We start from the raw sequence: 547,681 nt of genomic DNA, 5'->3' as shown, positions 1-547,681 counted from the left end.
TAATTTTTTTCTTTTGTAATTTTTTAACTGTATTTAATACTCTCATTTTAATGTAGCCATTGCATTATATTATACATTGCTCTTTGAACTTTTGTAAAATGTTTAAACTTTGATTTACTATTGAATTAGTGTTAAAATATTTTGTAAAAGAAAACACTTTTACTTCATTCAATATGTATAAAGTAAGTTTATTTTAAAAATAATAAATAGTTAGAAATACCATATCTTCATTTCTTTTATTATGTACACAATATTTTTTTTTTATAATTAACCGTTTTTTTCATTTTTTAAAGCTGTTAAATTTACATAAAATATTTTTTTAATTCCAAAAATATATAAAATATATTATTTACCAGTGGCGCCCAACATTTTTTACTTTGGCGCCCAACATTTGTATAATAGGTAATTAATTAATTTCATTATCTATTTTTAATTTATCAATAAATTAATCAATTATTTTTTGTTTATTTTTTATACTCGCTAAATATAATACTCTCATTTTAATGTAGCCATTGCATTATACTTTTGAGGGATGTTTAAACCCTGATTTATTATTAAATTAGTGTTAAACTATTTTGTAAAATGAAAACACTTTTAATTTCCATATCGCATTCATATTTTTATAATTGTTGTATTTTAAAGAATATTTCATACCTCCAATAAAACCACCCCAATGTAATAAACTAATAAAACCATCTAACGGTTTAAAAAACATGAAGGTAAAATTTCATTTTCAATGTTTACGGAAAACCTGACGGCATATTATACAACACCCCAACAATTTCTGACGTAACATTACAGCACCCCCTAATAAAACCGTGCAACCAGGAAGTAAACAAACTGCGTACCTGCGGCTCCTCCGATTTCGTTTTTCAATTTCGATCCACCGCACAAATCTCGTAAAGTATTCCGTTTCACATCAGGTGGTCGATGTGTTACATAGATTTTTTGTTAATGGTCCGATTAGAGATGGACGCATTCAATTTAATAGGGGTTCCTTTTCGGATCGGGGGATAGCGGTACTCCGTCCGGCCGACACCCTCATCAAATCCGCCGATCTAGCGGTAAACCGAGAACTTTCTCAGGGCTTCGCCTCGGCATTTTTTATACCCTCGCCTTTTTTTCGGTGCGTCTTGAAGGTAAAATTATTTCCTTATTAGAAACCAACCAGGAAACTGTGAGAACGAATCCGAGGGAGTTTACTGTTAGACGCAATCTCGGGTTGAACAACAGAAAGACCATGTGGTGCTGGATCGACGATTATTTTGTCGTTTATGAAATTAATAAGCCGGACGGGCGGACGGGGAATTCTGCGAAGTACCAAGAGCAGGTACTTCAAGTATAGCTAATTAGGGATAATGATAATACGCGTAAATTTCAGAGCGCAAGGCAAACACGGCAAGATGTGAAATGGAAATAAAAACAGATAATGTTTAATAATCATTTAACGAAACCAAAACCGTTATAGCAGAAAGTAGAACTAAAGTACAGCGGGAGTTATAAATTCAGACGCAGTCTCGGAGCCGGCGAAAGGACAAGGGACATTCCATTTACTCAAAACTTCGACGAAACACTTTTATTTATTTATTTGATTAAAATCATTTATTTTTCTTTATTATTTATTAGATCTAGTGATGTCAAACTTTCTAAAGAATTATTTTTTAATTTCTTCTTACACCTAAGTTATATTTAGTAATAATTTATAATATACATAATATATAAATATAAATAATATACAAAATATTTTATTCAAATGGATCTAAATTCAATAATATATTTATCCAATTCGAATGTTTTTAATAAATTATAAAATACATTGAAATGAAACAATCTCAATATGGAACTGTACACAATAATAAATCTATAAATCATAGAAATTATTATAGAAAAATCTTATAAAACTGTTTATTTATCAAATTCTAATGTTTTTATTAAATTATAAAATATAATGAAATAAAACAATCAATGGAAATATTAAAAAATATTTTATTTCAATTTGAATTCTGTCAAAGATTTGCTTAAATTAAGAATAAATTTATAAATACGAAATCAAAAATTCCAATTAAGTTTTAATAATCGTATAGTGTTGATTCCTTTAAAATATTACGATGCCTGACTGGTAAAGTATTGTTTTTTTTAATTAAATGTTATTGATAAATATTTTTAGAGGGTATAAAAAAGTATAAATAATATTTATGTATTTATTTTAATTACCTTATTAAACAAATGTTGGGCGCCAAAGTACAAAATGTTGGGCGCCAAAGTAAAAAAATTGGGCGCCACTTTTAAATAATATAAAAATTTATGGAATTAAAAAATATTTTATGTAAATTTAACAGCCTTAAAAAATAAAAAACGGTTAATTATAAACAAAATATTGTGTACATAATAAAAGAAATGAAAATATGGTATTTCTAATTATTTATTATTTTTAAAATAAACTTATTTTATACATATTGAATGAAGTAACAGTGTTTTCTTTTACAAAATATTTTAACACTCAATAGTAAATTAGAGTTTAAACATCCCTCAAAAGTTCAAAGAGTATAATATAATGCAATGGCTAAATTAATGGAAATATTATTGATAAATATTTTTAGAGGGTATAAAAAAGTGGAAAATGTCAAAAAGTATTCTAAATACTTTAGGACAAATTAATGAATAATTTATTAAAAATAATCTTAAAATTTTACTAAAAAATATAATATATATTATTTTATTTTACTGTTAAAATATTAACTATATATATATATATATATATATATATATATATATAACTATATATATATATATATATATATATATATATATATATATACAGAAATACATTAAAAATAATATTGATTAAAATCTGTAATATAAAATGTTATAAACATGTTTAAAATTACATTAAATTCTATTACAAAGAATATAATATATAGGAATTAAACTAAATTATAATGTATTCATTAAAATTTAGATAATAATTAACATTTATCAGAATCATAAATTACATAAATAGAAAAATTAAAAAAATGTATATTTCACAAAAAAATAATATTTTAATTACTAAGAACGATGAAGAAATGATTAAAATTCAAGAAATTGTTATATTCAAGAATGTAAAATATACATTTTTAATTGATAGTCAGCTGTTATATGTATAAAATGAAAAATAATAGCTTTTTGTTAGAGTCTATTTAGCATAGGAAAAATCAATTATAAATATAAAATTTACATATATGTAAAATATGACCAAAATAGTATAAATATTTAATTTTTATATTAAAAGTTAAAGGCTTAAAATTTATAAAATTAAAATATTTTGTTACAATCTGATATTAAAAAACAAATTAAAATAGGTGAACAATTTGAAATGGTATTAAAAGTATAATTATAATAAAATAATATATTAAAAATTAATGTAAAAATTACATAAATGATATATAGTAAGTAATTAATTGAAATTAAGAAATATATATTCAAATATAAGTAGATTTTATTTTGTTTTATCAAATTTTGGTACTTGAGGAATGACTTTGAAATCATGTAATGAACCAACTAATCTTATGCATTTCAGACGCCTCTATTAGCCCGAGAAGCAGAAAGTGTAAATGAAGAAATGAAAATCGATCACGGTAACTGTAAATTTACTGTTTGGTCCGTGTGTGAGCGCTCTCGGTGTCGCTGTTGCCGAAATTTTCGGCGCTCCGGACGCAACCGCCAGTGTAAGTAACATAACGGTACGGGTTAGGACTGAAAATAAAATGGATTCCATTTCAATCAGCATTCGAGATAGCGTTTATTAAACCCATAGTTTGTACCACTTAATCTCCGAAGAGTTCGTTAACATTTACGCCACTTCTGGGCTACGGGCTACGTCAGATGTTTACTCATTCGTTGATTAGCGAGAACGTTGAATCACCTTATGGTTAATTAGTGAAATAATATTGATTATGAATTGGAATTGAGTCGAGGTCTTGTTACTAATGTCCGTGTTGGATTTTGAAAAAGTTTGGACCACTTTTCTGGACACCAATGACTCATTTTAATTAATCTCTCTCAATTTGGCTTTATTATAAAATTAATATTTAAACGACAAAATGTAAAATAAAATAAATAATCAATTAATTTTTTTAGCTGTCATTATTACAAATATTATTACTATAAGAGTTGTAAATATCTTTAATCAACATAAAATTTATCTTTCCAATATCTTTTTATTCTTAAAGTCATTTTAAATAAGATTTTACTTTTATCTAAGATCTTGAACAAATAAGAAAACTAAAGATAATTCTGTTATAAACTAATTAAAAAACAAAAAATATTCCTTTTTATTAAATATTGACCACAATTTATTGAAATTAAATATTTAATACAAATATTTTATTTGTTTTTTTGAATGGTAAAAATATAAATAATTATAATTATTCAAATATTATCTTATATATTCTTCTCTCGACTTATTTTTTGTTTAGTTTATATTTTTAATCAATATTATTTTTCTATATTTGAATAACATTTGTATAAATTATTTATGTTTTTATTTAATATCCCTATAAACTTTATTTTAATATAAAATTAATATAAAATGAAATGTAATAATAAAAAAAGTGGCAACATATAAAATTTATTTATTATTTTAAAATATAACAAATATTGTTTAACTTTTGTAGCCATAAATATTGAATATAAACAAAATATTCCTATTTTCTAATATATTTTTTCTTTTTAAAATAAAACTAAAAGTGCTTTTAATTATTTAAAATTATAATTTTTATTCAATAATATTAATTGTATTAAAATGATAATTTGTGACTAATATTCCCAATATAAATTCATTTAAACATATGTAAACCATTATTTGCTTTTTTAATTAATTTGATTTATTCAAATTAATGAATGTTATTTTAAACATCTAAAATGAAATTATGCTTTAAGAACTTCTGTTTATTTTTATTTCATAGATTAAATTATTGAAAAAATTTTTTTAGACAAAAAAAAATAAATTTTTGAGAAAAATTTAATTAGGGAGATATTATTATTTATTGAAATTAATATAATATATATTAATAATCTTATTTATGAATAACTTATATATAATTTTTTCCTTGCTTTTAAGATTCAAAATAATCTTATAAACTTATAATTAATTTATTGATAAATTAAAAATAGATAATAAAATTAATTAATTGCCTTAATTAATAATATTTATCTCTTCTTTGAACTTCTAATACAAAAATTACCCAATTAAACAAATGTTGGGCGCCAAAGTAAAAGAGTTGGGCGCCAAAGTAAAAAATGTTGGGCGCCACTTTTAAATAATATAAAAATTTATGGAATTAAAAAAATATTTTATGTAAATTTAACAGTCTTAAAAAAAAGAAAAAACCGTCAATTATAAAAAAAATGTTGTGTACATAATAAAAGAAATGAAGATATGAAAAATATTTGTTTGTGTTTTTTTATTATTTTTAAAATAAACTTTTTAATTTTATACATATTGAATGAAGAATTGAAAGCTTTGTATTTTTTGAACAATACATTTACTTGTTGTTTTGAATAGACAAAAATTTTTTTAGAAAATGTTTTAATATAAATACATTTTATTATATAAAAACCATATTTTTATTATTAGTAATTGATATCTTATTGGAAATATCAACAGTGCATAAAGCAACGAACCTACGCAAAAATCGCCCGACCCAAATCCCAGTGACAAAACCGTACTATAATTTACGTCAGCCAAGCCAGTTAAATAACAGACAATCATAATCACCAAAATTCCACCAAAAATGACACAAAACGTTATGTAAAAAAAAAAAATTTTGAACGGAACCGTTTTGTTTTATTAATTCCGCAACGTTCGTACGGTTTTTAATATATCTGATGTCGTAAAATGGGTATGTTAATTAAAAGCGGTTCACGAGTGCATCGGTTAAATTCTTTTCGATTTCACAAACCACGAACGGCGGACACCGTTACCTTTTTGACGGACCGAGGTCCAAGTTCTGATCGTTAATTGTCCATCGATTGACTAACTTAACGGGACGAAAGTTTCGATTTGTACCTTCAAATGGTTTTGGATGGGCACTTCAAAAAGTGCTGTATATGTTGACTGAAGCTTTGCACACGTGGAAGCTTTATGCTGAGCTTATTGAGGGCTAAGACCAATTAATTAAAGTTCTAATTGCTTCCTCTCTCCAGATTTAGACTTGTTGAAGTATTTTATATTTCAAAACATTTAGAAAGGCTTTTCGAAAATAAGGGGATGACGTTTGGGGTTGTTGACTGCTCATCAGTGCACCTTTAATTAGTAAATTAGAAATAATGTGTTTTTGGACACCTGATACAATAATACTTATTTTGTAGTTTATCTGACAACTCCAATTCTTGATAACATGAACTAAGAGGTCAAAGTTCAACGGTACCACCTTTGACAAAGAAACCAACCGGACTTAGCACCACAGTGCCAAACAGATAATCAAATTTCTTAGGTCTCAATTACCAGTTTTTGACCAAAATCCATTGGTCGACCATTGGAAAAACCAGCTGTTCCAATGTCAGTGGTTATTTATTTATTTTTTTTTTTTTCGACGACCCGGCTCATCGAACGCACTCGACGTAACGGGTCTTGAAAATTTTTACTCTACATTTTGGTTATTGACCCGCGCAGTTCCTAACCGATCTTGTTACACAAGAAAACCGATCTTTTATAGAGGTAGGAACCGAGACGCTTCGAAACCATTTTGCGACGCATTGTTCTAAACGAGCTTTAAGCTCTCCGGCTTCGCTTCCTTGCAGTTCTAATGTTCCAATTGCAAATTGTGACTGACTGAACAGATGTTTTCTTCCTTTTTTTCGTCGCACGTGTGGATTTTTTATTCAATAAAACTGATATTTGACACCCAATCCTGTTAAAAATAGGTCGTAAGATCCTTTTAAATGATGCTAATAAATTCAAAAATAAAAAACTCGATAACAAATTGGGCAATCCTAAATCTAACTGTTTCGTTTAACCCTTGCAGGTATTCTCGGGGTTTATTAAAAAATTATATGGCCCATATTGCATCATTAAAATAAATTACAGAGTCAAAAAAGGATACTTTAAAACTCGTAAAAATGATGTGGTACAACCCTCTTAACGGTACCTGATGGTCTAAAATATGGTGTTTTAAAAAAAATCGTGATGTTTACTTTTTAAATATGTACCCAGCTTGGTTTTTTGCCCACTAGCATTTAGTTAAAAGGTTTATTGAATAATAAAAATATAGAAAAAATAAAAAATATATATTTAAATATATATATATATATATATATATATATATATATATATATATATAAAAATATTTTATCATCTTTGGTTGTTTTTTATGTATCAATTATTTTTTTATTTTATATTAAATCCTTCGTACCAAAGTCAAAATTAAATTCCGTATGTGTTCTTTATGGTACATAAGACAAATAGGATAAAAAAGGATTATGCAATAACAAAGAATTGTTCATTAAAAATAATTTAAATGAGAATTTATGATTTATGCCAACAAAATTGATAATTAGTAAAATTAATAATTATTTAACTATTATAAATAAAACAAATTTGTGTCAGTATGTATTTTTATGTACCAAGCTTTAAAATAAAACTGAATCCTTTGAACAAAGTCAAATTAAGTTGTCTGTGCCTCCTTTATAATAAATAGGATAAATAAGGTAAGATAGGATAAGATATTTTTATTTATTAGTATTTCTGATATAATATTAAGCTTAATTTATATTTAATAATATTTATTATTAATTGTGAATAAATATAATCTAATTCTATTGATTTTATTATTTACCAATAATATTTATCTCTTCTTTAAATGTTTGATACATAAATTACCTTTTATAATTTTTTATTTATCCATAAATTAATTAATTATTTTTTTATTTTTATTTATTAGTATTTTTGTAATAATATTAGCTTCACTTATTATATATAATTATTTTTACTATTAATTTTGGGTAAATATAATATTATTTTGTGCATTTTATTATTTATTGATAATATTTATCTTTTCATTAAACCTTTAATACAAAAATTATCCAATTAAACAAATATTGGGCGCCAAAGTAAAAAATGTTGGGCGCCAAATTAAAGAAGTTGGGCGCCAAAATAAAGATGTTGGGCGCCACTTTTTTAAATAATTTTCTATTTTATTTGTTAATATTTTCAATATATTAACAATAGTTAACATAATTTTAAAAATTTCTAAACATTTTATTATTATCAATAATATTTATCTCTTCTTTAAACTATTGATACATAAATTACCTTTTGTAATTTTTTATTTATCCATAAATTAATTAATTATTTTTTTATTTTTATTTATTAGTACTTTTGTTATATTAGCTTTATTTATTATATATAATTATTTTTACTATTAATTTTGGGTAAATATAATATTATTCTATATATTTTATTATTTATTAATAATATTTATTACTTCTTTAAACCTTTAATGCAAAAATTATCCAATTAAACAAATATTGGACACCAAAGTGAAAAATGTTGGGCGCCAAAATAAAGAAGTTGGGCGCCAAAATAAAAATGTTGGGCGCTACTTTTTTAAATAATTTTCTATTTTATTTGTTAGTATTTTCGTTATATTAACAATAGTTATTATAATTTTAAAGATTTCTAAATATTTTTGTACAATTGCTTTTATTAACTTAAATGTATACATAATAAAATTGTTAAAATAATTAAAGTAATGGTTTATAACATTTCATCTTTTTTTAGAATGAAAATTTTAAATCCTTAAATGTAGGTAGGCACATAATTATTAAGTCCAAACCATAAAAACACCATAATTACTTTCCCTCATCCCGCATAATCCGTTTCCTTTTCCTGTTAGAATCCAAAAATCAATCCGCAGCAGGAAACCAACGAAACCCAAAGGTCTCACACCTCCATCCTCACCTTCCCAAGCTCCGAAAAAAACAAGCCGCCGTCTCCGCCTTACAGTACTTTTGATTGTCTCAATACAGTTACGAGAAAAGTGTTAGTTGAGCAATCCAGTTAGTGACCGTTATCGGATGAAAGTAAACTTAAAATAGCGGTACAGAGGTCCGCGCGTCCAACTGTATATTTTACATACACAATTTTCGGGGACCCTGTTCCGCTCTAACTGTACATCCACGTTCACATTGTGTTTCGGAGCTTTATCGTAACAGCCTTTTTACAGTTAACGACACGTAATTTAATTTACTTTCGGTCTTTCGGTTCGGAACGTTTACGGGGGAGACGATCGAAGTAACCAGTTAATATTACTAAAAGCGTCCTAACGGATTTGTTAATTAATGAAGAAGGCAGAAATGTGGATATAAATCATTGGTGCTGGCCATGATTTAAATGACATAACTATGTTCATTAATAGAATGATTTCCAGTCGTGCCCAATTGACGTATGACGATAATTATAGGTGGCTTTTTTATGGTGATTGGCATCCACTACTCGCAAGAAATGGATCAGTTAATTATAGACTTGGGACTTGAAATTGATTTTTTTGTGGGAAGTCGATTTTCCTCACAGGTGTGGTATGAATATTAAGTAAGATCGTAAGATGTTAAGACCATTTAACCATTGTCATTATTAAAGATTATCTGAAGAACATTTGTGAATGCTAATTTAACAATGATAGATTTCTATCTTGGTTACCTCATTTACTTATCTATAATCTGGATGGCATTTGATATTTCAAGTTGTTTTCAGTTGGACAAAGCAATAACTGTATTAAGGTAATTTGTCCTTTGAATGGCGAAAAGTTTTGAAATGTTATCTGATAAAATTGCTTTGTTGTATGATTAGTTTGAACTGTAAAGAAGTTCCATTTATTGTCTTTGACATTTTATAAAAGTTTGACCTTTAGTGCCATATGGCAAAATTTTAAACAAACACATTAATTTTAATATATTTAAATGATTGTTCTTCCAATAATACTAAAAAAACCATTACCGTAATAGTTTCAGTTATTTAAAACACCTGTATGGAATGTATAAAATTGGACATCTAAGAAAAATATTAATCAGTTCACAGGAGACATTTATTCTCGATTAAAGACCACTAAACGTAGGTGTCATGTTGACCAACAAAGAAGAAGAGTCAAGGACTGGTTGACCGGTTGAATCAGATGTCCAATTTATTCGTATTAGTCATATCACAATATTATAAAGGTTATGACAGATGATACGTTTTTGTTTTTGTCCACATACCACCGGTAGTGTTATGTAGCAGGACGACCGGCGACCCAACCTAGACCGGTCAACGACCAACCTTCATCTCAGCCGTGAAGAGATTCAATGTTAGTGGTTGGAGTATTGTCTTGTAGCCACTAATTAAGTTATATATTATTAAATGATTCTTTTATTTGTTGTTGTAGCGTTTTTATTTCTATTGAGAAACTACACTCACGATACATAATTCGAACGTCCGCTCCAATTTCTGGACAATTAATTGAATTCTGGTGTACAGTGGTGGACATTATTATGGCAACTTTTTAAAATGTTAAATATTTTATTTAATGTGAACTGTTAGAATAATATTAACTTACTATTGTTGTTTATATAGTATTATACACTTAAATACTTATTGTATAAAATATTACATATATTTTTCAGTTCCGAGCTGGACATAAATATGGTAACTTTCATTTTGAAAAGAATTTTTAATGATTAAATCTGTGTTATTTAATTTAACATTAATACTATGTGTAATATCCTTTTTGTTTTATAATTTTGATCAATTTCTGGGACACAGACTCGACCATTTACCCAATATACGATAAGTCTATATTTCTTTAAGCTACTGTATATAATATGTTCTAAATAGATCTAACCTAACCTAACCTAATCTTATATAATAATTTACATTTAATATGTATATTATTTTTATAATTTAATTTTAGATATGTTACTTTAACAGGATAAAATCTTTAACAAAATCCCTTGAATTTATTTTCTTTAGAATATTTGTTAATCCAGTTTCAAGGATTTCTAATTTTACTATAAAAATAACCTTGATTGGACTAAAATTATCTGTTTTTGAAAACATACTAATAATTTTTATTCTCCAAGTTTTTAACTTTTAACAAGTTGTTTTAATTATGGTCACTACTGTATATAATATATTCTGAATAACTCTAACCTAACCTAACCTATCTAACCTCACCTATCCTAACCTAACCTGACCTAACCTAATCTGAATAAGAATTCTGATCACTAACTTAAATTTATATTTAATTTGTATATTGTTTTATGATTTAATTTTAGATATGTTACTTTAACAGGATAAAATTTATAACAAAATTCCTTAGATTTATTTCCTTTGGAATATTTATTAATCCACCCTCAAGGATTTCTAATTTTACTACAAAAAACAACCTTGACTAGACTAAAATTTTCTGTTTTTAAAATCATTTCAATAATTTTTACTCTCCAAGTTTTTAACTTTTAAGAAGTTGCTATAATTATGGTCACTACTGTAAATAATATATTCTGAACAAGTCTAACCTAACCTAATCTAATCTCACATATCCTAAGCTAACCTAAACTAATCTAACATAACCTAACCTAACCTAACCTAACCTGAATAAGAATTCTCATCACTATCTTAAATTTATATTTAATTTGTATATTATTTTATGGTTTTTAGATTTATTACTTTTACATGAAAAAATCTATAACAAAATTACTAAAACTTATTTCTTTTGAATCCAGTCTCAAGGATTTCTAATTTTACTACAAAAAACAACCTTGACTAAACTAAAATTTTTTGTTTTTAAAATCATTTCAATAATTTTTACCCTCCATGTTCTTAACTTTAATAAGTTGCTATAATTATTTTCACTACTGTATATATCTTCTGAATAAATCTAACCTAACCTAACCTAATCCAACCTCACCTATTCTAACCTAACCTTATCTAATCTAACATAACCTAATCTAATTTAACCTAATCTGAATAAGAACTTTTATCACTATCTTAAATTTATTCTTAATTTGTTTATTATTCTATGGTTTAATTTTAGATATTATTTAAACAGGATTAAATCTAAAACAAAATCTCTTGAATTTATTTCCTTTGGAATATTTGTTAATCCAGCCTCAAGGATTTCTGATTTTACTACAAAAAACAACCTTGATCTGACTAAAATTTTGTGTTTTTAAAATAATTTTAATAATTTTTACACCCCAAATTTTTCTAGTCATATGATTATTTAGACAGACTGAGCCGCATCAGTTGCTCCAGCTATTTATAGAGTTTTATTAACGATTACGTGGGTATAAACCAACACAGATTCCCCACAAACAAACTAGACACCGAACCCGCGTCCTCAGCTCCTCAACATTACCAAGGTAAGTTATAGAGAACGTCAACCAGTCGCCCAACCAATTCGGACCCAGCCTCCCGACCTCAGCCGAATCCCAAACCGCCTTGGTCCGCTGTCCCTAACGGTATCCACGACGCAGACGAAAACGAAAGAGAGACGCCGCGGCCGAGGGTTAATGTTACCGAAAAAAATAAAGCGGTGCGTCCAGGGCGTAACACCTTCCGCGGTTCAAGGCCGCACGCTAGACAAAGAAGTACAAATAGAGGTCACACATTCTGGTTTCGGATTATTAAAATTCCTTCTGTACGTGTCCGATCGGGTTCTCTTTTTTTATCAACTGTTTCAAAATTTAAAACCCTTCGGTGTCTCGTGTGGGCTGCGGTCAGGAGTTGAGTTACTACTCGGATTATCTTTTGTGAGTTATAATCAGGGATTGTAATGCGAGACGTATAATTTTCGTTGTTCTGTTTATGGGTTTTTGATTAAACTTCTTAAACGAGACCCTTGAAGATGCATTTGGAGTCAATAAAGTTTTTTGAAGGGGCTAGTCCAAAGTGGTTTAACCTCTTAGACGTTCAGGACTTTAAATTTTACAGTTTAAAACATAAAAGGTCACTGTAAAGTTGGTGAGACAGAAAGAAAATGTGGAAAAAGCTCTTTACAAATGCATATCTGTCAATCTAATCCAATATCCAGTCATTAAACCCAGTATTTTTATCTAACGATCTCCACTCTCTTTCTTTCAACCTTAATCGGATGAAAAAGCATTCGTAACTGTTCGCAAAGCGCATAGACCGGCAATTTCCCCGTAAAACACAATAAAAACCAATTAAGCCCAACTAAAAAATACGAAATCATAATTAACGAATGCTAATCCATCGTCGGGTTTCCATTAAAGTAACGGTCGTCGAAAAAAAGAGTGAATTTGTGGTTCACACACAGAGGCACGTCTATTGATTTCTGATTCGCGAAGAGTCATCCGCGGTCTTTGAACTTTCAAATTCACTTGTTGGCAGGCAAACGCGCGCCTCTCCGGTGGATGGGAAACAGAGACGAAACGCGAAACACTCCATCCGCAAATCTATAACGAACATCTGATCAATTCGCACCGGAAATGTGGCTAAAGATATAAATGACTAATACTACATCTGATTAGGTTGGATTAGGTTAAGTCAGGTGATTATTGGGTAAGGTAAGATAGAAAGTTTCAGTACATAGTCAAAATTATTTACTTACTTGTTTTTCTTCAAACTTCCAAAATGAAGAACAACAACACAACCTCTTCAGTTCTTTTCAATTTTATGAGATCTCACACTGGTCTAATGCCACATTACTTAAAATTAAGAGTCAAAAGACAATCTCTACATCTATGTCTTCTCAATTTTAACAATTTGTACACTTATCTAATGCTAAATTATCAAAAAACATTATTTTCGTATTCAAGCTGTATTATGAAGGGTAAAATAAAAAATGAAAAGAGAATGTGGATAATAGTTTAATCTGGTTAGGTTGAATTAGTTAAGTTAGGTTAAATGATTATTATGTAAGGCATGATAAAACTGTTTCAGAAAATTATTCACAATTAGATTTTAATGATCTAAGAAGTGTCTAAATACTTTATTTAGGATTTATTGTTTTCTACAAACTTATAAAATTGACAACATCAAGATGATCTCTAAATCTATAATCTTCTTCTTTAAAAATCATAAGAAATACTTGAATTCTTTTAAATTTTAATAATTCTCACACTTGTCTAATGCTAAAAATCCTAAATTATCAAAATTATTGTATTGGGAAGGGTGAAATAAACAAATCAAAAGGGAATATCGATAATTACTTTCATTATAATACTACAATTAACATTTTCTCGACTAAAATCTTATTTAATGCTAAGTCTGGTTAGGTTGTATTAGGTTAAGTTAGGTTAGGTTAAATGGGTATTATATAAGGCATGGTAAATATGTTTCAGAATATTATTCACAATTAGGTTTTCAAGTTCTAAGAAGTGATTAAGTACTTTATTTAGGTTTCATTGCTTTTTACAAACATGTATAATTAAGAACATCAAGATGATCTCTATATTTATAATCTTCTTCTTTGAAAATCATAAGAAGTACTTGAATTCTTTTAAATTTTAATAATTCTCACACTTGTCTAATGCTAAAAATCCTAAATTATCAATAAACTGAAATATTGAAAACATTATTTTCATCTTCAAACAATTATTGTATTGTGAAGGGTGAAATAAACAAAGAAAAAAGGAATATGGATAATTACTTTCATTATAATACTACAATTAACATTTTCTCGTCTAAAATCTTATTTAATGCTAAGTTTGGTTAGGTTGTATTAGGTTAAGTTAGGTTAGGTTAAATGGGTATTATGTAAGACGTAATAAATATGTTTCAGAAGATTGTTCACAATTAGGTTTTCAAATTCTAAGAAGTGGTTAAGTACTTCATTTAGGTTTCATTGCTTTCTACAAACTTGTATAAATAACAACATCAAGATGATCTCTATATCTATAATCTTCTTGTTTGAAAATCATAAGAAGTACTTGAAATTCTTCTTAATTTTAATAATTGTCACATTTGTCCGAGGCTAAATATTCTAAATCATCAAATAACTGTAGTGTATTTGTCATAAATAATAATAAAACAATTTTAGCTCAATTTTATATAATAGATTTACATCAGAACAATAAAAATACCACATAAAAGAAGATACACAGTTTTAACGGCCATGTAATATAAATTTAAAGCTGTTTCACGTTCAAAGTGTCTTCCTAGTGCCTATTTAGTTTTATCATCTCCCAACAATAATGAAATAGGCTCATTATCGAACCTTCTAGAACGTGTTTCTCACTGACCAGTCTTCAGACGTCCTCCAACTACAGCCACTAAAAATCCAGTTGTCTAGTTCCTTGTACCCCAAACAATTTTCCCAAGTTCAAGGGCGATCTTGTTCCGTCTACCAGACTGGCTCGCCACAAAAGGGCCACGGCGTTCAATACGCCGTGTAATTTGTTTCGAATTCCACGCCACCGAGATTTTTATTCAAATTGTTCGGAATTAATAGATTTGTGTGCTTGTTATTACCGTACACACGGTCACGGTTTAATGTTTTTTTATTTCTTTCTTCAACAAGTCTAACCAGGTATTTGAATACGAAAGTAATACGGGTAATAAACAAAAAACTCGGTGCAGCAAACAAGATTACCAGTTGGGAACTGATATGAAGTGGAGCTCATTTCGTTTCCAATTTGCGAATCCTCATCATCGGAGCGGCAATTTCCTGGCGGCCTCTGTGTTAACGCCGAACAACTTTCATCATGATCCATCAATGTTCGAAAGAAGTACCGTTGAAAAAAATGACTCCAATAATGTACGTACGGGTAAATCCGCCGTCAATAATACTAATGGCGTGTAATTAGCAGTTTGCAATGATTGTTCTGGTGTAAAACACGTCATGCTGATATCACGACACGATCGAGTTTGCTGTTAAAACAAGGCTTCCAATCCTTTCATATGACTTATATATGTTACATGATAACCCTATTGGCACTGAAATATTCTTGTGCTTCAATCTTGCTCCTTTTACAGCCTTCATTGTTTGAGTCCACGACATATTTTTGTTCCTGAAGGTGCTAACTAATAATATAAATGTAAATTGGCTGCTCCAGATAGTGGGCTTATAAATTTATGATATTATTTATTGACAGTATGATTTTGGCATTGGGTACCGTGAGCCTTGTGTCGGTCGTGGCCGCGAAGAGTTCATTGGCACGTATGTTGTTCAGCACTCTGCAATGTACTCTTCTTTTCTGCGAGCATTGCGGACCAGGTAAGTGGCACAACGCACCAGAGTAACCTGGCTGACTTCTTCGCAGCCTAACCTTCTTATCCAACGCCGGTCCCCAAAGTGTGTCCACCAACTGTTCCAAGTCCGACAGACAAACGGATATGGAAAGCGATAGATGCAATGGGAAATGCAACCGGACTGGTCAATGTACCTTTTTATTTAATTGCGACGGCTTCGGTGCGACGCCGCAACTGTAATCTGGTAAAAGTGTATCAAAGTACCACTATTTCGTTGCATCCTTCACAACTAAGCAACAGTTTATCATTTTGTTTTCTACACCTCAAATAAATCAAAAACGTTTATTAAAAATCAAAATCTCTTCTTCTTAAAGGGGCTACTTTAAAATTAAGGAGTCTAACTCTCATATTTCTTGAGTTGAAGCTTCTTCCAATGTACTTCACTCTATATAACATGTATTTTGTGTGTATTTTATAATCTGATCAAGTTTAACAATGATTATTGAACATGATAGTGATTACTTTGGCAAAATAACACTTTCCATGTGCCAATGGTCATCTTCAACTCATCATCAACATCTTCAAAAGCTACTAGTTTTCCTATGGGGACTACTATGAAATTAAGAAAGAGGTTTAAGTCTCATATGTTATTTCTTGGATTGAAGCTTCTTCCAATGTTCTTCACCCTATATAACAAGTATTTTGTGTATATTTTATAATCTGCTCAACTATAACAATGATTATTGAACATAATAGTGATTACTTTGGCAACAATAACACTTTTCATGTGCCAATGGTCATCTGTACCTGCACACCATAAATTACCACTGCAAATAAAGGTTAAAGACGTATAGTTCAGTTACCCCTGCAGACTGGAGGCGAATAGAATGGCCGCGAACTCGATTATATCTGTGTGTTGCGGAATACAGCCGACAGAGGAAATAATATTTAACAGTGAACTTGGCAAAGGTAGGCCATTCGAGTTCAATGTCTTACTTTCATAACTCCACAATCTCTCTTACATCACTTGTACTACTATACAATTCGCCGTTGGTAGGGGGGAAATTTATTACAGACGCGGTCATTGTTTTCGATTTGGCGAAAAAAAAAAAGTCAAGTCCGAATGTGTCAAGAACCTCGACGGAAATTACTGTTCGGTTATTTACGGTTGCAAACCAGATTTTTTTTGATTGATACAGTTATTGGTGGGTCTTCAACGTGCCCATCAATCCTGACGTGAAATAACGTGTTTTTATTGAGGAAGCTTTTTAGTTGATTTTTATATTTAATAACAGTATTCCTTTTTCCTTAACTTCATCTTGAGAAGCCTCAAGACACCCCTTCTATATTTTATTATTATTTCTTTAATTTCTATAATTTTGCTTCAGAGTACATGAATCAAAATTTAAAAAATGTACTTTTTGAATAATTTTTTTATTTTAAATTTTTATTATTATTGACCTAAAATTTGTTTTCTTAAATATTTTACCAGATGGTTAATTAAATAGGTATTCTGAGGTCTTGCTTTGGTATTGGTGGATGAAATAGTAATATTATTTAGGCTCAGCTGAGGACAAAAAGAATAATAGTATAAAGTAAAATCATATATGTACAGTTTTCATTTTCTAATCTTGAATATTTTTTACTCAGTTTACTGTTGAAAGACGTAAATGATTTGGATGAGTAAAATTCGTTCGTGATATACAAAAGAGGACAATGTTCATTAACCTCGTACGGTGTCTTAAAGTCGTGCATTCATTTAACTGTTACTTAAACTTCACTTTTAATGCGCATCGAAAAAATGAATTAAAAGATCATTGATCTAATACCTACACCATGCGCTTGAATTATTTATAAGTAATCAAAAACATAATCCCACAACAATGCCACACATTTGAAATTTAAATGGATTATGCAACGGTCGAGCTATTTTATTGTTCGTTCTCCAGAAGAGGTGAATTTTTGAAAAATCATCATGAAATATGCCTTTATGCTAATTGTAACGATAAACTTTGTGTGGGTTTATGTGGATGGTATGTTGGGAACGAAGCAAGCTTTACAATCAAAAAAGGATGTGATGGCATAATTTAGGTATACAGATGACAATAATATCATTTTACAGTTATAATTGATAATTTAAATTAATTTAAACAAATTATGAATTTTATACAAATTATTTACTGTTTAAAATGATCACCCTAGTAATTCGACATAGATAACGCCGACGTTTAGAATTCAAGAAGTCTATTTGTGGTACTGTGCCAATATTGCATAAAGTAAGTCAATGACTTTAAAGAAAATCGCCAGTAGTGTCTTATGGCTTTAGTACCCAGTAAAAGCGAATATATGTTAGTGTGTTGCGGATGGCTAAGAAATAAATTAATAATTAATAATAAATTAATTATATTTAGTGTTTTCAGAATTTATTATACTATAATGTCTCAAAATTGGAATAATTAATTGGACACGAAAAGTTATCATCTTTAATAATTTAAAATTTTCATTTGCGCGCTATCACATATGCAACTCAGATTACACCCATTATATTTATAATATGACTACATTATTATTAATTGTTTTGCTTCTATTCTACTCGTACATTTCTTTTTAAATTATCAACAATTTATTAATAATTTTTGTCTTGTTTTATATGTTGGAAAATGAAAATATCTACAATTCTGATAAAATTAATAGTAACAATGGTAGATGTCACTATACGTTTGAAAGTAAGTTGTATTTGCAAAATGTAGATGGCGCCGTAAATCAATATGGCAACTTAAGTTTTGTTTTCATTTATTTTTTTTTGATTTTAATTTATCAAATACTTTTTAATATTAATTTATTAGTTTAAATAAATGCAGTTAGTTATTCTGTTACATAAATAATGAGTGAAGAACAAACTTTATCAGTTTCAAAGGTATGTACTAGAGAATTTAATTGTAAACATAAATTTAAATTTTATTCAAATTCTGAATTAAAACTTAAACAAAATTATCAAGTATTTTATATAAAGTGTTCAGTTTATGTTCTTCGTAGAGTAGTTTTCACCGACATAAAATAATTAAATGAATTTAAAGTTTTTGGCGCCAAAACTAACCTTTTTTTATTTAAGGGGGTTTTTGTATTTAAAAATGGAATTAAAGCAGCCTCCAAAAGGTCGAAGAGCAAAAAACATGCTGGAACATCCCTGACACTTCTCTCCAAAAACCCATGGTATAGATCATACAGTCAGTTATGGACAAACCTTGAGTCTCAAATCGAAGTAAACAAATTAAGTCCAACTGGTTTCCCATTTTGACCTGTTAAATTTTAGGAGTTAAACAATGAAATGTTCTCTACAGTGCTCAGCAACTTAGTGGAATTTGTTGGGAGATCATACAGAAATGTGGAGACTGAAATACCGGCAGCAGCTTTATTGACTGGTATCAACATGCCTGATCACAGAGCCCAATTTACGGCCCTATCCAAGCAGATTAAAGAGCAGGTCTCACCACATGTTGCATGTTTATATGGGCAAGACTGTCAGAATTTAAAATATCTTGTTGAGAACATGATTAATCAGTTTGTGAATGATGATAGATGTGCTGATGATTTTGATGAGGTACACATTTTTTCCCTTATTATATCTAAAAGAAAAGCAACTCTGGCTTGTTTTAGGAAGACATGGAGGTAGACAATAAAAACGTTCATATAAAAAAAAGTCAGTTCAGCTTTTCCTTGCTCCAATCCTGGTATGAGGAACTGTATCCTGTGGCAACACCAAAAAAAGTATTGGTTGTGATAATTCCAGATTTTGAAAGCTTCAATCCTAAGGCCTTGCAAGACTTTATATTGATTGCAAGTTCTTATTTGAATGTTTTGCCATTTGTCATAGTATTTGGTATAGCCACATCTATAACAACACTTCACACATCTTTACCTTACAGAGTTTCCTCCAGACTGAATGTACAAGTTTTCAATTCAAAATCATCAACTGAGTATTTAAATAAAGTTTTGGAAGATGTTTTTTTTACTTTAGACTGCCCATTTCAACTAGGAGGGAAAGTCTTTAATCTTTTTACAGACATATTTTTGTTTTATGACTTTTCTGTTAGTGGATTTATACAAAATATAAAAGTATGATAATCACCAGCCATTTAGGGCCCACACTTAGATTGTACAATTGTTTTAGTATGCAATGATGGAGCATTTCAGTTATGGCAATGCCATGGCTTTGTGTAATGAATCAAAAAAGGAAATTAAGAAGATAATCAAAGAATATACTCATGAAGACTGTGAAAATGTCAGAAGGCTTTTGTCTTTTAGACGACTTGTTGAAAGTGAAAGCTATGAAAATCAAATAAAACTCCTTACTGATGATGAGTACTTTAAAACAGTTTTGGAGGATGAGGTTTCCAAGCTGAAAAAATACATTAGAAGGCTACATATCTTTTTAAAAGCTCTTTGGGTTTTAGTTAATGATCTACCAAAAGCACCACTAGGAAAGCATGTAAGTTTTAAATAATATTTTGTGTTTTTGTATTAATTTTATTGATTTCAGTTAAGGGAGTTATACTCAATAGCAACGTCAAAAAACATAACGAAAACGCAAGAGTATAAAGAATGTTTTCAGCTCCTCAACTTCCAGTCCAAAGAAGAGTTGTGCAAAAAAATTGGGCTGGTCGTTGAAAGCATTTCCAGCGTGATTAACTTGTCATACAACAAGCCTAACAAATTGCAGGAATTTGCACTAACACTGCAACAATTCAAAGATGAAATGAATGCTGTCAATGATAATGATGATGATTATGAGGATGTAGAAGTTCTGAACGATGTGACGAACAACGACGAACAACTTTCCGGCCAAATGGACCGCAAACAATTAAAACAAGTAACTTAATGTATTTTATTAGGGACTTTTTCGTTAATAATTTGTTCCAGAAATTGTTGGGTATGTCGAAACAACCCACGAAACAACTCAATAGATACGAAAAGATGCGACTAAAGGTTTTGTCATACATTTCGGAAACATTCTCGGGATACCTGACTGAACCTTCGTCTATGATTTTTTACGAGATATTTTTCTTCAACGACATGTCGATTCGGTCCCACATAATCGGGGAACACAGATCTGCCATACATTCTGCCCTAAACCATCCTCATTACTACCTACAAGTAGGTTCCCTATTAAATTGTAACAACTGAGTTTGATAAGTGTTTTTTAGTGCAACTGCTGCGACGTTCCTGAAACAGCCATTCGTTCTTGCATGCCTGACATTTCTATAGCCTACAAACTACACTTGGAGTGTGGCAAGATGATCAATTTGTATGACTGGTTGCAAGCATTCTTGAGCATCGTGGATCCCAACGACGTGGACGATGAAAGTAAACGAATTGTCCGGCCTGAATTGCAGTATCCTTCCCCACTAATACTTCTGATATGTCTCATTTTTGTATATTGTTCCTTAAATTTATTAGGGCCCGGTTTACGCAAGCGGTGCAGGAATTGGAGTTCCTTGGGTTCATCAAGAGCTCCAAAAGGAAAGCGGATCACGTCACACGTACCACATGGGGTGGGTGACACTCTTAGGATAATAATTTATTGTCGCTTTTATTTAATAAAATGTTTTTTACTGAAAATCTTTTATTAACTCCTTATAGAAAATTAATAAATTAATAAATCAACAATAAAATTTTAAACGGTTATGAAAAATGGACGTATTAATCTCAAACACACACAACTTTATTACTTAAACAACTTGTTGCACCGTTGTGGTTTCCTTATATATTATTCTTTCACCTTGTGCCAGTTCTCCCTTTCCTATTGATTGGTATTTGTAAAAGGCGTCCAAGGCATACGCCACCATGGCACAATATCCGAAGAACTAGAAACGAATGAGTCAAATCAGTTAATTAAACAATAAACAGACTTACTCCCGCCGCAGAATATGCATCATCTCCAAAACTGACGGCCAAACTGGCCGCAATGAGATATAGCAAAGTCCAGACACCACAGTACACGAACTCCACCTTCAACCAAGGAATCTTATACAGCACTTCAATGAGATGGAACAGGTACATGAGCAGCAGTATCGAGGTGACCCAGAACCCGGTCATCGCCACAAATACGAACCACGACCCCTTTGCGTGTGCCGAAAGGGGGCTGCATTCGATGCATATGAAGCCGATGAAGTCCAACACCTGTAAATAGACGCATAACTCCTGCCATCGATAAATAAAATCAAGCTCATACGATTTGGGCGATTTTTAAAAAACCCGGAAGGATGCGTATGTACGAACGGTCGAAGCGTATGTTGGTTTGTACCCTGGTGCTGGATCTGTTGATCACTGTGGTGGTTGTGTGCTGATTGGGGAACGTTGCGTCTGCCATCGTGCTCCTCGGAACGTTTCGCACCTTAATTATTGTCGTTCACTTTTTAAAGAAAAGTTTCAGGGGAACCACTGATTGGTTTATCATTGGTTGATGAATTTAATTAATGAAAAATTAAAATCACGCCCGCCGTATATCCCGTGGGATGTTCAAGCGTGGACTGAAGTCTCATGATCTATTTTTGGGTACTCAGGAAAACCAGTGGGTCAAATCAGACAGCGCACATGTGTTAACTAAATAGCAAAGTTATAGAGCATGTGGGATTTCACAAAATAGGATGTGGAAATAATATTTTGGGATGTTTTTTGGCTTAATCTAATTTAAGAGAACTGTTTTTTATACATTTATCTAAATATAATTAAAACAATTAAATATTATTGCTTTTCTTTTGTTTATACAAGTTATTTTGGTAGTGCAAGCTAGCAAAAATATCTATAAAATTTAGTATATTGTGATGGCTAAAGAAGTCTAATTTAGTTAAATTAAATAAAACAACACTATATGTATGAGTTTATTTCTAAAAAATAAACACAATATATGAAAAACAACTTTATTTGATATGTGTGTACAGATATATTATCGTTGTATATGAAATAACTGTATTTTTATAGAAATATTTATGTATAAAGTGTAAATTCAAAAAATATATAATATAAATTATTTAAGGCAAAGTTTATCATTTTAAAATATGAATAAACCCACAGGAATGTTTTAGTGTCAGAATAATTTTACAAAGGCAACATCATGAACATGTGAATAACAATTTTATAAATTATTTACAATTAGCAAAATACTACTTTAAGTAATGAAAACAAAATAATACCACAAAAACTCAGTTTATAAGACATTGTTAGAATAATATTATATATTTGCATTAATTAATTTCAATATTACGTCACTATTCATAAAATAGAAAGTAAATTTATATCTCCAATAACTGAGTTTCAAATTCTATATAAGTTCAATACATACAACAAAATTAAACTTAACAATTCATATAACCATTATATACAATATATTCGAATTAATTATGATTTAAACTTAAGTAATACTTTTAAGGAAAATTAATAAACCACAAAAAGTTAATTGTGATAAGTTAATATTGTTGAACAGTTGTTGTTTCCTTCCTTACAACTCTTTCTCCCTGCGCCAGTTGCCCCAATTTTATTCCCTTGAATTTTAAAAAGGCATCAAAACCATAAGCAACCATAGCACAAAATCCGAAAAACTGAAACAATAATAGATAAGTACTAATAATTAGAAATTTAATATTAATAATTAACTTACCCCTGCAGCAGTATAAGCTTCAACTGCATAAGTAACTGCCATAGCAGCTGCAATAAGGTACAAAAGTGACAAAACCGCACAGAATACGAATTCAATCTTCAACCAAGGTATTTTATACAGGACTTCAATGAGATGGAACAAGTAGAGGGCAAGTAGGATGCCTGTGGTCCAAAATCCAGTCATTGCCACAAATATAAACCATGACCCTCTACTAGCATAAGAAAATACCCCACTCGCCTCTATGCAAATAAATCCTATGAAATTCAGAACCTGTAACACATTCATGATAATTTTTTGAGTCACTATTAATGGAGGTAACACACAATTTGTACAACTTTCAGTATGCCTGGCAAAGTACGAATGTAAAGTGGATCGAAATGCATATTTGTTCGAACTGTTGTATTGGATGTTTGTACTGTTGTTGTGGTCGTATGTTGACCAGGGAATCCTGGGTCTGCCATGACTTATTTCTGGAAATCACATGAATAATATTATTACACTGTGATGTCATCTTTGTAATCCGTTTGCGTGGTAAGTAATAAGCCTTTAATGTTTTTACCAAATCAATAATGGCAATGGCCAAGTTTATTTTAACGATTTTAATGGTAGTAAACAAACAGTTTACAATAAAGTGAATGAACGATACCGTTTTTATGAGCGATAAGATAATTACATATAAGTACCTTTACAATTGTTGTATAGGATTATACTTTGGAATGTTATGTAGGAATTAATGTCTACAAAAATCTACATAGATTAGACTAGAATTAAACACTCTATCTACGGTTTATGTAGGTTACACTGAACACATAAGGGGCGTTCACTGATTTATTTACATCATCTGAAAAAATTATACAATTAATTTTGAGGCGTCATCTATTCGTCAAACTGTTAAGCTTATTAAATGCTCTTAAAGGCAACTTCCAAACTTAACTTTTTAGTGTGTTATTAATATTTTAAAGGAAATATATACTTTTGAAAATTTATTTTCTTTTGTGCCTTCAAAATCTAATTAGATGTTTTGTAAAACAAGGAATATATTAAAGTGTTTATTAGACATGTTCAGGATTATAGTATGTATCATATGTATATTAAATCATGTTTCTAATAATAAAAATTATTCATGACATTAATATCTGTACAACAATATAAGGTAAAGTTGCAGAATCGGTCACTCTAAGGAACATTATCTAGCGCATGCGTCGTGAGGCGCTGATTTCGCGCTTCTTGAACATTTTGAAGTGCAGTGTTGTCGGTTTGCAACGGTCAAAATATTCGAATCATTTTTTATGGTTGAATTATTGTTGTGTTGTTGTGTATGTATTATACTTTTTATTTTTTTGGTAAGTATAGTATTTCTTCTAATTTGATGATTATTGTTCGTTATTAAAATATTATACTTTACAGATTATATTCTCATGGCGTTTTTAAAAACAATATATTATTCCTATTCTTCTGCTAATTACTTTCTTAATTTATTTGTATGCTCATTTAATATATTTTACTTTATAGATCTTTCTCATTTTTAAAATATTTTACTTTTATTCCTTTAGTAAGATTATTTTTAATTTGTTAGCAGTCATATTTTAAGTTATCTTACTTTATAGATTATTTGTGTGCTGCATTTATTATTTTTTTTGTACAATCTTAATATAGGACCATGACTGTTCCTCGGAAGATCTGTTTCCATCGTACCTTCACGAATTCATATGGAGAAATAAATTTAAAAATCATAATATGTTTATGAGCATTTTAAATTGTATCAGGAAGCAATATCCAGTGGAATAGATTTTTTTGTTTTAATTGATTTTGTTTTTTATTATAAAATACATAAATATATCTTTTTTGTTAATTTTATATTAATGTTGTAAATTTACCTAATTATTTAATAAAGAACTTTTAATTAGATAGTTAAACTACCAAAGAAATATAGAGTAAATAAAAAATGAATATACTAATTAATAAAGTGATTTGCCGAATTTTATCTCTTTTCGAATTCAACCACATAAATAATATAAGTCATACATGAAAAACATAATAAATTACATATATATTTTTCTAAAAATCATTTCTCTACATATTTCGTTAAAAATGAAATCTGGCAACTATGCTGTCTAAAATCTCCGAAACAGACGATTTCAAATCCAGTTGACGCATGCGCTACAAATATTCCTTAGAGTGACCGATTCTGCAACTTTACCCAATATAAATATCATTTTACAAAAACAATTTCCTTTAAATTGAAAAATCCTTTGACAAACACCAGGAATTCCTTTTGCTCATCTACTGTCATATCTGTTAATTTCTTACGAATATCCTGTTTCAATTTTTCAATAAGAATAAACATTTATTTCTTAAAATTATTATAATATATTGAATGCTCAACATGTATAAAAGTAAAATAAATCCTTATTTGGTAAAAATAGTGACTAACACCACTTCATTTAGAAAGAAAAAAACGTACATTTGGCAACATTTACAAAGTATACTTGATAAATTTTTTGGGGAATCCCCTTTATACGAATAATAAATAGATTTTATCATCAAAATTTTAGTAGTTTTATTTAAAAAAACTGCCTATTTTTTTAACTATTAATATTAGTATAAATAAAGAATATAACTTCGTTTTTGTTATTATTAATAATTGCGTCTGATTCATTCAGTTGAATTTAGGGTTGATAAACATAAATTTACAAATTCTGGTCCACTTAAATTTAAAGTTCATTTTTTCATAAAACAAATACGACATAAAAGTATACATAACCTAAATCGTAACTGAAACTTATCATCTGTGATGTGAAACAATTTTATTTTTAATATGAACGCGAAAATGAAAAATGTAATTTGTCCGGACGGGCTAGTAGCTGTGAAAAGTTTTGCTTGCACTTTATTGGCGTTCTTACTCGTAGAATCAATATGCATCTATTTTGTTTTGAAGTCTGTCCCAATTGTTATCGTTTTAACGCTACTAGTCCTTTTGTGTACCACTATTTTCGTCCTGCGTTGTGTGTACACCCTAAATGACTTCCAGGTAAGGAGTCAGTGCTAAGCATAAATGAAGCTAACTAATTAATTTGTTTAGATTGCCATACGAGCCAGCATTTTGGGTTGCATCTTTGCCTTGGGTATTTATGTATATCTCGAAACACCACCACACATCAGCCCATTTGGGCTGTATATGTGTGTTATGTCGTTCTTCCACTTTAGTGAATATGTTGCTATTGCTATTGTTCAACCGAATGAGCTCTCTACCAATTCATTTGTGATAAATCACAGTCCCCAATACATTATTGCAGCTGTGTCTTCTTGGATTGAGTTTTTTGTGGAGGCTTATACCATACCAGACATAAAGGAATATCAATGGATATCTGTTATTGGTCTGGTAATTTGTATTTTGGGTGAGGCACTGAGAAAAGTATCCATGCTTACAGCTGGCTCCAGCTTTAATCATTTGGTATGTATCAAAATGTTACCTTAGTAGGTTTGTAATTAGAATTTTTAGGTTGTGTATGAGAAAACCAGTGATCATCAGCTTGTAACTCATGGGGTGTATGGTTGGTTCAGGCATCCCAGTTATGTAGGATGGTTTTATTGGTCCATTGGAACACAAGTAAGAAATTAAATATAAGTAAATAATTATATTTTTAATCAAATTTGATTTTAATAGCCTTAAAATAAACTCATCTTTATTTTTCAGATTATTTTAATAAACCCTATTTGTGTAATCGGTTATACAGTTGCCAGTTGGATGTTCTTTAATGGACGTATTTTCTTAGAAGAGATAACACTGTTAAATTTTTATGGACAAAACTACTGTGATTACCAACAAAAAGTATGGACTGGTATTCCATTTATTGATGGATACCGTATTAATTAAATTTATAGTAATGTATTATTTATTTAATTTATCATATAAGATGTATATACTTACCAGATTTGCTTTATTTTTTATGGATGTTAGAAGTTTGTTTTCTTTTGTAAAATAAAATTAAAAATCGGGGAGAGTTTTATTTTGAGTACTGATAAATTCATTTTTTGTGTAATCTGTCTTAAATACATCAATAACACTGTTGAAATTCAATTTTGCCACTCTTATTAAAAAACAATAATGTATAAAAAATTTTATTGGTATAAATATGTTAGAGTAACATAATTAAATTCATATAAATATAATATAATTGGCAAGATTAATAAATAAATTTTTAAAAAGGTCAACTAAATTAAATCCAAAAATTTAACAAACAAAAAGGCAATAAAAAAGACAAAAACGATTATACTTGAGTGACTTCATCTTGCTGTAATATCCATTGCGCTGCTTTGGTAACGTCCCAGGTCGACTTTTCTAGAGCACTTAAACAAGTGCTTAAATTTGCACAGACTACAACATTTTGCACTTTAAGGATCTTGATCGCTTTCATTACGTCCCAGTCTATTTGATCCAATGCTTCCAGACACTTTTCTGTTGTAACCTGCGGAGCAAATCATTAAAAACATTAATAAAGATCAGGTGTTTACTTACATCCTTTCCCAGAACTTTTGACATGATCCGCACTTCATCAGAATCGTTTCCTCTTGTCCTCGAACTAGGTTTAGTATTGGCGAACTTCAGTAAGTCCTCACAGCTTACGTGGTGACTAAGTTTGTCCACGTCGTTCTTTGTACTGAAGTCATCCCCCACACCGTCCACTATATCCTGTTCAGCCGGTATGTTATCCAGTGCGTTCAAGTTATTCTCGATCTGAGCCTCGAAATTGATACTTTCCGGATTCTTATCGGTCAGGTGGACCATATTATTTGAATAAACCGGCTCTATGGGTACTGTACGAAACGGATCCACCGGCTGAGTTGGAGGCGGCGACACCGTGTTCACCTTATCCAAAGTACGTTGCAGGCTTGACGGTGGGATAATCAACGGATGTTTCCTGGTATGACGGGGCTTGGGCGTCAGAAGAGTTTTGTTCCGATCCCGAGGCGGCAGCGGTATTGGATTCTCCTCCTTGGGTCTCTCTAAAGTGGCGGAACGTTGAGAATTACCCCTTGTCAGAGATACTAAAGTGGAACAGTCTGAAATATACAACGTCAAGTTCCGTTGAAGGTTCAGATTGGATGTGTCGAACCTGTTCTGGATCCGTTTAGATTTTCCGGGACGGAATTGCGGGAAACGCCCTGAAGTTTATCCACTGGAGCCGTTCCTGCAACACTTGCGGACCTGTTTCTTGTCTGAATTACAGGTTGATTGGTTCTCAGGATTCTTAACGGATTTGTGGTCATCAGCTAATGGGAACATTAATAATTTATCAATTGTGAGAAGCATAAAACCATAGCCTAAATATAGAAACTTTCTTTTACATCTATTCAGGGTAATTTGGGTGTTGTGCACAGGAAATCAATCAGTGGCAGTTCGTGAGGTTTGACTCTGGTGAGGGACATTGTATACAGAGGCTAGAGGCACGCCTCAGCTCCCCGCACAAAATATTCATTGAAATTTAATATAAAACTGTCATTGCTTGTTTAATTGTCCATTTTACAACATATTATCCTTCTAACTTAGTTAAAATAATAAGTTATATTCTATTTTAAAGAATAAAACATGTTTCATGTCTCCAATATACCCAAATTAGCCTTTAAAATGTAATATTATACGTGAATCTTACCTGTGTGACTTCTGCTGATGGGCTCTCAACCAATCCCTGATAAGCCATCTGCGCCTCCTGGGTTACCTTAGACTATTGGGAAAATAAACGTAATAGAAAAACAAAAAGAGGTGAGGATATACCCAAAATAAAATAAAACAAAAATGAACGTAAACAAAACGAATAGGAGTGGCGGACTGACAGAAAGAGCGTGAAAGCGGTGTAGAGCTACTTGGTCGTTAGTAAACAATAACAATGTTAGCCTAGCTATCAGTTATATCTAGGGAGGGAATAGTTCTGTCTTTTTGTGTGTATAAATATCACTAATGGTAAATATCTCGTACGTATAACAAAGTAGTAAATATTTTATGAAGTTTCATGAAAAAATTACGTTTTCCAAACATTTATGATTATGAATATCAGTAACAATGATAGAAAAGTACTGTGTTAGGTCAACCTAAGTAATAACTGTTTCAGTGATTATGTGTTAATGGATTGATAGTTTTGACGGGCCCAAGGCCCGACAATGCTTCGAACAAATTAAACTTTAGTATAAATATGAATGTCTTGAAAACCTGAGAAATTCATCGCGAGTGGGGTTACAAATTCAACGTCGAAACTACCTAATCGTGTGACTTGAATTAGATTGACCAGTATCACTAGAACTAATTTTATAAGCTCGAATCGGACGAGGTAGACTGCGACGATCGCTGACACCTTGCGGCCGAAGTGGGCGACAGACCGCTCAGCACGCTGCTGCTGGGCGGCGGCGACCTGCCCATCATCTTCACGCTGCACTGCGGCTTCAAGAACGGATTGGTGCTCCGCTTGATCATCTCGGACCGGATGCTGGTGTTCGAGGTGGAGAGACGTGAAAGGCGGCGCCTCCGACGCCAGTCGAAGTCGACCGAGCCGGCGCTCACGCAGTCCGAGTCGCTGGAGCTCGACTCGTACGCGCGCGGGTTGTACGATTGTCTGCGGCGGTTGCGGTCGCGGATGCTGCGCCCGTTGCGCTTGGGCATCGCGTCGGGGTAGTCGCTGAAGCTCAGGGTGCGCGGTCGGCCGAAGAGCTCCTTGGCCTTGGCCAGACCGTTGGCGTAGTTATCGTCCAGTAGGTCAGTCTTGTAATAAACGTAGGAGGTTTCTAGGTACTGCGAGCCGTTGGCGTTGAACGACACGCTGTCCGGTATGTTGGTGTTGAAGAACCTGTTGCTTTGGTCGTATCGAAGTCGCGGGTCGGACGAATACGTTTTGCGGACCATGCTCTCGGATTTCGTGAGGGTGCGGTCGCGGTAGCTCGCGTTGGGTCTGTAATAGTTGTCCTCGAAGGACAGATTTTGAAACTGGTTCTCGACGAAGTTAGTTTGTCGCTGCGCCCGATTGTCCTCCGGGGTGCAGCAAATGTTGCGACAAGAACCGTGTGGTACGCGTCGCGCCGACGGAAAGGGACGAGTTAAGAGTTCGCGGGACTTTGCAAAGTAAAACTCGGCCGAGGCTTTGTCCCACAGGGGCAGGCGCAAGCTGTTGTTGGAAACGTCGTCCAAGGAAGAGGGTGAACTCATAAATTTCTAATAAATTGTAATAAATTATAAAAGGAAATGAAGAAAACAGGAAGCGGACACGGGAACCAAAAACAGTGTGTTAGTATGTATACAAAATAGCGTTGCTCAGAATCAACTATAAACCACAAATTGATTCTGAGTAACTGTTAAAGCATGCATTATTTTCAACTAGACAGTTCTTGTACTGTTAAAGCAAATTTAATTCCGTGTCAAATTTAATTAATTAGTAAAATAAGTAAATGACACTTTTTATAACGTGACCACTTACCTGGAGGTCCGACGTGGACAGAGCCTCCTCTGAAAAGTTACGCCTCTCGACAGTTTTATCGTGGTCGTGCACTGACGGAAACTTGAAGCTGAATTTTTTCTTGTTAGGCGACGCAGGGGTGACAGGAGCCGGAGCACTCAGCGATTTCGTCGTCAGTTCATTGGCCAGCTGGATAGCTGCGTCGAGGGTTTTTTGATCGTGTGCTGAGATCGGCTTCACAGTTGCCTGTTTCCTGGATTTAGTGTTCATTTTTTCTCTTAATTCGTTGCTGCGGTTGGAACCCTCATGATCCGCTGCGTATGGCTAAACACACTAATTAATATATACTTAAACACTAACAAATAAAGTACTTACTGCAGCATGATTTTGGGTCCCCAGAGAGCTAAACATCATCTCCATTTCGGCCATGAGAGACGGTCCTAAATCTAAATGGGGGCTATGATTCGTTTCCTCATCGCTGATTTCATGATACTCGTGGTCCTGTAGAGGAGCTGGAGCAGGAACATGATCACCTTCAAGTAATGGAGCCGCTTCTAAGTCTTTGTGTGGCCTGTAGGGGGCCACAATTTGTGTAGGAACGCTACCGTACTGAAAGCAACACATCAAAGTCAGTTTTAATTAAGTAAAACATCAGAAACTCACATTTCCTTTAGAGCCCCCGAGGAAACTGATGTCACCGCAGTAGGCCCCATCCAAACCAACGTGCCCAATATGTTTAAAATCACCCTGAGGAGCACTAATCATCTCGCTTCTAAGTTTACGCCTGGACGAGTTCCTCGAGGTGTCCGTCCTTAAGAACGTGGAGCTGGGTAAGTCACTTCCCAGATATGCCACCACGTTCATGGGGTCAAACAAGCCGGTCTTGCCCCCCGCTGTTGCGCCCTTCCATAACGGATGGTGCGTCCTGAAAAATACACAATTCATTGTATGAAAAATTAAAATAAACGGGCCAAATTTACTTTTTATCCAGGACGGTTATGACGTCGCCAACCCTAAACGTCAACATGTGCGGCCCCTCCGACGATGTCATTTTCGCCTGCACTTGCTCCGGCCGACAGTCTGCCAAAATGGGCCCGATGTCGGCGAATTTGGGCCTCGAGTTCGCCTCGTGCTTCCAACAGTCCAACATCAAGTTGTAGTGGTCCAGCGGACAACAGTCCGGCTGTTCCAGTCTCTGGAAGTTGGGCTCGTCGATGGCTTCGAGGATTTGCTGGCCGGTCAGGGCGGCCCAGGGCTGGAAGCCGTACGAGAACATCTCCCATAGGGTGACGCCGAAAGCCCACACATCGCTGGCGGTGGTGAAGCGGAGGTAGCTGATGCATTCGGGGGCGCACCACGCTATCGGTAGCTTCAGGTTGACGTTGAAGTTGGTCTGGTAGTAGTCTTTACCCTGACCGAGGGCGCGGCTCAGCCCGAAGTCGGAGATTTTTACTTTGTTTTTGGAGAATACCAAAATATTTCTCGCAGCCAGATCTCTGCAATAATTTTAAGTTAAACTGTTTGATTGTATAATATTTATTTGCACACTAAATATAATATTTAAATATAGTAATTCAAAAACATTCGATTCATTTCCTCCCCTGAAAATAAATAGAATATTGATTCATCAGACTATGGAACATCTGGTACCAACAAGTAATACATGTGTAAAAAATTGGGAATAACAATCTACAATAATTTCTCTTTAAAGAACGGAAATGCTTATTTTTCGTAGTGATATATTTTAGACTGTTATATCATTGAAAGGAATATTCTTTCTATTATATCCGGTTTACTTATCTAAAAGGAAGTGAACAGCATTACCTCAAGTTAAGTGATAAAAAATATTTGTCATGCACAATTATGATAAAAAATTTGAAGAAGATTGACAATTTACGTATATTTTTGATACATTAATTGTAAACTGTTTAAAATATTATCACTGAACAAATTTTAAATATGTAGATTTTAAAAAATTCATATTAAAATATGTATTTTCATAGTCAGACTTCCAGTTTATCTTATCTGAATTCTATATAAATATATATAACTAAATAATAACCATTTATATTTTTATTTAAATATTTGTATATTATCAGCAGTATTTATATGTGTGTAGACTTGTTTATTATTCAACTCATATCTCATTATAGTGTTTTTCCCTTATATTGCATTATTGGTATATAAGGAAATATAACACATAATATCAAAACCCTTCCATAGTATGTAGTTCATTGGAAACGTCATCAGAATTTTTATATTATAGACTTAGTCATTAGAATCTTCCAAATTAAAATCGAATATAAAACAACCTGCATATTTGAACAAAACTTTTTATCATAGAGAGATAACTGTCCCTAATAGAGTTCATTAACACGCCAAAGAAACAAATTCCTCGCCGTCAACTCACCTATGTATCAGTCTGTTGGCTTCCAAATACTGCATACCGTCACAGATTTGATAAGCGAAATCGCAGAGGGTCAAAACTGGAAAACTGGACCTAAGCGACGGTTCCTTAAGGCATTCGAGAAGCGAACGTAACGGCGCCAGCTCCGTAACGAGCATCAGACTGCCCTCGACGTTCGGCAGGACGACGCCGAAGAATCTCACTATATTTGGATGGTCGATGTTGTGCATTATGGAGGCTTCCTTCAGGAATTCGACCATGTTGCTCTGCATTCGGTCTCTCGAAAGACATTTTATTGCCACCTGAAAGATGTTTAATACATGTTAGACTCTGTTACTTATCATGAATTGGTCCATTCATTCCAAACCCACATAATTTTTGTTGCTGGTCAAATATTCACTTTAATAACAATAACATTTCCACAATTATTACTCATATCTTGAAAATTTATTATGAAATTTAAGCACAGACTATTTCACATTTTAAATAGCATTTGTATAAAAATATATACAAGAAAACAACATATATATAATAAGACATGCACTTGAAGAGAAGGACATTACCTGTATTCGTTCACCCTCATTACACCAAACACCCTGTTGTACAACCCCAAATTCCCCCATACCCAATTCTTTATTGATTGTAATACTCGCTGATGGTATGATGTGTTTGCTGGACACCCTAGGTGACCGAGTGACTGACATGGAGTCAGTGTTAGCAAGTAGACAAGCATCAGTCCCAGAACTCTCCTGTTTCCTATGACTCAACAACTTTTTAAACTTAGACAAATAATTGTGAGGAAAGTGTTTCTCATAATATTTCCTCAGTCTTCTGATTTCTGGCTTGGACATGCCAATTTCTACCAAGTCACTTTCGGCCGTGAATTTGATTTGTGAGGGATGCGTAATTTTTAATGTGTTCCTAAAATGTTCACCTGTTACCTAGTTGCGGAAATTTTAACGAAAACTTACTTGAAGCTGTTAAAGTAATGTTGGAGTTCAGCTTCAACAAGGAACTCATAAAGGCCTGGGCCTTTTTTGAAAGAGGCATTAACACCCTCTAAAACACAAAAACAACAACCAGATAACACCAAAGAACCCACATTCATTTATAATAAGACACTTAAATAACATGTAGCATACCCATATCTAAATTGTACACAGGAAAACTAATGGGAAAATACAACAGACACTAGAACTATGGTCACAGAAAGATCCACCGACACTCTAACTACCATATACCTGGGAGTATATCCATTATGCACTATAAATATTTATACTAAACAATGTAAATAAACAAATTCCGAAGAATTGCTCAATACTCTCCGCTACTCCATATTGATATAAAAAACGGAGCTTTGACAGCTGTTTGACATACACCCAATTTGTGTGTGGCGCGCCGTAAAAATTATAATGCGGAGCTTTGACGTAGGAGATTATTGCTAAGAAAATGTTTTATCAGATGTTTCAACAATACTATAAATAATATTTAATATACTAATTATTTGTAATAAATAAATTATATATAACTGAATTTAGTACACTTACATTAATCATAAATTTGTAATTTTTTAACTTTCTATGACTGAAATTAAGACATTTCAGTATCGACTTTCTATTTAAATTAATTCTAAAATTAAATAAAAGTTGAATAATTAGATAATTTAACAATATAAATATTCATATAATATTTTTTTTGATATTTATTATTCAAACCTGGTAAACTTAGAATTAAAATTTATATTTCATACAATTTGTGAGTTTTCCAAGATGTTAGTCAAGAACTTTTTTAAATTAATTCAATTCAGTTACGTAAAACGTCAAAATTATAAATTTTATTATTATAAAATATTTTCTTAATTTAAAATCAATTTAACTATTCTTCTAAAGTACAATTATCATAGTTAGGATATATAAATAAATAAATGCATTTAGTTAATAAATAAATATTTATCTAGTTTATCGAAAATATTTGTTGCCTTTGACACAGTGGTCGAGTTCCTAACCTCAATCATTCTCGCATTTTTGCACCCAAAAAAACCGTAACAGACGTATATATTTATAGCATGGTTTTCAAAACAGCTATCAATTTCATAAGAGCCCGAGGTCCAGATGAAATTTGGCGAAAACGCAGAATTTTCAAATTAGCCGCCGTAAGCAACCGCATAATTAAAACGTCTCAATTATTTAACTCAAAAATTGTCATTTTTAGGGTTTCCAAGGCAGAAAACGAAGCTGTTATAGTATCGCTGTAAGGTATGTCCACAGGGCTTTAGTCTATGCAACCAAAGGCAGGAAATTGAAGAAAATTGACATGGCTAATGTAAGTAACATAATTATTGTTCAACTGGATTTCAGTATTTAATTTACACAATTTGTTAGTTGTGGGAAACTAGAATAACTGCTGGATGTGCAGAACACAATTTAGAATATCCCAACTTTAGGGAAGGCTTGAGCAAAGCCAATGTGTTGTTGAACAGAAAGACACTGGCTGATCTGGCATGTTTCGAGCCTTATTCTTTTAAAGCACTCACAGAGATTGCAAAGCAGGCTTCCCAAGATGGTTTGGCGGGTATTTCAAAGTCTAACACTCCCAGTGGAGTTATAACTAGGAGTAATATTAAGTAAAATTGTTAGTTTAGTATTTTTGTTGAATATATTGTAGAAATGTTTATTTTATAATTGTTTTATTTTAATATTGCCTAATATGTGTGACCAAAAAAGTACAACAGACAGTAATAATACTTTTGTATTGAAATTGGAATAAAGTGAAATATTTTTCACCATTTTATTTAAATTGTGAAATGTTTTTTTAGTATATTTCTTTATCTTTTAACTAGAAAAAAATATAAAACTATATTTACACAAGGTGTTTCTTTTCCTAATTAACTTATAATAAAATAAATCATTTTTTAAATAAAAAACACCTTATTGCATTAATAATTAATCAAAATTTATTCGTATTCTCAGTAATTGATTATTTTCAATCAAACAAATACACCATATGGCAGATAAATTATTATCATTATTGTGGTATATTGGATATTTCCCTCATAGATAAGCATTGTTATTATATTCGCCAAAATCACTCTTCTAAATAAAAATATAAGAAGTGAATTATCGAAATTGTTTAAATTTGTTGTTACTGAAACATGTTTGAGACAACAGAATATTTGAATATACTTTTTTTTATTTTTTCAAAGATTTAATTAACTTAATTATTTTATTATTATGCTGTTTTTATGTTTGGGACGTTTATAAGATCTTAATGTAATTGTTATGAAAATAAATCATTAAAATTTAATAATAATTAAATTTGTAATTTTATTTTTGACATATAATATACCGCAATTCTGCAGACCGTAATTTCAATTAAAGTTTGGACGGCAATCCAAAAATTCCAGCCGCAGGTTTTATCAATTTCCACGCGTCGGTTTTCTGTCTATCCGCGGTTCGTTTCCTTTTCGCGTGATCGTAACGGCGCGACGACGACGTCGCCGAAATTGCCGAGCTTCGTGACGCATTCGAGACGCTCGCAGAAGCCGTAACGAGCGACGGCAAAAAATAGAGGCAGAACGGACAAATTTCGATTTCTGTGGGAAATTAAAAAGGAAAAAAGTGTGAGCACTAATTGAATACGCACAAAAAAGTGTAAATCAATACGTTTATTGATGTAATTTTAATTATTTAATGGTACATGAGTGCTTGTTATAAAAAATTACTTGGTATAAATTAATTTCTCCCTTTCTCAGTAACATTTACAGTCACTAGAAATTATCAGTACACATTTTCCATATACAAAATAAAAATAATTATTATTAACAGTCATTATATCTATTATAAATCACCCCAGAATAGATCTGTCGATGTACCACACGAAATAGTTATAAATCAGATAAAAACCTTTGTCGTGAGTTAGTGAAAGCCTAACATACACAGGAAGTAGGGCCTTGTTTCTGGTAGTCGGAGAAAAAGACAGGCAGGAGATTTTAATTTTTAATATGTACTGATAATAATGCCTCAAAGGTACCTTTGAGTAATTATTGTGCCAAAAAGGATCCAACATTTTGAAGTGCCTTTTTCAATATTAGTTAAATAGGTATTAGAAATAAATCCACTACAATATTTTATAATCAAAAAACTATTTTATCATTGAAATATATATACTAATAATAAAAAAGTCCGATTAGTTTTTTCTTTTTTAATAATTCATTTTATGAAATTATATAATATATTGGAAACATTTTAATATTTCTTTATATATTTTTCACAAAGGAAAATAGGGATAAATTAGAAATGCCTGGAAAACTATACTATCATTGAAATATATACTAAAAACATTACTTAAATTATTAATTGATTCGTTTAGTCTCATATTAATTAAAATATTCTAATATAATATTTAAAAAAGTCATCTGATGATTAGTTTTTCCCTTTTTAATAATTAATTTTATAAAAATTTAAAATATTTTGCAAACATTTTAATATTTTCTTATATATTTTTTCACAAAAGAAAATAGGAATAAATTAGAAATGTCTGAAAAACTATTTTATCATAGAAACATTATTTAAATTATTAATTGACTCATATAGTTTTAAATTAATTAAAATATATTAATACAATATTTTAAAAAAATCATTTGATAATTAGTTTTTTGTTTTTTAATAGTTAATTTTATGAAAATATATGAAATGTTTGCCACAACAGAAAAAAGGTACAAATGTTTCCATATTTAAATTTTAATAATATATTATTTATTATAATAATGTACAATATTTAGAAAAACACCAGTAATTTTCAAGCATTTATTTGTCAATTGCATTTTATACAAATTTTACATTCTCTATTGTATGTAAACAATAAAAAGTATATAACAATAAATAAAGTTATACGTATGTACAATAATCTCACTTTTTAAAAATAAATCTTTGATTAAAGTTCTTTGGTTTCGATTCGCGTTAGTCCATTGCACACAAAAACAATTTATCATAGTCTACCATGGTCGCCACATCGCACCGTCACAACATTCATTGTTCTTGCTGAAGTCCATGGCGTTCTCCATCGGTATTTCACATTTCATACTCGGCGGTTCTGTCGGCGCCTTGTCGCAGCCCGACGTACTTGGACTGGGCAGCGGTTCAGGTTTCTGTCGAAGGTTCACCCCCAGAGCACTGGCAAGCTGCACGTAGTGTTCTGGGAGGAGTAGTACGAAGTTTCCGTCGTAATTCTTGACCATCTTTTGCGGCGGTTCTGGGAGCTTTGGTTCTAGGCGGGTGTTGTTCAAGTTGTTGTTCACTTCTTCCAGTGTGCTGTCTGGAGGTTGGATTCTTTCCTCTGGGGGAGGTGGTGGCTGATTGGCCAGGCGGATGTCCACGTCCACCTCGGATACGCAGTTATCCAGGTGGCGGAGGAGGCGTTGCCGAACTCCGGAGTCCATGACAGTCATTGTTTGGGCATCTGGGGTTTCCAAGTACCGTTGGACTTCCCTGACGCAGTCCGCGTACCCCGCCTTGTACTGATTGACCCCCTTGACGTCCAAGCTGCGGTGCCTCTGGAAGTGTCGTACGGTGAGTTCCAGGATGTCCGCCTTCTCCAACTTGGAGTGCTTGGTGTTGTCCGCCTTGGCCGAGTCCAAGATTAGGGTCTTCAAAGCGGCCAGACTCTGGTTGATCCTGGCCCGGCGTCGTTTCTCCATCAGCGGTTTGTTGGCTCTTCTCGGTTCTGCGGCTCGTTTACTTTTCGCGGTCATAACTACTGCGGCATCTGGAGCGTAGTGACTCGGCGACGTCGTGTCGACCTCTGGCTGGAACGTCGTCACGCGTCGGGCTTCGGCGTCGGAATGAGCGTCGGTCGGTGGGCGCTCTCGTGGGCTGCGAGAGTGTGCTGGCAGCGGCGGCTGGCGTCGGCGGAGACGAGGGGCGGTGCGCGGGCGGACGGCGGGGTGATGGCGCGTGCGGTAGCCGGGATCAGCGCGGGGGACCGGACCCGCTTTAGTCGCGTGCCGACACCGCCACATCACACCAACGAATCCGATCGGCGGTACTCAACATTTCTCTTCGGCCAATTTGTATTTTTGGCCTCCCACATGATTATCATAAACAAGAAACGACTTTTATCTTTCTGAGTATTTGTTACAAATTTACCTACTTTTTATAGACACCATTGGAGCAAGACTGAAAGTTGTTCAAAGTTGAAAAAAAGATAAAAAAAGTTGTTTCTCGATTGGTCAGCGTAAAGTCCACATCTAAATACAATTGAAAATTCTATATATATGTACAGTAGTGTATCTTATTATAGCAACTTAATTTTACTTCTCTTCAGATATATGTACAGTAGTAGACATTATTATAGCAACTTAATTTTTCTTCTCTTCAGATGTATGTACAGTAGTGGACATTATTATAGCAACTTAATTTTACTTCTCTTCAAATGTATGTACAGTAGTGGACATTATTATAGCAACTTAATTTTACTTCTCTTCAGATGTATGTACAGTAGTGGACATTATTATAGCAACTTAATTTTACTTCTCTTCAAATGTATGTACAGTAGTGGACATTATTATAGCAACTTAATTTTACTTCTCTTCAGATGTATGTACATTAGTGGACATTATTATAGCAACTTAATTTTACTTCTCTTCAGATGTATGTACAGTAGTGGACATTATTATAGCAACTTAATTTTACTTCTCTTCAGATGTATGTACAGTAGTGGACAATATTATAGCAACTTAATTTTACTTCTCCACTTACTTATTAATTATCTTTGCCTGAGTATAATTTTTGATCATTTTTTATGGATATTTTTGCAGAAAAATATTTTATATGCATAAAATAAAATTAAAATTGTGAAAAGAAATGTTTGGGACCGCAGCAGTGCGGTTTGGCGGGCCGGGGGAGCGGCGGGGGGTCGCTTGTTAGACACGAGCGCGTCAGACACGCGCCGCGCCGCTCCAACCACACCGCCACACCGCCGCGCCGACCGGAGCCCCCCCGGAGGGAGACGCGTCGCCTGCCTCCGCCTGCTCCTTCCGTCCGCGCCGCCGCTCCCCCGCAACCGCACCACCCACCCACTCGCTCACTCCGGTTGCTTTTATTATTGCTCATTTACCGGCCAACCTGTTCCCTGACACCTAGACACCCCACGGGGCCGGCCGGAGGACCCGGTCCGTCGGGATGAATGACGCCGACCCGGGGGGAATAAGGACGGGTTTTTTAGAGGGGACCCGAGATGCGGACGACATAATTAATTAATGCTGCAGGTCCCGAAATCACTGTTTCAAAGGGCTTTGCGATGGTTTTATGGAATTAATGTAAAAACGCATTTCCAAACACAACTATAATTATGTGTGCCTGGAAACGGGATGAAAGTAATGGAAGTGCATTTTGTTTTTCAGAGATTACTGATTCCCATAAACCGAATTATAATTTTGTTCAAAACAATACAAAAAATATTAACAAAATTTTTATATGAAATATATAATATATATAATATATTAATTATTGATTGTAAATTAATTATTAGCCCATAAAAATACTTATTTGTTGATAAAAAACTTTAACTTAATTTTCCTGTATATGCTAATCTATATTTTATATTCAAGATACTTTCAAAGTTCGAAGTTTTTATCAAGAAAATATAGAAACTATGTAGAACTTAATTTAAATAAGTTGCTATAATTATGGCCACTACTGTACGTTCAATTTGGTCAGTAAGAAGAGTTGGATGTAGTGTAGTGGACATTATTAGAGAAACTTAATTTTACTTCCCTTCAGATATATGTACAGTAGTGGATATTTTTACAGCAACTTAATTTTACTTCTCTTCAGATGTATGTACAGTAGTGGACATTATTACAGCAACTTAATTTTACTTATCTTCAGATGTATGTACAGTAGTGGACATTATTATAGCAACTTAATTTTACTTCTCTTCAGATGTATGTACAGTAGTGGACATTATTACAGCAACATAATTTTACTTCTCTTCAGATGTATGAACAGTAGTGGACATTATTACAGCAACTTAATTTTACTTCTCTTCAGATGTATGCACAGTAGTGGACATTATTACAGCAACTTAATTTTACTTCCCTTGTTATATGTACAGTAGTGGACATTATTACAGCAACTTAATTTTACTTCTCTTCAGATGTATATACAGTTGTGGACATTATTATAGTAATTTAATTTTACTTCTCTTCAGATGTATCTGCAGTAGTGGACATTATTATAACAACTTAATTTTACTTCTCTTCAAGTGTATGTACAGTAGTGGACATTATTACAGCAACTTAATTTTACTTCTCTTCAGATGTATGTATAGTAGTGGACATTATTATAACAACTTAATTTTACTTCCCTTCAGTTATATGGACAGTAGTGGTCATTATTATAGCAACTTTATAAAATGTTATATATTTTAACAATAACTCTTTTATTTATAAAAACTACTATATTCTTTCTTATTCTATAAAATGTTGCACTTTTGTGAATTGAGGTGGACATAAATATAGGAACATATGTACATGTAATATGTTTATTTTTGAAGCGATATAGAATTTATTAATTGAAAATTATTGTAAAATATTTTGTTAATCGATAATTCATTTGAACGACCGTCCGCCCGGTCCCCGTAATGACCGTTCGGCATGCGGACCCCGAAATTTCCGAAACGAAGAAAACACCCGTGTCAGCGGCAAAACTCGGCCGGCACATTCGTTAGGCGGCCGCTCCGAGGGATCGAAGTTCGAGAGTTGGCGAATTTTAAATCAGCCACGGAGGCGGCGAAGCTTGGGTGCGAGCCCGGGGACCCGACAGCGAGACGGCTCCCGAATATTTAGATTAGAAGGTCGACCGACCCAACCGACCGACCGAACGACCATCGGCCGGCGGCTCAGACCGTTCCCCGGGGGACGGCCGCACCGCATCCCGTGCCCGCCTGCGAACCCTGCGATGCTGCATAGTAATGACGGTAACATGTGCAGGCTGTATCGGTGGCAAATGAGAGGGAATGGCTCAGATCGAACACGGCGGGGGGCTGTCAAAGGGTACACGGCCCTGTGTCGACGACAAAGGATCTAAATCATTCTAGATCATGTCGCCATTTAATGCCCGACTACCCTTTGTGTTGTTTCCAAACTAAAAATCTCTTTGAAATCGTCTAATTTTCAAACGAAATTTCCAATAGGATTTGACGACAAACAAACATGAAAATTTCTTATTTTAGCAGATTAATTTAATACTAACTACAAAGCATCAAGGAATAGATGCCTAGTTTAGAAGTTTTTGATTAATCCATCCATCAATTTCTTCACTTCCTTACTCATTAAAGGATGCGATTAAAAATCCTTTGAACGTCCAAACAAACTAAATTCAATACCTTTAATTAACCCCATCCCGATACCCGAGTAATCCCAATGCCCCTCACAAAGCGTGTCCTCGAGCTAACCCCGCACAACCCCCTCTAATAAGAGCCGGCCGATTAAGAGCTCCATAATTGGACATTGACGTATGGATAACCCGAACCCTCGACCGTTGCCTAGCTTCCTACGCAGACGGCGCACCAATTTTCCATCTAATCGGCTTATCAGCCGGTTTAATTCGACCTCCCTCGTGCGTGCCGTTTGACCGGGAAGTCTCGCTACCCTCTTTTTATTCGCCGCGTGGATCCGTACGGACGCGGAGGTGTCGATCACTGGAGATGCGGGGAACGGTCTCGGCGGGTGGCTTATTGCATCAGCGATACTGAGGCGTGTGGGGGAGGGTGGAAATTCTTCGGCTCCGGCTACAGATGGGGAAATGCGTCAGAAATGAATTCATAAATATGATAATGCGTTTGTACATAATTTTGGAATTTGGAAATGTGCAAAAGTCACAAGAGAAGACATAATTCTACTGGGTGGGGTGGAGAAATCACACGAGTTTCAAGTATTGTTTGGTGTTAATCGCAGGAAATCGATGTTGCTGATTTGGCACATTTGATGATTCGCAGCAGTTCTTTACGAAATGATTGAGAGTGTAACGAGGGAGAGAAACGTAGGGTGTCTTCACCGGCTAATATTCTAGATTTAAAACAATGTATCAATAATGAAACTGCAGCAGTCCCTCCCGAAATGATTGAGAGAATAAGAGAATATCTTCGAGAAAGGCAAGAAGACTATATAAGGAACTAGGAAACATATTTTAGGAAAGTCTTATTTAAAAAATTGAAATATTTTTAACGTACATTTTTAATCACGTCTGATATTTAATAAATAATTAAAGAATCTGAGAATTATTCAATTTAAATTTAATTAGATTCTTATTTTGTAACCTGTATCAAGTTTAGAAATAATTTTAATTTATTAGTACATATCAAAGTAAAATTTCTTAAAGATTTTTAAAGAAAAAAAGTAGAGGAAGTATTTTTGTAGGAATAAATAGTGTAGACTTTGTGAAGGTGTATTACCACATGTGGTGCCATTTCAGTAGCTATGTATTCCCTGGATGCTCTATAATGTGATACTTCTATAATGGAAATTTTAAAAATTATCCCACCTATTGACTTAACTTTTTAATATATCTGATAATTGAGTTAACTTAGAACTAAAATGAATACTTCTCCACTTACCAATACTTTAGGCTTGAAACAACACATCAGTAATGAAAAAGTAGCAATTCCTCTCGAAATGATTGAGAAAATAAGAGAGTATCTTCGAGAAAAGCAAGGAAACTATATAAGGAACTAGGGAACATATTTTACGAAAGTCTTATTTAAAAAATTAAAATATTTTTAACGTACATTTGTAATCACGTCTGACATTTAATAAATAATTAAAGAACCTGAGAATTATTCAATGTAAATTTAATTTGATTCTTATTTTGTAACCTGTATCAAGTTTAGAAACAATTTCAATTTATCAGTACATATCAAAGTAAAATTTCTTAAAGATTTTTAAGGAAAAAAGTAGAGGAAGTATTTTTTTAGGAATAAATAGTGTAGACTTTGTGAAGGTGTATTACCACATGTGGTGCCATTTCAGTAGCTATGTATTCCCTGGATGCTCTGTAATATGATACTTCTATAATGGAAATTTTAAAAATTATCCCCCCTATTGACTTAACTTTTTAATATATCTGATAATTGAGTTAACTTAGAACTAAAATGAATACTTCTTCACTTGCCAATATTTTAGGCTTGAAACAACACATCAGTAATGAAAAAGTAGCAATTCCTCTCGAAATGATTGAGAAAATAAGAGAGTATCTTCGAGAAAAACAAGAAAACTATATAAGGAACTAGGGAACATATTTTACGAAAGTCTTATTTAAAAAATTAAAATATTTTTAACGTACATTTGTAATCACGTCTGACATTTAATAAATAATTAAAGAACCTGAGAATTATTCAATGTAAATTTAATTTGATTCTTATTTTGTAACCTGTATCAAGTTTAGAAACAATTTCAATTTATCAGTACATATCAAAGTAAAATTTCTTAAAGATTTTTAAGGAAAAAAGTAGAGGAAGTATTTTTTTAGGAATAAATAGTGTAGACTTTGTGAAGGTGTATTACCACATGTGGTGCCATTTCAGTAGCTATGTATTCCCTGGATGCTCTGTAATATGATACTTCTATAATGGAAATTTCAAAAATTATCGCCCCTATTGACTTAACTTTTTAATATATCTGATAATTGAGTTAACTTAGAACTAAAATGAATACTTCTCCACTTGCCAATACTCTAGGCTTGAAACAACACATAAGTAATGAAAAAGTAGCAATTCCTCTCGAAATGATTGAGAAAATAAGAGAGTATCTTCGAGAAAAACAAGAAAACTATATAAGGAACTAGGGAACATATTTTACGAAAGTCTTATTTAAAAAATTAAAATATTTTTAACGTACATTTGTAATCACGTATGACATTTAATAAATAATTAAAGAACCTGAGAATTATTCAATTTAAATTTAATTTGATTCTTATTTTGTAACCTGTATCAAGATTAGAAACAATTTCAATTTATCAGTACATATCAAAGTAAAATTTCTTAAAGATTTTTAAGGAAAAAAAGTAGAGGAAGTATTTTTGTAGGAATAAATAGTGTAGACTTTGTGAAGGTGTATTACCAGATGAGGTATCATTTCAGTAGCCATGTATTCCCTGGGTGCTCTATAATGTGATACTTCTGTAATGGAAATATTAAAAATTATCCCACCTATTGACTTAACTTTTTAATTTATTTGATAATTGAGTTAACTTAGAACTAAAATGAATACTTCTCCACTTGCCAATACTCTAGACTTCAAACAACACATCAGTAATGAAAAAGTAGCAATTCCTCTCCAAATGATTGAGAAGATCAGAGAATATCTTCGAGAAAGGCAAGAAGACTATGAAAGGAACTAGGGAACATATTTTACGAATGTCTTATTTAAAAAATTGAAATATTTTTAACGTACATTTGTAATCCAGTCTGACATTTAATAAATAATTAAAGAACCTGAGAATTATTCAATTTAAATTTAATTTGATTCTTATTTTGTAACCTGTATCAAGATTAGAAACAATTTCAATTTATCAGTACATATCAAAGTAAAATTTCTTAAAGATTTTTAAGGAAAAAAAGTAGAGGAAGTATTTTTGTAGGAATAAACAGTGTAGACTTTGTGAAGGTGTATTACTAGATGAGGTACCATTTCAGTAGCCATGTATTCCCTGGGTGTTCTATAATGTGATACTTCTGTAATGGAAATTGTAAAAACTATCCCACCTATTGACTTAACTTTTTAATATATCTGATAATAGATTTAACTTAAAACTAAAATGAATACCTCTCCACCTACCAATATTCTAAACTTGAAACAACACATCGTATTTTGTAACCTGTATGAAGTTTAAAAACATTTATTAGTACATATCGATATAAGATTTCATTGATATACATTTTATTCTCCTTTGTTTAATGCTTGTGAAATTGTCGAAGAATTTAGGGCAGTTTTAAGGAGGACATAACCCGCATTAAATATAGCCAGTTAAGTGTAGAACCGAGGATGCAGCCGAATCTGAATAGGACGTATCTCCCACACGTTGGACCTGTTTCCGAGTAATAAATCACTCCGAGTTTAGACGCGACGAACGTATTGTTGTGTGTGTGTGTGTATGGAACCGGTTGAGTTGCCAATTTTAATTCCCCAAATCCCCTCCCTGTGCCGTCGCGGCAGGCGTCTCGGGCGTCTCGGCCGTCGCAATAAAACAGCCAAGACGAGAGAGCGGTTTGGCAGGCGAACGGGGTCCCCCAGACCTCAATAATTTCGTGCGGTAAATGGGACGTGCGCTTCGCTCCGTTCCCGTGCATTATTTATTTCTGGAGTGGCACCTTCGCTCCCGTCGCTCGCCTAATGAACGCCCGCACAACAACCGGATTATGCGGACGCGTGAAAAAATCACGCCGGCACGACGCTCGCGACGTGCACGACGCCAGCTCGTGGACGGTTGTTTTTTTTTTCTTCGTACTACGTGCGATGCGGTTTGGACGGTGTTTTTCCTGGGTTTTGCGTCGCTGCCGCGGCTGATTAATGGGAGCGTGGATGTCGCCGTGTGTGGGATTGAGACGTCGGTTTTGGTAGTTTGGAACGGAGTCAAGGTTGGGGAAAAACTGATTGGACGGATTAATGATATCGGTTTTTGAGATAACGTCGCAATGAAATGCAGCTGATTTTAGAGGGGACAATAAATTAAATGTCATCAAAGTACAAATTGTTTTCCATAATTTTTGAAATTGACCTACTTTAATAAACAATAATAATATTATGTTAATAATGTACAAATATAAATCATTAAATGTTTAATCAGTAAGCTTTATATTCTGAAATTTAAAATTAGTTATTTAAAGTTCTTAATTTTTGTTTCGAATATTCAAATTTTATTAATATTCTAAACATTTTAAACATTTAACATGTTCTAAATATTCCGAATACTTTAAAAATGTCTAATTATGTATCCATTTATTAATATTCTAAGTACTTATTTCAAATATATGTTTTAAATACTTTATTTAGAAGTAGTACATTCTTAAATTTCTAATTAAGTATTTAAAATACTCTCTATGATTGTTTAGAATATTTTAAATGTTCTAAATATTTAGGTTTTATTAATATTTTAATCATTTAACATGTTTTAAGTAATCTGAATACTTTAAAAATGTCTAGTAATGTATAATTTTTTATATTCTAAGTACTTATTTCAAATATATGTTTTAAATACCTTATTTAGAAGTAGTACATTTAAAGAATGTTTAATTAGTAAACTCCACATTCTGAAATTCCTAAAGTACTCTTTATGATTGTTTCGAATGTTCTAAGTAGTCTGAATACTTTAAAAATGTCTAATTATGTATAATTTTTCTATAATCTAAGTAATTATTTCAAAATATGTTTTAAATACTTTATTTAGAAGTAATACATTTAAAGAATGTTTAATTAGTAAGCTCCACATTCTGAAATTTATAATTATGTATTTAAAGTACTCCCAATGATTGTTTCGAATATTCTAAATGTTCTAGATATTCAAGTTTTATTAATATTTTAATCATTTTAAACATTTAACATGTTCTAAGTAGTCTGAATACTTTAAAAATGTCTAGTTATGTATAATTTTTTTATATTCTAAGTACTTATTTCAAATATATGTTTTAAATACTTTATTTAGAAGTAATACATTTAAAGAATGTTTAATTAGTAAGCTCCACATTCTGAAATTTATAATTATGTATTTAAAGTACTCTCAATTATTGTTTCGAATATTCTAAATGTTCTAGATATTCAAGTTTTATTAATATTTTAATCATTTTAAACATTTAACATGTTCTAAGTAGTCTGAATACTTTATAAATGTCTAGTTATGTATAATTTTTTTATATTCTAAGTACTTATTTTAAATATATGTTTTAAATACTTTATTTAGAAGTAATATATTTAAAGAATGTTTAATTAGTAAGCTCCACATTCTGAAATTTATAATTATGTATTTAAAGTACTCTCAATTATTGTTTCGAATATTCTAAATGTTCTCATAATTCAAAATTTATTAATATTCTATACATTTTAAATATTTAACATGTTCTGGGTATTCTGAATACTTTAAAATGTCGAATTATATATGAATTTTTTAATATTCTAAGTACTCATTTCAAAAATATATTTTAAATACTTTATTTAGAAGTAGTACATTTAAAGGACCTTTAATTAGTACGTTCCACATTCTGAAATTTCTAATTATGTACTTATAGTACTCTCAATAATTTTTTGATTATTCTAAATGTTCTAGATGTTCAAGATTTATTAATATTCTATATATTTTAAATATTTAACATGTTCTGAGTATTCTGAATACTTTAAAATGTCTAATTATATATGTATTTTTTTAATATTCTAAGTACTTATTTCAAATATATGTTTTAAGTACTTTATTTAGAAGTAGCACATTTAAAGGACCTTTAATTAATACGTTCCACATTCTGAAATTTCTAATTATGTATTTAAAATACTCTTAATGATTATTTAAAATGTTCTAAATGTTCTAGATACTCAAGCTTTATTAATATTTTATACATTTTAAACATTTAACATATTCTAAGTAGTCTGAATACTTTAAAAATGTCTAATTATGTTTTATATATAATTTAGACATTAATTTTTTTTTAAATATTCGAAATTTTCTAAAGCTTTTTTATTTTGATTCCTTTTTTTGGTTAAAATTCTTTCAACTTTCTGGTTAAAAATTACACATAATCTCAGCGTTTCAAACAAAACAAACGAACTATCAATCAATGGGCGTCCAACCGCCACTAACGTAATCGAATTCTCTCCTCCTAATTATCCATGAATAAACACGCCACCCCATCCTTCACGCTCCCCTTTTCGGCCAATTGATCCCCCAATCCAGCCGCTTGAAGGATTACATCCGCAACGGATCTCCGAGAGACAAAAAAGCCCCCGTCACCGACGTCAAGCAGGCATCGCCCGCTCCGAGGAAAAAAAACAAATGACGCTATCACGGCCTACTCGGCGGCGGCAGCGGCGGCGGCGGCGAAAGCGTGGGGAACACGGGGGTCGAAACGGGCGGCGGGAGGCGGTTCGCCCGTCCGAACACGCGGGGGGCGGCAAAAAATGTATTGTTAACGAGTCGTGTGGCCGTTGAAATTGATTAGTCTTTTGCGTGAAGCGTGTGTCCGCGTCCCCCCGGGGCGGTGGCGTCTGTGTCTGGCCGTGGACGAGGGGTGGGCGGACGGCCGGGGGCGCAGATAAGGACGGCGTGGAGGCGGATGAAAGAGGGGCGGCGGCGGGCGGTGAGGGGGGCGACCGAGAGAAATGTGCCGACGGCGGTGCCGTGAAAGCGTGAGGCTATAGGGCGTCGCGGTCGTGCCACTTCTCTACCGTGACGCCAACACCAGCGTGTTTTCGATGGGAGACAGGGACGGACGCCGGTTTATTGCATTTCTGTTCGTCTCGTTCGCCAAACTTATTAATTCGATTTTGCTCGTGGAGGATGCAAAAAAAATGCTGGAAATTAATACGAACATCTGGAAGCCAAATAACAAGAAATAGGAAATATTTAACATTTTTTCCAATTATTTTATTATTATAAATTTCTAAATATATAAAAGTATTTAAATTATTTCAAATTTGTATTGTGTATGTTCTAAGTATTCTAAATGTTTATTTCAAGTATTTTATTTATTTCTAAACATTCATACACTGAATGCTGAAATTCTAGGCCTGAAAATGTTAAATTTGGGAAAACTTCTAAATATGACCTCTAAGTATTCTAAATGAACATTTCAAGTATTTTAAACATTCAGAAGTGCTCTAAATATTGTAAATTTTTATATATTCTTAATATACTAAAATGTGCTGAGTACTCTGAAGATTGTTAACATTCTTAACATTCCGAATACTATAAATAATTATCGAACTTCAATATATTTTAAATATTATGAAAGTTTTTAAGTACCACTTTAAATATACTCTAAATTTTTCAGATGTTCTGAATATTCTAAATATTGAAAAACTGAATGCTGAAATTCCAGGCCTGAAAATGTTAAATTTGTGAAGATTTCTAAATATATGTTCTAAGTATTCTAAATAATTGTTTCAAGTATTTTAAACATCCAAAAGTCCTTTGGATATTGTAAATTTTTACATATTCTTAATACACTAAATGTGGTGAATGCTCTGAATCTTGTTAACATTCTTAATATTCCGAATACTATAAATAATTATCGATATTCAATATATTTCAAATATTATGAAAGTTCCAAATAATTTAGATTTGCTACATTTTCTAAAATTTCTAAGTATGTTTTTTAAGTACCATTTTGAATATACTCTAAATATTCCAGATATTCTGAATATTTTAAATATTGAAAAACTGAATGCTGAAATTCCAGGCCTGAAAATGTTAAATTTGTGAAGATTTCTAATTATATGTTCTAAGTATTCTAAATAATTATTTCAAGTATTTTAAACATCCAAAAGTCCTTTGGATATTGTAAATTTTTACATATTCTTAATACACTAAATGTGGTGAATGCTCTGAATCTTGTTAACATTCTTAATATTCCGAATACTATAAATAATTATCGATATTCAATATATTTCAAATATTATGAAAGTTCCAAATAATCTAGATTTGCTACATTTTCTAAAATTTCTAAGTATGTTTTCTAAGTACCATTTTGAATATACTCTAAATATTCCAGATATTCTGAATATTTTAAATATTGAAAAACTGAATGCTGAAATTCCAGGCCTGAAAATGTTAAATTTATGAAGATTTCTAATTATATGTTCTAAGTATTCTAAATAATTATTTCAGGTATTTTAAACATCCAAAAGTCCTCTGGATATTGTAAATTTTTACATATTCTTAATACACTAAATGAGGTGAATGCTCTGAATATTGTTAACATTCTTAATATTCCAAATACTATAAATAATTATCGAAATTCAATATATTTTAAATATTATGGAAGTTCCAAACAGTCTAGACTTGTCACATTTTCTGAAATTTCTAAGTATGTTTTCTAAGTACCATTTTGAATATACTCTAAATATTCCAGATATTCTGAATATTTTAAATATTGAAAAACTGAATGCTGAAATTCCAGGCCTGAAAATGTTAAATTTGTGAAGATTTCTAATTATATGTTCTAAGTATTCTAAATAATTATTTCAAGTATTTTAAACATCCAAAAGTCCTCTAGATATTGTAAATTTTTACATATTCTTAATACACTAAATGTGATGAATGCTCTGAATCTTGTTAACATTCTTAATATTCCGAATACTATAAATAATTATCGATATTCAATATATTTCAAATATTATGAAAGTTCCAAATAATCTAGATTTGCTACATTTTCTAAAATTTCTAAGTATATTTTCTAAGTACCATTTTGAATATACTCTAAATATTCCAGATATTCTGAATATTTTAAATATTGAAAAACTGAATGCTGAAATTCCAGGCCTGAAAATGTTAAATTTATGAAGATTCCTAATTATATATTTTAAGTATTCTAAATAATTATTTCAAGTATTTTAAACATCCAAAAGTCCTTTGGATATTGTAAATTTTTACATATTCTTAATACACTAAATGTGGTGAATGCTCTGAATCTTGTTAACATTCTTAATATTCCGAATACTATAAATAATTATCGAAATTCAGTATATTTCAAATATTATGAATGTTCCAAATAGTTTAGATTTGCCACATTTTCTGAAATTTCTAAGCATGTTTTCTAAGTACCATTTTGAATATACTCTAAATATTCCAGATATTCTGAATATTTTAAATATTGAAAAACTGAATGCTGAAATTCCAGTCCTGAAATTGTTAAATTTGTGAAGATTTCTAATTATATATTTTAAGTATTCTAAATAATTATTTCAAGTATTTTAAACATCCAAAAGTCCTCTAAATATTGTAAATTTTTACATATTCTTAATACACTAAATGTGGTGAATGCTCTGAATATTGTTAACATTCTTAATATTCCAAATACTATAAATAATTATCGAAATTCAATATATTTTAAATATTATGAATGTTCCAAATAGTCTAGATTTGCTACATTTTCTGAAATTTCTAAGTATGTTTTCTAAGTACCATTTTGAATATACTCTAAATATTCCAGATATTCTGAATATTTTAAATATTGAAAAACTGAATACTGAAATTCCAGGCCTGAAAATGTTAAATTTGTGAACATTTATAATTTTTGAAATATGTTTTTAAGTACTATTTTAACATAATTAAATATTTTAGATTTACCAAATATTTAAAATATTCTAAGGACGTTGAATATTTTAATAAATCCAAATTTTTAATTTACTAAATATTAAAACATTGAATATTAAATATATAAAATTATCAATATTATAATAAAAAATCCATATTATATATTCTGAGCTGTGTTGGAATATAATTAGGTGCATAGAAATTTTAATATTTTGAATAATCAGTCCAGGAACAAAGAACCCTTCACAAATCTGGACCATTATCCACATGAAGGTATCCGGGACAATGATCGCCCGGAACTCGCCCCGTCCCGAAGTCCACAATCCAGATCTGGAAGCGACTCTCACCCACCCGTTCCCCCCTCGAGAACGACCTATCCGTTTCAATCGTGCCGCGGCGGATGCGACGGATTTATCCGGAGGCAGAGGCGCTAACCGAGACATTTGCCACAGACAGGTGGCCTCCCACGCAATAATACCAGCGCCACGCCAGAGGTGTATCCAGGGGCGACGCGGCGCATCGCCGCCCCCCAATTCGGTCCCCGAACTGTTTGCATGCGGGATAATTAGGAGTGATGTTCCGCGGTACGCGTTCAATCTGCGAACGGGTCGGATGGCAACGGCCACCGGAAACGGGGATTACACGGCTGCGTCCGTGCGGACGATGATGAACGGCGTGTGCGGTGGCCGCAGGCCGCAGGGCACCTGCCTGGTGGCCTTTCGCAATTGATAACGCCGCCACACAAAAAGCGTTGTCTGTTCGGGTCCGATATTGGATCGGCTTGTTCGCCACATCAATTTTGAACAGACGACCCATAATTGGAAAGACTTTGTGTAACTGTAAGTGGGTCCATCCATTGACCCATGGCATAAACTTTATTAATTAAAAATTAAAATAAATAAAATTAATTTTTAAACTACATACAAAATTGAACTGAATGTTCTAAATTTTGAATGTGAATTAAGTATTTAAGGGCATCCAACATAATTTAAAGCATGTCTTATGAATGACCATAAATGGGATGGATATTAATTTGATATGAGAAGTCCATTACTAGATTTTGGTCATTGATTTTGTATGCCAGTATAACCAAACCTCTACCTACGTTTTATGTTTAATATTAATGAATGACAACGTACTAATTATAATTTAACATGGTAAATGTATCGAGTAATAATTACGGTAGAAAATTTAATAGAGAATTTATACGAAGATATATACAATCTATACCAACATATGTACATATGTACGTATGTTACGTTTTAATGTTTATTTCATGTTTGTTAAAATTTAAACTTTTGATTTTTTAACAAGTATAAATAAAGATTTTCAAAATTTCCAAATATTTCTAATATTTTAAATACATATTAAAATTTATTCTATAAAATATTTGTTAGATTAAATATGTAATAACTGCCTTTTTATATTACCATAACTAAATAATATAAAATATTGATAATTCTTTGGAATATTTTAATTAAGTTTTTTGAATAAGTTGATTGTATTAAAAGTAAATAAATATCCACTGTTAGATCCATTTTTAACAGATACTATTTATATTTTTTTAATTAATCACTAAAGTAACCTTTAAAATACCATAAAAAACATGTTTTTGATGTTTAATAAATGTTTAAACATTGTGAATGCGCAAACAAATTGTATAATTACAACTATATCCAAAAGGCAATTAATTTTATGTTTTCAAATATCTTATCCTAATTCATTTGAATATTTTATTTAAGTTTTTTGTTTCGCATCCACCATTTTTACAACTGTTGTTAAAAATGGCGAATGCGCCACAAATCAAATAATTAATTACTATTAAACAAATTCTAAGAATAAGTTGATTATATTAAAAGTAATTTATTTTATTCACTGTTAGATCCATTTTTAACAAGTACTATTTAATTTTTTTAAATTAATCACTAAAGTAACCTTTAAAATACCATAAAAAACATGTTTTTGATGTTTAATAAATGTTTAAACATTTTGAATGTGCAAAAAAATTATATAATTACAAGAACATCCAAAAGGCAATTCATTTGATGTCTTCAAATATCTTATCCTAATTCATTTGAATATTTTATTTAAGTTTTTTGTTTCGCATCCACCATTTTTACAACTGTTGTTAAAAATGGCGAATGCGCTACAAATTCAATAATTAATTACTATTAAACAAATTCTTATAATAAGTTGAATATATTCAAAGTAATTTATTTTATCCACTGTTAGATCCATTTTTAACATATACTATTTATATTTTTTTAATTAATCACTAAAGTAACCTTTAAAATACCATAAAAAACATGTTTTTGATGTTTAATAAATGTTTAGACATTGTGAATGTGCAAAAAAATTATATAATTACAAGAACATCCAAAAGGCAATTCATTTGATGTCTTCAAATATCTTATCCTAATTCATTTGAATATTTTATTTAAGTTTTTTGTTACGCATCCACCATTTTTTTAACTGTTTTTAAAAATGGCGAATGCACAAACAATCCAATAATTAGTTATTATTAAACAAATTAAACCTTTAAAATACTATAAAAAATATGATTTTAATGTTTAATAAATGTTTAAATAATGTAATATTTTAAATATTCTTTTTATTCTAAACAAAAAATAATAAAATTATATTTTTTTTATAAAAAACTTAATTTTATGTACTTTATAGATTGATTTCCAAATATTTTGAATATATTTTATATATATTATATATATATTTTAAAATATTGTGAAGTTTCACATATATTTTTAACAATTAAAATTTTCTAAATACTAAACAAAATGAATGGGTTCTCTTCTAACATCGACGTTACAAATTCAAATTCGATTGAAACTAAAAAATCCACAGCAACCCTAATAAATTCACACCCAGCACACCGAATCCCGAAACAAAGCCGACGAAAAAATACGCAGAGAAACGAGACGAGTAATATTTTCCGACGGCTTGACCTGCATTTTCCACTGTTCCCGGCACATTATGCCGAATGTCGGGTCGACGTCGAACCGCACACACCCCTTTATGCCGCCCCCGTTTATGCCTTCATACGTGTGTGTGTGTGTGTGTGTATGCGGAGGCCGATAGCGTTAATCGTGCACCGGTGATTTGGCCTTTCGACGCGCCCCAAAATTACCCCAGCACATTTTTCCCTCCGTTTTATCTTAATTATGACGCCTGGATGTGACGTCGCGACGTCTGACGCATGTGGCGGAACAACGTATTTGTGTGAATGATTTTTTTTTGATCATTTATATTCTGAGTGAAACAAAAATTTAGATTAGCAAATTTAATTAGTCCTTTGTTTTTTGACTAAGAAACTATTTAGCCAATTATATTAAAAAATATATTTATATTTCTTCTTTTTGTGACCCACTTCTGACCACAAAAAATTTAATCAATGGAAGGAAATACCAAAAACAATAAAAGCAAAAGTTAAATTAAACCAATAAACTAGATAACTATCAAAAAGTTTGTAAATAAAAACGTGGAACGTTTGTGTCGCATGCCCGCGACACATCCCCACATCCACGGCGTGATAACGGGCTCCGCAGTCCTGCTGGGTCAAGACCCAGGGCTGTCGTAAACCGGGGAACGGCAGAGCCGTCGCAGTCGGCGGCGTCACGCCGTTCCTTTTGTGAGACAGGACGACAGGATTTATCGGGGGGAAACTGACGGTGCCGCACGGTCACACCGTGGAAAGGCGCTAACCGAGACATTTGCCAAAGACAGGGGCCGACCCACCCACGCAATAACAACGGGACCGTAATTTATGGCGCGATCGACAGGACTGGATCGAGGGGCGGATATCTGCATTGGGATAATTAGGTAATTGAGGGCCCGGCCACATTGAGGTGCTTGAAAAAGTCGTCGGAATTCTTGGCATTCCTTTCTGTCCTGTTGTGTTCAGGGATCTGATTAATTTACTTATAAACAGGAAGAATTGTTTGGATTGTTAATTAAGATATTCACAATATTCTGCTAATACAAAACAAAACTATTTATAAAATAATTTTCAAGTCTTTAATTACTACTAAACTGTTACAAATAATAAAATACTAAATTATATACCATACAATACAAAAAATGTAATTAGCATGTCTTTAATAAATATATTGTGCTCTTAAATTAAATATTATCTTCTCATGAATGAGAGATTTCGAAAGAACGATGAAATTAAATTGAAAGATGAAGTAGAAAAGTCCAAAATGAAGATTATGAAGAGCAGACAATTGAAAATATCTAAATGGCTAAATAGAAAATGAAGTTTCTGAAGGGACTAGAAAAGAAAAGGATGAGAAAATGTAAAAAAGACTAAAAATAAGAATGCTAGTTCTTATTAGTTCAATAAGAAACATGAAACTCATGTAAAAGCATTGAAAATTCTAAAAAGGATACAATTATGACAGTTTTGACTGATAAATTTGACGCAGGATGAAGAAGAAAAGTCCAAAATGAAGAACATCATGAGCAGATAACTGAAAATATTTGAATGAATAGATAGCAAATGAAGTCTCTGAAGAAATTAGAAAAGAAGAGGCTGAGAACATGTGAAAAAGAAGAAAAATAAGAATGCTAGTTTAGAATAGAGCAAAAAGAAGCATGAAACTCATGTAAAATCATTGAAGATTTTGATAAAAACAATTAACAAGGCAGATTATTAAATTATATTAGTTACAGCAGTGAGAGTGAGACAAATCTGACGCAGAATGTAGAAGAAAAGCCCAAAATGAAGATCATCAAGAGTAGACAATAGATATCATAGGAAGTTTCTGAAGAAACTAGAAAAGAAGAGGACAAGAAATGTCGAAAAGGAGAAAAATAGTTAAAAAAGAGTAAAAATAAGTATAATACTTAGATAAAAACATTGAAGATTCTAGTAATAACAATTAACAAGGTAAATAATTGAATTATATTACTTACAGCAGACAGAATGAGTCTGAGGACACAATTTTAACAGGTTTAACTGATAAATCTGACAAAGGATGAAGAAGAAGTCCAAAATGAAGATTAGAGACAGTTGAAAATAATGGAAGCAAATGAAGTTTCTGAAGAGACGAGAAAAGAAGATAATGAGAAAATGTCAAAAAGAAGAAAAATAAGAATGTGTTCAAAAAAGGGTTGATGTGAAAGCACTGAAGATTATAATAACAACAATTAAGAAGGCAGAGAATTATATTATATGAGTTACAGCAATAAGTGTGAGTCTGAAGACACAATTTTAACAAATTTGACTGATAAAGCTGACGATAAAGAGAATAAGAAAAATGAGATAAAGAAAACAAGAAAAATGAAGAAGAAAATAATGATAAGAAGAATAAGTAGAAAGAATATGTCAAGAAATTGATGTTAAGGGGTTTAGAAAAGTTGATGATGATTCATTTAAAATTAAATAGAAGCTCAGATGAGAACCTCAAAGACAAATTAGAAGAAAATTGTCAAACAGAGAGAAAAATAATCTGAAAATAAAACCATCGTTTCAAAACCAAGTGATAATATTTTAGAAATTGAAGACAAGAGAAACATATTAACATATTAAGTCGAATCCAGCAATTGATATTCTTGATCCAGTTTCTTCAAAAAGTGAAAAATGGAAGAGAATAAAGAGAATGAAAATGGGAAAACAGCTGTAATATATACTGATAATATGGAGAAACTAATAAGTGATCAGCATAATGTCATTGGCTTTATAGAAAGTCAAATATTAACTTCATATATGATGGTTTTATAGATAAATTGTCCTTGTGTGATGTATAAGATACCAAGAGTCTTTAAAAGAAGATAAGATTTAATCATTTTTGCTGGATTCTGTCTATAAACTCCCTTTTCCCTCCCTCTTTGGCTTAGTTAACTACTAAAATAGAACAAGGCATTCATTATTTTACCAAAACTGATGAAATTGATGATTCCATAGACATTGTATATGCCCATTCATGGACACATATTAAACATGCCAAAGCAATTTTAACAATAACAATCGATTATCGTCCATAAATAGCTCCCCATCAATAATTTACACGGCACACACATACGAGCATACAGTATCTGAGATAAGCAATGGGCTGTGGAGTTCCGTCAAACTAAACTTTCCCACCTACCCTCTAATCAATTTCATTCCCGAAGGCGTGAGTAGTAAAAGTTTATCTCGGAATGGTCGCGCCTGCCTTCGTACCCTACGTGTTGTGTTTGTGTGTTTGCACGCCAGCCCGCAAAATATAAATTGTCCGGGGTGCTTTACAATCGCCCGTATTTTCGCGATAAAAGCGAATGCATAGCGCCACCGTGCCGCACACTACCACAAACTAATTAACAAGAATTTAATGTTTTATGCCGTTCGTTTATTTTTCGTTTGAAAATGAAAAATCTTTTCGAATTTTGCCACGCAAATAATGCTGTTGAATTTAATTAGTGGCTGCTGTTCATTGTTTTTGTTCTGGTTTATAACTCTAATTGGCCAGATTATGAAAAATTACCTTAGGTTTAGTTTCATTAAGTTAGGTTATGTTGGGTTACATCTGATTATTTTAGGTTAGATTAAGTGAGGTTAGGTTTGATTAAGTTAGGTTAGGGAAGATACAAGAATTTTGCATATTCTGTAGAATTGTCAACCTCCCCTTCAATTTTAATTTATTGGAAAACCTCTTTCTAAGAAAATTGGCTTAAAAATTGTTTTTTTTTTTGCTTCATAATGTCTTATTTCCTTTATATTAGGATAAATTACCTTAGGTTTATTTTCAATAAGTTGGGTTATGTTGGGTTACATCTAATTATTTTAGGTTAGATTAAGTGAGCTTAGTATTGGTTTAGTTAGGTTAGGAAAGACACAAAAATTTTGCATATTTTGTAGAATTGTCAACCTCCTCTTCAATTTTAATTTATTGGAAAACATCTTTCTGAAAAAATTGGCTTAAAAATTGTTTTTTGGCTTCATAATGTCTTAAGAACTTGTCTTATTTCCTTTAAATTAGGATAAATTACCTTAGGTTTAGTTTCAATAAGTTAGGTTATGTTTCATTAAGTTGTGTTATGTTGGGTTACATCTAATTATTTTAGGTTAGATTAAGTGAGGTTAGTATTGGTTTAGTTAGGTTAGGAAAGACACAAGAATTTTGCATGTTCTGTAGAATTGTCAACCTCCTCTTCAATTTTAAAACTGGCTTAAACATATTTTTGCTTCAAAATGTCTTAAGAAGTTGTCTTATTTTCTTTAAATTATTCAAACACATACACCACCCAACATATCTATTTGGTTCCTCACGTATATTGATTTGTATTGTTGGGATTATGCTGTTTATAACACTATAGGCACCTTAGGAATAATATCGTAAGCCCCACAGGATATTCCGAATGTTAATTCGTGAACCTTTCAAAGGAGATAGTATTTGAAACGATTCCGGGATCGATATCGTATTAATCGAAAGAAAATAGATTTAGGAATTGCCGTTTTAATGGAAATGTACATGAAAGAAGGTTTCAAGATGTGGAGTTGCGAAATGGCATTAGTGAATAGTGGAATGAGACACGCAGATGTTTAAGTAATAGTGGATTCAATTGAATATTTACATTGCTCTTAACATTTCAGTCTATTTTAATTAAGTCAAACTTCTTCAAAAAATATATTTATACATTATTTTCTTAGGCATGTGTTAAGTTCAGGTTAATTTTGGCATCAGGAATTAAATAATGTGTGTAAGGACTGAAGGAAGAAGGTTTTCAGGATATTATATCTTCTTTAGTGTATCATCACAATCCTTTTGAGTTGAGAATCATTCAGACCATAACAAGGAGTCAGGCTCCTCTGGTTGGACAAATGCTTTGTTTGGAGTTGTTATCAAATTCTTCAGCAGGAGAAGCAATATAATGGTATCGTATCAGGAATCTACTGTAGATTTTGTCTTTCAAAAAGGAATTGAAGGAAGTTATGTACAGACAATCTTACCCTTCATACATCTTTACACTTTGAACTCAGTTTTATCCATTTGTATGACTATTCCTATAGTTGATGATGTTTTTCCTGAATGTGTACGTCATGACTCAGGAGTAGTGTGAATCAATGATGTTATTCAATCTCGATTTACCTTTAGCCAGTAAATTGGCAGTAGATTATGTGGTCTTAGATAGATCCATCAGATTACTATGGTACATTGTACTTCCTTCCAAAAAATGAGATGCAATTCCTCTAAATTTTGAGTTACAAGTGAATGGATGATGGATGAAAGTTGTGACAAACAAATCGGACGCCTTTCAAAGTAAGAAAGACTTACAGTGCTGTTCATCCAAAATCCAGATACCCGATGAAGCCGTCAGATAAACCGCCAGATAGCATAGCCAAGTTCGCCAAACTAGAACCGAACTAAAAAAAAAATGATGGTCCAAAGTATACGGGCATGCGGGAGTGGAAAAGTCTCGGTACTCAAGCCGGTAAGACCCCTTCAGCGGGAGATACATTTGCGATATCTCGGCGCTAAGCCGGGGAAAGTCGTCGGCTGGCCCATTTCGCCCCAGTAATGTATACCGTCATTAACCCGATCCATAAAAGGAGGAGGGAGGCGGCGGCGGCGGCGGTCGGACGGAGAAGAAAAAGCGGCAGTGAGTGCGGTGTGCGGCGTGCCCGTGTCAAAAGCACACACGATTTAAGATTACGTATCGTGGCGGCGGCCGCGGGGGTGGGGGGCGGCCAGCGGGGGACGGCTCTATGCGGCGCACGGCGGGACTAAAAATGATCTATTATTCTTGCTAAATTGAGAAATACTCCAGCCGTACAGTTTTTTATTAATGAATTTGTGGGAAATCTTAATTTATGTCTTTTTCCACACGAATGGTTAACATTATTTATAAATTACTTTTTTATTTCCAACGAAAATATTTAATTTAAAATTAATTAATAAGTTATAAGCTTAATTTTAAACATTTAAATTTATTCGACTATTAAATATCTTTTTATATAATCTAACCTCACTTTTCCTATTATTGGGTAAAAATTTTAAATTCATAAATACAAAATGTGTATTAAACAAGAAATTTTCATTTTGATAAGCTAAAATATAAAATTAATTACTTAATTAGTAATAATATTTATGTATCTCTTATTTTAAGATGATTAAAGTGGTTAATTATTTAAAATTATAAGAAATATAAGTTTTTTGTTGTATAAATAAGTTTCAAATAAATTAGATGAAGAACTATTATACAATTTGACAAATTTCAATTATTTCAACTTCTTTAAAACAAGTAAAATATTCATTTTTATAATCTAACCTCACTTTTTCTATTATTGGGCAATAATTTTAAATTCATAAATACAAAATGTGTAATAAACAAGAAATAATAGGCTCAAAAAATAAAATTAATTATTTATTTAGTAACAATATTTATGTATCTCTTATCTGAAAATAAGTAAAGTGGTTACTTATTTAAAATTATAAAAAAATGTAAGTTTTTTGTTGTATAAATATGTTTCAAATAAATTAGGTGAAGCACTATTATATAATTTTACAAATTTCAATTATTTTAACTTATTTGAAACAAGTAAAATATTCATTTTTATAATTTAACCTCACTTTTCCTATTATTGGGCAATAATTTTTAATTCATAAATATAAAATGTGTAATAAACAAGAAATAATAGGCTCAAAAAATAAAATTAATTATTTATTTAGTAACAATATTTATGAATTTCTTATTTTAAAATAATTAAAGAGGTTAATTATTTAAATTTATAAGAATTTCAACTATTTGAACTGATTTGAAACAAGTAAAAATTCATTTTTATAATCTAACCTCACTTTTTCTATTATTTGACCAAATAATAATATTTATGTATCTCTTATTTTAAGATGATTAAAGTGGTTAATTATTTAAAATTATAAGAAATATAAGTTTTTTGTTGTATAAATAAGTTTCAAATAAATTAGATGAAGCACTATTATACAATTTGACAAATTTCAATTATTCCAACTTCTTTAAAACAAGTAAAATATTCATTTTTATAATCTAACCTCACTTTTCCTATTATTTGACCAAACATTTTATATTCACAAAATGTGTATTAAACAAAATAATTTTAATTTGATAAGCTGAAAAAATAGCTTACGATTTTTAGACATAACAAAGAGAATTCTGAAAAACCCGTACAAAATAAACAACAGCACTTTTTCCAGAGTTTCTTATTAAAAGCGAACAACATCCATCTCAAAAAAAAATATATAAAATAAATAAATTCAAATCGACTGCTTCGTGAAATTCCCAAAGAGACGAGTTTTTTAATTTCGGCATTTATTAATCCGGACGGCACGAAACAGCCCCAAGACACAATGGAGATACGGATCTGTTTATATTTTTTCGTTCCCCCCCTGATATCCTCGTTTGTCCTTTGAACCCCGCTGTGCGGCAGCAATTCGGCACTGCTGAAGCACTCTTATACTTTCTCGCGCTTTCCGTCTCACCCTCTTTTTAGCAGGATATATATATATATATATATATATATAAAGGACGCCGCCGCCGCCGCCGCCGTTCTGCCGTTTCCAGAGCCGCCGACGTCGTTTCTGCTTGCCTTGCCTCGATCCCGGTTCTGCCTCTCGCTCGCCTGCCGTTTATGCCTAGGCAGCCACATCACGACGAGGGAATTACCACAGAGATTTCGTGAAAGATAGATAGACTTTTTCTTTTTTGGCTGGTGACTTCAAAAGTAAATTTTGCAATAAGTTTTATACAAATTTACCTTTGAAATATATTAATAAATAATATGACTTCTTTAAAACTGTGTTTTCTTATCAAACTTTAACCTTTTTCATAAAAAAATTCACAAAAATGATATAAATTTATATTTGATTCATCATACAGGGTAAAAAAACAGATTAAAGAGAAGAATCTATCAAGAGTTAGCATTAATTTTAAGAATAAAGAGGGTGTCATTGTCAAAAAACTTTTTTAGTTCAATTACAACCAATATATTTATATAATTATTTCTTCTCTAACCTCCAATAAGTTAGTTGGATAATCTATTACAACCCTTATTAATTTTTAAGAAAAATATTTCGAAATATATTCATAAATAATATGATTTTTTTATAACTGTGTTTCCTTATTAAGCTTTAAACTTTTTGATAAACAATTTCACAAAAATGATACAAATTTATTTTTATTTCATCATACAGGGTAACAAAACAGATTAAAGAGACAAATCTATCAAGATTTAACATTAATTTTAAGAATAAAGAGGGTGCCATTGTCAAAAAACATTTTTAATTCAATTAGAACCAATATATTTATATAATTATTTATATTATTAATTTTTAAAGAGAATATTTTGAAATATATTCATATATAATATGATTTTTTTAAAACGGTGTTTCCTTATCAAAATTTTAACCTTTTTGATAAAAAATTTCACAAAAATGATACAAATTTATTTTTGTTTCATCATACGGGGTAACAAAATAGATTAAAGAGAAGAATCTATCAAGAGTTAACATTAATTTTAAGAATAAAGAGGGTGTCATTGTCAAAAAACATTTTTAATTCAATTAGAACCAATATATTTATATAATTATTTCGTCTATACCCTCCAATAAGTTAGTTGTATAATCTATTACAACCCTTATTAATTTTTAAAGAGAATATTTCGAATGATGATGATTTTTTTAAATCTGTGTTTCCTTATTAAACTTTATACTTTATGATAAAAAATTTCACAAAAATGATACAAATTTATTTTTGTTTCATCAGACAGGGTAACAAAAAAGATTAAAGAGAAGAATCTATCAAGAATTAATATTAATTTTTAAAATAAATTGGGTGTCATTGTCAAAAACATTTTTAATTCAATTAGAACCAATATATTTATACAATTATTTCTTCTCAATCCTCCAATAAGTTAGTTGGATAATCTATTACAACCCTTATTAATTTTTAAAGAGAATATTTCGAAATATATTCATAAATATTATGATTTTTTTAAAACTGTGTTTCCTTATCAAACTTTATACTTTATGATAAAAAATTTCACAAAAATGATACAAATTTATTTTTGTTTCATCAGACAGGGTAACAAAAAAGATTAAAGAGAAGAATCTATCAAGAATTAATATTAATTTTTAAAATAAATTGGGTGTCATTGTCAAAAACATTTTTAATTCAATTAGAACCAATATATTTATATAATTATTTCGTCTATACCCTTCAATAAGTTAGTTGGATAATCTATTACAACCCTTATTAATTTTTAAAGAGAATATTTCGAAATATATTCATAAATATTATGATTTTTTTAAAACTGTGTTTCCTTATCAAACTTTAAACTGTTTGATAAAAAATTTCACAAAAATGATACAAATTTATTTTTGTTTCATCAGACAGGGTAATAAAAAAGATTAAAGAGAAGAATCTATCAAGAATTAATATTAATTTTTAAAATAAATTGGGTGTCATTGTCAAAAACATTTTTAATTCAATTAGAACCAATATATTTATATAATTATTTCGTCTATACCCTTCAATAAGTTAGTTGGATAATCTATTACAACCCTTATTAATTTTTAAAGAGAATATTTCGAAATATATTCATAAATATTATGATTTTTTTAAAACTGTGTTTCCTAATCAAACTTTATACTTTATGATAAAAAATTTCACAAAAATGATACAAATTTATTTTTGTTTCATCATACAGGGTAACAAAACAGATTAAAGAGAAGAATCTATCAAGAGTTAACATTAATTTTAAGAATAAAGTGGGTGTCATTGTCAAAAAACATTTTTAACTCAATTAGAACCAATATATTTATATAATTATTTCGCCTCTACCCTCCAATAAGTTAGTTGGATAATCTATTACAACCCTTATTAATTTTTAAAGAGAATATTTCGAAATATATTCATAAATATTATGATTTTTTTAAAACTGTGTTTCCTTATTAAACTTTATACTTTATGATAAAAAATTTCACAAAAATGATACAAATTTATTTTTGTTTCATCAGACAGGGTAACAAAAAAGATTAAAGAGAAGAATGTATCAAGAATTAATATTAATTTTTAAAATAAAGTGGGTGTCATTGTCAAAAACATTTTTAATTCAATTAGAACCAATATATTTATATAATTATTTCTTCTCAATCCTCCAATAAGTTAGTTGGATAATCTATTACAACCCTTATTAATTTTTAAAGAGAATATTTCGAAATATATTCATAAATATTATGATTTTTTTATAACGGTGTTTCCTTATCAAACTTTAAACTGTTTGATAAAAAATTTCATAAAAATGATACAAATTTATTTTTGTTTCATCATATAGGGTAACAAAACAGATTAAAGAAAAGAATCTATCAAGAGTTAACATTAATTTTAAGAATAAATAAGGTGTCATTGTCAAAAACATTTTCAATTCAATTAGAACCAATATATTTATACATTTATTTCCTCTCTGCCCTGCAAAGTTAGTATAATAATGTATTACAACCCTTATTACTTTTTATATTGATTTTTTTTTGTTTCATCATAAATAAAAACAAAGATTAAAAAGAAAGGACCATTAAGAGTAAGCATTAATTTTAAATAGTTGATTTTTTACCCTTGAAAAGATTTTTTAGTTAATGCTAATGCACCCTCATTATTTTTTCAAATGAAAATTTCCAAGTACATCCATAAATAATGCTCTATCGATTGCCCAAAATCAAATATGTAGATGACAATAATTCTAAAATTGACGTAAAAACCCGTGGAAACCGGCGGAAAAACTATCTGACCGGTTTTATGTCTGTGGCACTCGGATCGGTCGAGGGAATATCAGTGTGCGGCGTGGTGTGAGAGCTGAAATATTGAAGGGGATGTGCCCTTAAAGCGAACGACCGTTCCGCCAGTTTCGACACCGTCGAGCTGCCTTCCAACGGTTTTCGACGCCCGTCGCCTGCTTGCCAGCCTGCCGCCGCCCACCCTCTCTCTCTTCCTGCCCGTTAGCCGTCCCTCTCCCGCACGCCATCGGTCCATCCGCACACGGATGCGCCGCAACGTGGTCCCGCGTTTTGAACGGGAATGCATGCGTGCATCTGATCGAAACCATTATCCTGCAATTAATCATGGTTCGGACAAATTAAATGCTTTTTATGTGTCCTGCTAGTTGCACCATCTAATTGGGTACAATTATCCAGTCTTTGATACAAATTTTATTGACAATAATCAATTTATATCAAAATATCACTTTATATTTTTGAACTAAATTAAAGTACAATACTAGTAAATGGGAGTGGTAGAACTGGTAGTGGTACTAGAAGTAGTACTTAATACAGTAACTTTAATAAAAACAGTTAAGGACAATTCCTGTTAAGTGATTTTAAGGTTTGTCCTGCAAAAGCTAAGGACACTGGTAAAAAATTATCATTACTGATAATTATGACGTAATTAATAACATTAATTACATTCTTTTTCACATTTAAAATACAAAAATTCAAGTTTTATAAACAATTAAATATACAAGTAGTAGTGGGGGTGGAGACAGAACTGGTAGAGGTACTAGAAGTAGTACTTAATACAGTAACTTTAATAAAAACAGTTAAGGACAGTTCCTGTTAAGTGATTTTAAGGTTTGTCCTGCAGAATATAAGAAACACTGGTAAAAAATTATCATTACTGATAATTATGGTGTAATTAATAACATTAATTATATTATTTTTTACATTTAAAATACAAAAATTCAAGTTTTATAAACAATTAAATATACAAGTAGTAGTGGAGGTGGTGACAGAACTGGTAGAGGTACTAGAAATAGTACTTAATACAGTAACTTTAATAAAAACAGTTAAGGACAATTCCTGTTAAGTGATTATAAGGTTTGTCCTGCAGAATCTAAGAAACACTGGTAAAAAATTATCATTACTTATAATTATGGTGTAATTAATAACATTAATTATATTATTTTTCACATTTAAAATACAAAAATTCAAGATTTATAAACAATTAAATATACAAGTAGTAGTGGGGGTGGAGACAGAACTGGTTGGAGTACTAGAAATAGTACTTAATACAGTAACTTTAATAAAAACAGTTAATGACAATTCCTTTTAAGTGATTTTAAGGTTTGTCCTGCAGAATCTAAGAAACACTGGTAAAAAATTATCATTACTGATAATTATGGTGTAATTAATAACATTAATTATATTATTTTTCACATTTAAAGTACTAAAATTCAAGTTTTATAAACAATTAAACATACAAGTAGTAGTGGGGGTGGAGACAGAACTGGTAGGGGTACTAGAAGTAGTACTTAATACAGTAACTTTAATAAAAATAGTTAAGGATAATTCCTGTTAAGTGATTTTAAGGTTTGTCCTGCAGAATCTAAGAAACACTGGTAAAAAATTATCATTACTGATAATTATGGTGTAATTAATGACATTAATTAAATTATTTTTCACATTTAAATTACAAAAATTCAAGTTTTATAAACAATTATATATACAAGTCAAGTGGGGGTGGTGATAGAACTGGTAGGGGTACTAGAAGTAGTACTTAATACAGTAATTTTAATAAAAATTGTGAAGGACAATTCCTGTTAAGTGATTTTAAGGTTTGTCCTGCAGAATCTAAGAAACGCTGGAAAAAAATTATCATTACTGATAATTATGGTGTAATTAATAACATTAATTAAGTTATTTTTTACATTTAAAATTCAAAAAAGTTACATAAACAATTAAATATACTAGTAGTAGTGGTAGTTGTGACAGAACTGGTGGTGGTACTAAAAGTAGTACTTAATACAGTAATTTTAATAAAAACAATTAAAGGAAATTCAGTAATTTCACATTTAAATACAAAAATTCAAGTTTTATAAACAATTTAATATACTAATAGTAGTAGTGGTAGTACTAGAACTGAGAGTGGTACCAGAAGTGGTACTAAATACAGTAATTATAATAAGAACAGTGAAGGACTATTCCTGTTATGTGATTTTAAGGTTCGTCTTTGTAAAATATATAGAACACAGAGTGGAAAAGTATAATAATTAAAAATATGAAAGAAAAATGGAAATGTGAATATTGTGACCACGGTGCGCCGTCTCCGCGCTCGAGTCGCGACTCCGAAAATATATGAGATACATAATTCTGATTACACTTTTGATTTATGTCCCATTTTATTGAATACACAACTAGCCTGCAAGAGACAAAGATCATGTGTGATAAACGGATTGGATAAGGTGCGCATTTTTCCGCAAAAAGGAAATTGCCTCTGCTTCTTTGTGCACCATAAATTTTATTGGCGCTTACTTACCCCGGAACTACTCCGCCACCACCCAGGGGGGGTTCGTGGTTCGAGCTAATTTTTTTATTAGTGGGAATGGCTGTTTTTGTGTGTGTTTTTTTGTTTTTGTTCCACTTGTCTGGGTATAAAATAAGAAAACAAGTTAATAAGATGCTTTTTAAAATGTTCCCAATAAAAGTTGTACTATAACTGTGTTAACAAATCATTTTTAGTTAACTTTAAGATTTATTTCATGATTAATTTATAGATTATTACTGATTTTACGTATTTAAGAATTTAAAATATCTTTTGGAAACATTTTTTCCATTATAATATGACAATACTCAAAACTTTGTTAAAAAATATTGTCTTAATTAAATAAATTTCAAAGGTAACAAGTTTTTAGAGATAAAAATAACAATAATAAATTATTATTATTATTATTCTATACATATTTCATCATTCTTTGATGTGATATATTTTTGAAGAAATGAGCTGAAAAAACTATTAAATTTGAAAATTATAAAAGCTTTTTTAAGATTTTAAAGAATATTACTCTTTATTTTGTAATTTTTTTAAGAAATTACTCAAAACTTTATCAAAATAGAAGAAATAAATTTCATAAGTAGTAATTAAATTTAGTTTTTTAAGTTAAAGCTTTTAAAGATAAAAGTAGTAATAATTATATATTTTATCATTCTTTGATGTGACATATTTTTTAATAAAAAAGCTGAAATAACTATTAAAATTGAAGATTATAAAAGCTTCTTTAAGTTTTTAGTGACAGTAAAGTAATAAATATGAATATCACTATTTATTTTGTATATTTTTTAAGAAACTACTCAAAAATTTGTTAAAAAATATTGTCTTAGTCGTAAATGAAGAAATAAATTTCAAAAGTAACAATAAAATTTAGTTTTTGAGTTAAAGCTTTTGAAGATAAAAGTAGTAATAATTATATATTTTTTCATTCTTTGATATGATATATTTTTGAAGAAATGAGCTGAAATAATTATTAAATTTGACAATTATAAAAGTATTTAAAATCAATAAAGCAATAAATATCAAAATCACACTTAATTTTGAATATTTTTTAGAATATACATAAAACTGTGTTAAAAATGTTGTCTTAGTAAGAAAATAATGGTTTTTAGTTTTTGCATTTTCACAATATTATATTCTTACATATAACATAAATCAATATGTTTGATTAATATTATTATAAAACTATAAATTTTATTTCCATAGAAATACTCATCCATAATGATTGATTAATTAAATTAGTTTTTAAATAAGATTTAAGGTACAATTAATTTAAATATAAATATTTTTATTTTAACATTTTCAAAATCTTTATAACATTATTGTTAATTTAGATTGAAATACTTTTGAAACCCATTTTTTGTGTTAGCCACATTAGAAATATAAAAAATTTTATAAAATTTTCGGAAAACTGATAACCGGCCGGATTCCCAATTAGACACGAGCAATTAAAGGCGATCACGGCGGGAGCGTCGGGTGTGTAAACGGCGCACGCGGCGGCGGCAGGTCAAAACGAGGATCGTCGCGGCGTAGTTCAAGCGCCCCCGCGGCCGCCGGCCCCGCTCCCTCCGGCCTCCACAGTCTGCCGATTACGCCAGCCGCCGCCGCCCCCCGCGTCCCGGACCCCGCCCGCACCCGTTCGCTACCCCGAAACCGCCGACTCGTAACGGACCCCGGCCGCCCCCGAAAGCGCCAGCCCGACCCGCACGCTGTCCTGAAATCGCGGACGGGATGAATTATGGATCGGCGTTTCGTCCTGGTGATTGATCTTTCTATCAGTGCTCGAAGTGACACACATTTTTTCCAATATTCCTGAAACTACACTGTTTTGTTTTCAAACTAACATGTTATATAGTTTTGAATATATATATATATATATATATATATATATATATATATATATATATATATATATATATATATATATATATATATATATATTAAGCTGAAGTATGTTTTAAAATATAATTTGACATAAGTTTAACAGCTTTTAAATGGTAATTTTTAACTACTTATTGTCAAAAATACACATGTCACATAATTTTTATTTTATCATTATATTAATATTATGATTTAATGAAATGATCTTCAGTTTTTAACATTTTTAAATAAATAATAAACATACATAGTACAACATATTGTTTAAGTATGTTTTAAAATATAATTTGACATTAGTTTAAGAGCTTTTAAATGGTAATTTTTAAGCACTTTTTGTCAAAAATACACATATCATATTTTATTTTATTATTATATTTATTTACATTATGATTTACTGAAATGGTTTTCAGTTTTTAACATTTTTAAATAAATAATAAATACACATAGTATAACATATTGTTTAAGTATATTTTAAAATATAATTTGACATAAGTTTAAGAGCTTTTAAATGGTAATTTTTAAGCACTTTTTGTCATAAATACACATGTCATATAATTTCTATTTTATCATTATATTAATATTATGATTTACTGAAATGGTTTTCAGTTTTTAACTTTTTTGAATAAATAATAAATATACATACTATAACATATTGTTCAAGTATGTTTTAAAATATAATTTGACATAAGTTTAAGAGCTTTTAAATAGTAATTTTTAAGCACTTTTTGTCATAAATACACACGTCATATAATTTTTATTTTATTAATATTATAATTTACTGAAATGGTTTTCAGTTTTTAACATTTTGGAATAAATAATAAATATACATAGTACAACATATGGTTTAAGTATATCTTACAATATAATCTGCCAAAAGTTTAAGAGCTTTTAAATAGTAATTTTTAAGCACTATTCGTCATAAATACACATGTCATATTATTTTTATTTTATCATTATATTAATATTTATTTTTATTTATTGAAATGTTTTTCAGTTATTAATATTTTTGAATAAATAATAAATATACATAGTACAACATATTGTTTAAGTATGTTTTAAAATATAATTTGACATAAGTTTAAGAGCTTTTAAATGGTAATTTTTAAGCACTTTTTGTCATAAATACACATGTCATATAATTTTTATTTTATTATTATATTAATATTATGATTTTCTGAAATGATTTACAGTTTTTAACATTTTTGAATAAATAATAAATACACATGGTACAATATATCGTTTAAATATGTATTAAAAAATAATTTGACATAAGTTTAAGAGCTTTTAAATGGTAATTTTTAAGCACTTTTTGTCTTAAATACACATGTCATTTTTATTTTGTCATTATATTAATATTATGATTTACTGAAGTAGTTTTCAGTTTTTCACATTTTTGAATAAATAATAAATATACATAGTACAGCATATTGTTTAAGTATATTTTAAAATATAATTTGACATACGTTTAAGAGCTTTTAAATGCTTTTTTAAGTACTTTTTGTCATAAATACACATGTCGTATAATTTTAATTTTATTATTATATTTATATTATGATTTACTGAAATAATTTTCAGTTTTCAACATTTTGAATAAATAATAAATATACATAGTATAATATATTATTTAACTATTTTTTAACATATAATTTGATATAAGTTTAAGAGCTTTTAAATGGTAATTTTTAAGTACTTTTTGTCATAAATACAAATGTCATATAATTTTTATTTTATTATTATATTTATATTATGATTTACTCAAATGGTTTTCAGTTTTTAACATTTTTAAATAAATAATAAATACACATAGTACAACATATTGTTTAAGTATATTTTAAAATATAATTTGACATAAGTTTAAGAGCTTTTAAATGGTAATTTTTAAGCACTTTTTGTCATAAATACATATGTCATATAATTTTTATTTTAACATTATATTAATATTATGATTTACTGAAGTGGTTTTCAGTTTTTAACATTTTTGAATAAATAATAAATATACATAGCTCAACATATTGTTTAAATATATTTTAAATATAATTTGACATAAGTTTAAGAGCTTTTAAGTGGTAATGTTAAAGTACTTTTTACCATAAATACATCTTTTGTCATAAGGTTAAGACTTTCTTAGGTATATTTTTTCAAAAAGTCGTAATTTTTTAATTAATATTTTTATTGTAATATTATAATTTACTAAAATGCTTTTCAGTTTATAAGCTTTCTGAATAAAAATATATAATGTAGCTGTTTATATTACGATTTGACTCAAATTTTTACATGTGGTACCATTGTACGCCCCTGAATATGGATATTGACAAATTCCTGAAAGAAAACCATTTAACATAGCATTGACAAAACGCAGGATCTTGAATGTTGATCCGGGTCTGGGAGTTGAATCCATGGGAGCGGAATTAATGACCGGAACGCGTCAGCAGGAATTCCTCGGCCGCTCCGGTAATCTATCCGTGCATTGAGGCCGGGCCACCCATCCACAACTCGTCCATCCATCCATCCGTCCTTCCATTTAGGCACGACTACGACCAGACATAATATACGTGACTGAAGGCGAGGGTCGCCTTAATGCCGTTCGTGTGCACGCATGTTTCTAAGGGTTGCATTTTGTGTTGGGTGGAGGATTTTAAAGGACAAATGTGTCTCCACTCCTTATTAGTTAGAAAATCAGGAAATCTACAGTTAAATAAACCCTTAATGTATTATTATTTAAAGTTGTGTGTATCATTTTAAGTTTTATTAACCAAGGGTGGGAAAAAACACACGGAGCTTTGAGAGCACGGTGCGCCCATCCCCTCGGGGTTCGCGGCATTGTTAAACGGCGCTACCGCCACCGACACGCCGTCGTTCCGCCGCCGCGCGCCCGCACCCCGCCGCGGCCCCGTCCGCCCCCGGGGGATCATCGCCGTGACACGCCACGACGTGTCACACGGGGGGGTCCGCGTCCACACCGCCGCGATAAATTGCCACGCCGGATGCGGCACGTGATGCCACACGACAACTTTCACGTACGCGCCACGAGGAAAATATTAATGGGGAACGAATTTGGGGGGTGAGTTAATAGGCCTATTAGTATTGTTTTGGTTGCTCCGTACGGTTTTTGCGTACGGCGAAACGATTCGGTAGTTCTGGGTACGTGAGTTTCGATACGCTAATTAACCGGGGCTGTGTTAATTATAACTTTGGAGTACATTTGAGATATATATTAAACATGCGACGCATCAGCACTCATCTAATTATTTTTACCTTAATTATCATTCTTCATTGACAATTAAATTCAAATATTAGAAATATATAAACATATTTATGAAAAACTTCAGAAAAATTAAATATTTAATAAATTATTAACTATAATGTCATTTCTTTTTTAATTATAATTATTTAATATTTAAATTAATGTTCTAAAATTTATTATATATTATATATTATATATTATATATTATATATTATATATTATATATTATATATTATATATTATATATTATATATTATATATTATATATTATATATTATATATTATATATTATATATTATATATTATATATTATATATTATATATTATATATTATATATTATATATTATATATTATATATTATATATTATATATTATATATTATATATTATATATTATATATTATATATTATATATTATATATTATATATTATATATTATATATTATATATTATATATTATATATTATATATTATATATTATATATTATATATTATATATTATATATTATATATTATATATTATATATTATATATTATATATTATATATTATATATTATATATTATATATTATATATTATATATTATATATTATATATTATATATTATATATTATATATTATATATTATATATTATATATTATATATTATATATTATATATTATATATTATATATTATATATTATATATTATATATTATATATTATATATTATATATTATATATTATATATTATATATTATATATTATATATTATATATTATATATTATATATTATATATTATATATTATATATTATATATTATATATTATATATTATATATTATATATTATATATTATATATTATATATTATATATTATATATTATATATTATATATTATATATTATATATTATATATTATATATTATATATTATATATTATATATTATATATTATATATTATATATTATATATTATATATTATATATTATATATTATATATTATATATATGTTTTTTACTTTAACTAAAAATTAATTAAGATTTTGAAATAAATTTATGTTGTTATATATAAAAAATATTTCATTGTTTTTCTAAAAATATTAAGCTTTACAGTAATTTCGTTAATAAAATATGTATCAGAATATATATGTATATACTTCGTGTAGTAAATTAATATTTTACAAAAACTTAATATAATAATCAGTAAATTATAGTTTTTTCTTTATTAAACAGAAATATAATTGTTAAGGTGTCAGTTGAGTCAATTATTTTTTTAGACTCAATTTATAAAAATAATATACATTGAAAATTATAATAGTTTATTAAAAATTTTGTAATTTAGCTTATTAACCATCTGAAATATTATCCTTTCCTATACAAAGGGTGATTTGGCGCCGGTCTCCTTCCATAAACCAGCTAAACTGCATAACATTAGCATATAGCAAAGGATCACCCCCAACATATACGACTTGTGAATGTTGCCGGATATTAATGAGCCCACCCCCGCCGGTTGATACGCAGGTGGCGAGGTGATGACGACGTCGGATCTTGAACTGGTGTCAACGGAATATGACATAAACGTCGAGATGATCGGTGACGATTAGCGAATCGATAAATTTATCGGTGTGTGGCGTGGCCGACCTCCCGGGGGGTTCGACGGGAAAACGCCACCGACAGCACGCTCGGCTATTCCTGATAAGGAAAATTGCGCGACGCCGGTGACGGCGACGCTTTCGGGGAGCGAATGGGTCGGGGATCAATCGTTGCGGCCAATCCCTGACGGTCGTATTAAAAAATCTCATAAAGTCAACAAAATATATATTTTTATAATTTCTAAAATTTTAATATCGGAAATATAAGTAGTAAAACATGTAAAATAAGTCATAAATGTGATGTAGAATTTTTAAAATACTACATTTACTTTTTAAAATTATGTTTCTGCTTTAACATTAATTAATCGCATAAATAATTTAAATATAAAACACATTTTAATTAATAAACTTTATATTCAATATTTGTTTTTATTCTGAAATCAATCTAATGCACACATTTTATGATTAGTATTAACTAATTAATTATTAATATAAATAATGAATTAAAGTAACATATTGTTGGTGTAATTTGAGTTGCGTAATTCCATTGTTCAAAGTTCATGTGAAAATATAATACAACTAGCAGCATCTATCTGTGATAGACTAAAAATTTATAAAGAGGTATCTGTAATTTGTGACGCAAGCAAAAACGCAGTAAGCTCGCACAGACGTCTTCCAATTAGCACATTCATTCCAATGTGTTAAAAAAGGATAGATATTAAGACAAAGTCGCTTCCAACTAATTCTGGACCTCGTGTGATAACCTACAGACTCCCTCCCTAATCTATACCGGCACGTTTCTGGAATCTTCTAAAAAGTAGCACCGGGACCTTTGGTTAAGACTGATCCGCATTTTGCTCAGCAAATTCATCACATAAAAATGGTAGGTACACGTGGTGGTGGTTTGAGGCGTTGTTTAAGTGTGCTTTTTATAAATTTTAGTCTGGAGCTTTGAAACGTTTGGTCCCTCTTTTCGACCGCGTTCTAATCAAAAAGGCTGAGGCCGTGACGAAAACGGCTGGAGGAATCGTCATTCCTGAGAAGGCACAAGCCAAAGTGCTCCAAGGAACTGTTGTGGCTGTAGGACCTGGTGCCAGAGCTAATGTAAGTTGATCGTTGAATTATCAATGGATTTGGTAATAATTATTGAATTGAATTTGCAGGATGGACAAATTATCCCCCTCTCAGTTAAAGTAGGAGATAAAGTATTGTTACCTGAATATGGTGGTACCAAATTGGAATTAGAAGAAAACCAGGAATATCACTTGTATAGGGAATCTGATATTTTAGGCAAATTGGAAGCTTAAGTGGATCTATTTTGTACTTTTATATGTTCATTATCTTCTCTGTGAGAAAGCCTGGGGTTTTTATGTTGAAAATTGTTATTTTTTAAGTCAAAGACTAAAAATTCCAGGCAAAGAATGTTCGACCAGGATTCACTAAGTTAAGTCGAATATGTCCAGAAATTCCATCATTGTTGTAGTATATTAGCTTTAATTGTATGTTGTTAATCTTTAAGAATAAAATTTTTTACTAAAAACTTGTTTTTAATTTTGTTTAAAGTGAATATGTGGGCTATACATATAAGTTAAAAGAGAATCACTTTGAACTATTATAGAATATGTGTACATTTAATAGTTCCAATGTAAAACTATGATATTTTTTGCCAATGAAAAAATAAGCCAATTTTGATGAAATACAATTAAATCCTCACATATTCAGAAGGCAAAAATAATTTAAACTCCGCTAATAATCAGACAGTGTTTATGCGATAACACTATAAATATATAATCGGGGCTGATGACTGCTTATGCAACTGACAGTTGAACATAACCTCCAAAATTCTCAGTCACAGTCCTACTGTTCCCAATACACAATAGGCATCTAAACCCACAACTATCAAAAAAATGCCTCCAAAAGTGAACATTCACGACGTCAATCCGTTCTTGCAACTCGTCAGGAATTTTCTGCTAGGTAGAAAACACACACTGGCCCTCAGATTCCAGGACACAATTGCTACCAGGTCCCCGCCACCACCAGTACTGCCTGACGGGCCCAGTCACCGATTGAATGCTAATTACTACTACACAAGAGACGCCAGAAGGGAGGTACAACCTCCAGAAGTTCTAGCACCCAAACCGAAGGAAATCGAAGCAGGGGCTGAAGGTCAGAGTATCAAGAGGATTACGCCTGGTAACGTCTGGAAATGGGATTAGGTAGTTGATGGGCTACAATATGTAAATACATTAATTTAGAAGAAATAAAATAGGTGTTAACGTCTTAATGTTTTTTTGTTATCAAATTAAAATTTATTGATTAATTTTAGTAAAATTGGCACCTTTCAGTCAGTTTTATGAAATTATTTAACTTGGCCTTTCATAAATTAATATAATTTTTGAATAAAATAATCTATAATTTTCAAACATTGAATTGCGAACAAGGAAATCATAAAAAGGAACAAAATAAAAGCCAGTAAGTTATGTTGTTTTATATAAATGGTAACAAAATAAATTTTATTGCCACTATTTACAAGTCATTCAACAGATGCAAGAAGAGCAAATCTATTATTTGAATCATATATATTAGGTTCATCTTCTTCAGGCTTCTCATATACATCTTCCTCAACATCTTCCTTTTTAGCTTTTCTCTTTTTTCTTCTAGGAGGTGCAGCTTTTTCACTTGTTAGTATTGACTTGTTTAAATTCTCCATCATTAGTACATAACTGTTCAACAGTGAAGGAGCACTTTTTAATAAAATTTTTATGTAGTCATCCAACTTGGTCCTTCTTTTAAAATTAGCAACAGCATTATACAAAAATGTGCCATCATAAAACTTGTACACTAGAAATTTTTCAAAAGGGTGATTTAACAAATTATTTAAATAATATATGTGTATAAGACAACTTTGGAATTCAGCCAGTTCATGAACTATATGGGATCTGAAATACCTAATGCTACTTTTAAGCTGTAAACTCATTTGAAATAAATGTATAACGTCATTCATGCAAAATATTGCGTCTTCTCTGTTAATATTTGTTAAAGATTGATTAATACTTGTTGCAGGAGTAGTATTACTGTTGTTATGCTTTAAATTTTGTATTATTTGATGAAACTTTGAGTCAAATGCTTTTGATGACCTAAACTTTCCAATTTGAGTATCAACATAATTAAGTAAAAGAGCGCATAAAATTATAGCATACACATAATAATTATCAAATTTTGATTGTATACTTTTATATTTTAATGATATTAACATTACATGCCAAGATTCAGGGAAGTGTTTTAAACAGTCTTCAATGAAACAATCTTCTATACCCAAAATATTCAGTAAAAGTTTTTGTCTTGAAGATTGATCCATAGTTTGTACTTCTGAGTAGTTTGGTAATTTTAATTCAATAACAGGTGCCTCATAAAATTTTACAGTACTTTCACATCTGGCAATACATTTAAATTTCTCTGCAGTGTCCCCAGATAAAATCTTGTGAATTGCTGCCACAATTTTGAAACTAATCAGATGGGAGGGAGTCAGACTGTAGTCTTCTATTTGAGGAATACAGTAATATTTATGCTGCACAACTATATCCATAAAACTGGGTGGAAACTGACAATTTCTGAATTTTTCCAAAAATTCTTTGGGCAACTTGTGCCTTAATTCATCATCATATTTTCCAAAATCAACATTTTCTTCCTCAGATGTTTCTAGGTCTTCTAGGTCACCTGAACAATCCTCAATCGCATTCAGGTCAATATTTAAAGAGTCATCTTCTGATTTTACTTTATTTGCCAAGTTCAAATTTAAATATTTTGTGTAAATTGTGTTCAAAGTATTATAGCCTTTAAGTGAACTTTCAATTTTATCAGCAATTTTCTTCCTTTTGTCTAATTTGTACCTACTAAGTACCTTTGTGAGGGCAGACTCTGGAGTTTCATTTTGAAGCCAAACTATTACTGATTTGATATTCCTTTGTTGTTCATTTTGTAGCCTGTTAGTTTTTTGTACCTTCAAGTGTTGATAAAATTCTTTGAAGAAACTCTTTTTTACATAATCATTACCCAATAGCACAGCTAAGAGGGGTAAGTTTTTCTTATCAAGACCTCCAAAGTAGTCTAAAAACTTTTCAATTCTGTAAATTTTGCAGCAAATATACTTGTAACCATTCTTAGACACTCTTAGATTCATCTCAAAATTACTAAATGGAATATATTGCACATCAAAAATGTAATAATCTGAGTCAAAACTTATAACAGGACAGTTTAGAGATCTGGCCAAACAGGCGGATTCACTATCACCTTCAAAGTCACACATCACACAAGCAATGTTCAACTCCTTAACAACACTAATAAACGCCTCCCTCAAAAACAAAGGAAACACCGATACCGATCCCTCAGTGACTGGATTCAAATCTTTCGCTGCCTGAATCTTATTCTTCATTCGGTCCAAAATTGTGCTCAGCTTTTTCTGTTCATAACCCCCATCGAATATAACATAAGGTGTGACATTGCATTCTTTAAGTAGCATAAATAATTGTTTGATGACAGCTGCGTATTTGTCGTAGTCGCCGCCAAAACAATCGTTGGTTCTGGTGTGCCATTTGTACAACTGGCACGCAATGCTGTTGCCATCAATGACCAAGTTGCAATCGTGGAGCTCGTAGTCATCGAAAAACTCCTCCGATCGGTGCTGGACGAAGGTGGTTAAGCCCCGGATGCCCATGTTTTAATTTTAATAGAAAACTTATCATAAAAATAGAAAAACCATTTTACAAAGGTTAAATGTGTTATCTGTCAAGTGTTCTGAACTATTGTTGCCTTGGTTCGGCAACCACCTTAACACATATGTAATAATTTTTATTTTTGTTTTTTAATTATATTGAATATCTTATGTAACTGGGATTTTAAATACAAATACACAATTACTTTAAATAAAGTTTATTAGTGAGATCTTTTACCTTAATCAGTGTGGCCCTTTAACAAACCGACTTTCTGTGAACCGGTTATTTTCCACACGTTAAACACCTTTGGATTCGGCAAGGTTCGGCATCTGAATTTGAACGCAACCGAAACTCGATGTGGTTAGGTTAGAAACTAATTTCCATAATAACATATAAACAGTTATTTATTATAAAGCAATAGGTAAATTTTTATTATTTTTAACAAATATTATTAATTATTAACGTATTTAATTATATATTTTGAATATTATTTGTATTGTTCAAATTGTATTTCCTTTGTTTATTATTATATACTTTCGATTGAAATGAATCTATTGTTTATAAATTATCAATTGTAAAATTAAATAAACTTTAACAATGTTATATTGATTATAATGATTGTAATAACATATAAACAAATTATAAAAAATATAAAACAACAGGTGATATTTGTTTAAATTTCAAATATTGTATAGGAAAATTTTCAATTCGGTTGAGAATGTTCTCGTTACGCATGACTTAACAAACACTTGGCGTCGACCAATCAGATTTTGTATAGGAAAATTTTCAATTCGGTTGAGAATGTTTTCGTTACGCATGAATTAACAAACACTCGGTGTCGACCAATCAGACGCAAGGGATGAGTCACCGCCATTAGGTGCTATATAAGACGCCGCGTGAGTCAGACCTGTCAGTCTGTTATCGACCCTCGTATCGACCGGTTGGGTGGTCTGGGGTGGTGATCCGCACCAACATACCCTCCAAGTTAATTCGGTGCCTTTTTCTTACAAATCTATTGTTTACGGAGTTATTCAATTATTTTATTTGAACGGCACACTAATGTTGTTCTTTTACTACAATTATATTTTGAAATTATTTTATACCAATTCCTGCCTAGAAATATAAATTTATATAAAAAATAATAATTTATAAAGTCGGTTACATAAGGATTAAGTAGAGGATCAATCAATTAAAAATAATTGCATGAATAAAACTTTGCATGAATAGTTTATAAGAATCAATGCATGTATAAGTGACAATATTTCAGAATCAACTCTACTTGGATTAAGTGGAGTATGCATGAATAAAACTTTGCATGAATAGTTTATAAGAATTAATGCATGCTTTAAGTGACAATACTTCAGAATCAACTCTACTTGGATTAAGTGGAGTATGCATGAATAAAACTTTGCATGAATAGTTTATAAGAATCAACGCATGTATATGTGACAATATTTCAGAATCAACTCTACTTGGATTAAGTGGAGTATGCATGAATAAAACTTTGCATGAATAGTTTATAAGAATCAATGCATGTATAAGCGACAATATTTCAGAATCAACTCTACTTGGATTAAGTGGAGTATGCATGAATAAAACTTTGCATGAATAGTTTATAAGAATCAATGCATGTATAAGTGACAATATTTCAGAATTAACTCTACTTGGATTAAGTGGAGTATGCATGAATAAAACTTTGCATGAATAGTTTATAAGAATCAATGCATGTTTAAGTGACAATATTTCAGAATCAACTCTACTTGGATTAAGTGGAGTATGCATGAATAAAACTTTGCATGAATAGTTTATAAGAATCAATGCATGTATAAGTGACAATATTTCAGAATCAACTCTACTTGGATTAAGTGGAGTATGCATGAATAAAACTTTGCATGAACAGTTTATAAGATTCAATGCATGTATAAGTGACAATATTTCAGAATCAACTCTACTTGGATTAAGTGGAGTATGCATGAATAAAACTTTGCATGAATAGTTTATAAGAATTAATGCATGCTTTAAGTGACAATATTTCAGAATCAACTCTACTTGGATTAAGTGGAGTATGCATGAATAAAACTTTGCATGAATAGTTTATAAGAATCAATGCATGCTTTAAGTGAGAATATTTCAGAATCAACTCTACTTGGATTAAGTGGAGTATGCATGAATAAAACTTTGCATGAATAGTTTATAAGAATCAATGCATGCTTTAAGTGACAATATTTCAGTATCAACTCTACTTGGATTAAGTGGAGTATGCATGAATAAAACTTTGCATGAATAGTTTATAAGAATCAATGCATGCTTTAAGTGACAATATTTCAGAATCAACTCTACTTGGATTAAGTGGAGTATGCATGAATAAAACTTTGCATGAATTGTTTATAAGAATCAATGCATGCTTTAAGTGACAATATTTCAGAATCAACTCTACTTGGATTAAGTGGAGCATGCATGAATAAAACTTTGCATGAATAGTTTATAAGAATCAATGCATGTATAAGTGACAATATTTCAGAATCAACTCTACTTGGATTAAGTGGAGTATGCATGAATAAAACTTTGCATGAATAGTTTATAAGAATCAATGCATGCTTTAAGTGACAATATTTCAGAATCAACTCTACTTGGATTAAGTGGAGTATGCATGAATAAATCTTTGCATGAATAGTTTATAAGAATCAATGCATGTATAAGTGACAATATTTCAGAATCAACTCTACTTGGATTAAGTGGAGTATGCATGAATAAAACTTTGCATGAATAGTTTATAAGAATCAATGCATGTATAAGTGACAATATTTCAGAATCAACTCTACTTGGATTAAGTGGAGTATGCATGAATAAAACTTTGCATGAATAGTTTATAAGAATTAATGCATGCTTTAAGTGACAATATTTCAGAATCAACTCTACTTGGATTAAGTGGAGTATGCATGAATAAAACTTTGCATGAATAGTTTATAAGAATCAATGCATGTATATGTGACAATATTTCAGAATCAACTCTACTTGGATTAAGTGGAGTATGCATGAATAAAACTTTGCATGAATAGTTTATAAGAATCAATGCATGTATAAGTGACAATATTTCAGAATCAACTCTACTTGGATTAAGTGGAGTATGCATGAATAAAACTTTGCATGAATAGTTTATAAGAATTAATGCATGCTTTAAGTGACAATATTTCAGAATCAACTCTACTTGGATTAAGTGGAGTATGCATGAATAAAACTTTGCATGAATAGTTCATAAGAATCAATGCATGCTTTAAGTGACAATATTTCAGAATCAACTCTACTTGGATTAAGTGGAGTATGCATGAATAAAACTTTGCATGAATAGTTTATAAGAATCAATGCATGTATATGTGACAATATTTCAGAATCAACTTTACTTGGATTAAGTGGAGTATGTATGAATAAAACTTTGCATGAATAGTTTATAAGAATCAATGCATGTATAAGTGACAATATTTCAGAATCAACTCTACTTGGATTAAGTGGAGTATGCATGAATAAAACTTTGCATGAATAGTTTATAAGAATCAATGCATGTATATGTGACAATATTTCAGAATCAACTCTACTTAGATTAAGTGGAGTATGCATGAATAAAACTTTGCATGAATAGTTTATAAGAATCAATGCATGCTTTAAGTGACAATATTTCAGAATCAACTCTACTTGGATTAAGTGGAGTATGCATGAATAAAACTTTGCATGAATAGTTTATAAGAATCAATGCATGTATATGTGACAATATTTCAGAATCAACTCTACTTGGATTAAGTGGAGTATGTATGAATAAAACTTTGCATGAATAGTTTATAAGAATCAATGCATGTATAAGTGACAATATTTCAGAATCAACTCTACTTGGATTAAGTGGAATATGCATGAATAAAACTTTGCATGAATAGTTTATAAGAATCAATGCATGTATAAGTGACAATATTTCAGAATCAACTCTACTTGGATTAAGTGGAGTATGCATGAATAAAACTTTGCATGAATAGTTTATAAGAATCAATGCATGCTTTAAGTGACAATATTTCAGAATCAACTCTACTTGGATTAAGTGGAGTATGCATGAATAAAACTTTGCATGAATAGTTTATAAGAATCAATGCATGTATATGTGACAATATTTCAGAATCAACTCTACTTGGATTAAGTGGAGTATGCATGAATAAAACTTTGCATGAATAGTTTATAAGAATCAATGCATGTATAAGCGACAATATTTCAGAATCAACTCTACTTGGATTAAGTGGAGTATGCATGAATAAAACTTTGCATGAATAGTTTATAAGAATCAATGCATGCTTTAAGTGACAATATTTCAGAATCAACTCTACTTGGATTAAGTGGAGTATATATGAATAAAACTTTGCATGAATAGTTTATAAGAATCAATGCATGTATAAGTGACAATATTTCAGAATCAACTCTACTTGGATTAAGTGGAGTATGCATGAATAAAACTTTGCATGAATAGTTTATAAGAATCAATGCATGCTTTAAGTGACAATATTTCAGAATCAACTCTACTTGGATTAAGTGGAGTATGCATGAATAAAACTTTGCATGAATAGTTTATAAGAATCAATGCATGCTTTAAGTGACAATATTTCAGAATCAACTCTACTTGGATTAAGTGGAGTATGCATGAATAAAACTTTGCATGAATAGTTTATAAGAATCAATGCATGCTTTAAGTGACAATATTTCAGAATCAACTCTACTTGGATTAAGTGGAGTATATATGAATAAAACTTTGCATGAATAGTTTATAAGAATCAATGCATGTATAAGTGACAATATTTCAGAATCAACTCTACTTGGATTAAGTGGAGTATGCATGAATAAATCTTTGCATGAATAGTTTATAAGAATCAATGCATGTATAAGTGACAATATTTCAGAATCAACTCTACTTGGATTAAGTGGAGTATGCATGAATAAAACTTTGCATGAATAGTTTATAAGAATCAATGCATGCTTTAAGTGACAATATTTCAGAATCAACTCTACTTGGATTAAGTGGAGTATGCATGAATAAAACTTTGCATGAATAGTTTATAAGAATCAATGCATGCTTTAAGTGACAATATTTCAGAATCAACTCTACTTGGATTAAGTGGAGTATGCATGAATAAAACTTTGCATGAATAGTTTATAAGAATCAATGCATGTATAAGCGACAATATTTCAGAATCAACTCTACTTGGATTAAGTGGAGTATGCATGAATAAAACTTTGCATGAATAGTTTATAAGAATCAATGCATGCTTTAAGTGACAATATTTCAGAATCAACTCTACTTGGATTAAGTGGAGTATGCATGAATAAAACTTTGCATGAATAGTTTATAAGAATCAATGCATGCTTTAAGTGACAATATTTCAGAATCAACTCTACTTGGATTAAGTGGAGTATATATGAATAAAACTTTGCATGAATAGTTTATAAGAATCAATGCATGTATAAGTGACAATATTTCAGAATCAACTCTACTTGGATTAAGTGGAGTATGCATGAATAAATCTTTGCATGAATAGTTTATAAGAATCAATGCATGTATAAGTGACAATATTTCAGAATCAACTCTACTTGGATTAAGTGGAGTATGCATGAATAAAACTTTGCATGAATAGTTTATAAGAATCAATGCATGCTTTAAGTGACAATATTTCAGAATCAACTCTACTTGGATTAAGTGGAGTATGCATGAATAAAACTTTGCATGAATAGTTTATAAGAATCAATGCATGCTTTAAGTGACAATATTTCAGAATCAACTCTACTTGGATTAAGTGGAGTATGCATGAATAAAACTTTGCATGAATAGTTTATAAGAATCAATGCATGTATAAGCGACAATATTTCAGAATCAACTCTACTTGGATTAAGTGGAGTATGCATGAATAAAACTTTGCATGAATAGTTTATAAGAATCAATGCATGCTTTAAGTGACAATATTTCAGAATCAACTCTACTTGGATTAAGTGGAGTATATATGAATAAAACTTTGCATGAATAGTTTATAAGAATCAATGCATGTATAAGTGACAATATTTCAGAATCAACTCTACTTGGATTAAGTGGAGTATGCATGAATAAAACTTTGCATGAATAGTTTATAAGAATCAATGCATGTATAAGTGACAATATTTCAGAATCAACTCTACTTGGATTAAGTGGAGTATGCATGAATAAAACTTTGCATGAATAGTTTATAAGAATCAATGCATGCTTTAAGTGACAATATTTCAGAATCAACTCTACTTGGATTAAGTGGAGTATGCATGAATAAAACTTTGCATGAATAGTTTATAAGAATCAATGCATGTATAAGTGACAATATTTCAGAATCAACTCTACTTGGATTAAGTGGAGTATGCATGAATAAAACTTTGCATGAATAGTTTATAAGAATTAATGCATGCTTTAAGTGACAATATTTCAGAATCAACTCTACTTGGATTAAGTGGAGTATGCATGAATAAAACTTTGCATGAATAGTTTATAAGAATCAATGCATGCTTTAAGTGACAATATTTCAGAATCAACTCTACTTGGATTAAGTGGAGGATGCATGAATAAAACTTTGCATGAATAGTTTATAAGAATCAATGCATGTATAAGTGACAATATTTCAGAATCAACTCTACTTGGATTAAGTGGAGTATGCATGAATAAAACTTTGCATGAATAGTTTATAAGAATTAATGCATGCTTTAAGTGACAATATTTCAGAATCAACTCTACTTGGATTAAGTGGAGTATGCATGAATAAAACTTTGCATGAATAGTTTATAAGAATCAATGCATGCTTTAAGTGACAATATTTCAGAATCAACTCTACTTGGATTAAGTGGAGTATGCATGAATAAAACTTTGCATGAATAGTTTATAAGAATCAATGCATGTATATGTGACAATATTTCAGAATCAACTCTACTTGGATTAAGTGGAGTATGCATGAATAAAACTTTGCATGAATAGTTTATAAGAATTAATGCATGCTTTAAGTGACAATATTTCAGAATCAACTCTACTTGGATTAAGTGGAGTATGCATGAATAAAACTTTGCATGAATAGTTTATAAGAATCAATGCATGTATATGTGACAATATTTCAGAATCAACTCTACTTGGATTAAGTGGAGTATGCATGAATAAAACTTTGCATGAATAGTTTATAAGAATCAATGCATGTATAAGTGACAATATTTCAGAATCAACTCTACTTGGATTAAGTGGAGTATGCATGAATAAAACTTTGCATGAATAGTTTATAAGAATTAATGCATGCTTTAAGTGACAATATTTCAGAATCAACTCTACTTGGATTAAGTGGAGTATGCATGAATAAAACTTTGCATGAATAGTTCATAAGAATCAATGCATGCTTTAAGTGACAATATTTCAGAATCAACTCTACTTGGATTAAGTGGAGTATGCATGAATAAAACTTTGCATGAATAGTTTATAAGAATCAATGCATGTATATGTGACAATATTTCAGAATCAACTTTACTTGGATTAAGTGGAGTATGTATGAATAAAACTTTGCATGAATAGTTTATAAGAATCAATGCATGTATAAGTGACAATATTTCAGAATCAACTCTACTTGGATTAAGTGGAGTATGCATGAATAAAACTTTGCATGAATAGTTTATAAGAATCAATGCATGTATATGTGACAATATTTCAGAATCAACTCTACTTAGATTAAGTGGAGTATGCATGAATAAAACTTTGCATGAATAGTTTATAAGAATCAATGCATGCTTTAAGTGACAATATTTCAGAATCAACTCTACTTGGATTAAGTGGAGTATGCATGAATAAAACTTTGCATGAATAGTTTATAAGAATCAATGCATGTATATGTGACAATATTTCAGAATCAACTCTACTTGGATTAAGTGGAGTATGTATGAATAAAACTTTGCATGAATAGTTTATAAGAATCAATGCATGTATAAGTGACAATATTTCAGAATCAACTCTACTTGGATTAAGTGGAGTATGCATGAATAAAACTTTGCATGAATAGTTTATAAGAATCAATGCATGCTTTAAGTGACAATATTTCAGAATCAACTCTACTTGGATTAAGTGGAGTATGCATGAATAAAACTTTGCATGAATAGTTTATAAGAATCAATGCATGCTTTAAGTGACAATATTTCAGAATCAACTCTACTTGGATTAAGTGGAGTATGCATGAATAAAACTTTGCATGAATAGTTTATAAGAATCAATGCATGCTTTAAGCGACAATATTTCAGAATCAACTCTACTTGGATTAAGTGGAGTATGCATGAATAAAACTTTGCATGAATAGTTTATAAGAATCAATGCATGCTTTAAGTGACAATATTTCAGAATCAACTCTACTTGGATTAAGTGGAGTATGCATGAATAAAACTTTGCATGAATAGTTTATAAGAATCAATGCATGTATAAGTGACAATATTTCAGAATCAACTCTACTTGGATTAAGTGGAGTATGCATGAATAAAACTTTGCATGAATAGTTTATAAGAATCAATGCATGCTTTAAGTGACAATATTTCAGAATCAACTCTACTTGGATTAAGTGGAGTATGCATGAATAAAACTTTGCATGAATAGTTTATAAGAATCAATGCATGCTTGAAGTGACAATATTTCAGAATCAACTCTACTTGGATTAAGTGGAGTATGCATGAATAAAACTTTGCATGAATAGTTTATCAGAATCATTGCATGCTTTAAGTGACAATATTTCAGAATCAACTCTACTTGGATTAAGTGGAGTATGCATGAATAGTTTATAAGAATCAATGCATGCTTTAAATGACAATATTTCAGAATAAATCAACTCTACCTGGATTAAGTGGAAAAATGAAGAACTTGAATTAAATATAAGAATATAAAGCCTGCTCACATCTGGACCATGATGTTCCAACCAACTATTGGAAAGCCGATAAGGCAACAGGGAAAGGACACTAAAGGTAATAATTTATTATTTTAATTATCAATAAAACTATATTAATTATTATTTTTGATTAATTTCAGGTAGGTCCAGAACGAGACTAGTTAACCTGGCAACTGGCAACGCAAAGTAAGTTTTTGAATATATTGATTTTAATTCCAAATCTTCTTGCATCATGATCTTTTGATTTATATATACATATGTTTTTGAAAAACGTAAGAAAGATATCTTTTATTATTTTCAGGAATGGTTTATTTTTATTTTCTTTGTCCAATCTAATCAGACATTCTTTTCAGCTCAAATAAATTAATGATACAGTTGTGTTAAATGTTTGTTTTGTATGATTTTCAGGAGTATTATATTCATTTATATGCCTTTCACTCTTTCAGCTTAAATAAATAAAAGAAAATTTAGTTTTATTTTCTTCACTTTTATTGAATAAAATCTGTGTCCTACATGTTATTGACCAACCAATTCCCATTTTGTTCGTCATATTATTGACCAACAAATTCCCTTTTTGTTCGTCATATTATTGGCCAACAAATTCCCTTTTTGTTCGTCATATTATTGACCAACAAATTCCCTTTCTTTTCGTCATATTATTGACCAACAAGTTTTTTTTTGTTCTTCAAATTATTGGCCAACAAATTTCCTTTGTGTTCCATTTTTTAATTATTTATTTATTTGCAGGGATTCATAATAATTAATAATTTTAATTTATTTACAGATAATAGAGTATTTAGATTTTAGTAAAGTGTAACTTAGTGTAGGGCTGCATTTACTGAGCGAGGATTTTTGAATTGAATAATTTTCGCCGTAAATGCAGCGGCAAGCTCACCAAATTACTAACCCAAAATTGTATTTTTAAATTGTAAGGCTTGTCATAGGATTTTCAAAATTGTACCTCTACTGCAGAGATACAACTTTGAATTATGTCCTATCTGATGACGCACGAAATGCAGAAACAAGCGGGAATAGAATATATTTATTTTCTATTTCCATTGATTTATCATAAAGACGAATATAATTTTGGGTATCCTCCGCAATTAATTCGGTGGTGTGGCTCGGGGTAGTGCTCGGGATTCGGGTCCACGACAGTTGTGTTCCGATTCAGAAACCGAACCGTGCCGAGTCCAAAGGTGTCGAACGTGTCTAACGAAAATAACCAGTTCACAGGAAGCCGGTTTGACTATGGTCCCCAATAGTCCAAGTTTAAAGAGTATTCGCAAATGTTGGAACCAAATACAAATATTGAAGAATAATTTATGAAATGAATTAGCGCAAAGAGGCACTTATAAAAGTGTTTCTGGAGGACTTGCGCACAAAATATTCCTTGAAATTTCATTATTGCTTGTTTAATTGTCGGTTTTACAAAATATTACCCATCTACCTTTGTTTAAATATTAAATTATATTCTATTTTAATTGATAAAAACATAAAAATGTATTTTTAATATTAATTTAACTGCCCCACTATCTATTAGTTTGTTCCATACTAGGAAGTACTGTACTAGTACCTGATCAGTTCAAAATCATTGTTATCATAGAAGTTATGATGATGATGATGATGATCCTTCTTATTGGGCACAAAATGAACACATGTCAAATCTAATAAAAACTCATATTCTTTCTTTTTTAACAAATCTTCTAAATAGTGTTCTTCCAAGACTCTGGGAGCTATAATATTCTTTCTTTTCAATGGGAAGAAAATTTGATTGACCCTCTTCCTCAAATATATGTTTTGTTTTAGTAGTGTGGGATGAGATAACTCATGTCACATTCATATATTTGAGCAATTCATGAACGAAAGGAGCGTAATTGTTAAATAAATCCCATTCTAGAGTCGAAGCAAAAAAATATTTGTTTTACATCAAAGAACTTATATTACAAATTTTTTGTAATCTTTCAAGTGTTTGTAAATCCACTTTTACAAACCTCCCAATTAGCTAATTTGTATCGATAACTGTTTATTTGCTGGGGGTACCCACGTAATCTCTTATCACCAAAATGACTTCAGAAAACATCTTTCCTTGACAAATAAATTTCTTAATTCCTGCTGATAAAACCGTCAACGAAACAACTAGCGGCAAACAAACGCTTATTTAAAGAGAGTGGGGACCTGGGTGAAGGTTAAAGACAATCGGTCGACGGTGCATTGTGTTCGAGGCAGTCTACAAATTAACAGTTTGGTCGCTGGGTCGAGTATGGACATCAAAAAAGTGCTTGTTGCTGACGCCGTCGATTCGGCCTGCACTGATCTGCTTAAGAAGCACGGAATCCAGGTGGATTGCAAGTATAAACTGCCTAAGGATCAGCTTATCAAGGAGATACCGGTATGTAATGAAGAGGAATTGGTGTAATGGAATTTATAATGAGTGGAGATATTTTTATGTGAGATTAGTATAGATTACTTTCTAACTTGTAAAGCTGTTTTAGTCAATGAAATTTAAACTTAATCAAATATTTTATCAGTACATCGATTTATTTACAAAATTATAACCATTTAACTCGACGTGGTTAATTAATCACTTTTATTAAAAATTAAATACTGGTACCAAATCAATTATAAACCTATATTCTAATGTTTAGTGATTTTTTTTACTGTGGCTAATTGAATCACATGTGTTAAGCTAACATTAATTGTTTTACAAGTTCTACGTCTTATCAGCTAATAAGTAATTCAATCCATCTGGTTCGTTCTATAAATAAAGTTATTGATATCTATTGAAATAATATATTACGCAATCCTCATGAAACATATACATGCCCATTTAAGCAACTTGTTTATTGTTATTACAGAGCTACGATGGCCTTATCGTAAGATCTGATACTAAAGTATCTGCTGATGTAATTGCTGCAGCTACCAATCTTAAAGTTATTGGCAGAGCTGGTGCTGGTGTCGACACCATCGATGTTGCAGCTGCCACAAACAAAAATGTATTGGTTCTCAAGTGAGTTTTCAAAAACAATTAATTTATAACATTTTACATTCTTATTATTTTACCAGTACACCTGGAGGTAACTCCATCAGTGCTTGTGAACTTACCTGCGCACTCATTACGAATCTGGCAAGAAACGTTGCAGCTGCAGCTGACAGTTTAAAAGCTGGCAGATGGGACAGGAAATTGTATTCTGGGCATGAGCTGTACGGCAAAACATTAGCTATTATTGGACTGGGAAGAATTGGAAAGGAAGTCGCCATTAGAATGCAATCTTGGGGAATGAGAGTAAGTTCAATGGAATTTTAATTGAACATTATGTTGATCATGGTCTTATCAAATTTTGTATCATACTATTTGTACATTGTTTGGACATGTTTCACTACCAACAAATGATGAAATAATTTTACATATATTATCAAATAATTGACCTTTTGATTCATTTAATGGGAATATTTAATTACCTAATTAAAATAGTTGAAACTATTTTTAAAAATTGTATGATGAAAAAGTCAGTGACTATACATATGGTAAAACAAAAAGTTAAAAATGTAAACAACTTTTTTAATATTTTATAGACTATTGGATTTGATCCAATCGTGAGTGCTGAGGAGGCAAGACAATTCAACGTGGAATCTCTGAGTTTGGAACAAATCTGGCCCCAAGCTGATTACATCACAGTCCACACACCTTTAATCCCTCAAACAAGAAGTAACTGTACAAAATTCCAAATGATCTTCATCATTAATTTATTTTATTTTCAGACTTGATAAACTCAAAAGTATTTAATGTGTGCAAAAAAGGAGTTCGCATTGTGAACGTGGCTCGTGGAGGCATAATCAGCGAGGCAGATTTGTTGGAAGCCCTTAAATCGGGACAATGCGGCGGCGCAGCTTTGGACGTGTTCGAACAAGAACCGCCCACCGATGCCGTGACTTTGGAGCTCATCAAACATCCGAAAGTTGTGGCCACGCCCCATCTAGGAGCCAGCACCACCGAGGCCCAAATTAGAGTGGCTGTTGAGATTTCTGAGCAGTTCATTGCTTTAACTGGCAAGAGTAAGGAGTACACCACTACTCCTGGAGTGGTCAATAGGACTGTGTTGGAGAATTTGAAGAAAAATTAAAGACTGGCCTGTATTTGAATTGAAGTTTTCTCAATAAAATATTTTTGTAACTGGTCATTTTTATTGCTACCCCTTATTATTAATTAATCAAAATGAGGAAAATAATACACTAAGACTTTCAATTATCTTTTATTTACACTTAAATATACAAATAACAAAATTCGTTTTAACTTAAACCATGTGCAGCTTTAATGCCTTTCTCCAGTTCTTCCTTCTGCCTTTGAACATCTTCATAAGCTTGAATGGCAAGCTCCAAAGCTCCCTTCTTTGTGGAATCTTTTTCAATGAACTGTCTAACAGCTTTTAACTTTCCATCACTATCATATTTCATATTATGTACTTTTCCATACAGTTCTAATAAATTGTTGGCTTCATCAATATGAGAAGTTTCAATTAAATCAAGCAACAGATTGTCAATTTGCCTGTTCCATACTAGGAAGAATGTTAAGGCTCCAAAATGTCTAGTAGACCTGAGCAGCTCAAAATCATGGTTATCATTAAGATATTGGTAAGTAATAGAAGTGACCCTCTGATAGTCCCTCTCATTGGGCTCAAAATGAACACATGCCAAATCTAATATAAACTCATACTCTTTCCTTTTTAACAAATCCTCTAAATAGTTATCTTCAAAGACCCTTGGAGCTTTAATACTCCTCCCTTTCCTTGGGAAGTAAATTTGATTTACCCTATTCCTCACTTCCCACTCAGCATCTTTTAAAGTGCCATCAGGTTCTCTCACCACAATCAACCTTTCAGTGTCTTTCAACCCAAAGGTAATATCAGTAAATACTAACCGACTTGTTTCTAAGCCCTGCAGAGCAGGATCTACTGAATACACTTTGCTTGAAGGCTCATGAATAGCCAAAACTGGTGGAATTTGTAGCAACTCATCTGCTTTCTTTTGTGCTTCTTGAAAGGCCTCTTCCAACTGCTCATCAGTCATGAACTGGTACTCTGGATCTGCTGGTACTTTGTCCCCAAGTTTTCTTTTTCTAAACACTTTCGACAAGTCGACTCTGGTGAGAGTTCTTAATAATGATTGGACTTCTTTGTTGAAAAATAAAGGTGCGGGATCCGATTTGTTGTCTAAAAGTAGAACTGGTTGAAAAACAAAAAGATAACCTTAAAATTGTGTAACTTACCGTACTCCTTTGGAGTATAATTTAGTAAACGAATACATGTCACACAGGTATTATTAAATTTGTAATTACTGTCGGTCTTCAGGCTGTTGAGCACCAGTTTTTTTGTTAAATGCCGCAGTAAAGCCATTTTCACATGCTTTAGTGCAAGTAGTTTGAATAAACAAAAAGTTATTGAACTACTTTTAATGCACTGTTGTCAAGTTATACAATTTCTTGTATTGAAAATTTATATTTTCTTGACTTTTATAGTTAATTATCAAATAAAATGCTAATACTGAAATTATAGGCACTATATAATAATTTACGTAACATTTATTGATTTTTATTGTTTTTAAAGTCTTTTAATTAATACACTTGACAACTATGTTTATAAATTTGTTCCTTATATTTAAGGTTAGAATGATCAAAACATCAAAACAATTGAATATTTTAAGCTGTTACATGATGTATTGATTACTTCAGACCACACAAAAGGTGTTTTCCAGTTGAATCATCTTTAAATTATATCGAAAACCTTCGAAAATGTCATTGTACGACGATTTAGATCTAAAAACTAGAACCACAGAAAACGTCCAGGGATGGTCGTCGGGCATAAAGCTGCTGCAGTCGCAAATGCAGCTAAAAAAGGCGACAGTAACACAGCCAAAGCGAGAAGCAACACGAAAGGCAAGTTTGGCGCCGGTTATCGACTTGAAAACAAAACGCGAGGAGGACGAGCCATTAACATTCACTAAAACCAAAACGGAGCCGAACTGGCCTATATTAAGTAATCCAAGTACGTACGGAAGTGATCTGGACTGGAATGTTGTGGATGAGTATGATCCTCTTTGGCCAAATGAATATGAAAAAGAGGTGAAAGATATGAGAGACAGGCGAGAGAGGGATCGAGATCGTGAACGGGAGAGGGACAGGGAAAGGGACAGACCTAGAGATGTTGAAAAAGAGGAGAAGAGGAAGGAACGGCGGCGGAAATCTAGATTTAATGATCCTGAGGATAGTCCTCCTCCTGTTGCGGCCCCACAAATGAGTCAACCACCCATTGGAAGTGGATTTGCAGGTACTTTAACCCTTCTGTAATATATTAAGAATATTGATTATTGACGATTTTATTTTGAATAGGTCGTTGGGCTGAAGAGGATGAAATGGAGCCAATACAAAAACAGTCTAGACCAACTGGTGGAGTGGCAATAGCCCCACCCCCCAGTTTGCAAGAGGCGATCGAATCCGCCCCAGTATTCCCCAACAAACCCCAACCAGTCGTTAATTACGGTGCAAGTTCCATAGCAGCTAAAATAATGGCCAAGTATGGATTTAAAGAGGGTCAAGGCTTGGGTAAGCAGGAGCAGGGGATGGCCAGTGCTTTGCAGGTGGAGAAGACTTCGAAGAGGGGCGGTAGAATTATACACGAAAAGGAAATTATGCCGCCTCCAACGACTGTGGAAGTGGAGCAGCCACAACCACAGACTATTACAGAAATAATGAAAAATCCCAGTAAAGTATGTACTCATTTTTTGTGAATTGCTTCAGTCACTTAACTGTGGCAATTGTTACAGGTGGTTCTTTTAAAAAATATGGTGGGTCCAGGGGAGGTGGATGATGATCTAGAACCAGAAGTTAAAGATGAATGCAACACGAAATATGGACCAGTGGCGAGTGTTATTATTCACGAAATTCCCACAGAAGATTCAGAAGAAGCAGTTCGAATATTTGTCGAGTTTTTGCGCATTGAAAGTGCGATAAAGGCGGTGGTTGACTTGAACGGTAGATTTTTCGGGGGCAGGCAGGTGAAAGCAACATTTTATGACACCGAAAAATTTGATAATTTGCAATTAATGGATTAAATATTCAAATGGATTCAACTATTTATGTAATTAATATGTTTAATAAACGTATTTCGTAATTATGTAACTAAATTCCTTTTATTAATGTTAAAATTTTTTTAAACCCTCACCCTATTTTTTGTCTGATTTAAATTACATTTAATTAAACATTCTTATAAGATTTTTAAACTACTTTGACTAGAATATTCTATTAAGTTTTCAGTAATATAGTTATTTATAGAGAAACATTTTTAAAATAAGGTATATAAAAAAAAACAAATAACCAGGTATAACAACAATTTATTTATATGAATTTGAACTGCAATAAATCTCCTTTTTAACAGTAGTATCATTTGTCATTGATCTGTTGCAATTCATAAATAATTACCAAATAATAAAGCCCAATAATATTTTTAAAAGTTTGTATATGTAACAAGTAAACAGTTGTATATGTTTTAGTTTAAAAAGAGCATAATTAAAATAAAGAAGTTATTAAAATAAGTTGACGCCTAAATTAAATAAGACTAGATTATTTTTCTTTGTTTAGTGCTTGTATAAATTCTTCCAGTTTTTCTTGAATCTGTCTCACACGTTCTGAAAACAAATTTGTTAAAATAAATTTAAATTAAATAATTATAACTTACTTAATTCTTCTGCTAATGTAACTCTTCTACCCGTCAATAACTTAACTTTTTTGTCATTATCTTGACCATAATCTTCTAAGACTTCCTTGATTTCTTTATCAAGTCTCCTTGCTGCAAAATTGAACATATACTGAAGTTTTACTTAAAAGAAAAAGTAGTAACAAACCTTCTCTATTGGTAATTTGTTGTCTAAGAGCATTTGAAGTGACTTTCATCATTTGTTGTATTCTGTGGAATAGAACAACATCAGCACAGTCAACATCCAACTGCTGGTGGTACAAATAATAAGACTTCCGACAATCGTAAGTCCTTATTAGGGAGTTGTTTAAGAAATGTCTCCTATAAACAGCATGCCAGACCTCCCTGATAAAATCGGCGTCTACATCAACGTTGGTGCGTTTCAAATTGTTTTTAATTGTAGTCAGTTCATCATAGGTTAATGTTGGAGGATGTTTCTAAACAATATATATTATAAATATAGTTTTATACATTGAATATTTAATTATCTTACATCATTTGAGTAAAGAACCTTATCCAATTCTCCTTTAACAGCGTGTCGTTTCACCTCTGTTTCCGATTGACCCTTCCAGTACAACCACCTCTCTTTCAGGGAAGGCCCCAACAGTTGTTTCAGATACAACTCACTACCTTTCAGCTTCTCCTTGAGACTGGACTCCAGGAATTTAACTGCTGCATCCCAATCCCTTTTATCAACAATTGTCCTATCTTCCAAAGCGTTCAATTGAATAACTCTGAGCATTTCCGACGCCTTGTCCTCCCAGGAATGCCGGCGCATAGCCTCAGTGACAACAGCCTCCTTCAACTGATCAAACAGATCGTCGTGATTGGGTGCTGAAGCGGCTTTCTTCATGAACTGCTCAAACTCAGTTCGTAGGCTTTCCCAGCCCGATTCAACGGACTGGGCAGGCAATTCATTCTGAGCCCACTGTCTTAGTTTAATATCAACGGCGGTGTTGAACGTCTCCGCACTGCCCGTTTGAGCAGCCGGCAAGTAAATGTTCTCGAACACGTGGTCCGAAACTTTCTCCCAGATCTTGTTCATCAACCGTTCGTCCCACTGTTTCGGACTGACTTGGGATAGGTTGACGATCTCGTCGAGGATTTCCGCCCGTGCTCGGTCGAACAGCTCGTCCCGATCCTGTTCTCTGAGACGCGGGAAGTTGTTCTTCCACTCGGACTCCAGATTGAAGCGTCTAGCTTTGAAGGCGTCCGCCTGTTGTTCCACAGTTTCTCGGACCATTTTCCAGAAGCAGTCGGCGACCGCCAGACTCAGGTTTCTGGTCGTCACCTGCGTTGATTTGATCACGCCATCCCTAAATAAAATTTCATTTACTAATACGAATTGTTAGGATATAATATTACTTACTTAAATAATTTGGAGCTCCTGAAGAAATCTTCCTCATAATCCTTGATGGTTTGAATTGAGTCTTCTTTCCTGCCCCTTCCAGTGACCACAGCAAAATATCCCAAGGCTTTCATTGGGAACAGTTTACCTGAGAGAATTTTTCTTATCTAAAAAACCACACAATACTAAAAAGAAACAAATAATTTAATGGACATACTCTGTTGGGATCAGCCAGGTTTTGTTCAGCCATGTCCACTTTTGTTAACACGAAAATTGTTCTTTTACCATTGGGATCACAACTAGCCACCAAATCAGTTACATTACTTCTTTCAGCATCCACAGCACCATCCTTAAATTAAACCATTGATGCATTGAGATTAAATTATTGTATGTTCTTACTTGTATACACAAAATTATTGCATTGGGATTGTTCATGTAAGTCTGAGTCATCAGTTTTATGCTCTCGCGAGTATCTGCAGCCATGTCAGTTGTTACAGTCTGTAAAATAAGCAGATAAATATATAAAAATATTGATATATTCGCAGTCATACTGATATAATTCCAGGGAGATCAACAAGAACCATTCTTTGAAGTCCTGGCCCTTTTACAGTCATTGATATGACTTCACTTGAAACGGTTTTCCCGCCTTTCACGCTGTTCCTCATCCTCAACTCGACTTCTCTCCGCAAATCGGCCAAATCCGACTCCTTGGTCAAGTCAAATTCCCTTGAGGAGTCCCTGAATTGAGCCACATGATAAGGTCCTTCAGATAAAGTGACTTTTACTGGTGCCCTAAGGAATTTATTTCGGTAAATTTATTACGTTTCGTTGGTTCAAATTATGAGTACCTTGTCATCATTTCTCCAGCCCCTCTGGGGAAGATTCTGGCCTGGGCAATCATCTCCAGCACCGACGTTTTGCCGCTGCTTTGATCACCGACCACCACAACTCGAGGCAACTGGTCTTGCGTGTTGTAACCGCTGTCGAAGTCGGCCAGTTCGTCCAGTACTTCGCTGTACATGTCGATGAGGCTCCTTTTCACCTTTCTAGTGCTGGGTTTGCGACCTTGTTTCAACAACAAATTCTGCTTGCGCAGTTCCTTGTTCTCCTTCTCTAACCGTTCCAGTTCTTTCTGATATTTAATTTGGGTTTGCATCATTTCATCCTGAATGTTATTGAGTCTTGTTTGGGTGTCCCTTCTGAGTTTCTCCTCGTTTGATTCCTGCGCAAACGGTCTGGCATAAACCACTGTTTTGTCTTTTAAGTCCTGTTTAGCCTCTGAAATTACTATACTGTAATGCGAAATATAATTATTCACCAGTGCATACCTGAGTACATTCTGTCTACATAATCCGAAAGGGTAGCGAAAACACCTAGAGGGAAAAAAAAAGTAAATAGAGTGTACTCAGTATGGCATTCAGTCTTTCAGACTTTCAAAAACTAATTATTTTGAGAATTTGTCTTTTTAATAAAATATTAATTATACAATAAATAAAAGCTAAAATTTTTATTTCAAAATTAATTTTTATTAACAAGTTGTTTTTTTTTTAAGGATGTGCATACTTACCCTCAACTGGTTCTGGTAATTTATTATTGTGTTTTTCAGCTGCTGCAATGGCATTATCTAATCTAGTGTCAAACCAGTTCCTAAATTGATTGTACTTTGCCTCAGACAAAGCTTTAAGTCTGGGATCTAAAAATAGTCACATGGAATCACAACAAACACACACAAACTTGCCTTCCTACCAATTTGTATATTATCCTTGACAGAGTCTTTAAAATCAATTAAATTCACTCTCCATTCCTGGAATTTTTCTGTGTCTGGTAAGACATCATCCAACCACTTTAAATCTGGTAGTCCATCCTTCCATTCATTGTATTTCTAAAACTACCCATTAGCACAGCCTTGACAACACTTCTTTGAATTCTTGTACCTTGTTCAAAGCTCCACCACCAGCTACTGCCCCTCCCAGCAGTAAATATCGTATCTTCAACACCCCCCTAAGTGCCCTCACAACCAACATTCCATATTCCCTTCTTTGGTATTTGTACTGTTGGTGTAATAGAGGTCTGGCCCTGTCCAACGTTCTGCCACCCCACAGAGTGCAAACGCCCCGCTGACAACACTTCTGCGGCCCATACTTAAGGGGATTGTGCGAGTAAGTGCTGAACACAATTCGCCTACAACCGAAATACAATCAGACATAACCTCAATGTTGTGTAACACGAAGTACGGACCCGAATTTCCCTCTGACAACGTGCTCCATTAGATATCCGTTATCGGAGCCTAAAATTGCATTATATCCCTAGTGTGTTATATATGAGACATTACAATTTGTAACTGGCGAAATGTCATTTAGACACTTGAGTCGGTAAAAGAGTTTTTCTAACCTTACTTACCTTTGAACCGTGCGCCACTTGGCGGGCAACCCACGTTGCACGACATTGACAAGGACATTTTAATCCGTTCGATTTCATAATTAATTTATTGTTAATATCGTAAACACAACGTGGTGTTACGTTAAGTAATAATGCGTTTAAATGTATCTAGTTTTTATTATGATGATAAGTGAAACGGTGACAATGGCCTCAAATGTGACTGGGGGAACTGGCAACATGTAATGTTTATTTATTTTGTGTGGTCTTAAATTTCTGTTTACTAACAATCAATAAATCAGGGTAAGTACAGGTGTAATAAATTAAAATTCGAAATAATTTTTAACATTAGGTATTACCTAAAAAATCTTAATAACAAATTACATTAATCATAAACATATTTGCTTTTATTCACTTGGTTTTCTTCCTGCTCTTCTTAAATTAAATGTGTCATAATTGTTAATTAATATATTCTATTATTTTATTATATAGATCAATTGTAGGCAATTTTCTAATAGTAATAGATAAGTGAAGTAAACACTTTTCTGTAGTTATTTATGAACTATTTTTTATTTAAATTTAAATATGAATGTCATTTATTAATAATAATTAACTGTTGGTATTTATTTCTTTATCTCACGTGTATATATTAAAAAGAAAACAAACTGAGCAAATATTGATGAATTTTTGAACTTCTAGTATATAGAATATTACATTTTATAAATCTTTTGCTCTTAGTAATTATTCAACATTTTCTCAACAATGTTTGACGTCTGTACTCTTCTTTAAATATTCATAAAAGTAATATTTGCTTTGTTTAATTGTCTACACAGAGGCTGGTGAATCATAATACTGAAAAATATGACAAACTCTTATTTTAATTGTTTGTACTGTTTGATAGTTAATTATACGTGTATAATTTCTTAATCAAATTATGTTTTAAAATATATTTTAATTCAAATTATAGTAAATATTAATAATATATAATTATTTAATTTATATTATTTATTACCAAAATTTTAAAAGGGTAGATAGAAGGATAATATGTTGTAAAACGGAAAAATAAACAAGCAATAACAGTTTTATATTAAATTTCAATGAATATTTTGTGCGTAAGTTCTCCAGAGACACCTTTAAATGTGCCTTTTGGCGCCAATTCATTCCATAATTAAATCTTGAATTTTTCTATTTGGTTTCAATATTCGCGCATGCGCTTTAAGGTCGATCTGTTGTTTCAATGGTGGGGGAACTGAGGCGTGTCTCAAGCCAATGAGAAGAAAGAATTTATTAATATAAGAAATTCTGTTGATGTGGTGGTCTTTTAATTAAATATTTGTGTATTTTCTTAAACCTCCCAAGCCTTCATTGATTTTGTTACGATAAGTTTTTAAACGATTTATGTATTTATTAAATCAGATTCTATTCACGTCGTATTCTAATCTGTAATTAATCACACAGTTCCACCTATGTACGTTTTTTTCTTCTCGTTTGAAATACAACAATCTAACATCATTTAAAAAAAACGTGGTAATTTCCCAACCTGTCATACCACAACACAGGATCCAATTAGAATTTCGTAGAACAATAAATCCTTCCACAATCAACTCGGAAAGATAGATATTGTATAGTACACAGTACGTTCGGGCCGCATTCAGTCGAACTCCCGAATTCGGCGACGCACAAAGTCGGCGTCGGCGTCTGTAACAAAAAAAAAACCCGAATCGACGATCAGCTGTTCCCGGCGTCCCAGGCGTCTCGCGCGACGCCACACACACACACGTTCGTGCCACTGTTCGCGGCCTTGGCTTTGCTCTTGGTCCCGGTTCAAGGATAGGAACCCGAGCCAGTATAAACAAATCCGCAGTCGACGGATGAAGTGGCCCGTCGTTGTTGTTGTGGGTTCCCGAACGCAGTAAGTTCCACATTATTTTATTATTGGTTATGCAATCGCCGTTTGGGGATCGATGCTTTTGTTGATTTGTTTTTTTTTTTTTTTTGGTGGGAAACGGCGTTTGTTTGGAAAATGCTTTGGTTTTATGTGTGGGGGCGTCCGTTTAGGCATGGAATGAATTGGTGACCTATTTTTTTTTATAGAATATATGAGTATAAATAGAATGTGTCATGTAATCAGGAGCTTTGTGATCGCGTGATTGTGTTGACAAAACAAATTAAACTTTCGACTCTGCCGTTGTTTTTAATTTTATATTGGCTATAATTAAATTTTTCTTTTATGTCAAGTAATTAATTAATAGGCAAAACTAAATTCCCTAGTTTATTTTATTTCTATACATATGCAGTATTTATTGTTAATTTAAAATATTGATCATAATTAAATGTTTCTTTTATGTTAAGAAATTAAAAATTATTTATAAAATTATTAATAAGACATAATTAATTATAAACTAAATTCTGTATTTTAATTTATAATACTAAATTGTCTATTAAATACACTTAGACTAACATAATTTCTAAGTGTCTAAAATGGTTGTTATACCTTAAAACGTTGATCATAATTAAATGTTTCTTTTATGTTAAGAAATTTAAAGTTATTTATGTAATTATTAATAAGACATAATTAATTATAGACGAAATTCTGTATTTTAATTTATAATACTAAATTGTCTATTAAATACACTTAGACTAACATAATTTCTAAGTGTCTAAAATGGTTGTTATTCCTTAAAACGTTGATCATAATTAAATGTTTCTTTTATGTTAAGAAATTTAAAGTTATTTATATAATTATTAATAAGACATAATTAATTATAGACGAAATTCTGTATTTTAATTTATATTACTAAATTGTCTATTAAATACACTTAGACTAACATAATTTCTAAGTGTCTAAAATGGTTGTTATACCTTAAAACGTTGATCATAATTAAATGTTTCTTTTATGTTAAGAAATTTAAAGTTATTTATATAATTATTAATAAGACATAATTAATTATAGACGAAATTCTGTATTTTAATTTATAATACTAAATTGTCCATTAAATACACTTAGACTAACATAATTTCTAAGTGTCTAAAATGGTTGTTATTCCTTAAAACGTTGATCATAATTAAATGTTTCTTTTATGTTAAGAAATTTAAAGTTATTTATATAATTATTAATAAGACATAATTAATTATAGACGAAATTCTGTATTTTAATTTATAATACTAAATTGTCCATTAAATACACTTAGACTAACATAATTTCTAAGTATCTAAAATGGTTGTTATACCTTAAAACGTTGATCATAATTAAATGTTTCTTTTATGTTAAGAAATTTAAAGTTATTTATGTAATTATTAATAAGACATAATTAATTATAGACGAAATTTTGTATTTTAATTTATAATACTAAATTGTCTATTAAATACACTGAGACTAACATATTTTCTAACAATCTAAAAAGGCTCTTATTCCTTAAAACGTTGATCATAATTAAATGTTTCTTTTGTGTTATGAAATTTAAAGTTATTTATATAATTATTAATAAGACATGATTAATTATAGACGAAATTCTGTATTTTAATTTATAATACTAAATTGTCTATTAAATGCACTGAGACTAACATATTTTCTAACAATCTAAAATGGCTCTTATTCCTTAAAACGTTGATCATAATTATATATTTCTTTTGTGTTAAGAAATAGAATGATTAATTAAAAGTTCTTTATTAATTTAATTCTGTAAATATTATACTTATAAATTTATTTTCCAATATATTTTCCATAGATACAGCAGAATTTTACGTACAATTTTTACAACCATGATAAATAAACCCACTAACGTTTTATCTAATCTGCAGTCTTCAAGCAATACTCAGAAACAGAATGTCGATTTTATTTATTTAAAACAGGAGAGAAATTTTCTCAAATGAATTAAACAAAATGTGCCTAAAATAATCTATTTTCCAGACAATAATAGGCATTATTGTCTGGTTTTTTTTATAGATATATTAAGGCAAGAAAACCAAGAATATTTTTATGAGAATAAATATTTACACGTATAAATAATTTTCTTGCTTTTCTTGAAACATCAATTTCTACGAATATAAACTGATGTCATAAATATTTTAAATATGCAAACAACTAGTTGCTTTAAAAATAGGTTATTGCAATTCAATTATGGAACGTTCTCTTTTAATTAAAATCGCATCACATCAACATTTAATTAAACATCTTTCAAAAATGGTCAGTTTTATGAGATAACACAACAATACGTAAATTGTTCAATGTAACATCGTATTAATGCAATTTCAAGGCAAAATCCAACGAATCGAGTTAATTAGTACCTTTCAATGCAAATTTTACGTTAGAATCTAAATAATCCAATGGACGAATTGATGTTTTGTCAATTTATTTGTTAAATCTCCCACAGTATATTTCAAAGTATACTGTAAACTCAGACTGCAGGTTGTTCAATCTTGCTGATCATAACGGAATATCAATCTCAATTTAGTACACCGGCAAACCAGTTTGGTAAGAATGTTATGAAAAAAATTTGCAATGGACCATTTTATAAAAGCACCCAAGACCATTAATAATAATTTATAATAATAACAACACAAGTATTATTAAATGTCTAATCAGGAATTTTTAATCAATTATTTTTAATCATGGTTTTATTACCTTTGTTGTTTCACCGAATTGAGAGGTTGTTAAACCGTTTTAAGTACAGTGATCTCGATAAAATAACGAAATTGAATGACTGGCAACAAGTTCCAACATTATTCCATCCTAATTAATATTAGTTTTTTCAACCTCTTCACTTGGTTTCCAGATGGAGAGGGCCGGTAACATTTTCATCGAAACGAGGATCGTGAATCCGAATAAAGAAAGACTGATCGAATTTTACAAAGACAAGAAATACGCCGACTGCACGTTCAAAATAAAAGACGAACACTTCCCAGCTCACAGGATCCACCTGGCATGCAGCAGTCCCGTGTTCGAGAGGATGCTGTTTGGGGACATGTTCTCGGGTGAAATCATCATTTCGGACATCAACCCCGAGGTGTTCAGGCAAGTGCTGGATTACATTTACACCGACAACATAACGTTGGAGTCGATGGAGAACGCCTGGTCTGTCTATTATATTGCGAATAAGTATCTGATAGAAAGCTTGATACAGTGCTGCCTCCAGTACATCAAGAAGAACATCAGCATGGGGAGTCTGGCGATGTGCTACGAGTTTGCTGACATGTACAACCTGGCTGACATTAAGGTGAAGTGTTTCTCGGACATGAATAACTATTTGAAGGCGGTGTTCGACTGCGAGTACCACATGCAACCTTCCACCTTGTGTCGCATACTATCCGAGAACAATTACCAGCTGGATGGTTACGAACTGGTTATGTACATCCTCAAGTGGGCCATCATAGGGTTGGAACGACAAAATCTCAACTTAAGCTCCGACAATGTGATAAAACTACTAGAAAACTTAGGTGTAATGAAGTACATTAAGAAGCCAAGTCTGTCTCAAAAGTGTGGGGACTGTGGGGAGTTCCTGGTGTCGTGTGAATGTTGGGGGGACCTCCTGCACGACACCCTCATGATGATAATGGACGACAAGATGGACATCTTGGAAGAACCCAACGAGGACAACCCAAAACCATCAAGAATATCCCGAGTGTGCCGGCCAAGGAAGGTGTTCAAGATCGCCAAAAGGATAGACTTGTTCCCGTACGAAAAGTACGTGTCCAGGACCTCCGTTAAAAGGGACGTGATATTGTTTGGACTTTTAGTGAACACGGAGATGAATCCCGGCTTTGTGGAAGGGGACACCTACGACGGTTCAATAACTATCGAAATATACGACGAGACGAATGACTGTTACATCATGAAGCCCACCACCATTACGGACAACATGCGGTACGATGACCAGTATTATGTTAACTTGAAGCATCTAGCCTATTTCACCGCCAAAAGGATCTACAAAATATTGATTTCCTACGCCAACCACACGAAGACTAGCTCATTTCTGTCCATCCATTGCCACTACATGAGCAACCCCTTCGACGATGGGGATTGCTGCTTCAGATTTGATGACATCAACGGCTCAGTTATAAAAGGAATCACATATTACCCGTATTGATATTAAACAAATTATTTATTGTGATATTTCTAGGAATAAATGTTGGTTATTATTTTGGCGTTTCAATCAATACCCAAGTGTTTGTTTAAGCACTTCAAAAATCCTAATGGCACTTGAGAATTTACTATTAAATGTACTTAGTCTCAGATAAAAATACAATTAAACAATTCAAACAAATTAACTTGAATTGAATTGAAAATTAGTTATTAATATGTTATTTGTTATTCAGTGGAAGAACCCACATTGTACCTTACACAAATAAATAAATAAAATAATTATAACAAAAAAACTTTTGTTTTTATGTTATTACCAATTAATTAATTAGCATTGGATTTAATGTAAAGCTCATTCATGCTTACAACAAATATATTCAGTTTATAATGGGATATTTTTTGCTATTTAACAGACCAAAATAAGTTAATTTTACCAATGACTAATTTCATAAGTTGGACAGTTTAACAATAAAATAAATACAACAAAATGTTTAACATGAGTTATAAGTAAAACTCATTCAAACTTAAATACACTAAAATATTCAATATGATAATGATTTATATTTGCATTTTTTTAACACTCCAGAATACTTAATAATTTAACATTTCTATGAATAATTTACCAGTAACCAATTCCATAAATAACTGTTAATATTTGATGACAATGTGCGTTGAATTAATACACTAATTTTGAAATAATGACCTGATTATAAAAATGCCTTGTAACAACGTCACATTTTATCAAAAGTCTGACTAAAGTGTAGATGTTATATAAAATCATTTAACAATACGTGACTCTTCTACCAACGACCTTTTACCATCACTATCTAACTCATTAAACACTCGATAATTTTGCCATTGTCGATACTGCTGCGGTCAATGAAACCCAAATAAATGTAAATATAAATCTTTAATATTAAAATATAATTTAAAATAGATACAATAATTACTAAAAACTAAAAAGGACTAAGCCAATATTCACATGCGAAGGTACGGGGTTGGGATCGAAGAGAGGAAAGGGAAAACTATTAAAGGGAGCCGCCTTCCTCTTCGCAAAACCGAAGAGAAACCGACCCGTCACGGGGATGAAAGGGTACTTGGTCTAACTAACTTATAGACGGATTCCTGGGTTCCTTGAGGCGACGAAGTTCAACAGTTCCTCGCTGTCCTCGCAAACGAACGGCTTGACGTGGTGGCAAGCGACGTCGTGCCATTTAATGCCGTCATTGTAGAAGTTGTTGAGGATCGAGAGGCAGGATTCGTCATTGCCCTAAAAACGAATGATTTATGAGTTAACTGGAGGCAGATGTTTAATTGGTTTTGGTCAATAACCTCTCCAATTTTTTGCTGGTTGTTCAACCACAAATTTCTACAGTTATAATGCTAGATTTGTGTATTAAAAGACGAAGTGCCTAGTAGTAACCTTGATATTTATCTCACGCTTTGATGATATAAATAAAAACAGGCTACAGAACTGGTCGCCATTATATATTGTTCAAATCAATTAAGAGCATAAGACGTGTGTTTTTGTTTATCTTCACTTCAGTGACCTTCAGTCAACTGGTGGAAGAATGATGCGAAATCAGTTTACCTGAGCGGCTTCACGATTGTCAGGCTGGGCTTGTCCGTAACCTCCGGTGTAACTCCAGTCGCCGGAGTTCCTTTGGGTGGTTGGTCCGATTTTGGCACCGGATCCAGACCAGAACCATCCGTTGATGTTTGGTGGTTGCAAGTCGGGCCTTTCACAACCTAAAATCAATTAATTAACTTGTAACAATCCCCTTAATTAATAAATTAATTAATAAACATACCGGCGAAGTTGCATTTCCTGCCCGACGTCCAGATGTATCTGACGTTGCCGCGTGCTATCCTCTGCTTGATGAACTCGTTCTCCTGTGGCGTTTCCAGGGAGACGGCGTCCATGCAGTGTCTTCTGCAGATATTCCTGGCGTCCAGCCAGTCGACTTCCAAACTTCTGGTTGGCTGATGTTCCCAACTGAAGAAGTAGGAGTGTGTCACGCCTCTGGCGTCTCTGTATGTCGCATGACGAACACCTATAGGAGTAACATCATAGTATTTTTTGTAATTTTAAAATATAATAGTGAATTTTTAGAATATACAATATGTTGGTATTATTTTAAAGTACAATATAAACAAAGTAATAATTTTAATATACTTTTTTATATTTGTGATTTGTACAAATTTTGTGTTTTAAATAAAGTTTAAAGTGTTTGTTTTTGTTTTATTTACTTTATCCTCACGAAGATGACATGGGGGAATACCCGGTTGAATGTGGGAGGTAAGCATGAGGAGTTGCCTACCAGTGGAGTCGATTGAAGTATTGAAGAATTTAATCAAAAAATATACGTTAACTGATGGTCAATTTGTGAATGTAATATTGATTTTGTCAATATCAATATGCCAATAAATAATAAAAATAAACAAACCTTGCACTCTCATTTAAGAATATTAATTTAGTAATTTTTATAAAAAAAAATAGTATAAATTACTCACGATTGGCACAACTTCTTGGATCTGGAAGGGCTAATCTTCTTTGCGCCATTACCATGGCAGCCCCTACTATTAGGAGCAATATTTCACGCAGCATTTTTATTCTGAAAAAAACACAAAAATAAATAAATAAAGATATATTAAAAAAGTAAAAAGTGTAGTTCGGTAAAGCATCGTAGTACAGGGTGTAATCTTGGTTGCATACATTAATATTGATCTTGACTAAGAAGAATTAGATTTTTATTAATTATTGGCATTTAAGAAGTGTTTTTATTACTTATTTGGTTACATTTACTAATAATTATATTTATTTTAAGTTATGGAATAACGAATGTAAGTATTGCACAACATTTATATTCATCCGACAGTTATAACATTCTTGAGCATTACATTCATTCTTTTATTTCCGTTATAATACGAAAAAAAAATGTGCTGTCCGAATTGCCGGACGGCCAGACGAATTTCCTCGTAGGCCGGAATATCTCCGGCTGGTGTCCGACCGTGAAAGCCGGTCCGAGGGGTCAACGATTGACCCAGATATCTCCGCGCTCTAGACGACGGAAGCGACACTCTTGGGCCACTCTGTTATCCGGGACAATCGAATACCAGACCTGCACTTGACACAGAATAATGGATAATCGGCCGGCAGCCGAAATCGATGAGGGAGTGGTCCGGTATGAAGATAAAAAGCCCGATCATTTATCATGGATTTTGATTAGTAATTGGTTTCTGGGTGGATAATTGGTAAATTGTTCTGGACGAGTAATTTTAGACGAATTATTCGGTACACTTCTAGGAACACGTTCACCTAAATTATACAGTAATTTAATTAACATGATGATCTATGATCCGATATGTAAGTCAGATTATAATTTAAGATAATAATAATAATACCTTTTATACTTAAGTTGGTTGGTTTATACCAAGGATAAGATCAAAAATCTTTCAGTATTATAGTAAATATTTTCTATTTTAATGTTAAAATGTGTTTTTATTCTTTAAAATAGAATATAATAACAGTATTATATTAATTTAAAATGAATATTTTGTGCGCCAGTCCTCTAGAGGCACGTTTAAATGTGCCTCTTCGCACCAATTCGTTTCAGAAGTAAATCTTGAATATTTCTATTGGTTCCAACATTTGCGCATGCGCATTACGGTCGGGCTATTGTTTCAATGGTAGGGGGCGTGGCTTTAGCCAATGAGATAACTCCAAATACCGAACGTTCCCGAATATTGCCGATTTTTCAGTTTCAAAAACTACTTGACTATATATGGGTGTCAGTTTTGTGAAGGTTTTTAATACTGCATCCGTTTTTATTATGATATGGCATCAATTTTTAATCAGTATCAGAATTAGTATCAGCAGAAATAATTTATTAACAAGTGTGTAATATAATAATAATATAGGATAACATAATATAAATTTATTTTGTTGGTTTGTCGGGCTTTCTAAAAAATTAATTCAACTCCAAACCTTATTTAGAGTAATTGTGTAAGAAAGTCATGCATTTAACAATCAATTCTTGAACTCATTGTATCAATTTCCCATTATTTTGTTGTTGAAAAGGAATGGTAACATACCAAGAAAGATTAAACTGATAATGAGGTACACATACGTGCTCTGAACAATTTCACGACTGATTTAATTCGATTTTCAAGTGCTTTCATTAATTGCACCGCATTCTTTGAATAATTCACACAAAACCGAAATATATTCTTCACATACTTTTACTTTCCATTATAATTTCAATTCACTTTCTATGGCAATTGACGTTTTTTTCTTATAACAATAAAATTATACCGCTCTTTAAGTGAATTAAATCGATTTCCGAGCATTTTGCCGTGCGTTCCTATTGATAATTGTTTCGCATGCGATAGTTCCTCGTAACGCCAATCGAATCGTGCCGTTTTCCCACAATTTCACCCGTTCAAACCGGGAACGCATTAACCACAACGACATGTAATTAACCGCGTTCGTTCCCTCCAAAGCGGAACCCGAGAAGAGTGGACCGACGCGGCGACAGCGTTGAATTGATCGATGGAAAACGGCACTTTCTAAAAAGGCCCCGCAAAACTTAATTCGCCCCGCACGACACGCGATTGTGGTGGATGCGCCGGTGCCGCAATTAACCGGGTTCGTGCACGTTTTCGACGTGCTCCAAATCCGATTCACTTTTGCCGGACCGTTTTGCTGGATGGTAATTTATGCGAACGGGTGGTTCGTGTGAGCGTCAGCCCGAGGCGGTACAGGCACATCGATTGGTGCTGCGGGTCTCGTCGTCGGTATTGACCCCGAATTTCACTGCCAAAAAAACCTTTTAACCTTACGTAAAAGTCGGGTGCGTGTGAAAGTTGCCATGGAAATTCGAAACGTGTAAATATTCATCATTATTATTATTCATGTGGTACAGTTTTGTCCGGGGGTTAAGAGATGTTATTGTACCTAAAGTTGTTCTACTTCAGTTTGGATATCTATTGGATATGTTGCAAACGATTCAAAATAGTTTTATGCAGTGAAATACAAAATATATCTATATTCTTAAGGATATTTTTCATTCTGAATTCTAATTTTTTTATTTTATTTATTAATTAGGTTTTTTAATGACATACAAACTATTTGAAAATAAAAAAGTGTTTGATTTTCTAAAAAAATTTATTTTTTTTTTTGATAAAAAAGAGAGTTTGTAATACATTTTTGTTGGAAAATAAATATTAAATTATCAATTAACTTAAAAAATTTTCATTTATTAATTTAAAAAGAATATATAAATCGAAAAACCCAAAAATTTGCTTAAAAACTTAGTTTATAATAATAATAAATAAGTAATTAATAATTAATATTAATAAAATACTTTTTATTAGTAAATTAGGCCTTTTAAGAACATACCAAATTATTTGAAATTAAAAAAATTTTTTTTGTAACAAAATTTAATTTTTTTTATTACAGTAAAAAAAATTTTTCAATTTACAATAACAATGATAAAAAATATAAAGTAAATAGAAAAACCTAAAAATTTACTTAAAAACTTAGTTTATAATAATAATAAATAAATAATTCATAATTATAATAATTTTTATGAGTAAATTAGGACTTTTAAGAACATATTAAATTATTTAAAAATAAAAAATTTTGTAACAAAATTTTATTTTTTCAATTAAAAAATATTTTTTCTGAGTTTATTATATATTTAACTATTATTTTTGGTTGGAAAATAAATTTTAAATTAGCAGTAATTTAAAAATAAAAAAAATCAGTTTTCAATTTACAATAACAATGTAAAAAAATATAAAATAAACCGAATAACCCAAAAAGTTGTTTAAAAACTTAGTTTATAATATTAATAAATAGTTAATTAATAACTAATATTAATAAAATGATTTTTATAAGTAAATTAGGATTTTTAAGAACATTCTAAATTATTTAAAAATAAAAAAATTAAGATTTTGTAACAAAATTTTATTTTTTTAATGAAAAAATATTTTTTCTGAGTTTATAATATATTTAACTATTGTTTTTTGTTGGAAAATCAATATTAAATTGGCAGTAATTTAAAAATAAAAAAAAATTATTTTTCAATTTATAATAACAATGTTAAAAAAATATAAAATAAGTCGAAAAACCCAAAAAAAAACTTAGTTTGCAATAATAATAAATAAATAATTAATAATTAATACTAATAAAATAATTTTTATAAGTAAATTAGGACCTTTCAGAACATACTAAATTATTTAAAAATAAATAAAATTAAGATTTTGTGACAAAATTTTATTTTTTTTTTAATTAAAATATATTTTTTCTGAGTTTATAATATATTTAACTATTGTTTTTTGTTGGAAAATCAATACTAAATTAGCAATAATTAAAAATAAAAAAAAATCATTTTTCAATTTACAATAACAATGTTAAAAAAATATAAAAGAAATCGAAAAACCCAAAAAAAACTTAGTTTGCAATAATAATAAATAAATAATTAATAGTTAATACTAATAAAATAATTTTTATAAGTAAATTAGGACCTTTCAGAACATACTAAATTATTTAAAAATAAATAAAATTAAGATTTTGTAACAAAATTTTATTTTTTTAATTAAAATATATTTTTCAGAGTTTATAATATATTTGACTATCGTTTTTTGTTGGAAAATAAATACTAAATTAGCAGTAATGTAAAAATGAAAAAATGATTATTCAATTTACAATAACAAAGTTAAAAAAATATATAAAATAAATCAAAAAACCCGAAAATTTGTTTAAAAACTTAGTTTATTATTATAAATAAATAAATAAATAATAACAACACATCTAAAATATTTAATTTATTTCTGTATTTTAAAGTTTAAATTTTTTATACTATTAAAATCATATTTTCTATAAATAAATTAGATATTTATAAAAGTTATTTTATTTTCATTTAAGATTTTACAATCATTTTCCAATAATTATTAAAAGTACATAAAATAATCCGTATAAATGAGTGAATATAAACAAGAAAATAAAGTTGCAATTTATCTAGAAAATAATAATAGTACTTTCTTCTAAAATCACTGCAAATTATGATTAAAAATTATATTTAACTATTATTATTATTATTATTATTTTGTATTGGCACAAATATATTTATATATATATATATATATATATATATATATATATATATATATATATATATATATATATATATATATTGCTATAATTGAATTGAAAGAAAGTTTTAATCATTTTAAAAATCATTAAAAATCACTAATAATAAATAATAATAAAATATAGAAATTGATGGTTTGACTTAATTTATTTTAGTTTTTCATTTATTTAAAATTTTCTGTCACAATTTTACTTTCAACACAACTAATTAATAACTAATGAAGTGATACTTCAATTAAATAAACACATTTTCTATTACAACAAGCAAATGCACATTGCCAAAGATAATTATAATTTAGCCTCAAACATGATTAATATTCCGAAACTTAATTAGCAAAATTCCTTTCTATTTAAATACATAATATACAAATAAAACTCTTCTCTGCGGTTTACATAATAGTAAATTTCCAATGTGGGTGAAGGTACCTGCATTGTACGATTACATCTCGTACAAAAACGTCATTTATCGCAACCATTGCCACACATCCATTACGGTTTAACTGCTGCAGAATAAATTTTTTAATGGAATTTCATTTTATAATGGACACACTTATCCGGTTACCAAATGTAATTTGAGGCACACCATTATACTTATTGTGGAAAGTAACACAACAAACGAAGGAATGCAAAGGATGTGTACTGTTAACTTTTGTTTGCGGCCAGGAATATTTATTTTGAATACGGTATCTGGTGCCCATTTCGTAACTTATTAAATTAGACAATAAGCCAGTTTTGCCCAAGAGCCGAGATGAAACTTATTGCGGCCAGTTTTCGAAACTGTGCAAATTAATTTTTATGTGTTGGTTGATTACAAAATTAATTATGCGAATTAATGCGCATACAATGCGGTTGCGTGTCTTAATTTTAGGATTGTGGGCCTTAAAGAACAAAGAGAGCTCATTTAAATGGTGTTTCTAACTCCATAACTCATCAGGGACATCAAATTTTGTTTCTAACTTCGATATGAATGGACAGAAATTGATGAATTTAACATTAAGACGAAGAGTTTGTTTCAGAGTCTTCACTGACTTTTATAAAACAATAAATACTGCCCTAAATCATCCATTAAATCAGCTTTATTTGTATTTTATCTAAAGATCAGCATCCTCCACACTGCATAAATAAGAATGGCTCATTGTAAATGCTAAACGAATCGAATAGATCACGACACGGATCCAATTTTCCGTTCAATCGATTTCCTGGTACTTAGATAACTCGCCCATTAAAACGAAGTGAAACAGTTTCTAGACGGTGCACCAACAGAAAACTGTTTCTCAAGCCATCCTACAATAACATAACCCAGTTTAGCCCGGTTGCATAAGTGCACACACACACAAGACAAATTTCAACTGGTACATAGTTATGGGAGGTTTTCCTGGTCATCTTTGACTGACGCACGGTGTGAATTAGAATTGCATCATCGTTACCATGTCTAAACTATAGTGTGTGCCTTTCATATCTGGATTCAATTATGATCATTTGTGTGTGCCTCGTTGCGCTCGAGATTGCCGTTGTGAGTTATGATTATTGAGTTGTTTGGTTTTGTAATTTCTTCGGGTTGAGGTCCGTTCGCTTTTAACAAGATAATTGTACGCTCACGATGGGACCTCATGCGAAGATTCACATTTATGTTTGAACTAGTTAGATGATTTTTACTTTTGATACAAGTTTTATCATCATTATTAATTTTATATTATTGAACAAATGAAGTAATATTCATTTTTAATAATAACTTAAAAAAAAATTAAATAATTGAAGAACTATTTTGAAAATTAATTTAATATATTTAATTTTCAATAGTAATAAAATAACATTTTCCATAAATAAATTATACTTTTTAAAAATATATGAATTTATCTGAAAATAAAAATATATAGTGTGAAGTATGTACTAAATTTTAATTTTATTTATACTTTAAAACTTATTCTAAATTTAATTTTTTATTGTATAATACAAATAGATTTGTAACTGCCTCAGTATTAACTGTATCTTGAAAAAATACTAAAATAATCAAAAAACCTATATATATATATATAATAATGCAAAACCTATACATTAATCTAATATATTGAATTTGAAATGGTAATAATATAACATTTTCCATAAATAAATTATACTTTTTAAAAATATATGAATTGATATGAAAATAAAAATATATGATGTGAAATATGTACTAAATTTTGATTTTATTTATACAATAATAGTCTTTAAAACTTATTAAAAATGTAATTTTTTATTGTAAAATTTAAATAACTTCGTAACTACCTCAGTATTAACTGTATCTTGAAAAAATACTAAAATAATCAAAAAACCATTTTGAAAATTGAGTTGTATTTCTATTTAACACATTTTTGGGTGCTAAGGGCTTTTAATAATGCAAAACCTATACATTAATCTAATATATTGAATTTGAAATGGTAATAATATAACATTTTCCATAAATAAATTATACTTTTTAAAAATATATGAATTGATATGAAAATAAAAATATATGATGTGAAATATGTACTAAATTTTGATTTTATTTATACAATAATAGTCTTTAAAACTTATTAAAAATGTAATTTTTTATTGTAAAATTTAAATAACTTCGTAACTACCTCAGTATTAATTGTATCTTGAAAAAATACTTAAATAATCGAAAATCCACTTTGAAAATTGAATTGTATTATCATTTAAGACATTTTTGGGTGTTAAGGGCTTTTAATAATGTAAAACCTATACATTAATCTAATATATTGAATTTGAAATGGTAATAAAATAACATTTTCTATAAATAAATTATACTTTTTAAAAATATATGAATTTATTTGAAAATATAAATATATGGTGTGAAATATGTACTAAATTTTGATTTTATTTATACAATAATAGTCTTTAAAACTTATTACAAATTTAATTTTTTATTGTAAAATTCAAATAACTTCGTAACTACCTCAGTATGAACTGTATCTTGAAAAAATACTTAAATAATCGAAAAACTACTTTGAGAATTGAATTGTATTGTCATTTAAGATGTTTTTGGGTGCTAAGGGCTGTTAACAATATAAAACCAACATATATTGAACATGTAATGGTAAAAAAATAATATTTCCCATAAATAAATTATACATTTTAAAAATTTATGAATTTATTTGAAAATAAAGATATATTTTGTGAAAAATGTACTAAATTTTGATTTCATTTGTACAATAATACTTTTTAAACTTTAATAATTATTATTTTTTTAATTTCTTTGGATACATTTTTAAATTAACATTTAAAATAAAAGAGAAATTTCATGGGTTTATCATTTAATCATACTTATCATTAAAATAATGATTTTCATTGTTTATAATTTCGAAATAAATTGTGGAATAATTTTAAAAAATACATTTTAAATTATAGGAAACGACATTGAAGGTTTAACTTCTTTCCTTTCGTTGAAGTCTCTCAGCTTATATATATTTTAAATTTTAAATAAACCATTGATTTTATGCAATAAAAAACAAAATAAACTAAACATTGGTCTTCTTATGTCGTACTGATTAATGAATTTCATTTAAAAAGTTATAAATTAAAATAATGCTGTAATATTAAAGTAAAATTTGTGGAGGTTTCTCTTCTCATTACTCATTGAAGTCTCCGAGTTTATTTTAAAAATTTAATTAATTCCTTCAATTAAATGCAGTTAAATATTAAGTTACATATTGTGTTATTTAGTAAAAAAAGGTGTTGGTTGAATGAAGTACTAATAAAAGTAGTACCAAACTCAAAATTCAACACGCGTTTAAGCATTATCCGGTCTAGAAACCAACTTAGACCGTATTTTCAGTCCGATACTCTAATCAACATATTAAAATAAATTTTAATGCGGTGATGAAAGCCGCTATGGATTTTTACCACGCTACATTAACCGACTAATTGAACGCGCGTCCAACGAATTTCTTAATTAACGATCAAAATTCACGATAAAAACCTTCACCTTCTCGCGTTACACTCTGTTTGCTCCGTTTTAACTTCGTCCATTCTATTTCATCCTCGTTTTTTTATTTTATCCAACAGTTTTATCTTTTGTTGGTGATAAAATATCGGTCAGCGTTGGCCCGATGGGAAACGGCGTTATGCAAGTGAAATTGTACGGTTCAAAATCGGCGTGTTTAGCATTTGAGAAAATGTCAATGACATGCTGATGCACTTACGGTGGTAATTGTCATCGAGTTGTTTTTATTGTATATCTTTAAGGCTGTTACTTTCTTCACTGTGCTATTATGTCGGTTAACTTTCCAACTTACCACAGTAATTAGGTGCTCAACTACTCTGAAAAAGCTTACGAAATCTTCACACACTCAGTTATTTAATATATGATATACATCATTTTACATTCAGAATCATTTTAAATTCAGAATTTAAATGGCAAAACGTATCCAGTTTTCAAAAATTGCTCAAATTTAAATAGTAAAGAATTTATTTTTATGAAGAAAATAATTTTTTGCATTTTTCTCAATATACCATATATTTTTTTATTTTCAGATTTAAAGTTAAAAAATATGTAATATAAAAAAATAAATAATAAAAAAATTATAATTTCGTATAAATTTTAGGGGATAATTACAAAAATTTAAAAAATTAATAAATATTAAAATATAAATTAAATATATAGATAATTAACATTAAATATTCATTTGTATAAATAAATTTAAAATTTTCAGGAAGTAATTATCAAAATTTAAAAAATTATTAAATATAAAAAAAAATGAGTTTGAAAATGGAAAAAATATATATACTTAACTAATTTAAATAATATGAATATATAAATATATTATAGTATATTTTATAAATTTAATTTTTATTTAGGACTGAATATAATTATTAATTAATATTGTAGACAATTTTATACATTTTTGTTTTTTATATTATTATAAAAATAAATTAAATATTTAATTGTATTTATGAGTAAATTATATTCAATAAAAAATAATAATTACAAACTAAATTTTGTTAAATTTTATTATAATTTAAAAAACATAAACATAATACATAAAAAGTATGTGCTCAAAAAATAGAAAAATATTATTTGTATATACTGAACTAATATTTTAAATAATAATAATAATAATTAATATATAAATATGTTTTGTAAATTTAATTTTTGTTTAAAACTGTTAAATTTAATTATTTAAGTAAAAATAAGTTGCAATAACACATTTAAATATTAAGAAATGTTGTAGACCATTTTTGATTTTTTAAATATTTTTTTAATTAAAAAATAAATAAATTTTAAACAAATTGTTGTATTTTATTATATTTTAAAAAATAATAAAAATATGTGCTCAAAAAATATATTAATATTATATACTGAACTGAATTTAAATAATTTTAATATATAAATATATTTTTTATAAAATATTTATTAAATTTATAATTAATTTTTGTTTAGAACACCTAAACTTAATTATTTAAATAAAAATAAGTTACAACAAAGCATTTTTGACAATATTATTTTTTATATTTTTAAATTAAATATTCAGTTATTTATAAGTAAATTATTTTAAATAAGAAAAATAACAATTAAATAAATTAAATTAAATTTTGTTGGATTTTATTATAATTAATTAATTAAATTAAATTAATTCATATAAAGAGATGTGCTCAAAAAATGGAAAAATATTATTTTATTTTTAATTTTTATATTTTTTTAATAATAAATTAAATATTTATTTTAAATAAAAAAAATAACAATTAAATAAATTTAAAAAAATATTATGAAAAATACATATAAAAATATCTGCTCAAAAAATGGAAAATATTTGTATATACTGAACTAACAACAATTTATATAACATTAATATATTAATATATTTTATAAATTTAATGTCAGTTTAGAATTTCTAAATTTAATTATTTAAATAAAAATAAGTTATTAACATATTTAATTTAATTAATTAACAATTTTTAATATTTCTGTTTTTTATATATTTATAAAAATAAATTAAATATTCAATTATATTTACAAATAAACTATTTAAAATAAAATAAATCAAATTTCGTTGAAGTTTATTATAACTTGAAAAATTAATATTAAATTTTATTAAAATTCAATTGTATTCATTAGAAAATTATTTTTAAATAAAAAAATAACGAATAAACATAAATAAATTTTATATTTTTTTTTGAATCTACTTAAAATTTTAAAAATTAATACAAAATATGTGCTCAAAAAAGGAAAAATATTTTTATATACATAACTGTTAATTTAAACAAAAAGGACATAATTAAAAGATTAGATTTGTTTAGACACACAATTTTTTACAATTTTTATATATAATAAAATTTAATATATATTTTTTGAAGTTTTAAAGTTTTTTAAAAAATAATATTTCTATCCGTCTATTGACAAATTCTGTACAGTTTCAATGGATTAGTTAATAAAATAGACTTTTGTTGATTTAACCATTTAAAAATATAATATGTTCTCCATTTCACATTTTAAATTTAAAATAATTTCACACTCATATCTATTTTCGTAAGAATAATCAAATAAATGATAAAGAACACAAAAATTGATATAAAAACTAAAAATTTAAGAAAGAATTTTTCTTATTTTTCTGTAAGAATTACCAAATCTATTTTATATTATTATTATCTCGATTTTTTTAAATCATTTTAGTCTTTCAATAATAAATTTATTAGAAGAAGCTTTTTATATATATTTTTTTATAATTATTGGTAATTAATACTTTTGGAAGGAATTTTTAGATTATCTGTACTTATGCTCAGGGGCCAGAATCAGTGCTGGAAACGTCAAGTCCACAACGAAGGGAAGAGATTGATGTGTTAAAATTTTAAGAGATTTTATCAAGAATAGTCCAATTCTGTCGCATTAGTTTCTAACCCCCTCGCATAGGTTAAAAAATAGGGCGCGCACAAAAAATCACTGCACTTTACACAACATCCGTGCCGGATCTAAATTGTGTCAGAAGAGCACATTCCTCGAAACGGAAAAGTAAGCCGCAAACACTCGGAAAAAGAGATAAATTTAAATCGATTCTCCTAGATACCTTACTGTGGCTGTGTGTATGTATGTGTGTGTCACCGTACCGTTAGCTCAAGCACCTGTTTTGCGTTACCAAATCGCACCATCGAATCGCCATCGCGTTTGACAGACGCACAAAGTGACTTACCAATTGGTTTATTCCGACTTGTGGCGGCGAAGAGGCACTTTGTATGAACTGGCGGACGATCGCGGGCCTCGTGTATATAGCCGGCCTACATCCCCACAACCACGTAACCTAGATAGGAGGATGCGATGTGCGGAGACCCGCAGGGGACCCCCCCAGATCGACGATCTGTGCATGTACGACGCGGCGTTGACATTCGACCACTGTCGCTATCTTTTCACGCCTTTTGTCACCGGTTTATTGCCTATTTAAAAAAAATATTGACGTCCAGATTGTGTCGTCGGAATAACTAACGACTCCTCAATGAGCGACCAACAATAGCTCAAAGTTGGTCAAAGGCCAATCGCTGAAGATGAAGAAAGTATTGGAATTATTACAAGGATGAACCTGTTTTCTTTATGGAAGTTTATGTTTTTACTATATTCAGAACCTTGACGAAGTGAACGATTGGTTTATTTCATACATTTCAATGTTCCATCCTAAAGAACATGTCCAATTTTAAAAGTTGACTTAAGTAAAATACTTCAGAGTTGGTCAAAGGTCACTCAAACAAAAGATGAAGAAGAAAGTACTTATATAATTATTATTTTCACTAAGGGAGATCTCATACACTTTTTTTCTCTTAATGAATTTAACATGTTCTCTTCACCATTACTGCTTCTAAGGAATATTACGTCTCCCCATTCTGCTTTTTTATAGCTAATTAAAATCAAGTGTCGCCAATCGTCAGAATAACGAGTGAATGAACGGGCCCAACATAGCCCATAAAAAGACAGCTGGGCATTGAAAGACGATGATGAAAGTGCTAAAATTATAAGGATGGACCTGTTTTTATTGTGACTGTATGTTTTTATAAGTGTAGAAACCTTGACGAACTGATTGATGGTTCATTTTATGTACTACAATGATTTATCTGCTAATTTTTTCTCATAATAAACGTAAATGGTTAATTTGTACGTTTATTTGTCGTTATTCCTGATAGTGAGGAATATTCTCACCTTTTACAGTCGGAATAACAAATGGGTGTTTAATGGGCATACATAACATTGAACTGTAAAGTGCAGGTCAAATATTTCTGTGATGGATAAAGTACAAAAACTGAGAAGAAGATGGAAACATTGGAACCATTACAAGAACAATTTATTTTTGATATCAAATGATAATCAAAATAAATCAATTTTGAATGATCTTACTCAAAATTCAACTGTAGAAATTGGATAATGCTAAAAGAGTTCAAAGAAGATTAAGAAAGTAAAGAATTATTACAAAAATCAAAATTGTATTCTTTTGATGGTAGTTTTTATTAAAGTTGAAGCTTTGGCAAATTGTTTTGCTTAAGAAGATGAGGAAACATTAGAACCATTACAAGCACAATTTACTTTTGATGTATGAAAAGCCTTTAATTTAGTGAGGATGAACTGTTGAGGTACTAATTTTAAGAAAAATTTTGTAGCTATTAAGTTTTGTTGCCAATATAAGAGTAAGAGTCGTCAAAATGAATCAATTTTGAATGACCTTACTTAAAATTCAACTGTAGAAATTGGAAAATTATAGAAAAATTCAAAGAAGATTGGGAAAGTAAAGAATTATTACAAAAATCAAAATTGTATTCTTTTGATGGTAGTTTTTGGTAAAGTTGAAGCTTTGGCAAATTGTTTTACTTAAGAAGATAAGGCAACATTGGAACCATTACAAACACCATTTATTTTTGAGGATGAACTAACATTTTTAGGAAAAATTGTATAGTTATTGAGTTGTCAAAATAAATCATTTTTAAATGAACTTACTCAAAATTTAACAGTAACATACATTCGAAGTAGAATGAATGTATTACAATTTAATATTGAAATACAAGTAAAATTTAAATAAACTATTTAACTTATTTTATTAAAATTAAATAGTACTTTCAATTTTAATTTTATCACTATTGAACTATAAAATATTAAATAAAATTTTTATCTATTCAGTAAATATAAAACGAAAAATAATTTGATAAAAAAAACGTTTAAAGAAATTTATTGTTACATTCAAAGTAACTTTTTAGATAAGAGTTTCTAAGCTATACGAATTTCAGCATCAAAACTTTCTATTCTTATTGTTAGAAAAACAATTCCAAAATGCTAAACTACAACTATTTATTTTTGTGAGTAGCCTTAGAAAGTGTTTTGTTAAATACGAAATTAGTATTACTAATACGTTTGTTTGTCATTATAATTATAAACAATAATTTTAGGGGGCAGTAAACTCAGGAATTAGGAGCAGGAACTTTCAAAACATTTAATTAAGTATCAAAAATTTAATTAATTTTATTGTTTAGGTACAAAATAAATAAATATTTGAAAGATAAACCTTGGAATGTAATAATTTTAATGAAGTGCTAATAACATAGCAATTATATGCTAAATTGTTGAAATCTTTTCCTTTTTTATTTAGAATTTCTCAAAAAAGGACATAATGAAGTAACATAACATGAGATGGATACTAAAAAACAAATCAATTTGCAGCCAATGATACTTTTTAAAAGTTGAGTAACCATTTATGGGTAATTAAAATTGCTTAATAAATTTATTTTATTGTTTATTAATCACTTATTATAGACATATTTAGTATTGTTTAGTTTTTACTTTCACTACACAAATATTTACATTTAAACATTCTCTTCATTAACAAATTTAAGTTTCATTTTTAAAAAGAATTTAAGTAAGTTTATGACAAACATAAAATCATAAGGACATATAATCATTAATTTTCACAAAATCTTACCATTACGTCGTGTTAAATTACAATTGAAAATTGATTTTATAATTCATTTCTACCACAAACTAATTTGATAAACCTATTAAATTATCAATCAGACATAATTGTTGATCTCAAACAGAAGATGTTACTACATTGGCTGCGTGAAAGGTGAAAATAATCAGATATATGAATAACGATTGGGAAAATAATCAGACGTCGTAATCAACAATCACATTCGTCGGTGGATGATGGATAAACTGTGAGAACGATTTCTTGTGCTCAAACGCCGACGTGCGTGCAAAATTTGATCCTCACGAGAAATTGTAAAAGTCAGGTTCAACTGTTGAATGAACAAGCCACAAAATTTATACATGGTTCGTTTAAAGTTTTCTCGTTAACTTTTTATGTTTCTGCCGATGGTTAATTTTTACGCCCGATTCAGAAGAATCTTAGACTCACTTTTTGTCGATGCCTTAATCAACTTTCTCACGTTAATTGGGTCAAGGTTACAGGTCGTACTTTTGAAATCTTTTGCACACAGAAAAAAAACGCAGAAGGAACAAGATTTTTTCGCGTTACGAAAGACGTACTCTCACAATTATGACAACCCAATCCGGATCAGAAAACGCTGCGCACAAAACCGGTAATTAAAGTACAATAAATTTTGCATATTTCTCACAACCATCGAATTTGGTAATATGCCTATTCAGCCACCAGAATTTCTACTCATCTCGTGCTTTCCTTATTAAGTAACTCCATACTCCTCCTCGGCTAATTTACCAAACAGCAAACTATTCAAAACCATTCTTACACACCTCTGATGCAATTTGAAGTCAGTCGAACAATTACTTATAAAAAATGGATTAAATCTACGATCTATTGCCACGATGTAATGGGGTAATGCGTGATTGTCGCATTGCATGCAACCATTTTGTTTGATGGAGTTATTTAATGTGGAATTGTTAAAAACAAGTCAATGACCCCCAACTTAGATGTCTGTTTGATTATAATTGTTTGAGCAATCAATGACATAACTAAATAAACTTCTAAATGTTTTAACCTGCGTTTTTTTTACAAATAACTTGTTCTGCAGGAATTCAAATTGCAACAAATATTTGTAGTCCAATCGCAGAAGTGAATTTTATTGAAATGAGTGTAATTAATGTCTTTTATATGACCATATTTGATGTGTTTGAATTAGACAATTTTAAAAAATATAAGAGGTTTCTAGTGAAAATGTTAGAAACTGAAGACTTATGAAATGACATCAAAGAGTTTCTTAGTTTCTCTTCAATTAATCTAACAAAGCTAAAAGTTTTAAACAAAAAATGAAACTAAAGAGTTTAGAAAATTTAAAAGCTTCGAAAATTATAAAAAGACTTACTGATCTAATCTAGAGAAACAATTAAATATTAAAATACCCAAAATATATAAAAAAGCTTATTTATAGAATCTAAAGAACTTTAAAATGTCTAAAAAGTTTAATAAAAGATAATATTAGAAAATTTAAAAGCTTTGAAAGTTATGAAAAGACTTCTAGATCTAATTTAGAGAATATAGGTAATGGTATGTCTAAAAAACTAAATTCTAAACAAGTTAAGAAGATTATAAAGTTTAGAGAATCCAAGATCTCAAAAAAGTCTAATAAAAGATAAAAATTTTAAGAGATTTAAAAGCTTCGAAAGTTATGAAAAGACTTATTTAGGCAAAAATTATTAAATAATAAAATATCCAAAGAATTCAATAGAAAAACAATAAAATCTAATTATTTTAAAACAACAGTGACTAACTAAGAACGTTTAAAAAGCTCACAAGGATTTAAATAATACAGATTATCTAAATTATTTAAAGAATCTGAGGAATACTATGTCTAACAGAAGAATTTTATAAAATTTAGAGAATCCAAGATGTCTAAAAAATCTAATAAAATATAATAATCTTAAATGATTTAAAAGTTTTGAAAGTTATGAAAAGACTTCTAGATCTAATTCAGGGAATATAGGGAATACTATGTCAAAAAAACTAAATTCTAAACAAGTTAAGAAGATTATAAAGTTTAGAGAATCCAATATGTCTAAAAAGTCTAATAACAGATAATAATTTTAAATGATTTAAAAGCTTTGAAAGTTATGAAAAGACTTTTAAATCAAATTCATGGAATATAGGAAATGCTATGTCTAAAAAACTAAATTTTAAACAAGTTAAGAAGATTATAAAGTTTAGAGATTGTCTAAAAAGTCTAATAAAATATAAGAAATTTAGAAGACTTAAAAGCTTTGAAATTTATGAAAAGACTTATATATCTAATTTAGACAATTGAATAATAAAATATTCAAAGAATTAAATATATAAACAACAAAACCTAATTATTTTAAAACAACAAAAACTAACTAAGAATGTTTAAAAAAATCTAAGAATATCAAATAACACAGATAATCTAAATTATTTAAGCAATCTGAAGAACAAGTTAAGAAAATTAAAAAGTTTAGAGAATCCAAGAAGTTTAAAATGTCTAATATACAATTTAAAAGCTTCTAAAATGTGGAATATATGGCATTCAAAAAGTTCAAGAAATTTAAGGAATATAAGTCAAAAGGGCTTATGAAGTCTAAATAATTTGAGTTAATGTATTTAAGAACTTTATTGTAATCACAACAACTAAATCATTCACTTTAGAAAAAATTACTTGGGTTGTTCCAATTCTTCTTCAATACATTCTTCTTCATCAACTCTTCCATTCATGCCGCTTCCAACTGGGCCATATCGACGCTCCCAGACCAACCTGTGCTTTTGCTTCATGTAAGCAGTCTCAGCCGTATGGTACGACCCCAAATCACCGTACTTGGTAAACCAATTGGCTGAAGCTTCTTCGTACTGCTCCAGCAACGGGGTACACTTTTCAATATGATCAGGCGCTTCGTGCAAAGTGCAGTCCTCGAATCTGCCCCGTAAAATTGCCAGAATTTCCGTGTCCACCAACTTGTCTCGTTTGTATTGGGCGTCGGCCTCAAACTTGCACACCACATCGTCGGTGTAACATTCGTCAATGGTGGGCACTCGGCGGAATTTCTGGTGGTACCAGGCGGGCTGCTGTTGGTTGGGTTCTACTACTTTTTCTCGAACCCATACCACGGGGGCCTCCAACATGTTGCCCACGGTCTTGAAGAATTGCTCCACGATGTTTCTGGGTTTGGCTTCGGACATTTTGATCAGGATCAATCAGTAAGTGTCTTAATCTGAGGTTCAAACCTGAAAGTCGGGTGAGGAAGACGTCAATTTGACATAAAGTCAAAGTTTGACGTTTCTTCTTAATTTTATTAAGACTTCCTGCAGCAGCAGTTGGTAATAAAAAATAAACCTATTTGCATACTTATATTGCAACTGAACTAATTCCATCAAACGCCACCAATTCATTTCAGCAATATAAAAAGCTAGCCGAGAAAAAAAGCAGTCTGACCAAAATCTCCATATAAAGATGTACCCAAAACAATTAATTCAGAAGCAGTTGGCGGCACCTTGAAGCCATCCATCTAACATTTTATGCGATCGGACACTCGACCAATTTAAATAATCTCAACCTTGACGAAGACATCTGTAAAATATTCAGAGTGTGCTTAATGGATTCTGGTTTGGTGGCCATTCGAGAGGAGTGGATGCAACTTCGGACTTGGGATAGGACAGGGTCTTCCACAATTCCAATCTTCGTGTGTGGGTTTATTATTATGTTCTGACTCCGCCACATGAGTGAGTGTTATGTTTATAGTTATGGAAGATTAACATACAAAGTAAAATAAAAAAAATTTTTTCGCTTTGGCCTAATTAAATCAACCTTGAAATATTGTGTCGATGATTTTACCAACTCGAAGATTAAACGTGGTGACGCAAGAATCGTGTGTGGATATAATTGGAATGCATAAAGGAAATTAAAGAAAATTGCAATAAATCAGCGATTAAATTTATCCTTTACACACAAAAAGATTTATTTAATATAATTAGAATGATTAAATTGATGTTAACACAAGGTCGAGATCGAATATCTTCAATTGATAAAATTATTTCAAATTGGATTTCTTCTAATATGCTTTTAATTATTTCACCTTGAACAAGCTCAATAAGTCTTTTGTATTTAAAATTAAATGTTGCTAAAGTCATATTTCAAACAAAATGTTTCGTCAATGGTTGGAACCATGTGGGATGTGTACAATGGCACAGATCATGGGTTTTGTGGATCAATGAGTTCATTAAAATATGTACACAGTAATTTTTAATTAGCATTTATAATTGTTCATTATACTTTAATAGATGTTGTTTAAATTGTGTGCAATAATTAAAAATGAGTTTCTAATATTTTGTAATGGCCACTTTATAACTACAAGGAATATTTATTAGAGCAATGATGATATTTAGGAAGAACCAATTCCAAAAGATATTTAAATTTAGGTTAAAAAAACTACTTTCATTCTAATATCATGAGTCAAATCTGTATTTTATCGATTAAGAAAGGACCCACATTAAAACCAGATAAGCTGTGTTTTATACAACCTTTCTTCCAATCTGCTTCACTTTCATTATGGTACTTTATAATACTAAAGACTTACTAAATTTAGTAAATACTCTTAAAAAAAATGCGAAAGTCGACCCTCCGTTTTACGTTCTCTTTCACATTCATAATTTAAATCTTCACAAATTTGGTCAAGATGTGCATTGCTAATTAACGATTTGGAAAGTGGTTGATAAATGATATGTTTAATGTAAATGGGAGGATGTGCAGTAATTAAATAAATATTATTGTAAATAATATTTCCTTCATAATCATTAGAACATGAAGTATTTATGGATTTCTGGACTGGGACTAAGTTAGGTTAAGTTGAGTTATGTTAGACAAGGTAAAGTCAGGTTTAGAGAGAATTCGAAGATTAAAAGAAGTTTAATACAACATCTTGTAACCTAATTTGAACGTTTGATACTATTAACATCTTAGTAATATATTAAAATAAATCAAGTTGGGTTAGACTGGATCAGACTAAGTAGAGTTAAAAGTTATTAAAATAAAATAATACTATAATAGATAATAATAAAAGTATTTTAAGAAGAAATAAATGGAAAACATTTATTTGTTCTCTAAAGAAACTAATAGAACTTTCAATTATTTACTGAACTAAGGCAGGTTTAGTCAAGTTGGGTAAGGTTAGGATAGGTTAGGTTAGACTAGGTTAATCATGTCTCATTTGGTTTAGATAGAATACGAAGGGTAAAACTATTAAAATGAAATAAAACATGTTTATTAGAATATTTTTGATAAAATTTATTCCTTAGTAATAAATTGAGTAAATAAAATAATATCATAATAAATAGCAATAAAAATATTTTAAAAGGAATATTTTTACATCATGTCAACATGAATAATAACATATGCATTACATTACTTCATATTATTATGCATAATTATGTTTATAAACTTGTTTGTTTTTAGTAATGTTTTGGTTGTTATATGTTTAAAATATATATTACTTCTTTAAAATATATTAGCCAAATTTTATATTCATGACAATAGAATTTCACTTTTAAAATATTTTCTATTTATATTTTTATGTTTTTCCGTTTTGTACAGTTCCTGCTTCATTAGTTCTTGTAGTTTAAAAGTTTATTATAATTGTTAAAAATGATTAGCACACAAGTTATAAAATGTGAATTATTTTTTATAGCGTTTTCCCCTTTTAAAATTATTTCTATTACCAATAAAATTTTATTGTAACTGAAACATTTCTACTTTTACAAATTCCTGAACATACTAAAGTTCATTTACCCATTCCCAAATCTGGTTAACATCGTCCACGTAATCCGGCGTCTTAATAATGGTTCCCCAAAGTAATATCCAAAACTAATAACTAACAAACCTGCACCTCCGACAATAATAAACCTAATACCATTAAGTATGCACGTAATAAAGTGAAAGTGTCTTCATTTTCAGTAATTACTTCTTTCCGACGTTCTTTAAAAAAAAACACCGTGCGAGAAAACCGTTTATTTGTTCTTCAAATTATGCAATTCGGCTGTATTAATGGTCGTTAATAATTTTGCACGGTTAATTGATGGTTCAGAAAAAAAACGAAACCCATGTTTAAATTGTTTTTACCATAAGCACTTTACCGTGAATTATGGCAATAATAAAATAAATTATGGGCACGTTGGCTGAATTAATTTTTGTAAATTTTACATATTAATATCGCCAATTTTTTTCATTAGAGGCGAATAAATCCGAAAGTTTATGCTAATTTTTACAGTACAAAACGGTTTAAAAAATAAAGACCATTAAATAAAATGCATTAAAAGGAAACAGTTAAAGTGAAAACATTTAGCGAAATAAATGTACAGGTTATCCATAAGCATGAGTCCTTTCTATTATTAATATTTTTTAATTATTTACTTTTTTAACTATTCTCTCATTGTTCAAAGATGCGTCGGGTTTACGTAACCGGCTGCATATTCAAAGCCATTATTTTTTACATCCGCGTTTACTTATTAGTTTATCAGAGATAATTTAAAAACTTCCCAACTAGGCGCTTTCATATTACAACCGCCCACATCACCGGGCCTTAATGACTACCGTAATAATTATTATTTATTCTACCTGACACAGTTTACGGATGTTTTTCCCCACAATTCCCATTTTTTTGGGCATTTTTCATGTCATAATGTCGTGTTTAAGTTATTTATTTTGTAGTACGTAGGTATGAATCTTATTAAACATTCGAATAATGTTTAAAAAATATCCTAAAAATTGTTCAACAATTGTTTTCGTAAATTTTGGTCCCATTGTGTTTAAATTATGATATGTATTATCTTAAAATTCATGTTATATTCTGTGGGATTCCCCTTTTTTCATATCCTAATTTCTACACCACTGAATATTTTTTAAAAGTATTAATTTTTTCATATTATTAGGTCAGGTTATGTTTTTGTATGTTTTCATCTTAAATGGGCCACACTGTATATTTAATATTTTATAATTTAAAATAGATTTTGTTAACAATTATTATTTTAAATCTAGTCTCCATATTTCTGTAAATTTGATATGTATTATCCTAAAATTCATGTTATATTCTGTGGGATTCCCCTCTTTTTCACGTCCTAATTTCTACACCACTGAATATTTTTTAAAAGTATTAATTTTTTCATATTATTAGGTTATGTTAGACTATATTAAGTCAGGTTATGTTTTTGTATGTTTTTGTCTTAAATGGGCCACGCTGTATATTTAATATTTTATAATTTAAAATTGATTTTATTAACATATTAAATCTAATCTAATCTAATCTCCATTTTTTTTGTAAATTTTGATCAAATCATGTTTAAATTTGATATATATTGTCCTATTTTCTACAACAATGAATAATTTTTAAAACTATTAATCTTTTCATATTCATATTGTCCAATTTAGAAAAAAGATGCTCTTGATTAATTTTGATTAACAGAGCCTTTTTTTGAAATGTTTCACTTATAGTGTTCATTTAGACCATATATAGAGTTAAAATGAGAGATGTAAAGAATGTTTGAGAAGACCACATATATTTTGTGGGATTTCTATCTTAAATGTGTCAAGTCGTATTCTTTTACAATTTATTTAAGTGCCTAAAAGGCGATAAAAGTGGATTTATTTAAAGTGACAACTCAATTAGAAACTTTTATTACAAAATAAAGCATTATTGTATTTATTAAATTTAATAGTGTACTAAATAAATTATAAAAATGAGAATCAATATAAATTTCTAATTTTTATAGTTAAAATTAATGATTTTTAATTAATTTTTCAATCAGAAATATTAATTATTGATGTATTAATGAAACTCCCTCCCTAAAACTAAGTGCACAAAAAAATTAGCTGTAACATTTACAATTTCATTGAGTAGTTCTATAGTACAAGGTCTCTTGATGATGATTCCCACAATTGTCATTCAACAACATTTAAATTAAATGGAACTAAATGAGAAATGATTCGATACTAGGTAATGGTTGTGCCAGCTCATGCACATGCTCTTTAAAATGAGCCTTAATAGAAGCCAGCCATGCCAAAAAAGGCATTCAAAATAAATCGCATCTAATGGTTTCGCTTTGTTATCTATTCCAATTTCATAATAATTAATTTATTCACACTTTACTGTAACATTCCCAAGTCATAAAGGCCGGAGAAATTCCTGGGTAATAGCCAGAGCACCTAGATTTCTAAAACAGATACACATGTTGAAGTCACACTTGGTTCGTGGCACCAAATTATCATAATCTTATTGTTTCGACGTTAATTAGAGTCCCCCCAATCTGCTAAATTGATAAATGGGCTCGGACGCGCCTATATCCATTAAATTCATTCTACAAACTTGACAATGACATTGAAGAAGAAAGTCGATTTGCATTTTGGTTATTTAAAGAATCCGGCCTATGTATATATATGTTAATATAACACATCACGTATTTATTAAGCGACCGACATGGCGAATTAGTATGTTATTGTCTAAATAGAAAATGAAATTGGCCAAGTTTTTGTATGTATTATTAATTAATACAACCCGGAAAATCAAAAGTGTCCAATTTGCCACTAATTGTTAGATAAACTAACTGTTACAAGCTTGTGAACTATGAACTAATTATGGCACAATTAATCATTGTAGAAATTCTAATTGCAGGAAATTACTGTTACACTAAATGTTATGAAAATCATCTCGTGTATTTTTCTAAGAGACGGTAATAATTTATTCCGAAACTGAAACTCGTAAATTGTGAAACGTGTAATTATGACCGTAGAAAGTTGTGTGCAGAAGATGAATCAAGCGAATTCCATGTTTTGGGTCAGGTATCATCTTCGTACGAATTGAAAAACAGTACGTGTTTGTTGGACGTGGACCTGCGAATATAAATTAGAATATATAACTCATCAAAGAACCATTTTAGATTAAGTAAAGTTACATGGAGTTAAGTCAGTTAACTTAACTTAAGAATTATTAAGACTACATACTGTTAAATATATTATATAATTCTGTTTATTTTTGTATTTACCTGTTTTTGCTTGTCCATCACCTCTCTATGCTCAAGACTTTCTAAATCACCATCAATCTCTAGGTCAAAGACTGAGAGTGATGATGGAAAGAATGGCTCTCCCCAATCACCGTACATTCAATTCGTTTGGCCTTCTATCCTTCGTTTATTGAATGAAATGTGCACCATTCGATTTCTACCAGACTGTCATAAAAAATGTCCACCAATTGTCTCCATTCATCCCAAAATCTGTTGTAACAGCTGACAGGTTGGTCGTTTCCTGATCACATTTAAGAAAGTCATATTATTATGCGGTAAAATTTTGATTTCATCGAGTTAAAAGTGGCAATGATTACATTGAAGATGGACAACTTCAAGGTCATCTTGAATCCTGAACCAACGAATAAATTAAGCAATGTATCGTGCAAAATTTTCGTGCAATATGTTTGGAAATAAACCTATCATTAAACTGTCATGAATCAACCATTAGAAAGAAATGGATTGCATTAAAAAGTTGACCAAATAGATCCCATATAAATTATGTGAGGTTATGTGTCCTTGCACGCAATGCAAGAGATAACAATGGCCTAAAATTTTGAGGATTAGATGGTAGATTGATTACCTTCAAAGAGGTAACTGCTTGCAAATTGGAAAGCTTCTTTAGGCAATAGAAAAGACGTTCTTCTTCAAGGAAACTTCAAAATGTTAAAGGGGTGGTTCTACCTCATCTGTTATAGTCCAGATATACCTCAAAATGACTGTTTACTTTTGTAATTGTCCAATTTTTTATTTAATAAACAGTTTACTATGAAAAAGAGGTCAAAACTAAAGTTATTGATTACAATAACTAAAAGATATTGAGAGTTATGTTATCTTTAAGCTGGTAAATCTGGTACAGTACTTGATTAACAAAGATTTTGAAGGTTAGATGGTAGATTGTTCGTACAATTTAATATGTTGTTTACCTACAAAGATGCAACTTTCTACTGCTTCTTTAGGCAGCAGAAGAGACATTCTGCTTCAAGGAAATTTCAAAATGTTAGAGGGGTTCTGCCTCATCTGTTGTACAGTCCAGATAGTTGTTCATGTGACATTTACCTTTGTTAATGTCCAGTTATTCACATAAAAAATGGTTTAATTTAAAGAGGAGGTCAAAAATAAAGTTAATTATAATAAGGACTAAAAGTTATTGACAATTTTATCCTAAATTGTTTTAAATTCTAATTCAGAATGGACTTTTAGTTTCAGTCTAATACTAGTTTTTATTCACTCTAAGGAATGCACGTTGTAACATATGTTAATTTTCAACATAAATATGTAATCAGATTAAAAACTGAATGACAGTTTTATTTATTTTATTTTCCTCATATTTAACAAGTTCATCAACAAATTTATGTGCCATAAAACCAACACAACAAGACTTGACCCGGCGTGAGTCATAATGAAATTCATAACGGCCAATTTTCGTATAAATTTAAATACATCCGTCATCATCAGTGATTTGTGGAGATGCCAAAAGTCTTTCTAGGTTAGCAGCCGTGAAACTGATCTCATCTAACCGCAATCTGTTAATGACTATTATTTTAAATCGGCTCCCGATGACCATTGTTTCCTGGAGTTTGGGATGGGCTCACATTGTTGCTTCTCATTGTTTCTGTTGGGCGAGGGCTTTCTCTTGTCATACATGCAGGTGGAAAATTTGTTAAGTTAAGCAGATGATTTTTATAAAACTGGATCAAGGTAAAAATGTGCAGAATTCGCATCAGGCCATTTAAAAAATTAATGAGCCATACTTACAATTAGATGGTTCATATCTTCAAGCTGCAAGGTGAGCAGTAATAAAACACGTCCATTCTCCTGTCTTTGGATGTGTTCAATACTTTTTTGGCACAATTAGAAACAGCTCGTGATAAATCTTTGATTCGTGACTAAATGGTACTCTCGCAATTATTCACTGAAACCTGCTAGTTTATAAATCGTTTGAAAATCTATTCGCAGCAAAGTGTGCTGCACCGATAACAATTGTTTATGCAAGATGTAAATGATAAAGAACATCAGAGAAAGCTGGAACGCCTTCGACAATATAAATAAATTTATTTCCATTTTATCCACAAATGGTTAAAATATTTAACTGTGGGAAAATTATCGACATGATTTATGGTGATCAAATTTACAACATCAAAAAACATTACAGCTTTATGGTTAATTAATTTTTGGCGCCGAAATTACATCATGCACACATTGGTTTGGCATTTCTAAGTCTGAGGAGCACAATGGAGATCAACTGGTAAAAAACTGTGTGCATTTATGGTCTAATTAATGGTTATTTCTTCTGTAATTAGTTTTTAGAGTGAACGATTATCGTGAGAAGTGGTTTGCCAATCGGTTTTTGGCTAATTAAAACCTTGACCCAAATAATAATTCCATCTAAAATTTAAACAAACGTGTTGTTCTGAAAAAATTGATTTAATCTTGTAATTATATGTTACTTTAGCTTGTATATTGTATAAAAAGTGTTTGAAGAAGAAAAAATATGTTTATTTTAAATTAAATAAATATTTAATAAGAGAAATTTCTACTAAATATTAACTTAAATAACCAGTAAAATAAAGATGTGTTGTCTCAACTCTTAGGTGATAAAAAAATATGAATATTAGCAAAAAATTAACAAATTTTCTTAAGTGTGACCTAAAATTCTCAATGGTGGGTCTTTAACAACTCGAGACATCCTTATCCTTCAAAGTAAAAAAGTTAATCACTTGGAATGTGTAAAAACGTTTGTTTATGATCAATTACCAGAAGGTTTTTAAATGTTAATTGGTAATAAATAAAAATAAAATTAATTAATCAGTGACATATGTTGTAAAAATCAATTGCTGGACTAACAAAAACAATGTTTATCAAGTCTATTATTTGAGACTATGTTGCTGAAAATTTGCATACTTCAGTTTACTATGAAAATATTGTTAAGGAGGTCGTTTTAGTATCAATATAAAAAATAGGGACGCCTTATTGCTCTCTTGTGTTATTAATGAAGGTTAATTATTACTCAAATTATACAATAAACTATTGTATGTACGAATAATTATATAAATGTTTCTCAAGCACCTTCATTAAAGAATCCTCTGGTGATTTAGAAAGACAATTGAGTGGTTGCATAAAATCAGAGGCAAAAGAATGAGCTTGCTGTTTGAAAATTGGGCTAATTTGTTGAATGTTGCATCAAACACAACTTTGTAATGTTTGTTCATTCCTTTTTAAGTTCACAACAGCAAAAATTTACTTCTCTTCGGATGTATGTATAGTTGCTATAATTATGGCCACTACTATACGTTCAATTTGCTCAGAAAGAAGAGTTGGATGTAGTGTGGTGGACATTATGATAGAAACTTAATTTTACATCTCTTCAGATGTATGTACAGTAGTGGACATTATTATAGTAACTTAATTATACTTCTCTCCCGATGTATGTATAGTAGTGGACATTATTATAGCAACTTAATTTTACTTCTCTTCAGATGTATGTACAGTGGTGGACATTATTACAGCATCATTTTATCATTATAAGGAAGCAAATTGTTGCTTTCATCCTTCCAAATTCTGTAACCGGTTCTTCATCTCCAAAAATAAATGCTCGCCATCACGTCAGCCAAACAAAACGGAAACAAATAAAATTTGGCAATTACTTACGCCGAATTTCGACGAATATAAAATTTGTTTGTTTACCATCTGGCGTGTAATGAGCAATAAAAGGAGGTTGGTTAGGGCCGCGCCTTGGGAAGAGGCGAGTTCGAAATTAAATATCGACAATCATATCGAATTAAATTTTGTTGACTAAACATTGGAATTCAATGCGATGACATCCGGTTTCTACTTCACCAAACGACCGACAATGAAAGTTCTCACTCGTGCCTTTGCGTCGATTTTTTATTTACATTATATTCGTGTGCAAAGTGGGCATATATATGTACATTGTGGTTTCACTCTTAGAAACTTTCCTTGCCTAAGCAAACCTTTAATAACGTTCTGGTGGTAAATCAAAGGATTTGTATTTTCTTCGCCGATTAATGGCGTGCGATACAATCTGCACATGCCTTCATGTGCAACGGTGTTAAGGTATGAATAGTTAACACATCATTCTAATTATTATGGTCGTTATTAGCAAAAACGGACGCTTATCGTATGTCAATCAGTTGTTAGATGCAGAATACAGAAAATCGTGCTCATTAACCCAACCTCTAATTATGGATTACTACATCCTTTTTTTTCTCCCATCAATTGCACATGTTTGCAGGAACGTATTTTTAGATTGAATTTATGCGTTTGACACTAAGCACCTTGACGTGCAAATCAAATGGAGGCGTCACATCCAAATATAGAACGGACTTGCTTTTATTCCACTTTTCTACTGGGCATAATGTTATTAAATCATCTACACCTGTTTTAATGTCAGTGTCAATACACTCTTAACGTTTATCATTTTTGTTTAGAAAGCCGGCGAAACTACAATAACTTATTCTACTGCGCCTTTGAGTTTCCATCAAAAGTTTGCGTCACCAACACAAAGGATACAAATTATACAATTAAGAACTAACTGGAGATGCGTAAACTACAGTGGTGGTCAGAGACATTTTGCCACCACAGTATTTTGTAATGAACCGCAGAAAAAGTGCTCCAGACTTTCTACACTTCTACACAGTTATTTAATAGCCAGGACAATTGTTATTCAGCGAAAGTAATCGACTTGGTCCCAAGCCTAGATCTTACTAAAATTATCCATTTAGCACTCACACAAAACAATTTACAATTTAACATTTTTAGCACACACGAAGATTCCCATTGTTTCCATTAATTCACACACTTACATTATTAGAATTATTTGCTACATATTACTTAAGTATGCATGTATTCATTGAGTCGCGTTCCTATTCTGCGATAATAACCTGGCAAAGTGTTTAATGCTTGGGCAACCCGTGTGAAATTACCACAGCACATGACCTAAACGTAAATGCACGACTAGGTGATACAAAAAAAATTGGCTAAAGATCATACATTCATGACCCACAAATAATGGACGACAATTTTTATCTTTGGATTGAGTTACATGATTAATCTGTGTGATTGCCCCCAATTGAATGACACAACAACGAATAGAAAGTAAAGATCACGGGGTACATAAATATGATGAATTATTCGTCAAAATGACACTTTATCATCAATTAAATTATATGATTTCTTCTTAGATGCAGGCAACAAAATATTGCCCGATAAATCAATAAGCCCATTAACGAATAAATACCTCATTGTAGCTGGTCGCCACTCTGTAACCACTGCTGTTAAGTCCACCATCATGACTTCAAGTTTTGCACAATAAAAATTTATCGTGTTGCCATTAAATTGTTTTAAGTAATCAATTTCGGTTGCGTAACACCGATAAATAAAAGGAATTGTGCAAATTGAGAAATGCAATAGTAAGAAGAATGTATAATTAAGATATGTAAATAATACCCTTTAAAGGAAACAAAACCGGTTATTGCAAATTAATAGATGAAGATGGATTTTTAGTTTCACTAATACATTATTTTTTTCATTTAAATTCTCATATTCATAAAATTCAACGACTTAAGCTTATAATTTCTTTTTAATTTAACTCAGTAAAGACATGACTCTTGTAACTAACAACTTGTAAGTTAGTTAAAGCAAATGATCCAACTCTCATATCACTTTCTATAAAGTAATGAATACAAAATTATGCAAATTGAAAACTGTAATAGTAAAAAGAATGTACATAAAATATGTTTGTAACAATATCCTTTTATAGAAAGAAAATGTATTAAATATAAACCATAGTTAAATATGGATATTCAATTTGATTTATTTAATTTGTTTTCTATACACATTTTAGGATAATAGTTAAATCCAATCATTAACATGTAATAAATGATTACATATCGATATAACATTAAAAGACAAATGATGTCTCCTATAAACCTTTTAAAGGTAATTTTAATAACTTTATGCAACTGTCAGTAATAATTATTAATGTAACAGTAATTTACAACACATGATTATCGTTTGTGAAATTCTAGAAAATATTTGATGGGATCATTAACTTTATACCTCTTAATTGTTGGTGCTAAAATTAAAACTTTTATAAATCTTTTATTTATTTTTCGTAATTAATTGTATTTTCATTGGCTTGGCTAATAATTTTAATAACTCGTGCTCAATTTTAATATTTTCTCTCCCGCACACTTGTAACTAATAAAGATGTTGCCCTAGGTCCTAATTATTTCTTTCGAATTTCGTCACGTTGCAGCATAATTTTCTATTCATTCTGCAACGAACAATAACTTTCTATAGTTTTCAAATTGAAAAATTCCCCCTTTATTTTTGCCCTCTATTGGCTACTGCCTGAACTTAGGTATAAAATAAGTGTGAAAACTGTCCCTTACACACATGTAAAGTGAGCCAATAGAGGGCGACACTTGAAATTTCTAGGTTAGGAATCGATGTGTTTGGTTAGAAATTCGACAAAAAACAATAATTCTCAACAAAAATGGTATTTTACTTCGAAAGCGCCGTTGTCTCACCGCCCGCCCTAATATTTATGGGAATAGACAAATACGAAAGTAAGAACTCAGTCATAATAACGACACAAATTAAATTTGTACGTTTCCAGATGAGGACTTGATTAAGTGGGGCTGGCCCGAGGATGTGTGGTTTCATGTGGACAAAGTGTCTTCGGCTCACGTGTATTTGAGACTCAGGCCCGGTCAAACCATTGACGATATTCCTTCGGCGGTTTTAGAAGATGCAGCACAACTAGTCAAAGCGAACAGTATAATGGGTAATAAAATGAATGATGTTGATGTTGTTTACACTATGTGGGCCAATTTGAAGAAGACTGCTGGTATGGAGGTAGGACAGGTTGGGTTTCATAAAGAGAGGGATGTGAGAAAAATTAGAGTAGCTAAAAGAATTAATGAGATTGTTAACAGACTGAACAAGACAAAGAAAGAGGAACACCCAGGTAAATTTGTGTTTGTTGTTGGTGATTTTAATGTAAGTAGAACTGGATAGATTTCAGAGCTGAAAGAGAGAAGAGAGACAGGCTAGAGCGGGAGGATAAGAAAAAATTGTTGAGGGAGCAAAAGGAAAGGGAGAAGGAAGAGGAGAAGAAGAGAAAAGAGGATGCAGAACTCAGGAGTTACAATTCTCTAATGAGTACAGAAAATATGAGCAAATATGATGATGGAAATGACTCAGATGACTTCATGTAATACAAGTGCATTTATACTTTTGTAAATAAAGAATTTATTATGGTTATTTATGTTTTATTTATTTTATGCTATCATAGTTATAATTTAATCACTTTAATCTAGTAGTACAATAATCCTACCTATATTTGAAATTTAAATAAAATTTTTAAGTTTGTTGAATTATGCAACCCATTCAACATATTTAAGTAGATCTGACAATGCTGCTATGAGATAATACACTTCTGAGAAAATCCTAACCTAAACTTTTAACCGGGTTTTTGTTTTCATTTTATGAACACGTTAATAAAAATGTCGCCTAAAAAGCCGCTAATATTTAACGTTTTAGCAGAGTGTAAAACAACAAAAGCTCGCGTGGGTAAAATGGAGTTGCCGCACAGAGCTGTAGATACGCCGGTTTTCATGCCTGTTGGAACTCAAGTAGGCTTTTTAAATCACTATTAACAGGTTGTTTTAAGTATGTTATTTTAGGGAACGCTCAAAGGTATGCTTCCAGAGCAGTTAGAGAACATGGGAATTCAAATAATGTTGGCAAACACATACCACTTAGGAACTAAGCCAGTAATCATCATTAAATATCTTTAATTATTTGTTCAATGTTACCTTGATTAATTTTAGGGAATAGACATACTGAAAAAAGCAGGTGGTTTACACAAGTTCATGAACTGGAATGGGGCCCTGCTGACTGATTCAGGTGGTTTCCAAATGGTGTCACTGTTGAAACTGGCTGAAATTACAGAGCAAGGTGTAAAATTCCAGTCTTTAAATGAAGAAAAGTCAGAAGTAATGTTAACACCTGAACATTCCATTGAAATACAAAACGCCATAGGTGCTGACATAATTATGCAACTGGATGATGTGGTCAAAACTACTGTACCAGATAAAGCAAGAATAGAGGAATCAGTGCATAGGTTCATATTTTGTTAACAAAAGTACTAAATAGTTTCTAACTGCTTTATTTAAGGACAACAAGGTGGTTGGACAGATGCCTGAAAGCTCATCAAAGACCTGATGAGCAAAACATATTTCCCATTGTGCAGGGCACTTTATTTGCAGACTTGAGGACTAAAAGTGCCCATGATCTCATACAAAGAGAAGTCAATGGTTATGCAATTGGTGGCTTGAGGTAACTACCTTTACCCAACATTACACAACATTAAAAACTTGTTTGTAGTGGAGGTGAAAGTAAAGATGACTTCTGGAAAATGGTGCATTTATCCACAGACATTCTACCAAAGGATAAACCCAGATACCTTATGGGAGTGGGTTTTGCTGTTGACCTTGTTGTATGCTGTGCCTTGGGTGTTGATATGTTTGATTGTGTATTTCCCACAAGGACAGCAGTAGGTTTTATTTACTTTAGATATTTGAAATGTGTATTAATATTGTATTTTTAGAGATTTGGTTGTGCCTTAACAATGACTGGTCAGTTAAACTTGAAAAAAGCCATTTATAAATTAGACTTTGAACCTATTGACAAAGATTGCAGTTGTGTAACTTGTAAGACCTATACAAGAGCATATTTGCATGGAATTGTAACACAGAATCTTCCTGTGATGAGCAGCATTTTAACTGAGCATAATGTTGCTTTTCAACTGAGACTTATGAAGAATATAAGGGACAATATTCAAAATGGCACATTTCCTGAGTTTGTGGCGAATTTCATGCTTGATTTGCATCCAGATAAGAATTATCCAACTTGGATAAAAGATTCTTTAAAAGCAGTCAATATTGATTTAATATATTGACTTAATTCTAATAACTGTATTTACAAAAACCAAAGAAATGTGGATACACATTTTCGTATTGAATAATTTTTACTTTTTTAATTTATTAATAAACTTATTTTATAAAAATGTTTGTTTTATTGTTTATTTTCTTCCAATTATTTGTATAAAACCAAGAATTCAGTACATAAGGAAAGTTGAGATTATTCAATTTGATTAAAAACTCTTAAATACATTTTTTATTGATTAATTTATCATATTAATATGAGACACAAGATTAAAATGTGTTTTATTGCATCTAATCATTTATTACTAGGTGATTAAAATTCATTCATTTGTGTTATCTATTCAGAATTTCTGACATTTGTTGAGAAATATATTATGGTGTTATCATTAACCTTTCTTAGACACGGTGTTTTTTCAGTGTTCTACAGCATTACTTATTTGTAAAGTACCTTGACTTATATCTTTACTAGTTTATTTACTTACCTAGGATTTAATAATAAGTGTACAGGTGTGAATAATAGTCCATTTAAATAGATATAGTTTAATTGAAATAATTTACAATAAAGAAATTATTAAGTAAAAATCATAACATTATATTAAAATCACAATTAACATTTATATCAATTTTTACATAACGAAAGTCGTCGCTGGGGATTATATTATATATGGCAGCCTTTCGTTTACATAAAAATATTTCGGATCCATTATTAGATAATACAAGTAATTCCATAATAACAAATATTAAATAATCAATAAATATTTACACCAAATTATCCAAACTCTCTTGTGAGTTACTACTCAGTCTTTTATTGTTTTCACCCTGTGGAACGGTAATGACAGTCTCGACTCTGCGATTGGGCGGCAGCCTCAGACGTAGGGATAGCCAAAACTTCTCGTTCTCGCCCTGTTCCCACAAAATTACGTTCAAACTCCTGCTCAAACCGGTCAGGGTTTCGCCTTGTGCGTTCTTCACTTCGTTTTCCTTCAGCGGTAGCTCCTTGAGTGTCACGCAGCACAACTGGGGACCCACCGACTGCAACTGTTTCAAAGCCATCAGCACGTTCTCGTTTTCCCAATTGTCCTTTAGGGCGGCGGGTGAAATCACTGCCAACAAACGCTTGCTGTTCTGGGCGGGAGTCTTCAAGTCCGTGTACCCTGTATAAATCAAATCAGATTAGTTTTCTAGTTGTTGACAAGGTTCGTTAGTTTAACTTACATTGATTTACGTCTTTGGGAAGCTCTCTGGAAGCACACTTGTAGTTGTAGCGGTTCTCTAGGGTGGGCAACAAGACTCCCAGAGCTATTTCGGAGTCCTTGTCCGAATAGACTATGAGGACGTCGCTGGTTTTGCCGGTCGAGTCTTCGATGGGTGCCAGGAGGTCTTTCATGTGGACGCGCACCTTCAGCGCATAACGGACGTAGAGGATGATGGCGGTGGTGATGCCCAGCAAAATGCCAAGCGAGAACAAAAGCAGTTGCTTGACTGGTATCGGGTTTGGATTGAGATACACAATTTGGACTGAAAACGGTATTAATTAATTAGTAACATTAAACATTAATAAAACTTGTACTGCTTACCTGTTTCCCGAACAGTAACAAACTTCTCAATCGTCTTTCCTGGTTTTGTGATCATGCACACGTACTCCCCCAAGTCTTCCTTCCTCACGTTGTCGATTATCAAATAAGTTCCGTACACATGTTCCTCCTCCCTGTAACCCAAAAGTTGTCATTAACATAAATATTCTGAGTATAATTGCTAATTTTAAACAACAGTAATGTGTATTTAACAAGTATTGTGCATTTTATCACAAAAAAATGCCATTGTGAGACTAACAATAAGAATGACTTATTGCAGACTGTATTTATCGTTAATTTTTTACAATAGTTGAAAAGAGTTTTATCTGAGTATGATTCAGTACACATAAATATTATCCGGCCAGTACTAAGAATTTAAACGGCGACGCAATGGACTAGTTTTACATTAATATTGTTAAATATTCGTCAGCAAAACGATGATAAGTGCCTGAAGCAATTCATCCAGGTGTTAGAAAATGTAGGCTAGAATATGATCTTGCGAAATCCCACATGCGATAAAGTAATTTTCATATTTTGTTACCAGACTACGTCTTTATCTGGTCGTCCATCAACTTTATGGCCTTTTTTTAGTGATTTCCTCTCATTATCCGATACAATTATTTATATAGAGGAAGTGGTATCTGATTCATCTAATTAATTACTGATTTGGATTTGTGTCGGTGCTGCATTTGCGGTACAATAAATAAAAGCAGCATAATTGGACTTTATGTGGGTGATTTGTTTAATGTGGTCTCCAGGAAAATCATTATCATATACTTTTTCCGATTATTTGCAGCGACAACATTAGCGTGACCACAGGTCTTTTTTACAAAGAGTTTGTGCAACAATATTGCAAGTCAACAATCACGTTACGTAAATGCGCCTGTGGGGGTTTTGCCCGTATAAATCATTAAATAATACATAATTGGATGATTGTAATTTATAAACCGTAATTAGTGGCAATTCGCCAACATAAATTATAAGTTTTTCCCGAAAGTAGGTGTCATTAGAGAGAACAAACACACAATTATTACTTAAGTGGTGTTTTTATTTATTTGATCAATCCCAAGACAACAACTCAGTTAAATCATTTTACTGGAATTGTGTTCTAATTTCACCCGGGGCCAATCGTCGAGGCTCCCCCAGAAAAAATAGAGGAGATTTACCGCCACGGGCCCGTTGGAGCGTCCCTAATTCGGCGACGTTAGCGTTTCGCCACGGCAGCGGCGGGACGGCACTCCGGAGGCGAACGGAATCGTAAAACCGCCGTTGATCGGCGACGGAATCGCCGTTTCGTGATCGCATATGCGGACCGGCCATTATTTCCGCCGCATAAAATGGCAACAAAAGGTGGGAAAAGCTGCGTCTGGGATGAAGTTCAATGACCAATTGATGGAAGTGACCATTGGGGAAAACTGGGTCCTAAACTGTCACAACTAGGTGAGGACAATTGATACGAATAGAGGTGGATTTTTGTGTGACAACGCTAATCACGTGTCATTACTTGGAGGCAGCACAGCAGCGTGCAGACGTTTTTATGCCCGTCCGATAATAATTGTCCGCCGGTATTACATTCCCAGCCATTATCATTTAGAGGTCGACGTGCGTTTTTTGCTGCGGAAATATGTTAATAAGCGGCGACAGATCGTGACAGAATGGCTGGCCTCTTGGACAAGGGGAAAACTGGTAAGGTACGTGTGGTACTCAACCAGGATCCAAGTGATGGAAGAGCACCCACTTTTGGTGGAAGACAAAATTGAACTAAACGTTGAGGTTCCTGATTTACGACGGCCGGTTGGAGGAAAAAAGGAAGACACGACATCGATGACGGTATGCATCGTTAAATAAAGCACCTGTGTGTAGGCACGGAAAGCTGTACGACAGAAAAAAAGCTCGTATAATTGCCTGTAATTGGTAGCGATTCCGGTACGAAACAGATAATGGCGACCGTCGGTGGCAAAAACAAGGCTAAGGAAATAAAACACTGGTAGACCGGTTGTAGTGGAGCGGTGCGTGAGAAACTCACTTGTCACATGAGCTCCTCGGTTCGTTCCCTCTTTATCTGGCTCGCTCATTTATTTTTCGTTCGCATCGACTTTATGTCTTTTAGGAGTAATTATAACAAGTTTCGTCGCGGTCGCAGTACATCTTTATGTTGAACCGCAACGCTCTTTATGGCCAAACGAGACCTGTTACCACGCCGACTTTCGGTTTCGTTTTTTAGGAAACGTGGGTATTCGTGTAAACGGGTACCATCCGTCTGCACGTACCCGAAATTCTTTTTCGGCTACCTACCGCAGGAATTCTTCTTTACTCACTCTTACTACAGCAAAACGATTAGTAATTTAGTAAATGTATTGGATAAATGTCTTTACTGATTAATTGGATTATTTGTTTCAGGAAAATATTAAACCGATTCTCGATAAACCGTTCCTGGAACTAATCGATCACGCCAGCCAAAACCTTTGCTCAACACAACAATCTACAACAATAAATCTATTTTATGTTGACTTTCAGCCGGATGCTTGTGAAATTTTTCTGCATGAATATAATTAAACTTGAGCATTCCAACTTGGCAACTGTGACAGAAATGTTTGTTAGGAGTTTTAATGAGAAAACCATCGGAGTAAAAGTTCCAGTTAAACACAAAGCAATAAATCCTGGAAGTATGACAAAAAGAAAGTTTATATATAATAGAACGTCTCCACGAGCAGTATGAATAACATTGAGGTCTTTCTCAGAACTGACACACTCCTGCAAGTTTTAACGATCGCAGCCCACAATGAAACTTAAGTCGAGTGGAAGTTTCTAAAGATGAAGTTTCATTCAACCAAAAGTCAATAAGGCGGACAAAAAACGTACCTTGCGGACTTGATCTGGTGTATCCTCGGGTCCTTGTCCATGGTGCCATTGTGGTCGCCGGTCTTGTGCCAGACCGCGTCGTTGTGGGCATCCGGCAGATCGACCCGACCTGCAAAACGGATTAATTCTATAGTTTGCACTTCGTCGAAGAAACGGGGCCGAAACGTCGCCGCAAATAGTGTGCGAGTTCCACGTAAATTGCAACGGACAACGGGATCGATCCGAGACGAAAGACTTCGACGTAAGTCAGTCGCGGTGTCTTAAGGAATTGGATCTTTCTCAAAGGTTTTGGATAGGTGGAATGGGTTTGACGCTCACCTGCGAATGCCTCGCAAAACAGGCGCAACTCTTGGCCTAGTATCACTTCTTTGTTGTCGGATAGGTAGGTGACTTTCGGGTCGTCGGGTACTTTTTCTGAAACAAATAAAAACGATGAATTATCAATGAATCACTAGTCAAACACTTAAATTATTTTTTTAGAAGACAAACTATATAGTATTTCAGTATTATTTTTATTGACTGATTATAATAAAAATTAAGAAAATCACTTTTTAATATTATAAAATCATTTTCTTAATTAATTATTGATTATTTTTACTTTTTTCAATTGTAAATTAATTATTAGCACCTAAAAATATTTATTTGTTGAAAAAAACCTTAACTTAATTTTCCTATTGTCTAATTGTGTATGTTAATTTATATTTTATATTTCAGATACTTTCAAAGTTCGAAGTTTTTATCAAAAAAATATAGAAACTATATAGAATTTAATTTAAATAAGTTTCTATAATTATGGCCACTACTGTACGTTCAATTTGCTCAGTAAGAAGAGTTGGATGTAGTGTGGTGGACATTATTATAGAAACTTAATTTTACTTCTCTTCAGATGTATGTACAGTAGTGGACATTTTTATAGTAACTTAATTTTACTTCTATTCAGATGTATGTATAGTAGTGGACATTATTATAGCAACTTAATTTTATTTCTCTTCAGATGTATGTACAGTAGTGGACATTATTATAGCAACTTAATTTTACTTATCTTCAGATGTATGTATAGTAGTGGACATTATTATAGCAACTTAATTTTATTTCTCTTCAGATGTATGTACAGTAGTGGACATTATTATAGCAACGTAATTTTACTTATCTTCAGATGTATGTATAGTAGTGGACATTATTATAGCAACTTAATTTTATTTCTCTTCAGATGTATGTACAGTAGTGGACATTATTATAGCAACTTAATTTTATTTCTCTTCAGATGTATGTACAGTAGTGGACATTATTAAAGCAACTTAATTTTACTTCTCTTCAGAGGTATGTACAGTAATGGACATTATTATAGAAACTTAATTTTACTTGTTTTCAGATATATGTATAGTAGTGGACATTATTATAGCAACTTAATTTTACTTCTCTTCAAATGCATGTACAGTAATGGACAAAGAAATATGTTTTAACATATTGTTTTTACAAAACCTTCAAACTTAATTTAAGAAACTAGACTAACTACTCCAAATAAGTTGATAAAACTGATAATATAATTAATTAGATGAGTAAATACGCTGCATTTAATCATAATTCCTTATCAAATGTTATTTTAGAAACTTATGTAAAATATATATGAATTTTCTTTATGGTTTTTAACCTCAGCTTGAAAGAAATATCTCAGAAACAATTTTAGTTATTCTCATAAATAGTAGCACATTAAAATGGTTTGAGACAATGTGTTCGTTGTACCTAGTAATTAATCATACAAGTGAATTACCCACAATCAAAGCCATAATAACAGATCATTTATCGAAAAATCCTCAGTTTGATGCAAGGACAATTGTTTCGCGTAAAACCACATGGTGTTTTTTTCTAATTACACCTTGTAAAATCAGCCCGATCGTGTAACAGTAAAAGCACTGCGCCCGGAAAGGAAGTGCATTAGCGCTTTACTGGGAAACTCTTCCATTTTTTTTTGCACACACAACGCACGCACGAATGGATTTTGTTGGGGTGCAACACGGGCGTTCTTATCGCATTCCGGGAAAATGATGTCAATGCAAAATGCTAAAACGGACGGTTCAATAATCATTGTATGAATTTACTCGAACGGATAATTAACCGGCCACGTGGAAATGGAGTTTTGGTGCGTTCACCCTGTTTCCTGCTGACACTGGAGATAAGTTAAATAAAAGCTCCTTTATTTGTGCCAATTTTTACACATTTTTATGCAACAAATAACTAATAGATTCAGCAAATACTCCTCTCTTCCCAATTAGGAAGATCAGAATATTATATATACAGTAGTGGCCATTATTCGAGGAACTCGACTGTGTTGGACATAAACATAGCAACTTTAGTTTTGAAGGGGATTTTTAATGATTAAACCTGTGTTATTTAATTATGAATTAACACTTTGTATAATATCCTTTTTGTTTTATAATTTTGGCCCATTTTATTGATATTTTATCAAATTGTCTCTTATTTAAAGCATTTAAAGCATCTTCAATATAATTATTTTGGCCAAAAACACACAAAATAAAGAATATTTTGTAGTCGTGTTTTGAGAATTTAATAATTCTTTGTCTAACAAGAAGTAAATATAACAACAAGTATGTATTTATGTATTAATTTAAATTGTGTTTTATATAGACATTGTAAAATATCTCAGGAATTTCATAGCATGGAAAAATAAGTCACAATTCTATTTTAAAAAATATTTTATTATATAGAGCTTCCAGCAAAATTGCAAGTTGTGTTTCCTATTTCTTAAAGCATGGAATTTAAATAAACGAACACAATAATAAATGTTAAAAACATGGAATCGTATGTATAACTGAGCAACAATTTAATATAATAAGCAACTTGTCCGTGGGTTGCAGAATAATCGCATGCCTGAACCGATCAAACCGGCAATTTATTGTGCCGCAAGAACGGATTTTCAGCCGCACCACACTCCACCATCACCCCCCAAACAAAGGCTGTCGCTTTCGAAGGACCCGTTCTCAGGTTCTGCTACCATTACGATGCAATTTGTACTAATAGGCCCCCTTTGTATTAAAATATCCTGTTTCGGTTGACATCAAGTGCGCCAGTTTTGCGTGGTGGTGGATGGATCAAAGCGAATATTGCCGGCTTCGTCCGTTGTGTTGCAATATTAACAATCTTATTATCAATTACACCGAGGGGGAATTCCCGGAACGTCGCTTCCGAAAATTGCACTCGAATCAATTTAACGCCTGCATTACTGAATTGGTTGTAAATCAAGCTACCAAGAGTTCTGTCGTGCTTGTAATTGAAATTGTGCACCGGTAATTCAGGGACTTCCTGCGAAAGTCCAGTTTAAAGCTTTTTCAGTAAAATTCAGACTAAATTGAATGTACGGTAGTGACCATAATTATGGCAACTTATTAGAAAATATTAAAAATATGAGTTAACCTTTTTAAAACTTAATAAATGTCATTATTTTCTATTATAACAATAGAACGTTACTTATATTTGTCTTAACTTTTGGAAAATATTTAATTTCATGGTATTTTTACCTCTTTTATAAATTTTAAATGAATATCTAGAGAAGTTTTATATAAAAGTTGAATGAAAATCCAATTTTATACAGCTTTAAATTTGTGTCAAGTTTTCAATTACTTTTAATAATAAGATATTCTTCTTTAGATAAGTGTATAAAGCTTGAACTCAATAAATTTCTATTAAAAAGTATGAAATTTCATTCCTGTTTACATTCCATGCTTGGTTAATTTATTTGTTCATCTGTTACTCCCTGTTCATACTTTTCACCAGAAAAATGTATTGTTATTCACTCAGTTTGACAAAAAAAAGCAAGTAGAATATAAAATTTCAAAAAATAATTGATTAACATAACAAAATTAAGCTTTAAGACTTCTAAATTCAAGTATTTAATAAGTTGATACCCTTAAATTTAAAAGAACAGAATATTATTCTTTGGAACCTTTGAGCATTTAACAAATTATTAACATTTCAGTTCTAGTTGTATTCGAAGAGATTAATTTTCTCCAATTTGCTTAAAAAATAGGATTTAGGAGGAGTAGAAAATAAAATAACAAAGAATAAATGATTAACATCAACAAGATCAACCTTTAAGACTTCTAAATTCAAGTATTTAATAAGTTGATACCCTTAAATGTAAAATAACAGAATATTATTCTTTGGAACCTTTGAGCATTTAACAAATTTTTAACCTTTCAACTCTAGTTGTATTCGAAGAGATTAATTTTCTCTAATTTGCTTAAAAAATAAGATTTAGGAAGAGTAGAGTATAAAATAACAAAGAATAAATGATTAACATAAACAAGATCAAGCTTTAAAGCTTCTAAATTTAAGTATTTGGATTAAGATGTTTTCAATATTAAATAGAATATTTATTTTATATTTAATGTTTGCTAGGCAAAGAAAACTAAATGAACATTCTAAAAATAGGATAAAAAGATATTTTGCAATCAGCATACTGGTGTAATTTATATAGCCACACAATTCCAAGATATATTAAAATAGAAAATGTAAATGAAAACTTAAGAAATTCTTAAGCAAAGTAACATCCGTTTTATTCAGGAGAAACTTTTAAATAAACCACAAAATTCTAGGATATTTTACTAAAAATAGAAGAAGGTTTGCATTGCATGTTTATGTATTTAATTCTTGTTGTGAATTTTAATAAAATTATTTAAGTTTTGTGGGAACAATGTGTATGTGTGTGGATAATCTATTTTTAATTATGTTTTGCAATTAACGTTACTTAACAAAGACCTAAACAATGTATTCTTTAAGGCTGTAACTCCCAATCAAAAATGCATTCCTGCACCATAATAATAAACCCAGCCAGGCAGTTGGAATAATATTTCTCTAAGCCCACAAATCGATTGTTTTATAGTATGTATCGATTTGTTTCCCAACCACGGTTGGGATAATTCATGTGTTTGGGCCATGCGAAACCGGTCACAAGTGAAATTGTCAAACGCATACTCCATAACCCACACGTCTCATTAATACAACAGTTATCAATTACCATGTAGTCTCGCCGATTTAAAAACGTGCCCCCTACATGCGTCTAAACACCTGGACAAAAATCGCCACCTTGTTGCCGTGTCTTAAATGGCACGTACCACTTTTACCGGATACGCGTGGGCTTCGTGTGCCGTGGGAGGAGTTTTTCCGCGACCGAAAACACCGGGGTGTTAATCGGGACAGTGGATGCACCTGTGCATCCATTAATGCTAATTAACGGATTATCGGATCCGACGCCGACGCGTCATTTTAGGTGGACGACGGGACTCAGCTGCATTATGGAAATTGGCTTTTTAAAAAGCGTTCGTTACGCAAATTCGCTGAATATTCGATGCGGGTACTTTCCCGGCTTCGTCATTCCTGTGCATGCACAAGCCCATTGTTTGTTGCTGCGGTTTTACGGGTATTAAGTACGGTTTCTGGAAGCTTTGCTTTTAGTCATCTTTTTCGAAGTGAATTGCGAACAAAGGATGTGTACTTAATTGGTTTGATTGTGATGTAAATGTACGCTACGACTTTAATGACGTTTGTTTGTATAGAAATGTTTACGAGACATTGAATTTAAAACTAACATTTATTTGTTCCAATTTTCGGAATCATTAAAGGGGCAACGAAGGTTAAGCTTTTTCTTGTCATAATGAATAAGTATCAATTCTGGTAACGAAAAAAGAAAAAGAATCAACGAAATTAATCAAGCATGGAATGTAAATAAGAATGAAATTTCACACTTCTTAATAGAAATTTGTTGAAAGTTCAAGCTTTAATATTCTTCATGCACTCTCAAGAAAAGTATCTTATTATTAAAAGTAATTGAAAACTTCACAGGAACTAAATTTAAAGCTGTATAATACCTGACTTTTATTCAACTTTAATATAAAACTCTAGATATCCATTTAAAATTTATAAAAAGGATAAGATCACCATGAAATTAAATGTTGTTGACATGTTTAGTCCTATTCTTAAAATAGAAATTATTCAAGAGAAAATTAAATAAATATTAAAGTTTTGTCTTATTTGTGTTAAATTTAAAAGATTTCAAAGAACTACGTTATGTTGTTTTAAATTTAATGATTACCAACTTTTTAATACTTGAATTTAGAAGTATTAAAGCTTTTTATCGTTGTTGTTAAACATTTATTCTTTGTTGATAGGTTATTTGATACTTTTCTGTTCCTAAATCTTAATTTTTGATAAAATTAGACAACATTTTTAATCTTCCAGTACAACCACAGAATTGGTTGCTCAAAAATTTATTAAATGTTAAAAGATTTCAAAGAGTTAGGTTATGTTGTTTTAAATTCAATGATTACCAACTTTTTAAATACATGAATTTAGAAGTATTAAAGGTTTATATCGTTGCTGTTAAACATTTATTCTTTGTTGATAGGTTTTTGATACTTTTCTGTTCCTAAATCTTAATTTTTGAGAAAATTAGACAACATTTTTAATCTTCCAGTACAACCACAAAATTGGTTGCTCAAAAATTTATTAAATGTTAAAAGATTTCAAAGTGTTAGGTTAGGTTGTTTTAAATTTAATGATTACCAACTTTTTAAATAACTTTAATCTTCGAATACAAGTTGATGTAATTAAATTTAAAAAAAACAGAATATTGCTCCTTAAAACTTTAAGGAATGTTCGATAATTAGTTTTATTGACAGAATTGAAGTGTTTATTATGACTAAGATAAAACAAAAATCACTTGATATAATAACAAAGATAATATTTATGATCTCAACAAGCTCAAACTTTGTAATGTTTTTAAATTGAAATGAACACAAAAGTGTTCTCAGAAATCTTTTGAAGTCTAATCGATTTCCAAACTTTCACACCTAACATAGTTTGGCAGAAAAAACTGTTATATAATTTTCTAAAACCTCGAAGTGATTAACAAAGAACTAGCTAACATAGCTGGCTACTTACCGAAAACTTTGAACTGTATCGTGTGCTGAATGACAACGGTGTCGTTCCTCAGCACGCACGTGTAATTGCCGGCATCGTCTTCGGTCACCGATTGCGTGTAAACCGTTTGATTCGCACTCTCCGGATAGAGGATCAGACGTGAAAAGCTCGTGGGCCACGGATAAGGTTTGCCATCTTTGGACCTGAAACAACGAATCGATATGCAATTACACCGCAACGTATTATTCCTTCAAAATGATTGTGCATGCCACGTAATTGAGGTCGGGATGATGGGCTTCGTGGAAGCGCATCTGCCCTCCCGGAGGCCGAAAACGCCTGAATTTCAGCACCGTGATTTCAGTGCTATAAATGGAATGAATGGCACTTTCACTCGATCTCAAGCATGACTAAGATGCTATTTTTAAATGCGGTTTTGTATAAAATATAATTAAAATTCTGTATGCTAATTGGCACACTACACCGGTAGTACACTTTTAATGTGAGTCATTGAAACTGAAATGCCACCGACGTATACGAATTTGAATATTTATGTCAAGTCCGCCGGTACGATTTATTACCAGTCCAGTCGAGATCAGAAAAAAGTGAAACTGTTGTGGAATGTTGGTAATATAAAATTCTGCAGAATTTAAGGACAATTTAGCATCTGGATGGATATATGCATAAAAAAGTTGTTTAGTTTAATATGGAAAAACTGGTCTTGATGCAAATCTATGATTAATAGAAACAACTTTGTAACATTATCTGTGTGTTTTTAGCAAAAATAATTTACACTACAACAAAATAAAATAGGTAATATTAAACTATTTTGTTGTTTGTCTTTGTATTTAAATCAAAACTTCATCTTCATGAATGAATGACACCAATAAAAACAAGTATTTATGAGATTAAGCAGTTTAGAAAAATATTCACAATATATAAAAATGTAAAATAGATTTTTATAGAGAAACTTACAATAAAATGATAAAATATGTAACATGTTTTAACTGATAATATTGATACGTATTCCTAGAATGAAATTTTGTTTAATATTTAATAATGATATAACAATTTAGTCACAAAGAAATGACAATAGGTTGTTTAATTCTTTCCAACTAATAAAATGACAACAAAAACAAGTTCCAAGAAGGGAATTTATTCAAATTTTGGCATATATTTTGTGGGATACACTGTCTTGTTAGGAATTTATATAAAATAAAGTACAATTTAGTCAGAATAAAATGACAATAAGTTGTCCAATTATTTCCAACTGATGAAATAGCAGTGTAAAATTAGAGAAACAAGTTTCCAAAAAGTGAATTTATTCAAATTTTGGCATATATTTTGTGGAATACACTGTAGAAATACACTCTGTTAACTTATAAAGATTATTTAGATTTAAAACAAGCATTTAATAAGAAAAACAATTGTTTTGTCAGGAATTTATGGAAAATAAATTACAATTTAATCAGAATAAAATGACAATAAGTTGTCCAATTATTTCCAACTGATGAAATAGCAAAAACTTTGTAAAATTAGAGAAACAAGATTCCAAGAAGTGAATTTATTCAAATTATAGCATATATTTTATGGAATACACTGTAGAAATACACTTTGTCAACTTATAAAGATTATTTAGATTTAAAACAAGCATTTAATAATAAAAACATTTATTTTGTCAGGAATTTATGAAAAATAAAGTACAATTTAGTCAGAATAAAATGACAATAAGTTGTCCAATTATTTCCAACTGATGAAATAGCAAAAACTTTGTAAAATTAGAGAAACAAGATTCCAAGAAGTGAATTTAATCAAATTATGGCATATATTTTATGGAATACACTGTAGAAATACACTCTGTTAACTTATAAAGATTATTTAGATATAAAACAAGCATTTTATAAGAAAAACAATTATTTTGTCAGGAATTTATGAAAAATAAAGTACAATTTAGTCAGAATAAAATGTCAATAAGTTGTCCAATTATTTCCAACTGATGAAATAGCAAAAACTCTGTAAAATTAAAGAAACAAGATTCCAAGAAGTGAATTTATTAAAATTTTGGCATATATTTTGTGGAATACACTGTAGAAATACACTCTGTTAACTTATAAAGATTATTTAGATTTAAAACAAGTATTTAATAAGAAAAACAATTATTTTGTCAGGAATTTATGGAAAATAAAGTACAATTTAGTCAGAATAATTAGACAATTAATTCCAACTGATGAAATAGCAAAAACTTTGTAAAATTAGAGAAACAAATTCCAAAAAGTGAATTTATTAATATTTTAGCATATATTTTCTGTAGAATTCACTGGAGGAATCAATCTGTTAATTTATAAAAAGTAAAATGTTTATTTGATAAGAAAAAAAATGTTTTATCAGGAATTTATGGAAAATAAAGTACAATTTAGTCAAAATAAAATGACAATAATACAAAAATTTATTAGTTTTATGGTAATAAGCTGCTTCTAAAATAATTTAACACATGAAAATTTGACTTGTTGCCAATTTATGAATAATAAAACACAATTTGGAAACAATAAAGTCATAATGAGCAACCAAAAACAATCGAAAAACTTGATGATTCATTAAGAATTTTGGTGTGAAATATTTTGGGAATTCAATAAGACTCATCAGAAGTTGATTAATAGGAAAAAACTGGTTTTGCTGACGATTGATGAAAACAAAATAAATCTGTATCAGAATAAAATCACCATAAAATTAACTAATTGTTTCTGGTTTAATGACCACAAAATCCATAAAATCACAAATGGTCGACTTCCGGCAGTAATCAATTTTATGCTGTCAGGCATCCATGATCGATTTAATTCGTTCGAGGAAAAATGCCGGTTACAACAGAATTAGAATATTGCGAAAAAAATGTGAGCACAGTTAAGAACGGATTAATCCGGTGTTGCACACCTGACGCTTACGTGGTCCGTCGTCTCTTTAAAACGACCTTCAACATGATCGAAGCTAAAGTTGGAAATTCCAATTATTGTAATAAGTACGGTGTATGTACAATTAATTTTTCACGTTTGATGACGTCAAAGACAACATTAAACACTTGTTAAAATATTTGTTCAAAATAGTCGGCAGAAAAGTCGTAAATTCATTTTCCCTAACGGGGTGTGTACAGTGTGAATTAGCCGTCTTCCCATTAAACAAAGTACCTCGGAATAATGATCTTCTTGTAATGTTGACGATCAACAAACAATTAGTGACGGCAATCTAATTTGTCTTTGTGCATTTGAAAAGGTGGAGGGTCGTTCATCTCGCGACCATTGGTCAAATATTGACCGTTCAGGAACTGAAGCGGAAGATTATTAACAATTCCCACACACACACAACTCCTTTCGGCTGAGCCCGTACGAGCAAACATCACCGAGTGTTCCGACAAACGTTGTGTCAACGAAAATGTCGCAGGATCCATTCACACAACACCCATTGGCATCTGATGTCGGATCGGAAGTTGACGATGGGGTGTCACACCTCGGATAACTTCAGTGACATTGTTGGCGTGTGTCGTTCCGCGAATCATTAAAAATGAATGTTTATCGTGGAATATACGACGCATATTTACCGCGAATTGGTTGCACAATCAAATTTTTCTTGTAACGTGGTTGTTAACATACACAGAAATGCCACAATGAAGCAAAATATTTTAGGAGATCTTGAACTTCGGTTACAAATTGCCTCCGTGTGTCGATTTAGTCGCATTTAACTTATTTATTAATGTTCAATGTATTTCTTTTAGAATTAGACAGCAAAAGATTAATTTATCATAATTTGGAGAAAGTTATCGCAATTAGCTTGAATTAATTAATTGCTTTACTAATTAGTGATAATAAAATACTTAAATGCAGAAATTTAAAGAAACAAGCAAAAATTCCAACTGGAAATTTATCAAGGACATACACCATTTAATCTTCTTTTGGAATTTTTATTAGGTTAAAAAAATCTATTATTAAGTACTTTTTTAAAGACACTTTTTTATAAATTAACAGATTGCATTCCTACATTGAATTCTACAAAATATGTGACATAATTTTAATAAACTCACTTTTTGAAAGTTTGGTTTCCATTTTATCAGTTGGATATAATTGAACAACTTATTGTCACTCTGAATAAATTGTACTTTATTTTCCATAAATTCCTGACAAACCAATTTCTGCAATGCATTCCACAAAATATAGCCAAAGTTTTAATATATTCCCTTCTTGGAACTTGTTTTTCTAATTTTACAAGTTTGTTTCCATTTCATCAGTTGGAAATAATTGGATAACTTATTGTCACTTCATTCTGACTAAATTGTACTCTATTTTCCATAATTCCTAAACAAAACAATTTTTTTTCTTATTAAATACTTATTTTAAAGCCACTTACTTTATAAAAGTTAACAAATTGTATTCTTACAGTGAATTCTACAAAATATTTGTCAAAATTTTAATAAACTCACTTCTTGGAACTTGTTTCTCTAATTTTACAAGTTTGTCTCCATTTTATCAGTTGGAAATAATTGGACAACTTATTGTCACTTCATTCTGACTAAATTGTACTCTATTTTCCATAATTCCTAAACAAAACAATTTTTTTTCTTATTAAATACTTATTTTAAAGCCACTTACTTTATAAAAGTTAACAAATTGTATTCTTACAGTGAATTCTACAAAATATTTGTCAAAATTTTAATAAATTCACTTCTTGGAACTTGTTTCTCTAATTTTACAAGTTTGTTTTCATTTTATCAGTTGGAAATAATTGGACAACTTATTGTCACTTCATTCTGACTAAATTGTATTCTATTTTCCATAATTCTTAAACAAAACAATTTTTTTTTCTTATTATATACTTATTTTAAAGCCACCTACTTTTTAAAAGTTAACAAATTGTATTCTTACAGCAAATTCTACAAAATATTTGTCAAAATTTTAATAAATTCACTTCTTGGAACTTGTTTCTCTAATTTTACAAGTTTGTTTCCATTTTATCAGTTGGAAATAATTGGACAACTTATTGTCACTTCATTCTGACTAAATTGTACTCCATTTTTTCCATAATTCCTAAACAAAACAATTTTTTTCTTATTAAATACTTATTTTAAAGCCACTTACTTTATAAAAGTTAACAAATTGTATTCTTAAAGTGAATTCTACAAAATATTTGTCAAAATTTTAATAAACTCACTTCTTGGAACTTGTTTCTCTAATTTTACAAGTTTGTTTCCATTTTATCAGTTGGAAATAATTGGACAACTTATTGTCACTTCATTCTGACTAAATTGTACTCTATTTTCCATAATTCTTAAACAAAACAATTTTTTTTCTTATTATATACTTATTTTAAAGCCACCTACTTTTTAAAAGTTAACAAATTGTATTCTTACAGCAAATTCTACAAAATATTTGTCAAAATTTTAATAAACTCACTTCTTGGAACTTGTTTCTCTAATTTTACAAGTTTGTCTCCATTTTATCAGTTGGAAATAATTGGACAACTTATTGTCACTTCATTCTGACTAAATTGTACTCTATTTTCCATAATTCCTAAACAAAACAATTTTTTTTCTTATTAAATACTTATTTTAAAGCCACTTACTTTATAAAAGTTAACAAATTGTATTCTTACAGTGAATTCTACAAAATATTTGTCAAAATTTTAATAAATTCACTTCTTGGAACTTGTTTCTCTAATTTTACAAGTTTGTTTTCATTTTATCAGTTGGAAATAATTGGACAACTTATTGTCACTTCATTCTGACTAAATTGTATTCTATTTTCCATAATTCTTAAACAAAACAATTTTTTTTTCTTATTATATACTTATTTTAAAGCCACCTACTTTTTAAAAGTTAACAAATTGTATTCTTACAGCAAATTCTACAAAATATTTGTCAAAATTTTAATAAATTCACTTCTTGGAACTTGTTTCTCTAATTTTACAAGTTTGTTTCCATTTTATCAGTTGGAAATAATTGGACAACTTATTGTCACTTCATTCTGACTAAATTGTACTCCATTTTTTCCATAATTCCTAAACAAAACAATTTTTTTCTTATTAAATACTTATTTTAAAGCCACTTACTTTATAAAAGTTAACAAATTGTATTCTTAAAGTGAATTCTACAAAATATTTGTCAAAATTTTAATAAACTCACTTCTTGGAACTTGTTTCTCTAATTTTACAAGTTTGTTTCCATTTTATCAGTTGGAAATAATTGGACAACTTATTGTCACTTCATTCTGACTAAATTGTACTCTATTTTCCATAATTCTTAAACAAAACAATTTTTTTTCTTATTATATACTTATTTTAAAGCCACCTACTTTTTAAAAGTTAACAAATTGTATTCTTACAGCAAATTCTACAAAATATTTGTCAAAATTTTAATAAACTCACTTCTTGGAACTTGTTTCTCTAATTTTACAAGTTTGTCTCCATTTTATCAGTTGGAAATAATTGGACAACTTATTGTCACTTCATTCTGACTAAATTGTACTCTATTTTCCATAATTCCTAAACAAAACAATTTTTTTTCTTATTAAATACTTATTTTAAAGCCACTTACTTTATAAAAGTTAACAAATTGTATTCTTACAGTGAATTCTACAAAATATTTGTCAAAATTTTAATAAATTCACTTCTTGGAACTTGTTTCTCTAATTTTACAAGTTTGTTTTCATTTTATCAGTTGGAAATAATTGGACAACTTATTGTCACTTCATTCTGACTAAATTGTATTCTATTTTCCATAATTCTTAAACAAAACAATTTTTTTTTCTTATTATATACTTATTTTAAAGCCACCTACTTTTTAAAAGTTAACAAATTGTATTCTTACAGCAAATTCTACAAAATATTTGTCAAAATTTTAATAAATTCACTTCTTGGAACTTGTTTCTCTAATTTTACAAGTTTGTTTCCATTTCATCAGTTGGAAATAATTGGACAACTTATTGTCACTTCATTCTGACTAAATTGTACTCTATTTTCCATAATTCCTAAACAAAACAATTTTTTTTCTTATTAAATACTTATTTTAAAGCCACTTACTTTATAAAAGTTAACAAATTGTATTCTTACAGTGAATTCTACAAAATATTTGTCAAAATTTTAATAAACTCACTTCTTGGAACTTGTTTCTCTAATTTTACAAGTTTGTTTCCATTTTATCAGTTGGAAATAATTGGACAACTTATTGTCACTTCATTCTGACTAAATTGTACTCTATTTTCCATAATTCCTAAACAAAACAATTTTTTTTCTTATTATATACTTATTTTAAAGCCACCTACTTTTTAAAAGTTAACAAATTGTATTCTTACAGAAAATTCTACAAAATATTTGTCAAAATTTTAATAAATTCACTTCTTGGAACTTGTTTCTCTAATTTTACAAGTTTGTTTCCATTTTATCAGTTGGAAATAATTGGACAACTTATTGTCACTTCATTCTGACTAAATTGTACTCTATTTTCCATAATTCTTAAACAAAACAATTTTTTTTCTTATTATATACTTATTTTAAAGCCACCTACTTTTTAAAAGTTAACAAATTGTATTCTTACAGCAAATTCTACAAAATATTTGTCAAAATTTTAATAAATTCACTTCTTGGAACTTGTTTTTCTAAGTTTACAAGTTTGTTTCCATTTTATCAATTGAAAATGTTTGGACAACTTATTGTCACTTCATTCTGACTAAATTGTACTCTATTTTCCATAATTCCTAAACAAAACAATTTTTTTTCTTATTAAATACTTATTTTAAAGCCACTTACTTTTTAAAAGTTAACAAATTGTATTCTTACAGCGAATTCTACAAAATATTTGTCAAAATTTTAATAAATTCACTTCTTGGAACTTGTTTCTCTAATTTTACAAGTTTGTTTTCATTTTATCAGTTGGAAATAATTGGACAACTTATTGTCACTTCAATCTGATTAAATTGTACTCTATTTTCCATAAATTCCTGACAAAATAATTTTTTATTAGTTTCTAATACAAACTTATAAAATTAAATAAACAAGTTTCAAAATATAAAATAAAATAAATAAGACTTTAAATATTTTTGGGGCATAATTGAGCAAATTATTTGTAAGATTTCAATATTTTATATTTAAAAAATTAATTAATTATTAGTTATTTTATTTTATATATTACTATTTATATTAATAATATATATAAATATTCACAGAACAATATACTTAAGTGATAATTTATTAAATTATTTTTAGTCAGTTAATAATAAATTTGAAAAATACTTCAAATATTACTAATTTTTGTATGATATTACCAAAAAATTATATAAAAATGTACGAACTAGTTGTGACACATCAATTTCAACCTGTCCACAAAGGTTGTACTGTTGGTACCACCAACCTTTTGTATTCAAATTCCTATCTGGACGTCAAGATCTCCGTTTTCGTGAATTTGTACCTACCCCCCGAAAAAACAAAACGAAAAAAAAAATGCCAATCGCCCCGTTTATCTGTCGGCCTCATCGTGCACGTCGAAAAAGAAACCTCAACCTTGTGGGAACGCACATCATAGAAAAAATTATACGAAAACAAATTCCAGCGAGTGGGCCCCCTTATCTGGTCCGATCTCGGGGCGACTTCCCATCGCACAGTTCCGCCTGATAGAGAGATTTGTCGAGAAATGCAAACCGCCACCGTTTACGGTCGAATCAACCAAATTGGCGGTGTAATGAGGCAAATTATCGGCATCATGACCGGTCGTTTAACGAGACGTAACAACGTATTAGCTCACGCAACGGCGGTTTCGAGAAATGGAAAGTCGCAACGGCGAAAACGAAGCTGCGGGCCAATTAGGCCGACCAGTTTTCTGTCCGTTTTCGCATAAAATCGAAACGGGACGCCGCGGCGACGTCTTCCAAGTTGTACGTGGCTTCCACCGTCATCGTCGTCGTCACGGTCTGTCGAACGTTTGACGTGGTTTTTCACGTAAGACAGAAAACCACCAAAGGCGTAATAGATTCGATTCGAGTTCGATTAAAAAACGAATCGACACGCCGAAATTGGAGGCGATTCGTGGAACACCTTCGATGGATCCGGTGTTGATTTTAATCTGACGTTTTTTAATTGTTAATGATGAATCGTGGATTCCATCAGTTGGTTCTGTGTGTGTTTATTAATGAATTTCTTTTCTATGAGGTCCGGATGTTGGACAATGGGACGTGTCGATAAACCAGACGGTGGGAGGGAGGGGTAGCTTTTAATTAATGTCTGGAAAAACGAGGATTACCATCGCATAAGCTAATTATAAACCAGCCAATTACACGCATGTAATTAAAAAGTTTTTATAACGGAATGTTTGATTTCGAAGCGGAAAATTACATATTAAAATTATATTACACGTATTTTATTTTATTAAATAAATATGAGATACAGGCCATATATTTATTTATTGTAAATGTTTAATTAAACTATTTGTGATAAATGTAAAATGCAGACACTGATACAATAACTAAAAAACAGCAGTGGTTGATTCTGTACTGCTTATTTAATCAAATTTTAAGCTTTAATTAATATAATTTGTAACAAACTGAAATGCAACAATAAACAACAAAATTTTATTTAATATTTGGATGTCGAAAATGACTTTTTAAAACTAAATTAATTGACTTTTAATATGAAATCAAAGAATATGAATATCTAAATTTCCTTAATTAAATTTTTAATTCATTTTTTCTGTGGTACTTTTTAATATAAAAAATGATTTTCAATATTTTCTAAGAAACTGTTACATAAAAAGATTAATACAATAGTTATAAAACTACAGTTGAATTAAAAATTATTGATTATTCCTCATTAATCATATAATAATAAAATTTTAATTGGATTTTTTGGTTTTGATGAAGAAAATGGCATTTTAAAATTAAATTAATTGATTTTTAATAAAGAAATATGAAATCAAAGAACATAAACATCTGAATTTCCTTAAATAATTTTTTAATTCATTTTTCTATAACATTTTTTTTAATATAAAACAATTCTCTATATTTTTTAACAAATTGTTACATAGAAACAATGACTCAACAACTATAAGACCACAGTTGAATTAAAAATTGTTGATTATTCCATATTAATCTCATAATAATAAAATTTTAATTGAATTTTTTTGTTTTAATGAAGAAATTGGCATTTTAAAAATTAATTAATAGATTTTTAATAAAGAAATATGAAATCAAATAATATAAACTTCTGAATTTCCTTAAATAAATTTGTAATTCATTTTTCTATGAGTTTTTTAATATAAAATGATTCTCAATATTTTCTAACAAACTGTTACTTAGAAATATTGATACAACAGCAATAAAACCACAGTTGAATTAAAAATTGTTGATTATTCCATATTAATCACATAATAATAAAATTTTAATTGAATTTTTTGGTTTTAATAAAGAAATTGGCATTTTAAAAATAAATTAATAGATTTTTAATAAAGAAATATGAAATCAAATAATATAAACTTCTGAATTTCCTTAAATAAATTTTTAATTCATTTTTCTATGAGTTTTTTTAATATAAAATGATTCTCAATATTTTCTAACAAACTGTTACTTAGAAATATTGATACAACAGCAATAAAACCACAGTTGAATTAAAAATTGTTGATTATTCCATATTAATCACATAATAATAAAATTTTGATTAATTTTTTTAGTTTTAATGAAGAAATTGGCATTTTAAAAATAAATTAATAGATTTTTAATAAAAAAATATGAAATCAAATAATATAAACTTCTGAATTCCCTTAAATAAATTTTTAATTCATTTTTCTATGAATCTTTTTAATATAAAATGATTCTCATTATTTTCTAACAAACTGTTACTTAGAAATATTGATACAACAGCAATAAAACCACAGTTGAATTAAAAATTGTTGATTATTCCATATTAATCACATAATAATAAAATTTTGATTAAATTTTTTAGTTTTAATGAAGAAATTGGCATTTTAAAAATAAATTAATAGATTTTTAATAAAAAAATATGAAATCAAATAATATAAACTTCTGAATTCCCTTAAATAAATTTTTAATTCATTTTTCTATGAATCTTTTTAATATAAAATGATTCTCAATATTTTCTAACAAACTGTTACTTAGAAAAGTGATACAACAACTATAAAACCACAGTTGAATTAAAAATTGTTGATTTTTCTATATTTAGTTAAATAATAATAAAATTTTAATTGATTTTTTTGGTTTTGATGAAGAAAATGGCATTTTACAATTAAATTAATTGATTTTTAATAATTATAATTGTTGTATCAATGTTGTTGTGTTCCTATGTAAAAATTTATTAGAAAATATTGAAAATGTTAAAAAATTACCATAGAAAGATAAGGTTAAAAATTAAAAAAATAAGAGGATTTAGATGTTTATATTCTTCGTATTTCATATTTCTTTATTAAAAATCAATTAATTTAATTGTTAAATGTGGTTTGTGCATCAAAAACAAAAATTTAATAAATTTGCAATAAATACAATCATGTAATGATTTTATTACTCTTTAAGTTCTTAGTTTTTTAGCATTTTTCAATTATAACTTATAATTGCTTCGCTAAATGAACCCAACATGTTGAGTTGACTCTTGTTATACTATTTTTATTAAAGTAAATACAAGGTCGTCATGGGAACATTGTAATTGAAAAGTAATTTAAAGTTCCATTGCAGTTTGAAACTTCAAAAACAGTTATAAAAAACGTCAGTAACAGTATAAATTTTTAATTATCAACTTAATTAATAGGTGATGAATAAAAAAAAGGTTTGCCCACGCAAACTACGGTATTTGCAATTTATTATGAGCTCAATCTGTAAAATGATCACAATCCACAAAATGCAAATTAACAATCACGAATACAATAACTGTGTACTGATAAGCAGCAATGCAATTTGAATTATTATGTAAATTAGTTATGGGTGCCAATATAATTCTGCTGATATCCTGAAATACAATGGTGCTGGTGCAATTTACAATATGCCAAGCTTCAGATTGAGGTCATCACCATAATCCAAGCGAAATTCCCAAGTAATTACATCGGAATATCTCATAACCAAACGACGGCTTTCGCAAAATGTCAATTACAACATTACGAAGTGGGTCCAAGGTTAAACGACTTTGATCCGTCTTAATGAGGATAATAAGCTAACAACCTGATTGAGTGAATTACATTTCTCGGAACGGGGCAATTAACCGAAGGGATTATCTTATTGACACCAAGTGGTAAGAAGGGCATCTCCCGTTTCTACCTGTGCTCAAACTGAATGAACATTTCGGTTGCGCCAACAAACATAACACCCGTTTAGAAGAACTGTTGCGTGGACGCCCCCGCGTGCGACCTCAACGCTTCACGACTGAAAATCAATTCGTCGTCGCGGCACTGAAAATAATTATTTGCGGCGCTCACATGCTTAACGGCTTCGCCGAACAAAGCACGTGACACGTGATTCAAAGAAATTTTCGTTTCCCAAGCCGGGCTTTGGAACAATGCGTTTTGATGCTGGAATTGTGTCTTTGATTGTTGTGCGTCGGACAATGGCTGAACGATAACTGATCTTTTGTGGATTTTCAGGAATTTTTTTATTTGTGGCGAAACAGCCGGTTGATTATTCTCTATTCAGGCATTGTTTATCCGTTGCGGTTTTATAGTTATTATTGTTTTCGATGTTTTATGTGTAATAATCAGTTACGGAAAATTCTAAAAATAATTTTAAACTGAAAATGTTGTGATTCAAAATATTATCCTCGGATTAATTACTAAAATTCTGTACCTTTTAATGTTAAATGTTAAATTACATTGTTTATATGTAGCAATTTGTTATAAAATACTGAGAATAATTTTAAATAAAAAGTGACCATTAAAAATAATGTCGAATAAATAAATTTTTTATTGTTCTTGTTCTTAGTACTCGACGTTTTTTACTATAAATTAATTATGTAAAATAATTTCTAACGTCACATCCTACATCAAAAACCCAATATTACAATTACAACTTATTCATTATATGAGTAATTTAGAATAATCAACCACTATTTATTCTACTGTGGTTTTATTAATGTTTAGTATATCAATTTTATAGAAAATGTTGTGAGTAAGAGTCTTTAATAATAAAATTTTTATGTTTATATCTTCTTAAAATGTTATTTTCTTCATTAAAATCAAAAAAGTTATCAATTATTATATAATTAACATCAGCAACTCTTATATTACAAATATTCCATTTAAAAAAATAAAATTAATAAATTAAATTTAGATGTTTATATTCTTTGTATTTCCTAAATTTTTGTTAAAAATCAATTAATTTAATTAAGTCATTTTCTTCATCAAAACCAAAAAATCCAATTAAAATTTTATTATTATATAATTAATATGGAATAATCAACAATTTTTAATAAAGAAGTATGAAATATAAAGAATTTTTTATGGTATTTTTTAACATAAAAGGATTTTCAATATTTTAATTTAATCATAAAACCAAAATGAAAAACAATTGATTGTTCCATATTAAACACATAATAATAAAATTTTAATTGGAATTTTTAATTTTGATACAGAAAATGACATTTTAAAATTAAATTAATTGATTTTTAGTAAAAAAAAATATAAAATTCAATATCTAATCTAAATTTCATTTATTAATTTTATTTAAACATAATAATTGTACATAAATTATATATATTAAAAAGAGAAAGTTTTAGTAAAATTATGCTAAAAGCAGAATTAAAAAATTTAAAACTAATAATAAATCAAAGTATTTTATATTTATTATTAAAACTAATAAAATAGAATGTTTTTAGATTAATGGAGCTTGAAAATTAACATTGTGAACCAAAAACTTGAAATCCATAAATTGTTTATTTAATTGAAAATACATGACAATTCTCGAAACTGTTATAAATAACTGTTAAATTGACTTAAACTAATATTAAACGTTTAAACATTGTAAAATAAAATATACACATTTTTCCTAAAAAATGTTTTATAATAACAGAGTCTTATTTAAGAGATATGTTATAAAAAATAGTACTTATGTCGTTAGTTTAAGCTTCTAACTTAAAAATATTATTTTAAAATTATAAAAAATTAGTAGTTATACTTATTGTTATAAAATATAAATAAATATATAAAGGAGAAAAATATAATCAGTATAAACAATTAACTTAAAGTTTGTAACCTGATAAAAATAATAATAATGATAATGATAATAAATAGTTGAATAAGCAGAAAAATATTGATAAATTTTAATATTACTGATAAATGATATCAGAATCATTTTCAAATGTATTAATACGTTTAAAATGTATTTACAATTATTATATATAAACATAATAAATAAAGAAATTACCATAAATATTCGATAAAAATGTAAAAATTAATAATAACATAAAAATTCAGAAGAAAAAATGATTATTCTTTCAAATATTATTCGTTAACAAGTTTAAATTAATTCATTTTCGATAATTACACAGATCAAACCGCAAAGATAGCACGACCCAAACCTGCCACAACAACCCCAAAACAATCAAATTGATCGACACATTCGAAATTCCGACCACTAATGCCGATTAATTCGAATGAAAAATTATCTTGTCACCCACCGACCGCCGCCGTTTAAACATCGTAAGTGGGCCCCTTTGTCCGGCGTTGTAACGCCCGGCAGCCACACGCTGTGCGCCCCGTTTACATTAAGGGGTGGTTTTCTGGGAAACGGGTCGGCAGATTTGAAACGATGACTTATGGGTGTGTCACTAAGTTTTTTTCGAGAGGCCGGAAAATTGACTTGTATAACGAGGTTTTTATGGTTTTAGGGTCCCACGTCCGATTTCGGGGGGGGGTGGTTCACTAATCTTTTGTTTGTCCGTGTTGTTTACCGGGTGATTTGAGCAAACAAATTTCATGGCGGATCGATACACTCGCCGAAATTCCCATTGAGTCGCCGGAGGCGATGGGAACTGTTGGCGTCCGGGACAATTACATTTACCATTACGGCCATTTTCATAAATGATTTATAAGTGGTTGCCGGACGTATGGCGATTTTCGACGTGCCAGTCATACTGTCCGCGGCTAATTCACGGCATATTATTATCATTAACACTTATTATCAGGCCGGTCTTGTCGGACGTGCGACAAAACACGGGATGATTGTTACGGTCGATGGGAGAAACGGGTCCGGGGCCCCGATTATAGTCCGCGTCTCGACTTCCTTTGACGGACTGGTGCTGTTTCTGCTCTTCTTTTTGTCCCGGCCCATATATGACGTGGACCTCTCTAAACCTGAGGCTCACGCTGAATCGTTGTTTCTTAATAACGCGACCGTTGATTTATCGTCGGCGTTTCAGCGGCGTAATTTGCACTTCGGATACGACATGGCAAAAACATGGCGAGTACAAATCAAAGTCTAATTGGAGGTTTGCAGCTGATTCTGATTCATAATTAAGTGTACTTATTTGGGAACAAAATAATTACAGAATAAAATTGTTAATTACTTAGAAATTTTATCTAAATCTTTACAAATTTATAGCTAAACAAGTTTTAGTTTACACTTCATTATTTTCTTTATTAAAGAGTATAAATCTTATTTTAAAAAAATTATAGAAATATACAGTATAGGTAACATATTATTCATTACTGTATTGGTGGCAAATTTAATTGATCAATTAGAATAAAAAGTAGCTACATATAATAAGAATTTATTATAAGGATATACTTATTAAAATGCAAATATGTAAAGTTTATAATGTAAATTAAATGTCAATGAATCTAATAAGACAAGTTACTGGCACCACCGTTATGTAAACAATTAAAAAGTCAGTGGCTCGGCCAATTCGTTACCGGAAATATCACATATAGCCATGTCAAAGAACGGATCTTCCGCTGTGGGAAGTTATTAAAAATTACCTGTACGTGTTACCAATCGTTGTCGTTGTTTGACGATAATTTAAACGTATGTTGGCTAAGAAAACGGTCAAAACTTGTTTGACGAACCGTTCATTAAACCATTATGCCCGGTGACAAGTAAATTCATGTAAAAACCGACGGATTTCACAGCTGCCAAAGATAAGAGGCCGAAGATTCTTTTACCTGGTACGGTAGCTTTACGAGAGGCGACGGGTGGTTTTTGCGAAATTGTGATTTATTCTTCCGTCCAGGTACCGGCCCCATTCAATCCGGGGCCGTTCCGAGAAAATCATGGAGTTGGAGGTTTATTGTGTTCGGTGTTAATTTTTATCGATGACTGTTGAGAAGTGAATGTCGGCATTGTACTTCGTGTTTAAACACAGCCCCTTTTTAACAACGATACAACAACAATAATTCCTCGTGGACTGCATTGAAGTCCTTAATATCCTGAACCAATACGGATTTTATTGTTGTACAACAAGGTCTCAATGAGTTTCGTTTAAAAATTCATTTTACGTCCAAGTAAATGACTTTATACGGCTGAAATTAATTACGGACGCATTGGTAAATTGCCCAGTCACTTTCTCGTTCGTCCTCCTAGAAAAAGAGACCTCGACTTGAGACCATTCAGACTGGCTGATTAATTTTTCCGAGAAACGTTACTAAAACATTTTACACAATGCATGTGTGTTCTTTATTTAATTGAAAAATGTCGGACTGTATTAGCTCGCATTGGGGGCATCAACCCATTTAGATCCAGTAAATTACAAAGTGTCAAAAACCAATAATATAAATATGTAATAATGTAATATGTAATTTAAAAATTAAAATATGTTTGATTCAATTATCTAATTAAAAAATCAATCATTATATTTTCCATAAAAAATAGTTCAATTCACATAAATTGAAAAAAAATGAGTTGTATACAATTTAAAAAATAATTAATTAAATCTTCTACGAAAAGAAATTTATTTAAAATTAAAAAATATATATTTAATTTTAATAATTTTATACTTAAATATGAAATTTACTCCTATTTTTTATATATAAAACTGGAAAAAAGAAGTTCTTTGTTTAAAAATGTTCAGTTAAAAAAATCAGTGAATTGTTTACTCCTTCAAAATGTGGAAAATTAAATTTTTAATAATAGGGGAAAATTAGTTTATAATATCCACTATAATTATATATTATAACTATATCTAAAATATGTGAAAAATGTTTTTTTCTAATTAAAATATGTTAAAAATAATTTCTTCACAAAAAACAAATGAATAAATTAATTTTGATTAAATTTTCTATTAAATAAAAATATATTTAGTTAAATATACATAAGTTAAAAAATATTTAATTTAATTTTAATAATTTTATACATAAATATGAAATATACTTCTACTTTTTTATATATAAAATTGGAAAAAATCACAAGTTAAAAAAATCAGTGAATTATATACTGTTTTCACAAAAAATGTTAAAAATTAAATTTTTAATAATAGGGGAAAATTAGGTTATAATATCAACTATAATTAAATATTATAACTATATCTAAAATATGTGAAAAACTGTATTTTCTAATTAAAATATATTAAAAATAATTTCTTCACAAAAAACAAATAAATAAATTAATGTTAATTAAAATTTCTATTAAAAAAAATAGATTTAGTTAAATACACATAAGTTAAAAAATATTTAATTTAATTTTAATAATTTTATACTTTTAAATATGAATTTTACTTCTATTTTTTTATTTCATTTAAAGTCGGTGAATTGTATACTCTTAGACAAAAAATGTGAAAAATTAAATTTAATAATAGCTAATAAAAAAATTAGCTTATAATATCTACTATAATTTATATTATAACTATATCTAAAATATGTGAAAAACTGTGTTTTCTAATTAAAATATGTTAAAAATAATTTCTTCACAAAAAACAAATGAATAAATTAAATTTGATTAAAATGTCTATTTTTTTATATATAAAACGGGAAAAAATGTTCATTTAAAGTCAGTGAATTGTATACTCTTAGACAAAAAATGTGAAAAATTAAATTTTTAATAATTGAGGAAGATTAATAATTATACATTATAACAATATCTAAAAAATGTGAAAAACTATATTTCTAATTAAAATATATTAAATATAATTTTTTCACAAAAAAACAAATTAATTTTGTTTAAATTTTCAATAAAAAAGATTTTTTTTCAATACATACTTGTAAATTGACCTTTATAAATTAAAATTATTAAATTCTGAATTGGTTTTATGAAAATTGATGATTAACGTTATAAATAATCAAAAAATATGGAATTTTTTTGATCAGACGCAAATAAAACAATCACATTGTAAAATGCCACTGCAGTGAAATAAACGATACGTCCTCCGTGCTGATTTAAAACAAAGCAATCATACATCGATGAAACATGCAAAAAATGCGATGCCGATAACAATCCGGCCGCGTTCCCCGAATCACGGCAATCGATATCGGCCGTGGGGGAGGCGGCAGTCGGGGGGACGGGGGACGGCGACGATACAACAGATGAATAATCAATCGTCGGAATATTCGCGTCCGGCGATTAATATTTTTACGGTGTGCGAGACGATTTGAAATTCCGCCGGTGCGACCGTCTTCGTCGTCGCGACAGTCCTGGAAGCGAAATCCTGCGAGATTGGACGCCTTTAATATGCACACGACGCCGAGGAGCTCTTTCACTTTCGCACTCGCAATGTGTGCGCGTCCGTCGACCCGCCTCGCGAAACTATCGGGAATATTAATTAATTGTGCAGATTGGATTTTTGAATAAATTATGCGGGACGGGGTTGGGATTCTGTCACGTTCCGTCGAGTCGGGCGGGAATGAACGTTTCTCACTGGTTTGTTCACGTAATTTTCAGTCGAGACTTGTACCAGGAAGGCTTAATCATTGTGGTTTTATGGTGAAATCGCACCGAGATGCACACGTCCTATTTTCAGATGTGAAGCACAAACTGGGCCAACGATTAACATTTAGTTTGGAGTTTGTCATCACAGTCATTTCACAAAATTCTAGAAAAGTGTCATTATTTTAAACAACACTTATTTTAGATATCAGAAATATTTATTTAATATTGTCGTTTATGTCATCAACCTTCTAAGATGGTGAAAGTATTACCATTATTAATAACTATTAATAACACAACCAAAAAGTTAGACAGATGAACTTTTTAACCACCATAAGATTCCATAACTAACATATGTTAGTTTGATTATTTATTCCTTTTATTCAATATTACATATTATATTTATATCAATATTTACAATAAAGAAAAAATATATTAAACAAATATTTGATATTCTAAACACACAGAAAATTTAATATTTAATATTTTTTAAATGTTTATTAGACTGTTTCAAAAAAATTATTTATTTACAAAAAAAAAAACAAATAAATAATTTATTTTTGGTTATATAATATTTTTAAAAATTTAGTAAATTAATGTCTGTAACTTAAAATGATCAAATTCTAAAGTGAATTTATGAAAATATCGTTTTAAATAAAATATAATAATTATTCAGTATTACATATTATATTTATATCAATATTTATAATAAAGAAAAAATATATTAAACTAATATTTGATATTCTAAACACACAGAAAATTTAATATTTAATATTTTTTAAATATGTTTATTAGACTGTTTCAAAAAAATTATTTATTTACAAAAAAAAAACAAATAAATAATTTATTTTTGGTTATATAATATTTTTAAAAATTTAGTAAATTAATGTTTGTAACTTAAAATGATCAAATTCTAAAGTGAATTTATGAAAATATTGTTTTAAATAAAATATAATAATTATTCAATATTACATATTATATTTATATCAATATTTATAATAAAGAAAAAATATATTAAACTAATATTTAATATTCTAAACACACAGAAAATTTAATATTTAATATTTTTTAAATATGTTTATTAGACTGCTTCAAAAAAATCGACAATTTTTTTTTTTTTCTTATTTATATTGAAAATCTTGTCGTAAATTTTAATTTCCCGTTTAAATAACACGGGAACGGTGTTTTCTTGGATTTTGAAATTTTTTAACTCTCGTTAAAGATAATATTTCAAAATGATCAAAACAGATTTTTATAGAAAATTTAACGCCCTACAAAAAATGTCTCTTACAGTTTTTTGATATATTCATTTTTTCAAAAGTTATTTAAGATTAAAGTTGGATTGATTTCAAATTTTGATATTTTTCTCATTTTCTGATGCAACCATCAACTTTGTGGGAAAATTTTATATAACATTTTCTGTAGAGAATTCAATTTCCTATAATTTATCTCCGAAAAAGTTTTTGATATTTTTTACAGATCATAAGTTATCTGCAAAAAACTAACTAGAAACTAAACTAGTTATAAGTGAATACAGAAAAAAAATGCCAAATTGTAGTAAGTCTGTTAGTGTAACGATATATACTAGTTTGATTATAATAAACAATCAATTTTTTTAGTAAAAATCTATTTATTTAAATAAAATACTTAATTTTAAGCAGTAAAATAACATTTATTTAATAAAATTTTTAGTTTTCTGTAGATAACTTATGATCTGTAAAAAATATCAAAAACTTTTTCGGAGATAAATTATAAGAAATTGAATTCTCTACAAAAAATGTTATATAAAATTTTCTCATAAAGTTGATGGTTGCGTCTGAAAATGAGAAAAATGTCAAAATTTTAAATCAATCCCAACTTTAATGTTAAATATCTTTTGAAAAAATGAATATATCAAAAAACTGTAAGAGACATTTTTTGTAGAGCGTAAAATTTTCTAAAAATAAATAAATAAATAAATAAAAATCTGTTTTGATCATTTTGAAATATTATCTCTAACGAGAGTTAAAAAATTTGTAACTTTCGCAGTATTTTATTTACCATTTCCAACAAGATTTTCGATATAAATAAGAATTTTTGAAACAGTCTAATGTTTATACATTTTTTTCGTGGTAAAAAATTTAAATATATAACTAATATTTTTTATCACAATTTCTAAAAATTTTACATAAATTTCCTCTTATCAAGTTGAAAGTAATTAATTTTGACTTGAGAAAAATGAACATTTTATTACCATTAAAATAATTGCTCAAATAATTCATTTAATAGTTTTAATTCAATACATTAAATCATTAAATAATTTTGTTTTATTCAAAGAAATATGTAATTAGCTGAAAACATTATTCAGGCTTTTGTTTTTAATTGCATTTTACATGTTGTCACTGATAAAAAATAGTCAAACACAAAGGAAAAACATGTTAATTACATTAATAATGTACATCCCCTATTTACAGAACACTTAATAAAACAGCTTGAAGATTGATAAGGGTAATACATTAATCAAACATTTTAATTGAATGTTTGTTAACATAAAACATTCAGGAAATATTCTGCAAATCGATTTTTCGCATTAATTATGTTTCCCAGTTTGTTCAGTCAGTTTTCAATAGAGACTTCTTCCCGGAACACTTAATCATGACAATTCTCCGGTGATGCACCAGTCCCATTTCCAGTTGCGAAACAGAAAGTGGGCCAACAAATATCGAGTTCGAACTGACCCTTAACAAAAATCCAGAAAGAGTGTCATTAACATTGAACCCGGACTGTTTTCCCATAGTGTCAAAAAATTCTTTAACACACCGCCCAGGTAATAATACCTACGGAACATCTGTATTGTCGTCCAGTTAGTAAGAACCAGAACCCGAGCCCCAAACTGCCTTTTTTACGACATCCGACCATAAAATTTACCAGTCAAAAAGGCGACCCAGTAATGAAGTCATTACATTTCGGGGTAATGGCTATTTCGAATCTGATGTAACCATACCTTGGTTGTGTTCAGCTGATAAGGTTATCACCAGTAAAAACACACGTAGCGGTTGTTTAAAACTATTTTTTCACACGTAAACGTATAAACAATTTTAATATGTGTTCCGAGAAACTGTTTACATGGCGAATCGACGAATTGATTACTTTACAATCAGTCAATAAAGTGCATCACGAAATTGATAAGAGCTTTTTTGTTATTGGTAACTAAACCAAAAGGATATTATTATCTGTAGGAATTTTTTAACAGTCCCAAACATAGTTCAATTAATTGGAAATAAATGTTTATGAGATTATTAAATGTGATATTATCCATTTTTATAGTGATTATTAATTTTAATTGCATTAAACTAATATTGTATCAACATTCAAATGTTTGTAAATAATGAAATTCTAAAATACATAAAATTTACGACATAATATAAATGATGATTTATTGCAAATTTTCACTTTATGTACAATTAAAATCATTAATTTATGAACTTTTTATAAAAATATAAAAAAGTGAATAAAAATACATTAAAATGTTCTAAATTTTTGGAAGAACAATTTTTTAACACTCTTTTTTGTTTATTGAACATTTTACAACTCTTTTACTATTATCAGTCAGTGAACTACTTAAAAAAATAGTTACATTAATATATTAAATAAAATAAAATTTTAAAATTACTTTAATTACAATAAAAAAGGACTTAAACTTGAGTTGACAATGAATAAATACATTAAAATGTTCTAAATTATTGGAAAAACAATTTTTTAATACTCCTTTTTGTTTATTGAACGCTTTACAACTCTATTACTATTATTAGTCAATGAACTACTTAAAAAAATAGTTATATTAATATATTAAATAAAAGAAATGTTAAAATTACTTTAATTAAAATAAAAAAGGACTTAAACTTGAGTTGACAATGGATAAATATATTAAAATGTTCTAAATTTTTGGAAGAACAATTTTTTAATACTCTTTTTTGTTTATTGAACACTTTACAACTCTATTACTATTATTAGTCAATGAACTACTTAAAAAATAGTTATATTAATATATTAAATAAAAGAAATATTAAAATTACTTTAATTAACAATAAAAAAGGACTTAAACTTGAGTTGACAATGAATAAATACATTAAAATGTTCTAAATTATTGGAAAAACAATTTTTTAGTACTCCTTTTTGTTTATTGAACGCTTTACAACTCTATTACTATTATTGGTCAATGAACTACTTAAAAAAATAGGTATATTAATACATTAAATAAAAGAAATTAAAATTACTTTAATTACAATAAAAAAGGTCTTAAACTTGAGTTGATAATGTATAAATACATTAAAATGTTCTAAATTTTTAGTATACCAATTTTTTAATACCCTTTTATGTTTATTGTAAAATTTATAACTCTTTTACTATTATTAGTCAATGAGTTACTTAAAAAAATAGTTATATTACTATATTAATTAAAAAAGTAATAAAAGTACCTTAATTACAATAAAAATGAATTGAATGAAATAGAAACACTCTGAATTTAAAATAATGTAATGTTTCATATACCAATGATATATTCAGCAATCAAAAACCATTTGCAATTATTTCCTATTGATAAAATTAACCAGCTTCAAACGTTAACACTGATTGGATTAGATAAACCCGATTGTGTACATCGGATTATCGTTATCGTACGCATTGCACAACATTCCATCAAAAGATTCTTTTTAATCGAGCATTTCTGCTGATTCAAAAATGACACATGACGTAAACGTGTGCACACCGGTGCCCCAAAGGTCCCCATTAAGTCACAGATTACCAAACGCATTGTATAAATTAGATTAAGCTGTTTTAGTTGTGGATAAATCGGTTTGTAATTGACTTGAAACATTAATTGCCGGTTTCGTACATCCAAGACCGCACGTAGACGAATTTCGCCTTGGGCCAGTTTATTACGTGCCTCATTATTGTCCGGATCTGGGAATTCAGCATTGTTAACCGCTTCGGTAATGGCTTCTCAAATGTAAATGTAATTGGAATGTTAAACAACGCGGATTTAAAAATAGGCATGATACTTTTTCCCTTTTTATTTTTCCTTGCACCAGAGTCATATTGGTGTTGGCCCGGCCGGGAAGGCGTTAAAGATGTCCGTCCGTTCATTCACAGAATCCCCGTGCAAATATTTGACGTGGGATAAACAAACAATCGACGTTATCGACGGTGTACAAATTCGGGTTTTATCGTTCTATATTTAAAACTCAACAAAGCCCCCTTGCAAGGCATCGATTTTGGTGATGTGATGGCACCGTCATAAATAAATGCAACCGCGAAAATATGACATGCACATTTCCAACGAAACACCGCCCAACCTAAAAATATTTCCCGAAAAACACTTCCAGGAAGACGACACACTTATGCCAAACTTTAAATTTAACGCCACCAAACAGTTTAATTAAAACGGAATGCAACAACACGTGATCTGGGACCATTTTGTGGTTTGCGTTTCCATCCTTTTTTTTATTTTTGTCTATATTAATGGACCAGTCAAGACTTGTCCGGGGGACTCGGATAACATCCACTGGGTTATGTCTACACGGGTTCCTTTGGTCGTTGGGTTACCGACCGGTTGCTTCCAGTGGCGCATCAAGTGGTTACAAAGGTGTAAACAGATTTATTCATTGTTAATTGGACGATTTGTTACATTATTTATTATGTTTAACGAATGGTAAACAAGGAGGTACACGAATGTATTAAAATATTGTCTTCAATCAAATCAAAAAATTCTTTAAATAGTGGTTAACAACAAGTTTACCAGAAGAAGGCATGATCCAATGTTAGAATATTCTTCTAAACACTCTGTATTCAAGAATTATTATCATTAAACAGAAAAAACTATGTAATTAATACAGGAAGTTAATAAAAAATTCTTTCATTACAGGAAAACTTAAGCAGGATGGTAAAATAGTAGAATATTTACTTTTCTGAAAGAAAATCAGATTCATAATTGTTTAGATCTTGGTCAACAACAAGTTTACCAGAGGAAGGCATGATCCAATATTAGAATATTCTTCTAAACACTCTGTATTCAAGAATTATTATCATTAAACAGAAAAAACTATGTAAATAATACATGATGTTAATAAAAACTTCTTTCATTACAGGAAAACTTAAGCAGGATGGTAAAATAGTAGAATATTTATTTTTCTGAAAGAAAATCAGATTGATAATTGTTTAGATTTTGGTTAACAACAAGTTTACCAAAGGAAGGCATGATCCAATATTAGAATATTCTTCTAAACACTCTGTATTCAAGAATTATTATCATTAAACAGAAAAAACTATGTAAATAATACATGATGTTAATTAAAACTTCTTTCATTACAGGAAAACTTAAGCAGGATGGTAAAATAGTAGAATATTTACTTTACTGAAAGAAAATCAGATTCATAATTGTTTAGATCTTGGTCAACAACAAGTTTACCAGAGGAAGGCATGATCCAATATTAGAACATTCTTCTAAACCCTCTGTATTCAAGAATTATTATCATTAAACAGAAAAAACTATGTAAATAATACATGATGTTAATAAAAACTTCTTTCATTACAGGAAAACTTAAGCAGGATGGTAAAATAGTAGAATATTTACTTTTCTGAAAGAAAATCAGATTGATAATTGTTTAGATTTTGGTTAACAAGTTTACCAAAGGAAGGCATGATCCAATATTAGAATATTCTTCTAAACACTCTGTATTCAAGAATTATTATCATTAAACTGAAAAAAATATGTAAATAATACATGATGTTAATAAAAACTTCTTTCATTGCAGGAAAACTTAAGCAGGACGGTAAAATTGTAGAATATTTACTTTTCTGAAAGAAAATCAGATTCAAAATTGTTTAGATCTTGGTTAACAACAAGTTTACCAAAGGAAGGCATGATCCAATAATAGAATATTCTTCTAAACAATCTGTATTCAAGAATTATTATCATTAAACAGAAAAAACTATGTAAATAATACAAGAAGTTAATAAAAAATTCTTTCATTACAGGAAAACTTAAACAGGATGGTAAAATAGTAGAATATTTACTTTTCTGAAAGAAAATCAGATTCATAATTGTTTAGAGCTTGGTCAACAACAAGTTTACCAGAGGAAGGCATGATCCAATATTAGAATATTCTTCTAAACACTCTGTATTCAAGAATTATTAACATTAAACAGAAAAAACTATGTAAATAATACATGATGTTAATAAAAACTTCTTTCATTACAGGAAAACTTAAGCAGGATGGTAAAATAGTAGAATATTTACTTTTCTGAAAGAAAATCATATTCATAATTGTTTAGATCTTGGTTAACAACAAGTTTACCAGAGGAAGGCATGATCCAATATTAGAATATTCTTCTAAACACTCTGTATTCAAGAATTATTATCATTAAACAGAAAAAACTATGTAAATAATACATGATGTTAATTAAAACTTCTTTCATTACAGGAAAACTTAAGCAGGATGGTAAAATAGTAGAATATTTACTTTACTGAAAGAAAATCAGATTCATAATTGTTTAGATCTTGGTCAACAACAAGTTTACCAGAGGAAGGCATGATCCAATATTAAAACATTCTTCTAAACCCTCTGTATTCAATAATTATTATCATTAAACAGAAAAAACTATGTAAATAATACATGATGTTAATAAAAACTTCTTTCATTACAGGAAAACTTAAGCAGGATGGTAAAATAGTAGAATATTTACTTTTCTGAAAGAAAATCAGATTCATAATTGTTTAGATTTTGGTTAACAACAAGTTTACCAAAGGAAGGCATGATCCAATATTAGAATATTCTTCTAAACACTCTGTATTCAAGAATTATTATCATTAAACTGAAAAAAATATGTAAATAATACATGACGTTAATAAAAACTTCTTTCATTGCAGGAAAACTTAAGCAGGATGGTAAAATTGTAGAATATTTACTTTTCTGAAAGAAAATCAGATTCAAAATTGTTTAGATCTTGGTTAACAACAAGTTTACCAAAGGAAGGCATGATCCAATATTAGAATATTCTTCTAAACACTCTGTATTCAAGAATTATTATCATTAAACAGAAAAAACTATGTAAATAATACATGATGTTAATAAAAACTTCTTTCATTACAGGAAAACTTAAGCAGGATGGTAAAATAGTAGAATATTTACTTTTCTGAAAGAAAATCATATTCATAATTGTTTAGATCTTGGTTAACAACAAGTTTACCAAAGGAAGGCATGATCCAATATTAGAACATTCTTCTAAACACTCTGTATTCAAGAATTATTATCATTAAACAGAAAAAACTATGTAAATAATACATGATGTTAATAAAAACTTCTTTCATTACAGGAAAACTTAAGTAGGATGGTAAAATAGCAGAATATTTACTTTTTAGAAAGAAAATCAGATTCAAATTGTTTAGATTTTGGTTAACAACAAGTTTACCAGAAGAAGGCATCATCCAATCTTAGAATATTCTAATAAATTCGCCAGATAAAGGCATAATTAAATGAAATAGTTAATAATTTGTAGGAAGAAGGTTTGTTTCAATAATAAGTGTTACTAAAAAATCATGAATTGACGAATCCTTAAATAAATGACGGTGACATTAAAAAAAAACTGTTGGTTGGTTCTTGGTACGTCACTGCCGGGCGACATAGATGTGAAATTTAGATGTCCGAACGAAATGGAAATGAAACCCGCGTAGGTCCGTTCTTTTTTCTTTTTATTCCATTTGGTCGCATTTCTTCGAGTCGTTAACAATGCAGAACGGCCCACGGCCTCCGGGCCCGACCGGTCCGGGGGACCCTAACGAGCTCCGTCCCGTGCGGATTTATGCTAATGGTTGGATTATTCAAAGTCCCGCGGAAGATAGCGTAAAACGCACTTATGAATGAAAACTGGATGGACTGTATCGGCGAGACGCGGCCGTCCGTGGGAATGCTATTTTTATTTTAACGCCAGAAACACGGGACTATCGTTGTAAATGTCGGTCTGTGTCGTCAACACGTAATTAGGTTTTTTAACGGCGCATACGATTTACACAGTCGCCGACGGTTTGTTGGTCATCTTTTAACGGGTCCCAATTTATTTGTTCTGTTATTGAGTTTCGATCATTCCCGGGGCAATATGCAAGTCGACAGTCATCGTTCCCGTATCAAAGGCAACGTTCAAGAATGTGAATATTATGATATAAAAGCGATTAGTAAAAATAGACAAACATCTGCAGGAATACGATTGTTTATAGAACGAATTATGCAAACTTGTGATTCCGCGAAAAACGTGGAGCTGAGAACCGTGTCTTGGGGATAAGATATCGCGTCTTTTCGATGGGTTTTATATTTTCTATTTACGAAAGTGTCATGTTCCTTCGTGACAATGTCGATTTCAGCTTGATACTGTACATAACAGATTTCTCGAATCGATATTCGTTCCCTTCGAAACGTTTCATCAGACTCCATAATGGAGGCTATTAAAGAAACTAATTATTAACTTGTTAATTGGACGGTTAATTTAAAACATATAACAGTGGAACAAATATGTATAGAATTTCTCGGAAATTTGCAACGCGGGTTATGTGTGGTACTGCATGCAAATAGTCGGTTCTAAAAAATAGCTTTCGTATTATTGACGTATGTGCCGAACAGATAACGCTTTGTAAACGCAAATTTAACTTGAAAATTACCACTGTTAATTAAAAAGTGCCTCATTACGAGAAAATTCAGAATCAGATGTCCAAGAATTACCATTAAATGGAAGAAAAATTGAAAAAATAGACTTAATCTCATTACAAGAAAACTTAAACTGGGTGGTAAAAGAAGAAAATGTACTTTTTTAAAAGAAAATAACATTTAAGATTGTTAAGATGGTGATTAATAACAAGTTTGCCAGAAGAAGGCATGATCCAATATTAGTATATTACCCTAAACACTTGTTTATTCAAGAATTATTATAATTAAATGGAAGAAACATTAAGTAAATAAAAAATGAACATAATAAAATATTGATTCATTACATAAAAACTTGTGTTTGATGGAAGAAACGTTAAAAAAATAAAAAATGGACTTAATAGCAAATAAATCTCATTACAAGGAAACTTAAACTGGGTGGTAAAAGAAGAAAATGTACTTTTTTAAAAGAAAATCATATTTAAGATTGTTAAAATGGTGGTTAATAACAAGATTGCCAGAAGAAGGCATGATCCAATTTTAGTATATTACCCTAAATACTTGTTTATTCAAGAATTATTATAATTAAATGGAAGAAACATTAAATAAATAAAAAATGAACATAATAAAATATTGTTTCATTACATAAAAACTTGTGTTTGATGGAAGAAACGTTAAAAAATAAAAAATGGACTTAATAGCAAATAAATCTCATTACAAGAAAACTTAAACTGGGTGGTAAAAGAGGAAGGTTCACTTTTTTAAAAGAAAATCACATTTAAGAATGTTAAGATGGTGGTTAATAACAAATTTGACAGAAGAAGGCATGATCCAATTTTAGTATATTACCCTAAATACTTGTTTATTCAAGAATTATTATAATTAAATGGAAGAAACATTAAATAAATAAAAAATGTACTTAATAAAATATTGTTTCATTACATAAAAACTTGTGTTTGATGGAAGAAACGTTAAAAAAATAAAAAATGGACTTAATAGCAAATAAATCTCATTACAAGAAAGCTTAAACTGGGTGGTAAAAGAAGAAAATGTACTTTTTTAAAAGAAAATCACATTTAAGATTGTTAAGATGGTGGTTAATAACAAGTTTGCCAGAAGAAGGCATGATCCAATATTAGTATATTACCCTAAATACTTGTTTATTCAAGAATTATTATAATTAAATGGAAGAAACATTAAATAAATAAAAAATGTACTTAATAAAATATTGTTTCATTACATAAAAACTTGTGTTTGATGGAAGAAACGTTAAAAAAATAAAAAATGGACTTAATAGCAAATAAATCTCATTACAAGGAAACTTAAACTGGGTGGTAAAAGAAGAAAATGTACTTTTTTAAAAGAAAATCACATTTAAGATTGTTAAGATGGTGGTTAATAACAAGTTTGCCAGAAGAAGGCATAATCCAATTTTAGTATATTACCCTAAATACTTGTTTATTCAAGAATTATTATAATTAAATGGAAGAAACATTAAATAAATAAAAAATGAACTTAATAAAATATTGTTTCATTACATAAAAACTTGTGTTTGATGGAAGAAACGTTAAAAAAATAAAAAATGGACTTAATAGCAAATAAATCTCATTACAAGGAAACTTAAACTGGGTGGTAAAAGAAGAAAATGTACTTTTTTAAAAGAAAATCACATTTAAGATTGTTAAGATGGTGGTTAATAACAAGTTTGCCAGAAGAAGGCATAATCCAATTTTAGTATATTACCCTAAATACTTGTTTATTCAAGAATTATTATAATTAAATGGAAGAAACATTAAATAAATAAAAAATGAACTTAATAAAATATTGTTTCATTACATAAAAACTTGTGTTTGATGGAAGAAACGTTAAAAAAATAAAAAATGGACTTAATAGCAAATAAATCTCATTACAAGGAAACTTAAACTGGGTGGTAAAAGAAGAAAATGTACTTTTTTAAAAGAAAATCACATTTAAGATTGTTAAGATGGTGGTTAATAACAAGTTTGCCAGAAGAAGGCATAATCCAATTTTAGTATATTACCCTAAATACTTGTTTATTCAAGAATTATTATAATTAAATGGAAGAAACATTAAATAAATAAAAAAGGAGCTTAATAAAATATTGTTTCATTACATAAAAACTTGTGTTTGATGGAAAAAACGTTAAAAAATAAAAAATGGACTTAATAGCAAATAAATCTCATTACAAGGAAACTTAAACTGGGTGGTAAAAGAAGAAAATGTACTTTTTTAAAAGAAAATCACATTTAAGATTGTTAAGATGGTGGTTAATAACAAATTTGCCAGAAGAAGGCATGATCCAATATTAGTAAATTACCCTAAATTCTTTTAATACAAAAATTATTATCATTAAATGGAAGAAACGTTAAGTAAGTTGATAAAAGATGGTTTCATTACATGAAAACTTAAGTTTTAATGTAAAAGTATAAATATTTACATATGCAATAATCATGTAAAAGAGTTATTAAATTAATTATAACATAAAAGTCTAAAAATATTGTTGAATATGTAAATAAAATAATTGAAATTTGTGTTAATATGTACAAATTATATAAATTGTACAATGAAACAAGTGTTTTACAATAGCTCATAGTACTAATTAACCACATACGCAAATGAATGTTTAATACGATTTTAGCTTAATTAACATGCAAGAGCAGCATAATTTTGTTTATTTATATTTCCAGGAAAACTTTAACACTTACGAACGCATTAATTAATTAATTAAATTTACAAATAAGTGACACATGTAATATATATAACATAAATATAATATTAAACCATTTTAAATGGTAATCGTTGATTGGAATGTGTTATTTTATTAGTCAAAATTATAGATCGTTATTTGGTCGCCGCCTCCCCAGGAATTCCGCCGCTCCGGTTACCAAAACCAATAATTTGATAAGCCCTTAACCACCCAACGAGTCCGGTCCGGAGGGCACCGACGTCTCCGACCGTGTAATTAGCGCGTTATCTTATTAATTTCCGCTCTCTCGGATTCGAAGACCGCGAACGTGGGATCGACGAAATAATAAAAATCGACTCGGGGACCGCCTTTGTTCTTTCGTCTTTTACACGTGTTGGCCGTAACCTGTTGCATTTCGCGGAGGCCCAGACGGTCCGGGCCGGGTCTCTTGTGTCGCATTCCTCGGCTAACCGATCTTATTTCAGCCAACAAACAGCTTACAATTAAATATTGGCGAACAAGATTTCTATCTTTATTTGTGTTGCATATTTAATTGTTTTGTTTGCCCAACGATTGATTGACTGACTGACAACGAGTCGGTTGTGGTGGACGGACACGGTGGCAGAAGTTAATCGTGTCCAGCACAATCGCTTTGTTCTTGTTTAATAACCGGCTTTTGGTTATCTACGACACGTTATCCAAACAATGGCTATTTTCGCACCAAATTTGCTTTCATGAGGTGAACTTTTTAAATTTACCACCTGGGTTTATTTAATGATATGATATTTCTTGGATACAATGAATTTAGGACATCCTGATAATCATTATGTGTACGATTTTTGAATCAAAATTTCTTTCTTTAATGATATTTCTTGGATCATTTTCTGAAAAACATGCTGTTGTTCATCATACAATCTAATTTTTTTTTTTAAAAAGTAAATCTAATAAAGATAAACTTCATAGTTAAATAAATAAAATTATCAAGTTTGTATTCTTATTAATAAAATCTGACTTGTTTGGATAATATTAATTAATTGATGATAAAGATAAACTTTATAGTTTCAGAAATACAAATAATAAATTTGTAAAGACATTTTCAAAATATTAAACCATTTTATTGTCAATATTAACAAATTTGAATCATTTTCTATAGATTAAATATATATTTTTTAATAGTCAGTAACAAAATTAGCTGAATTTTATAATTTATTGATTAATCTTTAAATATTAATCAATTTATTGTAAAAATAAACTTCATAGTTTGAAAAATACAAATAATAAGTTTGTTAACACATTTTCAATGATTTTAAACCATTTTATTGTTAATATTAACAAATTTGAATGATTTTCTTTAGATTATACAATATTTTTAAAATAATATATCTAATTAATAAAATTAGACATTTTTGGCTAAAAATATATATTTTTTAATGGTCAGTAACAAAATTAACTGAATTTTTCTAACGTTTATTAATTATTCTTATAAATATTTTTAAATATTAGTTAATTGATATTAAAAATAAACTTCATAGTTTCAGAAATACAAATAGTAAGTCTGTTAACACATTTTCGATAATTTTAAACCGTTTTATTATTAATATTAACAAATTTGAATCATTTTCTTTAGATTATACATTATTTTTAAAATAACCTATGTTATCAATAAAATATGACATGTTTGGCTGAAATATATAATTTTTTTAATGGTCAATAACAAAATTAACTGAATTTTTCAACGTTTATTATTTAATCTTATAAATATCTTTAAATATTAATTAATTGGTGATATAAATAATCTTCATAGTTTGAAAAATACAAATAATAAGTTTATTAAGACATTTCCAATAATTTTAAACCATTTTATTGTTAATATTAACAAATTTGAATCATTTTCTTTTGATTATACATTATTTTTAAAATAACCTATGTTATCAATAAAATATGACATGTTTGGCTGAAATATATAATTTTTTTAATGGTCAGTGACAAAATTAACTGAACTAACTGAATTTATTGGTGACAAAACTAATTGATTAAATTTTATGACGCATTTTATAAATTTGTGTAAACATTATTTATTTGATAATAAAGATAAATTCGACAGTTTGTAAAATACAAATAATACATTGTTTTAAACAATTTTATTTACAAATTCGTTTGTAAATGATTTTCATCAATCAATCCGGTCTTTTTAATTTAATATTTAATTGGGAAATGTTATATTTTGTTTATTGTACACAATTGTATCATAACATGTGAAGAAAAATAACAATTTATTTAATTATTTCATCATAAACAAAGTTTTGATCTACTTTTTTTAAACTTAATTGAATAAGTGTTACAAATTATTTTATTTACATGTTATAATCGGTCACATTAATCACATTTTGTGTATTTTCATGTGGTAAATAAGTTTAAATTGATTCACTTTATCAATTTATTATTAATACACAAACCACACTCAGAATCAGATAAATTTCCGCATAAAACTCACGACCACGAAACAGAAATAAACAACGAAATATTTCCGGGAAAGCCCCGAATTCGAATAAACGGAATAGACGCGGCGCAAACATAAACAGATAATCTAACGCGGATCTATTCGCCGGTTTATTATTAGTGCATGCATCATTGTGCTTTCACGATTCCCGGAATCGCGTCCGCACGAACGACGCTCCGTCAAATTGACGGCGTCAACGCGAAAACTTAACTCACCATTCGATGGACCTGTAGCCTTTGGCGCAGCAGTGCAGCGCCTTGAATTGTCCGACCATCGCGTACTCTTCGTAATTCGCCTCCTTGGTCAGCTGCATGTACGGCCCGGTGCCCGAGTAAGTGTTCATTTCGCAGAAATTTTCGATGCCCATCGCCACACCGGCGACGGCGGCCAACGCTAACAGACCGATTAATTTACGTGCCATTTTCTGAGTCGTGTCACACTTTAAATGCGAACTAAACCAAAGACATTTTTCACGTCACAACACCACAGCAAGATAAATTAAAATGTAATATGTCACTTGTCCGCACCGAGTCACTTGCGATGATTGTTCATGTTTTCGTGTCGGGGAATTAAATATGGGAACTGGATGTGCACAACCCACTTCGGACGAGGTTTCACGCGGAATGATTTGTTTGCCGGTTGCCGCGGATTCGGGTTTCTCACCTGGACGCGTTCGGTTTTCTTCGGGCGGGTCCGTCACCGTCGTGGTGACTTGGTGATTTGCTGCGCAAAGTTAATTCCGAATTACCGGTATATTTATTATTCCATAAATGTTAAATAAATAAATTAGTATTAATAAAATTATATTTATTTTTTTAATTATTTTTTTAATTTTGATTTTTTGACGAAAGTTGGCATCATTGCATATTAAAATTTTGAATTAATAATAATTTCTAAGAACACTTAAACTTGTCATATCCTGTAAATTATTATTAATATTATTGTAATTACTACGAATTTTCTTAGTTCTAACACAAACTTTTATTTAATTAATGTGGAATACATTTTAAGAAAGATAATATTTTAAATAAAATTATTGATATTAATCATTAAAATTGTCATATAATTTATTAGTCATATTAAAAACTTAATTATAATTTAAGTTTCTTAATAATTTTTAATAGTTTTTAACCATTTTATTGTTAATATTAACAAATTTGAATAATTTCCTTAAGTTTATACAATATTTTTAAAACCTTTTTAATAAAATATAAAATTTATGATTAAAATATTTAATTATATAAATTTTTTAAGAGTCACTAATAAAGCTAATTAAATTTATAAATTTATTAATTAAATCTATAAATATCTTTAAATATCTTCATAGTTTGAGAAGTACAAATATTATTTTTATTAACACAATAAATTTTAAATAATTTGATTATTAATATTTACAAATAAAAAAATAATTTTCTTTAGATTATACAATATTTTTAAAATCAATTATCTTATAAATAAAATATAACATTAATTAATGTATATTTATTATTTTTCTTTACTTATTAGTTATTTTACTTTATCAATTACTTATTTGTAATTTAAGTTAATAAATTAGAAACTTTTATAAACGTGGATGTTACAAAAACAACTTAATATTAATAAACTTGTTAACTTTCTTATTTTACTAATTGTGTGAGTGATGTTTTGTCATCTTAAATGTTACAAAACTACTAAAAGAACTAAGTTAGTTTACTAATTAACTATTAATATTGTATTTAAAGCTTTTCAACTTATTTTATGCTCACATTAATTCATTTTAATGTAAAATTCTTTAACAACGTGGAGTAACATTAATAAAAAATATATTTAAAATTTAATTTTTACTAATTGTGCGATTATTTATCTTTTTAGATGTTACAAAACTTTTAAAATAACTAAATTGGTTTGAACATTGGTCTGCCTACGTGACTACTAATTAACTTTTAATATTGTATTTGTTGTAAGGCATTTAAATATACTAATTCGGGAATTCTTAACTGAATTAAATCGGAATTTTGATGTTTCATAAATTAAAATCGCATTAATGTCTGTGCAGGTATCAAAATTAAATACCTGTATGTATTCTAATTACTTTTATGTTTGCCTATAGGCAACCCAGTTTACACGCGTTTCGTTTCTCCTGTTCGTTCAAGGATTACATTTTGACTTATGTGATTCCCCTCTCTATCTCGGACTTTTAAAGCAAAATATTTATTTCCAGGAAAAGTGAAACACGAATTTGTTAACCAATTCGTAATTCTGTGAAATAATTAAAAATCACATTTTCCTTACGAACACTTTTTTTAATTAAGTAGTCTAAAATAGCACAAATTATCTCATTTTTTAAAATTATTCGAGTATTATACTAATTTAAACATATATTTTATATTAAGTAACTTTAACTTATTAAATATGATTGTAATTAATTAAGGTATAATGTTTCAGCTTCGATAAATTGCCCTTAACTTAACGGAGGATGGCGTTTATGATTTCTTCCAAAATAGAGCTGTTAATTTTGGCAATTGTTTCGACCTTCTTGTTGATCCTTGGCACCAGGTTGGTGTTAACAAATTCAGAAATAATTTTGCTTTTAATTTCTTTGAAAGGTAAACAACTGATGCCAAACTAAAATAAATATTTTACTTATATTCTGAAACATAATGATTAATGTTAACTCACGCTTACGGTCCCCAATTGTGGGGTTACAGAGATATCCTTCAGGCTGATTCCGTTAATGAAGCTCACTTTGCTATTGATGGTCAACTCCGAATTAAGTAGCTCAAAACTAATTCCAATAAAGAGCGATAAAATTTAGAATGTGTTAAAATTAAACTTAAATATTTACTTAACGTCTCCAGTTCTATGAATTCGATGCCCAGTGACGTTCAGATCTACGTTGTATTTGCCCAAGCTGACTTTCAAAGATGGAAGCAAGATAGTCATATTCAAGTGCATGTTCAGGATGTTCACTTTGATGTAGGACGCCACCAGCCCTTTCATTCCAGTAACATACAAAGTGTCATAGCTAATATTCCCTCTAAAATTTAATTATTTGGTTAAATTACTCGAATAACTAAAATAATATATACCTAACAATATGGCTGTTAAAGGGTATGTTGAAGTTGAGAATGGAAATGTCTTCTGGTGTTCCAGCGATTAGGTTGTTAAAAGTGCTGTTAATCAACTTTTCAAAAATGCCTCGAGTCTGAACGTCTAATAAATGTTATAATAAAAAATAATATCTGTATATAATTAATAATAATTACCATTTGGGGGTAAGGCGTAGGATGAATGAAGAAGCAACAGACATGCTGCAAAACAGCTCAGTAGTTTCATAGCCATTTTTTGAATGTTACTAGTTTTAAAATATGTGTTTAGCATATCAGATAAAAATTTTAAATAGAAATTATTAACAAACAGAAGAGAAATGTTGGTATAAGATTACATATTGTATTGTTAAAATCCCTTTTATTATATTTTTTCTTCAGACAATTTTAATACCATCAGATTTATTCAAATTTTAAACAATACACATGTATTTTATATTATGTAATTTTCACAATTTGAACCATTATTAAATATAGTTATAATTAATTATGGTATAGTTTTTCAACTCTTTTTGAATATTTATTTTTAGGATGATGACCGATAATTTATATGAAAATTTTATTGATTATCAGGAGGATATATCAAGATATTAAGTACCTAGTGGACATATTATTGTCCAAATCGTTTCAGATAAAATTTTGTAAACATTTTAAAATAGAAAGTGTTAATAAACAGTTGAGGAATGTTGTAGTTCTAAGATTAAGTGATAACTATAATACAGGTGTGATTAATTAACAATATATAATCACTTAATCTGTATTGTATATTGATTAAATAGGTTTAAATTTAACTATTAATTTAATAAAATAACTATTTTCTTCTTCGAAAATCCATTTATTAATTATCAATATGCTTTATTTTTATAATTAATTAATCGTAAGTTTAAGGATTAGATTGGAAGAGTAAATGTCAACTACATGTATGGCAAATAAGAGGGAGGAGAGAGGTGGAGCATTCACCAAAATTTGAAGAGGAAAGAAATTCAAATTAAAATCAATGGTAAACTTAAAATAGGTACAATATAAGGTACGAATTATTAAAATAAAAAGGGTAAAGGAAAATGTTCCTTTGTTATGGTTAATGCTATAATTAACACGTTAAATTAATGTGTAAAAATAAAAAAATGCAGCTTATTCCATTACATGGCTTTTCCATTATATATGATGTATTTTAATTAATTTAATCTGATTATTAATGAATTTTATCTATTGAATACACCTGCTTAAAAGTTTAATACCTTTAAAAATATGTGTAAAATCTTCCATTTATCATGATTAATTAATATTAAATATTTGTCTAACTATTAATTTTTTATTGTAAATGATGTTTGAGTATATAAAACTTGATAATAGTAAGATATAGTTAAATTTCAATATAAAATAATATAATTTTATATAATTATTTTATAATAAATGTACTAATTGAAATTTCATTATCTTTTTTACTTCAATAAATAATTTAAAAATATACACAAAGATTTATGATTGTTGATTATTTTTGATAGCACGTGCGATAATATACATAAGTAAACATATGTATAGGGTCATTAAATAGAAAATAAAACAATAGTACTTAATTTTTGCACCTGCGAGTATCAGAAAATCTGCATTATCAGATGAAAGTCTAAAAATTGTTTGTCATTTATATATCACTCTATTGTTATCTAAGCTTCTTATACATATAAATAAAATTATTATTAGTTTACAGGATTCGAAACCAATCAGACGTGTAATTAGTTTTAAAATGCGTCCCCTTTTGGTCATTGTTTTATCCTTCTTGGTGTTTGGAAACATCAATGCAGTTTCCACCTCAAGTAAGCAAATAAGTAATTTGTGTTGCCCTGCATATATTATTGTTGTTTATTTGTTGCAGGAAAAGTTGACCCACAGCTTCGTTTCGGAGAAGACATAGTCAATAACACAATTATTCAAATTGTAAGTGCTATTCCAGAACCACTGCAGATAAACAACTTGAATTTTAACTTGCCAAGTCCAATTGAGTGCGTCAAATCGAAATCTCTTATTGTCATTTGCTAATTAAAGGGATTTTCAGGGGTTCCATTGCAGTAGACAGTATCGCAATTTCAGGCATTAAAGACTTGGTTGCAACTTACATTAAAGTTGGCCTTCTTACCGTTAGTGTTGATATGACCCTCGAGGTGCCTGATGTTAAAGTAACCATAAGTAATTACAAGGCTGACATCAACTTAATGGGACTGCTTGATTTGCCCAGTTCTGGTGACATCAAGTGAGTATCATTAATTATTTTTAATAATCATTTTTATAACTCAATTTATTAAAGCGTCGAACTGTCTGGACTTCAAGTTGGAGTGTATTCCTCCGTCAATTTGTCCCCTATTTCATTGAAGAATACGCAATTTAGTATCAACCTTGAAGACAGCAAGGTATGTAGGTATCATATTGTTCTTTATACAATATTATATTTTTTATTACTTTCTAGTTTGACATCAAAGGAATTTTAAACAACAAAGATATCAGCCAATTTATAAGCTCAATCCTCTCCTCCACAATTGCTCCGTATTTGAATGACTACACTGCCCTTCTGTCTGATGTGCTGAGCCCAATCATCGAAGGAGTAATCAACAGCTTCCTCAACCAAGACTCGAACGAAGCTAAACAAATTGTAAAGGCTATTGAACTCATCAATGAACAAGCCAAAAACCTGTAATATATTTATACAACGTTTTAAAATAAAAAGTTGCCAAAATATATAAGATGTTTAATTTCCCTCATAGAAATAATGAAGAATATCAATTATGGGACAATAATATTATAATTTTATCACTATTTCAATGTCACCTTACAGATAACATGAGTAGGAATGTAATTGTAAGTTTTATTATTTATTGTTATCTTAAGTGTTTTGAAAGTTACTCTAATAAACAACTTAAATTTTAATGAATAAATGGTAATTCTTTTGATATAATAATAATCCCTTTGTTTTATTTTTTAATATTAATATGTAATCTTACAGAGACACTTAAATAATTATTAAATTATTTTCTCAGTTATAGAACAGACTACTGAAAAATAATTACATTCATAAAGACTTTTTCTTGATTATGCTTTACTTAATTTTTTATTGATTGTTCTTTCAAATATTTCCTTAACTATGTCTTCAGAAATGTATCATTAAGTTCTGTCAAAAAAGCTTCGAAATGAAGATGTATGAATTTCAATGCTAATAAAAATAAATTAAAAAATTAAAAATAATATTCAATAGATAATTTTATATAATATGTACCAACAACTGTGAAGCTATGAATAGAAAAAGATGTTTAATAACATACCCAACGTATTTGTGATATCTAATTTCATGGTTTTAACAGATGTGAAGATTAAATTACAAGTAAAAAATTAGTAGAAGATATAATAAATGTTTTTAATTTTATCATGAACAAAGAAAAACATTATAAAATATAAATGTTTTTACGAATTTTCAGTGTAATAGAATAGTTCACCAAAGTTCCTTCAGAGATTTACATTCAAAAATAGAATAAGTCGATATTTGGTGACAAGATTCATAAATTTTAACCCCCTGTAAAATCAAAACATCGACGTTTATAGTCACAAATTGTTAATTAATTAATTAATATATGCATACGAAAATAAGTGCTCTGTTTTTTAATAGTATTTTATGTATCGCAGTCATTAATTGAAGTGTAAAAGTACATAGTACTAAACACTGCACGAAAATTAGAATACTATTATCATATGCTATCTTAAGGGTATATAAGCAGAATTCAAGTGATTTCAAAACATTCCGACTTATCGTTTCACGTGCAAAAATCAAAAATGAAGTTCTCGCACGTTTTCGTGGTCCTCGGACTCCTCCTGGCCACCGCCACAGCATCCAACGCCAACCGTAAGTCCACCAACCTTTCCCCCTAACTCTCAGCTAACTCCAAAACCAATTCCAGTCAAGGAGGTGGAAGTGAGGGGCATTTTCGAAAACCTCATCAACAGCACCATCACCAAGATCACCAGCGCACTGCCCGAGATCGTCAGCATCAGCAAATTGCCCATCGCGTTCCCAGATGAGGGTGCAATCACGTCAGTAATAAACTTGTGTTGTTTTCTGGAGTTAATTGTGATGTTTTTTCAGTGGCTACTGCAACATCTCCAACTTGCAAATTACTGGAATCAAGAATTTGGTTGCCTCGTACATTAAGGTGGAAGTTTTCAGCATGCGTTTGAACATGACTTTGGACCTTCCTGACATCAACATCAACTTGGCTTATGATGCTGACAGCACCTTGGCTAACCTCATTCCTTTGTACGGAGCTGGAAAAATGAAGTGAGTAGTAATTAGTTTTATACTACTACAACCTACTATAATATAATTTGTTAATTTCAGCATCGACTTGGAAAATATTAGGCTAACAATTGCTGGAGGTGTCAACTTTACTGGAGGAATTGCCCTGAAGGACATCAACGTTGGTTTAACCCTTGGTGATGCAGTCGTAAGTGTCTAGTTGTTAACTTTTGTTACAATACTAGTATATTATTTGGTTACAGTTTAATCTACATGGTCTAATTGACAACGAGGACTTCAGTGCAATCATCAGCAGCGTTCTGACTGATAACGTGGCTCCTTTCATCAACGACAACGCCTCAATCATCAGCAACATTATCAGCCCCCTCATTCAAACCATCATCAACAGCATTTTGAAACCAAGCAGCATCCAAAACCAATTTATTGAGGCCGAACAATTGTACTTGACTGATTTAAATAAGGAAGTTTAGATGCAATTTATGTTTAATAAATATGTGATTTAATTTGTTAAAAGTGTCAGGATATTAAAATTTCATTAGAATATACGTTGTTAGAATTACTCAAGGATGAATTAGCTCATCTTTATCTTACTTCAAATAGTGTGGTATCAGAAGCTTATAAAATGAAACCAAAGATTAAGTATATACTCTCATAGAAATCATATATTTAATCTTTATCAAGTATTGTTTCAATTTTACAGGATCACGTGTATTTTTATTCTATTTTTTCCCTAAATCAATATGTCTTTATATTATATTATATTAGTTTATGCTAAAATTATTTTTAAATACTGAAATATGTGTCAATATGTTAATCACATACCAATTACTCAGTCTTACATTCAAAGATGTGGCTTTAGCTAAAACAATTGTTTAGCATGTTCTCTTTCAAATTCAAAAGCTCTTACTTATATATTGTGTAATACCTATACATTATTAAGAATATGTGCAGTGTATATAATATAATGTAATATGACATGAATTGTTGCGGTACTTGTTTTCTTATGATTAGGTATTACACTCTACTATCTATATCTGCATCAGATTTTTCTTCTTGTTTATATAAATTATATACTTCAAGACCAATGATTTCTTTACTGAAGTACATACTTGGTAGTTCATTATAATTTTTATTTCTCTCTGAAGTGCAATGTTTCTTGCTTCCTACTGATTTTATGGTAAATTAGGTTAGGTTAGGTTAATTAAATTATACATAGTTATATCTTTTTAAATATAGACATTCAATATATTATAATTAAATTATCATATAATAAATAAAACATCTTAAAATGCAAAAATAAAATAATATACCTTAAGTAATATATGTATATATAATATACGTAGATCTAATATATATTGTATATATATATATATATATATATATATATATACATATATATTCTTCTTATAATAAAAGTTATTATTATATTATAAAGCTTAAGTAATAAGGAAATACAACATTGTAAAAAAGAATTTCTGTAGGTTTTGGTTTTGGACCAAAAAACGTGGCAATTTGTTCATAAGCACATATTTTTATGCATTACGATGGGAAAGAGTGTAAAAATCGTAGAAAATATACAAACTTTATGGAGATGTTCCGCTTTCAAATGGGCCACATTTTGAATTATATTTTTTATGAAAAGATAAAAAAATATAAAAAAAAAACGCAACACACAACGCATTTAGATATTTTCCTTAAATTTGGTAAACAATACCTGAAATCGTATTGTTGGTTTTTTGTTCTTCATTCATAACACCATAGGTTTAATGGTATGGGATACTGTTGTCTTCTGTTTCTGCTTTTTTTGAGAGAGGGGAAAATGTAAAAACCCCTCTCCGGGTATCCATCTGAAGATGATGACCATAATGTCTCTGATATATGATAATTCATATAAGAACCCAGTTGACAGGGGGCAGGCAAAGATGCCAGCCCCCTGTCAACTGGGTTCGAACAACACCAATCTGAGGAAGATCAGAGAACTTCCTTTGAATGGACCGCAGTTGCGGTGTTGGATCCGTTAGTTGACCACTGCCACTGGTTTGTGGAGCGATACTGAGCCCCAAGACCACGTCAAGGTGGATCCACCCTGGGGTGTTGTTTCTGCTTTGGTCACCCAGATCTCCAGACCATTCCTCAATTGAACATGTGTAGGGTATGATGAATGAAGAGTCAGTTCGTGTGGGAGAAGTTGCCACAAGAAAAGGTCGAAATATCTGTAATAGGTCAATATTTTGTGTTGCGTTTTCATCCATTGATGGTTTTTAAATTCCTTTTTTAAAATCTTTGACATATCTGGCATCAATTTTTTAAAACTGGAATCACTTTCACAATTTTGAGAATATGAGGATATTTCCTGTAATGGTAAAGCAATAACTCTCTTATCTAGAAATGACTTGAAAGTTCTTCAGAGACTCATCTATTTGGTGTAATAATGTGTCAGTGTCTAATAACAGACTATGTAAAGTTGTTAATAATGTCTCATCATCTAAAATTCTTCTGAATTCTTTCGAGAGAAGAGAGTTTATAATATGTTGATGATTGTACAACAATTCCAGAAAGTATTTGTTTAAATGGTTGGTTGCAAATTCACTTTTTAACTGGTTGTTATCTATTTCTACGTTGAACTAAAAAATATTAAAATTTAGTAATAGTAATAATAAAAATTATAATGTCCCTTACATGTGCTGTCTTAATGTTTTTAACAATAAATTCAATGTCCTTAAACATTGAGGAGCCATCCAATATATTGCCAACCTCGACTAAAACTCCTTTAAATTGAACTCTGAAAGGTAAATCAAATTTTGAAATAAACAATTTCAGCACAATATAAAATAATTAAATTAATCAAAAAAACTCTAACAATAATAGAAATGAAATATATATATATATATATATATATATATATATATATATATATATATATAACAAATTAAATATATATATATATATATATATATATATAATATATATATATATATAAAATATTTGTATTTTGTTTTCTCACTAAACAAAGAAAAGTGAAATCTTTATAAACAAATTTTATTTTATTTTAATTTGTTTATAAAGATTTCACTTTTCTTTGTTTAGTGAGATCACAAAATACAAATATTTTACTTGCTATGTTAAGAATGTTACACTCACATATCAAAAATTATACAGGAATACTTACGAAATATTTCCTTTATATTTACTTGGTGTACTGTTAATCATATAGTTGATTTTAAAATCAGTATTTAAATTCAACTCTGGTATAGTAATGTTACAGTTTTTATATTCAGCAAATTGTTCGCAGTTAATCATAGATAAATGGATCCCTTGAAGGACAAATTTCTTCAACTTAAGTTCGTTTATAAGAAGCCCTAACCTGAAAAATAATTATGTTGAAACCTGAGTATATTATATATATTTTTTTCTATACCAACCTTGGGTATGATCTGTTTATTGATATTTCAGGTCTGACTATGGGATCTAGAGCAAATTTGGAGATGTTGAAAACTTGATGGATATCTTGTACATCAACTGGAAAGATAAATTAATAGAAATAATCAGTAATTTTATCTAATGAGCTTACACTGATATCCTAGAGTGGACTGCCAATACAATATATTCCATACGATGATCTGAAATGAACACCCTGTATATTAACTAAATTAAATTATTATAAACTGTACTTACATTTATTGTATTAAAAAAATTCATCGTAGACCTATGAGTTATTTGATAATATTATATATTTCTAAAAATATTGTACAAATATAAATTATAATTATATTTTATTATTCGATAGCGTGTATCAATAGCAAATATAATTATAAAATATTTGTAAAATATGTGTAGAAAATATAATATTTCAAATATTACAATGACCCTAGAAAATTATAAAGAATTATTTTATCATAAAACACACAATTTAAATAAAGAATAAAGAAAATTAGAATAAAGATCCACAATCCTGAATCGATTCAAAATTATAACGAATTTATGGAGTGAAGTCAACACATAATAATTGAGCACAATGTAGTGTTGGCATACATATTATCATTGTACAAATATTTTCGTAACGACTTTTATTTGTGTAATACACTACGGAGGATATATTAACTTGAAAAAAAAAAACTATGTTGTGAGCTTAATTTTTCTAAAATGTATTTTTATATAAGACTATTTTACAGTACAGAATTTCAAAAAAGAGTGTGGTCGGTCGAAAATCATTTCTAATCTAATAATCATAATCAATTTTTCTAAAAATCTTATTAGCTAATAAAAATTAATTTCGAAGTTGGATTTAAAATGTACAAAAACAATATTCAAATGAGTTTACTCACAGTGGAGAAGATAACGAATAAAATATTATATGTATGTATGTATGTATGTATTGATATAACTTTATTATCACCGAGATTGTAGCTACACGAATACTGCGTGTTTTCCCTTAATGTACTTGAATTTTGTATATCATATCAAAATAAGTATTAATCATAAGATTGTCAACGATAGATAATTATAAAATTGTCAACAATTTACGGTTTCATACAAAAGCAATTTTTCAGTCGAATCCACCAGCCTCAAAATTTTGAGAAGCTGTTGGTATGGCCAACTATAAATGAAGAATTTATTGGTTCAACAATTTTAAGTTTATCTAAAAGGGTGGAGTAAGGGTTATAAATCAAGTTCTGATCATAAAAATGTGGTATTCTGTTTTTTTTTTCAATTTTGTTTGTTTCATTAATTTCCTAATAAATTTGGTGACATGTTGTGATATATGATTTCAGTAACGCAGTGTAAAATGTATTTTAATTTGCACGATAGCCAGAAGTGCTTTATCTTAGGATGACTATTATCTTTGTTTGTTATCGATTAATTTTGAGTGTTTATATTACAAAGACCATTTAACTTTTAATAATAAAGGTGGCAATAGTTCAAAATGTTTAAGTTAATTGTACTTTATTTGATCTTTTGTGCGACCCGATTGTGCCTGAGTGAAGGTATTTTCTTACTTAAAAAAAAACAACCAAAGGCTAAATTCATTATTAATTTTAGACCCCCCCAAAAATGGAGTCGTAGAAGAAACCATCATTGAAAAATTCGAAACGTTCAGATCAAAGTTGCCTGAAACGTACTTATTGGAAGATATTGAGTTAAATATACCAGAAAACTATTACATCAAGTATGTTACTATATTACATAATTTATTTATTGATAAATAAATGTTTTGCAGTGGCCAACTCAAAATTAATAAGTTGGAACTGAGTGGTGTTAAACACTTCAACATTTCGAAAATATCATACAATTGGCTGACAAGACATTTGGATTTTAATTTGGACTTTAGTAGTGTTAAATTATTTTTGAATTACCACACAAATGTGACAATTGGAACAACAACTGATGTGTATGCAAATAACGTCACCTTAACGTAAGAAGTATTAAACTAAATCACTTGTAAATATTAACTTGATATAATTGTTGTAGAAATGATATTTTTGGATTGAAATTTAAAACCAATTCGGCCGTTTTCCCTTCCATCATTAAACCTCAGTTGTGGTTCCTTCACGCCAACACAACGATTCAAGACATCTATGTAGGTGGAGCATAATTAAACAACTGAACCATTATTAATAAGGGATTGTTTCAGTTTGATCTTCGGGGATTCTTCAGTGATGACATCAGCCAACAAATAACTGAGGGTGTCAATAAATACCTTCTGTCTTATTTGGAGGACCAGAAAGAGGACCTCGACAAATATGGGAGCCCTGTTATACAAACGGTTTTAAATACTATATTATCCAAATAATTAAAAAAATACTCCTTTATATTTAAAAAATGACGAAATATTTATGTGAAAATGTTTTAAACTAATATAATGAATAAAAATGAAATTAAATTCTTAATTATCCTGCTTTATAATATATTTTTAGTTACTTGACTTGCTTATCTTGCTTGCTAATCAGAGTGTTATCATAATTAAAAAAAAATTTATTGTCTGGAATTTATTGGATAGGAAAAACACAATTATCGATTTTATTACTAAAAACATTATTGTCATCTTTTAAAATATTTATGAATAGATAAATTCAATTTTTATTCTTATCACTTTATAAATATCAATAAAACCTAACTTAAATCTAGTAAATCAACACCTTCATCAAATATATATATATATATATATATATATATATGATCATGGACTTAAATAAATTGTCACTTGAAAAATTTAAGCAGAAACCGGATTATTATAACGAAAAGGTGAGCTTATATATATATTCAAGTTACTACAAAATCGATTTATTTTTTTCTCAATGTCAATAATATATATTATTATTAAAACAAAGATAATATGGGCTGTAAGGAATGTTTTTAGAAAAATGATTCAAGAATGAATAAAGACGAAGAACCAGATGATGAAATATTTAGGCCAAGATTAAATCCTCTTTGCAATAGAGAATCCGTTGTTAGCATTAGTGCAGAAGATGATAATGTTGAACTAGTTCATGATGATGACGAAGAAATTTATTCAGAAGCTATTTATGGGCACATACTTAAGGGTAAATAAATTTTAAATTGTTTCAGTAGCTATTTTAATTGTTTTTTTCTTAGAATTAAAAGAAGACGATGATCAAACGTCATATATTCACAACATAAATGTTTCAAAATACACCAGAGGTATGTACTAATGTAACCCTTGATTAAATTAATTTTATTAAGTTTTTTACAGATGCCAAGAACTCCACAGAATCAAAATCCAAATTGGCTATCACTCCCAAGTATGCAATGACCACCATGACCTTAATTTAATTTCATAAATTTGTTTTCAGGCTACAAAATATTGTGGATGAATTAATAATTACGGAGGAAAATTATGTTAATCGATTAAAAAAAATCTTGGAGGTTTGTTAATATATTTTTGCATTAGTTTATATAATACATGTATTAAATTTTTAGGACTACATTCCTTATTTACTTAATAAATTTGGGGATGAAAAATATATTTATATCACTTCTTATATTTCTCTAATATTAGATAAAATTTATGACAAACAGAAATTGTTCTTGAGGGATTTAAAAAAATCCCATTACGATATTGAAACTATCGTTGAAACCTTCCACAAACATGTAATTCATTTTAAACTACTTTTTACTTAATTACTTAATTAATATTAAAATATATTATATTTTAGGAAGAACTTTTTATGCTGTACCCATTTTACTTTAAAAGACATAGGTACACACAAACATTTCTGGTGGATATTAAAGAAATTGCAATGGTATATTCTCTGTAATTAACTTTCATTTAAAGACTAAACTAAAATTTAGTTATTTTTCTAGCGTAAACAAGAGGAATTAGGGGATACTCTGGATCTACCAGCCTATTTATATAGACCCATCGACAGGCTAGGAAAGTATCCACTCCTCTTCAACGAAATGAACAAGGAAATTATTAAAAGCAACGGATCAAGATTAGATGACAATGCTCAAGAAAGCATTGGACATAAAGGTATTAATAGCATCTGTGGACTAATTGAACGCATTATGTCCCAAGGGAACAGCGAAGTTGCTAGGGCTTCAATAGAAAAATTGCCCATTGATATAATTGATGATTTTGATACGTATTTGTTTAAAGATGACTTTCAAGTAAGATATAATAAAAAATGGAAGTCGCCTCTCACAGTTTTCCTATTTAAAAATATAATAATTTTTACAAAAGTAAATTACTTTGTAACTAAAGCTAGACAATTTTTAAATAATTTCGATTGCAGAAAGCTAAAGTTCCAGAAGCTTTTACGTATGTGGATTCGGTATTGATCAAAAACGTGGAAAAAGTCGTGGATACATCGAAAAATATTATTGAAATATGTGACTTTAATCATGTTAAAAAGAAAAAAAAGTTTTTTTTAGAAGCGGAAATGCCTGAAGTTTTTAATAGATGGGCAGAACAAATCTGCACATTGTCGATGCAATATTAGCTTTAAATAATAAAAAAGGATGTTTATAAAGTAAAAAAATATAATGAATATTAAGGAGATTATATGGAATATACTTTTATTATTAAGTGATAAAGTATTAAATTGGTATTAAATGATTCAAATGAATAAAACAAATGAATAATTAATTTATGAGTTTATTTTTAATTTAATAACAAATTTATTAGGTAGCAAAATTTAATAAAGACCATATTTTTGTTTTCTTTTGCTCATCATTTTGACGTTATTATATAAAAACTATTTAAATAAAACTAAATAAATGAACCACACTGTATATTCAATGTACAGTGGGAACTTATTGCATTGTACTAAATTAGAATTAACAAAATGAAACACAGTATTTGTGGCAAATAAGTTTAATATTTTTATGATATATTCACATTAATTATCATACCTACATACATGTGAAATTGGTTTTATTGCACATGTTTTACATGTATGTTGCTGAGGTCTTAAATTTACACCCTTATTCTAACTGTACATATGTTCTATAAAAGAAAAACGGTCAATTTATGCTAAACAACAACATTAAAAAATCATGGACAGCCATGCAAATATGAGAATTGTGCCTCCAACTGGTGCTAATCTGCCAAATTTGTTCTCAGCAGTGAATGCATGGTAATAGCATGGTCCACAAAATAGAATTGTGCCACTCACGAATAATGTAGCTGCCTGCAAAGAGAGTCAATTTTACACTTAAATTTGTAATTCAATGAGTTGATGTCTTACAATGTTGGGTCTTTTGCACATGGGCACTCCCATTAAAGCAAGAGTGTGGAAAAAGTGCATTCTGCTGCCTGTCTCATATACACCTCTCAAATCAGCTGGTGAATCCTTATCATATGCCCTATGTGCCCCATATGCCGCCAATATAACAGCTGAAGCCCCCATTAGACCAGCAATCTTTATAAATGGCCCATTTTCACCTGCCAGTTTATACAGTGGTACTCTTTCAGTCACTACTTTAATAGTTGAGGGATCCATAGTTTTGGAGTTGCCCTAAAGTATTAAACGTTTAATATAGATTTACAATATTTGGATGTAAGCCAGGCAAAATACTTACGGTCACATACGACGAAAGTTTCTTACAGAGAGGGTTATCGAACATGACGTAATTCACAAAATTGTTCAGAGTCATCTTATCAGAGTTAGATACCATGTGTGTGCTCAATAATAAATAATATGTTAAATATTCGTAGGAACACTTAAACAACCGGTTCTTATTGATCACAAAATGTCAAAACAATGTAGGCAGCGCTACCAACGGTTGAAATTTAATTAATGCATTATAATTTACGTATTGCTTTTTATTTAAACCCTTTAAATAAAAAAACAAACCCTGATTTGAGTTTAAACAACTGTGAGTCAAATAAATCATTATTCATTTGTATTTCCTTTGTTTTAACCTACTAGTATATTAATTAGATTTAGTGTGAATTAAAACTAAACTGTTCTAAAGACAATTAATAATTAAGTCAGTGTATACATACTGTGGACTATTTAATTTATAATTAAATTGCTGAACATTAAAAAACTTCTTATCAAAATATTGTTTTATTACACTTATTATAAAAATACATAAACATTGAATTAAACTAGTGGTAGGGCCTAAATCTATTTTCTCTCCTGTAATGATCATTTCTATCTCTACCCCTGTCTTCATTGAAGTCACGTCCCCTTCTGTTGTCTCTATCCCTGTGGAATCGGCTTCCACCAGCTCTGTCCCTATTAAACCTGTTTCTTGCATACCAGGGACATATAATCGGCGGCGTTGGTATTCCTAAGTCGTATATCATTTTATATTCTGGATCTTCTTCAGTGTATCGATCGGCGAATTCATTATTGCATTCTTCCAAGAAATCCAGTTGTTCTTGGCTTAGTTCTTTGTCAGACATTGTGTATTTTTTTATACTCGTTTACTTTGCCGTTAAAATAAATGAATTGCTTATTTATGAAGCTTCTGTTGATGTTCCTAACGATATAAATAACTTTGATAATTAGCAATGTTTACATTCTATGAGCCAAACTGATGACTGTTTCATAGGTTATGTTATTATTTCGTACTGCCAACATTATATACTATTATTATCACATGTAAACACAGCAGAATTAAAACAGAAATAGCCTCATAAAAACTCAAGTTATTGTTAAAATTGCCTAAATACAGAAATTATAATCAATTCATAGTAATATTAACTTCTGTATTAACTAAATTTAAAATTTGCACATTGAATTTTTAGATTCGTCAAGTTTCCTAACTTTTATAATGTCAACATTGTTCAGTTTCGGCTTGAGGAAATGAAATAAAACAGTTCCGAAAACATTTGTAGCGTTACCATTGATATCCATCAGGACACCTCGTCTAATAGGTGACGTCGGACAACTCCGAACATGGGCAGAAAATGCAGCGTGGAGAGTTGTTTTTCAGATTCCGGCAGATCGGAGGATGCTGGCGTAACGTTTCACAAGGTTCCCATCCATTCGGACATACGGCCGAAGTGGTTCTCCCTGTGCCGCATCTCCAATGACAAGAAAAACGTGAAAGTCATCTACGTGTGCTCGCGACACTTCCTGCGCGCCGACTTTTGCAATTTCAAAGGGAAAAAGTACATGCTACGACAAGGTGTATTGCCTAGTGTTTTCCCTTGGGATAAATCTAAATTGGAAGCGATTAAGGTTAAAATAGAGAAACCAGACGGTCAAGTGGAATCCGCAAAGGAACCAATAAAGACAGGCGACCAGATTAAGCTGGAACCAGCTGAAAAAATTAATTTTGAGCCGACTGAAATTAAAAATGAGCCTGAGTCTTCGGATGAATCGCCCATGCACGCTTCAGAGCCCATGGAGGTCGATACTACTACTAATGAGGACCAGACTGATGAAAATAAATTAATCCCAGACAATGAAATTAAAGTTGAGGACAAAAGTGCTGAGGAAAAGAAGGAAGATGAGAAAGTCAAATGCACTTCAGCCTCAGGAATAAACTTTTCTATAGACTCTAAGCTGGAAGCTCTAGATTTTAATAATATTTGGTACCCAGCACGTATAGTTGAAGTCGACTATGAAGAAAATGAAGTGTTGATTCATTTTGAGAAGTTCTCAAGCAAGTTTGATGAATGGATTTGTATGGACAGCCCCAGATTGAGACCCCTTCAACCACCAGGTAAAAAAACTGTAGCAGAAGAGTTTGCAGTTGGAGAACGGTGTTCTGCAGCTTGGAGTGATAGCAGAAAATTTCCTGCTACAGTCACAAAAATTGTTGGAAATGGCAAGTCCATATAATATAAAACCTGTGTCTTGTTATTCATTTAACTTAAAATATATGTCTAATTATATTGATCCATTTGTTTGCATTTAATCAACTAATTACATTTCATTGTGTGATAAGATAAAGCAGTGATGTGAGTACATTTATTTATTTTGTAGATGTGTATGAGGTGTTGTTTGATGATGGGTATATGAAAACATTAAAAGGCCACAGAATGACCAAAGCTCAAGGCAAAGCAATACAATCATCACCTCTTTTCGATCCCATTCAAAGTTCTAAGCAGGATCGAAGAGACAAAAAGAGGAAGCTAAATGTGGCTGCTCTTTTCAATAAGAGAGTAAAGGTTTCAAATTCCAATACTGACAGAGCTAAGCCATGCACCATAGTTTCAGCTGCACCTGCAGTACCTGAAGAAGAGACCTTTTGGGTACCTACGTAAGTGTTTTATTCAAAAATTGATTTTTGGGATGATAAAGACTTTTTGTAGTTGGGAAAATGGACGACCAGTTGGTGTAGACGCAATGATTGAAACACATGATGGACAACGCAGTTCAGTTATAGTAGCAGATCCCAAACTGCCTGAAGGATGGGTGAAGCACTTGGTGCAGAGGATTCACGGCACGTCCGCAGGAAAATGGGACACTATAATTGTTGGGTAATAATCACTTATTGATACCTAATCAACCATTACATAAAATTGTTTTATTTACAGTCCTGATGGCAAACGATTTCGCACTAAATCTGAAATAAAAACATATTTAGAGAATCATCCCGAGTATGAGCTGCATGAAACTATGTTCGATTTTAGTCTGCACAGACAGAGACAGAGGAAATCGATTCCCGCTGAGAAAAAACCGCCTGTCCTTCCTCCTGTTCCTGAGGTAGAGGACCAAACTTCCCAAGAATCTCAGAGTGAAGACACTGGTAAAGGAGGTGAGAAAATTGGTTCATAATTTTACAGCCATTAAAACATTTTTGTTAATTCCAGATAACTCCAATGCTTTAAAGATAATATTTGTAAACGATGCTTACAAATGCCCAATTGAAGGATGTGGAAAGAACTTCCGCAAGGAAAACCTGGCCCAGATGCACGTAAAACACTACCACAAAGAATATACGAAATATCTAGACTCAACTCCCAACGTTGCCGACCTGGCCTACGCCCGAACGGTGGGCGAGAACTTGGAGAAGTCCCCCGGTCCGACGAAACCGCCGCCGTCCAGAGCCGCAACGAAATCAGTCACGCCGAAGGTGGCCAAATTGCCTCAGTCTCCGACCGTAGAACCGGAAATCAAATGCGAATCTCCCTTGCCCAAGGCCAAAGATGCGGAAATCATAAAACTATTGGCCAGCAATCCGTTCGACAAGAAGGAACCTGAGTCAATTCAGCCGTTACCTTCCGGATTACCGGCCAACATGTATCCGGACGTAAAGCTACGCGATCTGTTAAGTGATTCGGAAGCGATGCCCAAACGTGACGATCTGAATTTGAAATCTCTCTGTTCTGCAAGGCCTCCTGTTGGCATAAAAACATTACTTCCAGTACGGCCGGCAAGTGATAATAAGGTCGATGATGCTGGAAAGAAATTGCTTAAACGAAAACAGGGAATCTCGGAGAACAGGGAGATCGTCAAAGGTAATCCTCAAATTCCTCCACCTGACACCGCCTCACTATCCACACCTCAACATCCCACTCAACAAATATTAACACCTAACCCAGTTCAACCCCCTAACAATATTATTATTGAAGGTGGTGAAGTCATTAAGATAGTTAGAATGAAACAGGAAGAAATCATTAATTGCACTTGTGGAATTACTGAAGAAGACGGACTGATGATACAGTGCGAGCTGTGTCTGTGTTGGCAACACGCCTACTGCAACAATATCGAAAAAGAAAGTCAAGTGCCTGAAAAATATATCTGTTATATTTGCCAAAATCCCTTAAGGGAGCGGGCTTCGAAAAAGTACTTCCACGACCAAGACTGGCTCAAGCATGGAGTTCTACCAACTGGCAGCTATCACAGCAAAGACGAGGAAGAACTCAAAACCAGGTTTTCAAAACTGAAACAACTACATGACGTTTCAGGAGCCATAGTTGAGTTGAAAGAGTTTCTAAACAGCACCAGCATTAAATTAAAAATCGCTGAGTATGTACAATTTTTACAATATGTTTCGTGTGTGCAGTGTAATTTTTATTTGTTGCAGAGCTAAAAACCACCCAAAATTATACCTATGGTCAAAACCATGGGAGAAACAACCTTTACCAGAAAAGTTGGACGTCAAACAAGAACTCAAGGAAGAAACTACGGTTCAACCAGAAAACGACGATCACCAGTATGTTAAAAACGAAACTGAAGTCGACAAAACTGATGCTCAAAACGACCGAAATGACTCCATGCTTATGATGATTTTAAAGGCTGGCAAGGACTTATCCAACATGAACTCATTGATGGATAACAACGCCCCAATTATACCAAAAGCTGAAGCCACCGTGGATTCGATGGACTGCAAGTTGAACCTTCTAGATCACATTGCCCACATTGAATCGCTGACTGAAGAACGGATAGATGAGTTGGAAAAAATTGTTGATACATTGGAAGCTGGAATGGAATTAGAAGATGATCCGGATAATGTTAAGACTAAGCAGACGCTTCAGCTGCTTATAAGGGATCTCGGTACGCTGAAGGAATTTAGCCAGCTCAGCACCATTTAATTTGCCATCAAAAAATGTTATACGTTATTTGGCTTTACTAGTCAGAAATTATTATTATATAAAAATGATATTTTTTATAGATATTTAACAATAAAATATAAATTAGAAGTATAACTTGCTTTATTTTTTCAAACATGAAGACATGTTTTACAATTAATATTTGGAACGAAAATACTTAAATTTTTAATCAAATTTCTGAGGGACTAAAAAATTCAAACTTCTCTAAATTTTTTAAATTTTTTGTTTTCAAATATATATTTTTATGGTTTGTTTTTTAACAATAGAGATGTTATAAACAAATTTCTTTTATAAATTATTCATGTACCGGAATACCTAATATGTAAATTAAATTCAAGAAAGTAGAACACAAAAAAACATAACTTTTTTTGTGATCTTCATTAAAAATTATCCTGAACTGTTCAATAACAAAGTTACGAAAGCCTTTCGTCAAACACAATTGCGCATTATGAGCACGTAAAATAAATATTGAAAGTGAAACTTCGAAGAAGTCGTCACGAAGGAAAAACCAATACAATTTATTAATTAGTAGGTCACAAGGTGAATGAACATAGTTATGAAGCTTAAATACGTTTTAAAAGGTTTTAACAATAGCCATTCATTAAAATCTATAGGTAAACATTATATAATTGAGTAAAAATGAAGGAATTAAACGAATGACAGTTTTATAGATATATATCTTTGAAATTGTATTTGCGAATTTGTCATCTAAATGATGCGGGGCCGAAGGTGAAACCGATTCCCGAAATCGCGACTAAAAGAGAGAGTCTTCGAAACAGTTCTGACAAATCATTCATTCACTCGGCGTCTACCCATTCACATCATCCGGTTATTGCAAAGTGTGCCATGGTACGGATCCTTGTGAGCGTCGCACTCGTGTGTATCTTTTATTGTCGCTATGGATTTGCCATCTACGCCAACGTCAGTAGTTCAAGAAAAATCGAAACCAACCCCGCAATTTGGACTGAAGAGGATGGCATCTGGGGTCCTTTGTTGGAGGATTGGGCCACCCAGCCTAAAAGGTATGATTTTTCTTTAGAAAGTTTTGTTTTAAGTCAACTATATGTGGGCGTCTAAAAGTGAAATTTCATACAACATATCTTGAATAATAAGTTCAATTCACTCTAGTTAATTAAGTCATTAAATTTGTTTCAAGAACTGGACGGGTATTACAAATACCTCTCCACCAACCAACTTTTGTCTTGGAGGATAAAATCGACAACGCATCGAACGACGAAAAGGAGAGCAAAATAAGCCCAGGTAAAATCGTCAATGGAGGAACCAATTATAATAATTACAAGCCAAAACCATCCGGTCGACCGATCTCAGAAACTGATCTATACTTACTTGGTGCAATTGAAAAATTGGTTTACCGTACTGATTTCATGGAAAAACGCCTGAGAAGAGTCGAAGAGATGCTCTACTTCGTGATGGCCGGAAACAGAATCGATCAACAAGGTACCACAATTAATTTTAATGATCTTCAATGTTTTTACGTTCATCCTTTTAAGTTGAGCCATGCACCGCAAATTTCACGAGGGTGGGACCCAACTGCTACTTGTTCTCCAGCGTTGCTGGCAGGGAGTACGACTGGAAAGCGGCGAACAAGTACTGTAAAAAGCAAGGGGCAGTACTGGCTGAAATGGAAACTATAGAGGAGAACCAGGATGTCATCGCCTTTATTCAAACCAACGAGTACTTAAGAGGTAACTTTCGTCCCTTAACTTTGTAAGAAGTACTAAATGTTGTAATTGTAGGCAAAGACTTTTGGACAGGAGGTCTCAATCCTGGTCTCCTTTGGATTTGGAGTAACAGTGCACGTCCTGTAACTGCGCCTGGTTCTCAGAACAAGAAGAATCCTTCAGCTAACATTTTGGGTGATGGAAGGTGTCTACGATTAGCTTACGATCCTTCCCTAAGATCATATTCGTACAGAGGTACTGACTGTTCCATCAGATACAGTATCATCTGTGAGTTACCAGATAACACAACCAGCAACGAGATTCGGAGACTGGGAAGGAATAAGAAGATACTGGATGAGTTTTAATTAATTAAGATTTATATTTATACTACGTATTTATTGTTGGATATTTATTTATTATATTTGTTTTAGATTTTAAGAAAACCCAATTGTTTAATATTATTTTATTAAAAATATTTATAACAAAACTAAAATCTATTTGTATATTCATTTAAAGCATTGCACTGTTAAAACAATGTATGAGTAAACAGTTATTAAATAGAAATATATATAAGAAAACCAAACTCTAGACTAACAGAGTTTTAAAAATAAACAGTTAAATTGCTGTTATCTAAAATCTTTGGTGTGGTGTCGATGTTGTTAATCGTTTCGGTACTCTCCGAGTCAGTCTGCAAAAACTAAATCAGGTTAATAATGAAACTGTGGACAACCAACAATTAGTTTACCTTGTCGTCCCCCCAACTAAGCTTCTTCACCCTGGTGGAGGAAGCGGAATGCGGCCACATGGGAGGCTGAGGAGCCGGATGGACTTTGGGACTGGGCAATCGTGACTTAAGCTCACTGGGAATGCCGCCCATGGCGGAAGCCGTAGGTGAGGCCACCCTCTCGTCTCCGAACATCGGGTTGCTCACTTTCCTTGGCCCCAGGTTTCCACCTGATTTCTCCGTCGGAGAGTTTTGCAACTCCTGGCCCGGATATCGTTTTCTGTAAGACGAGGAACTGAATGATTTTGTGTGTGTGTGTTTCGCGTGTTGTTTCTATTATCTTAATTTATGTGGGATGGGATCGTTGAAGAACAATGCGTTTTTCTGCAGTTGGAAACTGTTACCGTATAAATTGTTATATCCTTACATTGATTTTACGCATTAATAATCAAAAAGGAAGCGAAACGGCTTTTATTAATAGTTTAGCTGTAAATATTAATTACCAGCGGATTTTTTATTTATTTAACAGACTTTCCAATCATAAAATAAACATAATTGGTCTTAGATCCAACCTGATGTAGATATTATTAGTATTAAAATCATATTGTGGTTGGTTTAAATAAATTATAAATGTATTAAACAAACAGTTTATTACTTAATGCATACATATAAAATTGTAATCTGTAGTCTTAATTTAATATTAATTAATAACAAGATAACTTATTGTATTATGATTATTTCTTAGTTTTCTACTTATATTGTCATTGTTTCCTTTATTTATAATTTAATATTAATGAACTGATAAGTGTACTTACGCTTTGCAAATATAGGCAATTAATAAAGCAATGACAAAAGCCAGTATCAACAAAACGGCCCCCAAACCGGCCAAAAGCAGGGGACTTCCCCCAGTCCCCCTGCTGGCCACGATTCCGGCCGCATCTCCGGCCTCCGGAAAGTGCACCGTGACGGGCACGCTGCTCTTTTTGGGCGGCGTGCCTGAATCTGTGGCGGTGACCGCCAAATTGGCGATCCCCCTGTAGTCCTTGGCCTCGCGCAATCGCAGTTCCCCGGACGGGGTGATGAAGAAGGAGGTGGCGTTGATGCCGGTGAGGCTGAGGGTGAGCCTGTCGCTCTTGTCGCCGTCGGCGGCTTCGATGCGGCCGATCAGCTCGTTCGGCTGACCCGTTACGTAGAACTCGTAGTGCGGGTAGCGGAACCGCGGCTCCCACTCGTTGACGTCCTCGACTGTTATGTTCACCACGCTGGAGTCGTTCTGAAAAATGACAAAAACATATTTAAATACATGAATTTGTTTAATTTAAATCCAAAAGAATATAAACTATTATTTATGGCTCCGAAAAACAGAAAAAATATTTGTAAGTTTCTAAAATTACCGCTAGGGGAGTATAGTTCAATTGGTTAACAATAATTTTTAGGGACTTCCCCCAAAATTAAGGTTACTCACAATCACTTTAATTAATTTAAATTATCAAAATATGATTTTAGATAAAATTTTTGATAGACAAATGATCTTGATAATTTAATAATTTGTTTAAGTCATTTTATCTAATATTAATCATTCTCTTATTATTTATCTGTAAATATAATTTTAATAATAAAATTAATGTAACTGTAAATATAATATAAAAACATAATCAAATTTAAAAGTGAACTCAAGCTTGCAGGTCTAATTCTCAGGACTTACTCGACCACTATATTGTAATTAAAATCGATATGCCCGTTCACTAGACTAAACTAAATTACTAAATAACATATGCAATTCCAATTGAATGATTTCAGTATGGCGTACATAACTGTCTAGGACGCAAACGAATGGGAACCGATATTCCGTTACCCGCATCTATATATACTATATTTATGCTGTGGCCATTGGAATAACAATAAATTGAGCTCTTGAAAATTTATTTAAGGGGCTACTTACAGTGATTCCATCTGTAGCAAACACTTTGAAGTAGTACTCAGTCCTTTCTTCATAGTCCAGTTTTTTCTTTAAAGAAATCTCCCCCTTGGTGTTGAGGGCAAAGGTCTTTAAGATGTTCTGGTCGGACACAAAATACCTTAAGTCTTCACCGGGTCTGTTGTTTGACAACGTGGCTATGACCGAACCGATTTGCAAAGCTTCCGAAGCTTTCACGTAAAACACACTGTGCAAAAACTTGATGCCGTTGATGGTAACTTTGGTCACTGTTAGTGTGGCCAAGGCGTACCTATCAGGGTTATCCTGTTGGGTGGCACGAATTACCAGTGTGGCTGGATGCTGTAGGTCACCCTCGGTTAAGTCCTTGGAAAGGATTATCTTCGCCGAGTTCCTGTTGAGCTTGAAATAGGTGTAATCCTGGCCAATCCCGTTGAAGGTGTAAAACACCGGGGAGTTAATACCCAGGTCCTGGTCCACCGCCTTAATATCCCTCGGCTTAACATTGATGACAGTACCTTTTTTGGCCGGATCTTGTATGGTGGCGGTGTACCTGTCGTCCAGGAATCTGGGGTTCTGGTCGTCCGCATCTATGACGTTCACCGACAGCACCGTGTCCGTTTTCCTGGGCGGCTCCCCGTGGTCCTGGGCCCGGATGTTGACGTCGAACGTCCTCAGGGTTTCGTAGTCCAGAGGTTTTTTGAGCACCAACGTGCCTTCGAGCTCGTTCTCGAACTCAAAAAAGTCGGCGTGCGGTCCGGGCAACACGGAGTACCGCACACTCGAGAACGGCCCCTGCTGGTCGTTGTCGATGGCGTGCACCCCCTGCAACACCCTCGTGCCCACCACCGTCACCTCGGATATGTTCAGGACGTAGGGCGCGTTTATGAACACGGGGGAGTTGTCGTTGGCGTCCGTCACACGTATGTTCACCGGAATCACGAAGCCCGGGTCCACGGTGTGGAGCCTCTCGCATATCAGGTTGATGTAGACGGAGGACGGGCCGTCGATGCCTTCCTTGTCCAGCTGGCGTCGCAGGGTTATGTTCTTGGTGCCCGGGGAGATGGCCACGGGGCTGTCGGTTTCCTTGAGGTGCAGGGCTATGGTGCCTCCGGGACGGGGGTCACCGTGCACCCGGATCTGGCCGATGTTGGCGCCCACCGGGAGGTCTTCCGAGACGAAGAAGCTTTCGGATGACGCTCCATTTTCTAAGTAGCATCTGTTGTCTGTTAAGGCTGAAATAAATAGTAAATTATTGGCACTGGACTTGTATCTGTTTCCTGTCTAATAACTTATAACCAAACTAATTGAATACTTCCTTGCTCAAGAAAATCAAAAAATGTGAAGCCAGGAAGTATTGATTAAGGTTAACCTCATAATAATTTAACAAATCTCCATAATTAATGGACGAAATTGTGTTTTTAATTGTCTAAAATCTGTGCAACTAAATTGCTATTAGTTATTACCCTTTGTTAATAAAGAAATTTACTGCATATAAAATTTGATGTAAGCCTTATTATTACCTACATTAAATTAATGGAAGGAACAATAGAAAATATACATATGTCATATGTAAATAGCACTATTAAACAATTTAAATATCGTGCCCAAGAACTCTCTCCATCACTTTAAACTGTTGACGTGCCAAACAATTTTTTTCATAATAAAACCTCGCATGATAAATTATTGCATATCGTTTACATAAAAAAAACTGTTCTATCCTAATAACCCAAGGTGCATAAAAGTGGGGCACCTGAACATGCAACGTGTCTATTGACAATTTCTTGTTCGATTTTGTGCGAAATAGTAAATATAAATTGCAAATGAGTGGCCCAATTACTTGAGTTTGTTTAGTGAGAACTTTCTAGGATGGAGAGGAAAACAAAACGGAAAGATATAAATTTTAATTATCACGAGCAGTGATCCGATTTTAATATTTTTTAATAAATACTGTGTTGTTACAATTTACACTTGTATTATTGTTAATTGTAAGTGAAATTGTTTTCATTAATTGTGAAGTATAACTTATTGTAGTATGTACTAAATATTATAAAATATACAATGAATTGTTTATTATTTAAATTGTCTTCTGAATATAAAATCTATGTAAATGATTACTTATTTTAAGTACTAAAGTGTAGGTGTTAATTTAGCCCAGCTTTCTACTATATTTGGTGCCAAATTTTTTGGTACCTAGTAAAATATTAATGATTTTCTTCTGTCCATTAACACCAGTGAAAATTCATTGGTAAATTAGTTTTGGTCTTAAAAAATATATTATTACAACGTAAATATATGTAAATAAGTTTTTTCAAAACACCAATTAAGTACCTAACAGTACTACTGTTAATTTTTAATGAAATTTAAATCGTACCAACTAGAGTATGGAGGCAAATAAAGAAATGATATCATGCCTCAGAAGAATGAGCACGGTAACATCAGAGGCGTAACACAGCATCAGATAAACGTTGGTCGAAACCCGATTGAAAAAAAAGATTCCAGCATTGTTCAGCAACGATCACCTTGACATGCCAACGAATTAGCACCCATCCCCATTAAAATTCGATTCGGCGAAATCTCCGTGGATTTAGTGACCGGTAAAACACAGGCATAAATCGACGTCGAACGGTGAGACAGAGGAAGGAGGAACCACGGTGTCTTGAGCATCTTCCGCACCGCTAAGTCCACTTCACCTGTCTTTTGTTGTTGTTGTTGGGTTCGAGGCTCGTGTACCGCCAGGGACGTGCGTACGAAATGGAAACTTAATCGATTTTTGGGCTTGTCGGTCGCTGATTTTACAAGATGGCGGTTCGAAATTGATTGGGCTGTTATAGTCCGTTTGGCTTCCTGTGGTTAACGGCAGAAACCAAGTTGGTGTTGGTTATTGGGAAGAGATGATGTAATGACAGTTATTAAAGTAATTTAATTAAAAAAAATGTTCATAATACTTGTAGGTTTCTAAAACTTCCGCTAGGGGGCATGGCTAACAATTGAATTAGGGATTCCCCCAATTATAGAATTTAATAATTGATAGAATTTATAGTAGTTTCTTACCTGCAGTTAAAGAGCAGTGGAAAATCAACGTAAATGCCCACAGGGCACTTATGTAGGCGTCGTGCCACTTTTCCATCCTCGGATGGACATCTGAAAAAGATCAAAACGATGAATGAAATCGACAGATGCAGATTAGCCATAAATCTATCATTACGGTTCAGTTTTATTTATGGGAAAGCGCATAAATTGTGGACGATTTTATATAATGTTGATTATTATTGGTTATTTGGTTTGATTTAACTAGGCTATGCTCTAGAACTGAACCATCTACTGGTGGTATTTACGGTGAATTGATTGATTTAATAATAGTAAAAGTGAAGTGGGTTTTTGTTAAAGAAATAATGGAAATTACTTCCTCCTGTTCGACTCAATTGGAAAAATAATGATTTTAATTATCAACAGTTTACAGTTAATTGTAACAAGAACAATATTTGATCATTTCGTTAAATGTTAGCTATTCAAAATAGACATTTCGAAACGTAATTTAGCGGATTACAGGAGTTGTTTAGGTCTCATTATTTCGAATTAGCAGCGTGACAAATAATTAAAAAATTTTGCAATTCGCAAACGATAATATCAACATTTTCACCATTGTTCCATCCATTAGTAATAGAGGAAGTCTATTTGAAATAAAAATTACTAAATTACACGTTCACACTTTGGGTATTTATCATGAAGAAGTTTAAAATGATATTAAAGACTGGCAAAATGCAAATTCTGTTTGTCTATTGTTCACTGAAGGTTTAATACCTTTCAGAGAGGTACTACTTTAGTGAAAATATAAAATTGCCAATTACATAATCATTTAATTAACTAACTGGCTTTGCAACTGAAGAAGGAGATACTACATCTGACCTTCAACCTACTCTTCAACAGTTTACTAAGTAAATGGGCAAAATAAATAATAGACACACGAAGAACTACTTGGTTTATGTGGTAGAACTTTTTGAAGCTTCTTTTAAGATATTAAAATCCTTCTTTGTTTAAAATAGTGTAAGTGTTGATCCAGGAGGTCTACCAGCTTCAACCCATTGTCCAGATTGGAGACAATTATCATAATTAAGACATTTTTAGATATATGTAACATTACAATCTTAAAAAGGTACATTTGTCTTGTATACAAGAAAGGAATTTAAGTAACTAACTGAATCTGTAACTGAAGAAGAAGATGCACCCGACCTTCAACCTTTTCTGCAACACTGTTTTAAGTAAAAAATGGGCAAAATAAATAATAGACATATGGAGAGGTATCAGAACTACTTGGTGGATGAGCTAGAACTTCACGTTTAATATTTTGAAGCTTATTTGAAGTTACTAAGATCTTTCTTGGTTTGAAATCGTTTAAGTATTGAACCACCAGACCTACCAGCTTCAACCCATTATTCACATCTGTGACAATTATCTTAATTGACCCATTTTTTGATGTACAATCATTAGAAGGCTCATTTACCTCGTGGACAAGAAGGTGGAATCCATTTTGATGAAATTCATTGAATGAAGCCTCTTTCTAGTAATTGATTCATGGAAGTTTAATGACTTTAAAGGTTAATATTGCTTTAACTGTTTAAATACAAAAACAATGAATAATAATTAGATAAGAAGAGATAATTTGGCAGTAAAATTATAATAATTACTTAAAAAAATAAGTGATCTAATTTTTGCCAATAAAATTTCAATAATGGAATGCATAATTAAAATTAAAACAATAAATGCATTCAAAATTTTTGTGGGCCTGTCCCAATTCTTTGGCAATAGAATTTTAACGATGATACGCACCAACTTTAATTAAAACAATAATTCCAATTAACACCGGCCACACAATTATGTTAATGGCATTTTTTGTTTATATGGGTACAGCATTGTTGGGTCTAATTGGCCCAAAATGAAATCGGTGTGAATCTGCTATCTGTGCACGATTAATAAAAAAAATATCGTGACACCGTAAATGAATTTTCACCATTCTCTCGAAAAAATTCGTGCGCCTTCACTTCGCAGCACATGTGTGCGTGGAAAGCACGACGATGGTGCGAAAGTACTGCTACGATTTTGACTAGCACACTTACGGTCGAAAAAATCGATTCCATTCATCGATTGGGAGTTGAGAAATAGGAAAGGCCGTCAATTAATGGAAATTTTAAGAGAAACTTAATTATGAAATCCATTTAATTTGCAGTCTGCATCAGATCGAAGGTGATGCATAACGGATATGCAGCTGTGTTTTACTATTTATAACATTCCTTTCGGTGTTGATGCATGTGGTGTTTAACCACAAAACAGCTTTGTCTTATTGTTGCTGAGTACTTGGGCTAACCTACATTTTAAACCACATCAACGACTATTATTGTTATTATCAAAATACTGACCGCAATAAAGATATTATAATTGAAATGTTTGTTTATGGTTTAAATAAAAATTGGTTCAGATATTCTGTTGGTACATATTATTTTGGATAAATTAGCGGTATAATTGTTGTAGAAAATTTTTCAAGTACAGTAATCCTAATTCAAGTTAACATAAATTATAAAGGCACAAGAAGTGACTCAGAAAATGATTCTTACTGTAAAATTTCATTATTTATTTAATAAATTTAATTTTTGATCTGAGATTTTATTTAATTGGATTTTACAATTTTTGTAATATTTTGCAAGAAAAAATTATAAATAAAAAAATATATATAAATATAAATAAAAATTTATTATTATATATATAAATATTATTTCAAAGATAAAAGTTTTTAAATATTTAATTCTTACAAATTTTATTGGTGATTTTTATATTTAAAATTAATATATGTAAATATTAATAATAATAATAATACACTTTTAATAATTTATATAAATAATACAAATATAAATTTTAATTGTTAAAATTTAATACTAAGTAAGAAATAATATTTAAATTCAAGGTAAGTTTCCAACAAATTTTATTGGTGATTTTAGTGTTTTAAATTTAAATGTAAATTTTAAGTGCTTTAAAATTGGAAATTCTAATTTTAAAAACTAATAAAACTAAAATGATGTATTGAGAAGTTAAACCTTGAATTGAAGTTGATGTGAAATAGAAATCAAATAATAAACATATAAATTTCAAATTTTAAGAAGTTATATACAAAAATTTATAAACAATAACATTAAATAATATTAAACATTGAATTGTTAGAAATTCTGTTAAAAATTTTAATAATTTTATATAAAAATATAAATATAAATTTTAATTATTAAATACTAAATAAAAAATAATATTTAAATTTAGGTTGAAAGGTAACTTTAAATTTTAATTCTTACAAATTTTATTGGTGATTTTAGTGTTTAAAATTAAATTTAACCATTTAATTCTTGTAAATTTTGTTTAGTGATCTTTGAATTTAAGTTTATGTGGAATAGAAATCAAATAATAAACAAATTAATTTTAAAATTCAATAATTTATGTAAAAAATTGTAAACAAAAACATTAAAGCCTATAAATTAACATTAAAAATTGAATTGTTAGAAATTTTGTTGAGAAATTTAATAATTTATATAAAAAATATAAATATAAATTAAAAAATACAAATAAAATGTTAAATACTAAGTAAAAAATAATGTCTAATTTCAAAAATTGAAAGATAAGTTTAATAATTTAATTCTTACAAATTTTATTGGTGATGTTAGTATATAAAATTAAAGTTAAACCTTGAATTCTTGTAAATTTTGTTTGATGATCTTTGAATTTAAGTTTATGTGGAATTGAAATCAAATAATAAACAAATAAACTTCAGAATTTAAAAATTTATATAAAAAATTTGTAAACAAGAACATTAAAGCTCAAAAGTTAATATTAAAAATTAAATTGTTAGAAATTCTTTTGACAATTTTAATAATTTTTAAATAAAAAATATAAATTTAAAAATACAAATAAAATGTTAAATACTAAGTAAAAAATAATATTTAAATTCAAAAAATTGAAAGGTAAGTTTACATATTTAATTCTTACAATTTTTATTGGTGATTTGAGTATTTAAATTTAAATGTAAAGTGCTTCAAAATTAAATCAAAATAACATAAAAATTCAAATGTTAAAAGCAATATTTAATTCTAACAAATTAATTGTTGGTGATTTTTGTATTTAAAATTAAATGTATCAAAATTACAATATTAAAAAGTAATAAAAAAAATATTAAACAAAAATATTAAAATATTTAATTCTTGTAAATTTTTTGGTATTTTTAAAATAACTAATATAAAATTCTAATAATATAGTTAAAATCAAAAATTTGTAAATAAAACATTAAAACCCAAGATAAAATTATTATTATTATTATTATGTCTAGTTTTACTTTTGTTCCTAAACATATTAGCTTATATTGGTGTTTAATTATAATTCGATTATACTTTAAAAAGTTTAGATATTGTTTTTACTAAAGAATTTTTTATGTCACACACTATAATTAAAACTTTATAAGTCAATATCATATTTAAAACATGTTTTTTAAACAATATAATGATATGATGATAAATAAATTGTAATAAATAGTAATATAATATAAATAAATATATGAACGATATGTATTTTGATAGATAATTAAGTTAGTTAAATGTTAATTACGCGATCCACAATCAAGTACAAAAATCGTTTCAAACAAACATACCATTACCATGTAAACATTTCCGCCACATGAAAAAAGCGTATCTCTATCGAAACTTCCCCGAAACGTTGGCCAACACATTGTTTCGCAACATTTTTCCGCCACAGTGCAAAAACAACGGGCACATTACGAAATTCGGTGGCGCGGAAGTTACCGTACTTACCACGGTCTCTTGATACGCCGGTTGTCTTGGTTACTGGAGCACATTGACGATGACTCACTAGATAGATCACCAACGACGATTAATAAGCTCACCACTCCTGGATTCCCTCCGAATCGATCACTGTTTCGAGTACACACAATTGTCACAACCCACTCTCAACCCCAATAATATTCAATTGCCACCGGCACCACCACCGGCAATGTGTACGGCGTCGTGGTTACCGTAGAAATGAAGCAATCCGCCGTGGATTCACGCACCTGTTCCCCCGTGTTCAGCGACCGTGCACACAGAAAGCTCCTGATTACCATTTCTCGGATCGCGGGGCTCCACTTGTGCTGGCGGGACGACGCACGATCACGGAGGGTGGCTTCTCACGTGGGAAACGGACACTGCGGCGCTCAGCCACTTCCGTCTTCATTTTTTATCATTTAGAGTCTCGTAACCGTCTTTTTCCATTAAATAGTTCAGCTTCAAACTGTGTACTGTGGACAAAATTGTTTGAAAAGTCAATAACTTTGAAATTTCTAATAATTACAATTAAAAAAATCATATATCAGTCTATTTTGACAATATTTCAAATTGAAAACTTAAATGAAAACCTCAAATTAATCAAATATGTAATTTATTAATTGCTCAAGGATCAAATTCCTGATAAAAGAGTAAAAATTAAAATTAACATATAAACTTAAATAAACTCTATTTTAAAAACTTCTGGAAAATGTAGTGAAGAATCTTCTGCCTCTTCGCATAAATCGACTTCTTCTGCGACTCTAAATCAAATACCATACTCTCCATGGCCTCATCAGAAAGATCTAAATTCGTCGACTTCTTCCTATTATAGACAGCCTGTAAGGCATATAATCTTTTGATTTCTTTTTCAGCTTGTATTATGTTCTCAATTGAATGAATCAAGTCCGGTTGATTTTCAAGAAATTTCATCACATCCCTTATGGTGTAGGGCCGAAGGAGTTCCATGGATATGCCGAGGAACTCAAAAACTTCTATGTCAGTCACCATTTTGATTACTTGTATCTTTTGTTAATGTAAAATTGTTTTTTTGACGCTTGTTTGTGATGTAACGTAACCCAGCAATTAATCAATTCGTTTATTAGAATAAAAACGTAAAAAACAAATTTAACTTTATCTATCAACATGGAAAACCTTAAAAAGTAAAAAATTAATTGATAAAATAATATTCATAATTATAGAAAAAGTCAAGAACCAAATTCCATAATTATAAAAAGTGATTGGATTAAATGTTGTTTCTTGAAAAATTTCACCAATATTTTATTATTTAGGGCCCAAGTAACTCCATAGATATCTCCAGAAATTGGAAAACTTCCATGTCAGCCAACATTATATTACTATTTTGTATTTTGACAGTTGTTAAGTAACTAATCATTTTGAAGAAATTTTTCAAAATAAAATCTTAATTAAAAAACTCAAATAAGTCCACATAACAATTTATTAATTAAAGTCACTCCATTAACACATAAATACAAAAATAAATTACATATCACAAATAACCTTATTCAAGATTTAAACTCAAGTGATATATAGACATAAAAACTAAACTATTTTAAAAAATTCTGGAAAATGGTGTTCAGAATCTTCTGCCTCTTCATGTGAATTGCCCTCTTCTGCACTTCCAAATCTCTCACCAGTTTCTCCATCACCTCATCAGTAATCTGGAACTTCATCGCCTTGTTCTGATTGTAGACAGATTGCAAGGCATACAATCTTTTCATTGCCTTTTGAACTTTTAGCAGGTTATCTATGGCTTCAAACAAGTCCAGACGGTTTTCGAGGAATAGCATCACGTCCCTAATTGTGTAGGGACGAATGAGATCCAAGGACATGCCCAGAAGTTTATAAACTTCCCTTTCAGTCACCATTTTGCTGTGCGTCTTTCAATGATGTGAAAATATTTTTTGACAGTTGTGAGGAACCAACCAATGGAGACTAGATTAATGACGTAACCTAGCAACTCCCACGTAACCTTGATTCAAAAAATTCAAAACTCAAATAAGTTAAATTGGTGTTTTATTAGTTAAAAAATACATAATTATTATGTACTAGTCCATTGACAAATTAATATAAAAGTAATTGTATACACCTCTAAAAATCAAGTAGTACTATCATACATTAAATGCTTTAGCTAATTACTGACACAACTATACTTTTAGTAAAACTTTTCTTATTAAAAAATAAATTTAGTGACTTAAGTTAAATAAAACCTATAAGTAATAAAAACAAATTACACACATCTAGTTATAATGTTGAAGTCAATGTTCAAATTAGTACTATTTCAAAAACTTGACATAAATCAAGCTCTTAATCTTCTGCCTCTTCACGTGAATGGTCTTCTTCTGGGATTCCACATGTTTCACCATTCCCTCCATCACATCATCATAATACTTCTTACCCATTGACAAATTGGTCATCTTCTTCTGATTATAGATGCCTTGTAGGGCGTAAAACTTTTTCATGTCTCTTTCGGCTTTCATCATGAGCTGCAAGGAATTAATCAATTTGGGCTGGCTTTCGAGGAATTTCGTCACGTCCTTCATTGTATAGGGACGAAGGAGTTCCGGTGATATGTTGAGGAATCGAAAGACTTCGGTGTAGCCCGTCATGTCGTTGGTTTGGGCCTGGCTGCGGCGTAAAAAGATTTTCTTGGACATGATGGTCAGTAATTATGGATGAGTATCTGAAATTAAATTAAATGCAATTAATTCTTAGTTTGTTTTTTTGACTGGACACGTGGTAGGTCAAAATATTGTAAAAATATTAGTAAAATTTGTGAATATTTTTACAATAAGTACGTACCGAACTAATAACCTGCTTAATCTGTTACAAATTAAAACTTACGTATTAATTAGGAATTATAAAGCAGCCAATAATTGATATTGTAATAATGACGAAAGTATATGTGAGGTCTGTATGATGGTACAACTGCTACGACGTGCAAAACTAATATACAGAATGTCTCAAAGTATTTCCAAATCAAGTTGAGGGAAGCTGACCAAAGTACCTTCTAAAATTCACTACAAGGATTGCACAAAACTGACAGGTTGTAAAAGAAATGTAGGTAGTACCATCTTTATTTGACAATGCTAATGTTCTTCAGTAAATTTATGTATAACTATCACTATTTAGAACTGACCACAGTTTGGAGAGTAAAACTTAATTTGGTACTTACTTGGAGAGAATGAGCTCTGTCCAAATGTGCCTCCTCAAATTTACAATGACTCCAATAGACTCGACAGTGTGAAGGACTTCCACAACTGAAAGACAACGATGTCATTACCTTTTGGAGCTTGTAGACACTTGATGAAGATGCTTTTACTATTGTAATTTGAAGTACCGCACACACTGTCCAGAATTTGTTAATAGTCCCAGAGAGTAGTTCAAAACATTGAATACACTGTCCATAGAACTCATTAATACCCTTTCAAGTTGATGTTTTAGTTCCAATTATAAAGTCATGGCCTTATGAATTAATTTATGGTACAACTGGTTGACAATATTCTGTCTTTTGCCATAAATCATCCTCTTCCTCTCTTCTACATGTTTGGCTATATCATCCATTAAGCTATCAGTATGCACAACATCTATCCTTGCATGGTATAAACGTTTCAATTTAGCATACCTGACCTGTAAATACCTAAACTTCCTCACTTCATGTTCAGTTTTTATCATAACGTTCAATATTTTAATAAGTTCAGGATGGTTGTTGATATATAAGGCCACATCCTTCGTTGTACAAGGGCGAATAAGTTCCAAACTGATGCCGAGAAAGGAAAGAATTTCACTTATATGCACCATTTGTCTGTAAAATTGTTGACAACCTAATTAGGCAAAAAAATACTTTCATTTAGCATTATTTAATGGTATTAATGGTCATTGATGGAGGAGGCACAATTGAAACGTCCAAAAAACAAGCTGGACTAAACATTTGACATGTCTAAAATGTATACAGTAGTGGAAGAACGTAGAAAATATAATATAATATGAATTTTGATAATAGTTATATATACATCCGGTATATACCAATATGCAGCCAACATAAATTATTTAAATTCATTCTATATTAGGATATTATACTGATATTAGTATTTTGGAGTGGAAAAAATGGAGTAACTTTTAAATATTTATTAATTAATTTATTTCATTTGTGAATTATCAATTGTAAAGATGCCCAGAGGAAAATACTTCTTGGACCCAAAAAAAATTTAAATACAATGTAAGGGGAAGATAAAATTATAGTTATAAAGATTTTTAAACATTTTTAAGTGTTTATTTCAATTGAAATGAGACTTTTCAAATGAAATAAATAATGAAATCTTGAAATTTAAGGCATTAGCTTTTTAAGCTTGCCACTTCCACCAAAAATCACCACCTACAACAAGTAAGTCGAGTACTTTTGGGGCAGACAAAATATGTAAGCCAACATGTGAATCCCCCTCCAAGCCAGGCTGACATTTCAACTTCCGCACCCGATACACCGGCCATCCTAGACCTCAATGGGCAAATGCCAACGCCTCCGTGTCGAATGTCATTATGCAAACGTTGCATACCCAACGGGCGCAAATCCTTTCGCACACGCCGTGGAAAATCCTAGATCACACACCGAATGCAACGTGACTTCCCCGTCACGTGACGTGCGAAACCAATAGGGGCTCGACTGCGGGTCGGATCACGTTGCTCCTGCCGTGGCAGATACACACCATTCAGGTCGACCGTTTTCCCCAATGGGTGCGCGCTTTTTCAGGAACAGAAGTTGTGGCTGAATTTTCCAGAAAAGTGTCCGGTTTTCGGGGGTTAACTCTGTTAATAATACCCCAAGTCTTACCGCAAGTGGATCTCCTTGTTCGTGTGGACTTTCTATAACAGATTTGTGACCTTAGTTTAGTTATTAGATTAATATATTGATTCTCAGGTAAATATTTATTAGATTTTTATATTATACTGACTCATTAAATTTATTTTTTTTTTATTACAATTAATTATAACATCATAATTAATTAAAATATCATTTATATAAAACCTAATTACTTAATTGAATATTATTATTATTAACATAAACTATATGTGATTACAGTTTTCATTTAAGTTAAATTTATAAATCGATACAAATTTTATTGTTAAAACAGAATGGAAAGTTTATGAACCAACTGCGCATACGCAAGTTTGAAGTTCAAAGTTGCACTAGCACAAAGACCTTTTTAATTTGCTTTTTATTTTGTTTAACCAGTGAAACTTGTCTTTTTTATTAATATACCTCCGGAAATAATGAAAAAAGTCGAGGCTTAATGAACTTAGAATCAATATTATTATTATTTTGTACAAGTTTAAACTTCCTTAAACATGATTATACTCCATGTTAGAGATAATTTAGTTTGAAACTCAAAACCAACAATTTAATCTTGACGGTTCAACATGATGTTCATTAAAACAACGTCTTAGTTAATGTAGTCAATCTTTTTATCAGGATTAACCAAATTATTCAACGACATAGTTAATAATCTACATGTGGTACCATCAATTGATGTATGAAGCTTGTCAACAGAAAAATTTAACAATTTAAGACATCCAAATAAAATTTCGTTCCAGATCAATCGCCGCCAATAAAGCACACAAATTAACATCGAAGATGGGTGATGAAGACGGCGGTGGTACTCATTGTGGGTAGATGAGCGGGGCGGGTGGTTGCAGGAGCGGCGGAGGTACGGCGGCCCCCAAGGGAGGCGGTCTGCATCGCCAGCAGGACAAGCACATGGTGCACTGGTTCCGCAAGGGTCTCAGACTGCACGACAACCCTTCGTTGAGGGAGGGTTTGAGGGGTGCGAAGACATTTAGGTGCGTGTTCGTGCTCGATCCTTGGTTCGCCGGCTCCTCGAATGTCGGTATTAACAAGTGGAGGTAAACACTCTTCTTTCAGTATTTTTACTCCTTATTTTTATTCCCATTTTTAAATAAATTAAATGTACTTACTACACCCATTTATAATTATCAATTATAATTAACACTTAACATATGTTAAGTGTTAATTATTCTCCGGCTGTTACAACATAATAGTCTACAAAAGGTTACGCCGATAACTTGATATTTTTCTAATTCTAGAGTCTGAAACAATTACTTAAACTAGTTACGTAACGTTCCCCAGTGATTAACACCTTGTTCTATTTCTGCTGAATGCCTAGGTAATTGTAAAAAACCTGTTTTGCAATCAATAAGTGTATTATATAATATAATCTTGTATTTAATGAATTATAAATATGTAAATCGCTGAAATTCCTTTAGAAAACTAGGAATATTCATTATCCATGATATAATACTTGTACTACGCACGTAAACAAAACAATGTGCATGATATCTTTATTTCCAGGTTCCTTCTCCAATGTCTGGAAGATTTAGATAGAAGCCTTCGTAAGTTAAACTCCCGTTTATTTGTCATAAGAGGACAACCAGCAGACGCCTTACCAAAACTGTTTAAAGAATGGGGTACCACAGCCCTCACTTTCGAGGAAGATCCAGAACCGTTTGGCCGGGTTCGAGATCATAACATCACCACCCTGTGCCAAGAATTGGGCATCAGTGTGGTACAGAAGGTGTCCCACACTTTGTACCACTTACAACATATAATCGACAAAAATAACGGTAACAAACCTATATCTAAAGTCAGCTGTTTAGTCAATGGTAAGAATTTTCAGGAAAGGCTCCGTTAACCTACCACCAGTTCCTCGCTGTGATAGCGTGCATGAAGGCCCCACCCAAGCCGGAATTGCCCGTCACCGCCAACTCCCTGAACGGCGCCCACACCCCCCTGTCCGAAGACCACGACGAAAAGTACGGCGTGCCCACGCTGGAGGAGCTGGGCTTCGACACCGAGGGCCTGAACCCCCCGGTCTGGCAGGGCGGCGAGAGCGAGGCCCTGGCCAGGCTGGAGCGTCATTTGGAGCGGAAGGCGTGGGTGGCGTCGTTCGGCCGGCCCAAAATGACGCCGCAATCGTTGTTGCCCTCACAGACCGGGCTGTCGCCTTACCTAAGATTCGGTTGCCTTTCCACAAGACTGTTTTACTACCAACTGACTGATCTCTATAAGAAAATTAAGAAAGCGTTCCCGCCGTTGTCGTTGCACGGCCAGCTGCTGTGGAGGGAGTTCTTCTACTGTGCCGCCACCAAGAATCCCAATTTTGATAAGATGCTGGGCAACCCGATCTGCGTCCAGATACCGTGGGACAAGAACGCGGAAGCTCTGGCAAAATGGGCCAACGTAAGTTAACCAGAAACGATTCATAAGATATATTCCGAAATTAAAACACATATTCTTTTTATTCATATATACAGGGACAGACTGGTTTTCCGTGGATAGACGCAATTATGGCCCAGCTGCGACAAGAAGGATGGATCCACCACTTAGCCAGGCACGCAGTGGCCTGCTTCTTGACCAGAGGTGATTTGTGGCTCTCGTGGGAGGAAGGCATGAAGGTAATTCCACCCATTAGCTCCACATAAAGATGAATATTACATTGCAGTACTTGTAGGTCTTTGAAGAACTACTTTTGGACGCCGACTGGTCCGTTAACGCTGGCATGTGGATGTGGCTCAGCTGCAGCAGCTTTTTTCAGCAGTTTTTCCACTGTTATTGCCCCATTAAGTTTGGGAGGAAGGCTGATCCAAACGGTGATTACATCAGGTAACACTTACCTTGTACTTTAAGTACCAAAAACATATAATTAATCTAATTATTTTAGGAAATATTTGCCGGTGTTGAAGAACATGCCAATTCAGTACATTCATGAGCCTTGGACGGCTCCTGAAAACGTTCAGAGAGCAGCCAAATGCATTATTGGTAAAGACTATCCCTTGCCCATGGTCAATCACGCCTCAGCTAGCAGGATAAACATACAAAGAATGAAGCAGGTCTATCAACAGCTGGCCAACTATCGCACTTTAGAGAACGTTAATTGCACAAGTCAAGAATCGTTCAAAGATGGCTACCAACATCAACCACCAATGGCAACTGTAAGTATAATTTTGAAAGACTTAATTATTCTGATGATGATTATACACAGGCTTTCCAACAATTTGAGTTTTTGGATCCGTATTTGCATGCTACCCCAGACGATAATTTCGATGATGAATTTCATATGTCTTGATGTTTATTTTTGGCTCATGTCAGTGTTCTTTTATAACTAATTCATGTTTTCCGCCATGCTTACCTAAGGAAATGATCATGGAAAAAGAAGAGAAGATTATTGAGAATGTGGAATAGATAATACGTCACAAAAAATGATATAAGTTAATTTATCCAAAATATTTATATGTCTTTCATTTCTTTACAAGGGGGTTAAAGAATTCAACGTCGAACGATCTCATAAATAAAATAATTCCATTTTATTTCCCACTTAGTTTTCATAAAATATGTTCTAGGAATTTTTTTAAAATAATATGCTGATCTCTTTGCACTTTGTTAGACGTTGAAACCCTTTTAGACCCACCTTGATTCATTCGTGTATCAAATTTATTTTACTTATATTTTAATGATTTTTAAATGGTGGTAGTGAATATTATGTGTAATAATAATCTATTACTTAAAATCAACATGTACTGTAGCCAAAGTTTATTTATGTGCAAATTGTGATTTATATAGGCTTTAGAAATTGATGTATTTGGAAATAAAACAATAAATAATATTTAAAAATAGTTTTATTTATAAAAATAAAATGCATTTAATCTGACTAGGTCCATCAAACTTATAGTTTTTCGCCTAAAATGTAATAAACAACGTTTTCATCATCATCCTGTGGTTCAACGATTGTACCATCTAAAATTAAGGTGCTGTTGCCTGAAACCACAAGAAATAGTTGTATAATACATTAATATAAACAGCAGGAACTGTGTTACCTAATTTAAGAAGTTCATCGCTTCCAGACAAGTCTGGCATGGACAAACAGACTTCCTTCCTCTGGTTCTCTTTAAGCACGGTTTCTTCCATTGGAATATTGAGCAAATTGTTAACCATCCCTTCCTGGCTTTCATTCAAGAAGTCCATATTTTCGGTCGTACGCTTAAGCATGTCCTCAAACTCCATGTTGATGTTGTTCTCTATGTTGCCTTCCAAGCTCACGTCCGTGGTGAAATTCATATTATCTATGGTTTCTTTCAGGTCCAAGACTTTCAAATCCGTATCAGTTTGCACGTCTGGCTTCGCTTTCTTCCTAGTTAGACGTTTGGGACGTAGGTTCAAATACATGTAGTAATTCTCTTGGTCGGAATGCTTGCGTCTGATGTGACGGTTTAGGGAGCTCTTTAACTTCATTTTTATGTTACATAGAGGACACTCATAGATGTAATCTAAGGTGGTGGTTAGCTCCTTTAACTTATTGTGCTTCTCTTCACAATGTTTAGACAGCAAGGACTTTTGTTTGAAGGTGGCGTTGCATTCGTCACAACCGAATCTGGCTACTTTGTGTACCCGTGTTTGATGACAATATAATAGAGTTTTAGTCTTGAATTTCTTGTCGCACATGTCGCAAACAAACTGAAACTGAAGTTAGTAATGGTGTTAACAAATCACATGTACTAGTTTACCTCCAACACCCCCGTGTGTAACCTCATGTGGTTCTTCAAAATGTCTTTCCTCCAAAACATTTTATCGCACGTCTCACACTTGAACTCCGGATCACCGTGCGTCTTCATGTGAACGTTGAACGACCTCAGCATGGTGAAGGTTTTAGTGCACACCTCGCAAATATACGAAACTGTGGGCTCCGACTTTTTGAGCACTTTCAGGTGACGCCTGATGTGATCCCTTAATGACTTTTCATTGTAAAACACCTTCGTACATTTGGAACAAGGGAATTTTTGCTTAATTCCGTCGTTTTTGCAAACGTGCGACTTTAGGTCGGCTTTTGAAGGAAATATGATCGAACAGTTTTGGCACGAGATTTTCGAATGTACGTAAGCTAAGTGTCTGTTAAGGTATTTCTTTTGAATGAAGATTTTTTTACAAATGGGACAGGAAAACTTGTAAACACCAAGACAAGGGTGAGCATCTAAGTTCTCTTGTCGGCAGAATATCTGGAACAGTACTGTGATTTCTAAGTGATAAATAAAAATATATTTATCTTACTTTTTTGCAAGTATGGCAAAAGAAGGTGCCTGTGTGCTGCACCATGTGTTTAATCAGATTGGATAACTTGGTGAACACCTTAAGGCAAATATCACATACTATGTCCTCAACAGAATCTTTAAGTTCAAAATTAAAATGGTCTAATTCTTTAACATTTTCGTTTAACAAATTATCCATATTAAAGTTCTCATTGTCCAAAAGAATGTTACTTTCAATGTAATTCAACTCCAGGGAGTTCAAGTCAGTTTGCTGTAGGGTCAAATTGGAATTATCTAAACTATCACCTAAAATATCATTAAGAAGTGGCCCCCCAACTGATATGTCCTTATTTATGGGATTAATTTTAGTTATTGTCAAGTTTGGTTCTTTACTGGAAGGATTTTGAACCAATTGGGAGGAATGTACTATTTTTAAATGCTTCTTTAATTTCTAAAAACATTAAGTTATAACTTCTTGTATAGTGTATAATTAGAATACTTACACCTAGAGATCCAAAAGAGGATTTACAAATTTCACACTCTTTCTTTAATTTCATTTTATAGTGCACCAACAAATGTTTGGCAAACTCTGTAATGTTGGTTTCTAATTTACCACAGAATTTGCAAGTCCATGTATCTCTCTCCATATTTTTTTGTTGGGATTTAACCAGCAAATTTATATCTGAATTAATAAAAATTATTATAATACATTAAACAACAATTAAATACTAATCATACCAACATCATTGTTATTTTCATTAATAGGCAACTCTGGTTTTAATAAAGTGTTGTTCATTTTTTGGGCATAAAATGGTGCATACCAAACTTTTAAGCATTCCCCAGGTTTAATTTCTTTAGTAGTACCATAATAAATATCAGAATTATCCTAAATAAATACATCAATAGAAATTATTATAGATAATATCAGTACACTTACTTGATAACAAATAAGGTTCTGCTCATCCAACGCACTGGCCGGACTTACAAAATACAACCAGCTACATTCAAATTCTTCGCTGGTGTCCAAATAATACTCAGATAATTCTTCTTCATCTTGCATAAATACTTTAAGTGGAAACCGAATGTTCGGCTTCAGATTAACTATATACTTGGCTTGGAAGGGGCCAAATTGGGTACCCTGTGGTATGACTTCTTTCGTATAGACATCGAAGGAGTCGTCTACGAGGGCCCGCACGTCTAGGAAATCGGGAAGGCTTAGTCTTGCTTTGGACGGAATTGTTTTGTCAGGAATCTGTGGATGAGTGTGTAAAGTTAAGTCAAAGGGAAAAGGTATATTCAAATTAATTAATATTCTAATTCTAATTATATTATTTTAGCGGCAATAATAATTCATCATTTCGTTCCTGATTTTATATTTTAAGAAAGTCACTGTAAAGTCCAAACATTAAAACTGAAATATCCCGAAAACGGCTGTGACAATCAACATTAATCAAGAGTACATTTTTTCTTCTAAATTCAGCGAATAGTATGAAAAGCTTAATAGTTTTAAAAAATATTCAATGGCATAGAAAATATGGCGAAAAAAAGAGGGGAACCCCTCAGAAACTACATTACTATATTATTATGGAAAAAGTCTAGTATATTGAATTATAATTATGGTTTTTAGGATAATACAAACCAGATTTAAGCATTATTGGACCACAGGTAACGGAAATATTAGGGAAAAAATATTTTGAAATTTAAATTTGAGGGAGCTGTATTTTCTTTAACTTTAGAAAAAAAATTATTTAGATTTTCTTCTTTATTGAACGTCTTTTACCTGCCCTCATATTTTGGCCACCACAGACACAAACATAATATTTTCAATTACTTTTTATTTAGAAAAAAAGTTGGTATAACATCATTGTGAATATATTTACGAGACAAGCTGTATAAACAAATGTTTTCCTAATTATAATATACAGTATTAAACAACTGTATCATCATATAAATAATAACTAGTTAATAAATTATTATACATAATAAAATTAATAAAGTTTATTGGTATTATAAAATTGTATTTGTCTAAGTTAATATTCCACAATTCAATATTATTTTACAATTCTGTAAACTAATTTACAATGTTACATTGCTAGCCTTTTATTACTTTTGTAGTTAAATTCAAATGAAATCAAAAATAAAATATACTCACATGAGAATTTATTTTGACCAATGAACAATCCATGGTGACGTGATTTTCACCACAGATCCCGCATTCGTTGTTGGCCTCGACATTCTTATTGTTTATTAATAAATAGGGTTCAATTGTGCAAATTATTGGTTCCATATTATTGTTATTAATTTTATTATTTACATTTAAGGTTATGTCGAACGTAACACCAGTTTGGCCAATGTTCGCGAAACTGAATTAATCGGAAAGACCCTGCGCGATCCTATTAGATATTTTGTTGCGCCGCAGTTGGCAACAGTACTTGCAAAATCACGACGTGCCTGCAAAAAATAGTTCAGTACGTCAACAATCAGTTAATTCCATTATTACAATTTGTTAATATATTGTATTTGAAGTAGCATCAAGTGAAAAATACTTTAGTGAATTATCGATTTCGTATAATATATTTTTAGATTAGTTTTAATCCTTAATTTTGGGCGCCATTTTGTATATGCCGGTGGATTTTTCGTAGAGTTGTCAAAAATTAAGTGTTATAAATAATTTTCTTTCTGTGTCAAGTTTTTTGGATTGTTTTTTAAGCTACATTGTTAAGCAGTATTAAGTGATCACGGGATCACGTTTTACATAAGGTAGGAGTCATTGTTTTTTTGTGATAGATGTAAATTATTAGTTTGTCATTACTGTCACTCCCATTTATTTTTCTCTTCAAACTTGTCAATTGTCAAATTAAGGAGCCGATTCAATTTAAATCCTGGGAAAATATACTTGAATCTTGATCTAGGAGTTGCTCTAACCATGTCACCATATGACCAGTTTGTCCTAAAGAGATTGACTTGATGTTGTCATTTTCAGTTTTTTCCAACAATGATGATCTTTTAAATCGAAAAATATGACTATTGCAACTAGAGGACAAGGAATTACAGAAGACAACCTTGATTCACAGGTAATGCTCCCCTGCCACAATCAATAATCAAACCTAATCAACTCTGAATTGCAATGCCCCAGGCTCAATCAGCAGGGCCATCCCAACAGTCCAATGAAGAAACACAACAGGATAATGCTGAACCACAATTCCCATGTGATAAATTAGCTGCTTTGGATGAAAAGATATCTAATTTAAGATGGGTAGTTCCTGTTTTACCAGAACAGGAGCTGGAATGCTTACTGAAGGTATCGGTTGAACTGGCCAGAAGGAATTTAGACACCAGATCCGAGGCGTGTCAGAGGTTCTTCCGCGAGGGCCTCACAATATCGTTCACGAAAATATTAACAGACGAGGCCGTGTCAAGTTGGAAGGGCAACATACATTCGTGCATCAATCAAAACTGTCTAAAACTGATCGAGTTATGTGTGGCCAAGCTGCCGCACGACTGGTTCCCCCTATTGGATCTACTCGCCATGGTCTTGAATCCCAACAACAAGTTTCACACGTTCAACTCGTCGAGGCCGAGCGAGACGGCCGGGCCGAATCAAAATTTAACTGAGGAGGAACTGTTTGCCAGGCCATCGAGTGATCCGAGGAACCCAAGGGGATGGCTGGTTGACTTGATCAACAAGTTTGGGGAGCTGGGTGGATTCCAAATACTGTTGGACAGATTTCAAAGTGGCAAGAATCTCAGTGTGTCAGTGGTATTCGCATTGCTACGACCATTTGGCCTCTGTTATGAATTTCTAACGCCACACACCATCAACAAATACATCCTTCCAGTGTTGGTAAGTTGAAATAACATTACATTTTAAGTAATAAAATTAATTCTTATAAGAAATTGAAATGATCTTGTGTGTAACATTTTTTATTGAGGAAAACAATACAATATGTAAGAGTGAGTTATTTTGAATTGTGTTTATTTTCATGATTCAGCAACTGAATAAATACACAACTAGGAAAAGTAAAATTCAATTACTCGAATAGAAACTACAAACTATCAGTTTTAGTAATTATCAGGATTAAATACTTGGTAAATAAAACTCGTCATTCCAATAATATTTTTAAAAACACACAACTTCTATTTACTTGCAGATTTGTGGGAGTTTAATTATCTTATAATTTCCATATTTAATTAGTGATAAACTAATATCTTTTATAAAAATCTTTAATAAAAACTACGATGCATTTTACAACTGATTATTGTATTGTTTATTAATGACAAATCAATTTTGACTTGCTAAATATATTTATGCCATCTGTTATGTCTGTGTATGTTCTGGATTAATGTGTTAATGATCTAGATGAACTAAATAATGCCACTAAATGATAGTGAAACTACTTAGACCCAATTAGTAACATAAACCCAATATTTTCTTTGACCTGGAGTATTTAGAACAGAATACACAAAATAAGAAGCTAGTTGTTGATAGATTAAAGACTTTCACTGGACACATTGATTTATGTGATGTGTACCCATCCAGGAAATGATACCCGGCATCCTGGACAAGCTGACCGACGACGAGCTGAAGCGCGAGGCGAAGAACGAACAAAAAAGCGACATAGTATCGGCAATAATAAAGGCGTCGAAAAATCTGGCCTCGCGCGTCCCCAACCAGGAGGAGCTGATACGCACCCTGGAGGGTTTCCGCCTAACGATGATCCTGCGCCAGCTCCAAATATCCAGCTTCAACGGCAAAATGAACGCCCTCAACGAAATCAACAAGGTGATCTCCAGCGTCACCTACTACCCGAACCGGCATCACGGCATCGAAGAAGAGGAGTACCTGACTCCCGAGAGGATGGCGGTGAGAATTACACTCGATAAATTCCTTCCAAAACGGTGTATATTAATTTATTAATTTACAGAAATGGATAAACGAGAACAAGGTGCTGGAAATTGTGCTACGTGACTCGCTGCACCAGCCCCAGTACGTGGAGAAGCTGGAGAAGATCCTGCGTTTCGTTATCAAGGAGAAGGCGCTCAGTCTGAGCGACTTGGACGCAGTGTGGGCCGCACAGGCCGGCAAACACGAGGCCATCGTTAAGAACGTGCACGATCTGCTGGCGAAGCTCGCCTGGGACTTCAGTGCGGAGCAACTGGACCATCTGTTCGAGTGTTTCCAAGCCAGCTGGACCTCCGCCATCAAGAGGCAGAGGGAACGGTTGCTGGAGCTAATCAGGCGACTGGCGGAGGACGACAAGGACGGTGTTATGGCTCACAAGGTATTTTTGTTTGTTGTTTGGATCAAACACGGCAAACAATTGTTGCAAGTTCAATAAATTAAATGTTTACTAAAGCCAAGGTTTAATGGGATTACATAACATATAATTATCAAGTACATGGAAAGTTACAAAATTGACAAGATTAATTCAAAAAACACTCAAGTTTATAAAAGAGTAATGCAAATTAATTATTCAATTGATTAATAATTAAAAAATACAAGGCGTGACGAAAAACTCTGTTTTGATTTCATACTCGTTTTGATATTTTTTTATATTTATGAGAAAATCTGCGTCACTTGTCAGTGATTTATAAATGTTCTCCACACTCATATTTATACTCTTCATACACTTTATACTCATACATGCCTTTCTTCATTCTATTCATGCTCATTTTTATAATTTATATTTTATGTTATTCTCTACAAAACAAGATTTATCAGTGATACAACCATCCTAAAACAAACAATGACTAAAAAAATCCATGCACATAGTATAGCAATTAAAACTATTACGATTGCCTCATAATGTGGCCTTGAACGACAATTACTTCCCAGGTTTTGATGTTGTTCTGGAACTTGGCGCACGCCGAGGACGTGACGACTGAAATAATGGACCAGGCGCTGACCGCCCACGTTAAAATCCTGGACTACAGCTGTTCGCAGGAACGCGACGCCCAGAAGACGGTGTGGCTGGACAAGTGCGTGGACGAGCTGAAGAACGGCGAGATGTGGGTGTTGCCCGCCCTAAAACAGATACGCGAGATCTGCGTGCTGTACGAACAGAACACGAACGGCTCGCACGGACAGAGGACGCATCACATCTATTACAGACAAGAGGTGGGCACCGAAAACCTTTGGAGGGTACCGATTCTTAACCATTTTTGGGTTTCAGGTCATTGAACGGCTTCAGAATCAACATTCTCTCGTTATTTTGGTAACGAACAGTCTGACGGGATACATGGAACATTTGAGGGCGGTCTACAAAGAAAATCCAGAACTGACCAGTGAGACTTACGTGCCGGATGGGCGGTACTGCCATGCACTTCAGGTGCAGGAAAGACTGAATTTTCTAAGGTGACTATTGCACTTTTTATTTTTATAAATATTTTTTTACATTTACATTTACGAAACAAATTAAATAATATAAAATATGTTGCAGAGCTTTTCCTAATACAATTAACCAATCATAAAATGTCTAGTTGTTAATCAACATCATACTAAAATTAAAAAAATATATTTTTAGGGCTGTTGTTTATAAGTTTTATTGTATTATGGCATAATTTTATATTTAACCACTTTTAAGATGTAAGTAGGACTTAACTGTTTCTCTTACAATTTAACAATAAAACTTACTTGTATTATTAATATTAATGAGCTTGTATTTATAGTATTTTAATTATTTTCTAGATATATAAAATATCAATATTTATTTTAACTAATCATAAAAATGTCCAATGTATTAGAATTAATAATTTATTTATTAAGACTATTGTTACAGGAAAAACTTTGTTGCATTATGTTTAAACATTATTTCAGACATTAGTAGGGCATGACTTTTTAACACTATCAGTTTTCCCTTTTAAAAATATAATGGGTAATGTAGAATATTGTTGTAGAACAGTTTCTTCACCAACAACAATAAATAATAATTAAAATTCATTATTTTAAGGGTATGTTGTAGGTGGGTAATATTTTGTTTTCTTATTTATGGGTTTACTTTATTTTCAACGACAACTTAATAGATACTAGTAGGTCATGTTTTTTTTATTTGAGAATTCCATTTATTAAAAATCTTTCAGTGATTTATTCTCTTCCAGATTTTTGCTAAAAGACGGTCAATTATGGTTATGCGCTGAACAAGCAAAGCAAATCTGGCAATGTCTGGCGGAGAACGCGGTGTTCCAATCGGACCGCGAGGCCTGCTTCAAGTGGTTCTCCAAGCTGATGGGAGAAGAACCGGACCTGGATCCGGGCATAAACAAGGACTTCTTCGAGAACAACATACTACAACTGGATCCAATCCTGTTGACAGAGAGCGGCATTAAATGTTTTGAACGGTTCTTCAAAGCAGTCAACACTAAAGAGGGCAAGTTGCAGATCAAAAGGCGGTCTCTATTGACAGAGGATCCAGACCTAATAGGTAAGTTCACTTAAAATCCTCACTATATACTCAGTACTTCAATTTGAATTTGAACAGGTTTGGACTATCTGTGGAAAGTGGTCACCCTTTGCTCTGACGACATTGCGGTCCGTGCTATCGATCTGATGCGCGAGGTCAGCACCAACTTGGGCCCCAGATTACTCCAATCACAACTTGAATTTCACGAGAACTACATTACGGAGTGCTACGACAGGCTACGGGCCCACTACGACACACTCACCGTGCTGCAGAAGTCGGAGAATGACAAAGAGTTTGATCGCGTACAGATCCTGAACAGGATTAAAGCGGAGGCTGTGAAAATGTGCAGGTAAATCCATTTCCAATTGGACTCCACTACGAGTAAACTGAAATGTCATAAATAATCATTCTTTTTCAAAAAATCTCATAGTTTTAATTCTATTATAATTAATATTATATTATAATAAGTATTTTCTCCAATATGTTTCACCTAATATAAAAAAAAACTATTAAATATATGTTTAAATTGAAGATTTTCACAATTTCTTCATACGTTTTTGTACGCGACACTTGTAATCTCTTTTAGGGTGATGAGAGTCCTGCATGAATACATTAGCGAATGTGATAATTCATTTGTCGCCGAAAGGAAGATTTTACCACTACACAGAGCCTGCCACGGCAAACACATGTCATTAATCGTCAGATTCTCGAGTCCTAACCGACAAGTGGAGGACATGGAGTTCTTCACCCATTCCAACGACACTTTGATGTCGCTTAGAAAAAACATCCTGCGCCGGATTAAACCGGGTGTGCACTGCAAATTGGAGCTTTACATAAACGGCGAGCCTCTGGACCCGGCGGACGACAGGAAGCTTCTGGCCCAGATCCCCATCAGGGATAAAACCGTAAGTAACACCACCTAATCAAGTCTCAAGGTATAAAATAGTATTTCCGTCAGATAATATCCGCCAAAGTGATTCAAATCAACTCGAACATGGCCTCGTCTCAAGACAGCAGCTCGGACAGCTCCACCTCGTCGCCCCAGCACCCGTACGACGGCCCCAATTTGGAGGCTGAGAATTTGTTGCCCGGCGTGCTTATGTCCATGCAGCACACGTACGCCGAATTTTTTTGTCAGCTGAGTGCTCTAGGCAGCGCCCTCGAGTTCCCTATGTTGAGGGACGGTGGTCATCTTCTCTTGCAGCTGATGCCCTGCGACTCCGTCACCGTGGAGAAGCTGCGCACGCTGTTCATGTCCTCGACTGAACAGAACATCACCATGGACTCGATGTTTTTCAATGCCACTCCTGCTGAGGTACTATTTTTACTATAACTTGAGTATGTTTATTAAATGATTTTTGGATTAGGTGCTGTACAACTTGGAGGTGCTATACGTGATGCTAATGCCGGCCGTCGACTCACTTTCGGACAAGGCGTACGAGTTTCAGTACGCCTTCATGACGTCGGGTGAGGCGCACGTTTTCCTCGAGATGCTCACCAAAAACAACTTCATGTCGAGTGCGGACAACGTGACGCGTCGGAGCGCCTATCTTGTAGTGCTGAAGATCTGCAAGCTAATCCTGACCTCGATCGCCCACGTCTTAGTGAGGCTAAGCGAGGATCACACCCCTCCCGAGAACGAGCCTCTCAGCGAACACACCACCACCCCCGGTGCTTACTTAAGACAGGCTCTGCGTTCAGTTCCCAGTCACACCGATCACGTAAGTTACTGTGACGTTTTATGGTGATAAAAATTAAATAATATTTTGTTTAGTTGTTAAGACAGGTTTCTGTGAAACTGTCGCTGGCTTTGGCCCAACTGATGGTGTCAGAAACCGGAGGCAGCAGCGGTCAGGCACAGGCCCTATTTTCTCAAGCGTTAAATTGGGAATTACCCGACCTGGCCACCACGCTGGCCCTTGTAAGGCTCGTGTGGGCCGCCAGTAGCGATAATCTCAACGCCCTGAACGCCTCCCCCGAGGTACTGCACTCATTGTCGGACCCAACTAAGCACAACGGTCCCGTCGAGTTGCACAACGACGACATCCTACTATGTAAGGAGGCACTGGAACTGCTCAGCACAGCCGTTATTCTCAATGCCAGCAGTTTGGAGCACTTGTACCAAGACAATTGGTGGCCCTACTTCATCACCGACTTGGTCCTGTTGAACCCGAGCCAAGCCATCCGTGTCTCTGCAGCTGAACAGTTCATTATTATTTGTACATTTGGAGCATCTAGTCGACTGGCGTTGCAACGTGTGACGCCACTCCTATTCTCGTTGACGGACACGCTTGTACTGGAGAACGCCAACACATCCCACGAGTTCTTTCAACTGCTCTGCAGGCTGGTTAACGTTGCTTACATCACTGGGTGTCCCATATCTTCGGCCGAAACACTATTGACAAACGAGGTACACACTTCCTCACTTACATCAGTATATTATATACAGAAATTTATTTAATTACAGGTCGCCTGGCTGAGGAAGGCACGTGACAAGAATGAGGTGTTAATAGAAGGTCACCTCAGCCTAGCTAAGGAGTTGCTGAGCTTCATGACACCAGAGAAGAAATGCGAATTGGGCTCAGCCGAATCGGGCAGCCTTATAAGGGAGTTGCTGGAGGATTTCCTTTTCCCCGCCAGCAAGCTAATGTTGCACTTGAATAAAACTGGACAACTGGCCGAGGATCCCGCCATTCCCATCTGTGACACACCCCAAACCCAAGCTGCAGCATTTGACTTGCTCATCTCGCTTTGTTTGAACTGTGTCCAGAATTACAAGCAGCTAGTGGCCATGCTCACTGAGATGTTCTACAACGGTAATTGTAGCTGTAAATTGTCATTGTGTGACTTGTATAAACTGTTTTTATTGATTCACAGATCAGAACACGGCGATAATAGAGTGGGACTATTTGCCGGCGGTCGGGCCCCGTCCCTTTCAGGGATTCGTGGGTCTGAAGAACGCCGGCGCCACCTGTTACATGAACTCGGTACTTCAGCAACTTTACATGGTGGAAAGTATTCGCGAGGGTGTTCTGGCGGCCGAAGGGGCCGCCACCGACCCCCACGAAGACTTCACAGGTGAAGAACGCAGCGACACGGACGGCGAATGTGGCGGCCATCACACCGGTCCGCATCACCAGCACGACGAGCGGTGCGGCATGAGCGACGGTGGTGGCAACGACGGGCGGAAGGACTATCACGTCGGCATACTTAAACAAGTCCAAGCAATATTTGGTCACTTGGCTTGCTCGCGCCTTCAATATTATGTGCCTAGAGGACTTTGGAGACATTTTAAGCTTCAAGGTAACAAGTACGTGGTCTTGGCTAAGCTGTTGACTAATCTGATCTGTTACTTAGGTGAGCCTGTTAACTTAAGGGAACAACAAGACGCTGTCGAGTTTTTTATGTCGTTGGTCGAGAGTCTTGATGAAGCTTTAAAATCGCTAGGACACGAACAAATAATGTCCAAAATATTGGGCGGTTCTTTTTCGGATCAGAAGATCTGCAAGGGCTGTCCGCACCGTTATTCCAAAGAAGAACCATTTAGTGTTATTAGTGTAGATATTAGGAATCACAGTAGTCTGCCCGAATCTATGGAGCAATATGTTAAAGGTAACTGAATTAAATACAGGGCGAATATTTTTAAACCCAACATGTAAATTTCAGGTGAATTATTAGAAGGTGCTGACGCATATCACTGCGAGAAATGCGCAAAAAAAGTGGTAACAGTTAAACGGCTGTGCGTGAAGAAACTGCCGCCAATCCTGGGCATCCAACTGAAACGATTCGAGTACGATTTCGAGCGCGTGTGCGCCATCAAGTTCAACGACTACTTCGAGTTCCCGCGCGAACTCGACATGGAACCGTACACCGTATCCGGACTGGCCAAAATCGAGGGAGAGATGATAGACTGCGACCTGGATCCGAGTGCGAGCGAGACCTGCACGAAGTACCGACTCAGCGGCATCGTGGTTCACTCCGGTCAAGCTTCCGGTATGTAATCACCACAACTATTTACTTCAATAATTAATCCGTGAATCTGGTTTTAGGTGGGCACTATTACTCTTACATTAGGCACAGGGAGCCCTCTGGCGAGGTCAGGTGGTATAAATTCGACGACGGCGACGTTTCAGAGTGCCGGATGGGCGAGGACGAGGAAATGAAGGTGCAATGTTTTGGCGGGGATTACATGGGCGAGGTGTTCGATCCGATGCTCAAGCGGCCAACTTACAGGCGACAGAAACGTTGGTGGAACGCCTACATGCTGTTCTACACACGTCACGACGTCGAAGTCGAAGCCCTAACCAACGCTTTGAAGCAAATGGCACTCGGTAAGTGGTTTACAGGACGAATACATCAATGTAAATATACTTTAACTCAGTTAAATCATGTGTAAGAGTATAAAGGACCAGTTTCTGTGAAATTTGTTAAATATGTTGATTTGTTTCGTAGCTGGCAGAAAGGACCCATTATTACGAGGCGTCGTTGATGAGTCGCTCAGTAACTTTTCCCTGTGTAAGTATTTTTTTGATGGATTCTTGAATACCTACTACAAGGTTGTGATAATTGTTCAGCAGGTAGAAGGGAACCCAGCTTGAAGATGCCCGTGGCGATAGAAAACAGCATTCGGAAGCAGAACATTAAATTCTTGCACCACCGCAGCCAGTTCTCGATTGAATACTTCAACTTCATCAAGAAGCTGACCGGCTGTTCGCAGGTGAATACACGTCATAGTCAGATTCCGTCACCAGACGTCATCGAACAACAAAACCTACTCAGTGTTCAACTAGTCAGTAATTTTCTATTCCACACCGGGTGGCACACGAAAAAGAATCTCCGTGGACCCGCCATTGATTGGTAAGAATACCGGGTGTCTTCGGTACAAAATTATATTATTTATTAACATTTATGACATTTTAGAAATATATACCGGTAAAATATTGACTTGTACGTGTAAATTGATAATAAACTGGACAATTTTAGGTGTGACATCTTGTGCGTTCACCTGCGCACGTCGGCGGCGATCCGCGCCTGGTTCGCCCATCACGCTCTCTTCAATCACCCGCGCCGCTTCTGCGAGTACCTTCTGGCCTGTCCCAGCAACGAGGTGCGTACCGCTTTCATGAAGATCGTCGTGCTGCTGGCCCACTTCAGCATCAACGACCCGCCGGCACCTTGTCCCGCCGTCCTCGGCAACGCGGCCGACACCAGCTCCAATCTGAGTGACCACATACTGTGGGCATTGCTGGCCCTCCTGCAGAAGGAGGTCAGCGACCACGGGCGCCACCTACCCCACTACTGCCAGGTGTTCCACATGTACGCCAATCAAGGTTTGCAAGAGAAGGCCCAACTGTTGAAGATGAACGTGCACGCCACGTTCATGTCCGTGGCGTTGGACGAAGGTCCCGGGCCCGCCATCAAGTACCAGTACACGGAGTTGGGTAAACTTAATCTGCTTGTGTCGTGCCTGGTGAGATGCTGTGATGTAAGCTCCAAATGCCAGTCGAGCAACGGCAATCCGCCTCTACCTAACCCGTATGCGGATCCCACTTGTCCCGATTATATTATGCCCATTTCGCCACAAGCTGCCGAAATTCTATTCAATAGGACTGGGTGAGTATATTAAAAATAGTCATATTTGGGGCATTGCTCCCCTCTTCTCTTCAAACTAGATTTTATTTAACCTTCTTATGTATAATCTTTACTTTATTAAGTGATGTAATTTTCTGTAAATTTAGGTACGTGAAAAAGGTAATCGAAGACACGAACATGACCGAAGAGGCGATCAAATTAATCCAGTTCTGCTCGTGGGAAAACCCGCACTTCTCACGTACAGTACTCTCCGAATTGCTGTGGCAGATCGCCTTCGCTTACTGCCAAGAACTGCGGCACCACATCGACATCCTGCTGTCGGTGCTGCTCATCGAAGACACATGGCAAACGCATCGCATCCACAACGCCATCAAAGGCGTGCCGGACGAACGGGAGGGCCTGTTGGAGACAATCTCCCGTGCCAAACTCCACTACCAGAAAAGGGCGTACCAGTGTATCAAATGCATGGTGGCGCTGTTCAACAAGTGTCGCGTTGCACAGGTAATAAGGTCACTGAGTTGTCCTAGGAAAAGATACTTATTGTGTTTTTAGTTGATGTTGATGAGCCACGCAGACTTGAGGCGTTCCTGGACGGCGGCAGTGAACTGGCTGCAAGACGAATTGGAGCGCAAGTACCCGGCCAATCCGCAGTACGGCGGCTACAACAGCACCTGGTCACCGCCAGCCCAGAGCAACGAGAACTCCAACGGCTACTATTTGGAGAAGTCGAACAGTGCCCGTAAGACGCTCGAGCGTGCCCTGGAGCTGATGCCGGAAACGGAACGCGAAGAAGACGAGGCCAGTGAAGAGCAGGAGTCGCAAGTACGTGCGAAATACCCACCAAAATAGGCAACACAATTCAAAATATTTTAATAACAACTTTGTTTTTATAGGAAGACACATCCACGGAGACAACGCCTCCGGTTACGGCCGCGCCCGCCGCCCAAACTCAGGCGGACGAAAACAATAAGGGCGAATTGCCGGACGTAACGCAGAGCTGCGAACCCAACACCTAGGGTACCACTCTGCACGTCCCGTCGTCCACCTCGCACGACCCAACTTTCAATATTGATTCCTCGGCCGCATCTTCTGTGAATATTATATATATATTTGTATATGATCATGCATTGCCTTTAGAAAAAAAATAACAAAAAAAAAAACGAACGTACTCGACACACATAGAATGGGGAAGTCGCCAAGCTGTGCGTCCCCCTGAGTTACGGCAAACTGTGGGTTCACTGGGCACTTGGATACCACACTGAGTAGAATCAAAAGTAGTGCAGGGTGAGTTTTAGCTATGATTTGTGTGGGTGGTTCAACTCTTTAACCATTCAGTAAAACATGTTGATCCGTGTGATATTTCGTATGTAGTTTGTTGCCATAACCAGGGGGTAACTAACATAGTAGATTGTCTGCTGGCGTTTGTCACACATTAATAAACAAGTAAAGAGAATCTGGAAATTTGTGAACTGAACTTTGTACCATGCTGCTTTGGAAACCCACTTTGTATATTTATCTATTTATTTAAGAGGGACATGTGATATGTATGTATATAAACATAAACTGACGCATTTTCTGAATTTTTATATTGACCGGAATGCATTTGTGCTAACGTTCCTGATTTCTTTCGTAAACAGTCCCCTTTCTTTACTATTACTTAGAATATAAAAAATTGAATCGCTCGAAAAATGTGAATGTTATTACTGACTGTAAAAAAATTGTTTTGTTAAGTAATTACATGCTACAATCACATGTTCAACAGTGCTAAGCATCGAGTCAGCACAGTAATTTCATTAATATATTTCGAGGGTTTTACTAGATAGATGAACAGTTTGTCTTAACATAAATTTCAATGTAAATATCTAGCAAAATGATCTTTATGCTATTAATTATTAATGTTTACTTTTGTGATAATTTTGTAATATAATTCCTCTTTGCAACCAAGTCATAACGAAATTTAACTCGTTTTAGTTGTATTATTATAATCGTTAGAAATTTTTAATTCCTTTGTATATACTACTAGTGGTTCATTCACACATAATTTTAATTACACAATAAAACTGTGTTATATTTATATTATAAAAAAATTAATGTATATAATTTTATTTTTAATCAATATTGTTGTTATAAAAATCTGTTAAATTTTGTTATGACTTTCACCGAATCAAATGACGACAACAGCTGTGTTTCATAAAAAGGGCACATTTATTTATTTAATTAATCATGTGGCGTTAATGTTCACTCAAATGAAAATTCCCTCACTATTTATGTTGTGTATTTTGTAGGTTTAGCTATTGAGGGAATTTATATACTTATACTGAATGAAAGTGTCTTTTTCTTTTAAATGTGTCTCATTTAACATATTGCTTAAACATAAGCTTATACAATTGTTTGTATTATAATTTATGATAATTATAATAAAAAAATAAACTCTTTTAAATTTTGAATTACTGTTTTTATTTTTAATCCACTTCAGTATTCATTAATTCCCTTCTTTGCTCTGCTGTTCTTGACTTTTATCCTTTAATTTTCTAGTTTTCGTCAGGCTTCTTATTATATAATAGTTTTAAAAAATAGTTAATTTTGAAGAACACAGCTCGAGTAAAAGAGGGGTTCCCCCGGAATCATTATGGGAGAAGTTTATTGGATTGAATTAAATATTTTAAGATGATACACACCAAATTTAAATACCATTAAATATGATATTTAACGTTTTAAATATTAATAAAAACAATTAGCAACTATATTTTAATAAATTATGATTAAGTATGCAACCCAAAATACGGTGGGTGTCGGAGTTACAAGGTTACCCATATTTTTATTTAAATTCTATGTAAGTTGGTATTCGATAAAAGTCGAAATGAATGTTTACTGCAACAACAAACAAAACATTTCATCTTTTACTTTATTCCTTAGATTGAATTTAGTCTATACAGAACAATAATATCCTAGATGAAGGCTTGGATATATATAAAATGTTAAAGAAACTTGAAAAAGTGCTGTCTCCAGATGAATATGAAGTTTTACGTTTATGTAAGTTTAACTACTTAAACGTTTACATTACCATTATAAAAAGTATTTTTAAGCCAATATACCAAGTCTAGATTTTATTATAAATACTCCAATCAGAGATCTACACGCCCTAACTAATTTACCATACAAGAACTTAGAGGACATCATAAAGAAAACATCAGCTGTAATAGGTCCAAAATTTGTAACAGCTTTTGACTTACCTGAGTGGGAAAAACTTTCTACAGGTTGTAAGGCCATTGATTTTATTACAAAAGGAGGAATACCATTCAATGGCATTAATGAAATAGTAGGGTGTTCTGGCGTTGGCAAAACACAACTTTGTTTACAATTATCAATAATGTGTCAACTTCCTCTGCATTTAAATGGCAAACAAAGAGGTAATGTTTAATTCCTACAAGATACATTTTCTGCAATTAATAATTTTTAGGTGTTGTGTATATAAACACAGAAAAACCTTTTCCTTCATTTAGATTTAATGAACTTGTTGAATGCTATAAGGAGAAATATAATATTGATATTGATTTACAAAAAAATGTTTTCCTACAACACATTTCCAATTACAGTCAAATAAAGAAAACCTTACATGTTTTGCTGCCCAATTTTTTAACATATAATGATGTGGGTTTGATTATTATTGATTCAATAGCTGGAATCTTCAGGACAGAAGAAGAGGATGTTGTTTACACTAACCGAACCCAACAATTCATAGACATTGTAACTAAATTAAATCAACTATCAAAATCTTTTAACATTTGTATTGTTTGTGTTAATCATGTAAGTGTTACAAGCCATTTGTATTTCCAGTTATTTGGAACAGAATTAATTTTAGGTAACAGACAATTTAAATACCTCAGAAACTGTCCCTGGTTTAGGTTTATCATGGACCAACTTAGTAAATTGCAGATTTAACTTAACACGATTTGAGGGTACTTATATAAGGCAATTTGAAATAATTTTTAGTCCACATTTGGAAAACAATTCATGCAATTTTATTATTGAAGCCGAAGGAATTTGTTGCACAGATATTTAAATCATCCGTAAAATTCTTACAGTTGGTAACAATGTTCGTCAAATTAAATGTCATTTAGTTCAAAATCTCACATTGTAAATAAATGCGACCTAATCCTTTGAAGATGGTATGTAGCTCAAAATAGTTATTAATTTAAAGTGGTAGTGATTAAAAACTTACTTACAGAACGGGATTATATTAGCAGGACTGGGTTTGGCTGCTGTTGGTTTTGCAGGCCGATATGCAGTCAGACAACTGCCCAATGTTACAAAAACGGTGAATGAAGCAATGAAAAATCTACCAAAATTTGATGCTGAATCTATGGCTAATTCTAAATATTACAAAGGCGGATTTGAATCTAAAATGAGCAGGAAGGAGGCTTCTTTAATTTTAGGTTAGGAATGCTGGTTTTATAATAATACTGACTTCTAATTTGTTGTTATCAACAGGCGTATCACCTACGGCTAACAAAGCGAAAATAAGGGAAGCCTTTAAAAGGGTTATGGCAGTAAATCATCCAGATAGAGGTGGGTCACCATATTTGGCATCAAAGATAAACGAAGCAAAAGATTACTTGGAAAAACACACCAGATAATTTGCAATGTATATATTTAATAATAGAGTGTATATAGTAGTATAAAAAAGGAAATCAATAAAACTTAAATGACTAGAAAATGTCTTTTGTTCAACTTTGTTCCTTCTTTTCAAACCTTTTCCTAAGCTTTTCTATCTTAGAATTAGATATATTTCCTGACAGTGAAAACACATCCTAAAACAATCTCTAAATTATTAACAGTCAAAGGTTTAATTAAATGTATGTACCTCCATAAACTGATGACAATCTATAACATGTTCATGATTCCTCATGTTTTTAAAACATGTAATCAGGTCACCAAGATCCTTGGTTTGCAATATATCCTGCTTGTGCAATTTGATCAGAGTAATAGCTACTCTAAATAAGATTTTAGAACCTTCATAAAACAAACAGTCCCAAATCCTCAGTACAGTTTCAGTAGGCAGCACCTCAGAATAAACACACACAAACCACTTTGTAATACCCATGGCCCAAGGCATGCCTATTTTGTGCACATGGTGAAAGATTTGTGGTTCTGAGACACGTACCAACTCATTGAGCACATCCAAATCAGTCAATAATCCTGACATAGTGACTATATAATATGGGGGAAGTATTTTCTCTACTAAACATTTTAATAGCCAATAAGAACATTCTTCATCTTTGGTTACCAACAACAACAAACCAGCTATGTAATTCAAGCCTTGGCAATAACCTACATCAGTGTTTTGGTGGCCAAATGTTGCCAATACATTGTATAAATGACTAGGAAGGTATTCATGGTTTGTAAAGTAAATATTATCTGGAAATGTTCTGGGCAAATCCACTTTAATACTTTCCAACACATGTTGATTAGTAAAATTCTTCTTCAACTGTGCATAACTTTTCTGACTGGTGTCCTTAAGTTCTAATGCCCCAGAAATGGACATCCAAGCTGCCACTCTATGATCTGCTGGTATTCCTTTTCTTACAAACCTTTTCAAAGTTCTGGTCTTCTTATATTTGTCACCTTTTAAAGTACTCCATCGCTGAGATCTTCTTGTAAGTATCCTAATGTATTTGGACATAAAGGTATCATATACATCATAGTTAAAGCTAGGGGGCCTTTCAAAACCATACTCATCCACTTTGCTAGAAAGTTACTTTATATGACTTGAAAACTTGATATTGATAACATACCTATATGTTGACTTAGCCATTTTTGGTATTGTACATTCGGGAACGTTAATAATAAATGTTATCTGTCTGAGATCATTGTATAAAGTGCCCTAATATTACTATTTGTTACGTTCATTTAAACTGTGAATCACCTTATTGCAGGCTTGTTCCATTAATAATTAGGCCACCAATTAAACTTTAATGAGTTGAAATGGTTTTTAGTTACTTTATCTTTCGCCATGTAATGTTCTAATTTCATTATAAATTGTAGATAATAGTATTACTCATATTAAAAAAAAGCTAACCACACATTTTAAACGAAAACTACGAAAAGTGACAGAGGAAGGGAAATTATAGTTTTCATTTTGGCAGCACGCATTTTTCAATTTTAATATATTATTCAAATTCTATAATAATACATCATAATGGGGCGTCTCATAGATAAGGGATGTTTTTATACATCCCAATGATTGGGAAAGATCCAGTGGGACACAATTGAAAATGAACCCAAGTCATTGTTTCAAGGGAGAGACCAGAAACATTCAAGATTATGTTTTGTACCTTAATAAATAAATAAATAGTGTGTATGTGCATCTCCTGACTCCTAACATGATTCTCATATCTAATTAATGAATGAATCATTCTGAATGATTTGAAAACGTCAACCATAATGTTTTAATTGAGAGGTAAGTGATCTCAACAAGATTATAATATTTTCTTTATTTCATAATCATACACAATAAAACTAAAGCAAATCACATTTTATATATAATATTTCTATTCTTTAATATCAATTAACAGGATTATAAGAAAAAAGTTATTCAGCTCTCATTGACTTATGCCACTCCAAATTTTGCTTTGCAACAGATTCACCCTTTTGGGCAGCCCTTTTCCCACTGTAAACCATTAGGATACAACCAATAACAGTTGCAGCCATCATGTAATTAGCAATCCTAATTCTCATCCTGTTTCTGGCCCTTTCGACTACATTCTGGTTTACACGGTCTGGTACCTCATCAACACTTTTGTATTTACCTGTCCAGACCAGGAAGCGCTTCTCCAAGTTATTCACCTTGTGAGTTGGTCTGTTTAGGTCATGGTTGTACCGTACTAAAGTCGTTAGACGATTTTCGGTTGAGAGGACAGTCTTTCCTTTGGGCAAAAGGCCCTTGAATATAGAGGTCATTCTAAAAATAATGATAGTAGGTGAGATTGCACATACTTTTAACTGAACTTCATTAATATTGTTACATATTTATGCGGTTATTACTTTTAATTTATTTCCTAATATCTTATATAAGGGTTCATCACAGTGCAAATGTTTACTTGTGCGCAAAAAATTCCAGTTAAGGTAGTTTCACAGATACAATAACAAAAACCCTATTCTACTCAACTTCAAGTATTACTTTTTAATTATTATTAAATAAATTTCTCACTTTTGTTATCAAATTGTTATTTTCATAAGTAATAACTCATTATTACATAAAAATGTTAATAAAATCGTTTCACATGTTACATGGAAACACACCCTCGTATTGGATATGAAATAAAGTTGGCAGCATTTGATCTCGGAAACAAGTGTTGGCGCACTAGCAGAAAAGTTTCTTTCCGTTTAGAACAGTGACGAGTGCTTGTTCTCAGCAGAGCTAAGGCCCGTTTGGCGACTTGCACGAAAGTTATCAAATAAAAAACAAAGAAAATGGCATCCAAAGCTGAATTGGCTTGCGTATACTCCGCTTTGATTCTCGCTGACGACGATATCGCCGTCACCGTAAGTAAAAACATGCTTTTTTTACGTTTCTGTGATAGGTTAAGTGTTGTTTAAATCCGACTTTATCTGCGTAAATTCGAATCATCCTTTTTTTGTACACCCGCTACCACCAAATAATTAATGTTTTTTGTTCTAATTCGTTAATATAATTTATAATTTTTTGTAAAATTAATTTAAATTTGTAAACAGTGGGTGTTGAGGTTAGGTCGCGTCCAACAAGATTCATAAGTGTTAATATAATCTAATATAATTGTAGGGTGAAAAACTCCAAACCATCTTGAAAGCCGCCAATGTGGAGGTCGAGCCCTACTGGCCTGGACTCTTCGCCAAAGCTTTGGAAGGTGTAAACATCAAGGAATTGATCACCAAGATCGGTTCTGGAGTTGGTGCTGCACCAGCTGGCGGAGCTGCCGCTCCAGCTGCCGGTGCCCCAGCCGCCGCCGCTCCCGCCAAGGAGGAGAAGAAGAAGGAAGAAGAACCTGAAGAGTCTGACGACGACATGGGTCTTGGACTTTTCGATTAAGTTAAGACTTAACTGTTTTAATTTAAGAATAAAGTTTTTTTAAGAACAATTGTCCTTTATTTTAGGCAGTTATTGGGCTCTAATTATATTTGTTCAAATATCTACATAAATGCAGAACTTTTAAATACTTTATCTTGAAAGTATAATACATACTTACTGTTATTATAAATATATTACAGATACAATTTGATTGTTGAGATGCCTGTTACTAGTTTATTTTTACCAACTAGAAGATAATCTTTTTGTTGATATAACATTAAATGTATTTTGCAGTACAATTTTAATATTTGATATCAATTTAAACTTTGCATTGATTCCAAGTACTTAATCACTGTCTGTAAACTAAATATTTATACATCTATCTTTCCTAAATGTGTCACAATCTTTATAAGATAAATTGTCTTGTCCATGCTATCATAGGAATTAAAAAAAAAATAAATAAAAAGTATAATTTAACAAATTTATTTCTAACTTCTAATAAAATTAATAACACCACAATTACCACATGGCTCTTTGACAACCAGACAGCTTATTATAGTCAGCCAAATGCCTAAAGACTATTCTGCTAAGCCTGAATTGGTGAACAACACCCCTAGGTCTGGATGTAATAACACAACGTTTGGCACATCTCAACAATGTAGAATCTTTGGGCATCGCTGCGATTTCAGCATCTGCAATTTCCCTAAGTTCTGGTGGCAAAATCGAGTTCTTTCTCAGAGAATTTATTCTTAAACGCTCTGGAGCCAACTCAGTGGTCAGTTTCCTTCTTTTTACATCCCTTATCATCCATTTGTTAATGTATTTAGTCCTCACTTGTTGGAACTAAAATAATAATTCACATAACATACAATGAATAGATTTTATTTACGCACTTACATTTTGACTAGTAGGTAAAGTGTTTGTTAATAATTTGTTAAAAGATTTTATATAATTCATGATTTGTAATTGAGGTTATGAAATCCAATCAGAGGTGATGACAGTGTTGGAAACTGTGAGCAATCAATATCAATACAAAAATTGATAAAACATTATAGCAAAATTACATGATACAGAATTTTATAATTTTTTTTTCGTTTATTTATTATTCGTTTCATAATCTATTTAAAATGTTCAGTCTCTAACATATATAAATATTTGAATAAATGAAAAAGTTATTCCTTATAAGAAAATATATAGTTTTGTTTAATTCAATTTGTTATTTCTCACTTTTAACTCAAATTAAGTTGGCAGATCCGGAATCTAGGTTGTCTATGGGAATCTTGAAAATGTTTTTTGATTTCGCTGAACATCGAATTTTAGATATTTATATTGACCGAAAGATGGCGAGGCAATTCAAAAAATCCCAAATATTTCGATTCCAATAATTAATAAATCTGAGTAAAATAAATTGAAAAAACAAATAAGTAGTTAAAAAATAAAAGTATGTGTAAGGGTATAACACAAAAGATATAATAATTTATTGTTGAATTACATTGTAGTAAATTTGAAATCTTCAGGGGCAAGGGTGGGGCGTATTTATCTTAATAGCTTTCCTGTTACGCATGTCTAGGTCCTACCCCAATACGCCCGTAAATGCCACTTTTAGGGGGAAGGGATTTCCTGCGAGAAATCAATAAATTGAGGTCCCATTTTGACTAATAAATTACGGCCCGGGCCTCAAAACGTGTAACTTACTTTATGTTGTGCAAGTCGTATATTTTTGTTATTTAATTAGATTGTGGTAAAAATAAAACATTGGTGTACGTTTAAATGCTTCTTTATTGATTATTTATTGAAGCTTTTTCATTATACATGTAGTTCAAGTCTATCATTCATCATAACAAAAATTAACAAATATTCAACAAAAACTCTTACCCTAACTGAAATGCCTTTCCAGTAATAAAATTAGAGAAACATAAACTGTAATTCAACAAATTAAAAAAAAAACCTAAAAAACGAACAATATAATTTTTCCTTCTAAACTCCTTTCGATGAAAATAATTCTGCTGAAGCCACCTAGAGAACAACAAGTAATAATGAGTGATGAAGATTTTCTTGGGGCATGTGGCAGAACACTTGGCTATGCCTAGTTATTTCTTTTTTTGGGCTTTCTCGGCGGCCTTTGTTACTTTACCGGCAGTGTCTTTAAAGTTGACGGATTTTATGACACCGACGGCAACGGTCTGACGCATGTCGCGCACGGCGAAGCGGCCCAACGGCGGGAACTCCTGGAAAGATTCGACACACATCGGCTTGGACGGCACCAAGTTGACGATGGCCGCGTCCCCGGACTTGATAGCCTTCGGATTCTCCTCCGTGGTTTTGCCGGTACGGCGGTCGCATTTCTCCTTGATCTCCGCAAACTTGCAGGCGATGTGGGCGGTGTGACAGTCCAAGACCGGAGTGTAGCCGTTGGCGATTTGTCCGGGGTGGTTGAGGACGATCACCTGGGCCATGAAGTCGGACGCGCCTCTGGGCGGGTTGTTCTTGGAGTCGCCGGCGACGTAGCCGCGACGCAGCTCCTTCACGGAGACGTTCTTGACGTTGAAGCCGACGTTGTCGCCGGGCACGGCTTCGGCCAGGGCCTCGTGGTGCATCTCCACCGACTTTACTTCGGTGGTGAGGCCCACCGGGGCGAAAGTTACCACCATGCCGGGCTTCAGGACGCCGGTCTCGACTCTGCCGACCGGTACCGTTCCGATGCCGCCGATCTTGTACACATCCTGCAACAAAACCACCACAGTTAGGTGTCCCCTTGTACATTAATAATATATTTTACCTGCAGGGGAAGACGCAGGGGCTTCTCAGTGGGACGAGAGGGTGGCAGAATGGCGTCCAAAGCTTCGATAAGTGTCTTGCCATCGGCTTTCCCCTCTTTGCGCTCGATGCTCCACCCCTTGAACCACGGCATCTTGTCGGAGGACTCGAGCATGTTATCCCCGTGCCATCCGGATATTGGTACGAAAGCAACGGCGGCCGGATTGTAGCCGATCTTCTTGATGTACGAGGACACCTCCTTTTTGATCTCCTCGAATCTAGTCTCGGAATAGGGCGGCTCAGTGGAGTCCATCTTGTTGACTCCGACGATCAGCTGTTTGACGCCCAAAGTGAAGGCGAGGAGGGCGTGTTCGCGGGTCTGTCCGTTCTTGGAGATGCCGGCCTCGAACTCGCCGGTGCCCGCAGCGACGATCAATACAGCGCAATCGGCCTGCGAGGTGCCGGTGATCATGTTCTTGATGAAGTCCCTGTGACCTGGGGCATCAATGATGGTTACGTAGTACTTGGCTGTCTCAAACTTCCACAGGGCTATGTCGATGGTGATGCCGCGCTCACGTTCAGCCTTTAGCTTGTCCAAAACCCAGGCGTACTTGAAGGAGCCCTTGCCCATTTCCTGGGCCTCCTTCTCGAACTTCTCAATGGTTCTCTTGTCGATGCCACCACACTTGTAGATCAAGTGGCCCGTAGAGGTGGACTTGCCGGAGTCTACATGGCCAATGACCACGATGTTGATATGGATTTTTTCTTTGCCCATTTTGGATTGCTTTGCACCTCCTGTAAGGGAATAAATTAGTGCGTATCAAAGTGACACTCTAAACTGGTGTACGAATAATACTGTCTGGCTTACTCACTTGTCACTGTGCTTGTCAGAATTCACAGAATAATTTTATCTAATTGTTTAACTTGAATAAGCCGAAAACAATTCTGACGTCCGCCATATTGTGATGCAATATTGACAATTAATTGAAAATTTTCAAAATTACCTTTTTATTAATGGACAAACGGCTGCACTTAACAAAATCGGATCAATTACATGCCGGTCGATTTATTCGAGTCGACCGCCATACTTGGGACAGGTCAAGCACAGGAAAATTAATAAAATATAATAAATTAATTTGCGGCAACCGGCTTAATTGAATTTAAATCTTGGTGACAATTAAACCGACTCGTTCGACTTAAACAACACCCAATTAATATTGCAAAAAGCAGACTTTCGTTTAAATTCGCGTAATTTACTGAAAAGCAGTAATAATCAAATGAATTACCTGATAGCAGTAGTAAATACACCGAATGCTATAAATAAAATGAGGAGAAAGTCGTGCCGACAGTTTGTGCAAACTTCACCGGCCGTCAATTTTGTCGTAAAATGTCAAACACAATTGAATCTATCAAAACCAACTAGATAATCGCGTCGTTGGAATAATTTAAGTCTATTTAGCGGCCACGATGGCCCATATCCGCCCGGATAAACTTAGATATTGGTCGAAAACCTCGGACAGCACCACTTACCTTCGGAAAGCACAGCAAGAGGACGAGGAAAACGAGAGATCTCCACAAGCTGCAGACAAACGGAAACGGTAGGGGAAGGCGTTTGGAGGGGATGATGTATTGATTAACGAATTTTGTTATTTCAACAACTTTATATGCCTTTTTGATTCTAACACGTCCCGTCACCCACAAAAACGCCGGTTCAAAACAAACGAAGCCAAACCAGGCGTTAACAATCCGTAAATAAATTCGCGAACGCTCCAAAAGGGGTCCGAGGTTATAAATACGCGGCCAATGGCATTTCGCGATAAATCGCGGGGGATGTGACGTTTTGGGGATGAACGGACGCGGGAAATTCGACTCGAAAATTAATACACTCGACTTGTTAAATAATGATAATTTATTAACTTATATAGGAATATGTACAATAACGATATTAAAATTATTGGGGTTTGGCCGGTGACGACCATGTCGGAAGATAATTCGACCATCCTCGCAGGCCCGGCTCTCCTCTGGCCACGGTGCTCAGCTTCTGAGTCTCTTCCGGGCTCAGCTTCAATATTGTGTTTAATACTGGCACGAGGCGGGATCGTTCGTCGCCGCTGTTCAACGTTACGAACTGAAACCAAGAACAAATTTTACTATTTTGGACGGCACATAAAAGCGGACAATTCAAATTCCTCCCTAAATGCGTTAATTAATTTTATTTGAAAATATAATGACAACAACTGTAAAACTAATTTTCAATTGTACTTATTTAATTTTCTAATTTGCCAATAAATGGTGTTCTTTTTCATTTTTTCCTTTCCTCCCATATTTTAAAGTAAAAACAATTTAAATATTAAATATAAATAATAATCTTCCTAATCTTTCATATATCTTGAACATTATAATAATTATTTTCAATTTCTGATTTATTTATTAATAAGTAATTAACCTAATGATTAGTTTAATAAGAAATTTCTACAATGAACGACAGTAAATTGAAATATTTATACAAATAACTTTATTTTTTCAATTTTGCCCATAAAATTAATGTAGGAGGTCCATCCATTTAATTCATTTAATTTTTAAATTACAATTCATTACAAGTGAAATAGACAACAAATACTTTTTATTCTACAAATATTTCATTTCATTTTCTTCCTTATCTTCCATATTATGAACTGACAGCAATTTAAATACCTCAGGCAAATGTAAACAAATTGCGTTTGAAACTATTGCTGTGATAAGTACAAATGTATTATTCATGTCTAATTCATTTATTATAAATTACTTCAATGATTAGTCAAATAAGAAATATTTACAATCAAATTTAGTAAAATGAAAATTATAAATAGTGTATCAATATGTAAATTATATACTTTTTCAGTCATAATTTATTCTAAATTAAACAGGTTTTCCATCATTCTTCATTTTCTTCTTTATCTCCCATATCTTTGAAGTGATGATAATTTATTTTTAATATTATACATAATTTATTTATTAAAAAGTTATTAATTTGATAAGAAATATTTACAAGTAAAATGTTTTTTCAAGTTATTTATTTATGAATACGAATTTATATATTTTGATTAATTGATATTTTTCTAAATATAATTTGTTGTAAATCAAATATACATATGTCGTTTTCTTGTTAGATACTCTTCATTTATTTTCTTCTTTATTTCTCAAATGTTGAACTGAAAACACTTTAAATTCCTTTGCAAATTGGTAACAAATTGAATTTGATAATTAATTTAATAATTAGTACAAATATTTACATTAGAATTTTTTAAAGTAAAAATTTGTTCAAATTATTTACTTATTTATTAATTTGCCAATAAATATATAGATGATATGAATGTTATATTTATATTTTGTCATTGTATACTTGTTCAATTATACTTTGTTGTTGAACATCAAACAAATACCTTGTTTTTCATTCTGCAAGAGCTCCACTTCATTTTCTTCCTTATCTCCCATATCTTGAAGTGAAAACAGTTTAAAAAGTGCACAAGTTAATTATTTATTCTTTTAATTTGATTATAAATAGATAAATAAATAAATGGGGGAGTAGAACACATGTTTTTATCTTAATTCATTTTAAACTTTTTCAAATACATCTTATTGTAAGACAATTAATATATTTTACATTCTCTTCCTTGTCTCATGATGTCTTAATCGTTTAAAATTTGTTGAACACCATTAATATCAAGAAAAATTGAACCAATTAAAGTACCAAACCCACACCAATTACCTTGAACACGACATTCTTTAAATACTCCAGATTTTCGGCGTGCTTTTCCCTCTCGACCGACCGCTGCTGCCGCCTAATCTCCTCCTTCAGCATCTTGTTCATCTGCACGTGCTTCGCCAGATCCTGCTCCGTGTCGGCCAGCAACGCCGTCAAGTAAACCAGCCTCGACTCCTGCTCCGACAACTGTTTCTTCAGTCCCAGCACCTCGTGGTCCACGTCGGCGCCCAGCAGCCGTTCCAGCGGCACGGGATGCTGCACGTTGGGCGTGCTCGTGCCCTCTATGCTTTCGGAGCCCTCGCCCTCCTCGCGGGGCATCGTGGGGGGCGGCGGCAAAGGCGGCTCCGCCACCGGCGTCTTCTCCAGCTTGCTCTGGAGCTCCACGATCTCGCGGTTGTGGCGCGTTTCCTGCTCCGAGATTTGCTGGCGATAGCACTGACTTAGGGTCTCTGCGTGTACCTATTAAGTTATTATTATAATTTATTTATTTGAAAAAACTAATTGGGGGGTTTTTATACCTTGAGACTACGGACGGTTTCAGCGTGTTCACCCAGCGTTTTCTGGTGTTTGTTGGATAACTGGGCGAACTGGTTCTTAAGGTCCTCAACTTCAGCTTCAGAATCTTGGTATTTCTTCAACATGTTCTCCTTTTCGCCCGTCAGTTTTTCGCACGTCTTCTCCAAATTCGCCGCCTTATCTCTGCAAAACAACAAGCTTAATTACGAGCCATTAAATTAAGTACCTAAAAATTTACGTTAGTTCCTTCAGCTGCGAATTTAACAAATCATTCTGCGATTTAAGGGTGGTCACTTCCTCGCTGAGTTTTTCCTCAAGGCCGACATCCCTGTTTTGGTTTTGTCTAAGGACACTTTGGGCTCGTACTTTGTAGCTTTCGTATTCAGCGTTCGTGGACTTCAGCTCGTCCTCTTTCAGCTTCAAACTGTCTTGAGTTTGCCTCAAGCTTTGCTGCAGACCTAGTAGTTGACTCCTCAAGTGGTCTTTTTCGTTCTTGGCAGCGTTGGCTGCTTTCTGATGTTCGGCGATCACCTTGGACAGTTCCGTTGCCAGTTCCTCGTTCTCCGACCTGGACGACTCCAGAAGATCCGTCACGCTGTGCACCTTCTCCTCCTTTTGTTGAACCAGGTTCTCCAGCTCGGATATTTTCTTCTTGTACGACAAGATTTCAGTCGAAGCGCTGGACAACGTGCTTTCCTCGTTTTGAACCTTCTCCTCTAGAATCTTATTCTGCTCCCTCAAGGCACTGATCGTGCTTTTCTGCGTTTCCACCTGACTCTTCAGTTTAGTTATCTGCTCTTGCTTTTTGTCGATCTTCTGCGACAGATCTTTAACGCTCCGCTCATAATCCTGCATCTCCAAATTCAGCACGGAATTTTTCCTGCATTCGTTGTTTGATTGGTCCAGTTGATTTTTGGTCTGCCTGTGACTTTCAATTTCGTTTTTCAGTTGGACTTCCTTGGCTTCTAAGTCGCTGTTCAGTTTCGCTATTCTGGCTTCGAAGTCCTTTTTCAGTAAAGTGTTGGCTTCTATTTCTTTCCTGAGCGTCTTCACTTTGGCACTTACTTCCAGCTTCCATTGCTCAGTTGTTTGTTTTTCGGTTTTGTGCTGTTCTATTTCTTGCCTTAACTTGGAGATAGTCTCTTCATTCCTCACTAGTTGTTGTTTATCCTTTGATATATCTGTAGCAATACTGTTTAATCTTTCTGCATACTGATTGGCTTGCTTCTTGTTGATTTCCAGCTTGTCCTGGAGATCATCTATTTGGTTCTGAAGAGTCTGAATTGTTTTCATATTTTGTGCCAGTTTTTGCTGTAGTTCCTCCTTTTCTTGTTGTTCTTTAGCAACAACGCCGGTTAATTCCCTCACCCTTCCCTTGAGTTTAAGGGCCAAATTCCTTAATTTGCCATATCTTTCTTCCCAGGAGCCCTCCAAGTCTTTCAATCTATTTGCTTCATCTGTTCTGGAGATGGTACTTGTAGACATTGTTTCACTTTCAGCATAACTTGTGTCCATGTTCGCGTTGATCTTTTCCTTTAAGTGCTCTATTTCATTCTTAAGAGCTGTAACTGTATCACTTTCTGGGCTAGAATTGCCATTATTCTTTAAATCTTCAATCTCTTTTGTCAATTTCTGTATTAGCTCATCCTTTTGGGAAATATTGTCCACATTTTTGTTAGCCTGGGTCTCATAAACTTGCAGTTTCTTGAGTATTTCTTCACAATGGGCCTCCAGTTTGGAAATCGACTCCCCTCTCTCCTTTAAAACTTGGTTCATTTCATTCATTTCCCTTAACAACTCACTATTTTCCCTCTTGAGGTGTTGAATCTGTTCTTCATATTCGTTTGAAGGCAACGGTTCAGCGTCAGTTTGGGTTTCTTGATCTTGATTTTGTGATCTTATTCTATTAATAATGTCCAGTTCTTCCTGAATTCTTGTGTTGGTGGAAAGCAGATCTTTGTTTTCTTGTACCAGTTTTAGGATTTCCTCACTAGATTTTTCAGCAAGTTGAGCCTCAGTTTGCTTGGAATGCTCCAACTCCAATTCCAGGCTTTGAATTACTTCCTTCAATTGAGAAATTTCATTCAGGTTTACTTCCTGAATTTTTTTATTGTCATCTTTTAATTTTTCCAGCTCTGAAATTAATGTCTGCTTTTCTGATTCTAGTTTTTCATGTGATACCTTCAATTCAGTTAATGCATCTTCTGATATATCTGGTTTTTCTTGATTACTTTTAATTAAATCTTGATATTCCTTAAGTTTACTGTTGAACATTTCTTTCTCATTCTTAAGCTCAGTTTCATGATGTTTTTTACTTTCATTGTAGGTAACTTGTAGTTTTTCTAATTCACTGGAGAGTCTCATGTTTTCCTTGGATGCTTCCTCTTTTTCTTGAAGCAATGCTGTCTCAACTTCTGCTAGTTTTGTCGCAACAATATTCAATTGTTCTTGCCAAATTTTCACTTGATTTGTGTACTTCATGAATAGATTTAATATATCCTTTTTATCAGTTTTTAAAGCCTTTACTTGTCCAGCAAATTTAACAAGTTTGGAATGGTATAACTTAACTTTTTCTTTAAGTTTATTATTTAATTCTTGTAAGTTATCGCTGTCTGTTAGGTTTACACTGTCCTTACTTTTAATACTTTCAGTTAATTCTGTATACTCTAATTTTAACTTATTATAACTTTCCACAATATTACTAGTTTCCACTTTATACTCTTTTAATGTATTCAATTCTTCTGTTAAAGCCTTAACAATATCACATTTAGTTTGCAATTCTTTACTAATGGTTAGTATATTATTATCCTTTTCAGATAAATTTAATTTTAAGTTATCAACCTTTTCTAAAGCAACTTTATTTTCTGCATGCAATTTTTTAATTTCCTCCAAACTAATACTTAACATACTTTGCAGCTCTGACATTTTGGCATCAACAATGCCCTTTTCTTCAATTAATGTTTTATTCTTTTCCAATTCCAGGAGTTGAGTTTGCTGCACCATACCCAACTGCTTCAGTTGTTCTATCTGTTTTTCAAGTGACTCTAGATCTGTAAGTAGCTGTTCATTCTCCTTGGTTAACCTCACATTTTGCCTCTTTAAAGCCACATTTTCAGTTTCATACTGATCAAGTTTTTGTGCACTATCCTCATATTGCTTAAGATTGTTTTCTAAATGTTGATTTTTCTGTTTCAGTTCTTCAATGGAAGTTATCAGTGTTAGCTTCTGTTGGGTAAGGTTATCAATAAGTTCTTGGGAGGCATCCTGCACTTTCACATCAACCTTCTGAAGCTGTGCTTTCAAAGCGTTATTTTCTTCAACTAAAGAATCCTTTGCTGATTTCGCTTTTTGTGCAATTGTTAAATAGCCCTTACATTTTTTGATTAGTTCATCTTTGGACATGTCTTCAAACATGCCCTTCTTGTTCTGGTCTGCGGCGTTTTCCATTTTTGGGCATTCGTTACAATAAAATATTAAAACTGTTTGGTTTTTAAGGACTCTACATTATATTTAAATAAAAATATTTTTTGGCAAGTGACACATCAACACTGATAACAACATTGTCATTTTCGGTTTTTTTTACCTTGTTGGCAGCCTTGATGGATTATTTCTGTGAATATTTGTTTAAACCCAATAATGCTAATTAAACAAACTTTAAGCAGGCATTATTATTAACTTATTCACAATTATAAATCCCGCACTTCTTGTTTGTTTGATTGTTTTATATTGTTAAGAAGTAACACAATATAAGTTGGCTAACATGACTGTCATTAATTCGCCAAGGAGGATCACTAGGTTATGTCGGCGTTTTGAGAAATATGTTATTTAAACCTTAGCATTAATGATATTTAAATAATTATACCTTTTCACACTGATTAAATTGTACATTTTCAAAAAAATATACAAAATATGGACGGGATCGATGAAAATGAGGTAGCACTCATAAAATAACATTTGTAAACACTACAAACAATTTTGTTTATTGTAGGTGGTTGAGTGTTTTAATGAAGCCGCAACTTGCAGGGACAATGCCGAAAGACTCAAATTATTTCTTAAAATACAGGAATTCCTTATTCACAGATCCCCAAATTTATTGCCAAAGTATCTGCAGAATGTTTTGAACTTCACGTCAGATAAAAGTGGTGACATAAAAAAGGCATTAGTTGGCTTTATTGAAGAAGTCTGGTAAGATATCATTAAATTTTAAATATATAAAAATAAATTGTAAATACTTACAGCAAGTTAAGAGAATCTCTTATTCCAAAAATCATGCTGTGTCTGCACCTTTTGCTTTGTGATGAGTCAATCCCAGTTCAGAAGCGAGTAATCCAGGCTGCCATTACAATATACAGGAAAACATTAGCTTGGTTGTGCAAAGCCACCAATATTAATGAAGAAATGGAAGCAGCATGGAAGCAGTTAAGTACTATTAAGCTAGAAATTGCCAACATGATTGATAGTGACAATGATGGAATAAGGACAAGTTCAGTGAAGTTCTTAGAATGTGTAATTCTATTGCAAACCCATCCTGATGAGGTAGAGAATAAGCGCGAAAACGACTTCTCACTGGATGATGTGCCTATGACTCTCAAAATTGCCAGAAGGCGAAGGCTAGAAGAGGAGGCAGAGTAAGTAATTACATAATAATAATATTGGAAAGAATTTGAAAATGTTCCTTTCTTTTCAGTAATTTGTTTGATGTTCTGGTTAAGTTCCATGGGTCCCCACACATCAGTAGTGCTAATTTGTTGGCCTGTATTGGAGTATTAAGGACAATTGCTAAAAGCAGAGCTAATTATATGGAAAAAGTGGTGGGTGCTATTAATTCATTGTTTAATAACTTGCCACCCACTTTAACCACAACTCAACAAAACGCCGTTCGAAAGAAATTGAAATCCGAATTGTGCGGCTTAATAAAACATCCAGCAGCCTATGAATTCATTGATAAAATAACTCCAATGCTCCTGGAGCTGGGTTGTACACAATCTGAAATCACCAAACTTACTCCAAAACCTGAGGACATGAAGAAGTATACCAAAAGGACACTTCCAGCAGAGTCTTACCTGCATCAGTCTAAGAAACCTAGATTAGATACAAATTTTGATTATGATAATGACACTAATGATTCACCATCAGTTGAACTCACCCCACTTGAAGCTAATGATCAATTTGTACAAGATAATTTAACGTTGGAAAAGACTGTTTATTTAATTATAACTTCAATACCCAAACTTCCTAGCACAATGCCCCAAGAATTCGCCAGAGAGTACAACAAATTTGTTCAAAGTGGTAGTATTGGAAAGTCCCATTTGGCCAGTATTTTAGCCAAGCAGTTTTTGGAAAACGGCGTTGGACCTGGGGCTCAAATGATCAGTAATGAAAAAGCACCAGAACAACCAGCAAGCAGGAAGCGTGAACGAGATATTGACGACCAAGAAAAGGAACCGGAGCCTAAGGTACTTTAAAGATTATTTGTTTTCTAGTTTTGTTGATACTTTAATTTTTTAAATGCTTCTCTTGTTAGGAGGGAGAGGAATCGGATAATACGGTAATTTTCGTACAAATATAAAACAGTTTCGATGTTCATGCTTTTGTATTTTGCCTATGTTTGCATGATTTTCATAATTTTATCCAATGTGCACTCTTAGGAATTTTATTTTCCCCTCTTTACCTACTTCTCTTCCACACACAAGCATAGTTTCTCTGTGATTCAAGCATGTCTTCATCCCCATTTTGTAGCTTCATGCAAATTTATGTGTTGTTCCAGGTCGCAAAGAAAGAGAAATTAAAAATGCCGAAGATCAAGACCTTAAAACTGAACGAAATCACAAAACCATTGGAACAGGGGACGAAGGAAACGATGCTGGTGTCGAGCGTTAAAAGGATTTTGTCTAGTGAGAAAAGTGTTATTCAAAACGCTTACCAAAAAATTGCCACCCTGTTTGCCACCACCTTCGACCCAATGGTCAGAGATGCGATCCTGAGCCATCTGTTGTCGGACTTGAAGTCGCACATCGAGTTGGCAATTGCACTCCTCTATGAAGAGTACAGCATCATGCAGGTGAGTGAATTAAACATAAACATACTTTAAAATTATGGCAGCGACACAACATAAACAATAATTATTATGTTATATACTAGCTTCCAATTTAGGTAGTACAGTTCATATTTTTAATGTATATATTGGTGAGTTGCTATAATTATGTTGAATATTTGTAATTCCATCTGCGCATGTGCTTTAAGGTTGGGCTATTGTTTCAATGGTAGGCGTACGGGGGGCGTTCCTCCAGCAACCAATCAGATCAGAATCAAACCTCACTAGCGGCCACTGGTGTGTGTGTTTTGAATTATACTTGTACACATATTACATAGAGCTGTTAAATAAATATTTTTATTTTATTTATTAAAAAATAGAATAAAAATTATTGAATTATTTGTGCTCATTATCTTTATTCAAGTTAGATTACATTTTTTTACAGTCAGTATTATGTATTGCTCTTGGTTCTAATCCATGTTATTTTCCTTAAACACTTGCATTTCAGATTTCTTTTCAGCTTCCAAATCAATTAGTGAATTAATTTTGTCTGCTCTTATAGAATTTTGTTTAAATATTTTGTCTACGTTGTTTGTGAAATTTTTGCTGGTTAATTTTGTTTCAGTCTCATTTTTCACCATCACATCTTTAGTATCAAAGTTATTGATTGCGTTATTCCTTACAGGTTTGTTATTTACACTGAAATTAATTTCCTTTTTAATCAGTTCTTTTATATAACTTACTAAATTTATTTTGTCCCTTTTTTCAGTCGTATTATAGAGTTTATCAATTTCTGATTGGAGATGAAGACATTTCGTCTTAGTTTCTGTATAATTTGCTTCTGTTTTTGAAATTTCTTGCTTTATAATGTCGAATTTCATTTTAGACAGCATTGATTTTATAAATGTTTTATTCTCATTAATATTATATTGATTTTCATTAATCAATTTTGGTACTTCATAAACATGTTGTGGCTCTGTTTGTGTTTGCATCCAATTTTTTATCTCATTATGAACCAGGTCTATAATTATCCTAATTAAATCAGTATTACTGTAGGAAATTTCATGTTCAGTCTGCGTACTTATGGTTCCTCCATTTACATAAATTGACTTAGGTTTAGTCTTGCTGATTGAATTAATTTCATTATTTTTGGACATTTTTGAGTTTTCTATTTGAACAGTATTTTGTTGCACCAAAGAAGCCCAAAATGAAATTTTCCTCTTAATACTGGTTGAAGGCTTTGAGAATGTAGAATTTAGGTCCACAGTGTGTAATTCGATATTCTTTTCGAAGTGGGCGTTCCTTGTTTTATTAAACAATTCTTCAGTTTGAGTAAAAGTGGATATGCTCGCCTCCCCGTCTTCCATAATCGTTTGTTTAGATATTTCGTTTTGTACAATACAACTGAGCATTGCTTCATCTTGTTCCAACTCTGGTATGTTGTCGTACGAGATCAGGATTTGTACAGCCTCATCAGAATCCTCAGGTTTTTTGAAATTAGTTTCTGAACACTTATCTTCATGTTGCAGTATTTGTTTAGTTGATTCCTTAACGTTGTTCTGTTTCTTCCGGTACTGACATATCATCCTAGAAACTCTTTCGAAAAATGATTTCCTCCTGCTTCGATTCTGAGGCTTAACCGTGGGTATATTTGGGGCTGACAACTTAAACCAAAGGGACACCTTAATTTGCACGTCTTTATCCTTGTCATCTTTTTTATCATTAGCAACATTTAAATTATTAATTGAGCAACATTCCACCAAATTCCTTCTGCCCACAACTCGAACGTTGGATATTTTGAGCACACAAGAGGAGTGGTAATGTGCCCCACAAGTTATACAAGTGACCTTCTCTTCGGGGATTGACTTTAGACAAAATTCACATCTTAATTTGGGCTCATTCGAAACTAAATTGTGATAAGAGCTCATACTTTTATACTATTTAAATTTTGACATTATTACGTGAATGTCATTATATCTATGTTACGTCATTAACAACCACTTGGTCCCTTAAGCAAATATATTATTACTATAAGTACAACTATTGGAAGTATTTTTTCTTTGTGTTTCATTATCACTCCATCTCTAAACGAATATGGAATGCGAGGTGAGGCTGGACAAGTTTGAGTACCCATTCTACATTTTTTATCCGACTCTTTTGCTTTACTCTTCTGTGATTTGCCTTGGTAAGAACTTGTACTCGGTTCATCAATTGAGTCTGTTTCTGAATCAATTTCTTCCACTGGTTCATAATATTCTGGTTTATATTGTGGCAAATTGAAATCATTTTTGTCAGTGCTTTTAATTGATAGGGTGCGTTTAATTGATAGGGTGCTTTTAATTGACTGGGTGCTTTTGGTTGTTGTAAAACTATCTTTAGCAGAAACCTTCGATGGACGTGGTTCTAGAAAAGACACACTTTCTCGTTTAGGTGTTGATTGAATGGCTATATCACTTGTGATAGACTTTTTAGGTAAATTCATGGTGTCTTCTTCATTAATTTCCATTGGCTGACTAACATTTAATGCAGTATCATCTTTTGGTAAACTTTCTTTTCTTGAATCTGATGTCGATTGAATACCTATTTCGTTTTTGTCAAAGTTTTGACCAACACCTGCCTCAATCTTAGTCATTGATGGTTCCTTAATTTTATCTTCAAATGGTTCTTTTTCGCCTCCATCCTGTTGTAAAGGCTCAGTTGTCATTTGAATGCCAATTTCATTAGGCTCGTTATGCTGTTCTGTTTGAGATAAAGCTTCCAGCTCCGTTGGTGATTGAATACCAATTTCATTTTTTTCAATATTTTGTGTTACATCAATATCTTTTATTGGTTCATCATTTTCTCTTGATTTACTTGTTTGATGAGGCTCTTCTTGTTCAGTTAATGATTGAATACCAACATTATTTGATTCAAAATTTTCTGGTAACATTTTTGTTGGCTGAACATCTATAATTTTAGATTTTTCTGCTAAAGAAGCCTGTTCCAAGCCAGTTGTCGATTGAATCCCAATTTCATTCCTTACAGATGTTTCAGGTGGATTTAAGTCGGTTGTATCAGTATCTTTTATTCTCTGTCCATCATTCTCAATTGTGGAAGCTTGTTTATCTGATTCATCTATATTTCCAGATGTATCTCTTTGAGAAATCAGTTCTGGTTCAGTTGTTGATTGAACACCAATTTCATTGCTTACAGATGTTTTAGAGGATTTTAAGTCTTCAATATCTTTTACTGTCTGCCCATCATTGTCAACTGGGGAAGCTTGTTCATCCGATTCATCTATATTTCTAGATTTATTTTCTTGAGAAATCGGTTTCGATTGAGTTGTTGATTGAATACCAATTTCATTCGTTACCAATTTTTCAGATGAATTTAAGTCGGTTGTAACAATATCTTTTATTCTCTGAACATCACTATCAACCGACTCATCTATATTTTCAGATTTATCTCTTTGAGACGCAGATTCTGATTCAGTTGTCGATTGAACGCCAATTTCAGTCTTGTCGATTGTTTCAGGCAAATTTAAATCGGGTGAATCATAATTATTAGATACAGAAACTTTTTTAATTAAGTCACTAGATTTTTCTGTTTGAGAGGACTGCTCCGGCTTAGTTGTTGATTGAACGCCAACATCATTTGATTCAAAATTATCACGCGAGTCGCCAGTTTTATTGAATTCTTGATGCGATTGATCCATTTGGGAAGTTGAGGGTTCCAAAGTAGTTTGAACACCAAGTTCATCATTTGTAGTTGATTTAGTCTCCTCCTTAGATTGTTTTTCAGGAATCACAACCTCTTGTCCAGTTTGTTCAAAATTAGAGACGCTAGATTCAATGTTTTTCATTATTTGGTCATCACGGTTTAAAATATACTCCATTGGTGGTTCATCTTCAGCAATGAGAATAACTTTACTCGAATCACTTCTTTCCCTAGATTGTTTTTCTTGTGGTTCAGATTTGACCTCACTTTGGCTAAAATTTTGTGGCATATCAGAGTCGATTTCTTTTATAGATTTACTTTCTACGTTTGATATAGAACCATCCTTAATAGTGTCACCTATATTTCTAGGTTGTTCTACTTGAGAAATCGACTCCTGTATATCAGTGCTTAATTTATTAACAGCCTTAATCGAATCACTCTGTTTTCTGGCCTGCTCTAATTGTGACACAGACTCCGGCCTGGACTTGGCCAGTACATTTTCTTCAACATCTTCGGTGCTCAATTGGGGAACATCTTTAACTGCATCACCCATTAGTTTAGGTTCTTCTGGTTGAGAAACGGACTCCGATTTGGACTTCCTAAAAGTTGGTGTCAAATCAGAGTCTCTTGTCTCAATATTTTTCCTCGACTGACTGTCCACACTTAATTTAGGACTGTCCTTGATTGAATCATATTTTTCCCTGGGCTGCTCCAGTTGAGTAACCAATTCCTCAAATTCATCGGCACGTTTAACTGAATCACTCAATTTTCGAGGTTGTTTTGGTTGGGACTGACTATCACTACTTAATTTAGGGGCATCTTCAATTGTCTCAGGTTGGTCTAGTTGAGAAATCGATTCGGGTCTAGATTTGGACTGAACATCAACATCAATTTCTTTGACTTCTTGTGATAAATCCATTTCTGGACCCTCAATATCTTTATTTAAACTTCTAACAAAGCTTAATCGAGGAACTTCCTTGATTGAATCAGTTTTTTGTCTAGGTTGGTCTACTTGTGAGACAGACTCCGGTCTGGATACCGATTTTTTTATGTTTTGTGGTAAAACCAAATCATTTTCCTGGACATTCGTTACTAATTGCCTAAGAGGTGGAGTTTGTGAATCAGATTGTAGATGGGTTTTTGACATAATATTAATATTAATGTTGATATTACGTGGTGAATCAAAATCATTAATACCAATATTTTTTGTAGGATGCTCTATTTGAGGTCTAGATATCAGCTGGTCATTATTTTCTGGTACATTAAGAGTCTTTAGTAAATTTAAGTCGTTTATTGAGGTACTTTGAGATGCATCGGTTGTTCTAACAGGCTCCTTTTCATTTTCTGGAGGATATATCCCTAATTCATTATCTCCGATAATCTCCGGAAGGTGTTTACTTGAGGCTTCTTCAGTATTTTTAAATAATGTTGGTTGGAACGTATTATTCTTGCATGTTACATCACATTTTTGCACCCCTTGATCACTCTCATTGGCGTCAGGTCCCGATACCCCGAACCAAAGGGACACCTTAATTTGCATATCTTTGTCCTTGTCATCTTTTTTATCTTTTGGATTATTGTCGCCGTTAGTCGAACAACAGTCAACTAAGTTTTTCTTACCGATAACTCTTACATTGGAAATTTTAAGCACACAAGTAGAATGATAGTGTGCCCCGCAAATTATACAGGTGACCGTCTCCTCATGGATTGATTTTAGGCAAAACGAACATCTTAATTTAACTTCATCCGGAATTAGGTTGTGGGCTGAACTCATGCTTTCATACTGTCAAAGTGGGACGTCACATCACCTTGACATTATCAACATACGTTGGTGCTGGGACCTCCACCTTTCAGCAAGTACAGTATTACTATCAGTACAACTATCGGAAGTATTTTTTCCTTGTGCCTCATCAAGAAGCCATCTCTGAACGTGTATGTGGCTTGAGTTGTAGCTGTTTGGGTGTTTGCCACCTTACATTTCTTTCCTTGCCGTTTTGCCTTGCATTTTCGCGGCGAACTTGAGCCAGCCTCATCATTTGAGTCTTCTCCACTTTGTTCAGAATGTTTTCCTTTATTTTCTACGTCAGTACTTTTTATTACTTGATTGCGTTTCTTTACGGATTTATCTCCAAATAAATCAGTCGTTTGAGATTGTTGGTTATAAAAACTTGGTTCAAGTTTAGATGTTGATTGAGTTCCTATATCATTTAATTTTGTTGACTCGTTTAATACTGAATCACTGACTTTTTTATTAAGTGGTTCTGTTTGTGAAGAAGACCCCATTGTAGATACATATTGGGTGCCCATATTACTGCTTCTAATATTTGGTGAATAATTCCCTTTTGAAGCTTCTTTTAACTTAGGAAACGTAGGAGCTGGCTCTTGAACTGGGGAATATGGCCTCATGGTGGATATTGATTGAACACCAACGTCCATTGTATCAATATCTTGATGTAAATATTTATTCCTATCTTTCATATCTTTTCTACTATATTCGTCAGTTTTGTTGTTTGAATTTGAACTAGTTGTCGATTGAATTCCAATGTCATTTGTTCCAGTACTTATGGTTTCTTCTATTTGAGATAACTTATCTAACTCAGTTGCCGATTGGATGCCAATTTCCTTTTTTACAAAACTATGTTTTTGAGGATCTCTGGGTTCCTCAATTATAGAAATTCGCTTTAGACCACTTACTGACTGAGTGCCAATATCTGTTGTTTCAAATTTACCTGGTGGGTAATTTCTAAACAAAATTTCGTCTTCTTTGGATCCAGCTCCTCGAGAATGAGATCCTCCAGTCAATGATTGAACACCAACATTGTTTCTTTCAAAATTTTGAGGCAAAGAGTTGGTTGTATCAAATCCTGAACCAGTGTTTCCTCTAGATTTTGTATATTTTTGAAAGGACAACTCTGATGATGAGTCAATTGATGGCTCATTTCTTTCAAGATTTTGTGATGCTTCCATACTTTTTATTGATCGATTACCAGTGCTTAGTTTAGGAATATCTTTGCTAGAATCACCCGATTTACTGGATCGAGATCTGTGTGAAATGGACTCCAGTCTAGATTTGGGCTCAATGATACTGTCATTGCTCATAGACCTACCAAAACTTAAGTTAGAATTGTTATTAAAAGGCTCATTCATTTTTCTAAATTGTCCTGGTTGAGAAATGGACTCCTGTCTAGATTTGCGGCCATTGGTATTTTCAGTAGTCATTGATCTATTATCGATACTTAATTTAGGATAATCTTCAACAGAATCACTCGTTTCCCTAAAATGCTCTATTTGGGAAATGGGCTTCTCTCTAGATTTGCGACCATTAGTATTTTCAGTAGTCATTGATCTATTATCGATGCTTAATTTAGGATAATCCTCAATAGAATCACTCGTTTCCCTAAATTGCTCTATTTGGGAAATGGGCTTCTGCCTAGATTTGCGTCCATTGGTATTCTCAGTAGTCAGTGATCTATTATCGATACTTAATTTAGGATAATCCTCAATAGAATCACTTGTTCCCCTAAATTGCTCTATTTGGGAAATGGTCTCCTGCCTAGATTTGCGTCCATTGGTATTCTCAGTAGTCAGTGATTTATTATCGATACTTAATTTAGGATAATCCTCAATAGAATCACTTGTTCCCCTAAATTGCTCTATTTGGGAAATGGGCTTCTGCCTAGATTTGCGACCATTGGTATTTTCAGTAGTCAGTGATCTATTATCGATACTTAATTTCGGAAAATCCTTAAAAGAATCACTTGCTTCTCTAGATTGCTCTATTTGAGAAATAGGCTCCTGTCTAGATTTGCGACCATTAGTATTTCCAGCAGTCATTGATCTATTATCAATACTTAATTTCGGAAAATCATTAAAAGAATCACTTGTTTCCCTAAATTGCTCTATTTCAGAAATGGGCTCCTGCCTAGATTTGCGCCCATTGGTATTTTCAGGTGTCATTAATCTATTATCGATACTTAATTTTGGAAAATCCTTAAAAGAATCACTTGCTTCTCTAGATTGCTCTATTTGAGAAATGGGCTCCTGCCTAGATTTGCGACCGTTAGTATTTCCAGCAGTCATCGATCTATTATCGATATTTAATTTCGGGAAATCATTAATAGAGTCACTTGTTTCTCTAGATGGCTCTATTTGGGAAATGGGCTCCTGCCTAAATTTGGGCCCATTAGTATCTTCAGTAGTCAATGATCTATTATTGATACTTAATTTCGGAAAATCCTTAAAAGACTCACTTGTTACCCTAGATTGCTCTATTTGAGAAATAGGCTCCTGCCTGGATTTGGATACATTGATAATTTCAATTTTCATTGTCCGATTGTCAATGCTCAATTTTAGTACGTCTGTAGTGGAATCACTTGTTTCCCTAGGTTGCTCTATTTTAGAAATGGATTCCTTACTAGATTTGGGATGAATGTTATTTTCAATTCTCTTTAACTGATTTTCAATGCTTAATCTTGGAGTAGAATCACCCGATTTTCTGGGCAGCCCTTTTTCAGAAATAGACTCCTCCTTAGATTTGGGCACACTGGTACTTTCAGTACTACTATCGATGCTCAATTTAGGAAAATCATTCATAGAATCACTAGTTTCCCTAGACTGCTGCTTTTGAGAAATGGACTCTTGTCTAGGTTTGATTCCAATTTTCATTCCTCGATTGTCAATGCTCAATTTTATTACATCCTTATTACTAGAATCACTTGTTTTCTTAGGTTGTTGTGATTGAGAAATGGACTCCTGCATAGAGTCAGATTTAATATTATTTTCCTTTTTCACTAACTGATTATCAATGCTTAATTTAGGAATATCATCAATAGAAGCATCAAATTTTCTAGGTTGCTCCTTTTTAGGTTTAAGTTCAGTGACTTTTTCAGTTATTGGCTCATTATATATGTTCTTGAGAGGATCACTCGTTTCCTTAGATTGCCCCATTTGTGAAATAGAACCCTGCTCAGACTTGGGTTCAATGCTAATTTCAATTTTCATATCTCCATTGTCAATGCTCAATTTTGGTATATCTTTAATAGAAACTCTTGGTGTCTTAGGTTGCCCCATTTGAGAAATGGACTCGTGTTTAGATTGGGGCAGAATATTTTCGCTTTTGCTTAACTGATTCTCGATGCTCAACTTAGGTATATCCTGAAGAGAATCTGTCGTTTTCCTAGGTTGCCCTAATTGAGAAATAACTTCCGGAGACTGCCTTTTAATTTCACTTTCTTTAACCTTTAGTGTTAGTTCTAAATTTTTTACTTTATCATCGGATTTTGTTTGCACATCATCTATAATTGAATCATTTGTTGTTCTCGGTTTTTCTATTTCAGAATCAGGTTCCCCGTTTTCCCTGTTTTCAATTGCACCAACTGAGATTTTCCCATTTTCATCTTCTAGGGAGTATTTTATAGCATCTTCATCTTTTATTTTTTTGATCATTTTTTCTATTTCTTCTTGAACCGATTTGGAAACAGATTGCCTAGAAATTTCACTTTCTTTGAACTTTTGTGGTATATCTTCTACATCTTCTATTGATTGGTCATCGACGCCCTCTTTAATTGAATCACTTGCATTTCTAGGTTGATCAAGTTTGGGCCTCGTTTGGATATTAATATTCATATTAAAGTCGAACTCGTCATTTCCGGTATTTTTTACTGTCAGTCCATCAATATTAAACATGTTTTGACTTGCATCAACTGGGCGTTTCTCATTTACATCTACTAATGGATATTTTCCCGTGTTGTCTTCATCTTCTATTTTCTCTGTCAATTTTCCTAATTCTTCTTCGGTCATCTCTTGAACCTGTTTGCTTCAAGTTAATTATATATTTTTAAGATATTCTAAATAAATGTGTCTACTTACTGCTTCGTAGTTTTCCAACTCTTCTTGGACTATTTGACGAATTAAATTCTCTATATTTGGCTGAGCACTCATTTCTGTCGACATAACTAGTTGCATGTTCTTCAATTTCGAGTTGATTTCTTCTTGACATTTAATGCACTCTTCAGCACTGGTACGTGGAGTAATTTTAGGTTGGACGGTGGAGGTGGTTGGGCCTGGTCCGGGCTTTGACTGACTAACACTTCCTTCCAGTTCTTGCGCCCGTTCGGGCAAGTACGAACATTTAAGACAATTTTCTTTATTCAATGTATCCTCAATGTATTTTATAATATTGTTCTCCTTTTTCTCTTTCTCGATGAACTTTTTCAGCACCACTTCAGCAATAGTATCTGGGTCCTGATTACTCAGCCCTAAGTCTTTCTTTTCTAGCAACTGAGATTCCAGTGGTTCCTCTCGGACGTCCATTTGACTGGTTTTTAGTTCTTCTTGAACAATTCTTCGTATTAAAGTTGTAATATCCGATTCAGTTCCATTGGGGTCTTGGTTTTGTTCTGTTGATGTGGTTTGGGCTTTGGGTAACTTCTGATATAACTTACTTGTTATTTCTTCTAAACCGGGTTGATTATTTGAAACAGGTATATTCGCTTGAGGTTTTGCTTTCTCTGCCTGACCTTTAGGTGACTTTTGGTGTAAATTACCAGTTAAATCGTTTGACTCAGGTTGATTATTTGGGTCGACTTGAAATTCTTGAAGCAACTCTTGTGCTGTTTGGTCTTTCAATAAATTTTGATAAATATTTAGTACTTGTACTGCTAATTCATTGATATTAGTTTGGTCTGGACTGGTATTAGTGTCTGTACCAGATTCATGCCTACTAATTTGTTCAAAGTTCAGCAAATCCTCTTGATTAGTCTGAGTAGTGATCAACCTTTGATTCAAATTCGGTTTATTTTTGGTCTTGCTATCTTTATCTTGAGTTTCTGGTACTTTTTCCCTTTGATCTTTGAGCAAAATTTGAAGTAAGTTTGCACCCAATTCATTCGTATCAATTTGATTACTCAATCCGGTATTTGGTATTTTTTCCAAAGATTCAGTCGAATTCTTTTTCTGCCTAAGTAATGTCTCATAAACTGGCAATACCTGTGGCTTATTTTCACTTGATTCCATTTGATCTTTAGCTAATTTTTGATACATATTCAATACCTGTGAAGTTAACTCATTTATATCAGTTTGAGTGCTTGGATCAACTTTAGACTCTGCACCTTGAGTAGCAGATTTGATTACATTGATTATTGGAGGTCCTTCTTGATTTGCTTCAACCTCAGTTTGATCACGCTGAATTTTATCATATAATTCCAGTAAGTGTCTTGATATTTCGTTTGGGTTTGGAGATATTTGGATATTCCCTGTATGGAGTATCTTTGGAATCAGTTCCAAAACAAATTTTGAAAGTTGCTCCCCACATTTGGGCTGATTCTCCATGGATATATATCTGCCCAAATTTTCATAGTTTTTAAGCTCCTCCTGAACTATTTCACGCATTTTACTTGTAATATTGGATTCAGCTTCAATTATTATGGACTTAATCTCATGGGTATTGCTTTCTTGCGGACTATTTTCCATTATACACTTTGTTAAAGGTTGAAAGTACTCATTCGGCTGTTTATGTGAACCAGTCTCGCTGCTTTTATCAGGAATAAATTGTCTCCAATACTGCAGCTCCGCCTGAACTATGTCCTTAATTTCAACAACAAAGTCATCTAAATTGACCACTTTCTGTTTACGCACGTATACAGTCTGAGTAGATGAGTTTTCTTTGTTGTCAGACTCTTTTAAACTCAATTTCTTTGTTGTAAGTGGGGACACATCCTGTTTCTTTGAGGTAGTGTCAGGCTGTTTCAATGCCAAATCGTGAGAAATGCCTCCAATTTCCGTAGTACGAGTATCTAGAGGTTTTGGCACCATATCAGAACTATCTCCAAGTTCTTTAGTTAATTTTGGTGCTGTGGGTACTGCAGGGCTACCTTCCGATGCTGCAGCTGGAATACGGTCAGTTTCTTGGCTGGCGGCATCTATTTGTTTTAAAGTTATGGGTACTTTAGTCGTACCATCAAGTACAACAGTAGGAATATAGACAATTCCATTAATTATTTGTGTTAAGGGTATTCCAGACTCTGTAGTAGGAACAGGCAAATTTTCTGGCTGTTTTAGGGCCAAATTCTGAGCTGCGGGTATTTTAGAGGTGTCTTCAACTACAGCAGTGGGGTGTGTTAAGGGTCTTCCTAAATCTGTACCAGAAATTGGCAAAGATTCTTTATTGGCAGCACCTGTCTGTCTTAAAGCTACATTCTGAGCTGTGGGTATTTCTGAGCTCCTCTCAACTTCTCTATTAGGAGCAGGTTCTTCATTCAAATTATAGGTTGTAGGTATTGCAGGCCTATCATCAAATCTTGAAGTAGGAGTATCTTTATTGACATTGTCCTCCAAATTCTGTATTGCTGGTTTTCCATAACTGTCTTCAATTCCCTTAGTAATATATGTGGCTTCACCTTCTTTCGTTATGTCTTGAGGCTGAGGGGATTCTTTCTTTGGAACACTCTCTGTTGGTTTCATACTTTGCTTCAAATTGGTAACCTGTTTATCTTCCAAATTCACAGACCTAGGAGTAAAATCCTTATTGTCTATTACATCAAATTCATCAGTTTCAGTGGCCACAGTTACCAATTTTGGGTGGTAATCTGATTGCTTTAAATCTAACTTTGGAGGAGGACTTGATAAAATTTCATCGCTTTCAAATCTCGTGGTTTGAGTAGATACAGTCACCTTATTAATTTGTGGGCATATTTGTTTGTAACATTCATCTGTGGGCTCAATAGTTTGAGTAGATGCAGTTTCTTTGTAAATATTATTGCCAATTTCTTTTGTTAACTTTTGGTCAACCTCTAAGTCTATCGTTTGGGTGGACGCAGTCTCTTTATTGATGCCTTCAGCTCTTTGTGTTGACGGTATTTTATAGACATGTTCAAAGACCCCAGTTTGAGTATTTGTATCATATTTTGACTGTGATTCGTTGGTAATGTTAGACCCTAAACTTTGAGTAGAACCTACGCCAGCTTCTGTAGTTGTGGTCTCATTAACATTGTTTGGAGGTTTCAAGTCTGAATTGGCCTCATTCACCACTTCAGCATCATAATCAATTCCTTGTATAAATTTGGAAGTACCAATTTCATCGATATTTGTTTGAACTGAACTCGTTATTAAATTACCTTTGGAAATATGCAAACCCTCAATCAAATCTTTGGAGGATTGATAACACTTTTCGTGACATTCTTCAAGTTTATCCTCTGTTATGTCCTTTTCAACGGTTTCCATACATTGAGTACCTTCATCAACCCTCGAAGTTTGTGCTTGTAAGTATTTAATTTTTTCAATTATATTTTCACCTTGAATGCTCGCCTTGTTAAATTTGATTTGCAACACATTTGAGGCCTTTTCTTGTTTACTCTGATAATCCTCAATAGATTTTAAAATAGTTGGTACAGATTCGCTGTCATAAATATATTTCTTGCCCGGGCCCAGCTTAGAAGATGGTTTAGCATATCCAGTTTCACTTGCTATTTCGTCAATATCTGATGGAGTTTGGGTCATTATTGTTACAGCTTTCTTTCCCTTGTCATCACGTGCTTTAGCCAGTACATTTTCGTATTTAGCTTTTGATTTGGAAAGAATGGAACGTAATGATTGTCTTTCTCTACTACTTGGTCTAGTTGGTTCCCTCAAAGTAGGCTCCAGATCTCCTGGTTCGGTTGGAGGCTTCGTTTTTGTGTCTTTAGGGAAAGTTATTCGTTTCATATCAGTTTCACCCATGATAATTGGTTGGGGGACCGGCACATATCTGGCATCCTTATCGGTTTTGATGTCTTCAGGTGGTTCTGGTTTAGGTTTTCCTTGAAAAATTGTCCGCATTTTTTTTACTTCAGGTTTACTGGTAACTTCTGCAGTTGCATCAGTTTCAGTTTTGCTTGGTGCATCTGTCAACTCGGGAATTTTATCATAAAGTATGGATTTCTGAACAATCTCTTCGCCACTTTGATTTAAGGAAATTGTTCCTAAGAGTTCGCTGGCACTGGTATAGGTATCCTCAGTTTGAAAAGTGTATGGTTCAATAGGTTTCGTTAATTCACTCCAATTTGAAAAAATTTGATTTGGTTTATTTCTTAATTCTGAGTCATCAACGTCACGCGTAGGAATCTGCTGTATTTCGGGGAATGCATGATACGACGTAGATTCATCTATAACTTGTTTTTCTACTGGGTGGTCGATCGACTTCACACCTTTAAATTTGGTGCCATATATTAGTTGATCAAAACTCTCGCTTGGTGTGGATGAAATTTGCTTTTGTAGTTCTTCTATATATTCCTCACTCTTCTCTAATATTGGCTTAGGAAATGTCTCATAAGAGGTCGACTCTTCTACTTTCTCTTTACTTTCCTCCTCTTTTATTTCCTCCTCTTGTTTCTTCTCTTCCTGTTTACTTTCCTCCTCTACTTTCTCTTCTTCCTGTTTACTTTCCTCCTCTTTTTTCACTTCTTCTGGTTTACTTACCCACTCTTCTGAATCTTCTTCCAGTTTAATTTCCTCCTCATCTTTCTCTACCAGTCCCTTCTCAGGAACTAACACAAATAGTTCCGGCCTAAATTGTGATTTAGACTCGGGTAATGGTTGTTTAGCTTCTTCCGCCACATCACGTTTTTTTACTTTAGATTTCTTCTCCTTCTTCGGCTTTTCCTCAAATAAATTTTCATTTCTAGCTGCCGTCTTGGAAGGTAACTCTTTGCTGTATTTTTCATACGTTGACCAAACCGGCTCGACTTCTCCTATTCCAGACTTAAGTGCCGCATCTTTAGTGTCCTTATTTCTCAGCAGTAATTGTTTGGTGTATCTGTCATACGCAACCCAAATGGGCTCCATTTCAGTGGTATAGTCGTCGCGTTGCCTCCCTTTGTATTGCGCCTCCTCCTCCTTGTCCTCTTTCATTTTCTCCCGTAATTTCGCCAATGGGGATTTTCTTGTTTTGACCTTCTGTTCATTTTTCTCTTTCTTACCTTCATCCTTATTATCTAATTTATCTATAGAGCAGCACTTAATAGCGTTGTTTTTGCCCAAAATGATAACATTGGGCATTTCAAATAGGCAGTACGAATGGTAGTCAGCACCACAGTTTATGCAGGTGACTATTTTACCTAAAATTTTTTCTTTGCAGAAGTTACATGTTCCTTTCTTTGCAATAGGCTTTGTACTCATATTTTGTCATGTTCCTCAGTCTGTTGACTGAGGAAACTACTTAATAATTTTGATTTAAGACATAAACACCTTAATTTGGTTATGTTTTATGACATTTAATTATAATAATAATAATGAAATAAGTTGATGGCAGCAGTTACTATAGATATATGTATTAAAAATGATCAATCAATAGTTAAGCCAGAATTTTCAACAAATACAACATTATCATGGCAATTACGGCAACATGGTCATCGTCCCCAACCAAGTCGTTAAAATTGTTAGCTGGAAAGCCGTGGGAGCAACGGAGAGACGTTGAAGGCTCACTGGAAACTTTGGCAACACCATTCTCTCGTTTCTTGTCAATATCAGTTCGAAACTTTCCAGATCTACTAGAGCTAATTCTTACGGTATCCTTAACATCATCATCCAGATTAATTGAAATCTTCAGAGTTTCCTCAAGGTCGTCTTTCTTCAAATTGGACACTTGCGACTTATTTTTCGATTCTGTTGATGGTTTTTTAGGTGTGAGTGATGTGTCCTCTTCTTCCAATTTATCCGCCTTCATATCCTCACTGTCACTTTTTTCTTTTTTTGAAGGATTAGTTTTCGACTCATCGGGTAAATTTTTAGATATGGATGATGTAGTTTCTAGTTCATTTTTGTTAATTTGTACTTTTTCAATGTCTTCTTTTTTTGAATTAGATGCTTGCGAATTACTTTTCGACTTAACAGGTACAATTTTAGGTATGGGTGATGTAGTTTCTTGTTCATTTTTATTAATTTTTGCTTTCTCAGTAACGGCTTCTTTTTTTGAATGGGACGGCTGAGAATTATTTTTCGACTCTGCAGCAGTGTCTTTTCCACCTTTGACAGTATCTTTTTCTTCTTTTTCTGAGTCGGATGCCTGCTTATCTTGTTTATTTTTATCCATTTTTGTTTTCCCAGTGTTAGCTTCTTCTTTTTTTGACTGGGAGGCTCCTGAATTATTTTCTAACAATACAGGTATGATTGTTGTAACGCCGCTTCCATTTTTGACAGTTTTTATTGCCTCAATATCTTTTTTTTCTTTTTTTGAGTCAGACGCCTGCGTAGTTATAGTTTCTTGTTCATTTTTATCGGTGTCGGTTTCTTCTTTTTTCGACTGGGACACCTGAGAATTATTTTTCGACTCTACAGGTATAATTGTTGTAGTGTCTCTTCCATTTTCGACAGTCTTTATTGTCTCCATGTCTTTTTCTTCTTTTTTTGAGTGGGATGCCTGCGAAGGTATGAGTGCTATGATTTCTTGTTCATTTTTATCAGCGTCAGTTTCTTCTATTTGGGACACTTGTGAAATAATTTCAGACTCTAAAGGAAGTCCATCAGGTATGAAGTGTACAGAGAGCCTTCCACTTTTAACATTTTTTATTGTGTCACTGTCTCTTCGTTCTTGTTTTGAGTGGGACTCCTGCGAAGATGTGAATGAAGTGGTTTCTTGTTCACTTTTATCGGTGTCGGTTGAATAGGACGCGCGTGAATTACTTTTCGACTTTAAAGGAAGACTTTCAGGTATGAAGTGCACAGAGAGTCTTCCAGTTTTAACATTTTTTGTTTCGGTGTCTTTATCTTCTTTTTCTGAGTGGGACTCCTGCGAAGGTGTGAGTGATGTGGTTTCTTGTTCATTTTTATTGGTGTCGGTTTCTTCTTTTCTTGAGTGGGACGCTGGTGAAATAATTTTAGCCTCTAAAGGTGAATTTTTAGGTATGAAATGTACAGATAGTCTTCCACTTTTAACATTTTTTATTGTCTCAAAGTCTTTATCTGAGTAGGAATCCTGCGAAGGTCTGAGTGATGTGGTTTCTTGTTCATTTTCATCATTTTTTGAATGGGACGCTTGTGAAAAATTTTTCGACCCTGCTGGAATAGGTATGATTACAGCATTCATGTCCTCATTTTTGAGAGGTTTTATTTTTTCAATATCTTTCATTTGATCATCTTCATTTACTTTGCTAGTTACATCATTGGTTTCAGTTATCTTAAAACTTAAAGAATGGTCTGATTCTATTATAGGTGGAAAATAATCGTGCTGGGACATCTTATCAGCCGATTTTAGCTTACGTTTCCCTTTTGGATTTTTATCCTTCAGTTCCGATTTTATAGATGAATCAGATGATTTCTTATTTCTCAAATTATTTTGGGAAGTTTTCCCAGTCTCTTTGTTGTTCTTAATCATTTCCTTTGCATTATTTTCCTTAACTTGTTCCTTTATTTTATTATTGGACTCATCTTTATCAATTTCATTTGGTTCTTCTGACATTGTAAAATTAAAAGAATGGTCAGACTCTATTATAGGTGGAAAGTAATCATGTTGGGACCTCTTATCTGCTGATTTTAATTTACGTTTCCCTTTTGGGCTTTGATCATTCATTTCCCAGTTTAGGGATGAATCATCAGTTGATTCTCTACTTTGGGAAGACCGTCTACTTGATGGTTTATCCTTTTCCATGAATGTCAGTCTCCTTTTACTAGTGCTAGGCTCGTTAATACTTACTGACTCATCAGAACCTTCCCTTTTAATTACTTTTTCATTTACATCGTCCGTTTCAGTAGAGCCCGGTATTATCGGCAAAGGTAAATCATCATATTGGAGATATTTATTTTTCCTTACTTCGGACATCTTACGTAACAATTTCCATTTGGATTCACTATGAGAGGGCTCCTTTTTCAAGTTTGCACCAGATTTTCTTTTAATTAAACTACTTTTAGATTCCAAGTTGGACTCCATGACTGTTTTAGATAAACTGCGATATGTTAATGTGTCTTCTTTATTCGTCAGTTCCGAATTTCTATTTGACGCCATTAAAGGATCTTCAGATATTATGACCCCTTTACTTTTGACACTTCTTATTTCCCTTTCTTCACTTCTAATAGTTGGCTCATTATCAAAGTCATTATTTCCTGTTGTTGATTGAGATGGTTGCATGCTATATTTTGATTCCTTTAATATATTTTTAGGAAAGGATGTTCTACTTTCTTTCTGAACATACTTTTCTGAACCACTCAAATCAAAACTCACAGTAGCCGATTGTTTGCTATCCATTTCTGCTGTGTTCACTCTTCTTGTGTACATAGATGGCTTTTCAGCAAGAGTCAGCAACTTAAAATGCAACAAAGTTTCGTGCATTTTTTCGTCTTCACTTTTACTTCTGTCATCTTTGTTGGTTTCCTTAATTTCAATTTCATTTACGTCAAAATTTAAAGAAATGCTGGACTCTATTATTGGTGGAGGAAGATCAAGGGGTGGCTTCTTAGGGACCGTTTTTAGCTTATGTTTTCCTTCAGTATCCTGATCATTTGGTTCCATTTTTCGTAAATTATTTTGGGACTCCATTATTTTGTTTTGTTTCAATTTACTAGTGCTAGGCTCAACTGGTAAAGGTAAATCTTTATATTGGGGGTACTTATTTTTTCCCATTTCAGGCTGCTTTCGAAGTAATTTCCATTGGAATTCACTAGGTATCTGTTTTTGTCTCATTTCTGCATTAGATTTATTTTTTATTAATCCACTTTTGCTTTCCAAATTTGTATCCATAGCCACAGGTTTGTAGTTGGATGACTTAAGCAACTCATCGTAGGTGTAGTACCTATCTCGAACTGGTTCATATTCATGACTAGTTATTTTTGATTTTTTAGCATTAAACTTATATTTAATTGAAGAATCATCACTTGATTCTTCCAAGTCTTTATATTTGACATTCTTTTTATTTGATAAATTAGATGTTTTAGACTGTGTTTTATTTACAGATTCAATAGTCTCTTTTTTATTAGTAGATGTAGACTCAGATGATTGGGTAGACAACGTTGTGTGAGAAGACTCCTTGGTTCCTGATTCCGATGTACTCGGATTGGCTCCAGATTTCATTTCATAACTATTCAAAAGTCCTTGTCTTATTGTGGTATGTGTTATTTCAATTTCGCTGCTTTCTTCCTCAAGTGTTTCGATTTTAGCTCGAATAAGTTTTTTGGCCAAATGGCTAGATTGGTGTGGCGTTGATTTAGGTTTTTTGTTTTCAGATGTCAAGACTTGATTTGTTATTATAGCCGTCGCAATTATGTTACTTCCATTGCTTTCTTCCGCAATTTTATCTGATCGAACAGATTCTTTGACATTTGTCAAATCATCAGTGAGAGAAGACTGACGTAAGGTGTCTTGAGAAGACTCTTTGTTCCCCGATTTGGATGTGTTTGGTATACTTAAGTATTCTTCACTACTTTCCTTTACAATTGTTTCTGTTTTAATATATTGAACAGATTCCTCCTTCTTCATCAAATTGCTTACTTGGGAAGGACCCATCAACATCTTGGAAGGCTTCTTCCTTTTCGATTCAGATGTATTCGGGCTTGTTTCATTATTATCTAACGTTGTTGCTTTAGATTCTGTTTTGTCTTGAAGTTTTATTAAATTGACAGGATTGTTGGTCTCTGAATCACTCCTTTTTGCTTCTGCTTTTTTGGCCAAATCCTCCAACAGTTCACTGTATCGTTTAGGAATATCGCCAGATTGGTCTTGAGACGTGACTCTTTCTCTGGAAGACTTAAATAACCGGGACCAAAATTTTTTCTTGCCAACTGCTGATGTTGATACTTCAGTATCTTTTACACTGCTATTTGATATTGTTTTACTTTTTGAATTGTCTGGTGAGCAACATCTTACGGCGTTATCCTTTCCAAAAACAACCACATCAGCCATAGCTATTACACAATATTGATGGTAATGAGCATCGCAATATGCGCATGTTGCAAACTTCCCCAGAATGGTTTCCTCACAAGATCCACAAACAGGACCATCCTTAACGGATAAAATACTAGTTAAACTTCCAGCGCTCATTATGTAGTAGTAGTGATTTCATTTTGCCGGGAGAATTTTTGTAACTGCCATGATGAAAGTATTGTATTGTAATGTCAATCAAAATATGATGTATGATGTGAATATTTGTTGCAGAGATTCACAAAGATCCCCCAAGTCCGCAAAGGGTCCAGGCCAGACCAGGGTTACAACAAGCTCTTCTCCATTTTCATTAATTCATCCTCCCATGACCCCGTCATCATCAACAAGCTCCTCATGGAGTCACCCATGGTCACCGACGAAGCCATGCACCAAATTAAGGACATGTGCACGGACGAAACACGCAGCAGATGGGTGTTCAATCTCCTAAGAGACCTCACCCTCAGAAAACCACCCAAACAACTGACCTACCTCAACACGCTGCTCTCGTATACAACATACGAGTCCAACACGATAAGAGATAACGCCATAAGTCGCGTTTTGGAGTTACACAAGCGACCCAAACTGAGCTTAATCATCGAGGAGTTCGCCCGAATGAACATGGAGTTTTTGAAGCTTCCCAGCCCTCCCGACTCGTTAAGTGGCCCGGACCAAGGCAGGTTGAAGGGTGAAACTTGGAGCGACGACTACATCAAGGCATGTCTCTTGCCTTACATATCATTACTTCCCGGCAACAGCAGCCTAATCCACGACCTTTCCAAAGTTTACGTGGCAACCAACCCGGACATCAAAAGAGTAATTCTGCGACTAATAGAGGCTCCGGTGCGCACCATGGGGATGGACAACCCCGAATTACTCAAGTTGGTTGAAGACTGCAACAAGGGTTCCGAAACGTTGGTCACTCGAGTCATCCATGTCCTTACCGATAAGGGACTGCCGTCTCCACAGTTAGTGCAGAGAGTTAGGGAGTTGTATAACACGAGAGTCAACGATGTTCGGTTTCTTATACCGGTCCTCAATGGGCTGACTAAGAAAGAAGTGATTGCAGCCTTACCCAAACTGATTAAACTCAACCCCGTGGTCGTACGAGAAGTGTTCAATCGATTGTTGGGTCTCCACGGCGAGAGCCCCATAAGCCCGACTGACCTTTTGGTGGCCTTACATGTCATTGATACTAACAAGGCGGAACTGAAGACGGTCATTAAGGCCACCTCAATGTGCCTTCAAGAAAAACAGGTGTATACTCAGGAAGTTATGGCTGTGGTTTTGCAACAGTTAATGGAACAGACCCCCATACCAACGTTGTTGATGAGGACCGTAATCCAGTCTCTAGGAAGTTACCCTCGGTTGTCAGGGTTCGTCATGAACATCCTTCAACGCCTAATTCTCAAACAGGTAAGACTTATAATAAGTTTTTCATAAAGCACTTCTAAATGGTGAATCAAATTTTAGGTATGGAAGAACAAAGTGGTGTGGGAAGGCTTCGTGAAGTGTTGCCAAAGAACGGTGCCTCAAAGTTTCGCCGTACTGATGCAGCTGCCGCCCTTGCAGTTGAATGAAGCACTGGCGATGTGTCCGCAGCTGAAGGAGCCTCTGCGTGACCACCTCCTAACCTTCACCGATGGTCAAAGAGCCCACATTCCCATAACTATCCAAGAGATAGTGTTAGGACAATACAGACCTCAGCCCGTGCCACCTCCAAAACCGATGGAAATATCAGCTAACGATTTTCCTGTGAGTACCTTAACTTTGGATCACAATAGAAAATTGACGTGTTGATTTTTTTTTAAAGATTCCTGCGAAGTCCCCACCGCCAATCATGGTGGCTCCTACGGAGCCTCTACCACCTGGGATGGAATAGCGTCCACTTCGTCCAAAACTCCAAAATATATTGTTATTTGTTTTGTATCTTTTTATTTGTAAATGAAATTATTATATTTTATATAATAAATTCAGGATTGAAACCTCAATGATGTAAAATAAACAATTCACAACTTTTAGTAATATTTATAACCACCTATAAGGTAAGTATGTTAAAATAAAGAAATAAATCAGTATTTCCGTATTTTATATTTATTGATGAAGACAAAGAAGGTGTAATAAATAAATATATATTAATTTTAAAGTTTTATTATTACATTGGGTGATAATTTATCTAAGACATCTAAGGAAAACAATAAATATGCATTATTTCCTTTTAAAAGTTCAGTGAAAGTGTGACTTTATTCAGAGATGCTGACTCAGAAGAGTCAGACTTTGGTTTACCATAGGTAGCCAACGTTGAAGTAGTTGATGATGTGGCTGATGATGATGTATAAAGTGTGAACGAACCATTTGAGCTAACTGAAGGCGACTTATCAGGTCTTGGTAACTGCAAACCGTATTCTGAGATGTAATAAACGATTTTTGGCGACAGGACTTGAAATTTGACATTCAGCTTCGCCAATTCGTATAAAACGGTGTTGTTGGCGTCCTTCATTCTTCGTATAACAAAGTCTCGCTGCAAGAAACACGATTAAATCTCAAGTGGAAGTGAAATTACCATACATACGTCGAATCTTTCAGTGTTCACGTTGGAAAGAGACTTTCGTAATTTGTTTAAATGAAGTTCTGCTCTTTCTAATTTTTCTTGTTTGTCTTGCTCTTGTCGCCTTATCGATCTAAATTCTTGTTCAATTTGGATAAGTATTTCTTTTTCTAGTTGTTTCTTCTTAAGTGCGTCATCAAAAATTTCTCTGATTTCTGAAAATATCTTCACAGTTTATAAGGCACATGAAGAATTACGTTTCTAACCTTTAAACTGCTTCTTTTTTCGAGATAGAATTGCCTTGGATTCTTTTAACTTAAATCCAGCATTAATTATGTCGTCTTCTATGGCCTTAAGGGCAAGCATTTCTTCTCCTAAAAACACCACCAATAATACTTCCTTTATTAAATATCCAACTTACCATCAGGTTTCACTGCAGCCAAGCTAACTTTAAAATTATCATTGGAGACGTTCACCAGCTTCAAAGTGTTTTCCATGGCGACAATTTCTTTCTCCGCAGTTTGAATTTTGGTATCCAAATCGTCACCTTCTTGCCGCAAAAAGAACTTCTCCTGTGCTACCTTAACCTTGATGTGGGCTACGGAAACTGGATTACCCTCCTCATCCTTTCCTAAGCTCATCAGGAAGACATGATATCTGGAAACTCAGTGAATAAGCTTCGGTTACCTCTCCAATGTTTTCAGATACCTTTTCTGTAGAATATCTAATTTGTTGTTTCGTTGGGCAATTTCGGCCTTTAACTGACGTTTTTCTTCATCAATACTTCTTAGTTTGGCGGAGAGTATTGTTTTGGTGGCGTTAATTTCCACTTGTCTTTCTTTTACAGCCTAAACAAGATGAAGAATACTAATTGGTACTTAAATGTGATTCAATTTTACCTGGTCTAAAGCCAATCTAATTCTTTGCAATGTCAGGATGCTGTTATCTTCTTTTTTGACGTTTTTCTCAATGTTTGCCACTTGCAATCTTATAATGTTTTCTTCGACGTGCTTTTCTTGGACACTTTGTTGTACAGTGGATAATTGCTTTTGGCCAATGTCGCAAAAAATCATTTGGTATTCCAACTTCTCCTTTAGCTTTTCAAGTTCCTTTTTATCTAAAGCCATCGCAGTGGATAAACGTCGCATTTCGTCGTGGATTTTAGTTATTTGGTCTTGAAGGAAATTGCTCGTCTAAAAATCAATGATTGTAATTAAAATGTTTCTACTTAAAGAATGATTACCTCGTTAAGTTGTGTCAATTCGGCATCTAGTTCTATAATACGACCTTCTTTTTCCTCATAGTCGTCGTCATAATGTGTTTCCTCCGTTTCGTACAACTCTTTCTCCAACAGTCCTATTCGGAAGTCCTAAAAAGTGTTTGATGAAGATAAACGTTTCCTTCATTTATTTACACCTACAAAGTCGTACGCCGTTTCAATATTTTTATCCAAATGCTTTTGTAATAATAATATTCTTTTCTTGTTTTGGCTGATCATGTTCTTCAAGCTCTTTATTTCATTTCGGACACTTATGATTGAGTCTTCTTCGACCTTCAATTTCATTTGGTTGCGATACAATTGATCTTGTAGCTTCTCACATTCTTGAAATATTAACTCCTCCTGTTCTTGCTCAATTAGGTATAATTTATCCAGATTGGCAACTCTTTCAGCTGTTAAAAATAGAGTTTAAACTTCGGTTTTATCAATTGTGTTTGTTAACATACCTGAGCCACTTTGATTTTGTAGCATTTCTTCAGCTTTCTGCGTAAGAATTCTTAAATCGTTACTTAGTTTAATGATTTTCATGTCCTTGTCGGCGATAAATTGGTCCAGCTGCTTGTTTTTTACACGTTCATTTTCTAGTTGTTTTGAAGTTACCGCCACTGAAGTTTTTAAAGCATGAACCTCGGGACCCATTCTTTGTATCTCTAACTGGGAATTGAGATAGTCCTTTTTGAGTTTAGAGAATTGAGCGCTTAGATCTTGCAGCTCTAGCATTAGGGCTCTATTGTTGCTTTTTTCGTGCTCTAGAAACTTCTGTTGTTCCAGGAGGGCTTCGTTTTGTTTGTCTATCACCTCCTGAATGGTGATTAGCTTCTCCTGGGACTTCGCTATGTCCGCGTCTCTTTGCTGGAGTATTTTTATCGTGTCCTTCCACTGGTTTATAAACGAATTTCGTTCTATTACTTGCTGTTTTATCATTTTTCCTAGCCAAAGAAACGCAAACTTGACGTGTTTGAATCTTTATTTATATTATGGTCAACATCATAACTGATATGAAGATTGCAATGGGTATGAGGCAAAGCATGCTCAACAAAAAAATATCAAAAGGAAATTTTCTATAGTTACCAGTTCGTTCCATGACGAGTTCGTAGTTCTGTATGTCGCACACCATTTTGGCGATGGCCTCGCTCCTCGCCATGTGCTCCACCTGGAGTATCTGCCTTCGGCTCTCCAATTCGTTGTACTTTCTTTCGTCCTCTTCGGAGAACTTTTTTATTAGCTCGTTGTCCTCGTCGCGTTTCTTCAGGGCGTCGTCCCAGGCGTTCAGGGCGGCCTCGTCCCAATCGGTTTCCGCCTTCAGCTTCTCCATTTTCATCAGGTTTCTTTCGATCTGCGACTTCTGTACTTCCACCTTCTTTTCGGCCTCTTCGATTTTTTTGAGGGTGTTTTTGATGTCATTCTCGCAGTTCTTCTTCTCCTGTCTGGTGTCCACGTAGCGGTTGTTCTCGCTGTCCAGCTGTTGCTTGTGAGTGGTTATCAGCTTCTAAAAATGTATCAATTTTAAAATTTACAAGTGGGCCAGTAATTGTATAACAAAATTTTGCTGTAAGAGCCAGAAATTCTGTGATTTATTAACTTGGCATCCACAGAGTTTCCATTAAATAAATTTAGCATTGAAATTTATATTTTTAAACGAAAGGTCAAGAATGGTGCCTTCCCAAAGTAGAAACAAGGGTGTTTGCACCTGTGTTTGATCGATTTCCTGGTTGATGAACTTGTAGTGGTTCTTCAAAGCCTCGACCCGGCCTTCTAATGCGGTATGCTTGCTGACGACGTTCAGCTTCTGCAACGTCAGCCTGGCCACTTCCTCTTCGAGAAGACGGTTCTCCTCATTGGAGACGGGAACACGGAAGCCGCTATCCCATCCCAATTCCTTGAGAATTTCTTCCAACGTTTTTGGAGCCATAATTGAGGCAGTTTAGTTAATATTAGTTGTGTTTCATCTGGAGAGTCGACGTGCTGTGTCACTCACTGTCAGTGCACTGGACTTATTTATTTGGTGCGTTGCCTTGGAAACCAAAGGGTTTCGTTGCCATGGGATATGTTATTATAAAATAGTATCCCAGTTAAGTTTGGGATGCCTAATATTAAATAAATTTATAAATTTTGAAAGGTTTTATTACTGTATTCATTTGAAGAAAAAAAACAAATATTATTCAAACATAAATATGTATTTTTTATTAGAAACTATAACTGGTATATGTAAACATTTATACAATAAAAAATTAGAATATAATAATGATAATAAATAAATATAAATTAACACTCAATTACAGTAAGTCACTATTTGACATCAACATAGAAAGTTGAACATCCTAAAAAAAAGTGTAAAATAATATAATTAATTTGTTTCCTAATTTTGTCAAACAATTTCTACAAATACAGGTAGTATAACTAATAAATAATTATAAATTTGAGCATAATTTTATGCAACAATAATCTTCTGCAACTCACCTACTTCATTCGGTTTCAAAACACATGTCAAGTTATTAACATCTAAAATTGTTCATTTATTAATTGGACTATTATCAAAAATCAAATTTAAAACTTACCTGGATTTTGGGAAAATACTTCAGACTTAGGTTGTTTGCTTTTTAACTCTGGAAAAAAACATTGAATAATTAGAATTGAATTAAAGAATATTATCAAGAAAATTTACCTTTAATTTTCTTCAACTGGTCCCATAATAGTTTCTCAAGTTGTTTATACCATTTATTAAGAACTGCTGATTCTTTAGTTTCCATATCCAATACTTTCTCTTTATCAGTTTTAATGTCTACATAATTACCAATTTTAAGATGATTACTTGATATATCTGAGCAAATTTGTAAATCTGTAATCAATATCGACTTGACATATTCATAAGTCTCAGGAAGTTTGCTAACTTCTCGAGTGAATATAACTATACTCTCAAACAGAAAGACTGTCAATATAGACTTGGACTTCTTCTTATTCGTCACTTCAAATTCGTCTTTCAATAAACACATTCCAAAGTCCTTGGAAATATTAACTGGTATCTTCACAATTGAGGCCTTGGCTACTTCGGTGTTTCCTATAGACATAAAATTTCTGATAATATCGATGGTGCTGATAACTCCTTCATGTCCATATTTTTTAGCCTCCTCTTCTTTGGTCAGGAATTGGTTTTGGTTTAGTTCTAGCTCTGACAACTCTTTTTTCCTAATTTTTATTATTTCTTTGTTAATGTCACTGAAAAGACAATGGTACTTCGCCAGTCTTTGCACTGGTGTGAGTAAAAATGATTGTAAATTAAGCTTATCCTTCAATTCTTCTTGTTTTTGCTACAAAAGTATCAAATTATTTATGACACAAGGTTAACAAACATAGACATACCTTGGCAAGGTCTTTGACTTCTGCCAGGAACTTTTCTGTGTTCCTCTGTAGTTTAAAATACTTCGGATATAAATTAAATAAATCATACTACAATAAAATTGATTCGTTTAGGCTTGCTGGAATATCATTTAACTTTGACTTACATTTAAATGAAAAAGATTAACGATTTTATCAATATCGCCTTGCACTTTAACTAATTCCTTATAAAATAACCTCTGGTACTTGTAGATCCTGGTTATGAATTTAAACATAGAATTATATTCTGTTATTTGTTCTAAAGGACAATGTGTTTTAAAATATGGTATATAGTCCTACAACATAAATAATATATTTTTTGATACACATTATAAAGGACACATACTTTGGCCACCTTTCTAAGTCCATCAATGTAAGTCTTCTCAGTATAAATCAACTCTTTAACACGTTCAACTAGTCTAAAAATTATACAATGGAATAATTTAAAAAAATATATAGACCTCTACATACATGGGGGAATAATTTAATGTCCTTGGTGTGCCTATTTGTTCAGTTGGAGCCTTACTTGGTTCATCTGCAAAGATATATAATTGATCACAATCTTCTAACTATATTGTTGGTCATTTACCTGTTTCTTCGTTAGAAAGATCTGAACTGTAAGTGGACATCCTCTGACTTTCACCGTCACTTTGGAGATCTGAATATTTAATAAATACTGATTATCCACGATATAAAATTATTTAAAGTACTTACCACTGGAATAACTCACGGGAATTGAATAGGAATCATTTTCTTCATCGCTATCTCTATTAAAGATGCCTAAGTGTAATCCTGAAAGTAAACATAACATTGTACAAAGATTGAATGGTTACTAATATAAAAACTTACTCTCAGGTACCCTAATATTTTTGTTTTGAAGGTTTTCTGGTCCATGTTTTTCTGAAATTAAAAACAACAATAAAATTATTAAGGTCTTAAATCTCCACTTAGTTTCACATTAATTAAATTACCTTCATATATGCTTCCATTTTCAAGTTTTGAGTTATCATCACTTCCATGTTTTTTTCTTAAATTTATGTAAACAACTATAATAAAAATTAAGGTTACATAGGATTATTATTTAATAATTTATTAAATTTACTTACTGTTTGAATGATTATCTTTTACTGTATCAACTAAATGTTCTTGTTTTTGAGTTGAGTTATCACTTTCTTCTTTGAAGTCTCGTAAAGTTATGTAAGAAGCTGTAATAAACATATTGTTACGTTGAATTATAATTTATAAAATTTACTTACGATTTGAATATCCATATTTTAATGCATCAAATGAATGATCTTGTTTTTGAGTTGAGTCACCACCACTTTCTGCTTTGAGTCCTCTTAAATTTATGTAAATGGCTGTAACAAAAATTTTGTTACGATATGTTTAATAATTATAAGATTTATTAAATATTAATTTTACTTACGATCTGAATATCCATCTTTGGAGTTATTGGAATCTGCTGCATTGTTTACTATGTCAACTGAATGTTCCTGTTCTTTGATTCCTCTTAAATTTACATAAATAGCTGTAATAAAGATTTTCTTACGTTAGATTATATTTGTTTAAATACTAATTTTACTTACGTTTTGAATCAGAGTCTTCAGAATTATTAGATATTAGAGCACCCCTTATTGTATTAACTAAATGATCATCATTGAAATCAGCTAAATCATCAGCACTTTGCACTTCAATTCTTTCTATGACATCACCCGTTTGGTAAATATTTTTAATAACGAACTGAGTTAGCCTTATTTCCTTTCCGGGTAAATTAATAGCTTCAAAATAGGAGTTGTCATTGTCAGAATCTTGAAATACTTCTTCATTTATGGCTAATTGATCCTCACTTAAAGAGTTGTCATTATCAGAATCTTGAAATACTTCTTCACTTATGGCTAATTGATTCTCACTTAAAGAGTCATCATGTTCACTTCCGGTCAAGTGATCTTTAGTTATAGTTAAATCATCAAGTTCACTGTTTAAATCATCATTCATCATTTTCTTAAATATATTATTTACTTTATTTGTGTATTGATCATCAGTAAAAATCCCCGAGTCCATTGTTATCTGATGTTCACCAACTGAACAACGGGGCTTTTCATCTTGGGGAATATTATTTCCTAATTCGTTTGAAGGCTCATCATTGTTCGCCTTTCTGTACTCCTCCAGTTGTTTCTTTTGTCTAAATAAATATTGCTGAACAGAACTTTCTAAGTCTTGATTTGTACTGTTTATTTGGTTATTGGCTGGTTCTTCACTATTAGTTTCACATTCTTCTATTGTCTCTTCTGATTTTTTATTAATAGTTGCATCAATTTCGTCATTGTTCATTTCGAAATATCCAGTTTTATCTTCCAATAATTGTCTCTGATACACTGTGACGTCATGTGAGAAGCCATTATTAGTCTTTGGTGCTAAATCAACTGACAGTTGCGTTTTAAACTCTCTCAATTCATTCCTAACGGATTTACCCGGGGCACTTTTTGGTCTTTGTTTAATTTTTGATAAGCCATCCCTTTGAATAAAAATATTTTCCCGAATTGAGATCAGCCTTTGTGGTTCGATTTCCTTTATTTCACAGCTTGTGTCGTTTTCCTCAATTGGGATTGGCCATGGTGGTTCATCAATGGTTCTGATAACTGGTTCGTCACAGCTTCCATCATTACTTTCAACCTTGGGTTCATCTTGAACCGTTAATTGTGGATTATCAACTTCTTGTAGGTCATCGAAGTTTCCATCCATGATTTTCTCAAACATTTCGCTCTCCCTTGTACTCTCAATGGAACTTCTCAAGTTGCTCACATCGTAGATTTCACACTTAACGGTTTCCCTGTATATTTCGATTGCTTTGGGTTTTCGCCTCCTTTCTACTTTGGGTTCATCTAACTGACTTACTTCTTTAGGTTTCTCTTCTGCTTTGCTATCTCCCAGATTACTAGTTTCTTCTTTGTTACTTTCGTATTCATCAGTAGTATTTGTTGGTAAGGTTTTGGAAGCATTCTCACTGGCTTTAGAATTATGTGCTTTGTTGTTGAGGCCATCGTTTTTGGAGCTTGTTTGATCTTCAAAAAATGAGACTTGTTTTTTAATAAAAGATGTCTTGGAGGGAAACTTTGTTGAAGTTAATGTGGGTGTTGTTTCTGTGTGCTTTATAGAAGATTGTCTTGGTTGAGTATAACCTTTTAACCAACTGTTCCAGTTGCTGTTGGACTGCAACAAGATGATTTTAATAAATTAAACCAAAATAAATAAGACACTTACCGATTGCCTAGTTTTGCTCATTCTTTCTCTAATTTGAGGATTACATATGTCATAGTAAGTTGTGTTATCTGGATTCTAAAATAAAATGAAATTAGATAAGATACCCAAATACTTTAATTAATTTAAGTTGAAGTCAGTAATTATACATCATTATTTTTAAAATAAAAGCAAAACTTGTTTTGTGTTGTTTTTGTTTAGAAGACTATTTTAAATTGAAATATGTGGAACATAAATACCTTCTTTTGTAAAGTTAAAGTCCAATAAATTAGTAACAAATTTAAATGATTATTGCTAAAGTATTTTATTATTCCAACATTATTTAGTTTTTTTTCCTTGTTTCCTGTGTAAAAAATACTTACTCAGTTAAATTTAACACTGGAGAAATAATGTACACTCAAGTAAATATTTTATTGACTAGATAGAAGTAGATATGACATATAATCAGTTTATCAGCATCATGAATACACAATGAATATCTCAAAATTATAATGTACCGAAGTTAGACGCATATATGAATTGTTTATTGTTAAAGATAAATAATATTTTAAAACATTTTATTCATATTATATCATTATTTTTCTTTATGATAGTAAATAAATACTGTAAAGGATTTTACCTCCAAAGCCAGATATTCAAAAAAATTTACTATTGTCTTTACACTTCCCATTTTAAATAATTACTTCATGTAAATTACTAAATTATCCTGCATTATCAACTTTTCATTGTGTGATTAGAGAGTTTATAGATAACTGAAAATAATAAATATAAGCCACCCTTATAGAGGGTTTTCTATTACACATAAAAAACAATATTGCTTACGTTTTTTGGCAATGATTTATAAAGATTCACATAGTTTGTAACTACAGGAACAATTTTCTACATTAAATATAAATACATATATTTATTTTATCTCAGTTTTTGCAGTCTAATCTTATCTGAAATGACAACAAATGGAGCTGGCAAACAATATATTACAAAATGTATTGTATCTATGGTTATAAGAACAAACTCACTGATGAAAAATATAATATATTTATAAATACACAAAATAAACATTAACTAAAAAACGGAATCACTTATTTGGCGCCAAACCACTGTTCAATATCTCATACAATGAGTACTGCTTGGTGGCAGCTTCTTTTAACTCCTGGATTTTCTCCAGTATTAATCCCTGCAGAGTGTCCCTCCACTGTTGGATGCTTCCATGATCCACTTCGGTGTGGGCAATGAGTATTTCTTTTTGCATATTTGTGACATAAAACACCAACTGAAACTCGTCCTCAGTTTGAAATTGAAGCTTGTCGATTGGAAGGCTGGCGAAACAGTTGTAGGTCGATAGTGAGCCCACTATGGCTTCTCTGGTGAACACCACGTGCTTCTTAAATAAGAATATCACTGCGTTAAAGGTGCCCCTTTCAGTTTTGGCTAAGAACTTGTCCCTCAGCAGAATTTCTCCCAAGGTATCTACGTTCTGAACTCAGTAAATTATTGTTATTTGTGGATTTGCATTGGAATTACCATACGTACCACTCCTACAATGTTCCCCGTTGATAAAATGTAGTCTTGCTTTTCCAGAGATTTGTGGAAATAATCCAAAGCTCGTTCACAGCTCTCAGAGTCCGCCTTGTACTCTTGACACAAAGACACCAGGGTTGTAAAGTGCTTTTTTAAAGCCAGCAAGTGTCTGGTTATTAGAAAGAACACTCCATCATCTAACTACAGTCTCCAATAAAGCAAATTTATTAAAAAAATTAAGTAGGTTATTACCTTGAAATCTTGGCAAAAGGCCAGTCTGGAAATTCTGCACCTGTTCAACTTGGCGTTTTCCTCATACAGGACTCGCAGCTCTTCCTGCAATCACTGCAATTAGATTTGTTATTCTTTAAAAACAAAAACCACTTACATTATTAAAAAATAGTCGGGCCAATTCATTGTAATCATAATCTTTGGTGCATTGTTTGATTTGATCTTCTAATAATAGTTCTGCTTTGAAAATTTCTGGCAGTTTGGCTATTATATGCTTTTTGTGCTTCTCAAACTTTATTTCTGAGTCTAGAATTGGTAAAACTTTCTAATTACAAAATATAGTATCAATTCATTTTTATGTACATGACTTATTGTGATATAAAATGTGTACTTACAGATATAAAGTCACTACATTTCCCTACTTGTACTTTTTGTTCTTCAACTATGTGCTTTATTGTATCCCTAATTTTAAATTCAATCTTTATATTTGTTAATTGATAAACAATATTCATGATATTGGACACATCATTTCCTCTTTCTGGGACTGTATCTTTGAGTCGTCCCAGGAAAATTAATATATTTGTCAAATGGTTACTTATAATATCAAAATTTGCTTTGGGCAAAGTCTAAAAATCAGCCTTAAATATAATTATAAAGTTCTATTATAAAGTCTACCTTTTGTAACTCCTCCTGCATATAATTTTTTATGTGGTACACATGTGAACAAAGTCTTTTGTAGTAACTAAAGTAATTTTTCTAAAAATATTTAATTATAAATAAGTTAAAAATTGTTGTAAGTAGTGACTTACGTTTCTTAGAAAACAGTCTATAACATCTTCAGCAGTTTTCGACTTCTGAAGGTCTGGATTGAAAGTATTTTCTAAATATTCCACTAATTGGGTCACAGTCTCAAATAAGTCAAGTTTGTCAGTTTCACTGGTGCTCAGCATTTCCTGAAAAAGATGACGAAATTGTGGCTTGAATAAAACATGAATAACAGGAACTATTAATGGCAATTAATGAGAAATGATATGGATGTTTATATGGTGTGACTAAATATAAATTACTACATTAATTTCATTTACAAACTGAGACCATTCACACCTTTAAATAGTTTAATTCACTTAAGATTTTCCTTTCATCCTTTATATACTCTTCAATTCTGAAAATATACATTTTGAGTACAAAATTATTATTATTTTTGTTCTAACATACGTCATATTTTTATCGTCATCTTTAGATAAATCATAATTATGTTCACTAAAATCATAAAATCTATTACTTTCGTTAAATAATCTGTATTTTTAATAATTGTCTCTTACCTACTAGAACTCTCTTCTTTCGTTTCATTATCCAGTTTATTTGTGCTCTTCCTAAAATATATTTTTTTGTTATTGTGAATCAAAATTTGAACTTACTTAATTACCAATTTTGTATTTCATAAGTCAACGACCTGTAAAATATTAAATAATATTAAATAAGACAAACCAATTTACTTTTATTGTTAATCAGAAATTTTGTTTACTAATCAGTCACTTTGATTATTAGATTAAGAATATGAATATTAATATTAAAACATACCTGATACTTAACGATTTTATCATTTTTTTCATGGTTATCGACATCTAAATGAAACATGTTGATTGATAATAATAAAGAGCAGCCATCACCTAGTGTGGGATTCAGTTAAAATGAGTAACACTTTCGTAACATGAATAAATATTAAGATAGCTTATCTTTTAACTATAAAAAGATAAGCGTTGAACTCAAATCACAATCTGGAAATGCATTTTACAATTATGAATGCCTTAATAGTACCTTGGTACACAACATTCTTCAATTCTTTCTTGATTTTCCAGACCTAGAGAAGTTTCTTGGGCAGACAACTGTTTGAAATCAGATTATTGTAATGATCTTCAGCTTTACTGAAGTATTTTATTGCTTTATTCCTGATAAAGTATTAAAAGAACAGCAGAACGTTCTTCTAACTTTAGGAAAGTGAAACTTAGATGTTTGTTGACTCTCAGCTTATCAAAGAAACTGGAAAAGTTGTTCCTACATAATTTCCTGATAACGTTCTTTGTCTTAGCTCTTATACTCTATTTGTTGAAGCTAAATAAGTTTGGAGTCATGTACTACCAAGGAAGATACTTTTAGCTTGATTGGATTACTCTGCTTCATTAAGAATACTCAACCAAAGCTTCTGGAAGATTATTGAGTCAATTTTTACCTTGCACCATAATGTGTTGGGTGCAATACTTCTAAATGATGACGTAAACATTCAAGGAGAACATAAATAGGAGAAGGATAGACATAAAGGTATAAAAAAGTATACTAAGAATACAGTGTAAAGCAGTAAAGTGTGTAAAAATGTGTAGTACAACATTCTTCAATTCTTTCTTGATTCTCCAGACCTAGAGAAGGTTCTTGGGGGGACGGTGCTTCTCTTTCTCAGACTACTATTTGAAATCATATCATAGTAATGATCTTCAGTATTTATTTATTTCTAATAAAGTATTAAAAACCCTTGAGATAGAGCTACCAACAAAGCAAAACGTTCTTCCAATTTTTTGCCAGCTGATTTTTGGATGTTTGTTGATTCTAAACTTATCAAAGAGACTGGAAAAGTTGTTCCTACTGCTAACGTTGTTTGTATTAGCTCTTACATATTGTATTTGTTGAAGCTAAATAAGTTTGGACACAGGTACTACTAAGAAAGACACTTTTAGCTTAATTGGATTATTCTGCTTCATTAAGAATACTCAATCACAGCTTCTAGAAGATTATTGAGTTATTTTTTATCTTCCAGCTGATGTACCATAACCATTAAGGAAAGGTTACAGTTTATTACAAACAGTATGAGCATATTTCCAACAAAAATGTTATATAGAATGGAGTACAAAACTACTTCTTGAGGGTCTTTCTTGAGTAAACTATAAATGAGCCTCTTACTAATAGTTTTCCATGTTTCTTCCTTAAAAATGCTTATAAATATAAATATATAGTATGTTTCAAACAAAGTCCTCATAAAAACATTGAATACAATATTTTACCTAAAATTTTTTATAATTTCTTTAATACGTTTGCTCTAACTCGATTAAAATCCTACGGTGAGACCGATTTCCCCCCGTATCTGTCTAAATATACGTGTGTCCGACTTCCAATTCTAATATTAGTCCGAGCGACTGAGATTCAAACATGTAAACCACCAATTTAAAAATAGAACCGTAAATTTTTGTAAATATTTAGCGGTCCCACGGCGGCAGACAATTTGGCACGCCACATTTACATCATCCCGCTCCTATTCCAGTTTCTCGATTAATGTCCCGCAAACATGGAGATAAAATTGCTGTCGTGTCCCCTGTGTCTGAAACCGCATTTCGAGGGTGTCGACTCACTTAGATCGACGCTAGTTAGTGTCGCAACTTCGCATTTGTCGTGTCCGGTGTGCAGTGAAGTGTTGCTGGGCTTGGACAAGCTCACCATCCATCTGTTCAGCCACATAAGCCACGTGAAGGTGAGCGCGGTCGAAGAGGAGGTGCAGGAGGACAGTGTGCGGAAGGAAATCGACCAGAGCATCGACAGCATATCCGGTACGACGCAGATAGTTGAAAATGAACGTGCCGAGTCGGGGAAAGGCAAAAGCCAGGAGAAGAACTTGCGGTGCGACATTTGTGGGTTCTGTTTCACGGACCAGAACATCCTGGAGATGCATCAGAACCTCCTCCATCAAACCACACCGGACAAAAAGACGGGTTTGTACAGTTACCACTGCCACCTGTGCAGTAAGAAGTTCAAGATGAGGGGCAGCCTGATGGTGCACCTCAGGGTGGCTCACTATGGGTACTCACACGACTCCAACGGGGGCCAAAACGGTGGAAGGAAGAAGTCTAACAAGGCCAGTGATGTGAGTGTGGACGAGACTGTTGCTAAAGCGTCGCCAAAGCAAAAGCAGCAGGATAATAAACAGTGGGAGTGTGACGTTTGTTCTAAGATGTTCACCACCAAGTACTTTTTGAAGAAACACAAAAGATTACACACAGGTAAAACTTATTATTATTAAAATATCAATGTTAATGTCACTTCTGTTATTTTGACTTAGGTGAAATGCCATACTCCTGCTCCCAGTGTAGCAAATCCTTCACATTTCAGCAGTCCTACCACAAACACATGCTGTACCACTCCTCAGAGAAACCTTACGTTTGCAGCGAATGCGGACGCGCCTTCAAGGAACTGTCCACACTCCAAAACCACCAGAGAATACACTCTGGGGAGAGACCTTTTGGCTGCGAAACCTGCGGTAACACTACCACGTAATTTTATATAACTTTATTTGTAACTTGGTGATGTAGGTAAAAGATTTCGGCAGAGGGTTAGCTATTTAGTGCACAGAAGGATCCACACGGGCGTGATGCCCTACAAATGTACGGCCTGCGACAAAAGCTTCCGCTACAAAGTCAGTCAGAGGTCACATAAATGTCCGATGAATCCTCCGGGGTCGGTGGTACGGATTGCCGATGTTTCGGACTCGGCTCCTTCACCAACCAGTGTTCCATCACCTGTTCCGGTGACAACTGAGACGGAAAGCCAGAACATGAAGTGCATAATGTCGGTGGATTATGCCACAGGGAACATTAATTTTATACCGGAGAATCAGGGCAACATTAATATTTTGTACATAGACAATGGGGAGAAGAAACAGCCTGATAATGGACAGATACAGATAACGTATAACAAAATGGACTTTGCCCCTAATTCTTTACAGTATACAAATAACAATAATGGTAAATTGGTGCCCAATATAATTCTGGTACTAATTAATCTTATTTTAGATGATGGTGGTGGTGGAGGTGCAGTTCAAGATCAAAGAGACTTATTTTCCATGGTATTATCACCCTTACTGCCTGATGTCGAGTCATTATGTTTGACCAACAACAGCCCCGACAATAGTGACAACTCACAAATGTTAAACACCATGGATAAATTGATTTATAAAGAAAATAATAATTTATGACCATAAACGATATTTTTGTACATTTTGTGTTTTAGCAATTTATTAAAAACACATAACAAAGAAAATAAACTTGTTTTTTTTATTAAAGCAATACAATCTACATGATAAATATTAAATTAAATCTTGGAGGTACTTTTAGAGGATTGAGCATTCACGTTTCTTGCCAAGCCCTTTGACAGACAGTGATTTTCGTACTGCTTCTTGAAAGATTTCATTTATACCTACGGAATCTTTGGCGGAACATTCCATATATTTTGCTGCCTTGATGGTTTTCTTCAGGTTATTGCCATCTTCCTGAGTGTAGCAGGTCTTTGTTGGGTCATTTCTCAAATCTATTTTAGTACCTAAAAGAATCATTGGTGATATTTTTTAATTGTTGTTGATGCTTCCTCAACAATTTTTTCTTACCAACTAAAATTAGGGGACAATTTGGTAGATGGTGCCTCAGTTCTGCTGCCCATTTATTACGAATATTATTATATGATGGTAAAGATTTATCAACTGAATAACAAACCAATAAACAACTTGTCTGTAAATAGTAATTTAATTTCGTTTAATGTTCTTTTCTACAATGGCTAAGACCGATAATAAATAATACCAGAAGATATTGTGATAACTCACTTTGGGATAAGATAATGCTCGAAGTCTCTCATATGCTTCCTGTCCTGCAGTGTCCCACAATGTAGCTTCATATGTTTTATCACCAACAGTTATATTGTGAATAGTATTTTCAAATCTAGAAGTGATTCATCAATTTCGACAACTTTATTAAGTGTAGCCAATGAATATTTGCACTAAAACAATTTTTTAATACTTACATTGTTGGAATATATTCTTCAGGAAAGATTCCAGTTGTATACACAACTAACATGCACGTTTTTCCAACGGTACCATCACCTACAACTGTAATTTTCAACTTGTTTGCCATTTGAACAAATAATATATAATTCTGTCAATAGAAATAATTAAAAAAATAATTATTGTTACTTTATTGGTATGTAAGATATGATAAGATAGTTATAGTTTAAGTAGATTACTAACAAAGTAGTTACTATCTATGTTTCAACCATTAAATTATTATACAACTGAAACCCAAAATGAAATCTGTATTGATTTATTAAAAATATATAACAAAGAAAAGAAACTTGTTTTTATTAAAACGATACAATCTACTTCATAAATATTAAATAAAATATCTTGGAGGTACTTTTAGAGGATTGAGCATTCACGTTTTTTGCCAAGCCCTTCGACAGATAGTGATTTTCGTACTGCTTCTTGAAAAATTTCATTTAGACCTAAGGAATCTTTGGCAGAACATTCCATATATTTTGCTGCCTTGATGGTTTTCTTCAGATTATTGCCATCTTCCTCCGTGTAGCAGTTCTTCGTTGGGTCGTTTCTTAAATCTATTTTAGTACCTAAAAGGGGCATATTTTTTAGTTGTTATCGATACTTGGACAACATTTTTTTCTTACCAACTAGAATTAGGGGACAATTTGGTAGATAGTGTCTCAGCTCTGCAGCCCATTTACTTCGAATATTATTATATGATGGTAAAGATTTATCAACTGAATAACAGACCAATAAACAACTTGTCTGTAAATAGTAATTTAATTTCGTTTAATGTTCTTTTCTACAATGGCTAAGACCGATAATAAATAATACCAGAAGATATTGTGATAACTCACTTTGGTATAAGATAAAGCTCGAAGTCTCTCATACTCTTCCTGTCCTGCTGTGTTCCATAGTGTAGCTTCATATGTTTTGTCACCAACAGTTATATTCTGAATAGTATTATGAAATCTAGAAGTGATTCATCAATTTTGGATAACTTTATTGAATGTAGCCAATAAATATTTGCACAAAAACAATTTTTTAATACTTACAGAGTGGGAATATATTCTTCAGGAAAGATTCCAGTTGTATACACAACTAACATGCACGTTTTTCCAACAGTACCATCACCTACAACTGTAATTTTCAACTTGTCTGCCATTTGAACAAATAATATATAATTATGTCACTAGAAATAACTGTTACTTTAAGTTTGAGATAAATATAGAGAACATTGAGCAAAATCTATGCTTCGACCATTAAATTATTATACAGCTTAATTTCAAACTGAACTGACAAGCAAGATTCAACTTGCTAAAATTGGAGGAGTTGAGAATGCTTTATTTTAAATAGCAGTGTGCCTTGATTTGTGCTCAATGGACTCTATTATGACTCAGAGGAAGAAGTGGGAGAATGGCATATAGATTATCAACAACAAATCAACAGCTCAGGAAACACCCCCCTCCTCTATCCAGAAGGTGTTGATAACGAAACTGAGCAGGCAGAACTGGAGAAACACCAGTCTCACCAAAACGGAATCGAAGTCAACACTAAAATATTATTATTATTAATATTAAAAGGAGTACAAATGAGTTATACGAAAATTAAAATTTTTATTTTGTTAACAGTTCAATAAAATAATAAAATACATCCTAACATCAATGGAATTAATCTTCCTTATGTTCAAGCTAATTATTATTATTATTAATAACTTCAAAAGTTTCATAATCGTCCCACTGAGAAGAAGATTCTGTAAATTACCAATATATAATGTGTAAAAATATTTATTTAATATATTTTTTATTTACATAATTATGTAAAGATAAATATTTACCTTTAAGTGTTATATCATTAGGTAAAGGAACATTTTCGTATATGTCATCATATTCCTCGTAGTCAGTAGATAAATCTATAAAAATAGTACGTACTTTGTTAAGAAAAAGTTAAGTTTTATTAGTAATTATGACACCCTGACTAATTTACCTTCATCACTGAATTCATTTGATTCACTGGAGTTGCTTTCAGCTTCATCACTTATTATATTTTCATCTTCAATTTGGTAATCAGTTTTTGTGTCTACAGAAAAGTCTATAAAATAATTAAGTACAGAATCGTGTCTGTAAAAAAAAGTTTAACTAACCAATGTGATTGACATCTTCCGGACAATTAATCTCCGATTCATCCATAACTGTGTCCACAAAATTGTTTTCATGTTCAGAACTTTGTGTTTCAGTGCTGTTGTCCACGTCTCTTGTACTCAAATTGTTATTCATGTTAGTTTCATGGTTCATTTCATTTCCGGAAGACTTTTGATCATCAGAAGCTGACTCTTTAACTTCATTTACCAAGACCTCGTCATTTTCCTTGTCATTGACGTCACCATCCATAATTTTTTCAAACATGTCACTTTCTAACTCGTTCGAACACTCCTCTTTGTTTATTATTTGCGATATTTCTGAGTGCACGGTGTTTCTATATTTTTCCAATAACTGATTATTTTGTCTGGTTAAATATTGTTGGACTGATTTTTCTAGAAATGATTCTTCTTCACCAGAGACTTCTTTATAATCTAATGTTTCGCTGGTTTTGTAGTTAGTAATATTTTTACCATCTTTCATTAGTTGTTGATTTTGTCTGGCTAAATATAATTCAATGGAACTGTTTAAAAATGCGTCTTCATCCATTCTTTTACTAAAATTGGAACTAAGTCGACCTTTAACACAGTTCTAAAACTATAATTTAGGTAATTTATTCAACAATTGAGGCTAATTTCATGCATATTTAATTAAGCAATAAAAAGTATAAGTAAATTAATAGAATAATCTCTGATTTAATCAGACACATAAATATCACTTACCTGTATTTATTTAATGATGAAATTGACTACACAGAAATAGAATATTTTATTGATTTTAGATGCACACGAATATTTTACTAATATAGATATAAATAACGATAATCACTTATCAGAATCTTTGTACTTTACAATAATCTTATAAAAAATTAATTGTTTAAATTTTAATTATTAGAAATAATAAACTATTATCATTTTAGCAGTAATAAATGTATATTTATTGTTTCCCCTGAAAGAAATATTTAAAAACAACATAAATTATAATAATGAAAGGTTATTTAGTAAATTTCAAAATTATTTGAAAAAGTATAATTTTATTGATGACTTCACAGTTTTATAAAATAACAAATATTTCACGCCTAAAATTATTAAAGTATATTGATACATATTTAACAATATCGTAAAGCGCTTAAGTAACTAATTCAAAGACAAAACAGTTTTAAAAATGACCAGAACGAATCAATCATCTTAATATTTAAATTTACGAACAAGACTAACTTAATACGTAATTATCATTATGTTAAATAAATTCTAAAGAAATTTAAAAGGGTGAGTTGGTGGTTTCTTTAGAGTATCAGACAGTTACGTATTTTGTTTTTGTTTGTAGGGTTTAAATGGGTCAGAGATATCCGTACTGCTTCTTCAAAAATTTCAACTAGACCTTCTGAATTTTTGGCTGAACATTCCATGTATCTCGACGCCTTAATTTTTTTCTTCAACTTTTTGCCGTCCTCTGTTGAGTAACAGCTTTTCGCCGGGTCGTCCCTCAAATCTATTTTAGTAGCTAAAATTGACACCAATTAATATGTTAAATGGCGATTATGTGAGTAAGAAGAGTGTTCTTACCTACTAAAATTATGGGACAGGTTGGTAAATAATGCCTCACTTCCGGAGCCCATTTCAAAGCAACATTATCATATGATGCTTGTGACTTATCAACTGAATAACAAATCAGGAAACAATGTGTCTGGAGGGAAAAACATTAATTAATTAATTAATTTATTGTATATTATTTCTCTCAATTTTAACTTACGTTGGGGTAAGATAAAGGTCGCAACCTTTCATAATCCTCCTGTCCTGCTGTGTCCCATAAAGTGGCGTGATGAGCTACATTATCGACCAAAATATCCTTTCCAGTATGTTCGAATCTGAAAAATTAAAGTTTATATAGACTCTCACACAATTTTTAACTGATTATAAAGTAAATATTTGCTCAAGGTTACCACTGTAAATAGTATAACTAACAAATTTTGAACACACGAAGGTTTTACTATACTTGTAATTGCTTACATTGTTGGGACATATTCTTCAGGGAACTTTCCGGTTGTGTACACCACCAACATGCAGGTTTTGCCAACAATACCGTCACCCACCACAGTGATTTTCAAATTTTGTGCCATTTCAAACAGTAACCCACCTAAAAAGGTAAAAAAGTAAATTACATATTGAGATAAGAATTATCTTTATACGTAATACAGTATATAAATCACCAAAGCAAAAATATATAAAATAAGTGATAAAATTGAAGTGTAAATTTCTGTTACAAATTAATATTGATAATTACTAATAAACTCAACAAAACATACATATTAAGAATATAGTACCTTGACACTTTAGTTAGTGAGTGATGGTCATTGAATTTTAATCAGTTTAACCCCAGAACACCAACTCCACCCTTTCACCAACCAACCAGTGCACATGCGTACAACAACACACTATTTTAACAACAACCACCAACAAACCGGCCACATTTACTCAACTGGAAGCCACCCGATGCACATGGCGGAGCCTCGACTGAACATAAAAATAATAATATTCGAATTGAATGAGAATTACGTCGGGAATAGCAAATGAGACGGACCCATATGGGATTCGTAACGACGCTCGGTAAATTTTAATCGCCTTAAGGACTCGTACCATTGCCTACCTCGGACATGTCAATGTCTTTGGACGGTGAAATTAGTCGTTTGTGGAACTATGAAGGTTAATGTTGAACAGATTGGAAAGGCATCTTCAATAAATACGTTGATGTGCGTTTCTCCGCATTAATATTAATTTAATCTTAAATGTTTAAATGTTGTAACGAAATGAGGTATCAATATTTTAAAATACATACGGCAATGTTCAACCAACAAATTTTACTAAACAATTACATTGAAATACATATAAATTCTTTTAATTAATTCAAACTTTGCTACTGATTACTCTACTTTTCATTTAAAAATATCTATCTATTCAAACATTTAAATTTTATCATAAGTAACCGCAAAATAAAATATTTATTCTATGAACTGTCATACAATCACCACAATTGACGTATTTTCGTAACTAATAAATGATTATTTTATAAATTAGAATATAAGAATTGAAAAAAAATCAGCACAATTATTAAAATCTTAAAAATTATTGGTATAAGTTTAAAATGCTTAATTAATTACTTAAGTGAGTCAAAATTGACTTCATTCTGATTCATATGAATATTACTAAGTATGATTTTCTATTTCTGAATTTGTAAAATCCCCATTTATAAGATAAAGAAATGTATAGCATATTTAAATATTTATTTTCAATAAGGGCTTCAATAAAAGTTCTAGAAAAAGTACTCTGTCCACTTCACCATTTATTAATAATATATATTAATAAAAAAACATGTTAACGCCACGAGAAAAATTAAAAATAGAAGCACCGAATAAAATAAAATGGTACTTGCGATCACGTACCTATTATATTGTTGAACAATACACTCCACAGCACTTTTATCACAGTGACGTTTCAAAGATGGGGCGTATCAACGTGACGAAAGTGGTCCACTCCAGTTACAACACCAAATCACACCAAAACCAACCCCCTGAGTTCAACTCAGCATCGACATGCACATCATCCAAAGCCCAACGAGCACCACTTCACCAACAAAAATTATGTACGTCACTGCCCGACATAAACACACATGACATTTATATTTATCAGAAGGAAGTCTCTTATCTTTACTTTATCAATATCATTGTTCAAACGACAGTCGATTGTTCCAATGAATATAGCTCTGGACGACGGGATGAACAATTCGGATGGTCCGGCTCAGTTTTTATGTAGGTTGGGCTAATTGTACTACAACTAGACCAGGCGCTAAGCAAATACGTTCCTAGACTAGTATTATTGTTAATGTAAATTGCCGCATGTGTAATTCACGCACACTTCCACTAGACGCATATTTTCAACGTTTGTCACGAAAGTAATGGAGTTAATGGACCGTTTATTGCTCGTGGGAATGACTCTATTAAAATTATGTCTTTCGTTATATATATATTCATATTAATTCAAAACAAAATCTCTCACAAAAACTATTTAATTGCTTCGACAATATATTAATCGGTAAAAGGTTTTGGTATTGACTGTTATTAAGTTATTAATAAACAATTAAGGCTTTTAAAACTGTTTATTTACAGATAAAATTAATGGTCCAATCAGTTAATGATTTAACTCCTTAATGTGTATAGCAAATAAAAATAATAATGGTAATATCTCAATTAGATAATATAAACAACAGAACTAAACTGTTTTGCAAAACACATCGCTAAGATATATATTTATTATTTAATAATTACATACTTTTAAATTATTGTAAATAAATAATGTATTTAATTAATTTCAATCTATTTTAAATGTGCTTCTTCGCGCCAATATGTTTCATAAGTAAATATTGAATATTTCTAATTGGTTCCTACATTAGCGCATGCGCTTTAATGTCAAGCTATTGTTTTAAATGGTAGAGAAGCTTCTAGCCAATGAGATAACTCCAAATACCGACAGATCTCGAACATTGCCGTTTTTTCAGTTTTAAAAATTACTTGTCGTGTGTGTGTGTGGTGGTTTCAGTTGTGTAGAAGATTTTATAAATAAAAATTAATTTAATAAAATAAAACAACAATGTCAAAAATAATTTTGCTTTATTTTACATACAGGGGAAGTACTTTAATTTAATACAATCATAAATCACTTATATCAAAATCACTATCTACTTCTTTCTTCTTCACATCATCTTTGCCCTCAACTGCTCCAAACACGGAACTGGCTATCGTGTCCGTGTCGTCAGTCTCTTCCTGCACCTTTATTTCCCTCCTTTCTTCAATTTGCTTTAAATTTGGTTCTCTAAGATTTTCAGTCATGGCCTCGGACTCCAGGTCGAAAAGAACCTTCTTCTTATTTAAAGAGCCTACTGAAGGATAATTTTTTAGCACCCCCTTCGGTTCTACATTCTCTTCACGTTCGTCCGTCTTTGGAAGAACTAATTGTAATTCACGTATCACCCTGGACTGCATTTCTCTTGCGTCAATAAGAGGTGGTTTTGCTTCAGACTCACTTTCACTCTCTGTTTCATATATTTCTCTATTTTTAATGACTATTTGAGTACTCTTTACTTCTTTCAAATTTATCTTTGGAACTGCTTCCTTTTTCTTGACGCTGAATGTTAGATGTTTCATTGGGCTACATTTTGCTTCTAATTTCCCCGGAATGGACTTTCCTTTTATTTTTCTGTTTACTTCTTTTTCTAAATTATTTTTTATTTTTGTAAAATCTGAAAAACTCTAAAAACCAATTAATTATGTATGATTATTTAAAACAAGTTGCTACCTTTTTTGTTAATTGTGCCTGATGATTAATAATATCCATGGCTCTTTCATACGATTTTTGGGGAATGCCCTTCCAATCAGGATTGACTCCAATATCCCTTAATCTGGAGTTAACAACGTTCTTCACTTCCTCTTCTAATTCTTTTAACACATCTGGAGTATCAGCTAATCTATAAAGACTTGAAAAAATGTGTTATTTATTAAAAATGAACATGTTTTACTGTACTTATTTATATCTTTATCAGCTATACCTAGTCATTGAATGTTGCCCTAAAGTAGAAACTGATGGTTTGGTAGGAATCTTCTTCTCTTCTTCAGATATGATGCTTTCTTCTTCGGTTTCCGATTCGGAGGTTTCTTCAACAGGTTGTTTGACAGTTGTTACCTTTATTTCACCTTCCCCTGATTCTGAATGAATGTCTTTCTCTTTTGAGAAGCATTCATTTGCTTCTACTTCATAATCCATCATCTTACTACCGACGGTGAATTTAGATCTAGGTTTTAACGGTGGCCTTTTAGGTACATCCGTTTTAACAGGAGAACATTGGATTTTTCTATTTTCTTCTGCTTCTGCCAATTTGCTCAAGAAGGCATTCATTTGTAATTCAATTTTCTCCAAACCTTGTGACACCTTTTTATCAATCGTTTCTTCAATATTGACGACGTTCTCTTTGTCTTTCTTTTGCTTTTTTATTGACGTCTCTGGCGAAATGTAATCGCCCTTATTGTCAAGTTGAACTGGACCTTTAATTTCCGAATTTCTTGACTTTCTAATTTCTTCTACTTCATTTAGTTTATTTAAAAATATATTCATCTGACCTTCAATTTTTGCAAGCCCTTGAGACACTTTCTTATCAATAGTTTCTTCTATATTAACATCTTCTGACTTTTCAGAGTGTTTTTGGGGGGTAACTTCAGGTGAGACATAATCCACCAAATTTTCATGATGAACCAACTGCATAGTGAGAATTTTATTCTTCTGAGCTTCAGTTTGAGTCATACTATTTCTTCTTGGACGTGGCTGGGGCTTAAACTCGTCGCTGTCGATTTTTGATTTAGTTAGTTCCTTTTCATTTTGTTTTTGAATTATACTATCTGACACCACATCAATAAGTTTTCCATACTTTTCCTCATAAAAACTCTTTTGCATTTGTAAAATTTTTAACTCATTTTCCACTTGATTTCTGAATCTGTCGAAATTTTCTTGAATTTCTTTTATTTTCATCTCTTCTTGTTTCTCCTTGTCCTTTTGTAATGATTTTTCTTCAATGGCATTTTTATCCTGTATCAGTTTTTCTGTATTGTTAATTCTTTCTTTTAGTTGCTTTATTTCTGACTGCAGCTTATCAGCTTCAGATTGGGAGCTGTTATCATCACATAAATTGTGTCTTCTTTTTAAATGTGAATTAAGATAAAGTTCAGAGGTGAACATTTTAGAACATTTTGGACATTTATGGTTTTCTGCCTTCATGTATTCATTGAATTTGTTTGTCATCATTCCAATTTGATTTTCTAAATCTAAATTGAGATCTCTTAGCTGCTGATTATCCTAAAATTATTTAATGAAGGAGTAGTGTTTTAAACTGATGTGTGTTACTAAGTTAAATTACTATATTTTAACCATAACTACTTACATGAATAAAAATGTGATTGATAGGTGCATTTTATAGTCACAGTGCTTTAACAAATTTATAGATTCATGTCTTTACCTCTTTAATAGTTCCCAATTCTTTTTTCAATAAAACTACAGTATTATCCAAATATTTTTTACAGAATAACAAATATTCCACAGCTAACTGACTAATTTGAAACATCTTTACAAAATTGTTATCTAATAATTCAGCCTGTTCATTATCAAGAACATAGTTTAATATAGTGGAAATGTGTTTGTCTACTGTGGCTATATCTGTTTCTTTTATAATCTCTTCAATATCAACTAAACCTAAAATTGTTACACTCTCGTGACGACCTTTGGAAGGGTCCAATTGTGTCTTACAAATTTTGCTTTTCTCTAAGTTAGTCGATTTACGGTTTCCAAAACAAAAACCTGTATCCCAAGCCAGCCTAACGTAATCAAAATTCCATTTATAATCTTCAGACAACATGTTTTAAATTAAACGAAAAGAAAAATTTTATACAACTGTTTGTTTCCGGAACTTTGGAAGGTAAATGTAAACAAAGAAATGTCATTGAAAATTCGAACATAGTACCAACCCAATGTTACTGGTTTCGACGCTGAGTGGCGGGTTGCCAAGATCAAAACCAGACTCATAATGTTAACGCCCAGACTATATGTCTATGGATGACGTATATCTATTCTTATTCCGAACTTTTTATTCGATTTCCAATGAAATAAATAATGAATGGAGTTTTGTTTGATCTACATAGTATCATCCTTTAATGTCCCAAATCCATAATTCAAATACACGAGTTCCAACACGAAACTTTTATTTTTAGATGATTGTAGGTTAAATCAATCACCCACATACGTCCAATATTTTTACTTTCCATATGACGTTTGTCAAAATGTCGGAGGAGGGTGGAGAAAATGTATGAATTAATAACGAATATTCAAAATTTATGTGCCATTAAAGGTCAACCATAAATTTAAAATAGTAAAGATGTGTCATCATCGTATTCCGTGACTTATACCCAATTATCTATCCGTATTTTTTAGTGTGTCGCTTCTCAATCTTATCAGAATGAAACATACTATCTTACATTGTCGTCCCAGTCTCAGTGCAAAGTGCGTTACTTAACAATAATGTACTCACCTGCCTTAAATAACCTTGTAAATGGATGAATAAAGGTTAATTGTATAGTGTTGTGTGAGTTGAGCATTTTATATGGTGCAGTGCCTCACAATGGGTCAGAACAGCAGCTTGCCAAAGGGCAGAAAAAAGTCCATGCGTTCCCTGTTGCGGAAATCATCCATACACAAGTCGCATCTAAGTCACACATTCAACATCATCGAATATGAAAACAAGTTGGACCTGCTGAACATAAACTTGGCAACCGAAGAAGAACTCATGACCCTCCCGGGCATCAGTCGTGAAATAGCGTCCAACATTGTGCACCACAGGAAGGAGATAGGCAGGTTCAGGAAGGTGGAGGATTTGGCCCTGGTTCGAGGTGTTGGTGCAACTAAATTGGAGCAAATTAAACCAGAAATCTGTGTCTCTACTAAACTAAACCACAGTTGTAATTCCTCGAGAGCACAAAGTTATGACAGTTTGAGAAGCAACGACTCCAGACTCACACTCAGGTCATTGAAGGCAATCAATGTGAACAAGGCTACAGTGTTCGAGTTGCAGGGGGTTCATGGTATTACACAAGAAATTGCTGCCAGTATAATTGCTTATAGGTTGAAGAAAGGACCATTCAAAAAGGTATAAAATTTATCATAATTGGATTGGTTTACTGTATAGATTGTGGTCACATATTATATTTATTCTAGGATTGTTTTATTGAATTTTTGGCCTTGACATGATAAGGAATTTTTCAGTTTTTGGTAATGTTACATCATAAACATTTATGTGTGCTTGAAGTTACCTAATTATATTGATCATGTGCATGCAAGGAATAAGCAAACATACTACTTAATAATTAATTACTATAGATTTTATGTACTCTTTGATATGTTTGATAACTTTTTAGCATGAACATGTAAAAGCAGGATTCCACGGTGATTGATTATGGTAATTTAACAGGTGTTCCTACCTTAATCAATATTAATTTTAATAATTATGTCCCTAGATAATATTTTGTGACATATTCTTGCTGACAAAATTACCTACATAAAAGAAAAATATGGTAAAATACAACATAAATCAAAATTAAATAAGATTTAATATTTATCTAATTAATGAGGTGTGTTAATTCAAGTTGGTGACACAATGTTGTAATCAAATTAATTTAGATAAGATTATTTAGTGATAATTAAGTATATACCAGATGGTTTAATGTTGGTACTGGTTAATTGAGAGACTTATTTTTTATCAAATATCTCTATGAATTGGTTTTATTTATAAATTGCAGACGTAAAATAACAAAATTCATTGACTTTTTTAGGAATATATAAAAGAAAACTAACTTTACTCACATTAAAATTCACTTGTAGGTAATATTTGTTATTAAAAATTAATGTTTTTGGAATATCGACCCTATGACATCATTTTTATTTAATTAATTTTGATCTATTTACGTTTGTGACGTCTAAATTGGATCATTAAAATTTAATGACTTGTTTTTTATGCATCTTCGTTATTTTTTATGTCAGGTTTTTTATTTATCATTAGTTAAGTGTCATTTTTATATATCTTGACAATAACAATTAGTCATTATTTAGTTATTTACGTAATCTATTTAAAATGTTGCCTAATATCTTAAATAAATACAACTGAATATTTAAGACGACAAAGTATTATTCAATAAATCGATTTACTTTTATAAAAGCTTTGATAATTATTGATTGTATGCTGTGAGAATAAAATTATAATAAATATGTATTACAAATAGTTTGAGGCTATTTATATTACAATCAAGATAATAATTAAGGGACATTTACCTGATATATCTAAAAAAAAAAATAATCATGAGCTTAAAACGTGTAAATCCTGTAAGATTATTAAAAACGTATGAACGTATGAAACATCAAATTAAATATTTACGTCGTAAAATTAATCAGCGACATTTCTTCCAGGTGGAGGACCTGATAAAGGTGAAGCAGATGGACCGCGTGCGTCTGGACAACGTGGCCCGCTACCTGACCGTCGACGGCGACGACGCGTCCGACCAGGACGAAGGGACGCGTCCCAGCATCCTGACCAACGGCTACACGATGCCGGGCTCACACGCCGGCCTCCACCACAGGACGAACGGCGGCCCGCCTAACATGCCGATGGCCAACGGTCTGTCCATGTCTTCGGCCATCGACATATTCGAGCTGCTGTCCGCCTACTCGCCCCGTCCCATCATCGAGGAGGTGTTCAAGTACGGCAGGGATGGGCAGCCGGCTGTTAGGGTCGCCACCTGGAACCTGCACGGGTTCTCCGACGACAAGGCGGCCAACTTTGGGGTCAAGGAGGTTGTTTGCAGGACAATCTTGGAGAACGGGTATGTTGGCTGAGGCTGGTGGGGACCAGAATTATGTTGTGGGCCTCTAAATTACATTAATAACACTAAATTTCTTCTTTGTTTTCTTCTGTTTCTGCTATTTTGTTCAAGAAAGCATTCATTTGTGTTTTTCTTTTCTCTAAACCTTATGACACCTTTTTATCAATTGTTTGTTCAATATTGCCGACACTCTCTTATTCTTTCATTATTCTTACAAAATTTTCAAAACAAAAACCTGTATCCCAAGCTGGTCTAACGTAATTAAAATTCTATTTATAACCTTTAGAGAATAAAATGCAATAATGAATTATAAAGTTGTTGAAAATTTAAGTAAATCTTTTGTTATATATACCTCATTACTAAGTAATTTTTGAAGGGTGAATTAATTGATATCTTGATCTATTTTTCGATTGTATGTTGCGAAATATTTAAGTTTAATTGAAGTCTATTATTACCTGATTCATTTAAAAATATATATCTTATCGCCACTTGCAGATGTGTTCCTATAAGATAAAAAACACTCCTTTAAACACCAAAATTTAAAATAATATTGATACTTTTACTAAAAACTGAAAAGAAATAATAAAAGTATGTTGTAAAATTTAATCTATTTATGGTGTATTTTCTTAAAAAGTGATTTGAACCTTCTCTATTTGTGTTCAAAAATAAATATGGCATGTTTATTTCTCACAAAAATAGCTGTGACAGCGAAAAAATGTTATTAACTTCACCAGATTCAATTTTTATTGTCCAGTTTCCAATTATATGATAGTCTCAAACTACACAAACACCTGTTTATCTTTTATTTTCCAATAAATGTCTATAAAATACTGATTAATTCAGTAAACTACACTTTAAAATCATATTTATAATAAATAAATTTTAATTATTTTTAATTCCACCACTTGTATATAGATAATATGTGACGTAAATGTACTTTTAAGACACAAACACAACCATTAAATATAAAAAACGTGACAATAAATTGCCCATAATGAATCTGACCTGCGCAACCCCCAACAATTAACAATAGACAGCGCAAATAATCGTTTAATGTGCTCCGGCAGGTTATCAATAATCGCAATCCAAGACGTAGTGAACGTAACGGCATTGAGGTCGATCTGCGAGGAGCTGAACAATCCGCGGTTGCGACGGATAAAGGAATGGAAAGACAGGAACCACAATTGGAACTTCTGCATGCTGGACGTGGAGAATTCCAAACTGGGGTTCATCTACGACTCCGACGGAGGTAACACAGTGAATAACTCATGATAACGGTATTTGATTTGGGTTTGTGACCTTTTAGCAGTTAGTATTGAGTTGAGTTCCCTCAATGAGGGTCCGAAGGACACGAACGAGTATTGTGAGGTCTTAATTTCGACGTTCAGAGTTGGTCCTATTGATTTGCAGCTGGTTAACATGACGTTAAATCCGGTGGCTGACGTGCATCTGATCAAGAGCAAGTTGAGGGAATTTATCACTGATGACGAAATGATGGTTTTGTTCGTTGACTTTTCCAACGTTAAAAAACCCATAGGTAATTATCACACACTTGATTAATGTATGAATTAAAATGTTAATTTTTACAGATGATTTCTTCCCAGTGGAAGGCTTGAAAACAGTTTTCCCCTTAAGCACAAACACGACGTTCACGAATTCGAAACTGGACACGTTACATCACAGGTCGAATACGTTGATTTCGAAGAAAATGCAGGACCACTTGACCAGCTATTACGGCGTAATTAGGCACGGTATGACCCACTTGGCCATACCTAACGGTTGGTCGTGGGGTGGTCCAGTGTCGCCGTACTGTCCCACGTGGACCGAATTCTTTCTTTATTCCAATCCAGACACAGCTTTGTGATATTTTGTTACATTATTTTTGTTTTTGTTTATTGTTGACTATTTTACTATAACACAAACTTGATACTATCAACCTTTGGCTGTGCCACTCCCTGGAATGTTTGTGATACGACTTTAAATACATGTGTATTGTATTTATGAACAAATTTTATTTATACATTGCATTTAAACAAAGTATATGCTTCAGAATGAGTTTTAATATATACAATTTTAATTTAATAAATTTATTTTTGTTACAATACGCCTTTTATTCCAAATAAACGCTATTAATAATAAAGTAAAACTTTATTCAAAATCATGAAGGTACATAAAAAATGACAACTAGGAACTAGTTGATTGATTTTTTGGCCTAGTCATGATATATATAAAAACAACGATCATAATGCAAATAACGACCAAAGTAGGAATAGCAATGGTATAAACCTGATTTTGGACGTTCTCGCATTCCTTTCTGCGTTGTCTTTTCTCCTTAGCAGTTTCTTTCTTTTTTATTTTCCTCCTCATGAAGTTCTAAAACAATAAGAAATTGTTAGTTGGGGGTACGCTTTAAAACGGATATATTACTTTGTAACAATTGTTTTTAGACGGCATTAAAATTAATTTAATTTGTACTGGTCACTTTTATGCTATTGTACGTTTAAATGACACCTATCAAAATTTGAAATATACATTTAGATGTCAATTTAAATCAAGTGACACAGGTTTAAAAATTATGACACTTAAAAAACATATTTAAAAATTATTTAATTCAGTTTTTAACTGTGAATATTACTTGAAAGTTATAAAACGTTTTTAAAATATTTTTTAAATCAAATTTGAGGTTCTTAACTAAATTTTTTTAGTGTACTCATCTACTAAAATATTTTGAGCTGTTACATAACTATTTTTTGGTGGTATTCCTGCAGACTACAGTTAAAATATTCAATAAACTATATTTAAATTATTAATTAAAAATCCAGACTTAACTTTATAGCAGTATAAATAATATATAATTAATGTTGAGATAGGATTGTTACATAACTACTCTTTGTTGTTGGTTGTTTTACTTCAAGACTTGAATTATTCAATAAATTATATTAAAACTTAGTCCATATTCGACTTTTTAACAGTACTTGACGTATTAAATTGCACTTTATTATATAATAATTATATAATAGCTAAATTTTATTAATTATTTTATACATTATTTATAATTATATGACTGTGTGCTACAAGAAAGTTAAGTAATTAAACTCTTACGTCTAATTCTATAAGATAAATAAAGACAATTACAAATTACTTAAAATTATTTATTTGATTTATATAAAAATATCATATTATGTGTACAAGAAATCAGTCAATATAAGATCTGGGCCTGGTCTTGATGTAAACATAGGCCAAGATGAAAATAAACACAGCAATTAATGTAGGAATGGCGATTGTATAAATCTGTTTTTGAGTCTCAGCAAATTCCTTCTTGCGCTGCTTCTTCTCCTTCGCAGTTTCCTTCTGTTTGCCACCCTTCAACTTTTTCATGTTGATATTCTGAAACAATAAATAAGTTTTATGTGTAAAATTAATTGAAATAAATTCACTGACGTTTAATTTTGAGAATTAAAGTCTATGATCTTTAAATTAGGTCATAGTACCAGTTGAACCTGACAGTACTTCAATGAATGATATTTTAAAATATTTAAGCCACAATTTGTATTGGTGTATTACTAACAGATGGATTAATCTAAAAGTTAAATTAAAATTAATATTATACAAATTTTTAACTGGAAACTTATGAAATATACTTATTACAAGCTTATTAAATTAATTTAAACATTCTATACCTTTATAAGTCTCAATTATAAATAAAATTGAATTTAAGGATGTGTTTTTAAAATATGTAGAATATTATTGGTACATAATGTGATTTAAATAATGAATTATAAATTAGATAATTCATATTTCCCCTTTTCACATTTCTTTGGATAATTATCTAATAAAACAGGTTCAACATATTTCATTAAATAAACATCAAAAATGCCAACAAATCAGTTTAAATTTTACTACTGTCATTAAATGATAAATGATAAAACTTACTGTGTATTAGAAATATTGAAAATAATAAAAAACAACAACAACAACAACCCACAATCCAAACAAACTGCTGACGTTTCCTCTATCCGAGCGTCGAGGTTATGATGCCTGATCGACGTGTTCAACAGGTTGGAGATTTTTGTCCACGACGGAACTTTCACCGCGTCAGTTTTTATCACGTCCCCACTTTCCTATTGTATCGGCGTTACATGTGGCAGCGATTTAACGATTATGGGAAAATTTGAATTTTAAATTGTTATATTAATTGCTTATCTGGGTATTTAAAGAGTTTTTTACAAAAATGTGTGGAAAATATGTTGTAATAATCTAGAAACTGGAAAACTAGAAGTTTTACTATTATTTGAAACAAATATATTATAATTTGTGTTACTTTTTATATATTTATTTGATTAGTTTTATTATATTTAGTGGTGGTCATTAATTGAGCTGGACATTTAATTTTTAAAGGGATTTTTAATGATTAAATGTTATTTAATTTAACATTAACTCTCCAAACTTCTTGAACTGCTGTATTTAATTTTAAATGTGAACCTCCATTTATTCTATAGGGTTGATATCTGGAGATTGAGGCGGCCAATGCTTTGGTCACAATTTTGGATTTGGATAATTTCTTCCATATATGGAAGCAAATTGTTGTTTATTATATCCCTCTACATAAATTAGTCTTTGGGAGTCTACACCAGAAGAATTGAAGCATCCCCATCTCATAATTGAGTCGCCACCATATTTCTCTACGAATACAACAACAATTTTGTGTAGTTTAGTCCCTAACTTATGCAGAACAATCATTTTTTATAAATTAAATATAGATTCATCTCTAAAAACGTCCTCACTGTTCTGTGGTCCAGAGAAAATGATCATAAGCAAACCAAAATTGGACTTTCACATTTTTAGAAGAAACCAGGATTTTTATTGTAGGTCTCTATAAATGTTCATACCTTTATTAAAATATGTAAATAGTAGTTACAGAAATGATTATAATTCTAGTCTAGGATTATTGTTACCATTTATATGTTTTTCTAATTTATTTTTGTAATGATTTTTTTATCGTTTATTTTAATAATTGCGTGGTGTGGTACTCACGTACTTGAAATTTAATTTTAAAATATCATATTATTTAATTAAAAGTATATTTATATGTAAATTAATATTCTATCGAAACACGCAATATTTCAATTATGCCCTCATTTTTTTTTGCTTTAAAATTGTATAAAAAACATGAATCATGATAATGGTTCAATTATGGTATGAGGTACTTCTTGATCACATAGAAGAACACTTGGATCAATTGATGGGCAGAAATACTACTTACTAGTAATACCAAAATTTATGTAGACGTTGATAGTAACTTAAATACTATAAATAGCCCCTCAAATAGGCAATATAATTTTAAATGAGAGAATTTTTTTCACATAATGCACAGGTGTTTATTTTTTTTATCAATGAGGGTTAATATAAAATAAAACAACACATTAAAATATTTAATTTGTATATTTTCTTCTGTTAATATAAATACATAAAAAACTTCACATTACATGAGAAATATTACAAAACATATATACACAGATCAATCTTGTTGGTTCTAACAAGAAAAAAGGTCGGTTTTCCAGGCGCACTAATTCCTTATAATGATCGATCAAATTGCTTAAATTCATTAAAACCTAAACGCACCATTCGAAAAGTCAGTCACATATCAGTTAGATCATTACAAATCGTATACAAAAGGCATGGTCAACCGGGCCACATTTATTGACACTCATCACACAAATGTTCATTAAATGCTTCAACTATCTGGTCCTTATTTACACAATTTCAATATACACTAAATCAGCGAAGAATTAAGGAAATTTATCAGCCTATCACAGCAAGTCAGTTATGGCACCGCCGAACCATGCCAGCATGATCGGCAACACATACTGCACCAAAGCACGAGTCAGACTCATCTGACTCGTCGAGCCGGCCGAAGACGTGCGAACCACCTCCGGCTCCCTCGTGGTGCTCGGCGTCCTGGGCGGCGACAGCACCACCGGATCGATCACCTTGGGCTGTTGCGGTTCGGAGGGCAGGTCGTCCTCGCTGTCGTAGTCGTAGCCGTCGCCGCTTCCGGAGCCGGAGCCCTCCACCAGCTCTTCGTCGATCATCTCCACTTCCTCGCCGTGGTAGGCTTTCCTCAGGTTGTCGTTCATGCTGTCGATTATGTAGATCTGGGTTTTGAGGAGGGTGGAGGACTGGGCGTCTTTGGGTCCTTGGCTGTCCAGGGTGCCGGCCCAGCACTGGGCCGACGAATTGGTTTGCACCGATACGTTCTCGTTGTTGCAGTACTGATAGGGCAGGTTGATCCAGTACTTCTGGGTGTCGTGGATTTTCTGCAAAGAAATAAAAAATTAAATTAAATTTCCCTTCTATATTTCTCTAAGCTTCTTGAGTTGTTGTGAAGAAGCTAATTTAAATTTATATTTTAATAAGCTGATGTATTTATCGCCACTACTGTATATTTTCATAAAATCAACATCAACAAAAGGCAACTTCTAGAACAAGTAAATGAAATAAACAACTAATACTTGTATAAAAATAGTTTCCAAGTCACTAACCCCACCTACAAAAAACACTAAAACAAAGTATACCCAAACAAATCATATATTACACTTTTTATTATTATCGTTCAGGTCTGGCGTGTCTGTTTGGGGTTGTTTACAAAATAATCACAACATGTGATCGTTAATAGCTTAATGAATTTTCTAAACATTATAAACTAATTATAAACTGTGAACTTGTCCATCACCAAAATAATAGTCTCCCTCACTTAACATGTGATTTTAATTGAAATATTAGTTTATTGTCATAAGCTATTTAGCACGTTTCTTCGCAAAACTTCAAAGGGTTGCCAAAAGCCGACTATAATTAAATAATTCTTTGTTTATTATTATTGTCGATCACCGTATGTTGCTCTGAGATGTTAGTTTATGTAAAATCTTTTATAAATTTATTAGAAAAACACTGACAGTTTCCCATAATTCAACTTAAGAGGAAGTCAAAGCAAATACGCAGTAAATTCAGTGAATGTGAACATACCGTTTTAATTTCCTTCAGGATCTTCTCAAGGGTGGGCGTATTATCGACGTGCTCAACATTGTTCTTCTGCTTCTTCTTTGGGGGCCTGTGATTGTCGGGAGAGATCTCCATGTTCCTGTTTATGTCTGAGTTTTCGTACTCAGCCCTTCGTTTTTGTCTGTTCAGAGCTGGCTTGCCACACATCTGGTAAATTTTTTTGGAAACTTCCGCCCCAGTCTCCTGGAAGTTCATAATGGCTTCGGATATTTTAATGTTGATGGGTTCAACCACTGCTTCCACGTTGTATGGACCAAGAAGCCTTTCAGCGACTTTTTCGATGGATCCTACAATAAACAAAGGAAATTAATAACTCATAAGAGGCAAATAAACAGTTTTAATGATCGATTAATGATAACTAGAAATAAACAGAGATCTATTATTAAATTGTCTTCCTGTTATACTCTTTGAATATTTAACTAACTGAAAAATATGACCGGCTTGATACGCCAGTTAATTGACTTAATCAAACTGCTTTCTACAAACATTTTAATTCACTTGAACTAACTTTATTAATCGAATATAAATGCGCTCCAACCACGACCGCGTTCTATCATAATTGAATCAAAGCAGTTACGATGAATTGTGCTACCCACATATGACAATAAAGCTTCCATAATTGAGTTACCGCTTCTTACCTATGAGGATGTCCCATCGATCGCTGAACTCCTCGAACTCGCTGAAGCACCTGCCCATGGTGACGGAGCAATAGTCGGAGCAGGCTTTCGCCGGCTTCTCCTTGCAGAAGCCGCAGTACTGCATCTTGGTCAGCTCCTTCTTGCAGTCGTCGCTGAACTTATAGTCCAGCAAGTTGGTGGTGATGTTCGCCGCCGTTTGCAACGCCTTGTAAAACATCTTGGTGGCCACGAACGCCCGCCTCAGCTGCAGGCTCAGCTTCGACGACACGTCGCCGAACGGGTTCAAGTCCTGCATGTGATTAGAGACGCACTCCATGTAGGAGTCGTCGAAGGAATATTGGGAGTTCAGCACCGTGAACATACGTTGGTAGAGGATGCCGAAGAACGTGTCCATCGTCTCGGATAGGCGGACGGTGCCCTTTTTGTAGTAACGTTCCAGTTCGTCGAAGAAGTCGCTGAAGACGTCGGAGTTTTGGATGTAGATTTTGCCGTAGGTGCGCTTGAACATGTCGTGGAACTCCACCTTCGACGTGTCCATGATGCTCCTGAAGAACTCTGAAATAACAATGAAATAAATATTATAAAACTTGAAGAACTGTAACTTAACGTCAAAAAATATGTCTTCACTTTTTTGTTTCAAGTGAAAACCTTTAAAATGTTGGAGAAAATCAAGTTTTTCAATTGATTCTAAAAAATAAATGTCTAAAGTTAGATATTTCAGAAAACTGTCAGAGGTACAAAAATGTACATATAAACTTGTATTATAAAGAACATATTAATAGACTTATACCAGGAACTTGTTTTATCTGAATACATACATGCTAAAACAGTTTTCTTAATAACCCGAATTCCTACACATTTTCAAAACATAAAAATGTTTACGTCTATTTACGTACAGTTAGATAAATATTCCTGAATGAAAAGTTATACTTAATTATATGTAAATTTGTAATAAAATGTAAATTATAGAACTAATACTGTATGAATTTATTTATTACATACTTTATAAAATTATTTTTAACCTTCAAAACATTTAAACTCAAAATATACAAACTTTGTCTAACAAAGAACGGTTTAACGAATATTTCATGAAACTTATACAACTAGTTTTATCTGAATTCATGCCAAAAAATGTGTTTTACTAATAATTGGAATTCCTAAAAAATTTTAGATGGTGAATGTTTACTCTTAATAAAAATGTTTATGTCTACGACCTAGTTTAATATTTTCAGAAAAGATTCCTGAATGACAAGTAATACTTGTTTCAGTGAACTGAAACTAGGACAATTTTAAGCTTTCAAAAAATATGAAGAAATTTAAAAATCCATCCTAATTGTCACATATAAAGGATTTCTAGAGACTTTTGAAGAAGCCAAATTATCCAAAAAAACTAGAAATACTCAGGGTCTTTAAGACTCTGAAGATTTCAACAAATTTAAAGAACCTCAAGTTTTCAAAAGTATATTTTATAAAGAGTAAAATGTCCAAAGAATGATGAATTTATAAAATGACTATAAAAGAATATATAAACTAGAAAAACCTAAACTTCTGAAGAAGCCAAATAATCCAAAAAACTAGAAATTCTCAGGGTCTTTAAGGATCTGTAGATTTCAACAAATTTAAAGAACCTTAAGGTCTCAAAAGTGTATTTTATAAAGAGTGAAATGTCCAAAGAATGATGAATTTATAAAATAAATATAAAAGAATATATAAACTAGAAAAATCTAAACTTCTGAAGAAGCTAAATAATCCAAAAAACTAGAAATACTCAGGATCTTTAAAAGTCCATAGATTTCGACGGATTTAAAGAACCTCCAGGACTCAAAAGTGTATTTTATAAAGATTAAAAGTTCAGAAAATTTTATTCAAATTTTTATTATGTTGAACTTACCATCGAATTTTTTGGCCCGCGTGTCCAACAGCAGATTCAGCTTAACAATGGACTCCCTGAAGAACTTGTCCAAGTTGAGATCAGCCGAACGACGCATATCCGATTCCAAATCGGCGCTGCAGCAAGAATCATCCCCGCATATCGGTCCTGTAACAAAAACGGTGGTGTTAAAAATACATACACCAGATTTGGATGTATTTATCGTTTCGGTGGCCCTTGAAAGAAATATGACGGCTCAGTTACATGTGTTCCTGATAAATCGTATTATAAACAACTCCTCAATGTTTAAAGCTGACAAATTGAAATATTTACGGCCGTGCGAAGGCATAAACATTGACATCGGGCCCTAAAATAAACCGACGTTTTTTTTTGAACAATTTATCATAAATATAAGTTGGACCAGTCATGTTTTAAAAACAAATAGCGGCGAAAAAAAGCGCCGGATATTAATTACAATTTTATGAATAATCTCAAGCTCCCGGACGGTTCTCAGAAACACCCATCTAGAGAAATGTTAGTCATGGCAAAGGAACGATCATTTTTGCATGTGTCGACTTGTGGCGGTTCTCGGAATTGAACAAAGAGTACTCGTTTCGATGATAAATCCACATTCTAAAATTAGAATACAATGTGATTAACCTTTGCATAAAGAATGTCGATGGATTGGGGCAAAGCTAAAATTTCAATTCGGTCGGTCCATGGGATGGGTTTATTTACGGAAATAGAAGAATGGGTCTCAAAGGGGCTTTGTAATCAGCGTCGTTACACCCCGTATTTCAATCATCACACCAGTCAAATTTAATTATAGACAGTTCTAATGGTTGTACATAGAAATCTATTAAGTGCTTCCTTTGGTTTATTGTTTCTAAGTAGGAAACCAATTGAGGATGTCTACCAGAGCTTATTGTCACTACTTGACTCACTTCTTAATCAGTAATGAATAATCATCACATGGTTATCAGATTTCGTGGCGAAAAGCTTGATCCACTTTAGACTTCTTCATTATTAATTTATGTGATTCAGTTCACCACAAAATCAAAGTCCAAAAACAACAACAAACTTAAACAGTTCGTTTAAATTAAATTAATTACAGTAATGCCCATTCACGTGGAGCATCAACCTGTGACAAGACCATACATTAAGGTGCCCCGAAGTGGGTAAAAAAAAATTAATACCTTTCCGTCACTTTTATGCCCCGAGTTTACATTCCAGTGTGAGAAAGTTTTCGGTGTTAACTGCATAACAAACCCCTGCCACCATGACATTTATACCTGTAAAATGACTAATGATTTTAGGGCCCTAAACAAAGCAAATTTGTCCATTAACGTGGATACCGACGTAGAACAACATTCTAATATTTTAGGGGTTTTAATATTTTGTTTGTCATGCGGGACACAACAATACTCCGAAACGGAATGCGGCCGATTTCCTGTGTGGATTTCGATTCGCCATTTAAGTCGGTTATCTAACGCGTCTCGGATTTTATTTAGATGTCACCGGTACGGTATAATTGTCGTCCAAAGCGGGCAAATGAAAGAACCACCGTACGGACCGTATTAGGGCAAAAATGTGGTTATTAACAAATTTAAAGACGCCGTAAAGTGTCCCCCGTGCTACGTTTATGGTAACAGAGATGAGCACCCAAACAAGGTTCAAAAACCTGATAAGAACGGCTGGGAGAAAAAAGTAAATAAACTTAATTAACGGTTTCGACATTCCGTGCGGTTTCAGCTCGAAAGAGGACACCAGTCTGCGCACTGCAAGAGGTCGAATCGATAACGAATGGCACGGAACGACTCTCAATTACTTCAAACGTTCAAACATTGCAATTATATGCGGGGTCCGTTTAAGGGCATCTCGTGGTACCACTACAATTTGCAATGTTAAAGAATTACAAGACTTAGAAGGAACCGAGAACGGTACTACCTCAGTATTTTTAACTCTACTTTAGATTATGGAGTTACCACTTGATAATTCTTAACAAAAGACATTAGAAGTTGATGACCATTGATTGTTTTAACATTATTTAAATTTCACATCCATAAAATAATATTCCAGATGGATATAGTCTTCATTTAGAGTATTTTGCTCCAATAAGTTACAAATTGTTGGTACCGATTTGAATTTTTGTAGATGAATAACAGTATTTTACCCTTAAGAATGTTCTTCCTCATAGAACTTGTTTTTCAAGTTAATCTTTAGATTTTAAACTTCGAAGTAGGCAAAGACATCTTCAGATTACTTTGTTCACCTGTTAATCAATTCCAATTTGCTCAAACGTTTAAAATATACGGAGCTTGTTTATGAGTATATCGTGGTACCACCACAATTTGCAGCATCGAAGACCTAGGGAAACTGGAGGACCACCTCCAGATGAATACACCTCAGTCTTAGCAACTTATCTTTAGATTATAGTTACCATTTGGTGATTCTTAACAAAAGTCGTTAAAAGTTGCTGTCCATTAATTGTTTTAACATTATCTATATATCACATCCATGAAATAGTCTTCCAGATGGATATAGTATTCATTTAGAGTATTTTGCTCCAATAAGTAAATAAATTGTTGGTACCGATTTGAATTTTTGTAGATGAGTAACAGTATTTTACTCTTAAGAATGTTCTTCCTCATAAAACTTGTCTTTCAAGTTAATCTTTAGATTTTAAACTTCGCAGTAGGCAAAGACATCTTCAGATTACTTTGTTCACGTGTTAATCAATTCCAATTTGCTCAAACGTTTAAAATATACGGAGCTTGTATATGAGTATGTCGTGGTACCACCACAATTTGCAGCATCGAAGACCTAGGGAAACAGGAGAACCACCTCCAGATGAATACATCTCAGCCAATTAATAAAACCTAAACCCATCCATTTAAAGATAATGACACATCCCGATCCATCACCGATGGCCTCTAACAGCCGTTGATTGCAGCTCGTTATGACCCAGTTAGGCCGTTTGTGAATCACGTTCGCGCATCACTCGGGGGCACCGCAGTTTAGTTAAGAGCGAAGTACCCCGCGACGTTCGGGTCCCCGTTCCCGGCCGGCTTTGACGGCCGCAACTTTTACTTTTCACCGGCCCAACGGGGACCACCGGCCAATTTGACGTCGGCATCCGCAGACCGGATCGGCGTTGCCGTGACCGGTGATTTATTGCCGGGCCAGCGACACAATCGCAGCGGGCGCACGGATCCGATAATTGACCGGGTACCGAGAAACCCCACGGCCCATTTTATTGGGTTTTTTTCGGGGCGGTTGTTTTGGTACCTAAGGTCCGGATGTTGTGAACGGTCCTTAAGCACCATAAAACTGTGTCAATTACAACCGTTACAACTTGGACTTGGACATATCAATCATTTATGTATAAATTCCTAAAATATTTATGTACCAGTAAAAGTACCGACGTTATAGAAGCTTGCCAAGCATCTTTTAAACACCATTAAGTGCGTCACAATCTATTCCAGTTACTGATTAATCACACATGAACTAATTAAGTTAAAGCAGAAGCAGTACCACTTAAGTACTGTAAGCAACAAACCGTTTTTTCTAACTTTTAATTCAATATTGAAACCAGACGTCGCAATCCCCGGCTTATGCAACACAATTAAGCAATAAACCAGTGAAGTAATACGTAGTTATTGCCCTTTAAACAACTTGTGTGCTTTTATTGACAGCTTTCAATGGCGATTAATCCGAAACGTATACATTTTTCGGTGACTCATTGAGGAGAACTCCAGACCCCGGACGGTTCAATAGCCTCGTCCGGGTCCGACGAATTTTGCACCTAATCCCAGGAGATTATGTTTCACTAATTCGGCATCTCGGGGCGCTTTGTTTACCTGTTGTTGGTACGGTACGACCTGTGTCTACCTGCGAATCGGCACCTCTTGGTGATCCGGCCAACGCGTTTTACAACAAAGAGGAGCCACTCGACAGTTTTGTAAATAAAGTCAACAATGGGACACCTATTTAAGGTCAATGATGGTACTGTGTAAAGTATGTAGTCTGGAAACGGTAACAATTTTTTTGTGCAACATTTCTTGGGACAACCCCCAATGGATCAATAAAGAAAAGGAAATCGTTATCGACCTCTTCAAGTATGAAATAATAAATACTCCTCTTTAGCCTTTATGTTATGGCCAAGGACAACATTAAAAGCAGCAGACCGCAGATCAATACTTCCTATTAATGTCTCATTGAATTTGAGTACAATTTACCATTATACGTACGTCCCTTGACACCGTTTTTGGACTCCCCCCCTTAAACACAATCAGACCCTTCAGTAATACTCGCGTGTGTTTCGGCAGTAAACTCAAATCAGTTAAACTAACTGATATAATCCGCCGCTTTATTGACTGAAGTGTCACCGTAAAATGAAGATCTCAAAACCATCCAGAAATAATAAACACGAGGTTTGATAAGTTTGAAAACCCGGTCTGGTTTCATCGGATGTTTGTTTGTTGTATTCGATGTGTACGAACGGAATTGAAATAAACACGATAAGGACTTGTCAAAGGGATATTGACCTGCTTCGTTACAACGCGGACCAATGTGCAACTGATTATTGGCATTTGCTATTAATTTTGTTCGTGAATGGACGTGATTGTACCTTTGGAACTGTATTTGTGAATTTGTTTTCTAAACTCTTCTGATTTTAATCTTAACAATGGTAGAAGATTCCACTTTTGGGTTACTTTATAGAGTTACTATCTTGGTGATTGTTGTTCAATGGAAAGGATTAAAAAGGTCCTTTTTGAATTTGTTGTTGAAGCCCCTCTTTAGATTTTAATCTAACATAGACAGAGGGCTTCTTCGGTTTACTTTGTAGAATTACCATCTGATAGTTGTTGAGCTGATGGTCATTGATTTTGGTATAGGTAACCCTAAACTGTAGTTAAGAGTTTATGACCATTAATTGAAACTTTCATCACTTAAGTGGCTCTTATGCCTTCAAAATTGTATAAAGTATCAATCTAAAATATGATTTGGAAGAAGACTCTTTGACACTTTAGGTTTTTTAAATGAGTACTGACTAAAAGAATTGTTTGATTTACTTTTTTAAGCTACTAATTATTGGTATTTGTGACCATGTGAGTATTACTCAATAAAATGGATTAAAATGGTCCTTCTTGAGTTTGGTTTTGAAGCTACACTTTAGATATTAATCTATACAGTGGGCAAATCTCCACTGAGATGAGATACTTGTTGTAAACACCCTTAAGTGTATAATCTAGATCAGTTAAGTGATGATGGTGGCGTCTAAAATTTTAGACTGAGGCATTTTTCACGTGGAATTCCAATGGGGCAGCCGATCCGGCAACGTCGGGCCCGGTGTGTCGAGGTGGTCGTCCCAGTTGCATTCCAAGCCCGCCGATGGTAATCTCCACTAAAGGTGGTCTCGTACACAACGGCATTTTTACGTGTCAGTGGATTAAAAACCGATCCCATTATTATTACTGAATTATGACGGGATCCCGCCTCGATACGTAACGTATGCGATGCTGTCACTGAACGGGGGCCCCGCAAGACATGTTTATTTGTGCCGGCACTATTTCAGGCATTCGTGTTTTCACTGACGTCCCAAACCAAATACATAAAACCCCGTAACCAGTCCGTGTGTCTAAACACAAACGGAAATAAATGTCTGGGCTTCCTAAACAAATTTACATTCTAAATGGATCTTTCGTCCGTTCATCCGGATAATTTATGTTACGGAAAACATTTATGGAACACATCTTTAATGGCGATCACGATCCTATCGAAAACACATTCACCCCCCGAACAATTTTTAATTAAACGGCCGAAGAACAATCACAATCTGGTCACATTAATTTAACGGGCCGCCTACGCGCCAGACCCGTCCGCGCTTTGTGCTCTTTTGGCATCTCGAGAACCTCGCACTTTCCCATGGTTCTGCGCCGGGGTCCGCATTCCGAAGACGGCATTTCGGGTTTCGGACGGAGGCTTCGAGATCTTAACCCAGTTTAGGGTTACCTATACCAAAATCAATGACCATCAGCTCAACAATTATCAGATGCACAAAGTGAACCGAAGAAGTTTAAAATATTTGCCCACTGTCTAGATTAAAATCTAAAGAGTAGCCTCAAAAACACATTCAACAAGGGCCATTTTAATCCTTTTCATTGAGCAACAATCATCAAATGGTCTCAAAAAACCAATAATTTGTTTGGAGTCATTTAGAAAACATAAAGTGTTCATGTCTTCTTCCAAATCATATTTTATTTATTTTGCTATTTTATACAATTTGGAAGGCACAAGGGATGATAAGTAATGAATAGTTTGGTGCCATTGAAATCCTTTTTCAAGATAATATTGTTTTGTGTACAGAATTTTTAAAATCAATCATCTGCTATGAAAATATTAGAGTGGACCATCTGGAAGAAATAAAGTTTCAATCAATTGTCATGAACTCTTAAATTCAGTTTAGGGTTATCTATATCAAAATCAATAACCATCAGCTCAACAATTATCAGATGGTAACTCCACAAAGTAAACCGAAGAATGAGTTCAGATTTGAGGTATTATTTAGAAGAAGGCATAAATCATCTTTTCAGCAGTTGCTCATTTAGACTTTTAATTTCAAATTTAAATATTAATATTAGCATCATTAATATTCTACATACAGGGAATTGTATGTCTTCCAGAAGATCCAGACTTTAATAATAAACAATTCACTCAAATAATCTTCTACGTAGAGCAATATTATCTTCAAGATAATGAAGAAGAGTGGAAGTATCATGTTTCTAATAATTGGTAAAGTTGTACTAACTGTTTTTATAACATCAAAATGAATTTAAATAATAAACTCAGTGGAACTGTTTTGGATATCTTTGGAAGAAAAGTATTAACTCTGAATATTATTTAAATAAGTCCAAATTTGAGGTATTATTTAGAAGAAGACATAAATAATCTTTTCAGAAGGTTGCTCATTTAAACTATTGGTTTCAAATTTAAATATTAATATTAACATCATTAATATTCTACATACAGGGAATTTTATGTCTTCCAGATGGTCCAAACTTTGATAATAAAACAATTGATTCAAATAATTATCTACGTAGAACAAAATTATCTTGAAGGTTATCAAGAAGAGTGAATCCATCCATGTTTCTAATAATTGGTAAAGTATAATATCTACTAATTGTTTCTTATGACTTCATTATTATCATTTGGAAGAAAAACATAAATTATTTATGTTTTAAATGACCCTAAATTTAGATAATTGTTTGGTAAAAAAGATAAATCATCTTTTTAACAGTTGCTCTTTTAAATTATTAGTTTTAAATGTAAATATTAATATTAACATCATCAATAATTCACGATATGCCATCCAAATGGTACACATATTCTCTAGCAAAGTTAAAAGACATTAACTTGTTTAATTTGTTTAAAAATTCTTTGAATAAATCAATATTATCTTGAAGAATGAAACCATGAATATTAATGTTGAAAATTCGAAATCTTCGCCATCAAAATTAAAAAAAAAGCTGCGTGAAGGCAATAAAATTACTTTACCATTGAACTTTAAAGAAATTTTCTATTAATATTACTTCATTAACCACAAAGCAAAACGCATTTGCCTAAGCGAAATGTAAATTTGCATGTTCTTTGACATTTTATTCAACTTTAAGTATCCAAGCTCGAACAAAGGTTCCTGCGGAGTAAGAGCTGCATTATGAAATACCTATTTGCAGAGTCATATTTTTCCTTGGCCATTTTTTGTTTGCCACAACATTCATTACGACTTTGATGTTCACTTTAAATTATTAGACAACGTTCTAATGGATGTTGGGTGCTTTTGTGTGATAAGATACTGAGAGATGAACACTTTCATGTTTATTAATGTTTCTAATTAATATTATCGACTAATAAGTAATTATGTACAATTTTATTAATTGGCTGAGCCAACAGCAATAAATTTAATCGGGATGTATTTACATTATTGTAGTCAGGAACAGTGGGTCATCACCCAAACAACTTGATGTCATCATTCGGCATCTTATTTATTTTCTTTCCAAAGTATAATCTCACTGAACCTGTTCCAGACGATTATGATTTTAATTAATCGACCTTTTAAGATATCACTACTTAATCACCGTTTCGACCTTGGGTATCGTTAATACCAATAAAGTTTTAGCATCTTGGGGTCTTATCAGCCTTCAATTCGTGTTAATAGCGCCTAATCCGCCACATTTGTCGGATTAAATTCCAATTAAGATAACAATCCGACAACCATCGTGCCTATTTACCCATTCAACCCAACAGAAACTAGTTTCCCCATCACGCATACCCACAAATTGATTGAACCAACTAAAATCTCTCAGTCTGTTTGTTCAGATGCACCAAAAGCCCCCAGAGTATTGTTTGTGCACCTTCCAACGCCGCGGACGGGTTTATCTGCCCACGAGATTTATCCGAGGTCCAGTTTCCCACAATCGGGTTTTGTGTTGCTCCTTTTTTGGCAACGCGGATGCCCGCTGAATTGTCAATCGTTGCCTCCAGTTAGGCGAGGTCTAGACTCGTCGGCCACGTCTTTTAATAACCGGTTAATTATAGAAACTTGCACACAGCATTCAAATAAATTCACCGTACCGAAAACGGAGAATTAATCCGGACGGAATCAATGAACTTCACCGTCCTAAGTTTAGATGGACCCTTCTCCGAATCGATGGTCCATTAATGCGTGTGATACAGATACTGTACCGGTTTTTTTTAACTTATAAAGGTGTTGCACCAATTGCTCCTGTGGCAACGCCGCAAATTCCTGCGTTATGCAAAAATACAGGTTCCCAATACTCCTCCATTAACTCCTTTGTTTGGGCCGACGGATGAATGGAGGGCGATAATTTAAGTTAAGTTCCATCATCGGTCCGAGGAGATTGATAAGTGGAGGACAACGAGGGGCTGTTTAAGCGCCACACAGGTTGCCACATCGTCACCGCACTCCGGAGGAGGCGTGAGAAGAGGGTACCGCCGTATCGATTGATAATAACTAATTAGGTAGCGTTAAAACATTCGCATTCCTCGGATGCTTTTGGGCGCATTCTCTCCCACGAGTCGGGGAGGCCCTGAAAGAACGAGAGCGAGAGAGGTGGGAAAGGTGAGAGAGCGCCGAACCGGTCAACCACTCCAGACACAAGGACATGGGCGATGTTGCCGCGGTGGTAGAAATGCCAATCGGCAGATGCAGATCCGGAATTAAAGGTGGTGTTGATGGTGGCGGTTCTTATTTGTGGAGGAACCTGACGGGAGTGGTGATTTATGGTCTGTGAATCTGCATTTAACGGAAAATTGGTAATGGACGGTGGGATAATTTGTAAACGTCTTCAACTTTTGGACAGGTTCCAAGTCATTATAAATTCTCTTGGTGTCAATGTCACATTTTCTTTCCACCTCGAGTCAATAACATGGTGTAAAACAGGCATGAAACTACATGAATCATTAAATTTGCAGTCTCTCCCATTATCTAATCCTCCTCAGTGAACACTTCTACGATTTTTATTTTATAAAATCATCAACCACGTGCGTCGTCCACAAAACAAGATAGCCAATCTAACGCCAAACCAATCACATTAATGGTACTGATGATTTAACACCATCCCAAGATTAATCCGGCAAATCATTTGGCAACCACCAACGCAACAATTTAAAGGCTTATAAACCTCAACAGGCACGTTATCAGGTAACATTTTCGAAAATCCATTCACCTCACGTCCGGTACAACTGTAAAACATCGCCCATCCATCAGATAAGCATCCGCAGGTCGGTAGATGGTTCCGAAAAACGGTGTACATCAACACAGCACCAGCCACTTTTGTTCGTCGCGCAGCCGGAATACAAAAGACACCCATTGTTGAGACAAAGTGCTTAGACATTATGAAACTATTATAACACGATATTTCTGTTATCTGCGGGTGCGAGGCCCGGGACCGGAATGTTGGGGCGTTCTTCGCCATCGTGGACGCATTATACCGTGAAACGTTTGGATTTCCATGCCCATTATTCGTACTGAATCATTTTTTTACCTTCTACCTGTCTGTATCTTTGAGTGTGTGTGTAAGAGGAATTTGGCGTGCTGATGTGCTCGTGCTGATAACGGAACTGAAATTTATGGGATTGCGGTTGAAATCAATAAGGCGGTTGATGCTGAACGTTTTAAATATGTACCGAACAGTTCTGGCTTTATTTTCCAGACAGTGTCCGTTAATTAATTACGGCTTTAACTCAATTAATAGGTTATGACGATTGCATCAGTCTGGTACAGAGCACTTGGTTGAGATGTATTTTTATCAACGCTGTCGTTAATTGCATTGGATCGTTAGGAATGTTTAATTTAATCAGCAGAATTTAATATTCATTCTGGTACGGGGAAGAAATAACCGTTATACACCCGACAAAATTGTCTGTTCATGTTTGTTTATTAGGTTTATTGAGTTTTGTAAACAATTATGTGTATTTGTACTACAATGTAAGTTTATTTGTAGAAGATAAGGCATTTTTCTTGTATTCTCTCACGTCGTTCAGAGGATGGTTCACAACAGAAACATGCCATTAAAAATAATAAAAATGGTCAACAAACATGAATTTTATTTAGAATTATAAAAAGAAAACGGTTCCAATATTTCTTTATTTCAAATTGATATCTTTACTTATACTTTTTTACTAACTACATTAACAATTCAAGTTCTTCAAACCTAATTTTTGTGAAATATTAATATCCTTAATTATCCAATTTACGTTTTAAATGAGTATATCATTAACAGTTATTATTATCCATATTAGCAATAATATTATTTAATATGAAACGTCATAATATTATTTTCAATGTATTCTGACTATAATTATCATTTAATAATAATGCCTTAATTATTAAAAATTGATAATTATGAGAAGAATAGTTAATAAATTTTATTTTCCCGCAGAAATCGTTTAAGAAACGTCATAATATAATTTTCAAGGCATTCTAACTATGATTAGTATTTGATAATTATGCCTTGATTATTATCAATTGATAATTATGACAAGAACAATCAATAAATATTGTTTTGTCCCAAAAATCGTTTAAGAAACGTCATAATATAATTTTCAAGGCATTCTAACTATGATTAGTATTTGATAATTATGTCTTGATTATCATCAATTGATAATTTTATCAAGGTCGATATAATTTTTTTATTTTTTCCTAAAATCAATAATTGTTTTTTCTCAAATATTGTTTAAAAACATCAAATTATAATTATCCTGACATCATAACTAAAATTATCATTTGATAATTATGCCTTGACTATTATCATTTGATAAGTTTGATCAAAAATTTTCAAAAATTTATCTAAAAAACATCCAAAGATATAATGTTTATCAAATAAACACCATACAAAAATTAAATATATAAATACAAAAGAGAAATTTAAATAAGGTTTCTAAATTTCTTATTAGTAAATAAAAAATGCATTTCCCATCATTATTTTTTATCTGTAATATTTTATTTCCTTAGTTTGTTTTTTATTAATGAGTTTGGTCATAATTGTTAATGAAGACAATTAAATAATTATTTATCTTGAAATCTTTTAAAATTAAGGAAGTAATAGCTGGATAATTATCATTTTTAAGTGGATATAACTAATTTCCTCAACAAAGAAATTGATTTAATTAATAATACAATACAACAAATAGAATATTTGATTGATTCCAAAAGTGTAACAATGAAATGAAGTTCCTCCAATCAATCAGTCGTAAAACAAGTTGGATTAGTTGTTTGTGGTTTCTGTAATTGAGTCCTCAAAACGGATCAGGGTTTCGTCGACGGCCAAACATTGTCAGCGTCTGAAACCAATTTGAATTAATAACGAAATTGGATTGCGGTTTCCAAGTCGGGCTCCTGCGGCCTCCGGGTCCCGACCCCCGGAACAATTTCCGCATACGTCAAACCGACTGCGTTTTGTTCCATCCTTATTTACGAACTCAAAATCGATACGGGAGGGCACAAAACTTACGTGGCCGTTACGTGAGACCTGTTATCTATGTTGTTCACGTGTAAATATTTATCTAAAATTAAAAAACGCGGCCGCCTTTAATTAATCCCAAAGCAAATGGTGTACAAAACACGGACCTCTATTGCGGGCCGTGTCTCTGACGTCTTTATTTGACGCCGGTAGTTGTGTAGCTGATAATTCCCCCACGAATACAAGATGAAACTGGCCAGCCACTTCAAAGGATCAAAATCGGGGCCGGCGGTTATGTATCGAACGGGTTTATAAAAGATGTTACTAAATAAACGTGTCGACTGCCCACTATGGTGGCTTTTACGTGAAAAAAATAAACTTATTCGGAGCCGCGTCGTAAAAATGTCCGGTTTATGTTCCTATTAAGATGCCGGGCCGGGAATGATAAACATATTTTTCATAAATGCCCGCCGTGGCATGTGGGGACAAGCCTTTACTTGTTATTTTATTGCCCCGATAACCATCTTCAGCTTGTTCGCCGCGAATGTATTGCCTTAATTTTACGTCTATAAATAAATTATGACATAATTTGCGACCAAAAAAAATGTTTATAATTAATAACGTAGTTAAGTCTTAAAATGGGGGTTAAATGTTTAGATAAAATGCGTTTTATAGGTTCTAAATCACTGGTAAAATGGGGTTTGTGGACTATCTAGAAATAAACTGGATCGTAAAAAGACGTTCGATAAAACGGTTCAAAGGGGCTTTATCATATCTGGGTCGTAAAATTACGGCTGCTACCTATAACTTCGATACAAAAGGGTCTAAGGAATTCTGTCTCAATTATTGATATTGAGGAGGTATATTGAATATTTAAGGGCATTCAAATTTAGTTTAAATGTAGTCATTTTGAAGAATTAGAAATTAAGAAAAATCTACAGTTTTAGTCTTTTTTACCTTTCTTAGCTTTTGACGTTTAGAAAGTGGTACTTAACTATTACAATCAATGCCTTGATAATTATAATATGACGTTTTTTAAACGATTTTTGGGAGAAAACAATATTTATTGATTGATGAATGATTCTTGACATAATTTTCAATTGATATACTGAACAAAATTAATAATTTCAGCCAGTTTCATTTTCATATCATCGACTTATCCCACTACAAAACCCATTTCCCAACAATTGTCGCCTCTATTTACATAATTCGAAATGGGAATAATTAAAGAGACAGACTCTTTCGTTCTGTGTACATGAAGTGTTTATTTCTCGTTCCACGGACTGCATCCATTATTCAGTTGCACGCCGTTAACGTTGAAAAGTCAATATTTGATCGCACGGTTCATGTGATGATGAAAAATTCCGACGTTTTCTTTCTTCTTTCGGTGACGAACCGAGAGGCAACGACGTTAACCACCCACAACAACATGTGTCGCAATGTCGCCACCTTAACTCCACGGTAGTTTGTTTGATTAGTCGAAAATGTTGCCCAATAAAACGTGATTTATTACATGGGCTAATTGTAAAGTGACTCCTTGAACGTGCCGCACGGTAAACACACCGATAAATTCGGAGTGCTTTGATTATCTGACGATTAATAATTTACATCGTGTGCTTGATAACGGACTGGAGGTAGACTGGATGGCCGAAGCCACAAAGCGAAACTGCTCCATCATCATTTTAAACTAGTGAATGGATCAATATCACTGGTTAACTGGAAAAGGCTATTTTTATTGAGAGAAATTAATTATAAGGGGTGAAAACAATAATTAACTTGGAAACAGCCACTTCAAGGGTATCTGTATATAACCGTATAGAATATCACTAAGGATAATTATGTCTTCATAATTATCACTGATAATTAACTTGATAATTATGCCTTGTTAATTATTAGTTGATATTATGACAAGATATATTAATAAATTTTGTTTTCTTCCAAAAAAACATCATATAATAATTGTCAAGACTGTCTGATTATAATTATCATTAGATAATTATGCCTTAATTATTTACAACTGATAAGATTTTTTTGTATTTTCCCAATAAAATACTTCTAGAGAAATCTTAACTATAAAAAAAACTCTTTGAAATAAGTAAAATAATATAATTTAATATAAAAAATGATAACTTTAATGACAAATGAAAATAAAATTGGTTTTGGTATCTTTATTTTTAAACTTTGATAATTATACAACATTTACTATAAATACATCGTGAAGTAAACTATTTTTAGCCTAATTTTTTTTGATGGCTCCGATTACTTTAAGTATCATATCTCACAATTTCTGTCATTTTTATATCTCATAAAAGATAAGATAGATTGATGTATTTAAAACTTAAAATGATTGACGTCTTTCGATAAAAGGTTTATGTCTATATAAACCTAAGATAGATAATAAAATATTTGAATAGATTATCCTTTAATTTAATGTAGATTTTACGATTGTTTATTTGACAAAAACAATTTTAATTAATATGTAATGTATGGTAGAAAATTGTTACATTCCGTGACAATATCCAATAAAAATCATTGGAACATAAAGGGAAGTGCTGTTGTTGATGAACCAGACCCATATTTTTTCAACTAGGTCCCATTAAAGCCTCTACCAAAAGCTTATGGCCAAAACTTGGCAACTGGCTCAAGTTCCATTAAATTTTATACTTTTAAAACAGTCTGAGATGTTTCCATATTTATGTCCATTTTTTTCCTAAACGCCACGACTTATTGATTAACCGTTGTTATGAATAATTTATCCTTTGCGATGTGTAGAATACTTCAATGGGCAGTTTTTACAATTCCTTTGATGTGTACGTACACGGCGACATTATTTATGTATGCACTCCAGTGCATAATAATCACCCACCAACTAACTGATTTGTATGCAAAGCCGCAGCTACTTCTTGCACACTTCTTGACGAGATGACGCCAATAGTGATCACGAAAGCATAAAAATCCAATCCGGGCGGAACATTCGAAAAATTTAATATCCCCCGTCGACACCGGAATCCAACCGGAGTCAAATTTAAACGGGCTGAAAGGCGAAATTTTGTTTGGTCGCCGCCGAATTTTAATTAACGGACGGTGACAGTTATTTAATTGCATTGGAAAGGCTGCCACGAACCCTTCTGCACCCGACACATCGATTTACATTAGAGAAATCACGTAAAAAACCTCCATAAAACTCAACAGGAAAGTCTCAAATACGTGTTTTTCATTCGTTCCACTTTCCTCGCAATTATCTCCGTCACATCACCGTTAATGACCCATCGCAGTTATAGACATAATTGATCTTATTTGGTTTCCAGCCGATAAAACGGAGCCGACGTAACGAAACCGTTGAGCAACGACGCGTGATCGCAATCCTTAACCGTACCCCATTGTCCCAGCCGAAGACATAACTCGTCCTTCCTCCGCGGACGCAATCGGCACATGCAAATTCGACGCGTCTCCTACATCAGTAATGAGCCACGTCTCCCGCATTTGCGTCGGGGTGGAAAAAATCTGGACGCTCGTTTTGTTTGTGTTCTGGCGTTCTGGACACGTGCGTTTCCGTTTCTAAAATTAAACGTACACGTGTTTCCACGCCGTTTTTCTGTTATCCATGCATCAACGCCTCATTATGATACCCCGACAACTGCGTTTAATTAGATACGTTTCCAATATTGTTGGAACTATTGAAGTGTGATATGTTAATAAGGTGCAACACCTGTAATTTAAATTTGCATAAATAATTGTGCGTGTTCTAGTTTGTCCATTTAATTTATTCCGTGCCCGGGAAAATAATTATTAAGGTTGTAATTAATGGAGATCAAAGCTGTGTTTATCAAATTTATTATACGCCCAACAAATTATGGTAGTTCCGATTGTTTAATTTACAATTAACAATGTCGTAGGTGTAAAGGATTACACAATATAAGTATGGTGCTCCTTAATCAATGTAAATAAACATTCAAGCCGGTTTCGCTGGTTAAATTTAGTTCGTTGTTAATGTTCTGTGAGATAAAATCTATGTTTTTTTGTTTATATCAACGAAACTTTCAAATGAATCATTGTTTTTGTGTACATGTTCAAGAGGTGAAAAGTGAACGCCTAAAATTCCGTTAAACAAATGGTTTTTTACTAATTAATACCACCGAAAGCTACAAACTATGTAGTGATTGATTTCTTAAATAGAATTACTGATGAAATGATGGAAAGGAATTGATTATAAACAAGTTTTTTAGCTTCCCAAACTATTAACAGAGAAACTTAAATGGTAGTAGTAAAACAGTAATAAATTCTGATGGACTTTCAACTTCATCATATTGTTGATAGCATAAATACATTGAGGATTGATTTATGGACACTCTTGATGGTCAATACGACTAAAACTCCTCAATTGGAGTTAACAACAACCTTTCCAGTCGTTCTAACAAAACATACCATAAAGTAGACGTTTCCATTCATCCACCACCAGGTCTAGATTTTATTATTAGTTTATTGTTAATGTTTCTGTGAGATAAAATTCAGTTAAACAAAATATTTTTTGCCATTTAAAACTGTGTATTAAGTGATAACTGATTTCTTAAAGAGAATTGCTTATAAAATAATGGAAAGGAATTGATTATGAACAACCTATTAATGGAGAAACTTTGGCAAATTAAATAATAGTAGTAAAACAGTAATAAATTCTGATGGACTTTCAACTTCATCAAATTGTTGATTGTATAAATGCATTGAAGAATGATTTATGTACTCTTGTCGGCCAAAACGACCAGAACACTTAATTGGACCTAATAGCAACCTTTCCAGCCGTTCCATTTGATACAGGAGACTGACCAGAACAATAAACCATAAAGTCGACATTTCCATTCATCCACCTCCAGGTCCCGCTTTTATTATTAGTTCTGTGGCAACGTTTACGACCATCGCGAATGTGGACTAAGCCGTCATTCCCACGCGTCGGACGTAAAGCTGAAAAAATCGTGTGTCATGAACCTGAGGGGTCTTTCTCGGTCATTCGGAATTCCGCGTTGTACTTCGTCGCAACTGAACCGGCCGTACGGGCGGTGGAAGTTGCACGTTTACGAGCCGAGGCGAAGTTTATGGGTCTCGGCGTGCTTCTGTGGGCTGATTGATTTTCATCCGACTATGTTGCAAAGTTCACGTGTTTTATACATTTTGTATCACTCGTTGACCTCCCGTCAACTCTGCTGAGTGCCGTTATTAATTTGTGGACTAAATAATGCATTAAAACTATTCTAATTTTGTTATAATTTATTCTGGGTGTTGCCTGGTGTATGGGTACAGGAAGTGTATGAGGCTTACAAGAATGAAGTGATCCCAAATTTGAATAACCAAGCTTTGTAGCAAAGGAGTGGCTACAACTCAATGTTTAAATAATATAATGGTATTAATAAATTCACTTACAGTGAGAAAAAAGAAGTATTGCTCTCCAGAGAAGAAGAAAATCATAATTAACATCAAGGTCTAAATGTATAGATTATTTTTGTGGTCACCTCTGTATATGACAGTGTTTTGAGTTTGACAGGTGAACTGTCTACTAGAAAAGAATAAATTTATTAGTACAAAATTAAATATTAATCCCCCGGGAGATTATTATAACTTGTCATGTAAATTAGCTCGTAACTCTCTAATGAATATTAATCTCGATCTGCATCATTGGACCACCCTGAAAGTATAACAGACAATTAATATCTGTCGAGTGATTAAGTCTTCTGTAGCGCCTGGGCCGTTTCTATTTCCAGATATGTCGCTGTATCATCCGAAATTACTCATAAATCAGCTTATCAGCTGGAAAAATATTGTTAACTAAGACAATACATAACCTATATAATGTAAATGTTTACAAGATGGATAATCAATCTTTGTGTAACAAATTGGACTCCCTACAGTGAAATTGCACTCTTTTAAAACCAATTTATTCACGGGTTCTCCTTAAAAACAATCATTTACGATTATTTAATGGTATTTAGTTGTTTGTTTTCATTAGAAGGGCGCATTTATCCAATGGCAATTTTAGTAAATAACATAAACATAACCTAATTTAACCTCACTTTACGAGTTCCAAAAACGGATTTTATAATAACTGTTGCACAATTGCTCTCAAAGCCATAAAGCCGAATTAACGGCACGAAGAGTGAAGACTCCAAAAACTAATTAACCCTCAAGCCTCGAGTGCCCATCCACGTCCATGAGGGTGCCGAATAAAAACGCGACGACATTAATTCAAACGCCTTCCGAGTGCATTTACGTCAAGTGCCCCGTTTTCGGGGCCCGTCAACCGTGCACGAGGGTCCGTGAGGCCCATGCACGTCGTAAAAAACGGTTCCGAAAAGGGGGCGAGGCGAAAAAAAATATTTTATTCAATCGGCAAGGTAATTACAACCCTCAGGTATAATAAATGTGGCGCCTCGTGCGGCAATTTTCACGGGCGCGTTAAATTGCTCCGGAGGTGGTCTGCGGGTGTGAAATATTGCGGCTTTGCGTTAACTGCGACGCTAAATAAAATGATAAAATTGTGAGTATGCGATTCTGGATGGCGTTTAAATGTTACTTTGGAGGTGGTCCCCGGAGGGAAGCGTGAAATCCGCCGCCCTTTTGTCAGGCCTCGTCAATAACAACGTCGCAATGTAATGCGACAGATTTTCCAACCGACGAGGAACAGGAAACCACCGACGGAGCGACACAAAGTCCCTGGTAAATATTTCCTGATTGTGGATACAAAGTAAGGGCGTGCCGTCCCATTATGCCCGAACCCCCGACTCTTTTAAAAACGCTTGCGAAACGGGGCAGATGCATGTGTCACTTCGCACCCTCATTCATCACTCAGCCTCACACCGTCCCTCTCTAAGTTCTTGTTCTTAATTGATCGTACGCCATTTTATTCGATCACCTAGCCGGGACAGTGGCGCAGGACTCGGCAAAAAGGACGACGATAAATCTAATCCCAGGTTAATTAATCATTTTTCTGTGTACAATAAAAGGGGTTGGCTTGCGTGATTCCCCTATCTCGCACGCGTATCAAAAACTAATGTGCATAATTCGTAATTTTCAGTCAATAAAATGGCCCTCGTAAAAATTCAATCCTCGCAGTTGTCGGTACACGCCATAAAACGTCGGCGAAACGACCGGTGGTTGAATATGTTTTAATACCAATGACGGTCGTAAAAATAATTTGAGGGCGCGGCCGGTTCGAGGGTTCGTCTCGGTTAATTTATCGTGCAATTAATCGGTTCCTTTTCATTTCGTTTTTTGTCGGTGGACACCTGCTGCACATCCTTTTGGTACGGCCCAGGAAGAAGGGTTCACGTATTAAGTAATAATCGTAAAATGACAACTGAGCTTCTATCAAAATTATCGAGGAATTTCCAACGTTTTTTGGTTTGGTGGTTTCCCTTTGTTCGCATTGAAAGGGGTTGAAACTTCGCTTGAGAACAGGAAATACTTTTAATTGTTTATATCTTTAATAAAATTTAAATTACGTTTATTAATACGTATTATTCAATTATGCTTGCTTTTAAAATTTGTCAGTTATTTATTTAAGAATGTAATTTCCAAATATGCTAACTGCACGTGCATTTTAAAATTTCCTTAAACGTGTAATTGCTAATTATTTTTATACTTCTTAAATTGCATATCAACATTTATCTACTATTTAAATTTAAGAAACATATGACACACCAGCTAAAAAAACATTAAGATATAATATAAAAAGGAAAATTATAAAATGAAAGTTCATCCATTAAAAATATAAATATAATAGTCAATGTCTAATTAATTTTATTGTTTAGTCAATGAAAATATTAGTTAACCACATTTTATGTAATTCTTTGTTATTTCTAAAACAAAATATACATTGTTGTGTTAGAAAAATCGATATTTTTATCTCAGCAACAATTTAATACTCCGTTAATAACATTTTATGTATTGTTCATTGTAATAATGGAACCTTTTATCTAACCACTAAATTATGGTTTCCATAAATAATATTGCTCTCAAATTCATTATAAATTTAATGACATTAATTCAGGAATTTAAGATAAAAATATCGATTTTAAAAACCATATTTAACTGCATAGTGTGTAAATACAAAACTAACTATTCATGGTGGAAAATGTGGAATATTTAATTGAAATGAATTGAAGGAGCAAACAAACACAACATTGATGACATGATAAATAAATGTAAGCAAACTTTACTTCAATAGCAAATGCATTATTCTAATTAACACAGTTAATAACAATAAAAAATAAAGTTTATTTAAATCTAGTTTCCTTCAAATATTTTTATATTTTGAAGGAACAAATATAAATAACATTGATAATTTGATAAATAAATGTAAGCAAACTTTATTTCAATGATAAGATCATTATTCTAATCATTATCACCTTTTAAATATTTTTAAATGTCAAAAATATAATGGCACGACTTTATAAATATATAAAATAGTATTTATTTACGTGTAGAGTGACAAACAAAAATAAGGTAACAATAGGTCTCCTATTTCAAATTGAACATTTAAAAGTACACAAATAAAATGTTGTGCAACAGTAAAAATGAAAAAATTACATATTTATTTACTTATCTTATTTTTAAAGTGTCACAGGCAATTTTTATTGCTGGGAACATATGACAATGAGGGTTTGAGGAGTGAATTCAAAAGTTGTGGTAAAAATATCAATTTTTCAAACAATTTTACTGCATAACCACACGACAAATGTAAACTAATAATTTTTGAAGGGATAATCAAAAATATACAGTTTGGAAGGCCAAATTTATATATTGTTTGTTTCTTTTCAAATATTTGTATATTTTGAAATATCAAATATAAATAACATTGACGATTTGATAAATAAATGAAAGCAAACTTTATTTCAATCTTTTAAATATTTTTAAATGCCAAAAATATAATGACACAGCCTTATAAATATATAAATAGTATTTATTTACATCTAAAGTGTCATACAAAAGTAAGGGAACAATATGTCTCCCAATTCAAATTGAACATTTAAATATACATAAATAAAATGTCCTGTTTGTTGCAGATTATCTTAAGATATGTATTTTATTTTAATTTAAAAAATTTTCTTGGAAAATTATTGATGTTTACAAAATATATTAACTAAAAATATTAATTATTAAAGTTAATTGTCAAAATAGTTTTTTTGAAACATAGTTCAGGGTATTTGGCACTGTTTTTCCGTGTCTAAATAATAAATTAATCATAATCGATTATTGTGAGACAAAATCAGCAACACTTTAATTAATTTATAATACATTTAATCAATCAATGAGATAAAATGACTTAGGTACTTGATAAATATTATTATTATTGAATGTACAGACTTATAAAGTTAATATAATAACTTACCATTCTCCGGCCTGGAGAGCACCGGCTTCTGGAACCTGAGCACCGTCACAGCCTCCCTGACGCCGTCACATCCCTTCGGGTTCGCGTACGTCTCGCCCGCCCGGCACAGCACCAACAACAAAACAATACCCCCGATAAACAAACTCTTCGAGGCGCACTCGATCACAGCCATCATTAATGGATTTTATTCCGAATATCGACAATTACTCAAGACCAGAATACGTTATGCGGTACAACGTCCAAGACCCCAGCCCAGTGTTCAGTATCGTGCACGTAAAAATTCTAGTGTGTCGCGGATCCCATTGATTTGAGCACGGTTGCTAAGGCACGAGACACGATCAACCCCCCCGTTCCGTTGCGACTCGCATACCGATGGTTTGGTGGACTGCGCGCAAGAAAACGGCCGCACGAAGAATGTGCTCCCTTTGCGGCGCGCGGCGCCTGCGCACTGCCGCTCGACTGGGGAAGTATGCGGGCGGCGTTGCCGCGTCACGATGGTGGCGCGTCTCGTACGCACACAGGTAGGGACCCGGGTGGAGGCAGTGGCGGACCAAGGGGTTGGATTACAAGAGGTGGGATTCCCTTTTTGATGTGACCGCGACGAGTTAAGAGGCCGGCATTGTACCTATCTGGTTTATTATCGGTGTTTTTTTGATTTATTAATTAATCGTACACACCTATTAATTTAATTATTACATCTGTAATAAAATCATTGACAAATTGTATTTATAAATAACATATTAAATATATAACAATGAAATTAATTTCCGAAACACTCTATAATCATTTTAAGTAAAAAAGAGATTAAAAAAAAAATTAAACGTAAGTTTAGAAATATGGAAAAATATAACAAAATAAAAAAATCAATAATGAAAAAGATACTTAATTACTAATAAAAATTTTTATTTAAAAAAACTTTTCTAATAAAATATTTTTTTAATTAATGTTTGCAACTATGTTTAGAAATCTAAGACATTATTAATTATTATTTTATTAAAAATCAATGAAAAAAAAAGATATCAAAAAAATATTAATAAATATCAATTTTAAAAGACGTTTATAATAAAATATTATAAAAAATTCAATTAAATAAAAAATACAGAGTATATTTCGTAATTTTAATTATAAAATTTATTTGGTAGTTAGTATAAATTAAAGTTATATGAATAATATTAAAAACTATTAATTATAAGACAAAAAAAAATAATTATCATTTAATCAGTAAATGTTTAAATCTAAAAAAATTCATATATTATATGTTTTAAAATTATTAAAATATCTTAAAAACCATAAATAAATATTTAAAAAAACATATTAATAAAACATTTATTTGAAGAATTATATATAAAAAAATATATGAATTCAAATATAAAATTTATTTTGAAGGTTTGATTAGTGAAATAAATAATATTAAAAACTAATTATTATAAAAAACATGAAAAAATATTATATATTATGTAAATTGCAATTTTAGGTGTCAAAAAAATTAGTTTAAAAATCTAAAAAAGACATATATTATATGTAAATTTTTTAAAATTTAAATCTTAAAATACATCAAGAAAATTAATATTTTTAAAAAATATGTTAATAAAGCATTTATTTGAATAATTATTTATAAAAAATATATAAAATTTATTTTGAAGGTCTGATTAGTGAAATAAATAATGTTAAATACTAATTATTATAAAAAATATATAAACATTAAAAATATATATATTTTATAAATTGTAGTTTTAGATGTCAAAAAAATTAATTGTCTTTAAAAAAGTTTAAAAATCTGAAAAAATACATATATTATACGTAAATTTTTTAAAATTATTAAAATTTATAATAATAAAACATTTATTTGAAGAATTATTTAAAATAAAATATAGAAATTCAAATATAAAATTTATTTTTAAAGGTTTAATTAATGAAACATTAAAAATTAATTATAAAAAATATATATTTTATAAATTGCAGTTTTAGATGTCAAAAAATTAATTGTCTTTTAATCAATAATGTTTAAAAATCTAAAAAAAAACATATTATATGTAAATTTTTTTAAAATTATTAAAAAATCTGAAAAACCATCAATAAAATGAATATTTTTAAAAAATATATTAATAAAATATTTATTTGAAGAATTATTTATAAAAAAATATATGTAATAAATTAATTATTTTTTAATCTATAAAAGATACTTCACAGCCATTAAATATAAAATTTTATATTTTGTTGGAACAAACATTTATAACAAATATTATATGAAAATACAAAATTTATTTCACGACACGATTATTAAATTAATAATTATTTACTTAACAAGTCTAAACCTAATTTTTTTAAATATTATACAATATTAATAACTAATAATAAAAAATAATAATAGAAGTAATTATATCAAATTTTTTAAATTTGGATTATAAAATATAATCAATAATAATAATAAAATATAATATTTTGAAGTAGTTTATTATAACAACAATTAATGTGTATGAAGATGAGTTAAAAATTCATAAATATAGAACCCACAAATTAAATAATCAAACTGCACAAGAATTTTATACAAAGTATACTTTGTTGTTAAAATATGCGGCATACTGCAATGAAATATTTCTCCGAATTTATTGCATAAACCGTAAAACTTACCTGAAGACAATAATGTAGACTTTACTGTGGTGACAATCGGGGTGGTATCTAAAGTACTTGGAATTGAGATAATGAATTGTCTTTGTCTGTGGAGCGTGGAAAGCGTCATATTTTTAAAAAGGCCAATTTTTAGAAATGTATATTTTAGATCAATACTTTCATGAACGCCGACAGAATTAGCAAAAATAAAAAACAACCGCATACATGGGACAAATTTCAATGCTAGATAAAGAATGAGCACATAATCTAAATTTAGAAACAATGTGTGTGAATATTTTGAAAACCCAATTAATAAATACGTTCATAAAACAAATGTGTGTATAATTATTTTTAGATAATTTGTTATCGAATTTCTTGGGTGTTTTTGTTTACTTGGGTATAATTGTCGGTTAAAAACATCAAGTGAAGCTACACTATAGTTACACAAATCATTAGAAGCCATAATTTACTAATGACGATGAACAAAACGAAAAAAACCCAAATTGGATGCTGAATTTTTTGTTACATAACAGAAGATTCATGCAAATATTAATTTAAACACTAGTGTTTAGTAAAATTTAACGAATACAAGTTTTCTGATCACGTCACTGCATAAATAAATCTCTTATCGAATAATCTATCGCTATAAATAAAATAATTAAATAAACTGTCATGTACTTGTGATGAATGATATCACTTATCTAATCCATTGTATTGATTACATTAAACTTCTTATTTCTATTATTATTATAAATAACAATACAATACTCTCTTTAATAACGATTTGAGAAAAACATTCCCCTTCATTATATTTAAATTAAATTAATTCATGACTAAACACAATGAGGTGGAATAAAATTAAACGACACCAGATAAAATTCCAACAGTCCTTTCTATTGAACAACACAATTAACGTTTATTAAATGATGTCTATTGATTTTAAATCGATAATATCGAGTGCACGCATTTATTGAACCGTTGACACGGCTGATGGCTTTATTAATAAAAGAAAACCGCTTAATGCAGCCTCCTTTTACAGGTTTTACGAAGGTTAAACGTGTTCGCGTGGAGGCGAGCCGCTGCCGGACCCGTCTTGAATGAACCCCGGGACAGGACCAGACCTGTCCACCATGGATTAAGAACAATTTGCTGCGGAATTTCACTCCGCGGGGAGGAAGACACACATACCATAGCCGAAGATCGGATAACGAACGGTCGTTCCAGTGCAATCCTAACATTTTTACTTCTTAACATTTACTTCTACTGATGCTGCTAAATATTATAACAAATTTACAACAAATTTTGTCGTTATTAAATTACATATTATAATATTTTAATAGAGTATATTGTCTTTTTTATGTGTAATAATTTCTACTTAAATTAAATCTTTTACGACTCTTCAATTAATAACTAAAATTCATCTAAATTTGATGCTTTTTGGTGTTTTAATCGAAATTACATGTCGTTCCACAAGTCTTCAATTGTATTTAGATCAGGACTTTACGCTGGCCAATCGGGAATCTCAACATTTTTATATTTTAACCAACTTTTATTTACCTAGAGGACAAGAAAGGATGTCGTTTACTGATTTTTCCAATTTATCTGTCAATAAAAGGAGTTGTTTTTTGTAATCAAATTTTTTATTGAGTGTGTAGTTTCATATTTGTTATTATTATCCTCTTCTCTGGAGAGCACCGTTTCTTTTTTTTTTTTCACTTAAAGTGAATTTATTTAATAAAATAATATAAATTCTACTAAGAATAAATATAAGTATAAAGAATGTTATCAAATATATTCACAAAATGTAAATATTTTTTATACTGACTAGATAAAATTTGAATTAAATCCTTTTACGAAACGTTTAATTTTAGATTTTGTGTCATTTGTCTGGTCACCATTGTAAATACTTGAATGGAATGTCTCCGGCTTATGAAAATTCTTTCGGGTTTAGACATTTCGCATAAAATCCTTTACAATAAAAGAATTTACCGATCCTTTTGTATGACATTATCCCTACAATAATATACCGTCGGAGATAATCTGATAAATAACGTTACACAAACATTTAACAATTCTTTATCTGTTTGTAACGACGACAAATTAATAGAAAACTGTAATTTAAATAGTTAATTGAATAATTTGCATTTGATCTACTTTCTATTATAATTTATAATAAAGTAAATTAAACTAAATTATTTCATAAATAAATAAATTGACTGTCGAATTAACATATTAACTCCATTAGTAGAAATAAATGAGTCATAATACCATGGATGGAAGCAGGTATGCTTGAAAATGCATTGACCTGTCGAAACGTGTTAGACTACACCATTTACTTGGCATTTTTATAAAATGAACAAACATAATAATTATAAATTCTCTCAAGTCGTTCTAAATATACATAAATATTACTCATAACATATTTTATGGTGTGCATAACTGCAAGTAACCATATTTGCATTAAATTTGTTTTATTGCATGAATGTGTTACCTGTTTTCACTAAATGACCTGTTTAAACCTGTTGCTGAGCAAAACAAAGAAACCAGTTTAGTTAATCATTTTTAATTTTGTTTTTTAAATGTAAATTAATTTTATTTATAGAAATAATAATTAATAAAATTGTTTTTAATCTTTATAATATGAATAAACACAAAAATCATCAGTTTTGCTTGCCTTATAAGTAAAAAAATAATTATATAGATTAAGCCCTCGAATAAAATGGAATAAATGAACGTATAAGGAAAGTTATTTATTTTGTATATGAATGAAATCTTAATTACATAACATAACTATAAATAAATTAAATGTTAAACATGTCAACATAAAAAAAGTTACGCATGCTTATAAACCATCAATCTTTCGACTTCATAAACACGTCATTCAAAATTTTTGTTCTGTGATAGTTTCAGCACCACATCACATCTATTCATTCATTTCAAATCATGAGTCGCATAAATCCAGCAACAAAGTTCCGAAACGTCACGCACGTCATCTTCGACATGGACGGTGTGCTTTTAGGTAAAACTTTTAATTTAAATGTCAATGTTTTTTTGTCAATAATTTGAGGTTATAACATAAACATAACCTGGCTTGAACTGTCACGTGAAATATAACTGACAGAGAATGTGGTATAGTAACTTACTTGTGACACTCTGCAGCTAAATTAGACAAATATCGTTTTTTGGGTCATGCTGTAGATTTGCGTTGTATAAATACAAAAATATGCTCGTCGATGTTATGTAATGAACTTCACGTCTGTAATCTGGGTTGCCTATCTCTTTTAATGTAATATACGAGGGTCATACAAAATAAAACTATAAAAAAGTAATTTATCCATTTACTTTATTTTAAAATAGATGGAACAAACTGTTTCAAGATAACAACAAATACATTCACACTATACCTTAAGTTGAGTAAAACAATTATAAGATAGGAATATACAGTGTGGCCCGTTGGAAAGTGGGACACCCCCCATAAAATTTGTACTTTTTGTCCGATTTTAACAAATTCCTTTTTCAATTGTAAAGCACAGAAATGTGTACTTATGAATAAAATTTCATCTTTTTTGGACCAAACCAAAGCCCATAGGATAATTTTTTAGGCATCAAAATTGAAGAAATTGGAAAAGTTATTTTCAGAACAGCTTAGTACTTTTAAAACACATACACTTTTAGATACAGAAAAGTTATACACCACAGCCATCCAGAACATAGTGTCTAAGTACGGGAAAACGTTCACGTGGAACGAGAAACTGGAAATGATGGGACGCGTGGGTAAAGACGCCGCCACTTACATAATCGGGGCGCTCGACCTTCCCTTAACCGAGGACGAATGGATGCAACTCACCCACGACGAATACGAAAGGGTCATGCCCGACGCCGAAATTATCCCAGGTAACGGTGTTTCTTTTTGCAGATTCCGAGGGAGTTTACAGGAACGCGATAGCCAGCATCGCACGCCGTTTCGGCAAAGTCTACACGCCGCAAATAATGGGAAAGGTGGTGGGCACGGTGGAAAAGGAGACGGCCAGAATAGCAATCCAAGAAATGAACTTGCCAATCAGCATTGACAACTTTCGGGCAGATTTCAGATCGTACGCTTCCAAATATCTCGGCAACGTGCCTCTGATGCCAGGTACTGATCTCAGGCTTTAATATTGGTTTGCAGTGCAGTTTGCTTTCTCCACTGGTCCTGCCACACTACCATAGTTTTTTTAAAGTAATTAATAGCACTTCACACTGTATAGTAATATGATTATGTGTAGAAAAATATTCTAATTCAATTAATTAATTTTTCTGTAACTTTCAGGAGCTCAAAAAATGGTAAACCACCTGAAGAAACACAACATACCAATAGCAGTGGCTACATCATCAGGGCTGGACAGTTTTAAAATTAAAAGTTCCAAACATGAAGAATTCTTTAAACTTTTCAATCACATCATTTGTGGGGGCAGTGATGTGAATGTGAAAAATGGGAAACCAGCCCCAGACATATTTTTATATTGTGCCACCAAATTCAAAGAAAATCCTGCCCCTGAGAATTGTTTAGTTTTTGAGGATTCTCCCAATGGAGTTAAGGCAGCTATCAGTGCTAACATGCATGTGGTGATGATTCCTGATGAAAATGTTCCACCAGAACTTATAAAACAAGCTGATATTGTAGTAAAATCTTTAGATGAAACTGACCTTACACTATTTGGTTTACCAGCAATTAAGTAACGCAAATTGTAATAATTTTGAACAAATACACAATCATAGAATATTTGTAGTCTTACTTAATTATAAGTGGATTAATTACATCCAGTTAATTCTAATATCTAAATTTTATTAAATACATATCTACATAACAGTTACTTGGCAATAGAGCTGATTTTATTGAGAACCTCACTTGCTTGTAAATCCTTCAATGAAAAGCACTGTTCCTTTCCTTTTTCTGAAATTATAAACACTAATAAGTAATCGAACTTGTGATAACCTAAAATTACTTACCAAACCTAGCCCACAATTTGGGTTGGATTCCTGAACATTCCCTAATAAGAATTGGGAATTTTGGATTTGCTTTCTTCAGATCAACATAACTTTGCTCAATAAACTCCCTGAAAGTTATATAACCTTAAAAGATAACCTCAAAATATTAGGTCAGATATTTACCTAACACCTTTACTAGAAGCGCCCGACTGACATAAATGAATCCTCAATTCTTTCAAGCACGATGAAAATCTCACCGCAGAAGCCATTTTTTATTTAAATTATAATTAATTTGTAATTTGACAATTTAAAAGAAAAACATTCCAATTGTCAAAAACAAGTGTTGCCAACCATTAGATAAATTGTCAAATTACATAACTTCTGGATGCGGCAAATTTAAATATATGTACTTAAGTTTACCGATCTAAACATTTTTAAAAAAATTACTACACCGTTAATGTAGAAAATATAAATAGTTAGAGGCAGGAAGATTTGAGTTAAAAACTACTTGTGCAATTACATTAACTTAAATTACTAATTAATAGATTTACAAAATGATAAACATTTTATTAATGATGGCAGTCAACAAATTAATTGTCAGTTAGAACGCATAACAACACCTAAATTTCAGTATTTCATTTCATTACGATGGCGTGTTGTTGGAAGAACCCTTTTAAAAAAGTCACCCACGTCATTTTCGATATGGATGGAACACTCATTGGTAGACCTTAGTAATATTAATGGGAAGTGTAACAATAAAACATTTTAGATTCGGAAATAATCTACGACCAAATATTTCGGGAAGTCGCCGAAAAGTACGGTAAGAAATTTCCGGAAGAACTGTTCGGGCAGATTCACGGCTCCACGCAAACTACCGGACTTACCTTGGTCAAAGAGAAGCTTCAAATTGAAGCAGACGTCGAAGAGATGCGGGAGGAGTTCATGAAATTGACCCGCGAAAGAGTACCCGAAGTAAAATTAATGAAAGGCAACAAAACACATTTATATAAATGAATTCGAAAATATGCGTGTCAAAATGTGTTTTAGGAGCTGAGCAAATTGTTCGCCATCTTTATGACCACAACATACCCATAGCCATAGCTTCATCAACATCCACAGAAGAATACGGATTGAAGACGAGCAATTACGAAGAACTGTTCCAGCTGTTCAACCACGTGGTGTTAGGCGACGATCCTGCGGTTTATAAGAGCAAACCTAATCCCTGCATTTATCTAGCGGCTGCTGAAAGATTCAAACTGAATCCTGACCCTGCTGAGTGTTTGGTGTTTGAGGACGCCTTCCGTGGCGTGCAAGCGGGTCTAAGAGCTGGGATGCAAGTTATTATGGTCCCCAACGAGATGGTATAAACAAATGTAATTTTTTATAAAGAAATTGAACAATTTTTTTAAAACAGGTTCCACATAGTGAGTGGAAACAAGCAACTATGCGTTTAGATAGTTTATCTGATGCTCCGTTGGAATTGTTCGGCTTGCCTCGTCTCACACCTATTCCACCTTTGCCTTGTTACCTCATAATAGAAGAGCAAATGGAGGGAGAGGAACAGGCAAACTATAATTATCCACCATGGGAAGCTGAAGAATCTTTTGACGCTACAGATACAACTGACGACGCCGACGAGGAAGAAACGGAGGAAGAAGCTGAAGAGGAAGCTGCTGATGAAGCTGCAGATGAAGCCGCCGATTAGGTATGAAGCCATTTGAAACTGGAAGTAGATTAAAATCAAAGACCGAGGGAGTACTAGGATGAAGAGAATTTGGGAATGAAAAAACAAGTTAGGATGTCATGTATTCAGAGTAAAAATATACTTTAAAATAAGCTTTTATTTTATTTATGAATTGATGTATATTTGGAAATTTGACTAATCATAAGCTAATGACAAGTGAAACATCACTAGTAGTTTGAATACATAATACATAAATTTCAGTTATTATGTTGTCATTATTGTTAAAATGGAGTGCTACTGGAAAAATCCTTTTAAAAAAGTTACCCACGTTATTTTCGATCTAGATGGAACGCTCATTGGTAGATTTTGACAATATTAATAATTGGAATAATTTTTTAGCAATAAAATATTTTAGACTCTGATCTAATTTACGACCAAATATATCGAGAAGTGATTAAAAAGTTTGGAAAGAATTTACAGGAGGAACTGCTCAGCCAGGTTCACGGCTTAACGAAAACCACAGGACTTGCCTTAGTCAAAGAAAAACTTCAAATTGAGGCAGACGTTGAAGAGATGCTAGATGAATTTATGACATTAACCCGGGAAAGAATACCTGACGTAAAATTAATGAAAGGCAACAAACACAAATGTATAATTTTAATTGAAAATATATAAAACGTGTTTTAGGAGCTGAGGAGATCGTTCGTCATCTCTATGACCAAAATATACCTATAGCTATAGCTTCATCAACAACCTCAGAAAAATTCGGGCTGAAGACGAGTAAACACGAGGAACTGTTTCAGTTGTTCCACCACGTAGTCCTGGGTGACGATCCTTCAGTTTATAAGGTCAAACCTAATCCCTGCATTTATCTGGTGGCTGCCGAAAGATTCATACCTAATCCAGATCCCTCTGAATGTTTAGTGTTCGAAGATATGTTGTGTGGCGTTCATGGAGGCTTAAGAGCTGGAATGCAAGTTATTATGGTACCCAATAAAACGGTACAAGTGTAATTTAGATCTTTGTTATAAAGGAAGTACTCATATTTTTTAACAGGTGCCACACAGCGAATGGAAACAAGCAACTATGCGTTTAGATGCTTTGTCAGATGCTCCGTTAGAATTGTTTGGCTTGCCCGGTCTAACACCTCCACCTTTGCCCTGCTACCTCATAATAGAAGAGCAAATGGAGGGAGAGGAACAGGGAGACTATAATTATCCACCATGGGAAGCTGAAGACACTTTTGACGCTACAGATACAACTGACGAAGCCGACGAGGTAGAAGAGGAGGAGGAAGCTGAAGAGGAAGCTGTTAATTAGGAGGAACAAGAAGAGAACGATGCTCATTAAATATGAAGTCTTTTGAAACATGAAATGAATGAAAACCAAAAGGTTTATGTGGAAAAGGATGAATGAATTTGACAATAAAACAAGTTCTTGTATTAACATTAAGTGTCATGTATTCAGTATAAAAATAAATTCTTAAAATTTTAAACCATTTATAAATTGATGTATTGAGATTTTTTATTCCAACTTGCGTGCGTCCTGTCGAAAAGTTCTTTAGCAACTGTTGATTGAGATTTCAACGCCGTTTTAGCTGCCTCCACTCCAACAGTTACACAAACTTCTTCGCTAAGTCCGGTCAAAATTCCACAAATCATTCCGCTTGCCAAGGAGTCACCAGCACCACTAACGTTTACAATGTTTTCCACTTTTGTAACTGGGTAATGTCTGACCAAAACTTCTTGGGAAGACTGTTTTCCAAAAGGTTCGTTGGCGAGGCCCTTTCTGGCGATCACCAGGCCGTCTTCACCTAATGTAACAATCAAATTTTCCACATGATTGCCTAGTTGCTTCGCTATCGTCGCTACTTGTTCTAATTTCGTTAATTTCTCGTCCACAATTATGTTGAAATGCGAAGCGATGTATTTTAGCTCGGCTAAGTTTGGAGTGATGAACTTAACGGCACTTCCGTGACTTGTTAGGAATGGTTTCGTGGAGATTTCGACGTCAGTTGGCTCATAAAAGACTGTAAAGAAAAAATCATAAAATTAAAAAATATATAATAAAAATTCCTATATTTATGTCCTAATTTAGAAAAATATATGCAGCATTTTATAAAATAAGAATAAAATAGTTTTTATAATAACAGTAGTAAATTAATATTATTTTAACAATTCACATCAACTAAAAGAGTTATGGCTAAAATACTTAACATTTTAGAAAGTTACTATAATAATGTCCACTACTGTACGTTTAGTTAAAATTATATATAATAATTTTCGGTATTATTATTATAAACAATAATTAATTAAATTTAAAAAATATATTTTTTTATAACTGGTTAAAAGTTTAACATGTAATTTCTTATAATATTAAATATTATTAAATCGCTTTGACTCTATATTCAGTTACATCTATGGTGATTTTTTTCTATCTCTATGAGTGCAGGCAAGCCAACCGTAGATAAGAAAACACCTGTCGGTGGTGTGTGATTCAGTGCGGAAGAAAAATGGCGTTGAAAACAAAAACAGGACTTTGTGCGATTGTTCTCACAGTAACGGCATTTCTGTTCGTTCTCATATCCTTTTGTACGCCCTATTGGCTAGTCAACGATGGCAAAATTCCAAAACCCAACTTCCAGAAAATCGGTAAGTTTGTAACTGGTACAAGAAGAGGAGTGGTCAATTAACATATAACAACAGTTTCTAGGAATGACCCTACACAAAATATTACATGATAACATATATTAAATTATGTTATTTACTTAAATTTTACACTAAACATTTAATATTTAAATCTACAAGTAATTGTAGTTTTTGATAAATTTCTCTTCAGAAGATTGTCAGCAACATTTATTTAAATTACCTAAATTGAAAAACAATGTATTATCATGAATTAAATTTGTTGTTAGTTGTTCAAGGTACACTGTGGAATTTCGTTTTACAAAATTATCATTTGTTTATGCTAAAATTATTTAAATATTTATATTGACATAATAAAACTTCCATAACAGCTAAAATTACATCATAAAATGTAGTTAAAACATTAAATATACTATTTTAACGAGATAATTAGGAAATGCACACCTCTAATTAAATGCAGTCAAAATATTATATGCTTTACTTAAAATAAGTACACTATATTCTTTCTCCAATTATTCATTTTGTGCTTAAATCAAAATAATTTATATTTAAATATTGTTAAATACATACATAACAAGAAAATATATGCGTTTAAAATAATACCTTCGACCTTTATAAGATGTGTAACAAAAAAGCAAAAAAAGTATAAGATATTGAAATATATTTTTTATACTGACTGGACAAAATTTGAATTAAACTCTTTCATGAAATATCTTACATATTTGGCCAACACTGTACAATCAGGAATACATTACTATTATAGAAAGTGGGTTAATTAAATTAGTTTTACTATTCACAATAGGAAATAATGTTAATTAAATAAAAAAAGATAATTCTTTGTTTCAGGCTTGTGGGAAGTGTGCTTCGATAACTTCGAAGACTTCCGCCACCACTACGACTTCAACTTCACCGGCTGTTGGTGGGTGTTCGAAGAAGAATACTACATAATCCACGACTTCCTTTTACCCGGCTTCTTCATAGCCACACAGTTCTTCTTTACTCTGTGCATGACTTTGGTGCTTATCGCCGCCTTCCTCACCTGGATGTACTGCTTCTGCAGCCGCGACCACGACAAGTACTTACTGTTGCTCCTAAGCAACGGCGCCAATCTCGTTATCGCCGGCTTTTGCGGCTTGATAGCCGTGATTATTTTCGGGGCCAACGGCGACAACAGGGACTGGATGCCGTACTGGCAGCACAACGATCTTAGCTGGTCGTACGCCTTTGGGGTTATTGGTTCTTTGCTGTTGTTGCCGGCCGGATCGTTGTTCTTGGTCGAAGCTAGACGTGCGAGGTACAGGAGGCTCCAGGCCTCCGCCCCGCCGTCCCAGTACAGCTTGGAAATTAGGAAGCCGGCCCACACAGACATATAAAATGTAACTGTGCCTTAATTGTACATAATAAGGAAAGTATTTCGCCTGGTTTCGTTGTATTAGCTAATTTTGTTAAAGTGGATCTCATTTTTTTTGATAATCTCTTTACAATTAAATTTTGACTGAATATTTGATGATATTGACTAGTTTATGTAATGATATAGTACTTATTACAAATATAATTTGTTTTCTCATTTTCCAATGTATGTGAGATCTACTGTAACTGTAGTTTTCGTATTGGCACAAGTTAATCGTTTTATAAATATTATAATTAACCATTTTTATGTATACTGATAGACAAAATATTTTAGATGCTTCTTAATTTGTGTAATAATTTGTATTTATTTTAATGTTAATGATACTAAAAGTATTTCGAATGTATTATTTAATTGATAGTTTATTTGTTTGACTATTGCTTAAGTGTTATTGCATGAAATGTATTATTTTTCATCCGTCCATAGGTGATAATACTTACTGATTAAAGGTGATTCTCACCACAGAAATATTTTCGTACATTTAAAATGTGCAATAATATTGTTAGTTGTCAGGTATTATTTCAGTCAACCAACAATGTTCATCATTAAGTCATTAACTCAATTATAATGCTATAGTGACTCAAGTATCTGACTCACTTATTCACTTCTATGAAATATTAGTGTCACATTGAGTTTTATAAAATTGTACCTTGATATTTTTATGTTGGAATTCACCTTTTAATAAGCAAATTAAAATTTTAGACAGGAGCACACTTTTATATACAAAGGCTCTCGAGAATAATATTTTTTTGTATTTTTGTAAGACATATTTATACAATATGTGGTATAATTGTTTTGTACAAAATATATGCTAAACATTTAGTAAAACCTGCGTTTTGTAATTTCAATGATCCCATTGTATTAACAATGGAACAAGTACCTTGAAATTTAGCCGGATTTTGCAACGCATTCTTTCCACACATGGGACAAAACACTGAGTGTCTCCCACTAATTATATCTGTGTAGGAAATTATATTTGACCTACAGTTATTAATCTGAACTCTACCTTGCACCATCGCCTGCGTCATCACTGTGAAGCGGCAAACGGCATTGACCCATGTAATTATAAAAGTGCACTAATAATAAAAAACTAAATAATTAAAAATATACCTCCATGTTTTCTAAAATAATTAAATATAAAGTACAAAGAAACAATTAAATTTGTATAGTTGACTAAATATTGGGCTTATAATATAACAAAAGTTTAAATACATTTAAATTCGAATTTTACTTTTCCTCCTTAGACTTTCACTTGATGTCATTAAAGCAGAGAAAACGTTTTCTGTCTGCATTTAATCCTTTAATAAGGTTTTAATGGTCATTTTACATTTAACATCGTTCAATTTAAATTGATTATTATGAAAATTTTAATTTTAAATACATAAATATAAAATATGGTATATTTGTTGTTAATTTGCACCTGGAAAATGAATCAAAACTGCAGTTTAGATATAATAAAATATTAAAAATCTTATAATTCTTTCAAAAAAATCCCATAACTCATCTATTAACAGTTGCCAACTGTGTAATCAATAATGTTTATCAATATTTAAAAATATATGAATATACACCATGAGTTTCTCTTAGAATATAAAATATGGTATATTTGTTGTTAACTTGAACTTGGAAAATGAATCAAAACTGCAGATTATATATAATGAAATATTAAAAATCTTATATTTCTTTCAAAATATCCCATAACCCATCTATTAACAGTTGCCAACTGTGTAATCAATAAAGGAAAGGAATTAAATGTCATTTTATCTAAGTTGGGCTTACGATAGTATTATTTATTTAAATATCTTATTATATTTTTATTATTTATAATTAAATATTGTTGAATAATGTGAATATCTTACACAGACAAGACACACTGACTATAATGGCAAAAAATTGTTAGAGCATCATTTACAACAGGTTTTTTTATTCAAAACAATTCCTTAAAAATATAAAAACAACAATATTACGTTGATGTTTGTTGAAGGATAATTACTGTAGTATTTTTGTGAATATTGAATGAAGTTAAATTGTCGTGAGAACAAACATTCAAATTATATTTGAATTGTTTGTTTCCATTTAAAAACAATATCTTTCTAATAAAATTAATTGTAATGCGTCGTTAATTAGCATATAATTGAATCTAGAATATTCAGCATGTGATAAAATGATTTTAAATTAATTAGATATCTCTAAGTGAAGTTTTATACTTGTACTAAATTAATGATAGTAATTTCTTCTTCATATAAAACAACTTCAAGGTATTATAAAATATATAATTTTCATAAAAATTAAATATATATAAAGATCTACAAAAATTTTCGTTATAGTAATAAAAAAATAAGGAACATGAACATTTTAAATACACTAAAACTGAGGTTTTAGGTAATTAACATTTGAGACTGAATACCAAATTTAATCTCACCCTAAACGAGTTAAAAAATGACAAATGAACAGGCATAACTGGTCAAATTATATTTAAATTGTTTATTTCCATTAAAAAACAATATTTTTCTCTAATAAAATTATTTGTAATATGTCGTTTATTGGCATATAATTCAATCTAGAACATTAAACATGTGGGAAAATGATTTTAAGTTAATTAGATAACTCTTGTGTAGTTATATACTTATATTAAATGAATTATTATAATTTTTGACCAGTCTCATATTTGTATTAGTTTTATGGAAGCAGATTCTGGCCCCAATTCAATTAGTAATTTCTTCTTCTTATGACAATTTTGAGGTATTTTAAAATACATAATTTTTATAAAAATTAAATAAAAATAAAGATCTACAAATATTGTTGTTATAGTAATAACAAATTAAGCAATATGAATATTTTAAATAAAATAAATGTGAGGTTTTAAGTAAATAGTGTTTAATACTGAAAATATCAAATTTAGTCTAATAGTAAACCAATTAAAAATATTACAAACGGTCAAATTATACCTCAATTGTTTATTTCCAATAAAAACAATATTTTTCTCTGACAATAGTGTTTGCAATGCTTCACTTATTAGCAAATAATCAAGTAGAAAACGCCTCCAAGTTAATTATGTAAATCTTTGAAGTTTTATTATAAAATAAATGTTTATAACTTTTGGTTAACCTTCTACATTTGTAGTAATTTAATGGGAGTAGATCCTGAGCATGTAATAAACAGCAATTCAACTGGTAAATTTTATTTTCATTTAAAAAATTCAACAATATCGATTTATAATAAAACAACTTTATGTATGTAAGTATAAGGCAACTTTAAGGCATCCTAAAATGCATATTTTTTATAAAAATTAAATATAAATTTGTTATATATATGGAATGTATGTCCAAATACTGCGTTATTTATTCGTATAATAAAAGATCTACAAAATGTATCGTTATAATAATAAAAAACTTAGGCACTATGAACACTTTAAATAAACTAAAGTCGAGGTTTAATTAAGGTAATGGTATTTGGTACTGTAAGTACCAAATTTATTCTAATCCTACGCGAGTTAAAAACATGACTTTATACAAATGGACGGATTGGATTTGTCGGTGAGTTTAAAGCACGTTAGGCCCTCGTTTCGCGTTCCATTTCGAATCTGGACTGGGAATCCCTGAGTTTGTCCCGTTTCCGTTGTTGCACGTAGCTGTCGGTGAAGAATAAAGTGGACGCAACTAGCATGGCCACAACCCCGATGCACCCCAATATAAAGGACCAGCCGAAGAAGTTGTTGTCGTGTCCCGGCATCCAACCATTCCTGTTGGCCGTGGAGGCGAACACGATGACCGCAATGGCCCCACAAACACCGCCGAACAGCAAAATCCACGCGTTCAACTTAATGAGCAGCACAAACTGTTTCATATCAGGCCCGCAACACAAGAAATATAAAAGCGTGAGGATGGCACTGACCAGGGCCGATATAAAGCACAGGGTGAAGAACAATTGGGTCGCCACCATGAACCCGGGCACCAAAAACCCACGAATTCGGTCCCAGCCCGTGGTGAAGGGGTCGTAGATCCACCTGCACCCCACGAAGAACCTGTTGGGATTAGTGGGGTCCTGCAGCGACCTGTAGCAGTGCGTCCACAGCCCGAAACGGTCCAACTTGGCCCCCGTGATCCTGTAGTCGGACACCAGCCAGCTGGGCGTCGAAAACGCCACCGCTATAGTCACGAAAGCCACCACGAAGAACCCAATGCCCACGTTGCCGGCGAGGGAGCGTTTCTTGTTCTGCAAGGAAAAATTTAAAGGGACGTAAACAAGGACCGACCCTCGTAGCGGCAGGTTGTGTTTACCTCGTCGTACTCCATCATGGGCGGCTGCCGAACATAAACAAAAGGCTAAAACGACTTTCCTCCGCGTCTTCGACTCGACACCGCACCGCACACGCACTTCGAAACTATTTTCAGGACATAAGCGGCCACTTTGTTTACGTCTTGTCGCCGAGTTGGTAACTAGGAGCGGAATTGTTTGTAACGAGCCGTTGACTCAACTGATTTTGACCACACCTGCTGACGCTCTGTCATGGAACACCAAGACGCCCAGTTTACCTACTGACCACGTATTCGCATGGAGCGGCACATGGAACCGCACGTCTTTACGCGGCACAGTAGTACGTGAGTCAACGCGGAACATTACGGAGGAATGGTGGTTTCATTTTCGTTCTTACTTGCTACGGGTTCGCTTAATTGTCAAAGTAATTCGTTACTAATTGAGAAGGCTCTTCTGTGGTATATTGAAAGCAACTTTTTATTGAATATTCTGTACTAATAAAACTGTTTTTCTCCAGTTGAGTTTTGTTTATAACAATAATTATCTATATTATTTATGAGGCGTCACATAAATCACACCGTGAAATGAGTTTTTCAAACCATGAGACGATATTATTTCACATTTACACGATTACAAGAACTAATTAAACAAAACAAACATTATTGTTATCAACTAATACCTATGTAATAGGATTTGTTGATTGTTTTTGTTCAACACAATGCACCATTGTTAATTTTATGAATGTGTATTTCTTGTAATGTGATATTTAAGGGGCGTTTGGGTTATTTTTATTCTTAAATATCTTTTAAACCCTATAATAAAACTATCCATCTTATACCTTTTAAAAATATATACTAGTGTATAATATAGTATAGTTAGTACAGTATAGTATAATATAGTATAGTGCTGGCCAGAAAAATGGCACAAAATTTTAAGCCAAACAATTCAAATATTGTCCAGTTAGTATAACAAATATATTTCAATATTCTATACATTTTTATGTATATTGTTTTTGCTATACATCAAACGCATATACTAATCTGATTTGGTTGGCTAAAGATTATTAGATTTATTTATTTATTAATTTATTAGATAAATTTACTTTCAGTAAGTAGAAAGAAACATTACTCTACAGAAAAGTGGAAAATAATAATTATCATGAAACATCAATGTCTAAATATTGCTGATATTCCTCAATTGAAAATACAATAAAAATGATTTAACAAAAAACAACTGCAGTATGGTATAGCATAATATAGTATAATACAGTATAGTATTGGCTATAGTATAGTGCTGGCCAGAAAAATGGCACAAAATTTAAAGCCAAACATTTTGTAAGATATTTCAGAAAAGGATTTAATTCAAATTTTGTCCACTTTACTGTACTTTTTATGTTTTTTGTTACACATTAAACGCATATATTAGTCTGATTTGGTTGGTCAAAGAAATATTCCTAGTAGGATATATATTATTTTATTAAATAACTTTTATATTATATAATATATAATATACAATTTAATACTACTATAGTATAATATGCTAAAGTAGAGTATAATATAGTATAGCACAGCACAGTATAGTATCGTATAATATAGTATAGTATTGTATACAGTCCTGGCCAGAAAAATAGCACAAAATTTAAAACTAAATAGTTTGTAAGATATTTTAAAGGATTTAATTCAAATTATGTCCACATAAAAAATATATTTAAATATTATATACTTTTTTCTGTTACACATCATATATATATATATATATATATACATACATACATATATATTATGTGCGTCGCAAAATTAATTTTAAACAACCATTGCCGATAATTCAATAAATATTGACTATAGTTTGATATACTATAATATAATAGAGTATAGTATAGTATAGTATCGTATAGTATGGTATTATATAAAACAATAAAATATAAAATAAGTATTTTTTTTTTCATAAAAACACATTGCCAAATGATACACACATTTATTTGTAACGGAAATATTACAAAACACGTTCAAATTATGGTCGATGGTACAATTTTGTTTTCCAACAGTTGGCAACACTGATTAAATGGGCGTGGGATAAATTGTTTTCCTACCAGAATGACAGGTGGAATGAATCACTAACCACCGACTTGTTTTGATTACAGATAACAAAACGAAATAATAAATAATAACAAGATTTGCGAACGAATTTTCAAACATGAGCCGGGAACTCGAAAAGAATAACTACCCCAAAGCCTCCAGTGAGTATAAAAATAAGCTATTTGTGGACTGAATAACTAATAAATTGGCACACCTTAGGTTATTTGGTAAATGGAGCCTTAATTACGTACATCGGAGGGATGTTTTTATTGATAGCGTTCTGCAGGTAAACCACAACTTCCTTTTACGTAGCCCTGAATTACCAGTTTAATTTTAGTACATATTGGGTGAAGTCCTTCGATGGAACCAACTCAGAGTTCAAACACATGGGCTTGTGGGAGTACTGCTTCGATGGCTTCAGATATCCTTACTACCCATTTGATAAAACATTCACAGGTTGCAACCATGTCTTCAGCCAAGAATTCCATGTAATAAGGGCATGGGTTTTGCCACCTTGGCTGATGGTGGTGCAGGCGTTCGTCACCATGTCGTTCCTGCTCAGTTTTGGGTCTCAGGCCGTGATGGCCATGCAGGTTTGCAGGTGGCCACTTGAGTTTGTGCTGAGATATGAGTGGATCTTGTCAGCAATTGATTTTGTTTGTGTGGCAACAACTGGTGAGTAAAATTGATCCAATTTAGTCCTTATTTGAAACTTGTTATGTTATTTCAGCTGTATTCATGTTTCTGGCCGTGGCAATCTTCGGTGGTTCCCACACGAGACGCGACTGGCTCATGTACCCCAACTTCAACTACTTGTGCTGGTCATACGGATTAGCCTGCATTTCATTCTTTTTCCACGCCTTCGCCGCGTACGCTTTGTACAAAGAGGCCCGCTTCAGCTACGAACGCAGGAGGGAGTCCAAGAATCTGATCATGCAGATGCACCCCAACCCCCAACACCGCGTGGGGTGGCACTAATTTATTAGTACATTGCTGGGATTCAAAATGACTCGAATTTTTAAAATTGGATATTATTTGAATGTGTTCATAGTTAAGTCTAGGATTTCAATCCCAGTTCAGTCATTTTTAATGTTAAATTTGTGCCTTCACTCACGTTCTATATTTTTATAAATGCTTGCAATATTAAAGGTCTGTTGTTTAGATCTGGATTTGTGTGATACAAAACTGCACACGTAAAATTATCCGTCCGTTATTGACTTATTGTTAGATATTAATATAAATTTTAGGATTTTTTTATATTTAAGTACTAATGTATAGTTTTTTATGATTGGACAGTATTTATACAAATTGATTGTTGTAAATTAAATGCACACAATATATTTAATAAATTTATTATAAGTTTTATTTATCCTCATTTGGTAATTTTTCAGTTGGTTCATTATCAATTGATTACACAAACCTTTCAGCACCACATGAAGTAACACCAGTCTGAAATTGTCATTAAATCATTGTCTAATTACATAATGTGTTGCTGGATGAAGGACTGAAACCGCATCGCACAATGCGGAACTCCAATTACTTTGAATAATGGAGTGAATGAATAATGCGTGCGCGTACCCAATAAAGCATCAAACTGCGTATTCGATATTGTGGGCTGCTAAAGCCCACCGCAAAATGCGATTTCCAATTTCGTGATAATGAGTTACACACACTTTTAAATGGGACAGTATTCAAACATTTTGCTGATAATATTTAAATATATGAAAAAATCTGATAAAATTAAAGTACCCCATAACACTCTCATCCAAACTTTTAAAACTGGTCTGCCAATTAATGAATTATTATTAATTGATACGAAATAAAAATGAAACATTCTGTGTGTTATTTATAATCAATTAATGCCATGGTTAAGTATCTTTTTTAATAGTTATGGGTTGTAAAAATAGAAATGCCTGTTTTTTATTTCAATTGGACTGAATTCAAATCTGTTTTATAAAAACATGCTATAAAAATTTTAATTAGACATACCTGGCTTTTTATATTTTTGAGCAATTTCCAAAATTTTATCCATAGCTTCCAACGATAAATTAGCATCCATCACAATCAGCGGCGCATCTTTCAGCTTTTCCTCATTTGCCATCACCTTAAAACAAATTACACTTAAGTGGTATCAATTCACTGTGTTGATTACCTAGTTTTAATTACGTACAACATCTGGGTTGAGTTGTTTATGTATGTCGACGTCCCCCAGCAGGAACTTGCAGTCCCTATTTTTGTCGAAAACAATGATGCACCTAGCACTGCCCTGGTCCGGGATCATGTGGATGCAATTTGTGCACTCCTCAGGGATGGACTGTCTCAAAAAATGTCCGGACTCGTCGCATCCTAGGGCGGTGATAAAGTCGGCGGGGAATCCCAGTTTGTACAGCGACTCGCAGAGGTTCCTCCCCACGCCGCCCGCCTCGTCTCTGAACTTCCCGAAGTGAATACGGCCGTCTTGCTGTAATCAGGGAGACGATTAAATGGGTTTATTGTCTGAATGGTGAACGACACTGGCTGGAAAACGTCTGCGAATGTGTTTGATTAGAAAAGACTGGAACGGTGCCCAGAGTGTAGGATATTTGAGATAACGCTGTGATTATTTATTTTGTTACACGGTTGTTGTGTGATGGTCTGACAGGAAATTGTTTGCGTTTTAAACATTGTTCTGCACACAGTGCTATAAATATAACATATTTAGATAAAGTAAGATGAAGACCGCAGCTAGGGTTTATATTTTTAGAAGATGTATTATTAGGACAATTAGTCCGATTTCTTTAATTGTGGCCGCCGATTAAAATAGAATTGATGCAGCACCAACAGCAACAACCCCAATGGGGTCGGCTCATTCATAAATCGCCGCTGGAGACCTATCCCGGTGACGTAACGGGCCAGCATCTCGGCGTATCCCGTGCGTATCCCAAATCGAAAGTCCGCGATCGCCGCCGCCGACGTCGTCGGAGGCGGCGGCGGTGGGGAGAGGCGCGCCGTCCCGCCCCGCGTCTCGACGCCCGCTCAGTTGCTCTCACACCGGGTCGGCGATGGCAACGGGCGCGAGAACCGCTATCTAGTGTGTTGTGGTGCCGCCCCCCATACGATCCAGATATCAGCCGGTGCGACCGATACGCGATCATCGCCAATTTGAATCAAATCACTGAACGGTGGTGGTATTTTGCCGAGGTGGTTCCGTTCGTATGGTGACATTGACCGGTAACGGGATTAATTAGTGTGGTGTGTTTTTATTTTTTGGTTTTTTTGGGGGTCCTCCCGAGGCTGCGTTTGCTGCATGCATGGCTACGGTGTGCAAATAAATTCCCGAATTGAGTGAACGAATAAAGGTAAATCGAAACAAGGCTGTTGGAGTAATTTAATTAAATCAAATCAGCTGACTGATATTGGTATATGTGACTATAATTGAATATTATTAATATATACAAAAAAAATCACTCAATTTAAGCTAAGAAGAATAAGTTAAATGAAATAAACAATATAAAATGTTTAGTATTCATTAATTGTTAATGATTTTTGGTGTGGATAAGTATTATACCTTAAGTTTATATCATTAATTTTTTTTTTAATGATTTATATCATTTTTATATTTATAATCTTTAAATATAGTTCATTTTCTTAATAAATTTATAGGAAACAAACATAAAAGTATAAATTATATTAAAATTATGTATTATTAAATAATAGTTTTATGTTATTTAAGTAATTGAGTTTTGTCTTAATGTATTATTTTTAGGAGTATGTAAAATATATGTAAAATAATTATGGTAAAGCATAAATTAGAAATAAAAAATTATAAATAGTTATAATATTTGTAATTAGTTTGATTATAAAAAAAAATTCAATGAATTCTAATTAAAAAGTATTAATAATTTTACTTACAAGAAAATTTTCAAAATATTTCTTATTTCCAAGATCTAGTAATATTTTTTTAATTTCATTTTTAATATTTATACTAAAATTTATAAATATACTCAGTGTAATAATTAAAATAATATAATAAATATATTAATTAGTGAGTATAAAACAGCAATAATAAAATTTAAATTAGAAAAATTTAAATAAATTATATATATTATTAATATATTAACATGGTTACAATATTTATTAAATAAATAATAAATTTACTACTGTTTGCTTTTTTATAGAAAAAAATCTTATGACTAGGAACTCGAAGGGAAAGTTCAGAACGATATAAGACCCTTAGGTAAAGCATAAGGCATGTTTTAAAACATTTTAATATATATTAAGATTCTATTGGTTTATATTTTTGTATAAATCTATAGGAAATTGATCAAAAATTGATTTATTTTTGGGGTTTCTACTTCTTTTTTGCCATATTTTCTAAGCCACTGTATATTTTTTAAAACTATTAAGCATTTTATATTCTTTAAGTAATTTAGGAAAAAAAGCTTTTCTTGATTAATTTTTCTTAACATAGCCATTTTGGAGATATTTCACTTTTAATGTTATTGATTTAATTAAGGAAAATTAAAATTAAAATTGAAATATCTCAAAAACGGCTCTGTTAATGAAAATTAATCAAGAGGAACTTTTTCTTCTAAATTGTATAAAGAATATAAAAAGCTTAATAGTTTTAGAAAATATTCTGTGGCGTAGAAAATAGATCGATAAAAAGGGGGAAAAACCCCCAGAAACTACGCCACTGAAACAATATGGAAAAAGTTTATTATAGAATTGAAGACATGTATTTAAGGATAAAACATGTCAAATTTAAACACAATTGGACCAAAGGTTGCGGAAATACCAGAAAAAAACAATTTCTTCTTCAGGGTAAACTTAAGATTTTTTCTTTTTTTCTATATATTTTGGCCAGCCACCGTGGAAACACCGTGTATATAACACTTCTACAAAAAAAATGAATACAGGAAATTGATTGTATGGATTACATTGGTAACATGACCCACGTTGGGGATCATTACAAAAGGTCCGCATAACAATGAAAACGAAAAAACACATCCACTCATTTTTCAGCTTCGTCCAGTTACAAAAAGGTCGGCTCACAATTTTACCATTTACACCATCCAAACATCGATAACCCGCCCGTCCGTCTCCCGTCCGCCGACTGTCCAAACAAATGAAGGAATTCGAAATTGATTCGGCCGATCATTGTGCAGAAAATCCGTTCGGATTGATGCCAAAAACCGGAGGCAACATTCTGCATTGCAATCTCACATTCGGAGATGCATTTCCGCCGATAATTTATTGCGCGTGTAACGTTGTCGTTCAATTTTTATAATGGAATTTTAAGTTTGGAGTGTTTGTGGAATACGAAATTGGGGGTGAAACGGGTGTGGAGGGATGATATACAATGTGTCACGGTTTAATGTTACGTACGATAAAATCGTGTATTTGTATTTTGCTACTGATTGTAAATTTGCATGTTTTTTTCTGGTCAGCGTATTTTAATTAAGGTTTTAATGTTTGTGGAGTTAACCAGATTACTGTTCATAAAGGACGATACCTGAATTGTACAATTAACACAATGTTGCCACTTATTTTTACTGCAGTATATCTCAAACTTTATTATAGAACTACTGTCTAATATACAAGGTGTTTCTAAAATAGGTGGTCACAATTTGGAAGCCCCTTGGATAACTTAGAACTACAGCCAATTTAGTACCAACGATTTTCAATTGTTTCTATTGAATAGAATCCAAATTTTTAAGTAATTTAGAGAGATTTAGGACCTTTGTGAAGTCATTCAATTCTTGCACATCAAAATATTGAGGAATTGCTCCAAAGTCCTTCATCACATGTTGATGTACCATCTTCTGGCAATGCAGGAAGACTTCTGAAGAATGGAATGAGTTTTGACTACTTCTCTTCTTTACTTATGTCTTTTATCATAACTAAAATTAATGTCACTTAAAAACTAAAGTAGATGGGCAACATTTGGGAGATTCTTTGATAGCTTAGGAGCAGGTTGGAAGGTTTAGGTCTTTTGTGAGGTCCTTTAATTCTTTCTCATTAAAACGTTACATTAATTGCTAAATCTGCTCCAAAATCACTGTCGTTTCCTTCATCAAATGTTGATGTATCATTTTCTGGCAATGCAGGAGGACTGCTGAAGGATGGAATGGGTTTTAATACACAGTATTCAGAGGTAACATCCTTAAAATTGTAGTTTAATTAACTCCAGGCCACGGTTTTTAAATTTAAACCAGTACCAAACTCATAATTTCAATTTAACGTGAAAATTTTAATTGGTTTCTCTATTTATAAATTTTATAGAGTAGATATTTAAAACACAATTCTCATAAAAATTAATTTCCGATAAACTAAACTTTAATGCAAAATTAAATTTTATTGGCACGATTTAAAAACGTCACGGTTCTGTTGCGATATTGATCTGCTGTGAAATTACATTTTTTATCTTGTAATTTTTTTTTTTTTTGAGACGCTTTGGGTCGTGAAATTTACATTGTCGTGTGGCGAAAACTCTTTGCGGTACATCCAGAGACGTCGCCGCCATTGCTGCAATTACCCACTGTGACACACCGCAGTTGTAACTTTTGTATAATTTTTCAAATGTTAACAACCCCGACGTTTTATCAATCAACCGGCATGCGATTTATTGTATATGCCATTAGTGGTAACGCAAAAACTTAAAATGTAATTTACAGCAACCATAATCGATTGGAATTATGATGGACAGAATCGGGTTCACCTTAATTTATTATTGTGTTCCATTTTAATTGATGTAAATTTTAATGAATACGTTGCATGTTTCTTAATTTAATCGCGATAGTTATTCTTGGTATGCTTGTATTTATTTTTATAAGCTGTTTTTGTCGGTTAGGTTTGGAAGGCCGTCAAATTATTACACACTGTTAAATATTCTTGTATATTTATAAGCTTTTTTGTACATAATCTAAATTATCTAAAGATTCTACAGATATAATCCAAAGAAAGAAAGAGAGGACAATCAAAATCCATCGAGTACTAAAGTAAGGAAGACAAATCCCAAGAAATTCGATCCTCATTAGAAATTGAGGGGGCCTCCAGGTATCCCGTTAAATATTAGACGAGGCATCTCCGGAGCTACCGCCAAGATAATGCACATTATCCAATCAGTAACTAGATTGAACTGTGAGAGAACCTGTCATATTCGCCGTACCCGTCCGTATCTAAATTGACTGGTCGGATTAATGCACTGTCTGAAACACGATCTACGTGTACGTGAACAGCTCCGACTAATTCATTATTGCGTTACAAGACAGCGAACTGGAGGCAATTTGTTACCGGTTACGTTATCGGACGAAGGAATTGGACCACCATATCCGTCTGTGTTTGTGCGGTCGCGTGTCGATGCCATCTACGGCGGGGGAGGACACCCCTTAGTCGCAGCGCCCGAATGAATTATCGCCTAATAGAAACGCCAAATATAAAAATATGCACGCCCATTTATTGCCGGACGGCCTGTTTACACGCGCCGCTGTTTACAAACAACCCCATAATTCATCCCATCGCCGCGAACCAGACCCGGAGGCTCCCGCAGTGGATGATGCTTTTCTGTTTTCTTCCCGTTTTGCCGAAATAGAATTCTGTCATGGTTCTAATGTGGATTCGGGACGATGTTTTACTTAATTTATCGCATAATTTGATGGTCCATTGTGCGTGTTCCCGAATACGTTCACATTTTCTCAGACTTTTTTAATAAAAGCAAATTACGAAGATTTGGTGACAAACTATTTTGGTTGAAATTTTATTGTAACATCACAAATATTCTTCTCAAAAACGTTTTTTATGAATTTACTCAATATTTGATTCTTTAATTATTTAGATTCTTCAGATTATTTGGATTCTTTACATTGTTTACATTGGTAATTTTTTTACATTGTTTACATTGTTTACATTATTTACATTTGTTACATTGTTTCATTGTTCACATTGTTTACTTTCTTTACATTCTTTACATTCTTTGGATAGATTCTTTAGATTCTTTAGATAATTTAGATTCTTGAAATTCTTTAGATTCTTTAGATTCTTAAGATTCTTTAGATTTTTTAGGTTCTTTAGATTCTTTAGCTTCTTTAGATTCTTTAGATTCTTTAGATTCTTTAGATTTTTTAGATTCTTTAGATTCTTTAGATTCTTTAGATTCTTTAGATTCTTTAGATTCTTTAGATTCTTTAGATTCTTTAGATTCTTTAGATTCTTTAGATTCTTTAGATTCTTCAGATTCTTCAGATTCTTTAGATTCTTTAGATTCTTTAGATTCTTTAGATTCTTTAGATTCTTTAGATTCTTTAGATTCTTTAGATTCTTTAGATTCTTTAGATTCTTTAGATTCTTTAGATTCTTTAGATTCTTTAGATTCTTTAGATTCTTTAGATTCTTTAGATTCTTTAGATTCTTTAGATTCTTTAGATTCTTTTCTTTAGATTCTTTTCTTTAGATTCTTTAGATTCATTAGATTCTTTAGATTCTTTATATTCTTTAGATTCTTTAGATTCTTTAGATTCTTTAGATTCTTTAGATTCTTTAGATTCTTTAGATTCTTTAGATTCTTTAGATTCTTTAGATTCTTTAGATTCTTTAGATTCTTTAGATTCTTTAGATTCTTTAGATTCTTTAGATTCTTTAGATTCTTTAGATTCTTTAGATTCTTTAGATTCTTTAGATTCTTTAGATTCTTTAGATTCTTTAGATATTTTAGATTCTTTAGATTCTTCAGATTCTTTAGATTATTTAGATTCTTTAGATTCTTTAGATTCTTTAGATTCTTTAGATTCTTTAGATTCTTTAGATTCTTTAGATTCTTTAGATATTTTAGATTCTTTAGATTCTTTAGATTCTTTAGATTCTTTAGATTCTTTAGATTATTTAGATTCTTTAGATTCTTTAGATTCTTTAGATTCTTTAGATTCTTTAGATTCTTTAGATTCTTTAGATTCTTTAGCTTCTTTAGATTCTTTAGATTCTTTAGATTCTTTAGATTCTTTAGATTCTTTAGATTCTTTAGATTCTTTAGATTCTTTAGATTCTTTAGATTCTTTAGATTCTTTAGATTCTTTAGATTCTTTAGATTCTTTAGATTCTTTAGATTCTTTAGATTCTTTAGATTCTTTAGATTCTTTAGATTCTTTAGATTCTTTAGATTCTTTAGATTTTTTAGGTTCTTTAGATTTTTTAAGTTCTTTAGATTCTTTAGATTCTTTAAATTCTTTAGATTCTTTAGATTCTTTAGATTCTTTAGATTCTTTACGTTCTTTAGATTCTTTAGGTTCTTTAGATTCTTTAGATTCTTCAGATTTTTTAGATTTATTTATATTATTTCTTTAGATTCTGTCTTTAAATTATTTCATTACATTGATATTCTTTCTTTAGATTGTGTCTTTAGATTCTCTCTTTTGTTTCTTTTTTTAGATTCTCCTTTTAAATTCTTTCTATAGATTGTTTCTTCAAATTCTTTCTTTAGATTCTTCATCTATATTAATAGAAACAATTCATATTTTTAATTAAGAGTATTTTAGGAAATTGTTAACTAAATAAGGTAACAATTTATTTTATATTTTTGATATGAATATATTTAAAATGTCATTAATTATACATTATAATTTAAGCAACAAATATAAATATGCAGATAAATATAAAGATTAAAAAATGGCGCATTCGCCATATTTTTAAAATTCAAGGACTGATAAAATAAAATAAAAGTATAAGTAAAATAATAATCAAATATATCTAAAATATAATAAATTTACAATATTTCAATAAAATCTTACTACATATAAATATTATTTATCAGAAAATACAGAATATTTTTTGTTAATTAAACAATATTTTTAATTTTCAAACAATTAAACAATTGCTAAATAAAAAACATATTTGTAATTTGATAAACAAATAGAAATTGTTATTTTTTTAAATTTATTTATGTATATTAATATATTAAAATAAATATAATTATAGTAAAATGTGTAAAATATAATTGTTTTCATTAAATACTGCGCATTCGCCACATTTTTAAATTTAAATGCCAAACAATAAACTTTGTACTTAATTTAATAACTTTATAAGTACTAAATAAACCACAACTTATATTAGACAATTTAAAATTGAATTTAGTGATACATAAACATAAATTAAGTTATTAATTCGACTAAAATTATAATATTAAATAAAAATGGAAATTAATTTTGTCCCCTTTGCAGCGCGATCACTTAAAATTCAGCCGCCCCAATCGCCGAAAAAACGTCCGAAATTAATTCCGTGCAATTTTTTTCTCCGTTGCTAAACGATACCTTAATAAAATCTGGCGGCAACGAGAGTATTATTCAAATAAGTGCGCCGTTTCCCCGGCCTAAAGGTAATTAATTTTTAATGACGTGTTATTTTAAGACCTTCAGTCTTGTTTGCCCGCCCAACGGTCGGGATAATTAAACTCGCGTTTTGTTCCACTAGTACTCGTGCCATTCTATTAATACCACACGAACGGCGGACACACCAGAAATGATATCCGAGTCGAATATCGTAATTGCGATGGACAATTATGAGATTAAAAAATTGCACAAATTGCGACACGATTGCGTGTTTCGATTTGGCGGTTGAAAATTAATGCTGTTACGTTCTATTCAATTGGATTTGGATGTTCGATTGTTTTAATGGACTTTTAACAGGGAAAAAATGATTAGTTTAATCAAAATACCTCAACAAATTAAATTTATTAATCAAAACTCATAAACGGCTGTGATAATCAAAATTACTCAAGAGTGCTTTTTTATTCTAAATACAGCAAAGAATATGAAAAGCTTAATAGTTAAAAAAAATTCGGATTCGTACAGACTAGGGTGGTAAAATTAGGGGAATCCCCCAGAATCTGTCACCATCATTAATTGATGGTTGTCAAAATTTGGGAGCAGCTAGAACATGTTCAATAATGAAGAAAATCTAAATAAAATTTTTTCCTAAAGTTTCCCCTGAAAAAACTGCAGCCCCTCAAATTTAATTTTCGAAAATTGTTTTTTAATCATATTTCCGTAACCTTTAGTCCAATTGTTTTTAAATTTGGTATGTATTATCCTGTAATACGTGCCTATAATTAAATGTAATAAACTTTGTTCATAATGTTACACTAGCGTAGATTTTGGGGGTTTTCTTCCCTTTTCCTCACCCTAATTTTTACGCCACTGAATATTTTTTAAAACTATTGAGCTTTTCATATTTTCGGCATAAATTAGAAGAAAAAAGGTGCTTTGTTTAAATTTGTTTAATACAGCCCTTTTTGAGATATTTCAGTTTTAGTTTTATTGTTTTAATTGTAGAATATTAAAATTAAACATTAAAACTGTAATACCTCAAAAACGGCTGTGTTAATCAAAATTAAACAAGAGAGACTTTTTTTCCTAAATTATGCAAAGAATATAAAAAGCTTAATAGTTTTAAAAAATATTCAGTGGCGTAGAAAATAGGACGAGAAAAAGAGGGCAACTCCCAGAGTCTACGCCACTGTATTAATATGGAAAAAAATTATTATATTGAATTGTAGGCATTTTAAAATAAAACACTTTAAACACTTTAAAAAGTTACGGAAATATGAAAAAAAAAAAAACAATTTAGAAATTACAATCAAGAGACAATAAATTTATAAAAAAAAACCACCCTTAAAACAAACAACTTTATATTTCCTGAATAAAAGTTGCTTTCAAATAAAAATTGCTGAATTTTTCAATAGAACATTTTATGGATTACAAAATGAACTGCAAATATTTCAGAAGTTACTTCAGTTGTTTTCGTATAAAATTATTATTGTCCACGTCATGTTCTAAGGACAGAAGTTGAAGTTGATAACAAATCGAAAATACGATTTTGTATTATAAAATTGCACATAAACCTTTTCGTTTAATGACAAATATCCAAAAATGGCCCGTAAACTTATTATGACTTGACCCAGTTCGTATAATATATTATTTATAACCTTTGTTTTCCATTCCTTTACAAAACAATAAACCAACATAACATATAAACAAACGTAATAAAACGTGCGGATTTATCCCACGATGAAAACGACGCAGCAAAAGACAAATTTAATTATTGGGACATTCTCAACAACAATAAATAAACGCGACAAAAGTTTTACGAGAGGACTGTGACTAATTGAAAAGTCCTAGATTGTTCCATCTAGAAGTTTAACAAGATCTTCGTCTGTCCGTTTCCCTTCCGCCCGAATTCCTTCCTACAATCAATACGGTTAAGATAATTTGATTGGAAAAGTTTCATTTTTCCAATTTTTCCCCGGGTACTTTTTGCCTGAAACCCTAATCGGTCGCATAATTGATAATCTACGTGATGAATTAAATTGCCGTGAAAGCAGATTGGGCATTAGTGTGTCGGTGTGATTTGAATTCTATTTTTTAATATCAATTGGATACTTTTTAATATAGTATAATATGTATTTTTGTATGCAACATAAGTATGCTGAAACTGAATATCTAAATAATTTAAAAAATCTGAAGAATAATTTGAAGAATCTGAGGAATCTGTGGAATTAGAGGAATCTGAAGGATTCGAAGAACCTAAACAATGGAAAGAATGTAAAAAATGTAAAGAATGTAAATAATATAAAGAATCTAAAGAATCTAAAGAATCTAAAAAATCTAAAAAATCTAAAGAATCTAAAGAATCTAAAGAATCTAAAGAATCTAAAGAATCTAAAGAATCTAAAGAATCTAAAGAATCTAAAGAATCTAAAGAATCTAAAGAATCTAAAGAATCTAAAGAATGTAAAAAATCTAAAGAATCTAAAGAATCTAAAGAATCTAAAGAATCTAAAGAATCTAAAGAATCTAAAGAATCTAAAGAATCTAAAGAATCTAAAGAATCTAAAGAATCTAAAGAATCTAAAGAATATAAAGAATATAAAAAATCTAAAGAATCTAAAGAATCTAAGGAATATAAAGAATCTAAAGTATCTAAAGAATCTAAAGAATCTAAAGAATCTAAAGAATCTAAAGAATCTAAAGAATCTAAAGTATCTAAAGAATCTAAAGAATCTAAAGAATCTAAAGAATCTAAAGAATCTAAAGAATCTAAAGAATCTAAAGAATCTAAAGAATCTAAAGAATCTAAAGAATCTAAAGAATCTAAAGAATCTAAAGAATCTAAAGAATCTAAAGGATCTAAAGAATCTAAAGAATCTAAAGAATCTAAAGAATCTAAAGAATCTAAAGAATCTAAAGAATCTAAAGAATCTAAAGAATGTAAAGAATGTAAAGAATGTAAAGAATGTAAAGAATGTAAAGAATGTAAAGAATTTAAAGAATGTAAAGAATGTAGAGAATGTAAAGAATGTAAAAAATATAAAGAATGGAAAGAATATAAAGAATGTAAAGAATGTAAAGAATGTAAAGAATGTAAAGAATGTAAAGAATGTAAAGAATATAAAGAATGGAAAGAATATAAAGAATGTAAAGAATGTAAACAATCTCGAAACTTTACTGAACTAATTAATTCATAAAAATATTATTCAATTTAATTATTAGATGTTTTATATATATATATATATATATATATATATATATATATATATATATATATATATATATATGTATGTATAAGTGTATATAAAATTCAATATTTTTAATTTTAATCAGATTTAAAAAACATAAAATAGCGTAAAGCAGATTCTATTTAATGAAAAAATATTGAATGTATTGATAAAGGTTAAAAAATATACATGATAAAATAGATATAATAGAAAGTCAACAGAAATTTTATTAAGGTAAAAATTGCGAATTTCCAACTAACGAATAGTGTCAACATTGAAACGAGTTTAATTAAATCGAATTGCCCGAAGTATTAAGTTACTTTCCTGTCGAATTCAATTTAATTAACTTAGACACGTACCCACTTACTACATTAAACATCGATGCAATTCGACGATTACACCAAATCAAACATCGAAAAACTTTCGATAAGTCGCCGATTAAATATTCACACTAAACGGATAAACTTGCACTTTTTTCATCGAACGAATTAAAATGTGGGTCAGGCCATTTTGTGCCGATGCATCGGCGATATGCCGTATGTAATTGAATATTAATTCTGTTTGTGTTTTCTGCACGGAAGCTTTTATAAAATATGTATTGTTTCCTCCGGTTTGTCTGGCGCGACAAAAACGGGCCACGGGATTTCCACACATGCAAACAAAGTTAATTTAAATTTTACGTTTCGACGCACAACTGTAATTAAATGCAGTTACAATATTGTAAATATTGTTGGTATTGTGTGCACGTGTCATATTTAACAAGGTACAAATTTAAATTAAATCAATAATGAACTTGAATAATTACAAGCTTTGGCTTCTTTCATATAAATGATGATAATTGGACGATAATGTATTAGGAATAAGTAAAATGGACCCGTTCATGTTCACACCCACGTCAGGAAACGATGGCAAACAATAAAATTTCCTGTTGTGAGCAGTGTCAGAAATAAAACATTTATTTTATACTGACTGGAGTTAATAATTTACGAGTGATGTTAAACTTAGACGAGGGACACTTGCATGGTATTAAACAGAAACGAAATATAACCTGCATAATTTATGTCACATTTCACCGAAAGCTGACTGACGATGGCCGACAATCACGCGAATTCCCCGACGAAGATCCGATATTACATTCATTTAACTTTTCACCCTTTCCCCTCCATACTTTATTCATTCCAATCCGAACATACATATTAAAAACTGGGACTAATTTTTTGCCGGGGGAACTTCGGCGTTTAAAATGGTAATGTGTCCCGTTTCATGGTAATTAAGACCGGCAATATTCATAAATCGAATAACGATTTTGATATTCAAATCACACCGGCGCTAATACGTAATCGACTTTGGCGGATATTTAATTCATCACGTAGATTCTCAATTATGCGACTATTAAACTTTTAACCGTAAAGTGACGGAAAACTGGAAAAATGGAACTTTTCCAATCAAATTATCTTATCCATATTGATTATGAAAAGGAGTTTAAGCTTTTCAGCTTTTTTAGATTAATTTGCTGAAGAAGTTTTAGTTTTTAAATGTTCAGGAATCTCTCACTCTTTAGATTTTACAGACTTTTTGGATTCTTGAGGCTGTTCAAATTCATCACAATCTTCATTCTTTAGATTCTTCTAAATTTTCGAGACTCATTAGATTTTCTAATTTGTATAGATTTTCTAGATTCTTTAGTTCTTTATTCTTTACATTATTTACGTTCTTTACTTTTTTACGTTCTTTACATTCTTTACAATCTTTACATTATTTATGTTCTTTACTTTTTTAAGTTCTTTACATTCTTTACAATCTTTACAATCTTTACATTCTTTACATTCTTTACATTCTTTACATTCTTTACATTCTTTACATTCTTTACATTCTTTACATTCTTTACTTCTTTACATTCTTTACAAAGAATTAATCCATAAAATTTAAAGGATCTAAAAAACTGAAAAATTTGAAGAATTTCAAAAATCTAAAGAATCTAAAGAATCTAAAGAATCTAAAGAATCTAAAGAATCTAAAGAATCTAAAGAATCTAAAGAATCTAAAGAATCTAAAGAATCTAAAGAATCTAAAGAATCTAAAGAATCTAAAGAATCTAAAGAATCTAAAGAATCTAAAGAATCTAAAGAATCTAAAGAATCTAAAGAATCTAAAGAATCTAAAGAATCTAAAGAATCTAAAGAATCTAAAGAATCTAAAGAATCTAAAGAATCTAAAGAATCTAAAGAATCTAAAGAATCTAAAGAATCTAAAGAATCTAAAGAATCTAAAGAATATAAAATATTTAAAGAATCTGAAGAAAGTATTTAAAGAATGTAAAATATTGAAAAATAAAAAGTAAATAAAAGAATATGCAAATAAGATTTCAAAATATTGATTTGTAATTGTGAAATAATTTGATCCAATCGATGGATCGTGAACTTGAAAAAAATATTTCATTCATAAGTTCCTTCTATAAATAAGCTGCTCATAGAACATTTACCTCCATTTGCATAATAAATCACTTCATTGAATGTATACTAATCAATTCATAAATAAATACATAAGGCATTCAAATAAATGTACATATTTACCAGTAACTTAAGGAAGTTAACCATATTTATTTTTTTTTTTGGTGGTTTTCGACAGCACTCATTGAAGCCAGTTTCTATTTCATCGATAATTTATCGAGGCATTTCGCCTCCGGATAATAAATCGCGCCAACAAAAGGTTCATTGAATCGTCTCCACGAAGAAGAAAAAAAAAGTGAATCGAGAGGGCACAAAAAGAACGAAGATCGCACTCACAGTATCATCTTCTGGTGTGCCAGTTCGTCGAACAACTGGTTCGTGACTCGCCGCATTTAAGATCGAATTATTTTCCGCTTTTACAGTCGTGTTCATTTTTGCTCTCCGACATCGATGGCCCTTTAAATTACGCCGGAGTCGTGTATCAAATTTTATAAATGTCGGAGCCGGCCGTATTGATTTTCGAAACTTAATACGGTCTAAAGCGATTTAACGGACGGCGGAATTATTAAAATGGTGGATAAGAGCAGTGAAATAATGGATGGGCATATAAATTTTCGAATCGACGTCTAAATGGAACTCATGGTTTTATTAATATTTTTAGTTCAAGTAAGTTGGTTCCTCTTCTAAAGTAAATCATCTAAATTATTGGTAAAGGAGATTAATATTTTTATCTGAAATAAAAGAGTAAAACACTATTAGATTTAAGAAAAAAATGTAATGAAGAATAATTGGAGAATTGACTAGCATATACTTGTGTAACAGAAGTAAAGTATTTTTATATTTAAAAAAATGCTTATTTGTAAATGGTATGAAGAATAAATTGTATATTTTTAAACAGAATGAAGAATCATTGAAGAAGTGACTAGCATATACTTGTGTAAAAGAAGTGAAGTGTTTTTAGATTTAAAAAAATGTTTATTTATAAATGGAATGAAGAATTACTGTTAATATAACTGAAAAAAGTAGACTTGAATATTATAAATAAATTTGAGGACTGAAACATGGATAAAATTTAACATTAGCAAATAAAAAATATCATTGTGAGTAAAACAAGAAAAAAGAACTATCATATACTTGAATATACAGGAGTAAATCACTGTTAGATTTAAGAAAAAAATGTATATTTTTAAACAAAATGAAGAATCACTGAAAAAGTGACTATTATATACTTGTGTAAAAGAAGTGAAGTGTTTTTAGATTAAAAAAAAATGTTTATTTATAAATGGAATGAAGAATTACTGTTAATTTAACAGAAAAAACTAGATTTGAATAATTAGAAACAAATTTGAAGGGTGAAACATGGATAAAATTTAACACTAGCAAATAATAAAATCATTGGGAGAAATACAAGAAAAAAGAACTATCATATACTTGTGTATACAGGAGTAAATCACTGTTAGATTTAAGAAAAAAGTGTATATAATTAAACAAAATGAAGAATCATTGGAAAAGTGACTAGTATATACTTGTGTAAAAGAAGTGAAGTGTTTTTAAATTTAAAAAAATGTTTATTTATAAGTGAAATGAAGAATTACTGTTAATTTAACAAAAAAAAAATTGGATTTGAATAATTAGAAACAAATTTGAAGGATGAAACATGGATAAAATTTAACATTAGCAAATAAAAAAATTATTGTGAGTAAAAAAAACAAAAAAGAACTAGCATATACTTCTGTATACAGAAGTAAATTACTGTTAGATTTTAGAATAAAATGTATATGTTTAAACAAAATGAAGAATCATTGAAGACGTGACTAGCATATACTTGTGTAAAAGAAGTGAAGTGTATTTAGATACACTTCACTTCTTTTCTTCACACAATGCTTATTTATAAATAAATTGAAGAATTTTTGTTAATGTAACTGAAAAGAAGCAGACTTGAATAATTAGAAACTAAATTGAAGAGTGAAACATAGATATAATTTAGCACTAGCAAATAAAAAACTAGTTGTGAGTAAAACAATAACAAATAACCAGCATATACTTCTGTATACAGGAGTAAATTACTGTTAAATTTAAGAAAAAACATATATTTTTAAACAATATGAAGAATCATCGAAAAAGTGAGTAGTATATACTTGTGTAATAGAAGTGAAGTGTTTTTAGATTAAAAAAAAATAATATTTATAAATAGAATGGAGAATTATTGTTAATATAACTAATAAAATTCTCAATAAAAAAGAATTAGCATATACTTGTGTAAATATAATTAAGAATCATTGAAGAAATAACTAGTATATACTTGAGTAATAGAAAAAATAAGGAAGATATATTGTGTATGAACCAATACAAAAATAATTGTGAATCAAATAGTAACAATCTCTTATCTATTCAGCAGAAGAGTGACGGAAAAGCAGTTAGATTTCAATTTAAAAATTTTACAGTTGAGTTTACCGATTAATATTCCTCGCTGGTGATATTTCAGCAAATAGAAAAAAACAAAACCAAAGTTCCAAATTGCATTGTAACAGTAAATTCCATCCCATGTGGCCGAACTCATGCCACGTTAATTAAAGCTCCTAGCAAAATGTCAGATGGTCATTGGAGTTATTTAATTAAAAGTCGTGACTCGGTAACAATGATTCCGAGGCGATATTCCAAGCGTCCCGTCCATATTAAAACGTCGAACGAATGCAAATTTCTCATTTCCATGTAAATATAAACAAATGTAGCAGATGGAGCCGCCGACCGACGTCCAAATCGCATTAGTCCTGACACGGCGTCGCCAACGTGGACGTCCATCCATCGGCACTTGTCCATTGTCCCGATTAACGAGGAGGCTGGCGATTGTTAATGTAATTTGGTCCGTGGGTGTTCCGTTCGAATTACAATTAACCTTAATCACTCCAACCGTGCTCTATCATGGAATTATGGATGATATTTCGAAAGAATGCGATTTAAAGTTAATGGGCGTAATAATGATCTACCACGTACTTTGTTAGAAGACAAGAACTTCCACGCTATTGTTTCATACAGTAAAAGCCTTTTAACGGAATCATGAATACATTTCCCTGATTACAACTTCCCGTGAAAACGACACGAGCTGAATATCAGTGCTCTCCATTCGTCGAGCCGCAACGGAACGATTTCCATATTATATATTCATTAAAAGACCGAGTAATTTTTCCACCTTTTCACTTCCATTGTTCAAGGAACAACGCTTTGACGCGTTACCGACTTACAAATTACGTTTGTTCAGCGTCTCTCGAATGAAAAAGCTCTAATATTTCGCTCGGAGTTAGTTCTTTGTGAGTGCACAGAAAAAAAAAAAATACATCGGCAATTATGTCCCGTTCCGATATAAAGCGGGCCATAAAAATGTGTTCGGCAGATCATATCTTTTCGACGTCTGAAACTCGAATCACTCCGAATTGCTGTAATCTTTCGCGTGTGCCATTGTAAACCTTAACGGCATCGATATTGCCGATGGGGGGAATTTTTTCGTTGGGTTTCTTACATTAAATATCGTTTAGGGGTGAATTGGGAAAGTTTAAGAGCCAATTAATTATGTTGCTGCTTCAATGATATTGTTTTATTGACTCAAAACTGTTATATGAATTCATTTGTAACAGATGGCAGCACTAAAGATATGCAACTGATAGGCAACTAACGTCACATTTAGTATTAAGAACATAGTCATAATATAAAGCTTTTAGTTTAAACTAAAGAAGAAATTTTATTTTATTGTCAAAAAGTGTAGTTAAGTCAAATAACATAATTAGTTCTTGATAGATGGTAATATCAACATATAAACGATAGACAACTGACATTACACTAACCTTTAAAACTATTAAAAATACAAATATATTTGCTAAAAATAAAAATAATTGATTATTAAATTGAAAGTCTGTTACGTAAGGAATATTTAAAGTTACATTAAGAACAAGAAAAAGTTTTTAATATCCTGCATAGCTAAGACAAGAAATCTATATGTCATTGGTAGAGGACACTAGCAACAATATACAAGCTACAGGCAACCTTCATTACATTATATCCACAATTTTGTGTACAACTGCTAAAGAAGAAATTTATGACGATTAAAAATACATATTTTTAATAAAAAATAATGATTATACTTAATTATTATAATGAATATGTATGTTACAGACACTTCAGCTCTGTGATTTTACACCTCAATTTCTTCGAGTTAATGACCATGAATACGTAAGAATTGCTCGAAGTTCGTTAAAGTCGTATGTGCTGAGCGTAAAATGGAAAAATGCGGTAGATTAAGTACACACATTTATATAGGTAGTGGTTTCCGGCGAAGTTTATTGGAGAGTTGAGTCGATAAATCTGTGAATTACGGAAAAGTTTAGTCTCTAACTTAATGTGCCAATTCAATCAAAGTCAACAGATATATACAACACTGACCTTCGTTGATAAATAGTTTCAGTAATGTATGATTTAAAATTAATGGAGGGTAATGTCTCAGACTTAACACGTAAACAAGTGTTCCCATTGAAATGAAATATAAACTGTTATTTTTATTAAAACAATAATAGCACAATGTATAGCTCAGTTTGTTATTTTCCGAGTTTGTGCAGAATACAGAATTTACATTTCGTGTTTCATAACGTAGATCTGTTTTATTTGTAAACCTCCTTTCAGACTTATTTAAAGTACATCAATAACAAAAATATTTGAAACGTAAATACGTCTTCTGTTTGAATAAACCGAAATATAAGACCAGGAACTGACTTTCAGGGGGTATTAAATGGTCCCCATTCATTAGTATCATCGCTTAATTTCGAATGTCCGACAAACTGCCGTTTTGCCAAGTCGTCCGACCGTTCCGGTCTCGGTGAAATATTTATCTTGAAGTAAATAAATAATTTTGCAGTGGTGGCGGTTAATTTGATGTATCTGCGAGCGACCCAGGCATTAATCTATTTAATCTTGGTTTTGCGCCGCTGCAATGTCGCTTTGCAACGGAATTATGGAGATTTATTTCGATGTGGAAAGATCTAACTCCGTTCTTGTGCTTACGAGTGTTTATTTTCTACATTTGTACTTGTTATCTAGTGTAATCGTGGTTGCACATTGTTCCATTTTTTGACCTCAACCTCTTACGTTATATATAGTGTCTTCTTACGTGAAGCAAGAACAATGAACGTCCTGTTTGGACCCATAAATCAACTGCTGCGACGAACGAATGTATTTTTTTAACGTGAGACTGCCAGGAAAGTTTAATTACAGCATAACATTCAAGGAGTTCGAATAGCTCTGGGGTATAACAATAAGCGGAGTTGGTCTCGCAGCTACAACTCACTGTGATTAAACTTCATGAACAGGAAATTGACTTTAAAGATGTCTTTTATATCGATTCCATGTGGTCGTGACAATATAATTTAACACAGTTATCAACGGGTGTTGAGGAAAGTTGGAGTGTCTCCCTTTAAGGTTTTACCATACCTGTTACCTTAGTAATGAGGGACTAGTCTGGGAGACCCACCCATTGAACTTCTCTCTTGATAATCTACTGCCTGTTAATCCTTAGGCCCCCTCGAGGAAGAAATGTAATGCTTCCTCGCTTCTGAATGATACTGATCAGAGAAAATAATATTAGTAGAGGACGAGACATGATAAAATAATGTGAAAGTATAGTGAAAAGATGTAAGAAATGCAAAAATATCATCACCAGGATTGTAATATATCATACTACTCCTGAGCCAGCAGTTACCAGATATGAGGAAATCACGAATAAAGTTAATAGAAGGCTTCTGAAAGGTCCATCCATTAAACCTACAACTGGACGACCTCTAAATTCCTCCCAAAACCTTTCCAGCAATTTAAAAATTAAAAATGTAGGGGATTTTATGAACACACGTGTATATATTTAGACGTTTGGCCTTATAAATAGTTATGGTTCAAAACCACAAAGTGGCTTTATTAATGTCGCGAACGTAATGCTTTCCTCGCCTCAATTTATCATAATAAAAGTGAGTGTGAAAGCAGCTTTTTCCTGAGTCACACACGCACATTTCCTTTACACCGACAGCCCGACTTTATTGTGGTTTTTTACGTCCCTTTAAAACAAATTGATTCCCGTGATGACAAACAAGACTTGCTACTCAAAAGAAATCACATGTACACCTTATTTTTGTAAATTTCATCTGACACCTTTGCTTGAAGTAAAAACTTCAGAAGCTTGACAAATGCTAATGGCAGGATAAATCAAAGAATTGAGTGAGATAAAAAGGGGGCAATCTGGAGTGGCGGCCAAAGGAACGGGGCGGCGCCTCCGGTAATATTTTTAATGGAAAACCTATAAAGGAAACAAGGAAATAATCCTCAGATATGTTGTATTGTCCGGCCACTCCGGAAACGGGCGGGATCCGAGTGGATTGATTAATGGTCTGGCTGCTCGTGCTAATACCATTCGATATTGACGTTCTTATTTCGTAAATGGCCCTTTGTTGGGGCCGTCGAAAAATTACAATGGAATTACAAAGCGGTTAAAGCACCCGCGAACAATAAATTCGCCTCTGCGGTTTTCGGCCTTTGCAATTTCGTTATTCCTTTTGCGGGGGAGCTTTGCGGCGGCATCGAGTTAATTACCGGGACAACTGTTCCGTGCTTTATTGACTCCGGGGTCACTTTATAATGTTAATATAATTTATTTTGCCCTGAAGTGTTTTAAAAATAATTTATTCAAATTACTGGGGGGGGGGGGGGGGTTACATTGTTACATTGTTCTTTGTAATTTGCTCTTTCCATTTCATACGTGCATTGTCCACTCACACCGAAGTACGTCCTCATAAATTACTGCAGGACGACGAATATAAATTAAATGAGTTACTGGTGGTTTGCTGGCAGACGCATCAAATTAGCCGCAACTACTGCAAAATTATTTATTAACAGTGTCATAAATATTTCACCACATCCAAAACGGCGGAGTTGGCCAAGTGTTAGACATGCTAAATTAAATTATATTCTGGATAATGTACAAGGATAATTTAATACTTACAGAGACTTAGAAAGTTTTATGATTAAACTAAAATAGATTTTATTGCAGGTATGTACCAGTTTATTGTTGCCTTCTATTAATGTGTGGTAAGTATAACCTCAAATTGTGTAAGTGTGTATCATGTGTTGCATATACTTGAGTGTAATCAGTGTTGCCATCTACAGGTCAAGTTGTATCATTGTATTATCAACAGACATAATAAAATGATGATATAACTAAGGGAATGTACAAAAGTCATCAAAATATACTAAACAAACAGACGTAAAAAATTATCAACACAAAACCTAAACAAATGAATATAATAAAACCCGTTGCGTACACATTCCCCCATTCTAATTAATTCATCAGCCTTGGAAAGATACAAATCTCCCTAATTAAATTTGCTCAACACTTGCCCGATTAGTTATCATCTGGCCGGATCTTTGCGTGGGTTCAGCCCCAAAACCAGGTCGCCCACCCGTTTTGACAAATACTGCATATTCAAAGCGGCCCGAGTCCCGATTGTGTATGACCCCCGGCCACTTACGAATAATGTGTTCGTGATCAACCGTAATAAACAACGTGGCGGGCACAAGACTTTTCGAGTCGGCATTAAAACGCGAGGGCTTGGCCGGTTGCCGAATCAAAGACAGAAATTGTCCGTTGGCAAAATCCGGCGGAAATTATCCGGTGAAAAATGCGCAGTTCATTTTTCTATGCGATTTGAACGGGGCGTCGATGGAAATGCTATTTACGTCTGTTGGACTGTAAATTGAATGGTTATAAATAGTTTGAAAAGTTTGTACGGTTGCCTCAGTTTTATTGGGATCGTTAATCGGCTGCAATCTGGCAATGTAATTTGATGAACTATAAAGTGGATAATTATTTTTGTTTAGTTTGTAATCAGGTTTAACTCAATTCTAATAAATATACCTTACATTTAATTGTAATTTTATAGTATCTTCTTATCTTTACTATGTCATCAAAAACTATTTTCTGAAGTGTTTATCCAATAAATCTAGAACTGGACGACCTCTAAACACCTCTTAAAACCTCTGGTTACCTTAGGAGTTGAAAATCACAAGGATTGTAAGGTATCATACTACCACTGAATCTGCAGCTACCAGGCATAAGGAAACCAAGAGTAACAAAGATATCTATGAAGGAAGTGGAAGAAAAAGTGAATTCTAGGCTTAGATTTATATAAAAATATGAGCCATATATTAAAAAATTTACCTACGTTTTAAAAGATGACAAAAATTGGAGTAGAATGTTATAACTCTAACATAGAAGTGTCCTGAAGGATCTATACACTAAACCTACAACTAGACGACCTTTAAATACATCCTAAAACCTTTGATAATCTAAGGAGTTGAAGATTTTTTCATTGTAACTGTTATACCATCACCAAGATTATGAAGTATCTTACTACCACTGAATCTGCAGCTACCAGACATAAGGAAATCAAGAACAACAAAGATATCTATGAAGGAAGTGGAAGAAAAAGTGAATTTTAGGCTTAGATTTATCTAAAAATATGACCCATATATTAAAAAATTTACCTGCGTTTTAAAAGATGACAAAAATTGGAGTAGAATGTTATAACTCCAACATCCAAGTGTCCTGAAGGATCTATACACTAAACCTACAACTAGACGACCTTTAAATACATCCTAAAACCTTTGATAATCTAAGGAGTTGAAGATTTTTTCAGTGTAACTGTTATACCATCACCAAGATTATGAAGTATTTTACTACCATTGAATCTGCAGCTGCCAGACATAAGGAAATCAAGAACAACAAAGATATCTATGAAGGAAGTGGAAGAAAAATTGAATTCTAGATTTAGATCATCCTAAAAATGTAACAAATATATAAAAAAATCAACTCAACCTCTAAATATCTCTTAGGACCTTAGGATACCTAAGAAAGGAAAGATAAATACTCCTAAGTCGAAATGTAATAAAAATATCTATAACTAACTGAAAACATTTTACCCCTTTTAAACATTTATAGTATTTGTCTTTCACTGTTAAATTTACAAAATACATAGTAATTTCATTGTTACGACCCCGTTTCGGTTAACATGGAAGTAAAGGCAGTTAGGTAAACAAATTTGACGATTGGAATACGAGATTTCGTACGTATTCTTAATGGCGACAAATACATTTCGTATTTCCCGAATAAACACATTATGTAAAGCGATACGTCGCCGACAAATAAGCGCATTAGCTTCGAGTTTCTGTTATAAAATTGGTTTCGGATAAGCACCTTATTTGCCGATATAAAAAAAGAACCCATAATAAACATATTTGCCTGGATATTTTTATGGTTATCGGAATGGTGGAATATTTTAATAATAAATTCTGTAAGCGCCGGATAATTTAAAATTTAGTGCCCGATTAAGGGAGGTTAATGCGTGTTATTACATTGTCAACGATATTTCCCCGTTTTAATTAGGCAGGAAGTTACATTTAACGAGGTTTAGGAGCCAATTAGATAGAGCACAAATTTTCAATTTCTTCTGCACAACAAAATATGGGGACGTTAATGGGTGTTTTTTATTAGATTAAGTGCCGGATATCACGGAAAACTCGGCGAGTGTTAATGGCGAAGAGTTATTGATATTGATCTCAGGATTTAAATAAAACACGGCTTGTTTTTATCAAATTAGCTTCAACGTTTTCAATTTACAAATTTTGATGGCGTTGGGGAATAAGTTAATGTCATGGATGTGGTTTCATTTTCATGTGACCTTTATGATTTGCAATGTCCGTCATAAAATACCCACATCTAGTTTCAAACGTATCAACACTGTGTGAAATAGGATCGTTGTCGGTTTATATTGACAGGGGAACTCGAAATGTTTCCAACAAATATTTGATTTGAGTAATAAGGTTCACCAAAATTAAATCAATAGATTGTTATGCAGGTCAACAATTAAATATTCCCAATTAATTGTTGGGCAATGTGCACGTTATTGATTATGATTAGTTATAGTTTTAAAATGCAAGTTGCATACAGTCAATGTCACATTATTGACTGGCATTAGTAATGAATTAATCCAATTTGGTTGGCAGTTAATCTCCTTTGAGAAATGCTAATCAAATTGAATTATAGGCCTCCATTCAATCAATAATAACAATCTCCATGGTCTAATGGTTACTGCTTCACTAATATACATTAAATAATTTGCAAGAAAAAAGTGTGGTTCATAAATCAATGTTCACGTAAAAGCTTTGCCTAAATGTGCTTTATATTGTTACTACAAAAAATGGTGCTAATTCATCATCACGAAAGTGTTCCAAAACATCAATTAATTGATTTGCTATTAACGTATTTTTATCTATCCCAATCACAAAATGATGTACGACATCAAAAAGAAGGAATTTTACCCCCTACGAAGGTTTTAAACGGCGAAACAAAATTAAATATGATATGTAATAGCCCGGAAAATCAATTGAGCCCAGCAACATTTGTCTGCAATTGGTATTTCACATTTTACATATGGAATTTTGTCGCAATCATTTACGGTGTAAATTCGATTTTGGTAGTACATTTTGTATTGAATTATTTAGTGCGTGTCACACGTGTAGTTTACAATTACTGTCCACTTAAACATGCACACTGTAAATTGCTCTCAAGAATGGGGTAGGTTTATTTGACCAATAATGTTGTTGAATAAAGTAAGTTGATTTAGGTTAGATAAGATTGGGTTATCAAGAATATCTGCTCCGATGTGTGATTAAATCTTTTTAATATTACATTTTAAAAAAGTCCAAATTTCACTTAATAATTTGTTAATTTTCAGTTTGAGATTAGTTAAGATAAGTTAGACAAGGTTGAAAAAGGTTAAGGTAGGTTAGATTATATCAGATATTTTCAGTATGTGTCCTGAAAAGCCATAAAAGCTTCATCAATGACCTTCAAGCTTAGATTACATATTTTCAGAAAAATTTTAATTGTAATGTTAATTACTAAAAATAGTTTTTCAAATATTCATTATGTTATTCTCAAAGATCTTTCTTTTTATGCCCTTGTAATAAACTTAAATTGATTTTTCTAATTAATTTAAGTATGTAATTAATCACTATTAAACAAATTCTAAGAATAAGTTGATTATATTAAAAGTAATTTATTTTATCCACTGTTAGATCCATTTTTCAGGTACTATTTAATTTTTTTTTAATTAATAAGTAAAATAACCTTTAAAATACTATAAAAAATATGATTTTGATGTTTAATAAATGTTTAAACATCGTGAATGCGCAAACAAATTGTATAATTACAACTACATCCAAAAGGCAATTAATTTTATGTTTTCAAATATATTATCCTAATTTATTTGAATATTTTAATTAAGTTTTTTGTTTCGCATCCACCATTTTTACAACCGTTGTTAAAAATGGCGAATGCGCAACAAATCCAATAATTAATATTATTAAACAAATTCTATGAATAAGTTGTTTATATTAAAAGTAATTTATTTTATCCACTGTTAGATCCATTTTTAACAGGTACTATTTAAATTTTTATAATTAATCAGTAAAGTAACCTGTAAAATACCATAAAAAATATGATTTTGACGTTTAAGAAATGTTTAAACATCGTGAATGCGCAAATAAATTGTATAATTACAACCACATCCAAAAGGCAATTAATTTTATGTTTTCAAATATCTTATCCTAATTCATTTGAATATTTCAATTAAGTTTTTTGTTGCGCATTCACCATTTTTACAACTGTTGTTAAAATGGCGAATGCGCCACCAATCCAATAATTAATTACTATTAAACAAATTCTAATAATAAGTTGAATATATTCAAAGTAATTTATTTTATCCACTGTTAGATCCATTTTTAACAGCTACTATTTATATTTTTTTAATTAATCACTAAAGTAACCTTTAAAATACCATAAAAAATATGTTTTTGATGTTTAATAAATGTTTAAACATTGTGAATGTGCAAGAAAATTACATAATTACAAAAACATCCAAAAGGCAATTCATTTGATGTCTTCAAATATCTTATCTTAATTCATTTGAATATTATATTTAAGTTTTTTGTTGCGCATTCACCATTTTTACAACTGTTGTTAAAAATGGCGAATGCGCCACAAATCCAATAATTAATTACTATTAAACAAATTCTAATAATAAGTTGAATATATTCAAAATAATTTATTTTATCCACTGTTAGATCCATTTTTAACAGATACTATTTATATTTTTTTAATTAATCATTAAAATAACCTTTAAAATACCATAAAAAACATGTTTTTGTTGTTTAATAAATGTTTAAACATTGTGAATGTGCAAAAAAATTATATAATTACAAGAACATCCAAAAGGCAATTAATTTGATGTCTTCAAATATCTTATCCTAATTCATTTGAATATTTTATTTAAGTTTTTTGTTGCGCATCCACCATTTTTACAACTGTTGTTAAAAATGGCGAATGCGCCACAAATCCAATAATTAATTACTATTAAACAATTTCTAAGAATAAGTTAAGTTTAAAACTTACTAAAAATAGTTTTTCAAATGTTCATTATGTTAGTCTCAAGAATCCTTCTTTTTATACTCTCGTAATTAACTTAATTTAAATTTTATAATTAAGATAAGTAGAACTCTTACATCAACTCTTAGATTTTTTAAGTTTTAGATTCACGACTTTCATGTCCTTTATATGGAAACCTTATTTAAATTTCCTTGAGTGCAGGATTGATACTCTGAAAATGCTATTTTTGGGATTCATTCATTAAATTTTTAAGCTTCCATATTTTTCCAAAGGATGCACCATTGAATACATTAATCTCCTACACAAGGATTAATATAAATCTCCTTTACTACATTACCGTGCACGTTGACGCCAACTTTCCAGAATAAAATTTGCTTTACCTGCAAAGATAAAAGGCGAGTATTAGTCGACGAGGTACTTTGTCACAATAAACCTAGATTTTTTATTTTTTAAATGTCCACCGAGAAGAAAATGAGTTCAAGGAAACATTATTATTCATAAGAGTCAAATAAACTCTGCTGAAGTTGAAAATTTATTCCACGTTTATGTTCTCATTAAAAAAAAGTCAAGATGTTAAAATGTTTTAGGTTTAATTTTGTGTTTGTACACATGTGAGCTTACCATAATGATGTCGCCATTAAAACGAAATTTCATGACGTCATTTTTAAGTATCCCAAGGCCATAATGGTTTTAAAAGAAAGCCAAAACAATCGTACGAATGGGGATCATTAATTTTAATACGTCCCCAAAAGTTTTACGGCCTGTGACGTCGGTGTCGACTAAACAAACACCGGAGACAATCAAAGCGTCGTGGAACCCAAAACAATGATCACCAATCCGAACAATACCGGTTCCAAGGACATAAACCGCATAAGTGTGTTTGTTTCAGTTGATAACATCCCGTGAAAGATAAAAACAAACAGCCAGAGCGGCCTCGTAAACGGCCTCACTAATGCGCTCAATAACTGTTCGCCGTTCTAATTCCGGCGTTTCGTTCGCCGTTAAATCTGTAAAAACTTAATGTAGCGAACGGGTTCCACTGCGATCTCGAACCGGACAATATTACCGATCGTCGTCCACGACGCCTCATATTATGTCTGACATGTCGTTTCCGGTTCTTCGTAACTCTTTTATGGACTTTTTATTTACCTCTTTAGGTTTTATGGTGCATATGGAGGGCAATAATACATTCCGTATAAGGTTATACGTATGGGATTGTTGGGTTTTAAGATGGTTGATGAGCCATTTCCGTTTTAATTTGGACGTTGTTAAGTTTAAAGGTATTTGTCGTCTCCATCAAATTTGTTGTAACGTCAAAAACAAAGGAGAAGAACTTCTTTATGATGAAACAGTTTTATTCCTTTATAAACTACCACGATTTTTAGCGATTATATAGGTGATAAATTCTTGATTATTTAGACTGAATGTGTAGATTTTATTCCATTTCTTACCCTACATTATGAAAATTACTTCTTTTGCCCAGGATCGTGTGTAACTCACTCACTTCCCGTTCCTGCTTATGCAAATTGCCCGTTTTACTGCCTTCTCTGTATGACCCAGGCGAAATTTGTGTACACAATTTGTTTAGCCATAAAGTGCCACATATATAGTCCACAGTACGTAGTGCCATTAGTGTTAATTCGCAGCCATAAAATATAAACAGTATTAAAAGCATTGCGTGGACTTTTTTCATTTATAAAACGAGGTTTTTTCCCTCAAATTATATTAAAAATTACCTGAAATTGTTGAATTTAATTTGTCAGAACAATTGGGACACGTGTTTTACTTTTGCGTACGTTTTTTTTCGTTCATATTGAAGTGGCGACGTTTCACCACCGCATTATGCAGTCAATGGTCCGTGAATGGGCATTCTTTGTCCGATGGAAGGTCCCTAATTTCGGACCCTTTCACTTCTAATCGCATTCCACCATAAATTTAACAAAGGTTGCGCCCGCTTTCTGTCGGGTAACTCGTTTCTGAACGGCCGTTAAATTACAAACATCACACTACATACAATCACGTAAATTGCTCTTTTTCTGGAACACCGTCACTGTCACTGTTGTTTTTTTCGTAATACGAATTTGTTAGTTAGTCAACGGACGCAAATTGTCCTCAATTATTCATAAATGATTCACCAGTTTTGTAGTTGATTACGTGTTTTTAAAATGTTTATTTTTACCTATTTAGAAACACAATCCATTGTTTGATTATTATTTGATCCCACGATAAGCGTTCATTTAATGTGTTGCCAGTTTTGAATAAACAAATCCTGTAATGGTTTAATTTATTCTACTAGAGTCAGTCAGAGCATATTTAATCAATAAAATGTAAATATATTTGTTTTATTAACAAAAATTCTCAAAATATATGTATGTAACATAGAATAAAATGGAATAGAATATAACAGAATGAAATAGAATAGAGTATAATGGAATAGAATTAAAAAAAATAGGGAGGAGAATGGAATAGAATTAAATATAATGGAACAGAATGAAATAGGTTGAAATAAAACAAAATAGAGTGAAATAGAATGGAATGGAACGAATTAAAATAGAATAGAAGGCATAGAATGGAATAGAATAGAATATAATAAAATAGAATGGAATAGAGGCAATAAAATGGAATAGAATGAAATAGAATAGAATATAATGGAGTAGGATTGGAAAAATATGAAATATAATGGAATAGAAAGAAATAGATTGTAATAAAATGAAATAGGGAGGAATAGAATGAAATAGAATAGAATATAATGAAATAGAAATGAAAAAAATATGGAAAAGAATGGATCAGAATGAAACAGATTGAAATAGAGTGGAATAGAATGAAATAGAATGGAATAGAATGAAATAGAATGAAATAGAAAGGAATAGAAGGAATAGAATGGAATAGAATAGAATATAAGGGACTAGGGTTGAAATATAGTGGAACAGAATAAAATAGATTGTAATGGAATGAAAATGTAGAGGAATAGAATGAAATAGAATGGAATAAAATGAATCAGAATGGAATAGAATGAAATAGAAAAGGATAGAGGAAATAGAATGGAATAGAAGGAATAAAATGGAATAGAATGAAATAGAATTCAATAGAATAGAAAATAATGGAAAAAATATGGAATACAATGGAATAGAATGAAATATAAAGGAACAGAATGAAATAAATGAAATAGAGTGGAATAGGATTTAATAGAATAAAATAGAGTAGAATATAATGAAGTAGGAATGAAAAAATATGGAAAAGAATGGATCAGAATGAAACAGATTGAAATAGAGTGGAATAGAATGAAATAGAATAGAATAGAATGAAATAGAAAGGAATAGAAGGAATAGAATGGATTAGAATATAATATAAGGGACTAGGATTAAAAATGAATAAAGTGAATAGAGTGGAATAGGATTTAATAGAATGAAATAGAGTAGAATAGAATGAAATCTAATGGAATATTTATTTATATCGATTTAAATACACAAATATTTTTATTGTTTTAATTATTATTTGATTATACAATAATCGTTTATTTAATATGTTGCAAATTTTAAATAAATAAATCCTAATTTAATTATACTGTAATAATTAATCAAAATTAAAAGTTATAATAATTTTTCAAATCATTAAATATTAAATTATTTGTATTTGTTTCATTAAATGGCCAAAATTTCAGTCTATTAAATCAGTTTTAGTTTGCCTCAACATTACTCAAATATTTGTATGTAACTAACAATTCAAGTTCTACTGTCAATATAATCTGACAACAATCCTACTTTACACCGACTAATCTGGAATGTTGGCAATTAACTATATGGGCCTTTTATGATGGCCATTAATTGTTATTTTCCCACTGTGTAAATTGGAACTCATTTATCTACAATTTTACTAATTCATCATTGAATATTATAGAGAAAACTATCAGGTTTTTTCAGGTAAAACAGTTTAAATAAATCTATAATTTGTCTTAGCCTTAGTTTGTTAATTTATGAATAAAAATACTATTTTTTAATCTGTTTAATACAAAAATTTAATTAGTTTTAACAGACTTAGTTATAAGTAATGTTTTCTTAAGAAATTTGATTTATACCCATTTTGTGAATAAAAATAACATATATTAACTGTTTACTAAAAATTTAAATCTAATCTGAAATAAATATTTTAACAAACAATCTTAAATGGGCCACTCTATAAATAATAAAATAAAAATACATTACTTTTTTTTTTAATACTTTATCGTATGTGTTTCCACCTTAAATGGGCCACACTGTGTATAATTAATGCCATTAATAGTGTACTTTGGTCCTCCGTCATTTAAACTTACACCATGTGACATTTTTTCACCGCCTTAATTAAGATTTCGTCGCCCCTTTCTCGCCGGTGACTATGGCGACACATCACACTAAACAAACACGCCCCGTTCCGGGAGCCCACCGGATTTACGTAAACGCAACGAATTATTCGTGGAAAATTTAACCGGACCGAAATTCGTACGCGGAAAATTATGATCGATACGGGAGTCGGATCTCTCTCGGATGAGGGGATGTTTTTTTTTTTCTCGTCCGGGTTCTGGGAAGCTGTAATTTGCGATAAAAGGGGACGTTTCTCGAAATTTTAATTTGTTTTTCGATCAAAACAATTAATTGGGAGTTCTTACGGAAATCGATGAGGTAATCGGAACGTTCGGGAATATTCAATTACGTGTGCGTCCTACTTTTGTTTTATTTAATGCAATTAAGAGTGAGGCTGTTGAAGTTCATAAATCTATATAATTAATGCAGATGTGCTTCATAAAATATAATCTGAATATCTGATTTATTAAATGGATGTTGACTGATAATAACAAAATATTTTATATAATAAGTATATATTATTCATAAACTTAATAAAGCCAATTTTATTTATTTATATTATCAAATAAAAAATTAAATGTGGTTTTAATGACACATTTTAAATGCTTTTTAATTATTAAAATAAATTTTCCTGATCCTTATAATTTTTAGTTATATAGAATGTGTCCAATAATTTTAGAAAACCTGAAACAATAATAAAATACATTATGGAAATTAAATAAATCAAAAAAATGTATGTATACTAAATAAACAGCTGTAAACTGAAATTTATTATTTTAATATTCTATACTTTATTGTTTATTATAATATATTCTATTACATTTATTATACATTAAATTTAATAAGTTTTATATGGCAAATATAAATAAAATGTTATGATGATTGCAATATAAAATATTTCAGATTTAAAATCACTGTTGTAATTAATATATTATATTCATCATTGTAATCAATTGTATTACAATGAAACGAAGTTAATTTTTAATTTAATTTAAAAAACAATATTTATACGTGTATGCACGTGTATAAATAAATCCAATCAGAAATTGGGATACATTTTGTAATTGTATATTTTATCTACTTTAATTAAAATTATTTATTTTACCAGTTCAAAAATATTTGGTTTCGAAATTGAAATATATATATATTTAAAACTGTGTTTTTATTCAGGTAATTCAGCATTTTTTAATTAAAATTATGCTGTTTGGTGAGCAATAATGAAATATTTATTTGATTATTTTTCATTTTCAATTTATGTTTATTAAATAAAACATTATTTATTAATTTGTATCTGGTTTTACATAAATAAAGGATTGAATTCATGAGTTTTTAATAAAATCATGTTTTTAAATTATAGTTAAACATTTATCAACATCATTGAATAAAAATTAGTTCGTATATCAGATAAGTTAATAAAATTTTATATTTATATTTAATTTCATTCATTCATTATATAATTTCATCAAATATTAACTACAATTGATTAATAAATATTTAAAAAAAAATAACATGTCTATTTTAGAACAAAAAAAGGATAAATATTTTAATAATTTGCAATAAAAGTTGAATAATAAATATATATAAAAAATTAAAATATTGCTTAGTTGGTCTTTTTTCTCTCATTTAGTAATTTTAAATTATAATAGCAAAATTTATTTAATTATTTATTATAAATTATATTACTAATAATTTTAATTAGTTAAAAATTGTTTTGTTTCTTAAAAATTAGTTCATATATCAGAAAAATTAATAAAATTTTATATTTATATTTAATTTCATTCATTCATTATATAATTTTATCGAATATCCACTATAATTGATTAATAATTATTAAAACATATCTATTTTAGAATAAAAAAGCATAATTATTTTAATAATTTGCAATAAAAGTTGAATTACAAATATTTTAAAAGGTTTTTCATTTAATAGTCACTCAAATATTTATTATAAATTAAATTGTCATTAATTTTAATTAATTACAATCTGTTTTACATATTAAAAATTATGAACTAATCTTATCATTATCAGAAAAATATATCAATATCAAAAAAAAAAAAAATAAAATAAAATTTTATATTTATATAATATAATAATTTAATATTTCCTAAAAAAGAAATTAATAGTTCATAAAAAAATATTTTTAATAGAATATTTTATTTATATTTATTTAAAAAAGTATTTTTTTTTATTAAAATTGTGTATTTTAATTGTTGGTTTTTAAACACTAAAATCAATTACATAAATTTAAGATTTCTTAGAATTATAATAATTATAATTTATTCATATTAATTCATTATCTAATTCAATCAAATATCAATTATAATTGATTAATAATTCTTTTTAAAAGTAATTTCAATTTAATTTATAATAAAAAAGTATATTTATTTTGATAAATTGTAATAAAAATTGAATTAAAAATATTTAAAAAACTTTACATTAATGATTATATAAATATTTATTATAAATTGATTAAAATTAAAAAATATATCAGAAAAATTCATAAAATTTTATACTCCTATTTATTTTAACAAAATTTAAGTTTTTAATTAAAATTAAACTGATTGTTTTTATATCCAAAATATGAATTATATAAATTTAATAATATAAAATTTCTAAGAACTAATTGAAACAAATCATAATTCACAAAATATTATTTTTATTAATTAAATATAAATTATAATTGATTAATAATTAAAAAAAAAATAACGTTTACAATTTAGAATAAAAAAATATGATTATTTTAATTAAGACTTAAGGATTCTTGGGCAGTTATTGACAGTCAGTATTACTAAAATTTAAATATTTTTAAATAAAATTGTGAATTTTGGTTTAATTTTTTATATAATTAAGTTAAGAAATATAGAAAATAATTAATATAATATAAGTTTAATAATTTACGATTTCCTATTACGAATGGAACAAATTCATGATTCATAAGACAATGATTTATTCATAACAGTTCATTATCTTATTCAATCAAATATCAATTATGATTGATTAATAAATAATAAAATAATTAACATATACATAATTTAGAATTAATTATAGCATTAATGTTCAATATAATTTATAATTATATACTAATGATAATAATAATACTAATACTGAGTCACGGAGCTTTTTTTATTTATAAACGTGTAATTATTTTAATTACATGCAACAAAATTTTGGTAATAAAATTGACCGGAAACATTGTAACAATAATTGGGAGTAATAAAAAATTTAACAACTGTGTTTACCATCCACTTCGCATCTGTGTCTTCCATCATTTCACCCCCGATCCCCATGCATAAGTGATCGGCAACGAAACGAGGCAATTAAACGTGACAGCGTCCGCAACAATGCAGCCCTTCCGTCCGTCAAAAATCCCCGCACCGCCATCAACGGACGCGGACGCCGTTGTTATCGGAAAACGCAAAACACCTGAATAATTCAGGCGGCGTCGCGGCGAAACGGGTTGACACGGGACCGTAACGAAGGCCGTACGGACGCCGTTAATAATTCACCGCCTTTCAGCCTCTCCGTGCGACTCCATTTTTGATTTTCGGCACGGCCGCGGTGCAGGGGGTGAGGAAAAAAATTCGCTTTTCATTTTAAAACGGTAATTCGGCCGTCCCGTTTAAGCGCCGCCGAATTATTTAGGCGGATGCCGCACCGGAAATGGAACGTGCACGGCCGGCATTGATCAAAATCCTGCAAGTCGTTTCGATTTTAATTTTTTAACGTAATTGATTGTCTAGGGGCGGTTATTCTGAGTGCTTTGGGGTCCGTGTCCGATCACTTTTTATGCAGGACGAAGGTTCACAAATTGAAGGTAATAATCGACTCCATAAAGAATAATATATATTATAAACAAAGCTGCAAAATTCATAGTATATATAAAATATTTCAAGTAATTAAAATTAATAGTAACTCAATTTAAATGTAGTATAAAATACTTTTAATTCAATTTGTATTAATAAATTAATTATACATTTTCAACGTACAAAATTATGCATTGGTCAATATTATAGTATCTAACAAGTATATAATTATAATTTCTATACAACTGTAATACTGTAATTAATTCTAAATTGTCTAAGTTAATTGTTTTAGACATTATTGATCAATTAAATCTGAGATTTAATCATGAATTAGTTATAATTCGTTTTAAGGAATTTATATTAAATTATAAAATTTATATTAATCAATATAATTTATTTATTTATTTAATAAAAGCTTAAAAAATCTAAATTTCTAAATGGTTAAATTTTTAATAATTTAAAAATATCCATAATTTATTTAATTGGTATAATAATTTTACATTTTTAAAATTTGTACATTATTTTTAAAAACTGTATATTTTTTCTTATTTCAAATTATGAAAAGAAGTTTTTTAATAATCTTTAAATAGTAAAATTTTAATGATATAAAGAATTAATAAATTTTTATTATAATGTACAATTTAAATTAGTTACAATTTAAAAAAAAATACTTTTAATTAATTTAATTTAATTAAAAAAATTAATAATTTCTATTTAACATTAAAAAAAACAATAAAACATTTAATAAACATAAATTGATTTAAATATTTAGTTTAAAATTAAAAAAAACAATAAAATAACAATTTCAATTAAATTAATTTAATTTAAAAAAATACGATTTATATTAAAAAACAATATATATATATATATATATATATATATATATATATATATATATATATATATATATATATATATATATATATACATATATTCATCTGAATTAAAAAAGAATTAATATATTTAAATAAATTAAAGAAAAAACAATAAAATATTTAATTTAAAATGATAAATAAAATAATAATAAATATGAATAATTTAATATAATTAAAAATTTAAAAAAATAATAATAAAATATTTAATTAATTGGTTTATTTAATTGATTTAAATATAAAATATATATTTTTCCATTTTAAAATTAAACAACAATAAAATATTTAATTTAAATTAAAAAAACAAAAATTAAAAAGAAGATAATATATTTAATTTAAAATTTAATATAAAATTTAATTTAAATTGATTTAGAATTGAATTAAAAAAATATTTTGTTTATTTCAAAATTGAACAACAATAAAATACTAAATTCAAATTGATATTTATTTATTTAATTTAAATTGATTTAAACAATAATGTTATTTATTTATTAAATTTAAAATTAAATAAACAATAAAATATTCAATTTAAATTGTTTTAAATTAAAAAAGAAAATAAAATATTTAATTTAAATTGATTTAAATTTAAAAAAATTATAATAAAATATTTTATTTAAGTTGTTTTAAATTAAAAATATATATGTTTAATATAAAATTAAAGAAAAACAAAAAAAATATTTAATTTATACTGATTTAAATCAAAAAATATATATTATTTAATTTAAATTTAATAAAATATTTTATTTAAATTAATTTAAATTAAATCGATATATGTTTAATATAAAATTAAAGAAAAACAAAGAAATAATTAATTTAAATTGATTTAAATTAAAAAATATATAGTATTTAATTTAAATTTAATAATACAATAAAATACTTAATTCAAATTGATTTAAATTAAAAAACAATTAATATATTCAATTTAAAACTATAAAAATATAAATTTAATTAATTTATAGTTAATAAAAACACTAAAATTTAAAATAATATCAATAATAATAAAATTTAAAATTATATCAATAACAATTTTAAAACCTTAAATGCACATAATATCTTTGATAATAATTAAACTCAATTTAATGAAAATGTATTGATTTTATGCCAAAAACATTATACATAATCTAAACTTTTTAAATTTAAATTACCCACATAAAAAAGATCAAAGTTAAATTTAACAAAATATAATTTAAAACTTTTTAAAGAAGGTATTAGACATGTAAATTAAAACTCAGCAGGAAGTAATTTTGCATTATTATTTACAGGAAATTAATTTACTGACCATTCTAACAAATAAAATAAATAAATCTATGACATAATTACAAAGCATCCCTCTTATCACTTAATTACACAGTCCATTAAAATGATTTTTTGGTGCATAAAAACTTATTTGGAATATTTTAAATATTAAATCGAGAAATAAATGTATCTTTTTAGGTCAATTTAATTTTATACCCACTTAATTCCCCCTAGGACACTTTTACCCTCTGTTTACCTCTATTTTACATGGTACAATGTATAATGGAGCAATTATTTTGTACAGGTTTTGTACTTCAAGACATTATAACTATGAGGGCCAAATAGGGTTGAAGTTTTCACTGAAACTATCCAAGTAAACACCCTGTTTAATTATGAATGTGTAACTACATTTTGAAGTAATTATAATTTATATAAGATATAAGATAAAAAATAAAACAATAATTGAAAAAGGCTATTTCAAAAACTAGGGTGATAAAGAAAAATTTTAAAAAGTGGCGAATGCACCCTTACTTATTACACGTTCAATTTTTTGCTTTCACACCATCCGTTAAACGTTCCTCGATCGGAGCAAACATTCAATTCCATCTGTCTTCTTTACCCCAATCGGCGGCGTACATAAGAGCAAACATCGGTTAGCAGAAAAAACCCATTTGAATCACCGCCCGTCGGATTATCTCCGCCGACTCCGCCGACTGGTCCGATTGATTGATCCTATTAGCGTAAAATACAGTGGCACTGTGTGTGTGTTTGCGTTTCGCGTAGTGGATTTAATTCGATCGACACACGCAGACGGACGCCCGGTACCCGTCGATGGTGGTGCGGCGTCCCGTCGCCCCGTAATGTACGCCGCGGTGCGGTCGTGGCCCCGCGATAAATCTGTCCGGTTTGCGTGTACCGGGTCCAGAAAACGGGCGGTTTTAAGCGGCGCATTATCGGCTTTAATTGCTGTGTTTGCCTCAATTAACTCGTACAATCACCCGGATTCCACTATTTTTATTGCAGGATGTGCCACTGCAGGAGATAAATGATGTTATTCAGTTTTGAACTTAAAGCTTCTTCAGTATATTCATTATATTCAGTAATTCAGCACACTCAGTATATTCGGGATATTCAGCATATTCAGGATATTCAGCATATTCAGTATATTCAGTATATTCAGTATATTCAGTATATTCAGTATATTCAGTATATTCAGTATATTCAGTAATTCAGTATATTCAGTATATTCAGTATATTCAGTATATTCAGTATATTCAGTATATTCAGTATATTCAGTATATTCAGTATATTCAGTATATTCATTATATTCAGTAATTCAGCACACTCAGTATATTCGGGATATTCAGTATATTCAGTATATTCAGTAATTCAGTATATTCAGTATATTCAGTATATTCAGTATATTCAGTATATTCAGTATATTCAGTATATTCAGTATATTCAGTATATTCAGTATATTCAGTATATTCAGTATATTCAGTATATTCAGTATATTCAGTATATTCAAGATATTCAGTATATTCAGTATATTCAGTATATTCAGCATATTCAGCATATTCTGCATATTCAGTATATTCGTTATATTCAGTACATTCAGCATATTCAGTATATTCAGTATATTCAGTATATTCAATATATTCAGTATATTCAGTATATTCAGTATATTCAGTACATTCAGTATATTCAGTATATTCTTCAGTATATTCAGTATATTCAGTATATTCAATATATTCAGTATATTCAGTATATTCAGCATATTCAGTATATTCAGTATATTCAGTATATTCAGTATATTCAGTATATTCAGTATATTCAGTATATTCAGTATATTCAGTATATTCAGTATATTCAGTATATTCAGTATATTCAGTATATTCAGTATATTCAGTATATTCAGTATATTCAGTATATTCAGTATATTCAGTATATTCAGTATATTCAGTATATTCAGTATATTCAGTATATTCAGTATATTCAGTATATTCAGTATATTCAGTATATTCAGTATATTCATTATATTCAGTATAATCTTCAGTATATTCTTCAGTATATTCAGTATATTCAGTATATTCAGCATATTCAGTATATTTAGAATACATAATTAAATCCTATTAAACAAATTCTATGAATAAATTGTTTATATTAAAAGTAATTTATTTTATCCACTGTTAGATCCATTTTTTACAGGCACTATTTAATTTTTTTAATTAATCAGAAAAATAACTTTAAAGTACTATAAAAAATCTGATTTTGATGTTTAATAAATGTTTAAACATCGTGAATGCGCAAACAAATTATATAATTATAATTACATCCAAAAGGCAATTAATTTTATGTTTTCAAATATCTTATCCTAATTCATTTGAATATTTTAATTAAGTTTTTTGTTTCGCATCCGCCATTTTTACAACTGTTGTTAAAAATGGCGAATGCGCCACCAATCCAATAATTAGTTACTTTTAAATAAATTCTAAGAATAAGTTGATTATATTAAAAGTAATTTATTTTATTCACTGTTAGATCCATTTTTAACAGGTACTATTTAATTTTTTTTAATTAATCAGTAAAGTAACCTTTAAAATACTATAAAAAATATGATTTTGATGTTTAATAAATGTTTAAACATTGTGAATGCGCAAACAAACTGTATAATTACAATTACATCCAAAAGGCAATTAATTTTATGTTTTCAAATATCTTATCCTAATTCATTTGAATATTTTAATTAAGTTTTTTGTTTCGCATCCACCATTTTTACAACTATTGTTGAAAATGGCGAATGCGCAACCAATCCAATATGTATTCAGTATATTCAATACTTTCAATATTTTCAGTATATTCAGTATATTCAGTATATTCTGAATATTCAGTATATTCTGAATATTCAGAATGTTAAGTACATTCAGTATTCAGTATTCAGGATATTCAATATATATATTATTATATTTCTGTTATTTGATAATTTTTTAACGAGGAATAAGAGGAATTTAGTACATTGTGTTTGAACACAATGGTGCCAAATTTAAAGCCGAAGTATTGAGACTCTTCAGTCAGTCGTTAAAATCGTGTCGATTCACAAAAAAGTGAGCACCGAAAATGCGAATCGTGCAACAAAAGCCACAATCAAAGCTCCAAACGTCGCCCCCACGATTTCATAATAAATCGTCGAATTTGCATAGAAATCAATTACAATATGTTTACGGGCAACAACATCATAAAACCCGTGTTCGTTCGGATTTTAGATTTAATGTTGATCATACATCATGCCCGACGATTATTTCGTAAACTGGTCCGGACTGGCAAAACTCGACGCTCGTAAATGAAATGTTTCTTTTGAATCGACTGCCGATGGCAATGACGGATTATTATTTCGGCGATGTCTATCGATTCGAACGGCCGCGGAAAAACCTAATTTCGGAACATTTTTATATTCGATTCGTGTAAGTTTCGACGGCGAAGTCACTGAATGGTTTAGTCAAACCAAATATCTTCTCTGTGGGCGTATCTTTGTCTCCAAGCTTGTTTGGGGATCAGCAAATAGAATATGTAAGAGCTGAGGCGAAGAGTTTTATTAGGAAATTATATCTGATTTTCTATGGGGGCAGCTTAAATGTTAAGATGAGAATCATTCATATATTCTATATTCTATGTACTGTGTTCTATATTCAATATATTCTGTATTTTCTGTATATTCTGCATATTCTGTATATTCAGTATATTCAATATATTCAGAATATTAAGCACATTCAGTATATTCAGTATACTCAGTATATTCAATATATTCAGGATATTCAGAATATTCAGTATATTTAGTATATTAGGTATATTATGTATATTCAGTATATCCAGTACAATCAGTATATTCTGTATTTTCAGTAAATTCTCAATATTCAATATATTCAGTATATTCCGGATATTTAGTATTTTCTGTATATTCAACATATTCAGCATATTCAGCATTTTCAGTATATTCAGCATATTCAGCATATTCAGGATATTTAGTATTTTCTGTATTTTCTGTATATTCTGTATATTCTGTATATTCTGTATATTTTGTATATTCTGTATATTCTGTATATTCTGTATATTCTGTATATTCTGTATATTCTGTATATTCTGTATATTCTGTATATTCTGTATATTCTGTATATTCTGTATATTCTGTATATTCTGTATATTCTGTATATTCTGTATATTCTGTATATTCTGTATATTCTGTATATTCTGTATATTCTGTATATTCTGTATATTCTGTATATTCTGTATATTCTGTATATTCTGTATATTCTGTATATTCTGTATATTCTGTATATTCTGTATATTCTGTATATTCTGTATATTCTGTATATTCTGTATATTCTGTATATTATGTATATTCTGTATATTCTGTATATTCTGTATATTCTGTATATTCTGTATATTCTGTATATTCAGTATATTCTGTATATCCAATATATATTCAATATATTCATTCAGTAGATTCAGGATATTCAGTATATTCAGTATATTCTGTATATTCAATATATTCAGTATATTCAGGATATTCAGAATATTCAGTATATTCTGTATTTTCAGTAAATTCTCGTTATTCAATATATTCAGTATATTCCGGATATTTAGTATTTTCTGTATATTCAACATATTCAGCATATTCAGCATTTTCAGTATATTCAGCACATTCAGTATATTCAGGATATTTAGTATTTTCTGTATTTTCTGTATATTCTGTATATTCTGTATATTCAGTATATTCTGTATATTTCGTATATTCAGTATATTCAGTATATTCAGTATATTCAGTATATTCTGTATATCCAATATATATTCAATATATTCAGTATATTCATTCAGTAGATTCAGGATATTCAGTATATTAGGTATATTCAGTATATTCTGTGTATTCTGTATTTTCAGTAAATTCTGGTTATTCAATATATTCAGTATATCAGGATATTTAGTATTTTCTGTATATTCAGCATATTCAGTATATTCAGAATATTTTGTATATTCAGAATATTCAGCACATTCAGTATATTCAGAATATACAACATATTCAGCATATTCAGCACTTTCAGTATATTCAGCATATTCAGTTATTCAGTATATTCAAGATATTTTGTATTTTCTGTATATTCAGTATATTCTGTATATTCATGAGTTACATCTCTTGTCTTATTCATCCTCGATATAACCTAATGCTCTAGCAGGGTGGTGGGCCTGGGGGTGGCTCCATCAGACCGGCCCCAGACTACCACAGAATAAGGTCTCGTGATTTACAAAAAAACAATGGATTGAAAAAAGGGAAAAGCTTAATTCCATAACATTTTTATATTCGATTCGTGTCGATAATAATAAATTTCACTACCACCCCCCTACAGCGTAATAAATTCCATGCATTTTTCATTCGATCCCCCGTTTTGAGTCCCGCCACGTTGCCAAGGCAAAAACCTTTCAGGATGAATTTGTCAGTATTATATTATCCCTCTCACAGATAGACTTTAAACGAGATTAGACTGTGACACGGGAACACCGAATAAGATGAAAATAATATAATATGAGATCTGTTTAGAGTTACGGCGTGGAACAAGCGAGATTTATGTACTGATGATAAATATACGCTCTCCTTGTCGTGAGAACTTCCGCGATGCACAAACTCACTGAGACAGCACGATATAGAATTACGTCACTGCACAACCAAAGGTCTGCTGTCTGGATAAATGTGGCCATCAGGAAATTGCAAGGGGATAAAAAATTGCACCCTTTATGCTGTTATGTCTGGTAAGTTTTATGAGTACAACCGGAAATAAGTGGTTTATAATGTGATTCTGCTGTTAACTCAATTTAAGTCCCACTTTGTTCCATTGTTTTCAAATAACTGCGTGTCCTAAAGTCATTAATATTTCATGAATATGTTTAATCATGTGTTATTATGCTCGATAATTCAACTTTCAATAGACAGATAATAATATTATCGGGGATAAAATGAGCTACTGAATTATTCGTGATGTATTAATTAAGTTTAAAGTCTATTGTTAGTAATTTCAACAGATTAATTAGTAAAACTAGTTAATAGAAACATTGTTATGTATTATTAAAATATAATAAACCGTTATTTGAAGGTGTCCAATCGGAAATACAATCAATATTCCCGATTAATTGTTGAAGTGTCACTAATTTAATTGTCCCCAATAAAGTTAGAAGCATCAATTAACTTTCCACTGATACATATTAATATTTTCCAACTTGGCGTCCTCGTAAAAAACACCAATTAAACAGTATTTGAACAGAATATCGGCTAATTATTTCCATCCAATTTATCGCAGTCACGAGCAATATTCGTTAATTGCCAAATGATGTTCTCTGCCCCTAAAATAATATACAGCGCGGGCAATTAAAACCGGCAATTAGAATTGATAACGCTCCGGGTCGTCTTTAAATTGTAAATTATTTACAGGCTTAATAATCCGAAATTTATTTCCGCCATAAATTTTATATCGAAATTACATGCTGGGGCAATTCACCGTTCGATTATAATTATCTGTAGCTATTTAAGCTGTTCGTTTAGTTTAGTTAATGCTGCCATTATTTAAATAAAATTAAATTTGAATTCCAATGTCATCAATTAATACCCTTAATTTGATTGGGAGCTTGAGTATCTGATATTTTGGTGTACACAAATATTTTAATTATTATTTATAATACTCAGTTTATACTAAAATAAAAGATACTTGTTTATTGTATTTTATTATTGGGCATTTTATAATATTTATTTATCTACAAGTTACAAAATTTAGAAGTAAAAAAGAAATTTTTGTTAAATTCTTCAAACTTTGACCTCTGATATATTCTAAATGGTAAGAGTTATGAAAAAATTGTAAGATATCTTTTACGTAGAGCATTTAATTCCCTACAAATATATATGTTGAACATTTTATAATATTTACTTATCTACAGGTTATAACTTTAGAAGTAAAAGAGAAATTTTTGTTAAATTCTTCAAACTTTGTCCTCCGATATCTGTCAAACTGTAAGAGATATGAAAAAATTGTAAGACATCTCTTCCGTAGAACATTTAATTCCCTACAAATATGTATGTTGAACATTTTATAATATTTACTTATCTACGAGTTATAAACTTTAGAAGTAAAAGAGAAATTTTCGTTAAATTCTTCAAACTTTGACCTCCAATATTTTTCAAACTGTAAGAGTTATGAAAAAATTGTAAGACATCTTTTCTGTAGAACATTTAATTCCCTACAAATATATATGTTGAACATTTTATAATATTTACTTATCTACGAGTTATAAACTTTAGAAGTAAAAGAGAAATTTTCGTTAAATTCTTCAAACTTTGACCTCCAATATCTTTCAAACTGTAAGAGTTATGAAAAAATTGTAAGACATCTTTTCCATAGAGCATTTAAATCCCTATAAATATATATGTTGAACATTTTTATAATATTTACTTAGCTACGTGTTATAAACTTTAGAAGTAAAATAGAATTATTTGTTAAATTTTTTAAACTTTGACCTCCGATATCTTTCAAACTCTAAGAATTATAAAAAAATTGTAAAACATCTTTTCTATAGAGCATTTAAATCCCTATAAATATATATGTTGAATATTTTTATAATATTTACTTAGCTACGTGTTATAAACTTTAGAAGTAAAAAAGAAATATTTGTTAAATTTTTTAAACTTTGACGTCCGATATCTTTCAAACTGTAAGAGTTATGAAAAAATTGTAAGACATCTTTTCTGTAGAGCATTTAATTCCCTACAAATATATATGTTGAACATTTTATAATATTTACTTATCTACGGGTTATAACTTTAGAAGTAAAAGAGAAATTTTTGTTAAATTCTTCAAACTTTGTCCTCCGATATCTTTCAAACTGTAAGAGTTATGAAAAAATTGTAAGACATCTTTTATGTAGAGCATTTAATTTCCTACAAGTATATATGTTGAACATTTTATAATATTTACTTATCTACGAGTTATAAAATTTAGAAAAATAGAAGACATTTTTGTTAAATTCTTCAAACTTTGACCTCCGATATCTTCCAAACTGTAAAAGTTATGAAAAAATTGTAATAATTTTTTTATAGACCATTCAATTTACTACAAAAAATATAAATATAAATTTTATGTACGATCAAGTAATGGCGAGATATGAATTTTGCCATATGGGACTTAAAAAATTTTATAATTTAACAACACTTTATTAATCTACTAATATTGCTTCATATCTAGAGCATGTTAGAGCCTGTAATAGCGGGTTTCATATTTGGAAATTACTTCAGAAGCAGTTGACGTTACGGTCATGTCAAAAGTGAATTGAAATTCCAAGTTTACCTGGTCGTTTCATACACGTATGACTCGGTGTGTCAAATTATCCTTCAGACTGTATTTCCAGGCACGAGATGAATTTAAATTTCAAACAAGACTCGGCGAAATAACATAAAGGCAGAGTAATAAGGCCGCGAGTTAAAAAAATTACCCTCCACTCACACAGTTTGGAGTTGTGCACCGCGTTTTGTTCCGGCTGCAGATAGGGGATGGTTAACAATCGGTTACAACGTGATAATTCCACCGTTCGCGTCATATCGCCTCCATTTCTTTGACGGATGGCTCCGCTTAAGCCTTAACGTTCACGGTGTAAGCGGACTAATTCGATTATCTGGTGAATTTCATTGACTATTCAAAACCGGAGCCTCCGGCCACGCCTCGCATATTAAATAATCCTCGTCTCGATTGTGGGCTTTGATTTAGAGCACTTGGCCCGACTTCTTGGTCCGTATTGCACTTGTGCACTGTGGAAATGCATCCGGAGAAGTTCGTAACAATAAACGGGGGATTATGTAATGCGGGGCATGCAAGACCCAATTTCGAATGCGAAATTACTCCGTGAAATATTGGCGTTTGGTGCTACGGAAACGGGGGCTGTTTAGTATTAGTAACTTATGATGCTTAATGAACTTTGAGCCGGCTTAAGCCGATTATTTAAATGTTAGTTTGAAACTCTGGTACATTCTATTGAAGTAATGTTACGTACTTCCAATAAAAACTTTTTGCCAAATTTAAATAATTTTTTAACCATCAAAACTTGTATGAATTCTTGGTATAAATCGAATCCAATTTAAATTTCCCCACACCGAGAATCTTTTGATTTATAACAGCCATTGAAACGGTGATAAATTCCACGTTAAACTTGGTCCTGTTCATGGAGTTTTGTCGGCGTGGTTTTGCCCGGCATGAATGTCTTACGTTTAAAATATATGTGAAGTTTTGTGAGGTGCTATCTACCGGATTAATGGATCCGTGGCCCCACTCTACAACACCGTCGGCGCTTATTAGATGCATTTATCTCTGGCGAAGTGTGCTATGCGAAACGAGAGTTCTGATGCTGAGGAAACTTGTTTTCGAACAAACGGACTGGTCTGAATTAGATGTAAATTTATTCTGAAACTAATTATTTCACAAAAATTCCGTACTGTCTTGATATATGTAGTAGCCAGACAATGCTACATAAATCAATACAATATATGTTCTTTTTCACAATTCTCTACACTGTCTAAAAATTTCAAATAAACATCAAATATTCTCCATTAGGAATAGGATTGTTCTTGGACAAGTATTGTATGGATTTATGTAGAATGAGTCATTGGAATGCTACATAAATCAAGACAAAACATGTCCAAAAGCAAACCTATTTAATTGGTTTTGAGACGTTTCATGTAATAGAAGAAACTTTGAATGGGAGAAGTAATGTCTATATTTACTAATTATTTTACAAAAATTCCGTACCGTCTTGATATATGTAGTATCGATACAATATAAATCAATACAATATATGTTCAAAAATTATCTTTTTTACAATTCTCTACACTGTCTAAAAAATTCAAATAAACATTAAATATTCCCCATTAGGTATAGGATTGTTCTTGGACAAGTATTGTATGGTTTTATGTAGTATGAGTCATTGGAAATCTACATAAATCAAGACAAAGCATGTCCAAAAATAAACCTATTGAATTGGTTTTAAGACGTTTCATTTAATAGAAGAAACTTTGAATAAGAGAAGTATTGTCTATATTTACTAATTATTTTACAAAAATTCCGTACCGTCTTGATATATGTAGTATCGATACAATGCTACATAAATCAATACAATATATGTTCAAAAATTATCTTTTTTACAATTCTCTACACTGTCTAAAAAATTCAAATAAACATTAAATATTCCCCATTAGGTATAGGATTGTTCTTGGACAAGTATTGTATGGTTTTATGTAGTATGAGTCATTGGAAATCTACATAAATCAAGACAAAGCATGTCCAAAAATAAACCTATTGAATTGGTTTTAAGACGTTTCATTTAATAGAAGAAACTTTGAATAAGAGAAGTATTGTCTATATTTACTAATTATTTTACAAAAATTCCGTACCGTTTTGATATATGTAGTATCGATACAATGCTACATAAATCAATACAATATATGTTCAAAAATTATCTTTTTTACAATTCTCTACACTGTCTAAAAAATTCAAATAAACATTAAATATTCCCCATTAGGTATAGGATTGTTCTTGGACAAGTATTGTATGGTTTTATGTAGTATGAGTCATTGGAAATCTACATAAATCAAGACAAAGCATGTCCAAAAATAAACCTATTGAATTGGTTTTAAGACGTTTCATTTAATAGAAGAAACTTTGAATAAGAGAAGTATTGTCTATATTTACTAATTATTTTACAAAAATTCCGTACCGTCTTGATATATGTAGTATCGATACAATGCTACATAAATCAATACAATATATGTTCAAAAATTATCTTTTTTACAATTCTCTACACTGTCTAAAAAATTCAAATAAACATTAAATATTCCCCATTAGGTATAGGATTGTTCTTGGACAAGTATTGTATGGTTTTATGTAGTATGAGTCATTGGAAATCTACATAAATCAAGACAAAGCATGTCCAAAAATAAACCTATTGAATTGGTTTTAAGACGTTTCATTTAATAGAAGAAACTTTGAATAAGAGAAGTATTGTCTATATTTACTAATTATTTTACAAAAATTCCGTACCGTCTTGATATATGTAGTATCGATACAATGCTACATAAATCAATACAATATATGTTCAAAAATTATCTTTTTTACAATTCTCTACACTGTCTAAAAAATTCAAATAAACATTAAATATTCCCCATTAGGTATAGGATTGTTCTTGGACAAGTATTGTATGGTTTTATGTAGTATGAGTCATTGGAAATCTACATAAATCAAGACAAAGCATGTCCAAAAATAAACCTATTGAATTGGTTTTAAGACGTTTCATTTAATAGAAGAAACTTTGAATAAGAGAAGTATTGTCTATATTTACTAATTATTTTACAAAAATTTCGTACCGTCTTGATATATGTAGTATCGATACAATGCTACATAAATCAATACAATATATGTTCAAAAATTATCTTTTTTACAATTCTCTACACTGTCTAAAAAATTCAAATAAACATTAAATATTCCCCATTAGGTAAAGGATTGTTCTTGGACAAGTATTGTATGGTTTTATGTAGTATGAGTCATTGGAAATCTACATAAATCAAGACCAAGCATGTCCAAAAACAAACCTATTGAATTCGTTTTAAGACGTTTCATTTAATAGAAGAAACTTTGTATAAGAGAAGTAATGTCTATATTTACTAATTATTTTACAAAAATTCCGTACTGTCTTGATGTATGTAGTATTGAGACAATGCTACATAAATCAATACAATATATGTCCAAAAATTATCGTTTTTACAATTCTCTACACTGTTTAAAAATTTCAAATAAACATTATATATTCCCCATTAATAGGATTGTTCTTGGACAAGTATTGTATGGATTTATGTAGTGTGAGTCATTGGAATGCTACATAAATCAAGACAAAGAATGTCCGAAAACAAACCTATTGAATTGGTTTCGGGACCTTTCATTTAATAGAAGAAACTTTGAATAGGAGAAGTATTGTCTATATTTATGTAGTAATTTGCCCTTTGAATTAATATAAGTCGTTGGAACGCTACATAAATCAAGACAATACATGCCCAAAATTAATCCTATTACTGTTTGTTTGAGATTAATAAAAAGAAAGTAAAGTAATCATTTAGCGAAAATAGAACAGATATAAATAGCACATTAGAATTCACTTTACCAACAATTCAGGTATGCAAACATTCATAAAGTAAACAGGTAAATCTACGTCAAATTAGATTTATGTATGCAAGATTGAGGTATAATCTAGACCAAAGTATTCCGAACAAATAATGGGGTCGAAAACCGTGGTAACCCAGCACCGTAACTCTTCGGCGGCATCACGCGGCGTCCCGACGGCGTACCGCCCGCACGGCGAATAAATTCGTGCGGTTCGCGTGTCGTTGCCTCGTCCTTATGCAGCGATAAAATCGTCCGTGTCGTTTTTCAACGTGCCGAACGACAAACCGCGGGATCGGTGCACCGGTGCCCGTTTTGTGCCTGGACGTTCGCGTTCCACATTTCGGAATTCTTATTAGCATCTGCATTGCCGTAAACACCGGTTTCTTTGTCGACATCGATTCGTCGTTTCCGTTTTGGTTTGATTTCAGGCGGAGGGATTATCTGAGCGGGGGGTCGCAAATATTTGATACGTTTGCTGGTTTTAATTAATTGGGTTTTGCTGTTGGGGAATTATGACAGGCTCAATTTTATTTGCGTCACTGTGATCATCATTTTAACACCCGTCCCGTGTTACTGATTAATTAGTGAAGAGGCAGTCAGGATAATTAAATGCAGTTGGTAATAATTTTGAATGATTTTCTCCCAATATCCTGTTTCAATTTTTTATTTATGTCAAATATTATTAAAATACAATAATATAATTTGAGTAAATTTATGTTTTGAATATTTTTCTATTTTCAAGGTTTTTGTGCTTACTGTCTTGATGTATGTAGTATTGAGACAATGCTACATAAATCAATACAATATGTGTCCAAAAATTATCGTTTTAACAATTCTCTACACTGTCTAAAAATTTCAAATAAACATTAATTATTCCCCATTAGAAATAGGATTGTTCTTGGACAAGTATAGTATGTATTTATGTAGTATGTATCATTGGAATGCTACATAAATCAAAACAAAGCATGTCCAAAAACAAATCTATTGAACTGGTTTTGAGATGCTTCATTTAACAGAAGAAACTTTGAATAGGAGAAGTATTGTCAATATTTACTAATTATTTTACAAGAATTCTGTACTATCTTGATGTATGTAGTATCGAGACAGTGCTACATAAATCAGTACAATATATGTCCTAAAATTATCGTTTTCACAATTCTCTACACTGTCCAAAAATTTCAAATAAACATTAAATATTCCCTATTAGAAATAGGATTGTTCTTGGACAAGTATTGTATGGATTTATGTAGTATGAGTCATTGGAATGCTACATAAATCAAGATAAAGTATGTCCAAAAACAAACCTATTGAATTAGTTTTGAGATGTTTCAATTAACAGAAGAAACTTTGAATAGGAGAAGTATTGTCTATATTTACTAATTATTTTACAAAAATTCCGTACGGTCTTGATGTATGTAATATCGAGACAATGCTACATAAATCAATACAATACATGTCCAAAAATTATCGTTTTCACAATTCTCTACACTGTCTAAAAATTTCAAATAAACTTTAAATATTCCTCATTAGGAATAGGATTGTTCTTGGACAAGTATTGTATGGATTTATGTAGTATGAGACATTGGAATGCTACATAAATCAAGACAAAGCATGTCCAAAAACAAACCTATTGAATTAGTTTTGAGATGTTTCAATTAACAGAAGAAACTTTGAATAGGAGAAGTATTGTTTATATTTACTAATTATTTTACAAAAATTCCGTACTGTCTTGATGTATGTAGTATCGAGACAATGCTATATAAATCAATACAATATATGTCCTAAAATTATCGTTTTCACAATTTTCTACACTGTCTAAAAATTTCAAATACACATTAAATATTCCCCATTAGGAATAGGATTGTTCTTGGACAAGTATTGTATGGATTTATGTAGTATGAGTCATTGGAATGCTACATAAATCAAGACAAAGCATGTCAAAAAACAAATCTATTGAACTGGTTTTGAGATGCTTCATTTAACAGAAGAAACTTTGAATAGGAGAAGTATTGTCTATATTTACTAATTATTTTACAAGAATCCCGTACTGTCTTGATGTTTGTAGTATCGAGACAATGCTACATAAATCAATACAATATATGACCAAAAATTATTGTTTTTACAATTCTCTACACTCTCTAAAAATTTCAAATAAACATTAAATATTCCCCATTAGAATTAGGATTGTTCTTGGACAAGTATTGTTTGGATTTATGTACCATGTGTCATTGGAATGCTGCATAAATCAAGACAAAGCATGTCCAAAAATAAACCTATTGAAATGGTTTTGAGACGTTTCATTTAATAGGAGAAACTTTGAATAGGAGAAGTATTGCCTATATTTACTAATTATTTAACAAAAATTCCGTACTTTCTTGATGTATGTAGTACCGACACAATGCTACATAAATCAATACAATATATATAATATATGTCCAAAAATATATGTTTTCACAAATCTCTACACTGCCTAAAAAATTGAAATAAACATTAAATATTCCCCTTTAGGAATAGGATTGTTCTTGAACAAGTATTGTATGGATTTATGTAGTATGCCCAAAAACAAACCTATTGAACTGGTTTTGAGACGTTTCATTTAATAGAAGGAACTTCGAATAGGAGAAGTAAGGCCTTAAAAATTGTATAAGATAAATTTTGATCAATATGAGATTTTTATAAATTTCTTCAGATGTTTATGTACTGGATGGGAAAATAATGAAATTTTGAGGATTTCTTGATTCTTTTCCTAAAAAGTCATTGTTGGATGTCATACAATTAACTATATTTATATTTTTTACGATTAGTAGTTTGAGGAGTATTTGGCCACCCACACTTAACTCCAACTTCCATGCTTAAACAATTATATTTCCCTGTAATTCCCCCTACGTTTACTTTTCCGAATTTCATCCGGAAACTGATTGATAATTGGCCGTCATTCCGACGAAGTGCGTCGAACCGCCCACACACATTGTGCGGCCTTAAAGCGCCGACGTTTTTCGATCTATCGCATTCAATTCCACAAAGTGACCGCCGCTTTAATTTAAATTTTTAATCAACGAAAAGCGAACGCCCTTCGAACGGCATTTCGGGGGGTCAATCGGACGCGTGCAGTTTAATTTAATTGAATCCTTTATGGGAACACGTCTACGTACGCCCTTTTTACGTGGCATTGGGCTAAAGTACGCAGTTAACGGGCGTCTGATTAAGAGTTAATGTCTTCTAAATAAAGTTATGCGATAAAACTTTGCCGGCATCCCACTGAAATATTCACGCAACATGTTGCCTTCCACGTTAAGAAAGATTACGTAATACTACACCTCATTAAATATTTGGGTTGTTGTTTCGGAGGGTGGGCCCGCGATTAACTTCGAAAATCTGAGGGGGTTCTTCGGATTGGTGCTAGATAAGATTGAGCACGAAATTAAATGATGTGTGGCTACAATAAGAGGCACTAAGGCACACATTAGACGCCATATTTGTTACTGAATTATGTTGGCCATAAAATAATTTATCTTACCCAATTTTTAACGTCTTAGCTGCATTTTGCTTAATTCTAAATTGTACGATGAAAAGAATATAAATTTTTAATTTATTGAGGATTATTTACGTACTTTTAAGAGGTAAGTCTTTACTAATTATATTTTAATAAGAAAACAATTGATACAGACAATCAATTAGTAGTTTCAGTTATAAATGGTTCTGAAACTAATAATTGAAATCTAATTTTAGAAAAAACATTCAATGTAAATTAAGGTGAAGGTTACAAAGTTCATTAAGTCCATTAAAACAACAGACAAATGTCCTAAATTTACCGTATCCATATTTAATCGTTCGGGTTAATCGTGCAGATCAATTTTCGAGAAAACACAGTCTCAAACAATACGAGTATAACACTTTCCTAAGCGATTGCGTCGAATATCTAACATGTGAATATTTGTAGCGGTTCCTGCATTATTCAGGAAGCCGGGATTATTTTTATCCCGCTTTCTCCCACTTGTATTGATCTTTTTATGTTTTATTAGATCAGCGGATTTCGGACGTTGCGGCGCTCGTCTCTAATTCACGCCGAAAAGTCAGCGACAAATCGATAAAATTCAAACGAGGACCCAAACAAAATTGGGTCACTACAAAAAAGATTTTTAAGTTTTTTAATAACCGACCCCCTAAAATTTAATTAGATGGGCTACGCCGAATTTTGTTTTAAGAACTATGCGAGGCGAGCCGGATTAAAAATTGTTGGATCGTTTAAGGAAAGGACTCGGGAATTTCGAATATTTTGGGTTGGCATCAAAGTAATTTAATATTGTGATGACTTAATTAAATATTTAATAATTTTCTGAAATAACATAACACAGGCTTAAATAGGGTAGTGTTAAAAGGTTTCTTTATTCCCAAATGAATATTTTTATAGGAAGTCCCTCAAAACATAAAACATAATGGTAATGACCCGTTGCCAAATTTTATTATCATCCTACTTCCCTTCACCGTATCGATTCCTCGATTTTATTAGTCAGGTGGATTCCAGAACGTGACACGTTAATTTACAACGTACCGGAGTGCTCAATTTACCCCAACACCAATTATGAATTTTGCAGTCCACAAACAAGATTTACAATGGACATAAATTACCCCAACAGCAAAAAACAAAATTGACAATCTGTCTGGATACTCAACGAGATTTTATAAATTATTCAAATTCAATTGTTTGCACGTTGAAGCCGTTCTCGCTTTCAAGATCTAACTACCTCATTATCAAACAATTAAGCTAAGATTGCTAAATTCAGCGTTTGCATTGCTCATTATCCCGGAATCGACTTACTGAGAAAACACCGTTACGTAGTGTAGTTTCTCGATAAACCCTTTGTCGGGTTTAATTTTATTTGTAGCACTTGAAAATCCTGTTTTATGTTACTTAAATATTCATTCACAAGCACCACTTTAATTAAACTATGTTCTAAATTAAAATACTGTATATATTTAATAAAGACGTATTAGTCCAACAAAAGAATACTTCACAATTGTGTTCCCTACTTAATTTAAATTCACCCCATTGTACAAGGCAGCATCTTTTAATGACTGCATTTAAATTTCCATGACGGCGCACACAAACTTGATTAACTTTCGTTTGGCCGTTCCGTATTGGGATTCAGGTCCGGTGCAATTGTCGAAAACAATGGACTTTTTGAAATGATCTAATTAATCGGACCGGACTGCCTCCGGGAGTTTCAAGTTTTTCCAACGAATAAATCACCCGGACGGAGGAACGTCTATTGTCTATTTTTTATCTGGATTTTAGATAATCGGGAGTTTGGCTTGCTTTCCTGGGGAATTTGTGTTTCGAGTTTTGGTGCTCCAGGTCCTAAAAATATTTTTATTTCTATGAAGCCACAAACATCAAAATCAATAAAATCATTTTTTTAAATTTACAATTAAAGGTTCATTTAAAATTTGACACATTTTTCAATATATTTTTTATTGTATTTCTTAAAATAAAATAAAACTCTTCAAAATTCAAAATATTATTTAAAATTTTGGTGAATGCGCCTTATATATCACACATTAAATAGAAATTGACAGTCATATCTTAGAAAGTATTAATCAAATAGACATAAATAATAAATATTACTGAGATTGAAAAATATTTTAAGCTTCTATGAAGGCCCATAGGGAGCCTAGTTATCACTGACTTATCAGAATCTGAAAAATTATATTTATTTTATATATTTTTCTAATTTACGATAAAATGAGCACTTAAAATCTTGAAAATATATGTTATACTATTTATTCTATCACTTATAATAAAATGGAGATAAACTATTAAAAATTGTATAAAATAAATTTTGATCAATATGAGATTTTTATCAATTTCTTTAGTTGTTTCTCCCTTATTTTCAGATTTTAAATTTTGGTGGATGCGCATTTATATCACACATTAAATAGAAATTGACAGTCATATCTTAGAAAGTATTAATCAAATAGACATAAATAATAAATATTACTGAGACTGAAAAATAATTTAGGCTTCTATGAAGGTCCATAGGGACCCTAGTTATCACTGACTTATCAGAATCTGAAAAATTATATTTTCTTTCCAGTTTACTATTAAACAGGGGCACTTAAAATCTTGAGAATATTTCTTATACTATTTGTTCCATCACTTAGAATAAAATGGAGATAAACTATTAAAAATTGTGTAAAATACATTTTGATCAATATGAGATTTTTATCAATTTCTTTAGTTGTTTCTCCCTTATTTCCAGATTTTAAATTTTGGTGGATGCGCCTTTATATCACACATTAAATAGAAATTAATAGTCATATCATAGAAAGTATTAATCAAATAGGCATAAATAATAAATATTACTGAGACTGAAATATATTTTAAGCTTCTATGAAGGCCCATAAGGGGCTTAGTATCACTGTCTTATTAGAATCTGAAAAATTATATTTTCTATCTAATTTACGATAAAATGAGCACTTAAAATCTTGAAAATATATGTTATACTACTTATTCTATCACTTATAATAAAATGGAGATAAACTATTAAAAAATGTGTAAGATAAATTTTGATCAATATGAGATTTTTATCAATTCCTTTAGTTCTTTCTCCCTTATTTCCAGATTTTAAATTTTGGTGGATGCGCCTTTATATCACACATTAAATAGAAATTGACAGTCATATCTTAGAAAGTATTAATCAAATAGACATAAATAATAAATATTACTGAGACTGAAAAATAATTTAGGCTTTTATGAAGGTCCATAGGGACCCTAGTTATCACTGACTTATCAGAATCTGAAAAATTATATTTTCTTTCTAATTTACGATTAAACAGGGGCACTTAAAATCTTGAGAATATTTCTTATACTATTTGTTCCATCACTTAGAATAAAATGGAGATAAACTATTAAAAATTGTGTAAAATACATTTTGATCAATATGAGATTTTTATCAATTTCTTTAGTTGTTTCTCCCTTATTTCCAGATTTTAAATTTTGGTGGATGCGCCTTTATATCACACATTAAATAGAAATTAACAGTCATATCATAGAAAGTATTAATCAAATAGGCATAAATAATAAATACTACTGAGACTGAAATATATTTTAAGCTTCTATGAAGGCCCATAAGGGGCTTAGTATCACTGTCTTATCAGAATCTGAAAAATTATATTTTCTATCTAATTTACGATAAAATGAGCACTTAAAATCTTGAAAATATATGTTATACTATTTATTCTATCACTTATAATAAAATGGAGATAAACTATTAAAAAATGTGTAAGATAAATTTTGATCAATATGAGATTTTTATCAATTCCTTTAGTTCTTTCTCCCTTATTTCCAGATTTTAAATTTTGGTGGATGCGCCTTATATATCACACATTAAATAGAAATTGACAGTCATATCTTAGAAAGAAACAAATAGACATAAATAATAATTATTACTGAGACTGAAAAATATTATATAATATTATAATATAATATTTTCTTCCTAATTTACAATTTAAACGAGTACTTAAAATTTTGAGAATAAAAATTGAGATAAATTATGATCAATAGATCATAATTTATCTCTTCATGATTTGAATCAACTTTTTTAGTTGTTTCTCCTTTATTTCCACATTTTAATTTTGGTGAATATATTAATTCCGATTGTGCCCAGTCAAACGAATTTTTTCAAGCAACTTAATGACAAAGCAAAGCATAAAAATGAGCCACCCAAATTGGAAAGACATGTAGAAATATCACCCACCCAAATTTTCCGCCCCATATATTACGAAAATATTTCTTGAAAGGATTAGTTACGATCGAGAGCGGCCTTGAAGCCTTTTCATGCAAAAGCAAAGGCAAAAGTAGCGTGTAACTTCGTTACATTAACTAGTTCAGTTGTGCAACTGCGTATTCCGTAACACAAAAAACTGCTCTTCGGGCGGATTTCCTTTGAATAAACCGAGACATAATTAATTATGACGGCATTGTATCATTTTTCTGCCTGACGGTAATGAAAACGTCATGTCTTTTCAGCGAAATAAAAGGCTTTTAAGAAACGTAAAAGTGTAAGGGCCCTCGTCTCGCAACGATCTCTGTTTGAGGGCGCTTTACGCCCCATTCACCATTATTATTAAGCCGCATGTAATTTTTTATTCAAACGGCTTTTGTCACCTCTGTGGGTGCAGTTTAGTGCCGAGGACAATGATAATCCGCAAGACAAATGCGTCGAGTTGTCCTTTAAATAAGTCAACAGTTTTGTTGTAATTTACTTCAACCCCCCCTTGTCTACTCGCAGGGTAAACTTGTAAACAGCCGTTGTATTTGTTATAATTTAAAATGGGAATAGTTCTGTTTGCTTTCATGTTTCCCTGTTACATTGTTTTCTCGTTTAAGGGGATGTTTGTTTCCCCAATTCACTCCAACATAGACATAGAAAACAATGCGAATTCAACGTCCTAAGGAATGGTCAAAAAAAGTTATTGGGATATTTGAGATGTTTCAAAATTGTAAATTGTTCTGTAACTAAACTGAAATTATTTGACGGTTCTAATTTATGATACTCTCTCTATATCTGTGATGTTCTGTGAAATTTAATTTTAGGAAATTCGCCGCTTTTAATATTTCATTTTATTAAACGGAGTTCGCATCGACGAATTTCAAGTGCTTCAACCCAGTTCTCGCTACAAACATTGGAAACGAGCCAAAGCTTGAGAAATCATTAATAAATGTAATTAATAAACGATGCTCTGTAGAACTAGTTTCTTCAGGAAACATTATACTTGAGGACAATTAATCGTAAACAAAAAATTTGTACGTAGACAATTTTTTATTATTAATTAATGCTTCAATTATTTATTAATGTAATGGTTTCATACCACCACAAGTATTTTCCAAAATCATATTTTTTATGGTATTTTAAAGGTTACCTTACTGATTAATTAAAAAAAAATTAAATAGTACCTGTTAAAATGGATCTAACAGAGGATAAAATAAATTACTTTTAATATAATTCACTTATTCTTAGAATTTGTTTAATAGTAACTAATTATAGGATTTGTTGCGCATTCGCCATTTTTAACAACAGTTGTAAAAATGGTGGATGCGCAACAAAAAACTTAATTAAAATATTCAAATGAATTACGATAAAATATTTGAAAACATAAAATTAATTGTCTTTTGGATGTAGTTGTAATTATACAATTTGTTTGCGCATTCACGATGTTTAAAGATTTATTAAACATCAAAATCATATTTTTTATGGTATTTTAAAGGTTACTTTAGTGATTAATTAAAAAAAATTAAATAGTACCTGTTAAAAATGGATCAAACAGTGGATAAAATAAATTACTTTTAATATAATCCACTTATTCTTAGAATTTGTTTAATAGTAACTAATTATTGGATTGGTTGCGCATTCGCCATTTTTAACAACAGTTGTAAAAATGGTGGATGCGCAACAAAAAACTTAATTAAAATATTCAAATGAATTAAGATAAGACATTTGAAAACATAAAATTAATTGCCTTTTGAATGTAGTTGTAATTATACAATTTGTTTGCGCATTCACGATGTTTAAACATTTATTAAACATCAAAATCATATTTTTTATGGTATTTTAAAGGTTACTTTAGTGATTAATTAAAAAAAATTAAATAGTACTTGTTAAAAATGGATCTAACAGTGGATAAAATAAATTACTCTTAATATAATCAACTTATTCTTAGAATTTGTTTAATAGTAATTAATTATTGGATTGGTTGCGCATTCGCCATTTTTAACAACGGTTGTAAAAATGGTGGATGCGCAACAAAAAACTTAATTAAAATATTCAAATGAATTAAGATAAGACATTTGAAAACATAAAATTAATTGCCTTTTGAATGTAGTTGTAATTATACAATTTGTTTGCGCATTCACGATGTTTAAACATTTATTAAACATCAAAATCATATTTTTTTATAGTATTTTAAAGGTAACTTTACTGATTAATTAAAAAAATTTAAATAGTACCTGTTAAACATGGATCTAAAAGTGGATAAAATAAATTACTTTTAATATAATCAACTTATTCTTAGAATTTGTTTAATAGTAATTAATTATGTAAATTGATTTTTGTTGTCCCCTAATCAAATGAGATATTGAATCATATTTGAATTAGAAACATTTGATGAATATTTTTAAAAATATTATTATATATATTTAAATATGATATTTAGAGTCTTTTACATTATAAAATATAAATTAGTTTTTATTGTCTCATAATCATTTGAGACATTAAATCATATTTGAAAATTTGATGAATATTATTAAATGAAATTTTAGATATTTTTAAATATGGTATTTGCTTAAAAATTGTAATTGTAACTTTAAAGTATATAAAAATTAATATATAATTTTTGTTTCAGGTAAAGGAGATATTTAAAAAAAAACGTAAGTTATGTGAAAAATAAGATGTATTTAAGAAAAAAATGTCATATGCATATGTATAAGACAGACAAAATTATAATTATACAGTTTTATTAATTATTCCATTATAATCGATGAAATTTATGATTTTAATTTTAAATTTTATTTTCAAATAAGTGCCTTATTTTTAATTAAGCTAATTCTATAAAATTAACATTTAAGTGTGTTTATCCTGACTTTTGTCCTAATTAATTTTAAATAAATTTTAATTTAAATGATAAAATAAACACAAATGTAAAATATTTCAATTTTACTAATAGTTTATTTTATAAAGTGGTAAATAAATAAACCGTCCAAAATTTTTTTGGACCCGTACTTAATAATTTAATACTTATAATTAAATTAGATAGTTTTTTATTAAAATATTTACAAAAACATAATTAATTATATTATTAACTGAAATATACATATTCATAAGGATTCATATTTTGTTTCTCCATTGAGAAATAAACACTGTTAAATTTATTTCAAATCTAAAGCCGCCTTTGACGTCCACCCCTTCAAAATGGAAATCGTCCATCCCTGCAATTTATATGTATATAATCCCATTATTTTTAAACTACACACGTAATAAATTTAACTGGGAATTATATATTTCATGCGTAAATCGATTTATTTATATAAATAAATTAAGAATAAATCGTCGTTGACATGTTAATAACGATGATCGTTGTGTTGAAACATATAAAACCATACATCGCGCCCAAAATAATGCATTAAACCTTAATCTCCGTTGAACAGCGTTGGAAAATGGCCAAACCGAATAATTGCAGTTAATAAAGTAAATGAAAAATGCATTCACATACAGTGCGAATTGGGATTTTATTAAATCAGAGTGAAGCGAACCCAATATAAAACCCGACTATTTTTAATTTGTCTTTATGTTTACAATCGTTGTCCAACTAAAATTTACCCTTTAATTATTTAAGCGTTTAGTCCTCTAATTGTCATGTTAATTATGCATCCCTATTGATTAAAGGTCTTATCCGTTCATTAACTAAATAATTTGGGGGTCAGAAAATTATACAACCGAATTCCGGCTACGATAAATAAGTAATTTATTCGCAGTTGCATAATTTGCATAGCTTCGCATAATAAAATAATACGGTTCTTTGGAGATGCCTCCTCAGTAGTTTGTATTATTAGGAATTCCGGGACGTTTAAGATTTATAAGGCCCATAGAAATTTATCTGGGTAATATTAATGTCAGGACTGAGTAGGAATTCTCGGTTGGTCAATTTTACATCATTTATTCCATGAATTTTATTCAATAATTGAATATTCAATTTGAATGTCATAAGTAATTTAAACATTTCAGTTTCTTTAGAATTGAAACCGTGCCAAATCCTTAGACAATTAAAACTTAAAAACTGTTAAAAAGTTACTTGTTTCAATAATAAATGGAAGAATTCTTCAAAATATTTTAAAATTTATATACCCTGTTTTTATTAATAATATTTTTTTGTACAATCATAATTTTATTTAACATTGATGTTATTTTATTCCTGTATATTGAATTTGAATGTTCCTGAATAGTTTTAACCACTGAAAGCTTTCTTAAAAATGAATAACAGTAACAAATCTTGAGATAATAAAGTTAAATGTATAAAACTGTTAAAATAAAAGCCACTTTAGAATAAATAGCCTTTTTGGAATCCCCCTTAGATTTATCATATCTGATGAAAAATATTTTGAGATTAAGTGATCACTGAATCAAAATGTGCCGTTATAAATTATGATGTAAATGTACAGATTTATATCTGTGAAAGTGTATGCGATGGGAATTGGAATTGAAAAGAAACAGGTTTGTTAAAAGACGTCTTTCAAGCGGGATTTAAACCCGATGATATCGTAAAGTAGGGTGGAGACGCAGTTTTCCTACGCACGGATCAGTTTAATGTTGTTTTTAGTCCACGTAGATCCTGTACAATCGTAAAACCCAGAACATCCTTTCGGTCGTGCGATTTTATTGTGCATTAATCTTCTCGCTGATTTACACTCTTAATTTATTATGGATTTTATTTAGATTAAATTTTAGAAAGTAATCCTGTCAAGAAAAACTCAGAAAGTGATTCCAGTCGGGAATAAACCCGAAACTCGGGCCGATAATCTTTCTAACAGATATTCGGCCAAAACACTGCCATATAAACTTTATATAAAGTTTCCAATGTAAAATTTTTGCGCGAGTCGCTTTATCCCCCCATAAAAGACTTTGCCGGGCGAGTAGTTTATTTTAAAGTTTCAAGGATATGACCACGGGGGACTATCGAGCTACCAGTCAAAAGTGTCTCCGGAGTAAACCTAAATATTTAACGGAGTTTACATGCAGCCAAATAAATTGAATATTGATTTTGCATAAGCCTCCCCCAAGAAATCATACGACGGACACACATTTTTTTTTGTTCAATTTTATCGATTTATACACAAAATAGGTGAAAAATGAAACAAAACTATGTTGGTGGGAGCAAATCCTAAATATTTAACTACACTTATATGCACCGAATAAATTGACTATTGATTTCTCATATAATGGCCGGACAACCCATTCAATTTACCGCCTGCACGTCGAGAGAGTTGACCCAAACCGATTTATGGCGTCTACTAAATGAACTACAACGATTGTTACGATTGTGTTATGATTAAGTCATTGTCACCGAAATACATAATCCAACCTACAAACAATAGACTTCCAACACATTAATTCTGAGTGTAAATGTACAATGTACAAGTATAAATTAGCATTTTTTTAATAAAATAAAGCACCTACTTATATTTTAACTATGCTAAAATATGCAAAATTGGATGTTTAATAACATGCCACTTTTGTTGTGTCTTCGTTTTTCTTAGAAATGGCATTTGGTGCCCATTGAAAGTCTATCAAATGAAGAACACATTAATCAATTAATTTGTAAATACATAGGTCAATTTGAAAATTAATAATTGTTAAAAAATATAGTATCTAAACAAGCAATATACAAATATAAAATTCAACTTCCAAGACACCTGCAGAGATTTTAAATATGTCAAAATGTGTAGAATTGAGCCTTTTATAAGATGTCACTTTTACTTTGTCTTCATTTTTCTTCGAAGTGGCAAATGGAGTCGACTGAAAATTTATAGTCCAAATAACTCATAAATTAAGACACCTGCAGATATTTTGTACAAGTCAAATTGTTAAAAGTGAGACATTTTATAATAAAACGCTGTACCTGTGTCTTCGTTTGTCTTCTAAATAGTATTTGGTGTCCATTGAAAATATATCAAATGAAGGACACATTGACCATTAAATTTGTTTAACGTATTTCAATTTGAAAGTTAATAATTATTTAAAAACTTAGAATCTAAGCAAGTAATAAACAAATATAAAATTCAACTTCCAAGACACCTGCAGAGATTTTATATATGTCAAAATGTGTAGAATTGAGCCTTTTATAGGATGTAACTTTTACTTTGTCTTCATTTTTCTTCAAAGTGGCAAATGGAGTCGACTGAAAGTTCTTACTCCAAATATAGAAGTTTTCCATTATATTTAATTTCAAATATCAATTATTATTAAAAAATATATTGAATTATAAACAAACAATATGTAAATAAAAAAATCGTTTTACTCATAAATCAAGACACCTGCAGGAATTTTGCACAAGTCAAATTGTTAAAAATGGGGTATTTTATAATAAAACACTTTGTCCATGTCTTCGTTTGTGTTTTAAATAGCATTTGGTGTCCACTGAATTAGTCAGTATATCATATCATCTCATTTAACGAATTAAAATTAGTGTAATTTTGCCACAAATAGCTCTCGACATTTATCCAATAATTTAAATAGAAGAACGAAAGCACCGACTATCAAACATGTCAAGCATTTCAGTAATTAAACCATTCAAAATACTAAACATGAAACGTTCCCATCAGAAAACAAGCAAATGTGCAGTGTATACATCCGTCGATGGATTACATTTTCTAATTAACATGATTTCGAAATTAATTTCCAAGTAAACACTAATTCACCGTTCCATCATCAATCATAATTACCGCTATATTAGATATACCCAAAACTCTGCGTTCAATTTGCATAAAATCTTCTGTGCGTATTTAATTACGGACCAACAAAATTTACGAGTGTGGAATTTAAACTACGTTTCGTGTATCCAACTCCGAAAACCAACAACAAATAAATCGTTAATGGAGGAACACTAAGGAGATGAATAGTTTCAGTCCTGGTTTATTGATATTGAGACTAATTGTGAGCTTGTGCAAAGTAAATTAACAAGTGTTTTTATTTCACCTGTCGCCGGGTTTAAATTGTTCTGTTCTCGGTGTGAGGGGCAACTCACAATTACTGAAAGAACTTTAGTATGCAAGGGGAAACGACATTAGCTTCAATTTGCTGTAAGTAGCGTTTGTGGAACGTGTCTCTCAAGTGTTGCATTGCGCCTCAAAGCCCCGTTGATGAGTTAGTGTGCAGCGAAAGTGAAACACCCCTTTAATCCCGTAATTATAGAGTCTAGTGCACCTTTTGAGCCTTTTAATCCGCACGATAACAAAACCACAGATTTATTGCGGTAATGTGTCATCTTTTATTTTCGCAAAAATAAAAAAGTATCAATCGCTTGAGGCTTAGAAAGTCGACTGATAGTCAAAGTGGAAGGAAAAACTATCGGCCGAAATAAATTGGGTGTCATCTTTTGGAACAATGAAGCCAAAAAGCTCTCTACGTGACAAATCGACACCGAACAAAATGAATTATCGTCGCGAGGGGTTGTTAAACCGTTCCTCGTCGAGACGAAAACCGGATTAAAGGAACCTGTGCTGCAAAAACGTGCCCACCTACACGCACAGTCATCCAACGCTATTTATTAAGATCAATCAGCTTCGAAATATTTATCAATTAAAGTTTAAGTTTAATATGACCTTGAACATAATAAGATTAAAGGCTTCAATTTCAAAACCAGGACACCTACAAGGATCATTTCCTTGCCACATTGTAATAAAATATCCCCTTCCCAGCTTCCATTACGTATTGTGTCTTAAATGCGTCAACAAGTACCATTTGGACCTTTCTGAAAGAAAATAATTCCCCTTCCCAAACGCACCATGTAAATTAAACAAGTCGGCTAACGTCCTCAAAATTTCATTTAAACCAGATGTCGTGCCCTCAGATTACTGTGCGGCCCTTGAAAAACGGCCCACCCCCCAATTTGGAATTGGCAATTTCGTCGGTTTGCGACCTCTCGCGTGCGAAGACCCAACCGTAGCTAATTAACTGCTTGTTTCGCACTAAATTATTTATTGTTCGACGGCTGGCGTGCAATTCGAATTGCACCTAATTGTTCTTTCGCAAATTCAATTAGCTTATTGGCAGTGCTTTGCCTCCAATTAACCGTTTTTTATGCAGCTGTCTGAATCCTGTTGATTGGATTAGGCGGCGTGGATTTATAAATGTCGCTTGATTAGTAATTCCTCTTTAAACTGTTAAAATTTTCATTGCTGAGATCAATAAAGTGCTTGATATCAGCAATAAACGTTATTTACTACTTCACCTCTTTAGCGCAGCCCTTAGATATACACACAACTTCCATTACCACCCACTATCGTCTATGCTAGAAGGGTGTAAATTTCTTAAAACGCCGTTCCTCGGTCACAAGAGTCTACGGGGCCGTTTCTCCATCGTCTCCATAAATTACCGTGGGCCGCACACCGTTTGCGTCAGAGCTTATTGAGAAAGGTGATATTGCGTTGCCGAACACCAAAACGGCGAAAGGAAACGGATAATTAGAAATTATGTATGAGCCTGGAAATTTCCCATACCCGGTTCTGTGATTTATTATTCCGGGATGAATGCATCACTGCTGTTCGGGGATGTGGGACGGGGAAAGAACCGGAAGCGTAGCTTTGTTACATCTCGGGAAAGTTGATTTCGTTCTTTGAAATATCAATTCGGAAACAGTTTCATGGTTAATTGGCTAATGCTTGTTTCCATTGAAGTCTTTTTGACGTTGGTGGAATTCAAATAACTGCTTCAAACTTTGATTAAAAGTAAACATAATCATTTTTTTACTTGTAATATTTATAATAAACAAATAATATTCTGTAAATGATGCATACGTTCAAAAAATAAAGACGTCATAATTAGATTAAAGACTTCAACTTCAAAACTAGAACACCTGCAAGAATGATTTTTGAGTCACTTATTAATAAATCATATTTTTTCAAGTTTCTTTCTTAATTGTGCCTTCATTGTCATTAAATACCACTTGAACTAATACATTTAAAGGCATCAACGTCAAAACTAAGACACCCGCAAGAATGATTTTTGGGTCACATATTAAAAAATCATGTTCTTCCCACGTTTCGTTCTTAATTGTGTCTTCATGGTCATTAAATACCATTTGGACTAATAGATTAAAGGCTTCAACTTCAAAACTAAGACACCTGCAACGATGATTTTTGGGTTACATATTAAAAAATCATGTTCTTCCCACGTTTCGTTCTTAACTGTGTCTTCATGGTCATTAAATACCACTTGGACTAATAGATTAAAGGCTTCAACTTCAAAACTAAGACACCTGCAAGAATGATTTTTGGATCAAATATTAAAAAATCATTTTCTTCCCAAGTTTCTTTCTTAATTGTGTCTTCAGTGTGTCAGTAAATACATTGGATTAGCAGTTTAAGGATTTTAACTTGAAAACTAAGACACCTGCAAGAATAATTTTTGGTTGATATATTAAAGTATCATTTTCTTCCCCAGTTTCTTTCTTTGTTGCGTCTTCAATGGGTCATTAAACACCACTTAGACTAATATAAATGAAAATTATTACTTTCTAAGTACATAACACGATTTAAGTTATTTTTCCTTGAAAATAAAGAAGTTTTTGTTTCAAATGAATATTATAAATCATAATTAAGATTAAAGACTTTAACTTCATAACTAAGACACCTGCAAGAATAATTTTTGGTTCACATATTAAAAAATCATTTTCTTCCCAAGTTTTTTCCTTTATTGTGTCTTCAGTGTGCCATTAAATACCATTTGGTCTAATATAAATGAGTATATAATCTGTTTTAAGAAAAGAGTCGTTACACCTCTGCAAAACAACACCTTCCACTTTAAACTTTCTCGAGCCGGTATCGACTGATCCCCACAGCCGACCAAACCCAGTTATCTGACAGTAAAGCTTCGAGTGTCGTCGCAAGCCCGCTGGAACAGGAAATCCGGCTTTGCTCAAGGATCGAAACGGACGGGGCACCCGTAAACTCGTTAACTTTTCCTGAATTGCCCGAGGCGCCCCTCCTCCAGATTTTCACTTATTAAACGCGCATTCTGCGCCCGAGGCCTCAGTTTTGCGGCGTTAATGCTTTCCTTGTGTTGCGGAGTCGGGGGGAATCCGGTTTTGCCGAGTTAATCGGCCGTTTAATTCGGTTATGAGAAGGGACATGTTCCGCATGTTTGTCCCAATAAAGCGGACAAATATGCTTGGCGTGGAATGTTTCATATTGTTCACGAGTTGCTCCTGAAATGAACATGCTTATGCTCACTAGTTATTCTCTAACTATTGGAGTATTATTAAATCCTTGAGTTGAATATTCGTCTGGCACTTATTAAATATTAAATTCGACCCTAATTGATATTTAGAAAAGCATCAAGCCCAACAAAAAACGGGCTAATAAACGTTCCCGAAGTCTCAATAAAGATTATATGTCAAGGACAGTGCGCAAATCATTAATGTCATTCTTTTATGGCGTACCATAAATACGCTTGTGAAATTTCAGCATCATAAAAGGGTGAAACACCAACGCGAACCGGGGGCGTAATTAAATGCCAAAATAAAATACCTTGGTCCCAACTTTTGGTTTAATTGGGTTGTATCGCCCGACACCGGAATTAAAACGCCTTAAATTTGCTTCACATAATCGTGGATTAATTGGAAGGAGTTAACACCTCACCGGATTTATTGAGGTCGTGGTGGGGACCGTGAATTGAGGGAGTATAATTTATTGTTTGTTACTGACAATAAAAAGTCCAATTGAAATCGTTTTACACGTTTAAAACGTATAAATTTTTTATGAACAACATGTTTTATGTTCAACTACAATGTGCAGAAAACATTTCAACAATACATTGGAAGGAATTGTTTAACTGAGGACATTAAAGTTCCAGTTTTTATCATATAAAATTTATATTTTATGCTACAAGTGAACAATAAATTTTATGCTTAACTACAACGAATAATAAAACATTTCAACAATGCATGTGAGGGCAGGTTTTAATTGTTAAAATATTCACTGAATTATTCGTTCATAAAATATGCATAGCATTACAATAACACCTTGAATCTCCGGCCACAATTCCGGGAAAAGTTGCACAGAACTCGCACCAGTTTCAACCAGACCGTTTGTCAGAAGTTGGAGGACTCACACGATAAATTTAAATTTAAACCCGTCTAACTGATGCCGTTTGCAACGTGATTAGTACAACTCGGTCATCACGTTCGAAGGTCCAATCGATAAAAATGAAACATTAAACAGTCGCCGGCCCGAGACCAAACAAAAAGTGCTCAGCAGCTTAATGAAAACGATAAAAAAGCGTGAACCGCCTTCCACCTCGGCGTGTTAATGAAAACGAGCCGGGGTATTGGTATTGCGGTTTTTTTTTGCACGTCGGGCTCACCTTCTGTCTCCGGCAGTCTCTATTGTTGGGCCCGTCTTGTGTGAGGCTTTCAAGGCACGAGTCAAAGAACATGTCGTTGTAATGGATTGGGCGCAATGAATTGTACTGGAGCGTCTCTAAGATGTGGAGATAGAAAATGCATTTTTACTGATAACGTTTTGTGATGGCACTTCTTAAAACTTTTTGTGAACTTTCTTTCACTTTAAAGGTCATTAATCACTTTCTTTTATAATCAGTAGACAAGCTGATACTATTCCTTTATTAAATTTCATAAATTTTAATTAAATAAACCAATGTTTAATGTTTTTAGTCGAATAATTTGTCTAATACATAGTTGAAATGTATTTTTATAATAGAATAATAATTAAAATATAAAAATTATATGACAATAGTATATACATATATAAGGACACCCTGTATATATAAAAGCACAATATACACACACCCTGTATATATAAATGAACAATATTAGAACAAAAAAAAATCCTAAGTTAATTAAAATATATTCAAATATGCATTTGCATATTCTTTAACTAAATATACTCGAATATTTGATACGCATACCAATTTTTTATAAATAGTTGAGTATTTAAAAGAATTCAATTCAATCGATGAGCGCGCCGCACGGTCAGTGATAAAGTAGGCAACCGTACGTAGCTACCGACAGAACCCGCTAGGTGGCGCTTCCTCGATCACAGCCAACTGTGTTTTCATGCAGGGTAAGTTAATAAAATACGTATTTTTTACATTAAATAACAACATTTAGTAACTAATAATTAGCTAGGAGACTTACTGTTAATTGGTGATGTTATAAAGTTTCACTGTAATTTCACAAACGGTAAATTTTAAAGTAAGTGATGTGTGTTGTTTTTGTTCGAAGCAATAAATAACTTTACCTTCCCTGTGTTTTACTGCGTTTTACGTGATATTACGGTGTTTTAAATAGTGTTTAGCTCTTATATAAATATTTATTTAGTTTGAGTCACAATATTTGTGTGTAATTGTATGTATGTTGGGGTGAGGTTATGTTGTTTTTAACATTGGAACTACCGGTAAACAAACTATTAAACCTTTATTTACACTTATTTATGTTAAATATGTAATAAATAATATAAGATTCATGCACTTCTAAAATAAGTAAATTCAGACACAAATACCCGTAGGACTTGATCTGGTTACAATAAAATCAATATTTACTGGAACACTAAAAAAATGCCAATGAAAAAGTTATTTTATATTTTTACAGTAAGTAAAACTAACGTAATTGATAATATTTGTTCAGTTTAATGTATTTTTTAATTAATCTTTAGTAAAACTAATAACTTTTTAAAAGCAGATTACTTGAATTTCATTTTTAAGTTTGCATTGTCATATATTTAATTAGTAAAATACTGAATGTCTCTACTTGTTTCTAAATACTTATATCTTCAGCAATTTTCTTTCTTTCTACTCACTAAAAGTGGTTCTAAATATTAAGGATATTGTTAAATACATACATAAAACGTAAATAAATTTGAATGTACTATTTTTCTGGTTAACACTGTATAATTATATTAAATTATACTTCTACTAGATGCACTTTTTTCCTTTTGTATCAAAAGTTATTAGCAATTGAGAAAAACATAGAAAAATCTACCAATGTCTTCAAAACATTAAAAAAATTATTAAAGAATTTTGTAGGATGAAATGGCTGAAAACTTGAAGACATATTACAGTTTTTATAATAAACATTAGTTTAATTAATTCTTAATGTACCGATAAAGATAATTGAATCGAATTTTGTTTTTTTATGGAGAACATTCAAACTTGAAACCTGTCTTGAAGAGTGAGTCAAACAAATTAGTAGACAAATTAAAGCTCATTTCATAAAAAGGATCTACAATTAGTGTGACAGGAATAAAAACATAAATCAAGAAAAGAGAAGAGTTCAAGGAAAACATTTTTCTTATTTTATTCGAATTATTAAAGTATTATAGTGAGCACTGAAAATGCCTTAAAAGAAGGTCTACAACGTGCTTCAAGCAATTTTAAAACTTGATATTTATTTATAATTGCTGAAGTTATAATAGAACAAGTTTAAAAGATGCACCACAAAGAGAGAAGCGATCCATTTTAGTATTTTTCTAGTTGTATCAGTTTTAATGCGTTTTAAAGTCTTATACATTGTATATTAAATTTTTATTGGCAATATCTTTTAATTTCAATTGGTACATTATCTTATTTTCTACATTAAATCTTTATTTTAATTTTACCATATTTTTTATAATTTGTGTCTTTGGCTCAAATATATTGACATTCATTACCTCCAATTAATGATCAGTAATAATTGTTCTATCATCTGAGGAATTCCACTGGAATGGAAGGAGCATTCTGATAATTCGGTAGGTATTATTCGACAAATGAGCAAACACTACGCTCCCGTTATAGTTAATTACCCCTTTAAAACCAGAGCTTCTTGATCTATATCGTGCAACGAGAATATAAGATTTTACTACCAAAAAAAGAGTGCTTGAAGGCAAAATATGTGCTCGGAATCTACGTCACTGATCTAAATCCCCTTCTTATTTATGTGATATAATAAAATTTTACTGTTAATCCTGTTTAAAATCCCATGCTTATAGTATTTCATCGTTTTATTGAGATTTTTATGATGCCTTAGCCCCGTTTAACAGCCCCTGACGTCTTTAAATTCATAAACTACTTCCGTATTCTCGAAATTCCCCCGATCAATAACCGAATGCAACATTCTGACACAAATAGTTCTCAATCAATTAAATCGATATCGGAATGCGGTGCGAAAGTTTCCACCACGTTTCAAGATAAAAGTGTCGTTTCCCATGCAGCGACTCTTTAATAATACATTAGATCAGGTCTTACGTAGAATGATGAAATATTCACTCATTTAAAAGTAGCGGGTCGGAAAGCGTGCGATATGCATCTGCATGTTTCGCGAATTTAAATTTCCTCCGCGCATTATTAAGAAATACGACCTGCTAAAACTCGAATTTACGAGAACAAATCGGAAAAAATCATATTAGCCGTGTGCCGATTGAATATTTTATGTGCAACGTCACTCAACCATTTACAACGTCGGCCCTGTGTAAAAGTGTCTTGATGTCGGCGTTTTAAAATTTGAATCACGCCGGGAATTAACTCGATTTCCTGCCGAAACACCCTTGTCCTATTTTTTTCAGCGTTTCAGCTATATAAAATCGTATTTCCTGAGTGGCCCAGTTCGCAGCAATAAAAACACTTCGCGGCTAATTTTAATAATTAAAGATGGGACCCCCCTAATGGACATGCAGTAATAAAAAACGGGGGGATTATGTCTTGGACCTCGCCCTCGCATCGCGTGCCAAAGAAAATGCGTGATTGCGTCCATTTAAACTGTACGAATGTAATATCGTAAACATTTTTTTTGGCTGGAGGGATGGGATGATAGTGAATTGGGCTAATAATAAACGGTTTTGTGGAACGATATTTAGAAATATCGACCCCGGTTTAGGGTTTGAAAATCGTTCAAAAAATTCATTATTCGGTGACGATCATAAAAAGGATATTAAATCTTCCATGGTGTCCGCTTGTTTTTTGTTTGTACCAAAACTTGGCCATACTCCTTCGGAAAGTTTAAATTAGTTTTAAAGTTCACAGAGAGTTACATTGTTTTATGTATTTATGTCAATACCGATTTATACGGTGCCGTTACTAAAAAATACAGTGAAATATTTCTCATAATTTATTTGGAAGCCTTTATAGAGTTAAATTGTATAAATTTCCAGGACGTACCCACTATTAAATGCGTAAGAGACTGTTATAAAAATATTAAAACGTAAAAATGGGTGAAAGTCCGCAGTCGTCCCCAATGGAAGAGGACCCCGACCCAACTAACTTGCTTAAAAGTCGGGAATTTCTATACAGATTAATAATAAGGTAAACCCACCAATCTAAAAAATCCATCAATATTAACTAGCTCACTTTCAGTCAGTTATTTTATGACGGTCACCAAACAATAGGCACCAACTTGTCGACGGCAATACAGGCAGAGCCACCCTGCGCCCCCAGTGACCGACTTTTCCACTTAGTTTTAAGAGGGCTGGAGCACGAGCAGGAAAAAAATGAGAAACCACAAACCACCATGACGAAGCTGGGTCCGGCCCTTGACCTGGAATTTGAGTCTGAGTCCGACATGCCCGCTCCGGAGCCCGCCTTATACGAAACTGCCTACGTAACGTCTCACAAGGGTAACTGTAGGGCTGGGTGTTTTACTGCTGATGGACAACTAGTGGCCACAGGAAGTGTGGATGCCAGTATTAAGGTTTTGGACGTGGATAGGATGGTGGCAAAGTCTTCCACAGACGACATGGACCCCTCCAGGATAGAACAACAAGGCCATCCCGTCATCAGGACGATTTATGACCACATGGAGGAGGTTACTTGTTTGGAATTCCACCCTAAGGCCCAAATTTTGTGTTCCGGCTCCAAAGATGCCACCATAAAGTTGTTCGATATATCCAAAGCCAACGTTAAAAAAGCCTTCAAAACCATAGCGGTGAGTCACTCATTTATTCATTAATTATCTTAAGCACAAAAAGTGTTATTTTGTTAGGAAGTGGAGCCGGTACATGCGTTGTCGTTCCACCCAACAGGAGACCACATGATAGTAGCAACAGAACACCCAGTGGTGAGAATGTACGACGTGAACACGACTCAGTGTTTCGTTTGTCCGTTCCCAAAGCACCAACACACCAAAGCAGTAACTTGCCTTACTTGGTCGTCGAATGCCCGAGTCTTTGCCACCGCCAGCAAGGACGGTACCATCAAACTGTGGGACGGAATCACCAATCGTTGCATCAATACCTTCCCCAAGGCCCACGACGGGCTGGAAGTGTGTTCCGTACAGTTCTCCAAGAACGGGAAGTACATCCTGTCAGCGGGCAAAAATTCTATTTGCAAACTGTGGGAGCTGAACACCAGCAGGTGCCTTATAGCCTACACGGGGGCTGGCACCACAGGCAAACAAGAATACGAGGCGCAAGCAGTCTTTAATCACACAGAAGACTACGTTTTGTTCCCGGACGAAGCTACTACCTCGTTGTGCACGTGGAACTCAAGGAACGCCTCCAGGAAGAAGTTGATGAGTCTGGGCCACAACGGGGCGGTCAGATGGATCGTACATTCCCCCACCCAGGCGGCATTTTTGACTTGCTCCGACGACTTCAGGGCCCGATTTTGGTACAGAAGGGCCCCAACTATTTAATAATTACTAATAATAAATAAAGTTTTTAGCCTTTAGTATGAGTCTTTTATTTCCTTCCTGAGATAACCAGATTGATTTTGTATTCAAGGGTATTGAATCTTGCGGCCATTGTGTCCGTTTTGTGTGCTTTAAAGTGATATATGCAGTTTATCTCGTTGGGGATTCGGCATTTATGAAGTCGATAAGACCCATTTGCGCACTGGTATCGCTTTAGATCTGCCTAAACTGTCGAATATGCGCTTAAACTGATGACCTAAACTGTCGTGCCTAAGTGTGGGATTTATTCGAGATGATGTATAAATAAAATGCGGGCTTCAAGACCATGTGCAACATTATTATTGATTGGCGTCAGGTGCAAATACACATGTCACATACAAATATGGGGGAATTTAAAGGAGCATCGCATTATACGAATGTTATTGATGGCACGTCACATTATCCATACAGTATTTTTATATAACAGTTTATATGCAGTTGTCAATGTGTGCTAATTAATAACTCCATGCTTCGATCAAAGGGTTTATACTAACATGTCTAATTAGTGAGTTAATTATTTACAAATAAACGTAGATAATGTTCTAGTTGACAACCTATGTGAATTATTTATCAGTACTAAAAGGAACTAGTACCAATTTGGTTATTCAAGTATAATAATTACTTTAATTACAAACGTTATACAGTATGACCCAATTAAGATGGAAAAACTTTTTATTTGTAATTCGACTTTAATGGATATAGTTTTAAGATACAAATAGAATTACAGAGAAGGGTACATTGTCCATAGCACTTTTATTACATTTGCTTGATTGGTATAAAAACTGTTCATTAACAGAGTAACCTTTTGTAAAAACTGTCTACTTAGTAACAAATATTTGTCATTCTCCATTAAGTGCGTTTTTCCAGTGGCCCCAATTTAGCCACCACAGTGGCTCCCCTTAATTGCCATTCTGTTCTTAATTTGACCTAATTCCTTTTAAGAGACTTCTCCGCCAGAGTATTTCGCCGTCCTTTTTTCCAATCAAAGGAATCTGTTAAAGAAATCTTTGCGATTCGTCCCTTCACTTTGGGGGGATAATTGGAGTGAATCAATAACGTCGGATTGTACTAAAGTACAACGTAACGTGTTAATATTTGGTTACAAACATTTTGATAAGGTCAGAAGATCAACCCAAATTACAGGACTCAAGCTTCAGTTCGAGTAATAATGCCATAATTACATTAACCATTGTCTGGTGAAACATGCCCCCAGAGGTTGTCAAACGCCGCACAAGCTGATATTTAAACCAATTAGATTAAATGTCATACGTATTTAATGAGGACAACCCATCAAAATGGATTTATTAGCTTAATTGCTCCATTGGAAACAACTCTTAAGACTTTATGGATATTAAAAGAGTAACTAGTTCATTTTTGAGCTGCTTCGTGATGTAAGGGGTGCAATAACAAAACACTTTTATTACAGTCTAAGTAAAGACCGTAAATCCTTTAAATCAGACCTCGTCAAAACTCATTTATTAATCGCAAAGCTAACAAAATAGGACTTTATGATGTCGCGTGAGCTTTGCCACATCCGCAAAGTTGTTTACGACTTCCTTCCTAGAAAACACCTACAAGTCTTTAATTCATGATCGTATTTTTTGAATAAGGTCGAAGCTAAGCGTCTTTTTAAAGTTAATTTGTAAATTTGACTGTCACTTGTAATTAACTCGTCAACCTCCAGCTGAAATTTACCTCCCCTAGTCAATCTGACTATTAGTGTTCCATTGATCAGCCTATAAATAGATTTCATGTTAATGTTTTGATGTACCTAATCGAAACAATTACGATTGGAAATAATAAAAACGTACGAGACAGGAATAAATAACGGCCCACAATCCTCGCACTGTTCCTTATTTCCCTCCGATAATCCGGGATTCGATTGCCCGGAACGTAAGACCCGTACGGTAAATATTGAAGTTTCAATTTAAAACTGATTTATTCCGACAGGCCACATGTGGGTTCTTTCGTTGATTCCATAATTTCGTCGTTATTTATGGATGTCGAACGTGTGACGTCTTCGTCCATAGTCCTGGAGGTTACACGAAGGAAGATTTCATGTTCATGCTGACTTTCGGTGCCGAATTTTGTTGGTTCTGATGCAAAATTAGAAGACGCAGTTGCAGCATTGAATGCCATTAATACGGCTACGTTAACATATCGATTTTGTCCTGGCAACATAATCCTTTTGCAGTTTTTTAGGGGCTCAATGTATACAAAGTTTGTTTACACACAATGAAACTACAGACTGGATGTTTTGAGGAAAAATACAAACGGTTTTTGATGTCTTCACAATGGAAGCATTCATTGTCCTGTTTATTTATGGCGTACTAAAATGTGACATCAAAAAAAATATATTTTAAGCAGGGTATAAAAAAAGCTTCCATATATTTTATTCAGGTTGGGTTATGTAAATTTAATAATAATAGTAAATAAAGCCTTTCTTTTATTATTGGGGCTAAACAATGCAATGAAATCTTTGATATTTCATTTAAGTTGTAAGTAAAATTGATTTACAGAGTAAACTAGTAAAAAATTAATTACTTAACAAACTTGTAAAAGCTTTAGTTAAAACTTTCAATAAAAGGAAAATTAAAAAAGAAATTCTTCTTGATTAATTATTATGTAACAGGTAAAATTGAATTGTTATTTTAATTAACTTTTGTAATATTTTTTGATTATTTATTATTATGTTATCGAAACTCAATAAGACAAATTTTACATTGTGGAACAAAATTTGTTAATATGTTAATAATTATAAATAATTTACAGAGTGTTTTTAAAACAGCTGGCCGAAATTGGGGCTCAATAAGGAAATATGTGTAAAAAACAATTTTTTAAATTTAAATTTGAGGTACTGCAGTTTTTTAAGGGAAAAAATTGAAATTTGGTATTATTAAAGCTAAATTTCTTCAAACAATAATATTATGCAGTTTAAACCTGAAAATTAATTACACAAATAGTACAGAAAGCAAACTTTTGATAAACCACATTCAATTCTGGAAAATTTAATGTAGGATTATGATTGTTAAAACTTTTAGCAGTATTTCCTAGAAATTATAAAGCTGCTTATAATAACTTTTAATAGTTGATTTTAAATAACATTATTTATTATAGATTCTGGGGGTTCCCCCTTTTCCCACCCTATTCTGCTCAGCAAATGAGTAGTTGAATATTGATTATCAAAGCTATAAGATGTTTCAAGAGCATCTTTGGTTTTTTTTTAATAATATTAAAATGTGATTTTAATATAAATAGGATTTATTATTCGGGTATTTTAAGGTTGTTTCATAAATCTCCTTAATTAATGTTAAGTATATAATTTCCACCCCAAAACATAACACTAGATGTGCCCCAATGCAAACTGTATCGATTTCTTAATTCCATATTAGTATGCAAGACTAGACAAATGAACTTCTTATAACACCCCGCCGGACCCAAAACCAAATTTAGAATTAACAAGACGTGAAATGTTTATCGTGTTCCCAAAACAGAGGGAGGAGGGTCGGAGGATTTGCAACGTACGCATCTAAGGGGATGATTTAATTAACCTTCCGCGGCGCAAACGTAACGGTAACCCACATTCGGAACGGTCGCACCTTCACCAATATTTACGTCGACCTCCCAAAAGGTCACCCAACAGCTTCATTGTGCGTTAATTGGTCGGACTATCGGCCACATCGAAGTGTCAATCACAGAAAATTTGGTCGTGTAATACAATTAGTTTTTTGTGGGAGTAATTCAGGTAAACAGGACTGAAGTTTTGTCCTCGGAAAGGATTACGAGGACGAGTCGGATCGATGGGTTAATGTTGCTGTTATGATATTGTTTATTTAATTTGTCACGCACCCCTAATTGGATGTCTTTAAAAATATTTTTGTTCCTGAAGGACTTAATTCAATTAACCTTTCAGGAAGTGGCTTTACTAACAAGGTTATATTTCACATTTAAAAAGTTATACACCAATAAATTGAAAAGATCTTCATATAAATAAATAAAAAATTAGAATATAATTAGAAAATTATTTTTTAATAATAATCTGGTGTTCCATTAATGAAATTATTGTAACACAATAGAGTAGTGATAAAATTATAATCTAAATTAAAGCAATTATACATCTGTAACTTCATCAACTGAAAGAAAATCCTTAACTGAGTTTTAGATGGTTTTACTTTCAGGTCCTTGAGATTACGTGCTACTGAACTTCTGAAATTACCTTTTATTTAAACATAAAAACCTAACACTAAGATTTCCTTTGTTCAAATAGAAATTGCCTTTTACCAGGATGAAGACTTAACACTTCTAATTGGATTTAAGAATGTGTTAAATTTTACAAGGGTAACAATCGAGAGAAGTCGATTTAACTCCCAAACTCTTTAATCAAATAAAAGTTATTTTACGCCCATTTCTTTTCTTACAGAAGTTACAAGAACAAAATTAAATAATCACCCAAAGAAGCCGCCTTGAATATTGTATATCCAATTTTCCAGAACATTAATTAAAGTAATTAATCATTCACCACGCTCGCCGTTCCGATATTAATAACTTCCATGTTAAAATTAAGCCCCTCTGTAAGTAAATTTAAAAACAATTAATCTAATGGACCCGTCAGAAAAATATCCAGATAATGACCGGGCAAATAATGTCGTCGACCTGACGAAATTTAATCTTGAGCTCATTTCCATCACAACACCAAAGTTTCATTAAATAAAATCATACGTTATCATTGAACATCACCACTGACCTTGAACTCCCTGAAAACCCTTCCTGCTGACCCTCTCATTTCCGGAAGTGCAATAAATCAATTGCTTTTGATGTTGGGGGGGTTTATCGCGACACCCGATCCTCACTGGCATTTTTTTCATTGCCTAGGACACTGCAATCTTTCCTCGTTTATGATTGATGGTATGTTAGATTTGTCCGAGGATAGCGTTGTTTTTCTTCGTAGGTGAAATATGATTTTGCTAGACGACGATAAATTGCCCTTATTATCGAGAGGTCGAGTTGATTTTTTTTATTTTTAGGAAAATTATACGTCGAGTGTTGTTTTTCTTGGGGGAGGAAATGTGAGGCTCCCGGCAGGAAATGTGCAGGCTATTTTTACAGCCAGTAAATCATCAACAATTTACATCAATTCTTGCAGGGCTTTTAAGTATATGAATCACAACACATTTAGATAATTACATTAGATTATAAACTTCTTTAGAGTCTATTGAGATAAATCTAGTATCAAGCTTTTGATAAATATATTCATTTAGCCAAAAAATTATAATATATTGATGTTAAATCATATAAAAAGATGTTATAAAAAATGCTTTTTATTCACAATATTTTTGGTTTGTTGTAGTTTAGTACTCCTGAAATTTTCTTGAATATTCCTTCCTTTAGGTCAGTGCTTTAACGAAACTTTCAAATTAATATATTCATTCTAATTCAAAATGTTATTAACAACACATGTTTTTCGATATTAAAAATGGAAACAAGCCAAACTTTATATAATACATATTTTATTACAAATATTATTGGTTTATTTTAGTTGTTTAATACTTCTGAAATTTTCTTCAGAATTCCTTCCTTTAGGTCAGTGCTTTAACGAAGCTTTCAAAGTAATATAATGATTCTAATTCAAAATGTTATTAACAACACATTATCTTCAATATTAAAAATGGAAACAAGTGGAACTTTATATAATACATAGTTTATTATAAATATTATTGGTTTATTGTAGTTATTTAATCCTCCTGAAAATTTCTTCAGAATTCCTTCATTTAGGTCAGTGCTTTAACGAAGTTTTCAAAGTAATATTATCATTCTAATTCAAAATGTTATTAACAACACATTATCTTCAATATTAAAAATGGAAACAAGTGGAACTTTATATAATACTTATTTTATTATAAATATTATTAGTTTATTGTAGTTGTTTAATACTCCTGAAATTTTCTTCAGAATTCCTTCCTTTAGGTCAGTGCTTTAACGAAGCTTTCAAAATAATATAAATATTATTAATTGATAGGAAACTAATCCTGAGAATTCTTAACAATTTTTACATAATAATGATTCTACAATGAAAAATATATTCTCCTTCTATCTTCTACATTTTTTCTAAGACTAAAACACCATAAAAAATAATGTTTTTACAGACCAATAAACCAAAAACCATCATGTTTATCCAGTTTTCAAAAATATGAGTGACATTTTTGTGTAAACCATTGGAAATCGAGTTAATTTATATTTATAGGAAGTCTGAGAATCTTCTAAGGAAAAAAGGAAAACTTATGTCCGATTTACAAAGACATTTAAATACACGAAACCCAACACGTTGGGATTAAAGGATCCTCCTTCCTTTTGTCCTTGTCACGCATCCCGAAGTTCTGTGGGCAACGCAGCGGTTAAAAGTCTTGTAACGCCCATGCATCAAGGCCCAAACACGTCGTGTTTTTGATGTCGGACTTCGGGTAATCGATAGAGTTGGAGGCTGAGAGAGAAGGCTACATTTGGTTGCTGACTTTTGTTGCTCCGCCGCGACGGCCGTCATTTACATGGGTAGGTCGTCAGTTCTTCGGGAGGAGGGACGGCTGGTCTTAAGTGAAACAGGTCAACCGGTGCCTGCTCCATTAGCTTCGTTATTGGGGCGCCTAAAATATTTGTGTTCTAATTGATTATAAAGGTGAAACACATTTCAGATTTTATCAGGTTTTGTCTATGATCTGGTGACAAAATTAAATTAAAATAAGGTATTAAGTTTTTTTTGGTCTAAAAATTTTACTTTTGAGTATTACAAGTTTTAAAATTTATGCTCGATACCTTCGAAACTTAAATCGTAAATAAAAAGTCGAATACTACTAAAACTTTTTCAATAAGGATACAAAATCAAACTTCCAGTGATATATGTTTTTGCGAGTTGGTAATGATAACGAAAAATGTTCCTTATGCATCCAGATTAAGGCCCCGAATCTCGTCCACCGATAAAGGTAATCCCGAATGAATATACGGCGCCCCAGAAATAATAGCCGAAATTTCCGAAATCGAGGGTATTATTGAAAGTAACGACGTCGATTTGTTCGACTTTCGAGGTATTTGCCGGGGAGTTCCGCATCTTATCCGCCACTACATCAACCAGAAATGAAATGTTTGAACTGCTGCACGTTCGTCCACGTTTCAGCTGTTACACAAACCGAATTGCAGACAAAATAATTGTCCATTATCTCGTTCGGATTGCACACAAGACAAAAGCACGGAACAATGGTCCCGTGCATGAAACACGAAATTTAATTCATGCCCGACGGCGTTGAACAATTGCGTAGGAACCCGCCTCGAATGCGCATATTTGGCATAATGCGTTGGAGTTTTGCGGCCACAACAACTTCCATTATGTTACTTAACATTGGAAAAACATCGCCCACACGGAACGGAGTTGCGACGAGTTGGGACGATTGGAAATTATGGGGTCGACGGCGGAAACCCGTCGTGTGGGCAAGAACAATAAATACTTCACTAGAAAGTTGTATTTTATTATTTTTATTAAGTAAATGCCAACGTGCACAACAGCAAGAACTATTTTTTCTTATACATGGAAAGGAAAACTTTTATTTAGTAAATGGAGACGAATGGAAAGTTCTATTTGAGGGTGTCACTGTGGAACTTTGTTATTTATACCTGGATGAAAACCATTTGCACTTAAATGGACTTTCTTGAGACCCAATGATGCAATTTTCTTTCAACAAAGATTTTATATAATACATATTTTATTATAAATATTTGTGTTTTATTCAAGTTATTTAATACTCCTGAAATTTTCTTCAGAATTCCTTCCTTCAGCTCAGTGCCTTAACAAAGCTTTCAAAATAATATAAACATTCTAATTGAAAATATTATTAAGAACATCAACAAAGATTTTATATAATACATATTTTATTATAAATATTTGTGCTTTATTGAAATTATTTAATACTCCTGAAATTTTCTTCAGAATTCCTTCCTTTAGCTAAGTGCCTTAACAAAGCTTTCAAAATAATATAAACATTCTAATTGAAAATATCATTAAGAACATCAACAAAGATTTTATATAATACATATTTTATTATAAATATTTGTGCTTTATTGAAATTATTTAATACTCCTGAAATTTTCTTCAGAATTCCTTCCTTTAGCTAAGTGCCTTAACAAAGCTTTCAAAATAATATAAACATTCTAATTGAAAATATCATTAAGAACATCAACAAAGATTTTATATAATACATATTTTATTATAAATATTTGTGCTTTATTGAAATTATTTAATACTCCTGAAATTTTCTTCAGAATTCCTTCCTTTAGCTAAGTGCCTTAACAAAGCTTTCAAAATAATATAAACATTCTAATTGAAAATATCATTAAGAACATCAACAAAGATTTTATATAATACATATTTTATTATAAATATTTGTGCTTTATTGAAATTATTTAATACTCCCGAAATTTTCTTCAGAATTCCTTCCTTTAGCTAAGTGCCTTAACAAAGCTTTCAAAATAATATAAACATTCTAATTGAAAATATTATTAAGAACATCAACAAAGATTTTATATAATACATATTTTATTATAAATATTTGTGCTTTATTGAAGTTATTTAATACTCCTGAAATTTTCTTCAGAATTCCTTCCTTCAGCTCAGTGCCTTAACAAAGCTTTCAAAATAATATAAGCATTCTAATTGAAAATGTTATTAAGAACATATTATCTTCATTATTAAAAATATAAATAAGTCGAACAGGGAGTAGAACATATTACAATATGCAAAATTAATTAATTAATTAATTTGTGTGTACATAAGTTAAAATCAATAAATTAGTCTGTTTATTAAATTTCATTATTAAATTACTAAATTATTACACCACTATATAATTTTAATGAATAATTTTCCAAATAATAAAAATTATTTGAGTCATATAACAAAATAAATTACCTTATATTAAAAAAAAAAACCTGTAGCACATTTTTATCGTTCATTTTACAGACTGACAACTCAAAAACTTTATTCATACCAAAAAAACCTTTATTACACTCTTATTTACGACTAAACTTGTAAAATATATTGTGTGCAGTAACATGTTATCTAAAAAATAATAACATTAAACTGCAATATACGAAATTTTATGATGGTAATATACAATATCATGGTCGTCGTAAAAATTTAGACTGTTTATAAAATCATGAGGTGGAATAAAGGAGATAATCATTTTTCGTTTGGAGTATACACCACTTATTTATCTTTGTTGCAGTATAATTTGTTTTTAATCTGGCACATACATTAAATGATAATTGTCATTAAAATATTAAAAATTTAATCAATAAAAGAAATTGTATTGTATACTTTGTTTTTAAATAAATTTATACATTTTTATGTTTTGAATATATTAAAAAAATACAAATACTTTAATTTATAAAGGTGGAATAAATTTTTTTTACTGTAGAAAAAAATATGGCAATTTTAGCAAATTATCTACTTTCTCTATATTTTTGTTTTAAAGTTTAAAGATCAAATATTACATTTTTTTTCTGATTCTACGTTAAAGAACTGCAAAATTAATTTTACTGTTGATGTTGTATTTAAGTAACTCATTTAAAAATTAATCAAAGTTGAGAAGTTAATCTATTTACTGTAAATTGGTTTTATAATCAAAGCTTTCTCTCCTAATTTTATATTTTATTTTTTAAACTTTAAAGTTAAAATTTTATAATTATTTAAAATTTAATTATAATTTAAAAACTGGAACAAATTTTTATAATTAACGTTTATTAAAATTTATAACAAGTATTTCATATTATTTTGCAGCCACATTTTAAATGGATTTCAGGAAGTTTAAGCCCATAAATCTATATTTTATGTATATTTTCCGTTGAATCCATATATTGATACCGACATACAACATATTGCATCATAAATTACCAACTAACCCTTCACGAAACAAGACGCGCCAAGGCCGGAGCTAAAAATAACCCCCAACTGATGCAGCCCTAATTAGTATCCCCACCCAAGTCGATACAGTTAATTAACAACGAAAAAAGAAAACCGGAACACATACATTATGAAATTTTAAAAGCCGAAACAGTAAACGAAGAATTCTTTACACCGACATCCACTCCGGACTTGAAATGAACGCGAAGTGGACACGCCGAACCTTTGAGACCGGACTCCGGAGTCCGGCCTGACTAATTGCCGGGACGTGGATGTTGGACGTGATTTCGCAACCGCGACTCCGGATCGATTCGGTGGAGTTGCACGTGAAGAGGCACTCCATTATTGTATCTGTGCACGGCCACCCGTTACACGGGAAGTGGTTTTATCATCGGTCCACCCCCGGCTATTCTTTCGGTTCGGCTCAGTTCGAGTGGCGGGTCCGTACTCAATTTGGGTTTTTTAATTTTGTTATTCCGTCTAAAAATTTCTGTAAATTGGACAAGTGGTTTTAAATGTCACGACTAAGGACTTTATGGTTGCATATAATATGTTACCACATGAATTTTGCTGTTAATTAAATTATAAACTCTCTTTAGTATAACTAAAATAAAGTTATAATAAGATATTTACCTAAAAAATTTTTTAGAAATGTAAAATAATACTGAAATTTAATAAGTAATTAAATAGAAATTATTAATATTAAAAAAAAGAAGTAAATAATAAAATAGGTTTATTGTTTAAAAACTACCTGTCAAATTTTTACAAGAATACATTTTTCGACGTTCTTAAAACCTCATAAAAAGAAGAAAATAAACTCAAAAATATGAAGAACAAGAATTTTAAATAAATTTAAATTAAATATTTCATATTTTCATATATATTTTTTATTTTTGACAAAATCTGATTGACACTTAAAATTAAATTAAATTAAATATTTTATAAATTTTTTATTTTAAATTAGACATATTAATATTTTTTTAATTTTAAATTAAATATTTATTTTTTTAATTTAAATTAATACATTATAATATTTTTAATTTTAAAGTAAATATTTTATGTTTTTTTATTTTTGACAAAATCTGATTGTTACTTATTAAATTAATTTAAATATTTTATAAATTTTTTATTTTAAATTAGACAAATTAATATTTTTTTAATTTTAAATTAAATATTTATTTTTTTAATTTAAATTAATACATTATAATATTTTTAATTTTAAAGTAAATATTTTAGCTTTTTTTTTATTTTTGACAAAAATAAATATTTTATGTTTTTTTTTATTTTTGACAAAATTTTATTGTTATTAAATTAATTTAAATATTTTATAAATTTTTTATTTTAAATTAGATAAATTAAATTTATTTTAATTTTAAATTAAATATTTATTTTTTTAATTTAAATTAATACATTATAATATTTTTAATTTTAATGTAAATATTTTATGTCTTTTTTTTTATTAAATTAATTTAAATATTTTATAAATTTTTTATTTTAAATTAGACATTAATATTTTTTTAATTTTAAATTAAATATTTATTTTTTTAATTTAAATTAATACATTATAATATTTTTAATTTTAAAGTAAATATTTTATAAATTTTTTATTTTAAATTAGACATTAATATTTTTTTAATTTTAAATTAAATATTTATTTTTTTAATTTAAATTAATACATTATAATATTTTTAATTTTAAAGTAAATATTTTATGTTTTTTTTTTTATTTTTGACAAAAGTAAATATTTTATAATTTTTTTATTTTAAATTAGATAAATTAATTTTTTTTTAATTTTAAATTAAATATTTATTTTTTTTTTAATTTAAATTAATACATTATAATATTTTTAATTTTAATGTAAATATTTTATGTTTTTTTTTATTTTTGACAAAATCTGATTGTTACTTATTAAATTAAATTAAATATTTTATAAATTTTTTATTTCAAATTAGACATATTAATATATTTTTAATTTTAAATTAAATATTTATTTTTTTAATTTAAATTAATACATTATAATATTTTTAATTTTAAAGTAAATATTTTATGTTTTTTTATTTTTGACAAAATCTGATTGTTACTTATTAAATTAATTTAAATATTTTATAAATTTTAAATTAAATATTTAATTAATTTTATTTAAATTAATATATTATATTTTTTTAATTTTAAAGTAAATATATTAAATTTTATTTAATTTAAATTAAATATTTTAGTTTTTTTTAAATAAATTAATATATCTAAATTAATTTGTTTTTAATATTAAATTAAATATATTTAATATATTTTAATTTAAATTAATACTGCCACATATGGACCCCTAAATTGCTCAGCACCGTATCCGGAAGCTATTATATCCTGCCGAGACAAATAAATAAAGTGCCGGGCCCTCAAATTCCCTTATAATTAACCCCACGTTTCATTATCCATCCCAATAAAGCGGGAACGTAAAAATGAATGTCGCGATATTTTTTGACCTTTGCGGAAAGTCAGACCGCACATCCCACCGTAACGTCCCCATTAAGCCTGGGCCACAAACAGATCGATGAAAGTTCAACGGGGATGCCGCTTGTTGTTCTTTCCCGAACTGCCTTTCGGACAATAAAATCCAACACGGAAGATTTGCCTTTCGGCGTTACGGCCGTCCGGATGGGAAAAACCGGCCCGGACGCGATTCCACCCCGGTTTACATGCGGGTAATCTCGGTAACGGGTTGAGGGGATGCTGCAGCTGGGCGCAATGAAAGAAGTGAATATTTATGGGACGTGTTTTGTGTGCAAATGTTTATTAAAATTATTGGAAAGGCGTTTGCTTGGAAAACTTAAATTGAAACGTCACATTGTTGGGTTTATTTATGAAAAATACTTGTTACAATAATATGTCGTTTATGATTGATAACAATAAAATCATTTAATTAATATTATATTATAATACTTAATAAAAATTTAATATGTAACTACTTGGCTAATAATTATTGAAAATTGAATGATTTACAACAGGCAATCAAGAATTTATGACATGAATTTTTTATGTCCATCGTTAAAAGTCCACTTAATTTCCCATTAAATAAACAATATCATACACATTATTAAATGATATAATAAATGACAAACTTAAATCATGTCTGATCAAATATTTAGACAAAAAAATCAGAGTATTATTTCCTTCGGTGCTGTCATCGAATTCAAAAAACCAGTGTACAATATAATTTATTGTAAAGCAGTGACAATAGGGTTGATTGCTGTCATATTTACTCTGCCCACGACTGCTCACGACCAGGAAACGCTATAATCCAGTGTGTTCATGTTAAGACAACGTACGTCCGTACAACCCCCATAAATAAGGGCCTTTCCGGTGCTCCGTCGCGGCGTCTGCGACGTTGATTCAGCCCCACGGATGAGCGAATGTCGCGGGGATCATCAACGGGGGGTGCGCCTTGAGAAATGGCCACAATAACGCTGAAATATCACTCCTGTTATAATCACGTCATGTACACGCACTCGAATAACTTCCACGCTGTGCGCAGTGAATATCTTTTCCATTCGACTCCCACCCCCCGCAATCTCCGCGTTGCGTCCCACGGGGTTAATCCGCGAACTTGGATTGATGCAGTCGGATCTACGATCCGGTTTCTTGGGATTGTCGCACAAATTCCGATTGGTTTTCGCAGGCGAAGAGATCAACTTCTCAACTTCTTTGATTAATTTTTTGATGGGGTGCACAAATTGGTTTTTATTGTTTAAATGTTTTAAATTAGAGTCAAAATAATTAATGAAATGTTTGGTCTATAAAATTAAACAAAATGCTTTTCAATATTTTTAATAATTAATTACTATTAAACAAATTCTAAGAATAAGTTGATTATATTAAAAGTAATTTATTTTATCCTCTGTTAGATCCATTTTTAACAGGTGCTATTTAATTTTTTTTAATAAATCAGTAAAGTAACCTTTAAAATACTATAAAAAGTATGATTTTGATGTTTAATAAATGTTTAAACATCGTGAATGCACAAACAAATTGTATAATTATAACTACATCCAAAAGGCAATTAATTTTATGTTTTCAAATATCTTATCCTAATTCATTTGAATATTTTAATTAAGTTTTTTGTTTCGCATCCACCATTTTTACAACTGTTGTTAAAAATGGCGAATGCGCAGTAAATCCAATAATTAGTTACTATTAAACAAATTCTAAGAATAAGTTGATTATATTAAAAGTAACTTATTTTATCCACTGTTAGATCCATTTTTAACAAGTACTATTTAATTTTTTTCAATTAATCAGTAAAGAAACCTTTAAATTACTATAAAAAATATGATTTTGATGTTTAATAAATGTTTAAACATCGTGAATGCACAAACAAATTGTATAATTACAACTACATCCAAAAGGCAATTAATTTTATGTTTTCAAATATCTTATCCTAATTCATTTGAATATTTTATTTAAGTTTTTTGTTGCGCATTCACCATTTTTACAACTGTTATTAAAAATGGCGAATGCGCAACAAATCCGATAATTAATTATTATTAAACAAATTCTAAGAATAAGTTGATTATATTAAAAGTAACTTATTTTATCCACTGTTAGATCCATTTTTAACAAGTACTATTTAATTTTTTTTAATTAATCAGTAAAGTAACCTTTAAATTACTATAAAAAATACGATTTTGATGTTTAATAAATGTTTAAACATCGTGAATGCACAAACAAATTGTATAAATATAACTACATCCAAAAGGCAATTAATTTTATGTTTTCAAATATCCTATCCTAATTCATTTGAATATTTTAATTAAGTTTTTTGTTTCGCATCCACCATTTTTACAACTGTTGTTAAAAATGGCGAATGCGCAGCTAATCCAATAAAAAATTTATTCCACTTTTTAACGTTTAATAAACATTTGTTTTAATAAATTTTTATAGGTAAATTTCAAACATAAAACGACAAACATACTATAATTAAATTTAATTTTAAAATATAAAAATCTATACACCTGTTATGGCTATTAATTTGATATTTAAAAAGGTGTTTTTAATAAAATATTAAATCGACTTGTAAAATTTTAATTATAAAGTTAGTACAAAGTCGAAAATCTCGAAAAGAAAAAATTCTATCAAAATTAATATATATATTTAATGTGAAATTAAAAAAATTTCCTTTATTGTCTCTATTGGTAGTTTTTGACAACATAATAGTGGTAGCTAGAGAATTTGCCCACATATAACAATTTATTTATTTATATGTCTCAGCAGGACACAATACAACACAGCAGAAGGAACTGCAGGAAATCAATCAATCAAGTCCTTATCCTTGCAATAAGCGAAAAACACATTTATATTCTCTTGGCAGTGTAAATACATTTCTAGTCGATTTTCATTAATCATAGGGAACGAAACGGTTTTCCTGTGTGGATACAACGAATATTCAAATTATTCAAAGTTCAATTTCGATGTCCGATCCAGTAGTAACGCAGTCGATATCAGATTGAGTCAATATGTGCAGCTGTTTCTTCATACCTTTTTCATACAATCATCGACTAAATATAGAACAAGGTTTTGCATTAAAATTTTTATTACCCGCAACTAGTTCAAGTGAACTTATCTCGGTTATAAACTTAAACAATTACAACATGGTTAAAACTTCGATTTACTTTTATTGTAGACATGTTTGTACGTGCTAGAGCCACGATGTTGTTGAATATGTTTGTGTTAGATATATTCCCGTCCAACATTATTTTGCAGGTACGAAATTTCGCAGTGATTTATACAGAAATTCCTGTAATTTCAACGATAACATGGTGCTGCGGCATATTTAAAATTTGCTACCAATCTGATGCAGATAAGCCAGTAATAACTGATCTAATCGAAAATTATACACCGTACATACATTCATATGGATTCGATTCACGACTAAAAATATCAGCTCCGTCAGTCTGACGTGTCGTAAATAATAATTATTCGCTTAAATGTAAATTATTGGATATTTTGTTTCATGTGTGGTTAAATTAATTACAGGGTGAAAGCTGAGGTTGATAATATATTATGTTCCCTCCAATTGAATTTAATTAATTTCAGAATGAGACTTTTATATAAATTATTGACTAAAATCAAGTTTTTTTGTGAAGTACTCAGTAATTTCATTTTGTACTTGATTAGGGTAATTTTTGCTGAAATTTAAACCCACTACAGATTTTTTTAAACATCTTAATTTCCCTCTTATATCTACATTAACGTCACGTGAATTTTCATAAATTCCCACGTTATCTCCACCGTTTTAAATTGGTCCTGAGGAGAGAAAAAACGAAGGCACGAGGAAGCTTAATGCACTTTCACACTTACTTTTCCTTTGCTCATTTTCTTCTTGCCATTTAATAGTTATTTTATACAAATTGGATTGTTCCCCAAAACGTTTCTCGTTGACATCGTTGAACCGGAAGTGGGAATGAAAAATTAATCCTGTCCCGTATACGTTTCGTTACTTAAACATGGATAAACGACCTTAGTTAATACTAAAAAATGGGGATGAAACTGTAGTAGTTTTTTTGTCGTCGAATGTATTGAAGTTTAATCGTTGGTGCAGCTTAAACTTAAACTGAAATTACTCTTCAATTTATATATTTATATATTTATTTTTTGTTGTTGCAGGTGCATGGGGGGCGATGGGAACCGGGGCGAGTGAGGGGGGGCTCCGTAGGCGGATGCCGCTGCGACGCGTCGGCGGCGGCGGTGTCGGAGTGGGTGGCGGCTCGCAGGGCGGCGGCCTCCCCGGCAGGGCAATGCGATACTATCGCCTCTGGATCTACACGTGCAACACCGCCCTGCTGGCGGGCGCGTTGGCCTTCGCCGCGGCGGCCGCCCGCACGTTGCTCTTCGACTTCCGCCGCGCCCTCATACCCTCGCTCACGCTCTACCAGCCCTCGTTCCTCTACGCCTATCTGGCGCTGGTCACCCAGGGCGGCGCCCTCCAGCTGTTGGGCTGCGTGGCCGCCGTCAAGCTGTCGGAGAAGCTGCTCAACGCCTACTGGCTGCTGTTGTTGGTGCTACTCTTCGGCGATATAGTTCTAGGTACGTCCCCTGATAGTACCCCCCCAAGAAACAATGCTTCAACTAGTTAATTTTAATTGTAGGGGCGTTTTGGGCGTTCAGATTCGAACGTATATGTCAGGAACTGAAGCCGGCGTTGCGCGTACGCTTTCAACACGACTACGGTACCAACAACGACATGACAGCCCTCTGGGACCGTCTCCAAACAGAAGACAAGTGTTGCGGCGTGAACGCCACTTCCATCGCCGCCAAAGAACTACTATTGGCGAGCAACAGCAACGTAACAACAGTACGATGGGACATCCCGGCCAGTTGTTGCGCAGAACCACCCCCAGTTAACAGTACCAGGTGCGAAACGTACTACACAGCGGCCTGCGACGAAGTCCTGCTGACCTACTTGAGGAGAACGGCGTCGATACTGGCGATACTCGGGTATTGCGTCCTGGCCTTCCTCAAGATGTGCTTCCTCGGTATACTAAGGTACCACCTCACTACCTCATCAAAGCCACCCCAACTCAACAAAATCCGTGCTTACTATTCCAGGTACGAGATACGAGAGATGATCCAGAAGATCCGCATCCTGAAGGCGGAGCTGGAGCTGCCCAACGCCAACGGCGCGGTGCCGGGCACGTTGAGGGCCGAGAGTGCGGAGAGCGAGCGCGAGTCACTCCTGATCAGACCGGAGAGCGCGGCGCTACTCTCCTCGCCCCCGGCCCAGACGAAGAACCCCAACGGCAACAACAACTACGAGATGAGGGAGTACCGGAGCCACGACAACATATGACTAAAGTATCGCCTAGAGGTAAGACGGTTTTTCCACTTTCCTAGTTCGGAACTCACCAAAAACACCGCGACACCACTGTCTCTTATCCTGATCATACGGTTTCTGACATGTTTGTGTTCACGCCAGAGGCGAATCTGGGAAGTTACAATGTACTGGAGGCGTTCTGATTTTGTATATTAAATGGTGGAAGGGAAGTTGATTCACTTCTTGTACTTGTAGTTCTCAAGATTTAGTATTATTTGTACAAAGGCTAAAAAGAGACGGATACACATCGAAGCTCACAAATACTATTTAGAATTAGAAATAGTATATAGAACAGAATAATTGTATAGTTTCATAACGTCATATGTACAAATCATTTCTTTAGACTACAGAATGGAGAACACATAAATTTCAAGGATATTTTAAATAATGTCATCATACCTTTAAAAATTAAATTGATACTATTATATATTACTATTAATTTTTGATACTTTTTAAGATATCCATTTTAATCTTTAAATTAAAAGACTGAAAATCAAAAATGTAAAGAAAATATTTTACAAAAAAATCGAAATAAACAATTTTTTATCATATGTCTTTAAAAATTAAAGGCAATAATTAAAATGGTAGTTTTAGTTATCATTAAATATTAATATTAATTTTAGATATTTTGAGAAATACCCATTTCAATATTTAAATAAAAAATTAAAAATATAAAGAAAATAATTTTCACATAAAAAATTTGAATTAAGCAGAATTACCAGTTTTTATTATTATTAATTTTAGGTACAACAGTTTTAAAAATGGTGAATGCAAAACAAAAAACTTAATTAAAATATTCAAATGAATTAGGATAAGATATTTGAAAACATAAAATTAATTGCCTTTTGGATTTAGTTGTAATTATACAATTTGTTTGCGCATTCACGATGTTTAAACATTTATTAAACATCAAAATCATATTTTTTACAGTATTTTAAAGGTTACTTTACTGATTAATTAAAAAAAATTAAATAATACTTGTTAAAAATGGATCTAACAGTGAATAAAATAAATTACTTTCAATATAATAAATTTATTCTTAGAATTTGTTTAATAGTAACTAATTATCGAATTGGTTGCGCATTCACCATTTTTAACAACAGTTGTAAAAATGGTGGATGCGAAACAAAAAACTTGATTAAAATATTCAAATGAATTAGGATAAGATATTTGGAAACATAAAATTAATTGCCTTTTGGATTTAGTTGTAATTATACAATTTGTTTGTGCACTCACGATGTTTAAACATTTATTAAACATCAAAATCGTATTTTTTATAGTAATTTAAAGGTTACTTTACTGGTTAATTAACAAAAATTAAATAGTACCTGTTAAAAATGGATGTAACAGTGGTTAAAATAAGTTACTTTTAATATAATCAACTTATTCTTAGAATTTGTTTAATAGTAACTAATTATCGAATTGGTTGCGCATTCACCATTTTTGACAACAGTTGTAAAAATGGTGGATGCGAAACAAAAAACTTTATTAAAATATTCGAATGAATTAGGATAAGATATTTCAAAACATAAAATTAATTGCCTTTTGGATGTAGTTGTAATTATACAATTTGTTTGCGCATTCACGATATTTAAGCATTTATTAAACATCAAAATCATATTTTTTATAGTATTTTGAAGGTTACTTTACTGATTAATAAAAAAAATTTAAATAGTACCTGTTAAAAATGGATCTAACAGTGGATAAAATAAATTACTTTTAATATAATCAACTTATTCTTAGAATTTGTTTAATAGTAATTAATTATGTAGTTTTTAAAAAAGGCCAAAAATTGAAAATGTGAAGAAAATAAAATTTGACTAATTAACATCAAGAGAAGCTGTAAAATCAAATAATAAATAACAAATGGTGAATTAATTTTATTACAAATCTACAAACCGTTGATTAAATAAATTTTATATATATATATATATATATATATATATATATATTATATAATTTGTACATCAATTTTCAACGTATAAATTAAAATTTATTTACTTTATATATTTTATACGTTATATAAAATTAATTAAATTAATTATTCACCTTAATGGAAGGTATTATCCTTGTTTATATATAATTAATTAAAAGTATAATTAATTAATAATTAATAATAAAATATATTAAATTTTTATAGCAGTTTGGCAGTTTAAAATATCAATTTATTTTAATGGTACCGACTATGACATTAGATTTTTAATTAAAACTGGGATACTTAATTTAAAATATCCTTGTCTGCGAATGTATGTATAGTTGTTATATAATATATGTTAATATAATGTAAAGCATATATTAGCCAAATATCGCCATAAATATCATATCACGTGGCATGTCCACATGACGTGAGTGCCACGGGGTGGCTACATGTGTTTTTCAATTTCCAGAAGCTAACACAAAACACACCGCTGAAACACGCAGTGACAAGAGCGCGCCAAGTCCTCGTCTCTTTTTGGCCCCACCCCACGAAACACTAACCGACTCTTTATAGTGCGTTAGGCCCCCGTTGCCGGCAACCCCCCAATTATAAGCAGTTGTTGATATGAAATTGCAGGGTCTGTTCACGCGCGGCCGTTGGGGTCGCGTGAAGAAGGGTCCTCTGGCCACACCGTTGGAGGAGATCTTCAAGAGGAAGCCGCGTCCCCGCGTCAAGGACGACCCCTGCTGAGTCGGGACGCCGCCGCCGATTCGACTGCAGCGGGACAGGAGGGGTGTGGACGTGTGAAACAGGCTCGAGGACGATCTTACATAAACGTGGTTTCATTCGATTTGTTTAGCTTATTACTTACTACTTACTGCATTACACCGGGGGTGGGTGGGCTAAAGAGGTGTTTCAGGGGGATCCCGCTGGATGGTTTGCCAATAATTGCAATTTAATAATTCATCAAAATTTATATTGATATTTATATAAAGCTAAACGTGTACTTAGTTGTTAATTACACATTTCGCAGTGACACCTCAGTGGAATAAACATATTGTATCATAAACACAACTACAAAATATGCGAAATGTAATTGCATATCATAAATTATTCAGGCAAAGTTTAAATTAAACTTTTCTACCAAATATTTTTTAATTAAAATTGAATTAACAAAAATATTTGAAGCTTGAATATTTGATAAAAACCTTTTATCAATATATATTAAAGCTGAAACATTAAATATTACAACAGATGAAAATTCTATTAATCAATTCCATTTTTTTTTTAAATGAATATTTATTGAAATACTTTCAAAGCAGACATCAATAAAATGGAAATATGTAATTCAATAAAAAAAGTAAACATCATTGAATTTAATCATCTGTCAAAATTAAAAGATAAAAATAAAAATATTTAAATGTTTACATGTTTCAATTAAATTTGAAATTCACTTTACATAATGACATAACATGACTTTTCAAATTACTTTAATAATTTGTAAAATTAGTTAAAATATAATTGTTTATAAAATAATACAAAATGAATATTTTGTGTTTTATGTTTATTTTTTATAAATTATTATCTTCAATAAACGATATAAAGATAAAAAATATATTCAATGACATAATATTTTTTTAATTAATGTTTTCAATCAAAAATAATTAAAAAAGTGGCATGAAAACATTAAATATTAATATGTCCAATATTTTATACATATTTTGAAAGAAAATTGGGTCTTTTTGAACATTCTGAATTATATATTAGTTACCAATTATTATGCAGACAAATTAATTCAAATTAATTACATCAGCAGTCTTTGCATCGAATTATTTGTTCAAATTTCATTTTTAAATTGAAGATAAAAATTATATTATGTGATATTATTACTTAAAAATATTTTTTTAATTAATGTTTTCGATCAAAATTAATTAAAAATGTCGCCTGAAAATATTAAATACTAATATGTCCAATATTTTATATATATTTTGAAAGAAAATTAGGTCTTTTTGGACATTCTGAATTATTTATTAGTTACCAATTATTATACAGACAAATTAACTCAAATTAAATACATCAGCAGCCTTTGTATTGAATTATTTGTTCAAATTTCATTTTCAAATTGAATATAAAAATTATATTACGTGATGTTATTACGTAAAAATATTTTTTAATTAATTTTTTCGATCAAAAATAATTAAAAAAGTGGCATGAAAGTATTAAATATTAATATGTCCATTATTTTATACATATTTTGAAAGAAAATTGGGTTTTTTTGGACATTCTGAATTGTTTATTAGTTATTAATTATTATACAGACAAATTAACTCAAATTAATTACATCAACAGCCTTTGTATTGAATTATTTATTCAAATTTCATTTTCAAATTGAAGATAAAAATTATATTACGTGAAATTATTACTTCAAAATATTTTTTAGTTAATGTTTTCGATCAAAAATAATTAAAAAAATGGTCTGAAAGTATTAAATATTAATATATCCAATATTTTATACATATTATAAAAAAAATTGGGTCTTTTTGGACATTCTAAATTATTTATTAGTTACCAATTATTATACAGACAAATTAACTCAAATTAACTACTAAATTAATTTGTCTTTTATTTTACACATTTTTTGAGAGAATATTGACTTTTTTGAATAAATAATAAATAATAAATTTAATTTTCAAATCAAAGGTGAAATTATATTACAACACGAAATCATTATTAAATTTTACTCACTAATTGTTTAAAGGGAAATAAAAGTGTGAAGAGTGAAATAAAAGTGTAAATTGCAATTTACAATTCATCAATTACGAAAAGTCACAGCATTTAATTAAATTTTTAACTTCTCTTTAATTTAAACTTTGACCTTTTTACTGTATATATCCGCAATTCACCATTTAAAATATCATCTGTTTAAATTAGCTGGATAATTTGTTAAAATCAGTTTATAATTGCCTTTAATTTAAGGAAAAAGTTTTTTAATTAAGAATATGGAATAAACTGAAAATATTCATGTGACAATTTAAATTAATTATATTAATAATTAACTACTTACATTAACTAATTAATTAATTTTTTAGTGACAAATCAGTGAATGAGATAATTTTGTTTTATTGGCAAATTTTCGAAGCACCCTTTAAAACAGTTCACCACCACCAACCCCAAAACCCACAGGAATACAAATGACACAGATACCAAACAATACAGTCACGGTGCGACCTTTGCCCGAACCCCACACAAAATTTAAACAAAAACACAAACATTAGGCTATCCAAATCATAATATGTACAGTGTAAATAAAAAATAACCATTTACAAGCATCTGGCGGACAATTGAATGGACAGTGCAAACTTCGCACTGATGACAAATTAATAAATAACAAAAAATCGGTGCGGACTGTGTTATGTGGAATCCTGAAGCTGGAACAACAAAGCAACAAAATCAACGTGTCAAAATTTAAGAAAAAAAACTTTCAATCGGGACTAGTACGTTGATTTGTTGCTCCTACGAATCCACTTGATGACTGACCTAATTAATTAGTGATGATGTGATAGTAATCGTATGAGTGATGCAGACTGCTCTTTCTACGAGGGAAACTAGAGACTTTTTACGGACGCTTTTGGACTGAGTGTGTTTATATGAGCTTATTTTCAATATTGTTGATAGTGCCTCGCCTTACGCAAAGTGCATTTGGTCTAATTAAAAGTATCAAGATGTCTCCTTCTGAGTTGTCACCGGAAACACGACGCCACGTTCAAATTTTTTAATAAATAAACAAGAATATTACAAGTACATATGAACGACATCGAATAAAATTAAAATACAACTTCCAAATTAATTTTAAAGAATACAGGGTGGCCTTTTTGTTACTGGACTCTGTGTTTTAGAAAAAGTTTCAACGTGGTGTCCGGTTTTTAGGTCGCAAATGGATATCCAACATATTTAAATGCCTTTGAACCTTGACCTAACCTAAGGCCGCCTTAAATAGGTGGCCATTAACTGTGCCTCTGTAATTTTAACCCTAGGTCCGAACTTTGAGGGCACGATGCAATGGCAACCACTGCTTAATATTTACCCCCTTTTTTTAAATAAATCAGACAAAACGGTACCGTCGAAATTAACACAGTTACTGTCAAATAATCGAAAGGAAAATCAATAATTAATTAATTTTATTATACACTGCCGCACAAAAAATAGTCAAACACGATGATTACAAAGGGGTGACGTTTTGTCTGGGTTAACAACCCTTCATTGTATTCTAAATGTACAGACTAGATATTAGATATTAGATTTTTATACTCAAAAAATATAAAAATATTACTAAAAACGTAACCCTAAAAGTGAACCGGGCTTTATAACTGTCAGTTAGGCTTACAAACCAAAAATAAATGTACTTAACCAAAAGTTAAATCGTTTTTTGGATTCTCTATGTATATGTAAAAGTATAATTCAAAGTACAAACTATTTTATATAATAGTTCTAAGATACTTAACCAAAATTAGGATGGTTTAAACAGCAAATATAAACATTTATTATGTAAAATTCTTTAACCTGTACTTGTATAATGGTTAGACTCATACTTGTAAATATATTATAAATTATAAAATTAACAAGCAAGAAACACCAATTAGACTAGACTATAATTAATTTTGTAAATATAAGAGATATGTACAGAAATTATATAATATATTCACGTAATTAATATTCAGAGTGATTTATAAAAAAGGATGCTGATGGGAAAACATGTAAAATATAATTTTAATAGAGGCACCGGATTTTGTTTGTTCATAACAACGTCGATTGGTCGACGTTGAAGCCGAGTAAAAAGCTTCATTAAACAACAAACGGCGGAAACACATCATTCCTGAATTTAAACTAACACAAAGCTGGCTTTTTTTAATTTAGAGATCAAAGAAAAAGTTACTTCACATGCATATTTACGCCGTTATATTTCGTTGATTTTTAAATGGTTGGCAATGTCAAATTGCTGGAGTACTTCGTACAACAAACCCACGTGTTTTGCCACAAGTGAATTTGATTAAACTGAACAAAATCCTGTGTCGTCAAAATCAAAACGTCTGAATTATATTTTGTTGCCATTGCATCTGGACAGAAAGAAGTTGGTTATTTGGAACAACAAAATGATATATTATAATTATTATTATTACCAATGGCTCATGCGTCTTGTTCACTTTGTTTTCGAACTTTGACAGACCAAATCGAGTACTTGTTTAAGCTTCCCGAAATATTTGTTTCGCGGTCTAGTCGCGATTATAAGGAGAGAACATAGAGTTTATGTATTATTGTTACTAAGAGCTAATTCATGTTACCACATGTGCAAGATGATGTATATATCTATTTAATAAAGTGTATTGTTAGTAAATGTTAGTCTCAATCAATCCGGTACTTACCTTAATGTCTGTGATGTCCAGGATCACGTTTGTGTCCAGGTTGGAACCACCTATGATCACCTGAAAGCAAAGAGAAGAAGGTAAAGTATTTAATCACCACTGAAAGAAGTCTTTGTTCCATAATAATAATTCAATAAATGTATTTTTTAACCCAAAAAGATGATTAAAATGGAGCTTTTCTGACAACATAAGATGCACCTAAACTCAACGAAATATACGTGCACCCTCCGGGCCTAAATGCAATAAAACGTAGGTGTTCTTGGAGGGCGAATTAATTTCAATGAATGTCTGTGGGCGGGCGCCCATTGTTCACCGTGAAGTGGAATCAACGTAATTGCACCGTGCGCAATTAGGAAGGTCTCCCAGTAATACGGAATAATGCCCGCCTCTTTCTCGATATTCAATTTCAAACTTGTTCTAACGACTTGGCCCCCAAATGATGGCAATTTGTTGTAAGGGTTTGTCTGTAACAATTTAGGTCGGTACATTTGATTCTTTTTAAAATGCACACCAACGGCGTAACATCGAAATGAGCCATTAAATTTTGGAATTAACATCAAAGCTTTCAGCACATTGTGCATCTTCCACAAAGCATGTCAAAGTCGAAGGGCAAAAAATACTCGTAGAGTTTCACATTTTGTGGGTGAATGAAATGTTTGATGGAACTGTCGTCTGGCGTGTTACAACAGGATCTTTCATGTCTGGGTTGTGTAAAAACTCTTTATTATGTTTATGTCAAACTTTTATTTGTGACTACAACTTAACCACCAAGTGTAAAATGTTAAATAATAAATACCTCTTCAGTTAATCAAGTTAAAATGATACACTTTAGTAAATAAATATTGATGTCGACATCCTAAACAATATATAAATTAATTATCTCCTTTGACCCACAAATATGGGGTGCAGGGAACATTTTTGCACTCAACACAATTCTATTAATTGAACACTTTCTTTAATAGCCTGTCCATCAAATGAATAGCAAGTCTAACACAATAACAGCTTTTTATATGCTTAAGCTTCATTTAACGAGCTTTTGTACCCAATGTGGCAAAAAAAATTGTATTAAACGTTGAAAGAATTGATGATCTATTTACAAAGCGTCCTATCAATTCTGTACACTAACATCGATTGGTTATTTTTAATTTAAATCAACAAAAAAAACGGTCTAGTCTTGTCATCTTAGTAAATATTTTATTCACGTCGCTGTTGTAACATTAATCAGAGGAGACGACAATAAATAATTTTGGTCATAATCCCTCACGACCACAAACGAGGAATGATTGTCGACAAGCTCAAAATTTGCTTTCGAATCAGACGGCAACGTAAAATGATTTACGTTGGAGAATCGCTGATACATCTCGAAACTCGGGACGATTGCGGCTTTAATAAATTATCAGATATCGCAATTTGCTCCGCGTGCTCGAGATTGTTGCATCCAGTTTGGTTTTAAAATTTCACCCGTCGAGGTTTTCATTCGGATTGATGTAATTTAGCGGAGCACGTCTGAAATCGTGGGCCGATAATTGTTTGATGGCACAATTTCCGCCTTTACACGACGAAATTCCATTATCAAAACACATAAAACGTACACGTATTTCTGGTTTGATTAAATTTTCATATGGAAATAACGAACGAATCAATCAATCACAGTCAAAGTGGGTGTCTGGGGCGGCGTCTAATTTCATTATCATTACAGACAGTAATTGTCGACTCAGGAAACACGTTTCAATTACTCCAAAAATAGACATTGTGAACAAGATCTTTAAATCCATAAATAAATGAAAAAAAAATGTATAAACTTATGGTTTATTAGATTTATTACACTTCATTTCAAGTACTTAGTTCCTACTTACTGGCCTCGATGAGCTTGTTCCAACGGTTTCATCTTCAAGACGCCCCAATTCCGAAGCTATTAAAGCGGAGATTTTCGCATTGTTCTTAATTAGTGCAATGTCTGAAACTTCAGTTAAGGATACTAGATACATTAAAAACAAAATTGTTACAATATTTTAAAGGATACTGGTCTTAAGGGACTTTCCTTCAGTGATTTTTGCCACTTGGGAAAGAATGAAAGGGGTTATCTCCTTGCCAGAAATGTTAAACTTATTTTTGGCTAAATAGAGAGCTTCGTCAATCGCCTCATCGATTATTTCGGGTTCTAGGGAGTACTCTTGTGGTACTGGGACTGCAAACAGCATTGCTGATTCAATTTGTAGATCCTTATTGGCTTTTATCAACTTCGCCGCCTCCAGTGAACTTGTTACATTGTAGGGGGCTTTGTAAGAGCTCTTTGTTGTGTAGAAAGCTGGAAAGTCTTTGGAGTCCCCAAAAGTAGCTACGAAAACTCCATGTGTTTCCTATAAAATATGACAGTTTATACAAATGTAGTGTATAAAACAACAAATCTTTACTAGATACTCTAAAGTTTTAGGTATGTCTAGAATGGACTTAACACCACTAGATACAACAGCAATGTTACTCTTCCCCAACTCAATCAAATCAGCTGACACATCAAAGGTTTCGTTCACTTCTCTGTGGACACCTCCAATTCCTGAAAGGGTTTCAAGTAATTAATTAAATAATTACAACTGAAGTAAAATTTAATACCTCCAGTGGCGAAAATGGGTATTCCAACTTTGTTGGCGACAAGAACTGTTCCGGAGACAGTGGTTCCCCCGTTAAGTTTGTGGCTGATCACGTAGGAAAAATCGCGTCTGGACGTTTTTATGGGCTTGCTCACGCTGGTGTCTCCCAAGGTGGCAATTTCGAATTCGGTCAATCCGACTTTAATTTGGCCATTTATTATGGCTATGGTCGCCGGCGTGGCACCCTGAACATAAAACGTCGAGGAATTCGTTGATTAATTATACAAGTGTGGCAATTGAACATTACGAGAACCTTGTTTTTTATTCAATTCATTTAAAATCTAATAAAAAATGAATATTTTCCTAGGATATATTTTAGTTATGTTCAATCAAATATCAAACTTGTCAAACAAAATTTTCTTTAATTTATAATGAGTAATTTTGTGCCAAAGAAAAGTGTCCTTGTTCTTACAACGAGAGAAGTTAAAATGAAGAACCAGCCACAATTAACAACCCTTAATTCTATGGATTTACCACCCACCATTCCTGAAATCGAATGTGAAGATGAACTACCTTATACAAGTCGTCGAAATTCCAACGAAATCAGAGACATTGAAGACGTATGGAAAAACATTGAATATTTAAAAAATAAAATGAACTCAATGGACGAGTGGAACAAATTGCGGCGTGAAGTTAAAGAGCTGAAGACAACCATGTCAGAAAATTGGAAGGATCTGGTGGAAATAAACCAAAAACTTCAAGAGAAAATCCAGGCAAATATTGAAGATTTGAAGTTAAGAGATCAGTTTACTTCAGAACTGAAAAAATATGACTTTTAAAACGATTAAATTAATTTTTTAGCTGGATTAAAGTAACAATTTTGCTCATTTAAAATGTCTGATGTCCATTAAATTTCTGCAATACATTTTTTAGCATATTTCATTTTGATAAATGCCTAAATATACTGTTCGAAAAGCGTTTGACCATGCTGAATTTTGAAAGAGACATCATGCATGACAGAGACAGTAAGTCCTCCCACTATGGAGTAAATTTACAAACTTTTACTGTCTCAAAATTGTGTCGGATCAAAACTTTTCAACTGGTATAATTATATAAGTAATTATTTAATTTTTGTAATTACAGACCTTTTGGCTTGATAAAATAATGACTATAGAGGTTAAGTATATGCAACAATATCACCAATTTTACTTAATTAACAAATGGACTTTCTATGTACGTTAGTATCAAAATTATAATTAAATTTAGCTATTTAATGTTTATAATTGCTCATCTCGCTGTAAGAAAAGGAGTTTTAAAGTGCACTTTATTATAAAATTTGGCAACCATGATTATTATTGCACAGGTATTTTTATAGGTTATGGTTATTGTTACCTGTTCCCTGACAATATTTTCTACTTCTTTAGCACATTCCACGTTCTGAGGAAAGGGCATGCCATGCGTAATTATGGTAGATTCTAACGCGATCACCGGTTTATTACTTTCCAACGCGTTTCTAACCTCTTCGCTCACATGTAACTGTGGAATATTCGAAAAACAACGAGAATACCAATTCACGGAGTTGATGATAGAGACGTTCACATTTTTTGCTATTCTAAACATTTTGGTGAATTTAGAGAGCACAACAAGTGATTCTGGCCACCCACTAAAAGCACCACTGAAGCTACACTTATCACTTTTGGGTTGAGTAGGGTTAACAATAATACACTAATTATCTTTTTTTATTTAATTACTAATAAATATATCACAATATAAATCAATTATTAGTCCTATAAAAATTAGTTGTATTACAGTTGGGAGAAACAAATGAGTTATCTGTATATTTTAGTTATTCCAATATAAATAAATATATCACAATATAAATGAATCAGCACAGTCCTATAAAAAATCACTTACAAAAACATTGTTAAAAAATTCAGTGACAAAGTATGACTCAAGAAGTATGAAAGTTGAATAAATCCAAATTGGGCAAATCTAAATTCAATGAACCAGTACTCAAGTCTAAGTCAGGCTCAGTAATCTTCTTAAACCGCTCATTGACAAATTGATCAACGTTCATTACTTCATCAGAACTTATTGAGTTGTCAAGTAGATTTGCACTTGAATCCACTGCAGACATCAACTCATGAGGTAATGCATTAAGTAGACTATTTTCTGACAATAAATCACTGTGCAAAGTTATTTGATTGTCCAACATTGGCACCTCTGCCCCAGATTTCTTTGTGAATGTTCCCAATGTGGTATCTTCAACTGAGATTGTTTGGATACCAGTTTTCTTGTCCTGGAAAGTTGGAAATCCATTTGGTTGTGCCAAATTCTGCAGGCTTGGCTTAAAAACTGAGTTATCCTGATAATTAAACTCTTCCAGGATACCAGTTCTAAAATCTATATGACTAGATGCCTTTAATGCTTCAGTTGAGAAGAAATTGTTCTCATCAAGTTTGACATTTTCAGCTTCAAAAATTTGCTTAGTATCTGCCTTATTTATTTTAGGCACGTTCTCTATACTTTTACTATTTTCGTTTATCTTCTCTGTTGTGTTGAATAAATTAGTGTTGTTTTTAGGATTAAAAAAATCAGAATTACCAATCAATTTCAGTACTGTAACATCCTTATGCAGCTCATTTTCATCAAACCTGTATTTCCCAGGATTTAAACCTATTGCATTACCTAAAACCTTATCAACTTGTACATTATTATCAACCTCCTCCTTTTTAAATAAAGCACTTGTCAGCAATTGAACATTGTGTAATAAATTAGTGAGCTCCTCACAAAACTTGCTGCCCCTTCTGCCAGGCGGGCTTTTCTGAGTTATGTCTACCAAATAGTTCCACACATCAAAATTCAACTTGTTGAATGTGTCAGACAGAGGTCCATGATCTGGATACTTCTCCAAGTGTTGCACCATTTTGGCCTTTCCCAAGTACGCCTTCTGACATTTTGGACATCTGTATTGAGCGGATATTGTCCTTTTCTTCTGGTGCACCTCCAATTCTTGGTACACAACATTGTCATTTTTGTTGCTCTCTTCAAATCTAACAAATTCACTTGTTTTGATCTCTGGCTCATCGGTTATCTCGATCTTTTTAAAATCTTTCTCAATGTGCTTTGGCAGTTTAACGAGTCTCCCTGAACGCGTTCTTGCCGATTTCGGTGGCTCAACAGGCACTTCTGGTGGCTTGGTGTCTTGTGGGACCTTCCTCTTAGGTCGTCCCCTTTTGGTGTTTGTGGGCTAAATATTAAGTCAATTAAACACAGATAATTTATGTGGATAATTTGAATTTACCTTTAAATCTAAATCTTCTGGATAAACTACTTGATAAATGACTGTCTGAGTTTCTTCAATGTTTGGGATTAGTTGAATATTGGTGTCTAGTGGCTGAAGATTTAATTCATGTTGTACTGAGGGCTCACAAGTTACTATTGCATCTAATTGTGTGTCAGCTATAGGTATTTGGTTATTGGCCTTTGTTAATCGAATTGACTTAACACCCTACAAAAATTAAATAAGGAAATGTTGTGTATTGTTGTGTAATTATACTTACTTTTTTCAATGAGACTAATAATGGTGTGACATTTTGAGACATTGTGTACTTACGATATTCTATAAATTAATTTGAAACAAAATAAATTCTACACTGACAGTTGTTTTATGACTTAAAAATTGTGGATATTGGTAACACTGAATTAAGTACCTTTCACAAAATACTGTTAAAACATCTCCTTCTTTACTGTATTGCTTTATAATATCTATAAAATATGAGCCGTTTTTCCCAAATGATTAATAAACACCTTTAAGATAATTTTACAAAGTGTAAATTCAAATAAAATTAACAAGAAAATTAAAAGTGTGCCAACTTAAACACACACAACAACATAATCCCTAACCGGCGAACACAGTTTGATTAAAAACAGTTTTTGTTGTGGTTGTGACTATAGAACAGCTTGTAGCGTTCTATTTGTTTAAAAATGCCTTATGCTAATCAGCCCTCCGTTCATATTACAGATTTAACAGACGACAATGTGAAGTTTTATATCGAAGATACAGATTTAAGGTAAAAACCATATAAATTAATAAACCAATAAAACTAACCTATATATTTTTGTTGTAGTGTTGCTAACAGCATTAGAAGGGTCCTAATTGCTGAAACTCCAACTTTAGCCATAGATTGGGTTAAACTAGAAGCAAATTCGACTGTATTAAGTGACGAATTTTTGGCACACAGAATTGGCCTTATTCCATTGATTTCTGATGAAGTAGTCAGCCGTTTACAATATCCAAGAGTAATTTACTTGTCCACATATTAATACTAAAAATTAAACTTGTTGTTTTATAGGACTGTATTTGTAAAGACTTTTGTCAGGAGTGCAGTGTGGAATTTACATTGGATGTAAAATGTACTGAAGACAAAACAAGACATGTAACAACAGCAGACTTGAAATCCAGTGATCCAAGAGTAATTCCAGCCACATCAAAGCACAGAGATGATGAATCTTCAGAGTATGAGGAGAATGATGAAATCTTGATAATTAAGTTGAGAAAAGGACAAGAACTGAAAGTGAGGGCTTATGCCAAAAAAGGTTTTGGTAAAGAACATGCAAAGTGGAATCCTACTTGTGGTGTTGCTTTTGAATATGATCCAGACAATGCTATGAGGCACACATTGTATCCAAAACCAGATGAGTGGCCAAAGAGTGAATACAGTGAACTGAAAGAAAACCAATGTAAGTAAAATAAAATGGTTTATCAAGAAGTATTTAATTATATTTTTATTACAGATGAAGCACCATTTAACTGGGAGTTGAAGCCAAACAAGTTCTTTTACAATGTAGAATCAGCAGGATTACTTAGACCAGAAAATATTGTTATTATGGGTGTTTCTATGTTGAAAGAAAAGTTGTCCAATTTGCAGACTCAGCTTAGCCATGAAATGCAAAGTGATGCTCTGGCTATTTAAATTTAATTAATTGTTATTGGTTTAAATATAATTTTTAATATTACCTGCTAATTTTATTTAGTGATAATTTTAAATAATATATATTATAGATCATATGTAGTTTTTTTTAATAACAATGAATCCTATTTTGTTTTGTGTAATTTTAAACAATTAAAAATTATAATCAAAATTGATTCAATAGACATCAATTTAATGTCATCAAAATTGAAAAAAATATTTTATTATCTCATGTGACTGACTTTTGTATATTTACTTAAACATGAACATTTGTGATCCTACAAATAGAGACTATGCCTTTCAAAATAAAACTACATATTTGAATGACTACAAACGTTATATTGTTAAGTCGGAGGAACCGTCAACTCAAAAATTATACCAAGAAATAAAGCAGAAACCGTCTAAACCTAGGAAGCATATAGATAATGAATCTTTGTGCGAGTATAAAAAGAATGCATATGTACCTTTCACCATTTATCATTCCCCAAAACCCATAATTAACAAACCATACAAAGTTATAGATTTACTAGTAAGTATTTAAATACCCCCTAATCAAATCTCTAACACTTAACTCAGGAATATCCTCTAGAATCAAAGAACTATGAGGTGATTAAGTCAAGACCTAGATTCTTCATATCACCCGGTATACCAATCGACGACATAGAGGACATCGAGAAAAGAAACATAATTATGAAATATATGTATACAACTGAATGGGAATCAAGAGCTCAAACCGCCGCCTTGCCGAAAACCAAACGTGATCGCATCACTCCTGAAAGCCTGGAGAAGTCACTCAACGCCACAGTAATAATATTATTTGTATTAGTTGCCTCTAATGACCAATGTGAATTGTTAGGTTGAATTAAAAACAGAAATATACACCCCCTTGGCCGAACCGTTCCTGAGACGAGGCCAAGAATGGGACGATGCCCAGACTAGAAATACAGTGGATCCAACCAGAACGTTTTGGATTAATAAAGATCCGCCAGTTAAGTAAGTGTTTAACATTAATAATTACTTAAGTTAATTTATTAAGTTCAGATGTGGAGCCTGTGTGAATCCCCTGGAAAATATAGTGCCACAGGAGACGAAAAACGAAATACGGGACCTAATTAAAGAAGACAAGTTAAGGGGAGAACACGATGTTAGATGCTCTAGCTATGCTGGTTACATACCCAATTACAGTGACCCTGTCCCATTGGCTAAAACAGACTTTCCTATATCTTGGCCATATTTATCCATATCTCAGATTCTTGATATCAGAAAGAAGGATAAAACTGGTCATAAAGTCGAGTACAAATGAATGTTTTAAATAAAATGTACTGTATATTATACAAATACAGATTTACACTATTATTTGCTTGTAGTTATTAGGTGATGAATAAAGACACTCATATTTTGTATGTACGTGATATATTTAAAACAAATAACAAGACTCATAACAAAAAATGCGATTTATACATATATCTTTCAATTAAAATTTTTGACTAGTCTAATAATTTCCAATAAAAAGCTCAGTAAACATCAATCAATAATTTCATTTGTAGAATAATAATTTTCCAATATTCACCCTTAAAAAAACTCACAATAGGTATAAGTATTCTCTATAAATATTTATATTAATAAGCCTTTAATCTTAAGTCTAATTTAAAAATAAAAAGGTCATAGCCTCGACAGCTCGCATTCTAACGTCCTCATTTTCATCATTCAACAATTTCATTAATCTATCACAGACGGTATCGACAGAAACCCTACTCTTATTTTCCGGGGTCAATTGAGAATACAGCAAACCAGACAAGAGTGCTGCATTACTCCTAATCTGGACCCACTGACTTTTAAAATATGATAAACACGTCATCACCAACAACGGGAACAAATCTTGAATTTCTTCAGCCTAAAAACAAATAAATGAAGACATTCTCCAATATATTATGCTTTACACTACCATTATCTTTATTAAGTCTCTGACAAAATCATAAAAATGAAGATTGGCCTCATCAATTAAGTGTTCTTGTATCATGGAGTTAACTTTCGGGCTGTCTAAATAAGGTCCCACTTTTCTCAATGTGTATTTGCAAGCCTAAAAAGTCACAGTTATATAAACTTACTAATAGTATAGTATATACAATAAACCTTTATAACTGATATATCTGGGTCACACAAGTGTAACAACAACGTTATAACGTTGCCGTGAATTTGCTCCTTGAATGCCTCCAAATTAGCTTCAGAATTTAGTGACTGAGTTAAATCTCCCAGCAGTTTGAATGAAGCTCTCCTCAAATTGACATCCTCCTGACCAAGCAAAGGTTTAATTCTTACAGCGGCTGTGACTTGGAATGAACTAAACTTGTAATTCTCCAACGTCGTGAGTAATTTGGAAAATGTGAGCATACCCTCCAAAATCACCGAGCTTTCGTTCCTAAAATCTCAATATTAAATATCTGGAATACAATAATAATAACATGATGCTAACCCAATACTGTTGTAGTCCAGGCTGTTCATCAACACGCTTAAAATAGGGTTGCAATGCCTCGAAATTAAGTCCAAATTTGATTGCTCGACGGCATATCCCAGTCCTTGAAGGGCGATCCTACGAACCGCACAACTCTGGTCGCTTTGGACGTCGAGAATCATCTCCAATAAATTCTCAACAAGGACTGTTTGTTCATTTGCCCTTTGTCTCAATAAATACGTGAAGAAAGCAACTGCTGCTACCCGCTGCGGCTCCAATTCTGCTCGTATAAATGGGCCAAGGCAAGCCACCAACCACGACAATGATTGGGGATTTTCTTCGGAAATATTCTCCACTAATTTGGACACCACCTCCAAAAATACCGCCGGATCTTCGCTGGACTCTATATGGGCGTAGGAGAGGAGCGTGTTAACCATCGGTTTATACTCGCAGCACAAGAAAAACATCCTCATTGTATCCAGGGCTACTTTGCAAGGATTTAATTTGTAGGCTTCCCTGTTCATTATGAAGCCGTACTTCTCCTTTTTGCCATTAGTTTGAGAGAGTGGAGGTTGAGTGCCCATGTATGAAGCCAAACATATCAGCAGGAGGGAAAATATCTCTGAGAACTGTGTTAAGCAGAGTTCCTTCAGTTGACCATTCTTCAACAGCTCTTGTAGGGCGGAAACAGCTTGCAACGATCGGACGTTGCAGATTTTCATTTCTTTGGTCTCGTCTTCATACATGGGGGTTTGCTTGATGATTTTCTTCAGCTGATCAAAGAGGTCCTGGACCAGAGTTTGGTCCATAGATAAGATGTTCCACGTATCAATTATACGCCTAAAAAGGTTTAATTAGACATTATCATAGAAAACAGGCAATCAACTTACGTATCAAAGGGTAATGGTTCAGCCAACAAAAGGCTGCCAACTAGTTTAGGGTGGTGGGTGGCCAAATTTAAAATACCCCTGAGTGCTGACGACCTTGTCCTCGGGCATTGGATCTTATCCAGCTGTTTTAACATTTTAGCAAGTATTAAATTAACATGGCTTTGCAGCTCGCTGCCTTTAGACTTGAGGGTCATACTGAGTACGACTCCGGTACCGTTAGAAGACGAGCTCTCGCAATCCAACAACCCATCGCAGAGCCCGTCAACGAAATGAACGAGCTGAAACTGGGGGATGTTGAGGCAAATCACGTGGGCAAGGTCTGAGGTCAAGTTGTACAGGAGTTTCGGGTCGTCGGAGTCAATTTGGTGCTGGATGTGCTGCAGTGAGTTACTAAGAACTTTGTCGTGGTCTTTCATGTGACCCTCGTACCTGGCAGCTATGCACAAAACTAAGCAAATGCATTCAACGGCGATCTTCCGGATGTTTTTGTTTGGGTCGGTGCACCTCGGCACAATGTGGGCTAGAAGTGAGCCGGTCTGGCCGAAAGTGCTGGGACAATCGTAGGCGAATTTCATGTTGTTCAGGTAGGTTTGAAGGACAAGTTTTAAGTTATCGCAGGCGGGGTGGCGTTGCTCCGGTTTCTTTTTACCCAGCCAAGGCTCTAGCAATGTGGTGATCTCGTCCAGAGTTGCTGGAGAAAGACTTTGCATCAACAGTTCTTGCACCAGCAAGTTAAGTTCTGAGAAACTTTTGGTGATGTATGGCACCATCTTTAAATCACCATAGTAACTTTCTGTGTTATCCACGTTTATCTTACAATAAATGGCGGAGGCATTAAAGACATTATCGAAGAACAATTTGAGCAATCTAATGCGTTCCTCCGACTCCAAAGGCAATGGTAGTCGAACCAACGCAGTTATAGCAGTCAAAATCAGCGGAAACAATTCAATGTACTCTGGTCCATTATGTAAATGAATCTGTGAAGATACAAGTTCAACAACTTTATCTCTTTCGTTAAGTCTAATGTGCAACGAATTTCTGTTGGGGTGCATTGCGTCAGCCACACTTGTTATGGTTCTTAAACAAGCTTTCCTTATAGGAAAATCCTTGGCTGCGCTTAGTTCCAATAAAACATAATCCAGAATTTCAGATTCAATGACTTTTAAAATCTTGTCAGCAGGCGCCTCATTGCAGATTTCGGCGTAACTGTATATCACAACGTAACGCAGTCTTTCAATGTCCATTTCGTGTTTTTGGTCCTTCATGAATGAGAAAAATTTGGAAGACTTCTTCAACAGAACATTCTTTCTGATCTCCGCAAATTTGTCCAAAACAATTTGGATATGCGTTCTGGAACAAATACCAACAGCTTCACTGTACGTTTGCAGTTCTTTAAAGTCATTTAACTTTAGATTACTTAAAATACTTTCTATAGTTTGCAAGACAGTTTCTTTGTCGGACAAAAAGCACAGAATTATGGCGAGACATTTAAGCAGAAACTGCTTTTCCTGCTGCTTCGACGAAGCATCACCAATGCTCAAGAACCTATTGTTTGCGTAAGAATCCAGCTGCTTCCTACTTTGAAACACCAAAATCTCAACAAAGGACTCGTTTTTCACAGCTTCTAAAAGCAACGTCAAAAAGTCAAACAGTAAATCTTGCCACTCAAGCACGTTAAAGTTGTCGTAGTTTTGCTCCAAGTACTTGACTAATTGGGGAATCTTCAAATCCCAAACCGACTTATAACTATCAATTTCGCAAGGTTTGACGTTCCTCAAAAAGTTAAGTATGAAGGTGCCCCTAAACCCCGGCAATGGATCAGCCAAAAGACCAAGACAACGTACGAAAGCAGCTTCGCAGCTACTGACGTTATCCTTTTTAGAAGCCAGATGCGTTAAGCACCTCAGTATTATAACAATAGCGTCATCGTAGACAGGTCCTAGGAAACACTGCATCAAGAGCACCCAGAGAATGTTTTCTAACTCAGGAACTGAGGTACTCAGCATGTACAAGGTGTTATCAGAAGATTTCTGAATGTCAGCCAATTCGTGGGGAGACACGTCGCTGTTTTTGGGCACGTTTTGTTTGCAGCACATTTTTAAGATGAACTCCATGTACTTCATTGCCCCATCTGGGTTGCACTCTAGTAAAAACGATTTATAGGATAAATCAGACAAAATAACAATAATCCTTACCTTTATTTAATAAAACCTTTTTAATGGCAAAAGCCACAATGATTTTCACCAAAGCCTTCTTCACTCTAATACTAGGGTCAGATAAGGAGTCATTCAAGGTTTTCAGAATATCCTTGAACCTCCTGCTTATAGTTTGGTCACAATGAGAAACAAGATGGGTGAGAACAGTTAGCGACTTAACTCGCTCCTTTTCGTTGTTATTTTTCAATTGAGTTAACAACTGGTCAATGGTGCTATCAGTGAAGTGAAGGGCAAAACATTCATAGCACCTCAAGACTTCAGAGTGGCTCCTCAACAGTTCAGGTTGGGCATAATCAGGGGAAACACACACCAAATCACTCAGTGCATGCAATATATTAGTCATGAGTGGTTCTAGAAGCGTACCGTTAACGGTGGCAGCCTTTTGCACCACTGCACCAACACATTTAGTAATGTTGTATGAGTCAATAGGTCTCTTATAAAGATTTAACAGAGTCTGTATGACTTTGGGCGTCTGTTGTGTGACTTTATCGACGCTCAACACGGGGAATATTGTGGACAGGGCGTTGAGAACAGCCTCAGTGACTTTAGGATCCCTGCTTTGAAGCCAGGAAGAAAATAGTACGTCATATGCCATACCAATTTCTACGTTAAAGTTGTCGATTTGGATTGTACTGTCCGGTACTTCGTTAATGTTCGCGCAATATTCCGTCAAAGCCTCACAAAAGCTACCCAAGGCTAAAATAAATAATAAATAGCATTTTTACAACAATTATTATATACATCAATCCTCTAGGTAATAAATATTGTCTAATTTAAGCTACATACCATAAGAAAAAGCCTGTCTGAGTATGTCAACTCTCAAATTTCCAATAAGAGGCAAAATAATGTGCAGAATGTTCTTCAAGTAAGGTACTACTCCATAAGGGTTTGTATGGGCTAATGCCCCAAGTGTATGTGGTACCATATAATGGGGCACAACTCCTGCTTCCAATTTTTTCAATAAAGAATCCATCACCTAACATAAACCACTAATAAATACAATTTAACAATTTATGTATTACTCTTACTTGGATATAATGTTCACGACCCAATGCAACAAGTACCCCAGAAGCTGGTAATTGAACCAATGGCTCATGAATAGGATTATCTATCATAATAGACAAACTGAACTCAATAATGGACAGAATTGTATCTCCATCTATGTTAGCAATGTTGTCTGTACAAATATTTTCCATAATTTTCAACACAGAAGAAATGCTTTCATTTGTTGGCTTCTTTGCAGTGTTTGTACAGAAAGTTACGCACGAATTCAGGACTTGGTTGGGATGTTTTTCCGCTAATTTCTTCAAAGAATTATTGATGGTGTCAGTGACCAAACTGCTTTTATCTGAGACTGAACACAGGAGGATCCCAATGGCCACTAAAAATATTAACATGGGGCATTTTTCAAATGTGTAGGCCTAATTAGTTACCTTGCAATTGGGACTCCGCATTTTGTTTGTTGTTGCCGTTCATTTTTATGGATTTTGAATAATTTATGTTGCTTTTATCATGTTTTTTAAAGATTGACAACTCACTTGTCACAATAACAATAACATAACCAAAGTTTTATCTGTCAGATATAAGAATATGCAAAGGCTTGTTTCCATTTATTTTATGATACGAAGCCAAAACTTAAATATGGTTTGTTGACATTTTCCCCTTACTATATGCGTTATATTTTTTAATTATATTAATTTTGCATTGTCACACAATAACGTGAGTTTATTTATTATCGTAAATAAAATACCATGTTTAATATTTTTTATTTCAAAAATAATATAAATAAAGTGAAGAAATCGAGTAAATTAATACACTCTTTTTCTAAATTCATGTTCACACAATTCAATTTATAAATACAGCTTATATTAAACTACTCTGTTAGATGCTAACTATAGTTTTCAATAGCCCCTAATATGCATTAAGTTAAGCAGTAAATTAAACATCAATTAATCACACATCACATAAATGAAACGTTCAGTATTCGAGGAAGAAAATCGGCGGAGGCCCATAGTTCTCCGCAATCACCATGTTCTGTGGTGGTGCCAAAATAGTACCCGGAGGGTTTCTGTGCGGCATCCCCGTCGGCGGTATATCCTGTCTTGTCCTGCAAGTCACGCTGGTGTTGATCCCGTGTCGCCTCTTCATGTGTTTGTTGTAATTCGGCCAGTTAGTGAAATGATGCTGGCACTCGTTACAGGAATAGGGCCTTTCGCCCGTATGTTGTCGCCTGTGCGTGGTCAGGACGCCTTTAAATCGGAACGACTTGCCGCAAAACTCGCAGGTAAAAGGCATGGCTCCAGTGTGAATGCGATGGTGCTCCTTCAACGTCCCCCTTTCCCTAAACTGTCTCCCACACACGTCACACTTGTGTGGCTTCAATCCCGAATGCACGGAGTCGTGCTTCTTCAATCTAATCAGCGTTTTGAAGGACTTGCCACAAATTGTACAGTTAAATGGCCTGGCTGCAGTGTGGGTCAGCAGGTGGTTCTCTAAGTTGCCCTTCTGCACAAAACTCTTGCCGCACTGGTCGCAGGTGTAATCCCTGACGCCGCTGTGGATGCGTTTATGCGCCATCAGATTCGGCTTGGTCCCAAACCTTTTAGGGCACTGGTCGCATTGATACCGGTTCTTTAGTTCGGCCGGGAGGTGCGACCTGGCGTGCACCAACAGGGCTGATTGCATCCTGAAACGCTTCCCGCACGTCGTGCACATGTGAGGCCTTTCGTCCCCGTGTTTTGCCCGGTGCTTCTCCTGGTCGGTGACCGTCGGGAACCACTTGTAGCACACGTCGCAGCAGAACTTCAGCTTGATGCGGTGGACTTTGACGTGCGTTAGGAAGGTGCTGTACTTGGCGTAGACTTTGGAGCAGTCGGCGCATAGATATCGTGGTGTGCCGTTGTGGACTGTTGCAAAGTGGTCTCTTAGGTCCTCTGAATTGTCGAAGATTTGGTGGCAGTCGCAGCAGGTCCACGGGTACGACTCCCAGCTGATTTGGTCCGTTTTCGGCACGAGGGTGCCGTCTTCGTTGACGTCGAAGTCTTTGATGTCTGGCAAACATTCTATATTGTTTGATGATTCCTCTTTCTTTCTTGTTGACCGTTTTTGCTAGAAAATTTGGGATAATTCATTTAATTAATTGAATATGATATGAATACCTTCTTCTCAGTTTTAGCTGGCTTTTCAACAGGTGCCACATTATTTGTTGGTAAAAATAAGTCGTCGTCTTCAAACTCACACTTAAGGTCTGAACTGGGATCATCAAAACTCAAATCACCAGCAGCATCATCAACAATTTGTTGTTCACTTGTTTCATCCAAAGCCTTGGCTGTTTCAACAGTATTTGCCAGTTCATTGAGTATTTCCTGGGCTTTCTGAATGAGATCATTGAACACCCATGTTGTTTCAACTGATTTGTAACATTTCTGGCATATAGTTGTCGGTAGTCTGTCTTCATTGGAGATTCTAATTTGAAAGAGATTAAGAATCCTCGAGGACAAGTCTGGAGTTTCTAATACTGATATTTTATCGGTGGAACTTTCGGCACACAATCGACACCGTGACTCCATATCATTTATTTATGTTCCCTTTAAATCATATTTATGTTTGTTGGACTTATTTGGTGGGCCTCATATAAGGCGATATTACTTTAAAATCATTTTATTGCAGTGTTTTTTCCCCTGTACCCTGATAGTAATACAGAAGAAAGACTTTCATTACAGTTTATGATTATCAATTTGCTTTTGTTTTGTTTTTTATTTTTTTATGTATTATATTAACCTCGTCTTGTCATAAAGTAAATCCTGTGAAGTTTGCCATCAATAAAATTATTGTTTAAAATTTATTAATCTGATATTAACTTTATCCTAAGTAAATTAAAAATGAATTAAATGTAATTTGTTCAAATGTCAATACAAATTTTAAATATTGCAGACTTTATTTATTGTATTTATATTAAATAACCAAAAGTGAGTTGGCGAAAAATTAATTCCCCAAAATTCATGTTACGTCAAATGTATATATTTGGCATGTCATTTAAAAATACCAGCTTTAATTAATAATTGTCGCCGTATTTAAGTATTATGGATACATTATACAACCAAACTAACAAATTAATTCAACAGACACAACAAACGTTTCAAGTTTTAGAGGGCAACACCGCGAACGCAACAGAAATCGAAAATGAGATACAGGAAAAGATAAATCAAATAAACAGGTAATTTGTTTCTATTTATTTATTGACTGAATGAAAATGTATATTTATTTGTAGCAACTGTGAAAAACTAGACACATACTTATTTAAACTACCAATAGATCAAAGGCAAAATGCTAAAATGCGCTGTGACCAACTCAAATATGATAGCAGACATTTACAAGCAGCATTGGCTTCAACACAACAGAGAAGGGCACGTCGTGAGGCTGCGGCGTCAGAAAGGGAACAGCTGTTGAACCGCAGATTCGCCCCAAATCCGGATCTGACTGCTATCAACATAGACTATGCAATACAGCATCAAAATTCATTACAAAATGCCAATAGAGGTGTGGATGAAATGTTATTTACTGGTGCGAATGCTTTGGAGTCCTTGAGGAATCAGAGAATCACATTGAAGGGGGCTCAAAGGAAGATTATGGATATGGCAAATACTTTAGGGTTGAGCAATCATACAATGAGATTAATTGAGAAAAGAGCTTCAGAAGACAAATTTATAATTATAGCAGGAGTTGTAATTACTCTAATTGTGATTTTAATAGTCATTATTTATTTTACATAAAATGTATAATTTACATTCCCTGGTTTATTAAGCATTTCAAATTTTATACTATATTTAGGTACTAAATTATTATTTTTACACAAAAATGCATTTTATTTCTTTGTTTTCCAAGTGTCCTGACAAATCTAATAGTTTACTAAAAGAATTTTACACACATACAAAAAAATCAATATTATAAGTACATAATTTAAATTGTAATCAATATATTATAATAGTACGAAGTCTATTAATATACCAAATTCTAAATCAGTTTTTAAATGTAAATTTTGAATGAAATTTAAAAAATGTTTGAAATTTTTTATTTTAAAAACAGGCTTACCAACTGGCAAAACAGTGTTGCCATAATTTTAGACTTTAGTAATATTATGATTTTACCGTCAAATTTGACAACTATCTAGAACAAAACATTTAATAACCTTATAATACAGCAAATTAAACAAAATGAGCGTTATAAGTATGTTGGAACAATTTTGTAATTTCCTTACTAACAGCATTATCTTCAGAACAAGAGGAACACAATTTCACAACCCCAACGAAACAAATCAAAACCATAAGTGATATGCAAACCTGGGACAAATCAGAAGCGTATTTTGTAAATAAATTATATAAAATTAGAGGCCCATTATTTTAAATTCTGATTTTAGGAGTTGCTTGGTTTTATAGTAACCATTAACAAATCCTGTGAAGGTCTCAGCAATGAAGAGGGAAGTAAAAATGCTTCACCTGCCATAATAAAGTGTGCAGAGATGATTGATTACTTAGATAACATGGTTGATGAAATACCACCAATTGATCAACCACAGAGATTTGGAAATCAAGCCTTCAGAACTTGGTACCAAAAACTAAAAGATGTAAGACAGGACAAAACAATTTTTGGTGGTTTTGCTTTATGGAATATTTTAGGATATTTTTGACATACTACAAACACTGCTCCCAGAAAAGTTGTACAGAGCAGTACCTGAAATTATGGAATACCTCACTGAAGCATTTGGCAATTCGACTAGGATAGATTATGGAACTGGTCATGAAATATCATTCATAATGTTCCTCTGTTGCCTTTTCAAAATTGGGTTCTTGGAGGAAGCAGATCAACCAGCCACAGCATGTCTTGTTTTTGTAAAGTATGGTTTATTGTTTGTTGTTTAAATGAGGGGTTTCAGTATTGTGGCCTTAGGTACTTAAACCTTGTCAGAAAACTGCAGCAAACCTACAGAATGGAACCAGCAGGAAGCCATGGTGTTTGGAGCTTGGATGATTATCAATTTGTGCCCTTTATATGGGGCAGCTCACAACTTTCTGGTACACTTCAATTTTTTAATAAATAATAAAAAGTTAATTAAAAAATGTTTTAGGAAAAGTTGTGGTAGACCCTTCTCAATTTTATAAGGACTCTATTGTCCAAAAATACTCTGATCAATACATGTTTATTAGCTGTATTAAATACATTAATGAAGTGAAAAAAGGGCCTTTTGCAGAACATTCTAATCAACTGTGGAGCATTAGTGGTGTCCCCACATGGACTAAAATTAATTCAGGCCTAATTAAAATGTACAAAGTTGAGGTAAGTTTCACAAAATATTTTAATTTTTAATAATTATTATTATTAAATTCACATTTGACTTAATAGAGTAATAAATTAACAAATAAATGAGAAATTCTGAACTTTGAACTTTGTAAAAATGGACAAAGTGATTTTTTGAATATCTGTTCATTTGTTGATTGTTATTTTCAGTTAATTTGCGTCATGAAATAAAAATCAAATATCTTTGTTTAATTTCTTTAAACATTTTTATTTCCATTTTTTTTAAATTATTGTTTTGACCATAAAATAATTCGAATTTTGAATTGCTTGAAAAATTTATTTTTACTTTGTTTTAATTTTAATTTATTAAAATTAAATATGTTTCCTATTATTTGTCAGGTATCACTTGACAATGAACCTTTGCTCATAAGTGTTGATAAGTAATAAACACTTGAGAATAGAAAAACATTACTATACATGGATAAAAAATTTCACAAACTTTCCTAGATTCTATCTATTATATCATAAACACTTAAAATTATTTGCACATATCAAATATATTTAAATATAGTTATTGTTAAAATTATATACCAACTAAATTTTTACATATTAACTGGAAAAATTAAGCCAAATTTATTCATATTAAGTCGTTTTCTACAGAATTATGTATATGCATAAATTTTTTGAGGAATTGGGTATATACCCCCAATCCTTAATACAGTGGTGTAGTTAAATTTTCTATAAAACAATTCCTAGCATAAATTCTTCAACTTTTATGCCAAAAAATTACCCTATAGATGTTGATTTTGACCAAAAAAACAAGACATTTTGTCTATAAGTACAATTTTCATTCTTTAAAATTGGAAAAAAAATTAAAGAGGGTGTCTCTTTTTCAAATGGGCCAAACTCTAAAAAAATATATTAGTACACACATCTTATATAATCACGATCAGATGCTGAAACTATGCGGTTGAATATAATATTATATATTATATAATAGTAGAGATTTCAATTGCTTCAAATTTTACTTAATAAAAGTTATTTCCGGTTATTAATCAGGCATCACTTGACATTGAACATAAGTGCCGATAATTGATACTTATTCAGCTTACCTAAAATCAGATAAAAAGATCTCAGACACGGAACTTTTTTAGATTTGAAATTTTAAACTAAAAACACTTATAAAATTATTTGTACAAATAAAATTGTTTTTTTAAAAATTGTTTTGCACTTTGCACATCTGTGTCTAATCAGTAATGAATTTTTTTTTATTAATTCGTCCTTAGATTTAATAAAAGCAAATTTCTTATTATATTTTATAACATGATACCTTGTAGTAAGATTCTTGGAGTATATTCAGGTTTTACAATAAATATTTTTAAATGAAATTAATTCTTCTAGACGATTTCGAGAAAAACCAAAATGAGCACAAGGTTGGGTTTTTTTATTAAACAATCAAGATCAAAATAAAAATATTTTCTAATACAAATGAGTAAAATAAATTATGAATTGTAATCAATACATTACTCCAAAGGTTCTTCAACTCCAGTAATCTATGTATTTGTCTCACCTTGACTATTGTATGTTCTAAGCAACGAGGACATAATAATTACTCTATACGGTCATATTCAAACAACAATGTTGAGGGGATTCACAAAAATTAAGTGGTGTGGTCGACACTGACCATGTCTAAATTCGTTGGCTTACGAAACCAGTGTAGGTGACCTGACATTTCAAAGATAGTTGGCTCCGGGTTATGTCGTACCCGGTTACAAAATCGCAAAACCAGTACCAGTTTCCGTTTCCGACCACAGGTCAAGTTTTTTCACGGGGCATCCCCTCAATGAATTATAAACATGTAAACAATAAATAGAAGTCAATAGAGTAATAATTCAATTTTTTTATACATACAACACGAAGTAAACACGAAGAGTGCATCAACAGTTGTTGGTATGTCAGTAGTAAATCCCTGAAAGTGAACTTGTGTGGGTCTATTCCAAGGTTGCACGTGCTGCAGGCGACAGAACCAATAGATGTTAATTGAATTAGTTAATTTATATTGTCATTTTTTTGTATCAATACCTGTGTATGGACTTTGTTCGGTCTGCCGATTATTCCAAAACATTTCTGAATTAATTATGTTAGATTTGTTTTGTATTAAATTTTTCTTTTAATTATACAGGTACCAGTAACCAGTAAAATATATGCAATAATTCGAAAGCTGGTTATAAATATTTGGCTTTATTTTTCAATCAAGAATGTTGTCTTTAAGGAATATTTAATGTTTTTGCGTCAGTTAATAAATGTTGCATGTGTACCTAAATATATCCTTTCAACTCATTACTTAAATAGAAGTGTTTAACTTTATAACTATAATGTTAAACACATCTATTTAAGTACAGAAACAGAAACTTATTTTTGTACAGTTTCTACAGAATAAATTCAAATTAATTATACATAATTTTATGTGATTTTATCACTGCAAATAAAATAAATTGGACGTATCAAATTATTCCATTAAATCGTTGACGTTAAGTAAAGATTAAAATATAAAATTATGGGGAATTATTTTAGTTTTTGGATTTACTTTATTATATGTTTGAGTATAGAAAATAATTATATTTATTTAATTTTAAGTGATTTCATCACTGCAAATGAAATATATTGGTTATATAAAGTTATTCCACAAATACGTTAACGTCAAATAAATCTTAAAATATAAAATTATAGGGAATTATTTTAGTTTTTGAATTTACATTATTATATGTTTAAGTATAGAAAATAATTAAATATATTTATTTGCGTTTTTAATATTTATATTCATTGTTAAAAAAATTTAAAATATAGAATTATAATTTAGAAGTACAGATAATGGTACCAAATTCAGTTAAAACCAGAAATATCTATTCAAAATTTCTATATTTTGAATAATGTTAATATTACGTAGCTCTTTAAATTTCTTTATAAATAAATACATATCTAAATTTTGGCCATATTTTCTTGTCAAACTTTGTTACAGTAACTGTTTTTTACAAAATAATTTGATATTAATGTTCCATATACAAAACATTGTTAAAATTATAATTTTATGTGATTTTATTACTGCAAATCCAATATATTGGTTATATCAAATTATTCTGTTAATACGTTAACGTTAAATAAAGATTGATTATTTTAAGCCTTCAATTCAAATCAAAAACAGTTTTCATTTATTATTTATTAAGTAGAATTAAATATATATATCTAAAATTTGTCTATATTTTTTATCAAACTTGGATTAAACCACTTCAAATGTACTAACTAATCATTTACCTATTTAAAACTTATGCAGATGTTATTTAATTTTTTTTATTTAGTTTTATAATTACCAAATAAAAACAAATCATCCTTTTATTTCTTAAGAAACCTACGTAACGTAAGTCTAAACAAAAGGACTACAGGAAAACACCTTATAAAATTATTAGGCCAATTATCCAGCAGTCTCCGGCATGTGTTAATCGTTAAACCACAAGGGAAATACCGCAAACGTTATCTATGAAAAATTACATCGTTAGCTCAAATTGCGACTGTAAAAGTGATTATTAGCTTAATACCGCAAATTACTGGTTAAAAGACTCCAATTTTTTTCAGGTTCTTTCCAAATTTCCCTTGGTGCAACACATCGTCTTCGGATCACTGTTCACTCTTAAGCCAGCACCATTTGAAGCCAGCATCAGAAGACCCCCAGTAACCGATTTCAAGCGCCCACCTCCTCCTGCTTCCGGTCCCGCCGCCAATGCCACCACTAAAGGGAATAGTGGCGAAAAATCTGAGCCTTAAATTATCTTTTGGTTTAAGGTCATACTTTATTATTGTATTTATTTGTTATAATAAATGTTAATTAACAAATTGTGTTGTCTTTTATTGAGATATCCTTTTCAATAACTAAAATAATTATCAGTCTTAATTAATTAACTACATCTGTATGGCTACAAGGCAGTCACATCCTTCTGTAGTTAGTAAATTTTAGTTGACACAATAATTCCAAGTACTGCAATATAATGTTATTACCCATACAAGAAACACAAGGATCCTAACAACATTTCCCCCGAATGATGCGTAATTAATGGGGACGTCCCTCGCGAATTTTTGGAAAGAAATTTCACATCTGGGTAAATATTTACACGTTAAAGCGATTCTCCCAGATTAAATCGCCGTTCATTGGGGATCCTGACTTATCGTTATCGACTGTCGAAATAATCGCCTCGTCAATGTCGATCGAATTATTGTAGTTCCCCGTGCAAAAAAAAATCACAGGTGCTTGGTTTATAGTACATGGGCGATATCGTGAAAGCTCAGCGACGCGAGTCGCTAAACGAAAAGCGGTGAATAACCACACCGCGGCCCGATATAAAGTTGCCGGATAATTATCCACGCCGTCATTGATACACAGACCGCAGACGTTCGCACACATTAGATAGTAAACGTTAGAAATGGTAGTGCCAGTAGATAGGATGTCCTCGTTGGATAAGACGAAGAAGTTCGTGGGGAACGGGTTGAACATCACGGTGAAAACCAACTCCAGGACCACCCTGGTGATCGGCAACAACTGCAACGTGGACGTCGAAGAGAACCTGGGAAGTTTAAGGATAATCGGCGACAGTTGCAGAGTTACAGTGTCCAAAGGCAACGGACGGATCGACTACGTCGGGAACATGGGCAAAATCTTCATCGGTGATAATGTTAGTGATAGCGTGGTGACCACAGTGGGCAACCAAATAAAAGTGTCCTCGAAAAAGAACCACGACTGTGTCAGGCGTAGTGTTTCGGAGAAAGTGTTCAGAACTGAAGCCATCACACCAACTGCCAACATCAACATTTGTAATTCGAGTAAAGTGCACTTGTCTTTGTCGAATCTGCCCAGTTTCGTCAACGGGATTGTGAAAAAAGCCAAGCCGTAATGGTGCAACATTAGAACTGTTTAAATGAAGTTATATTAACTTTGTGAACTTGCCTTAATTCTAGTCCAATGTTATTTATTAATTAGTATTTATTAAGTAATTCCTGTTAATAAAGTTCCTATTTTAATAATAAAAAAATGTTCTTACTTATGAGGATTTTTTTTACCCACTGTTTCGTAACATCTGAATAATATAAACAAACAACAAATCAAGAAATATTATCAACAATAACAAGAATGTTTCAAAAATCAAATATTTATAAACATAGATCAATATCCAAACAAATTATGTAATTTTTTTTCTGGATTCAATTTTGTAAGTGATTTATTTATCTGCGTTTTTAATATTTATATTCATTGTTAAATATATTCAAAATATATTTACATTTTACATTCGTACAATTAATGGTACCAAATTCAGTTAAAACTAGAAATGTCTAAGCAAAATTTCTATATTTTGAATATTAAATAAATTAACTAAAAGAGTATTTGCACCGAATTATAATGATTGTACGAAAGGAATTGAATGTGTCGGTCTCTCCCCTTGATAACTTAGACAACTTTTCTTTAATTTATACAAAATTTGCTACATTTATATAAAAAATATTGCTGAATTCAATGGTGTGGAGTCTTCTTAAATCGAAACTATAGTTTGTCACTTATAAGACAGTAAACGAAGCAAATTTTAATTCTTGTTCGAAAGGAATTGAATGTGTCAGTCTCTCCCCTTGATAACTTAGACAACATTTCTTTAATTTCTACAAAATTTACAACATTTATAGTAAAAAGTATGCCGAATTCAATGGTGTGGAATCTACTTAAATCGAAACTATGTTTGTCACTTATAAGAGGGTAAACGAGGCAAACTTTAATTGGGATTGAATGTGTCAGTCGCTCCTCTTGATAACTTGGACAACTTTTCTTTAATTTCTACAAAATTTAGCACATTTATAGAAACAAATATGGTGATTTCAAAGATGTAAACTTTAATCAAAATTATTGTTTGTTATAGTAATAAATTTAATAAAAAATAAATTAAAATTAAAACACCTCAGAAATCCAACGACACTTGTTAATTAATAATTTCAAAAAACAATGGCTCAAAGAATGAAATATGTACTAATAATAAATTTAATATTAATTATGACATAATTTATATATAAGATCACTTTAATAGAACTATCTATTATCTATTATTACTAAACCAAAAAAATCTGACTTATTGTACTGTGAAATCGAGGTATAATAATCAATAGTAATGACATTTCATGAAATTTATTGCAGAGATGATAATCGAGTACTTCACATTATTTTTTTAAATATATAAAATTCTTAGTGATTAATATTATTATATGTAATTGTATTATCCCCCACTGGGAAACACCAATGAAAATTCTAAATATCTGATCATCAAATTGAGGATAATAAATATTACATTAATTATTAGTACGCAAAATCAACGAAAATGATTTAGAAAGACGATTGCCATTGATGAAATTTATCTCTCATAATTTATAAGTTAAAGGTTGCGTTATGTGATTATTTTTTTGGAATAATAATACTTAATCTGGTATTTTACAGTGTGTGAATCATTAAATTTATCACTCAAGTTATATCTAATTGGTATTAGTACTAATTCGTTTTATTGGAGGAATTTTATTGAAAAACCACATTGTCCAATATAAAAGATATTTCACAACATGTGTACATAATATGTCGTGTACAATTCTACGAAAAAAATAATACAACAGATTTATTATAATTGTTTATGTTATTGTTGTCAACAATGTTTTCAATATAATCAATGAAAAATTTAATAAAACTGTTATTATATTCAGGGTCAATTTATTAAGAACACAAAAACAAATGGAATGAAAATAAAATAAAAGTACCAATAATCATTAACTTCGGACTTAATTGAAAATACAATATACTCTCAAAAATAAAATTTTGATAATAAGATTGAATGAAATGTTTGGAAAAAGGCCAATCTAACAAATAAACTTTCATAGAACATTTTTATTTAATTATTTAAGACCGGGATAGCGCGTACGCAGTCCCGACTACCAAAAATTATGCGCCCGAGTTATCCACATTAGGGATAATCGCAGGGGTCAGCCCGATCGTAGTGCAATGAAAGGGCCTCGTCCTGGGGGAACCGCCTTGCTGATCACGGTAGACCCCTACGCCAGGTAAGTATGCCTTTCTGCCGGTATTTTGAGCGTTTTGGGCCCGTTTGCCGTCACAGTGACAGTGAGATGTAACTACTAACAACTTCGGTTACTAATGGTTTTAAGAAGTTGAGTCACATTAAGGTTTTCTGCGCAACTGCAGTAACATATCCAACTGCTAGATTTATTGGAAGTAGTTATAATACTTTTGTACCCATGGATGTATTTATGAAACTGTCGTACACTAATTAATCATTTTTAAAGCTTAAAAACAGTTTTGGAGAAGTTTGTTTGAAAAGACATAAATATTTGTAATCATGGTATTGACTGATATTTTAGTACGTTGAAAAAAATGTATATACGTACTCTAATAAAATAAAAATATCATTCAATAATATAAAATAATTATTACTTTTTCTATATTATTAGGTACTAACAAAATGGCGGATAAGACTAATTATATATCTAGATGGCGACACATGCTTACACCCCACCGGTGTTCAAACGTCAAAAAATCCGAAAACCCTGTGAATTGTAATAATCGGTACTCTGGTATCTCTTCAATAAGCGAATAAATCTTTCGCCTTTTACTAAAGATTTCCGTGGAGAGGTACAACTCAAATGAGTCTGTAACTATTTTTTGTTTGGACTTGACGAAAGTTAGGTCCTCGTATTTCAATTAAAACACAAATATTGTTCAATAGTACAAAGTGATGTTAAGGTTATCCTTTATATTTTAGAGTTATTTTTATACTAATAGAGGTGGTACCATGTAACTGGTGTGATACCAAGGTATCGATACTGTAATAATACCACCCATAAGGTGGTTAGTTACAACATCAGCTTCTTAGGATGACTGTGAAACAATTGTTGTTCTACGTAATTAATGACAGCATATAAAACAGTACTACCTCGATGTCGAGCAGGCGCACGATCGTGTCTGGCACTGTGGTTTCGGTAAGAAGATGATCAAGGCCACCGACTCCCGTATCTGACTTTGGCGGACAATGCCTTACTCACTTCCTTATAATGATAGCATAACTCTCTCAAATACGCCAACATCTTTACTCGACGAACTATCTTTAACATCCTTTTTGTTTGGTACTCAAAATGGAGATTAATGATCAACCCTTCCAAATCTGAGGCGGTACTTTTCTCTAACAGAAGACCAGAATTCACACGTACGATCACCAAATAATATCACCTTCTTCCAGATAAATTTCTATTTATGAGATGATATATCTACTGAAGTTTTTTTTCAAGATTTAAATTTTAAGTCCAGAATTTAGACAAAAGCTGACGGAAGATGTCGCTAGTATTCTCTCACCACCGTTGTGTACAACATTTTGCTTAAATGGGGGGAGATGACCCAAATCCAGTATCGCTTCTCGGCCCTATGGCTAAGATCAAAGTGTAGTATCTGTTCTTATCAGCTTAATATCTGATACGCACCGCATGCGGTGCCAGTATATTAAACTGATTTTTGGAAATTGATGGAGGGTTAGGGGCTTGCTCCACCTCCGTCGCGGGTTGACCCGGTATTGCAGTACCTCCGGGGACGGCCCATAAATATTAATTAAACAAAATTGCTCTATAAACCAAAACCATTATATGAAATATAACTGATGTAATTTTTTTGAAGTTGCTTTAAAATATAAAATTGAATTTCTAAATCCCTGAATCCGTTACCACATTCCCTGATGTGTAAAATATTTTCAACGTATATATTCTTGATGTTGAATGTGTAAAACAAATCGAATTTTCAACGAAGCTGTATGGACAACCATTTTTGATTGCTTCGTATATATTATGTGGTACTTACAAAAGTGATTCTAAAAGTTCATTCTGAAATATGTTTTTTATTTTAATCTTTTAAACTCGCAAGTGGAAAGTGAAGAATTTTTAATTTAAATCATTTTGAGTTTCCGTTTAACTGCCAAGAAAATTCTATACTATCATTGTGATCATTCAAAGTTTATAGAACAATACATCATGATAGTATAGAATTTTCTGGCAGTTAAACGAAAATTCAAAATTTGAAATTCTTCGTTCTATGAACTTTGAAGTACTCATACTAAAGTAAAGAATGATGATTTTCTCTCTATAATTATGTCCGGAAGTCTGCCTCAATGAGAACAAACTTAGAGTTACGCAGCTGCCTGTTCTAACCCAGCTACATGAAATATCACACAACTTATGAGAAGGATGGTGGGGTATTTTTGTTTGATTAAAATATATGCCCCCTGAGGGGCTTCCAAAAATTGCCGTAGCGCACGGTATTTCACGTGCACATGGCGGGGTATTGGTTAAAGTTTTCAACTAGCAATAATCGCACCTCGGATAAACCTCATTGGTTACGATAATGCCTCTGCGCAAAGCTAAAGAAAAAATGTGCTTCTGGGGTACTTACAGGCTTCATCCGCTACAACACGGGTGACTTATAATGTAGCACCCTATGTTTTTTTTTACTATGTAGTCAAAAGTGATTATCGGAAAAACTATAATTGAGGTATTGTACAAAATTTCAGTAAATTTGTAAAAATGTCTGTATGCTACAATAGCAATTTTGTGTAGCACTTAGAACATAACATTTTGTAGTTCGTAGAGCTACAAAATTAATTTTTTATAGGTAGGTCTTTTATGCCCTTATGAGTGAATGAATGTAAATACTTTAATTGATACATATTTAATTAAATTCATTTTAAGTATTTATTGTTAATCGACGTACACACATAAAACATGCATAAATCATAGATCTTAAACACGTACAGAATTACATTAACATATTCAACTCTTACCATCCACAAATATAGGATGAATCAATGTAAAGTATTGTGTTATGCAACAGAAAATGCTGCAAGTGAAAATGATCCTCGAGGTGGTAATACAATTTTGTACGCGATAGTGAGTAATTCAAAAAATCGAGGAGTCTGGTAACAATGAATGTATTAATCATTTGAACTGCGCATGTGTGAATAATGACGCATACGTAATTTATATATGAAGTTCATCTTTTCGTAATTTTATACAAGGAACCATAAACATAAAAAAGTTAAATTTGAACTTTAAAACTTCAGATACTAGTAAGGATGATTTATGTTTAAATTACTTTAGACCGGGATAGCGCGTACGCAGTCCCGACTACCAAAAATTATGCGCCCGAGTTATCCACATTAGGGATAATCGCAGGGGTCAGCCCGATCGTAGTGCAATGAAAGGGCCTCGTCCTGGGGGAACCGCCTTGCTGATCACGGTAGACCCCTACGCCAGGTAAGTATGCCTTTCTGTCACCATTTTGAGCGTTTTATGCAAGGTTGCCGCCACAACGTTGGTGAGATGTAACTACTAACAACTTCCGTTACTATTGATTTAAGAAGTTCAAGTAGGTTCTAGTGCGCAGTTGCGATAATGACACATCTGCTGGTTTTAACTATTTTATAATATATTAGTTTAATTTATAATTGAAATTTAATTTCCCACATGAATTTGCATCATCACATTTTTCTAGAAAGTAGTACCAATTAATTTTTGTAGTATTTAATTTCATTAAAAACAGATTATCATACAATGAATCTCTAAAAACTGTTGTCTTTTCATAATAGACAATAGTTTCAGAAAAGTGTGCGTGTATTTGAGGTTTAAGCCATTAAAAGTCATACGCGTTATGTGAAGTTGAATGTGTAAGTCCACATGATAGAGTATGTGAGTCATACTTATATGTAAAATTTAGACAAAAACTGACAGATGTCGCCAGTATTCTCTCATTCACCGCCGTTGTGTACAATACCTTGGTTAAATGAGGGGAGTTGACCCAAAACCGGTATCGCTTCTCGGCCCTATGGCTAAGATCAAAGTGTAGTATCTGTTCTTATCAGCTTAATATCTGATACGCACCGCATGCGGTGCCAGTATATTAAACTGATTTTTGGAAATTGATGGAGGGTTAGGGGCTTGCTCCACCTCTGTCGCGGGTTGACCCGGTATTGCAGTACCTCCGGGAACGGCCCATAAAAATTAATTAAACAAAATATTTTCAACTCAATTTTAATTACAGCAAGGAGTTGGAAGTTCTGGTGAACTATGTACTTCACCTATGAAGAAAGTTGGTCACCTAAAGTATGTATAGAGGTTTTAACTCGAGGTTATTTTTAATTGGTGATATAATGAAGTTAAAGGGAGTATTGTAACAATGAATCCCTCAAAAAAATATTCACTAATGAACGATGAATGTTATTAAGATTATAAGCCGAGCCACTTAAGACAAATTAGTTATCAGTATATATTTGTTTAAATGTTATATCCTCGGAAGGACTTTAAACAAATTGTCGTAGTGCCCGGTGTATGGAAGGATAATGTAAAATTTTTTTTCAAATAACATTGCATTTCGGATAAAACTCTGGTTACGATAGTGCCCTTGTGAAACGCTCAAATAAGGGAAATGTTTCAAGGGTAATTTACCTTTTTCAGGTGGTAAAATAACAATGAACAGGACATTTTTAATTAAATAAAATTATCGACGGATAAGTATTACTATTACTACAAAATTAACATTTAGTTACAATTTTGTAGTCCACCTTATCGTGGTCCTGGAACTCAGTTCCATTTCACAAACCAGTGGCAGTGGGACTAATGGATCCAACCGCAATTCAATCCCTTCCTAGGAAGATCTCTGGTCTTCCTAATTCGTCTTGTTCTTCCGAACTCAGTTAACAGGGGTATGGCATCTTTGCCTGTCTTGCGTCTTCTGGTTCAGCAAACTCATATATGTCCTTTGTCATCCATATATGAGATGTGAATCAGACACTGCCTTCGAACTTCACGAGGAATGCATCTTTTTTAAGATTTTTTTGTTAGAAACAAAAAGAGTCTAAGCAACCACTCGTTTCTTACTCTCGAACCAGAATGTATCTTTTAGTGCCGTCATTATTATCTATCTCATTTCCCTGTTACGATCCTTCCAGGAATTCCAAACATCCACGTTGGCCATGTTCTCAAGTACTTTTGGGTAGTACCGATAAATACTCAACTTCGATTTTCTTATCAAATTCATTTAAGAGTTGGTTTATAGTTTAAAAAAGTAAAGGAGTTATAGAGAGAAGAACATAATAGTTCTATATGTATATTTAACAAACACAGGAATGTTTTATTTGATTATATAAGACCGGGATAGCGCGTACGCAGGCCCGACTACCAAAAATTGTGCGCCCGAGTTATCCACATTAGGGATAATCGCAGGGGTCAGCCCAATCGTGGTGCAATGAAAGGGCCTCGTCCTGGGGGAACCGCCTTGCTGATCACGGTAGACCCCTACGCCAGGTAAGTATGCTGTTTTAACGACGGCCCTAGCTTTTTAAATCTGACAACCTATACAATGCGAGTGAGATGTTACTGCTAAGGCCCTTTTTAAAGCTACTATTGATTTTATGGAAGGCATAATTATTTAAAATGTATAAGTTCATTTATAAAATAGTATAATTTTTGCTCATAATAATATGAAAATTTAAGTGTGGAAGTTGACTAAACCAGTCGGAACTTGATTTCTCAGTAAATCAAACAAAATCAAAATAAATATTTATTTCAATATGACAATTTTCAAAATTATGTAGCTATTGTACATATCATTATTAGGAAGTAGTTTTGTGGGAAAATATTAATAGTCAAATGTGAATAAAATTTATACATTAATGTATATTTTAAAAAGTTTTATCAGATATTTATACATTAGTACCAGCGCCATCTTGTTATAATGAGCAGAATGTGCGCCATCTGAACATTAAACCAAGTCTTAAATGAAAATGCATTATAGATGGCGGTACTTGCCATAGTTCACTTCTGTTTAAACGATAAAAGAGTTTAAATAAGCGTGTTTGATATTTTACCGTTACTCTGGTATCTCTTCAATAAGCGAATAAATCTTTCGCCTTTTACTAAAGATTTCCGTGGAGAGGTACAACTCAAATGAGTCTATAACAATTTTTTGTGTGGACCTGGCGAAAGTTGGGTCCTATTTATCGAATCAAGCATAATTTTCAAAACATATTATGAACGACAAACAACTGAGAATAGGAGGAAGTATCAGATCATACTCGCTGTTTCATGTTTCTCCATGTTTGAAGGCAATTTTACTCTTACCCGTAGAAGTTTTTGAATTTTTTTATACAGTGTGTGAAAAAGAAAATTGGTAACTAAGAACTTCACCAAAGCACCAAATAAATGAGTACACAAAGTACCTTAACTATAAGCCTAGTTACAAGTATTACTTATAGTGGATAGTTTCATAAAAACATGTAAGAACTTGTACCATTTAGTACAATACCTTACAATAACCAATAGTATCGTATTTTTCATTACTCTTATAAAATCTACATTGTGATTAAATTAAAGTTTATAGCCCCCTGAGGGGCTTCCAAAAATTGCCGTAGCGCACGGTATTTCACGTGCACATGGCGGGGTATTGGTTAAAGTTTTCAACTAGCAATAATCGCACCTCGGATAAACCTCATTGGTTACGATAATGCCTCTGCGCAAAGCTAGAGAAAAACATGTTTCAACATCATTTACCAATTTCAAGGTTTATAACACCGGTGACTTGTAATGTTAGACATCTGGCGGATACTTTATATATTACTAGTATATAATAATAATAATAAAACTCTACGTCACCAACAATTATATATAGTCTACTATCGTACAGATGTCGCCGCGTGGATGATCCCATTGTTATCGGAATACTTGGTGCCTCGATTCTGAGGAAAAAATCTGCGATGGAATATTCCAAATAAATATCAACCAACGTTTTTTGAAAAATCCCTTATGCCTTAGAGTGGTGTGTTGCCCGTAACATCGCCGTCATTAGTTATAAATATAGAGAAAGTGGACCAGCGTACTTTCTTTATTGAGGAACAATTTCTGTACGATGCTACACCACGAGCAATAATTCGTTCCAAGCGGCTACGCAACTATGTTACGTGGTCATTCGCCCAAGAGTGAACGGTTCATGTCTATTACTACACATGTTTTTAAGGTACTGATAAAATGCAAAAATATTATTTATTATTATTAACAAAAGCAAAAATTTTAAAGGAACCTTTAGTAAATTACAAACATTAACTATGACAATCTATAATTATCTAATTAATTAATGAAACAAACAGCCATTCGTGTGCGTGCGTTTTTAAATTTAAATGATTATAGTGGAACATAATATAAAACTGGACACGCTGAACATAATTTAAAATTCCGTATATTGACATAAGCAAATCAACTTTAATTATTCGTGGGTAGTACGAATAAGGAATGGGTTTGCATCCGGTACTGGCCCCGAACCGGTTTAAACAGTTTTATTTTGTCCAAATGTTTTGTGGGAATTTTAATATTGCCATTGTGTGTTTTTATTGGAATTTATAGCAACATAATGTAAGGGCATTTCTTGAATTATTTTGATATTTATCATTCATATTCTCAGTTAGTATATTCCCTGAATATTCTTAAAGATATTCATATATGTCCCTTCGATAGTCAATGGATATCTCTAGGCTTTCCTTCAATTCTACAATCGTCACATAATGTCTCAGTATATTCAAGAAATATCCTTACTTGTTATTTAAACATTCATTCATATTCTCAGCTAGTACAGTCACTATTTTTAAAGATATTCAGGATGTCCCTTCGATAGTCAATGGAATATCTCTAGGCTTCCCTTCAATTCAAATAATGCCGTGGATAACCTTTGGAATATCTCTGGGACTTTTATTCTATTCTCCAATCGTCAAATAATGTCTCAGTATATTCAAGGAATATCCTTACTAGTTATTTAAACACTCATTCATACTCTCAGCTAGTACAGTCACTGAATATTTTTAAAGATATTCAGGATGTCCCTTCGAATAGTCAACGGAATATCTCTAGGCTTTCCTTCAATTCAAATAATGTCGCGGATAACCTTTGAATATCTCTGGGACTTCTGTTCTATTCTCCAATTGTCAAATAATGTCTCAGTATATTCAAGGAATATCCTTACTAGTTATTTAAACATTCGTTCATACTCTCAGCTAGTACAGTCCCTTCGATAGTCAATGGAATATCTCTAGACTTTCTTTCAATTCAAATAATGTTGTGGATAACCTTTGGAATATCTCTAGGCCTTCTGTTCTATTCTCCAATCGTCAAATAATGCCTCAGTATATTCAAGGAATATCCTTACTAGTTATTTAAACATTCATTCATATTCTCAACTAGTACAGTCACTAAATATTTTTAAAGATATTTAGGATGTCCCTTCAATAGTCAATGGAATATCTCTAGGCTTTCCTTCGATTCAAATAATGTCGTGGATAACCTTTGAAATATATCTGGGACTTCTATTCTATTCTCCAATCGTCAAATAATGTCTCAGTATATTCAAGGAATATCCTTACTAGTTATTTAAACACTCATTTATACTCTCAGCTAGTACAGTCACTGAATATCTTTAAAAATATTCAGGATGTGCCTTCGATAGTCAATGGAATATCTCTAGGCTTTCCTTTAATTCAAATAATGCTGTGGATAGCCTCTATGCTCTGTAGATTCATAAATATATATTTTGAAACATAATTTTTTTTTCTTTTTTTTTTTGTTAAATTTTTATCCACTCTAGTAAAATTTTCTAATATTTATTGTCAGTTAAAATTGATGCGAACGTTCCACTACAAATATATTAAAACATCTCCATACACCGAATCAATAAATATAGATTTTATTATGGAAGATTCCACAATTTTAATAGCGCCAAGCTAATCCGCACGTACGCAAATGACGTGCGACCGTCTGGACGTGGGGACGCGACACACGCCGTGTACGCCGCTAAAGGGGTTGGCCGCCGAGAATGAGGAATCGGTACGCGGGACAGGGAGTCCCATCGAAAATAATACAGTCACAAGATTACGTGCAAAAGGGGATCAATATCAGCAGAGCAAGATTGGAATTGCGCGCGTCTAGGGCCGCTCCCCCCATTCGTCACGTAGCCCTTTTCGCGCGCCGATGACCCCCCAAAAACCGAATGCACGATGCGATAAATCCGAACGCTTTTTTTATTTATTTATTTCGATTGGTTTTGCTGTTTCAATAAATTGAGTGAATGGACGGTTTATGGTTCATAGGTGGCGATGTAGTCTGGCTTATTAAGTTAGGCAACTAACGTTGCATGGCTGATTAATTTGTCTGAGTACTAACTAAAGTAATTCATCATAATATTAATAATGAATTAATTTGTAAAGTACGGACTGTTTTCAGAGTTATTAATCATAACACCTTCATTAATTTGAGTACACGGTGCTTCCATTGAGGAGCCGCAAATTCGTTTGTAGTGAATCCTTTACGACGAATTATGATCAAAGAGGAAACCGTAATCAAACGTAAATCAACATCATGCACAAAGCAGAATATAATTGTGTGGGTAGTAGTTTCCATAGGATGAACAAAAACCACACAACACACAATCATCCCCCGACAATTTGAATAGATGCTTATCTAAAAATCGTTTGTTTATTTTTGAACCAATTAATTCATTTCAATTCTTCAACATGCCACGACACCGAATACGACGAAATGCAATCGAAAAGGGAAAACCGTAAACTACGTGACGTAAACCAACAAATCAATTACTTAATCCTCCAACGTGTGGGCGAACGCTAAACCCCTCGAAAACGGCGAAGAGCGCCCACGAGTCCCGTTCGAAAATTACACCGTTAGAGGCGGCACATTCGAATAAACAGAATCTAAGGCTGTCGGAAAGTCCACCGTCCCCGTTTGTAATTCCACCCACGGCGCAAAACTGAGGGTGGATTGAGGGGTTTGGGGACGCGTAGAGGGGAACGGGTGGGGGCGGCTTCGAGGCCGCAACCCCGAACGGTGACGTGACTGCGACTCACACAATGCGCGAAAAATAAGAAAATTGACAATAAATCTTTTTTTATGTCGACGTCGAGTACGAGTACGTCGTGTAAACTGGGTGTTTTGTTGTTGAAATAAAATAGGTGGCGGCTGATTTAGCCGATAATTTTCTGTTTATAAATTGAAGTTTCTATTTGTGCCCATTGTTTTATATGTATATCTAATTCGTTAATTAATAACCAAATGCCAAATATTTTATTATGAATATATTTCAATACTTTCTAGATTTTTTTAGTAATTTTTAATTATCCAACAAACAGTATGCATGGATAATGAATTTTTTAAATGCAAATTTTATTATAAAATGTATGCCATATACAGTAGTAGTCACAATTATAGCAACTTATTAAAGTATATAAAAGATATGAGCTGTACTACTAAAATTGTGTGCCAGCATCTATAATGTTTATTGTTTCTTCTATAATTGTTATGTTTACTAAACAAAATTTAGAGAAATTGGAAGTTTTAGCCCCGAAAAAAATTGTCTGAGGTCGAAAATCAATAACTGGATAAATCGAATGTCAAAAAACAATACAATCTTATCGTCAAAGCCAACCTGGAGGAAGTGGGACTTGCTGAAATTAGTTCAAGGACTGTGAGAAGACGGTTAATAGATGGGGGTTCATTTGACCCAAACCTACAAGGAAAAACCTGGTTTCTACTAAAAATATGAGTCGAATATTGACTTGCTGAAGATCATATTCACTGGAACACAGAATAGTAGATACGACAAGTTTTTAGAGACGAGTCTAAATTTAATTTACAAAAAATGGTGGTCAGCTTCTGTTAAACATCCTACAGGGACAAAACTACACAGTGTAACATGGTGGAGATTCAATTATCCTATGGGAGTACTTCAATTCTTCTGGTGTAGATCCCCTCAAACTGATTTATGTAAAGGCATATATTATTAGACACAATAAGTATTTATTATTACACTTTATATTAAATAAAAGAGTTACCTTTTACTCAATATTTAATTATGAAATACTTTAATATTTATTGAATATTATATCTTTTAAATTACACAAAAACTTACCTAACAGTTCAAAAATAGAACAGGACCTTTTTCTAGATTCCCACTACAATTATTTCTGGCAGGAGCTTGGTTTTTTTTCAGGTAATTTACGGGGAAACGCATGAATATAAACCAGTCGGGAAACATTGAACAATTCTCTTGAAATCCGCGCATTACAAATAGAATTAGTATGAAGATTAATCATTTGACCTCACATGTAAGTCAAGGCTTTGAACTGTAATGAATTTGTTTTGGAAGAACCCATAAATCACATGTTGTATAGGTAATGTTTGCATTTCTTTGAATGTTCGTCACTGTTTTTGACGACTTAGTTGTTGGGAAATTACAAATCCACTAAAATGACAAAAAGGTAATGCAGAGAAAGCTATCAACAATATGTTAATTAAAACAATATACTTTAGAAATTGTGTAAAATCACATGACATTATATAAAAAGGAACAATATACGCCTAAAGAGATGCTACATCTAAATCAGTGCTTTAACTTATTTTCCATAATAGATTTATTTATAAAACACTCAACAAAACACTCTGATTTTTCCATTGAATTTACATGCAGAATTATATTATATTTTAGTCAACGACTGTACAACTACGACTTCCGAGATACAATGGAAAGTTTGGACAAACAATTATAAAAATACACTTCACGGTCACTAGCTCGAAAGTAAATATTTTGATTAACTTGTTTATATTTTTCACGCATATAAAGAACCCTCGATTAAAATACTAAAGGAATAATTACAAACCTCAAAACGTATTCTGCAAAATGCAACGAATAATTTTGTATAAAGTGTGTTATACTAACATTAATTTATTGTCCAATTTACGTCATCGGTGCATGTCTATTTTTAGGTTAGGTTATGTGTTTGTAAACAAAACGTTGTTTATAAGTTGGCAGCATTGGACAATATCAAAAGTTACTAAAAAGTTACTAAAAATTAATGAAATGAATTTGATTTTGAACAATTAAAAATTAAAAATTGGGCAATATTTGTCAATACATTCAGAGTAAGTATTTCAAAAATTAAACAAAAATTCTGTGTACCTGATGTTATTAATAAAATTTTTTCTTCGATTATTACTTAAATATAATTAATACTTATACTTATTGTCAAACTCATTTATCAGTATAATATAAAATTATCACAATTTTCGTCATCACTGATTATCATAATGATTAATTTTATTGTTTAAACAATAACTGGTTCATTTAGTCATGATCACTTAAATATTTATTTAAGTATTTTGATAATATGAATTCTAGTTAAAAATTATTTAAGACATTTTATGGATGTAACTTACAATAATGTTACAAATTATTAATCAGCTAATAACATTTATATTCAAGGCTTTACAAACACCATGACAATTAATTATGCATTCTAATGGAAACTGCGTTAGTTTTAATATCAGTTAACAATAGGTTTTTAGTTTTATCATTTCAGACCACAAGAATGTTTACAATTCAATGTAGTGATGTAAGATGATGTTAGGATAATATAAACAATGAGTACCACAGCATGATGGAATTGTTTCCGTAAGTATTTCCTTAAGAAATGAAATAGGATGGCAATAAACTGAATTATCTCCTAAAAACCTAAAATATTATAATTATATTTATGTGTAGCTTTCGTTCAATTTATTTTTTCAGCATTTTAATACACTGAACACGGAGAAAATTAGATTTCTTAAAACAAATAACACATGCAGAAACGTATTAATGTAATAAACAGCAATTATCGACGAAAAAAATCTAATAAATCAACACCTGCAAATGAAACCGCATTACTTTCACTCGGGACAGTGCTCTCATCTCAATAATGCATGAACCAGCCGCAATAAATTGTCCCCTGCACCATGCGACATCACTATTTCTAAACGCTGCCGCACCTGTTCGACGTTCGGTGGTAGACCAAAACCTCCGACCAACACACCGGACCCATTGAGCAAATCGTCCGCCCGTCCTTGGCCGTTGCACGGGAGGATCCGCGGCCCCGTCGAGATTTGGCGTGCGGCAGACGCACACCTTTTGGCGCCAATGCATCCGGACCGTTACGCCGAAGAGGGCGAATGGAGGAGGCGCCCATTCAGCCACCGCTTCCGGTCGTTTGTTAACACACGAAATTGTGTGGCGTTTTGATTTAATTTAAATCTGCCCAGAATAAATCCAATTTGACTTTTTAAATTTAGTGTTTATTAATTGTGGACCCACTTCGTCGCCTGACGTTCAATTTGTAGCTACGTGTAACGCATATAGAATTCTTTTAAGACTTACCAAATCTTTGAATGCACACTAACAAAATTATTGCACTATTTTTGTTAATTAATAAATTATTATAACGTTCATTTTTCGCCAATTTTTAGTAACTTTTTAGTAACTTTTGGTGTTAATCAATGCTGCCAACTTATAAGGTTTGTTTACAAATACACCTAACCTCAAAATATACTACACCGACAACAATTGATGTGAATAAATTGTTTAATAAATTGATGTGAGTAAAACTGCCAATATACACATTTTATTTTAAAATTGTTCGTTGCATTTTATTGAATATTATTTGAGTATTGTCATTCAGTTAACATTTTGATTGGGGGTTATTTATATTCGTGAAAAATATAAACAACTTAATTAAAATATTTACTAGTGAAGTGTATTTTTATAACTGTTTGTCTATAGAAGGTACAACAAGTTCTATTTGTTGCCAATTTTTAATAACTTTTTAAGAGTTTTTGATATTATTCAATACTGTCAATTTATAAACAAATTAAGTTCATTGTTGATGTATATTAGTTAATTACTAAAATTTTATATTTTTTATAAATACAATTAACATTTTTATTAATAAAAAACAAAATTATAGTAATTTATGAATGATATTTTATAGATAAAATTATACATTAAAAATGAATATTTGAAATTTTTCAATGTGTATTTTATGTGTTAAATTAATTAGATTTTAAATAAATAATAAACAGTATTTTATTATGAAAATATTATGGGTATTTTAATATATTCTGACCACTAAATCTTTAAAATTATAAGAAAATGAAAGAAAAAGAATTTTATTTATAAAAAATATAAAACTTTAGTAATTCACGAATATCTAACAAATATTATACATCAACAATGAATTTTTGAAAATTTTCAATGTGTATTTTTATTGTATTAAGTTAATTAAATTTTAAATAAATAATAAAACTCAATATTATGAATATATTTTAATATTTTCTGACCATTAAATTTTTAAAATTATAAGAAAATGGAAGTAAAAATTAATTTCATATATAAAAAATATGAAACTTTAGTAATTCACGAAAATCTAACAAATATTACAAATTAATCAATTATAAAAATATTTTCTATAAAGTTAACAAACACAGTTATATACTTTTGTTAAAAATTATTTCTATAATATGTATAATATTAGTCATTCATTTATAAATTTGATAAAAATATAAATATAACTAACACATTTGAAGGGTCAAATCAAATTGATTATAATTTTTATGAATTTGTTTAATGTTTATTGATTATAAAACACATTAATTAATAAACCCTTACTCAATTTAAAATTGAGGTAGCATTTTAAAAAGATAAGAAGCAACATGTGTAATTATGTATGTTTTGCTTTCAAAATTATCGAATATTAATCGAACTAAACATAAAAACTTTCTAAATTTAGACCAGCAATCGATATTATTATATATTAAGAACACCTATATTTTCTGTTTTATCTGTTGCAATCGTCCCAAGGAAAAAAGCTTGACAAAATGAACAACCTGTTGTATTTTTTTATTCGCGCGTCAGATCAGCAACCGAGTTTGGAGTCGCGGAACCAAGACCTTAGCCACGGCGTGTGTGCAACCACCGGGGGGGCCGTCCGAAGGAAAAACGTCGAAAAAGAAAGTGCGCTCCGGCAGCTGGTGCCTTCTGGCGGCCGTAAACCAAACGGCGGCGGCGTGAAGGTTAAAAATGAGACTGCGTCACTGACTAAAATTAGTAATTTTATCAACTCGCATCGAGGTATTTCCAAGCATCGTTTTAATTAGGCGCGTGACGTTCCGTCGGATTTATCGTCGCGACCTCTTCAAATAAGGACAGGGGCGGTCGGTTTTTCGGCGCGTATCTCCAATTTTGGACCATTTGCATTTTGCTTCTTTTTCGGCTCATTTTCGATACGTTTCGAAAACTTTCGGACGTGACGTTGTCTTCGCAGTTATTTTAGCTTTTAAAATGAAATGCGGCCGCATAAGTTGAACCACATTCATTAGAAACAATATTTTTCATAAGAAAAATTATTTATTTAACATCTAATTAGTTTTTCATAATAAAATACACATTGAAAACTTACAAAAATTCATTGTTTATGTACAATATTTCTTAAATATTTGTTAATTACTAAAATTTTATATTTTTTATAAATAAAATTAACTTTTTCCGTCATTTTCTTATAATTTTGAAGATTTAATAGTCAGAAAACATCTAAATAGTTTTTCATAATAAAATACACATTGAAAACTTACAAAAATTCATTGTTTATGTACAATATTTCTTAAATATTTGTTAATTACTAAAATTTTATATTTTTTATAAATAAAATTAACTTTTTCTGTCATTTTCTTATAATTTTGAAGATTTAGTGGTCAGAAAATATTAATATATATTCACATTTTTATAATAAAATATTGAGTTTTATTATTTATTTAAAATCTTAATTAATTTAATACAATAAGATTTTGTTAGATATTTATGAATTATTAAAATTTTTTATAAATAAAATTAACTTTGTCTTTTATTTTGTTATAATTTCAAATAATTAGTTGTTAAAATGTTCATGATAAAATATTGTGTTTATTATTTAAAATCTAATGACATTAAAATATCATTTATTATAGTTGTAAAAGTTAGAAATTGTATAATAGAAAATGAAGAAATATTTAATATTAATTTTTAATAATATTTGTTTAAATTAAAAACTAATTTATTAATTATTTCCTTTTTAATATATTTTATTAGACTCGTTAGTTATAGAAGTAGAAAAACATTTTTAATTAAATTGTTAACAAACTTCCATATTTTAAAATAATAAAAATATATAAAAATTATTTTCTATTAATTTAAATAAAATAAAATGTCAAAATAATTAAATTTTAATTACTTTATATTAAATTTTAATGATATTAAAATAAAAAAGTATATATTTTACAATTACAATTGTTCATACTTTTTATGCTAAATATTTTAAGATATACATTCCAATTTATTGTTTAATAAGTTGTTTAAAATTTAATTAATATTATAAATAGTAAATAATACAGTAAGTGTAAACTCAAATTTTATTTTGGTACCAACTGAATTAGTAAAATTAACGTATAAAACAAAACGATTTTGCTATTATGTATAATAACTGATAAATTGAATGATAAAATTAATCAATTGATAAAATATAAATGGATTAAGGACATTTGAAAGTTATCAGTAGAAAATTTTTGGGACGAATGACAGAAAATCTAAAAAGCCTAAATGTAAATTATTGAAACAGTCATTCATTAATTTAATTATTAAATAAAAAGTGCTCATCACTAATGAAGCAATTATTAAAATTAAATCAAAATCAGATGTGATAAATAGAGAAGGAAACCGCCCGTTAATAACATGATCATTTTTAATTGTGCATTAATTAACGTTTTGTATACAAAACAATAAATAATTTCAATTAGCCCATTAATTTAAAGTTTTATTTCCATAAATACATCATAACTATTGATTAGTTGAATGCAGGCCGCATACATACATGGCAATAAAGTTCAAGTCTTGTGTGTATGTGTGTATTTTACGTTGCATTAAAATTATTTAAGGAAACTATCCATCAGCAAACGAGCTTCCTTGTTTCGTTATGATGCTGAATTTTATTATTATTTATGGCATATTAAGACTTAGCTTTGACAGGGAAATTTTACATTCCCATGAATTATTGCTTATTATTTTAATTTTGCCACAAGTAGTCAACATAAATTCGAATAGTGTTTGAAACAAAGGATAGACTTTCCCAAATGGGTGGCCTGTATTCAATTTACGCTTGAAGGGTGGGGGATTTAATTTCGGATATATAGTTTATCGATTTCGTTAAACAAAGCCATCCCAATTTGTGTTCGACAATATAATTCATGAAAATTTACACAATTTTGCATAAACTTGTACGACACCCGCAAACTATGTAAATGTCGGTTGAGTTGAAGGCAAATCGCAAATTGGCCCTAAGATTATCCTGCTATTATAAAAAAAATGTAAGTCACAACATTTTTTTCACTTTATTTAATCCTTTAAATCCAAAATTAATCAAATTTACCATTTAAATTTGGGTGTAAAAATGGAAAATAAGTTACTTATGTATTTTTGAAGTCATTAGTGTATATAAATTAGGTTCATTTAAATCAAATCAAAATGGGTTGTTGTGAAGATAATTTAAAGACTTTTAAACGTTTAAAATGCTTTAAATAAAATAATAAAACATGTAAAATGGGGTTTTCCAAATTTAAAAGTTATTTGGCCATTAAAAACTAATAAATGCACCAACTCAAATTAATATTCATTTTAAAATTTAACTAAAAACTAACATAAATATATTTATACTTACACATTATCATAAAATTCTATTTAAAAATTTATTTTATTTAAAAAATATTTACAAATAATAGGTTTTAAAAAAATTATTTAGTAAAATTAATACTATAATTAATGTGAATAAAATATGGAGTTTTTAACCGTTATAAAACAAGAAAAATAGTTCAAAATCTGTTTAAAAATTATTAGTGAATTTAATTCTAAAAAAATTAATATTAATTATTTTTTATATTTTCAGATTTATAATTATTAAAAATATTAATAATATATTTTACATTATTTAAAATATTTTAATGTAATACCCTAAAATATTTATAGAAAAATCATAAAAATAGATAGGAAAAATAAATAAATCCCACCTTTTATAAAAAATCTTTAATATATTTTTTTAAATAAGTTACATATTTATTTGAATAAGGTTTAATACAATAAATAAATGAATTATTTATTCTTTTTTCTAACCATATTTAAATTTTTAATTTTAATTTTCTGAAATTATAAAATAAAATGATAAATGTATAAATAATTTATGGTTGTAATAATAAATTATTTTGTAGTAGATTTATTTTAATGTACAAAATTACATATAATTATATGATGTATTATACATATTTTAAATAAATTATATATTAATAAGTACAAAAATAATTTTTATTATAAATTCATACTTAGTAATTTTCATTCATATTTTATTATAATTTTTATTTAAACATTTTAACATATTTTGTGCACTTTTAGGTATAATATGACACAGGAAAATTCAAAAGATGTAAATAATATTAAAGTCAGATGGAGGAAATATAGAATAGTTAAGTTTTATTAACTTTAAATAATTAAAATATTCGAAAATAGGTTAGAATTGAAACAATCAATAAATTGCTGCACCAAAAATCATTTAATATTTTAAAACAATCCAGATAATGAATTCGTAATGACTTATTGTTGACTTATAACATGCAACATATGGATTTATTAGCCAGCCCCATTTGCCCAAGGACAACTGCGTCTATAAATATTTTCATTTGAATTAAATGTATCGATCTAACACTTTCGTAACACCATGTTATGTACGTTTCCCCAGTCGCCGATTTTATGCACGGGACTTCTGTACGCCGTACACCGTTCCAGCATTTATTAAAAGCTAAATAACCGAACTGATTGGCACTTGCGTGCCGGTTTAAAAATAAAATAGTTATTCTGGGATGTAGGAGTATGCGGCGTCAATTTATTTTTAAACGTTGTATATTGTACCCGAAGCCGTTTCGCATCATAAATTTGAGGAGTTCACTACATTTGTTTACATAGTGGGAAATCACGTTTTTCCGATTTACGCCCATTTTTCACTGCCGCAGGACAGAGATGATTTACAGCTAATCGACGACGATAATAATAATAAGATAGAATCCAGAACGTTGTTAATAAGTGGGCTTCCGTTTAACAGTACATATTTGCAACAATAATATATTTGCGGTAACGGTATCGCGAATTCTAATGGTTCAACACACAGATGTGTTGTGCTGAACGAACAGGTCAACCGTAGCGTAAAGTTTATGTCAAATTAATAATCGTTTTCAGGCATCTTTCATGCACAGGTCGCTGCTGGAACATTCTTAATTGGTAGGTTAAGATGTTAATTAGAACCTACTGTTGTTCACTATTAGATTTTACGTTCAAAAATGGTGACGAAATTCTAAATTTAAAATTTTAAACGTCTTATTATAGTTATACTTGAATATAAAAATAAATAGGAAAATAAAAATGAATGTTGTATATGTGCATATATTAAAATACTTTTCTTATTATCATATTTTAATTTAATAGACATACCCTAAATTAGTCATAGAAAAATCATAAAAATTGAATGAAAAAATTAATAAATGGGAAAGAGGATAAAAATTTCTTTAATATTAATATTTATATTTTAAAATGATAAAAAATAAAAATTGATTTATTTTACTTTAATAAAATTAATTAAAAAAAATAATATTAATTCATTTTTATAATTTTAGATTTTTAGAGATTAAAAACATTGAGATTTTTACATTGAGAAATATTATAAAAACAGAAAGGAAAAATTAATAAATGGGAAATAGAATAAAATCTTTAATTTAATATTATATTATTATATATTTGTATTTTAAAATGATAGAAAATAAAAATTTAGTTATTTTACTCTAATAAAATTAATTAAAAAAATTGATATTGATTAATTTTTATAATTTTACAGTACCCCAAAATATTTATAGAAAAGTCATAAAATAAATCATAAAAATAGAAAGGAAAAATTAATAAATGGGAATTATTTTACTTTATAAAATTAATTTAAAAAAAAAATATTTTATATATTTATTATTAATTATTTTTCATAATTTTAGATTTATGAAAATTAAAAACATAATATAAACAACTATAACCTAAAATATTTGAAGAAAAATAAGAAAAATAGAAAGAAAAAAATCAGTAAATAAGAAAGATAATAAAAAAATGTTTAATTTAACTGTAACTAATTTTAGATTTTTAGAGATTAAAAACATTGAGATTTTTACATATTTTAAAAAAGTTTTCATATTATATTTTCATATAGCCTAAAATATTTATAGAAATATTATAAAAACAGAAAGGAAAAATTAATAAATGGGATAAAAAATAAAAATTTAGTTGTTTTATTCTAATAAAATTAATTAAAAAATTGATATTGATTAATTTTTATAATTTTACATTTTTGGGTATTAAAAACACTGAGATTGCCCTAAAATATTTATAGAAAAGTCATAAAATAAATCATAAAAATAGAATGGAAAAATTAATAAATGGAAAGGAGAATTAAAATTTATTTAATATATATTAATAATTTTATTTATTTTAAAATATTACAATATAAAAATTGATTTATTTTACTTTATAAAATTAATTCAAAAAAATATTTTATATATTTTATTATTAATTATTTTTCAAAATTTTAGATTTATGGATATTAAAAATATAATATTGTAGAAAAATAAGAAAAATAGAAAGAAGAAATCAATAAATAAGAAAGAGAATAAAAAGTTGTTTAATTTAATTGTAACTAATTTTCTATTTCTACAGTTAAATATATCATTTAACTGTATTTAGCTACTTCTACGTACTTAACCTTCATCGCCCATTTAAAATATTTTTAGTAATAATATCAACAAAATGTGTCTAAAATTAGTGTCCTTACTTTCTTCTGTTTATTATAAACAATTTGATGTCTAATTAAGTGTTTTATAAATAAAATTAATCGAGAATATTCAAATATGACCTCTTAAACCTCTGCAATGTTTGGAGAGTGCAGCAAATTGCCAAAAGAACTTTTAACTAAAGATATCCAAATGTCAACTGCACACACCAGATATGCTACAAATAAATAAATATCTTTGAATAAAAATATAGATATTAGGTGATAATTCAGTTTTATTTTTATTAAGTAATTTATATTTTGATTCCATTCTTATTAAATATTACAGAATAGCCTTTTCTATTTGACTTATTTATTAATTAAATGATAATAATAATATGTAATTAAAGTAGGTTAATTTTTCTAAAAAGTAATATTTAAATATTAATTAAAATATTGGTGTAATTTTTGATGTAATATGTTTGATTTAATTTTTTTCAATATAAATTAACAATAATCACAACGTTTTAACATTAATTTATTCATTAAAAATAGTTTTTATATTTTTATTAATTAGGAAAATTTAAAAGTCAATCAAAAACAGGTCCAGCATAAGAAAATTTAACCGAATATGGAGAGAAAAACAAACAGTTTAATTCGGTGCTCGGTGAAATATCACGAAGGTATTGCGTGGGCGTCGTACCCGAAAACACACAAGTGAGAAGTCGCGTCGGGGGCCCCGATTCATTACGCGATGCGATTCCAGGCCTAAATATAATACTGGATGAGCGGGATGCGATCGAAACTGTGACGTCAGTCGGGCAAATATATCCGAATCGACTCATTCGACGTACCATTTTGACACGGAATTACTTTTGGCTGTTTGTTATTTTGACTGTGATTTCTTTAACAATCGATTTTGGATGGTCAGGTTTGTGATTTTTTGTTGGAGCTGACATCAGACATCTGTTACTTAATGTAACGAATGCCAAAGTAGCAGGAGCAGTACTTTATGGTGGTTACTCTTCTTGAATCATTATGTTTTAAAATATACAGTTAAATATTATATTTATTTAATATTTTTAATCATTGTATGAGTTTATAACTATGGTAACTTGGTAATTATAGGTAATTGAATGTGAATAAAGTAATGCTTTCGTCCTCCTTTCCATATTTTCTAAATTTCAACCATTAAGAACCTCAAAAAACAAATCAAAAGTAATATTCTGAGTCCACAGATATGCATCCAGTGTCTGGCCTAGAATAAATACAGCCATTTTACAGAAATAGTTCCCTACAGTGTAGCTTTAGTAAGATAAATATAAAAATATAATAATGAAGTTGTAATTAACAACAACATGTCTATCATCGAGTTTCAATTAAACCCATCGGCCTGTATGTTTAGCCAGTACACAGACTAATTTCCATAAACACCACGTTTCTCAATTAAATTTAGAAATAGACTGTCGATAGTTTTTGAACCTGAATAATTTAATTGATCACTTTAGTAGACAATGCGTTTGTGTGGTGACTTTCACCTGGGCACGTAGAAAATCCTAGGCCGGTAAAAAGAATAAATGAAATTAGAAATGTACCATCGTTCCACTTAAATGACGTACCGCTGATATTATTGCGTAGTTGTGTATACATTAAAAATATCTGATGGCTTTTTACGTTGCTCGTTCCTGTTTTCAAGAAAACGTGAAGATGATGTATAACTTTTCAAAAGAGGTCGCGTTATATGAAAATTTATGACAGGCTAACTAAATACATCACGAAAGTCATGCTGTGACCACGGTTTGCATATTTTTTTATTCATAAGTGACTTGCAACTGTTATTTTTGAAATAATGACATTTAAAAAATGCAAACTGCAAATAATATTAAACAATAGAGTTAATTCTTTATTTATAATTCGATTTTAGTGAACAACAGATTAAAATATACTCAATTATTTTATACATGTCATAAAATGTACTTTGCTACATATTTATAATATGTTTATATTAAAATATATAAACGTTCAAAGTAAAGAAAATATTTTATTAATTCGTTGGGCGCCATTCGAGTTTTTTTAAATTAAATTGTCAAACGTCAAACACATTAAATAATTAAAATATACTTTTAAATTAAACAGGGATAAAGAGAAATATTTTTTTATGTAGTCATATATAATATTAATAGTTTTTAAGGATCTGATGTTAAAAATATATAAACCTTTGAAGCAATAAGGATATTTTATTAATTCGTTGGACGCCATTCGATTTTTTAAATTAAATTGGCGCCCAACGTCAACCATATTAAATAATTAAAATATATTTTTAAATTGAACAGGGATAAAGAGAAATATTTTGTTGTGTAGTTATATATAATATTATTAGTTTTTAAGGTTCTGATGTTAAAAATATATAAACTTTCAATGTAAAAAGAATATTTTATTAATTCGTTGGGCGCCATTCGATTTTTTCAATTAAATTGGCGCCCAACGTAAACCACATTAAATAATCAAAAAGTATTTTTAAATTAATCGTGGATAAAGAGAAATATTTTGTTGTTTAGTCTTAAATAAATCCTTAAAGCAAAAAGAATATTTTGTTTGATTGTTGGGCGCCATTCAATTTTTTAAAGTAATTTGGCGCCCAACGTTAATCATATTTTATTTTTTTATTCTCTTTTAAATTAATAGTTGATTTTAAAAATGGTTCTGTGACAACAGTTTATGATGATTCAATCAATACATCCAAGTTATAAATAAAAAAAGGTCTTAAAAGGTCACACTGCAACAAAATACGACTATTTAAATAAAATTTTGTGTTGTTGGGCCAATATTCATATAAAAACATAAAATACCCTTCAAAAATAATAGTTTTAATTATTATCTTGTTTGATATAGTATTTTTTTAAATGTTGACATTTAAAGGTGTCATCTAAGTGCAACAAATAAATTTAGACCTGGCGTGTGGGCAGAATTGACCCAGTGACACTATTTCCCGGACACAACCATGGTTCAGTGCATATCCTGACACTACTGCACTTTGTCATTCGCTCCGGAACGCCCATCCTCGACTACGGAGATCTCATTTTCATACATATTGTTTTCTGGTACATCGTGTGTATTTTAACAGCGTACACGTAAAGGCAAAACGACCGTTTACGTTTCTAGTTTTCACATCGAGTGGAGAAATTGTGAGCACGTCCCGTAATTTGGCAACATCGAGTGGAATGATCTTGGGTATCTTTGCAGGTCAGCGATTGCCCTTGTGGGTCACAGTCATGGGGTTATCTCCACTTGAACCCACAATCGACGCATCAGTTTTACGTTACTGTGGAGTTCCCGCAGTTTTTATGTTGTTCTTATTTACAGGAAATGAACTGTTGAAAGTTTGGTGTTGGACGGTTCAATAACATCCTTTTTATAACAATAATTTGCTTACATAAAACAATAATAGATTTATAATAAGAAAATTAATGGTTATGAAATGTTAATCAATGATATTTATTATTTGTGACTTGTCAACATCTGCCAAGCATCGACTCTAATTGTTTTTGTAATGATCCTTTTACTATATTTCCCCACTCTTATAAATAAATCATTGGTATTCTTAAGCTCTTGATGGAATTTACCTCAGGTGTCTGACTAAATAAAGTAATTTTATTTTCAGGAAACTGTTATTTAAGTACTTTGATGATTATCCTGTTAAAATATGTGATTTAATGGCATCAACTCTTCAGAAGATGATACCATATTAATTTTAATACATCCCTCCATTAATTATTGACAAAGGATCAAATTATATCTACTAAAGTGGCCCTATATCAGACAGGAACCTCTTGTAAAGTTCCTTTTACTAAACTTCCTTTCTTTTGAGACAATTCATCATATAAATCATTGGTATTCTTGATGGAATTCACATCTGGTGACTTCTATAAAATAATTTTATTTGCAGGGAAGCATTATTTAAGTAGTTTGGCCATTATCTTGTTGAAAATGTGATTTAGCTTTTCAGAATATGGTTCTAGATTAATTTTAGTAGATCCCTCAGTGAAATTTATCTAATTTTTACCAAAAAATCAAATCATATCAACTAAACTAGCCCTACATCAAATAGGAACCTCTTGTAAAGTTTCTTCCACCACATTTCTTAATTATTAAGCTTCAGGATCATTATACAAATTTTAAAGGTTCTTAATATTATATATTAGTAATAATAGAATGATTTCTAATATTATTTACTTATTTTTTACTAAATAATCTGATATAAAATATAGTTTACTCTACGCAAACCTTGGTGAGTCATTGGAAGTAAACAATCTGAAGAATTTCCAAATATTTTAGGTCGTTATCTGTCGATTAAAAATTCTAGTACGTTTATACACACTTACTAATATTAAAATCACGATAAAAATAGTAATTCCAATGTTGTGCATCACCATTAACCACTACACGGTGAATCAGATTGTGAGTGTCACACGTCTAAAAACCCTGAACACCGTCCATGTGACTAAGCCGGACAGGTGCCTGTTAAAGCCAGCACTTTTGCCAAGTCCGTCGAACAACTCATAAAATGACAACAATTCGTAGGATTTTTTTTTATCTAGGCGCTGACCTACGATAAGGTATTCAACGTCAACGACTCCACAGAATGCAGCAGGGGGAGCTGCACCTTCGACAAATTGTGTAATGGACCGCTTGGGTCGATGTAAACACGTGAACTAATATAGTTGTTTGCTGAGGCAAAGTCTGGGTGTGAAGCTTGATAACAAGTTTTATTTTGGTAGCTAAATATAGAAGGTTGTAAATAAACTAATGCATTGTAAAAGGCTTCTTTTCCATTCAAGGTGTTATTGTGAAAGTAGTGAGTAGTTGAAGTTAAAAACTCATTCATAACTCAATTCTATTGTGTGTGTGTGTATGTGTGTATTGAACACTTTGTGAAGGACTTTTTTGATGAATGGACTTGCTCCTTGGTTCAGAAACCAAAATGAAACCTCGTTTTAATTTGTGTAGGTGAGACAAATGTAGAAGACCATTGTTTGGATTATGCAATGAACGAGTTGACGACAGGAAGATTTAGTGGACTCCTAATGGCAATAACTCATCCACTTCACGAGTTCCTGAAACTTGACTAGACCAAAAAGGAAACATCACACCACCCATTGAATATTTAATGATAAAGAGACACAAGCTGATGTTTATCGGCAAAGGTTAAACATATTTACATGCGGTCATGCAAAAATCACGCAATTCACGCGCCGACTCGATCCAATTATGCAACCGAGATCCGAATCGAAATATTTTATTTGAACGTTGAAAAGCGTATCGAACAGTGACACCGCACAGGTACATAATTGTTCAGTTTTGTCGATGGTGAAAGCGTACCACTCTGTCCATATAAGGTTGCAGCTGTCACTGTTATTTATATCTTGCTTCGAGCAACTCGACGAACGATCGCAAACCGAGAATATGTAGCGTTAAGAAGTCGGTATGGGTTCGATAATTGTGGAGGTGCACTCCGGTTTTGTTTGTTTTCGTAACGACTACGCTTTGTTCTTTCGGTCTATGATGTTTGTGGCAAAGGATTTTGGGCCTTTGGAGGCTTCATTCATTTCATCACTTTTTTGTTTTAATTTTCACATCATTTCGTCATCTGTTTGGTGACTAAGGCTGTATTTTTTATCAGATTACTTATGATACAAAGAAAAATAATTTGTTGTGCAGTCATATATAATATAATTTATTAAAAATCTGATGTTAAAAATAAATAAAATCTTCGATTTTAATGAACAACAGATCAAAAAATGAATATTTTATACATGTCATAAAAATGTAGAAAATTTATCAATAAATATTATTACATATTTATAAATCTGTGACAAAAATTAAATGATTTTTTTTAAAATTTAATATGGTATCATCTGCATAATATAAACAAAAGGTAATTAAAATGTGTTAAATTAAAATTAATCAAGGATAAAGAGAAATATTTTGTTGTGAAGTCATACACAATATGAATAAACTAAAGTAAAGAGAATTTTTTTTTCAATTAATTTGGCGCCCAACATCATCCACTTTTAATTAATTAACATGTATTTTTAAATTAATTGAGCTTAATGAGAAACATATTATTGTTATTTTTTAAGAATCTGATGTTAAAAATAAATAAACCCTTAAAACAAAAATAATATTTTGCGATTTTTTAAATTAAATTGGCGCCCAACGTTAACCACATTAAATAAATAAAATGTATTTTTAAATTAATCAAGGATAAAGAGAACTATTTTGTTGTGTAGTCATATATAATATTATTAGTTTTTAAGTATCTAATGTTAAAATATATAAATCTTTAAACTAAAGAGAATATTTTATTGAATTGTTGGGCGCCATTCCATTTTTTGAATTAAATTGGCGCCCAACGTCAACTACATAAAATAATTAAATATAGTTTTAAATTAATTAAGGATAAAGAGAAATATATTGTTGTGTTGTCATATATAATATTAATAGTTTTTAAGAACCGGATGTTAAAAATATATAAATCCTCAAAGCAAAAATAATATTTTGTTGGATTGTTGGGCGCCATTTAATTTTTTAAAGTAAATTGGCGCCCAACGTCAATCATTTTTAATTTTTCTATTCTCTTTTAAATTAATAGTTGTTACTAAAAATGCTTCTCCGACAAAATTTTTATGATGTTCCATCAATTCATTCAAATTCAAGTTAAAAAAAAGGTCAAACTGTAACACAATAAGACTATTTAAGTAAAATTGTGTGTTGTTGGGTCAGTTATCAGCTAAAAATTTCATCATCTGTCTGTATTTTTTATTAGATTACTTAGATACAATTCTGAGAATTGAGCTTTATATATAAATATTTATCATCACTCTTTTTCCTGCTTCCTTCACTCAACTAAAATAGTTTTTGTCTATTTGTGGAAAGTATACTTATTAAATGGCCCATATTTTTAAAAATACTAAATTTTCAGGAGCTTTTATTGGAACTGTAAACAAAAATCAACCAAAAGTAGCGTCCCTTCCTGCATGTTGAGAGATTTGTATGTATGTGGTTCAATGACCACATATAAATATGAGAGATCACAAGACAGAATTATGATTTGTTTATGTAAAAAAAATATTAAGCAAGAGGCCATTTTCAGCTCAGTTTTAATTTGGCTAATGAACAAAAATGTATGATGGTATTGATAAAAAAATCAATGTTAACAGTCCATTATTTCAAAAGGGAAATTAAATGAGTGAAACAATTCAATAAATAAATGAATAATCACATTTATTTCACAATCTAGCAATTCTGATATATTGAAAAAACTGGATTGTTTTGAAAAATAACCTGAAGCGATTTTATATTTATTTATATTGGCTGATATAAACTACAAATTTAATTTAAAATATATAAGAATTAACTTGAAAGTTTTATAAAGTTATAATGAAATATGATGATAATGAAAGACTTCAAAGAATACTCAAATTACATTTTAAATTTACTAGTGAATGTACAGTAGTGGTCATAATTAAAGCAACTTAAAATATATTAAAATATAAATTATACTGCTTAAAATGTTTATTGCTTTTTTGTATTTGTCTACAATATAAATGGTTAATCTAATTTTTAAAAAAATATGTACTTTATTATTTTCCAATGGACAAAATTATAGCAACTTTTTACTTTATGGCCTTTTACTACTCTCTGTGAATTTAAATCGATTATTTACTGACGATTTTTTGCTTATTATAATTATTTAATCACCATGGTCGAAGAAAAATTATAATTATAAAAATTAAAGTTGCCATATTTATGTCCAGCTCAATTCAAAAAAAATATATGTAACATTTTATTGAATGATAAAAGAGTAGTTTTTATAATATTGTATAAAACAACAATGGTAAATTATTTTAACAGTTAAATAAAAGTGTTATGGCTGAAATAATTATCATTTTAAAAAATTTACTATAATAATCCTCTACTGTATATTTAAAATTAAAAACAAATATATGTATAATAGATAATAAAACATCAAGTACATCATGTGATGTTAATAGTTCCTTGTAATACAACAAGGAAACCAGTGTTAGAAAAAAATGAGATCATGATTTTTTGTCCCATAAATAAATCATGTGCAGTTCGATCTCCGGTTGAAACAATCGCGATGTATAACCGTCACAATTTGCCTTCTGAACAGCGAGAGAGACAAAGAGAAGAAAAAAATAATTCCCGCATTACACCGAGGCGAAAGGAAGGTCGTCAAATTTCTATTAAATTCAAGGCTTTATTACAATCATATTTGGATACAAACAGTCGATTATATAATCGGAACGGTAGCGGCAGGAGAAGAGGCATTTAAACCGTCGAATAAATCAATAGCCAACGCCGAACGTGTGTAAACACGTACGGTGCACGCCAAACCCGAAACCATTCCCGCCGATCCGGCGGGGAAGTCCCGGTGATTTTGGCTACTTTCGGCGTGTGTACCTCAATCGGTGATTCACTCGGCCGTGATGGACGACCCCGGACGCTATTATGCACAAATTCATCCTTGCCACATATCGTTTTCCATTGTGAAAACTTATTATAACACATTCATTATGTAAATCGGTCTAACGGTCCGTTTTTGCTGCACCATCGTTCGATGGCGTCACACGCACACGTGTCACTTCTGCCAATTTGACAGTTTTCCGTCTTGGCAACGCGAAAGGCCCGAACGGCCGGTGTGTGCAGGGCTTTTGTGCAGGTCCAACACGGTGTTGGTATACAAGTTTATCGGTTCCATTTAGTACAGTTTTAATCAAATCAAGTTTATTGTGAGTTGGTCTGTCTGCATTTCTGAAGAGTGAGCTCACTCAAGGCAAACGAGTGTTTCTTTTCTTTTCGATAAGTCAACCCGGCTCGACGGATAAACGGTCGTGGATATCACACACATAATTACAAGATTTCTTTATTACGCCTGTACAATTGGTATAATGGAATTATTTTGTGTTGCTGATAGATTGCGGAGTAGCTGGTGGTTTACAACAAACTTAATTAAATTGTGCTCTTTGTTAAGACTGTGTTAATAAGACAGTTAAGTAGTTCCCATTAATTATTTCATTAAATGATCTATAAGTATCAGTTTAATAAGAACAGAAGGTTAATATCGAATGAGAAAGACCAGTCAGTTTTGAGTTTATTAAATATTATTGAAAACTTAATATTTTCTGTCTCTAGAAACGTAAAAAGTCAGTCTATAACATCAAATATCAAAATCTGATGACATATTGATTGAATATTTATTCTCCAAGTTTCTTTTCATAATTTCATTCTGTTCAACTTCCTCGATATATTTATAATTATCTAGTAAACTTCACTTTCTACAATTTTTTTGGTTGATTTGTTGTTTGTACATGTTTTTCTTATTTTTTGCTTCCCTTCTTCCTTTTTCTGATTTTTTATTTATTCTTACTTTTCTTTCTCTTGCTTTCTAATTTGTTTTTGCTATTCCTTCTCTTACCTTCATATTTCCTCTTATTATTCTTCCTTCTACTTTCTTATTTGTTCTTGCTTTTCCTTCTTTTGCTTTCTTATTTGCTCTTACTCTTCTTCCTCTTGATTTCTTATTTGTTCTTGATCTTCCTTCTCTTGCTTTTCTTCCTCTGCTTTCTTATTTGTTCTTGGACTTCCATCTCTTAGTTGCTCTTACTCTTCTTCTTCCTTTTTATTTGTTCTTGCTCTTCCTTTTCTTGCTTCCTTATTTTCTCTTACTCTTCTTCCCCTTGATTTCTTATTTGTTTTTACCCTTCCTTCTTTTGCTTCATATTTGTACTTGCTCTTCTTCCTCTTGCTTTTTTATTTGTTCTTGCTTTTCTTCCTCTGGCTTTCTTATTTGTTCTTGCTCTTCTTTCTTTTGTTGTCTTATTCGTTCTTACTCTTCTTCCTCTTGCTTTCTTATTTATTCTTGCTTTTCCTTCTCTTGTCTTCTTATTTGCTCTTACCCATCTTTCTCTCGCTTTCTTATTTGTTCTTGCTCTTCCCTCTCTTTCCTTTTTATTTGCTCTCACTCTTCTTCCTCTTGCTTTAGTAATTGTTCTTGCTCTTGTATTGCTCTTGTCTTGCTTTTTCGTTTGTTTTTACTTCTTCCTCTTAATTTCTTATTCACTCTTGTTCTTCCTTCTTTTGATTTTGTAGTTATTCTTATTCTTCTTCCTCTTGTCTTTCTATTTGTTCTTGCTCTTTATTCTCTTGCTGTCTTATTTGTTCTTGCTCTTCTTCCTCTGTTACTGTTCTTCTTCTTCTTGATTTATTATTTGTTTTTGCTCTTCTTCTTCTTTAAAATCGTAAAGTACATTTATAAAAACACATTTGACAATTTTACAAAATGATAAATTGGATTCTAACAGTCTAACATACATATACAGTGTAGTAATTTGCCAGAAAATTAGTTTTAGCTTAATATTCGTAAACATTGTAGTTTTGCCAGTAATCTATTTATTGCTCACTTTTATTGTGTGTTATTAACACAGTTATGAAGCTATAAGTAGTTTCTGTTAATGATTTATAAAATTTGTTATGATGCATCAGTTTGCACTAAATATTAGAACAATTGGTCTAATAAGTAAAAAATTGAAGGTGTTTAAAATGAAATATTGGGAAATCCAAGTTAGATTTGAGTTTATTTAGTTTGTTATAAAGTAAAATTTTTATGTAAAGTATAAAAAAAACCTTAAAATTGATATGATTACAATAAAAGGTAATTAAGGAAATATTTAAATATGCGTATTAATTTGCCAGATACATATTTAATCTAAGTTTAATTACTTAATTTACACACTGAACATAAGAAAAAGTTTTAATGCGTGAATATCAAATTATTAAAAATACTTGAGGTAATTGAGGAAATGGACAGTTAGTTAAGTGACAAGATTTTTTGCCTCCAGTAAGTTAATACTTGTTTTTTGTGATGTTTATTTAGAATCATTTTTTTCATTCTAATTGCCATAACACGATAAAAAGCATGGCAAGTCAACAGGCCAGAAACGTCCGTGTGTTTATCAAGTGACTGACAATTTTTATAAACTTGCATTTAGAGGTCGTTCAGTAAACGCAAATAGTTCCCAATCAACAAGCAACAACCGTCGTGAACAGATAGAACGGTCAAAACACGTTGCCAAACCATAACAAAGTCGCCAACTGCGGTATCGCCTTACAACGAGCCTTCCATTTAACAATGACACACTTAAAAATTTTTAATTTCACCGTCCATTGTTAGAAACATGGCCACCAGTTGCACCAGATCCGTTATTCAAACCAGCCACAGCTGATGACACGATGTACGACCAAAAAAAACATCCACGATGACTTCATACGTGATTCCTGCAGGAACATACGTGTCTTCTTGGACCAGGGGAATGACGACAGCGTACATTTCGGCTCCCCTCTGGCATCTGGTGACGTCACCCGTCGTCAATTGACGGCCGGAGAGACGATCATCCACTCTCTCTCTGTATACGTGCACGTGCCACTGAGTCACCGCACATTTGGCACCTTTGGCCCTGGTGCGGTGTTGTCTGAATGACAGGACCGTTTTCGGAACATCGGGGGCAGTAATTATGTTTGTTGTTTGTTAATTGGATGATTGGGAACTTATTGATTTCGTTAATGGAGAAGAAATCTACACCACTAGCAATCGATCTGTATATTCTGGTCGTGTTTAGTTCCTTTTGATGTTAATTTTATCGACTGGTCAGTCAAACTGAAGTTAAATAATTACTTCTTGTTACTTGTTTAATATTTTACCACCATTTCATGAGTTACGACAAGGTTATAATAAAAATATAGTAATTAACCTCAATTTAAGCAATAAATGTCTTGAATACAACTTTAATTAGTAAATTAGAAAGATAAATTGATTTATCTGATATATCAATGCTATTAAGCACCCTAGCGGTCATTTTAGAAACTTAAAAATATGTTCAACATAGAATATTGCTTTGAAGCAAATGAAAACAAGACAGAAGACATTATTAAACATATTCAAATATGTCTCTTCTGCCTTGACTTCATTTGCTTTCATAATATCTTCGACCAACTCTTAAACTGAGGGGCTGGTTCTAAATACTTTAGACTGACAATATAAAAATGGAAACTGCGTCTAGTTTTGTCAGCACCAGTATATGTTTCAAAAATTATTCAATTATTATAAAATTGCTACCATTAATTGTTCTGAAGCAAATGAAGACAAGACAGAAGACATTTATTCAAAATATTCAAATATTCCTCTTCTATCTTGACTTCATTTGCTTTCATTATATCTTCGACCAAGTCCTAAAGTGAGGGATTGGTTCTAAATACTTTAGACTGACAATATAATAGTGGGAGCTGTGTCTAGTTTTGTCAGCACCAGTATATGTTTAAAAAATTATTCAATTATTATAAAATTGGTACCATTAATTGTTCTGAAGCAAATGAAGACAAGACAGAAGACATTTATCCAAAATATTCAAATATTCCTCTTCTACCTTGACTTCATTTGCTTTTATTATAGCTTCGACTAAATCATAAAGTGTCCATTTCATAATAATTTAATATTTTTTGAAACATACACTGAGACTGTCAGAAATAGACACAACTTCCATTATTATATTTTCAGTTTAAACTATTTATGACCAACCACTTTGTAACTTAGTCGAAGCTATAATGAAAGCAAATGAAGTTAAGATACAAGAGAAGCCATGGTACAAAATTTAAGTGGTTATTGATGTTTAATTTCCATAACGTTTGATACAAAGGCTAAATATGGATGGGTATCTATTGCATCTCATGTGTATAAACAACGATCTTAATGTACAACAATTAGATTTAACTCTCAGAGTGATTCACCGTACAAATTTCCACTCCGCACACGAACTTCCAATTGATCCGTTTTGCGTACGTCCCCAATCCGTAATTGGATGCAGGAAAACGTTGTGCGAGAGGTGAGAAAAGACGTAAGTAAGTGTATCGTGTGCGTACGCAAGAGACCATGCATCATTCGCAACTGGTCGAGGTCACAGCTACTGCCACATACGCCGACGTATCTGCGAAATTCTACCGAGACGATTGCACTCCGATGCACTCTCGACGTTGCCTAATTTTTGTGTTCGAATCGTGACGTGGTACGTGGACGTCTGTCCTGACCTCCACGAGGTTAATTTGAGGGGATTGGGGAAGTTTTTGATGGATCTGAGTGGGGTATTACAAATATGTCATTGTCTTTGTTCTGGTGATGTTGAAGGTATTGCATACAAGTTGATGCAACACCATTTAAGTACTAATTGTTTTTCTGACTTCATGACTCTTGCTTGGGTATTTTTTGTCAATTTAATGTTCCCTGGATGTGATGCAAACAATCTGGGCTTCTCTGTCGAATTATTTAATTAACAGGCAACATAAATAAGTAAGTACCAATCAGGTATGTGGATGATGAAATCAGGAATAAATTTTCGCGTCGCACAATTATCGGCGGTCCATCAGGCCGATTTAAATTAAGCATCTCGCATCTGCGTCCGTGGATGCACGTAACGAAACGGGACAAGGTTCAATGCGCACCGAAAGTTTTACGTTTTACCTTCCGCCCGCCTCGCAGCGGCGCATTATTTCAACAATTAGCTCATTATTGCATCATGAAACGATCGGGCGTTTTGTGGCGACGGCAACGTTCTCGCCCGCTCTGTGTGGATACGTGCAACTCCACGACTGTGCACGGCGGCTCATTTCGTTTGCTCGTTTTGCTGCGACCGATGAAATCAATAATGTTGTGTTAACGGGACTGTGCCGCACCGAGTATGAAAAAAACATAATCGGGATGTGGAATGACCGTTTTCAGTTCTGTCAATGACTTGCCGGGATGGCGGGGCTGATTCACTTTTTGGATAGGTCATATTTAAAGTACAGAGGACTCTCAAAACTTTGTATTTGTTTTACATTCTTCTAAACTTTATAAAACTGAATAATATATTCAGGTTAAATTTTTAATATCTTCTATATAAAACACAAAAATTGTAGGTGAAACTTTCAGATCCATTACTGGCCTTCCATTTCAAATCAACCGGTCCATTCTGCTCATTATTTTTTATTTTGATGAAAGTGAGATATGTTGTCACACGAGCAATTTTATTGGCCAAGTTTTTTCATTGACAGAAGACTAAAATTAAATAAAGAATGAAAGTAGGAGAGAAATATATGAATATTTAAAATAAATGTCTTCTGTCTTGACTTCATTTGCTTTAGGGCAATTAATTTTATAATATTTTAATTATTATAAAGTTGGTACTATTAATTGACAAGACAAGATATTTATTCAAAATTTTTAAATATTTCTCTTCTACCTTGACTTCATTAGCTTTCATCATAGCTTCGACCAAGTCATAAAATGAGGGGTTTAAATACATTAAACTGACAATATCCTAAAGTGAGGGGTTGGTTCCAAATATTTTAGACTGGCAATATAACAATGGAAGCTGTGTCTGGTTTTGTCAGCACCAGTATATGTTTTAAAAATTATAAAATTGATACCATTAATTGCTCTGAAGCAAATAAAAACAAGACAGAAGACATTTATCCAAAATATCCAAATATTCCTCTTCTACCTTGACTTCATTTGCTTTCATTATAGCTTCGACCAAGTCCTAAAGTGAGGGGTTGGTTCTAAATACTTTAGACTGACAAAATAATAATGGAAGCTGTGTCTGGTTTTGTCAACACCAGTATGTGTTATAAAAATTATTAAATTATTATAAAATTGATACCCATTAATTGCTCTGAAGCAAATGAAGACAAGACGGAAGACATTTATTCAAAATATTCAAATATTCCTTTTCTACCTTGACTTCATTTGCTTTCATTATAGCTTCGACCAAGTCCTAAAGTGAGGGGCTGGTTCTATATACTTTAGACTGACAATATAATAATGGAAGCTGTGTCTGGTTTTGTCAACACCAGTATGTGTTATAAAAATTATTAAATTATTATAAAATTGATACCCATTAATTGCTCTGAAGCAAATAAAGACAAGACAGAAGACATTTATCCAAAAGATTCAAATGTTCCTCTTCTACCTTGACTTCATTTGCTTTCATTATAGCTTCGACCAAGTCCTAAAGTGAGGGGCTGGTTCTAAATACTTTAGACTGACAACATAATAATGGAAGCTGTGCGTAGTTTTGTCAGCACCAGTATATGTTTTAAAAATTATTAAATTATTATAAAATTGATACCATTAATTGCTCTGAAGCAAATAAAAACAAGACAGAAGACATTTATCCAAAATATTCAAATATTCCTCTTCTACCTTGACTTCATTTGCTTTCATTATAGCTTCGACCAAGTCCTAAAGTGAGGGGCTGGTTCTAAATACTTTAGACTGACAAAATAATAATGGAAGATGTGTCTAGTTTTGTCAGCACCAGTATATGTTTTAAAAATTATTAAATTATTATAAAACTGATACCATTAATTGCTCTGAAGCAAATGAAGACAAGACAGAAGACATTTATTTAAAATATTCAAATATTCCTCTTCTACCTTGACTTCATTTGCTTTCATTATAGCTTCGACCAAGTCCTAAAGTGAGGGGCTGGTTCTAAATACTTTAGACTGACAAAATAATAATGGAAGATGTGTCTAGTTTTGTCAGCACCAGTATATGTTTTAAAAATTATTAAATTATTATAAAACTGATACCATTAATTGCTCTGAAGCAAATAAAGACAAGACAGAAGACATTTATTCAAAATATTCAAATATTCCTCTTCTACCTTGACTTCATTTGCTTTCATTATAGCTTCGACCAAGTCCTAAAGTGAGGGGCTGGTTCTAAATACTTTAGACTGACAAAATAATAATGGAAGATGTGTCTAGTTTTGTCAGCACCAGTATATGTTTTAAAAATTATTAAATTATTATAAAACTGATACCATTAATTGCTCTGAAGCAAATAAAGACAAGACAGAAGACATTTATTCAAAATATTCAAATATTCCTCTTCTACCTTGACTTCATTTGCTTTCATTATAGCTTCGACTAAGTCCTAAAGTGAGGGGCTGGTTCTAAATACTTTAGACTGACAAAATAATAATGGAAGATGTGTCTAGTTTTGTCAGCACCAGTATATGTTTTAAAAATTATTAAATTATTATAAAACTGATACCATTAATTGCTCTGAAGCAAATAAAGACAAGACAGAAGACATTTATTCAAAATATTCAAATATTCCTCTTCTACCTTGACTTCATTTGCTTTCATTATAGCTTCGACCAAGTCCTAAAGTGAGGGGCTGGTTCTAAATACTTTAGACTGACAAAATAATAATGGAAGATGTGTCTAGTTTTGTCAACACCAGTATATGTTTTAAAAATTATTAAATTATTATAAAACTGATACCATTAATTGCTCTGAAGCAAATAAAGACAAGACAGAAGACATTTATTCAAAATATTCAAATATTCCTCTTCTACCTTGACTTCATTTGCTTTCATTATAGCTTCGACCAAGTCCTAAAGTGAGGGGCTGGTTCTAAATACTTTAGACTGACAAAATAATAATGGAAGATGTGTCTAGTTTTGTCAGCACCAGTATATGTTTTAAAAATTATTAAATTATTATAAAATTGATACCCATTAATTGCTCTGAAGCAAATGAAGACAAGACAGAAGACATTTATTCAAAATATTCAAATATTCCTCTTCTACCTTGACTTCATTTGCTTTCATTATAGCTTCGACCAAGTCCTAAAGTGAGGGGCTGGTTCTAAATACTTCAGACTGACAAAATAATAATGGAAGATGTGTCTAGTTTTGTCAGCACCAGTATATGTTTTAAAAATTATTAAATTATTATAAAACTGATACCATTAATTGCTCTGAAGCAAATGAAGACAAGACAGAAGACATTTATTCAAAATATTCAAATATTCCTCTTCTACCTTGACTTCATTTGCTTTCATTATAGCTTCGACCAAGTCCTAAAGTGAGGGGCTGGTTCTAAATACTTTAGACTGACAAAATAATAATGGAAGATGTGTCTAGTTTTGTCAGCACCAGTATATGTTTTAAAAATTATTAAATTATTATAAAACTGATACCATTAATTGCTCTGAAGCAAATGAAGACAAGACAGAAGACATTTATTCAAAATATTCAAATATTCCTCTTCTACCTTGACTTCATTTGCTTTCATTATAGCTTCGACCAAGTCCTAAAGTGAGGGGCTGGTTCTAAATACTTTAGACTGACAAAATAATAATGGAAGATGTGTCTAGTTTTGTCAGCACCAGTATACGTTTTAAAAATTATTAAATTATTATAAAACTGATACCATTAATTGCTCTGAAGCAAATGAAGACAAGACAGAAGACATTTATTCAAAATATTCAAATATTTTTCTTCTACGTTGACTTCACTTGCTTTCATTATAGCTTCGATCAAGTCATAAAGTGAGGGGTTGGTTCTAAATACTTTAGACTGACAACATAATAATGGAAGCTGTGTCTAGTTTTGTCAGCACCAGTATATGTTTTAAAAATTATTAAATTATTATAAAATTGATACCATTAATTGCTCTGAAGCAAATGAAGACAAGACAGAAGACATTTATCGAAAATATTCAAATATTTCTCCACCTCTCCACCTTGACTTCATTTCTTTTCAACATCTTCGACCAAGTCGTAAAGTGATGGTTGATTCTAATTACTTTAGACTGATGATATAGTATAAGTTTCAAAAATAATCTAAATTAATTACTCTAAAGTAAATGAATCAAAATATTCATTCACTCATTATCTTTTATGCCTCGGCTGAATTTGCTTCCACTGTAATTTCGACTGTGCCATAAAGCAAGGGGTTGGCCCCAAACACACAGGACTGATAAAACAAACCGTACACGTACAGAAAATATACACGAACTCATAAGTACCAAAGTTAAAGTAAACTCGTGTTTTTGGAATCGTTGTACCAATAAAATAAGCTTGGGAGCATTGTCGCCAGAACCGAGTACAGAGCGGAGCGGTGTTTTACAGTAAATTTCTAAATGTTTTAACAGTACATTAAAAGGTCACACTCTAGATCAGCGCTGAACGTGGCGGCGCAATCGCAGTTCGGGCGCAGCGTAAATATTTGCCGTAGTACTACACGTAAAACACAGCGACGATTCCAGATCCGCGAAGAGAAAACGGACCGGGTCTTGTGATTGTGTTCTCGAATGCAATCGCGAATCGCCTTGTTGCCGTTTGTGCGGCTTGATGGTGCGGTGCAGATGTTTGTCGCACAACGTGGGGCAAAATTTTATTCATATGTTTCACCATCAGATTAACACTTTGTCCACCATTACATTTTTACGTCAGTACCGAATTACATAATTAATTAATTATCTATGGTACAGTTGACGGGTAAAACTTATATGTATCATGTATAAGCTCAATAAATTGTTTATAAGGCAAATTCCCCATAATAAATGATTGCATGACCAAGAGCAAGTCGCAGGTGGTACTGATTTCTTTGTTTAAAATCCTAAACTTGTAGTTAATTGTTTTTAAAAAGCACTTTTTATAGTTGTTTCTTCATTTTGTTAAGTTTTTATTGTGTGATAAAAAGCACGACAGATTACGTTTCAAATTTATTGTCAAATTAAGCAAGATTAATATTAAAACATGACTCAGAAGCAGAAATAAATGTTTCGCATTTACGCAAACCGGAACAATTGGAGTTTGTTTGAAGTGGAGAATTGTTCTGCGAATTATCAAATGTAAACTTCTTGTGGTTTTAAATCGGAACTCCATAAAATCGACAAAGGTACAATTCTTGAAACAATTACAGTATTATGTATCTGTAACTATTTATAATTTATAAACTGTATGAACTTCAGAAAATGAAAATATTACATTCTTTGTCTATTTTAAACTAAAACTGATTCATTACCATTTCTAAAAATTTGATTATTAGAATTTCGTCATTCATTTTTTCAGGAAATTAAAGTTTGGGAACATCTGAATAATAAAAAATAATAATAAAATAAGTAATCAATTCAATAATTATTGAATTAGTCACAAAGCTTGAACAAATTTATTTATTTTAAAACATTAATTAATAATTAAATTAATAAAAATAATGTAAATAATCCAAGTTTTTGAAGTATACTATTAATAACATTTAAGTTATATTAATTAATGAATTATTAAATTAGAGAATATTTAATGGCATTAACAGTCATTATTTAAAATAAATAAGGAATTATCATTAATTGTTGCTTAATAATATTATATAATATTTAATTATATAATTATAATTTCTTTCTATTAAAAGATTTTAGAAAATAAATACTAATTTTGATTCGAAATTTTATAAATTAGTACAGACTGAAATTATTTATGTTTAAATTGAATTAAATAACAATTTTATAAACAATAATTAAATTATTTTTAAATTATAGAATATTTAATTAAAACTAATAAATAATATTTAATTTTTTGCTTAATAATATTATATAATAAATATTTATTTTACAATTTAAGTAAAATTAAAATAAAATGAAAATAATTGAAATTTTAATAAAATAAATATTAATTTAAATTCGGAAAATATTAAATATTTATAAAATATATTAACATAATTTTTTAAGAGCTTAAAACAATTTATTTATGTTAAAACATTAATAATAGTTTTAATAAATTAAAACAAACATAAATTTTATAAATATATTGTAAATAACAAAATTTTATTATTTAATTAAAAATTAAAATAAATAAATAAATAATATAATAATAAGGAACAAAATTTTAGAAAATAAATACTAAATACTCAAATTTGAATATTAATATAATATAATAATTATTAAATTTTATGTATTAGTACAAAAATAATAAACAATATGAAAAAAATATTTATTTTCAACAATTAATTAAATAATTTTAAATTAATTTGTTAAAAATAATTGAATTTTTTAATTTAGTGTTTAATAAAAATCAAGTATTATTAATTATTATTTATTTTATTACATTCTATTATTGAATTATAAAATATTTAATGGATAATAGTCATGTTAATATTAATTAATTAAAATAAATATATTTTGTTAGACCTTGCTTAACAATTTTATATAATAAATAATTATTTAACATTTAATTTTCAATTAAATTAAATTCAAATACAAAATTATTAATTAAAATTTGAATAATAATTAAATAATTTAAAATTATTATTATATCAAAAGTAATATAAATAAATAGATAAAAAATTGAGTTTTTAAATTGTTGAATTGTTAAATTTAATTAATTTACGTTTACATTTAATTAATTTAAATAAAATATTATTCATTATTATTTATTCAAGTTAAATTTATACAAATTTTTAAGAGCTTAAGATTTATTTATGAATAAATAGAATTAAATATAATCAATTAATTTATTAATGATATTGTTAATAAGAAAATTTATTTATTTTAAGTATTAATTAAATAATTTAAAATTAAACCATATTAAGAATAATTAAATAATAAAATTAAGTTTTTAAATTCTATATTTTAATACTAATTAATTAAAATAAAATATTATTAATAATTATTTATTTAAAATTTACTTAATAATTTAAATTTTTTTATACTACTATACAAATTTTTAAGAGCTTGAAATTTATTTATTTTAAAGAATTAATTAATTTCTAATAAATATTAAATATTGTTTAATAGTAAAATAAAATTAAAATGAAAAAATTAAAGGTTGAATTTAAAAATTATTTAATAATAATAGTTTAAAATTTATTTATTTTAAAGCATTAATTAAATAAAATTAAATAAAACCAATCAATTTATGAAACATATTGTAAATGATAAAATCTATTTTTGGAAATTTTAATAATATTTAATAATTGAAATAAATATATAAATTGAATATAAATAAAATTACTTAGAATAAATAAATTTTGTTTAATTTTTTATATTCTAAACTTAAATTTTACTTTATTTATCGAATATTTTTTGCAGAAAATTGTATTATTAAATTATAATTAATAATTATGAATGAAATATGTAAAGCAAATTTACAATTTCAAGACAATTTATTGTCTTAACATTAATTATTAAAAATATAATATGTACAGAATGTAAATTGAAAATATAAAATGACTAACAAAATTATAAAAAAATTAATTTATTTAAAAATTTTCTTATAAATTTAAAAATTATCTTGAAATATTAAAATTTAAAATAATAAAATATTAAATTTATATTTTTGGTAGAATTGACTAATTATTTTAGTTTCCGGAACCTTGACATTTTTTAAAAAATACAATTACGTCTATGGTCCATAAACTAATGTCATATCTATGCTAAAATCTAATATAATTGGAGAAAATTAATAGCTTTACTTTGCGGAAACAAAAAACGTTTAATATTTTGTCTCCACAAACATTAAAACGATTACTAATCAAATAGCCCAACACTCATAGTATAAAATGAAGATTCAGAGCATTAAAAAAAAAAGATAAACTAAATAAACACCGGAAACGAAATCCGTCGTTTTATATAAACCAGATTAAAATACGTCAAAACAGTATTTTATAACTCGTCCGATTGCGCAAAATTTTGCCAGACCTCCGAATAATTTTAAAGCCCACACCGTCGATTGTTTCGCCACAAACACAAATGGAAAAAAAAATTGGCGGAGAGATAACGTTGCGCAAAACATAACAACAAGTGAAAGTGCATCGAAACCTGACGACAGCGAACAGATCGCGGCGAAACGGAAGGGTCACCACCATAAAATAATGGGGGGACGCTGCGAGCATTGTCCGAATTGAATCATGCCCTTATGACAATAGGAATGAGTCACTGAGGAGTTGTTACCCTAAATTCTCATCGAGTTTGATTTTGATCCACTGTTAGTTTTGTATTTTATTCCTTTCCACGTTGGTTTGAATATTTATGGAACAAAACAGTTAGGCTAATTGGTCAATTACAATTAACATAAGTCAGGGTGTAAAATTATCAAATCGTTGCTAATTAGAAGTTGATTTATCTAATTGAAATTTTATGGAAAACTAATTACTACATTTGTATGCATTTATTGATTTCCTGCACAATAACTTAAAAACAAATAACGCTAATAATGATTTCAGAAGAGTGTGTGTAGATATTTAACATAAGTTGGTGGAATGTAGTCGGTATTGGAATGTAGTGTTAACGCCCACGCATGTTGGGTAATACGTTGTTATGGTTATGGAGAAGGCTGATCTATTTAATTTCAACATGAACTCCACATGATTTGTCTTTATTAGTTTATTATTGAACGGTACGTTACTTTAATCTGCGAATGGCTGTTTTTCGAATAAATGTGGTTAAAGGTAAATATTAACAATTTCAAAGCAAATTTGAATTAATCCTTTGAAAATTATGTTTTATTTGATTTAAAAATAAAATCTCCAAATTGTGAATGTTAACAAATCAATTTTTTTTTGATGATTTTTTATTAATAATCAAGTACAACATTTAAAATTTTACAATTAAAAATATTGTGTAACATTTTTAAATATAATTTAAACAAAATCCAAATAAAATATATTTTTATGGCACAATTTTTAGTTTTTATGGAATAATAAACTTAATATTAGGTAATAAATAATGTTTTAACATATTTTTCTTTAACTTTTTATTGTATTGTATATTTAAGTAATTGAAAATAAACATAAAACAAATAAATTTTAAAAATGTCTATAAAATACTTAATTTTTTAAGTGCTTGAAGAATTTATTTTAGTTAAAAGCAAATTTTAACAATTTTATTAGCTCCATTAAAAATTATGTTTTATTTCATTTAAAAATAAATAAAACTAATTAATTTTTTAAAAATAAATAAAAATTTAACAACTTATTACAAAGTAAGTAAAATAATTATAAATAAATTATTAAAAATATTGTGTTAAATTTTTGCACTTTATTTATTTAATAAATAAATAAATAAATAAATAAATAAAATTTTAAAATCAATGTAAAATAATTTTTATATAACATAATTTTGAGAAATATAAAATAATATGTAATAAAATAAATATTGGTTTACCATTTTCTTTATCTTTTTTTATTATGTATGTAAAAATAAATATAAAAGAAATAAAATTTAAATATTGTCTGTATCTTAATACAATTATTACAATTTTTTAGATATTTATTTACTTTAAAATATTAATTAAATGATTTTAAAAATAATATTAAATTTCAAGGGTAACTTAATTTAATCTTCGTATAATTTAACAATTATTATTTGTAATAATATTTCAATAATTAAATAAATTTATAATTTTTAAATTGTTTATTTCAAAAAATTATCAAAAACTGTTTAAAATTAATAAAAGTTTAAAACTAAAATAGAAGATTTTTTACAATACTAAATAATATTACATAATAATTCCATAGAAACAATTTATTATGTATTTATTTATATCATATTAATTATTATATTATAAATAATAAAGAAAAATCTCAAAAATGTTGCTTTTTTAACAAAACCTAATTATAATAAACAGTCATTAATTAATTTTTATTCTTATTCATCCAATTAGTGAATTACTGAATATTTAATGAAGTTTAAATTTAAATAATTAATAAATTTAAAGTATAGATAAAAATGTTTAATAAAACGTAAAATCACAAAATTTAAATTTTCATTAGAAAAAAAAAAAAAAATGAATAAAAATAAAGATATATTAGACATTATTCATTTAATAAAATTATTTAAGGAATAAATAAACAATATTTAAATAAAATAGCATAACTGAAATTTTAAAATTTTCATAAAAAAATTAATAATAATATAGAAATATTTTAAGAATAATTAAAAATATAGTAATTAGACAAAAAATCAAAAATATAATAAAAATTGAGAATTAAATAAAATGCCTAATAATAATTTATGTTCACTTTATTGATTTTTATAATTCTAATTAGGGGATTATTGAGTGTTCAATGAAGTTTAAATTTAAATAATTAATAAATTTAAAGAATAGATAAAAATATTTAAATTGTAAAAATATAGAAGTCAAATTTTCATTAGAAAAAAAAAAATGAATAAAAATAAAGATATATTAGTTATTTAATGAAATTATTTAAGGGATAACTAAAAAATATTTAAGTAAAACAATATAATTGAATTTCTAAAAATTTCAGAAAAATTTAATTACTAATAATATAGAAATATATATAAAGATATATTATACATTAGTAATTTAATAAAATTATTTAAGGGATAAATAAAAAATATTTAACATAACACAAACATAAATGAATTTTTAAAATTTTCAAAATAAATTTAATTAAATCAATAATAAAGAGAATATTAAAAGATTAAAATTTATATTCATTTCTACTGATAATAAAAAAATAGTGTTAATAAACATTAATAAACTTTAATTAATTACTTTTTTAGCAAATAATTAATGGCTATGTTTTCACAGTACACAATTAATCGGTGTAAACATGTCCAAACTGTTTGAGTACATCCACCAAGAGGATATGATTAACAAGACAAGAAGACAAATACGGAAATTCTGTCACAGCTCAAAGGATGAATGTCATGTGACATCCAGTTGCATCCATTATTCAATCGTCAACAAACATTTAAACAAAATTATTAAGTTAAAAATATTAACTGAATTTTAAAATTAAATCAAATTAATAATAATAATAATATAAATATATTATATGTAAATCTTTAAATTAAGTCTTCAGTAAGAATTTAGTATCCTTTTTTAATTTACATAATAAATTGATAATTAAAAAAACAATAATTATTTAAAAAAATAAATATAACTAACACCAATTCAACTTCACATTTTTAACCAACATAATAAATACACCTACACTTGCATATTTGAAATAATTGTGAATTGAAATGCTAAAATAAAATTTTTCATTACTTGTTACTAAGGCAATGAAGATTAAAAAAGGTAATAATAAAAAGTTTACGTTTATATTTGACGTTACTACATATTTAGTTCAAATAAAATTAAAAGAATAATAAAATAAAATAAAATAAGAAAGTGTATTTAACATTAGTCATATTTAAGAGAGAAAAAAATAGATTCAGTTGAACGTTAACACAAACAAACTTTTCATCACTTTTTAGCACATATGTATGTAATTAATTCCCATGTTTGCACAGTACACAATCAATAGGTGTAAACATGTCCAGACTGTTTGACTATATGTACCAAGAGGATATGACTAACAAGCCAAGAAGACAAATACGAAAATTCCGTCAAAGCTCAAAAGCTGAATGACACGGCCTGAGCTGAGTCAACCAGAATGCGTCCAACTATCAGACCGGATGCGGCGTCAGACGAACAGTTCCTACCGGATATCCGAAAATAAAAGGAACGCACAACGAACGGCCACCCTTCGCGTTACACCTGAACAACGCAAACCCCAAACCCCGACCTATTTCACGGTTACAGCCCTACCTATAATTGTGTTCGACGCTTTGCCTCGTCGGTGACCGTTTAAGGCCCGTTTTTCTATGCGACAATCGAAGCGATTTGAGCAAAAATTCCGGAACGTCGAGCTGTTTTAGTCGAGTTGGTGTCCTGCTTCGTTATATCCAACAAAGTCCAAGGTCTTCAACAATTAAACTCGTGTCGTATAAATAAAATATTCGAATTGTTTTCGCCTTTGCAAGATCTCGTTTGTAACATCATTTATAAATTTAGTTAATGCAAGTCTGTACCTGATGATGTTGTCGCCACTTGTTACATTTTTGATAAATATTTATCCTATGGGGATATTTTTCAAATAAAACGCAGATAATTACTATGGAAAACAATAAAATGGGTAAATAAAATAAACAAGCTTGGCACGTGTCGGAAATTTATTAGTCACATGTCACAATCAGATTATCTTTATAAAAGATGATACTAAATACGAATATTTAAATAATGGACAATGGAAATTTAAAACAAAAATAGAAAATATTAAAATTAAACGCATTTTTTATTAAAAATATTTTAAATTATTATCATAACCTTAATTTTTTTTTTTTTTCAAAAAATAATATTTATAAATTTTGCATTAAATTAATTTTAATTTAACTAATCTTAAACTTAAATTAAATAAAATGGAAATACTTAAATATTGAAATTTTGTTTGAGAAAAATAAATAATAATAAAAAAATAAGTTTAAAGAACTGATTTTATTAACAATTTAAAAACTCAAGAAATATGTGAGACAGTTAAAGATGAAAAATAATAAATTTTTAAAAGTTAGGAAATTTATCATTGAATTATTAAAAAACAGTTTTTTAAAAATATACAATTATTATAATACTTGAAATATATTTATTATGTAAGCTTACATAATTTAACTTATCTTAAACTTAAATTAAATAAAATAGACATACTTAAATATTGAAATATCATAATCTTGGTTGAGAAAAGTTAATTAAATGGCATAAGTTTAAAGAACTGATTTTATTAACAATTTAAAAGCCCAAGGAATAGTCAAATAGTTTTTTATATTTTTATTTATTTTTAAAAATTTATTTTGTTTCATATAGACAAAAACTTGTTAATGAAAATTAGAAAATTAATTATTGAATTATTAAAAAAAAGTATATAAAAAATATACAATTATTATACTATTTGAAATATATCTATTATGAAGTTTACATAATTTAACTTATTTTAAACTTTAATTAAATAAAACAGACATACTTAAATATTGAAATACCATAATTTTGGTTGAGAAAAATAAATAAAAAGCCATAAGTTTAAAGAACTGATTTTATTAACAATTTAAAAGTACAAGAAATATGTCAAATAGTTAAAGATGGAATAAAAAAATTGTAATAAATTTTTAAAACTTTATTTTGTTTCATATATACAAAAACTTGTTAATGAAAATTACGAAATTAATTATTGAATTATTAAAAAAAAGTATATTAAAAATATACAACTATTACAATTTTTGAAATATATTTGTTATGTAAGCTTACATAATTTAACTTATCATAAATTAAATAAAATAGAAATTAAATTTTTAAAAATTTATTAAATTTTTTTTATTTTATCTTGAATTATTTGACATATTTTTTTGTGTTTTTAAATGTTCATAAATTAGTTCATTAAACTGTACTTTTTTATTTATTTTCCTCAAACAAAATTATAATATTTCTATATTTAATTTAATTTATATATACAAAAACTTGTTAATAAAATATAGGAAATTAGTTATTGAACATCAAATAATTTAAACTTAATTCGTTTATAAAATGAGAATAAAAGTTTATGGTGTGAAAGTGGAAGTAAATTTATTATAAAGTTAAATACTAGTTATCCCCCAAGTTTTCGTTTTAAACTTTAAAACAAACAACCAGAATAAAACAAATATGTAAATACAATTTAGTTCTTGAAATAGCTCTCCAAATCCAGCAAATGAAGTTTCACATTTATTCAAATAGTTTCCCACGTTCCACAATGCCACAATTACAATTGTTATCACCTAACGCAGAGCAACATATGGCTCGTATTTTGTGGAACTGTTTCAAGAATGAAAAAACTAAATGAACAACCACGGTTAATAATTCCGTTACATATGCCTTGAATAGATAAAATTAGTAATTAGTATGGCTATTCACTGTTTTAGAGGTGATGTAATACATGATAATTTTATTGAAAATTACTATTATAACATGTGCTACTGATTCCAATGGTATTCTAATTTATGGAATTTACAAGTGTTATGTAGTTAAAATTCATAATAATGACAGAATTTTTGTAAAATAATCTGTATAAATTACTGCCAGTTACCAAAAGCAGCAAACAAGACAACGTCATTAAGATTATCAGAGGTTAGTCATTCCTGCAAATACATAAATATCGACCTTGTAAATGGACGATAAAATGTTTCATTCTAAGTAAATAAGTGATAATATGATAACTAAGGCAATATTGAATTATTAATGGAAAATTGAGGAAAATTATTACTTCATTTTAAAGGAATTGATAAAATGGTAATGCACTTCTGGAAATACTGAATGAACGCTACAAAAACATCATTGTTTACTGACAAGAATGGATGAGCAAATCGAAATAATTAATGAATGCTTTTGTTGAACTTATTATGGCTCCACAAATTGACACAAACTTATAAATAATGATGTGGTTTCAAATTATAATTTTGTGTCAAACTAAAACACGTAAAATAAGTCAAAAATCAGGGTCGTTTAATGTGAAATGAATATATTAACAATATAATTGGTAAATTTTTGTAATATTTGAAGGAAATTCGTTGATGTAATCTACTTTTTTTTGTAATATCTACAACAAAAATAAAAACTTGTGAGGATGAAGAGAAGGGAAGACAAGATAAGAGAGGGAGGTGAGTCTTATTTTAGAAGAGAAAGATTGAGAAGATAAGAGAAAAGAAGAGAAGGGAAGGGAAGGAAAGAGAAGACAAGAGAAGAGAAAGAAGAGAAGAAAAGTGAAAAGAAGAAAATAGAAGAGAAGGATAGAGAAGAGAATAGTAGAGAAGAGAAAGAAAGATAAGAGAAAGGAAGAGAAGAGAACGGAAGAGAAGAGAAGGGTAGGAAAGAGTAGACAAGAGAAAGGAAGGGAAGAGAACGGAAGAGAAGAGAAGGGTAAGGAAGAGTAGACAAGAGAAAGGAAGAGAAGAGAAAGGAAGAGAAGGGAAGGGAAGAGAAGAGAAGGGAATGGAAGAGAAAGGAAGAGAAGAGAAGGGAAGGGAAGAGAATAGAGGAGAAGAGAAGAGATGGGAAGAGAATAGAGGAGAAGAGAAGTGAGGAGAAGAGAAGTGAGAAGAAGAGAAGAGAAGAAAAGGGAAGAGAAGAGAAGAGAAGAGAAGAGAAGAAAAGGGAAGAGAAAAGAAAAGAGTAGATAAGAGAAGAAAAGAGAGACGGGAAGAGAAGGAAAACGAAGAGATTTAATGCGTTGTATTTATTTATTTATTTTCATTAGAAACCTTGTTTACTTAATGCTTTTGTTGCTTATTAACATGCATAATTTCGAAACCTGATAACATTATTAGCTCGTGATAACGCCTAATAAATTGGCACCGACAAACTCCAAGCGAGAAATTTTCTTCTTGATTTTTTTACGATTGCAAACAATCGCTTGCACTAGACAGTGTGTCTTTAACATGAAATTAATAAAGTCAACATCTGTTCGTGTTAACAACACACTGGAAATAAACCGCAGCAAAGGTTAACGCGGTTTGTTTGTCGCCGTAAACAGATCTGATTTAAGTGTATGCAAGTGTTGGAATATTCCCAATTGCGGTGCACACAAAATCACCAAGCAAATGGCAAATTTCCCCGCAAACATTCCGAAAATTCTCAACTTACAATAAAGCAACCAAACTTATTATTAAGCTTATTAATGTGAAACACCAAACGAAGCAGGAAGTCGAATATAAGTCCGCCAGCCATGTACTATTATAGTAAAAATAAATAAAAACGTCCTCGGATCGATTGAAGCACGTCAACATGACGTCACGCCTGATAATATGTTTTCTAGCCCACAGTCCACAGTACGTGCAGTCGTTATAATTATTCTGTTATTGAAATTAAATAATTTCATTCATCGTACGAACTTGCTGCAGCTAAAGAAAAAAAAATCAATGCGCACAGATTTAAAAAAGTTTGCGAAATTATGCATGGAGTTTATGTAAACAGAAATAAACGATCGAGTGAAAGCACTGGCTGCTGAATAATTTATGTCGCTTGTTTATGGGCGCCACAAAATGAATAATATTAGTTGCATTATTTATTTGAGCAAAATATTATGTTGGGGGGGCCGATGGAACTCCTCCACGCCGGAGAACTGAGTGGTAGGAACAATTAATAATAGAACAAAGGACAAGGGAGGAGGAAAAGAGGAAGAAAGTGAAAAAAGATAAGAGGAGGGAAGAGAAGAGAAGAGAAAATATGGAAAGGGAAGATAAAACAAGAGAAGAGAAAAGATGGAAAGGGAAGATAAAAGAAGAGAAGAGGAAAGGAGAGGAGAAGAGAAGAGAAGAGAAGAGAAGAGAAGAGAAGAGAAGAGAAGAGAAGAGAAGAGATGAGAAGAGAGTGGAAGGGAAGAGAAGAGAAGAGAAGAGAAGAGATGAGAAGAGAAGAGAAGAGAATGGAAGGGAAGGGAAAAGAAGAGAAGAGAATGGAAGGGAAGGGAAGGGAAGGGAAAGAAAGGGAAGGAAAGAGTAGACAACAGAAAGGAAGAGAAGAGGAAAGGATAGAAGAGAAGAGGAGAGAAGAGAAGAGTAGAGAAGAGAAGAGAAGAGATGAGAAGAGAAGAGAAGAGGAGAGAAGAGAAGAGGAGAGAAGAGATGAGAAGAGAAGAGGAGAGAAGAGAAGAGGAGAGAAGAGATGAGAAGAGAATGGAAGGGAAGAGAAGAGAAGAGAAGAGAAGAGAAGAGAAGAGAAGAGAAGAGAAGAGAAGAGAAGAGAAGAGAAGAGAAGAGAAGAGAAGAGAAGAGAATGGAAGGGAAGGGAAGGGAAAGAAAGGGAAGAAAAGAGTAGACAACAGAAAGGAAGAGAAGAGGAAAGGATAGAAGAGGAGAGGAGAGAAGAGAAGAGGAGAAGAGAGAAGAGAAGAGAAGAGAAGAGAAGAGAAGAGAAGAGAAGAGAAGAGAAGAGAAGAGAAGAGAAGAGAAGAGAAGAGAAGAGAAGAGAAGAGAAGAGAAGAGAAGAGAAGAGAAGAGAAGAGAAGAGAAGAGAAGAGAATGGAAGGGAAGGGAAGGGAAAGAAAGGGAAGGAAAGAGTAGACAACAGAAAGGAAGAGAAGAGGAAAGGATAGAAGAGAAGAGGAGAGGAGAGAAGAGAAGAGAAGAGAGAAGAGAAGGAAAGAAAAGAGATTAGGAGAGGAAAGAATAGAAGAGAAGAGGAGAGGAGAGAAGAGAAGAGGAGAGAAGAGAAGAGAAGGGAAGAGAAGAGAAACAAAGAAAAAGAAATTATTTATTAAATCATTTCAAAAATTATTTAGGATTAGCTGTGGTTAATAAACTGTCATAAAACAATAAAAAAATTAATTTGAGTCACATTTTAAAGTAACCCTTTAACCAACTAATCTCATTTCTTCAAATAACACATAACTTTGTTGCAGAAATAGTAATTGTAAGACTAATCTTCCACATATACTTGTAATTCTTGTTGTAGTAAAACAATCGTTTGTTAATTTTCCATTCCATTCATGCCTTCATCAGCAATAAAACAAGAGAAAACAGGTGCACCAGCTCAGCCTCAATGTTTACAATTGTAAATCACCGGACTCAAAAAAGCCCACCAACCTGCAGTTGTGTGCGTCTGTTCGAGAGTAGCGATGATTTAAAGGCGTCACGCTTTCGAGTCTTGTCAATTTGTTATTATTCGCAATTGAGTGCCTTTCACTGAGCCCACACTATTACCTTAGTTAATCCAATAGAGCCACACTCGACGCGTTTTTATGTTAAACAACCGCAAAGTGGGGCAATAGAGCCGCGTCCCTATTTAATTTGCCTAAGCCCCCGGCCGCGTGTAAACGGCGTTAAACCGCCCGGAACCCGCCGTCACAAACTGGCCGAGTGCTTAAAACGATAATGCGGCAAAGATGGCGAAATCCCGGAGTAATCCGGTGACTGTTTGGACGCGGATTTTCTCCCACTGTGGCCGGCTTATTCAATTTCTCGCCGAGCCATTCAGCAAATCGATTCCACAGTCTCTGTTGTGTATAAAGAACATGACTTTATGCCGGTATTGATCTGTTTGTAATGAATCGAGTGGATGTTCGGCGTTACGTAAGTGGATGCCGTTCTTGCCGAAACTTATACAGCTTTATTGTTTTGATGGATTAATTAACAAACTACTTATAACGACAATATAAAAAATGACAAAAAATACCAAAACCTTTAAACCTTTAATTAATTAAATTTTTAATGATGGAATTCTCATAAAAGGGACTCTGTTAAAATGGTCTTTAATTATACCATTTTCCCCATTAATCCTACACCCCTTTTCTTGCAGTCTATTTTAACTAAAATATTGTCCTTCTTTAACATAAAATAAAATTTATTGAACATATATTATCATATTTCCCTCCCAACAACATTATTATTCGTTTTTTTTGAAGTGTCAAATTGTTGTTATGCATACTTGGACTGCACACTAGAAATGTGGGACTGCTCCTGAGGTACCACCTGATGAATATGCCAACACGTGCCCCCATACTGTACTTCTAGTTTACCACGTTTATTGTACAAAAACCTAGGATTAATTCGAGGATGAAGATTAATGATTCAGTTGTGGCTTTGATTCTGGAGGATGTAGTCCTTCACTACTCCTAAGTCATGATATACAGTCTCACCAAGAAAGGGATACACATATAAAGAGTGTACACACATAAGGATGGTAAAAATGTAACTACACAGCTATCTTCAATATTTTTTGGTTGATTCTTTTCTGTTTTCCTCTCTAAAACTCATTATTAACATTATTATTTCTTCTTATATATTTTAATGTTTTTAATTTGATGGATATTTGATGTCTTTCCTTTTCTTAAGGTGTTAGATTGTTGTAATACATATTTGGTACTGTGTAATGTGGAATTATTCTTGAAGAACCACCTGCTTAGTCTACAATCATGTGCCCTCATACTGTACTTCTAGTTTACCACGTTTATTGTACAAAAACCTAGGATTAATTCGAGGATGAAGATTAATGATTCAGTTCTGGCTTTGATTCTGGAGGATGTAGTCCTTCACTACTCCTAAGTCATGATATACAGTCTCATCAAGAAAAAGATACACATATAAATGGTGTACAAACATAAGGAGGGCAAAAATGTGACTACACAACTACCTTCAATATTTTTTGGTTGATTCTTTTCTGTTTTCTTCTCTATAACTCATTATTAACATTATTATTTCACTTTATACATTTTAATGTTTTTAATTTAATGTATATTTGTTGTCCTTTCTTTTCTTGATGTGTTAGAGGAACTACCCTTGAGGAACCACCTCTTAAATCTACCATCATGTGGTGTAGTTCTCCGCTACTCCTGAATCATGATGTACAGACTCAACAAGAGGGGGATATGTAAAGACCATTGGCATAACTCTTCTTCCTTAAGACTTAAGTTAAAATTCCCATAACCCCACATTGTCTTCTCACATTTTTAAACTTTTCTCCTCAAATTAAAGAGTTAAAGCCTCCCCCCTAGTGTTGTTCAATGTGGAACATTTTGGAGTATCAACAATTTATGATCATCGTGAATTATGACACGACGTAACAACACGCAGACATAAAATTGCGATCGGAGAGGTCGGACATAAATCAATAATTGGAGAGGTATTTGCGAATTAATTTTCTAGCGAACAATGCCGTATTATCATAGTACATTTAAACAGATCAACATACGAGCCAGATCCGATCGGGCATTCACAAAATGTTAGGCTATCGAGTGTTTTGGATATTACTAGCGTTGGATTGCTATCGACAAGTTAAAGCCAGACATAGGTCCAGTTTCATAAATCATACGAGTGATTTATCAAGTGGAATTATGGTGATTGTGATGATGTTATACAAAAATAGTGATTCATAACCTACAGCAGGTGCAAAATCAGATAACAAAGTTGCATCACAAACTTCAAATTAGCTTTTTCTTTGGAAATACGGAAATGGTTATGTGTTGACCTGTCGATAAACCAATATTGACCAACACCCAACGATAAGATCAGCTTATTTGCCCTCTTGTAATACAACTTGTATCACCCAGCTAAACACACACCACAGCTGAATCAGAAATTAATAAAAACGATGAATTAATAAATTGGATTTACTGGTAAAACCAGGTTGTTAACAATAAAAACGGAATAACCGAGACTCGGCCGAGTGTTGTGGTTTGGAAGTGTTCTGCGGTAATTCCTGCAAACCGTCCCGATGTAAATTGTGTTTTTTTATGACTCCTTTTGTAGTAATTAACGTTGGTTCATTACAAATCCTACGATTTAATTATGTAACTGTTCTAGTA

General features: G+C 31.5%; 72 protein-coding genes, 3 long non-coding RNA genes and 9 other non-coding genes across 108 annotated transcripts; 39 read left to right on the top strand and 45 right to left on the bottom strand.

Moving 5' to 3' along the window:
- The first annotated feature begins 18,945 nt into the window (after positions 1–18,945).
- LOC109601476 (origin recognition complex subunit 3) lies at positions 18,946–21,787 on the top strand. The gene is made up of 9 exons (XM_049966604.1): positions 18,946–19,085; positions 19,281–19,430; positions 19,482–19,769; positions 19,826–20,284; positions 20,340–20,657; positions 20,709–21,038; positions 21,089–21,322; positions 21,373–21,560; positions 21,626–21,787. The coding sequence occupies exons 1-9, from the start codon at positions 19,053–19,055 to the stop codon at positions 21,726–21,728; spliced, it is 2,103 nt and encodes a 700-aa protein (XP_049822561.1). The 5' UTR covers positions 18,946–19,052; the 3' UTR covers positions 21,729–21,787.
- On the bottom strand, positions 21,784–22,710 carry LOC109601477 (CKLF-like MARVEL transmembrane domain-containing protein 4). Its single transcript, XM_020017724.2, has 3 exons — positions 22,401–22,710; positions 22,082–22,348; positions 21,784–22,032 (listed from the first exon to the last, which is right to left on the bottom strand). The coding sequence occupies exons 1-3, from the start codon at positions 22,536–22,538 to the stop codon at positions 21,898–21,900; spliced, it is 540 nt and encodes a 179-aa protein (XP_019873283.1). The 5' UTR covers positions 22,539–22,710; the 3' UTR covers positions 21,784–21,897.
- A 648-nt stretch (positions 22,711–23,358) lies between these two features.
- Positions 23,359–24,661, bottom strand: LOC109601489 (CKLF-like MARVEL transmembrane domain-containing protein 4). The gene is made up of 4 exons (XM_020017737.2): positions 24,509–24,661; positions 24,149–24,295; positions 23,826–24,095; positions 23,359–23,766 (listed from the first exon to the last, which is right to left on the bottom strand). Exons 2-4 carry the CDS (start codon positions 24,284–24,286, stop codon positions 23,635–23,637), a joined length of 540 nt encoding a protein of 179 aa, XP_019873296.1. The 5' UTR covers positions 24,287–24,295; positions 24,509–24,661; the 3' UTR covers positions 23,359–23,634.
- Positions 24,662–26,578: 1,917 nt separating this feature from the next.
- Positions 26,579–27,822, top strand: LOC109601490 (protein-S-isoprenylcysteine O-methyltransferase). The gene is made up of 4 exons (XM_020017738.2): positions 26,579–26,856; positions 26,908–27,279; positions 27,328–27,435; positions 27,523–27,822. Exons 1-4 carry the CDS (start codon positions 26,644–26,646, stop codon positions 27,700–27,702), a joined length of 873 nt encoding a protein of 290 aa, XP_019873297.2. The 5' UTR covers positions 26,579–26,643; the 3' UTR covers positions 27,703–27,822.
- Positions 27,823–27,931: 109 nt separating this feature from the next.
- Positions 27,932–35,022, bottom strand: LOC109601494 (activated Cdc42 kinase-like). 2 transcript variants are annotated; one of them, XM_049965994.1, is made up of 12 exons: positions 34,817–35,022; positions 34,646–34,733; positions 34,238–34,595; positions 33,678–33,976; positions 32,248–32,763; positions 31,931–32,192; positions 31,643–31,876; positions 31,289–31,591; positions 29,480–29,551; positions 28,943–29,099; positions 28,345–28,889; positions 27,932–28,294 (listed from the first exon to the last, which is right to left on the bottom strand). In XM_049965994.1, exons 1-12 carry the CDS (start codon positions 34,818–34,820, stop codon positions 28,097–28,099), a joined length of 3,036 nt encoding a protein of 1,011 aa, XP_049821951.1. In that variant the 5' UTR covers positions 34,821–35,022; the 3' UTR covers positions 27,932–28,096. The 2 variants fall into 2 exon arrangements, with proteins under 2 accessions (XP_049821951.1, XP_049821952.1); XM_049965995.1 differs by lacking the exons at positions 34,238–34,595; positions 34,646–34,733 and having other exon boundaries at positions 34,916–34,974.
- A 646-nt stretch (positions 35,023–35,668) lies between these two features.
- On the top strand, positions 35,669–36,347 carry LOC109601491 (39S ribosomal protein L20, mitochondrial). Its single transcript, XM_020017739.2, has 3 exons — positions 35,669–35,826; positions 35,886–35,996; positions 36,056–36,347. Exons 1-3 carry the CDS (start codon positions 35,740–35,742, stop codon positions 36,299–36,301), a joined length of 444 nt encoding a protein of 147 aa, XP_019873298.1. The 5' UTR covers positions 35,669–35,739; the 3' UTR covers positions 36,302–36,347.
- Positions 36,348–38,465: 2,118 nt separating this feature from the next.
- On the bottom strand, positions 38,466–39,776 carry LOC109601485 (transcription factor HES-1-B-like). The gene has a single exon (XM_020017733.2). The coding sequence runs from the start codon at positions 39,688–39,690 to the stop codon at positions 38,668–38,670; it is 1,023 nt and encodes a 340-aa protein (XP_019873292.2). The 5' UTR covers positions 39,691–39,776; the 3' UTR covers positions 38,466–38,667.
- Positions 39,777–76,671: 36,895 nt separating this feature from the next.
- On the top strand, positions 76,672–77,485 carry LOC109601484 (10 kDa heat shock protein, mitochondrial). Its single transcript, XM_020017731.2, has 3 exons — positions 76,672–76,828; positions 76,888–77,049; positions 77,109–77,485. The coding sequence occupies exons 1-3, from the start codon at positions 76,826–76,828 to the stop codon at positions 77,250–77,252; spliced, it is 309 nt and encodes a 102-aa protein (XP_019873290.1). The 5' UTR covers positions 76,672–76,825; the 3' UTR covers positions 77,253–77,485.
- Positions 77,486–77,672: 187 nt separating this feature from the next.
- Positions 77,673–78,225, top strand: LOC109601493 (NADH dehydrogenase [ubiquinone] 1 alpha subcomplex subunit 7). The gene has a single exon (XM_020017740.2). The coding sequence runs from the start codon at positions 77,853–77,855 to the stop codon at positions 78,159–78,161; it is 309 nt and encodes a 102-aa protein (XP_019873299.1). The 5' UTR covers positions 77,673–77,852; the 3' UTR covers positions 78,162–78,225.
- A 197-nt stretch (positions 78,226–78,422) lies between these two features.
- On the bottom strand, positions 78,423–80,811 carry LOC109601479 (protein asteroid). The gene has a single exon (XM_020017726.2). It carries the CDS (start codon positions 80,657–80,659, stop codon positions 78,479–78,481), a length of 2,181 nt encoding a protein of 726 aa, XP_019873285.2. The 5' UTR covers positions 80,660–80,811; the 3' UTR covers positions 78,423–78,478.
- A 10,993-nt stretch (positions 80,812–91,804) lies between these two features.
- Positions 91,805–93,770, top strand: LOC109601482 (D-3-phosphoglycerate dehydrogenase). Its single transcript, XM_020017728.2, has 5 exons — positions 91,805–91,988; positions 92,455–92,606; positions 92,663–92,882; positions 93,173–93,305; positions 93,359–93,770. The coding sequence occupies exons 1-5, from the start codon at positions 91,860–91,862 to the stop codon at positions 93,718–93,720; spliced, it is 996 nt and encodes a 331-aa protein (XP_019873287.2). The 5' UTR covers positions 91,805–91,859; the 3' UTR covers positions 93,721–93,770.
- A 66-nt stretch (positions 93,771–93,836) lies between these two features.
- LOC109601488 (28S ribosomal protein S22, mitochondrial) lies at positions 93,837–95,027 on the bottom strand. The gene is made up of 2 exons (XM_020017736.2): positions 94,863–95,027; positions 93,837–94,806 (listed from the first exon to the last, which is right to left on the bottom strand). Exons 1-2 carry the CDS (start codon positions 94,987–94,989, stop codon positions 93,887–93,889), a joined length of 1,047 nt encoding a protein of 348 aa, XP_019873295.1. The 5' UTR covers positions 94,990–95,027; the 3' UTR covers positions 93,837–93,886.
- Positions 95,028–95,265: 238 nt separating this feature from the next.
- Positions 95,266–96,766, top strand: LOC109601480 (splicing factor 45). Its single transcript, XM_020017727.2, has 3 exons — positions 95,266–95,919; positions 95,982–96,358; positions 96,416–96,766. Exons 1-3 carry the CDS (start codon positions 95,385–95,387, stop codon positions 96,701–96,703), a joined length of 1,200 nt encoding a protein of 399 aa, XP_019873286.2. The 5' UTR covers positions 95,266–95,384; the 3' UTR covers positions 96,704–96,766.
- Positions 96,767–96,966: 200 nt separating this feature from the next.
- On the bottom strand, positions 96,967–101,070 carry LOC109601495 (dynamin-like 120 kDa protein, mitochondrial). Of its 3 annotated transcripts, none has more exons than XM_049965842.1 (14): positions 100,931–101,070; positions 100,627–100,873; positions 100,439–100,574; positions 100,260–100,385; positions 100,021–100,065; positions 99,541–99,979; positions 99,244–99,484; positions 99,092–99,190; positions 98,910–99,041; positions 98,714–98,859; positions 97,838–98,660; positions 97,493–97,781; positions 97,327–97,437; positions 96,967–97,276 (listed from the first exon to the last, which is right to left on the bottom strand). In XM_049965842.1, exons 1-14 carry the CDS (start codon positions 100,957–100,959, stop codon positions 97,212–97,214), a joined length of 2,928 nt encoding a protein of 975 aa, XP_049821799.1. In that variant the 5' UTR covers positions 100,960–101,070; the 3' UTR covers positions 96,967–97,211. The 3 variants fall into 3 exon arrangements, with proteins under 3 accessions (XP_049821799.1, XP_019873301.2, XP_049821800.1); XM_020017742.2 differs by having other exon boundaries at positions 99,541–99,970; XM_049965843.1 differs by lacking the exon at positions 100,021–100,065 and having other exon boundaries at positions 99,541–99,970.
- A 157-nt stretch (positions 101,071–101,227) lies between these two features.
- On the top strand, positions 101,228–107,206 carry LOC109601483 (BTB/POZ domain-containing protein 9). 2 transcript variants are annotated; one of them, XM_020017730.2, is made up of 2 exons: positions 101,228–101,371; positions 105,844–107,206. In XM_020017730.2, the coding sequence occupies exon 2, from the start codon at positions 105,844–105,846 to the stop codon at positions 107,152–107,154; it is 1,311 nt and encodes a 436-aa protein (XP_019873289.2). In that variant the 5' UTR covers positions 101,228–101,371; the 3' UTR covers positions 107,155–107,206. The 2 variants fall into 2 exon arrangements, with proteins under 2 accessions (XP_019873289.2, XP_019873288.2); XM_020017729.2 differs by lacking the exon at positions 101,228–101,371 and adding an exon at positions 102,743–102,980.
- Positions 107,207–108,040: 834 nt separating this feature from the next.
- Positions 108,041–121,509, bottom strand: LOC109601478 (uncharacterized). The gene is made up of 5 exons (XM_020017725.2): positions 121,467–121,509; positions 109,662–109,762; positions 108,959–109,201; positions 108,739–108,896; positions 108,041–108,417 (listed from the first exon to the last, which is right to left on the bottom strand). Exons 2-5 carry the CDS (start codon positions 109,753–109,755, stop codon positions 108,259–108,261), a joined length of 654 nt encoding a protein of 217 aa, XP_019873284.1. The 5' UTR covers positions 109,756–109,762; positions 121,467–121,509; the 3' UTR covers positions 108,041–108,258.
- A 5,373-nt stretch (positions 121,510–126,882) lies between these two features.
- LOC109601474 (NADH dehydrogenase [ubiquinone] 1 beta subcomplex subunit 10-like) lies at positions 126,883–127,515 on the bottom strand. Its single transcript, XM_020017721.2, has one exon. It carries the CDS (start codon positions 127,404–127,406, stop codon positions 126,885–126,887), a length of 522 nt encoding a protein of 173 aa, XP_019873280.1. The 5' UTR covers positions 127,407–127,515; the 3' UTR covers positions 126,883–126,884.
- Positions 127,516–139,722: 12,207 nt separating this feature from the next.
- On the top strand, positions 139,723–140,561 carry LOC109601486 (coiled-coil domain-containing protein 25). The gene is made up of 3 exons (XM_049966025.1): positions 139,723–139,864; positions 139,915–140,265; positions 140,316–140,561. The coding sequence occupies exons 1-3, from the start codon at positions 139,792–139,794 to the stop codon at positions 140,513–140,515; spliced, it is 624 nt and encodes a 207-aa protein (XP_049821982.1). The 5' UTR covers positions 139,723–139,791; the 3' UTR covers positions 140,516–140,561.
- A 186-nt stretch (positions 140,562–140,747) lies between these two features.
- Positions 140,748–142,362, top strand: LOC109601487 (queuine tRNA-ribosyltransferase catalytic subunit). The gene is made up of 6 exons (XM_020017735.2): positions 140,748–140,932; positions 140,984–141,073; positions 141,131–141,423; positions 141,477–141,638; positions 141,687–141,855; positions 141,910–142,362. The coding sequence occupies exons 1-6, from the start codon at positions 140,786–140,788 to the stop codon at positions 142,258–142,260; spliced, it is 1,212 nt and encodes a 403-aa protein (XP_019873294.1). The 5' UTR covers positions 140,748–140,785; the 3' UTR covers positions 142,261–142,362.
- A 408-nt stretch (positions 142,363–142,770) lies between these two features.
- LOC109601475 (interleukin-1 receptor accessory protein-like 1-A) lies at positions 142,771–187,922 on the bottom strand. Its single transcript, XM_049966377.1, has 7 exons — positions 187,518–187,922; positions 153,640–153,821; positions 147,001–147,096; positions 146,683–146,791; positions 143,824–143,954; positions 143,462–143,764; positions 142,771–143,400 (listed from the first exon to the last, which is right to left on the bottom strand). The coding sequence occupies exons 1-7, from the start codon at positions 187,721–187,723 to the stop codon at positions 143,006–143,008; spliced, it is 1,422 nt and encodes a 473-aa protein (XP_049822334.1). The 5' UTR covers positions 187,724–187,922; the 3' UTR covers positions 142,771–143,005.
- A 1,029-nt stretch (positions 187,923–188,951) lies between these two features.
- On the bottom strand, positions 188,952–190,631 carry LOC109598356 (uncharacterized). 3 transcript variants are annotated; one of them, XM_049966311.1, is made up of 5 exons: positions 190,548–190,631; positions 190,371–190,494; positions 190,127–190,318; positions 189,967–190,066; positions 188,952–189,906 (listed from the first exon to the last, which is right to left on the bottom strand). In XM_049966311.1, exons 1-5 carry the CDS (start codon positions 190,621–190,623, stop codon positions 189,748–189,750), a joined length of 651 nt encoding a protein of 216 aa, XP_049822268.1. In that variant the 5' UTR covers positions 190,624–190,631; the 3' UTR covers positions 188,952–189,747. The 3 variants fall into 3 exon arrangements, with proteins under 3 accessions (XP_049822268.1, XP_019869807.2, XP_019869806.2); XM_020014248.2 differs by having other exon boundaries at positions 188,958–189,906; positions 189,961–190,066; positions 190,371–190,465; positions 190,548–190,558; XM_020014247.2 differs by having other exon boundaries at positions 188,959–189,906; positions 189,961–190,066.
- Positions 190,632–192,067: 1,436 nt separating this feature from the next.
- LOC109598357 (uncharacterized) lies at positions 192,068–193,116 on the top strand. The gene is made up of 5 exons (XM_020014250.2): positions 192,068–192,202; positions 192,262–192,388; positions 192,442–192,636; positions 192,691–192,793; positions 192,850–193,116. The coding sequence occupies exons 1-5, from the start codon at positions 192,133–192,135 to the stop codon at positions 193,075–193,077; spliced, it is 723 nt and encodes a 240-aa protein (XP_019869809.1). The 5' UTR covers positions 192,068–192,132; the 3' UTR covers positions 193,078–193,116.
- A 1,052-nt stretch (positions 193,117–194,168) lies between these two features.
- Positions 194,169–195,230, top strand: LOC109598355 (uncharacterized). Its single transcript, XM_020014246.2, has 5 exons — positions 194,169–194,274; positions 194,330–194,462; positions 194,515–194,706; positions 194,767–194,872; positions 194,928–195,230. Exons 1-5 carry the CDS (start codon positions 194,205–194,207, stop codon positions 195,153–195,155), a joined length of 729 nt encoding a protein of 242 aa, XP_019869805.2. The 5' UTR covers positions 194,169–194,204; the 3' UTR covers positions 195,156–195,230.
- A 1,109-nt stretch (positions 195,231–196,339) lies between these two features.
- On the bottom strand, positions 196,340–198,847 carry LOC109598348 (uncharacterized). Its single transcript, XM_049966116.1, has 7 exons — positions 198,361–198,847; positions 198,257–198,305; positions 198,108–198,204; positions 197,855–198,049; positions 197,365–197,467; positions 197,079–197,309; positions 196,340–196,771 (listed from the first exon to the last, which is right to left on the bottom strand). The coding sequence occupies exons 1-7, from the start codon at positions 198,382–198,384 to the stop codon at positions 196,703–196,705; spliced, it is 768 nt and encodes a 255-aa protein (XP_049822073.1). The 5' UTR covers positions 198,385–198,847; the 3' UTR covers positions 196,340–196,702.
- Positions 198,848–199,473: 626 nt separating this feature from the next.
- Positions 199,474–200,573, top strand: LOC109598329 (uncharacterized). Its single transcript, XM_020014213.2, has 5 exons — positions 199,474–199,670; positions 199,726–199,852; positions 199,904–200,098; positions 200,155–200,263; positions 200,318–200,573. The coding sequence occupies exons 1-5, from the start codon at positions 199,610–199,612 to the stop codon at positions 200,474–200,476; spliced, it is 651 nt and encodes a 216-aa protein (XP_019869772.1). The 5' UTR covers positions 199,474–199,609; the 3' UTR covers positions 200,477–200,573.
- Positions 200,574–201,048: 475 nt separating this feature from the next.
- On the top strand, positions 201,049–202,855 carry LOC126265263 (pleckstrin homology domain-containing family G member 4B-like). The gene is made up of 8 exons (XM_049966058.1): positions 201,049–201,227; positions 201,280–201,345; positions 201,398–201,446; positions 201,498–201,570; positions 201,625–201,795; positions 201,861–201,947; positions 202,009–202,386; positions 202,440–202,855. The coding sequence occupies exons 1-8, from the start codon at positions 201,059–201,061 to the stop codon at positions 202,644–202,646; spliced, it is 1,200 nt and encodes a 399-aa protein (XP_049822015.1). The 5' UTR covers positions 201,049–201,058; the 3' UTR covers positions 202,647–202,855.
- Positions 202,856–203,004: 149 nt separating this feature from the next.
- LOC109598346 (transmembrane protein 256) lies at positions 203,005–203,953 on the bottom strand. Its single transcript, XM_020014242.2, has 3 exons — positions 203,728–203,953; positions 203,394–203,663; positions 203,005–203,336 (listed from the first exon to the last, which is right to left on the bottom strand). Exons 1-3 carry the CDS (start codon positions 203,821–203,823, stop codon positions 203,193–203,195), a joined length of 510 nt encoding a protein of 169 aa, XP_019869801.1. The 5' UTR covers positions 203,824–203,953; the 3' UTR covers positions 203,005–203,192.
- A 306-nt stretch (positions 203,954–204,259) lies between these two features.
- LOC109598328 (RNA guanine-N7 methyltransferase activating subunit) lies at positions 204,260–204,559 on the bottom strand. Its single transcript, XM_020014212.1, has one exon. The coding sequence runs from the start codon at positions 204,557–204,559 to the stop codon at positions 204,260–204,262; it is 300 nt and encodes a 99-aa protein (XP_019869771.1).
- A 4-nt stretch (positions 204,560–204,563) lies between these two features.
- On the top strand, positions 204,564–208,759 carry LOC109598375 (PHD finger protein 20). Of its 4 annotated transcripts, XM_020014269.2 has the most exons (8): positions 204,564–204,758; positions 204,905–205,932; positions 206,091–206,367; positions 206,420–206,587; positions 206,645–206,865; positions 206,921–207,568; positions 207,683–208,079; positions 208,138–208,759. In XM_020014269.2, exons 2-8 carry the CDS (start codon positions 205,056–205,058, stop codon positions 208,643–208,645), a joined length of 3,096 nt encoding a protein of 1,031 aa, XP_019869828.1. In that variant the 5' UTR covers positions 204,564–204,758; positions 204,905–205,055; the 3' UTR covers positions 208,646–208,759. The 4 variants fall into 4 exon arrangements, with proteins under 4 accessions (XP_019869828.1, XP_049822169.1, XP_049822167.1 ...); XM_049966212.1 differs by having other exon boundaries at positions 204,905–205,827; positions 206,921–208,079; XM_049966210.1 differs by having other exon boundaries at positions 206,921–208,079.
- Positions 208,760–209,474: 715 nt separating this feature from the next.
- Positions 209,475–210,762, top strand: LOC109598351 (uncharacterized). The gene is made up of 4 exons (XM_020014244.2): positions 209,475–209,685; positions 209,820–210,121; positions 210,175–210,369; positions 210,421–210,762. The coding sequence occupies exons 1-4, from the start codon at positions 209,510–209,512 to the stop codon at positions 210,708–210,710; spliced, it is 963 nt and encodes a 320-aa protein (XP_019869803.2). The 5' UTR covers positions 209,475–209,509; the 3' UTR covers positions 210,711–210,762.
- Positions 210,763–210,872: 110 nt separating this feature from the next.
- Positions 210,873–221,279, bottom strand: LOC109598327 (protocadherin Fat 3). Of its 2 annotated transcripts, none has more exons than XM_020014211.2 (6): positions 220,847–221,279; positions 216,060–216,149; positions 213,012–214,240; positions 211,885–212,342; positions 211,091–211,349; positions 210,873–211,042 (listed from the first exon to the last, which is right to left on the bottom strand). In XM_020014211.2, exons 2-6 carry the CDS (start codon positions 216,133–216,135, stop codon positions 210,947–210,949), a joined length of 2,118 nt encoding a protein of 705 aa, XP_019869770.2. In that variant the 5' UTR covers positions 216,136–216,149; positions 220,847–221,279; the 3' UTR covers positions 210,873–210,946. The 2 variants fall into 2 exon arrangements, with proteins under 2 accessions (XP_019869770.2, XP_049822216.1); XM_049966259.1 differs by having other exon boundaries at positions 210,873–211,033.
- Positions 221,280–222,872: 1,593 nt separating this feature from the next.
- Positions 222,873–224,791, bottom strand: LOC109598341 (uncharacterized). 2 transcript variants are annotated; one of them, XM_020014234.2, is made up of 2 exons: positions 224,049–224,791; positions 222,873–223,556 (listed from the first exon to the last, which is right to left on the bottom strand). In XM_020014234.2, the coding sequence occupies exon 2, from the start codon at positions 223,528–223,530 to the stop codon at positions 223,150–223,152; it is 381 nt and encodes a 126-aa protein (XP_019869793.1). In that variant the 5' UTR covers positions 223,531–223,556; positions 224,049–224,791; the 3' UTR covers positions 222,873–223,149. The 2 variants fall into 2 exon arrangements, with proteins under 2 accessions (XP_019869793.1, XP_019869792.1); XM_020014233.2 differs by lacking the exon at positions 224,049–224,791 and adding an exon at positions 223,718–223,862.
- Positions 224,792–225,520: 729 nt separating this feature from the next.
- On the top strand, positions 225,521–229,548 carry LOC109598330 (cryptochrome-1). Its single transcript, XM_020014216.2, has 8 exons — positions 225,521–225,788; positions 226,463–226,771; positions 227,238–227,509; positions 227,563–228,125; positions 228,200–228,340; positions 228,397–228,548; positions 228,607–228,877; positions 228,928–229,548. The coding sequence occupies exons 2-8, from the start codon at positions 226,542–226,544 to the stop codon at positions 229,009–229,011; spliced, it is 1,713 nt and encodes a 570-aa protein (XP_019869775.2). The 5' UTR covers positions 225,521–225,788; positions 226,463–226,541; the 3' UTR covers positions 229,012–229,548.
- On the bottom strand, positions 229,544–233,603 carry LOC109598364 (PR domain zinc finger protein 15). Its single transcript, XM_020014257.2, has 9 exons — positions 233,466–233,603; positions 233,118–233,416; positions 231,903–232,217; positions 231,704–231,851; positions 231,469–231,647; positions 230,988–231,416; positions 230,447–230,935; positions 229,760–230,396; positions 229,544–229,700 (listed from the first exon to the last, which is right to left on the bottom strand). Exons 2-9 carry the CDS (start codon positions 233,250–233,252, stop codon positions 229,609–229,611), a joined length of 2,424 nt encoding a protein of 807 aa, XP_019869816.2. The 5' UTR covers positions 233,253–233,416; positions 233,466–233,603; the 3' UTR covers positions 229,544–229,608.
- Positions 233,406–246,404, top strand: LOC109598363 (probable ubiquitin carboxyl-terminal hydrolase FAF-X). Of its 2 annotated transcripts, none has more exons than XM_049966773.1 (24): positions 233,406–233,725; positions 233,949–234,039; positions 234,102–234,809; positions 235,506–235,829; positions 235,891–236,247; positions 236,802–237,083; positions 237,139–237,320; positions 238,064–238,386; positions 238,444–238,714; positions 238,952–239,270; positions 239,324–239,680; positions 239,733–240,086; positions 240,140–240,775; positions 240,833–241,181; positions 241,243–241,668; positions 241,723–241,977; positions 242,032–242,358; positions 242,415–242,696; positions 242,818–242,880; positions 242,943–243,222; positions 243,349–243,978; positions 244,104–244,458; positions 244,510–244,779; positions 244,851–246,404. In XM_049966773.1, exons 2-24 carry the CDS (start codon positions 233,986–233,988, stop codon positions 244,971–244,973), a joined length of 7,527 nt encoding a protein of 2,508 aa, XP_049822730.1. In that variant the 5' UTR covers positions 233,406–233,725; positions 233,949–233,985; the 3' UTR covers positions 244,974–246,404. The 2 variants fall into 2 exon arrangements, with proteins under 2 accessions (XP_049822730.1, XP_019869814.2); XM_020014255.2 differs by having other exon boundaries at positions 242,940–243,222.
- A 413-nt stretch (positions 246,405–246,817) lies between these two features.
- LOC109598334 (mitochondrial import inner membrane translocase subunit TIM14) lies at positions 246,818–248,674 on the top strand. Of its 2 annotated transcripts, XR_007547783.1 has the most exons (5): positions 246,818–246,990; positions 247,044–247,367; positions 247,418–247,764; positions 247,820–248,126; positions 248,186–248,325. XR_007547783.1 is itself a non-coding variant. In XM_020014223.2 (3 exons), exons 1-3 carry the CDS (start codon positions 248,103–248,105, stop codon positions 248,592–248,594), a joined length of 378 nt encoding a protein of 125 aa, XP_019869782.1. In that variant the 5' UTR covers positions 247,975–248,102; the 3' UTR covers positions 248,595–248,674. The 2 variants fall into 2 exon arrangements, 1 of the variants encoding a protein (XP_019869782.1); XM_020014223.2 differs by lacking the exons at positions 246,818–246,990; positions 247,044–247,367; positions 247,418–247,764 and adding an exon at positions 248,449–248,674 and having other exon boundaries at positions 247,975–248,126; positions 248,186–248,393.
- LOC109598333 (growth hormone-regulated TBC protein 1-A-like) lies at positions 248,592–250,279 on the bottom strand. The gene is made up of 3 exons (XM_020014220.2): positions 249,753–250,279; positions 248,822–249,704; positions 248,592–248,768 (listed from the first exon to the last, which is right to left on the bottom strand). Exons 1-3 carry the CDS (start codon positions 249,770–249,772, stop codon positions 248,685–248,687), a joined length of 987 nt encoding a protein of 328 aa, XP_019869779.2. The 5' UTR covers positions 249,773–250,279; the 3' UTR covers positions 248,592–248,684.
- A 153-nt stretch (positions 250,280–250,432) lies between these two features.
- On the bottom strand, positions 250,433–251,288 carry LOC109598331 (UPF0389 protein CG9231). 3 transcript variants are annotated; one of them, XM_049965885.1, is made up of 2 exons: positions 251,168–251,288; positions 250,433–250,918 (listed from the first exon to the last, which is right to left on the bottom strand). In XM_049965885.1, the coding sequence occupies exon 2, from the start codon at positions 250,915–250,917 to the stop codon at positions 250,549–250,551; it is 369 nt and encodes a 122-aa protein (XP_049821842.1). In that variant the 5' UTR covers position 250,918; positions 251,168–251,288; the 3' UTR covers positions 250,433–250,548. The 3 variants fall into 3 exon arrangements, with proteins under 3 accessions (XP_049821842.1, XP_019869777.1, XP_049821843.1); XM_020014218.2 differs by lacking the exon at positions 251,168–251,288 and adding an exon at positions 251,002–251,157; XM_049965886.1 differs by lacking the exon at positions 251,168–251,288 and adding an exon at positions 250,983–251,082.
- A 38-nt stretch (positions 251,289–251,326) lies between these two features.
- On the top strand, positions 251,327–252,074 carry LOC109598332 (60S acidic ribosomal protein P1). Its single transcript, XM_020014219.2, has 2 exons — positions 251,327–251,502; positions 251,759–252,074. The coding sequence occupies exons 1-2, from the start codon at positions 251,431–251,433 to the stop codon at positions 252,023–252,025; spliced, it is 339 nt and encodes a 112-aa protein (XP_019869778.1). The 5' UTR covers positions 251,327–251,430; the 3' UTR covers positions 252,026–252,074.
- Positions 252,075–252,471: 397 nt separating this feature from the next.
- Positions 252,472–253,019, bottom strand: LOC109598352 (28S ribosomal protein S14, mitochondrial). The gene is made up of 2 exons (XM_020014245.2): positions 252,902–253,019; positions 252,472–252,847 (listed from the first exon to the last, which is right to left on the bottom strand). Exons 1-2 carry the CDS (start codon positions 252,959–252,961, stop codon positions 252,524–252,526), a joined length of 384 nt encoding a protein of 127 aa, XP_019869804.1. The 5' UTR covers positions 252,962–253,019; the 3' UTR covers positions 252,472–252,523.
- Positions 253,020–253,765: 746 nt separating this feature from the next.
- Positions 253,766–256,407, bottom strand: LOC109598360 (elongation factor 1-alpha-like). 2 transcript variants are annotated; one of them, XM_020014252.2, is made up of 3 exons: positions 256,292–256,407; positions 254,784–255,556; positions 253,766–254,727 (listed from the first exon to the last, which is right to left on the bottom strand). In XM_020014252.2, exons 2-3 carry the CDS (start codon positions 255,534–255,536, stop codon positions 254,095–254,097), a joined length of 1,386 nt encoding a protein of 461 aa, XP_019869811.2. In that variant the 5' UTR covers positions 255,537–255,556; positions 256,292–256,407; the 3' UTR covers positions 253,766–254,094. The 2 variants fall into 2 exon arrangements, with proteins under 2 accessions (XP_019869811.2, XP_049821852.1); XM_049965895.1 differs by lacking the exon at positions 256,292–256,407 and adding an exon at positions 256,048–256,226.
- Positions 256,408–256,652: 245 nt separating this feature from the next.
- On the bottom strand, positions 256,653–262,570 carry LOC109598326 (GRIP and coiled-coil domain-containing protein 2). Its single transcript, XM_020014210.2, has 4 exons — positions 259,261–262,570; positions 259,025–259,205; positions 258,510–258,965; positions 256,653–256,889 (listed from the first exon to the last, which is right to left on the bottom strand). Exons 1-4 carry the CDS (start codon positions 262,467–262,469, stop codon positions 256,713–256,715), a joined length of 4,023 nt encoding a protein of 1,340 aa, XP_019869769.1. The 5' UTR covers positions 262,470–262,570; the 3' UTR covers positions 256,653–256,712.
- A 228-nt stretch (positions 262,571–262,798) lies between these two features.
- On the top strand, positions 262,799–286,620 carry LOC109598361 (symplekin). Its single transcript, XM_020014253.2, has 8 exons — positions 262,799–262,955; positions 263,011–263,207; positions 263,261–263,650; positions 263,710–264,478; positions 264,790–265,083; positions 284,867–286,045; positions 286,103–286,384; positions 286,443–286,620. The coding sequence occupies exons 1-8, from the start codon at positions 262,932–262,934 to the stop codon at positions 286,509–286,511; spliced, it is 3,204 nt and encodes a 1,067-aa protein (XP_019869812.2). The 5' UTR covers positions 262,799–262,931; the 3' UTR covers positions 286,512–286,620.
- LOC109598362 (uncharacterized) lies at positions 265,453–266,984 on the bottom strand. Its single transcript, XM_020014254.2, has 2 exons — positions 266,138–266,984; positions 265,453–266,077 (listed from the first exon to the last, which is right to left on the bottom strand). The coding sequence occupies exons 1-2, from the start codon at positions 266,982–266,984 to the stop codon at positions 265,527–265,529; spliced, it is 1,398 nt and encodes a 465-aa protein (XP_019869813.2). The 3' UTR covers positions 265,453–265,526.
- LOC126265243 (microtubule-associated protein futsch-like) lies at positions 270,571–279,978 on the bottom strand. Its single transcript, XM_049965887.1, has 2 exons — positions 274,621–279,978; positions 270,571–274,560 (listed from the first exon to the last, which is right to left on the bottom strand). The coding sequence occupies exons 1-2, from the start codon at positions 279,901–279,903 to the stop codon at positions 270,571–270,573; spliced, it is 9,273 nt and encodes a 3,090-aa protein (XP_049821844.1). The 5' UTR covers positions 279,904–279,978.
- Positions 286,621–286,747: 127 nt separating the features above from the next.
- On the bottom strand, positions 286,748–290,412 carry LOC109598325 (coiled-coil domain-containing protein 39). Its single transcript, XM_049965888.1, has 11 exons — positions 290,147–290,412; positions 289,528–289,945; positions 288,903–289,385; positions 288,598–288,848; positions 288,421–288,546; positions 288,077–288,370; positions 287,886–288,025; positions 287,599–287,834; positions 287,444–287,551; positions 287,202–287,392; positions 286,748–287,150 (listed from the first exon to the last, which is right to left on the bottom strand). Exons 1-11 carry the CDS (start codon positions 290,366–290,368, stop codon positions 286,848–286,850), a joined length of 2,772 nt encoding a protein of 923 aa, XP_049821845.1. The 5' UTR covers positions 290,369–290,412; the 3' UTR covers positions 286,748–286,847.
- Positions 290,413–290,614: 202 nt separating this feature from the next.
- Positions 290,615–295,778, bottom strand: LOC109598324 (uncharacterized). Its single transcript, XM_020014208.2, has 18 exons — positions 295,709–295,778; positions 295,093–295,167; positions 293,418–295,041; positions 293,258–293,359; positions 293,088–293,189; positions 292,938–293,036; positions 292,803–292,877; positions 292,681–292,731; positions 292,546–292,623; positions 292,421–292,489; positions 292,303–292,366; positions 292,178–292,250; positions 291,960–292,127; positions 291,817–291,903; positions 291,122–291,764; positions 291,015–291,062; positions 290,917–290,958; positions 290,615–290,777 (listed from the first exon to the last, which is right to left on the bottom strand). The coding sequence occupies exons 1-18, from the start codon at positions 295,757–295,759 to the stop codon at positions 290,746–290,748; spliced, it is 3,483 nt and encodes a 1,160-aa protein (XP_019869767.2). The 5' UTR covers positions 295,760–295,778; the 3' UTR covers positions 290,615–290,745.
- Positions 295,779–296,045: 267 nt separating this feature from the next.
- On the bottom strand, positions 296,046–298,520 carry LOC109598323 (uncharacterized). Its single transcript, XM_049965893.1, has 12 exons — positions 298,420–298,520; positions 298,265–298,291; positions 298,161–298,211; positions 298,054–298,113; positions 297,943–298,000; positions 297,648–297,791; positions 297,514–297,594; positions 297,234–297,464; positions 296,996–297,163; positions 296,860–296,943; positions 296,620–296,808; positions 296,046–296,563 (listed from the first exon to the last, which is right to left on the bottom strand). The coding sequence occupies exons 1-12, from the start codon at positions 298,461–298,463 to the stop codon at positions 296,165–296,167; spliced, it is 1,536 nt and encodes a 511-aa protein (XP_049821850.1). The 5' UTR covers positions 298,464–298,520; the 3' UTR covers positions 296,046–296,164.
- A 1,563-nt stretch (positions 298,521–300,083) lies between these two features.
- Positions 300,084–301,915, top strand: LOC109598322 (zinc finger protein 271). Its single transcript, XM_049965894.1, has 4 exons — positions 300,084–300,881; positions 300,941–301,138; positions 301,191–301,622; positions 301,671–301,915. The coding sequence occupies exons 1-4, from the start codon at positions 300,173–300,175 to the stop codon at positions 301,850–301,852; spliced, it is 1,521 nt and encodes a 506-aa protein (XP_049821851.1). The 5' UTR covers positions 300,084–300,172; the 3' UTR covers positions 301,853–301,915.
- Positions 301,916–301,980: 65 nt separating this feature from the next.
- Positions 301,981–302,796, bottom strand: LOC109598321 (ras-like GTP-binding protein RhoL). Its single transcript, XM_020014204.2, has 4 exons — positions 302,671–302,796; positions 302,474–302,588; positions 302,261–302,381; positions 301,981–302,196 (listed from the first exon to the last, which is right to left on the bottom strand). The coding sequence occupies exons 1-4, from the start codon at positions 302,778–302,780 to the stop codon at positions 301,988–301,990; spliced, it is 555 nt and encodes a 184-aa protein (XP_019869763.2). The 5' UTR covers positions 302,781–302,796; the 3' UTR covers positions 301,981–301,987.
- Positions 302,797–303,024: 228 nt separating this feature from the next.
- Positions 303,025–308,894, bottom strand: LOC109598340 (ras and EF-hand domain-containing protein homolog). Its single transcript, XM_049966305.1, has 13 exons — positions 308,261–308,894; positions 306,831–306,957; positions 306,574–306,688; positions 306,387–306,507; positions 306,110–306,324; positions 305,544–305,569; positions 304,827–305,377; positions 304,670–304,774; positions 304,521–304,595; positions 303,739–303,817; positions 303,541–303,655; positions 303,328–303,448; positions 303,025–303,270 (listed from the first exon to the last, which is right to left on the bottom strand). Exons 2-13 carry the CDS (start codon positions 306,938–306,940, stop codon positions 303,062–303,064), a joined length of 1,842 nt encoding a protein of 613 aa, XP_049822262.1. The 5' UTR covers positions 306,941–306,957; positions 308,261–308,894; the 3' UTR covers positions 303,025–303,061.
- Positions 308,895–309,467: 573 nt separating this feature from the next.
- Positions 309,468–312,559, bottom strand: LOC109598339 (cilium assembly protein DZIP1L). Of its 3 annotated transcripts, XM_020014228.2 has the most exons (5): positions 312,165–312,559; positions 311,878–312,110; positions 310,420–311,717; positions 310,170–310,347; positions 309,468–310,123 (listed from the first exon to the last, which is right to left on the bottom strand). In XM_020014228.2, exons 1-5 carry the CDS (start codon positions 312,271–312,273, stop codon positions 309,524–309,526), a joined length of 2,418 nt encoding a protein of 805 aa, XP_019869787.2. In that variant the 5' UTR covers positions 312,274–312,559; the 3' UTR covers positions 309,468–309,523. The 3 variants fall into 3 exon arrangements, with proteins under 3 accessions (XP_019869787.2, XP_019869786.2, XP_019869788.2); XM_020014227.2 differs by having other exon boundaries at positions 311,878–312,559; XM_020014229.2 differs by lacking the exon at positions 312,165–312,559 and having other exon boundaries at positions 311,803–311,937.
- A 125-nt stretch (positions 312,560–312,684) lies between these two features.
- On the top strand, positions 312,685–317,385 carry LOC109598336 (endonuclease/exonuclease/phosphatase family domain-containing protein 1-like). Of its 3 annotated transcripts, XM_049965891.1 has the most exons (6): positions 312,685–312,783; positions 312,846–313,557; positions 314,871–315,283; positions 316,351–316,532; positions 316,590–316,820; positions 316,873–317,385. In XM_049965891.1, the coding sequence occupies exons 2-6, from the start codon at positions 313,015–313,017 to the stop codon at positions 317,145–317,147; spliced, it is 1,644 nt and encodes a 547-aa protein (XP_049821848.1). In that variant the 5' UTR covers positions 312,685–312,783; positions 312,846–313,014; the 3' UTR covers positions 317,148–317,385. The 3 variants fall into 3 exon arrangements, with proteins under 3 accessions (XP_049821848.1, XP_049821849.1, XP_019869783.2); XM_049965892.1 differs by having other exon boundaries at positions 312,729–313,557; positions 316,593–316,820; XM_020014224.2 differs by having other exon boundaries at positions 312,731–313,557.
- A 27-nt stretch (positions 317,386–317,412) lies between these two features.
- On the bottom strand, positions 317,413–317,851 carry LOC126265246 (uncharacterized). Its single transcript, XR_007547784.1, has 2 exons — positions 317,711–317,851; positions 317,413–317,656 (listed from the first exon to the last, which is right to left on the bottom strand). It is a non-coding gene; the product is annotated as an uncharacterized LOC126265246 (long non-coding RNA).
- Positions 317,852–318,421: 570 nt separating this feature from the next.
- LOC109598319 (single-pass membrane and coiled-coil domain-containing protein 4) lies at positions 318,422–319,420 on the bottom strand. 2 transcript variants are annotated; one of them, XM_049966270.1, is made up of 2 exons: positions 319,269–319,420; positions 318,422–318,670 (listed from the first exon to the last, which is right to left on the bottom strand). In XM_049966270.1, exon 2 carries the CDS (start codon positions 318,659–318,661, stop codon positions 318,479–318,481), a length of 183 nt encoding a protein of 60 aa, XP_049822227.1. In that variant the 5' UTR covers positions 318,662–318,670; positions 319,269–319,420; the 3' UTR covers positions 318,422–318,478. The 2 variants fall into 2 exon arrangements, with proteins under 2 accessions (XP_049822227.1, XP_049822226.1); XM_049966269.1 differs by having other exon boundaries at positions 319,217–319,376.
- Positions 319,421–320,706: 1,286 nt separating this feature from the next.
- LOC109598372 (glypican-6) lies at positions 320,707–346,688 on the bottom strand. Its single transcript, XM_020014265.2, has 5 exons — positions 346,211–346,688; positions 324,872–325,018; positions 322,981–323,535; positions 322,307–322,629; positions 320,707–321,600 (listed from the first exon to the last, which is right to left on the bottom strand). The coding sequence occupies exons 1-5, from the start codon at positions 346,383–346,385 to the stop codon at positions 321,094–321,096; spliced, it is 1,707 nt and encodes a 568-aa protein (XP_019869824.1). The 5' UTR covers positions 346,386–346,688; the 3' UTR covers positions 320,707–321,093.
- On the bottom strand, positions 338,988–342,785 carry LOC109598373 (uncharacterized). The gene is made up of 3 exons (XR_002191487.2): positions 342,687–342,785; positions 342,247–342,630; positions 338,988–342,197 (listed from the first exon to the last, which is right to left on the bottom strand). It is a non-coding gene; the product is annotated as an uncharacterized LOC109598373 (long non-coding RNA).
- On the top strand, positions 342,885–350,178 carry LOC126265314 (uncharacterized). Of its 2 annotated transcripts, none has more exons than XR_007547829.1 (2): positions 342,885–343,214; positions 349,860–350,178. It is a non-coding gene; the product is annotated as an uncharacterized LOC126265314 (long non-coding RNA). The 2 variants fall into 2 exon arrangements; XR_007547830.1 differs by having other exon boundaries at positions 342,885–343,536.
- A 1,490-nt stretch (positions 350,179–351,668) lies between these two features.
- LOC109598337 (pseudouridine-5'-phosphatase-like) lies at positions 351,669–353,582 on the top strand. Of its 2 annotated transcripts, none has more exons than XM_020014225.2 (3): positions 351,669–351,839; positions 352,737–352,955; positions 353,130–353,582. In XM_020014225.2, exons 1-3 carry the CDS (start codon positions 351,764–351,766, stop codon positions 353,537–353,539), a joined length of 705 nt encoding a protein of 234 aa, XP_019869784.1. In that variant the 5' UTR covers positions 351,669–351,763; the 3' UTR covers positions 353,540–353,582. The 2 variants fall into 2 exon arrangements, with proteins under 2 accessions (XP_019869784.1, XP_049822278.1); XM_049966321.1 differs by lacking the exon at positions 352,737–352,955 and adding an exon at positions 352,496–352,714 and having other exon boundaries at positions 351,677–351,839.
- A 42-nt stretch (positions 353,583–353,624) lies between these two features.
- On the bottom strand, positions 353,625–354,129 carry LOC109598338 (NADH dehydrogenase [ubiquinone] 1 alpha subcomplex subunit 2). The gene is made up of 3 exons (XM_020014226.2): positions 353,972–354,129; positions 353,810–353,916; positions 353,625–353,753 (listed from the first exon to the last, which is right to left on the bottom strand). The coding sequence occupies exons 1-3, from the start codon at positions 354,055–354,057 to the stop codon at positions 353,671–353,673; spliced, it is 276 nt and encodes a 91-aa protein (XP_019869785.1). The 5' UTR covers positions 354,058–354,129; the 3' UTR covers positions 353,625–353,670.
- A 52-nt stretch (positions 354,130–354,181) lies between these two features.
- LOC109598318 (uncharacterized) lies at positions 354,182–356,803 on the top strand. The gene is made up of 8 exons (XM_049966303.1): positions 354,182–354,509; positions 354,558–354,776; positions 354,836–355,149; positions 355,203–355,484; positions 355,735–355,831; positions 355,888–356,106; positions 356,160–356,473; positions 356,529–356,803. The coding sequence occupies exons 1-8, from the start codon at positions 354,437–354,439 to the stop codon at positions 356,790–356,792; spliced, it is 1,782 nt and encodes a 593-aa protein (XP_049822260.1). The 5' UTR covers positions 354,182–354,436; the 3' UTR covers positions 356,793–356,803.
- A 131-nt stretch (positions 356,804–356,934) lies between these two features.
- Positions 356,935–470,627, bottom strand: LOC109598365 (pseudouridine-5'-phosphate glycosidase). Of its 2 annotated transcripts, none has more exons than XM_020014258.2 (9): positions 470,388–470,627; positions 469,018–469,240; positions 468,822–468,961; positions 468,431–468,767; positions 468,264–468,364; positions 466,408–466,467; positions 368,028–368,318; positions 367,847–367,961; positions 356,935–357,501 (listed from the first exon to the last, which is right to left on the bottom strand). In XM_020014258.2, the coding sequence occupies exons 1-9, from the start codon at positions 470,613–470,615 to the stop codon at positions 356,972–356,974; spliced, it is 2,025 nt and encodes a 674-aa protein (XP_019869817.2). In that variant the 5' UTR covers positions 470,616–470,627; the 3' UTR covers positions 356,935–356,971. The 2 variants fall into 2 exon arrangements, with proteins under 2 accessions (XP_019869817.2, XP_019869818.2); XM_020014259.2 differs by lacking the exon at positions 356,935–357,501 and adding an exon at positions 367,215–367,306.
- Positions 357,959–360,353, top strand: LOC109598371 (uncharacterized). Its single transcript, XM_020014264.2, has 2 exons — positions 357,959–358,123; positions 358,964–360,353. The coding sequence occupies exons 1-2, from the start codon at positions 357,985–357,987 to the stop codon at positions 359,488–359,490; spliced, it is 666 nt and encodes a 221-aa protein (XP_019869823.1). The 5' UTR covers positions 357,959–357,984; the 3' UTR covers positions 359,491–360,353.
- On the bottom strand, positions 362,691–364,220 carry LOC109598369 (uncharacterized). The gene is made up of 2 exons (XM_020014263.2): positions 363,806–364,220; positions 362,691–363,740 (listed from the first exon to the last, which is right to left on the bottom strand). Exons 1-2 carry the CDS (start codon positions 363,821–363,823, stop codon positions 363,078–363,080), a joined length of 681 nt encoding a protein of 226 aa, XP_019869822.1. The 5' UTR covers positions 363,824–364,220; the 3' UTR covers positions 362,691–363,077.
- Positions 365,819–367,210, top strand: LOC109598368 (uncharacterized). The gene is made up of 4 exons (XM_020014262.2): positions 365,819–366,018; positions 366,077–366,143; positions 366,195–366,532; positions 366,588–367,210. Exons 1-4 carry the CDS (start codon positions 365,976–365,978, stop codon positions 366,833–366,835), a joined length of 696 nt encoding a protein of 231 aa, XP_019869821.2. The 5' UTR covers positions 365,819–365,975; the 3' UTR covers positions 366,836–367,210.
- LOC109598366 (cleavage stimulation factor subunit 1-like) lies at positions 436,645–441,267 on the top strand. Its single transcript, XM_020014260.2, has 4 exons — positions 436,645–436,694; positions 439,755–439,905; positions 439,957–440,524; positions 440,582–441,267. The coding sequence occupies exons 2-4, from the start codon at positions 439,811–439,813 to the stop codon at positions 441,230–441,232; spliced, it is 1,314 nt and encodes a 437-aa protein (XP_019869819.1). The 5' UTR covers positions 436,645–436,694; positions 439,755–439,810; the 3' UTR covers positions 441,233–441,267.
- Positions 457,877–461,826, top strand: LOC109598367 (tetraspanin-1-like). Its single transcript, XM_049966320.1, has 4 exons — positions 457,877–458,282; positions 458,345–458,741; positions 458,805–459,063; positions 461,604–461,826. Exons 1-3 carry the CDS (start codon positions 457,877–457,879, stop codon positions 459,043–459,045), a joined length of 1,044 nt encoding a protein of 347 aa, XP_049822277.1. The 3' UTR covers positions 459,046–459,063; positions 461,604–461,826.
- A 152-nt stretch (positions 470,628–470,779) lies between the features above and the next one.
- On the bottom strand, positions 470,780–472,692 carry LOC109598344 (uncharacterized). Its single transcript, XM_020014239.2, has 3 exons — positions 472,559–472,692; positions 472,300–472,506; positions 470,780–472,245 (listed from the first exon to the last, which is right to left on the bottom strand). The coding sequence occupies exons 1-3, from the start codon at positions 472,598–472,600 to the stop codon at positions 470,947–470,949; spliced, it is 1,548 nt and encodes a 515-aa protein (XP_019869798.2). The 5' UTR covers positions 472,601–472,692; the 3' UTR covers positions 470,780–470,946.
- A 211-nt stretch (positions 472,693–472,903) lies between these two features.
- Positions 472,904–474,066, top strand: LOC109598345 (DNA-directed RNA polymerase II subunit RPB3). Its single transcript, XM_049966133.1, has 4 exons — positions 472,904–473,068; positions 473,126–473,297; positions 473,351–473,738; positions 473,793–474,066. Exons 1-4 carry the CDS (start codon positions 472,983–472,985, stop codon positions 473,969–473,971), a joined length of 825 nt encoding a protein of 274 aa, XP_049822090.1. The 5' UTR covers positions 472,904–472,982; the 3' UTR covers positions 473,972–474,066.
- Positions 474,067–474,171: 105 nt separating this feature from the next.
- On the top strand, positions 474,172–475,324 carry LOC109598354 (uncharacterized). Its single transcript, XM_049966981.1, has 4 exons — positions 474,172–474,497; positions 474,545–474,772; positions 474,825–474,961; positions 475,010–475,324. The coding sequence occupies exons 1-4, from the start codon at positions 474,231–474,233 to the stop codon at positions 475,269–475,271; spliced, it is 894 nt and encodes a 297-aa protein (XP_049822938.1). The 5' UTR covers positions 474,172–474,230; the 3' UTR covers positions 475,272–475,324.
- Positions 475,325–475,364: 40 nt separating this feature from the next.
- LOC109598374 (maestro heat-like repeat-containing protein family member 1) lies at positions 475,365–481,045 on the bottom strand. Its single transcript, XM_020014268.2, has 9 exons — positions 480,960–481,045; positions 480,555–480,907; positions 480,313–480,502; positions 479,506–480,222; positions 477,311–479,453; positions 476,442–477,260; positions 476,102–476,387; positions 475,914–476,048; positions 475,365–475,862 (listed from the first exon to the last, which is right to left on the bottom strand). Exons 1-9 carry the CDS (start codon positions 481,000–481,002, stop codon positions 475,611–475,613), a joined length of 4,938 nt encoding a protein of 1,645 aa, XP_019869827.2. The 5' UTR covers positions 481,003–481,045; the 3' UTR covers positions 475,365–475,610.
- A 230-nt stretch (positions 481,046–481,275) lies between these two features.
- Positions 481,276–483,309, bottom strand: LOC109598342 (gastrula zinc finger protein XlCGF26.1). Its single transcript, XM_020014236.2, has 2 exons — positions 482,685–483,309; positions 481,276–482,634 (listed from the first exon to the last, which is right to left on the bottom strand). The coding sequence occupies exons 1-2, from the start codon at positions 483,093–483,095 to the stop codon at positions 481,504–481,506; spliced, it is 1,542 nt and encodes a 513-aa protein (XP_019869795.2). The 5' UTR covers positions 483,096–483,309; the 3' UTR covers positions 481,276–481,503.
- A 214-nt stretch (positions 483,310–483,523) lies between these two features.
- On the top strand, positions 483,524–484,313 carry LOC109598350 (probable Golgi SNAP receptor complex member 2). Its single transcript, XM_020014243.2, has 2 exons — positions 483,524–483,742; positions 483,797–484,313. The coding sequence occupies exons 1-2, from the start codon at positions 483,609–483,611 to the stop codon at positions 484,296–484,298; spliced, it is 636 nt and encodes a 211-aa protein (XP_019869802.1). The 5' UTR covers positions 483,524–483,608; the 3' UTR covers positions 484,299–484,313.
- Positions 484,314–484,663: 350 nt separating this feature from the next.
- Positions 484,664–489,709, top strand: LOC109598317 (serine/threonine-protein phosphatase 2A activator). The gene is made up of 7 exons (XM_020014200.2): positions 484,664–484,752; positions 484,802–484,890; positions 484,943–485,149; positions 485,202–485,419; positions 485,473–485,597; positions 485,651–485,859; positions 489,451–489,709. Exons 1-7 carry the CDS (start codon positions 484,740–484,742, stop codon positions 489,637–489,639), a joined length of 1,050 nt encoding a protein of 349 aa, XP_019869759.2. The 5' UTR covers positions 484,664–484,739; the 3' UTR covers positions 489,640–489,709.
- A 497-nt stretch (positions 489,710–490,206) lies between these two features.
- Positions 490,207–490,908, top strand: LOC109607011 (uncharacterized). Its single transcript, XM_020023537.2, has one exon. The coding sequence runs from the start codon at positions 490,293–490,295 to the stop codon at positions 490,758–490,760; it is 468 nt and encodes a 155-aa protein (XP_019879096.1). The 5' UTR covers positions 490,207–490,292; the 3' UTR covers positions 490,761–490,908.
- A 1,887-nt stretch (positions 490,909–492,795) lies between these two features.
- LOC126265477 (U1 spliceosomal RNA) lies at positions 492,796–492,959 on the bottom strand. The gene has a single exon (XR_007547960.1). It is a non-coding gene; the product is annotated as a U1 spliceosomal RNA (small nuclear RNA).
- A 515-nt stretch (positions 492,960–493,474) lies between these two features.
- On the top strand, positions 493,475–493,594 carry LOC126265473 (U5 spliceosomal RNA). The gene has a single exon (XR_007547955.1). It is a non-coding gene; the product is annotated as a U5 spliceosomal RNA (small nuclear RNA).
- Positions 493,595–494,310: 716 nt separating this feature from the next.
- LOC126265455 (U2 spliceosomal RNA) lies at positions 494,311–494,502 on the top strand. Its single transcript, XR_007547938.1, has one exon. It is a non-coding gene; the product is annotated as a U2 spliceosomal RNA (small nuclear RNA).
- Positions 494,503–495,169: 667 nt separating this feature from the next.
- On the bottom strand, positions 495,170–495,310 carry LOC126265467 (U4 spliceosomal RNA). Its single transcript, XR_007547950.1, has one exon. It is a non-coding gene; the product is annotated as a U4 spliceosomal RNA (small nuclear RNA).
- Positions 495,311–496,044: 734 nt separating this feature from the next.
- LOC126265465 (U1 spliceosomal RNA) lies at positions 496,045–496,208 on the bottom strand. Its single transcript, XR_007547948.1, has one exon. It is a non-coding gene; the product is annotated as a U1 spliceosomal RNA (small nuclear RNA).
- A 544-nt stretch (positions 496,209–496,752) lies between these two features.
- Positions 496,753–496,944, top strand: LOC126265458 (U2 spliceosomal RNA). The gene has a single exon (XR_007547941.1). It is a non-coding gene; the product is annotated as a U2 spliceosomal RNA (small nuclear RNA).
- Positions 496,945–498,090: 1,146 nt separating this feature from the next.
- Positions 498,091–498,254, bottom strand: LOC126265485 (U1 spliceosomal RNA). Its single transcript, XR_007547967.1, has one exon. It is a non-coding gene; the product is annotated as a U1 spliceosomal RNA (small nuclear RNA).
- A 557-nt stretch (positions 498,255–498,811) lies between these two features.
- Positions 498,812–498,936, top strand: LOC126265471 (U5 spliceosomal RNA). The gene has a single exon (XR_007547953.1). It is a non-coding gene; the product is annotated as a U5 spliceosomal RNA (small nuclear RNA).
- Positions 498,937–499,321: 385 nt separating this feature from the next.
- LOC126265466 (U4 spliceosomal RNA) lies at positions 499,322–499,462 on the bottom strand. Its single transcript, XR_007547949.1, has one exon. It is a non-coding gene; the product is annotated as a U4 spliceosomal RNA (small nuclear RNA).
- Between the last annotated feature and the right edge of the window lie 48,219 nt (positions 499,463–547,681).

Source organism: Aethina tumida, chromosome 4 (genome assembly GCF_024364675.1).
Source record: "Aethina tumida isolate Nest 87 chromosome 4, icAetTumi1.1, whole genome shotgun sequence".
NCBI lineage: Eukaryota > Metazoa > Arthropoda > Insecta > Coleoptera > Nitidulidae > Aethina > Aethina tumida.
Note: the sequence above shows the minus strand (reverse complement) of the source record. Positions and strands in the feature narration are given on the sequence as shown.

What these genes read in the sequence shown, in the direction of transcription:
- LOC109601476 (XM_049966604.1), top strand. Translation starts at nt 19,053, where the DNA reads ATGAGTGAAGAACAAACTTTATCAGTTTCAAAG. An exon ending in AAACTTTATCAGTTTCAAAG is followed by an intron (nt 19,086 to 19,280) that starts GTATGTACTAGA and finishes TTTTTATTTAAG; the next exon opens with GGGGTTTTTGTATTTAAAAA. An exon ending in GTGCTGATGATTTTGATGAG is followed by an intron (nt 19,770 to 19,825) that starts GTACACATTTTT and finishes GGCTTGTTTTAG; the next exon opens with GAAGACATGGAGGTAGACAA.
- LOC109601477 (XM_020017724.2), bottom strand. Translation starts at nt 22,538, where the DNA reads ATGGCAGACGCAACGTTCCCCAATCAGCACACAACCACCACAGTGATC. An exon ending in TTTTAAAAATCGCCCAAATC is followed by an intron (nt 22,349 to 22,400) that starts GTATGAGCTTGA and finishes GTCTATTTACAG; the next exon opens with GTGTTGGACTTCATCGGCTT. An exon ending in ATGCATATTCTGCGGCGGGA is followed by an intron (nt 22,033 to 22,081) that starts GTAAGTCTGTTT and finishes ATTCGTTTCTAG; the next exon opens with TTCTTCGGATATTGTGCCAT.
- LOC109601489 (XM_020017737.2), bottom strand. Translation starts at nt 24,286, where the DNA reads ATGGCAGACCCAGGATTCCCTGGTCAACATACGACCACAACAACAGTA. An exon ending in TACTGAAAGTTGTACAAATT is followed by an intron (nt 24,096 to 24,148) that starts GTGTGTTACCTC and finishes AATGTGTTACAG; the next exon opens with GTTCTGAATTTCATAGGATT. An exon ending in AAGCTTATACTGCTGCAGGG is followed by an intron (nt 23,767 to 23,825) that starts GTAAGTTAATTA and finishes TTATTGTTTCAG; the next exon opens with TTTTTCGGATTTTGTGCTAT.
- LOC109601490 (XM_020017738.2), top strand. Translation starts at nt 26,644, where the DNA reads ATGAACGCGAAAATGAAAAATGTAATTTGTCCGGACGGGCTAGTAGCT. An exon ending in GCTCCAGCTTTAATCATTTG is followed by an intron (nt 27,280 to 27,327) that starts GTATGTATCAAA and finishes TAGAATTTTTAG; the next exon opens with GTTGTGTATGAGAAAACCAG. An exon ending in ATTGGTCCATTGGAACACAA is followed by an intron (nt 27,436 to 27,522) that starts GTAAGAAATTAA and finishes TTTATTTTTCAG; the next exon opens with ATTATTTTAATAAACCCTAT.
- LOC109601494 (XM_049965994.1), bottom strand. An exon ending in CATTACTTTAACAGCTTCAA is followed by an intron (nt 34,596 to 34,645) that starts GTAAGTTTTCGT and finishes TGAACATTTTAG; the next exon opens with GAACACATTAAAAATTACGC. An exon ending in TGTCCACGTCGGACCTCCAG is followed by an intron (nt 29,552 to 31,288) that starts GTAAGTGGTCAC and finishes TTTTCCCAATAG; the next exon opens with TCTAAGGTAACCCAGGAGGC.
- LOC109601491 (XM_020017739.2), top strand. Translation starts at nt 35,740, where the DNA reads ATGGTTTTCAAAACAGCTATCAATTTCATAAGAGCCCGAGGTCCAGAT. An exon ending in GAATTTTCAAATTAGCCGCC is followed by an intron (nt 35,827 to 35,885) that starts GTAAGCAACCGC and finishes TGTCATTTTTAG; the next exon opens with GGTTTCCAAGGCAGAAAACG. An exon ending in AGAAAATTGACATGGCTAAT is followed by an intron (nt 35,997 to 36,055) that starts GTAAGTAACATA and finishes ACAATTTGTTAG; the next exon opens with TTGTGGGAAACTAGAATAAC.
- LOC109601485 (XM_020017733.2), bottom strand. Translation starts at nt 39,690, where the DNA reads ATGTGGCGGTGTCGGCACGCGACTAAAGCGGGTCCGGTCCCCCGCGCT.
- LOC109601484 (XM_020017731.2), top strand. An exon ending in GACCTGGTGCCAGAGCTAAT is followed by an intron (nt 77,050 to 77,108) that starts GTAAGTTGATCG and finishes TTGAATTTGCAG; the next exon opens with GATGGACAAATTATCCCCCT.
- LOC109601493 (XM_020017740.2), top strand. Translation starts at nt 77,853, where the DNA reads ATGCCTCCAAAAGTGAACATTCACGACGTCAATCCGTTCTTGCAACTC.
- LOC109601479 (XM_020017726.2), bottom strand. Translation starts at nt 80,659, where the DNA reads ATGGGCATCCGGGGCTTAACCACCTTCGTCCAGCACCGATCGGAGGAG.
- LOC109601482 (XM_020017728.2), top strand. Translation starts at nt 91,860, where the DNA reads ATGGACATCAAAAAAGTGCTTGTTGCTGACGCCGTCGATTCGGCCTGC. An exon ending in AAAAATGTATTGGTTCTCAA is followed by an intron (nt 92,607 to 92,662) that starts GTGAGTTTTCAA and finishes TTATTTTACCAG; the next exon opens with TACACCTGGAGGTAACTCCA. An exon ending in TGCAATCTTGGGGAATGAGA is followed by an intron (nt 92,883 to 93,172) that starts GTAAGTTCAATG and finishes AATATTTTATAG; the next exon opens with ACTATTGGATTTGATCCAAT.
- LOC109601488 (XM_020017736.2), bottom strand. Translation starts at nt 94,989, where the DNA reads ATGGCTTTACTGCGGCATTTAACAAAAAAACTGGTGCTCAACAGCCTG. An exon ending in TTATACTCCAAAGGAGTACG is followed by an intron (nt 94,807 to 94,862) that starts GTAAGTTACACA and finishes TTCTACTTTTAG; the next exon opens with ACAACAAATCGGATCCCGCA.
- LOC109601480 (XM_020017727.2), top strand. Translation starts at nt 95,385, where the DNA reads ATGTCATTGTACGACGATTTAGATCTAAAAACTAGAACCACAGAAAAC. An exon ending in CATTGGAAGTGGATTTGCAG is followed by an intron (nt 95,920 to 95,981) that starts GTACTTTAACCC and finishes TATTTTGAATAG; the next exon opens with GTCGTTGGGCTGAAGAGGAT. An exon ending in TAATGAAAAATCCCAGTAAA is followed by an intron (nt 96,359 to 96,415) that starts GTATGTACTCAT and finishes CAATTGTTACAG; the next exon opens with GTGGTTCTTTTAAAAAATAT.
- LOC109601495 (XM_049965842.1), bottom strand. Translation starts at nt 100,959, where the DNA reads ATGGAGCACGTTGTCAGAGGGAAATTCGG. An exon ending in ATTACCAGAACCAGTTGAGG is followed by an intron (nt 100,066 to 100,259) that starts GTAAGTATGCAC and finishes TTTTCCCTCTAG; the next exon opens with GTGTTTTCGCTACCCTTTCG. An exon ending in AGGTTCTTTACTCAAATGAT is followed by an intron (nt 97,782 to 97,837) that starts GTAAGATAATTA and finishes TATATTGTTTAG; the next exon opens with AAACATCCTCCAACATTAAC.
- LOC109601483 (XM_020017730.2), top strand. Translation starts at nt 105,844, where the DNA reads ATGGAGAGGGCCGGTAACATTTTCATCGAAACGAGGATCGTGAATCCG.
- LOC109601478 (XM_020017725.2), bottom strand. Translation starts at nt 109,755, where the DNA reads ATGCTGCGTGAAATATTGCTCCTAATAGTAGGGGCTGCCATGGTAATG. An exon ending in TCCAAGAAGTTGTGCCAATC is followed by an intron (nt 109,202 to 109,661) that starts GTGAGTAATTTA and finishes TTACTCCTATAG; the next exon opens with GTGTTCGTCATGCGACATAC. An exon ending in ACAATCGTGAAGCCGCTCAG is followed by an intron (nt 108,418 to 108,738) that starts GTAAACTGATTT and finishes ATTCGTTTTTAG; the next exon opens with GGCAATGACGAATCCTGCCT.
- LOC109601474 (XM_020017721.2), bottom strand. Translation starts at nt 127,406, where the DNA reads ATGTCCGAAGCCAAACCCAGAAACATCGTGGAGCAATTCTTCAAGACC.
- LOC109601486 (XM_049966025.1), top strand. Translation starts at nt 139,792, where the DNA reads ATGGTATTTTACTTCGAAAGCGCCGTTGTCTCACCGCCCGCCCTAATA. An exon ending in GGGAATAGACAAATACGAAA is followed by an intron (nt 139,865 to 139,914) that starts GTAAGAACTCAG and finishes GTACGTTTCCAG; the next exon opens with ATGAGGACTTGATTAAGTGG. An exon ending in AAAGAAAGAGGAACACCCAG is followed by an intron (nt 140,266 to 140,315) that starts GTAAATTTGTGT and finishes AGAACTGGATAG; the next exon opens with ATTTCAGAGCTGAAAGAGAG.
- LOC109601487 (XM_020017735.2), top strand. Translation starts at nt 140,786, where the DNA reads ATGAACACGTTAATAAAAATGTCGCCTAAAAAGCCGCTAATATTTAAC. An exon ending in ACCACTTAGGAACTAAGCCA is followed by an intron (nt 141,074 to 141,130) that starts GTAATCATCATT and finishes GATTAATTTTAG; the next exon opens with GGAATAGACATACTGAAAAA. An exon ending in ATAGAGGAATCAGTGCATAG is followed by an intron (nt 141,424 to 141,476) that starts GTTCATATTTTG and finishes GCTTTATTTAAG; the next exon opens with GACAACAAGGTGGTTGGACA.
- LOC109601475 (XM_049966377.1), bottom strand. Translation starts at nt 187,723, where the DNA reads ATGGCACGTAAATTAATCGGTCTGTTAGCGTTGGCCGCCGTCGCCGGT. An exon ending in GGCTACAGGTCCATCGAATG is followed by an intron (nt 153,822 to 187,517) that starts GTGAGTTAAGTT and finishes TCGTTGTTTCAG; the next exon opens with GTCCAAAGATGGCAAACCTT. An exon ending in CACCAGATCAAGTCCGCAAG is followed by an intron (nt 143,955 to 146,682) that starts GTACGTTTTTTG and finishes TTTGGGTTACAG; the next exon opens with GGAGGAGGAACATGTGTACG.
- LOC109598356 (XM_020014247.2), bottom strand. Translation starts at nt 190,623, where the DNA reads ATGGCTATGAAACTACTGAGCTGTTTTGCAGCATGTCTGTTGCTTCTT. An exon ending in CATAGAACTGGAGACGTTAA is followed by an intron (nt 190,067 to 190,126) that starts GTAAATATTTAA and finishes TATTGGAATTAG; the next exon opens with TTTTGAGCTACTTAATTCGG. An exon ending in CACAATTGGGGACCGTAAGC is followed by an intron (nt 189,907 to 189,960) that starts GTGAGTTAACAT and finishes TATTTATTTTAG; the next exon opens with TTTGGCATCAGTTGTTTACC.
- LOC109598357 (XM_020014250.2), top strand. Translation starts at nt 192,133, where the DNA reads ATGCGTCCCCTTTTGGTCATTGTTTTATCCTTCTTGGTGTTTGGAAAC. An exon ending in CAATGCAGTTTCCACCTCAA is followed by an intron (nt 192,203 to 192,261) that starts GTAAGCAAATAA and finishes TATTTGTTGCAG; the next exon opens with GAAAAGTTGACCCACAGCTT. An exon ending in CCCAGTTCTGGTGACATCAA is followed by an intron (nt 192,637 to 192,690) that starts GTGAGTATCATT and finishes AATTTATTAAAG; the next exon opens with CGTCGAACTGTCTGGACTTC.
- LOC109598355 (XM_020014246.2), top strand. Translation starts at nt 194,205, where the DNA reads ATGAAGTTCTCGCACGTTTTCGTGGTCCTCGGACTCCTCCTGGCCACC. An exon ending in CACAGCATCCAACGCCAACC is followed by an intron (nt 194,275 to 194,329) that starts GTAAGTCCACCA and finishes AACCAATTCCAG; the next exon opens with TCAAGGAGGTGGAAGTGAGG. An exon ending in TAACCCTTGGTGATGCAGTC is followed by an intron (nt 194,873 to 194,927) that starts GTAAGTGTCTAG and finishes ATTTGGTTACAG; the next exon opens with TTTAATCTACATGGTCTAAT.
- LOC109598348 (XM_049966116.1), bottom strand. Translation starts at nt 198,384, where the DNA reads ATGAATTTTTTTAATACAATAAAT. An exon ending in ATTTTTTTAATACAATAAAT is followed by an intron (nt 198,306 to 198,360) that starts GTAAGTACAGTT and finishes TGTTCATTTCAG; the next exon opens with ATCATCGTATGGAATATATT. An exon ending in AAATATAAAGGAAATATTTC is followed by an intron (nt 197,468 to 197,854) that starts GTAAGTATTCCT and finishes TTTACCTTTCAG; the next exon opens with AGTTCAATTTAAAGGAGTTT.
- LOC109598329 (XM_020014213.2), top strand. Translation starts at nt 199,610, where the DNA reads ATGTTTAAGTTAATTGTACTTTATTTGATCTTTTGTGCGACCCGATTG. An exon ending in CCAGAAAACTATTACATCAA is followed by an intron (nt 199,853 to 199,903) that starts GTATGTTACTAT and finishes AATGTTTTGCAG; the next exon opens with TGGCCAACTCAAAATTAATA. An exon ending in GCAAATAACGTCACCTTAAC is followed by an intron (nt 200,099 to 200,154) that starts GTAAGAAGTATT and finishes TAATTGTTGTAG; the next exon opens with AAATGATATTTTTGGATTGA.
- LOC126265263 (XM_049966058.1), top strand. Translation starts at nt 201,059, where the DNA reads ATGAATAAAGACGAAGAACCAGATGATGAAATATTTAGGCCAAGATTA. An exon ending in TTATGGGCACATACTTAAGG is followed by an intron (nt 201,228 to 201,279) that starts GTAAATAAATTT and finishes TTTTTTTCTTAG; the next exon opens with AATTAAAAGAAGACGATGAT. An exon ending in ATATTAAAGAAATTGCAATG is followed by an intron (nt 201,948 to 202,008) that starts GTATATTCTCTG and finishes TTATTTTTCTAG; the next exon opens with CGTAAACAAGAGGAATTAGG.
- LOC109598346 (XM_020014242.2), bottom strand. Translation starts at nt 203,823, where the DNA reads ATGGTATCTAACTCTGATAAGATGACTCTGAACAATTTTGTGAATTAC. An exon ending in AACTTTCGTCGTATGTGACC is followed by an intron (nt 203,664 to 203,727) that starts GTAAGTATTTTG and finishes TTAATACTTTAG; the next exon opens with GGCAACTCCAAAACTATGGA. An exon ending in TGTGCAAAAGACCCAACATT is followed by an intron (nt 203,337 to 203,393) that starts GTAAGACATCAA and finishes CTCTCTTTGCAG; the next exon opens with GCAGCTACATTATTCGTGAG.
- LOC109598328 (XM_020014212.1), bottom strand. Translation starts at nt 204,559, where the DNA reads ATGTCTGACAAAGAACTAAGCCAAGAACAACTGGATTTCTTGGAAGAA.
- LOC109598375 (XM_049966210.1), top strand. Translation starts at nt 205,056, where the DNA reads ATGGGCAGAAAATGCAGCGTGGAGAGTTGTTTTTCAGATTCCGGCAGA. An exon ending in TGGGACACTATAATTGTTGG is followed by an intron (nt 206,588 to 206,644) that starts GTAATAATCACT and finishes TTTTATTTACAG; the next exon opens with TCCTGATGGCAAACGATTTC. An exon ending in TGAAGACACTGGTAAAGGAG is followed by an intron (nt 206,866 to 206,920) that starts GTGAGAAAATTG and finishes TGTTAATTCCAG; the next exon opens with ATAACTCCAATGCTTTAAAG.
- LOC109598351 (XM_020014244.2), top strand. Translation starts at nt 209,510, where the DNA reads ATGGTACGGATCCTTGTGAGCGTCGCACTCGTGTGTATCTTTTATTGT. An exon ending in TGGGCCACCCAGCCTAAAAG is followed by an intron (nt 209,686 to 209,819) that starts GTATGATTTTTC and finishes ATTTGTTTCAAG; the next exon opens with AACTGGACGGGTATTACAAA. An exon ending in AAACAGAATCGATCAACAAG is followed by an intron (nt 210,122 to 210,174) that starts GTACCACAATTA and finishes CATCCTTTTAAG; the next exon opens with TTGAGCCATGCACCGCAAAT.
- LOC109598327 (XM_020014211.2), bottom strand. Translation starts at nt 216,135, where the DNA reads ATGGAAAAGTGGCACGACGCCTACATAAGTGCCCTGTGGGCATTTACG. An exon ending in CCACTGCTCTTTAACTGCAG is followed by an intron (nt 214,241 to 216,059) that starts GTAAGAAACTAC and finishes TATTTATTTCAG; the next exon opens with CCTTAACAGACAACAGATGC. An exon ending in TTAGTTGGGGGGACGACAAG is followed by an intron (nt 211,043 to 211,090) that starts GTAAACTAATTG and finishes AACCTGATTTAG; the next exon opens with TTTTTGCAGACTGACTCGGA.
- LOC109598341 (XM_020014234.2), bottom strand. Translation starts at nt 223,530, where the DNA reads ATGTCCAAGAAAATCTTTTTACGCCGCAGCCAGGCCCAAACCAACGAC.
- LOC109598330 (XM_020014216.2), top strand. Translation starts at nt 226,542, where the DNA reads ATGAGCGGGGCGGGTGGTTGCAGGAGCGGCGGAGGTACGGCGGCCCCC. An exon ending in CGTGGGAGGAAGGCATGAAG is followed by an intron (nt 228,341 to 228,396) that starts GTAATTCCACCC and finishes CAGTACTTGTAG; the next exon opens with GTCTTTGAAGAACTACTTTT. An exon ending in ATCAACCACCAATGGCAACT is followed by an intron (nt 228,878 to 228,927) that starts GTAAGTATAATT and finishes GATTATACACAG; the next exon opens with GCTTTCCAACAATTTGAGTT.
- LOC109598364 (XM_020014257.2), bottom strand. Translation starts at nt 233,252, where the DNA reads ATGGAACCAATAATTTGCACAATTGAACCCTATTTATTAATAAACAAT. An exon ending in TGGTCAAAATAAATTCTCAT is followed by an intron (nt 232,218 to 233,117) that starts GTGAGTATATTT and finishes ACTCATCCACAG; the next exon opens with ATTCCTGACAAAACAATTCC. An exon ending in TACACACGGGGGTGTTGGAG is followed by an intron (nt 230,397 to 230,446) that starts GTAAACTAGTAC and finishes CTTCAGTTTCAG; the next exon opens with TTTGTTTGCGACATGTGCGA.
- LOC109598363 (XM_020014255.2), top strand. Translation starts at nt 233,986, where the DNA reads ATGACTATTGCAACTAGAGGACAAGGAATTACAGAAGACAACCTTGAT. An exon ending in TTCCCAGTCACACCGATCAC is followed by an intron (nt 240,087 to 240,139) that starts GTAAGTTACTGT and finishes TATTTTGTTTAG; the next exon opens with TTGTTAAGACAGGTTTCTGT. An exon ending in TCACTCCGGTCAAGCTTCCG is followed by an intron (nt 242,359 to 242,414) that starts GTATGTAATCAC and finishes ATCTGGTTTTAG; the next exon opens with GTGGGCACTATTACTCTTAC.
- LOC109598334 (XM_020014223.2), top strand. Translation starts at nt 248,103, where the DNA reads ATGCGACCTAATCCTTTGAAGATG. An exon ending in GACCTAATCCTTTGAAGATG is followed by an intron (nt 248,127 to 248,185) that starts GTATGTAGCTCA and finishes ACTTACTTACAG; the next exon opens with AACGGGATTATATTAGCAGG. An exon ending in GGAGGCTTCTTTAATTTTAG is followed by an intron (nt 248,394 to 248,448) that starts GTTAGGAATGCT and finishes TGTTATCAACAG; the next exon opens with GCGTATCACCTACGGCTAAC.
- LOC109598333 (XM_020014220.2), bottom strand. Translation starts at nt 249,772, where the DNA reads ATGGCTAAGTCAACATATAG. An exon ending in ATGGCTAAGTCAACATATAG is followed by an intron (nt 249,705 to 249,752) that starts GTATGTTATCAA and finishes GTAACTTTCTAG; the next exon opens with CAAAGTGGATGAGTATGGTT. An exon ending in ATTGTCATCAGTTTATGGAG is followed by an intron (nt 248,769 to 248,821) that starts GTACATACATTT and finishes AGATTGTTTTAG; the next exon opens with GATGTGTTTTCACTGTCAGG.
- LOC109598331 (XM_049965885.1), bottom strand. Translation starts at nt 250,917, where the DNA reads ATGACCTCTATATTCAAGGGCCTTTTGCCCAAAGGAAAGACTGTCCTC.
- LOC109598332 (XM_020014219.2), top strand. Translation starts at nt 251,431, where the DNA reads ATGGCATCCAAAGCTGAATTGGCTTGCGTATACTCCGCTTTGATTCTC. An exon ending in ACGACGATATCGCCGTCACC is followed by an intron (nt 251,503 to 251,758) that starts GTAAGTAAAAAC and finishes ATATAATTGTAG; the next exon opens with GGTGAAAAACTCCAAACCAT.
- LOC109598352 (XM_020014245.2), bottom strand. Translation starts at nt 252,961, where the DNA reads ATGAATTATATAAAATCTTTTAACAAATTATTAACAAACACTTTACCT. An exon ending in CTTTACCTACTAGTCAAAAT is followed by an intron (nt 252,848 to 252,901) that starts GTAAGTGCGTAA and finishes TTATTATTTTAG; the next exon opens with TTCCAACAAGTGAGGACTAA.
- LOC109598360 (XM_020014252.2), bottom strand. Translation starts at nt 255,536, where the DNA reads ATGGGCAAAGAAAAAATCCATATCAACATCGTGGTCATTGGCCATGTA. An exon ending in CCCTGCGTCTTCCCCTGCAG is followed by an intron (nt 254,728 to 254,783) that starts GTAAAATATATT and finishes GTTTTGTTGCAG; the next exon opens with GATGTGTACAAGATCGGCGG.
- LOC109598326 (XM_020014210.2), bottom strand. Translation starts at nt 262,469, where the DNA reads ATGGAAAACGCCGCAGACCAGAACAAGAAGGGCATGTTTGAAGACATG. An exon ending in TCGCAGCTGAAGGAACTAAC is followed by an intron (nt 259,206 to 259,260) that starts GTAAATTTTTAG and finishes GTTGTTTTGCAG; the next exon opens with AGATAAGGCGGCGAATTTGG. An exon ending in AAACCGTCCGTAGTCTCAAG is followed by an intron (nt 258,966 to 259,024) that starts GTATAAAAACCC and finishes ATAACTTAATAG; the next exon opens with GTACACGCAGAGACCCTAAG.
- LOC109598361 (XM_020014253.2), top strand. Translation starts at nt 262,932, where the DNA reads ATGGACGGGATCGATGAAAATGAG. An exon ending in AGGCTAGAAGAGGAGGCAGA is followed by an intron (nt 263,651 to 263,709) that starts GTAAGTAATTAC and finishes CTTTCTTTTCAG; the next exon opens with TAATTTGTTTGATGTTCTGG. An exon ending in AAAAGGAACCGGAGCCTAAG is followed by an intron (nt 264,479 to 264,789) that starts GTACTTTAAAGA and finishes GTGTTGTTCCAG; the next exon opens with GTCGCAAAGAAAGAGAAATT.
- LOC109598362 (XM_020014254.2), bottom strand. Translation starts at nt 266,984, where the DNA reads ATGAGCTCTTATCACAATTTAGTTTCGAATGAGCCCAAATTAAGATGT. An exon ending in TGTAAATGGAGGAACCATAA is followed by an intron (nt 266,078 to 266,137) that starts GTACGCAGACTG and finishes GGATAATTATAG; the next exon opens with ACCTGGTTCATAATGAGATA.
- LOC126265243 (XM_049965887.1), bottom strand. Translation starts at nt 279,903, where the DNA reads ATGAGTACAAAGCCTATTGCAAAGAAAGGAACATGTAACTTCTGCAAA. An exon ending in AGTTGGAAAACTACGAAGCA is followed by an intron (nt 274,561 to 274,620) that starts GTAAGTAGACAC and finishes TGAAGCAAACAG; the next exon opens with GTTCAAGAGATGACCGAAGA.
- LOC109598325 (XM_049965888.1), bottom strand. Translation starts at nt 290,368, where the DNA reads ATGGCTCCAAAAACGTTGGAAGAAATTCTCAAGGAATTGGGATGGGAT. An exon ending in ACAAAATCAAAGTGGCTCAG is followed by an intron (nt 288,849 to 288,902) that starts GTATGTTAACAA and finishes TATTTTTAACAG; the next exon opens with CTGAAAGAGTTGCCAATCTG. An exon ending in GGCTGCAGTGAAACCTGATG is followed by an intron (nt 287,552 to 287,598) that starts GTAAGTTGGATA and finishes TGGTGTTTTTAG; the next exon opens with GAGAAGAAATGCTTGCCCTT.
- LOC109598324 (XM_020014208.2), bottom strand. Translation starts at nt 295,759, where the DNA reads ATGGGAAGTGTAAAGACAATAGTAAATTTTTTTGAATATCTGGCTTTG. An exon ending in AAATGGAAGCATATATGAAG is followed by an intron (nt 292,732 to 292,802) that starts GTAATTTAATTA and finishes TTTTAATTTCAG; the next exon opens with AAAAACATGGACCAGAAAAC. An exon ending in TTTGAAACCGAATGAAGTAG is followed by an intron (nt 290,778 to 290,916) that starts GTGAGTTGCAGA and finishes ACTTTTTTTTAG; the next exon opens with GATGTTCAACTTTCTATGTT.
- LOC109598323 (XM_049965893.1), bottom strand. Translation starts at nt 298,463, where the DNA reads ATGTCGATAACCATGAAAAAAATGATAAAATCGTTAAGTATCAG. An exon ending in AAAGAAGAGAGTTCTAGTAG is followed by an intron (nt 298,114 to 298,160) that starts GTAAGAGACAAT and finishes CGAAAGTAATAG; the next exon opens with ATTTTATGATTTTAGTGAAC. An exon ending in GATGACGATAAAAATATGAC is followed by an intron (nt 298,001 to 298,053) that starts GTATGTTAGAAC and finishes GTATATTTTCAG; the next exon opens with AATTGAAGAGTATATAAAGG.
- LOC109598322 (XM_049965894.1), top strand. Translation starts at nt 300,173, where the DNA reads ATGGAGATAAAATTGCTGTCGTGTCCCCTGTGTCTGAAACCGCATTTC. An exon ending in ACACAAAAGATTACACACAG is followed by an intron (nt 300,882 to 300,940) that starts GTAAAACTTATT and finishes ATTTTGACTTAG; the next exon opens with GTGAAATGCCATACTCCTGC. An exon ending in TTTTGGCTGCGAAACCTGCG is followed by an intron (nt 301,139 to 301,190) that starts GTAACACTACCA and finishes TTGGTGATGTAG; the next exon opens with GTAAAAGATTTCGGCAGAGG.
- LOC109598321 (XM_020014204.2), bottom strand. Translation starts at nt 302,780, where the DNA reads ATGGCAAACAAGTTGAAAATTACAGTTGTAGGTGATGGTACCGTTGGA. An exon ending in GAAGAATATATTCCAACAAT is followed by an intron (nt 302,589 to 302,670) that starts GTAAGTATTAAA and finishes AATCACTTCTAG; the next exon opens with ATTTGAAAATACTATTCACA. An exon ending in TTGTCCCCTAATTTTAGTTG is followed by an intron (nt 302,197 to 302,260) that starts GTAAGAAAAAAT and finishes TGATTCTTTTAG; the next exon opens with GTACTAAAATAGATTTGAGA.
- LOC109598340 (XM_049966305.1), bottom strand. Translation starts at nt 306,940, where the DNA reads ATGGCACAAAATTTGAAAATCACTGTGGTGGGTGACGGTATTGTTGGC. An exon ending in TAATGATATAACACTTAAAG is followed by an intron (nt 303,818 to 304,520) that starts GTAAATATTTAT and finishes TTACAGTTGTAG; the next exon opens with GTGATGGTACTGTTGGAAAA. An exon ending in TTGTCCCCTAATTCTAGTTG is followed by an intron (nt 303,271 to 303,327) that starts GTAAGAAAAAAA and finishes TGCCCCTTTTAG; the next exon opens with GTACTAAAATAGATTTAAGA.
- LOC109598339 (XM_020014227.2), bottom strand. Translation starts at nt 312,273, where the DNA reads ATGTTGTCTGAAGATTATAAATGGAATTTTGATTACGTTAGGCTGGCT. An exon ending in AATTGGGAACTATTAAAGAG is followed by an intron (nt 311,718 to 311,877) that starts GTAAAGACATGA and finishes AAATAATTTTAG; the next exon opens with GATAATCAGCAGCTAAGAGA. An exon ending in AGGCACAATTAACAAAAAAG is followed by an intron (nt 310,124 to 310,169) that starts GTAGCAACTTGT and finishes ATTGGTTTTTAG; the next exon opens with AGTTTTTCAGATTTTACAAA.
- LOC109598336 (XM_049965891.1), top strand. Translation starts at nt 313,015, where the DNA reads ATGGTGCAGTGCCTCACAATGGGTCAGAACAGCAGCTTGCCAAAGGGC. An exon ending in AGGACAATCTTGGAGAACGG is followed by an intron (nt 315,284 to 316,350) that starts GTATGTTGGCTG and finishes GTGCTCCGGCAG; the next exon opens with GTTATCAATAATCGCAATCC. An exon ending in CATCTACGACTCCGACGGAG is followed by an intron (nt 316,533 to 316,589) that starts GTAACACAGTGA and finishes GTGACCTTTTAG; the next exon opens with CAGTTAGTATTGAGTTGAGT.
- LOC109598319 (XM_049966270.1), bottom strand. Translation starts at nt 318,661, where the DNA reads ATGAAAAAGTTGAAGGGTGGCAAACAGAAGGAAACTGCGAAGGAGAAG.
- LOC109598372 (XM_020014265.2), bottom strand. Translation starts at nt 346,385, where the DNA reads ATGATGGCTGTGATCGAGTGCGCCTCGAAGAGTTTGTTTATCGGGGGT. An exon ending in GCGGGCCAAAAAATTCGATG is followed by an intron (nt 323,536 to 324,871) that starts GTAAGTTCAACA and finishes TTGTTATTTCAG; the next exon opens with AGTTCTTCAGGAGCATCATG. An exon ending in TCCTGAAGGAAATTAAAACG is followed by an intron (nt 321,601 to 322,306) that starts GTATGTTCACAT and finishes ATTTCTTTGCAG; the next exon opens with AAAATCCACGACACCCAGAA.
- LOC109598337 (XM_020014225.2), top strand. Translation starts at nt 351,764, where the DNA reads ATGAGTCGCATAAATCCAGCAACAAAGTTCCGAAACGTCACGCACGTC. An exon ending in CATGGACGGTGTGCTTTTAG is followed by an intron (nt 351,840 to 352,736) that starts GTAAAACTTTTA and finishes TTCTTTTTGCAG; the next exon opens with ATTCCGAGGGAGTTTACAGG. An exon ending in CAACGTGCCTCTGATGCCAG is followed by an intron (nt 352,956 to 353,129) that starts GTACTGATCTCA and finishes TGTAACTTTCAG; the next exon opens with GAGCTCAAAAAATGGTAAAC.
- LOC109598338 (XM_020014226.2), bottom strand. Translation starts at nt 354,057, where the DNA reads ATGGCTTCTGCGGTGAGATTTTCATCGTGCTTGAAAGAATTGAGGATT. An exon ending in GCTTCTAGTAAAGGTGTTAG is followed by an intron (nt 353,917 to 353,971) that starts GTAAATATCTGA and finishes TATAACTTTCAG; the next exon opens with GGAGTTTATTGAGCAAAGTT. An exon ending in CAAATTGTGGGCTAGGTTTG is followed by an intron (nt 353,754 to 353,809) that starts GTAAGTAATTTT and finishes TTATAATTTCAG; the next exon opens with AAAAAGGAAAGGAACAGTGC.
- LOC109598318 (XM_049966303.1), top strand. Translation starts at nt 354,437, where the DNA reads ATGGCGTGTTGTTGGAAGAACCCTTTTAAAAAAGTCACCCACGTCATT. An exon ending in TATGGATGGAACACTCATTG is followed by an intron (nt 354,510 to 354,557) that starts GTAGACCTTAGT and finishes AAAACATTTTAG; the next exon opens with ATTCGGAAATAATCTACGAC. An exon ending in CGAAGTAAAATTAATGAAAG is followed by an intron (nt 354,777 to 354,835) that starts GCAACAAAACAC and finishes AATGTGTTTTAG; the next exon opens with GAGCTGAGCAAATTGTTCGC.
- LOC109598371 (XM_020014264.2), top strand. Translation starts at nt 357,985, where the DNA reads ATGGCGTTGAAAACAAAAACAGGACTTTGTGCGATTGTTCTCACAGTA. An exon ending in ACCCAACTTCCAGAAAATCG is followed by an intron (nt 358,124 to 358,963) that starts GTAAGTTTGTAA and finishes TCTTTGTTTCAG; the next exon opens with GCTTGTGGGAAGTGTGCTTC.
- LOC109598368 (XM_020014262.2), top strand. Translation starts at nt 365,976, where the DNA reads ATGAGCCGGGAACTCGAAAAGAATAACTACCCCAAAGCCTCCA. An exon ending in TAACTACCCCAAAGCCTCCA is followed by an intron (nt 366,019 to 366,076) that starts GTGAGTATAAAA and finishes GGCACACCTTAG; the next exon opens with GTTATTTGGTAAATGGAGCC. An exon ending in TTATTGATAGCGTTCTGCAG is followed by an intron (nt 366,144 to 366,194) that starts GTAAACCACAAC and finishes GTTTAATTTTAG; the next exon opens with TACATATTGGGTGAAGTCCT.
- LOC109598366 (XM_020014260.2), top strand. Translation starts at nt 439,811, where the DNA reads ATGGGTGAAAGTCCGCAGTCGTCCCCAATGGAAGAGGACCCCGACCCA. An exon ending in CTATACAGATTAATAATAAG is followed by an intron (nt 439,906 to 439,956) that starts GTAAACCCACCA and finishes GCTCACTTTCAG; the next exon opens with TCAGTTATTTTATGACGGTC. An exon ending in AAGCCTTCAAAACCATAGCG is followed by an intron (nt 440,525 to 440,581) that starts GTGAGTCACTCA and finishes TTATTTTGTTAG; the next exon opens with GAAGTGGAGCCGGTACATGC.
- LOC109598367 (XM_049966320.1), top strand. Translation starts at nt 457,877, where the DNA reads ATGGGAACCGGGGCGAGTGAGGGGGGGCTCCGTAGGCGGATGCCGCTG. An exon ending in CTTCGGCGATATAGTTCTAG is followed by an intron (nt 458,283 to 458,344) that starts GTACGTCCCCTG and finishes TTTTAATTGTAG; the next exon opens with GGGCGTTTTGGGCGTTCAGA. An exon ending in TGCTTCCTCGGTATACTAAG is followed by an intron (nt 458,742 to 458,804) that starts GTACCACCTCAC and finishes TTACTATTCCAG; the next exon opens with GTACGAGATACGAGAGATGA.
- LOC109598365 (XM_020014258.2), bottom strand. Translation starts at nt 470,615, where the DNA reads ATGTTTAGAATAGCAAAAAATGTGAACGTCTCTATCATCAACTCCGTG. An exon ending in AAAATATTGTCAGGGAACAG is followed by an intron (nt 469,241 to 470,387) that starts GTAACAATAACC and finishes TTTTATGTTCAG; the next exon opens with GGTGCCACGCCGGCGACCAT. An exon ending in TCAAAAATATAAAAAGCCAG is followed by an intron (nt 357,502 to 367,846) that starts GTATGTCTAATT and finishes TTTTCTTTACAG; the next exon opens with TCTTTTATGAGCCAACTGAC.
- LOC109598344 (XM_020014239.2), bottom strand. Translation starts at nt 472,600, where the DNA reads ATGTCTCAAAATGTCACACCATTATTAGTCTCATTGAAAAAA. An exon ending in TATTAGTCTCATTGAAAAAA is followed by an intron (nt 472,507 to 472,558) that starts GTAAGTATAATT and finishes TAATTTTTGTAG; the next exon opens with GGTGTTAAGTCAATTCGATT. An exon ending in CAGAAGATTTAGATTTAAAG is followed by an intron (nt 472,246 to 472,299) that starts GTAAATTCAAAT and finishes CTTAATATTTAG; the next exon opens with CCCACAAACACCAAAAGGGG.
- LOC109598345 (XM_049966133.1), top strand. Translation starts at nt 472,983, where the DNA reads ATGCCTTATGCTAATCAGCCCTCCGTTCATATTACAGATTTAACAGAC. An exon ending in GCCGTTTACAATATCCAAGA is followed by an intron (nt 473,298 to 473,350) that starts GTAATTTACTTG and finishes GTTGTTTTATAG; the next exon opens with GACTGTATTTGTAAAGACTT. An exon ending in TGAACTGAAAGAAAACCAAT is followed by an intron (nt 473,739 to 473,792) that starts GTAAGTAAAATA and finishes TTTTTATTACAG; the next exon opens with ATGAAGCACCATTTAACTGG.
- LOC109598354 (XM_049966981.1), top strand. Translation starts at nt 474,231, where the DNA reads ATGAACATTTGTGATCCTACAAATAGAGACTATGCCTTTCAAAATAAA. An exon ending in ACAAAGTTATAGATTTACTA is followed by an intron (nt 474,498 to 474,544) that starts GTAAGTATTTAA and finishes CACTTAACTCAG; the next exon opens with GAATATCCTCTAGAATCAAA. An exon ending in AGAAGTCACTCAACGCCACA is followed by an intron (nt 474,773 to 474,824) that starts GTAATAATATTA and finishes GTGAATTGTTAG; the next exon opens with GTTGAATTAAAAACAGAAAT.
- LOC109598374 (XM_020014268.2), bottom strand. Translation starts at nt 481,002, where the DNA reads ATGAACGGCAACAACAAACAAAATGCGGAGTCCCAATTGCAAG. An exon ending in AAAGGTTTTATTAAATAAAG is followed by an intron (nt 479,454 to 479,505) that starts GTAAGGATTATT and finishes CGTTTTTACTAG; the next exon opens with AGTGCAACCCAGATGGGGCA. An exon ending in CAGATATATCAGTTATAAAG is followed by an intron (nt 476,049 to 476,101) that starts GTTTATTGTATA and finishes GTGACTTTTTAG; the next exon opens with GCTTGCAAATACACATTGAG.
- LOC109598342 (XM_020014236.2), bottom strand. Translation starts at nt 483,095, where the DNA reads ATGGAGTCACGGTGTCGATTGTGTGCCGAAAGTTCCACCGATAAAATA. An exon ending in CAGCTAAAACTGAGAAGAAG is followed by an intron (nt 482,635 to 482,684) that starts GTATTCATATCA and finishes CAAATTTTCTAG; the next exon opens with CAAAAACGGTCAACAAGAAA.
- LOC109598350 (XM_020014243.2), top strand. Translation starts at nt 483,609, where the DNA reads ATGGATACATTATACAACCAAACTAACAAATTAATTCAACAGACACAA. An exon ending in AAGATAAATCAAATAAACAG is followed by an intron (nt 483,743 to 483,796) that starts GTAATTTGTTTC and finishes ATTTATTTGTAG; the next exon opens with CAACTGTGAAAAACTAGACA.
- LOC109598317 (XM_020014200.2), top strand. An exon ending in GGTACCAAAAACTAAAAGAT is followed by an intron (nt 485,150 to 485,201) that starts GTAAGACAGGAC and finishes GGAATATTTTAG; the next exon opens with GATATTTTTGACATACTACA. An exon ending in GCATGTCTTGTTTTTGTAAA is followed by an intron (nt 485,420 to 485,472) that starts GTATGGTTTATT and finishes TTGTGGCCTTAG; the next exon opens with GTACTTAAACCTTGTCAGAA.
- LOC109607011 (XM_020023537.2), top strand. Translation starts at nt 490,293, where the DNA reads ATGGTAGTGCCAGTAGATAGGATGTCCTCGTTGGATAAGACGAAGAAG.